At 38.3% G+C, this 576,716-nt stretch overlaps 10 protein-coding genes, 3 long non-coding RNA genes, 1 other non-coding gene and 2 pseudogenes across 34 annotated transcripts in view; 6 read left to right on the top strand and 10 right to left on the bottom strand.

Annotated features, from left to right (window-relative positions):
• Window positions 1–11,254: 11,254 nt before the first annotated feature.
• Window positions 11,255–11,439, bottom strand: LOC116665589. The gene has a single exon (XR_004322245.1). It is a non-coding gene; the product is annotated as a U2 spliceosomal RNA (small nuclear RNA).
• Window positions 11,440–14,000: 2,561 nt separating this feature from the next.
• Window positions 14,001–14,746, bottom strand: LOC102509269 (proteasome subunit beta type-3-like). Its single transcript, XM_032484704.1, has one exon. It carries the CDS (start codon window positions 14,573–14,575, stop codon window positions 14,105–14,107), a length of 471 nt encoding a protein of 156 aa, XP_032340595.1. The 5' UTR covers window positions 14,576–14,746; the 3' UTR covers window positions 14,001–14,104.
• Window positions 14,747–18,023: 3,277 nt separating this feature from the next.
• On the top strand, window positions 18,024–41,595 carry AMD1 (adenosylmethionine decarboxylase 1). The gene is made up of 9 exons (XM_006187405.3): window positions 18,024–18,480; window positions 35,149–35,235; window positions 35,747–35,873; window positions 37,020–37,122; window positions 38,176–38,218; window positions 38,317–38,461; window positions 38,580–38,672; window positions 38,757–38,912; window positions 39,330–41,595. Exons 1-9 carry the CDS (start codon window positions 18,371–18,373, stop codon window positions 39,468–39,470), a joined length of 1,005 nt encoding a protein of 334 aa, XP_006187467.2. The 5' UTR covers window positions 18,024–18,370; the 3' UTR covers window positions 39,471–41,595.
• A 962-nt stretch (window positions 41,596–42,557) lies between these two features.
• Window positions 42,558–79,325, bottom strand: LOC116665327. The gene is made up of 3 exons (XR_004321897.1): window positions 79,088–79,325; window positions 44,814–44,973; window positions 42,558–42,699 (listed from the first exon to the last, which is right to left on the bottom strand). It is a non-coding gene; the product is annotated as an uncharacterized LOC116665327 (long non-coding RNA).
• On the top strand, window positions 68,346–76,256 carry GTF3C6 (general transcription factor IIIC subunit 6). Its single transcript, XM_032484703.1, has 6 exons — window positions 68,346–68,490; window positions 68,837–68,917; window positions 69,961–70,024; window positions 70,125–70,169; window positions 71,680–71,793; window positions 74,626–76,256. The coding sequence occupies exons 1-6, from the start codon at window positions 68,377–68,379 to the stop codon at window positions 74,925–74,927; spliced, it is 720 nt and encodes a 239-aa protein (XP_032340594.1). The 5' UTR covers window positions 68,346–68,376; the 3' UTR covers window positions 74,928–76,256.
• Window positions 76,576–119,161, top strand: RPF2 (ribosome production factor 2 homolog). Of its 5 annotated transcripts, none has more exons than XM_014561532.2 (10): window positions 76,576–76,728; window positions 83,122–83,254; window positions 85,548–85,585; window positions 89,292–89,331; window positions 92,373–92,454; window positions 93,111–93,187; window positions 94,042–94,141; window positions 101,481–101,583; window positions 106,797–106,941; window positions 107,677–116,059. In XM_014561532.2, the coding sequence occupies exons 2-10, from the start codon at window positions 83,198–83,200 to the stop codon at window positions 107,851–107,853; spliced, it is 819 nt and encodes a 272-aa protein (XP_014417018.1). In that variant the 5' UTR covers window positions 76,576–76,728; window positions 83,122–83,197; the 3' UTR covers window positions 107,854–116,059. The 5 variants fall into 5 exon arrangements, with proteins under 5 accessions (XP_014417018.1, XP_006187466.1, XP_032340592.1 ...); XM_006187404.3 differs by lacking the exon at window positions 76,576–76,728 and adding an exon at window positions 79,340–79,453; XM_032484701.1 differs by lacking the exon at window positions 76,576–76,728 and adding an exon at window positions 79,368–79,453 and having other exon boundaries at window positions 83,126–83,254.
• Window positions 119,162–149,345: 30,184 nt separating this feature from the next.
• On the top strand, window positions 149,346–253,483 carry SLC16A10 (solute carrier family 16 member 10). The gene is made up of 6 exons (XM_032484706.1): window positions 149,346–149,899; window positions 205,896–206,040; window positions 209,760–210,222; window positions 234,444–234,587; window positions 243,648–243,876; window positions 246,145–253,483. The coding sequence occupies exons 1-6, from the start codon at window positions 149,563–149,565 to the stop codon at window positions 246,375–246,377; spliced, it is 1,551 nt and encodes a 516-aa protein (XP_032340597.1). The 5' UTR covers window positions 149,346–149,562; the 3' UTR covers window positions 246,378–253,483.
• Window positions 253,484–266,989: 13,506 nt separating this feature from the next.
• On the top strand, window positions 266,990–277,505 carry MFSD4B (major facilitator superfamily domain containing 4B). Its single transcript, XM_006187442.3, is given in 5 exon segments — window positions 266,990–267,319; window positions 269,193–269,361; window positions 270,467–270,583; window positions 271,889–273,108; window positions 273,110–277,505. Coding segments are annotated over 5 exon segments (1,584 nt in total). The 5' UTR covers window positions 266,990–267,268; the 3' UTR covers window positions 273,137–277,505.
• Window positions 277,506–290,489: 12,984 nt separating this feature from the next.
• On the bottom strand, window positions 290,490–434,071 carry REV3L (REV3 like, DNA directed polymerase zeta catalytic subunit). Of its 4 annotated transcripts, none has more exons than XM_032484708.1 (32): window positions 433,629–434,071; window positions 390,741–390,930; window positions 385,839–385,913; window positions 381,804–381,964; window positions 377,019–377,118; window positions 372,694–372,788; window positions 372,020–372,124; window positions 370,689–370,773; window positions 370,454–370,602; window positions 365,514–365,633; window positions 362,563–362,800; window positions 358,171–358,313; window positions 353,357–357,524; window positions 349,105–350,015; window positions 347,227–347,306; window positions 345,791–345,916; window positions 342,405–342,597; window positions 341,134–341,245; window positions 335,915–336,030; window positions 333,401–333,519; window positions 326,273–326,391; window positions 320,970–321,111; window positions 319,234–319,478; window positions 318,287–318,395; window positions 316,258–316,464; window positions 309,284–309,393; window positions 303,356–303,470; window positions 299,206–299,343; window positions 298,009–298,199; window positions 297,193–297,439; window positions 295,328–295,537; window positions 290,490–291,615 (listed from the first exon to the last, which is right to left on the bottom strand). In XM_032484708.1, the coding sequence occupies exons 1-32, from the start codon at window positions 433,765–433,767 to the stop codon at window positions 291,475–291,477; spliced, it is 9,399 nt and encodes a 3,132-aa protein (XP_032340599.1). In that variant the 5' UTR covers window positions 433,768–434,071; the 3' UTR covers window positions 290,490–291,474. The 4 variants fall into 4 exon arrangements, with proteins under 4 accessions (XP_032340599.1, XP_032340598.1, XP_032340600.1 ...); XM_032484707.1 differs by having other exon boundaries at window positions 370,454–370,605; XM_032484709.1 differs by lacking the exon at window positions 433,629–434,071 and adding an exon at window positions 423,956–424,199 and having other exon boundaries at window positions 370,454–370,605.
• Window positions 303,480–307,477, bottom strand: LOC116665330 (annotated as a pseudogene).
• Window positions 401,168–407,247, bottom strand: LOC102508535 (histidine triad nucleotide-binding protein 1-like). Its single transcript, XM_032484719.1, has one exon. The coding sequence runs from the start codon at window positions 401,658–401,660 to the stop codon at window positions 401,295–401,297; it is 366 nt and encodes a 121-aa protein (XP_032340610.1). The 5' UTR covers window positions 401,661–407,247; the 3' UTR covers window positions 401,168–401,294.
• Window positions 434,072–444,560: 10,489 nt separating the features above from the next.
• On the bottom strand, window positions 444,561–445,331 carry LOC102518205 (annotated as a pseudogene).
• A 50,770-nt stretch (window positions 445,332–496,101) lies between these two features.
• On the bottom strand, window positions 496,102–538,476 carry TRAF3IP2 (TRAF3 interacting protein 2). 7 transcript variants are annotated; one of them, XM_014561537.2, is made up of 12 exons: window positions 538,324–538,476; window positions 537,760–537,959; window positions 536,187–536,387; window positions 535,374–535,503; window positions 522,769–523,605; window positions 513,376–513,568; window positions 510,239–510,417; window positions 508,041–508,129; window positions 504,311–504,379; window positions 503,059–503,175; window positions 499,438–499,512; window positions 496,812–496,958 (listed from the first exon to the last, which is right to left on the bottom strand). In XM_014561537.2, the coding sequence occupies exons 5-12, from the start codon at window positions 523,595–523,597 to the stop codon at window positions 496,812–496,814; spliced, it is 1,698 nt and encodes a 565-aa protein (XP_014417023.1). In that variant the 5' UTR covers window positions 523,598–523,605; window positions 535,374–535,503; window positions 536,187–536,387; window positions 537,760–537,959; window positions 538,324–538,476. The 7 variants fall into 7 exon arrangements, 6 of the variants coding, with proteins under 6 accessions (XP_006187461.1, XP_032340604.1, XP_014417023.1 ...); XR_004321899.1 differs by lacking the exons at window positions 536,187–536,387; window positions 537,760–537,959; window positions 538,324–538,476 and adding an exon at window positions 502,158–502,288 and having other exon boundaries at window positions 496,941–496,958; window positions 535,374–536,071; XM_006187399.3 differs by lacking the exons at window positions 536,187–536,387; window positions 537,760–537,959; window positions 538,324–538,476 and having other exon boundaries at window positions 496,102–496,958; window positions 535,374–536,057.
• LOC116665332 lies at window positions 531,109–550,645 on the top strand. Of its 4 annotated transcripts, none has more exons than XR_004321904.1 (6): window positions 531,109–531,811; window positions 532,080–532,187; window positions 533,178–533,254; window positions 546,445–546,532; window positions 548,166–548,346; window positions 549,298–550,645. It is a non-coding gene; the product is annotated as an uncharacterized LOC116665332 (long non-coding RNA). The 4 variants fall into 4 exon arrangements; XR_004321902.1 differs by lacking the exon at window positions 531,109–531,811 and having other exon boundaries at window positions 532,173–532,687; window positions 549,298–549,480; window positions 549,608–550,645; XR_004321903.1 differs by lacking the exon at window positions 531,109–531,811 and having other exon boundaries at window positions 532,173–532,687; window positions 549,298–549,480; window positions 550,192–550,645.
• On the bottom strand, window positions 546,688–568,952 carry LOC116665333. Its single transcript, XR_004321905.1, has 4 exons — window positions 566,404–568,952; window positions 565,973–566,102; window positions 557,914–558,009; window positions 546,688–547,998 (listed from the first exon to the last, which is right to left on the bottom strand). It is a non-coding gene; the product is annotated as an uncharacterized LOC116665333 (long non-coding RNA).
• Window positions 568,953–571,930: 2,978 nt separating this feature from the next.
• Window positions 571,931–576,716, bottom strand: part of FYN (FYN proto-oncogene, Src family tyrosine kinase) — a 165,368-nt gene continuing 160,582 nt past the window's right edge. For all 5 annotated transcript variants that reach the window (XM_032484717.1, XM_032484715.1, XM_032484718.1 and 2 more), the window contains one exon: window positions 571,931–572,599. In XM_032484717.1, coding sequence (XP_032340608.1) covers window positions 572,391–572,599 — 209 coding nt within the window. In that variant the 3' untranslated portion in view covers window positions 571,931–572,390. The remainder of the gene's footprint in view (window positions 572,600–576,716) is intronic.

Genomic DNA, 576,716 nt, shown 5'->3' on the forward strand with positions numbered 1-576,716 from the left:
AACTGGAGCAGCTGAGGTGGCTGTAAGTTTGCTTGATTGGTTGACTGAACCTAGGCTGAACAGTGGTGATTATTTGAAAAGAAGACGTCCTGGTTTTAGTTCTATTTGTGATTAATTTTTAAACATTTAGAAGTAGTTTTTGAAATGCAGAAGAAACATATCTTCATTGTAAAATCATTTAACTGGTAAAAAGGTATATAATATAAAAATTAGTGTCCAGACTGGATACCCCTGACCTCATTCCCCAGAAGTAACCACTGTTAACTAGTGTACATCTTCCAAGTCTTATTTTTTTTAATGTACAGGCAAATATAAAGACATACTTTTAAAGCACATTTCTAAGACAGAAGTATATGGACTGAGAGTAGGAATAAATCACATTACTACCAGGAGTGAAAGATGAAGAATGTAAGAAGTGTTACCCTTGAAAGGACTAGACATCCTTAATTTTCTAAGCTGAACCTGATTTCAATATTCTGCCCCATGATTGGACTACCAATCAAATCATATGTCCCAAACTTGAATTTGAAGAATATGGTTATCATAATTAGGCCTCAGAAACAAGAAACATAGTAATCTGAATTAAGAAGAAGGAGTACAAGGATGAATCAGATGAATGTGATTAGGTAAGAAAAGACAAGGCAAGGCAATGATATGAAAGGCTTCAAGGAGTTTGTACTTTATTTATTTATTTATTGTAGTGTAGTTTTTTTTTTTAAACACCTTTATTGTGCTATGATTCCTGTACAGTAAACTACACATATTTCAAATGTACAATTTGATGAAGTTTGATAGATGTATACACCAATGAAACCACCACCACAATTAAGATAGCTAGTGGGGGAGGGTGTGGCTCAAGTGGTAGAGTGCATACTTAGCATGCATGAGGTCCTGAGGTCAATCCCCAGTACTTCCTCTAAAAATAAATAAATAAACCTAATTACCACCACCCCCGAAAAATACGTTAAAAAAAAAAAACATTAAAAAAAAGAGATAGCTAATGTTTCCATCACTCCCCAAGAGGTGCAAATTTAAAATTCCAAATTTATCCTTTCCCACCCTTTTTACCGTCTGGTAACCGTAAGTTTGTTCTCTACGTCTGAGTCTGTTTCTGTTTTGTAAATAAGTTCATTTGTGTCCTCTTTTTTAGATTCCATATGTAAGTGATATCATATGGTATTTTTCTTTCTCTTTCTGGCTTACTTCACTTGGAATGACAATCTCCAGGTCCATACTGCTGCAAATGGCATTATTTTATTCTTTTTCTTGGCTGAGTAGTATTCCATGATATAAATATACTACTACTTCTTTATCCTATCATCTGTCAATGGACATTTAGTTTGCTTCTATGTCTTGGCTATTGTAAATAGTGCTGCTATTAACATTGGAATGCATGTATCTTTCAAATTAGAGTATCCTCCAGATACATGCCCAGGAGTGGGATCGCTGGATTGTATGGTAAGTCTATTTTTACTTTTTAAAGGAATCTCCATTCTGTTTTCCATAATGGCTGCACCAAACTACATTCCCACCAACTGTACAGGAGGGTTCCCTTTTCTTCACACCCTCTCCAGCATTTGCTATTTGCAGTCTTTTTAATGATGGCCATTCTGACTGGTGTTAGGTGATACCTCATTGTAGTTTTGATTTACATTTCATGATATTGAGCATCTTTTTATGTGCCTATTGGCCATCTGTATGTCTTCATTGGAGAAATGTTTGTTTAGATGTTCTGCCCCATTTTTGGTTGAGTTGTTTGAGCTGCATTTTTTTAAGATTTTTATTTGGAACGATTATAGATCTGAGAAAGAATGTAGATCAATTAAATTCAGCAAAAACTTAAGAAGCATTCCCTGTGTCCAAGCCCTAATATGACAAAAGAAACAGACCCACCTCACAAAGTCCTGCAAATTCAATCCTCTATGTAGGGATCAACTAATAAATTGTGAAGTTTTAAAAAATTTTTTTAAAATTGAAGTATAGTTGATGTATAATATTATGTGTTACAGGTATACAGTATAATGAGTCACAATTTTTAAAGGTTACATTCCATTTATAGTTTTTATAAAATATTGGCTATATTCCTCATGTTGAACAATATACTTTTGTAGCTTATTTTATAAATAATTGTTTGTATTTCTTAATCCCCTACCCCAATAGTTTCCCTTTCCCCTTCCCTCTCCCCACTGGTAACCACTAGTTCTCTACATCTGTGAGTCTCCTTTTTTTGTTGTATTCACTAGTTTGCTGTATTTTTTAGATTCCACATATAAATGATATCATAGAGTATTTTTCTTTCTCTGTCTGACTTATTTCACTTAGCATAATGCCCTCCAAGTCCATCCATGTTTGCTGCAAATGGCAAATTTTCATTCTTTTTTATGGCTGAGTAGTATTCCATTGTGTTTTTGTACCACATCTTCTTTATCCAGTCATCTGTTGATGGACACTTTAGGTTGCTTCCATATCTTGGCAATTGTAATAATGCTGCTGTGAACAACTAGGGTACATGCATCTTTTTGAATTAGTGTTTTTGCTTTCTTCCAGTATATACCCAGGAGTGGAATTGTTGGGTCATATGGTAGTTTTACTTTTAGTTTTTTGAGACATCTCCATACTGGTTTCTGATAAATTGTGATTTTTGAGTAAGTTTTTCATCTCTCTAAGCCTCAGTTTCCTCCTTAATATAAAAGAGCTAATAACACCTGCCTCATAGGGTTAATGGCAGGAACAAATGAAAAGATATTTATATGAAGATGGATTTAAAACATAAATAGTCATAGAACTAAAAGTCTTTATTATCTCAATACTACTTTATATAATAATAATATATATCGAGTCCTTGCTATGTGCCAGACACCCTTCTAAGGGCTTTATGTGAATTAACTCTTAATTAATTAATACAAGGCTTAATAAGATGCCTAGCCATTAATTACTCATTATAGGATTTACATTAATTACCTCATTTAATCTTGAAAATGACTCTATTGGAAGTTACTACTAACACAATCTCCATTTTGCAGGTGAGGAATATAGAAGTAACTTGCACAACGTCACTTATCTGGGAAGTGGTAGAGCTGGGATTTGAATTCAAATCCTATAGTACCTATCATTTTGTGTGCAAATTATGTGAGCAGAAATCCTGATAGCTTTTTTCTTTATTTTATATTGTGCTTAATTTTATAATTTTTCTGTTAATCAGTAGTTTGTTTGGAAGTATTAGAAAAACAAGCCCAAACTTATTTATTAAATGTCATAATACAAAGCTAAATTTCTTTCTACATTCTCAAGCATAACTATAATCAAAACATGTTTTCTTCATTATTTCTGGTGAAAGGCAGTGTTTTCCCTAATTCAGTGGTAAGGCTTACCTAGGAGATGATGAGCAACAGGTTCCTGAGCCCCAGTCAAGACTCAGTGAATCAGGATATCCAGGGAAGAATCCCGATAATCTGCAGATTTGACAAATGGCCCAGGTGCTAGGGATTTGGGGGAAACCCTAGTATAGAGGAAATGAGCTCCTGAATCCAACTTTGCTTTGCTTAAGATTTATGTTTTTAACTTTTTTGACTATCCCCACTCCTTAGAAATTTAAAAAATTATTTCACATTTTATTATGGCCTGTGATGAGCTGATTTTAAATATAAAATATTTGAGTTATTATTAAAAATAATGTTCATTTATCCTAATAGACCATTTAATAATATCAATCACACACGATCATGTTTGAGGGAACCCAATAAACACCAGATCTCTTCCGAGAGAAACATCTGAACTGAGAGATAAGACTTAGTGGGTCTATGAGGAACCAAGATACCCTCTTTATTAATGATAAAAGTGGATATTAAAGAATATGGCTTACATCTGTGAGAATGAGGGCTTCCTAATTCTGAATTCCAAAAGTAGGCATACTTGCCCATCTTGTCACAGGTAATGCTGGAAAACTACAGGCTTCACTTGAAGAGACTGGCTCCTTCTCCCATATGGCAGTATTCAGATGCTCCTAGAGGCTGGTAGCTCTCAGGAGAATGGAAGTGAGTGTAAAACACAAACCCAGCCTCTTCGCCCAAATTCATTGATCTAATTACTTGCCCTCACCAGGAGGCACAGGGGAGAGTAGCAGGGATTGTGAGTCTAGTGAATCCCTCTTCACAGAAAAGGAAACATTTCCCATTTTACAAGAGAAATATCCTGTTTAATTTACCTTAAATTCATTATATTAAAAAAAAGCATACTTCATTGATTTTTAAAAATCTTTGATATGCTTTTGTTTTTAAGACACAATGTATATAACATGTAGACTGAAATTAAACTTCATGTTATGGCGTCAAAAGTAAATAAAAACAAACAAACTTGGTTTTATGTCCTGATATATGAATTCATGAATTTTGGTCTTAAAAAGTAACAGTTTATATTTATAATTTTTGGTGCTTTGTTTCTAAGTGCTATAAAAGAAGAGTTTTCCAGCCACTCATTTTAAGCATTTCTCTGTGATTCACACATTGTGGATACCGGTGGACTTTATTCCCAATAAATGAGAAGCCAGATTACATTCACGAAACTATAGTTCTCTAGTTCAACATTTTTAACTGTTAGAAACATCTGCATGTACCATATGAAATTTTGATCCAGTGAATACAGTGCAGTTCATGTATAACATAATAATTGATGGGGATGCTTCTGGAGACTGACTGCCCAGATCTGGTTCTGTAGTTCAAGCTGTGTGACTTTGGCCAACTTACTTAACCTTGGTTTTACCATCTGTAAAGTGGAGATAACGACAGTACTATTTCTTAGAACTTAAATGAGACAAAGCGTGTCGTATTTAACATCGCTCCAGCTTGTATAAATTAAGTGCTAGATAAATATTAGCATTGGTTTATATATTTTAGGTACACTGTTTGCCAAAAAAAAGGAAAGTTATCCTAGACATAGAATAAGGGATGAATATGCAGAATTAAATAGCAGGCGCAGGTCACTTTAGACAATAATATACTTTTAAAATGTGTATAAATTGGATTAAAGGCAAACCAAGAGTTTCTTGTTTAAAAGGCTCTGGTATATTCTTCTATGACAAATGTATTTTCCAATGTATATTACATAGTTATTCATGTTTAGGCTTTCTCTCCACCTTTCATAAAAATTGGGAATATCTGTTTTGTAAGCCATAGCCATATCAAATAGAGCTTATATTCTAACCTTATCATAAAAATAAAATGCAACAACAATAAATAATTCAAGGAATTGCTGGTTCTGATCTCTATACTTTTTCCTTTTTATAACAAACTTCTTATGGAAACTTCATAATATCAATGTGCATCTCAGTGGTAGTACTTGAGACATAAAAATGCCATAATTGGTGCTCAGTGAATTAATGAACAATGGAATTAGTTAATTAATAAAGACTTAAACCTAAAAGTGTTCTGGGGAAAAAATAAGACTAACGGGAAAAGTTCATAGGTGTAAGTAACCATATCATTCTTAAATAACCTGACCTTTTGGAACTAACAGTTAGGAATTCTCTATTTTGCCTCTCTGTATCTGCATAATACTGCAGCTCTTTCTTTTATTATATTGTGGCATGACTATGAACTAGCACAGGGCTCAATTCTGTGTCATCTGATAGGCCCACCACACAACTATACCCCGCGTGTTACTTAGCAACATTTCCCTGCCACCCACCTCATCTCCTGTCAGGAAACCTGCTCAGAGGCTGTGGAACTTGGCAGGGATGAAGGAAAATCCAGTGACTGATACTTTATGTGTAGGACTTTTCAGAGGTTATAGATGACTTCTGGTTTTGGATGGTGGGGTTTTTTTTCTTTCTTTCTTTCTTTCTTTGTAGCTTTTTTTCTTTATTTAAGGATTAGAATGTATGAAAGAATTTACTGCACAATAGAAGATACAGAGCAGAAACATGTTTGACTGGACTAGGGTTGTTCAGTACTGGTGATGCCACACCTTAATTGCTAAAGACATTGTTATTGGGAAATGCTGACACTGCCCTGCTCACACTTCAGGTTACAGCCCTGTTGAATTGAGCAATACACTACTTCACACTGGAGACCTGAATTTAAATGAGTTACAACTAACTTTTATGTAGGTCAGCAAGGTTCATGGAAAGGAAAATAAATGAGTACAAAGGAGAAGGGAATCACTCCTTTCCATATAACTCCTTAGGCATAAGCATAAATCTGAGTGGATAAAGTAAATACTCCTTGAATATAATGATAATTCTGAGTGGATAAAGTAAATACAAGACCTTTGAACAACATGAGTCTGAACTGCATGAGCTCACTTATACCCAGACTTTTCACTAAGTACATACTACAATACTACATGGCCTGCAGTTGATTGAATCTGTGGATGCAGACCAGCAGATAAGGAGGGCCGGCTGTTCAAGGGTCAACTGTACATCAATAGCCTATTTGGACACATCTAGGCTAAAATTACGGCAACACTTTCTTCATATAATTGTTTTCTTTAAAAAAAATTAAGCTTTAAAATATCCAATGGAAAATTAAAGTATTGAGATAAATTGAACATTGAATCACAATGTTGTACACCTGAAAATAATACAAAGTTATAAATCAACTATACTTCAACTAAAAATAGAAAGATTGAAGTGATTAATTACCTTCTTAAATATTGTTTTTCTTAGGAAAAGCTTATATTCATTTTAAGTCTAAGTAAAAGTAATGCTAGATGTGAAATAGGTTGTAGAAATATCAAGGTAAATGGAAGTTTCACATTTCCTTTGGGTCTGAAACTAAATAAACAGTATTGTGACTTCACTATTCAGAGTAGATGAGAATTATCATATATAGTTAAACACATAAAATATTGTAATTTTTAATTAACTATGGGTAGAAATAACATGTTTTCTTTCATCCAAAATTATGATGAGTTTTATTTTTGGCCCACCCTACTTTCATAAGGATTTAATGATGGTAAATAGTGTGACCAACTGATAAGTAAATGTATGGTTTTTATTATCTCAGAATTTGAATGTCATTTAAAGAGGAAGCTACTTTAAAAGTGCAAACTTTAATATGACCGGATGCCAAAGTATCCATAATTATCTGATGTTTATCCATACGTACTTTATGTGCTTTACTGTTCATAATAATGGCATCTCCTCTACTTCAAATTTTTGTAATTCTTACATTCTGTGAAATAAAATTCATTAGTTGAGTTTATACTGAAATGTATGAATTCCTAGTTTCATGCATTTTATGATGGGTCTTTTGAAGGGTCCTGATTTTATGCTTTCACAAAGTGTGAAGTATGCAGTAGACAAAAGTAAATTTTGCTAAGTTTAAAAACTACAGTTGTGGATTTTGAATAAGTAATACTAAACTGGTTCTGTAAAAAATATGCAGGTTGGTTTGTTTATGAATATCGGAGAAAGTTCTCTCCACATTCTGAGTGCAAGGCTGAAAATTCTCAGCAAAGGCTGTCTCAAATAGAGATCTCAATACCACATAGTTTGTTAAAGTTTCAACAAGGGACTAAGAAGAAAACTCCATTCCCACACACACACAAAAATGTAATCTTACATTTTTAAAAAACAAAATAGTTTAAAGAAATATCTTGACTGTGATGTGGAGCAATGTTTTCAACATCTAGTGGTGAGGAGCTGAGAGTGTTGTCCAGCAAAGCATTGTCAGTCCCATTAATTACATCAGTGTATACAGGAGAGTTTTTAGGCTTTAATTTACTGAATGTCTTAAGGTTGTAATTTTTTAAGGTTATAATTTTAAACATACAATTTTTTTCATGGCAAGTTCCCCACCGTTGTTTTAGAATCTGTTCTCTCTAGTGGATAAAAATCTATCTAGGTTGATAGTTTAATCAAATTCATTTTGGTTTTTGCAAAATTCCTTTTTTTCCCCCAGACTTTTAAGAATCCTGAGATCAAGGAAAGAAATGAAAATTTTCTGAAAATGTCCATGTATTTTAAGATACTGTAACTATATACATTAAATCTACAGAAAAACTGATGGTTAGGAACCTGCAACCACAATTTAATAGCTTTATTTTACAAAAGAGTACTGAAATAATAACCAACTGTAACAAATTTAATAACTATTACAACAGTTACTCAGAAATTACAATTTGACATAATTATAAATTAATAAATGGAACCAAATTATATGGATTATTCATCAGGTGGCTGATGGTCTGGTTTCTTCCAGCATCCACCAGAACTGCTGAAGAGCAGGCTGAGTCTTTGAAGAAGGTGACCCTTTAAGCACCTCTGAATCTCTGTAATTAGAAGGATCCAGCTGTCTCTTCTGTAAGACGTTGTAAACGAAATGTCTTCTTCTCTCTGATATTTCCCTGCTCCCAAAAAACTTAAAGCAGATTGCAAGGAATCTGTAGGACCCGGGTGGTTACAGAAAGGTATGAAAATGTAGAAGTGTGGTGTTTCAAAAATGAACTTTTAAAAACTGTTGAGTCAGGGATTCTTTGACTACAAGCAAAAGAAAGCTATCCAAATTAACTCAAGTAAAAGGCAGAGGGTTAGAAATCTAGAGGGAAATCTCATGGATTCCAAGCAGGAGTATAGAGATCATCAAAGTTATCAGACCACTATGCTCTTGATCTTTCTCTAGGACTGTATGCTTTCTGCTTCCTTTGGCACATCTGGGTTACAGCTTATTTCTGAAGACCAGATTCCTCAGTTTATTTGTAAGCATAGGGCAAAAAAAAAAAAAAAAAAAAAATGCTGCCTCTCCTGAGTCTACCTTACAGCTCTACAGCCTCCACAAAGATACTGACTTAAAGTCTAGGTCTCTGGGTTCAGATAATCAAACAAAAGAATCTGATTGGGTTAGGTGTTCTTCCCTGGTCCAATACGCTGTGGCTCAGGAGATAAGGTCTAATGCCCGCAGGGCTGCCCCTTCCAGGGACTGTGGGTAGGGCAGTTTCTCTGAGAAGGGCATGTGGGTAGGAATGAAACAATTAATGTCTCTAGTTCCCGGTTACCAGGTATATTGAAGTTGGACTGTCTCAGTTGGTTTTTTGAAGTCTCTTTCAGGTTGGGAGTTCAGGCTATAGAAGGCAGAAGAGTCTAATCATGTCAGCATATTCTCCTTATTCCAAAACCAGGCAGGATTTTGGTATGTGGTAGATATAGCTTAGTCTATTAAAAATGGGAGAGGGGATGTGCTAATGCCACTTGTTTCCCAACTAGTTCTCTAGGGGCTAGGATGAGTGGAAGCTTTGAGTAACCAACTAAAACCTGTACCTAGATGTCAGAATAGCTTTTGTTCCACAGCTCCAGATAAAGACATCCTAAGAGAGAGAACATACTGATACTAGTAGTTTATTGCTCCACTAATTCTAATTATTATCTTTCTCCAACAAGAAGACTTCAAGAGAATAAGCCACAAACAGAACTGAATTCTTTAATATTTTGGTTACATTGCCCTAATGTAATACCATTCTATGTGTGATAAAAACAGAACAATCACATTTTACTTCTGATTTTTAATAGTTTGTAGAGATCACTTGCTTTTATTAATTAATTGTTAATAGATTATAATAAGTTGTAGTAACAATTTGCTTTTACTAATGCCTTATATAAAACATGATACATTCAGTCTAGCACAATGCCTATCAAGAAACCTAGATACTAATGTATAGCATGGTAACTATAGTTAATAATACTGTATTACATATTCGAAAGTTATTAACAGAGTAAATCTTTTTTTTTATTGAGTTATAGTCAATTTACAGTGTTGTGTCAATTTCCAGTGTAGAGCACAATTTTTCAGTTATACATGAACATACTTATATTCATTGTCATGTTCTTTTTCACTGTGAGCTACCACAAGATCTTGTATATATTTCCCTGTGCTATACAGTATAATCTTGTTTATCTATTCTACATATGCCAGTCGGTATCTATAAATTTCAAACTCCCAGTCTGTCCCTTCCCAGCCCCCTACCCCCTGGCAACCACAAGTTTGTATTCTATGTCTATGAGTCCTAACAGAGTAAATCTTAAAAGTCCTCATCACAAGAAAAAGAAAAAAAATGTAATGATTTATAGTAACAGATGGTAACTAGACTTATTGTAGTGATCATTTCACAATGTATATGAATATTGAATCATTATGTTGTACACCTGAAACTAATATAATGTTATATGTCAGTTATACCTCAACAAAAAAAAATTGGAAAGGAAGGAGGGAAGGAAGGAAGGAAGGAAGGAAGAAAGGAAAGAAAGGAATGGAAAGGAAGAAAGAAAGAGAAAAAAAGAAAAGAAAAGAAAGGAAGAAAGAAAGAGAGAGAGAAAGGAGCCTAGGCACTGCTTGAGACTAGGTATAGAATTCTCAGGTAAAAATCCTTCGTCAAAATTTTGAAAGTAATGCCCTTGTCTTTAAGCTTCCAGTGTTGCTGTTGAAAAGTCCAGTGCTGTCTGATTCTTTATCCTTTGATTGTGACCTTTTTTTTTTCTCTCTTGGAAGCTTTTAAAATCTTTATCCAATAAATATATATATATTCAAAAAATAAAAAATAAAATGAACCAATCAAAAAAAAATCTTTATCCAGAGTGTTCTGAACTTTCACAATTATGTGCCTTAGTTTGGGTCTTTCTTTCTTTCTTTTTTTTCACTCATTGTGGCACCAAGTGAGCCCTTTCAATCAATATCTTCTGTTATGAAATTTTTTATTATATGATTTCTTTGATAATTACCTCCTCTCTCTTCTTTCTTTCTAGAACTCATTATTTGGGTACAGGGACTCTTGGACTGATCAACTAATTTTCCTTTCTTTTCTGTCCTATATTTCATCTCTGGCTTATCCTACTTTCTCAGAGATTTCTTTAAATTTATCCTCTACCCCCTTTCTTTTTTTTTAATCTCAGATAACCTGTTTTTAATTTCCAAGCACTCTTTTTTGTTCTTTGAATGTTTCTTGTTTATACAGTATTCTGTTTTTGTTTTTTTAGTTTAGTTTTTATGGGTAAATTATCTTCTCTTATCCCTATGGAGTGTGATAATGGTCTTTTTTCTTAGAAGTTTCTTCTACTTCTTATATTATTTGTTTCCTCTGGTTTCCTTTCTTTCCTATTTACTTTGATCTCTCTTTAAACCTTGAAGGCTTTTTTCAGATATATGATACTTGGCTAACAGTATTTAAGAATGAAACCCTGCAAAAACAGACTGTAAGCTGTTGGCTTCTAGATTTATGGACCTCACCATAGGAAGACCAAGTTGATTTTTTTTTTTTTTTTGGCGAGGGGCAGTGCACCATTCCTGGAGGTATTGCAATACCAGGCTGATGCATGGAGTGGACAGAGCAAGCTCATATTCCAACCCCCTGTTCCAAAAATCCATTTAATATATTGTTCTCAGATAGAAGATGTATCAGATATTAAACTGGTAAGCATAGATACTCCCAAGTTGAATTTTTTTTTATTGAAATGAGCCTCAAAAGTTAGTATATAGATCAAATTCTTTCACTTAGAGCTACTCAGTTTCTACAAAGTATGAGCCTCCAGAATCTGGGATTTAAACTGGATTCTGCTTTCTGAAATTAGACATTAGATATGGGGGGAGAGTGAGAATAGGGCTAATTTTCTATAAGAATTTATAAATTAAATACTCAAAAGAACTTAATTCCCATAGTATTTGACTTAAAATTTTACCAGAAGCAATAGAGACACAGTAACTGAATTTCTGTAAATATTTGTCCTCAGAAAATGCAGAGTTTTAAATTTCAGTCTGATAGGTTTTTTGAGATGGAGTGGATTGTGGGTCCCCCAAAATAAACTTCTACTCTAAGAAAACAATATGTTTACCAGCAGCATGGGAAGACAAGGGAAGAATTCCAGGTTTAGGGGTTTAAGCCACAGCTGTAAAAGACTATTAGAAGCCTAATCCAGAAATAACAATTCTGTGAACTCTGGAACCAGCACGTTAGACCCAGCTGGAAGGGCCCTGCCCTGGACTTAGTATGTCACAAACATACCAAAAATGAACTTATTAAATAACACATGGGCACTTCTGATACTTGGAATGCTGTGCACATTGTTGGTATAATTGTGACTCATTAACTGAAACATCCATTCCTGGAAATAATACCAATTAAAAGTTACTAATTTCTAGGAAATACTTCTCCAAGGAAATCCTCCTCCACATCTCTTGCACTGTGTCCACAATACAAAAGGCAACTGAATACAAATACTATGAAGGTTTATGGTTCATGATGCCTTTGACATAGGAGAAAGAACTTGCTTTGGAATGTGGGAGGATTTGAATAGCAAAAATAGATAAGAGAAAAGGCAAAAATAATTTACTTGTCAAATTCTTCCTTTCATTGTGAATTTAATAGTTTTTGGCCTAATGAAGTATCTTTCCTCGTGCCAAGTATACATTTTCTTGCTTCTTTCAGGACACCAGAGATACTCAAAATTAGGGTGCAGTTTCAAACAGTTGAACATAGTGGCTGAGGAACATTTATAGTGAACACTTTTATATTATCCTTAAATTTGCGTTTATGTAGGTATAGACGTAACATACATGAAGTGTGATACTGACTCTACGATAGCAAAATTGACATGGTATACTAGAATTGCAGATAGTTTGATTTTCATAAAAATATTTAATAAGATACCATTAAATTTTCAAAAATTAAATTTAGAAACTTTAAAATGATTAATTTAAGAGTTAATATTAAATATAATTCTTATATTTATTGTTTTTTAATTTTAACAAGTAATTATATATCTGGTAGGAAAATAGCTTTTTGAAGTTCCTGAAAAGAATTTTACTTTGTGATTTATTTAACATTTACTTTAACTTATGTTTTATACACATTAAAAATAATTACTTTTTAAATCCTTTAGATGACAGAAGGAGTACAAGTTGAGATCATGATAGAAAAAGAAAATAGAAAGGTGGAGCTCAAAAACAGTAAAAAAAAAGTCTCAAAAGAAAAAAATTTTAGAAGTCTTCAAGTAGGCTATTGCTCAATTATGTAAAAACTGAAACAATGAAAGTGTTCATGAACCATATGAAATCTGCAAACAACACGTTATAAATTCTTTGCTTACTGAATATTTAATTACTGACGAAAATGAGCAAGAAAATTTTGTTAGCATATTTTGCCAGGACACTGGTCAACTACACTGTTCATCAATGGCTTTGTCCATTCCATTAAGTATATCTGTTCTTACTTTTAACTTTGTATCTGCTGTAAAATATTTAATCTGTTTTAGGAAACACCATCACTAAATTTGTTATATTCTGAGTTTCTTACTTTCTCTTAGTAGTTTCACTTTCTTCTGTTACTTGTCTTTCCCCTATGTCTGATAGGTTGAATACAATATGGAACATAAAGGAGAGTCCTTCCAAATAAAACTGCATTGCAGTTTTTGGCATATCTCCTCTTATGCATGTTAGTTATACCAAAGAAGTCAAACTGCTTTTGGGACAGATTACATCTGGACACTTTTGTTTCACAGTTTAATGTAAAATGTTTCAGGCACCTGCAGTGTTGTTCCTTTCTTCAGTACTTTTGCTTCTGTTTTTTGCAGTAGTAACATCATATCTTATTTACAGTTTCCAAATCACTTTTATTACTTGTAATCCCAGTGAAGCCCCACCATAGCCATGGGTGGTGGAACTCACATTTACATTAGAGCAAACCATGTTTTCAACACCATCAAAGTGACAGATTTATGACAACCAGTGGTATATTGGTAAATGTTTAACAACTGCCTCTTGGAGGGTATTGAAGAACCCTGATTATAGTTTACCAACTTACTTGAAGTAAATACTCCCAGCATGCCCAATTTCAAGCTACCAATGTGATGTCAACTGGCTCCTAAAAGTTCTGAAAACTTAACAAATGGCTCTTGCAAAAGAAGGGAGTGAGCACCAGCACACTACCCAGTCATTTTAAATTGAATCCAAAAGTATATGAAAAGTTACACATGTGCCTTATTTTGAGATTAGGGTTATCAAAAATTGTTTGTTTGTTTGTTTCAGGAGTGAAAGAAAAGCTTTTATTTTAAAAAGGAGGGGGGCTCTGGGAACAGAGTTAGTCCATTCAGGCCTTCAGCGTCCTGGTGGTGATTTTGTCCTTCTCAATGATATGGACAATGATTCCCATGCCCGACATGGTCCCTGTCCACAGCATTCAGCATGGCTTGTGAGATGGTTTCAAATAGGTGTTGTGGATCCATGTTGGGCTCCCAGAGGGACTCACACATGCCGTACATTAGTTCGGTGCAGGTGCCACTGACCACAAAGTCATCAGTCACCATGGGGCAGCCAATGAGGTCTAGAGAGCAGCTGAATGGCTTAAAGGTCTTTGGGTCCAAGCCAGCAATGACTGGCTCAGTGTAGTAGGGCCTGAACCGTTTCTCATACAGGAGGTTGGCCACCATGCTCATGATGGTGTAAAGCTTGATCTGCCGACCTTCCTTCAGCTCACACAGGTTCAGCTGAAACTTGAGGCGCTGGGCGACTGTCTGGACGTTGGTGGTGAGCCCGGCCAGGCCAATGTACAGCCGGTTGCCCATGGGAAAGATATTCGGGAAGTCCGTGGTCACCATCTGGGCCTGGATCCTGAATCACCTGTCGGCAGTGTTGCCCACACAGTTCTTCCCCTTCATGGCCATGACGGCCCCTCCATTATAGGACATAATAGACATGATTGCGGTATACTAAGACCTCCAACTGCCACAATTCCAGCAAACCGGCTATGGCTGTCACTGTGCAACCACCCTCACTGCTTTTAGGATTATCAAAATTTTAACAAATGGATATGCCCATGTACCTGGCAGAATAAACTAATAATAAAGCTATTAAGTGGTAAATTATGTGGTCTCAATTACAGATGCTTTCAGAGTTTCCAGAGGGTAGAGATTTTGATGGGTAGATTCTAAACTGGCCCTCAATGATCTCCAACTCACAGTATTCATGCCCTTGTGGAATCCATTCCTGTTGGTAAATCATCTGAGGGTCCAAAGTGAAGGCAGAGAGACTGTTTAGAAAACTACTGTAGTAGTCCAAAGGAATGGATATTAGTGCTCTGAACTAGGATACCAGTGAAGATAGAGGATACATTCTTGAAATGTTTCAGAAGTGTCATCAGCAAGGCTAATGATAAATTGGATTGGGGAGTGCAGGAAAGTGTGGAATCAAGGATGACTTTGGGCTTGAGCAACTGTTGTTTAATGAGATGGTTGCTGTGTGGAGGGTGGACCATAAGGAGGCAAAGGCAGAGGCAGAGAATTCAGCCAGGGAGCTTGAATTCAGGACAGTTGGGTTCTTTGGTTTTTGTTTTTGTGGGATGGGGGCAGGTTTTGCTGTGAAAAGGAATAGCTTTCTTTTAGTCATATTAGCTTTAATATGCTTATTAGACATTCAAGTAAAATGTCAGGTAGGCAAGTGTCCCAGCGGCCCAGAATTCAAAAGAGATGCCTGGGCTGGAGATACAGATTTGAAAGTCACTAGTATAGGGATGTGTCATAAAGCCATGGCCTGGATGAAGTAGGTCACTCAGGGAGAAAGTGCACATAGAGAAGAAGACAGAGGGGAAGCCAAGGGCACTGCAGCATTGGATAGAATATACAGATGTTGAAGGAAAGCTGGAAAAGAGAGGTGTCACAAAAGCCTTGAGAGTTGTTTCAACAGGGAAGGTGTAGTTAATTGTGTCACAAGCTATTGAAACACTGTGTTAAACGTGGATCCACAGCATTCTTTGAACCGTTGGCTTTGTTAAGATGTGGGCCTTGAGAAATATCCACTTCAGCGGTTTGAAGGTGAGATAAGAAGGTGAAGACTAAAAGTATAGACATGTCTTTATGTCTTTTAGGGAGTTTTGCTGTGAAGGAGAGCAGAAAAATTGGGTGCTACCTGAAGGTAGCAGTGGGGTTAAGCAAGGATTTTTTTTTTTTTTAATTTGGGTAAGATCTCAATAGGAAGGATTACTAAAGAGAAATGAGGGGTGGGTGGGGTACAATTAAAGGTGCTTTAAGAAGTTCTAGGGGATGGGAATCCTTTTAGTCCTTTAGGCAATCTTTTATGTGCAAAGCGCAAAAAGTGCAATAAGGAATTTTTTTAAACTGGTAAAGTGGGGAAAATGGTCACTCTAATAGAAATGGGGTTGATGATAAAGGAATAATAATAGATATGTTTTGGACATATGACCAACTTAGTAATTAGTACAAGAGACTTTGAGCTTCAGGGTAATAATGATGCTTAAGGAAAATAATATATTTTACAAAGGATCAGTCAGTTGGTAGACACCAATTTAATTATCCTATACCAAATTAACAGGGACTTACCTTGCCAAGATTCTTGGCACTTTTATATTCATTTAAATTGCACTGGGAAAAAGCATAATAGTAATTGAAAAGCAACTAATTATAAGCAATTACAAGCCAAATTATGTTTATACCACAATTAGTGTTTGAGGTGGTTTAGTAGACGGATTCTTCATTTCAATAAGCAACTATCAAATAAATGAATAGCTTGTAAAACACATAAATACTTCTTTTATCTTTATTCCAAGTATAACTAGCACATTCTTTTGAATTATTATAATAAAGTAAGCAACATTCATTATCTTTTGTCCCAATCCCCAGTTTGAATTGGATGCTTTTAAAAACATGGCCAAAAGTATCATATGTACTGCACAACATAGCTTCTTTCAACAGGTTTCACGGAGAAATTTGAACAGATTCATATTCTTGTAAGACAAGTACTACCCTGCAGGGAATCTGGAGTACAACCTCAAACTACATCTTCTTCATTTAGTTTTTCACGCTTACAACATTATCTTACTTCACTTGTAGTTGAGGAAAGCCTTTCTCTAAGGATGATAAGAAGTCTTTTGTGACAATGGTGATTTTTTTTATGTAAGGTTGGGTTTTTTTCTCCCATATTTCTGAGTAAAGTCTTAACTTTGTTACCACAATTTTGCCACGTCAAGTTAAACTGTTTGACTACGACTTGACAACTCTTCTACACTTTATTTGATTACTGAAATAACAGATTCATGGCTCTTTAAATCACGACTAGTGATAGCTCTGAAACCCTGCTGTATTAATTTCTGTGGAAATTCTCTGAAGTACGTAAGATGATAGCACTGTAAAATGTGGAGGTGGGGGAGGGAACGCTTTCAATTAGTTCATCAGTTTGAGAAAATTCAAATAAAAATATTATCAATATCAGATTACATTTAATTAATCAGCCTCTAGAAATAGTTATGCAGAATAAAGTCCCACCAGTTGACCTAATTGAGCGCGGATTTGCTAATGCTTCCCGGCAGCTACCGCGCTCGGCCAACTCCGAGGCTTGGCGAGCCACATGGTAGGAGGTAGATAGAGCCGGAGCTCTCCAAGGCTGGGCGCCACATTGCTTTCCCCTTTTTAAATAGGGAGACAACGCTTCTGGCTATTGTGTAAAAGGGTGGAGAACTGCGTTCATTCGCACATCAGCTGATAAAGCGTGAGCTGAATTAAAGCGCCTGCTTATCCGACCCTAGGCAACATGTGCGTCACGGACAAATGTTGAGTTTTAATGTTTAGCTTCGTTCGCCCTAGGGGAAAGCACACTTTAGAGAATGGCCGAGTACCTCAGGAATCGCGGTGAAGTGCACGAGATGAAACCACGCCAGCCCAGCACTGGCCACCGCCCCCGCCGCACCCCGCCAACCCTCCAGAGGACCCACCCATGTTCTCCGCTAACCAGTTGTTTTACGCAGCGCTACACAGCCTTTCTTCACTCCCTTCCTGCTCTCCCACCCACTCTGCATTCGACTCCAGGTTCCTAGTCCGCAGCCGGACAACACAGCGCCGTCTCCCGCCCAGGGGCCAGCGCGAAACTAAACCGCAGCGCGGCGAGCAGCTCCCCGCGTTCCTAGCAGGCGGGCCGCCGGCCAGCTGCAACTGGGCGGCTGGTGATTGACAGGAGGCTGGAGCTATGAGCCGCAAGGGCGGGACGCTGCGTCACTTCCTGTCCTTTCGGGCAGACGGGGTATATAAATGCGTTGCTCACGCAGCGCCCTCGCGTCCACAGTATGGCCGGCGACATTAGCTAGCGCTCGCTCAACTCTCTCTAACGGGGAAACAGCGGACTACAAGAGACTGAGCTGTATCTGCCTCTATTTCCAACAGACTCACGTTCAACTTTCGCTCACAAAAAAAAAAAAAAAAAAAAAGCCGGGAAGATTTTATTAACCCTTTTTTAAAAAAAAGTTAATATAAAATTATAGCAAAAAAAGGAACCTGAACTTTAGTAACACAGCTGGAACAATCCGCAGCGGCGGCGGCGGCGGCGGGAGAAGAGATTTAATTTAGTTGATTTTCTGTGGTTGTTGGTTGTTCGCTAGTCTCACGGTGATGGAAGCTGCACATTTTTTCGAAGGGACCGAGAAGCTCCTGGAGGTTTGGTTCTCCAGGCAGCAGCCCGACGCAAACCAAGGATCTGGGGATCTTCGCACCATCCCAAGGTGGGTGCTCGGGGCTCGCCCACAGTCGGGTCTGGGGGCTGTTGCAGCCTGGAAGGCACCAGCTCCAGGCGGTGGGGGCGAGGGCCGGGTTCCGCAGCCTTCAGGTGGGGGCAGGTCCGCGGGCGGGGTCGTTTTGGCGGCCGTGGAGGGGGCCCCGGGGCCGGGAGAGAGGTCCGGTCCACGCGGGGCCCGAGCGGGCTTCTCCCGCCACCGTTGCCGGGCCGGGCGCTGCCCGGGGGGAGGGGAGGTGGCTAGCGCTGCCGCGTGCTCAGGTAACGTCCCGTGCGGGGCGGCGGGCCGCGCGGCTCGGGGTGGTTAGGCGGCCGGCATCTCCCGACACCTCCTAACACAACAAGTTGGCGGTCCAGGGCCCTGGGTTGGGGTGCCTGGTGGGGGGGCTGCGCGGGCTCCCTCCCGGCAGGTGTGGTTGAGCGGGCTTAGTCAGGCGCTAATTCGGGCGTGCCCGCCTCGAGTGGAGGAGGGAGGGAGTGGGTCGGGAGCCCGATTCGTTCTCTCCGCCTGCGGCGGTAGGAGGGGGCCCTCCCGGCCCCGGGCTGAGGGGCTGGCGAGCAGGCCTCCCGCCCGCGGTCGGCGCGGGCAGCATGTGGCGCCCGGGCGGCGGGGATTGGGCGGGAGCTTTAGTGTCGCAGTGGCTGGGCCCCACCGCCGCCCTACCGTGTTCTGCACCAAAGCCTTTTAGGGGCGGCTCTGGGAGACGGCCGCGGAGCCCACCGAGCCGCGGTCGCGAGTCTCTGGACCTTGGATTGTGTAACCTGTTACCACCGCGTCGGCGGTGCGGGGTGGAGTGAGGCTTGCCTACGGTTACGAGCTAGAGGCCGGTCGGAGCCTAGACATAATACCTTTAATGCCTAAGCCTGTAAAGGAATCTGAGGCCCGAGCCTCCCACCCCGGGTAGTCACGCGAGAAAGCTGGGCGGTCGCGCAGAAAAGGAGAGGTCCTGTGGTGGTCTCATCCAAGCGCAAAGAAGGGCACAGGCGACCCGGACGGTGCCTCGGCCCGCTTCTCGCGGCGCTCGCACCGCTAGGCGCACCCCTCGCCTTTCTAGGCTCCTTCGTACACAAATGCAGCGAGTGTGGCCGAGGAACCGGCGCGGCCGCTTCATTGAGAGGCGACGACCAATGAGCTCCGGGGCCCGGCCAGAAGCCTGGCCCCGGGGTGTGGGCCAATGGGCGTTTCAGGAATGTTGGCTGCGCTCGCTGCCGTCGCTGACAAAAAGCGCTGGGGAAGGGAATCCAGGCGGACACGTGCTGCCGGGACTTTAAGTCACTCTATCTTGAAGGATTCTCTTGTTAGAAAAGCATCGCGTTAGCTAAAATGTGACAGGCCTTATTTTTCAAGCTTTGTGCGACACTTAAAATGTCTTAACATAGCCCTTTACTCTAAGCACTTTGTGTGTTTATTATAGGAAGTAGTTACTTATAAATATGGGGAAGTTTAGTGTTTCCTCCATTTCACAGATGGGGAAACTCCCTGGTGGTGGTGATACGCCTTTGGTTTAAAAAAAAATGTGATAGTATTATCCAGAAAATATTGTCAAGAACAATTTTATAAAATGAATAAAATTTTCAGGCTCTTTAAGTGTGTTTAAGGGTTATTTGTAAGGACACATTCTTAATAAAGGGAAGGGGTTTTCCTCCCCAAGTTCTTGGGGCAAAAAATGCCAGAACTTAAGCTTGGAGAAAGGCTTATAAAGGGGCAACTTGACTTTAAAAAAAAAAATGTTTGAGAACCACTTCCTTTGTACTTTCATCAGTTGAAATTGTTTTACTGCTTCAGTGTGGATATTAAATTGATGGCAAAAGTTAAACCTTCTAGCTCAGAATATTCATTTTGTCGTTTCTGATTTAGTACCGTACATTTTGTAGATGACTTAAAATTTGTTAAATCATTATTTTGAGAGTTTACTACCACATTTCTCTTGTAGCTAGAGCAAGTTTAAGAACTGAAAAATCAATTGGATTTAACTGTGAGGTCTGTTGGTAACCTTTGTCGACTGAAATAAAATCACACGTAAGAGTTGTGAGTTAAGTTTTATTTGGGGCAAAATGAGGAACATAGGCCGCAGCATCCCAGAAAGCTCTGAAAAACTTACAGAGAAGCAGGGAGAAAACTCATTATATATGATTTCAGTGAAGTGGGGTACCTGCAGTAGAGCACATGTTTAGGCAGAGGCTTGCTGCCAGTCACAAGGAGCAAATGTCACTGTTAATGGTTTTAGTGCTTTTCTAGATATTAGGTGACGCAAGAATTGTCATAAAATCTCCTGAAAATACCTATCTGAAGGCCTGTTCAGCCAATTTTCCCAGAGCACAGAATGCCTCATTCCTGACCTCCATCCTGAACTCCTTTCAGGGTGTGTTAGAGGTCAGTGCCTGCAGCGGCTCATCCTTAAATCCAAGCAGAATTAGATGGGAAGTGCCAATGTGATCCAATCCTTGTAGAGGCAGATAGCAAGTGCCAATTTTTAGTTAGCACCTTCAAGGAACATTTTTGAGCCAAGAAACATTTTCAGGCAATGATTAACTGATTAGGTTACTTACTAGGAGGCAAAAAAGTAGGTGAAAACCAATATATGATTGATAAACCACCTAAAATCAATGGACTATCTAGAGAGAATCATTGGCTTCTGGTCTTTGAGGAGGTGGGGTGCAGGCCCCAGAGATCACAGGATTACCAGTCATCTAGAAGAGTGATGCATAATGAAATGGTTAGTGCATGGCCTGTGGGATGTCTAGATTTGAATTCAAACATCATCTAATAGCTAGCTGATGTTTTCCCATCTCTAAAATGGGAGACAATAATGGTTCTTACTTCATAGGTAAATTGTGAGGATTAAGTGGGTTAATAGATGGATAGTTCTTTACTGTCTGACACATAGTAAGCACTCTATAGTTGTTAAATTCTTTGTGTTTGATTCTTTTTGAGTACAGAATCTTTTTCTTTTCCTTTTTTTTTTTTTTAAGCAAACCAGATGAGAAGAAAGCATATCAGACTGCAGTCTAAAGGGTTACTTAATATTAAAGGGTGCCTTAGCAATTTGATGTATTTTTATTCAGGTAGAGGAGATGATGAATTTTAGGTAGCTTAATGAAGTCAAACTTTAATTCTTCCACAGAATAATCAGTCTTTAGTACCTTTGTTCTTATTTAATGATATAAAAGTTTGGAAGCCAGAAAATCCTCCCTTGTCCTTGTCTCACATCCTCACCCTCAGTAATTCCACCAAAATGCAAATAGACTAAAGTCATAGTTAAAACACATTAACAGACTGGACTAAAATAAACAAATTACACTGCTTATAAAGCATATAAAACCTAAGGGTGTGGAAAGGGTTAAGAGTAAGAAGGCACAATTGTCCTAAGAGGGCATCAGTACAGATGCTAAAGACATTTTAAAAATAACAAGGATATTATGGAAATAATCCTAGAAAAAAATAGCTTTCCAACACTGATGCAAGAAGAAATAGAAAATCTTAATAGTCCTATGACCATTACATGAATTGAATTAATTATTAGTCATCCCATAAAGAAAACTGTAGGCCCACGTGGTTACAATGGAGTGTTTTAACTTTCAAGGAAGAAGTAATTCCAACCTTTTACATACATTCTATTGAAAATAGGGAGGGAGCACACTTCACTGTTTCTTTTGGGTTTTGTATAATTTTGATATCAAACCCTGACAAGCTGTGAAGGAGCCAGAATTATCATGCACTGCAGATGGGAATGGAAAATGGTATAACTACTTGGGAAAATGGTTTGGCAGTTGCTTGATAATTTAGTACATTTTGTCATCTGATCCAGCCAGTCCAGTCCACTCATGTATATGCCGAAGTGAACAGGAAATGTGCTCATACCACTTTTACATGAATGTTCATTAACAGTTTTATTTCATAATGGCCCCAAAACTGGAAATAAAAATCTCTATTAAATAGGCAAATGGATAAACTGTGATGTTTTCATAGAATGGAATACTAATCAGTGATTTACAAAAAGAGATGAACTGTTAATGATACATGCAACGAATAATTGTGCTGGGGTTAAAAAAAAAAAGCTGCACAAGAAGTACAGTAAGATTTCATCTCTATAAAACTACAAAATGCATACTGATCTGACAGGCAGATCAGTGGTTGCCTGAGGATGGGAGTAAAGGGGGCAGCGTGTTTTAAAGAGAGGCTTGAGGAACCTTTTAGGGGTGATGCACATGGTCACTGTCCTTTGATAGTTTCACAGGTATATGTGTATGTAAGAAGTCTTGTAGATAAAATGTAAATGAAAAGACATAGAATTTGAAGTCCTGTAACAAAATAAATGGGTGCATGCCTCCAGTAAACAGTTTGCATAGTAACTTCATCTTTTCAGTGATTCTTATCTTACGTATTACTGAATTGTCTTACTGATAGAAATATTAATCAAGTCATCATTGGCATATGTGTTATGTTTACTGCTGCAAACCAGAGGATAATTTTGGTTGTGATAAGCCCTCCCCTCCAGTGTATGTAAACCTAGCAATTACCATCTGTGCTAAATCAACTTGGACTACTGTGTGCCCCCAAATTCTTTGTACAGTGTCAATGAGTGTGAATTTGGATATCTGGAAAGCTGCTGAAATAGTTTTATAGAAAAGCTGCTATCATCAGGGATAAGGATCAAAAAATACTTAATTGGAAGCAGTGTTGGGTTTGAAGAGTTATTACACAAATAAATATATTTGAGCTTTATATTTGAAGCATAACACAAAAGTAAATGAAAATCATAAGTAGATATCAAATTTTCACAAGTTGATTACATTCATGTAACCAGCATTCAAATCTAAGGAATGTAACTAGCCAGAAGTCCCCCTGTACCTCCTTTCATTTATAACTTACTCCCCTGTCAGGCTAGGGGAACCACTATCCTGACTTAGTATACCATAGATTATTTTTCCCCATTTTTATATAACATGAAATCTTTTAGTATGTATTACTCCTCCTTTGGCCAACATTATGTTTGAGGTGTTTTAGTTCATTCTCATATATAGTGTGTTGTGTCCATATACTACAATTTATCCAATATACTATTAATATGAATATTTGAGTAATTCCAGTTTGCTGATACAAATATATTGCTATGAATACTATTGTGTCTTTTAGTAGACAACATGCATGCTTTCCTGTTAGATATACATACACCTAGGAATGGAATTGCCAAGTCATGGGGTGTGCATATATTTAGCATTGAGGTGCCAGTTGCTCCTTATCTTCAACACTTGCATTGTTTGTTTTTTTTTTAATTTTAGCTATTGCGGGTGTATAGTAGTTTTTCCCTTCAGACCAATGGAGTTGAGCATCTTTTCATATCTTTATTCACCATTTGGCTATCTTTTGTGAAATTCTTGTTCAGGTGTGCCTGTTTTGAGATGAGTTTTCAGTTTTCAGGAGTTCTTTATATATTATGCATGAATTCTCTGTCCAGCTTGTGTATTACAAATATCTTATACCTTCTATGGCTTCCTTTTTTATTTTATTAATGATATCTTTAGAAACAAGTTCACTATTTAATATAGTTTATCAGTATTTTCACCTTTAATGGTTGGCAGTTCTTATATCCTTTTTAAGATACCTTTGCTCATTCTAAGGTAGTGAAAATGTTTTTTCTCTTCTAAACTTTTTTTTACTTTACATATTTAGGTCTGCAATCCATCTGGAAACTTTTTTTTTTAATATAGGTATGAGGGAATAGAATGCACCTGAAGCAAAATTGGCTCATCTTTTTAAGCTTTAACTCAAGTCAAGCTGGAACCCACTTATGGAATGTTCACCTTTTCTGTTAAACATTTTCCATTCTCCTGTAGGCCATTTAGAATTTACCTTGAGTGTAATATGAACAAATTAGATAATACTGAGAAGCTTTTTTTTTAAAACTAATTTCTCAAGAAAGATAAAAGGGGCATATTGTATAGTTTGTGTTTAATTCTCTTAGGAAAGAAAATCTTGTCTGGTATGACTTGGGTTAAATAATATCCGTTAAAAATACAGAGAAAAGCAGTACAGGCATATCCAAATGAATAAGGAACAGATGATGTGTTCTAAAACTAATTTCACACAATATTTAAAATTGAAATGTAGAAAGAGGGTGTAGTATATTAGGTTTAACCTGCAATTTCAAATGATATTGAATAGAAATAGACCATATATGTCTATTTCTATAATGTCTTAGAGTTGCTGGACTAAAATGCTGGACCAAGCAGAAACCTTTTTATAAGAAACAGCAGGTATGTGGAAGAAGCTTATTAGAAAATAGAAATTTTGGTGATGAAAGAGTTTGATCTTTCAGGACTATAAATTGGCTTTCCTTTTTGCTTAAGAATTTGTCACAGACCTGAGCTATTCTTAGTAATGAGATGGGTTCACATGGGAAACTGTAGTGGAGGTGAAGAGAATAAATTTTATTCATTGTGGGAAGGTTAAAGGTGATTTATTTTTTCAGCTATGTGAAAATATGAAAACTAGATTCTATAATACTAATGTTGGAAAAGACATTTAGGACTAGTGACATGTTCTGCTATTCTTCTTTTCCTTCACTCAAATTTTGTAAGCTAAAATAAAATTTTCAGTAATGGACTGGGGGCAGTTGCAAAAATAGTAATTCACACTTCAGCATTAACTTTCCCAGAACTCATGATTTACTTGACTACATCACTGCACCATATTGCAATATCAGTAATTTCCATTGAAGGAATTTACAACCCATTGCCAAAAAACCTTTTAGCATAAATGTTTTGGAGTAGAAAAGCTTCCTATTGAAATAAGCTTCTCACTATAGTCCTCATAGCAGTTTCCAAAAAGTTTGAACTGCTGTCTTCATATCACCTTTCTTTGAGAAGTACACGTTGAAAGTAATAATCAAATGAATGTAACAGTAATTATACTGACTTAAATTTTAGGTAAAGGTTTGAGATGGAGAACTTAGTGTCCTGATTATAATTAACAGTGCATTCTGGGTTGATTTCTTTGAATGAAAGGTGAAGGCTTATTTCTCTGGATAGCTGAATTACCTGCCCTACAAAGGTATCCTCAGAATTTAACTTCTGGTCAGCCTAGACTTTGCTGAAGAATAGTCTCATGTTTTAGGAAGATTTTGACTTAGGACTACCACTACTACCTTAGGTAAGGTGTTGAGGCCTGAATGTAATGTGATAAGGAGAGTCTCTGAAACAGACAAGTCAAGTTATTAGCTAAGGTCACAGTTCAGGGAAGCTTCAAATACTTGAGTGGCTTTTTGAGCAAATTCATGATAACCTGATTTTTACTTGACCATTAAAGGAATCTAATCATAAGGAGGCCTTTCAAATTCAAGTTTCTAGGCACCATTTTTAGAGACTGTCTGACCTGCTGTATCTGAGGATAGGATGCAAGTTATAAGAGTACTTTAAAGGGTTTCTTCTACCTGCCAGCAGCATTCTGTTTCCTTGGTCATATCTTTTACAGATCCTGTTTTGAATTGTTCCCTGTATATACCCAGAAGTGGGATTGCTGGATCATGTGATAATTCAGTTTTAAAATTTTGGTGAATGTCTGTACAGTTTTCCCTTATGACTGCACCATTTTACATTTTCACCAGTAGTGCTCAAGTGTTAAAATTTCTCCATATCCCTGCCAACACTTGTTCCTTTTAATAGCAGCAGACATCCTAATTGGTGTGAGGTTGTATCATGATTTTGATTGACATTTTTTATGATTAGTGGTATTGAGCATCTTTTATGTGCTCGGTGGCCATTTGTGTATCTTTTTTGGAGAAATGTCTATTTAAGACTTTTGCCCACTTTTTTTAATTGGGTTATTTATTTTGTTGTTGGAGTTCTCTACATATTCTGAATATTAATCTCTTACAGATACATGATTTGCAGATATTTTTCCTATTCTGTAGGGTTTTTTAAATTGAGGTATAGTTGGTTTACAATGTTCTGTTAATTTCTGGTGTACAGCATAGTGATTCAGTTACACATATTCCCTTTCATATTTGTTTTCATTATAGGTTACTATAAGATACTGAATATAGTTCCCTGTGCTATGCATTAGAAACTTGTTTATCTATTTTATATATAGTAGCTAGTATCTGCAAATCTCAGAACTCCCAATTTATCCCTTCCCACCCCTCTTCCCCTATAACCATAAGTTTTCTATGTCTGTGAGTTCTCTTTCATAAAAAAATTCATTTGTGTCTTTAGATTCTGCATATAAGTGATATCATGTATCTTTCTTTCTCTTTCTGGCATACTTCACTTAGAATGACAATCTCCAGGTCCATCTATGTTGCTGCAAATGGCATTATTTTACTTTTTTTTTTTAATGGCTGAGTAGTAGTTCATTATATATATACACCATAATTTCTTAATCTAGTCATGTCAGTGGACATTTAGGTTGCTTCCATGTCTTGGCTATTGTAAATATTGCTGCTGTGAACATTGGGGTGCATGTATCTTTTTGAACTGAGGTCCCCTCTGAATATATGCCCAGGAGTGGGATTGCTAGGTCATATGGTAAGTCTATTTTAAGTCTTTTGAGTATCTCCATACCATTTTCCATAATGGTTGCACCAAACTACATTCCTACCAAGAGTATCAGAGGGTTCACTTTTCTCCACAGTCTCTCCAGCATTTTATTGTTCATGGACTTTTGAATGATGGCCGTTCTGACTGGTGTGAGGTGATACTTCATTGCAGTTTTGATTTGTATTTGTCTGATAATTAGCAATATTGAGTGTTTTTTCATGTGTCTATTGGCCATTTGTATGTCTTCATTGGAGAATTGCTTATTTAGGTCTTCTGCCCATTTTTGGATTGGGTTTGGTTTTTTGTAGTTAAGTTGTATGAGCTGTTTTATATTCTGGAAATTAAGCCCTTGTCAGTCAATCATTTGCAAATACTTTTTTTCTCCTATTCCATAGATTGTCATTTTACTATAGTTTCCTTTGCTGTGCAAGAGCTTATAAGTTTAATTAGGTCATATTTGTTTATTTCTGCTTTTATTTCTATTGCCTGGGTAGACTGACCCAGGAAAACATCGCTAAGATTTATGTCAGAATGTTTTACCTTTCTTCTCTTCTAGGAGGTTTATAGTGTCTTATGCTTAAGTCTTTAAGGCATTTTGAGTTTATTTTTGTGTATGGTGTGAGGAAGTGTTCTAACTTCATTGATTTACATGTGGCTGTGCAGCTTTCCCAACTCTACTTGCAAAGAGAGAATCTTTTCTTCATTGTATGTATTCTTGCCTTCTTTGTTGAGGATTAATTGACCACAGTGTGTGTGTTTATTTCTGGGCTCTCTATTCTGTTCCATTGATCCATATGTCTTTTTGTGCCAATACCATGCTGTTTTGACTACTGTAGCCCTGTATGTAGTATTGTCTGAAGTCTAGGGTTATGCCTCCAGCTTTGTTCTTTTTCTTCAGTGTTGCTTCAGTGTTGAGTGTGGCTTCCTTGGGTCTTTTTCAATTCCATATAAATTCTGGGATTATTTGTTCTATTTATTTGAATAATGTCCTGGGTAATTTGACAGGGATTGCATTAAATCTGTAGATTGCTTTGAGTAGTATGGCCATTTTAACAATATTAATTCTTCCAATCCAAGAGCATGGGATATCTTCATTTCTTTAAATCATCTTTAGTTTCCTTAATCAATGTTTTAAAGTTCTCTGTATAGTATTTCACCTCCTTGGTCAGGTTATTTACTTTTTCTGATTTCATTGTACATGTAAAGAAACAGGTTTCTGTTTGTTAATCTTATATCCTGCTACCTTTTTGAATTTGTTTTATCAGCTCTAGTAGTTTTTGTGTGGAAACTTCAGGGTTTTCTATATATAGTATTGTGTCATCTGCATATAGTGACAGTTTTACCTCTTCTCTTCCAATTTGGATCCCTTTTATTTCTTTTCCTTGTCTAATTGCTATGGCTAGGACTTCCAATACTATGTAGAATAGAAGTGATGGGAGTAGGCATCCTGTCTTGTTCCAGATTTTACTGGGAAGGCTTTCAACTTTTCACCCTTAAGTGTTGCATTGGTTGTGGGTTTGTCATAGCTTTTATTATGTAGAGATGTTTTCTCTATACCCATTTTGGTAATTTTTTTTTTATTATGAATGGATATTGGATTTTATCAAATAGTTTTTCTGCATCAGTTTTGTTGATGTATCACTTTGAATTACATATGTTGAACCATCCTTGTGACCCTGGGATGAATCCATCTTGATCATGGTGTATAATCTTTTTTATGTGTGGTTGATTTGGTTTGCTAATTCTTTGAGAATTTTTGCATCTATGTTCATCAAAGATACTGGCCTGAAATTTTCTTTTTTGGTAGTGTCTTGTCTGGTTTTGGTATCAGGATGATAGTGGCATCATAGAATGAGTTTGGGAGTGTTCCCTCTTCAGTCTTTTGGGAAGAGTTTGGTGTACGTTCTTTCTGTGTTTGGTAGAATTCCCCAGTGAAGTCATCCAGTCCTGGACTTTTGTTTGCAGGGAGTTTTTTTCTAATTACTGATTCTGTTTCACTTTTAGTAGTGACTGGTCTGTTCAAATTGCCTATTTTTTCTTGTTTCAGTTTTGGTGGACTGTATGCTTCTAGAAACTTGTCCATTTCTTCTAGGTTGTCCAGTTTGTTGCCATATAGTTTATTCTAGGTTGTCTTTTCACTCTGTTGAGTGTTTGCCCCCCTCCAAAAGTTGTTTGATATAGTCCCACTTGCCTATTATTGCTTTTGTTACCTGTGCTGTTTGTGTAATAACCAAGAAAGCATTGCCAAATCCAATGTGCTATATCTTTTCCCTATGTTTTCTTTTAGGAGTTTTATATTTTCAGGTCTTAATTTAGATCTTTAATCCATTTTGAGTTACATGGTGTAAGTAGGGGTCCAATTTCATTTTTTTGTGTGCATATCCAGTTTTTCCAACACCATTTGATGAAGACGTTGTCTTTTCCCAATTAGTCTTGGCACCTTTGTTGAAGATCATTTGACCTGAGGCATTTACTAAATTTTCACATTAAAAAGTGTAGCCATTACAACTGACATTAGCCATTAAGTCATTGATTTGGATGACATGTCTTATTATTTTAATTGTATCTTTTCCCATGTAAACACCCCCAATTTGTTCTATTTTTATTAGACCCCAGACTCTTGAGAAAATTTCAAATATAAAATATGAATGCCATTAATGTTTTGCTTTTCTGGCACAGTGATTAAGATCATTCAGTCCTATCATTTGTAGAGTATACCATTTCTTTGAAATATTTAATCATGATCTAGGTGGGGCTGGGATTCCATAAAGCTTTATTTACAAAAGGAGGCTCATTTTTTCTCCCATGGAAATGTGATAAAATGATTTGCTGAAAATTCTCAGCTGTTTTGCTTTTGGTTTTTTCCCCTTCCTCTTTATGCACGTGTACAGCATTGGATTAACTTCTTCAGTTCTGTCTCTGTCACATCTTTCCTGCCCCTTGATTGATTGATTGATTGATTGATTGATTTTTTGAGTCAGCAGCTCTCCTAAGATAGTTTTTATAATCACTTGGTTAACAGACCATTCAACTGTGTTTTACTTAGGGTATTTTAAAGCAGTTTCTTTCATACTGTGACTTTGAGAAATACTGACTACATGAAGGTTTTCTATTAGGTGAGGAAGGATTTGGTTGCAGAATTATTAACTAATGGTGACTAAGTGCAAGAGCATTCTCATTTCCATCAAGATGGAATAAGCACACTCTACTCTGTCTCTTACTAAATGCAACTAAAAACCCTGGACACAATGCATGGAGCAGCTGAGGACTCTGAAAATAAATGTTAGGTGAATTAGAGAAGGAAGTCAAAACTCAAAATATCACTGAAATAGCCATAAATTGTTTCTTTTTTCCGTCTGTTTATCTCCTGGGGTGGTCTCAAAAACTGCCAGAAACCTGGAACTATACAAAAATTGACAAAAGGAGCTCTCAGAGAGGTCCTCTTTTTCTGGTATGCAAAGAAGGCAAGGAAGGGTTGGCCCCTTTGGGTCAGGGAGAGTGAAGGGAAATCCTTTTTGTTTTTGTATTGCTTTGATTTTTTTCTATTCTCTCCTACTAGAGCTGAGGCAGTTTGTAGCAGCCTGCTGCAGAGTGGAGAAACTAAAGCCTTGGCTTTCTAGCCAGAGGACCAACAGGCAGAACCTCTTCACTTCCCCACCCACCTCCCATCTCTCACTCTTGAACTAAAATTGTTAGGGATATTATGGAGAGGAAAGAGGTGAAGAAAGTAATCCTAATGATTTATATGAACATCTCTTAGCTGCTCATTTATCCATCAGACCCTAAACAGCATATCAAAGGCTTTGAAAACTGATAGATCACCTCCCAGTCCCAGGCTGGCCACTGGGTGACAGACAGATAAGCAGGACAGATCAAAGGCTTTTATAACTAAGAAATCATAACATAACCCACAGAAGTTGGATAAGAATGAGAAGACTGAGCTTAACCATTTCAATTTCCTGCTAAAAGAATTTAAAATCACATGCTCCATAGGTTTTAAAGATTTGAAATCAAATAACATGATGTCCAGGATGCAATCATAAGTTACTTGACATATGAATGACCAGAAAATTCTCAGGATCTCTCAAAGAAAGACACTCAACAACTCCAACCTAGGTTGTGCAGATCAAGATTTAAAAGCCATTGTAACCATTCCATAGGAAGTTGGAGTGAACACTCTTAAAAAGATACAGTCCTAGCAGAGAAATAGAAGATGGAACTTAAAAAGATAACAAAAAATAACTACTGGAATAAAAAGTTTACTGAATGGGCTTTAGTAGAATGGAGGTGACAAAAGAGTGAGTGAATTTGAAGGTAGAAAAGTCTGAACAACAGAGAGGGGAAAGATTGAGACTGAAAATGAACAGATCCTGTGGCACAAACCAAAAGCTTTAAAGTTTTGTGTCAGATTCCCAGAAAGAGGAGTGTGTTGCAGAAAAAATATTTGAGAAATTGTCTATGTCTATGTTCATTATAATGAATGGGTTTTATAATAAGGATATTGGTCAGTGAAATGAATAAGCTTCATTTGTGTAGATTAAAATAAATAGCATTTCAAGTGGAATATATATCAGTAGTTCATTAATAAGATAATTCTATTAAATAAATCTTTTATTTTTTATCTTCTCAGGAACTCACCCTCTAAATACCTGGTGACAAATTTTGAAAACAGTGAAGGATCATGTAACAGTTTAGATTTTTTTAATTTAAGGCTGTTTGGTTTTCTAACAAGTCCATAAGATCTAATCAGAATAACTACTTGTTGCCAGATTCAACAAATACTTGAGAGCCTGTTGTGAACTGGGCTAGGCACTAAGGATAGAAACAGTAAAACACTCAATCCCTAACTACGTGAAATGACTAGTGGGATTAACATGAATACCAAAATAGCCACACAAATAAAATACTTGATAGCTTTCTGGGTTTTAAAACCTAATTTAATGGCAGATTTGATCTGGTGGGGATAGTGAGGTGACTTGAGCTGGAAAGAGTCGGGCAGGGACAGGGGTTCCAGATGAAATCCATTCCAGCAGTATCCAGAACAAAGTTTATGTATGCTGTCTCAGCATAATTAAACGTTCTTGTTCACTCTCAAGTGACTTGATTTGGGTCAACAATTTTATGGTGCCTTATTTCTAGGAAGAGAGAAAAGTGTGGGGGAAAACCCAGTATGACTGAAGTACAGAAAATAGGGATAGTTATCTGTATATGCCTTTATCATAAAATGAGTTAGATAAAAAGGGATGCCTGGAGATCTGAAAGTTAGATAACACTTTGTTCTTTGAAAGACAGTAAACCATATCTCTCTGAAATGAGGGGAAGTAGGTAGTGTTGAGGGTGGAGTCACTACAGTGAAAACAATAAAAGCTTAAATCCAGTGTGTCATGCCTAGCCCTTATCCTCTTTTGCCTAGCAGAAATTTTAATGTGCCTCAGGCAAAAGAACTAAAAGAAAATAAATAACACAGAGTTCCCCAGTGAAACAGCATAGAGGCCCACCAAACAAGCCCCATCCATGTGCATAGTAGTTCTTATTAGCTAAGTCTTGGCACACTATTCTTGGCCAAGAATCACTTAAAAGAAACATTGAAAGGAGACATTTGGGGGTACATCTGAGAATAAATTTGGATGTGCATAGAAAACAGAAGCAGATTAAAAAGTAAAGCAGCTTTTAAATCCAAGAAAAAAACAAAGCTATACAAGAAAGGGAGAGTTCATGTTATACTATCTAGCTCAGCCATGGAGCATGTTAACATGCTATAGTTAACACTGCTGTATGATACGTGAAAGTTGTTAAGAGTAAATCCTAAGTGTTCTTAACACATGAGGAAATTATTTTTCTTTTAGTGCTTTCTTTATTGTATCTGTATGTGAGATGATGAAAGCTAACTAAACTGTCATTTTGCAGAATACATAAGGCAAACTGTTATGCTGCACACCTTAAATTTACACAGTGATATATGTCAATTATATCTGAACAAAATGGGGGTAGTCAACATAAATAGTAGATAGAACTGAGAAGGGGTGATAGGAGAGGATTCATTAGTACGTCCAGTGGGTGGTTGTAGAAGAGTGCTGAATTCTAGTGGGAAGTTAGCAGGTAATGATATTAGAACTGTAGTGCTATTGAAAGATCTGAATTAGATCTTTCTAAAGGGATCCCCGTGCTCCAAAATTTTATTTAATGCTTCTAATATTTATAGTGACTACTTTATTATTTACCTTTATCTTCAGTATTTGAATTCTTATTATCTACTAGGTGAATTTTGTATGCTTTTTACCCTCATCTGTCATGTGAAATAGGTTTTATTAAACCAAGCTCAGGGGTAAATTTAAGTTTGAAACAGCAAAACCATGGCCCAGTCTAATGTGTATTTTCTTCTTCATACAAACAATCATTAGCACTTTTTAAAAGGCAATAATTGTTAGCTCTTTTTAAAAGTTGTTTGGTAAAGTTGTGGGCAAATAGGCTTTATAATCGTTAGCAAGGCTAAGTCATTTAAGTTTTCAGATGGGTCTCAGTACTATTCAGTTGAACTAATTTACTAGTGGGAGGAATTATTGCCTTTCGTCATTGGTGGGTCATCCAGTTGACCGTTGGGCCAATTATATATATGTTTATATATATATATGTATGTATGTATGTATGTATGTTTTTAAGAAAAATGATAAAACAGGCACAGAATTCTAGCAGGATTGATTGGTACAATAAGGCATACCTGTTTCTGTGCTGTTGAGGATTTCTCTTATGAGATTGGTTTATTTGTTTGTTTTTTAATTGAAGTAGAGTTGATGTACAGTGTTCTGTTAGTTTCTGTTGTATGGTAAAGTGGTTCAGTTATATATATATATATATATATATATATATATATATTCTTTTTCAGATTCTTTTCCATTATAGGTTCCATTATAGGTTAATTCACAAGATACTGAATACAGTTCCCTGTGCTAATAGTAGATCCTTGTTGTTTAATTATTTTATGTACAGTAATGTATATCTGTTCATCCCAAACTCCTAATTTACACTCCCTCCCATAAGGTCTTGTTGCCAAAAAACCACCTCTATCCTGCTTACTGAATTGAGACTTGAGGACAGTTTTGGATAAAGTAGAAAAGGCACCTTTATTTCTTTGCAAGACAAAGGAGGTCACAGTGGGCTAATGCATCTAAGTCTGTGAGCCTGCTAGGAAAGAAGGGAGTTTTAAAGTAAAAGTTCAAGAGTTTGAGGGGTGGAGCTAGAGATTGTGCTCAGGGTAGCAAATTGTTGCAAAGTTCTTGATTTTGCAGATACAATGGTCCCCTTCCTTCTGCAGGGTATGAAGTTCACCTCCAGCTTTGAGACTCTTTAATATTCTTGTTCCTAGAACAAAGGATACATAGGAAGGGGCTCCATGGAAAAGAGCTCTAGAGAAAAACTTAGGCAGTTTAAAGTCAGTTTGATAAATGGTTTTAGCCTTTTAAGCATGCTGAGACCTCCTGCTGCAGGCTGTGAGGCCTGCAGCTCAAACAACAGGATTCAAGGAAACCATAAGGGGTCAAAAACAACTGTAGACATGACATCAGTTAGGAACAAGATGCACAAAACACTCAACTGCTGGAGCTGTACCCTCCACCCTTAACTTGCATTTCTTTAATCAGTCTTTAATCAAATCACTTTAATCTTAGTGTGAAAGATAATGTTTTCCCTTGGTTTATGGACCTTTCTATGTTTCACAAACTATAGCATGATGTATCCATCTTACTTGGTGGATATGTCAGTGTAGATTATTTGGAGTTAAAACTAAATGTTGGAAGAGGGAGGGTATATAGCTCAGTGGTAGAATGAGTGCTTAGCATACATGATATCCTGGGTTCAATCCCCAGTACCTCCATTAAATGAATGAATGAATGAATACCCCCCCCAAAAAAAACCCTGACAAAGAAAAAGGTAAAAAAAAAAAAAAAACACCCAAACTAAATGTTGGTATTCATAAGAGAAGCAGGAACAAGACTGACAACCAATATAAAACATGGGGTCTTAAGCCACTGGAAAACTTTGAGAGCTTTGTAACTGAGAGTAGGGAAGTACTGTTATGAATTAATCATCACCCCCCCCCCCCCTTTTTTTGGTTGAATAATAGATCCGAGTGGGACATACTTTTGAAGGATGTGCAATGTTCAATCATAAGTGTGACAAAAACTGACAAGCAGGAAGCTTATGTACTCAGGTAAGTCCTCTAAAACAAGTGTTGGCTAACTGATTTCAGTCTGAATCATACTTTACATGGAATAGAAAATCGTTCCTCTGGATCTTAGTTCTATAATTGTTTTTTCCTTATTTTTTAAAATGTGGTATAAAATAAAGTGTTTACTTCATGTGTCCTAGGCGGTAGGTTTTTGAAGTCTCACCTAATAGCTCTTGAAGATAGTGGCCATCTTTACTGCCTTGAGGTGAGCCGGTTAGGTGAGGAGGAGAGTTGACTAGTAAAAGAAGGTTTGTGTGAGGAGCTTAATACGCTTTATACCTAATCAAGTTCTGTTTCTGTGGGGTTCTAGAACCTTACACTGATTTTTATATAATAAAAGAGGAAGAATACCGTAGTACATTATTTGCTTCCTAGAGATCTTAACATTTAAAATAACTAGCCAAATATTTACATTGTAAATAATAGTCCAGTAATAAAGTTTCAGTAGTGCGGAAACATCGTTATAATACTGTGACTTTTTCTTTAACTGCAGTGAGAGTAGCATGTTTGTCTCCAAGAGACGTTTCATTTTGAAGACATGTGGTACCACCCTCTTGCTGAAAGCACTGGTTCCCCTGTTGAAACTTGCTAGGGATTACAGTGGGTTTGACTCAATTCAAGTAAGTAATCAAAAAAAAAACAACCATTATTTAATCCTTTTGGGGGGTGACATAAATGTTCTGTGATATGCCTGGTAAATAAATTTGTATACTTCTTCAGTTGTAGTGGGTAAGATGCTCATACCATGGGAGAAAGAGTGCCTGTTGCTCCTGAACAACAGAAAATACAGAGGAACAAGAGAAAGAATTGGGATAAAACTCAAATGGGAGAAAGAAAAAAATACCATACACTTTCAGTAGTAAATTCCTTGCAGTTACTATGAATGGTAGACAAACTAAGAAAAGAAGGGGAAGTGAGAAAAATTATCCAGTTTTCATAATAAAGAATTGATTATGTTAAAGAGCAATAGTCAGTTAAAATTCTGATAGCATTCAAGAATTGGTGGTGGGTGGAGGCTCAGTGGTAGAATGCCCACTTAGCATGCGTGAGGTCCTGGGTTCACTCTGAGTACCTCCGTTAAAATAAATAAATAAAACTTAATTTACCCCCACCTCCTAAAAAAAGAATTATACTTAGGGCATAACTGTTCTGGTGAGCGGATATTGAATTTTCATATTTTACTTAACTCTAAAATAATGGATAGCTGTCAGTAGGACCTAGAAACAATTTTTGTTAATTATTGATCCTTTTAAGATGATCTAAATTTAGCAATATATTCCTAGGTTTTGGATCATTCACTCTTTTGAAACTAAATATACACATGTTCTCCCACAGAATTTTTGGTTACATGCCTATTAAAGCTCAGATAAGAAACTCCTGCTCTAGAAATAGATACTGTATATAGTAGATTGGGCATTTTTTTAGTTTCTAGAAATTCGCTGTCCCAATCTACATTCTTAATGTTCTGTTGCAATTCTTAATCCACAGCTGAAAAACAGAGTTGCTCTGTATAACACTAACTCATGGCTATTGGTCTGAAACCTTGCTCTTTGGCATAGTAGCCTTCATTTTTGTCTGTCAGTCACCAAAATACTACACATCTATTAAGCATGTTAAAGGAGAAACGTTATGTTAACTGTCATTGGGGAAGATATTGATAGTGATAGTTTTGATTTTGATATGTATATGTATAAAACAGTTCATTGGTTTAGGAAAAGTGATAGAATTCTGCAAATGGAGTTATCTGTCTGTCTGGTTTTTTTTAGAGCTTCTTTTATTCTCGTAAGAATTTCATGAAGCCGTCTCACCAAGGGTACCCACACCGGAATTTCCAGGAAGAAATAGAGTTTCTTAATGCAATTTTCCCAAGTAAGTTTAAATAGATTTGAATCTTACTTTCTTAGAGGATATATTCTTGGAAAGATTTTTTTTTTTACATATATGCAAAAGCAACACATTATATAGTTAAGATGAATGTATCAATATAGCTGATTACGAATTTTAGAATATGTTTGTGTGTACCTCAGGTCAGTTTTGAAACAATGGGGGTAGGGGTGGAAATCAAGGAATTGATCACCTGCCAGAGGGAGCACTCATCTTTTAGCCAGTTACTCTCATACACCTGGGTGGTTATGAAGGCTGTGATCCCTTCCTCCAGAAAAATGCTCAGTGACTCAAAAACCCATGCTAAGAAACTGTCTAGCATTGTATACAGGAATTGAGTTGGAATTAAAAGTGATCAACATAGATCATAGTGTCACTTCAACTAAATTGGCAAGATTTTCTTCCATCCATTTACTAAGCTTTTATCTATAGACCTTCCTTTTTGAGCTTCAAGGACAGGGAAGTAAAGGTTATATAATCTAGCACCTTCATATCCTAGAGGAGGATGAAAACCTAAGATGATTTTAATAACCTGGAGCAAAGTCACTCACAGGAACGACATAACAAGAAAATCTATCCTATTCTTATCTCCTGATACTGATACAGCCTAGTATAGTTTTGTGAGTGCTGAGTTTAATTTAAATATCTACCAACTCTTAATTTACTGTGTTGAATGAGGCTTTGAATCACCATGGGAAGAACTTACTACACAAAATAACGTGTATTTACTTGGAAGAGTGGAGAAATGGGTGACCAAATTCCATTTCTTAGTGGAGTTTTAGGGGAATGTAAGCCATAATTGTCTCAGCACCATTTAGACTGACTCACTAGCTGAAGTGCATCTCCAAAGGACAGTCAGTAAAATTTTTTCTTAAAGGGTGAGGGGGGATCTTGCCTTCTTGCAAATTCACCCACTTAAATTTCCCTTCATTGACATTTTTGTTAGGAGACAAGTAGTATCATCCTAGCTCTTGGAAGGTGGGGAGAGCCATTCTATCAGATGGATCTGTTAATGTATTTTACATTCTCCCTCAACAGATGGAGCAGCATATTGTATGGGACGGATGAATTCTGACTGTTGGTATGTTGGACACAATTTGATGGATGTTTTGTTCTGTATAAGATTTATTTTAAACTTTCAGTTGTCATTTTTAGAAACTATTTTATACTTTAATGCAGGTACTTGTATACTTTGGATTTCCCTGAGAGTCGAGTAATCAATCAGCCAGATCAAACCCTGGAAATTCTGATGAGTGAGCTTGACCCAGCAGTTATGGACCAGTTCTACATGAAAGATGGTGTTACTGCAAAGGATGTCACTCGTGTAAGCATTTTCAGTAATCTGTATTCTTCTGCGTGGTGACTATTGGTAAATATTTTTAACTCATTCTTAGTTTATTTTTCAAATTTGTTTTAAATTCAGTCCTTTACCTTTTTTCCAGGAGAGTGGAATTCGTGACCTGATACCAGGTTCTGTCATTGATGCCACAATGTTCAATCCTTGTGGGTATTCAATGAATGGAATGAAATCAGATGTAAGTAATAAATGGTATCTTGCTTAATAATTAAATATTTAAGTGTCCTCTTTCCATTATTAACACAAAAACTATTTTTCTAAGGGAACTTATTGGACTATTCACATCACTCCAGAACCAGAATTTTCTTATGTTAGCTTTGAAACAAACTTAAGTCAGACCTCCTATGATGACCTGATCAGGAAAGTTGTGGAAGTCTTCAAGCCAGGAAAATTTGTGACCACCTTGTTTGTAAATCAGGTAATTTATTTTAGTATTGACAGTAAAATCTTACAGGAAATAAGGATAGTGAGACATGTCATAAAATGTATTCTGAGATGGCACATAATCAGTCAGAGGTACTACTGATTTGAGGTTTTTCTTAGATGAGAAGCTTTATGTGTCTCTTTGGACTTCTGTTGGTCTTTGTTTTATATCTAGCCTGAGTGATGAACTCCTCCTGTCCTGTTTGTTTTCCATGTTGACAGACCTTGGTGGGGATGGTGCAGGGACATAAGATGTACCACTTCATCCCACCCATGAAGAGAGAGCTAGAATATTTAAATGCCACAGTTTCATTAAGATAGTAGTCTTAAATATTTACTGCATGGCTGCTTTGTTTGAAAATACTTCTGCAGATTTGGGAGCACTAATGGTTAATTTAAATTTTTTCCCCAGAGTTCTAAATGTCGCACAGTGCTGTCTTCACCCCAGAAGATTGAAGGTTTTAAACGTCTTGATTGCCAGAGCGCTATGTTCAATGATTACAATTTTGTTTTTACCAGTTTTGCTAAGAAGCAGAAACAACAGCAGAGTTGATTAAGAAAAATGAAGAAAAAACGCAAAAAGAGAACACACATAGAAGAAGGTGGTGGTTGCTTTTTAGATATTGATACCAGGGGCCATGCTTTCCATAACCACCACCTTGTAGTTGCAGAAAGCCCTAGATGTAATGATAGTGTAATCATTTTGAATTGTATGCATTATTATATCAAGGAGTTAGGTATCTTGCATGAATGCTCTCTTCTGTGTTTAGGTATCCTATGCCACTCTTGCTGTGAAATTGAAGTGCATGTAGAAAAAAACTTTTACTCTATGAAACTTTACAACACTTGTGAGAACAATTCAATTTGGTTTATGCACAGTGTAATATTTCTCCAGGTATCATCCAAAATTCCCCACAGACAAGGCTTTCGTCCTCATTAGGTGTTGGCCTCAGCCTAGCCATCTGGGACTGTTCTATATTAAATTGCTACTGGGATTTTACATCCAGTTACCTCCACTTTCTAGAACATATTCTCTACTAATATTATTGAAACCAATTTCTACTTCATACAGATGTTTTTGCAACAGCAATTAAAGTTTTTCTTCCACGAGTCAAGTGCTCTTTAAGAAAATTATTGCAGTTATCCATTTTGTGTATTACTATTTTAACATTTTTGCTTCCTATACTTGTATTCCTTTAATTGATTCATTCCTCACCATGGTGTCTCCCCTCCCAACCCTACCCCCTCAATAAAGCAATACACTGTTACACTGTGGGTTTATACTAATCTTATACCCCAGAGGGGGAAGGAGGGAATGGACCCTGGGCTTAATTTTCTTTTAAAGTCAAGAGAGTTTGGCATTTTTTTATTAGCATGAGCTCTTTTGGAAGATAGTGACAAAAATAAGCTAGTGTTGATTAGCAGGTAAGACATAGATTGATGCTAGGGATTAATGGCAGAACTGTATGGACCCATTCGCCATTCAGTGCCCTACCCAGCTCCCTCACCCAACCCTTAAATGACACTAGCTCCTCATGAATACTATGCCTTTACTAACTTGCTAAGTAGTAATATCAGAGAATTTTTATCACTAAATTTATTAGCAGGGAGATTTAAGATAAAGGTGTATTGGATTCATCAAGTCAAGTCAGCTCAGATGATTTACTTTTACTTCAGCAGCCATTTCGACAAATTTCTATTAATGATATGCCATAAACTTCAGTTCAAAGCAGAATCGATGTCTTTGCCATCTTGTGACTTTAAAAGTTCTGTGACTTTGTGATGCATGTGGTAGTGTTTTGGCCTTAACAGCTCCTCTTCCTGGTGTTCCTTTCATCTTGGTTTCATAGGATCAAGTGAGACTGCCCAGAATGAGAACTGTTCTGGTTATTCAGACATGCACAGTGAAGTGTGATGCTTTCCATAAACTGTAACATAAAAAATTCCAAAATGGTCAGTGGGAAATGACTAGAAATACAGGCTGAAAAGAGCTGGTGTCTTTTAGCTATATTTGCAAATACTGAGATTTAAGCAGCTGAGAAAAGAGCAAAGTTGACTCAATTTTGTATTTCTTCTTGTCCTCAAAATTTTTATTCTTTCTGGATTGAAGCAGTGATTTTTTTTTGTTCCTTCCGTATTTATAAATTAAACACTTTTTTTCAGTGTTTCTAAACATAAAATCCACTTGATTTGAAATCAAGTGGTTGGAACACTTTGAACTTTTATTTTAAGCATGTTGTTGATTCAGAGTTTCATTGAAGAAGCTTTTGATCAGTGGATCAGTTTGATTTTGTAATTAGAGCATAGTACCTGATGTTTTGGTGCTATTACGAGGACCAATGCTCAAAGTGGATTTTGTTCTTGAACAGTGTCCCAGTAGATCTGATGACATTTGTTGGCTTGAGGTCTGATTTTTTTTCCCTCTAATGGATTTAAGATTGCTATTTAATGTTGAGAAACTGCACAAATTTGTATGGAACAAAGCCTAGGAAAATGAAAACTATAGATTGAATAGTAATCTAAATTAATCCTAGTATGTATGATGGAGGAGGGAAAATTTTGGTGCATAATTTCTCTCTTCATGGTGTTGGATTTAAATCAGTTGAAATGTATTTCTGTACCACAATTTAAGCTTCAATAAAAAAAAGTTTGCTTAATTCATTGTCTAATGACATTCAGAAAGTTTTCTATTGATGTATTTTTTTAAATAATATACATGTCCAAATATTAGACATTTAAAGATGTTGTAATTGAGGAAATCTGTGTTTAATGATCATTTTTTAAAGATTTATGAGAGTTTTCATGAAAATAAGATCCTTAAGCTTCAGAGAGAATATCTAATTTATACTTAGATTTACTCAAAGGAAATCATCTGGGCTATATATACCAGAATATCAAAAAAAGTAGAAAGGGTTTAAGCAGTGAGAATAAGGATGCATTTTGAATTTTGAGCTAGAGAATTCTCGTAAAAAGTTTGAAGGTGGAATGTTCCAACATTTATTATGGAATAGGCTCTTAGCGGTGGGGTGGGGATGAAGTTTGATCATTTTGCCATGCAGGTACATATCTCATGATCATTTAGCAAAATTTCAGTTCTTTAATATCTACTATAAGCTTTCTCAGAATAAGCTTAGTCAGAATATTATCAAATCTGAATAAAGAAGAGTTGATCCTAGAAAAGCAAGATATTACAGATGTGTGCAATACCTACAACACCAGATTCTTTTACAAGAACAGGTAAGTGAGTTTGGCAGACATCAGTGAGCAGTCATTGTGTTAACTGATCAGATTCAGATTCAGTGGTAAATGTGATATCACTTTGAAAGATAAAGGACTTCGTTTTTATTGTCCTAGCCAAATAACTCACCATTTCCTGGCTCCCCACCTTCAAACTTTATATTCTCACCTACTTTTCTCTTTTTCATAGCAGAAGTATTGGTCTTTTGGATTCCATCCACCCATTCCTACCTCAGAGACTCTTGAGTTACCTGCAGGCAACTCTACCGTTAATTACTTCTTTCTTAACACTTTTCCATCAGTTTGTTATACTTTTCTAGTTTTCTTCCCACTCTCCTTTGCCCCTTAAAGTGTGCTTTTGTTAGTCCTTTACAAGATGACAAGTGTCAATTCTTACCCCAATACTGAACTCTCTTCAAACTACTTTCTGCAGTCCACCATTTTCCTGGGCGCTCAAACCAGAAACCTAGGATGAACTTGGGGCAGGGTCATAGAAAACCGCTGGTAATTTTAAGGGATGTCCGTTAAGTTGTTGGAAATGTGATCTAGGAACCCAGAAAATTGAGATTTGTAATTTAAACATTTTAATTAGAGACTTTTCAAGCATATAAACAAAATAGTATATTGAACCTTCATACTCTAGCTTCAACAGTCCTCAAGTCTACTTTGGTGCATCCGTTTGCTACACACAAACACACACACATTAGGTAAAGATTGAAACACACAAATCTTCACTACAACTTGAAACTCTGAAAAATGGGTATTTTTAGCCCACAGCCATATCAGGACAAAAGAAGTTTCCCTTATATCCCTACCTAAGCAACTAAGCACTATCCCACTCTCAAGTTAATTACTCTCCAAATTTTTTCACGACTAGGATTCCCCCTCTCCACTCTGAAACTAAATTGAATCACATAATGCTTTCATTAGTATAAAATTTTGAGACATTGAGCCATGGATTTCTTTTTATTGCTGAGTAGTATTCCACTGTATGAATGTACCACAATTTGCTTAGCCATTCACCTATTAATGAAAATTTTGTTAGTTTCCAGTTTTGGAAAATTGAATAAAGCTGCTATAAATATTTGCATAAAAGTATTTTTGTTGTGGCTTCTGGGTATGTAGTAGTATCTTATTTATCTGTGTTTCTCTGCGTAAGGAACATGCTCTCATGTCTATTGGCCATTAGTATATTCTTTGAATGGGAATAAATTTTTGTACATTATAAAATTAGGTTGGCTCTTTTTATTAAGGAGATATGACTATTTTTGATATGATTTCTTCGTCTAGTATTTTGTAAATATTTTCTCCTAGTTGGTCTTTGCCTCTTCATTTTCCTAATAGTGTCTTGGTGGGTAGAAATTCTTAATTTTAACAGCCTTAATTTATCACTTTTTAAATGGATCTTATCTTTTCTTTCTCAATAAATCTGCCTTTCTCCACATTGTGATGGTGGTATTGTTTTGTTGTAAAAGCTTTTCTAATTTTTGGCTTTTACATCTGTGGTCAAATTTTTCTATGGTATGAGGTAGGGATTGAGGTTCATTTTTATCCGTATGATCATATAGTTAATCCAGCACCATTTGTGCTATTTCCATTTAATTTGATGCTTTTTTAAAATATTTGGTTGACCATGTAAGTGTAGGTCTGCTTATTGCTTTGACAATTTCATGTACTTTGTATTTCTGTGTAAATATTAAAATGAACATGTCAACTTTTATTTTCTAAAAGCCTGATGGACATAATTAGGATTGAGTTGTCCATTTGTCACCTCTGATTTTTCTCAGCAATGTTTTGTGTAATGTTTTGTGCTTTTGATTAATTTATAGCTATTTTAGGTTTCTTGACATTAAAAACTGTCAATAGGATCAATTTGTTTCCAATTGCTAATTTATAGATACACCATTTCTTTTAAGTTTGTTTTTTGTTTTTTTGTATCACAAGACCTTGCTAAGCTCACTGGGTTTAAAATTTTTTTATTATTATTACTTTGGTTAGGACTCAAATACATGTTGTGTATATGCGGTAAGAGCAGGCTATGATTAAGGTGAGGTTAGGAAGACCCCTAGGGAGCAAAATTCAAGGAGGTGCTCTCAGGGTGGTGAAGTGGGCATCCTTTGCATTTTGCTCCCTAGGGGCTTTCCTTGCCTCAGGTTTCTCTTGGTCCTCTCTTGAGGGCATATGCCTTGTCCTAATTTTAGGAAGAAAGAAATTCAGGAATTCAGTATTCCATGAGGAATGTTTGCTGTTGGTTTCATGTGGATGCCTAGATGGGTACCTTTTACATAGACTACTTTGGTTTATAGTTTTCTGTGTTTTTCTTATTAATGCATGTTGAATTTTTGCAGTTCCCCCCACTTTATTTTGCATCCATTGAAATACTGAAATGACCATATGGTTTGTCTCTCTTACTCTATTAAGATACTTTTCCTGTCCTTGGGGGGTTTGGTTAATGAAAACCTAGGACTGAAACAGACTCCCAAAACACTGTCCTGTTTAAAGTAACTTTGCCCAAGGTTGCACAAGTAGAAATGAGTCTGGATTCAAACTCTGGCTCATTTTCTTAACTACTGTGCAATCTCTCAGCTAAACCTTCTCCAAATAAGTCCCTTTTACACCTAAGTCCTGGGAATTGTGTTACTTCATCTACTTCACTTACAATTCAGGAATTAATTCCCCATCCTCGATAGGGCATTTGCTTCTTTTGACTTCAGTTTTAGCTCTTTGATGTCCTTCACCTGGTGCTTCAAGCAGGCTCAAGGTATTTCCCACTCACATTTTCCCCAACCAGCCTTCATTAATTTTCAGGGAGTCAAAGCCTGCAAAATAAGGAGAATTAATGAAATTAATCCTGGTGCAGCTTTTATGGAAATATACACCAATTGAATGACAGTAGCCTGGAAAATAGTTCCTAGGGAAGATACCTGGCATCTGGCAATGCACTTTTAACTTGAAATAGGTAGACAGCTATCTACAAAGTCACTTGTAGAAACAAGCGAGATGTCAAAAATTAGGATGCCAGTTAGTTGGTCTGGTCATGATGTACATTAAGATTGTAAAGAAAATGTGTTCACTATACTAACTAGGTAAAACTACATGAATGTTTAGTCAGTTAAAAATACTGAATATGAATTAGATGCTAGAATATAAAAATAAGACAATCACTTGCCCCTCCCTCCTAGGATCTCCTAGTAAAGGAAGTAGATGTGTAAACAGTGATCTGATAGAGACAAGTGCTGCAAGAGCACCGGGGAGTCTGTTGCCTAGGAAGGTTGGGAAAGGGTTAATGGAAGAAGCCTTTGAGCTAATAGCTGTGGGAATACACTTACTAGCAATGCTGTAGTGTTCTCAGCAGATCTTTTTTTTTCAGAGATCAAGGTGCTAATTGCTTGCTCTAGAAATAGTGAGATCTCCCTTTAGGTGGAGTTGCTGAGTGTGGAGGGAGGAGGAAAAGTGGTTAAGATGGTGCGAGGATGGCCAGTAGATATTTTTGGTGCTACATTTGGATTGTGTTTCCCCCTCAGCCCCTGCCCCCAAGGATAGACGCATAGATCCTCTTGCTTGGGAGTACTGGCTATAGCGGCTCACTGCTGACTCTAGAAACTGTTCCCAGCTAAAGATTTCTGTGTAATAACATTTCTGCATAATTTCTTCAAGAAACTTAATTTGCAGGTAAATTTAAAGGGCAAAAAAGAATCCTAGCGGGAGCTTCAAAATGGACTGCAGAAAGTTCGGCTAGATATCAGGAGACCAGTTATACTCCTGCAAGAGGCGAGATAAATGTTATAACTAACAGAAGTCAGAAACAAAATGATAAGAGACACTAAAGTAAAAGGTCTGGTTTTCTGGTTTGGCTCTGACAACTCAAGAGAGGGAGGAGGGTGGGGATAGGAGATAGCAGGTCTGCTTTTGGATATGTTGAGTTTAACGAGCCAAAGGGTGGAAAAAGAAACCCAAATTTGCTATATTGGGATTGTGAGGTTATGGGCACTTTCATAAAGAACCACCTTTTCAGCAGACTTCTTTATTACTACTAAAAGAAACACTTAACGTGCGTACCACAGACTTGTGGGTCTTTAGGGTCTATAACATGTCAAGGGAGAAAAGCAAGTTACGCAACAATAGTAAATGATCAACTTGTTTCTAATGCACACATACAATAGGCATTTATAGATATGCACAAAAGCATGTAATAATAGGTACAAGTTCAACTGTGTCCTGTAGGTGATGGAATTATGGGTGTTTTTCCTTATATATATATTTTATTTTTCGGGGGGGGAGTAATTAGGCTTACTTATTTTTCAATTGAACCCAGGACCTCTTGCATACTAGGCATGCGCTCTACCACTGAGCCACACCCTCCCCTTATATATATATTTTAATATCGGGTTTTTTAAAATCATCTTCTAGGTGACTTTTTTTTTAGGTTTTTGGGGGGGGGTGTGATTAGGTTTGTTTATTTATTTAGTTTATGGAGGCAGTCCTGAGGCTTAAACCGAGGGCCTTGTGCATGCTAGGTGTGTGCTCTACCATTTGAGCTATACCTTCCCCCTCCTTATATATTTCTACAACGTACATGAACTATTTGAATAGTAAGAGTATCTAACAGAAAAGTGTTCTGCTGTTGCTCACCGATTCCCTGAGCCACCTCCCATAATCTAAACCATGCAGGGACAGTAGTGAGAATTTAGAAGACAGCCTCTGCTGGGCAGGCACAGGCCTGTGGAGGCATGTTGAGCTGAGTATACTGCACTTCGGCCCTGAGGCGGAAATAGAATGGAGGCAAGGTCACCATGAGACCAGGTAGGCTCAGAGACTGAGGCCAATGGCATTCACAGTCAAAAAGACAAGACTGGATTGATGAGGAAATCACTGGGCCTTTTTCTGAAGAGATCTGGGCTAAAGGATCATCTAGACAGTGTTTCTTAAATTTTGACACGAAGGGCCAGTTTTTATTTCCAGTCTGTCATAGACTGTAAACTGTAAATGGCAATAAGTCGATTGCTATGAAAATGAATTTTTTTAAAAGATACAGCCTGATTTTTTAAAAAATTACTCTGTCAAATATTACCCAAGCTTAAACGCTCGCCCTCGGTTTCTGTACTTATCTGGTTGCAAACTGGTAGCATTTTGGGGCTGATGTGAGTAAGCAGACATTTAGCAGCTCTAATAGAGCTTTACTTTAGAAACTGGGGAACAGGAGAGGGGAGATATGGCATGAGGGTCGTTTTCCCATCTTTGTGGAAGTCAGGACCTTGATAAAACAGGGATCCAAATGCGTCTGGGGGCAGATGTGACCCCCACAACACAGCTCACTTGTTCAAGAGGTTGTTGATTTGAAAAATATTTGTGTGCTGGTACTACCTTTCCTGAGGAGATGAACTCTATATTAAGACAATAATTTGGGGTAATTTTTAGAAGATTTTTTTGAGGGGGTACTTAGGTTTATTTATTAATGGGGGTACTGGGGATTGAACTCAGGACCTTATGCATGCTAAGCATGTACTCTGCCATTGAGCTACATGCCCCCCTAGATTTTATTAGACATAATAAAACATGTTATTAAGATACATGTGAAATAAGTGTAACACTCACCTAGAAGAACAAAGTTTCAACTGAAAAGTACATCATCCTGTTTCAAATAACTACAATTGTAGGACAGTCTTTTTTAATTGTTATTTTAATTGAAGTATGGTTGATTTTCAATATTAGTTTCAAGTGTACAACTCAGAGATTCAATAAAGTGAGTCTTGCTGTCAAAAGCTTGCTGTCAGAATTAATTACATCACTAATTTTAAGTCAGCATTTTCACACATGGCTCCCACTGAAATCAATCCACAAATATTTACTGAACCAGAAGTGCAAGACATAGTGAGAAGGAATGAAAAGTGTAAGACCCTCTGCTCAAAATCTGCCAGTAGTTCCCCATTTCACTCCTTTTCAAGCCAAAATCCTTAAGGTGTCCTAGAGGGTCTTACAAGAAAAGTCAATCAAAGTGGACCTAGACATAATTCAGATGATTGAATTTTGAAGACAGGGATAGAAACTATCCAAAAAAAAGGGGGGGGGGCTAGAAAAAGGGACAGCATCAGTAAGGCATAGAACAGCTTCAAGAGGCCAAATACACATGTGACTGGAGTTCCTCAAGGGCAAAAATATTTGAAGGGAGACTGGCTGGAAGTTTCCCAAATTTCATGAAAACTAAAATCTCACTGTACCAAGAATTTCAGTAAACCCCAAACACAAGAAACAAGAAGAAACATCAAATTGCTTAACATCAGCGATTAAAAAAAAAGATCTTAAAAACAGCCAATGGGAAACAAAAAAGATACATTACCTACAGAGGAACAAAGATAAAGATGGTAGCAGATGTCCTATCAGTGCAAGCTGGAACAGTGGAGCAATGTTTTTTAAAGGAATGAAAGAAAAAAACTCAACCTAGAATTCTCTACACAGTGAAAACACCTTTCAAAAACCAAATAAACACATTTCCAGACATACAGCATTTTTAATCGTTAGGAAAATGCAAACTAAAATCTCAATACCACTACATACCTATAAAAATGTCTTCAATTTAAAAGGTTGGAGTGTAGCATTAACCTAAATGTCAATCAACTGGTGAATGGATTTGTGGTATATCCATACAGAGGAATATTATTCAGCCATAAACAGGAATAAAGTACAGATACATGCTGCAACATGAATGAAACTTGAGAGCATTATGTAAGATGCTAGTCACAAAAGTCCATATATTATAATGATTCCCTTTACATAAAATGTCCAGAATAAGCAAATTCATAGAAAGTAGATTAATGGTTGAATAGGATGATGTTGAGGGTTGGCAAGAGAATGACTGCTGGTGGATGTGGAGGTTTCTTTTTGGGGTGATGAAAATGTTCTAAAACTGACTGTTAACAGATGCACATCTCTGTGAATGCACTAAAAACAGTGTAACTGTATGCTTTAAATAAATGGGTGAATTGTATGGTATGTGAATTATACCTCAAAGCTTATTTTTAAAAAAGGTTGGAGTGTTGGAGATAATGTGTAGCCACTGGAACTCCCATACATGCTCGGTACACCCACTCTGAAAAAGTTTTATCAGTCACTTAAAAAGCTAAGAAGACACCTACCACATGAATCAGCCACTCCATTCATATTGATACAGGAAAAAGTAGGGGGGGGCATGAGTGGATGGCCTTATCCCAGGTCTCAGTTGAGTCCTTGGGACATGCCCCACCAAGTGAGGGTCCTTGGTTTTGCACAGGAAAGAATTCAAGGGTGAGCCATAGTTAAGTAAAAGATTTATTTAGAGAGATGTACATGGGGAAGGGGGGATAGAGGGGGTTAAAGTAAAGGTAGATATACACTCCATAGACAGAGCTTGGGCCATCTTGGAAGGCAAGAGAGAGCTCGACCACCAGGTGTTGCTAGTTTTCATATGCTAACAAGTGAGAGGATTATTCCAACTACCCTGGGGAAGGAGTGGGGATTCCCAGGAATTGGGCCACCACCCACTATTTGACCTCTCATGGTTAGCTTTCATGGCACCTTGATAGTACATTATAATGTGTATAATGAAGCTCAAGGTCCACTGGAGGTCGAAATCTCCCACCATCTTGGACCTCCAAGTCTACTGGGAGTTGAATCTCCTGCCATCTTGGTACTAACTGCTGTGTCATTCATTTAATGGCCATGCCCTGCCCCCTTCCTTCCTGTCTCAATATATATTTACACAAAAGAAGTGAAAGCATATGTTCATACAAAGACTTGTGCATGAATGTTTATAGTAGCCTTATATTTAATAGTCAACATCTGAAAACAACCCAAACGTCCAGCAACAGGTAAATGAATAAATTGTGGTATATACATACAATGGAATACGATTCAGCAATGAAAATGAATAAACTGATGTGGGGGGTGTAGTTGGGAGGCTGATGAGGTTATAGGAGGGCAATATGAAAATCTTAGAGTGATAAAACCGTATCTTGAAGGTGGTGGTGAATATATGAATCTACTTGTGATAAAATTCTATAGAACTAAATGTACACATTCAAGACTATAAGATTAGAGGATTGTATCAATGTCAATATCCTGGTTACCAAATTGTACTATAGTTTTACAAGATGTTACCATTAAGGGAAATGGGGTAAAGTATATAAGATCCCTCTGTATTATTTCTCACAACTGTGTGTGGACCTATAATCTCAAATATTTCAATGAAAAAAAATATTGGTACTTATAACAGGTAAATCTCTAAATAATTATGCTGAGTGTAAGAAGACAAAGAGTACATACTATATAATTCCATTTATATAAAATTCTAGAGAATGCAAACTATTCTATACTGATAGCAGATAAGTGATGGCTTAGGGAGGGGAGAAGTTCTGGTGGGACAGAAGGGAGGGATTACAAAAATGCATGAAGAAATTTTTAGAGGTGATGGATAAGTTCATTATCTTGATTGTGGTGATAGCTGTACACAAGCCACAATTTACTGAGTTGATCACTTTTTAGTATGTGCAATTTTTTGTATGTCAATTACACCTCAATAAAGTTGTTTTAAAACCCGGAAAGTTAAAATATCTCCAACAAAACTAAATTTTCTAATCATGGTTTCAACAAATTTGGCCATCCTACTCCTGAAAAGAATAAGAGGTTTCATGATCCAAGTTTTATTTGGGACTGAGTGGCTCAACTCAGATTTGAAGCCCAGTACAAGCTGTTATGTCAGGGTTAGTTCTACAAGAAAGCACAAAACCCCTGAAGCCTATGGGTGGTTGTTGGCCACCAGCTGAGCCTGTTTCAACAGTGTGACTATTATACAAAGTGAAACTGCCGTAGGCAATTTTTTGAAACCTTATCTAGACAATTCTGGTATCTGAGAAGTTTTTCCCACATTGGCCAAAAGCCAAAGTATTTCAATTCCCTTATTTTCACAAACTCCAGGGTTTTTGCTGGTTCCCCTATACCACATGTGCACATACACACATGCTTTTTCTTTAAATGTTAAGCTTAGAAAAAGTTACAACTTGGAGAAAGCACATTAGTATATATAAAACATGTTTGAAAAAAAAAAAACTCGTATGACTTTCCTTGTATATAAAGCCTCTATTCCTAGGTTTCTGCTTACTATTTTCAAAATGCAATTTTTAAATGAATACATATATATGCATAATATATTCAATAACTGAACTCATAAAAATGCAAATGATACAAAAGGTTTTAAAGTGAAAAGTCACCCTCCTACCTCTACTTCCCACCTCCCCAGTTCCCCACCCAGGAGGCGTCCAGTTTTGCCAGTTCCTAGTATGGAGTGCCAGAAAGTCTATGCATACACAGCAAATATACACATATATAGACACATATGTCTTAGTACACAGCACAGTCTTACTACCTCAGTTTAAAAAAAATAATTACGACTTTTAAACAGATAACATGTGAAATGTTAAAATCCAATAGGCATAACACTGGTTTCCCTTCTATCCATGCCCCTGCTTCCATTTGTTCCCCTCCTAAACAACCAGTGTTACCAGTGTTCCTTCGAGACTTAGTCTATGCATATTAACTGGTTTTTTACTAATCACACAATCTTGCTCCCCAAATGCAGGGACTTTGCCTGTTTGGTTCACTCTTCCCAAGCATGTAACACAGCTCCTGATATATAGTAAGTGCTCAATAAATATTCTTGGAATGAATTTATATAAACACGAACATCTTTGCCTTCCTAATCTCTCCCCTTTGCATTTTCAAATTTATCTAGCAAGTCAGAGTGATGCTCCAATGGGAATTTTTCTCAGTTTCATTCCCTTCCTCACTTTTTTCTGTGATCACGGTCCATCACTATCTGCCTCAGACTACTGCAGCCTCCTAAGGAATCTCCTCGCCATCTGTCACGTAGATAAAGGGCCCTACAAAAAGACAGGCAACATCACATAATGGGTAGAAACACCAGATTTAGAGTTAGATGGCCCCAGTTCATATTCCAGGTCTGCTATTCACAAACACTTTAACAATCTTTGCCTGTTTCCTTGCCTGTACAGGAGAGATCTCAGCGTCTCCTTCAGAAGGTGGTTGTAAGATAAAATGGGCTAATACGTAAAGCACTTACATACATGCATTTGGCATACAGTAAGTATTCAATAAATGTTAGCTATTATTATTGTAGCACAATTCATCTTCCTCAAGCACGCTTCTGAATACCTCATAAAACTGTAAGCAGCTCCTCATATAAAGTGTCCGTTATTTACACTGAGCCTTACAGCCCCTTTTCATTTTACCTCTTCCTCCATATTCAACTAGTCTCTGAACCTGTGGTGGAGTGTAAGCTCCAGTAACCCCGTTGGCCAAATCCACCACACAGAGGTCATTCCCACTCACCCCAGGGCTTTGCATAGCGTCATCCCATCTTCCTAAGACCCATCTCACTTCTCTCTTTCTTCCTTACGTTCATTTCCCCTCTTCTGCCTCTCTCCTTCCATCAGGCCTTCTTTGACTAGTTCTGGCTCTGAGTATAGAGATACAATTGTTTATATATGATATATTACGTTTGTATTTCTATATTATACATCTTTACATATTTTCCACTGTATGTATCCAGATTATCCCACTAGATCATAATGTCTGTAATGTCTATTCTTTCGTTACACTTCATATAATATGTTAACAATTAACTCATGGAAAACCATTTGACTTTATTTTTTTAAACATTTGACCCTCCTCCAAATCCCCTGGCTTCCAGAAAAACCAAGACAATAAAATACAGAGAAGGCTATGGCTGGGTACCAGCCGAGCCAGGTTGCAGGGGTCTCGAGGGGAGGCCTGTACCGAGGAACACAGGAGCAAAGCTGTCCCTCCCAATGCACTTTCCTCCAAGAAAACACGGAGATGAAATATTTTGGGTTTGCTATAAGCAACTGGTCTGAACCCTTAACAATAAATCACTTATTATTGATCATTATGATGACTATGATCATCATCAAATATTTATTTAGCACCCATGTTGTGAAGGTGCCATGCTTTCAGGATACAAGATCTTCTTCCCTGTGATAAGCTCAAAATCTGATGTGACAGAGACCCAATATGCTCAGCCACCTGAGTGGTTCAAAAAAAAAGCAGCCATCACTGAAGGCCGTAACAACAAATTAGTGCTTCATAGAGAAGGATGAACCTGATCTGACCCCTGAAGAAAGGGTCAAATGTTTAATGAGCATGAGAAAAAGCAAATACAGGTGGTAGATATAGGAATATTATATTCTTTAATGTGAAATGCCGTTTCATTATTATTTCATAGACAGAGCTCATTCCAGTAACACGTCTTGAGTACCTACTATCTGCAAGGCACTATGCAAAGTTGAATGGGATTTAGACCTGAATGCAGAGTGATCCCTGCCCTGCAAGAGGTTTCAATATAGTGGAGACTACCAACATGTAAACACCGAACTAACAGCTTGCAGAACAAAGGAAGCTCAGGGAGCTGGAACGCTAAAACTGAAGCAAAAATTTCCTGACTGCCACACTGTTGTGTAGTCCACCTCCAGAACACAGCAAACCCCCTTAAGGGCAAACTCTGGCAAAAAGCTTTAACTGTGAATGAATGACATCAGGTGAATAACAGAGTGTCTGGTACAAGGCTACAGAAGCCCACGCATTCGCATCCAAGGATACTGATGCTATGTATTAATCTATCATCAGCCTTATCACTAGTCTCATAGGAACTGGTTTTTGTCAGTTCCTTGTCTCAGCCACGAGACCTTTTTGTTCCTGAAAGAGCACTAAGCAAGATGCGTGAAAGGGACCTTAGTATCCAGTCTACTTTTATTTTATAAATGAGGAGGCTGATGTCTGTTACAAAACTTGCTTAAAGGTCATGAGGCTTTTTCTTTTCATTAGTTTCTTTAATGATAAAGGCACTTATGTCTAAGTTTTGTATTATAATTTGCCATTTTGAGACATTTCTTAAACTTCCCATCTCATGACTAATCCAGGATGCAACACTGGTGACAGACAGTTAGCCTGATAAAACGCAGGGCCCTGAGAAGCTTCTGCTGCCTGTCCCTACATCTCCAGAGTGGTGCAACACTCTCTCCCCACTACAGTCAAAAGAGAACCTGTGTTACTTCTCCGAGGAGAACGTCAACACTCTCAAACAATAATACATCAGAAATTTAAAATTTCTTTTTATTAGTACATATTATCTTTTTTTCGTATTATCTTTTTCCCCAAGCTTCAACTTTAAGTGACACTTATTTGGATTTGGTAATATACTGCTGAAAAGAAAAGTATGTGGTTTTAATGTTAGGAGCATTAAAAGAAGTGAGCTTGCTTTGTTTCCCCAAGTCAATCGTTTTTTGCCCTCATGTACTAAATTTTTATCTGCAAACTAGAATTTTGCGATGAATTGTTCCAATTCATCAAATATGTATCAGTCTCCCACAATGTGTACTGTTTTATGCTTGACACCAAAGGATACAGTAAGGAACACGTGGTCCTACACTCTCCAGTTGCTTATCAGACACTGGGCATTGTTTCCTGGAGTACAATTGATGAAAGAGAAGTAGATTCTGTTAATTTAGCATAAAGTGAGTACAATATTTTTTCTCCTTCCTCAAGTATATCTAAAGTTATCAGAAGCTGATGAAAAGACATGGGGGTTGCCCATTTGTGTTCCTCACCTGCCAGAGCAACTTCCATAAAGAAAATGTGATGAATCATTATAGGAGTTCAGTGGCAGTGAAGCAAGCACCTCCCTCCTTTGAACACCCCTCAAAAAAAAAAAAAAAAGAAACAGATGTATGAGTAAATACCCTAGAAAATAAATATAAACTAAAAACTAAAAAACAGAGCATGTGAGAATCCAGTCAAGATGATACTTAGTAGTGTTCATTGCTAACACTAAAGATTTTAAATAAAGAGGCAAAACAAAAGAGAAAGATCCAATGACAACTACTTACTCATGTTCTTTTATTTAAAACACAGGAAAATTTCTGTTTAACGTTGAAAGCTCTTATCCTTAACTAGTTGCACTCCTGTACTACTCAAACTATGAAAAGAAACATTACCTTCATGGAAAAAAGTCACAGCCTTATAAATCATAGTGCAATCTAATCAAACTGCATCATCAACTTTTTAATTTATTTCCACATGCATGAAAGAGTATCACGTACCAGGGAAGTTGATAAATATTAACTGACACTACATTTCTATCAAAAGCAATAAAGTTAACTGGGATTTTTTTTTTTAAACCAGGAGTCTTGACTATTGGGACCACAAAAATAAAGTGCATTTTATTTGTGTTCATATTATATTTTTCTTAACCAAAGCCACATTGGCAGTACTCTCATAATAGCAGATGCTGCTAAAACAGTTAAGTCCTATTCTATTTACCTGGTAAAAGGCCAGTTTCACATTAGGGAGCACAGAATGATGAGCTTGACTTACAGTAGGACATTTTGCCCTCTGATTATGTTGATTTATATAGTGACAATAAGTAACTTTCCACCCAAGGATGCTTTGTTCACAAAAGATAGCACAGGAAATCCAGAGTGCTTAGATAAAGGCCAACTATTATTATTGACCCTCTGACCCCTTTTGCTACTCAAGTTCCTGTGGCCATTTCAATTCTGGGACAGTTTTAATGTAAGAGCACCTGTGTTAACTGTCCACTGTACCCTTAATATTATCTCATAAACTGTATTACTACTGATGCCAGGGGGATCCGGATTCATGTAGAGATCTGGATAGAATGTATATTCAAGGTGACAAGGGAAAGGGTCTCATTAACACTGCACGCATCCCCTGAGTGTTAACATCAATTGGAAGACAATGCAATAGAAGCAAGAAAGAGAAACATCTTAGTCAAAGACCTGTTTGACACACTCCAACTGCATTCCAACTTCAGCAAAAACAGAAACAGCTAACACAATAATCAAACTGCAGAAAACAAAAACTGAATCCTTAGAGAGTTCAGAACTGGTCATTTTAGATCTCTGATTTGATCATTTGATCCTTCATCTATAAGCAAATGCAATTTTATTTTAAATCCCCTGAAAGAAAATGCTTCTTTGCATAAGGGGGAAATAGGACAAAAATAAGGAGGAGGAGGAAGGGGAGGGGAAGGAGGAAGAAGAATAAGAAGAAAAGGAGGAAGAGGAAGAGAAAGAAGAAAAGAAAGATGAAGAAGAAGAGCAATCTTGGTTGAGCTCAGCAACTCCCAAATGAGCAAAATACAGACATGTTTTATTCTTTCAAATCCACTAGGACACCAACATACTCTTTAGTAAATGTCTATTGAGTAAAAAGACTATATTAATTATTCTTACAGCTAGATTTTTATCTACCACTGTTCAAGTCAGAAGATGCTACGATTTGAAAATGATGCTATCAACAATGATTATTATCTGCCTGAGTGGGTGTTGCTGAAAAGACCGATACTGGATTACTCTACAGGTACTGGGTGCAGTATACTTTTTCCAGTTAAGAATTAAGGTTAGAAGGGCATCATGTCTGCAACTCACTCTTAAGTGTCTCACACACACAAAAAAAGTATATATAAATAGAAATAAAGAAATATACTATATATATGATACTTTAAGGTGAAGACTATGCTGGGGGTTCTATGAACTATTTTTGCAACAGAAATGTACATCTGAAATATACATCTGAAACTATATTAAAAAAATCTTTGGAAGGGAGGGTATAGCTCAGTGGTAGAGTGCCTGCTCAGCATGCATAAGGTCCTGGGTTCAATCCCCAGCCCTCGACTAAAAACTAAGTAAATAAACCTAATTACCTACCCCATCTAAAAATAAAATAAAATTTTAAAAATCTTTAAGTAGAATTAAAAATTCATGGAAGTAAATATATTTTTAATGAGTGATGGAAAATTAGAATAAATTTTTTAAGAATAAATTTCTTAATGGAGATATAATTTATATAGCACAATGAAATAATTTTTAAAGAACTGATTCATTAAAACATCAATTAAAATTATTGTCCCAAATTATTATGAAAAATATGTATTCACAGAAATCTTAAAAATTCCACATCTTATGTTTAAAAGCAAAGCTTCTATTACATTCTCATTAAATGAAATACTAGAATGTAATTCTCTATGTTTTTATTCATTAGCTAGATTGTCAGAAACAATACTAAAAAAGTCAAATACTAATGGCATTAAAATTTTTGGCCTTTGAGCAAAAATGTCAGTGTTTCCTCAATTTTATCCTTTTGTTAATAGCAAAATTAACTCAATTTCACACATCTGATTCCTGACCCAACCACTTACATGGTCTTTGACCTTAAATAAGTCCCTAAACCTCTGTGGATCTAACTTCTTTTTAAAAATTTAATGAGTTGTGTTAAATTGTCTTAGACATTCTTCTAATGCTAACATTCTACTGTAGGTTCCTTTTTACAAATAGGGAAACAGAAACTAAGTAACTTTCTAGAAGTCACATGATAAGAGGAAAGTCTAAATTTAAAAGAATCCATTAACTGTATCCAGTCTGGAGTCATCCCCCAACAAGGAGCCCATTGTAGAAAAGCTGTCCTAAACTCCCCAGGCACACCTGCTGTCAAGGATTCATCCTCGAGTGATCAGTTGCCAACAGTCATCTCACTCTAAGAGGGAGAGTTATAAGCTCTCTGGTTTGGTCTTGGGATTGTTTTCCGTCTGCCAGAGGCCAGCAAACCTCCTGGAGACAAGAGTAGGAAGGAAGAAGAGGCCTCGCAGTCAACGTGATCTCCACAGAGACCTGGGACGGGAGATCACTTGGCCATAGCATTGTGGCTTCGATAGGCCTTCTGTTTTGTTACCCTTCGTAGCTACTCAAACACTTTCTGGTAAGTGAGAAAACACATTACACTCATTTGCATCCCTGCCCTTTTTATTTGATTTTAATTATGAGTAAGGTGTACAAAAGACTGAGTACTGATCTCTGGCTCAGCAGCAGGTGGTAAAAGATCTAAGCTTTCTTTGTGCAGGTTTGCCCTGCTGTAAGGCAGTATCCTAGCTCAAAGTGTCTACCCCTCTAAGGCAGAAAAGTAGAAAGGAAAGAAAGGACAAACTCTGAGAGTTAGGTTTTCTACAGTAAGATGGGCTATATCCAGAAATGAACCATTTTGTTGGAAAGCGCAGACTTTTCTGATAATGGCAAAAACATACACATGGTGTGTACGTGGCCAGGCTCTGTTCCAAGCATCTTACATATACTGACTCATCTAACCCCTACAACATTTTTCTGAGATAATTATACTGTTCTTCCCATTTTGTAGATGAGGAAACTGTGGCACAGGGAGGTTAAACAGCATGCTCAGAGCACAGATTTAGTGATGAACTCAGGCAATCTGGCTTCAAGGTCCATGCTTTTAACTGCTGAGCAGGTACGTTCATGGGCCTTGTGTGTGAGTCCTACCTTGTACTTAGGGCAGTGGTGCTCAGACTTACAAGAGCATCAGAATCATCTGAGGCACTTGTTAAAAGTGCATATTTCTGGTCCTTAAACCCACCCACCCAACCTCACCCCTACAAGATTCTGATTCCAGTAGGTCTGTGGCTGAAGAATCTCTATTTTTAACAAGCATCCCAAGTGATTCTAATATAGGGCATCCAGTACCACACTGAGGAACACCAGCTTAGGGTAAGAAGACTCTTCTAAGGGTAAAACATTTTTCTTTGCAATTTATTCTTCTATTACAGAAACATTTATTAAGTACCCATTGTACACTCAGAATTGCATGAATTCTAAAATCTGTGTGTGTAAAAGGACTGGCTCTCTGCAGTGAAAGAACTTGTACCCTTATTGCAAAGACTAAACCCAAGGTATATTAATTCCTTTCAATAACCAATCAGCATTTTCTGAGCACTTAACATGAGTCAGGCAGTGGGTCAAGTCACTCCTGTAGAGAAGAAATAATATAAATGGTGAATGAGTAAGGGTCAAAAATGAGTGATTCCAGTAAAAAATGCTTATGGAGGAATGTACAGAACAGAGGTAGGTCACTCAGTTGAATCATCTACAACATAGACCTCAAAGCTGTTGGACTTAGAATGACTTTTTATTCTATTAAAACTTTTAAATTCTAGTTAAGTACTTCCCTCAAATTCCTCTGAGTTAAACCAGCTTCACATTATTTAATTCATCCATCCATTCACTTAATAACCTTAACAAATCCACAACACTGTACAAAGAAGCCAAAAAAGGCACTTAAAATCAAGTTGAGAAAAACATACATATACACTAATTAACAAATACAAGGCAGACTGTGAGCAATATGATTTAAAGTTGTCTTAAAAGATAAAGTAAGGCATAGTAAAAATTTTAAAGAGTTTTTTTTTTTTTTTTTTTTGAAAGGGGAGGGTATAGCTCAGTGGTAGAGTGCTAGGTTTAAGGTCCTGTGGTAGAACTCAGCGGTACAGTGCTGCTTCACAGAGTCCTGGGTTCAAGTCCCAACACCTCCATTAAGAAGTAAATAAATAAATCTAATTACCTCTCCCCTCAAAAAAACAAACTGAAAGAAAACTTATTTTAAAAAAATGAACTTTTCTCTCTAAGTTTATTTGAGTAAAAATCAATTCCAATTTGACAGTGCCAAACTGGAAATGGTCAGAAACACCCCATCCACAGGATCTGGGGAGAGATTTTTACAGAAGATGTGGAAGTAAAGTAAGGAATTTATTAACTTAAAGCCTAGTTGGCTGTTTGTGATAGGTTGCTCTTAGGTTTCAAATTCATAGCCTTGGGGCATTTACAAGCTTAGATCTTTGATTACTTACTTAGGCTGCCGCAGAATTAGAGCCACTTCAGGCTAACGTCCTTTTTGTTTAGTTAATTTAACAGTTGCATACAGAAATTCATAGAAAAAATGGAAGGAGGGCCTGGCACATATTAAGTGCTCAATAAATGTGGGTTGAATGAATGAATATTAGAGTAGGCTAGTCAGGACAAGTTTCTTGGAGTAAGAGAAGTAATAGGCAGGGACTGAGAAGGAGCAGCCTGGCAGAGTAAATGACATTAGCAAAAGCCCAGTGGCAAACAGAAAAAAAAAAAAAAAAAAGGGAGGATGTAGAGTTTCAACAGATTGGCTTGATTGGAACAAAAGGGTTAGTCAATGGGTGAAAAGGAAGGGTGTGAGGTTTGATAAAGCATGGTTCGTTTTGATAGGAGCCCGACTGTCATAACACATTAAAACATTTGTAACAACCTAAATATAAGTTTTGTTCTTAGAACTTTGACTTCCTTTCTTGAAATGTATTGATAATAAAATGTTACTTCTGTAAGACCAAGCTAATTAAACAAGTAATATTTTGTAAATAGACCACATGCCATCAAGATGATAAAGCAAAAATATAATGGTCTAGGAAATGTCATGGATGGAAAAAATTTGGGAATTCACTCTTCTAATTCAACCCCTCTTTTACCAGATGAGGGGTCGAGGATCCAGCAGGGTAGGGTCCTAAGGTACTGACAATGCCAGGTTAGGCTGCTGCCCATTTACCAACAGGTGATGGAAACTTAAATGTTGACAACTCCACCTGAACTGCATAACTGTTATTATTTGAAGACCAATATGGAAAATGTGAAACATATAAATAATTTTAAAAAAGAAAAGATACAGGCACCATACACAGAAATGTCAAAATCTAAGGATAGGAAGTTTAGACCTGGATTAGAGCAGTAGTCAATGAGAGGAGAGGCTAAGAGACATTCCAGCTGAAAAAGTAATAGTACTTTTTCTGAGTGACTTCCTGAACAAGGAGGCCAACAAAAGAAGTGAAAACAAACAAAACAAAAAAAACTCAAAGTATGAACCTGAGCGTCAGCCCTGATGGTTAAGTTTGGAAGTTGCTCAGTTGTTCAGGTGAAAAGGTGACAGCATGAAAATAGATTTCATCAAAAAGCAATTCTTTAAAAAGTAATTCTTTGCCAGATGAAAAAGTTTTGGAGCTTGGTTGCACAATGATGTGAATATATTTAACTACTGAAGTGTACACTTAAAAATAATTAAGATGGTAAATTTTATTTTAAAAAAGAATAAAAAATAAGTATGTAATTGAAAACAAAGAAATTATTTCTATTAAACGTTTGCTCCAACTACTTTGGAGCTATATCAGCTTTTTATGTTTTGGGAACATAGACTCACTCAGGTCACCTCAAGTAATGGGAAGCCTAGCTATTTTAAGGACACATGTGACAATAAAGGAGATAAGGATATCATAGGGACCTAAGAATAGCAATATGATTGGGCTTCAATTGGGAACTAAAATGAACAAGGAACTGGACAAACTCCAGGCATACCTAGGGACTAGGGTTAACTTGTCACTCTCAGCTGCAGCAGGAATGCAGTATTCCCAAACATAGGGTGTCACCATTCCTGTCTGTCTCTGTGACTACCAATGACCTCATGTAGTCATAGCTCTGCTTACTCATAATTCCAGCTTATTCATAGTCTCTCTGTGACCGACCTTCAGCTTCTCTCCCCACAATCAACAGACTGATTCTCTCTGCACAACCCACTTCAAATTCTTAAAAGGAAGAAAAGATCTGGCCTAGCTCAATTTCCAATTTAAGTGTGCATCAGAATCATGTGGAGAGCTTGTTAAACCACTAATTGTTGGACCTTATTCTCACCATTTCTGATTTAGAAGTTTGGGGTAGGGTCTGAGAATTTGCATTTGTAACAGAACCTGGGGTAATGCTGACTATGTGCATCTCGGGACCACACTTGAGAACCATTGGTCTGGTTAGTCACCCTTTTATCTGTTTGGGCAGAGCAACTGGGGCTCTACCTCATGTTGCAAATGCCATACTTCTGAACTGACTCAGGCTCATAACTGGAGGTTTTTTTTAAAAAAATTCTTTCTCTTAATGACCACTTCATTTAAGCAGTCATCCAAGTCTTACTGCTTTTTCAACTGGAATGCCTCTGATCTCTCCTATTTTCCCCAGTCACTGCCCTAATCCAGGGTCTCATCTCCCCAAACCTGAATATCTACAGAAAAGCTTCCTGTTCTGAGCCATGGCCCCTGCTCCAACATCAAAATTACCTTTCCCAGTGCCAGCCCCCCAAATGCTCATCTACTGGCTCCCTTTGTCCATCTCATGAAACTGAATGCTGTGACACCTCTAAACTTTTCCCTTTTAAGTCAATAATATCTAAATGCTTGTTTTTCCACACTGATATTTCCTTTCTATCATGACTTCGTACCCTTTCCCTTGAGAAACTCACCTATCTAAACTCCTTTAGGATCAGATTTTTAGGGAAAAGCTTCAATTTCTTTCTTATAAAGATGACTCTAGAGTTTAACCTCTAAACCCTCTCAAGTTCTATGACATTTCAACTACTGGCTGCTCACTCCACCCAACTGTACTCTGAGAAGTGCAAACTTGGTGTCCAGGGCCAGCCTCAACATTTATCCCCTAATACGAGTTCCTCCTCATGTTTTCTTATTCCCTTAAAAACAAAACAAACAGGGGAGAGGGTATAGCTCAGTGGTAGAGTGCATGCTAGCATGGTTCAATCCCCAGTACCTCCATTAAAAATAAACAAACATAATTAACTCCTTCCCTGTAAATTCCCCTCCCCCCAAAACAACAAAAACAACTCCCATTTAACCAGTCATCCAGGCTCTTAATTGTAGTTTTGTTTTTCCTCTCTTTCTGCTCTCCTCTCTTTTCCCCTTACCCTAGTCTGTCTAATTAGAAGCCAAGTTCTACAGATTCCACATGTTACAGGTGCTGCTGAAACCTGGCACTTCTCCAACTATGAACGTCATCATGATGTTCCAAGGCAGTATTTCTCAAACATGTCCACAAAGGAACCTCTAACAGCAGAGAAAGTATAAACCTTTAGGAAATGTATCCCTTTAGCAGCTTTGAAATCTTTCTCTACCCATTTTGGAGAAACTTCTTGGTAGACTCCTGAAAGCTTTAAAAAGTTGGGCAGATTTTGCATCCTTCTCTATCTACTTTTTTTTTTTTAAACTGCCTCTTTCTTCAATTGAAATATAGTCAGTTTACGATGTTGTGTCAATTGCTGGTGTAAAGCATCATACATACAGATACATATTATTTGTTTTCATATTCTTTTTCATTCCTCCATCTATTTTTGTTTTAGCATTGTAGGAAGCTTTTCGTTAATTGTCAGTGAGCCAGAGTGATGCTCTGGGAACATTTTCCATGTTTATCAGGACCTTTATATGGGGACCCTGTGTCCTGGTCTGAGAAGGGCCCTGGTAGGCTCCCCCTGGTCTCTGTGCCCTCAGTCTGTGTGCATGTACCATTTTACTGCACCACTGCCTCAAACACACTCCAGTAGCTTCCCATAGGGCCACGCTGCTACCAAACAGTATACACTGGTTTGTTTTGAAGTCAAAGCCCTCTAAAAATGGTCATTCCAATTTTATTTCCAATACTAGGTACTTTTTTGCAAACTGAAATGCTTTGGTTAGTATGTTCTCAATATTTAATTGAATCTGGTTAATTGGCAAGCGGCTTACTTCCATAGCCAGCTAGCTGACACAGTAGTTCTGAAAGTGTATTCCCCAGACCAGAAGTATTAGCATCACCTGGGAACTTGTTAGAAATGTGTGTTTTCCGTCCTGTCCTATACCAGACCTGCTGAAGTAGAAACTCTGGCTGAGCAATCTGCGCTTTAAAAAGCCCTCCAAGGTGACTCTGAGGCAGCTCAAGTCTGAGGGCCACTGATTTAGTATTTCGTTTTTGGATTTAAAACACGGTAAAAGTGTAGCACAACCAACTATATTCAATGACCTGTGATGAAAAAAATATGAAAAAAAGTATATGTATAACTGAATCACTGTGCTGTACAGCAGAAACAAATACATTGTAAATCAAAAAATTAAAATTGAAAGAGTAAAAGATGTACTTAAAAAAGAACTTAATGGAATATAAACTATTATTTAAATGTAAAATGTTCATTTTAAGACAAAATGTTAATACTCACTAACGGCTCTTTTGCAGGAAATCCACTAAATATATTTTTCATACAGGCTCTTCTTAATTTAGAAAATGCATTCTAAAGGAAGAGCATTTCAACAATTTTTAATTCATCTGTCTCCTCCTAGTGGCAGGCTTTTAAATACTGAGCACAACATCCTACCTATGTTTCTCAGAAATTATATTTGTGACTTTTTCCATAAGATTTCCCTTATTAACTACAATTGAAATCAACGGACCCTACCACCAAATTATATAGATTTTTCTCTATTAGCTCCAATTGTGGCTGTAGAAAACCATGTAATTTGTCCCTTCCACAGTTCTTTTTAAACTGACTTGTAAACCTCCCCTTATTTTGTTAGCCATAACAAATTCTAGCAGTAGAATTCATCACTTAGAACACTTTGAAATGAGTTTTCTTCTTTTACAGAAGGTCAACAGCATCCAGGTGTTTACCTTTCTCTCCTCACCACCACTCCCTTTCTGGCAATGCCCCAGGAACCACACAAGATCTCCAGGGTACTCGGAGAGCCTCTGCCACCTTTTCAATGAGCACTTTAAGGCCTCAGGCTCCTTGGCTATATTGACTCAGTGTGTGAACAAATTCCTTCGACTCTTAAAACCAACAAGACAAGGTTTGATTTCCTGCAAAAGGTTTTATCGATACAGCAGGACAGTTTATGGAGATAATAGTACACTACATTTTCCCATTTATTCCTTCAAGCAGGCAGCCAGACCATTTGTATTCCTTTGTCTGGGATGTCTAAGGGATGGAAAGCTGAAGCTACTTGGAGACTGTGTCTTTTCCTGCCTCTTGTTAAGAGTCTGAGCTCAATGAAGAAAGTACGCTACACGTCTGAGAGGAAAAAGGGAAGAGGAGCCTTTATTTCAAAAACTAGACGGGAGACTTCCTTAGGCTGGGAAGGAGTGTAAACTGGTGGGTCCTTATCCCCCTAGCAGAACCCTACAGAGGTGTCAAGACCTATGGTCTGCTTAGAAAGGCTAGCCCTCTCGCATCAAGGTTCCTAAACACAGCAGGGATTCCCATGCTCTGTGGAAACAGAGTCCCTGCATTTCAAGGATCTGTGTGTCTTCCACCATGGGCATGACAGCAGCATCCAATGTGGGCTGAAGACTGGAGCAGTCTCTCCAAATACTGTGTATGAGCCTTGGGTATAAACGGGAGAAAACTGCCAAGAGATTAAATTTCCCTGCCATCTGGATGTGACGAGGGCTCAGTCAAATTCAATTTGGTTTAAAGAAAATAAACACACTTCGTTTAGTTTTTAAAAACAAATCCAAGTTTGTGACTGCAAGTCACATACTAGGAAATACAACAAAGAACAAAGCAAAAAGAGATGGAGAATATAGTAATGCACAATTCACAAAACAAAGGACGGTGAACCTAATGTCACTCAAGTCTTACTATACAGATGACATGGCACACACTAGGTGAGCAGCTCCTAGGTCTTTGCCTCCCCTTTCAACTCTGTTAAAGTTGGATGCTCGGTCTCATTCCTCCAACCTTAGCCAGCTTGACGCAGGGGTTGGCATCCCTACCAGGTCTCTCAAGCTTCCTGCTTTCCCAGAAAAGAGAACAGAGTATTGAGGAACAATTCAGACGATCAGTTTCCTAATTTCCTAAGTCTCAGTTTCCTAATGTGTAACATGGACGTTAGACTAATATTTAGCTTGTATGCGCTGATAAACTACACCAGTTATTAAAACTGTTGAAACTCCTAGTTTCAGTCAGTAAAAAGCAACTGCCCCATTTGCTTCCCAGTTTAGTTTAAAACTAGCTGCTTCTATTACTGTTGTCCTTTTTTTAAAAAAAATAACAGCTTTATTAAGATACAATTCACATACCATAAAATTCATTCTTTTAAAGTATACAATTCAGTGGGTTTTAGTATATGCAGAGCTGTGCACCCATCACCACTAATTCCTGAACATCTTCATCACCCCCACAAGAAACCCCATATCCAGTAGCTGGCATTCCCAGTTCCTCTTCCCCCCAGGCCCTAGCAACCACTAATCTACTTTCTCCAGCTATAGACGCGCCTATTCTGGACATCTCTTACGAATGGAATCATGCAATACGTGGCCTTTTGTGTCTGGATTCTTAGCGTAAGTTTTCAAGTTAATCTGGGTTATAGCATGTTTCTGTACTTCATTCCTTTTTATTGCTGAATAAGATTACGTTATATAGATATAACACATTTTGTTTATGGCTTCTATTTTTAAGCAAAGATAATTTAGTTTTTTTTAAAGCTGGCATCTGTGCCTTATGATCTCTGGTAGGATTGAGTAGAAGGTTTTAAGAATGGACTCCAATTCCAGGCCATGGAAATTCCTCCCAGTCACTAAAAGGCTTCTTTCAAAGCTGATGCTGATGGGTTATTCTGCCCAATAAATTTCCTGTTTTCTGTCTGAGAGATGTTTCAACTTTTAAGCTAATTTTCAAAGGGCATTAGCTCTAAGCCTTGGAGCCAACTCTATAAGGTCGTCTTTCCTCCCAAAGGAATGGTTTTCTAGTCTATGTGCTATAATATTAAAATCTACACATTTTGTATAAGCATATGTTTTTGTAAGTACATAGAATAGCTCTTAAAGGATACACATAAGCTGGTAAAAACGGTTGCCTACAGAAAGGGGAGCGGTGGAACATGATGAAAATCTTACTTTTCAGTCTATATCCTTTTGTAAATCATAAATAAAAATAATAGTTACTTCCTAAATAGTAAATAATAATCTTGACTAGAAGTATGAGGCTTGTTTATTTGAAAGAGACATTTCAAGTTACTACACTGACCCTGTAAAACATGTTTTCATTCCTCAAGCCTTTATGTTTGCTGCTCCCTCCGTTTGGCTTGTCCTCCCCCTTTATCCTCCCTGAATCCCCAATAAAATCTGACAATTTATATAATTTTTCAACTTACAAAGCACTTTGAGATACATGATCTAATCTTCAAATAAAAAACATGCAGTAAACTATAAATGTTTTTACCCCCACTTAATAAATAAGAACACCACGGATGAAAAAGTGTCAGCTTTGTGCCAGATCATACTTCTTATATTTCAGAGCTAGAATTCAAATCTACAACTTCTAACAGGTCGAGTGCTCTTTCTACTTTTTTTAAATCTATGAAATCCTACTTATTTAATGGAGCAACTGGGTAAAAATGCACAAAGATGTTTACTAAAGTGTTGTGCAATACCAGTATTACACAAAAAATATTATCACCTACATCTATATTTACCATGGAAAACATGGGAAAAAATCCATACTACACATAGTGAGGAAAGAAAGTTTAACATAGATGTACAGTTTGAACACATTTTTTAAAAAGTGTGCATGTAGAAAGAAGCTGGAAAGATACACTGCGTTGGAAATATCTTTTAAAAGTCACAATACTCTAATTTTTGCATATTACTAATAATAGATTAAATGTAATTAAGTGCTTAATATGTGCCAAATGCTATTTTATACGTAACATCTCATTTAATCCTCTCAATAACCAATTTGCCTCATGCCTTGCTGTTAGTAATGCAGCAAATACTAGACAAGTTTCAGATCCCAAAGCTCACGCTCTTTGGCGCTAGATAATCCTGTCTCCCGTACAAAGATCATTTATTTTGAAATCAGAAAAACCCATGAGGTTACTTTAAGAAAATTCTGTTCAAAACCTCACTTCCCCGGGCCCCTAGTACTCCCATAACAATCTGTGTCTCTTACAGCACCGAGGGCAATCTGATTAGCGTATAATCGGTTGCTCTTTTATCTACCTCTCCCGCATCTTTTGCGGCGGGAAACCCAAACTCACTTCCTAGCGCGGGCCTTTACGCGCCGTGGGCGTTCGTTACGTGATGCACTGAAGTGCGCCCTTAACTTGGCTTGAGGAGCACTTTAATTGAGGATCGGTGCTCCCAAGATATAAGAATTTCTGAACAGCAATGTAGGCTGAGGCCACACGAGGCCTCTCCATTTCCCTCGCGCACCGTGGTCTCCTTGCTAACATCTTCTTTAGCCCCTCTACCCCGTCCGCGCTCTAGTCACACCTGGGCTGGGGTGCCTGAGGGTTGCCTAGGCCGCGGGACCTCCCCGACCGACGCCAGAGCCCCGACCCCGCTCTCCGGACAAGAACAAGGGGACGCCTGGCGCCGGCTCCACGTGGGCCCGGGAGCCGCCATCTCGCGTGCTGGCAGGAGCGGCGGGCGCGGCCGGAACCACCGCGGAGCAGGGAGCTGCTGCCCGCACTCAAGATGGCGGCCCCGGAGGGCGGGGCCCGCCGCTCGGAGGCCGCGCAGAGGGGTGGCAGTATGGCGGCGGCCGAGGAGCCGACCCGCGGGGAGGCGGACGAAGAGGAGGAGGAGGCAGTGAGTGCAGCGGCGTCAGCCCGCGCGGCGGTGGCGGGGGTGGCCGCGCCCGCTGCGTGCGGGGAAGGGAGTCGGGACGCGGCTGTCGGGAGGGGGCCCCGGGCGTCTGGCAGGATGGTGCCCGTGGGTGCACGGAGCGGCGGGCAGCTGGCCCCAGCCCCCGGAGCCACACGGGAGGCGGGAAGGAGGGAAGTTACCTTAGGTAACGCTTGCTTCCTCTCGTTGAAAGCAGAACCTGGTTTTCAGAGGTTGCCGTCATTGCATTGGGGATGTTTGGCTGCTCTCGTTAACTGCCTCTTCCTGCCCACTCGCCTGCTAGCCTAGTAACCCCTCTTTCTTCCATCAGGAGCAGTTGGTTCTGGTGGAATTATCGGGAATTATTGATTCAGACTTTCTCTCAAAATGTGAAAATAAATGCAAGATTTTGGTGAGTCTTGTAGACTGGGAGATTGTTGTAGATGTTCTTACATTTAAAAGAAGAATGAATGGTGAAATACACCCGTCCTCTAAGAGTGATAAATTGATTCCACGTGAACAAAGCAGTGAAGGCTTAAGACAATCACAGGAGTACAGGGGGACTATGGGAGCAGTTAAGGGAAATTAGATGCCTGACCCTACTTGAGTGTCTGAATATTGGGCAGGGAGTTGAAGATTTGGAGGGGTAGCATTTTGATATGAAATATTGTTTTGGAAAAAATTACAGTTTTAGATAGGAGAGTGACAGAAACACAAAGGGAAGGGAGGATAATCAGATATGCACACAGAGGTTAAACTGGACAGGAGAGGATACCTACTAAGAAAAGACCTCAGGGACCTCACACTGCTATTGATTTGAGTTATGGTATCAGTTACTATCTGTTTTTATCACAACTTTAAAATCTTGGAGCTATTGTTGGCAAAACTCTCTCTGTTCTCACTTTAAGTTGAAGAGGATGTTGCCTGAGAAAGATCTTGCTACTTGGGTGTGTGTGAATTAAGTAGTCTTGAGGTTGTAGCTGCTGTGATCTGAGCAGTTTTAGCTTATCTTGTACTTGCTGGGACTAAAAGCGCCAGATTTGGAGATAATCTCCTTGGCAGCAGTTATGTGTAAAAAAGCTTTTTCTTTCTTTTTTTTTAATTGAGATATAATTGACATATAACATTATACCAGTTTCAGCTCTATAGTACTCTGACTCAATATTTGTATATATTATGAAATGACTACCACAATGTGTAGTTAACATCCATCGCTACACAGTTACAAATGTTTTTTATGTAATGAGAACTTTGAAGATTTACTCTTAGCAACTTTCAAATATGCAATACAGTATTATTAACTATAATCACCATGAAGTACAGTATATGCCTAGGACTTATATATTTTGTAACTGGAAGTTTGTCTTTTGACCCCTTCCTTCACCCATTTCACCCACCCCCACCAAGGCTTTTTCCAGTGATGATTTTTTTTAATGCTCCTACATTCTCTTGCAGGGAATTGACACTGAGAGGCCCATTCTGCAAGTGGACAGCTATGTCTTTGCTGGAGAATATGAAGGTAGGAAGGTGTCAGGAAGATTAAACTTCTTTTTTAATATGCCTTTGAGAGAAAGTAGCTCTGTTTTTTTCTCAACAAGTTACCTTCACTTTTTCTGCAGACACTCTTGGGACCTGTGTTATATTTGAAGAAACTGTTGAACATGGTAAGTGATGCTATGTTGCCTCTTTTTACTTTGAAATATTTCAGACATACTTATATATGATGGATATTAAACATCTCATATGCCCATTGTCTAGCTGTATCAAATCCTACCATTCTTCAGGTAGTTAAAAAATATTCCAGATACATTTGAAGTATACCCCTCTCCAAACTTACTCCCTTCCTTCTGTCTTCAGAGGTAATCACTCTCCTGAGTTCGGTATTTTTCTTTCCTATATCTGATTTGATATTACATATATATGTATCTGGAAACAATAAATAGCATTTTCCTTATATTTTTGAACTTGGTATAGCATATTATATATATCATCCAATATCTTTTTTCAATTAGTGCTGTTTTGAGATTTTTGCATGTTGATTTATATAACTGTTTTCCCTGTTACTTAATATTCCATTTGTAACTATACCACAATTTATTCTCCAATTAATGGACATGCTGGTTGTGTTCATTTTTACCAGTCCTTGTTAATAACTACTAAAGTTTATTGAGTGCCTTCTATATGTCAGGCACTGTTCAAAATGCTACATGTATTAACTCATTGAATCCTCACCACAAGTCTATGAGGTATGCCATTGTTATCTGCATTTTATATTTAAAGAAGCTGAAGCACAGAGAAGTAAATAACATTCTCAAGGTCATGCAGGAAGAGGCAGAGCCAGGATCTGAACCCAGGTGGTCTGCTCCAGAACCCGTTTTCTTAATTACACTTATTAACTCACTGCAGAAGTGCTCCCATGAATATTTTTATGTCTCCTTGTGCACACATGTAAAAATGTCTCTCAGGTATACACTTAGAAATAGGATTGCTAGATTGATCAATGTGTGTATTAGATTCAGCTGTATGAAAATACCAATTTGGGCTGAGTATCAACAGTTTCATGTGGTTCGACTTAATAGATTATCGCTGTGTTGCTTTCTAAAGTGTAGTATCAGTTACCCTGACAGAGGCAAGGTGTGGAAGTTTTCAGCGTGCTTCACACCCTTAGCTCAGAGCCTCATCCCCCTTCTGCCCGTGCCCACAGTTTTTATAAAGCTGTGACCCTGGGCAGCAGGTTGGCGGCAGTTTTTTCTCATCTGTCTTTGATGATTGGGAATGTCCTCCCTCCAGTCTGGCTTCAAGTAGGAAGTCTGGCTTTGGTCCTTCATTTTCAGTGGCAGACTTTTAGACCTCCCTGGAAGGCCAAATTCCTGCCCTACTTTTCCTACTTTAGGGGTGAAGCCTAACAGCCTGTAGCTTTAGTCTCACTCACAGCTTTGTGTTTCTGTACCCTGGAGAGGTTTGTTGTTTTTGAGTTCACTTTTGCCTTCAGTTTTTATGTATTTTATCTGTCATTTCTCTGTACTTAGAGCAAGAGGATTGAGTTAAATCTTGAACTTACTACACTATCTTGACTGGAAGTAGTTTAACTCTCTAAACTGGAATCTTTGAAGCTTAACATGATTATTTGATGACATCAAGCAGTATAGTAATTGCATTCATTTTATGTTCTAGCGGATGCGGAAGGCAATAATAAAACAGTGCTAAAATATAAATGCCACACAATGAAGAAGCTCAGCATGACAAGAACTCTTCTGACAGAAAAGAAGGAAGGAGAAGAAAACATAGGTTAGTTCCCTTAGTTCTCAGGAAATAGGAGATTTAATACTGGCTTTGACAATGACACATTGCTGCCGTGACTGTCTTTGTACTTTGTAGTAGCAACTATGCGTGATGGGTTAAGTATATTAAAATTGAGGGTACCCAATGTAGATTTAAAATTTAAGTGAGTTCTTACATTGCAGAGGGCACTTGAGGCATAGAAGAAACCTCAGTCTGCTTTGCATTGGAAACAATTGTAGGAGTTTGTCAAGAAACTTGACATGATTTCCAACCCCTTGGGAATTCAGCAATCTCCTCTCTCTCTTTTTAAATAGAACGTCTTTGTAAGTACAGAAGGTATGATGATAGCAGTTCTGGATTCCCAAGGAGTCACCCCACAGGATGTCCTGAACTTCTGGCATGGGTAGCAGCCTTCCCCAGGAAGCTCACAACTGGGAAAAGCTGGCTTTGTTTGTGAGGGAGGGATGCTGGGACCACAGCTGTTCGGTCCTGAGTCTTGTTCTTAATAAGCATCCGTTTAGCCACCTCCAGACTGGAGACTTTAGGCCAGTGCTTCTTGCACCCATAGCAGGCACATGTTTGCAGAGATGAGCAGATAATCACTTGATGGTTTAAAAACTCGTTGCTACTGACTGCACCAACCTCTTTCTCCTGCCCTGGGGAATTTGGGACACGGTCAGAATAAAGGTGTTTGCCTGCCAGAAAATAAAAATGAAAAAGGTTCATTGCTCAAAGACATATTTGAAATTCTAGTAAATAAGACCCTGTTGGTGAATATTTATGGCTTGACTTATTGTATTCTGAGGAATAAATATTTGAAGGTACAGCAATCATTTAAAAATTAATTATACCAACTACACATAACTATACAACAAATCTTTGTATCATGTATATCCCACAGCTAACCCTTTTTTTTGGCACTCTGAAAATAATAGGTAGAAGGAGGCACTTGAAGTGCTACAATGAACTTGAAAGGCAGATAAATACAAGATAGCTTAGCTATCATTTAGATACTCTTTTTAAAGGAAGTTATATAGAGTTTTGCCTGCTATAGTCCTTAATAATCTAATAGATATTTGGGAAGATTTGGGTGTTTCATTTAATAAATAAATTAGTAACCAACTATTCAAGGCTGTATTGGTTATCTATTGCTGCATAAAAAATTACCCCTAAATTTAATGGCTTAAAACAAGAATAACAAAACACCATCTTACAGAGTTTCTGTGAATCAGGAATTTGGGAGCAGCTTAGTTGGGTGGTCTTGGCTGGGGCCCCTCATGAGGCTGCAGTCAGTATGTTGGCTGGGCTGCAGTCATCTGAAGGCCTAAGTAAGGCTGGAAAATCTAATTGTAAGATGGCTTACTCACATGGTTGACAAGTTTGCACTGGCTGTTAGCACAAGGCCTCAGTTCCTTGACTCTGCATGGTACTATTTGAGTGCCCTACGGCATGGCAGCTGGCTTTCCCAGATCAAGTGATCCTTGAGAACAAGGTAGAAGCCACAGTGTCTTTTATGAACTATCCTTATAAGTTACATTAAGTTACATTCTTCCATTTTTGTGATATCCTATTCCATGTGGGAGGAGACAACACAGGGGCATGCATATCAGGTAGGAGGGGATCACCGGGGACCATCTTGGAGGTCAGCTACCAAATATCGCAAGATGCTGGAGACAGAACAAAACAGACAGATGTGATCCTTACTTTCTAGGAACTTGCATTCTAAGGTAAATTACATTGAAACAGACATGAATGACTGTGACTGGACCCCCATTTCACTCAACTTATTCTAAGTATCTCTTATGTGCCAAATATTATGCTCAATAACAGAGTAGGCTTCGGGAAGTCTTTAAAGTTTTGAGCTTGTTGACTAGGAGAATGATGTTATCACAAGAAAAAATATGAAAGTCAATAGCTGAAGCTGAACTGGAGGGGAAAGAACTAATCAATTTTTGAAAGAGGGAGACTTTATAGTAGTAACACTTGGGAGAAGATGTGGGATCAGCAGTAAAGATATTTCAACAAACAGCTGTAGAAGAGTTAGTTTTGTAATGGGGGATAGGAGGAGATGGATGTGTGAACAGGGAGGCAAGATAGGTTGGGGTATCTTAGAGATATCTAGTGGAGTTTTGAAGATAAGAGTAAACAGCTTGGGCTTGCCTTAGAAATTGAAGATCCTTTTGAAAATACTTGGCTGGAAGGGTCATAATGATAAAAATAAAAATGGCTAGCATTATTGGAGCAATTTTTTTTTTTGAGTTTAGTAGGAGCAATTCTTGATTATGGGAGTTCATTGAGGGGTAAAGGCTTTGTGAATATGGAAAGGAACAAAAATTTTTTTCAAGGTTTTTTGGGGGGGAGAGGTGTCTTATTTCATAATTTGATTTTTCCAACTCAAAATGACAGATATGTGTTAATTTAGAAGATGGTAGAGTAGTATCATCCATTATATTATGAAAAGTGAGTGGGTAAGGAGAAAAGTGAGTGGGTAAGTGACAAAATTTTCAAGGGAAGAGATGGCAGTGGGAGCTAAAATTATCTCTCAGAATGAGTTGAGAATTGGACTCTGGTAAAAGGGCTTAGAATAGTAACTGAAGTTGATTACTCTTAGTGATTTTTATGATACATACCCCACAGGCATTCCAGGGTCTCCAAGTAAGATGGAAATTAGACGATTATTTATCAGTAGGTACAGGCATCATGTTCCTTGCTTTATGTTGGGGTTTTATTTTGATAAATACTCATAGGATGAACATTTAAATTAAAAATATATTTAAGCAACTGAAATTATTTTTCATGTTTCTTGGTTTGTTCTCCCATCCCTCCCTCCCCCATTAGGTGGTGTGGAATGGCTGCAGATCAAGGACAATGATTTCTCCTATAGACCCAACATGATTTGTAGTTTTCTGCATGAAAATGAAGATGAAGAAGTTGTAGCTCCGGACCCAGATAAACCTTTGGAGTTGGAAGAGCAAGAGATTCAAGTGAAAGATAATTCAAACCTAAGTTACGAACAGGGGAAACCACCAAACTTGGAAACAGAGGATTCTGGTCCTCTTACTGATATCCCTTCTTCTGAGACAGAAGGCTCTGTTTTTACGGAAACTCAAGATACTGCCTTAGAAGTCACCCCTAGATGAAAAGTTTCTCATAATAGCTAGTCATGAAATTTTTAGGGTTTTTTTGTTTGTTTTTTTAGGGTTTTTATATAAGATAATTGGCTTTATAGCTTTCAGTTCATAATTTCATTATTTTTGTTGGCTATACACACATTTCCAATTACAGCAGTTTGATATACCAGAATTATTAAGGACCAGATATGAGTTTTTTAAAATATGGTTTATATGACCATAGTGACCCTTCTGTGATGAGTCCTTTAAATTGCAGGTTTTACTAAGGTAAGTGTGTAAGTTTCTTTTGCAGCCATCATAAATTACCACAAACTTAAAACTGGCTTAAACTACCTAAGTGCATTGTCTTACATTTTGTAGGTCAGCTGTCTGACATGGGTCTCACTTGGGCTAAAATCAAGGTATTTGTGGAACTTCATTCTTTATTGGAGGCTGGAGGTGGGGTAGGGGACTCCATCTCCTTGCTTATTCAGTTGGCAGAATTCAGTTCTTGGCGATGGAAAGATCAAGGTCCCATTTCCTTACTGTGGGCCTAGAGGCATTCCCCTCTTGTAGAAGGCTGCCTGCATTCCTTGACTCATGGTCCCCTTCTCTTCAAAGCCAGCAATGGTCAGGTCCCTCTCACTCTCTGAATCTCTCCTTCTTCCATCGTCCTGTCACTGATGGGCCCTTCTGCCTCCTACTTTTAAAGATCCATTTGATTACATTGGGTACTTCTGGAATTTGCCTGTTTTAAGGTCTATAACCTTAATTCCATCTGCAAAGTCCCCTTTGCCATATAATTTAAATAGGCATAAAACAGAATTATGGCATGAAAATTTTGGGGCGGGGGCCACTTTCCAGTCTACCAAAGTCAATGTTACTTCTGAGAACATTAAAATAATTCAGAAGTGCTTAAGGATAAAAGAATAGTTCCTGATATTCCAGTGTAATTCCACTCCTTTCCCACTGAAGAAAGATTGGAATTCAGCTGTGAATAAGTCATTCTACTATGGTGATAACCTATATCTGCTCTAACTTGTATTTTTTAAAGTAGATTATTCATATAACTTTGATACAGGTTGAACTGTATGAAATAGCCAATATTTGTTTCTGACTACAAAAACCAGCAATGTCATATGGTTTAACCCGGTACTTAGTAAGTTCAAACACACCTCACATTAATTACATCTCACAACTGTTGAGGATATAACTTTGTTGTGACAGATTCTAATTCTAATTCTGTTCGTAATTCTAATGTTCTAGAATGAGGAATTTTTTCCTTCAGTAAGTTTTGTAACTCTTTACTATTTAATTGGAAAACAACTTACCCTGATTAAAAGTATTTCCAAATCATAAGCATGTGTATCTTCCTAATTTTTATCTGACTTTAGTCTCAGCTTTTGTTTAATCAAAAGCGTACTTTTTCCACCATATGTATGTGGAGAGACTGCTAATTACCTGACCCCATATCTGGTCTTCCTTTTTTTTTTTTGTAACAGAATCCCAGAGTTTATTCAGGTTAATAATGTGCCCAACCTCCTTAGCATATATAAAAGTAGCCATATGACTGAGTTCTGGCCAGCAACATGGAATTATAAGTGTTGAGTGATTGATGCTTCTGGGAAGTTTCCTTAATATTTAAGGCATAAAGGGAAATGAACCAGCACATCTCTGTTCTGCTGGAACATGAATGTGGTTGCTAGAGCTCCAGCAGGCTTCCTGGATTATGAAGTAACCTTGGAAATAGAAACCATGATTAGCAGAGCAGTAAGATGGAAGATTGGATCATGAACTGTGGTGCTGCCCTGGACTGCTGTGAATAAAGAGGGTTAGTAAAACTTTTCTCCTTGTACAATGACCTCAAGTTTATGTTTCAGCACTGTCTTCTCTGGAAATCTACTTGGCAAGGTAATAATAGAATGTCAGCTGTGATGCCAGGCAATATTGTTCATGATTAAAAATGACTCCTTATTAGTAAATTGTATCTGGACCAGGAAAACTAATAAGAACTACAAATGCCTATTGGAAAACATGGGCTTTAGGCTTTCTTAAGTGCTCTGTCTTCTACAACAAAGATCCCTGGAAGCTACAGTCGTGGACTGTTTCAAGTGATACTGCTTCTTGGGGAGTATGAAGCTCCTAAGCCAGTGTCAGATCAACATGATCTTGTTTCCTCACACCTGAGCTGATACTTGGGCAGTTGGAGTAAAGACTCCTACCAAACCAAGCCTCATGCTGCTGTGCTATTTCCTATAAAATTAAGTGAGTCTAGTGCCTAAAGCGTAGTGTATGGCCCACTGGGTCCTGTGAATGTGAATGCCATTCCAAACTTCGGACTACTGCTGTTCAGGCAGAGAATGCATTGCAACTACCTACCTTTGGTCTTTTATATGAGGGACAAATAACTTCTCTCTTGTTTAAGTGTCTGTAACAGCCACACTTAAGCCTAGTTGATACATGGTACATTTTGAAAAATACAAGGAAGTAGAGTGCAGGATTCTTGAGATTTGTAATCTTGCAAAATTAAACTGATCCAGACTATGATGTAGTTCTACCTTAAATTGAAGAGGATAATAAAATCTCATTCTAAAGAGAACATGATGTATTTTAGCTTCTTACCAGTTAATGTTTGGAATTTATTAAAATAAAATCTTAATTGAAACAGACTCACAGATTTAGAAAACAGACTTACAGCTACAGAGGGGGAAAGGAAGTGGGAAAGGATAAATAGGGAGTTCGAGATTTGCAGATACTACTATGTATACAATAAACAGCAAGCTTATATCGAATAGCACAGGGAACTATACTCAATATCTTGTAGTAGCCTATAATGAAAAGGTATGAAAATGAATATATGTATATGTCTGACTGAAACATGCCATACACCAGAGATTGACACAATACTAAACTGACTATACTTCAGTTTTTTTAAAATGGAAAAAAAATCTTAGTTTTGTAAAATTAGAACTTCATATATGAATTTCTCCATCATTGATCTGCTCACTTATTAGAATTAACCTAAAAACTAATCCTGAAACCACAGTCTCTATATAGCAGCCACACTAAATACTATTTCTGACATTGAATTCAGTGGGTGGCTTTTGTTTACAAATAATGGCGTTCTACTTAAAAGGATAATATTGATATGTGATAATTCTTGAGAATTGTTCCTGAAAGCCATTATAAAAATGTTGGAAAAATCTATCCATTTGTTCATTATGTACTACACAACTGATCATAAATTTATTGACAGATATGGCCAGCTTAGTGAAACTTGATTTGTGCTTCTCTATTCATATAGCAGCAATTTATAATTTTTTAGAAGTTACTGTTTTCATTTCCTCTTGTTCCAACAGCTTATGTGAACCTGAACAAGCTTCCTAATGAACTCTTCCTAAAGAACTGAAAACAAAAACTTGTACATGAATGTTCAAAGCAGCATAATTCATAGTAGTAAAAAGATGGGGATGCAAATGTTCATAAATGTTTGAATGGATAAACAAATATGGTATATCCATAGAATGGACTATTATTTGTTCCTAAATAAATAAATGAATGTACTGAGAATGAAGTACTGAGACATGTTACAACATATATGAACTTTAAACGTGAACACGTATGAACACAGGGAGTGAAATAAGCCAGACACAAAAGGCCATACATTGTTTGAAACCACTTACATGTTCTCAGTAGGCAAACCTATGGAGACATAAATTAGTTGCCAGGGGTTGGCAAGGGTAGAAAGTGCGGAGTGCTACTGAGTTACGAGAGGGCTGGTAAAAATGTTCTGGAATTACATGGTGGTGATGAATGCACATCTTTGTTAATATACTAAAAACCACTAAGTTGTACACTTTACAGGGGTAACATGGTGTATGAAGTTTAAGGTAATTTAAAATTGGGGGGGAGGGTATAGCTGAAGTGCATAGCTCATAGAGCACATGCTTAGCATGCATGACATCCTGGGTTCAATCCCCAGTACCTCCTCTAAAAACTTAAAATAAACCTAATTACCTCCCCCTCCAAAAAAAAAATACTGGTGAGTATTTTTAAGGTCAGCAGTGTTACTTTCTGCACACCTCTTATATGCTAGAAGTTGTGGCTGTTATAAACTCTGCTTCACTGATTTCACAGTCCACTAAACAGTGCACATTTCACATTGATCATTTTAATGACTGAGTACTTACCATACTGTCAACCTTTCTAGCATCCTTGTGATTCCCAGATGAGTAACACCTGGTTCCTGAACGTGATTCCGCGTATACACACCAGTGTGTACATCAAGCTGTTAGAGGCCATGTTACTTAAGAGCGTTAATTTCGGGAAAAGTGGAAAAACAAAAACCTGTAACTAAGGGAACAGAGCGCTATTTCACCCAAAATGACCGCGGGCGCCGCCAGGCGGCCGTGAGGCGGCGGCCCCAGGAAGTGGCGTCATGCGCAAGTTCCGGTTCCGCCTGTTCCGGGCACAGCTGTATCTCCGGTAGCCGCGCGGGGCACGTGCGTTCGCCGGGTTCGCGCTGCGGTAGCGATGGACGCCTTGGATCGAGTTGTGTGAGTCCGCCGGGACCTTCCCCGGGTAACGCTGGGGAGAGGGGCTCCTGCAGCCGATGGAGTGACCGAGCCTCTGTCTCCCGCGCCTTCTGGCCGTCTCCTCTCCTTCCTCACGCCGGTTGCCAGTCGGGGAGGATCGACCCACTAGCTTGGGTCTTCCTCTGCTCGTGCCGCCTTCGGGGGGACGGGAGCAGGGAAGGCCATGAGTAGGGCCGCGGGGGGGAGGTGGCACCGAGGCGCTGGCTGCTTCTCTCCTAGCCAGTTAGAACTGCCTTGGCTTCCGCAGGTGTGTGAGGAAGGTGGTAGACTGAGGGGTTCCGAGCACAGGCCTCGGTGACAGTCCGGGCGTGTCCACTTAAAGCTTTGCGACTGGGCTATTCTCCCTAAGTCTCAGTTTACTCTGTAAAATAGCGTTCATAATAGTCATACTTCTTACAGCTGTGAGGATTATTTGCGAGAATATAGGAAAAGCCTTTGCCACCGCACGTAGAAGTAGCTCACTAGCTTTTTCTCTTTCCCAAACTTGTACACTTCTCCCAGTTATCCATGTGTAGTATCTTTTAAATTCGTTCAGAAAATATTTACCAGTCTCCTAAATAGTTTTGCTGTTGTTTGCTATGGTTTTTGTTTCTGTTTTTTTTTTGTGTGTGTGTGTGATTTACCCGAGTTAACATGTAATCAAAGCGGCAGATTCTTCTCTTGGTCTTTAATTCGGGAGTTTTTGCACATCTGCTCTAAATTCCTCGAGGTGTGGGGACTGCAGAGATGAGTAAGATTAGTTTACTATCTGGAGGACAAACAGCTAATAAAACGTACAAGGTGTTATTTGCATTAGTTGCTGGTTAGTGAGAAGTAACAAACTACATGGCATGTAGAACATACACACTTTTATTGTCGTATAGACACACTGAATCTCTTGATTTGACTTAAATAATGTACATCCTTATCAACTAGTAAATGATTAGAGGCTTTATATGTGCTTAACATTTTATCTGGAGGAGAATTTTTAAAGTCTGCTTGGTAAAGTAAGTGTGTTTGTGTGTATTTTTTTCTTTCCGCAAGTGTCTGTGGGACCGGAAGGAGGGAGGGTCAGTTATTTAAGAAAGAATTCTTGCAGTAGATGGCAGAGAACTGTTAGAAAATTAAGATTCTCGCTGTAGTGAAAGCAGAGGTGAAGCCCTCTTTCTGAACATAAATGTATAAAAACATTCTACTGCTCTCTCATCATAAAATCAGAATAATGGATTTGTTTTCCCTTCATATTTTGCAGTGATTGGTCTAGGTGTTTTTTTTTTTTTTTAATTGAAGTGTAATCAGTTTACAATGTTGTGTCAATTTCTGGTGTACAGCATAATGTTTCAGTCACACATATACATACATATCTTCATTTTCATATTCTTTTTAATTATAGGTTACTACAAGATTTTGACTCTAGTTCCCTGTGCTATGCAGTAGAAACTTGTTGTTTATCTATTTTATATATAGTAGTTAGTATCTGCAAATCTTGAACTCCCGGTTTATCCCTTCCCACCCGCACCCCACCCCCTGTAAGTTTGTTTTCTATGTCTATGAGTCTGTTTCTGTTTTGTAAATAAGTTTGTCTTTTTTTTTTTAGATTCCATATATAAGTGATATCATATGGTATTTTTCTTTCTCTTTATGGCTTGCTTTACTTAGAATGATGATCTCCAAGTCCATCTATTTTGCAGCAAATGGCATTGTTTTACTCTTTTTATGGCTAAGTAATATTCCATTGTGTATGTGTGTGTGTATATTATATATATAATACATACATACATACATACATATACATACATACACACCACAACTTCTCCATCTAGTCAGGAAACTTCCAGCGGGCCGTCTGCGCTCACCCCCACCACCCCAGCTGGTGAGCGGCGCCCCCTTGCCAAGGCTGTGGGCAAATAACTTCTTGCTCAGCCGCAAGTGGGCTGCGGAGCTGTGGGAAAGGGACCCTTTCCCCAGACGCTTACCAGCCCGGCTCCCTGTTGGGTCGGGGAGAATAATCCCCTCCCTCTTCCCTTAGGATTGAATCCACCCCCGTTCTGTACATAGCCTTTTCTGTTGGTCTTGTTGAAATCTAGTTTCAGATTTTTAACTACCCAAATCTGCTGGGGGTGGGGGTATCTCCCCCCTCTTCCTCGCTGGGTGCTGGACCCCGTTTGGCCTGGGCTCTGCCTTGCACTATTTCCCCTCCCTGGCCTGGCGGCCCCTCCCCCTCCTTCAAAGGGGCAGGTTCAGGGGCCCGGTGCTCTCCCTCTCTCCCAAGCACCCCCATGCCCATTTGCACAGCTGCCCAGGTACCCCCAATAGTGGGGGGGTGGTTACAGGAAGGGGGTAGCGGGACCAGTCCCTATATCTATTTTAAAAGTGATGATGTAATATATTGGGGTTGGGGGAGGTCAGGTTGCCCTGGGCCTCATCTTAGCATTTCAGGTGATGGGGGAGCCCAGGGCTGAGGAGACCTGAGGCCTAGCCCCAGGGAGTGAGGACAATGTGGCCTCCCCTCTCCCCCCTTGCGGCTTCTCCACTCAGTGCCTTAGGGGGGGAGGCAATCCCCCCTCTCCTGTTCCCCTCCCCTTCCCCTGCCCCCCACCTCGGGTGTAAACGACAGGAAGAAATAATAATAATTTAAGATTCACAAAAAAAAAAAATGTAGCTCATTTTGAAGATGGGATTACTTGGCAAGCTGTGTGACCTTGGGCAGATTACCTCTCTAGCCTTAGCTGCCTCACCTGGAAAAGATTAAACCTTAGTAGAATGACTATGAAAGAGTCAGTCATTATTCCTATTTGGTGGCAATAATGTTTGACTTTCTCAGCAGTGATGTTGGAGTAGGGCAGTATATACTTCCTGGTAGGTGTTGTTGTCTTTCCTGGAGGAAAGATCAGCAACAATCAGCCTCCCTGTGTTTAGTAGCTGCCCACAGGTTGATTAGCAGTTGGTGTGCAATTCTTTGTGTTACGGTACAGAGTACTGTTTTGACTGCTTTAAGATTGAAGATAAAGTAATGGAGTGAAAAATAGCAATATTATTCACTTGAGTCTTTTTTTTTTTTAATAAAAATCTTTAGAAAAAAGCAGTAGTAAAAGAATGCCAAGAATATAAAAATCTTTTTTAAAAGACCAAAAGCAAATAAAATTAACACTTATTTAAGAGTAATAACGGAGTATCTTTTAACTAATATTTCTCTTAAGAAATGAGGTTTTGTTTAGTGGTAGAATCCTGATAAATGTTATGTAATGTCTCTTGGTTTTTAAGAATTTGCACATAAGTCATGGTTTTATAATATGAGGAAAATGTTGGGGGTTTTTAATATATATTTTTACTAAAGTATAGTCAGTTTACAGTGTGTCAATTTCTGGTGTACAGCACAATGCTTCAGTCATATAGGAACATATATATATTCATTTTCATATTCTTTTTCACCATAAGTTACTACAAGATATTGAATATAGTTCCCTGTGCTATACAGTATAAACTTATTGTTTATCTATTTTATATATATTAGTTAGTATCTGCAAATCTCAAACTCCCAATTTATCCCTTCCAACCCTCTCCCCCTCCCAGTAACCATAAGTTTGTTTTCTATGTCTGTGAGTGAGGAAAATGTTTTAAGCTGTTATAAATTGTGATTTTCTGAACAGAAAGCCTAAAACAAAAAGAGCCAAGAGATTCCTTGAGAAGAGAGAACCAAAACTCAGTGAAAATATTAAAAATGCTATGCTGATTAAAGGAGGAAATGCAAATTTGACAGTGACACAAGTACTTAGAGATGTGGTACGTATATATTTATATATATACTTATTTTTTAAATGGTGCTGAAAGTAGAAAGTTTTTAGTGTACTAGTTGGGCTGTCTGAGAAACACACAGATAAATTTGCCTTGTCCTAAAAACTGCTAGCTGTAGAGAAAAGCTAAAGTTGGAGGTTATTTGCTTTGCCAAGGCACTGAATACTGGTTTTCCTTATAGCAGATAGTTCCTTAGTAAATTTCAACTGATTTCAATAACTGGATTTGATCTACTCACTTTTAAGGAACATATCTAATTTGTAAAATGAGATAACTGCATATTACTATCAATTTATTCTTGCAGTAATGCCAACTACTGTGCTAGCTGCTGGAGATTAGTAGTTATGTAAGACAGTGTCTCCCTTCAGTGAGCTTAGTGAGGGAGACAGACAAGTAAAAAATTATAGCGTTGTGAATTAAGTGCTGTGCTGGAGCTACTCACAGGGTAGGGTGGGCAGGCTGAGTTAAAATCCATGGAGGTTGCCGCACACAGTATGGGCTTCCTAGAGATGATACTTAAGCTTCATTTTGAAGGAGGAGTTGGAACAAGAAGAGGGAGAGGAAGAGAAGAGCTTCTAAGGCCTAGGAAAAAACTTGTGCAAAAGGGAGTGTGAATGAGCATGATGCATTTGGGGAACTGCAAATAACGGGATGGCTAAAGGAGAGCGGTCCAGATGAAGGCAAAGGAACAGGCAGGATTCGATAGTAACAGAGAGTTTGAGTTTGATAGTGAAAGCGCTGAGAAACCACTGAAAGATCACAAGTGAGAGGTGTGATCAATCCTTTCAATCAATTTGACTAGAGAGGACCGAGAGCAATTGTAGGAAACTAATTAAGCTATTGCTGGCAGCCAAGTAAAGAGCATCTGGAGTCTGGTGGTGGCAGTGAAAATGAGAGATGATCAGAGAGAGCAGATGTTGACAGTAGAACAGTTTGGGTGTGGGTAAGAAGTATGACCTAGCAGGTTTCTGGGTTGGATGTCTAATGAGCAATAATGCCAATTAGAGAATGTATCAAGTGGAGCAGGTTTGGAGGGAAAAGTGACAGGTTTGTTTTAGGACATGTAATTTAAGTGAGGAAGATCAAAGCTCTTTTTTTTTTTTTTTTAAATCTCTATTGTGTTGAGTCTAATTGTGTCCAGCTCAAGTTAGGTGCTCAGTAAATGTTCAATCAGTGAATGAAAGGCAGGCATAGTTTGTGGAGAAATCTAGTACTTAGTTGAGTATTTAGGCTTTGAGTACAGGAGATAGATTGTTTGAGTTAAATCAGCTAAATAATTGAAAAAGTTTAAAAATTTGACTTAACTTCCTATACTTAGTAAACATGATAGTTCATACATCCAAATTTCTGATATAAGCTTATCCTTTTTGTTTGTGTGAAAGTCGTGTTGATGGGATACTGTGTCGTCTTCCCAGCATCGCGTCAACACAATGGCTCTACATACTTGGCTTAACTCTAAGAGCAGCACCATATTCCAGATTGTTATAGTAGTTAACATTTGAATTGATGACTCTGAAGTTAGCCAGAAAAGATGGTAATATTCATTACGCTGAGGCAGGGAAACATTTGGTCAAGAATCATCAAAAGTTTTAGTACTTAAAAAGGTAGATTTTACTGGTGAATTTCCTTTGTTCACCAGCTCTGATAGTTGATGAATGATCATTTCACTTTATTTTTCTCTGTTTCCTCGTTTACCCCTTTCTCTAATGCAAGGTAATCCCTTATGATAAGGGCAGTACTGACCATATAGGAAATGAGTGATCATTAGTGAGTGGGTAGGTGGAAATAAGTAGGAAGAAAAATGAAAAGAGGGTTGAAAACAGGAATTTTTCAAGGGCTAGTGTAAACTCTGGCTAGTATTTTGATTGTCGTCATTGTGATCATTTCTCTATTCTCTTTTTTCCACACAACATTATTTCAATTTTGTCAGCCTTTCCTCATAGGATTTATTTTTTCTCTTTTCCTCTGCTCTTCTTTCTGTTCTCAGATTGTTTGCCTTGAAATAATGGAATAGGTAGAATTTAAGGAAATGAAGGGAATCATTTAAATTGGATAGAATATTGAAAGGACATGGAAACTTTTAATTAGGAAAGTTCAGTCTAAGAATATTAAGCTTATGTTGCAGGTTGTTATAAGTGATCAGAAGGGAACCATGCAGAAGACATCAGAATAGGATTCAGGGACCAGGGTAATCTTGTATAATGACTGTTACAATGCTTTATTTTTACCTCTGCTTTTCAGAATGTGTTTTGTTTTGAAAGTTGTAAATTATGTTTTACAGTATGCACTGAAGAAACCATATGGCGTTCTATATAAAAAGTAAGTCATTATCTCTTCACTTATTAAATCATATTCCATTATACAAGTAAGAAACAACCACTTTATGGAAGAGTTAGAAAAATAATTTGTTTAAAAAATACTACAGTTCCTTACATACATTACTATGAGTATTTTAAAACGTATTTATTTCTCATCTTTGTTTTCATTTGTATTGAATATTCTTACATAGTTGTAATCATAGCATGTATATATTATTTTGAAATAATTATAGGCTTACAGAAAAGTTGCAAAAATTAGTAGATTGCCCATATACCCCTCCCAGCATCTAGAATATTGATAACTTTCATATTCACAGTGTAAGTACCAAAAGTAAGAAATGAACATTGGTTAAATAATGGTAATTAAATCACAGACTTGATTTGGTTTGCACCAGTTTTTCCATTAATACTCGTTTTCTCTTCCAGAACCCCACATTGTATTTAGTTTTCATGTCTCTTTAGTCTCCTCCAACTTGTGACAATTCTTCAGTCTTTCCTTGTCTTTGATGACCTTGGCACTTTTGATGAGTATTTGTCAGTTATTTTGTAAAATATTCCTCAGTTTTGGATTTGTCTTAAGTTCCTCATGAATAGATTGAGGTTATGCATTTTTGGCAAGAATACCACAAAAGTGATATGCCTTTCTCAGTAAATCATACCAGGGAGTACATGACATATTATACTGGTGGTGTTAACCTTGGTTAAAGTGGTGTCTGCTGGGTTTCTCCACTGTAAATTTACTATTTTTCCCTTTGTAGTTAATGAATGTTTGGAGGAGATACCTAGAGACTATGCAAATAATCCTGTTTCTTCTCAAAGTTTTACTTATTAATTTTAACACCCATCGGTGGATCTTGTCTACAACATTGATTACTGCGGTATTCTAGTGGTGGTTTGCGATTTCTCTCATTCCCTCTACATTTATTAATTGGAATTCTGTAAGGACAATCTATCCCTTTTCCTCCATTTGTTTACTTATTTATATCAGTGTGGACTTAAGGATATTTATTAGATTCTTTTGGGTTAAAATCCAGTGCTACCATTATTTATTTTGTTGCATAAATTGTTCTGCCTTTGGCCGTTAGGCTCTCTTTCAGGTTGGCTTGTGTGCCCTTTCAGCATGCCCCCTGTGTTGGAGGGCTTCCTTTCTGGCACCACAAGATGCACCAGGCTCACTTGTATTTTTCATTGCCACAGCCCTTTCTCCATGGAGTCCTCGTTCCATGTATTGGAGGCTGATAATTATCTGGGCACTAAGTATGCTCATTGGTTACTGGAGTGTCATTGTCACTAGGTCCTGTCAGCAGTAAAATTACGTACTATATTATCCTATGTACACATGCACATTGATATTTGTTTTTATTTATTTATATATTAAAAAGCCCTGAGTTGATACTGATACTTCCTAAAAAATCATGAGTTCATACTAATGCTTCTGATTCCAGTCCAACACCACAGACTTCATTCCAGCCTTTCTCCTTTTCTTCTTTGTAACGCTTTTCTTCTGACAGTAAGAAACTTGGCTTTCATTATAGTATATTTACTTATTTGTATAATTCTGGTAGTTTCAGAATTTCTAACCCAGTAAGAAACAATTTTATTAACTAGAGTATGGAATCTATGTACAGTTCTTTTTGTCTTTAACCTCACAGTATCCAGTCAAAATGTTGTTTTCCAGTGTAACTCCAGTGTAGGTTTTTTCGCCCCTTCATTGTGATTGTGTTAGTCATTTATACTATAGTTAAGGTTATTTATTACAGTTTGTATTCTATTTTGGTTTTCCATCGCACCCTGGCTGTTGTTTTAATTTACATATGTGAAATCTGCTGTTTGTGGTGTACACTTTTAAGGATTTGACAAATGCATTTAGTTGTGTCTGCTACTGCAGTCACAGTACAGAAACAGTTCCAGTATCCTAAAAATTCTTTTGTGCCTTTTTCATTTGTATTGTAAGCATTTTTCATTTTTCTGTTGATAGGTGGTCCTTTAGATGCTTTTTGGGGGGGTGGTATTTGGTTTATTTATTTATATTTAGAGGAGGTAACTGGGGATAGAACCCAGGACTTCATGCATGCTGAGCATGCACTCTACCACTTGAACTATACCCTCCTCCCCTTTAGATACTATTTTTAATGCCAGTATAATACCTATTAAATGTTTGTACTAAAATTGCTTATTTGAGAATTGCTGTTAGGAGAGTGGGTATAGCCCAGTGATAGAGCACATGCTTAGCATTATGAGGTCCTGGGTTCAAATCCCAGTACCTCCACTTAAAAAAAATTAATTTTAAAAAAGAATTGCTGTTAGCTGTTAATCATAAATGCTGCAGTAATTTTTCCTGGTTTGTTTGCCTTGCATCATTTTTTTTAAAATACCTTTTTTTTTAACTTTTTTTATTGAGTTATAGTCACTTTACAATGTTGTGTTAAATTCCAGTGTACAGCACAAGTTTTCATTTCTATGTGGACATGTATATATTCATTGTCACATAAAATACTTTTTTTTTTTTTACTGATTATAAAAGTAACATGTCTCTTAGATAATTGGGATAATGGAGTAAATAATCACCCATAGATAACCACTGTGTACATTTTGACATATTTTCTCATGTGGCTTCATATCTATACATCTGTTTTATTTAAACAAAATTGAGATCGTGTTGTATATGTAATTTTCTTTTTAAATTCATAAATTATGAACTGCTTTATAGACACTTTAAGTACATGACTAAAAATCAGAACTATACAGTGACAATATGAACACACACTCTTCCCAGAACAACCACCATCATTAGTTTCTTATATATCTTACTAGAATTTCTTTTGTGTATTTCAGCTAGTAAAAATACATAATCTTATTTCTCTCTGTTTTGCATGAAAGACAGTGTGTTCTACATTTCCCTATCCTCTGCTTCTCCATCTCCACTATTATTATTCCTGATCCATCCCACCATATTTTTTCCTTTTTCTCCTGGATTCTTGTGATAACTCCTTATTAACCCCTTTACTCTTGCTGGGCTACGTTCCATTGTCACATAGCAGACAGAGCAGACCTGTAAAAATATTTGAATCCAGTCGTATCACTCTCTTGGTTAAAACCCCCCAGTGCTTCCCATTACTCTTTTAATAACCACATACCTCACCTTGACCATCAAGGCCCTTCTTAATCTGGGCTGTGTCTACATCTTTGACCTTATACCCCACTGTTACCCATCTCTTTACTCACTAAGACCCAGTGACATTTGCTTTTTTTCTGTTTCTTGAATAGTTTAAGCTTGTTTCCATCTCAGAATCTTTGCTTATTCTATTCCCTCTTCCTAGAATACTCTTAACCTCCCAACTTTTCCATGGCTACTCATTTATCAGGTCTCAGCACAAACAGTCATTTTCCACTCTTCACACTAACACAATGCCCTATTTTATTTTTGTCACAAGAGTTACTACTTTTTGAAATTGTTTATTTTTCCACTAGAATGCAGGCTCCATGAAAGCTGGGATCTTGTTTGACATGGTACTGTCGTATCCCCAGCTCCTAGAATGGTGCCTGGCACATAGTAGGCAGTAAATAAAAGCTTGAATGCATTAGTATCGTTCCAGCTTCTTTTTTTTTTAACATCTGAATATAAAATTATCTTAATCTATTAGTTTATTGTGATGGGTAAATTACTTATTTAGATTTGTAAAATTAAGTTCACTTTTTTATATTAGGAAAAATATTACAAGACCATTTGAAGATCAGACATCATTGGTAAGTACAAGAATCTTTCTGATTTAAGAGCATGTAAGAGATTATTCAAACTAATTCATTTAATAGTACTCCTAATTTATGATTTTTTTAAATTAGACATCATCCTATATGAGGGAATTTTGATGTAAAATACAGAGGAAATAAGACTTAAACTTATTTCCTTAAACTTACTTAGTTAAACTAAAGTATAACTATAGATCTTATATTTCACTATGACTAGTATGTATTATTCACTGCTTGGAAGTATATTGATAAAATTTTTTAAAGTTAAATTACATTTTAAGTGTATAATTAATGGATTGTCAAAAGGAAGCTTGCTATAAATCCATTTTATACAGCAAGTTTAATTTTAAAAAGTTTTACTTTTCTTTTTTTGGGTATTTTTAGAACAAGAAACACTGAGTGAATTACTGCTAACGATCGTCAGTTGTTTCACTAGAGTTAATCAAATTCCTGTTTGAGTGTATTGGCAACCAAAACTAAATGAAGAAGGCTAGTGAATGAAATCAGAAGATAAAAGGTGGTAGATAGTAAATGGCAAATGATGAATGGACTTTGAGTATGTGATGATATTAGTTTCTTTTTAAAGAAAATCTTAAGGAAATACATGGGTTAAGCTATTTAAGCTGACTTAAAAAAATCTGAATGTGATTATGTTCTCTTGACAGGAACACCATTGCTTGTTCTTTTAGTTAGTAAATTTAAAAGAAAAAAATTTCTGAATAGAATCACAATAATTAATTAGAAAACTGACATTGAAGATCTTATCCTAATGTGGCAACTAACTGCAATGACAATTATAATAGATTAAGAAAAATATTGTCAAAATACTGAGTTTTTTTTTAATAAAATTGCTTTCATCACAGTCTTGGGTTTTTCACAGTCATTTGTTGAAGAGCTCATGAAAGTAAAAATATAGGGTCTAACCCAGAATTCTCCCTCTTCTATACTGTACAGGACTTACCAAGAGCTGGTTTTGTTTTGTGACACTATAACACTTTTGGTTGAATGACCACTTTGTAGCAGTGTTATTTTGTAGAATCTGTAGCATTCTGTACTTTTTCAATCCAGTGTTGTTAGGACAGCTTTTCTTACACTAGAAATTGTGACATTTCCTCTTGTTGATCTCCTCTTTCCAGAGACAGGATATATTTCATTGACTGTAATAAATCTCAGACCACTAGAGCTCAGAATGGCTGTGGAAACAGTGGTCATGTTGGAAATTTGGTTGAATTCCTCTTTCTGACCACTCGTCACCCAATAGCACATTTCTTACACTACAGTCTAGGAACTGTGCTTTAGGACAAGAATTAGCAAATATATCTCCTGTGGGCTAAATCCATTTCTGTGAGACCCATGAGCTAAGAATGGCTTTTACTTTTTTTTTAATTTTATTAATTTATTAATTTTTTGTTGAGGAGGCAGGTAATTAGGTTTACTTATTTACTTTTAGAGGAGGTACTGGGGATTAAACCCAGGTCCTCGTGCATGCTCAGCATGTGCTCTGCCACTTGAGCTATAACTGCCCCCCTTGTACTCCCCCCCTGATTTTACATTTTTTTAAGTTGGTTTTTTTTTTAAGCATAAGAAAAGCCTAAAATATTTACTGTCTGGCCTTTTGCAGATAATTTAACTGCTCTTGCTCTAGAATTTTAATAGAAGACAGACTTTACGGAGAAGAATGACAGATGAATACTATATATGTGTAAAAGGTAGTTTATGGAAAGCTTTGGGGTGTTAATCATAACAGAATGTCAAAATTTTTTTTGAAGGATGGATTGTCATTGACTTGGACATTTAAAAAACAATTTTTGAACACCTACTTTGTGCCAGACACAGTCTAAGGAAGATACTTTGACATATGACATCTCACATGGCCCTTGGAGAATTTTGCAGGAGGTGATTTTTTTTTAAATTTTTTTTTATTTACACATGATAAAGTTAATTCTAAGAAAGGTTGGCCAGATCCCATAGTAAATAGCAAAGCCAGAATTCTTGGACTTTCTGACTCTGCACCTTTACATGGGGAGTGGATAGGCAAGTGGGTAGCTGTTTGCCTCACTTGCTTCTAATTAAAACACTGGAATGAATGATAACCAAACTAAGGGCCCACACCCCAAGGGGGTCTTGCAGTCAGTAAAGGAACGTTGAGGATTATGATTGTTTCAACGTTATTTAATTTTTTTTGTCATTAAATTAGGAAGCTTTTCCAACTAGGCTAGAACTGGACTAGCACACATGCAAGCTAATTTTTGTGCTGAAATTGGGAATGTCTATAAACCAAATCCAAGTATGCGGAATGTGAAGAGACATCAGTGTAGACAGACACTGGTGTAAAAGGAGCTGTCTAGGATTGGAACCCTATAACTGTGTTTCCACTCCTCTTGAATCTGTAGTGGAAGTCAGTACTTTTGAGAGCCATATGGAGGAGCTGCCTCTTATTGGTGGGAACATCATAGATCTGTCAGTCAGTCCTTGTTGGGTTCACAAAATGGAACTAGTCACAGGTGAAATGGTGTGGAAATTCTAGGACAAGATTGCTGTGTGGATGAAGCTTGCAGTAGAAAGTAGTTACATGCTTTGTAAATTTGTAAGTCCAGTTATAAACATCCCCAAAACACCATATTGATTAATTCATGTAAGCACCCATTATATTTGTGTTCTGAATGCATGGATGGACCACTGATGATAGCAGTATGTCATATGAGTGAAGGCATCTGTTCAGCAAATGCAATACTTGGTATGCTATTCCAGAATAACTGCATAGCTGAAAATAAATGGCCTCTTTTATTTATTAACTAGTAATTTTCATATATTTTAGTCTTAAACTTATATCTTTTCCCTAGGTACCTCAAATCAGAAAATTTGAAGTAAAAAGCTAGAAATAAAACCTTTTCCCTCTGTTTATTCCTATCTAGTTTATTAAGTCTTCTTTAACTTCCACTGAAGAAAACCGATAGACATTTTTTTAGTTCAGAGGTACAGTACTTAAGTTTTTTATATTTATGCATTGATTGAATGGAATTTCTTTGGTTTTACAGGAATTTTTTTCAAAGAAGTCAGATTGTTCTTTATTCATGTTTGGCTCCCATAATAAGAAGCGACCAAATAATCTAGTAATAGGTAAATATCATTTACTTTTTAACTTTTATTTACAGTCAGTTCTGTGACTCAGATTAATTGATGGTATTGAGGATTCGGGAATAACCAGTAAGCCCTAAACTGTTTTTTTATTTTCCTTGTGAATTTTAATAGAATTTTTTTTATTTACCAGTCTGCAGGTAAAGAATGGGCATGTAAATATCACCCTACCTCAAGTTGTAGAAAATTTTTTGAATGTAAAGCATATATATCCTGAGTCAGTCAGTATTAGATTTAGGGGGGAAAAGTAGCATACTTAGCCATGTGAATTAACCCTTCCCTAATAAATACCTGTGTAATGAATATATTTGAAAATGAACCCTTGCCTGTATTGTGTTTTGAAATTTGGACTGGCGTGTGGACTGGCGTGCTCACTGGCTTAGGCAAGCCCTTTACCCTCTTTGGCACTTTACTCTTATATAAATTAAGGGATTTGGGGTAAGTGATCTCTAAGATCCTTACCAGGGCCACCAATTTATTCTAGGCAGAGTTAAAAATTTAAGAAAGAAGCGACATTCTTGGGAGATATAAGAAGGAAAGAGGCAGATATTAGAGCATTTTGACATGCAGATAAGTGGATACACATAAGGTGGCTGTTTGGGAAAAATAAATGGTTAAAAGAAAATATATTTTTCTAGGTCGTATGTATGACTTCCATGTGCTGGATATGATTGAATTAGGTATTGAGAAGTTTGTTTCTCTAAAAGACATTAAGGTAAGATATGATCTTAAAAATAAGCATTTTATGATGTTGCTCTTGGGCAATAGTGACATCTTGTGGTGAAGAGTACTGTACAGTTTTGTAGCTTAAATCTTTTTTACTCTAGTGTGCTCTAAACTAAAAGCGCAATTTCATTGTACCTTTACTTTAAAACGCAGAATATATTTGTAGCGTATAACACATCTGAGCAGTTAGACTTTAGAGTGATTCCTAACCCTTTGTCTAGGCCCATAGTTGAAATGCTATCATCTCCTTAATTATCACAGCACCTATTTTATGGAACCCCAGAAATATCACAGTTTTCAAATGAGCCCTATTCTAAAGCTTGGAAGCTTTAGCTGATCCTACAGTATTTTGACTGCTAGCCACCAAATTGCAGGCTCAGTTATCCCCTTGAGGACTTGGATCTTTGTGTCTCCTTTGATTGAATGGGATTATGAAATAGAAAATAGTAAGTAGTCTTAGAATGGCAAGAAAAGTGTCCTAATGTGGCTCCTGGGTCCAAATTGGGCTTCTGCTCCTTCAGACCATAGATCTAGTACAAAAATCTATAAATTAAAAAAAATCCCACTCTGGTTTTTAAATCTAAAGTCAGTATTCAAGGGGGAGGGTAGTAAGTTGAAAGCATGGTTAGCAATGTACAAGGTCCTAGGTTCAATCCCCAGTACCTCCATTACAAAACAAACTAAAAATTAAAAAATTAAAATCAATATTCATAAACATAGTTATAGGACGGATAAAAAATGTGAAACTGAATCACTGTTTTTAAGTATTGACTACTTTAAAATCAACATATAGACAGTTTAGACTTGATAATTTTATATAATTACTTTTCTTTTATTTCCTAGAATAGTAAATGTCCCGAGGGAACAAAACCTATGTTAATATTTGCAGGTGATGATTTTGATGTAACAGAAGACTACAGAAGGCTAAAAAGTCTTCTTATTGGTGAGTATTTTAATACTTATCTGCAAGACAGCTTAGGTAGGCAGTCTTAAGACTTGTCATTGGTGGTGGCCATTTGCCACTTCATTCTAGATATACAGCTTTTTCTTTTTTATCTCTTTTTTCCCTTTTTATTATTTTTATTTCCCCACTAGCAGCAGGGGAGAGTTAAAAGGATGTTAAACTCTATAGATCATTATTACTTTTTGATGATACGGTTAACATCGGGACCAACCTATTTATATAGAATTTTATACTTTATGAAATGCTTGCACTTACCTCCTGTCATTATTTGCATCATTATATTAAATTTGGAAAATTGAAAATTTAAATTTTCAAGCTTATACTTCATCCATATTGAACTCAAAAACCTCTAGTAGTTTTTCTTACTCTTATACACAAGGCTTTTCACACTAAAAACCTCATGTAATTTGTTTTTTTGATCTCCACCAATTTCCTTCCTTTTCTACTAAAAAAGTTTTGTTGAAAATATATTATGCACATTCCTATTGTCTTTACTAAATCATTCTTATTATCTAGTTTCTTCCATTGTTGCAAATTTCAGATGAAGTTTCATTCCTAGGAAGCCCTCAGTGACCTCCCCAGCTCCTTTTATTTCATTGTCATCATCATCCTAAGCGCCAACCATGTGCTGGGTACTTTATGTATATTGCTTCATCCTCACAGTAACCTTGTGAGGTTGTTTTATAGATGACTTATTCCTAGTGAGCTACACTCATTCCTAATGATATGTAATGACTACATCCTTTTCTATGTGTTCACAAGTCTCCTCCTTAAAATCCAATATACAATGTATAGTTACTGTCTGGGATTGATTTAAATTTACCAATTTTAAACCACTTGTTCTCTCCTTTTTTAAAAAGCTGACATTACTGTTTTCTATAATTTCTTAACACGTTGATCGCCCACTGTGGGTCCAGTGTGTTTCCTGCGGAGCCCAAATTCACACTTCATAGCAGTGTGACACACTAACAATATATGTGCTTATAATTAATCTGTTTGTTTCTCCAGTATAATTGGAATTATTTAAAAAAAACAATTTCTTTTCTTACTTCCAATTTTTAACCTCTTTATATTATAGTTTTATTTCTTCCTGGAATGTCATTGTTCTGCACAGAATAAATTCCAGTAACAATAGTCTGGGACGCTGTGGCATTACTTTGATATTTGTTAGCTCGAGAGTGATATGCGATCTGATTAGTAGAACCGATTGATAAGCAGTTGTTTAGGATGGTACTCTGTTCACCTGCTCTGTTTGACTCAGCTTGGCAGTTCTATTCTGCATCTTTCAAGAGTCATTCTGTGACTTTTGCTATCCTTACAATGTCTGTCAGACAATGTAGAAATACAGCTGAAAGTGACACTAGTAGTGATGATGAAGTGATCCATGTCGGAAGAAGATACATTAATTAAATTTTTTCAAGTTCAAGCTTAGAGAATGAGGAGAAAGACGATGTTGAAGTTGAAACTGAGGAGGTTTTAGAACAATTAGTTGCATAGGAAGAGGAAGAAATAGATGATGATGGCGCGCTGGGCAGTACTCAGTAGAAAGAGTTCACTGGCAGCCAGAAGTCGTTCATATTCACAGGAAAAAGTGGATTTCTGACAGAACTACATTGTGATATCAGTCCAGGCTAAGCTCTTTTGCTGTTTTTAGATGATGAAATAATAAACCCTCCAGTAAAGGAGACAAATAGATATGCAGAACAAAAATTACTTCAACATTTAAATACATAATATAGTCAAATAAAGAGGTAGAAATCTACTTCTTCTGAAGAAAGTAAAAAAATTCCTTGCTTTTCTGATTTGGATGGGTCTAGTGAAACTAATGTTATGGATTAAATATTGGTCAAATGACCTGCTTTACAATTTCACATTGCCACGTACCATGAAGTCTTGCCATTGTTTTGAATTATTATAAAATTTCCACTTTGCAAATCATGAAATGATTGAAAGAGGTGATAGGCTTGGGGAAATATTACCATTGATTAATGCTTTGACTGAAAATGATATCAAAACATTTTTTCACTGGGCCCAGATACCATAAAATCGATGAGACAGTGGTTCCTTGAAGGGGAAGTCTTATATTTAGACATTATATACCGAATAAGACACACAAATACTGAATAAAGTTATTTAAGTTATGTTTGACCAAAGGTTATATGCAGTTGATAAAAATATATTTTGGACCAGAGACTAGTAGAGCCAGGCAAATTGGATTAGCTCAAAATGTTTGCGGTGAGCTTGCAGAAAAATTATTGAATGAAGGTTGTATCTTGTATGAAGATAACTCCTACACCAGCTTCAAATTGGTTCTAAAATTTTTGAGTTTGAAAACTCATGTTGTTGGGACTGTGCAGCATAATAAAGTTTATGCCAAAAGATGTTATGTCCCATCCACTAAGAAGAGGTGAAATGGTGTCACGAGAAGATGACAATGCAGTGTCAATGGAATTGTCATCTTGAAATGGAAAGATGTTCAGAATATAAGAATACTTTTGACAAAACATGCACCCATTATGGGACCAGTTCAAATTCATCTGCTTGTCACTGCAATCTTATAAAAATGAAACCACCTACCATACTTAATTATAATAAAGGATAATGTGGCATCAATAGAGGTGACCAGATGGTTTCATACACAATGACATTATGAAAAAGTATCAGTGGTACTGGAAATTAGCACTACATCTACTTATTGGGATTTCTGTCACAAATGCACATATTGTATACCAGCCAAAGGCAAATTAAAACTTAAAATATCAGAATTTAGGGAGCTTTTAGTTAAGGAATGGTTATATTCTTCAAATATTAGGTCCAGTAATATTCAAAGGGATAAAGGAGAAGAGATTCACAATTTGCAAAGTAGGAAAAATCCGCAAGGCAAAACAATCAGAAGAATGTGCGTCCTCTGTTATCAGAAAAGCAGGCAAACTTTGGAATGACAGGAAGCTAGAAAAAATGTAGAAAAGACAGGAACATATTGTTCTCGTCCCAAAACATGGCAGCAACTTTGTATAAATTGTTTCAGTGATTATCTTAAGAAACGTAGTATTAAGTAATTTTGTTTAAAAGAAAATATTTTTAGCTATCTGGGTATATACTTACATGTTGTTACTATTAAATAGTTGTGCTACTAATGAAAACTGTTGCAAATTACTTGTAAAAAGCTGCATAAGGAAAAGTAGCACCTATATCTGGGCAATGGGGCCCCTGAGGAAACACAGCTGTCACCTAGATTTGAGTGACATGGAGATTAACGTGTTAAAGGTTACTAATACTTAGTACTCTGTGATCACATCTGCCATCTCTGTTCGAACTCTGGAAAGTGATTTAGTTTGTCCCAAAAGATATGAACTCTTCTGATACTCAGTGGCATTTTCTCAAGTTTAAATAATTTATTCCATTTGAGCTTTTCTTGCACCATTCTTAGAAGGTAAGCTGTAACTTCTTTGGTTGCCCTTTTGGATTTTTTTATACTTTGCCCCCAGGATCACTTTTGAAAATTCGGTGGGTATATATTATAAACAAATTGTATACATGCTCTTTACAAATCTGAACCAACCAAAAAAGTTTGTGGGCAGACACATTGCTTTCATTTTTCCTTATTGGGATTATATATGGTCTTATTTGGGGATTACAATTTTCAGGACTTCTCGTTTCTCTTCTTAATAATGGCTGTTTTTGAAAAACTGAATATCATTATTACCTGTTCAATCCTTACTAAAGCTGTTGAGTTTGGTGACGTTTCATTTTTCCAATGGGAAATGGAGGTATGGAGAGGTTAAGAGCTATTAGGTAGGTGAGCCAGAATTGAAACCCAAAGCCTATGCTTTTCTGCCTCTGCTGTTCATCTTGTCCATGGTGAATAATTCCCTTGCAGTCTCTCTGCTGTAGGTTCTTACTTGTGTTGTCCATGAATTTATATTAAAAAAACTACATGGAAGACAATGACCACATTTCTTTCAATATTACACACCCCAAAACATCAAGGGGGTTTTTGGGGCCAAGATTCCTAGTACTTGTACTCCACTGGACCAGATTTCCTGCTTCTTTCCCCCTTGTTCTTCTGTATAATTATAATTTGTTATAACAGAGCTTTATTGCTTTTGTTTGAATGGCTTTATCTTCTTATTTTGTGCTTCCACTAGATGGCAGGAGTAACCACATACTGCGGTGATAGCGTGAGGGAGTGAAAACCGAAAAGGAATCTGGGTAAAGAAGAAAGGAAGGCAGAGGGATGGAGTGAGTTTGTCTGGCACTGAGCAAAGTTGAGTTTTTAATACAAATAAGAAATAAGAAAGTTGCAGACTTCTTGGTTTGCCTGGTGTGTTCAAATGAAATAGAGCAGTAGGAAAAGAGTTTTTATCAAGGGCTGTTTTCCTGCTAAAGAGTGCCCCCTCCTTTTTTTAATTGGCTAGAAAGAAAAGCTAACGTCAGTATTTTCATGTTAGATATCCATTTTATTTATTCTGAATTTTCCTTATGTTTTGCTTAAATATTATATAGATTTATAGTTCATCTTAATGGGTCCTGCTTTTTCTTTTTTTTTTTTTTTTTTTTTTGAAGAAAACCAGTATTTTTTGATTCAGTCCATCTTACTTTTTATGGTTACTTTTTAGTATGACAACTTATAAAGATGATAATGAATCAAGTAATAGGTTAGTTTTATTAAGTATTCCTTTAAAGCCAACCTTAAATTTAACTTCCTGACTGGGTTATTTTCCCTTCATTGCCTTTGCATCAGTAGTCATATACTGCTACATCTGCAGTTGTCATTTAAATTTTTTTTAACCTTTCTCATTTCCTAATTCTTACCCACTTGAGTATATATATTAATGAAAGTAACCATAGGTAAGGTCTGGCAATTTATTAAATTTAACCCTTTCTACAACTCTGCAAAGGTAGTTATATTAGTCTCCTCAGGCTGCCGTAACAAAATACCATAGACTAGGTGGCTTATAAACAACAGATTTATTTTCTTGCAGTTCTACAAGTCTGAGTTTTTGGTGAGGACTCTCTTGCTGGCTTCTTACTATGTGCTCACAAGGCTCTTCCTCTGTGTATTTGCATGAGAGGGAGGGAGGGAGAGACAGGAAAGAGGGGTTCAAGCTTTCTGGTATCTCATCTTATAAGGACACTGAACCTGTGGGGTCAGGCCCCACTCTTACTCCATACCTCATTTAACATTAATTACTTCCTTAGAGGCCTCATTTCCAAATATAGCCACAGTAGAGGTTAAACATTCAGTTCATTACAGTAATATTATTCCTATGTTGTGGATGAAGAAATTGAGACCAGTTAACATTTGTCCAGAGTAAAGAGGTAGTAAGTGGCAGAATCAGGATCTGATCTCTTCTCTGACTCCAGATCACCTGATCTTTCCCATCTACAGGAGTAACCACATACTGCAGTGATAGCAGGAGGGAGTGAGGTCAGCCCCCTGTGCCCTTTCCCAATGTGTTTACTCATGGACACAGCCACACCTGAGGTGTTATTTTCACTTGGAATTGAAAAAAATGTCCAAACTGGGGCTTTCCTTCTAACTATAACCAATTTATCTTCTACCTCTTCTATCCCCTACAATGACAAATGGGATTGTTTTCCTTAATTTTTTTTTATGGTAATTCATTGTTACAGTATAGGAATGCAACAGATTTCTGTATATTACTTTTGTATCCTACAGCTTTACTGAATTCATCGATGAACTCTAGTGTTTTGGAGGGTACATCTTTAGGATTTTCTAAGTTTAGTATCATGTCATCTGCAGACAGTGATGTTTTTTAAAAAGCAGAAGTTTTATATTTTTGTGAAGTCTATTTTATCCTTTTTTTCTTTAATAGTATGTTTTTACAGTGTTTTGTTTAAAAAATAAAACCTTTGCTTATCCTAAGATTGCAGAGATTTTTCTCTTAAATTTTCCTTTGAAGTCTGATAATTTTAGATCTTACATTTAGGTTGTGATCCATTTTGAGTTAATTTTTGTGTATGGTGTGAGGTAAGGGTCAGTCTTCTTAAACGTTCTACCTCATTTCATTCTTTTCTTTATGTCTTAAAAGCTTATGGAAAAAAGCACCTATGCCTGTGAGGTTTGCATTACAAAAGCTATTTCAGGGAGGACTGGAATGTACATATCTTGTTCCCCAGAATGATTCTGACTTCAGTAATGGTGCCACAACAGTGAGTGGGTGTTTACGTTAGTAAGTTGGCCACTGAAGGAGAATCAGGCTTTGGCAGAATCATGGGAAAGTTCTTCATTAATTGTGATCAAATTTTAGATCAAAATACCTTGAAAAAGTGCATATTTGGTTTATAAAAATATCCCTGAGGGATTTTTGTTTGGGGTAGTAGGGAAGGGTGGTGTATACAGGTGCAACTCACACTTGCATCCATTTTATGTACATTAGTGCTGTAATTTTCTTTTAGTTAACCATGAGAAAGAAAAAGCAAGCAACGAAAGATGTTTATGTCCATGCACATGGAGATAATTCCCATTTTATGAGCTAATGGGAAGAGGGAAGAAAAATGCTGGTTGACTTTAGATTGGGACAGAATGAGATTTTTCCTGTTCACAACATCACCTCTCTTGGGGCAGCTCTTTCTAAGTAATTAAGTTGGATGGCCTTTTATGCATAATTTTTTTCTTAGCTAAATGTTATTCATATATTTCCACTTATCCTCCTCCAGGTTTAATCTTCTTATCTGTAAAATGAAGTCACCAAACATTTTTTTAACATTTTTTATTGATTTATAATCATTTTACAATGTTGTGTCAAATTCCAGCGTTCAGCACAATTTTTCAGTTATTCATGGTGAAGTCACCAAACTTGATTGCTATTTATATCCAAGCTTCCTTCATTCATGTGCCACCTTTATAACTTCAGCCAAGTCCATGTAGTATCCATAGTATTGTTCACTGGAGATTTTTCTTTATAAATTGATTCTTCTTTTTAAAAGGAAACTTTATGTCCCTGCTCTGAATGGAAAATGGTATGTAATAACATAAAGAATGTATTGTAAATTATTTCTACTTGTATATTATTTAAAATCATCTCACTTAATATGATCTGTGGGAAAACAGCCTACTCATTGATCTTGATGGTTCTTTTCGGGCTTTGACACTTAGTTTGCTTTTCTTTGCTCATATAATTGAGATTTCTTTGTAGAATTTTCTTGCTTATTGGCCTCCACCGTAAAACAAAGGCTAGTTTGATTTAATAGTCAAAGTTTGAACAGCTGAATTTTAAAGGTGTGTCAAGTTTTGTGGGGTTTTCTTTGTGTTTTGTTTTTTTGTTTTCAACAACTTAATATGTGCTTTTAGATTTCTTCAGAGGCCCTACAGTATCAAACATCCGCCTGGCAGGTTTAGACTATGTTCTGCACTTCACTGCATTGAATGGGAAGATTTATTTTCGAAGCTATAAGTAAGTGCATTTCTTAGCATGTTTTTATTAATCCTCAAGGTTAGCATTTTAATGTGACTGTTTTATAGAGCTCAAACTTAGAATTGGTGTCTGGCCAAAAGCCCGCTTGGAGAGTTTGCAGGGTAGTAGTGACACAGCAGCTCTGTGCTTGCTGACCCTCAAGTCTGCCATCCCCCTGCTAACTTCTGCCTCGGAAACCCTACTTTTACAGGGCTCTGGAGCACTGAAAGCTACGCTCCTTCTGAGCTTTGAACACTGATTCAGTCTTGACCCTCCCTACCATTATGCAGTGTCTCCTTACTTTTCTTGACTGGATTTAGAGTGCCAAACCACAAGTTTTAGGCCAGCCAAAGCAAATCTCAAAACCCCGAGTCTGAAAAATGGAGTCTGAAAGGAATAAAGAGGTATCAGTGGCTAGATTCATTTTACCTTCTTTCTCCAGCCCAGGCCTTTCTACCCTACTCCCACCTCAGTATAAATATAAATCCTAACAAGCTGATTTTGTTTTCATTTAAAACCTTAATGACATGCTACAACTGTGCCTTTTGAGGTAAGCCTGACTTTTTTCTCTTATTTAAAATAGTGTTGGCACTGGTAATGGAGCCCACGCTTTTCTAGAGAATACATTGACCCCCACAAACTGCCTTCTTTGTACGTCGAATTCAGACTGATCTCTGTTTTGCACTGCAGCATGGCAGTGCTGCCTGAGGGCTGACAGCCCAGTGTGGACGGTGTCTCCTGTACAGTAGTGCTATTTGTGCAACCATTTGTGGACTTGAGCATTTTATCCATGGTTGTTTTTGGTGGTTTTTTTAAAAAAAATTTATTAAAGTATAGTTAATGTACAATGTTGTGTTAGTTTCTGGTGTACATCATCCATGGTTTTAATTTTGCTTTTTTCACAGTGGAAAGTGTGAGTTTTTTTCTTAGTTAAATAATAATAATAGTAGTAGTAAGGCAAAATGCAGTAAAATATCCACATGACTGCAAGATGTAATTAGGGATTTTATTCTCATTTTTAACTAGTTGAGATTAAAAGCCCTTTAAGTCTGTTTGAATTTCCAAATTTGATTTTGGGGCCTTTAATAATGTTACAAAGTAGGTCACTACTATTTATAGAGCAAGAATTAAAAGATGAAAATCACTAACATAAAAAAAAAAATCTTTTTCAAAACATACTAAACAAGAAGACCCTGGGGATACAAAGAAGCTAGGAATATAAACATCTTTGAGAATGAGAAATGAATAATAACAATAACCAAAAACTCACAGTGGACAGTTTCAAAGAAAGTATTCACTTGTATCAGAACTTGTATTTAGTGAGAAGAAAGATTAACTTGAAAAGAAAGAAATGCAGAGAAAGTAAAACAAAATGGACAGAAAATTAGCAAATCAGACTTACAAACAAGGGTAAGTTGGCAATGTAACTGCACATATCCATCCATCCACTTACTTTAAGAAGCATATAATTGCTGGAATCACTGTTAGGTTAGCATGGCATCTCCCATGATGAAAAAAAGATTGGAATTTTTAAAATCAGAGACACTAGTGTGAAATTTTAATCCCAGTTGTTTCATATAAACCCTGTAATACCTGTTAGCTGTTGATTTGAAATAGAAAATGGACAGTGTGATTGAGAGCGAGCCGCTAGTGGGAAAAAATCCCTTGACGTGGATGAGCCCCCAGGAGCCATGCCATGCCTGGGAGGGGAGGGAAGAGGTGGTCCCAGGAATGAGCATCACCTCTGAGCCCAGTGACCTGGCTCTGTGCTAGGCTTCACCACATGACACAGATAAGTCACTTCTCAGGGCCTCTATTTTACCTTTACAAAGTGTAGTGATACCATTTAGGTGATTCTGGGGTCCTTCTGAGATGGATGGTTCTCATTTATAAGAGGGAGAGGGGTGTGGATAAAGGTGGGAAGGTGCCTGAGAAGTGTGTCTGACACAGTGGGGCCTCTTAGGCGTTCCCACAGGCTGCTCTTGGGTGTCCTGCCTTCTTTCTTTTGCTATGAGCCAACCCTTAAGCAGCTGGTAAAAGATAATATTTAATACTGACACTAATTTGTGAAGATCGATAAGGCTTATAAAATGATTTTGAGCTTCTGGTATGAAAGGAACTCCGAACACTGAATTACATTGATAGTCTTCGACCCGACCTTTTGGGGAAATAAATTATAGAGTTCCTGACATCTTCCTGCATTTCCTATAATTAAGTCCTTGGAGAATTTTATTTACCATAGGGCCAGAACTATTACTATGAAACAGAGAATCTTTAGTAACTGCCACATATACCTTTGCTATGGCATTGGTTAGGTTTTATGGGGAAAAATAAGCAAAACAGAAAGTATTTGCATACCTTAAAAAGCAAACACAGCATTCTAGGCAAGGAGTTTACGTAATAAAAACAGAATGTCAATAGATACGGAAGAGAGAATAATAAGGAAATTACAGTTTAAACAAGAGTCATAATTCCTGTCTTTCTCAAGAAATAGGGAAATTGTATTTAAATATGTAACCAGTTAACATATTGAATAGCCTAAATACATCTGAGAGAAAGAACTAAGTTCTGTTTGTCTTTGTGTTCCTGCATCTTATACCATGTAGTCTTGCAGAACCGAAAATCACTTTTGATTTAGAGCTTACAGGGAAACAAAAAACAAAACTTGAGGTTAGGATCTGAGATGGAGATTAGGCATGTGATACAAAAGTTTGGGGCAGTAGATATTTGGCTGGAGATAGGAAGGCCTGGAACTGAAATGTCTGTCTTTTAAAAAAAGTGCAATGTGTATGATGGGATATGGGTAAAGGAAAGGGTTTTAACTTTGCTTGTTTTTAAAGAGTCAGTGTCTACTAGTTTCTTCATTTTCCTTAGTCTGATCACAAAAATCCTTTATAAATTCTCTTATTATTTCCCCAGGTTGTTTTTCAAAGGATTAACAATTGATGATTTTAGATTCTAGATTTCACTGTTAAGAACTATTAATAGAGAGAAAAAATATTAGCCCCAATGCCAGAAACTATATGCAGAGAACTGAAAATTGGAGAAAGTGTCCTTCTATTTTTTAAAATATATTTTTATTGAAGTATAGTCAGTTTACAATGTTGTGTCAAGTTCTGGTGTACAACACAATACTTCAGGCATATAGGAACATACATATATTTGTTTTCATATTCTTTTTCACCATAAGTTACTACAAGATATTGAATATAGTTCCCTGTGCTATACATCCTTCTATTTTCTATGAAGTAGAAATAGAATAATAAACATACTCAGTGAAGTGATTAAGGTAAGATCATTCACACAGACAGTATGGCACGTAATTTCATTCAATAAATAGCAACATATGTAGTTACGTGTAGTTATTTGGAAATAATCTTAATTTTATATACCACTCAAAATATTACTTTGATACATCTATCAAAATTCATCCAATTGTACATTTGAAATACGTGTAGTTTACTGCACAGTAACCATACCACAATAAGGGTGTTAAAAAGGGGAGGGGGAAGGGTATAGCTCAAGTGGTAGAGTGCATGCTTAGCATGCACAAGGTTGTGGGTTCAATCCCAAGCACGTGCTCTAAAAATAAACAAGTTATGCCCCCCCAAAAAACCCCAAACCACAACAACAACAAAATTAAAAAATTACTTTGTTAGGAGGACGCTTGCATAAATAAAGAGGTACTTGGGTAATCTGCCAACCATCAGGCATGGCATGAACTGTTCTGGATTGACAAATTTTCCATTTAGCTGAAAATCAGCATTTTAAGTGGTAGAAAATTTTTTCATTGAAATTTTATTTATGCAGTTTCTTAAGCAATCTACTGAACCCGAGATATTAATCAAGATTTATCTTGATGAGAGTTCTGCATGATAAATGTCATTTATTTGGAGGTACTGAAAATGTGGATGCAAATTCAGAAGGACCTGTGATTTAAGAGTTAAATGGTCCCTGCAGAGGTAGGCTTTGAATTAGCTATTAGGGAAGATCCCATGATGTCAGCCAACTTTAGCCTCTACTAGTGTTTTCCCCTCCAGTGAGCCTGGGACAGGCTTTCTCAGGTCTCTTCTGGCACCACTGTAAGGAGAGTGTACTAAGGGCTTTTGATTAGGTTCTTTTACTCTGCTTCTTTCCTTCATGTCCCATGTCAGTATTTTATCTTTTACAGTAGTATCTGTTTGTTTGTTTGTTTGTTTAACTTTTTTGCTCTTTACATATCCTAGGCTGTGGGGGGTGTTTTTATTTATTTGTTTGTTTTTAGTTGTTCAGTTGGGTTTAATTTACTGTGTCTAATACAGCATATCTATCATGACACTTCCCATAGCTAGTAAATATCCCTCGCATGAGTGGACTGTGTTGGTTGGTCTGCATGCGACGCAGGACTGTTAATGAGCTTTTGCACCCTCACTCCTGCTTCCTGGTGTTCACGTCTCTCCTGTGTCTTCCTTACTCCGCTTTCCTCTCCTGTTCTCTCATCTCTCATGTCAACTATTGCCTCTTTACACTCCAGCTTTTATGTGAAAAGGCCGATCTTTTTAAACATTATTATTCAGTCCTTTTTTTTTCCATGTGGAGATCTGGCCACCATAACAAATTGAGTCTTTCAACTCAAATAACCTTCAGCTTTTTGAGCTGTTCTTGTGGTATCACTCACTAAAAGAATTTGTGAGAATCTCTTTTTTTCCCACTGTATCCCTCATATGTTCTCAGATCCAGTGCTGTTTGGACATATGGTATCCAGAAAGTTGTGGTTTTATTATTAAGATTTTTGAGTTCATTCCAATCTATAGAGAGCAGTAAATGTTCTGTGGAGAAAAGTTGATGCTGAATGGGTCTTAGAGAAAAAAGAATTTGTTAATCATGTAAATATGATGTTTCAAAGACCTAGTTAAAATTATTTTTATACTTATGTAAGATGAAGAAGTAAAATCAAAGGATTTCATTTCTTAGAAGAATTGTCTGTTTCATTTGCTGTTTCTCAACAGTGTTATATACTTTTGGTTTTGATTTTTAAAAATAAGCAAACCAAAGAATATACTTGGCCTACATGTACAAGTATTTAATAAGCTTAGCCTTTCTAAATATTTTATATTATTTATGGAACTGATTTTTGTTCTCTTGAACATGGGAACAAAAATATTTGGGGGCAGAGTGGGGATGGGACTTTTATCAAAGTCAGAGCAACATTTCTTTTTTACTGTTTTGTAAAGGTTGCTGTTGAAGAAATCTGGCTGCAGAACACCACGAATTGAACTGGAAGAGATGGGACCCTCACTGGATCTGGTTCTGAGGAGGACACACCTAGCATCAGATGACCTTTATAAGTTATCTATGAAAATGCCCAAAGCCCTCAAGGTACATGACTTGCAGATTGATGCAATGTTTATTTATATACTCCAGTCTTATTCCCAAAAAGGATTTGTGCCTTATTACGTTAAAGAACATACATAAAGAGATTAATAAGGTAGATAAAATTAGACTATCAAAGCCAAGGAAAGAAGGAAGATGCAAATATGCCCACTGTAAAGGATAATAGAATTGTAGAAACCAGGCATCCGGTGTTGCTGGGAGTTTTCTGGTAGCCAAGACTGCCAAAAAGTTTTCAGCCAAAAAGAGAATCATTTTGGGCATTGTGAGGAGGGATTTAAGCATAGGATGTACTACCCGGGTGCATGCATAAAATGGATTTGGACTTTTGAATGGTTTTAAAAAAACAATTAGAAATGGCATCTCTGGAATGCCAACAAAGATGGAAATGATAGTCACAATTCCTTAAGCTAAACACGGGAAATTCTCTAAGTGCACGATATTGTTTAGGGTACTGTGTATTAATGCTTCTCAAAGTGTGGTCTGACAGTTTACCTGGGAATTGTTAGGAATGCTGAATCTCAGATCCCACTCTAGTTTTGCTGAATTAGAAACTGCTTTTAAACAAGATCCTCAAGTGATTTACATGTATACCTAAGTTTGAGAAAAAGGCCTTTAAGGCTATAGACTCTGTATTTCCATTGGTGCTCACCAGTGGAAATTGATACCAGTTCCTGCTAGTAGACACCATTAAATATATATTTATATATTCTTGTTTCATAGCCAAAGAAGAAGAAAAATATCTCTCATGATACTTTTGGTACAACTTATGGAAGGATTCATATGCAGAAGCAAGACCTAAGCAAGCTACAAACCAGGAAAATGAAGGGGTTAAAGAAACGACCTGCTGAGAGGATAACAGAAGACCAGGAGAAGTCAAAGAGAGTTAAGAAGAATTGATGGAACTTAGCCAATAACTACAGTTTAATTGTAGTCTTTACTTAAGAGAATTATCAAGCATCAGTTATTTCTGAATTTCTTACAAAGTTTTGTTTTATATTTTTATAACTTGATAATTTACCTAAACTACATTATGTATATTATGAACAATAATGTACTAGTATTAGGTTGAAAGTTATCTTCTTACTTGAAACTGTACCGTGGTGTGCCATTTTCTCTCTATGATATGAATTTCCCTCTCATCCCCCACCACACACATACACAAAGTCCCCTACCTCATTGGGTAGGTGAGTGAGGAGGGATCTCCAGAACAACCACTGGTATTAGAGAATTTTGGATTAAGCTTTAGGTAAAGGGAAGAAGTCATGGAAAGTTGAAATGGTCCAAAGTAACTGTATACACACTCAGTACCTGGAGCTACCTAGAAAGTTGAACCCATATCACAAGACGTACTCACAACCTGAATGTATTTTTTTCTTTCCTGTTACTTTGCCTGAATTTCTACCAATTAGAGATTTGTTTTGAGATTTTAAGCTTTTTGTCTTAAAACACAGGTCTGAAAGAGATGCCCAGTACCTGATCATTGATATATTACCTTCTACTGATTATTTTAAGAGATTTTGCTACTAAGTGGAGCCCTATCCCCTTTCTTTGAAGAAAGGAAGTTTGATAGGGATAAAAATGAGGAAGGAAAGATCAGGTAAGTTTTAAGACACAGGACACTTTAGGGCACTGAGCAGCTCTAGGCAGCTAGAGGTCACATGAAGGCCCTGGGTGTTTGCATACCAAGTAGGAGTAAGCCAAAGCCAAACAGCTTGTTTTGAAATTTTCTTGAAGACTGGCCCTGTGCCTAGGATAACTGGGAAGAGCTTTCTACTTCCTCATCCTAGTATTGCACACTTGTTTTCCCTAAATGTAGAATTTAGTTTCCTTGATTGAGTCCCTGGCAAAGAAGCTTCTTTATACAAGCGTAAGCCGATTATGTTGTAAAAGCACTAACATACATAAACCATGTGTTATATGATGTAGAAATGCTTTTGTTTTCAGTTCCACGTTAAGGAGCTCCTTAGTGCCTATGTGTGCATGCATTTCTGAGTTTGCTGACACTAAGCAAAAGCTGGAATCTCAGTTTTACATTCTGTATCCTTTCCCTTCTCTTAGAAACTCATTCCTTAGCCTTCCCTCTCCAGCCCCTCCAGATGGCTAATATTCTCTTCCCCATAAAAATGGGAGCGCTGATATCACTCATTTACACTTAGTGCTTGATTATACATTTAATCAGACTACACAGTTCTGGATCTGAAGTAGACATTTGCATTTTATGTCTAAATGGGGAGATAGGGCTAAATTAAAATGATTCATATCCTGCCATCTGCAGGTAGATGGACAGTAGTTGGGGAGACAGGCAGTCAAGAAAGGGACCTCAGAAGTGGTTGCAGTCCTTCCCCAGTGGCTCCCCTTGACTGGTCCAGCTAACACTAACGAAGATAGTGATTCAGGAGCTGAAGCAATGGGACCTTCTCACCAACCACTTCCAGGAAGGGTCCTGACACACTGTATGGTTGTTAGCATGACTGATGCCATCTTGGGCCCCATCAGTTCCTCCTGTCCTTCAACTGACCCTTCCTAGGGCTGTATTGTGTAGTAAATCTCTTCTGTTGTCAGGGGATTTGTAGTTAGTAGATGTTGTTTAATGATCATTAGGTCCAGGAGGCCTCTGTGCTGTTATTCTCCAAACAATGATGAAGATCTTTGCTGACGTATTCCTGGCGCCCGTGAGACTGGTTACCCATTTGTAAATCTTGTTTTAGGAATGCACTTCCTGTCTCTGAGCACGTACCCCCATACCCTAGGTTAACTATAAAATTGTCCCAATGGCAGCAGCAAATGCTTCCGGATGTCACCCACCCAGTCCCATCCTGTGAGTGAGCTACTCTATAATAAGCTAAGCCATTGATGACGTGGAGCTGCCTTCTTCATTTTTCAGCCTCAAGATACCGTCTCAGTTTGGTGGGTATTTTTCATACCATTTGTCCCAAAAACACACACCTTGACCCCTCTCTATCAGGAAGATCTACCCCAGCAATTCAACCAATCTTGATATAAAGGTGACCACGTTTTCTGCAGATGGGATGTTGTCTTAAGAGTGGTTTTTTTTTTTTTTTTGGTTCATTTTAATCAATAACCCTCTCATTTGAGATTTGGTAATATCATCCTGTTTTCCTATGTAATTTTTAAATTTCTGATAATAGTGTCTAATAGGTATTTGGATGCATCTTCATAAAAGAAGTACTATATAGTATTACTGAAAGCTAGTTTAAAGCTTTTTGTTGTAGTTGCTCTTGAGCCACCATTTATGTCACTTTTATGGGGAGTGCATTTTAATTTCCATTTATCCTTGGACTTCAGAACACAACATATGTAGATTGGAGAATATATATTCATTTCAACAGAGGTGCTAAATTGCCTATCTTAAGTTTAACTTTGAATTTTAATAGTTGAGGAAAGCAGGTTTTTTTTAATGTATATACCAAGTATCTTGTATTTTCTAGGATGTTAATACTAATACCAAACTATACGTGATTTCATGAAATTTAGTTCCTTTTTTATAAGTTAAATGCTGGTATTCGTTTTCTTCGTATTGAACATAATCCAAAGTAGAGAGATTATTACCCAAATCAAGAGAGAAAGGAGAGGGAAAGAACTTACCCCAAATTTAGTTTGTTTTCAATTATCTGATTATCCAGCTGCTTCTGATCTTTCTTTCCTTTCCCTTTTATTTTTAGCCATTTCTCCTCCCCTCCACCTAAGGTTGAGGCCAAGAAAAGATTCACAGAAGCTTTAAAATGGAAGAAGTTAAAACTACTAAAACCACTGCTAAATTTGACACACAGGGAAGGTCTGTCTTTTAATGGAATTTCAGGTATCAGTACTTTGTCCGTTATAAAAATAAGAGCCAGCAACAATACAGCGTCTTCATTTATGTCCTTAATGCACTTTTTTTAAAATTACTTTTTTGGGAAGAGGTAGTTAAGTTTGTTTATTTATTTCATTTATTCATTCATTCATTCATTCATGGAGGTATTGGGGATTGAACCTAGGACCTTTTGCATGGTAAGCAGGCTATACCACTGAGCTATACCCTGCGTCCCATCCCTGCTCTGGTAATGCACTTTTAATACATCATAGAAGTAGTCAAAACATCCCAGAGCTTCATTAAAGGCATGTGTATCCTAGTGTATATTACGTTATGAAACTGTATAGAATATTATTCACATCCTTTTAAATAAGCTACTGTGAACAAGAAGATAAATTGGGCTTGGTGGCTTGAGGTTTATGCTAGTTACTAGAAGAAAGTCAGCTTGCTTTTAAATGTATATTGTTTTCGGTAGGTAGGTAGAGAGAGAGAGAGAAAGAAAAGAAAGAAAGAGAGAAAGAGAAAGAAAAAGGAAGGAAGGTAGGAAGGTATGTTGTTTTCCTCTCATACCAACAACTCAAGTGATTCAAGTTTATAAACAGCAAAGATATCACTGTGTGTTTCCTGTACCAGCCAGAGTGGGCCATGTTATGCCATGTTAGGAATTTTAACTGTGCCTTGGTTGAGTTGGAGCCATTTTGCGCTTTTCTCAACTCAAAGCCCTTAGGGAAAAAGTTTTAGAATACAGCATAAATGTAAGGTAGATTTTTCTTTTTAGATAACCAGCATGCATTTTAACTCTGTTCGTATTCTGCTTCTGCCTTTAAACAACTTCCCTCTCCGTCCCCTAAACCATTGCAGTGCCCCACCAGTACCCCTTCATACTCAAGCATGGGGAGAAAGATCTGGTGCTGTGCCGGTCAGGGCCTCTGCTACTTAGTGGGGCTGGGGCCTGTATGAAAGAAGGTGAAAAAGGGGGAAATGGCAAAGCTGCTAGAACTCAGCAGCTGGGGCTTTTGCCAAGCAAAGATCAAAGCCCCTGAGCTTTTAAGTTCTTTACTGGATTGGGATTGATTCCTTAAACTAATAACTGCCTCAACCAGAAGCAGAGTGGCAGCTGTTGCCTCTGTGAGGCAGGCCCTCCTGCTAAGCTGGAACCCAGGGCTGCAAAGGCACGAGCTCTGGGCACCAGATCAGCGGGTGGGAGCTGCACCCAGAGTTCAAGTTGAGCTAAAGTGGACGCTGTGTTCAAGGAACCCCTCTGTCCTCAAACAAAACATGGCATGCAGTCTCTAAAAGAGGTTCCCGGAGGGCAAATACAACCTATTTAAAGTATGTTTTAAGTGGACTTGGAAGATTCACATTCATCACTTGTTTATTTTCCCAGTCCCTTAACTAGTTCCCCAGAGTCAGCTGACAGAGCAGATGGCAAGGTGATCTGAGTAGAAACATCACTTTAGATGACAGCCTGTAACAGGGCTTCTAGCTTGGCCGCTCAGAGGCAACCCAGGGTTTATGGCACTGGGAGAAAGAGTGCTAATTCATTGCTGTCCCCTTAGGCCCCATTTCCATCATTTGGCTCATCACTTAAAGCTAGTCTGTGTCACAAATGAGTTTTACACCCAGCACCTACCTCCACATAGGGAGACCTTGGGGAAGGATTAAACTGCATCTTGAAAAATCAAAGATCAAGTGGTGTGGGGGATCCAAAAGTAGAGTATGTGGGAAGGAAGTGGGCAGTAAAATGCTGGGAGGTGATGGGGCAGCGGGGTGGTGGTGGTGACATTAAAAGAAACTGTCATCCTCTCCTGATGATCTGAGCTGAGCCTTCAGCTAATATTTAAAAGGACAAGGCCGCAAAGACAGGGCAGAAAACCATGGGCAACATCAGTTTGTGGTATGGTTCTCTAAGAGTGATGTTAGAAATGTTAGTTCCCAGCATTTTTCCAGAAATGCAAAGGAAATAAATGAAGCTTTGTTTTGTTTTGTGGTGGTAGTAGTATGACAATTTTTTTAAAGGGGGCCTGATAAGGCAATTCTGACTAGCTGCCAGAATTCTGTGATTTCCATGCTTAGAAAGTGAGAGTAGCAGAGCCGTCATGGTTGAGAAGTGGGGCATTCTGCCCTCAAGGGGGTGAGATGTGGTATCAAAAGCACCAGACTGATTGAAATTACTTGGAGCCTCAATCCAAGAAGAGGAACATTGGCTAACCTTGAAGGAATTGTGAGGAAGTAGAGGGAGGCAGAGGTAGTTATTTTCTAGATTTGGTTCTGGCAACATTTGAGGAAGAATCATTACATAGGTGTCTTGTTAGCTCTTAGAAATAAGGACAATCATTGCTAAGAGCCAGTGTGGGTTCCCTGGGAGCTAAGAGTGTCAATTAATCCCATTTCTTTTTTGAAAAGAGTACTTGCCTGGTACTAGGATAGGGGAGAAATCATTCACTCCAGATTTATCAAGCATTATTATGTTTCAGGCATTGTGCTAGAATAATGCTTTACATTGTATATATTTACAGTTTAGAAAGCATTTTCTTTACATTTTTAATTTTTCTCCTGATTATAACAAACAAATCATTTTTTTTGTTATTGAAGAGAAAGTTGCAGAGAAGAAGATAAAAGTCACATGTAATTTCACCATCCAGAATGCCACTATTAACATTTTACTGTATTTCATGCCACTTTAAAAATACAGGTTCTTAAAATAAGAATATGACCTTATATTATTTTGGAGTTCTACTTTAAAAAAAAAAGTAAACTTTTTAAAGTAAAATATTTTGAACTAATACCCACAAACGGGTAAGTGGTCAGATGAGTAAATGCAATGAATTTTTACAAAGCGAATGTATTGTTATAACTATTATCCAGATCAAGCAATAAAAGTATTGTCAAGACCAACAAAAGCCCTTTGTACCCCCTTCCATTTTTAACCAGTAGTAGTAGGGTTAACTGCTAGGTACCCTGCTCTTTAAAATCAATATTAGATTATAAGCATTTTCTTGTCATTAATTATTTTTTTGAAAACACTTTTTTTTTCTTTTTGAGTCAAATCTCCCACCATCTTGGGCCTCAAGACCTACTGGGAGTTGAATCTTCCACCATCTTAGTGTTAATTGCTGTGTCATTCCTTGAATGGCTGTACCCTGCCCTCCTTCCCACCCATTGCATTCTCCCCTTAAGAGATTTTACTCCCATAATCTTATGGGGTTGCAGAGGGGTGATGAAACAACTTCCAGGTTGAGTAGGGGCGTTGACCCTGCCTATCAGGGAGTAAAAATCTCTGAATTCCTAATCTAGGGGCCCCAGAGGCAGGACAGCCTTTTGTTTTTGTGTCAGGGTCATATGGACAGGAATCCTTGCAGAGCCATCATCTGATGTTGGACTGTTGTAACCCACTTTTTCCATTGACTTCTGATGAAGCTTCTTAAAGATAAAGCACCTTTGTAGCAGCATCTCAACTGTCTATAACGACAAAAAACTTAAAAGTCATGGTCAAACACCTGTAATAGATAATGAGACTTGTTTGCAACTACTAAAATTATGGCTGATTATATTTAACTTAACATACCAAATAATCCTAGTTAATTTAATATCTAAGATGCTTCAGGGTTCCTTTAAAGCATCTCAAAATTAGCTGGAGCTTAAAATTGGGAGCTTAAAATCCCAATTATGCATAAAACTCTTTTCTCAGTGTTTCTTTTCCACAAACTTTCTTTTACTGAAAACACACATCTTATTTTTCTACTATTAGGGAGATGTTTCCTTTATTATTTTAGTAGCTTTAATTACATACATTATAACTTTAACCCTTAAAAACCTTAAATGTCTGGCAAAAACCGAGAAGCAAGCCATTGTGAATTGGTTGTCATATTAGTGTTTCCTGACTGGAAACTTATACTTTAGTGTTTTGTTTTGTTTTGTTTTCTCTAAGAAGGCAAAGATTGGTAAACTTAGACCTACCTAGCAATTAATGTTTTAATATTTTATAAATGACATAGATAGTGAGGTTTTTTTAAACTTAGTTTTAAGTACCAAAATCTGGAGAGACAATTTTAATTAGACATTTCCAAAACATAATTACTCCTCTAGTCAAAGCTCTTATTTTGTTTATTTTTCTTTTCTTGAAAGGTTTTTTTTTTAACATGAGTTACTTTTCTTGTTGACAAATTTGTAACAGGTATAATAAAGTCTTATTTGACCTCTAGAAAGCCTAGGTACAACATAAGTATTATACTTAACATTGATGACTCTACAGACATGTTTACATTAATTAAACCAGCAAGTTTAAGCTAGCTTCAATACCAATACCAGAACTAAATACTTTCTAGATAACATGAACCTGAAATTCATTTTGGCCGGTTTCCTTTATATTTTTGAGTATTTATATAAGACTTAATTTCCTCTAAGCCAATTAAATAGAGCTCTTTTACCATTTAGTTTTGCCAATATCATACATCTATGACATACAAACATACAGAGACCTTCTAGTCTCCACTTTAAAATTTTAGCCATGAATCAGATATAAAAATGTAAAACTCATCAGTTAAAAAAAGAGGCTGGATTTAAATTGAGTTTCTGGCAGATAGAACAAATCAAAATTGCCTGTCTAGATGGGAAAACACTATTTTTGATAGTACATACTATTTGATTATATGGATGTGTTAAAATGTAGTCATTCTACTATTGGGCATTAATGTCAATTCCTTTTGGTGTTGTAACATTTAATGTAATATATATCTTCTCACACAAGTATCTTTAAAAAACATTTTCACATGTTGATTTCATTTGATATTTAAAATATCCTGTAAGATGTATAGTGCAAGGTAGTATATATACTTAGGCTCAAAAAGATTAAGTAACTTGTTTGAAGTTACACAGCTGAAAACAGTAAAGCTGGAAATAGAACCCCTGTCTTCTAATTCCTAGTCTAGTGAATTCTCAACAAGACATCTAAGTCTGTCAAAGTATTCTTGTGATTCAAATGGAGAAATGGGATGTAACTAGAAAAGCTTCAGGCCAATTCAAGGTGATTTGAAGCACCAGTGTACCCAAAGAGTGATGAATGACAAGTAAGTCTGTGGTATCTGCAAAGGAAATCTTTATTAGCAAGCCTCAGAGCTCTGTCCTTGACCTTTGCACCTTAAACAGTTTTATCTTCCACCTGAGTGAAAATAGGACACATTTGTTAAATTTTTGGATGACACAAGCAGTGAGAATATTAGAAGACATAAATGTAAAATACCTTGGCAGTCTTGGAAAGTGGATTGAAGCCAAAAGGAGAAATTTAATCACATAAGTGAAAATTTCAGTACTTAGAGGGCAAAATATTGCTAGAATAAGGGAGAGGTAGTTAAATAGTTAGGAAATGACCCAGGAGACATACCCAATGCCAGTCATCAGTGTGAGCAGATTTCTAGAAATGTTCACAGAAATTTAAGTTGCACTGAGAGAAGTAGAACATTCAGGCTGACTGAAACAGTATACATAAGACAAAGTCTGGAAACAGCAAAGCCTGGTAGGAATGTACAGCAATAAAAAGGTGGAGTAACAGAGGCCCACTGTACTCTAATCTGCTCAAACCCCGTCTGCAGTGCTGGTTCTAGTTCTGGGCACACCCTTGGAGGAACTTGAGCTACCTGGAGTGTGTTCAGAAGGTGGTGGTGAAAGTGATGAAAAATCTCTAAACCTTGCCGGATCAGGCAGAGATGATTTACCAGGGGATTGTGAGGGGAAGGCATTCACTGAACAAAATTTGTTTTTATCAGCTTAATTGGAAAGTAATTTATGCACAATGAAGTACATCCATTTAAAGTGTATGATGTGAGTTTTGACATTTGTAAAAACCCATGAAAACACTAGCACTTTAAAAATGGGGACATTTTCATTACCCCAAGAAGATTCCTCATGCCTTTTTGTAGTCCATTCTCCCTCTATCCCAAGTTCCAGGCAACCACTGATCTGCTTTCTGTTATTATAGATTAATTAGCATTTTCTAGAATTTTATTTAAATGGAACAGAAGAGGAGAACACTTATGACTGGCTTCTTCCACTCAGCCTGAAGATTTTGAAGCTTACACATCTTGCCTCATCTATCCATAATTCATTACTGAATGGTATCTCATCATGAAGATGTACCACATTTTGTTCATCTGTTTATGGACATCTGGGTTGTTTCCAGTTTGGGGCTATCATGAAAAAAGCTACCATGAATATTCATGTTAACAAGTTTTTGTATGGACAAATGTTTTCATTTCTTTTAGGATACCTAGGAATGGAATGGCTGGGTCCTACTGAACTCTCAGTTCCACTAGGAACGATACGAACAAGAGAGACAGGTTCTCAGACTCACATTCCAGGAGGGAGAGGCAGTAAAATATGTAAACAAATAGGTAAATGATAAAGTCATAATTGATAGAGGATGATAAGAGAGAGAAAATGGAGAGTGACTGAGACACTAGAATGACAAGGGAAGAGCTCTCTGTAAAGAGGACATAAGAGTTGAGCTGAGTCCTGAATGTTAAGGAGGAGGCAGTGTATGAAGATTTGAGAGAGCACGTTCCAGGAACTGGAAAATTAAAAGTCTCTGAGAAAGGATGGAATTTGACTTAAGAAGGACATAATAGTTGTCTCCAGATGTTCATAAATAATCAGGAGGAAAAGGGATTACATTTATTCTCTGAAATTTTATAGACATAAATATGACCAATGATCAGACATTAGATGGAGAAAGTATGGGTTCAGTCTAAACTTTTCATAGTGGGACATTTGGGGGTAGGAAAATTACCAAGTTTTAAGTTCTTTTTTGTTGTTGAGGTTTTTGGTTTTTTTTAAAATTCCTTTTGTTGTTGTTACGACCTTTCCTACTAATATGAATAGAACCACAACTAGATGGACCTGGAACCAACTTGTGACTTTGGTTTTTCAAAGTGAAATTATTGAGTAGACACAAATCCAGCTAAAAAACCAACTGCAGTAATTTGCACTAATTTGTAATGCAATTGATAGAAAAAATATTTCATTTTTCTAATTCTAGGCTTAACAATAGGCACTTAAAAAACATTCAAGTATTCTGTGAGAGGCCGGAAAAGGAAGTATGCATTATCTCCTTTCAGTTGAACAACACCTTCTATGGTTAGTGTACAAGGAAGTGTGTACAAGGAACATGTTAATAAAAATGGGGATAGTCCTATAGCATTTACCTAAATCTGTCTATTTAAAAATAACAGTAGTGATCTGAAATTAAATGATACCTACCAAGGTATTAACCCAGATAAAAGACACAGTCTATACAACTGGAAAATGTATTAGAAGACTAAATTATATAATTACTTATCGTAATTGTGCAAACTTAAGAACAATAAAGGAACAGACAAAGGAGAAAAAGGAAGAGGAGGAGGACAGAGAGGGAGAAAACCATCTCACTGCTGTAAGAAACTGCAGCTTTCATCCTTCCACGATGTCTTCAGTCCTTGCCTATATGCTTCTGTGTCATCAGGTAAGCATGCAGGCATGTTTTTAGTACTATATTTGACTTTGCAGCATATTAATTCAATAAAGTACATCATTAACAATTTCATGTATAAATGAGTAGTGTATTTAAGGTTATCAGCAGGAGGATTTCTTGGCACCTTCTTGCAGTGGGAAGGGCGCATAACTGATAAGAGTAAGATAAGACTCCCCAAGGGGGGCTTTTCAAGCTGTGGTTCTGTCACCTCTAGGGAATGTGGTAGGACCTACTTTTCCAGCCCTTGTCATCCTCAGGGTCCTCAATTTGCGCAAGAAGACAGCTCATTTACCAGAAGCAGAGAACAGCTGCTCTCCATGAACTATTCAGGGAGTATAATTTTCATTGAGATATACTCATGTATCATAAAATTCATCCTTTTAAAGTGTGCATATCAGTGATTTTAGTATATTCACAGAGTTGTACAACTCTCATTACTATCCAATCCCAGAACATTTGTATCACCCAGAGAAGAAATCCCATATTCATTAGTAGTCACTCCTCATTCTTCCCTCCTCTGGCAAGTTCACTTTCTATCTCTATGGATTCGCCTATTCTGGAAATTTCATGCAAGTGGAATGGTACAATATGTGGTCTTTTGTGATTGGCTTTCACTTAGCGTAATATTTTCAAGATTCAAACATGTTTTAGCATGCGTAAGTACTTTATTCCTTTTTATGGCTGAATAAGATCCCATTGTATAGACATACCAGGGAGTATAATCTTGAACTTACTGTCACACAGTACTCAACAGCTAGGCCTTGGAAAAATGGGTGAAGTACTCTAATGTATATGAAGAACAATGCTCTTTATGGAATTGTGCTGCAAAGGTCAAACAATGAAATTAAGATTGTCTATTCAAGTTATTAAATATGTTCATAAAGTTACACATCTCCAAAATGGAAGTTTGATTCACTCCTACTTGTAAAAACAACATAAATCTTCATAAATTTTTGTTTTATTTTTTTAAGATAGAATCAGAATCAAATCTTTTCCTCCTCACCCTACATGTTATTTACTATGAAATGTTCATTCCTGTTTTAAGTGGAGTTTTTGTTTATTTTATTTTGCTTGGGTTTGTTTTTTTTTTTTCTTCTTAAGTGTGTTTCTTTTAAACAACTTTTTTCCAACACTGGTTATCTCCAACTTCAAAAGCTAACAGTGATCATTTCTAGGTGGTGAAACTATAGGTGATTTTAATTTTCTCTTTTCATTTGTCTCTAATTGTCTCAACAAACATGTATTATGTTTGCAAATAAGAGGGGAAGGAAAGAAAAAAATAGGCTAAAAGAAACAGTTATGGAAGTTCTCCTGAAAGATGTGCAGTCTGTCCATTTCTCTGGAGCACATTCTTGGATTAAGCAAGAGGGCATGGAATTGCATTTTTCTTTAGTGCCCTAACCAGTGGTAAAGAGTATTCTAAGGAAATCCTTAAGTTTGTGCATTTCTTGAAGGATCTCTTGAAGGATATCATCTCCCATTTCTTGAAGGATATCACTGTCATTTACCACATTTTACAGGATACTCTCTTTGAACATCTGCAGGAGAAACATCTCCTCAGTCTCAGTACCAGGAATAGTAGTGCTTCTCCCAAGGAAGTAGTTTGCTTTTTAAAAAAGTACTTAGTGTTAATTTTGTAAACAGCTTTATTGATATATAACTTATATACCACACAATTCATCTGTTTAAAATATACAATTCAATGGCTTTTAGAATATTCAGAGCTGTGCAACTATCACTACAGTCAATTTTCTGACATTTTTTCTTTTTTTGTTTTTTTTTTACAATTTGAAGATTATTTCATTGAGACTTTGTTTGTACCTTGCTATAAGTATCTATGTAGCATCTTTTATTTTATAGATAATGCTGTTTCATAATTATGTCAAATTTATATAATATTTCAATTTTTAATTTTTTTTAGTTGAAGTATAGTTGCTGTACAATGATGTATAAGTTACAGGTGTGCAATACAGTGAGTCACAATGTTTAAAGGTTATAATTCTTTTATAGTTATTATAAAATATTGGCTATATTCCCCATGTTGTACAATATATCCTTGTAGCTTATTTTATATCTAATACTTTGTACCCTTACTTGCTTACTCATATATAGTCCCTCCCACTTTCCCTGTCTCCACTGGTAACCACTAGTTTGTTCTCTATATCTGTGAGTCTGCTTCTTTTTGGTTATATTCATTAGTTTGTTGTTTTTTTTAGATTCCACATGTAAGTGATACCATACAGTATTTGTTTTTCTCTGTCTAACATATTTCACTTAGCATAAGGCCCTCCAAGTCCATCCATGTTGCTGCAAATGGGAAAAATTCACTTTTTTCTGGCCAAATAGTATTCCATTGTATATATGTATATATACCATACCTTCTTTTTCCATTCATCTGTTGATGGACACTTAAGTTGCTTCCATGTCTTGGCAACCATAAATAATGCTGCTATGAGCATTGGGGTTCATGTATCTTTTTAAATTAGTTTTTTCATTTTCTTACCGATACATATCCAGAACTAGAATTGATGGGTCACGGTAGTACTATTTTCATTTTTTTTGAAAAACTTCCATGTTATTTTCCACAGTGGCTGCACCAATTTACATTCCCACCAACAGTGTATGTAGTTTTTCCACATCCTCACTGATATTTGTTATTTGTGTTTTTTTTGTTGATAGCCATTCTGATCAGTGTAAAGTAATATTTTATTGTGGTTTGGATTTGCATTTCCCTTATGATTAATGATGTTGGGCATCTTTTCATGTACCTATTGGCCATCTGCATTTCCTCTTTGGTGAAATGTCTATTCAGTTCTTCTGCCCATTTTTTAATCGTGTTGGTTTTTTGTTTTGTTTTGTTTTCTTTGACATTGAGTAGTATGAGGGGTTATATATGTTGAGTATTAATTCCTTATTGGTCATATCATTTGTAAATATCTTCTCCCATTCAGTAGGTGTCTTTTTATTTTGTTGATGATTTCCTTTGCTGTGCAAAACTTTTAGGTTTAGTTAGGTCCCATTTGCTTATTTTTGTTTTTATTTCCTTTGCCTTAGAAGGCAGATCCAAAAAAATAATACTGTGATTTATATCAAAGAGTATTCTGCCAATATTTTCCTCTAGGAGTTTTACAGTATCTCATCTTACCTTTAGGTCTTTGATCCATTTTGAGTTTATTTTTGTATGTGGTGTGAGAAAATGTTCTAATTCATTCTTTTACATGTAGCTTACCAGTTTTCCCAGCACCACTTACTGAAGAGGCTGTGTTTTCTCCATTGTATATTCTTGCCTCCTTTGTCATAGATTAATTGATCATAGGTGTGTGGGTTTATTTCTGGGGTCTTTATTCCTGTTCCATTGATCTATGAGTCTGTTTTGATTAGTGTAGCTTTATAGTCTAGTGAAGTCAGGAAGCATGATTCCTCTAGCTCTGTTCTTCTTTCTCAAGATTTTTTTAGCTATTTGGATCTTTTGTGTTTCTACATTTTAAAATTATGTGTTCTAGTTCTGTGAAAAATGCCATTGATATTTTGATAGGGATTGCATTGAATCTGTAGAATGTCTTGGGTAGTTTGGTCATTTTAACAATACTGATTCTTCCAATCCAAGAACGCAGTATATCTTTCTATCTGTGTTGTCTTCAATTTCTTTCATCAGTGTCCTATAGTTTTCTGAGTATAGGTCTTTTGCCTCCTTAGGTAAGTTTATTCCTAGGCATTTTATTCTTTTTGGTTGTAGTGAGTTTTCAAATAGAGAAATGTGAGTCTTTTAACTTTATTCTTTTTTAAGATTGTTTTGGCTATTCTGGGTCTCTTGAATTTTCACATGAGTTTTTAGGATCTGCTTGCCAATTTCTGGAAAGAAAGCTGCGATTTTCATAGAAATTACATTGAATCTGTAAGTCAATTTGAGGAGTATTTCCATCTAAACAATTTAAAGTTTTCTTTATCCGTACACGTAAGATGCCTTTCCATTTATGTAGCCCTTTTAAAATTTATTTCAATGATGTTTTGTAGTTTTTAGTGTAAGAGCCTTGTACTTCTTTTGTTAAAGTTAGTCCTGTTTATTCTTTTTGATACTATTGTAAGTGGAATTCTTTTCTTTATTTCATTTTTGGTTGCTCATTATAACTGTTGCATAGAAATACAATTTATATTTGTATATTGACCTTGTATTCTGCAACCTTTCTGAACTCATTTATTCTACTAGTATTTTGAGTGGATTACTAAGGATTTTCTACATGCAAGATTACATCATCAGCTAATAGAATAGTTTTACTTCCTCCTTTCCAATCTGGATGCCTTCTACTTCTGATTGTTGCCTAATTGCTGTGGCTAGAATGTCCTGCACAATATTGAATAAAAATGTGGAGAGCAGACATCCTGGTCTTGCTCCTCATCTTAGGAGGGAAGTACTCAGTTTTTCACCATTAAGTGTAATATTGGCTGTGGATTTTTTTGTAGATGCTCTATATCAGGTTGACTAAGTTTCCTTCTAGTCCTAGTTTGTTGAGTTTGTTTTTTTTTTTTTTTTTAATCATGAAGCAGTCTTAAATTTTATTAAATGCTTTTTCTACATCTATTATGATGATCCTGTGGGGTTTGGCCTTTATTCTTTTAATGTGCTGTATTACATTAATTGACTTTTGGATGTTAAGCCAATCTTGCATTCCTGGGATAAATCCTATTTCGTCATGGTGTATAATCCTTTTTATACTCTATAAGACAAACAAATCTGAGCCTTTAAAATCTACTTTTACAAAGATGAAAGAAATAGAAAGTGAATATTTTAACACACTTATTAATATTACCCAAAAAATTCAGAATAAGTAGCTCTAGAATATTTGATATCTTTAGGTATTATATGATTTCATTTCCAAAAATATTGTTTGCACACAACCATCTAGGAACACAATGTCTTTTAAAATAAGGCACACCTATGGTTATAAAAATGAGAAAAAGAGAAAGCTAATATATAGATTTCTTTTAGAGGTAAAGTCATTATCTAATTATTGAGATAATTAGCCAACTCTGCCTATATTTTATTCATTTAGCAGAAACATGCTAACGTAGTATTTTTACTCCCTTTCAGTATGTTCAGAGGCCCAGAAATCTTTGGGACAGAAAATCTTTGAAGTAGATTTTATTAGTGGAACTCCATGAACCCTTATTATGTCCTTATTTTTGACTAGTTGGTCTCTCGGGTTTTAAATAAGCTTGGGAGTTTCAAAATAATATTACATTGTTTCAACAGTCTGGAGGCATGAGGTTTTCAGACAAGGAGATATTTATGACCAGTGAGGCAGGGCAATCACTGAATCTCAAGGTTTCACCTTAGGTGTAGAGACTATAATAGACTCTACTTCTTTTTCTTTTTACTTCTGGCTCAGTGTTAGAGACTTAGAGCACGTACCAATTTCCATTTGTTAGTCATTGTGAACCAGTTCAGCCTTTGTGATATGTAATAATTGGAATAATCTTTCCTTCTACAAACTTTTAAAATAGTTTGAGTTTTGTTTTTTTATTGCTGGATTGTTACAAAGGGAACACATAAGGGTTTGAATACATTTGGATATCTTCATTTAATAAACTAGATGGAGCTTGGAGCAGAGTCAGGGAGAGATGTGTTACCAAGCCACATTTGGGTCTGCTCACCCGTGTGCAATAAAGCCAATCTACTGACAGCGGATTGTGGTGAAGGAAAGTGTAGCATTTAATGCAAGGCACCAAAGCAAGGAGCACGGTAGGCTCATGCTCAAAAAATACCTGATCTCCCCTTTTAGCAAAGCATTTTTGACAGCAAGGTGAAGGGGGGCATCCCAGGGTATGCAGTCAGCTCCTGCTGATTGACTGATGGTGGGATAACAGGGAAGTATCACAGGGGTTAAAATTATCAATACTTAGATGCCAGTAGTTCTGGGGGCCACATGCTCATGATCATCAAGTAGTTTCTTCCATTTGGTGGGGGTTTTACATCTGTAAAATAGCTCAGGAAAAGTGCATCAGATACTATTATCTGGGTACTTCAGAGGGGAACTGAAGCAGAAGAATACAGGGGAGGAGTCTGTTTCACGAAGGCCCCCCCATAGGGCCCTGCTTGATTACAGATGTGTTGCAGTTGATGAAATTCTAACCAGTTTTAAGTCACACAAGTACTTCCAACACCCTGCCTCACCAAACTGTTCCTGGAAGCACTAACAAGTGAACTGCTGGGAAGATCATCTTCACTCCTCACCAATGAGGTCAGTAAAAAGTGTCAAGAAGGTTAAAGGAAGCGGGAGAGTGTCACCTCACTCTCCCTAAACCTTACAGGCATATTTGTGGGTCATGTTTGTATCCAACTGCTCTGCATCCTCCGTCCTCCATTCTCCATCCTCCAGGCTTGCTCTTCCTTCTCTCATTCCACACATCTGCGGAAGCCGTGTGTGAGCTGAGGCCTGTGGGACAAGGAGTTGGTCATTTAAAAAGCAGGGGAGCAGAGCTCTAGGGAGAAGGAACAGTGCATGCAAAGGCCCAGAGCCTGGAACAGGGCTCACCTGTTCTAGTAACTAAAGAAAGTCAGAAAGGCAGAGCAAGGGAGAATGGCATCAGAGGGAGCCCAAGGTTAGTGGTGATCCAGACCATGCTCAGCTCTTTTGAGTTTGCTAGGCATAGGTTATGTGCTGTTGTTTCTACACTATGAAGCAATTAACTATCTACTTGGACATAGGGTCAGATCTCACAAGTCCTACAAGAGGCTCTCCTGCCACCCCTTCCCCCTACCTCTTGTTCGACTAATTTGCTAGAACAGCTCACAGAACACGGAGAAACATTTTACTTACTAGATTGGTGGTTTATTGTAAAAGGGTATAACTCAAGAACAGCCAGATGGAGGAGGTGCGCAGGGCAAGGACCTGGGAAGGGGCATGGAGCATCCATGCTCTCTGGGAGTGACTCTCTCCCTGCATCTCCACGTTTTCACCAACCCAGAAACTCTCAGAACTGAGTCCTTTGGGGGTTTTATGGAGACTTCATTACACAGGCATGGTTGATTAAACCATTGGCCTTTGGTGGCTGAACTCAGTCTCTAGCCCCTCTCCCTTACTCAGAGGTGGGAGTAGGGGGATAGGACTGAAATTTCCAGTCCTCTAATCACATGGTTGGTTCCCCTGGCAACCAGCCCAGAGCCTTAGGTTACCTAGGAGCTTTCCAAAAGTCACCTTATTAGCATAACAAAAGACACCTATATTGAGTTTATCACTTTGAAAATTCCAAGGGTTTTAGGAGCTCTGTGCCTGGAAGGGGAGGAAAACCAAACATATATTTCTTACTTTAAATCACAATATCACAGGCTACCATAACAAAATAGCACAGACTACGTGGCTTTGCAATAGGGAAGAAAATCTGACTCCATATTAGATCTGTTCCTTCAGCTCTAACCCTGTGCTGTTTTCTGTACTTAGTCATGCGAGTTCTACACCTTTTGTAAAAGAATGTTGCCTATAGCCTGAAATGTACAGCATAGTGCATTCTCAAGGCTCTGACCTTTCAGGGTATAACACTTTTCCGGTCATAGATAAAAAGTTGCATAACAGAGAATAACATTTGTCTTGGAGATTTACAGGAACATCATGACCTGACCTACGTGGACAGCTTTGAGAACAAAGGATTCCGACACCAAGAAGTTTGCAACAACCAACCACACCCCTCTCCTTTCTAGTATAACAGGAGCCTGAATTCTGACTTGGGGAAGATGGTTCTTTAGGACATTAGTCTGCTATCTTCTTGGTCTGCCGGCTTTCCAAATAAATTTGTTATTCTTTGCCCCAACACCTCATATCCCGATTTATTGGCCTGTTGTGTGGTGAGCAGAACCAGTTTGGACTCGGTAACAGCTTAAGGAAAAGGAATTTACTTTCTCACAGTGGAGAACTGAAGTCTGGAAGAGCAAGACCGAGGTGTTGGCAGTTCAGTTTCTCCTGAGGCCTCTCTCTCCTTGGTTTGCAGGTGGTGCCTCTTCACTGTGTCTACACATGGCCCATCTGTGCCCATGCCTCCCAAGTGTCCCTTATGTCCTAATCTCCCCTTATAAAGACACTAATCAGATTTGATCAGGGCCCATCCTAAATGCATTTTAACTTAATTACCTCTTTAAAACCCTATCTCCAAATCTCCAAAATTCTGAAGTACTGGGGCGTTAAAAAAATAAAACGACAGACCCCAAATGGAGTTGCTTATACTAAGCCCTGTGTTACCAGTCTGAGACTTAATTACAGTTTTGGCTCTCCCAGAAATGGAATCTTAAACCAGTCAATCAGGAATTGCCTGATAAACACTAGTAGATAATCTGCCTGAGAGACCCTGTCATCCCCTAAAGGAAAGTGAACTTGCAATAACCAACCCGCTTTCTTGTCTAATATAACTTCTTGTTCCTACTCTCTTCTGGCTATAAAAGCCTTTCATTTTGTACAGCTCCTCAGAACTCCTTTTGTTACCAAGTTCAAACTCATTCTGTTTGCCACATGACAGGCCAATAAATCAGGAGACAAGGTGGTAGGGCAAGGAATAACAAATTTATTTGGAAAGCTGGCAGACCAAGAAGATGGCCATCTAATATCCTAGAAAACCATCTTCCCCAAATCAGAACTCAGGCTCCTTTTAAACTAAAAAGTAGGGGGTTGTGGTTGGTTGTTGCAAACTTCTTGGTGTCAGAATCCTTTGTTCTTGCAGCTGTTCAAGGTAGGTCAGGTCATGGTGTCCCTGTAAACCTCCAATGAAACAAATGTTATTTTCTATTCTTCAACTTTTTATCTTTATCTGAATGGTATAAGTGTTATACCCTGAAAGGTCAGAGCCTTGAGAATGCACTATGCTGTACATTTCAGGCTATAGGCAACATTCTTCTACAAAAGGTGCAGAACCAGCATGACTAAGCACAGGAAACAGCACAGGGTTAGAGCCAAAGAAACAGATCTAATATGGAGTCAGATTTGTTCTTCCCTGCTACACTTTCTATCTGCTAGATTGGCTGTTACCCAATTCTAATTGGTTTTTGCTCAAACTTTTAAAAAAGTTAATATGCCTCAGTTTGTCTTTTAACTGGAATTAGGGGTTCAATGTATGAGTTTGGAGGGGACACAATTCAGTCCATAACAGTAATATTAAGGATTTCAGTTTTCTTCTTAAGAGCAGTGGAAAACCACTGAAAAGTTTGAAGCCAGGACTATGTTAAAGGGAAAGTAGCAAGTGCTTCTAGACATCAGTTTTTTACTAACAAAGCCCTGTTTTCCGTGCAAGGTATCAATGTGTTCATTCAAAAATGCAAATTGACTGGTTCCCTTAGCACAGGGAACCCCTTGGAAAGCCATGTGACAGTTTAAGTGGCTAATGAGATACAATTTGGAAGTCTATTGAGCAGACTTCAATAGTCTCAGAGAAGGTATTATTTTACAGATAAAAAGGTTTGTCCTTTGTCCTACACTCTTTCTTATTTTTCCTGTCTTGGAAAAGGATACAATGCCTGGAAGTATAACAGCCATCTTGCAACCATGAGAATGAAGGTTTTATGCTAAGGATATAAGAGCAGGCAGATAGAAGGAAATTGGTTTTCACATCAAACCCTTTGAGCTGCTATATAAGCTCTCATCAGTCCACACCCAGACTTTTTGTTACATGGGAATAATAAATCCCTACTTGTTTAAACCACTGAGGTAGGGATTCCTGTTACAAGTGAACACTGCTGTCTGGTACAGAGGGCTGGAGCGAAAGGAATACCGGTTTTGAGGCCTTTGCCAGAGTCCAGAGCAGAGAAGACGAGGACCTGCATTAGAATGGCAGTGATGGCCTTGGAGCAAAGTGGATGGATTCCAGATCCAAGATACAATGCCTGAGCAGTGCCTACGTTTGGTCCCAGAATTTCCTCTCATTTATTGGGGCCACTGAGCCCAGTTTGCTTTATTTGGCCTTCCCTTGAAGTCCTATAGCATGTACAGCCTCAGTAAACGTTTTCAGAGCACCTACTCTGTGCTAGGTTCTGTACTTTTGAGGTATTTCCTCCTGACTACTCAAAAGTACATTGATCACTCCTTCTTGTGAAATCAGCTATTTTCAACTTTATGTCCATAATCTACAGTGATATGTTTAATTAAATTAAAAAATTTTTTAAATTTTTGGGGAGGTAATTAGGTTTATTTTTTTTTAATGGCAGTACTGGGGATTGAACCCAGGACCTCATGCATGCTAAGTACGCCCTCTACCACTGAGCTATACCCTCCCCAATAAATATATTTTTATATCATGACTGGAGCATATGCAACTTGATACATAACTGACAAAGAAAAGTTTCACAAAGCAGTGCTTGAAATATGTGCCACAAGCTTCAGTATTTTCCATTCTATTCCACTGTTTTAGAAAAGATCCACCACTCACTCTACTCTCATACATAGTTTGAGAAAACAATCTCTACCATTCTTTTGGCATCCATTCTGTACTATCTAGTGATATCTCTTGCATTGATATTTGTCTTACCACCTGGACCACGAGTCCCTGCCCGCCTTCTTTTGTCTTTGTCTCTATCCATAGTGCCTAGCACTGTGCCTGGCATATGGTGGATTGTACACTCCTTGAGATCAAAAGTCACACAGTGTGGCTCTTTGGGTCCTCTTGCCACTATGAACTTGAGAAACCCACCCTTCCCCTTTGTCTGGAGTTGGGTAGGGGAAGGTCTTAGAAGTTCAGCAAAATAGGAGATCTTGTTTCTAACAAGTGCTTCAGGCCTCTGTCCACATTTCTCTTCAATAATCTGCCTCTTTTTAGGACTCATCATATTAAACCTCAGATTTTTGGTGCCTTTCTGAATATTCAGTGCATGGACTAGTTGATTTGGTAAGGTAAGGCACCCTAACAAGCTAGCAGGATACAGCTAGGGCAGAAGGCTATTCCTCTAACTGGCGAATTTCAAGAAAACTAAGAGAAAAGGGCCATGGCAAGGAGATGGAGGGACTTCTGTGGGCAAGGCTGTCACACCATCCTTGGAGCAGCTCATCTGAATTTGAGGCAGTGGAGAAACTGAAGCCTGGAGGGCCGGGGGAAGTTTCCTAGAGCATGTGGACTTCCATAAGCCAGTGAACGTGACACAGAACCCAACCTTATTTCTGGAGCAAGAATTAGTCTTCCAATCTGGTTTTCTCTGCTGCCTCCATTTATTAACAAGAGGCATGCCTGCCTACTGGGCTTCTGAGTGCCTCTACTCTGCGGGTGGGAGATGGAGAGATCAGACTTAACATTCCTGGCTCACACGGGCAGACCTGGCAGGGAGGCCACTTGCTGCCTGTCAGTTTGGCTCAAGAGAGGGCCTGCCGCTCCTGGGAGAGCCACCATTTGTTGCCTACTAAAAGTTGTTTTTCCAGTAAAATGAACAAGGCAGCTTTAATCTGGCAAATCTGGAACGGGCTCCAAGATACGCTGATAAGTGGGGGAAAAAAAAAGCGCAGACAGTGTGTATAGTATGCTTCCATTAGGGGGAGGAGAAGGAAGACTCTCTGTTGTAAATGCATGTTTGTGTGTATGTAGAATATCTCTGGAAGTACACACAACAGACTGGAACCAGTATTATGGTTGAGGGGAACTGGGTGGCTAGGAGATAAGAGTGGAGGAGGCTTATTTTTCACATATAGCCTTTTTGCATTTTGTATTTTTTGCCATGTACATGTTATAACTAATTCAAACAAATTATTTCCAATCAAAGCAGTTTATGCAGCCACTAAAAGTGGTATTTATAAAACATGTATAATGACATAGTTTATAATATCGTTTTATTTTATTTTTTATTGAAATATAGTTGATTTACGCTGCGCTTGTTTCTGGTATACAGCATGGTGATTCAGTTATACACAGAAAATATTCTTTTTCATTATAGGTTACTACAATATATTGAAAATAGTTCCCTGTGCTATGCAGTAGAAACTTATTGTTTTATAGTATCATTTTAAATAAATCATTATGTGTGTGCTAACAATAAACAAAACCTAACAACTTTACTGTGTACTAACAACAAGCAAAACCCTTATGTATATACAAAAAAGCTGGAAGGAGATACACCACAAGGTTAATAGTGGTTTCTGAAACTATAGGTATTCTCTCCTGTTTTTCATTGTTTCCAAATTTTCTTTTATTATATCTTTTATTTCATAATGGTGAAAAAAATAAACCTTATAACGAAGAAAATAAGTTGCTTTTCCTTCTCAGGTTGCAACAATTGAGCTGTCCAGAGAAGGACGAACCTGTCCACGTGGTCTTGACTCCCCTCCCAGCCACAAGGGCAGATTTGTACTAGAGACTCAGTGGGCAGAGTCAGAGAAAGAGAGAAAGACAGGAAGGATTTCAGCTGCCTTCCACCTGAGGGATTTTTCTCCACCTTCATCACAGATGTTTGCCCAGTGTGGGAGAGTCAGGCATTCCTGGCTGGATATATCTGCTCCCTCTGTCTACTATGCTCTAACTTCTTGGGTCACAGACTCTTCTGGGTACTTTCTTGTTTGTAGTTCATGATGTCATACTTAACTCCTATACTGCCTGTGGGTCTGTCCCTGCCTGTGCTACAAGTCCCTACCTCCTGCTCTATAGTCTTATTATCAGCTGCCTCCTGAATTTCTTGTGGAGAGCTCCAAGGTGCAGTAAATAGGTTTGGTGTGAACCTGAGTTTCCCCTGCCAAACCTGCTGGCTCTGTTAATAGCACAGCATTACCACCCACCCAGTCGCCCAGCCAGGGATCTTGAGAGTTCACCTTGACTCCTTCCTCTCCCTCTCATCTGCCAGTTCTCCTCTCCTCTCCATACCTGAGCTCGCCAATCACCCTTCATCTTCAGTCTCCCAGTCTTTAGTCTGTCACCAAGCAGCTCTCCTACTTAAAGACTCCCAGCAGAGCTCCGTTCACAGGATAAAATCCAAATTTCTTGTGTGGTAGAAAAGGTTCTTCATAGTATATTCCCAGCCTGCCTCTCTGGCCACATCCCCACCACTGCCTCAATTACACCAGCCTTTAGCTTCTTAATGAACAAAATACGTTCTTTACAGTTCTGTACTTGAGTGCATGCTATTTCTAGTACTTAGCAATCTCCTACTTGTCCTGCAGAATTACCTGAATTATCACCTCCTTCCTGAAACCTTCCCAACTTCCCTGGGTGATATCTGCAACTCCCTCCTCTGTGTACTTTTTTTAGGCCTTAATCCTTAATCCTTACTACTATGCATGACAGAGATTGTATAGTATTCTTTTTTATATTCCTAGAGCTTTCCTTGCTCAATGCCCTGCACGCAGTAGATGCTCAAATGTCAAATGAATTAAGAAAGTTTTGCATTTCTTCTGTACTTCTATTTGAGGGTTACTATGTTATACTGGCCTTCAAATGTTGTCGGATCACTGGGCAACATAGAGCTGAGAATGAGAGAAGCAAAGAAAACTTCTCTTTCACCAGTTTCCCTGGTTCCTTCCCTCCAGCCCTTTCCCCGTTATCTCTCAATCAGCAGACCTGGGCTCTGTGGGTGGCGGTATGCATCATAAAACACATAACCTTTGATTTGATTCTGTTCTTAATTTTCATCCTACTCAATTCTATTGTTTGTAAAGGTTTAATAAATAAGCATGAATTTTTTCTTGGCATCAGGCTGCCAGAGGATTCTATTACAGCTAAGAATCACTTGAGCAAATAGAGAAAGGAGGAACATCAAGATTGTGCTGAAAGGAAAATGGCTTTCAGGCTCTTGAAGAGTTGCCCACCCTGATCTTTGATCTCCAGGCTCCATTAGAACAAGGTATTAGCTTTAACCAGTTCTTTGTTTCTATGCCAGGAATGTAGACCAGGGGGATGTACTTAGAAGTAATAAAGAATAACAACAACAAATTGCTGTCAGAGTTAGACATAAGACAGTATTAGGGATGGGACCTTATCCAGAAGAGACAAAAAGCAAGAGCAGGCTTGGCTGTGTTCTACAAACACAGGGGAGGAGGTAATCCCCTCCAGGGGAAACTTGAGTGGCAGCTCTGGCTGACCAGAGGAGACCCAGACCCAGGACTTCCTGAAGGCGGGCTCTGTGGTCCAGAGGGAGATCATCATGTGGGCAGAGTGGTAACAGGTAGGAGTGGGAGCCACCATCCCAGAAATCAACCACAAAGATGTACCAAAGAGCATTGTTAGGATGAGACACCTAATTGCTAAGTACTTCCTAGCCCCTCACCACACACACACAGTCATTCATGGTCACAGGCATGTATTCTTTCCTTTGCATCTCCTTTCAATTCTGTTTCATTGTTTGTGGCTAACTCAGGTAGAAGGTTGTAATAGCTAGGATTATGACACAAGATGATGTTCAATTTAATATATGTTTAAAATACATATATGGGTTGGGAGAGAAAAAAATGACAGTAATATTAATTTTTCTTAGCCCAAGATAACCTTTTAGCAGACAAACCACACTGATGTCCAAAGAACACGCCTCTTCTAGCCCAGCAAAGAACAGTGCTACGTGAACCTCTTCTCTTTTGTTCCTAAACTGCTGAAGACTTCATCTCTCCTGTCTACTTCCACTTCCTCACCACAAACCCACTCATCACTTGGCAGTGTGGCCCCCTCCTCCACTTCTTTCCTGAGAAAACTCCCAGCCTCCTGAGTCTTCTCAGACCATGTGCTCGTCTTCTCTGGGAGAGTGGCAGTGCCAATCCCAGAACAAGGAAGTCAGGGGTCTTTCATTTACTGGCTGGGAACCTTTCAAGTCCTCTTTGCCCCTATTGTCCACATCCCCTCCCTGTCACCAGCCCATCATCTAATGAGTGGCCAGGTCCCACCAAGTCCACCTCACAGACTCTCTCTAGCATCTACTAACCCTTTTTATTCTTGCTGCTGTGGCAAAGCACAAAAGTGGGAAAGGGGACACTGCCACTGTCAACCCCAACTCTCCAACTGTGACCTTCTTCCTGTCTCTACTTATTTCCTAGGGTTGCTGTAACAAATATCACAAATGGAGCACCTTAAACAACAGAAATGTAGTCTCATAGTTCTGGAGGCTACAGATCCAAAATCAAAGTGTTGGCGGGGTGAGTTCCTTTTTGAGGCCCTTAAGGAGAATCTGTTCCACTCTGCTCTCCTATCTTCTGTAGTTGCCAGCAATCTTTGGTAGTCCTTGGTCCCTGACCTGTGCCACTCCAATCTCTGCCTCTATCCTTACAGGGCATTCTCCTCTCTGTGTCTCTGTGTCTCTATTTTGTTATGAGGACAGCAGTCATCGAATTTAGGATCCCCTAGTGCATTCCAATTTCATCTTAACTAATTACATCTGCAAAGACCCTACATCCAAATAAGGTGACTTCCTGCAGTTCTGAGTGGACATGGACTTTTGGAGGACACCATTCGACCCGGTGCAGAGTTTCTCCAGCCATTGCTATCTCACCCCTCCCACACTTCATCTTTCTGCTCATGGGGACCTCCAGTCTCACTATCTCCCTACTGTGTCCAAGTGTCAGTCTTCTGTTGACCTATGACTTTCCTCCCCAGCTGTGACCACACAGTTGATGACCTGAACCTTACCAACCCCTCCTCCAACTTTCTGTTGCTCACTCTACAGTCGGCCTCCCTCCATGGAACACACAGGCTCTGTCATTTGCTAAGGGAAACTGCACACCCCTGAGGACTAGGGCCTTAACCAAACCTCTGTCCCCAATTGCAGCTGGGCCCTCCATACCAATAAGCAAAGCTTCACATCTTTCCCCAAGCCCCTCCCAACTGACCCTCCTCATTCAATCTCAAGAACTGACTCCCTACTTCATTGAGAAAATTGAGCCAGGAAGCTTTAAGAACTTAGGAAACCTGCTCCCCCTCCATTTTACCTACATTTACTGCAAATCACACTTCCTCTCCCCATGTCACAGCAGGCTGTCCCCTCTGCTCAGGCCCACCCAGCTCCCTCCCCACCCCTAGGGAGCTCACTCCTTCAGCCACCTCTGCTCTGTCTCTCAGCGCCCCCACACACACTCAAGTCACTCTGGTGTTCAAACAAGCCCTCCTCTGACCTGTTTTATTCTACTTAATTCTCTCTCTTTCTGTAGCTAAGCTGCTTGAAAAATAGTCTCTGTGGTGTACACACCCTTCCTTCCATTGACTCAGAAGCCCTTTGCTCCATGAAGCATCCCCATGGGATGTGGTCGCTCCTCACTGCCTCCTTCCTCTAACCTACCATGCTCCTGGTAGGTGTCATCCCGATGTGGAGAAGTGTGGCCTTGCATGTGCAGACAGTTGATAACTATTTGTGGGACATATAAAGACTGTAAAGTCAGCAGGTTCTGGGCCGTAGTGTGTTCCTTCATACCCAGTTAAAGTGTCCGTTTTCCTCGGTATGGCTGGATGAACGGAGTGGGCCACAGCAGTGGAGAGAGACAGCAACTTAGCAGGAGAGTAAGCAGACCCCATCTCCCAGGGTCTCCACCCTGTGAATGCCCCCTGCCATTGCCTTCAATGAGCAGCAGGTACTGGCAGCTTCAGGGAAAGGGGGGAAGGGCTCTCCCAGTGGTGCCAGTCCCCTGTTTACCTCCCTCTGACCTGAGCCTAACAGGTGCACAAGATGCAGAGGAAGCCTGAATCTCACTTCACGTGTGCTCTGGTGGGCTCAGTCTTTGCCAGCCCAGCCTGTCTCCTCCACCTCCACGATACAGTGGTGGGACAGCCTCTCCTCCCGTCCACAACTAGGTCTCCTCCATTATTCTCTGGGGCAAGAAAAGCCACTAATTATTAGACACAATATGTTGGGCTCTGAGCCAGGTGCTTTGCATACCACTTCCTCCAGGCCTTACAGCAACTCAGTGAGGTAGCTACTACTTCCCCCATTTAATAGGTGAGAAGTAAAAACAAAGACGTTAAGGAACTCCCCAGGAGTGACACTGCTGGTCAGTGGCAGAACATGCCCCCAAGGCCTGGCCTGGATGGTGCTGGAGCCCATGCTTGTAGCCACATTCCCAGCCTGCCTTCCTGTCTCCAAAGACCAGCCTCAAGCTCAGTGTGCACCTGATCTCACGCATAATGGTTCTGCGTGTATGGACGAGGCGCAACACTCTCCCTCTTCCCATGAGGTTCGCCTGCTAGCTCTCTCCCATTATCTATCACAGAAATACTTGAAGGGTTGTAGATGGAGAGGGAGGGACTTAAAAGGGGCAACAGATGTGAGCTCTTACTAGGTTCCCTCCTCCTCAGCTAAGGAAAGGATTGGAGCTATGTTCTGTCTCTAATGCCCCTACATATGTGCTGAGAGAAGGAACACGCTCTTACTCATGATCACAATCTACAGGCACATTTATTTATGTCATGGAAGATGTTGCAGAAGATCCTCATCTCGACTTGCTTCCTGCTACACTGTCGGAGCATCATCTCGTCAAGGCATGATCCTGTAGGTGCGCAGGGATCCGGAGCCTCCAGGGTCTGTTGCCAGAAACTTGCAGATGGTGCAGAAAAAGTTTCTATGACAATTTATAATATGATAATGTACTAAAAACCTGGCACAGTCTTTACTTAAAGGGAAGTGGTTAGTAAAGTAGCAAAACATACATTGACACAGCCAGTCCTCTACAGAGATATCCAAATAGATGAGGCAAAGGGGATGGGCAGTAACTTTTGCACTGCTTCAGATGACCATTTTACCTTAATGTTATTCTTGCCACCGTGTGTGGCACAGATAAACACATCAGAACCTGTCACTTCCCTGCTCTGATGGCTCTCCATTGAACTCAGAATAAACCCAGCCACCTCCCCTGACTCCAAGCTCTTCTCCATCTGGCTCCTGCCTCCAGGGTCTCATCTCATACCCTATCCCTTCCTGGTTTCTTGGATTGGGGAGCAGCCCAGAGCCTTTTGCTGTTCCTCTTATCCTTCAGGGCTTGGCTGAAGTGTGTCTCCTTTCCTGACCTCACAGCAGTGTCTTCATCTTTTTTTTTTTTTAACCACTGTATCCTCAGCGTGCCTGACAAATAGATGTTCAGGAAATAGTTGTTGACTGAGTGCATGAAGGAACTAGATGGTTGCCACTTTAGGTGGGAGAGAGGAATCTTGTTTTCTTGGAGCCTGTCTGACCTTGGGGCTGTTTTCAAGGGGATGCTCTGAAAGAGTTTAACATTTTTGGTACTTAAAAAAAAAAAAACCTTTCTATTTGTGAGGCTAGTAGAAAATTGCTTGAAATATTTTTAGCAACCCCTGAACACCATCCATTTCCTGGTTTTTTCCTGTTGCCCTCAGCCTGAGCACTAAATGTACAGCAGCTTAGCTTAGGGTTTCCACTACTGTTTTCTGGGTTTCTTGACATCTTGCTTTCTTGATTTCCAATCTAATAACAAAAACAACAACAAAAACCCTAGTTACACAGCTTTTTATCCCAGTTAAAATTTTTCTACAATAGTAGTAAGAGGAGTGCGAAATATGTATCATAATCCGATGGCCAAACTTTTCATCGAGAGTTGGTCAGTTTCTCTGATCATAAACTAGACTCCCTGGAAACTTTCCTGCTACAGTGGAGAGAAAAACTGTGGTAGGTTGAACAATGGTCCCCTGGAGCCCGTGAATACGCTACCTCCTGTGGCAAAAAGGACTTTGCAGGTGTGACTAATGAGGATCTTGCAGTGGGGAGATTATCCTGGATTGTCTAGATAAACCAAATGTAATCTCAAGCAGGAGGCAGGAGCACAGAGTCAGAGACTGGAAGATGCAATACTGCTGGCTTTGAACATAGATGAAAGGGCCAGAGAAGGAGGGATGTCTCTAGAAGCTGGAAATAGATTCTCCTCTACAGCCTCCAGAAGGAAAGCAGACAGGCCCACACCTTGATTTCAGACCAATGAAGCTGATTTCAGACTTGTGACCTCCAGAAGTGTAAGATAATAAATCTGTGTTGTTGGGGGGGGGGGGAATAGTTGGTCAGTTTCCAAAAAGAGGCCAGAGTAGAGCTGCATCCTCTCATCCAGACATTGTTAGTAGCCAATGGCAAGGATCTCAGCCAAGGGGCAGAAGGTTTAGGGGCTTCTGGGGAGCTGAGGTGTTGCCTCTGAGTATCATTAGGAAATGCTCTACAAAGGAGAAAGAAATGAGAGGGACCAGAAATCTTTTCCAAGGGAAAAAAGAGTTAAGGAAAAAAGCAAATGAATGTTTACTAATCCCATGAAAACAAAAAATGCAGACACTGAAATATGAGGTTTTATAGATTTGTTCACTTCTTCATTCTCTCCTGTATTTATGCATCAGTTCAACAAACATTTGGTGCATTGAGCAGGCACCAAACTTAAGTCTGAGATAACGCAAGCATGATTGAGTTCGCATTGTAAATAGCTCACATTACATAGCCAAATGATACAGTGTTGGTGAAGAGAGCTTGTGAGTGGCCCAGCACTACAATGTGTTGGTTATTCTTCCAACACTTAAAACAGTGGCTGGCATTGAGCAGGTGCTCAAAAAAATGGCTGAGGGAGAGGGTCTGAAACAACAGGCTATAATATGTGAGAACTAGAGACTATCGGGGCTGAAAACGAAAGAGGAGACCTGTATGATTCAGTAAAACAGCAAACAGGACTTCTAGATTATCCCAGAGACTAGGAACTCAATTTTCTCAAGCCTCTTTTTTTATAACCATGTGACCTTGGGTGACTTAATCTCTCTGGGGTTGCGTAAAGGAGTACAACCGTATCATCAGACCACCTTTGATATGCTTTATTTGTTTGTGAATTGGGCTCCATCCTGAAGTTTGTTCAAGAAAGTAGCTGGAATTAGAATAACACATGACTGCCTTTCAGTTGTAAATCCCTTCGAATCCCATGGAAGAAAACAGATAAAACTGTTGAACAAACATTTCCTTTTCTGTGTAGGAATGTGGTCATTGCAAATGGAAACCACTGGTTAAATTATAACCTTACGTGGGTGCTTACGTTAGATTTGTCTTTCCTGGTTGAACTTCAGGAAGCTACACTGAGGGGTTAGTTTTTAATTTGGGAATTAATTAACTTGTCAGGCTTTGAGACTTACCAGTTTCAAGAGATTTGCAATAATAGTGCCCAATTAACTCCTTCAATTTTTTATATCACAAAGTGACCATTAGTGGATATAAATATAATAAATAGAAAATTAGAAAGGCTGTTTGACCATCAAAGCCCATATCCCTCTTAATTTGTGCCAGGTCAGGGAAGAAATCCCAGAGTGAAATGTGGCCAGCAGCCACAGTGCAGAGAAGTCTACCAACTCCCCAAGTTCCAGAGTGAACTTGGAGATGAGTCAAAACTTAATCTTACCATCTCATAAATGCTTTATGACTATAATTATTACTTGAAGCTATCAGGTGGTTTAGACATGTGCTACTATTGTGGAAATCGAGTAGTACATCTAAGTTTTCCAACAGAAAGATTACACTGAGGGTTAATTTGCCATAAGTGGTAAGGACCTATTTTCCACTAAAACATGTTGATGTATTTCATTAAATGGTAAATAAATGTTCATTACTGAAAAATTAGAAAATGTAGATAAATGAAAAAATCCCATCCTATAGGCAACAATCACAACATATACTTTTTAAAATTAAAAAATGGTGGGATTATACTATTTGTAACAGGAAACACTGAGAACCTAAGATCAAAACTTTTGCTTTCATATTCCTCTACTAGAAGAAGCAGCACCAGAAAGGAATAGGGGTGGAGGCTGACATTTATTTTATAAATTATAAACACAAAGGGAAATGAAAACTTTGGGGAAAAAACCTGATCTTAAGGCATTTTTCATATGTATTATATTTGTATGGTATTACTTGAGGTCAGAGAACTTGAGTTTCTTTTGTGCTTAGTCTCATAAATGCTTATTGAATTATTTGCTGACTAGTAATGTTCAAGGGTTCCACTTAAGCTGTTAGATCTTTTTTTTCCAGATAAATTGCTTATTTTATTCTTATGTAGCATAATATTCTATAGTTACTATTTTAAAAATTTGTTTATGCATTTATTTTACAATATCATATTTTAAAAACTGAAGTGTAGTTTATGTACATTATATGTTGTATATAATATAATAATTCACAATTTTTAAAGGTTATACTTCATTTATTGTTATTTATAAAATATTGGCTGTTTTCTCATGTTGTACTGTTAGATCTTTATTATCCTCAAGAACCAAGTTTGCTAGGGATCAGCCTGGTGCAGTGCTTTGCACCTAGTAGGTTCTCAATCAATGTCTGTTGAATAAATGAATAGATGTATTTAAATCATAGTTTGAAGTATTATTTGAGAGAACAAGCCTAGGATGTTGTACTCACATGAGTTCAGAGGTCTTATCTTAACAAACTTCAGAACGTTGTTTTCTTAAGAGACTTGATTGACATGCACAAACTACAGACTGACATCATTACAGAGACTAAGTGACATGCTTCATAAAGTGCCCCAGAGTTCGTCTGGGCAGCCTGGACCATTTGGCTACTAAGAGGGAAACTGGCTTCACAACAGCAATCAATGAACTGTTAGGAAAGATTTCTGCCCTTTACAAGAAAGAAAGAATAGGCCGAGAACACTGGCACAACAACTCCCCATTGGAGAATGATAAACTTTGTTTCGTAGACAAGGAGAATTCCAGAGAAGAGGTAGTGACTTGCTCAAGGTCATACAGCTAATTAATGGAAGTGGTAAGTCTAGAACGCAGGCCCCCTGAATCCTGATTATTACTTTTCTACCACCATGCTCCTTAATAATAGCACATGTCCTACAACTGCTGGGTCAATGACCTCAATTTCGAATACTTTCACATCACATTTCTAACTATGAAAAGCAAATGCTTGCCATCTTTATGGTAGACAGAATAATAGTTTCCCAAAGAAGTCCACGTCCTAATCCTCAGAACCTGTGAATATGTTACTTTATATGGTGAAAGGGAATTAGGCAATGTGAGTCGGGGAGATTATCCTGGATTACCTGGATGGGCCCAAAGTAATCACAAAGGTCTTTTAAAGAGGAGTCAGGAGTGTCAGAATCAGAAAAGGAGAGACAATCACAGAAGCCAAAAATTGGAGCAATGTAGCTGTGAGCCAAGGAATGCTGGCATCCCCCAGAAGTTGCAAGAGACAAAGAACAGATTTATCCCTGGAGCCTCCAGAGGGAATCAGCCCTGATGACATCCTGATTTTAGCCTAGTAAGACTCATTTTAGACATCTGACTTTCAAAACTGCATGAGATTCAATTTCCGTTGTTTTAGGCCAGTGAATTTGTGGTAAATGGTTACAGCAGTGGGTAGGGAAATAATACAATATTCATTTCAAAATGGTTCTATTATTTTTTATTAGACTATTGAAGGGTGGAGGGTGAATAGGTGGTAGGAGAAGAAACCCTTCTTGCTCTGTGGGTCATCGGATCTTTCCTGCTTTGGTATTTCAAAAGCTTTGTAAGGTTTTATGTTTATCATAGTCATCTGTTTTTGACTCTCCTTTTATCAAGCTCTCTAGTTACATATCCCATTCATATTTTTTCTCCTCCTGTTTAAGCAAACTATCTTAACAAGAGCTTATTAAGTCAGGAAGAGGCAAAACTGAAGCTTCTGTTTGTGCCTTTTATCACAAATCTCCCACACGTCTCATTCTTTCTCTCCATCCCGATTCTTTCTTCTCTTTGTCTTTCTTTTTCGCAAAATCCCCCTTTCCTCCTGCACCTTCTTTTCTGTCCTCTGCTCCGTTTAATTCCAGTTAAACTGCTTAATCATCCACTTTTTTCCTCTGGAGCTCTCTCTCTCTCACCGTGTCACAGTCTTGAGTTTCTACCTGATCTTGCTCAAAATAGCAGACTCTTTCCCTACTTTTCCCATGTTCTGCAGAATTTCTCACCCGGTGGCTGAAAAGCAATCAGAGTCAGAGATCTCAGAGTTAGAAAGAGTTTCAGAGATTATTAAGTCCAACTACTCATTCATGTTTGGATTCACACCTCCTCCCTAATATATTTGACACATAACTTCCTTTCTTTCACAAGTCTTGTTGATTTTTTTTAAATACCTGTGTGTTCAACATGTGCTCAGCCTTTGCTTGAACACCTCCAGGACGGAGAGCTCATCCCTTAATAAGACGGTGCATTCTGCCTTTGGATAGTTCTGATGGAGAAGAGTTTTCTCTTCTGTTGAGCTAGAAGCTTTTTCCTTCTAACTCTGACCCATGGGTTTAATTCTAGCCCTTAAGTCACATGGAACAATATGACAGTCCTTCAATATTTGGAAGTGATTTTCACATTTGCTCTGGGTTGTCCTCTTTTCCAGACTAAACATCTCTAGTTCTTTGAACTACTTCTCAAATGATTTCCCCCCCCTCTTTGTCTATGTTTCATTTGAAGAATGATGCCCAGGACTGACTGACTGAATGCACCAGAGCAGAGGGGAACTACTACCTTGCTCTCTAGATCAGTGTTGTCCAACAGAATTTTCTGTTAGAGTAGAAATGTTCTATATTTATGACGTCCAATGTGGTAGTCACTAGCTACATGTAGTTGTTGGGCATCTGAACTGTGACTAATGGAAAGGAGGAGCTGAATTTTTGATTTAACTTTATTTTAAACTTAAATCGCTGCATGTGGCTAGTGGCTATCACATTGAACATCACAATTCTAGATATTATACCTCTTATAAGACAGTTTAGTTTTGCATTGCTTTGGAGTACCCATAGATTCATTTTAAGCTTTTTTTTTTTAATGATGCTGAGCTAATCCATTGTCATTGGCCATATAAGTACACCTGCCATATAATGGGAGCAATCCATTTTGTGTTAACCAAGGAAAACCAGTTCTCTGCCGTTCTGGATTCTGACTTTTGACTGTCTGTGAATTTCAAGTTGAGCTCAGTCTTCTCTCCTGACTGTACTTCCTAGTCTCCTGACTAGATTCCTGGCATCTGGAATCCAGAGTCAGAGCCGATTTTCTATAGACCTTCTGCTTGTTCTCATATTGTAGACGTCAATTATTTGTTCTGTAAGCATATGCAACACACCAAGTGCCAGGCGGAGCTGATCTGGGTTCTAAAAAAAGGCAGATAAGTAAGACACAACACTTTCTCCAGTGTTAATTGGTCTCTAACCTGCTTATTTTGCAGTTTTGCTTCCTGTCCTGACTCTATCTCAAGTTTTATCTCTTGGTCTTGAGTCTTACCGTTTGAGGGTGGGACAGGGATGGGCTGGGCAGATGGGTGGGGAGAATAAAGAAGAGCTAAGGGAAATACTGTGGACCTCTAAGGAAAAGCTGATCAAACTTCCTAGAGTTTGCACATTCTTTTTCTAAGAAGAGATAAATAAAAGCTTCTCAATCATGAACTTCTTATGGCCAGTAGTTACCTTGCTTGTCTTCTCTTCTCTAACCATTTCTTCCTCCTTTATATCTCCAGAGCCTTCTTCCTCATGTTCAAAAATATAGCCTGTGGAAAAAACCAACAAAAAAGAGGCTCTGGATTTTGTTTCATTCTTTGTTTTCATCACTCCTTTAGTAACTGTATGTAAGATAGTGCTCACCTCATCAGGAATTATTGGTTGAAAAATATACACCCTTTCAAGGCCCCTCATTTAGGATGGCAAAGGGGAGCAGAGCAAGGAGACGGAATGGTCTTAGGAAAGAGTGCAGAGGAAGCATTGCCTTTTGCTGGCTTGCTTCTCTGAAGTCCATCGCAACTAGTTTCGAGGTATGGGTTCTCCATCAGCTGTGCCAAATTGCCCCCCACAGCCCTTGACCAACCAGAGTTCATCATGGACCAGTTCTCTGCAGGCTTCTTCCCACAGCCCATCTCTCCCATAGAAAGGAACTATGCTTTATCTTAACTTTCTGAGGCCAGGCTCTCAGGTGACCCTTCACAGGAACTGGCTAAGTAATTCAAAGAAAAAAATCCCTACAAACATAAGACTAGAGGGGAAATAGTCACCTCCATCCTCCCAGAGGGGTCTCTCTTCTGGGGTCACTGGTATGTTAGGCCTTTGGGAGAAGAGCTGGCAGGGCCCCCTACCTGTGCAGCCACCACAATGGGGGAATCCACGGCAGATGGAAGGGAGAGGAGGACCCTTCATCACCTCTCTGATGGAGGACTGATATCTTGCTCCTAAAATAGAGGTAGGAAATATGGTGTCTCTATCCATGAAGACAGGAGAAGTAATAGGAGGTTCCAAGGGAGGCCACGACGAGGATCAGGAGGCCTGGAACCTTGTCACTCTCATGCTGTAGATGTACGTGCTTCATGGAATAGTCCAAGCACAGCAATTTCCCTTTTCCCACGCTCAGTTTCTTCATTTGTAAGATGGGAGCATTGGATAGAAAGTGTTTTTCAAACCTCAAATCAAAATTCATTAGTAGGCTGTAAAATCAGTTTAGAGTTTTCACCAGCAGGTTTTTTTTTCCTCCATGGAATGAAATAGATGTGCTGCTGTTCTTAGCATCATAAAAAATTGTTTTGTTAAACTTTTATTCCATTTTGTGTGTGTGTGTGTGTGTGTGTGTGTGTGTGTGTGTGTGTGTGTGTGTGTGTCTGGCTGTGAAAGCAAATGTGTTTCTGTGGATCACGGTAAAAATATTTTAAATCCTCATGATTTCTGAGGCTCCTCTCTCCTGGTGTTTAGGTTTTCCTGTGTCTGCAGAAGGCACTCCCAATAGATTCACCTCCATGGTGATTTGGGAGAATGTTTCCATGACACCATCCCACACCCTCAAACCAAGCAGCAGTCTTTGCACTGAGCCTGTGATGAGCACAGAACCTTAGAAAGTAAGGAGGGGCTGAGGTGTAACTGTGAGCCCTGTTATTAAACAGTGGATTCCATGACATCGTGTGGGCTTTTTTATATATGGACAGAGTTTCTCACACATCATAGACCCTTTGGTTTTGTGGTGATGCTTTAGAAGAAACTCTTGCTTTAAGCAGGAAGTGAAACAAAATAATAAGATCCCTTCTCTAGAGGGAATATCTTACGATTTCAAGAAATATTTACATCTAAGGACATTTTTCCAGCAACAGTAATGCCACAGCCCCTCCGCAGGGAGGCACAGGTCACAGACAGCCTCTGGTCATTATCCCACTTCATCTCCTCAACAGTCCTGGGGCCCTGGGTCAGCAGCTTGTGAAGTGTCGAGCCAGGACTTGAGTTCAAACCTCCTCCGCCCAAAACCCTGTTAAATTCCATTGTACCACGTAGAAAGGGACTATTCTTACCAAATTTAAATGATCAAATATGTTTTTCCTTCTTGTGACAGTAAATTTAATTCCATTCAATATACTTCAACAAACATTAGCAGAGCCCATGCCAGTGGTGGGACACTGCAGTTGACAAACCTGTGCTGTGCTTTGGGGACACTTGGTGTAGATGGACAAAGCATGGGGAGCCAGAGGCCACCAATAGGATGCACCCTTACAATTTGGGATAGGGGTGGACAGTGTTACCCTCTGCAAATGAAGCTGATTAAGTATCTAATCCACAGTTCTCATTTCAGAATATTTGCAAAGGCAATGCTGCTAAAGAATGGGTTTCCCCAAACCTCTTTAGTGATACTAAAATATATCTGAGATAAACTGTAGTATGACTGAGTTAATGCTGTTGGAATGGAAGGATGGAGTGTGGGGTGGGTGGATTGGGGTTAGACGTTGAGGAATTGTGTTTGGGTCTCCAACAGTGACATGCAGAGAGGCAAGTGACTGAGCCAAGGTCACACAGATGGTAAAGTGACAGAAGCTCATCTTCTGATTACAAGAGCTCTTGCTTCCATAGCCTGTGTCTTCTGTTGTAGGGTGTCAGTGTAGCACAGCTTGGAGACATTTTCTACCCAAACACTATTCAATCTTCTCCTTCTCCTTCTCCTTTTTGGTGGGGGTAGATACTTAGGTTTATCTATTTTTTTATTACTTCCGGTGGAGGTACTGGGGATTGAACCCAGGACCTTCTGCATGGTAGGTCCTGGGTTTAATCCCTAGTACTCTCCCCCAAATTCAACCTTCTTAATCTGGTTTAGGATCCCCTACTAGAGGTTAGCAAAGGTTTATGAAACAATCAATAGTATGAAAACTGATGCACAGTATTTTGCTTTTAAAGACACTTTATATGAAAACAAAATACTTCAAGAAAGAAGTCACTGCATTACAAGTTATTGCATTAGAAAAAAAGGAAATGTTGAAGTTACTTTTAATTAGAAATGTAGAATGGGTAAACGTGTACACACAGTGAAAACTTATCCATTAAAGATGCAGGACTGGGTCTAATATCAGCTATAAAATGAAAAGAGTATCTGTATTAGGCTGGTGTTCATTGTCTTAATCTAGTAGAGCATATGCTTTACTGTCAAACTTAGACCAAAGTAAAAATAAAAATGTAATCGTTTTTACTGTGTTAGCAATAACCAGTTAGAAGTTCTCATGGAAAAAAAAAATCATTCACAAAAGTAGTGACAACAATTTCAGCAGCAACAAGAACATGAAAGTGAGCTGCCTGAAAATAATCCTGACAAGAGATGTGTGGGATCTACATGAGAAGCATCAACAGCATCAATAAGAAAAACATCAATTTCCCCGTTGGAAATTGTGGCGAATGACTAGCAAGAGACCATTTATAAAAAGGGATATACAGATGATTAATACATATGATCTTTGTCACTTTTAACCAAAGATTTGAAAAATAAACTAATAATGACATTTCATCTTAATCCTCAATTGGCAGGATTTAAAAAGTCGTATTTTTCCATGCTTCCTGAGGTGCACTAACATGGGCATGCTCATGTAGTGCTGATGGGAGTACATATTCATAAAAGTCACTTTAAATTTGATCAGTGTATTCAGTGCTTTAAAATATTCATATGCTTTTTACCAGTAATCTCACATCTAGAAATTTATCCTAAAAATGATCAGAGATGCTGATAAAGATTTGTGTGTAAGGGTGTTTACTGCAGTATTATTTATAATCCTGAAAAGCCTGAAATAAGTTATATGTGCAGTGATAGGAAGTGGTTAAATAAATTATAGGCTATCTCTATAGCTGAATCTTTTATAGCCAGTAAACTTTTTTTGAAGAATATTTAATAATATGGGAAGTTATTTATGACGTGGTGGGTTAAGTGAAAAAACTTCAGGTTACAAAATTGTATATCAATTTGCTAGGGCTGCCATAACAATATCACAGACTGGGTGGCTCAAACAATAGAAATTTATTTCTTGAAGGTCTGGAGGCTGGAAGTCCAAGATCAAGGTGTCAATAGGTTTGTTTGGTTTCTTCTGAGGCCTCTGTCCTTGGCTTGCAGATGGTTGCCTTTCTCCTGTGTCCTCACATGACCTTTCCCTGGCATCTCTCTCTCTCTCTGTGTGTCCTAATCTATTCTTCTTATAAGACCTCCAGTCAGATTGGATAAGGGCCCACTCTAATGCCTTCATTAACTCCTTTTTTTATAGGCCCTATCTCCAAATACAGTCACACTCTAAGGTACTGGGGATTAGGGCTTCAGGATGAATATTTTAAGAGGGGACACAATTCAGTCTACAACATTGTGATTCTGATTTTATTTAAAAATGCAGAGAAAAAAAGACTAGAAGGAAATGTAGTAGATTTGTGGCTTTGTCAGGAATCCTGAAGATTCATAATATATGGTAATTGCTAAATAACTTTGCTCATGTACAAATCTAAGTCACAAGGACTTTTTTGGAGGGGAGGGGGGTGTTAATTTTGTTTTTATTGTGCCTGACAAAATACAGTTATCCAATTGTTCCTCAATTATGTTATTTTAATAAAATAAATTAAATGTAGGTTTAATGGCTGTTTCCTCCTTTTAAAGTAATACTGAGCTCACAGGTTGAACTCCAATTGTTCATCCCATCTGGAGCAGAACTCAAGAGCCCAGAACCTCTGCTAGGAACAAGGGCCTTTGAAGGTGGCCTATGGTAAAGTCTACCAGGCATCCTCATCTCATTAGGTTTCTTTGTTTCATTCCTCATCTTATACGTAGCAATTTTCACTAAAAGTTAAAAGACTCATGTATTTTTTTTGTGATACATATACCATGTTTTATAGGGGAAATATGCAACAATTGTAGTTACAAAATTGATGCTCTATCTTCCATATATATATATATAATTAAAAACTATTAAGGGTTATGAAGTTATTTCAGTGGTACAGTAATAAACTTTAAATTTTTATTGTTTTAATGTAATTTTTATACATATAAAATATATTAAAATTTTATTTAAAAATTTGTTTTTAATGTATAATATAGTATCTGCTGTAATAAGTATTAATTTTATAATTTAACAAATTCATGTTGTTTAAAAAATATTGAATATTTTCCACCTGAAAATATAGGACCAACTTGATGTGCTCAATTTCATGCTTTGTGCTTTGTGATTCTCAAAATTTTTTTGCGTTCGATTCAATTTGGTTCAACAAATACTTGTTCTGTACCTACACTATGCATGGTACTATGGTTCAGCTCTATGAGACATCATCTGACCTGTCTGAAAGTTCTTACTCTAATTAAGGAGATTGAAAACCACTCTACTGACTGAGAAAACTGTTATAAATAACATGGAAGTCTGGAGGAAAATTGATAAAGGTGACTTCATTTTAGAGTTAAGCCCTGAAGATAGAGTAAGAATTCACCATTCAGAAAAGGGGAAAGGAGGATAGGCAAGAGTGTATTTATTCCTCCCTTATTTATGTACTTGATTATTTACTTAGATCACTATTGACTCATGGATATTTATGTTATAATTTGTGTTATAATCTGTATTTTTTTTGGATGTGCTTTCTTTGCTCAATAAAACATTGTGGACAATTTTCAATGTTCACAGAGGTGAACAACATAACTTTTAGTGGTTATATAGTACATATTTAATCAATTCTCTACTGATGCACATTTTTGCTTCCACTTTTTCTTTATTTCCAACAATGCTGGAATAACATCCTTGCACATTTATTTTTGTGCACATGTGTGACTATTCCTTAGTTTACCACTGAAACCTCATCTCTAAGACGTATTATACTTGAGCTTTGTTCCTTGTACCTCAAGCACATCCTGCTTTCCCTTAGCTAACACTGTTTTCTCCACCTAGAATGCTCTTCCCTTATCTTTGCTCACTGAAGTTGCCTGTATGATTCAGGGCTCGGCTCAAAGGCTATTTGCTATAGAACCTCTTCTCTAGTGTTTTGAAGAGAATTTAATGGTTTTATCCCACTTCTCTTTGTTGTACATGTATTATAACACATCATCTGAGCCTCCTATTTTAGACCAGGACTTCTTCCTACTAGTTTTTGAACAGGTAGAGGCAGAAATGAGATCAATCATACTCATTTGTGTACTCCATCATAAAGTAACTAGCTATTTTGACTTTGAAGTGAAGAATGAGTAACTGAGAAATTAAGAATTGTGCTCAATATTGCATAGCTAGTTACTCTTCCTTTCTTTTACATACATTGTTGGTCCATGCTTAGGGGAGACAAAGGAGTTGAATACAGGTGTTAGTTTTTGTTTCAAGTGCAAACAACTGTGCTATAGTTTAAAAGAAATGTTTTCTAGCTGTCAAAAATGTTATTTGAAGACTTCGGTGCAAAATGAGCCTCTTCAATATGCCAGATACTCATAGGAAACTGTGTATGAATTCAGGAGAAATGAAGTAATTAAATAAGGCCTCTGATCTTTCCAACTTCCTTTTTAAGTAAGCAGGTGGCACAACCTACCTTATATATTATAATCAGTAATAAGAGGTGAATGCCAAAAACCAAACCAAACCAAACCAAACCAGAGACAATGTTAGTTTGGCTGTGACGCTGTGTCAGTGAGCTGAGGTTAAAGAAGGCCCCCTACTGCGGTCCTGATGACCACCTAGTCTGCACCTAGGACACGCTCCCTGTCCGTTAACACCTTGAGGCCCGGTGACCTACACAACTGTGACCCCCACTGCGTAGGAGGCGGCCCGCTGCAGGCGCGCGCGTAAAATCCGTCACCTGGGTCCGCACGCCGCGGGCGGGGGGCGGGCCCCCTGCGCTCTTCCGAAGCCCAATCATCTGGAGATTCCGGGGCAGGTCCTGCCACCGGCCACGCCCCCAGGCGGCGGGGCCGGGGGCGTCTTTAAGAGCTGGCTGCCCGGCCGCCTGCTCAGTCCGGGTGCGTGACTGGGAAGCCGAAGTCCTATCTTTGCGTCGCCCGCCAGCCCGCCAGGGGCTCCACCGCCCTCACTTCGGCCTCGCTAGCCCGCCTGCCCCGCTCGGCGGCTCCTCCGCCAGCAGGCGGGGAACTCACGCCCCTCGCGCTCCCCCGGCGCCCGAGGGGGCCGCCTCGGGCCATGGTGCCCTCCCAGGAGGATCCCGCCGCCGCGCGGGGGACGAGCGAGGCGCAGCCGCCCGGCCCGGCGCCCCTTGGGGCCGCTCCGCTGCCCGGCCTGGGACCCTCGGACAGCCCCGAGGCGACGGCGGCCGAGAAGGTGGAAGTAGAGCTGGCGGGGCCGGCGGGCGCCGAGCCCCCCGAGCCCCCTGAGGGCGGCTGGGGCTGGCTCGTGATGCTGGCGGCCATGTGGTGCAACGGGTCGGTATTCGGCATCCAGAACGCCTGCGGGGTGCTCTTCGTGTCTATGCTGAAGACCTTCGGGTCCAAGGACGATGACAAAATGGTCTTCAAGACAGGTGAGGAGCAGCACCGGCTGCCGGCAGCCCCGGGGGGCGAGCGCGAGGACCCCAGCGCATCCCGCGTGTGGAGTGCGCGTTGGCGCCGCGGCTTGCGCCTCGGTGGCTCCAGTGTGTGCTGGAGGGTGTGAGGGGTGGGTCTGTCCAATGGCAAAAGGAGCTTGCAGCTCCCGGGGCCTTGGTGCGCCTGTCTTTGTATTGAATCCTTATGTAGCGACTGGATTTGGAAGGAAGTCGGAAAACTTATTTGCCTACATTTTCCTGCTTTCCTCTCTGCAGAATAGGTGCTAAGAGTCTACGGTAGACTTTGTCTTGATTTTTGAAAACAAACGGAACCTTCTGAACCCAATTACACGCTCTGTCATTTTTACGGTCTCTTTCGTGACCATGACGGTTGGGTTTTTGTTCATCTGTCCCCGGCGCTGCAGAGGGTTGTATATACTGGGGGGAGGCAGGTTTGGCAAGATGAAAGAGACGTATTCCAAGGTCACGGGGAGTTCCGAAGGGAGCCCTGCAGCAGCCACAGTTTCGTGGGTTTTTTGAGGGGGGTGGGGAGTGGAGTGAGGGTCTCACCCTGCGAGATATAGGAAACATAGGAGGCAGCCAGATCAGGATCTGGGAAGAGCAAGGTGAAGGGTTGCCCTTTCCTGTTGTGTGTTTTTTTTTTTGGTCATAATTAACCATATACCAAACTAGATGAAAAAGGTGCAGACTCAACATTTTTTTTCCCCTGTAGAGGGCCATTACCTGATCTCTTGACTGATTAGGCAAAAAACAAGACCTTCTGCATGACTTTTTTATATACGTTATTTCACCTCATCCTGCAAGGCAGGCATTGTCCACCCCATTTAGGTGAGAAAAGTGAAGCTTGGTGAAATAATGCATCTTAGTGAGCCCAGAATGGAGATGGAACACACATCTTATGTCTTAAAGGGATAAATGATTTCCAATACTAAATCAGGCTCCCTCCCTACCGTTTGGGGAACTTTATAAAATAGTCTTTTTTTTTTTTTAAACTTTGATTTTCAAGTTTTTTACGAGTGAATTTTTCCTTAGGTTTTTTAGTGTGCATACAAGGTATATGCAAGACTGTCATAACAAATTCTAAGGGAGCGGTAAGGTTGAGAGTTTTAAAGCCTTAGGTATAAATAGTATTTATTATATGTATATTGTGCAACTTGCTTTTCTTCTCTTCTGCATTATGTTTGTGACTTTATCCCCTTAGTACCTCAATTTGAGCTGATAACATAAATTCTTTGCATTTTAACTCCATTCTCTGTTGTAAGAATATATTATACTTTATGCATTCTTCCTTTAGTAAACATTTAGATTACTTCTAGATTTACTATAGACAGTGCTGCCATGCATATTCTTATATTGTCTCCTTGCTGAAGTGAATCAGGTACCATATTTAACCTGGAATTTCTGTTCCTTAAATAGCTCTTGAAGCTGTTGTGTTATGCAGGTCACAGGGCTAGGTACAGAAGTGTTCAAAATGTAATACCATGTATTTCCTTGGAAGACAGGCATTGTGAAGTTTAGCAGGATAGATATGCATATGCAGTAGTGAACAAAAATAATTTTGTGCATTTAGAATATTCTTGCCCAGGATTACAGATTTTAATGTAGTCAAAACTCCAAGATAGAACAGTCTTGTTTACCACTGGTTTGGCAAACTCAGGTGAGTAGGTTCATCGGTGTCTATGGAGGTTTTCTTTTCTTTCTTTCTTTTTTTTTCTCTCCTTCCTTCATAACGTTTTTTGAGAGAGAGAGAGTGAGCAACTGCTAGAGAGAGACTATAACTTTGCCAGGGGTCAGAGTTTTGCAGTGTGGATGCCTCTGCCTTCCTCCTGTCCCCCAAATTCCCATTGATTACAATATCCCAATTCTGGGTAGCTGCAGGGCAAGGGAGGCCACAGGGACCTCCTCTCTTGAGCTTTTTGAAAACTCTAAACATATTTTCAGCTTTGAATATCTTTCTCCATTTACTCAGTTAAATCCTTTGCAGCTTTCAGTCATATTTATATATGTGTGGGTGTGTATCATATAAACAACTATACAGGTGTGCCAGTTAAACATTGAAGATCTTTGTGCTTGTCTGCGTGACTGCCATGTATAGTTGTGCCCTTGCACAAAGATGCACAACTCAGGTAAATGGTGACTGAAAACCAGCCTGCACTCTGCGTGCCCGTTATCTAATTCCTGCAAAGGGGCCCTGTGCACTTGTAGTGACCATGTGTAACACAGCAGCTGGATGGAACAACAGCCTGAACAACAGTCGATATGTGAAACATGTACAGCAGATAAATTTTAAGCTTTGAGGAAGAAAACAGATTTAACCTCACCTGTGAAAAAATGGTGATAGGATAGTCTTTAAAGCCAGTTAATGTTGAGATTTCTCGCTCTCCTCCACTGCTTTCTGTTTCTCCCTCCCTCTATCCTTCCCTTCCTCCCTTCCTTTCTCCCTTCTTCCCCCTCCTTTCCTCTCTCCCCACTCTTTTGCTGTCTCACACACAGGTGTTTCACATAAACTACATCCTCTACAACAGACATTGAAGTATTGGAGAATACCTGCTTTGGAGTTGGACTGTTCATACTTTTCAAATTTTGATATTGTAATGCTGAGTCATCCGTAATCAAACATATGCAAGCTTCAAGTACAATGCAAGGAATATCGCGAATTGTTTTGTTTTGTTTTTTAATTGGGAATTGTTTAAGGCTTTTATTTTCAAAGTTTTGGTCATTTTCTATTATCTTATTCATGTTTGAGAATCTGGGTATTAGAGGACAGTTAATTGTCTCCATGTGTTCATTAGCTTCTTCATAGTGAGTAGCCCAGGGACACACAGGGAGGTGGTGGTGGAAGGGGAGCCTAGACTTCCAAATGGTGGTTCACATTTCTTGAGAACTTCCTATGTGCCAGGCCCAGTGCCAAGCACTTTACATTCATTCCTGTTTAAACCTAACCGCAACTTCATGAGATAGGCTTTATTTAATCTTTCTTTTCAGATGTGGAAACTCAGGCTTATAGAGATTAAGCAGTGGAGCCAGGGTTCAACCTCAGGTTTATCTGAGTCCAGAAGCTAGGTTTTTGGTTGATCGTATTGCATGGGCTAGATAACATTCTGCTAATCCAATGTTCTTTATGTTTGATTAACTCAAGTGTTAGCAATTGATTGAATGCTATACCAATAATTCTGAGGTTAGAAAAGAAGTCTAAAAGATTAGGGTCCCTGCTTATTGGTCTTATTTTGCTGTCAGTAAACAATTGCCAATTGTTAATATTCATTGAAATAGATCTTTGAAGATGTTCATGGAGAAACAAGATCATTTCATAGGGCATTCAAGCAAAAGTTTGGAGTTTGCTTTGAAGAACCAGGCTCCTTTAGACTGATCTGCAGCAGAACAGTTATTTCCAGGCAGAACTGCAGAGGAGTATTCCTCAGTCTTACTTCTCTTTATGTAACTAATGATCCACCCAAAATTTCTCAGGAAAGGGCCTGAAGAAGTTCTTTCACACTAAGATATAAGTGAGTTTACTCAACGTTACTCCTCGTTCATTCTATGAATGTTTAGATACCCTCTGTGCTGGCCACTGGAGGTGGTAACTGAGAGAGACAAGGTCAGCTGTTTCCAAGGAGCTTTTGATCTGCTGTGGGGTGCAAATAAGTAAACAGATAGAATACTTCCCTTTGCAATATACTAGGACTCTAAAAAGGAAATTCCAGCGAATGGTGGAGGCTGGGAAAGGCATTTGATGGCCTCTTTCTCTGTGGTAATAAATCTCACTATGAAATTAAGACTTTGGAAAGAGGAAGCAAGCTGAACTCCAACTTAAGCAGTAGAACCAATGAAAAATGTTGAGTGCATCACAGCTCCGTTATATTATCCTGGCCGCAGATGACATGGCACTGGGAGACATGCCTTGCCCGTACTGCTGTTAGTAAGGTCCATCAGAGGGAGCAAGCTGAGCTTGAGCTGTCTCTTTTCAGATCAGTTTGCATCTGTTCACATGTGCATCCTTCTTGCCTGGGTGGGGGGAAATCAGACACTTTTGGGAAAACTTAAACAGATACTATAGATTAAGTGGAATATTGTTTTCCCTTAGACATTGCAGCTTTGCTTTCACTTTGCTGGTTGTTGGATAATCTGTTTTAGTTCCTAGGTTTCTTTTAGCTTCCTGATGAAGTGCCATGGACACTCTCTGGGATCTTACTAGGGTATTAATCTTGTTTACTTATCTGCTTTCTTCCTGGAAAAAGAAAAAAAATTGTAATGGCATATTGACATTTAAAAAATAACTATTTAAAACAAATATGTCTTCAGAATCAGTATTTAGGATCATTAATAATATTCTTCTGAAGAAAGCATGTCTTTATGGTCCAAAGTCTTGGTCACAAAGACCTCTGCTTCCCAAAATGTGTTCTTTAATAGCCTTTCTTTAAAGTAGGGGCCTGTGGTTAAATAAGTTTTGGAAACACTGCACATTATGTTCCTTTCTTGGATATTTCCAATCAAGGTAATATTTCAAATGTTACAAATCAAGGTATTAAAAGTTAAATAGTTTTAAAGGAAAGTGGGCTATCAAAAAAGGTTCCAAAAGGGAGGCTCTTTGGTTACAATCTTTAATGCAACCCTGCCATTCCTGTATGGAGGCAGATTGCTCTTTAGACAGTTACAATCACAAAGTAGAATTTACAGTAGCATTTAGGGATGAATGCATCTTGCAGCACCTCTCAGTATAGTCTTCCTGGCACCTCTGAAACTTTAAGTCAGATAATTATTCCTGAAGATTTTTTTTTTTTAAAGTTTTGCATCTACAGACTGATAGTCTGCTGTTATTTTCATACTGCAGTTGTATGCTGCACCTGAACTTACAGGAGGTTTTGACTGTAGTTCAGAGCTTGAACTGGTATGTCTGGCTTTTATGCTGAGGGCTTTATTTTTGGTGGGGAAAGCTCCCTGTGTAACTAACCATTCCTGTATCATAGAAAAGTTTTTAGTAGTGGTGCTTTGTCGAGATGGTTACAGTGAACAAATGATCTGGCTCATGGTCCCACACTGTACATCTTTCACTATTAGAAAAATACCTGTTATTTGCACTCAGAGCGAGGTTGCTAAGCTAAGAGAACTCACTTTTGACAGCTGTTAGGATGCCTGAATTTCCTTCATTCTCCTCTGTCTTAAAATATCCAACCTTATATTCCACATGATTCATCTAAACTGCTGCTAAAATAAGCCCTTAAACCACAAAAATGCTTCCAGGATTTTGGGATAATAAAGAAATTAGCATGGTGTGAGCATTTCATATTCCATTTCCAGAATGTGTCTGAATTCAGAGCAAGACTGAAGAGTGTAAATAGAGTATAGTGAGTTCTGATTAACTACAACAATGTGAGTGTTCCTATGGTGCTTTATTGTGGGATTTTTATCAATAAAACTAACTGCTAAAGGAACCAAATCTACCCAAGACAAAAGCCTAGCGAGTTATTTCAGGGAGAGGTTTTGAGATGGCTTCTAGAAGAAAGTGTTCTGGGTGCTCTGGGTGTGATCTGCTGAGTCGTTTTATATGGGTCCCTGTTGAACCCATGTTGCAGTTCCTGGAGGCTTAGTCGCAGGCCAGGTACTTGCATCACTTTTCCTGCCTTTCCTGCCTGTCTCACATGCCAGTGGCTCCAGCCACTTTCTTGGGGTTGTTATTTCCAAATACTCTTCTTTGTATTCAAGTCCCATACTAACTTTCTGGACAGGTCCATTTGGATGCATAGGTGCATCATACTCAACCTAAAATGAACTCATTTTTTAGCCACCCCATATAGTCTTCATCTACCACCAAAACCAACAGCCCACCTGTGGACGGGTGTAGCCTTCTTTCTGAATTCTCAGTGCATACATAGCACCTCTGGCTACTCAGGTCAGAAACCTGGAATCCACCTTAATTTCTTATTTCCCCCCTTTCCCTTCCTACTTTGTTAAGTCAGACGGAGTCCTTTTGGGTTTACCTCCTTAATGCATCATCCGTCAATCCTTCTTTTCCTTTAGTGCTGTGCCTTAATTCATGCCTTCATTACTTTTGGCTTCAGTTATTGTCTTAACCTATTAACTGGTCTGCCTGTCCTCGGTTATACACGTAAGTGATTTTTCTGAAACATTAGACCATATCATTTTTCTGTGTAAAAGCCATCAGTGATAACCCATTAGTTCTAGAAATATGTCCAACTCCTATGAAGGCATTCGAGCCTTCTCACCCTCTCGCCTTGCTTCTCACCTCTCTCTCTGTTCTGGCTCTTACGCTCCAGCCTGCCTGAAGGTCTTGCACTTTCCTAAACCGGTCCTGCTGTCTTCTGCCTCTGTGCCTCTATGTGTGCCACTCCTCTCTTCAGTGTGGTTGTTGGTCCTTAGAAGATTCTGACGAAATGGTTAGCCATTTTATTCCCTTTTATCATGGCTGTGGGGTAAACAGTGCTTTTATGCAACTGTTGTTACCTTTTTTTAAATTGAAGTATAGTTGATTTACAATGTGTTAGTTTCCGGTGTAGAGCAAAGTGATTCAGTTATACATATATATGTGTACATATGTATATTCTTTTATATGTATATTCTTTTCATATTGTTTTCCATTATGGTTTATTACAGGATATTAAATACAGTTCCTTGTGCTATACAGTAGGACATTGTTGTTTATTTTACATTGTTATATTTTTGATGCATATGTGCACATGGAATGTTTTGGGGGTAGCAAGAATTCAGATGGATTATGAATTAAGCTGAGAATGGAAGACAGAGAACCTAATTTCAGCCTATTCTAATCTAGCATTCTGTGAAAGACACTTTTAAGATGACTCATATTTAGGCGATAATTTGCATAGTCCTTTACCATAAAGAAAGAGCTTTCACATACATTACTTCTTTTTATTTTTTAGAGTAGTCCTGTGGTGTGTCATTACCTCCATTTTTAGATAATGAAGCTGTGACGTGCACATTTTTAGGGTTGGGGCACATGATATCAATATTTACATCCATTAAGTTGAATTAAAAAGCGTCTTTTTAGCTGGGTGTAATTTTATCCATATGTTAAAGTTGTCTTGAATTGTAGAACCCTGCCTTTTTCCCCGCCTTGAAACAATTTTCTCTGTACTTACCTGTATGTTGCCTAGAACCTTAATGGTGTCTCCTACCCAAGTTATCAGAAATCCTCTGAAGTTGTTTTTGGAATCAAATTCCATTTAGAGTTATCACAGCTCAACTAGGGATTTGATCTCATATTCAAGTGAAACAAACAAACCTTAACAAAAACAAACAAAACCCCAAACTCCGCTCAAAGAGAGCGCACCACAGCTCTGTGCCCTGGCCTCATCTGGAGCCACCCACGTAGGAACCGTGGGTGTTTTTGTTGGCAGTGATTGAGAAGGGCCAACTCCACCCCTCCTGGGAGCTGCAGGGAAGCGCCACACAGAGCCACCCTCCACCTCTGGGACTGGAATGGTGGAGAAAAGTAGTGCTTTTAGTCAACCGTGGTCCAAATGTGCTAATAAGTTTTCTTCATTAACAGCAAAAGTAACTCCCCGCCTTACACACAGGAACTACAGCTAAGGAACTGTGAAGATGACTTGCCTTATTCCCAAGTTGGAAGTCTTTTTTCGTTTCAGTAGTTTTTAATTACGGGGTACACATGAAATAAAAATTTGAAATAATATTCATGAACCAAAGCAGTGTTTCTAACCCCCTTTGTTCCCTCTTGATAAACATAAAAATCTTGCTGTGCTTGGACACTGTGATACACACCTTCAAGGGTAGTTTACCTTTTGAGTGAGATTCCCCAATAACCAGAAGATAAAGCGATGTGTCTGTATTTACCCACTAGCTAAGATTTTGTCACTTTACTTTTAGTGGTATTATGGAAGTGATTAGGATTCTTTTTTTTGTTTGTTTTTTTAAAATACAAAATTATAATATTGAATATGCTTTTTAAAACTGAACGTGCCTCTCTGGGGCCTTCCTCCTCCAGTCTTCCGACTTGAGAATCACTGACTGAAGTTTTACATTCAATTCAGGGTATGCTTTTCTATCATTAGATGGTTAAGTCTAAGTGAAAGACCCTGGTTAAATTAGTGGATAAAAGTCAGGGAAAGGTGCATTGGTCTGTAGTTCAGCTATTAATAGTTTTTTGTTTTTGCTAAAGAGTAAATTGCATCAAGAGAGTTCAGTATGTGATCTGAAAATCAAAATTTAGTCTTGTGACGAACTTAGATTGGATCCAAAACCCGGTTTTATGAAAGTAGAAGAAAACCACCCACTACTCATTAAGTGGGGATATTTATTGACTTTTCTGGGTAGGTAGGTATGAATGCCAAGTCAGGTGGGTTAGTCTGCTGACTGTTTTTAGTAGTAAAAACCTTTTCATCTTGCTTAATTATCCTTTTTATTAGTTTTGACTTCATGTTCCAATTTCAAATGGCAGCATTTCAGAGGATTCACATTTGTCCATGGTTGTTTAAACAGTGACATTCCACAAAGTTAATTGATGTTTTAGCACAAATAGGGGCAGAAAGTTGTGGTTGTCCTATAGTAATGCAGCACTTGACCTTTAACAGCAATGTCCCCAACTCCAAAGTTACCTCCCAGTGCCGGGTTTTTGGATTTCTTGCTTTCTGTTGGTTTATCTGTAGCTTCTAATTTTTCTATGTTGAACAAGTGTTACTTTTATAATAGCAAAATATTAATATTAAAAATAATTAACCATTAGCATTAGAAATATTAACTTTAATGACTATAATAGTAAACTTGTCCTAAGAATAAGCAGTTTTGTAGGAATAAATGATAGATGTATGGAGTTTTTGTTGTAGGTGTTATATTTTGTCTCCTCAGAGAAAAAATGTTAATTATAGAACAGGCTGGAACTGGTAAAGGGACCTGATTTTAAATAAGATCAGATTATTTGGCCACATTTTGTTTTGGATGAAAATGGAGCTACATAATATCAGATGGACAGTCGTTAAAAGTGAGATCATACAATGCCAATCACACCTGAGCCCTAGCCAGACACTGCCCATTAACTTCTTGTTGATATTTCTCTTTTTGGGGGTAAAGGATGATAGAGGAGCTAGGTCAGAAGAGATAATAGATGAGTATTTGTGTTTGTATGCATAATTGTATGGGAAACATTAAATCCAGAGTGATAATTCATAATCGAAAATCCTCTTGTTTGATAGTACTTGTGTGTTTCTGGTACACAGGCCCCTTGTATGGGGGCAAAGGCAAATAGAATGTTTTCCCACATTTTGCTGCTGGCCACCAGAAATAAAAAAATCTCAAAGACACATTTTGTTGCCACCAGGGGGGAAAAAACTTTGCCTAGTAAAAAAATGTTTACATATTAAATGTTCATTTAAACTAAAAGATTTAAAGTAATGCTTTTACATGGCTTAAATTTTAGATTAGTGTTCTTCATAAAACATGAGCATTTATCATTTCTTTTAATAAACTTGTGTCTTTAAATGATGCTCAGTAGGACAGAAGACTGACTGTTCTCCAGAAATGCTGTGAAATCTTCTTGAATCTAAGTAAAAAGAGAGAAGTTCAGTTTTATTGGTTTGGGATTTGGTTTGTCTTTTTCATACACTCCTGAAGATGTTAGCATTATAAGGAGCCTTTCTGAGAGAATACACTCCTTTTGAACACTTTTCAGCAAATCCAAGGAATATCAAACTTTAACTCTTTTACTTTATTTTTAAAAAGTTTTATTTATTCATTTATTTTTGGGGGGTAATTGGGTATACTTATTTATTTTTGGAGGAGGTACTGGAGATTGAACCTAGGACCTTGTGTACACTAAGAGTGTGCTCTACCACTTGAGCTATACCCTCCTCTCCTTTAAAATTTTTTTTGTGATTTTTTTTAACTTATTTTAATTTTATTATTATTTTTTATTTTGCCTTTTAACAGAAGCACTGGGGATTAACCCAGGACTTTGTGCATGCCAAACATGTGCTCTACCACTAAGCTATACTCCTCATGCCCCTCTTTTACTTTAAATTTATAACTGATGTCATCAGTACAGAGTCACAGTCCGTTATCTGAAACTCTTGGGGCCATTTGTGTTTTGGGATTTTTAAAAAGTAACCTGATTCATACACCTATATTAATACCTCACATTCCCAGTGAGTCTGAGGCAGCACCCTGTAATCAAATACACTGATGTTTCTGCCATAAAATGTATGGCTATTCAGAGCAATCAGAAACCATAAATAGCCGCATGGCAGCTCAGATCCTGTTTTGCTTCCAAGTGAGTATTGATACCATCTTACAAAAAACTTTGGGTTGAGGATTTCAGAATTGGAAATAAGAAATTGTAGGTTTATTTGTGAATATTTTGTTTTTCTGTTTCTCAATGAACAGAATTTTAGGTATGTTTTTCACATATCACATAATGTACCTGCTTCTGTTTTCAATATGTGCAGTGTTCAGCAGCCATGCTGACCTACCCTGGATTACTCAGCCAGGCCTCCTGTGCTGGGTCTTTGAATCATAGGCCGTGTTATGCAATGTAAATGGCGTATCTGTATGCATCTTTGAACAAATTATATTTTTTCCCCTTTTGGATTGCTTCCTTGGGGTATATGTCCAAAAGTGAGATTACCAGTTCAAAGGGAATGAACAACTTTATAACACGTGTCATACATTGCCAGATTGTTCTTTATAGAACTTGAGTCATTTTACTGGGCACCAGCAATATACTGGCTTCCTGAGAAACCTACCAATGTTAGCTTTTATTTTTATTAATATTTGTTAATTTGATAATTGCCAATGGGATTTTTTTTATTTTGGGGGGAGGTAATTAGGTTTTATATATTTGTTTTATTTGAATGGAGGTGCTGGAGATTGAACTAAGCATGCCGTCTATCACTGAGCTATATACCCTCCCTCTCCAATGGTACTTTTAAAAATTAGTTTTAAATCACATTTCCTTGCTTTTAGGGCAGTGCGTTTTCCAGCTTTTGAGCCCTTTAGAAGCAGCAAATGACTTGGGAATGATATCTAAGAGGACACACATCTGTGAATATATTGGAGTAAAACTTGGTTACCACAAGTGGGAACACTGGAAAGGCCTGAGATCATCCTGGGCCTTAGATTCTCATCTGACATACCTTGGCAGGTGGGGCATGCTCTTCTCTTGTTCCTTTTCCTCCACTCTCTCAGCCCAGGTGTCAATGAAGGCCTTTCTTGGGGTTGGGAGAGAGGATGGTAATTTAGCACCTGGAGACTTGGCCTCGAGGAGTTAGTGACTCCTTCAGGTGACATCTCATCTGCAAGAGCAGCCCTGTCTCATGCTCTCTGTGCTGTCGCCTTGCCTCAGCCTCCCTTGGACCCCGCTAATTTTGAAATAGCTTTAATTAATTAATTTGGTTGTATGTGTTTACAATTATTATTTGTGCTCTTATTTATTTTTAAAAGTGATACAGATATCATTTGAGCACGAACTGTACTAGGAGCCATGCACAAACAGGAATTTGACTTATTCCATACTCTTGAGGTTATGAGAAGAGAGGAAATGCTATGTACATAAATAACTCGAAGGCAGTGTGCCAGCCATGTTAAATGCAGTGTAAACAAGGTATCAGATTTTAGAGGAAGGCAAAATGACTTCTGACTGAGCTGATCAGGGAAAGCTTTCTGGAGGTAGCTTTAGAGTTAGGTTTTAAAGGATTGGTAGATTTTCCTCAGCAGATTTAACAGAAAAAGATATTCCAAGGCCTGGGTAGGGGCCAGGATGCAGTCTAATAACGAATGTGTTAACCATACTGCACTGTGTATTTTATAGTGTTTTATCTCTCCAGGAATCCTGTGGTATAACTGCTGTTATGACCCTCACGTTTTAGGTGGGCAACTGAGGCTAGAAAGTAGTGGAGCTGGGTTTGAACCTAAGTCTCTGGTATCACGATTCTTTATACTCGACTACACACTGGGCTCATTAAGTGCATGACAAGGAGTTTGATTTAGCTAGAGCCCAGAATATGTAGAGGAAAGTCCCAGAAGATAAGGCTGGGAAAGGAATGGTGGAGCTGGGGAATGGAAGGTTTGAGTGCCGAGTGAAGAAATGTGGATGTGATTTAATAGACAGGCAATGGGGAGATATCAGGGGTTTCTGAAGGGTGCCTTGAAAGGTTGTGACCGGGTTGCAGAGGGAAAGAAGTAGGAGGAACACCAATTCCAGAGTTCTTGGCTGGGAGCCGGGGTGGATTTGAGGTGCAGCAGTGGAAGCGGGCAGAAAGGGGCAGATGTGAGACATTTCAAAGGACAGACTGAGAGAAGTCTGGGAAATGATGGATGTGGACAGTAACACGGAAACAGAGATGATGCCTGTGTCTGGAGACTGCATCTAAATAGTTTTTGAACTGGGAGCCCCACATTTTCATTTTGTACTGGGCCTTACAAATGATGTAGACAGTCCTGGATGGTGCCATTGACAGGGCCAGGGGCATGTGGAGGAAGAGGTGACAGGGAAAGGCTGACTCAGATGCTAGACATGTGAACGTTAAATGCCAGCAGGACATCAGGGAATGATGTCAAGTAGATAACTGGGCATGTGAACTGGGAGCCTTTGAGTGATGCTGAGGCCGGAGGTGGACCACGCTTTGGAAGAGCCCTTGTCTCTAAGAAGAATGTGGTGTAATAATAGAAACTGAGAAATTCTGTCTCAAGAAGCCCCAGGGGCTGCTCCTAGGAAGCTTAGTTGGTTTCTATTGAAATCACCTTATTTAAAAGTAACAAAACTTCATTCTTAAAAAAAAAAAAAAAACTTCCCAGCATTTAGATTTCTCTAATTCAGATTTGCAGCTTTCCAAAAGTCAGATTGTATTTTTTACTATCATTGTCTTAAGTATGTCCAAAACTTAGTCCTAAGACTTATTTTTTTTTTCCTTTTAGTTTACATGACCTTTGAGACTGTTGGTATTTACTCTTGCATTCATGATGTAATTAAGCCAGTGTATAAATCTTACTTTAAAGATTTTCTAGACCAGGAGCCTGTGAGAATGGCTTAGAATTTTTTCAATTAATTTATATATTTCTCATTTAAATGTAAAGTATTGACAGTGGTGAAAAACTTGTTCAACAGGAAGATGTTATCTTATAGATCAGCTTTCACAGAGTTTAGGAACTGAGTCAGCTACTTGACTCACAATTCGTAATGAAAACAGCTCTTTTAGGTGTAGGCCCACTCTTTAAAAGCATTTTCTAGGAAAGCTACTAGAAAACCAGAATAAATGAAATGAAGTTCTCTGTTGACTAGGACTAGGATGGAATATTATACAGTTCCTTAAGAAACAGGACTTGACTGTGGCACATTCACTCCAGGCATCTGAGGTTTGATGGAAAGGAGGAGGTGTCATCTTGTGGTGCTCGCTGGCCAGGAGTGGAGTCAGTCCTAATTCAGATAAAAGCTGACGGCCTGGCTTCAAAAAAAGCCACTTGCAGTTTTGCTTTACCCGGGTTTCCTGGTGCACAGCGTAGCGGTAAGACTCCGGTAAGACAGTGGAACGTCACAGTGGTTTGGATGCACAGAGCACCGCAGAGATGTCAGACACTCTTGTTACTGAGTAGGTTGGCACACTGCCTAAATGTGGGCATGTGTGTTGACTCACGTGCTGTGCTGTAATCTCTCAGAATTCAGGTCCTGAATTGCTCTCTTGTGATTGAAACCCAGCTGAAGATGCTGGAAGTGCAGTGACCCTGGAGGAAGAACCAGTAAAAGCAGGGGGTGGATGAAAGGGAACTGATGGTTGTGCAAGAAGAGGGAGGGTATCTGCCTTATTTTGTAAGCCAGTACACCCCTACCCTTCCAGTAACCCTTTCGTCTTTCCATACCATTTGGCTTCTTTACAAGGTCTGTATTAAAGCGCCTGTCAGGGTTTGAGGCACTGTCTTGACCACGCCTGGCTGCTGTTGTGCTTGTTGAGATGAACTGAGGCCCTGGCTTGCTGACAAGTGAACTTGATATTCAGTAATTCTGGGGAGGGGGAGGCAAAGGGAAGTCAAACTAAAGCATTTTTCCCTCAAGAGTTTGGGAAACAGAAGTCATATAGCCTTTTAAATCCCGTGTCAACACACCAGACGGATATGCTAATTTCCAAGTTCAGGAATCACAAAAAAGCAATGTATGTTTTTTAGTATTGACTTCAAAATACACAGTTTTCTATAACTTAGTGTTCATTTGTTAAGTTTGTGCTATTGTAATTAGTTTTGTCTATGTGATAGTTGTTTTCTGTAACTTTGATTAGGAAACAGATATTGAGCTACTTAAATCAAAAGGCAGACTGTAACTCTTTTTGGAAAAAAAAATCAAGTAAAAGTAATGCTTAATCCAATTAATCTGTCTTCTTCCTCTAATTCATCATGATGACTTCAGGTGTCTGGTGGCAACTGAGAATGGATTATGGAAGAATGTCAAGGCAATATAATCCCTATTATTTATGGTCATTTAAGAAGATAAATTAATCATTGGTGACTAATCTTTGGATAATTACTCTGGTTAGCTGGAAATCTTCTTAGTTTTTTGGAAAGCAAGTCAGTGAGTCAGTAGAACTGTCAAAATCGATCTTTTCTAAGACTAATAATAAGTGAATGGAAACTAGTTGCCTTCAAGCTTTTCTCCCCTGCATTATAGCATGATTATTCTATAACTCTGGAAACTGTATGTACAACCACAGGGAACATACATTAATACACCATCTTGTGGTTTTCAGGTAGGCATTCATAACTCATCTCAGTGAAAGATTAAAAAGCTATCTTAACAGGTAAAGGCTTGTGACCTGTGTATATGTTTCTGGTTATTAGAATTAGGCAAGTTGATAACATTATAAAATTTGTTTAAATATAGACTGTTTAGGAAGTGAATCTTCCCGTGACAGCAGTTCCATTTATTTATGCATTAAATAAATAAATATTTTGAAGGAGTCAACATTAAGTACTGTTTACTAGGTGCTAGGGCTCGGGTGGGAATAAAGAAAAATGTATATTTCAATTCCAAGGAATAAAAAGAGGAGGAATATAGGGGAGGGTATAGCTCAGTGGTAGAGCACGTGCTTAGCATGCATGAGGTCTGGGGTTCAACCTCCAGTACCTCCATGTAAAAAAAAATAAATAAACTTAATTACCCCCCCCCCCCAAAAAAAGTTAAAAAAGAGGAAGTCCTTGTCCTGTATTTTCCACATAGGTACAGTGTCTCAAAGGCAGAGCAGTGTTCTCGCCTTTTGGAGTTAGAGGTCTTCCTTCATTCAGGAGTTTTCCTTATTTGAGAGTAAATGAGCAGGTGGAATCCGTGACATACTACCTAATTATCATAGTCAAAGTACTACTCTGTTGATGATAACAGAATTCACTCTTTTACGTTGTAAATTGTTGCCTTGATAAGGCTTCTGGAAATAAAACAGAATTCTATGTATTGTTTCCAGTCAGTTGAGAAGGAGTTGCATCATTATGAGAAACACAAGACTCTGTATAGGATTGAATTACCCTGGAACTACAATATGAATTAGGACTATGGAAAACAAATGCAGACTCAGAAATCTTAACTAGGATGCACTTTAGAAGACTCACTTTAATTAACTTCCAGAAGTCAACTTTATTGAGGGGTAATTTACAAATGATAAAATTCACTAATTTTAGGTTTACAATAATAGAGTTCTGACAAACGCATACAGCCACATAACCACCATCACAATCGGTATAGAGCCTTCTGCCACCCCCACGTTCCCATGTGCCCCTTTGCAGTCAGTCTTCCCCTACACTTCTGCCCCTGACAACCATTGATCTGCTTTCTGTCACTGTAGGTTTGGTTTTTCTAAGATTTTCTATGAATGGAATCACACAGTATGCCTTCTTTCATGTCTAGCTTTCGCTCACATGCTGCTTTTTAGATGCACCTGTGTTGTTGCACGTACAGTTGGTCCTCCCTATTCATGGGTTCAACCAACCACAGATAAAAAATATTTGGGAAAAAATTCTAGTAAGGTTCAAAAAAACAAAACTTGAATTTAACACGTTCCAGCAACTATTTACCTAGCCTTTACTTTGTATTCACAACTATTTACGTAGCATTTACATTAGGCATTATAAGTAACCCAGAGATGATTTAAAGTATGTATACAACAGGATGTACATAAATTATATGCAAATACTGTCATTTTATATAAAGGACTTGAACATCTGCAAATTTTGGTATTTGCTGGGGTCCTGGAACAACCCCTCTAAGATACTGAGGGATGACTGTGTTAGTAGTTCATTTTTTTTTTTTAGTGTATGCGCTGCCGAAATGAGCACAGTTCATTCTTTTTTTTATTGCTGAGTAGTATTCCATTGTATGTCTATGCTACAATTTTTTAACCATTCACAGGTTGATGGACATTTGGGTGGTTTCCAGTTTTTGCCTGCTGTGAATAGTGCTGCTACAAACATTTGTGTGAAGGTCTTTGTAGGGACATATTTTGGTGTTTCTTGTGTACCTTATTCCTTATTTTAATTTTATCCTATATGCTTATTTGTATTTTAAATTTTAACAGGAAGATAATACTATGTTTCATTTTTTTTTTTAAGTCAAAAGAAATCGTGACCGAATAAGAAGGTGAAGTAGTGAGAGAAAAACCTGGAGAGACAGGTTTTTGACTTGGGTGATTTTGGGTGAATGGTGGTCCTGCCAGTCAAGACAGTTGAATATGGCTAAGATTTTCTATTTTTAAAAAAGATTGAAGAGGACCCATTGAAATGAGTCAATGGGAAGTCACTGATGATGTCGGCCAGTGTACACTCGTTGGCCTGGGTGTGCAGGGAGTAGGGCCTGACTGTAGTCTGTGGAGCAGTGAATGGGAGGTAGGGATTGGGGAAATGAGGAAGGGGAGATAGAGGGTGGGAGCTAGAGGAGGGTTAGGGTTGGGATGGGTAACAATTTTTTAAACATGGGAGTAGCTTGAGGACCAGGAGCCTCTAGAGAGGGAGAAGGTAAAGTTACCAGTGGTTAATGGATGGGATAGGGTTCATGAGGAGGGCAGAGATGAGGAATCCAGAGCCCAGCTGGAGGGGTGGGGATGTTATTTGCCAGAGATGCCAGCTACTCAGGACCTGGAGAAAGGAAAGTAAGAACCAGAGGAAGTGGAGGTGGGGCTGGTGGGGGTGGGGAAGCCAGGGGGCCTTTGCTTTCCCTGAGGAGAGGATGTTGCGTACTAAGCGCAGCATGTGGGATTGAGTAGCAGATGAGAAAACGGCAAAGGTTTGGGAGCTGATTAGTGGTAAGGAAAGGGACTGATAACAGTTCTGAGAACTGAACCAAGATTGAAAACCATGAATTTGTAGTGAAACCCATTTTTCTAAGGTTGTGGCTTTTCTCCCCCCACCCCACAAGCTGTACTCTACAGGCTACAGGAGCAGGGAAGGTAAGCTGAACAGTTCAGTAAAGTTAGAAGAGAATCAAAGCATGGTAACTCCACGTTTTCTGTCTGGTTTCAGCTGTCTGCTGCCAGCTTCCTCTTCTCTTCACCTCTTCTGCACCATTCTGAGACCTGGAAGTACTCATGGGTTTTAAGTCTTTGGTGAAGCCAATTAAACATTTAACAACCGAATGCAATTTTTAAATGCTATTTTTTATTTTTAGTAAAATATATATATCATAAAATCTACCATTTTTACCATTTTTAAGTGTACACTTTGGTGGCATTAAGTACGTTCCCAATGTTGTGCACCCATCACCACTATACTACAATTTTAATTTGAAGCATGACTTTGTCATCTCTTTTCCTCCTTTGTATCACTCCTGATTTATAAACTAGCATAAGTCTTTTGCTGGGTAGACTATTTGTATTTTTGAAATTGAGGAGTATATACTGAGCTTAACTTTGGCAGGTGCTATGCGAGGCACAAATTGTGGCTTTAGCTTTCTTGCTACTTAGTAGTAATTATTTGTTAATGTCTGTCTTCTTTACTAGATGTATAAGGTCTCTGAGTGCAGGGGCTATCTCTGCCTACTTTGTTTACAACTGTATCTGTGTTGCCCAGCATAGTGCTTGGCAAGTAGCAGGTGTTCAGTGAAGGTTTTGAACAAATGAAAGTCCTTCACTGAGAGAATTTGTTTCTTTAATAAGTTCTTTCTGAATGCTGCATATGAAGTAGGCAAAACTTGTATTCACACATTAATGCAGATTATACAGCATGGCACATTCCAGTGTCTGGTTAATGAGTAGAAATCAAAAAGGGTTTATATTTGCAATTTCACCTGGCAGGGTATTAGAGCAGACTGTGCATTAAACAAATGGTTGTACAGAATTGCCAGCAATAATCCCAAAGTTTGAAGGCTGTAGGTTAATTAGGATAACTTGACAGAAAGTGAGTTAATCAAATTTGAGAGTTGACAGAATGTTCCAATAATTTATGTTGAAACACATTCCAAGTATGTCAGCAGGTAAAAGGAACTTTAGTTGCAGAATGCCCCCAAACACCAGAATACCAGTGGATTTTATGACTTACAGTAATGTTTTGGAGAAAGAAAACCAATAAAATGATTGGGAGCTGTTTGGTTCTGTTACCCTATATTAAGTAAAATACACTAGAGTTTAAAATATTACCTTTGTTAAAGATGAAAAGATGTAGTTTATTAATTAATTAATTTAGGAATTCTATTTTTTAAAGATATATTTAATAATAAATTAGTAATACTTTATTTAAGAAATATGTGTAAATATGGGCATTTCTGTTAGCTGCTACTCAATAAAGTAGTATCATATAATTATGGTTAAATGGAGGTAAAGGGGCAAAATACAAATTAATTAACAATATAACACATCCTGTAAGAGTCATCACAATATGTCCTCTGATTTTGAAAGGTAAGGGCTCTGTATATGTAGAAAAACCCACTGAGGCCCTTTGTAGAAAATAAAATCTGCCTCCACCAAGGTATTTTTGTGTCATATGGGAGCAGAAAAGAAAAAGCTATTAGGAACTCTAATTCTATGATTACCCTTTTTAACTCTTAATAAGCTATAATTCGAGTTTGGCTTTAGGAACCAGTAATGGAAATTTTCTTATGTGCCATCAGCAAAATCTATTATGGAGTGATTATTGTGGCTTTTCATTGATGTGTGTGTGGGAGAATGGACAGACAGATAGTGCACACAGGTCTTTGAATGAACGTCCTTAGTAAAGCAATAGAAGGAGGAACATAAATGAACAGGGAGAGGGGAGTGGAGAGAGGAGGTGGGAAGGAGAGGCAGGCAGGAACAGAAGCAGAGGAAACAGACTGAGGCTGCAGTCTCTGTTGTGTAAATGCCACTTGTTTGTCTCTCCATCCCTGTCCCCTGCCCTGCCTTATGCTGGTGTTGGGCCCCCTTGAGTGAGTGAGAGGAGTCTGCTGTGTAATGGCCGGGTCAGGGGTCTTAGTGCCTGCCTGGCTGACGTCTCTGGCTGGGCTCTGGAGTAGCAACAGCACAAATTTCCAGGCAACAGTTCCTCCTGTCATCATTTTTATTCTGAATCATCATGTTTGGCTATGCTGCTTTCCCCGGCTACTTACGTATCAAGGAAGCTGCTTCTGTTTATCTTCTTTCCTTCCCGTTTTTCCATCTTGTCACTCCTTTTAGCCAAGCGCACACATTTCACACATTTGAACAAAAATGGTTAATATTGCCACTACTTGCTCCTTACCTAATCCTGTGGAGTGTAATGGTTAAAGGTGATACAAATTTGTAACAACATTTGGTAACTCTCAAAAACATAGTTTTGGATGAAAATATGAAGTTGTAGGATGTTTAATGTGATAGCATTTACATTTCCTTTAAAAAAAACATGGAGAAAAATACTACCACAGTTAGTAGAATCTAAAACACTATTGATGCTAAAATGCACCCCAATTTTATGTACACTGACAAAGGGGAAAACCTACAGATTAAATTGTGATGTAATGCTTTATTATGGATTATAAAATGTATCCCAGTTTTAGAGATGTTATAATATGAAAGAGATGCACATTTTAGTATTGAATAAGGTAAATACATTTTATTGAAACATGCTTATGTAATAAAAATGTAAAAACATGCATAGAAATGATACAAAGCCAATTTAGGATGTAGTTCATCTCTGTAAAGGGAGGGAGGGGGTTAGATAGTGGGGCCACACAGGGAGCTTAAGATCTATAATTTATTTTTTTTAAATCTAAAGCAAATAGTGCAAAAAAAAATAAGATCAGATAGAGCTGATTGGTGAGTTCCTACATTTTTCTGTAAATATTTCATAATGAAAAGTATATATTTAGAAGCTACATAAAAAGCAAGTTGCAAAAGTCTTTGTATAGTGGATCCTATTTTATTTTCTAGTATAGTAGAGTTGGCCCTCCATGTATGCAGTTCTGCGTCTGTGGACTCAGCCAACTATGGATGGAAAATATTCAGGAACTGAAACTCCAGAAAGTTCCAAAAAGCAGAACTTGAATTTGCTACATGCCTGGCAACTATTTACATTGTATTAGATATTATAAGTAATCTAGAGATGATTTAAAGTATGTGGGAGTAGGTTCTGCATTTTCTAAGGTCCCCCCCACCACACACACAATCTCTTCCTCTCCTTGAAATATGAGAGATGTACATAAGTTATATGCAAATACTAAGCCATTTTATAGAAGAAACTTGAACATCCATGCAGTTTGGTATCCAAGAGGGTTCCTGGAACCAATCCCCCGCAGATACTGAGGGACAATTGTATGTGATTTTGTGTTCTTTCGGACTCTTTCCTATATCTGTCATACTCCAGTGGTGGGGTTTGTTTTTGTTTTTGTTTTTGTTTTGCTATTATTGGAAGGCTGAGAACTTTCTACATTTTCATTTTTGTGTATGAATTAAAAGCTGTACTGTGGTGTCTCAGTAATGATAAAAAGGAGAAGGTTGTTAATGATAAAGATGTTATAGGATACATAGAATTGACTGGTATTGTTTCTTGCTGTTTATAAGTAGCAAGATAATGTTTCCCTTTTTTTTGAAGCTGTTTTTCAGGTTGCTCCCTTATTTCTTTCTTAGTCATATGGTGTCTAGAGAAGTGTCAGGTCTTGAGAAAAAGAATTATTGTACAAATTGAACAAAAATAAGTACTATCACAAAATAAATAGTGTACTATTAAAATAAATAGTATCATGCCTAGAAATCAGATAAAGAGACATTTTTAAAATGAGGTCATGAAACTTACAAACATTTTTTTTACCCTTTTATTGAAACCTAGAAAGAGAGTTTTGCCCTTCTATCCCAGATGAAAGAACTGTAGTAGGATGTTTGCTTATTATACCCCAAGGATTTGAGGAGGGTATTTGTTGTATCACGCTACCTTTAGTGACCCACTGCCTCCTACAATAGTGAAAAAATAATATTTTTCATATTCCATAATATTTTTAGCATCACACTTAGGTATTTAATAGTCTTTACTGTTTGATTGAAAAACAATTTGGCAAGATCTATTAAAAAATGCAAAATATACATGTATCCAGAAGGAACCTTAATTCAAAAATATACGTGCACGCCAGTGTTCATAGCAGCACTATTTACAATAGCCAAGACATGGAAACAACCTAAATGTCGATTGACAGATGCATAAAGATATTGCATGGATAAAGAAATTGTGGTATATTTATACAATGGAGTACTACTTAGCCATAAAAAATAACCATAATGGCAGGGAGGGTATAGCTCAGTGGTAGTTTGTGCTTAGCATGCCCAAAGTCCTGGGTTCAATCCCCGAGACTACCATTAACATAAGTAAATAAACCTAATTACCTCCCTGCCCTAAAAAGGCAAACAAACAAAAAACACAAAACAACAACAACAACAACAAAAATAACCATAATGCCATCTGCAGCAACATGGATGAACCTGGAGAATGTCATTCTAAGTGAAGTAAGCCAGAAAGAGAAAGAAAAATACTGTATAATATCACTTATATGTGGAATCTTTAAAAAAAAAGCCAAATTAACATATTTATAAAACAGAAACAGACTCACAGATATAGAAAACAAACTTATGGTTACCAGGGGGAGAAGGGTGCGGGAAGGGATAAATTGGGAGTTCAAGATTTGCAGATACTAACTACTGTATATAAAATAGATAATCAAAAAGTTCCTACTGTATAGCACACGGAACTATATTCAATATCTTGTAGTAACTTACCATGAAAAAGAATATGAAAATGAAAAAAAAAAGTGCCAAATAGAGTTGCACCACTTTACCCAGAATCTCATTCTCTGAGACCTTGCCTAATGATTCATAAGAAAGAAAAAGCTTTATGCATGAAGATCTTAGGATAAAAAAGTAAAACTTGGGAGTCAACTTAAATGCCCTCAAATATAGAAGTGGTTAAATAAATGATGTCAGTCTACTTTATGAATTATGTTGCAACTGATAAATGATATTGACTTCTGTGTAGCAATGTGAAAAATGGTGAAAAAAGCAGATGTCTCACATGACTATGACTCTAAAAATGTGCATGAACGTGAACAAAGATGAAGGGGATATGGAAAAACAAACCAATAATAGTATTAGAATGAGAGAATTTTGAGTGGATTTCTCCCCTCGCCATTTAAAAAAATTGTACTTATTTTTTTGGGAGGAGCCAGATCTTTTAAAGAAAAATGTGAATTTCTAAAAAAAAATGGCAGATGTTAGGATGGGGGATACTAGAAAATGAAAAGTAGTGGCCCCTTTGATGATAAAACTGAAGCATTCTAAACCAGGATTGCTTTAGCAATGCACAAATTGATTATTTAAATTTTGTCTTTTAGAAGTAAGTTGGCTGAGGGCAGTTGTGTGGAAATCAGAATATTGAAGAGGATTGGTACAAGAAGTGGGAGGATCACAGCCAGTGTGACTGGCTTATTCTTTTGCTCTACCAAATAAACCAAAATTTGGACTGTGTCTGTGTCAGTCAATATTGGGTTATTTGCCTTGAAGCTATTTGTTTGCAATAATGCCATTAACATCCTCAGCAGAGCCAAAGTCTGATCCTGACGTGGTGGAATCTTAACTAATTTTATCATTTACATAGAATCCAAAACTTAAAAAAATTTTATTTTTTATTTTTAATAGACTTTATTCTTTTAGATCAGTTCAGGTTCACAACAGAATTGAGCAGAAAATACAGAGTTCATGCATAGCCCTCCCCACCTACACAGATATACTCCTCTACCCTCAACATCCCTCATCAGTGTGGCATATTTGGTACAACAGATGAACCAACATGGACATATTATTATCAACCAAGTCCATAGTCTACAGTAGGGTTCACTCTTGATGTTGTACATTCTGTGGGTTTTGACAAATGCATAATGACATGTAGCCACCACTATAGTGTCATACAGAATAATTTCATTGCTCTAAAAATCCCTTGTGCTCCATCTATTCATTCCTCCCTCCCTCCCTCTTCCCAACCCCCTGGAAACCACGATCTTTTTATTATTCCTGTAGCTGTGCCTTTTCCAGGATGTCATTTGGTTGGAATCATGCAGTTTGTAGCCTTTTCAGACTGGCTTCTTTCATTTAGTAATATGTCTTTTAAGTTTCTTCTATGTCTTTCCTGGCTTGATAGATCACTTTTTTTTATTGCACATGTATTTTTAAATTTACATATATGTACTGTTCATTGTTTCTAAGAACGTTTAGAGCTTTAGCTTTTAAACTTACATAGTTATCAAAGGAATACAGCCAACCACAAAATAAGTAACTCAGAAAGATACATACACCCTGCTATTAACAGCAACATTATTTATAATTGCCAAAATATGGAAGCATCCTAAGTGCACATCAATACTTGAATAGATAATGAAGATGCAGCATGTATATATATATATATAATACAACTCACTCATAAAAAAGAAGACTTTTGCCATTTATGGCCCTTCATTCACTTTTTTTTTCCACTTCAAAAACCAGAATTTTATAACTGGAAGAGACATTTCCATTACATAAAAAAAAACAGAATACCTAGAAATGAACTTAACCAAGGAGGTTACCTATACTCTGAAAACCGAAACGACACAAAGAAATGGAAAGATTTCTCATGCTCTTGGTAGACTCCAAAACTTTTGAGGACACAAAGGACTATTTCTTTTCCCTACACTTCTTGTTTTTGATGCTGCCAAAAAAAAAGTCATAATTAACATGTCAAATCAACTTGCTGTCATAGGTAGAACAGGGCTGGTGATGACTGAGGAAGTACTAGAAAAAGACTAATAGACCGAAAGAATTTTAGACATCTAATTCCTGACCAACTAATCCAGCCCCTTCACTTTATAGGTAAGTAAAATCTCAGGGACTCAGCAATGAACCCTGTGTCTTAAGGCTTCAAATCTAGTGACCTTTCTATTGTACTGCAAGGAGAGGAGGAGGGAAAGGGAGAGAGAGCAGAGCAAAATTATTGACCTTTTAGGGGCTACTTTTTCAGAATGGACAGAACATTGGATATGATACCATTATTATTTAGTTACAGCTTTTGTAAAAAACGACCACTCCAAAACAAAAATAGATAGAAGACATCAACAGATAATTCACCAAAGAAGAAATACAGTAACACAAAAAAATATGCAATGACATTGAAGAAATGTGAATAATAAATGCATCTTTCTGCCTCACGGTGAAACATTTACATATGAACTTTATTATTCAGACCATTGGTCTTAGAGGGCTTCTTGTTGATTAGTTCTATTTTTAGGAAATGTAATTATACTTGAGAAAACTGGTGCAAATAGTAAACGGCAAAGTACAACCTGGAAAGGGAATTTCATGAAAATTGTGGTAGCTTTACACCTCCTTATTTATTCGCTCAGTCCTGTCTGGCACCCATAGATGAATGGTCTCAGGGGACATTTGCCAACAGTGGACCATGAAAGGAAGCTGTGAGGGCTCCAAGTTGAGAATAGGTATCAGCACCCAATATTACTTTCCTCACTAGAAAAGCTGATTCAGATCTGACTAAGGGAATGTCCTCATCCCCATGCAGAAGATACTTCAGGGCCCCCAGGAAGACAAAGCCAAGGAAAGAGAATCATCCAAACAGAAGCAGGACCAAAGGCAAGCACGGTTACTAAAGGGTGTCCTGCTGAAGAAGACAGGGGTGGCACTCTGCTATGACTCTGAAGCCAAGTGTGGTTTAGTGAAGCCAAGATTAAGGGGACTGAGTGGGCTCTCTGTCCTCGGTAACCATGTGCCACATCTTCTGAACAGACCTTATCATCTGGGCTAAATCAGCCCAGGAGTTCTGATAAGAGGATTTAACTTGATATCACTGACACGCAAATAGTTCCCCTCAGATACTATATGGAAGTAAGCAGGGTAAAAGTAGTAAGTATTCCATGGTGCTTTCAAAACTAAATTAGACATCCTAGAGGTGGGCCCCATCAGACCACAAAGAGATGCTTCACTCTTTTTCATCGTCTGTGGCAGTAGTTGGCAAATGGCCTTTGTAAAGGGCCATATGGTAAATATTTTAGTGTGGGCCAGATGGTCTCTTCAGCACTGCTCAGCTCTGCGGTTGTACAAAAGCAGCTACACATAGCGGGTAAATGATGGGTATGACTATGTTTCAGTAAAACTTTATTGGTCACTGACATTTGAATGTTATATAATACTCATTTGTTATGATGTACTCATGATATTTTTTAGCCACCTAAAAATGTAAAAACCACTTTTAGCTTGGCTGTACAAAAACTGAGCAGATTTGGCCTGCAGGCAATAGTTTGTTGGCTCTGTAGCAGCACTGCCTATAGAAATATAACACAAGCTGTGAATGCCAATCAAGATCTTTTAGTAGTCATATTTCAGAAAGTAGACAGAAACAGGTAAAATTAACTTTAGTACTATATTTTATTTAACCCAGTATACCTCAGTACTATTATTTCAATATGTAATCAAGGTAAAAATGACCATTTTGTATTCTTTTTTTTTTTTGTATTGAGTCTGAAATTTGTTGTGTGTTTTACATTTATAGCACATTTCAATTTGGATGCTTGATACTGATCTTGTATTTAGAATTCTTAAAAAGTAAATTCACATACATAAAGTTTTTGCAAATGTACTTAAAAGTTTTCCCGTAACTAAATTGCATATCAGGTTTAAGTTTAATTTTCAAGTGCTTAATAACCACATGTGGCTGCTGGCCACTCTGTTATATAGTACAGCTCTGCAATATTCCATTGTGTGGATGTCCATAATTACCTGGACATCCTTTACTGTCCTAGACCAGTTAATTAAACTGGATATCTAACTGGTCCTTTTAATGGACCATGTATGGTTTCCAATCTTTTTTAAACAATGTTATAATGAATATTTTTGTACATATAAATTATTAACATATGTTGGTAAACTTGTAGATATATTCTGAAAAATGAAAGTTTTGAGTCAAAGGGTATGTGCATTTTTCACGCTTTTAAAAACTTTACTTAGCAGTAAAGTTTCAAGAATAAGAATAGTATAGTAGTATAAATATCTATAAACCCTTCATCACCTCCTAACATTGTACTCCATTTACTTTATCATTTTTGCTCTTCCCTGTGTCTCTCTGTGTACATATACATATACACACATATATTTGAGAAAAAAACATATTTCTGAACCATTTAAGTATGAGTTGAATATATTATAACCCTTTTCCTCTAAATGCTTAAGTGTATATTTCCTCAAAATTAGGATATTCTGTTATGCAACCACAGTGAGTTATCAACTTTAATAAACTGAACATGGATGAAGTACATTTCTCTAATATATATCATCTGAATTCAGTTTCATCATTTGACCCAACTATATCCTTTTTTGGTATGTATTTATAATTTTAATAAAAATTACCGTATTGTCTCTGTAGAGGTGGTGCCACTTTACATTCCCAAAAGCAGTACATGAAAATGCATAATTTACCCTCAACAACACCAACACAATTAATTTACACTTTCTTACAGTCTGTCAGAGAAAGAATGTTATTTTAAGTATGACTTGCATTTCTTTTATTCTGGGTAAGATTATATTATGAATAATTATTTGGGTCATTATTATGGTATCTTATACGGGTAATTATTATGAATAAAGTCGAGGATCTTCTCCTAGTAGACAAGGTCACTTGTATTTTTTCGTTTTTGTGAGCGGTTATATCTTTTGCCTATTTTTCTATGGGGATGTTGGCTTTTTTTTTTATTATTGATTTGTGGGATTTCCTAATTTATTGAGAAACTCAGCCATTTGTCAGTGACGCGAGTTGCAGATATTTTCCCCAGTTTGTCATTTGCTTTCTGTCTTTGTTTAAAGTGTTTTTTAAATTGTTGTTGCCATTTTTTTCATTTGAGGTGTTTTGAAACCATAATGTACAGGCAGGATAATTCGGAATATTTTGTATCATATTTAGATTTTACAGTCAAATCCACAAATGTGTTTATTAACATATCAGCAGATATCCTAATAAAAGAAAGGAAGAGGCAAGTTTTCAACTTTCAGTATAAGGCGTGAGTAATCCAAATAAAAAAGATGCATTTATTTTGGACTTAAATAATTGCTGTTAACCCCACTATGCCATGAGTTCTAAACTCTGGCTCTCAGGAGAAAAAAAAGTTATGGTGAATATATTTCATATTGTCTGAAACTTGATCATATCCAGGCCTTACCTAGGACTTGGAACTTTGGAAACTAAACAACACTGCAAAAGAACACTGTAACCTTACTGATTGGGAAACCATGATACTGGTATGATTTCTGCTCTTTATTTTTTTTATTCTGGATATCTTCCATCAAATATTATATTTATTCAAACTCATAATTTCCATGATAAAGGAATTTCTTTTAAATCATACTAAGGGCAGTTTTTAAATATGAAGTTGGTTTAAACCATTAAGCAGTGTTAATGGGGATAGCCATCATAGAAGTTAACTTAAAATATTTGGAAATATTAAAAATGTAGTCATAACTGCATTGCCTGTATCTGTTTCCATGAAAGCTTTATTTGCACATGTCTTCATATTGCAGAGTCAGACTGATCTTCAGAGAAACATGCTGACATTGTTCTTCCAACATCTCTAGTTTGGGTTTCATGAAGCATTTTTTCTATTTCTTCTTTTTCTCTGTGTAATACTTCCTCAGATTCTTGGAAAAATAATCAAGACATTTTCCTCTGGGTCTATTTATAATCATTGGCATAAAACCAGTGTGAAAAGTACTCATTAAGATTGTTTTAAAATATACATAAACATGCAAAAATGGGTCCCTACTTCAGAGGTTAGAGTTGATAAATGTCAGTTTTCCTACATGTCACCATTTTAAAGATTTAACTATTTAACTTAGTTTAGGGCCAGATAACTTTGGCAGCCTTTGCATTTTCAATATGTTTTTCTATAGTTAAGAGTTTGCACACAATATAAATTTCATACCTTAAATGGAAGTAAAATAAAATATCAATAGGAATCTAAAATTGTGTGTCTGTCTGCGGTCCAGAGTTACTGGGAAAAAAAAAAAAAGAAAAAAGCAGGCATATGATTGTAGATTTGTGTTTTCTATTATAAGTCTATCAGACATAAAAAATTACTATTTCAAATTGCTATAAACATTTCTAAGCACTATCAACTTTCTTTAGTTATCATGCCATTAACTGGTAATAGTTCATGGTCCAGTACCCATCCGTGGACCTCTTTAAGCATTGGTCTTGGTAACTTTAACTTCTGTTATTTGCCACTGGGTATTGTAGATTACTTGAAAGCCTTTTAAAAAAGAGGATGAACATCATGACTTCCCTGGTTATTAGTATTTGAACAAGATGGTAGAATTGTCTCAATCACTGCAAAGTGGTTAATGTGATTTTTTTTTTATTGTTGTTGTTGTTAAGAATTGATTTGACAATATCTGCCTGAAGGTGTCAGGGTTATTTTTACTCTTCAGAACTTCTGGTATAAACTGACCTACTCTGAAGTAAAACTTATTTTGTGGGGAATAATTTTTAAATTGTGTATGTATGTGTGTGTGTGTGGATATGAGGCAAGTAGGAATTTTATTTCCTTAATGGGAAAAAATCTATAAAGTGTTTTGTCAAATATTCATTCATTCATTCATTCAAAGTGTATTTGGAATGTTTATTACCAAGTGATTTTGGAATATACACTACGACATCTCCTTAGAACTCCAGTTTAGTGAGGCATAGTTCAAATAATGACTTGTAAAATATAATGACACAAACGGTTCTCACACTTTTTTGGAGTTCAGGTATCCTGGTTACCCTGTAGGCCTGGATTAGTTTAGTTCTTGGCACCAGCATTATCAAGATTTCATTTTATTTGGAAGAGCATAATTTTTGGAGAGATTCTGAGTAATTCTTCCATTTCCATTTAAAGCATAGTTTAAGGAAACTTGATGGAAAGCTACAGCCTAACCTAATTTCTTTTTAAGAAATTTTCATGTTATACCAGAGAATCAGGCAGGGCTGGCTTCCTAGGCATGACACATAGGCTCTGTGCTCAGAGGGGTTCTGTGCTTGGTTTAATGCTTCGCTGTCAGGATCTTGAAATTCTTAATAATTTTATGTTTGATCTTGTTCTATAAATGAAATCCACTGGGACAGTGGAGCCTGTGCTTTGGATTTGGGGCCTTGGCTCATGTGTGGTTCCGCCTTTTTACCTCCCTAGGAGGCCCTGCCCTGCTTCCCTTTTCCATCCACTGGCTATGACCACTGCCACCCGGGGTGGCACCTGGATCATGTTGGGGAGGAGGAGGCCCATGTTCTGCTGCCACCTTCCATGTCTCTCAGTGTTGTAGGGAGAGGTGGCAGCCAACCTTGTGACAAGCTGGCAGCCTTTAGCTCATCCTCAATCCATGTGCCTTGCGTTTTCAGGTGTGGAGGTTTAAAAACCTTTGGGCATCCCTTACCATGGATTACAATGGCTGACCAATGGTCTGGGGAGATGCCTGGCTCTGCTTCCCCACAGCCTTGGTCTTGGTCCATAGAAAGAAGGGAAAACCCAGCAGCCTCAGGCCTGAGCAGATACCTGCAATGCTCCACCCCCATCCCACTTGCCCCTTAAGAGTCCACACTTTTCCCATGAGTATCCTTGTGCCCAAAGGAGTGCTCCTATTGGTTCAGCTACAGGCCCGGGGCACCCACTTTTCCTCCTTCCAATGTTCTTGAGTCTGGCTTGAATTTGTCTCTTCTCGTTAGCTCGAGGTACCTCCTGGGAATTTCAGTGATTCTGCATATAGTTTAAACATTCCTATATTTGCACTTAAGACTGCCATTGCACAGCATAAAGATGATGGTGAAATTCATGTTAATTATTTAAAAAATGTACTTTAAATAAAAATGTATGACTGCGCAGTGTCAGTGGCATCTATTGATTTGTTTCAGATAGAAAGATAAGCTCTCTTCAAGTTGGATCATACAAACATACATGAAATCTGATGTATGATAAGTGGAGCTGTGAAGCTTTTTTGTCAAAAGAGTAATCTCACTCAATTTACTGTTTTCCCAGCTATATACAGTAAATTTTGCCGGAACACATCTTTCCTATACTAAGCATGCAGTTTTTACGTGAGCATGTAATGCCAGGAATGATTTCTGCTTCAAACTGAATTGCTTTGCCATCCCTGTGCCTGTCACCTTCCTGGTTTCTGATTGTGGGAGCCCTTGTCCTTTTTGACCATGGCTTGCCCTTGTGGTTGCTTGTGAGTCTCCTCGCCTTGATGGATATGGCCCTTCATTCATTCGATCATTCCCCTCTTTGACAGCCGCCTGTGTCTTGCTCTTGTATGTCCTGAACTTGGACCTGGCTCTGCCCCTTGGCTTTAGTCTCGTCTACTTCTCGGCATTCTCTAGAAACCCACCTCAGTTGCACAGACAAGGGAGATGCTTTGGGATTTTAAAGGTGGAACCCAATATGCTGACTATCAGAAAGGAGTTTTGATTCTGGCTTGGACTGGGTCACTGATTTTCCCTGCAAGAGAAACGTTAATGCTTGTTGCACTGCCTACCAGTGAGAACTGTTTTCTCCGCAGTGGCTGGCTGGCGAGGAACTCTGGCCTTTTATCTCACTGTGCTCTTTAAAGCTTCCAGGGCATGACTGAGATCCTTAGGTGCAGCTTTTCCACGCAGGCTTAGCACTTGGTTTAGGTGAGGCCTCTCGTTGCCCTGTTCTTACCGAGTTCTTAGCACACTCAACACAGCTTCTGCTTCCTGCTTCCCGGGAGAGAACTGGTGGGTTCTGTTTAGGCTGTTTGCCTGGTTGGAGTTCACCCTCAGTTGCTGACGGTCTCTTGGGAGAGGGGTGCTGAGTATAATCACTAGATACTGCTGTAGGTATTTTATTTACTACCAGTTCGTCAGTACTTAAGAACCATTTCATTTGGAAAATAAACATTGCCTCTCCTGTTCGTGGCATAATATTTTCACATTTGCATTCACTCACATGTGGCATATTAACTTTCCTTCTGAGAAGATCAGCGTGATCTTGGAGCTAGTGTGAGCTGGATCTCGTTACTCCCCATGTTTGTGTTTTTATCATCAGGCACTGCTTTGGACTCCAGCCCCATCTTTCCACCTGTCATCATCCTAATAGGCTGATCTCTGCCTGCTTCCACACTAACTTTGCTTTTGGATTTTAATTTCTTCTCCTTACATATTGTTTCCTCCCCTGTCAAATATGATTCTCTCATGAGCAACTGTGCCTGAGAATTGCAGTGTGAAGGCCCAGTATGTTTTAATGCTTGCAAGGAAGTCTCTTCAGATTATTGTAAAAGACTCCTTCCCCTTTCAGCATCTTTTCGCTTACCGGATCAATTATTTATTCACCTGTGTAATTCATGTCCTTGCTCAGGTATGTGTTGGTGTAGCACTGAGACTGTGGCTCCCTCTGGAGAAGGGTCTGTGCCTGACGTTAGCCTCCTTCCTCAGCGTCTCATTAGTGAAAACTAAACTGGGGAGACCTGCTAGCTGAGATTCACTGTTCCCTCAGTTACTTGGTTTTCTGTTTGAGCCTCAGAGTCAGGAGGTGACAGTAACTATGTCTGATCTGTTGTGTTCCAATAGACTAACAACTAGTAAACATTCCTGAATATTCTGATGTAGGTCTAAGGGGCAAATAGGAATCTGAATTGGAGCCCCTTATCAGGGATGGTTTCCCTGGGATGCTGGATTTAAGTCTTTGTCCTTCCTCATGCTAACTTCTGTGACTCTGAGCTCGAAGGGTCCTTTCTTACCTAACTGCCCTCCTGAAGAAGGTGCCAATATTCATGCATCAGAAGAAGAGCCGTGCAGTTTGTGTTATGTTACCATCAGGAAGATGCTGGCTTAAATCCCACCCTACCTTTTCTTTTTTTCCTTTTTAAATCTCCAAGAAATTGAGGGGTCAGGAGTGGATGAGAAGAAGCTGGAAGGTTAACCTGTCAGAGGTGGGAAGGAGCCAAGGGCCCCAGTGCTCTGCTCCAGGGCACGTTGAGAGGAAGCATTGGAGCAAACAGAACACTTCCAAGGTCCTGAGAGAAAATCGCTGTAAATTCAGGATGGTCTCATCCTAAGACATAAGTTGGAGGGGTTCTTGATTACCAGTGGGCTTTCTCATTGCCACGAAGTAAGTAAATGCTGGCTGATGGGATTGGCCTTGGAAATAAGTACACGGGGCCCTGTGCTTTCAGCTCTTAAGTTAGGCTTTTACCTCCTTATTCCGAGCTTAAGTGTTCAGGGTTGGTTGATGGCTGAGAAATAGACTTTTGTACTTTTGTTTGAAAAAAAAAAAAAAAAACTAACCAACTTTAAAAGATTTTCATTTTCCCCACTAGAGTGCTTTTCCTTTGTTGAATCCTTAAAACTCTATTCTGGCTTAGGTTATTGGGTGGGATTGGCTGTAGAGTGGTCATTTTTAGTATGATGTAAAAATAAATCTCTGAAGATAGGAAGTAGAAAATGTTCTTTACAGTCTTTCTATAGGAAAAATAAATGTTTATAAACTCTGCTTATCAGCTGTTTGTTTTTCCTACCTCTGCAGTTTCATCCATTAATAACCATAAGAGTTCAAATTCAGTTCATTGCACAGTATCTGGAAATTTTCCTCACTGTTAATTAGTAAGACTTTGAATTATATGTGTAACTGAGCGAGGGCTCGTGTGCCTGTGGTGCAGAAAGCCGAACTCTGACAGTGGGTGTTTGCTGCAAAGTAAGGGATTACTTGCAGGGTGCCAAGCAAGGGAATGGGAGATAAGTCTCAGATCTACTTCATCTTGGCCTTTGAGTTTAGGGATTTTTTAAGGGGAAGAAGAAAAAATCTGGGGTTAATCATCGTCTTGTGACATTTCTGAGTTGTAGTTTCGGGAGTCAGGATGTCTCCGGTTTACGATCCTCTGGCCAGGTGGTCCATGGTTTGGGAAACTTTGAGCTCATCTTGCCCTGGAGAGACAATCTGAGTTTGACGTTAATGATGATATCTGCAACAGCAATTTTAGTACAATAACGATGCTACTGACAACAGCAGTCTTAGTCATTTGACTCTGGTTGATTAGTGTTCAGTTGGCACAGGTTTGAGGTCAGAGGGGACAGAAAGGGAATAAAGTTTTGGATAGAGAGATTAATCATAAACTTGGTAAGGGAACTCAGTTTTAGGGGGGCTTAGTTTCTTAAGTGCTGATGGCTAAATAGCACAATTCATTAAATGAAGATAGTCATACTTTAGTACTGCTGTACTGGGAAGATGAAATATAATTAGAAAAGTATTTTATTAAAATATCTTAAAGTTTATTAATAAAATTAATTTTAACCCTGAATGTCTTTATTTTTGTTTCTAAATTCCTCAACTAGATCTAAATAGATCATGAAATCTCTAGAGACTTATTTTAATCCAAAGATCTTTCTGTTTCTATAACTGACAACACTAAAGCTCACATTGTCAGCCTTAAAAGCAATGTTACTAAATTTTGGATTATTAGTTCGTCTCCAGGGCTGGTGGAAGTAGTTTAGGGTGAACCTTTGTAGAAGTGGTAGTTACTGGGAATTATCTTAAAGTCTAAGAATCAGGGATATCAAGATTTTTGTTATTTGATTTTTTAAATTTTGTTTATTTTTTGTTTTTAATTTTTTTTATTAGAGATATTAAGATTTTGAAGGCTGTTCAAAACAGTGTCCTAGATTGTGTGTTAATCTCATTTTTCCCCACATGATGAATGAAGGAACCAATATGCCGGTGTTTGGTTATACAGATGAAGCTGACTTCACAAGGAGTGTTTCTGTGGTATCTATAGGTCCTCTTTTTGATGCTAATCCTTTGGTTAGCTTCTTCCCATACTGCATACTTAGGCCGTTGCAGCTGAAGGGTAGGTGGGTAGGACATGTATTGACTTACATTGAAATATCGCTAGGAGTGTCAGATTCATGGCACGGCTGACAGCTGTGCCAGAGATGAAGTGTGAGATTAAAGAATTTTATTCCATACTGAGTTTCTTTTTGACCTAGTTAGATGTATCCTAGGCAGTTTGTGACTATTTTAGGATTGTAATGTATCTGCCTAGCACTTTATATTTTCCAATCTGTTTTTATATATTTGCACCTCGTAATAAACCTGTTAAGTCATGTAAGATGACATGGTTAGTATCATATTAGAAATGAAGAAATCTGACTTGGAGATAGTACAGTACTGTGGTTAAGAATATAAATTTTTATATTTTTATATATTTTTTATGAATCAGACTAGAATCCTGGCTCTGCCAATTACTATCTGAGTGACCTGAGAACAAGTTAATCTCTCTAAGCCTTGGTATTCTAATCTGTAAAATGGGGGACCTTGTAAGGTTGTTGAGTGTTTAAATGAGATAAATGAATACAAAGTGTTTAGAACAGTGAAGGCATCAAGCAGTCAGTCAGTAAGTATTAGGTAGCGTTATCATCTTCAGGGGTTATTACTCATTTATTTATTAACTCCACAAAAATTGAGAGCCCTTTCTATGTGCTAGTCACTAGGCTATCAGGGACATGATGGTGAGTTAGACAGATAGGGCCCTTAGTCTAACAGAATTTACGCTTTAGTGATAGAAATGGTAAGTGCATCAATATGAATTTCATAGAGTGGCAAGGACTCTGAGGTAAGCAAAGTGGGACAGTGCTTGGAAAGGGCATTCTTGGCTGGGAAGTCCTGTGGCAGAAAGTGGCATTTGATCTGAGACCTGAGTGGCCACAGCCATGTGAAGGTCTTGGGGTGATAGTCTTCCAGGAGGAGCAAGACAGAAAAGTGTAAAGGCTGAGAGGAAGGATGAGGGCATCACAGAACAGGAAGTTGTTGTCCAGTGTGGAGAGGTAGAGGGGCCAGGGGGAAGAGCTTGGGTTTCTTCTAAGTGTGGGGTGTTGAGCAGGGAAGGGATGTGTCTCATTTGGGACAAGCACCAGGCCAGGTGTTGTGAAAGAAACAGAGGTATAGCTTAGAATCTTCTGTGTCATAAAAGAAGTGCCTGGCAGACGAGCAGTGGGAGCACGCACAGTGTTCTGCTGGTGTACGCCTCACCTGATAATGGGTGCTGTTCACGTATTCTTGTAGAGTCAGCTCTCAAGTGGTAGGGCTCTTGTTCTCTGCTTCTCTAACAATCTAAAGCGAATGGACGGTGGAGACAGTGGGGGAAAAGGGTAAAGAGGCTGTATCTGAACACTGGGTACAAAATAGAGATTAGGAAGTAGAGGAGTGAAGAGAAAAGCAAGATCCTGCTGTGCACAGAGAATGGGGGATGCTGTTTAAACAGTGACTCCTCGAGGTTGCCCGGTGAGCCTGCATGGGCTTGCTGTGAATCCAGGCACTGCAGCCTCCGATGTTGCTGCCTTGGCTCTATAGCCCAAGACGATGTATCTTTTCTCATCTCTACCGAGGACGAAAGGGGCAGGGATGCTCTTGTGTTTTCTTCTCAGACAGAACAGGGTTCCAGTCCCTTGGAAGTGTGTTTCTTTGAATCATTTCACCAGTTTAGCTATGATAATTATCAATGAACATTTTGCTAATCATATATCATTAACATGGTTGCTAACATATATTGAGTGCTTACTGAGAGCTAGTTACACTTTACCTGCATTATTCTCCTAATCCTGAAACCCTCCATGGTGGTGCTTTCCATTTTACCAATGAGGAAAACGAGGCAGAGAGCTCAGTTAATCTGCTTGTGGTCCCAGAGCAGGTCAGTGAAGCCAGGGCTCAAATCCATGCTTCACTCTAGACTAGAGACTATATTCTTAACACTTCTTCACACTTTTATATATTTATCAGTTACTTTAGAGGTCCCATAAGAAGAGGGGTGGTGGCGTTCTTCTATTGGGAAAAGTAGACTAACTGATCAAGGTAATACCAGTTGTTTTTAAAAAGGACTAATATAGAAGATAATTCCATAGCACCATACAATAAACCTTTCTACTCTGAGGGGTTCCACTTCTACACCACATGAAGTGCAATCCTTTAAGAAAAGCTGTTTGTTGAGGAGAGAGCTAATACCTCTGTTTCTTCAAAAGAGGTTGTGTTGTTCCTTTATAGAGGAGGGCTCACTCAATGAGAGACTGGGATTATTACCTCCTTGGTGTTTTTATTTTTTTATTGTACAAACAATATAATGATAGTAATGTATAAATCAAGAAGAATCTTCACCCCAGCACATTAACTGCTTTTATTTTTCTCACATTCACTTCCAAGTTCTTGTGTTTTTTTGGTGTATAATTTGTACATAGTTACAGAGTATTAATTTTTCACTTAACATTATGTTATGGGTTTTTAATTTAATCAGGAAGCCTCTCCAGTGAAAAGGACAGGAGTGAAATATGAAAAGGCTACAAGGCATTAATGATTGATTGGGGTGATACCTACCAGGCCGCCACGTCAGTTTTAGAGCCGGCCTTGGAAGGAGCAGCTGCATGTGTGTGTGTGTGTGTGTGTGTGTGTGTGTGTGTGTGTGTGCACCTTGGAAAGTCTTCATCTTTCTGTGCAGTCTGTCAGGCTTCCAAGAAAGCCAGGAGGAAATGGAAAAATACAGTGATTTGGAACCATGCGAAACAAACAACGTGGTTGAGCTCAGTGTTTGGAAAAGAGGAAAAACAATCCCTACCTGATATGGTACTTTAATTGAGGGTAAAGCTTTAATGATGCGACAGTGCATCAGAGTTTGTCAGAATTATCAATATTTTGCTCTTTTCGGTGGCTTTAATGGTTACTTATTGTTTATAAAACCAGCTTTATTGGAGTGGAAGAACAAAGTACATACTTGACAAATACTACTTGAGTGATAAAGCTGTTATTCTGTATTTGCATTCAGTTTAATTCAAAGTGTTTTTTAAGTTTCCAATTTGTGTAACTATAGACTGCCACTTGGCATTCAAGGCCTCCAAGATCTAAATCAGGACACCCTGAGGATGGAATCCCATATTCAGCATCTTTACCAATAGCTCCCCCATCCAAATTGCCCCCTTTCTCTTGGTCTCCTGGATGTGACAAGAGGTAAGTGAAAGGCAAAGTAGAAATCCTGTTAGACCTGTGTGGAGAAGGCCTGAGATGATTTTGAATTTTACTTTTTTTTTTTTAATGGCTTTGTCACATTGGATGCCATCTGGTTGAGGGAAAGTAATTTACATAAACTAGAATTCCAGAATCAGGTTTTATGTTAAATTCAGGCCATCACACTTTGAATTAAGGAAGCCTACATTTGAGTTATCAACTGGAGTATTTAATTATAAGACACATAACTGTATCAGAATATGTAGATGGCTTTAAAGCACTTCTTTGTGTGCTCTGAGACTTTTCCCCCTATAGACGCTAGTACTGGAGCATATATATAGGTCAGGGGCGTGTGTTCTAAATGAAATGCACCACAGTGGACAGCACCGTGAGATTTCTGGGGGAGTAGCTCTTCCTGTTCAGTTCACATTGAGGCTTTCTTCTGTACTTCGGAAACTTGTTTGTGTTACAGTCTTTGGTGTCCTTTGTTTACATATAAATAGTGCCTAGAAAGAAGCATCTTTCCCCAAGCTGTTCTATTTTGGGCTGGGCAGTTGAATGGCTACATTCGTACTCCGAGCACCAGACATCCTGGTGTGTGTGTGTGTGTGTGTGTGTGTGTGTGTGTGTGTGTGTGTGTGTGTGTGTTTGTATGGAGTGTATGGAGCTGCCTTGTGGTTTGGTAGGCATTACGCCTGCCCTCCGGGAGGCTGCAGCCTTACCAGGCCAGTTGTGTTTGCTGCTGCTGTTTACCAGTACCTCTCTTTCTGCAAGTGCACCCTCCTCCCTGGGCACCAGACTTGAGTTCCATTTGGCCATCATCCATGCTCCCACCTGCCCATGTCTGCTTTGTTCATGTCCTCTAAGGTAATAGAGTAGTGTTTCCCCACCAGGATAATCTTTTTTTTCAATAGACAGGCAGCGATGTATAGCAGTTAAAAGCACAATCCAACTGCCTGTGTTCGAATCCTGGTTGGATTACTTACTAGCTACGTAACCTTGGGCGAGTTACTTCATCTCTCTGTGCCTAGGTTTCCTTGGGTTAAAGGGGGATCGTAATGATGCCTTCCTCATAAGGATTATGTGAGTTAACATTAAAAAAAAAACCACTTAGAACTATGTCTGACATATGGTAAACATTATATAAGCATAAAGTGAAACAAATAATTTTCCCCCCAATTATAGAATTCACTAACATTGTAGAAGACTTGGAGAATTCAGAAAGGTTGTATTACTTAGTAAGAGTTGGAATGAGTAAATAAATGAGGTGTCAGGGTGGCAGGAATGTATTTCAGGCAAGGAAGTGTGTAATGTCAAGGGATTAAAACTAGAATCTGGTCTTTGAATCCTTAGCCTGGTTGTCTTACTCATCTTGTTGGTTCACTTGTTTTTCCAGTTCCTAGATCTTTCTTCCACTGTTGATGAATCAATAAATTTGGTGTATTTGATGAGTGAATCTTTAGCAAGCTGGCCCCGAGCCAGCACTCTACTAGCTAGCTCTGTGGCCTTTTGGAGAATTGCTTAATCTTTGTGAGCCTCAGCTTTATTACCAGTGAGGTGGAGCCCGTGCTCCCTGTCTGGCAGAGTTGCCGCAAGGATTAAATGACATTTGTATATGGAAAGCCTTTGGCTTGTGCCTGGCCAGGTGCTCCTTGGACGTTCTTTTCCCTTGGTTCACTCCCAGCTCTTCTGACAGTATTGGAGTTGATCACTTAGAAGGTCCCTGGTTGTCTCAAGGAGCGAGGAGGATCCTGGAGAGCTGTATGCTTGACTCAGATCCTCCAAAAGCTGAATTTGTATACAAACAGTGAATGTGTACTGACGCCACGTCACCCATACTTTATCTAAAGTTTAGTTGAAAGATGTGTAGTGTCCATCAGGGTCAAGTATTGTGACCCTCTGAGTTGCTTTTTCCTTTTCCTTTCCTCCTTCTTTTACTGTGAAATATAATCTTTGTACAGAAAAGTGCACATACATGTGTAGTTTGAAGGATAGTTATGAACCCCCTTATGAAGAAACAGAACGTTGCCAGCCCAGCCCACTTCTAAAGTACAAATGGAGTCCTGCATGCCTTCTGTCTAAAAACTCTTAAAGTATGCTCTCCACCTTGACAACCTTCATAGCAACAAAACTAGGAAATAGTTATGGCTTTAAATAATTGAAAGTTAGCAAAATACCAAAGATGACTGAATTTAATTGTTATTTCATGTATCTTAGTATTCTTTTAACAGGCCTGTGGTGTTTTGATGAGTAATAAATAAAGACATATTCAAAGATTACTATGTAATTATTCTATAAAATAATTGGCCTTTATTTCAGCAAAATCACTAATTATTATAATCATTATTATAATCAAGATATTTTGGTGTACTTATAACAAGATCTAGTTTCAGTAATGATTTAAGGATTAAAAAGTAATTGTATTCAGGCCACAAAATTTGGATGATTTTCAGCAAAGATGTAAATTAAAGTAAATACCAAAATAGATATTGTATGATTCCATTTATATAAAAGTCTAGAAAATGCAAAGTAATCTATAGTGACAGAAAATGAATCAGCAGGTGTCTGGGAAGGGACAGGAGGGAGAAATTACAGTGGGGCATGCAGAATCTTTTGGAGTGATAGAAATATTCAGTGTGGATAATGAATAATGATTTATAGAAAAATTCATTGATTGTGGCAATGGTTGGGTGAGCGTACACTTGTCAAAGCTTCTTATTGAACACTTTGTGTGCAGTTTATTGCATAACAATTATGTCTATAAAAACCAAAAAATAAATGAAAATTTTGTTTTATAGTGTTATTATTTTTCTTCTAAATATTAAAAATTATTAAGATAAAAACGCAAGCCAAGACAATTCAGTAGGGAAAATGATGGTCTTTTTAACTAGTGGTGTTGGGACAACTGGAGAATCACATGAAGAATGAAGTTGGATTCTTATCTCACACCATATACACAGATTAATTCAAAATGGATCAAAGACTTAAATGTAACAGCTAAAATTATGAAACTCTCAGAAGAAAACATAGGCATATGTCTTCATGACCTTGGATTATGCAGTGGTTTCTTAGATACGACATCAGAAGCAACAAAAGAAAAAATAAATAAATTTGGCTTTATCAAGATTAAAATCTTTTGTGCTTCAAAGGAAATGGGAAGAAAGTGAAGAGAACCCACAGAATGGGAGAAAATTTTTTGTAAATCATATTTAAAAGACTAGCACCCAAGAAAACAGAAATAGACTCATAGACATAGAATACAAACTTGTGGTTGCCAAGGGGGCAGAGAGTGGGAAGGGATAGACTGGGATTTCAAAATTGTAGAATAGATAAACAAGATTATACTGTATAGCACAGGGAAATATATACAAGATCTTATGGTAGCCCATGGAGAAAAAAATGTGACAGTGAATATATATATGTTCATGTATAACTGAAAAACTGCTCTACACTGGAGTTTGATACAACATTGTAAAATGATTATAAATCAATAAAAATGTTAAAAAAAAAAAAAGACTAGCACCCAGAATATATAACAGACTCTTGCAACTCAATGATAAAAAGACAAGTAACCCAACTTAAAAATGGGCAAAAGATTTGAAGAGACATATCTCCAAAAAAGATGTACAGACGGCCAATGAGCACATGAAAAGATGCTCAATGTCAGTAATCGTTATGCAAATAGAAGTCCAGTGAAGTACCATTTCACTCCCACTAGGGATAGGCATTACAAAAAAGGATGAACAAAAACAAATATTGTCAAGGATGTGGAAAAATTAGAACCTTCACACATTACTGGTGGGAATGTGAAAGGGTGCAGTCACTTTGGAAAACAGCCTGGCAGTTCCTTAGAAAGTTACCATAACACCCAGCCATTATGCCTGCAGGACCTTATACACAAACATTCATAGTAGCATTATTCATAATAACTGAAAAATGGAATCATTCAATAAATTGATAAGCAAAATGAGGTGTATCCATAAATGGAATATTACTCAGCCACAAAAAGGAGCAAAGTACTCACATATGCTACAAACTGTGTGAACTTTGAATACATTGTACTAAATGAAAGAAGCTGGACAAAAACAGAAGCACATTGTATTTCCAGCATAGTAGTTCTATAAAGACAAGTTAGAAAGTGGTTGCCTGGGCTGGGGGGGGTAAGGTATGGGAGTGACTGCTTATGGGTACAGGGATTCTTTTTGGAGGTGAGGAAGATGGTCTGTAATTAGATGATCATGATGGTTGTGTAACTTCGTGAGTATGCTAAATACCACTGACTTTTATATTTTAAAAGGTCAAGTTTTCTGGTATGTGAATGAAATTTTATTAAAATAGTTACATGAGGGGGAAAAAGGCAAAATACAGAATATAAATCAATAATTTATATTTCAAAATAAGAACTATAGCTGAGTTTGATTTATGTTTGAAATTTAACAGTCTTATTAAATAGCCTTTATAAAATCAAACTGTTCTAGTGTTCAGTGTCTATTAATTTCCAACACAGTCAGTGTCATGTTTCACTCATGTTAGTTCCACCAACATGTGTATGCATTTAAAAGTAATTGCTGTGGCTACTGTGCTGCTTAGTGAGAACCACCACCAGAACTGTGACCTGGAACAGGAAGAAAGGCAAGAAAACGACCACTCAGCAGTACTTGGAAGTGAAGCTTCGTTACGCGGGAATCCGTTATATTCCTGCTCTCGTGGAGGAAAGATTTTGCTTTTGTCTTACCCAAGTGCTTCCACCATTCAGGTCCTCTGCACATACCCAGTCAAGTCCTCTGTGGTGCCAGTGTCTGAGTTTGGCAGTGGCACAGCCACAGCTTTGTGACATTTGGATGAAATCTCTTTTTGTTTTATGGACGTAGGACAGCAGGTGTGGAGATGCGCTCCTCTGAGTTCTGAACGAGGGCAAGTGCTCAGAGTCTCACTGTATCTGTGCCGAGAATCCATGTGTTGTTTAATGAGATTTCCGTGAGCGTGTGCATCTGTGATCTGCTGGGCCCCTCCTGTGGAGCTCTGGGGAGTGTTGCTGATCACATCACACCACCTTTAGGCCGTATGTGGTCATCAGTCTACCTTTTCACTATTATACTGTCAATAAAATAGATGCCTGCTATTTAAATTTGATTTTGAGATTAAACAGAATGGCAGAGATAATTTTGATTTGTTCCCAAACAAATCTTTCTTTCCTTTCATGCTATGGACGAGAAGATCAAGATTTCTAGAACATAGTAGAAAGCAGCAAAGGGTGAATGGTTTAGTATTCTTTCTTTCTTTCTTTTAAGCAATTCTTTTTCCCTCAGTCATTCATCAACTCAACTTGTCTTAATAAATTTTTTAATATAAAAGATGATCTGGGTCCAATATCCACTGTCAGGGAGGAATATAATTACAGCCTTGTCTTGTAACCTGCCTATATGTGCAGTTTATGTTTATTTTGGCAGTTTAAATGTTACTTCTTAATTTCATGCCATTTAGTAGTGACTCTGGCAGATTGTAGCTTGGAATGCTTTATCCGAGTATCTTTGTTTAGTTGGTACCTAGGACAGGGCAAGGAGGCATTTGATTCACAGGGATAGGTTTCTACCTAACAGATGGGTTTCTACCAATGTGGGTTGATGTTTTCTTAGATAATCAAGACTTGTTTTGTACATGACAGTTTCAGGAGGAGGTGCCTCAGTGTGTTGCCAAAGGTTTGCTGTAGCTCTTTATAGAAGTTGGCTGCTCTTGGTGGGGAGTAAGGCGTGGTTAAGAACACGGCCTCCAGACTGTCGGGTTCCCTTCCTCCACTCTCATCTTTGGGGCCTTGAGCACCCTGTTTAATCATTCTTTGCCTCAGTTTCCTCCTTCGTACAAGGATAATAAGAGCACATCAGTCAGGTTTGTTGTAAGGATTAGACAAGTAATGCATATAAAGTATTAACTTAAACACATGGTAAGACCGGCACATAGTAAAACCTGTATAAATGTTACATAGCACAAAACTATAGGAAGTATATACGAAGTTCTGTGTTGGGCTACAGAAAGGGTGACGGTTTGAGAGTAACTGGAAATTTTACCTTGGGGCTTGTCCTAGACCTACCGGATTACTTGTACCCAGATAAACCCCTTGGAGTGCAGTGAGCAGTTCTTTCTTCCCTCTGGAAGGAAACAAGAAGACTGTGGCTGTCTAGGATGACCGTGTTACTCTGAGCTCTGCAAGGTGTAATGCTCCCTTTTACTTTTTAAAACAACTCAAGCTGCTGTTCAGTATTAAAGAGCAAGATAAAGCTTTATGATTTTGAATTACTTAAGTTCTTTAAAATCCCACAAAGGACTTTTTTTGAAGTAGTTGTCTTCCTCTACTGGTGCTGGCCTGATATCTCCCTTCCTGGGCAGAACTGATAAATTGCTTGGAGAAGCAGCCTGTTGGCAGTCAGGACCGTTCTCCAGCTTGCTGTCTAGCTGTTACTTTAACCCTCCGTTTCCCCTTCACATTGCAGATACTCTCATTGCTAAAAGAAGGACAGTTGTCTTTATGCTTTCAAGGGCTAGATGTCCTGGCAAGTTAGTACTTGCACTAAGTTTCTAGCTCAGACAAAACAAGTTATAAGCATAAGGTTGCTTTCTATTACCTACCTGCCTGCTCCCTGGTCAGGAGAAGCTGTGTTCTGACTTGGCTTAGGAATGACCTCTATCCTTGATGTTTGACTCACAGATTCAATATCTTCCTAGGAATTCGGATCACAGTTCTCAAATCTTGAGTCAGACCATACTACCATCATGACTCTCCTATTCCCAGTGGTTTGTTCTCAGCTTAGGCTGTTTGCTTGGGTAGTTTTATTAAATTATTTCATCATAAAGGGGTTGTATGGTTTTTAAAAGCAGAGACTTGGTATATGCCCTGATTAATAACTTCTAACAAACTTGGTATCAATTTTCTTTCTAAAATTATTTAATTTTTATGTTATCATGTAATTAGTTTTTATGTATATAGTATAAAAGACCCTATTTCTGAAAGGCTTATAACAGAAAGTAGCATTCCCCTGTCCCATTCCCCCTCACTCTGGGGCGTCCTGCTGCAAAGGCAACTGCTTTCAACTCTTGCAGCCGTTTCTTATGGTTATCTTCATATTTCTAAATGAAATGCTTATATGGTTGTATTTTGAATTTTTAGCTGAATCTATAGACTTCCTTCTTTAGAAGATGAAGATTTAACTCTTTCATCCTACTCCTTTTCTCATCCTATTAATGTAGGCTATATTGCAATTTTTGGTTAAATCATTTCAAAGGCAGTATAACATAGTCAGGGCTCTGGACTTGAATTTCAGCCTCACCACCCACTAGAATTGTATGCTTTTGAGCAAGTTTTTAATTTTGGTGCTTCAGTTTCCTCAAGAATAACCTGCCTCTTAGGATAGCTATGGCTGTTAAACAACTTAAGTATGAAGCACCCAGAATGTCTGGCACATAGTGAGTTTTAAATAAATTTCAGCTGTCACCATCATCATCAATATCATTAAGGTCTACAGCCATCTAACATCTCCCTCTGCTTTTAAAGGATGGCACTGGTGACATTTACAAATGAGCTGGCCACCTGTAAATCTCTCCTACAGGCTTTGCCCTGTAAGGTGTATCCTGGATGATCAGAGAGTTTGGACCTCCTGAGGACAAGCCACCAGGAAGGAGGAGAGAGAAGCCTGGAAAGGGGCTGACTGAGCCTGCTCAGTTCCTTCTAACAGCGGCACCAAGCAGGTAGTCCTCGTCCTCAGGAGAAGTCGCTCAGGGGTGGAGACAGGACTTGAGTTGACTCCACTGGAAAGTCCCCGGAATGGAAACTAGAGGCTGAGGAGTAAAGAAGGGTCCTTGTGGCAAGTCTCTACTCAAAAAATTTCAGGACAGATGTTTTTGTCCTATGGGAGCATATTTGTGATCCCCACGACATAACTGCTTACTCATGGTGTTGCTTTCTGGAATTTGTGACATCCAAACACCCAAGGGTGAGGTATATGCCCCCAGGACAGTTATAAACCTGTGTTAAATTTCTTTGCTTCTTTTTAACCAATTCTGTCCCTCAGGTGACTCGGGGAGCATCCAAAACAAGCAACAGTTGAGGTAGTTTCTGGCTTATTTGTCTTCCCCAACAATAATTATTCAAAATATGGAAATTGAGAAAGTGCCCCATAATATGGGAACCTTTGAAGGAGAATTTAATATAAAGCAAGTACTTCTTCCCTGAGGAATAATTTCAGAAAAAGAAACTTATCTTACATTCAGGAATATTGAGTAAGTTGCTGATGTTTTTTGGAACAGACTCATCATATTCCCCTTTCCTCACTCCCCAAACCTGATCATTTTATTTATTCTTAGACTCTGCCCCTCCACCACATTGTCACCTAGTCAGATCTTTTGAGTCAAACTTCTTGCTACTCCCTTCATCTTTTTATGTCTAATGAATCATAAGTTCTATTGACTCCATCTCTTCATTCGGTCTCTTTGAATACCCCACTACGTCAGAGTTCAGATCATTGCCATTTGTCACTTGTAGCAGCTGTCCAACTGCCTCCCTTCCAATCTCCCACTCTCCAAACTTGGCAGAAGTGAAGTTTCTAAAATACCGTGTGATCGTGTAATTCCCAGGTTAGAAACTAATGATGACTCCTTAACATCTAAAGGATAAAGTCTGCATTTGACAGGCAAGGTTGTGGTATGATTCCTGGCTGCACCCTTAAGCAGTCCCTTTCGGATATTAATTTGGTAGATGCTTCTCCCTCTATTTGGAATGTTCCTGCTTTCTCTTTCCTCCAGCCTTGCCTGATAAAGGCCTGTTTGTCCCTCAAGACAGTTTGGGTGGTACTCTGGAGGAAAGAGTGATCTTATAGTGATCCCATAATACACGATTCACAGCATGGTCAGTTATCACACTGTACACTGTTGTGTCCTTGTCTGTCTGTCTTGATTATGAGCTCCTTGATATTAGAGACTTGAGATCCCCAAGGCCCAGCAGAGTCTGTGACTTGGTATATATTTATTGCATGAATAAAGCTTTATTTCCCATTCATATTTGTCCATGTAATTTCCTGGACTCTACATGTAAAATGCTATATATTTTTTCTCCATTAAATTTCATTTTGTTGCTTTCAGTTTTTTCTTTATATGGATTTTGAGTCCTGATTTTGCCAATCAGCAAGTCAACCATCCTTCCTAGTTTTTTTGTGCCCTAGTTTTTTGCTCTGAATATAATTTTAGTGTTCCTAATGACCATTATTAGTTCAAGTTTTAATTTTTGGTGTAACCACTACCCATGGTTCCTGCAAGTAAGAAAAGAGACCAAGGTTCACCATGAGGGAGAAGAGGTAGACAGAAATAGGTGTAGGGAAAATGGCTGTTTGAAGGGGATCTAATTAGAAAAGCATTTTTCTTCATAGCCCAGAATTTATAATAATGTCATAGAGCCTTATTAGAAAATGATGATCAGGTGAAAAACAGTTTATTTCCTTGAAATTTTGAAGAGTATTTTTCAATACCGTATATAAGAATTCAGTAAAAGAAAAAAAAGAGTTCCTCTTGACTAAATTTCCCACTGTAGGCCATTAATCCTATTATTACTGCAGAGTTTAATCAACTGTAGTGATAACAGGGTTATATGTATATTAATTTATGCTGCCTCGTTCCGCAAAGAATTTGAATTGGTTTTCAGCAGTATAAAAACACTACACAAATAAAATGGTAAGGTGGGAACAGAAAATAAGACACCAGGAGCCATTGAAAATATATGGTATATGGGTAAGGCCAGGGGGAAAATAGTACCTAATCCATAAGCTGCAGGGCCTGTGTTATAATGTAATAACAAATTTGACTGTAAGCTTCCTGGCACCAAAATGAAAAGGGAAGCATGGTGGACATGCTTAAGGAGGAGAACATGTACCTCTTACTTAAGGAAGCCAGGTGTTTTCCCACTCTTAGCTTTCTGCGGGAAGCATAACAACTCACAAACCTTACTCCACAATAATTGGGGGTGTGTCAAAGGGTGACTAGAGCCAACTGAAAGAGCTCCCAATAGCCAACCAGATAAAACAGTATTGGGTTATGTCAGAGTATAAAGTAAACATCCACGAGTCTGTATTGATATAAATAATTGAATAAACAAGTAAATGTAGGAGAATAGATAATTCTCCCATGCAGAAGAATTCCAAATAATTTATGTAGGTAGACACTTTGCCCTCAAGGAAGTGGAGCATAATTCCTTCCTCCTTAAATGTGAGCTGCGATTAGTGACTTGCAGCAGTGCGGTATGGAAAAGGGGAAAAGAAGGTCCGCTCTGCAGTGGGGAAACCTGACAGACACTACCTGAGCCACGTGACCAAGGTTAATGTCTAAAGTGGTAAGTCATATTGGTACTGTGGACTCTTGATGTGATGTGATGAAATGGCACTTTACTTCTATAAGTGTCTAACTTCCCAGAAGCTCCTAACTGCAGTCTAATCATGAGAAAAACATTAGACAAATCCCAATTGAGGGATATTCTGCAAAATACCTGATCAGTACTCCTCAATACTGTCAACGTCATCAAAAATGAGGAAAGTCTGACAAACTGTCACAGTCAAGAGGAGCCTAAGGAGATTTGTTGACTTACGGATAACGTGGGCTCCTGGATGGGATCCTGGAACAGAAAAAGCTTAAACCTAAGGAAATCTGAATAAAGTAAGGACTTTAGTATAGGCTGAATACTGTATCATTATTGGTTCCGTAATTGTGACAAGTGTACCATACTCGTGTAAGATGTTAATAATAGGGAAACTGAATGTGTAGTATATGGGCACTCTCTGTACTGTCTCCACAGTTTTTCTGTAAATCTAACACTATTCTAAAACAAAAGTTATTTTTTAAAAAGAAAAGTCTCAAGTTCGGACCTCATAGGTGAGATAAGGCTTGAATGTTTTTATCTGAAAATGAGGTTTCCAAGAATTATATATACCAGTTAGCCAGGCAGTCAGTATCAGTGAAACCACAGACTGTAACCTCAAATTACCTGTGGTTTTAAGGCATATGTACACCTTAGAACATAGTCGGAACTCTGATCTTAACTGCCAGCACCTGTGAACTTGTACCCCTCGCAAAAGATGCCTTTCTCCTCTGTAAACATCGTGAAATGTGATCAGTATACAAAAGTGATGGAGGGGGGAGGAGTAATAGCTTTTCCTTTGTATTTGTATTTGATGTTTTAAAAAGAGCCATTAATAATTGTGAAGTGAAGAGAAGCTTCAATTCCAGAGTGGTGGAATATTTGAAATTTAAAGGTTTCAATTTTGCCAAAATAATCTCTCATTTTTAAAGTGAGCTTTAGTGGGGAGGGTATAGCGTAGTGGTAGAGTGCATGCCTCGCAAGCTCAAGGTCCTGGATTCAATTCCCAGTACCTCCATTAAAGAGAAATAAATTTAAAAAACCCTAATTACCCCCCTGCCAAATAAAACAAAAACATAAAGTGAGTTTTAAAATGGAAGCAGTTTGAAATTGTTTTCCTTGTTTTTAGCCCTTTTTTGTAAAGGTATTTTACCTCTCCTGGAATAACCTTTTGAGGATCTGAAAACTAGCTTTATGTATCTTTTTAAAAAATTATTCAGTTATTTGAAACAAAAATGTAGAGAATAGTATAACAAATGCCTACTCTATATAACTACCTCTTAGTACTCATATTCAAATATTTTCTCCCTTTTTCAAAAAAATGTTTTTCTCTTGTCTGGGATAATTTGATTGATTGATTGATTTAATGTAGGTACAGGGGATTGAACCCAGGACCTTGTGCATGTTAAGCAGGCACTCTACCGCTGAGCTATATCCTCCTTTCCAAATATTTTCTCCTTTTTAAAAGATGTAAAACATTAGACTCAGTTGTTAGTCCCTTGTGTACCCTCCTCCATTCCTAATCTTTATTCATGCCTTCACAGAGCTAATCACTATCCTGAATTTGCTTTTATTATTCCCATCATGTTTTATACTGTTAATTCTTATGTGTGAATCCGTATCCCATTGCATGTGAAAAATAAATAAAAAAAGAAAAAGAAAATAGAAAAGAAAATAGAAAAACAAAAACCAAAAACCAAAAAAACCATGTCCCATTGCATGTATTAATACCCAGGTTTCTTTATTTGTTCTAATGGTGGTGGGTGGGCATTTACATTGTTCCCAGTCTACTATTATTAACAGTGCTTCCGTGAATACTCTTATTCGTGTCTCCTTGTGTACCTGTGTGAAGTTTCTCTGGAGTACATACCTGGGAGTGGAATTGCTAGAATTTGGGTATGCACATCTTGGCTTTTATAGATGTTGCCAAATTGCTGTTCACAATGGTAATTTCAATTTCTGTTGGTATACATAAGAGTTGTTATTTCCCCATCGTCTCACTAAAACTTGGTGTGGTCAGCCTTCTTAATTTTGGCCAAATTACGGTGATTTATTATTATTTTAATTTGCATTTTTCTGATTGCCAATGAGCCTCTTTGTCTGTAGCCTCCTCCTCCCCTAGAGGCTTGCAGAGTTCCATATCTTTAATGTGTATAGGAATCACTAAATTCTCACCTCTAGTGCTCTGTCACACGGTGTGGGAGAGTTCCAGCTCTGGCCTTAGTCCATGAGCTTGGCTCTCCTTTTCTGTCTCACAAGGAGCACTTTCAGTCCTCTTAACGATCGCTGATGCCTGCTTCCCGACCAGAAGCCCAGAAGGCAGGCCCAGCCTAGCCCAGTAGCCCATCCCTTTTTGCAGTGAGTCTGTAGCTCATGACTTCGTCTTTTTTGTGTATTTTTAAAAAGTAATCTAACTGTATTGTTAATTTGGAATAGAGGATGAATTCATTGATTTACTGTGTCATCTTGATTGAGGTCTGAAGTTTGTTTTAGTTTAACTAGATTGTGAGCTTCTCCGGGGAAGGATAGCTTTTCATTTACATTGAGCATGGTGCTGGCTATGGGTGCCTGGTGGGTTTTTAATGAAGGACTCTTGGGCATGTCTTCTTGTTCCTGTTTCCAAAGTGGTTGTTCGATTTTTATATTCCCAGTAGCAGCGTATGATAGTCCAGTTGCTCTGCATCCTTATGAACACTTGGTGTGATTAGCCATTTTAGCCATTCTAGTAGGTATACGTGGTTTTAATTTATATTTTCCTCATAACCCATGATACTGAGCATCTTCTCAGAAATGTGTATTTTTCATTTGTATGTCTTTTTTTGTGAAGTGACTGTTCTAATCTTTTGCCCAATTTTTTTGATTGGGTTGCTTGGTTTTTATTGAGGTCTGGGAATTATTTTTATAATCTGGTTACAGGTTTTTTAAATTGTATATATAACTTGCAAAGCTTTCTTCCCAGATTGTGGCTTATCTTTTCATTCTCTTAACAGTGTCTTTCAAAGAAAAATTCTTAGTTTTGATGAAATTTAATTTATCAGTTTTTTCTTACATGAGTTTTATTTTTGATGTTGTATCTAAGAAATCTTTGCGTAACCCAAGGTCACAAAGATTGTCTCCAATGTTTTCTTCTAGAAGCTTTATAGTTTTACATTTAATGATCCATTTTGAGGTAATTTTAAAGTATGGTATAAGGTAGGGATCAAATTTCCCTGCTTCCTATATTTCTGAAGCTCCATTCTATTAGGTATTCATACATTTATCATTGCTGTATCTCCCTGATGCATGGACACTTTTATCATTATGAAGTATCCCTCTTCTAATGCTACTTGTCTTGAAGTCTGTTTTGTTTGGTATTAGTATGGCCACTCTAGCCTTCTTAGGGTTATTTTTACATGGCATATCTTTTTCCATCTTTTATTTCAAAGTTATTCGTATTTAAAGTGCATCTCTTTAAACAGAATATAATTGATTCTTGATTTTTGAAAAAATCCAGTTAAACAATCTTTGCCATTTAATTGGGGTCTTTAGTCTATTTTTACTTGATGTAATTATTGATAGGTCATATTTAGGTTGGATGTTTTGTTATTTGTTTTCTATTTGTCTCAGCTGCCTTTTGTTCTTCTGTTCTTTCTCTTCTGCCTTCCTTTGCATTAATCAGGTACTTTTTAGTAATCAGTTTTAATTCCTCTATTGGCTTTCAAGCTATACCTGTATTTTTTAGTACCTTCTCTAGGGATTATAATATGCATCTTTAAGCTATCTCAATGTAATTTAAGACGGACTTGCTTAAGATAAAATATAGGAAACTTGCAAATTTTCATTTACTTCCATCTTTAGTGCTGATATCCTATATATAGTACATCTATATACAGTGTTAAAATTTTTGCTTTAAAAGCTATGTATCTTGTAAAGCAATTATGAGGAAACTGTGTGTGTGTGTGTGTGTGTGTGTGTGCACGCGTGTATGTGTGTGTACTTCATTCCTTCCTTTAGACCCAAGTTGCCACCTGATATCATTTCCCTTCAGTCTGAAGAACTTTCTTTAATATTACTTGTAGTGGAAATATCCTAGTGAAAAATTCTCTCAGTTTTTGCTATCTGAAAATACCTTTATCTTGCCATAAGTTTTTGAAGGCTAGTTTGGCTGAATATAGAATTCATGATTTACAGTTTTGTCTCTTTTTCAGCACTGTAAACATGACATTTCCAATGTCTTCTGTCCTCCATTATCTCTTATGAGAGGCCAGATGACAATGGTATCATTGTCCTCTCTGGATATAGGAGATCATCTTTTCTCTGGCTGCTGTCGCAAGTTTCTCTTTATTTTTGGCATTCAGAAGTTTAACTGTGGCCTGCTTAGGAATGATTTGCTTAAAGTTTATACTGCTGGAGTTTCTTTGAGCATCTTAGTTACTGTTTTTCGCAAAATTTGTGATTTAGGTGGAGGGGTTCTTATTTCTTCATATATCTTTTTTTGCTCCTTTCTCTAAGACTTCCATTATATTATGTTGGGGTTCTTGATTTTTGTCCCACAGACCTTTAAGACTTTGATAATTTTGTTTAATATTATTTTTTTCCTCTGTTCTTTGGATTGGGTAATTTCTGTTCGAATTCCCAGATTCTTATCTTTTATTTCCAATCTGCTACTGTGTCTATTGAATGCATTTTTTTCAGTCATTGTACTTTTCACCCCTCGAATTTCAGTATTTTTTGTAGTTTACACTTTGCTGTTGAGTTCTCGTCTGTTCACTCAGTAAAACCATATTTTAATTTAATTCTTTGAAAACGTTATCCTTTAATACTTCTAACATATTTATAATAGACGTTTTTGTTTTGTTTAGTTTTGGGGGAGAGGTAGTTCGGTTTATTGAGTTATTTTTAACAGAGTTACTGGGGATTGAACCCAGGACCTTGTGCATGCTAAGCACACACACTACCTCTGAGCTATACCTTCCTGCTGCTTATAACAGACATTTTGCAATCTTTGTCTAATACATTCAACATCTGAGCCCATCCAGAGTCAGTTAATATGGATTACCTGTTCTTTGCATGTCTAGTAATTTTAGGTTGAATAGATACTGTAGATAAGATTTTGAAGCAATTCTGAATAAGTGTTGTGTTCTTCCAAGGATTATTGAGTTTTTGTTCCTAGTAGGCAGTTAGCTTGCCTGGACTCAAACCACAAAATCTGTCTGTGTGATTTGTAGCAGCTGATAATCTTTGCTCAGTTCATACACTTCCAACTGTTGCATTTTCCTTTTTGTCCAGCTGCTGCTTTTCTTTAACCTGGCCGCCTACTAATCTACCCAGCACCTGCATAGCTTCTTGATCCTCAGGAAACTTGTACTACTTATTTCTTCCAGTTGCAGCTTTTCAAGAGTAAACTCTCCTCCCACTTCTGTTTTTAGACATTTTCCAGTGTGTTTAAATAAGTACCCCCACCCCCAATTATATAATTATTATCTGCAGGAGGGTTTACTTAACCACTTCCCTCTGATATCATTAACATAAGTTGATAGCAAATAGTTTTAAAAACAGTTCTAAGTAAAATGTAACTTCTAAATAAACTTTAGGGTGGCAGTAAAATGGTTAAGTACAATCTACTCATTCCTGAATTTTTGTGTAGTTGCCAGACAACTCCATGCCCTAAAAGCCACTGGGACTTTGTTAAATAATATTTTGCATTTTAATCTCGGTTTTGCATAGTATTGCTTCATTTCGCTTGAAGCTATTATACCGATGTTCAGATACTATAGAGCAAAGCTGTCATCTTGAAAGAGGCCAAGATCAAGTGGAAATGGGGGTTGGAGCTATCAAAACAGGGCAAAAGAATATTTATCAACCTTTAACTGTAGTAAATCTTCCCTTTGGGTGTTTTCCATTGCAAAAACTTTGTCCTTGCGATCATTTACATCTGCATAATTATAACACCTTGTTTTACTTAACATGTGGAAAAGTGTTCTTAAATCTTAAACCTAACCACTTCCTCTGAGTGATTTGCATTCTCCTTTGGCCATACACTGAGAGCTGAGGGTTTGTTCTCAGCATGGAGTAGGAAACAAAGAGGGTCTGGATGGGGAAATTGGAAAGTTTTTAAGCTTCTTGTTTTTTAAAAAATATGTACAAGCACATTCTAAAGCCTTCCCTCCTTCTTTCCATCCTCCCTTTCTTCCTATGGCTAACTTGAATCATAGACGAATGTCAGCCTCAAAATCAACTTCTTACATACATATACCACCCCACAAACAACAGTAAATATATTCAAGTACAATTCATTGAGAAATAATATCGAAGAGGTACTATGAAGTCGTTAGTGTTGGCATTTCACTTAATTGTAAAAGTGCCTTTATCCAAAAATAAATGTTGGGGGAGGGTATAGCTCATTGGTAGGGTGTGTGCCTGGCATGGATGTGGTCTTGGGTTCAATCCACAGTACATCTGTTAAAAAAAAATACATAAATAAACCTAATTACCTCCCCCTCCAGAAACAAAACAAAAACATAGATAATCCAGTTTCTTAAAAAAAAGAAAAACCTCACAAAAGTAGATATTAATATGCTACTTCTAGTCTTCCTAGATGGTTTAGATTGTTTCATAAACATGATAGATGACTTAACTTTTTTTTAATAAGATTACATTATTATGCATCAGTGACATTTTAATGTGACATAGACTAAAAAAATCTGACTTATCCTTGAGCAGACCCATACCGAACAGCTCTGCACATATAGGGAGGGGCTTGTGCTAATTTATCTGGCCAATCACCTCTCTCTCTCTCTCTCCTATCCACTTCTGAATCCCCCCACCAACACCTAAGTCAAGACTGCATTGGTTTTTACAGTCTCTTCATTGTGTTTTGTTTTAAGATCACAGTCTCCTTTCTTTCTGGTAAAGGAAGAAAAGAAAGAGAAATATGGCTGATTAAAATATAGATACTTTACAAAATAATTTAAAATGTGAGAAGGCAAAGAATTAAATGAAGTTGTTAGTCTGGTAAAACTCCATTTGGACCCTGGTTATTAAGAAGTGGTCATTTGCATAGTCTGGACTTACTTCCTTTGCTGAGGACATAGAGTAAGTACTATACTAGTAGACTGTCAGAGCTGGATGGAGCTCTAGAGATAACTTGTTTCATTTTATAAGACAATTTGTTACTGTTGTTAAAACTCTAAATTATTAAGTGCTTCTGTGCTAGATACTGAGGTTTAGATATATTTTCTCTAATTTTTAATAATTCTGGAAATGTATGTGTTCCATCCTTTTTCAAGATGAGAAAACAGACTCAGGAGAAGAGACTTGGTGAAGGATGTGTTATAGTTACAGAGCTGGACCCAGAGCTGTTTGTTTTACATAGCCCATGTTCACTTAGGTCCCCTTAGCTTATTATACCTTTTAAGGATTTACAGACCTGATATCCTATAAGATCACTCGTATCTTTGGCACAAATTTGTGATCATTTGTACTTGATGTGTTTCTCTTTCTTGTTTTCCTTTTATTTTGGTCTTTACAGAATCAGAACAGGAAATTAGGACTTCCGATTCCTAAATCTTCTGTTGTGAAAGATAACATACTTTCAGAAAAGAAGATAAATACCTAGTAACTATTGTCCAGCTCAACAAATAGCCTACCTGTGTATGACTTGATTCCATTAACAAAAGCACCAAGCCTAGGCAAATATTCAGTTTGCAATTACTGGGTCCAAATGATTATAATCCCCTTTCCTCCCCTGTCTTGGTCACCAGTGTCTTGACTTCAGGGGTCATTATTTCTTTGTGGTTTGATTACCTAGGCATACATTCAAAAATGAATTTTCGTGGATTAAAAGTCGCTTAAAATCATAGATACCAGGATAGAGATTGGTAGTGTTTAGGTCACAGGAGACTGGCTTATTTAAGAATCCAAACCTTGAAAAGTTCAATTAAACACAAATAATTACTATGCTAATTACAATGAGTATCGGCCAATCCTTTGAGCTTTGATTCAAATTTGTTACCAGCTTACTCCAGTTTCTCCCCATTCATCAGTCTGGGTGATATCTTTTTTGCGACAATACTTTTCTAAATATATATTATGTCCTATGAGATAAAAAGAAACAGAATTACCATGTCATAACGTCCTTTTCCCCCCCTCTTTTACAGCATGGGTAAGTTCTTTGTCCATGGGGATGATTTTCTTTTGCTGCCCAATAGTCAGCGTCTTCACAGACATACTTGGTTGTCGGAAAACCGCTGTCATGGGTGCTGCTTTTGGATTTGTTGGACTCATGTCCAGTTCTTTTGTAAGGTAAGGACTTGGTTTCTTCATGTTGCTTTTCAAAAACTGTTAGATACTTCAGAGTCTTCCTTTCAGACACTTTGCTGTTTACAAGGAAAAATTCTCCTTTTCGTTGCTAAACTTTAAGCAGTATCATTTATACATTGTTGTCCACAGCAGCAAATCAGAGTCTGTGAGGTTGAATGCTGTTGCTTACAGTGTCTAAGAGTTAGGTGTCAGCGGGATACCTGTGTTCCCTGGAGCCAAGAAAAAATGTTTTCTCCCGCTCACATAAAAATCCTAAAGAACTCACGTTATAACAGTGAGTTGTCTAAAGCAGTGGCCTTTGTTTAAGGTCAGCTCAGTCCGAGGCCCAAAGGGTAAAAGAAGTGGTATTTTGGAAGCATTGTTCATAGGCTTGATATGAAATATTTTTATTAATGAGATAAAAGCTTTGCTGTTTATTTCAGCTCAGGTAGAGAATTCCTGTCTGCATTTTTTTTTTTTAAAAAAGAACGTGATGAAATTTAAAAAGATCATGACAAAATGAAGTGGTCAAATGCACCTTAAAATAAAACTTCCTATCAGTATACTTTGCCTGTGTCTATTAAAAGATTCAGCGCACTGCAGAGGAACCAAGTGTAAGGAGCTGATGGGCACATTGCTGTGGAAGCGCCTCTCCCTCCTGCTCCAGCTGTGCCGGTAAATCCCCTTTCATTGTTAAAGTAATCCCCAGTTAGAGAAGCGCTGGTTAATAGGTATCTCTGGCTAGCAGGAGGTGATTAACAAGAAAACCCTTAGGATGACTTCCATCCTCGGTCTCTGTCTACTTTAGTGGTTTATCTTCATTTCCTGTCCCTTTCCCTTCCCTAGCTATCTTCATGCTCTAGTTGAAAACATTATTGTGGTTATTAGAGAAAAAAAATCACACTTACATTTCTTGCCCTCTATATTTTTAAATACCCGGGATTTAATCAACAGAATCCTTGGTTTACTGATTTTATCTCTCACTCCCCCGACGTCAACACTGAAGAGAGCCTCTTTCTTTCACCTAACTTAGAAATTTTATTTGTTTTCTAAACAACTTTTTTTATGAAAGTATAGTCAGTTGTAATGTGTCAGTCTCTGGTGTACACCATGTTTCAGTTGTACATATTACATACATATATTCTAAACAATTATTTTTATTTCTTATTAGAAAATAAATATTTCACTTTTAAAATGCCTTTGTGATTTCTTTTTTCTTCTTGTTAAGTAATTTTTTAAAGAAACAAAACCCAGTTTTGTTTGGAATAAGATTCTGCTTAGGTAACTCTGTGAAATCATTTACTTTTAGTTCTTCTTTATCAGTGATACAACACTGTTTTGTTACTGCCTCATCAGATACCTGCTTTGACCTGGAAGCCTGTAGGTACCACTGTCAGTCCCTGGGATCCTAGCACTTGCCGAACGTATTAACACTCAGGTTTCGGTGGAGGGAGAACTAAGAGATAGCAAATCCATGTAACTTACTACCTAGTTTGGTAGATAAAACACATGTACACAAACCTACTTACAGCAAGCAGGGTTTCTCAAACTTTTTTGACCATTGAGAAATAAAAATTATGAAGTGTATTTTACATTGCGACCTTGTTCTTTTTTTCTCTCTCTCTCCCTCCCTTTCTCTCCCTCGTCCCTAGTTGATACAAAATGTCCTGAAGCCATCTTTACCTTACTACACATAATGTCTCATATTTTCTATTCTATTTCATTATTTAACCCACTGATCAAAAGCTACTGAACTTTCAGAGCAATACATAGGAGCAAGGAGAGATGTGGTATAAATTCTAAGTGCTGAACAGTGGACCAACCCTCTTTTCCTCTAGTTCAAGTTCTGCCTTCTTAGGAAAGCAGCCTTCCTCTAGAGTAATGTCAGGCCACACCATTGTCCCTTCTTTGAATCCTTTTTGCACCCATAATTGGTATCTTTCTGATTTACGTTGCATTTATTCTGTTGTCAAACTTCAGCAATTTGAATCATCTGTTTCTAAGAGAAAATTTAGAAGTGAAAAAGTTTCCAACGGGAGTGAAAACACCATCACAATGTGTAGGAGAGATACAAAGCTAGTATTACCCAGCACTCAGTATTTAAGTGCTGTGTAAGAGAATGTTTGGATTTATGTCCGAGGCTCCCTGATTTTCCAGCTGACAGCACAGTACAGCACCGTGGTATAACTTTAGAAATTGATGTCCATGTTTGCGATGAGAACTGTGTTGTCAATGCTATTTTTAATATATACTTTGAAGAAGGCAGAGAAATATATTTAGATTTAGATTTTTCCTTTAAAATTGTTAAATAAAAATAAATTAGCAGCTAGAGAAGTTAAGTGGCAATTATCTGGAAAACTACTAATGTGGAAAAACTGATGCAGTGTGGATGAAGTATTTATATTTTGTTCTGTATTGTAGTATTATTATTGTTTGGGGTAGATGTCTTTTTTCACTAAGCAGACTAGAAGTAGGGCATAACCACATTTTTAATATTTTTTACACCAAGTATCTGGAATATAATAGCTGTTAAATATATATTTATTGAATAAAGCATGGGGATTCAGTAAAGGGTGATCATAGTGAGGTAGGCTTCATTTGGGAAAGTCTGGGAGTGATTCTTGAGCCTGATGTGAAGATGGTGCTAACTGTGGATTAATAGAGGGGGAAAGGGCATCTCAGAGAGAGAGGATTGCCAACAGAATTAATTTTATCAGATTTAGAGTTCCTTCTGATTACCTCAGTGTATTGCTCAGCTAGATATTGTCCAAAATTTAATTATTAACCAACTTTATCTTAGTTTCTAATAAATAGTTTGCCTTTACTACTGATAAATAACCTTTTGAATTGAACTTTTCAAAGGAAGAGAACTTTAATTTTCTTTTTCTCCTTTCTTAATTGTTTCAAAGAATGTAATGCTATGTTCCTTTACTTTTGTAAGAAGGATGTAATTAAGTTATTTGGTTAAACTATTAAATTCTTAATCCTTTATTATTCTCTTGAGACTTACGTGCCCTAACACTTAAACCTGGAATCAGTAGTGAACACGCTTCATTTAGTCCTCCTGCAGCAGAATGTGATTTCTTGTTATCTTGCACAACAGTGAGAGCCATGCAGTCCAGGGCGAAGGTTGGTCTGCAGCACTTAGGCCAGCAAAATGCGACACATCTGCTCCTCTGTGCAAACGATCCTGACATAACCCTGGGGAGGAAATAGCAAATGCAGCCTTTTCTTTGAATAGACTGCTTAGCAAGTGCCTGGAAAAACTCCATAAAATAGTGAATTTTCATAGTTAATTATAATTTTTAATAACTTTTATGGAGACTAGGCTTTTTGTTTGTTAGTTTCATCTCGGTCATTTTTACCGAGGCCCTTCCTGGCACCGTCCTTTATTCTGAGTTGTGGAAGGCACACAGTTTTTACCCAGTGCTGCATGGTTCACCTGAAATCCATAGAAAAGGGGGGACGAATCAAATCACTGATGACCTTAGGGGTCTTTTTTCACATACTTGAGGCATTTTTTAAATTATTCATTCAGATTAAATTTAAATGTTGGTTTGCATTCTTGATTAATTAACTTTTTCACCTCTGTCTTTGGCTTTTATTTGTAGAAAATACATTGATTAACGGAAACCCACTCTGTCTGACTATAAGGTTTTATTTTACTAAGCACATGATAAAAATAATGAAAGCTGCTTTCCGTCTTTTCCGTCTTTGCACAGCTCCATCGAGCCTCTGTATTTGACCTACGGAATCATATTTGCCTGTGGCTGCTCCTTCGCCTACCAGCCGTCGTTGGTCATTTTGGGACACTACTTCAAGAAGCGCCTGGGACTGGTGAATGGCATCGTCACTGCCGGCAGCAGTGTCTTCACAATTTTGCTGCCTTTCCTTTTAAGGGTTCTGACGGACAGCGTGGGCCTCTTTTACACACTGAGGGTCCTCTGCATCTTCATGTTTGTTCTCTTTTTGGCTGCCTTTACTTACCGACCTCTTGCTTCCAGTGCCAAAGAGAAAGATAGTGGAACCAAAGGCGGCAACAGATTCTCCCTCTTTTCCAGGAGAAAATTCAGTCCTCCAAAAAAAATTTTCAATTTTGCCATCTTCAAGGTGACAGCATATGCAGTGTGGGCAGCTGGAATACCACTTGCACTTTTTGGATACTTTGTGCCTTATGTTCACTTGGTGAGTATGCTTCTCTGGCTTTACTGGTAGTGGGTATTATTATTTCATACACGAAAACCTTTTAGAAGAGCAAGGTAGATCAGGTTGAAGTGGCCTTAAACATTATCCTAGGTGTATTGCAGGGACTCTGGAAAATTCAAGGTCTCCTGAGACAAAGTCAGCACATCCACCAGATCATTAAACAGTGAATATGCTTCATGGGCTTTGGTATTTTAACAAACACCAAGCCTATATAAACAAAAACAACTTAAAAAAAAAAAAAAGAGAGAAGGCGGCTAAAATGTTGGAACACAAGTAAGTCATCAATACAAAAATCTTGAGAGGTCACTTTTTCTTCAAGTGGCTTACAAATCACAATCAGGGACAGAGATGCTGCAATGATTTTGTCAGCATCAGTAAATTGTTTTTCAAAAGGGTGCACAAATTAGTTACACAGTAAAAGCCAATGTCTTTGACACAAAGAAGCATTACATCTACTTGGGGGACACTTCTGGGAAAGTGGGAATTCTATTAAGAGGATTATTTGAGAAACGTTACAAGTTCCAAGTGAGAGGGGAGAACAAGGGTTTCATAGGAAATTAGGATTTCAAGTGCTCAAGCAATTTATATGGTTTATTTCTATTTCAAAGGCAAATTTCAGCCTCTTTACAATGAAATAAGAATAAGCAGTGTCTAAAGTATTTGCCCCTGGCAAAATGTGCTCCAGAGTGCTTATTATGTTTCTTCCTTTTTAAAAAAAAAACTCTTGTGGCTGAAAATGTATTTATAGTTCAACATAGTTGATAAATGATAAATAAAAAATGATACTAGGGTACATTATTCTTTTGTGTGAACTTGGATCCTTTCTAGCTTTCAGTCTACTTTTAGAATTTGTGCAGTTTTTCCTTAAAGTTTTGGCACAAGTTGGCAATGTAGTTCAGAGAATTATTGGGCTCGAGGGGTCAGCTAGTAAACTGTATCATCAACCCGTTGTGGGTTCCTACATTTAGTTCAGAAAGGAAACCCAGAGGGAGGCGGTAGGCTGTCTGGGATCTAAGGTGATTCTGATTTCTCTGTTCTCCTTGTTCCCTTTGTGCTGGAAGTACTGAGGAAGTGGTTGGGATGACCAGTGGGGAGACAAGGAGAGGACTAGTCTTTAGTACTCTGAGCCACTTGGCATTTGGCAGAGACTGAGGTGCAAGGTGAAATGCTCTAGTCTGTGACCTCTGTCACAAAGGCAGTCTGTGGCCACATCTTTATCTGATAGTCCATTTTCACACTTTTACGAAGGCATAGCTGAACCATCTGAGGCTATTTTTTGTTGAAATATAGATCCTTTGTGGAAAGATCAACTTTACCAATTACCTCTTCCGTAGTTTCTGTAGTTAAGAAAACATTTGTTGTCCTTCTCAGAAATAAGTAGATTAAAAAAAAAATTCTCATTGTTGCCACAAGAACACACCCAGAGAAATTAATATCTCAGCTTTGCCAATACCAGACATTTATCAAAGGACAAGTGGTAGGTGATTATCTGGTTATTTCTGGGGATATAATTTTTTTTCCCCTTCCCTTCCCCTCTGGTGATATAATTTGTAAATTAATCTCACATATATTATTTCATTTGACTCTCACAATAACCCTGTGATATGGGCAAAATAAATAATGTCAGCTTACATTTTACAGAATGGAAAACAGATCCATCATTAACAAAGATGTTAAGTGACTTCCTGAGAGCCACGTAGCAGCAGAGCAAGGGTTGGCTGCCTTGTGGTCTGCTTACCTGGGAGTATATCTAGCACAGTCTGACTCTGGGGCGTATGGGGTCCCTTCCTACTGACCACCAGATATGTCCGTCTTATTGTGGGAAAAATGAGTATGCCTGAGGAAATTTAATAAATGTGCTATTGGTCTTAAATGAAATTTCATAGTGAGTGATGGGTTAGGCAGTGTTAGTTAACTGCTGTCATCAGGCGGCTGTGTACTGGACAGTACATAGAACAGTTAAGTCTCTGTTAACTCAGATAACAGACCAGGCCTTTTTCTGTTCTCCCTCCTTCCAGGCATGTTTTCTTAGAAAATATGTTGAATTTTTCATTTGGGATTTTCTCTTCGTCAGACTGTTTTGGCACTGAAGGCCATGTTGGAGAGCAAACACCAGACAGCTGAATGCCATGCAGGCTGTTTAAACGTCATGTTTTGTGGGTACACTGAATTTGTCACTGTATTGTAATTTAAGGTTTGAATTATGGATACTTAATCCAGGCTTCATGTAATGGGAGAGTACTTTCCTCCTTGGAGGGAGAATAGGTGTCTCAGATCTTTCCAAAGACTAGGAGACGATGTTCAATTTATGGTAAACCCTTCACTGGGTGTTGAAGGGGTTACATGTAAGGCATGTAACCTGTTCCGAAGGAGCATAAAATCTATTACATGTAATAATATAAGCAGTTACAGTTTATAAAAGACTTTTACATACATTGTCTTTATCTTCATGACAATGCAGTACCTGTAATGTGTCATCCTCATTTCATGGATGAGAAGACTGAGGCACCGAGAGGTTTACAAACTTGTCCAGGGTCGCAAGACACAGCGAATGAAAATTATTAGTGTAGTACTTTTATACACAGGGCATTATTGTGCAGTGTGTAAAGGTAAATAAAGGCTCTGAAGTAAGACAGATCTGGGAAAAGCTGGTTTTGTCCCTTACTAGTTTCATAATCTTGGGTAACCCCTCTAAGCATCAGTTTTTCATCTGTAAAATAGGGATTAAACCCAATTTTGTACAGTTGTAAGGATTAGAAAATCTATATAAAGTATCTATCCAGGTCTGGTATAAAAATGAGAGTTATTTAAACCTAAGACAGTGTGATTGTTGATTGACTGGTTTTAGTTGGGGCTACAGAAGACTCAGAGGAGAAAGATGATACCATTTGGAAAAGTAGTTAGTAAAAGCTTCACAGGAAGGGAGTTGGTCCTTAAGCATGAGATTTGTTGTTAAAACTGGAGCCTTTTTCAACTAGGGGACTAATTTATCTATCTAGGTCTCCTTTGAAGATTCAGAAATACAGTGAAGTGTTGTCATGGTTATGTTAAAAATTCTTAAGATCTTTACTTGTTCATTAGACTATACATGATGATTTGAGAGAAAATATGTATGCTTTGTGGCATTCTTGCTCTCAAAGCAAAGTTGGAAGTTTTCTTTTAGCAGTTGAATTTTTAAAAAAATGAAGAATCAGATTGCTTCCTGGAAGCAGTCAAATGGTCTCTTTTAGGACTACACACTTAAAATCTCATTTTAAGGGTATGAATCCTTTTTTTTCTTCCAGTTTTACTGAGATATAATTGACATACAGCACTATATAAGTTTAGGATGTACAACATAACGATTTGACTTACATACATCATGAAATAATGATCACAACAAGTTTAGTGAACGTCTATCATCTCATGGATGTAAACTTAAATACAGTAAGGGTACAAATCTTACAGATCACCTTAGGTTGATCTAGTAGCAGTGGCTTCTGTTTTTATGAATTGCTCCTTTTGCCTGAGAGTTGTTTTGTTTTCTGGGTTAACTTTTTATGTCTCTTCCTCATCCGGTTTTCCTTCATTAGCTTCCAGAAGCACAACATGCTCTTAGTTTCCTCCTACCTCTCCATCACTCCTCCTTAGTTTCTTTTCTGGTTCCTTCTTGTTCACCCTGATCCTGAATGTCAGTATGTTCTAAGGCTTGCCCCTTGGTCTTTTTTCCTACTCATTCCAACTGATGGTTTCATCCAGTCTCCTGAGTTGAGACGTCACATATATCCCAGTGACTCGAGATTTGTATTTCTAGCCCAGACCTCTCTGCTGAATTCTCCACCAGACTTTTGTAGCCAACTGCTTAATATCTCCACCTGGATGGCTGCTAGATGTTTCAGGTTTAACATTTCCAGTCCTGAAGTCCTGATCTCACCCCCACCTGGACCCTGCTCTGCTCCCAGCCCTCCTCCTCTCAGGAGATGGCAGTTCAACTGGGCCCAGAACCTTGGAGTTGTCCTGGGCTTTCCCTTCTCCCACACCGCACTCCTGATCCAGTCTGGGAAGCCTGCTGCTTCTCTTTTCACAGTGTATCCAGCATCCGTCCAGCTGTCATCATCCTCACTGTGACACCTCACACCGGGCCACCATCTCCCCTAGCCTGGGTCACCACAGTGGCCTCCTGCCCGTCTCCCTGATTCTTTCCCTGCCCCCTGCAGTCTGTTCTCTACACAGAAGCCACTGTGTTCTTTCAACACATGTCACTTTGCTGAAAATCCTTCTATGGCTCCCTATTGCTCTGAGAGTAAAAACTAATGTCCTTAGAGTGGCCTACAAGGTCCTCTGTGGTCCGTCCCCTCTTAATCTCATCTTCTCGCTACTCTGGCTTCTTTGCTATCACCTTTCAGTGAGGCTCACCCTGACCACCTGGTTAAAACTCCCACCTTGCCTCTCCCCTCCAAAGCATTCCCAGCCCCCCTCACACTACTCTGTCTCTCTCCAGAGCACTTCATACCCACTAACATGTTATGTAGGTTACTTGTGATGATTCTGGTTTGCTCCCTGTATGTATACCTCTGCTAGAACGTGAACATCACAAGGCTGAGGGTTCTTCCCTCTCGTGTTCAGTGAATGACACCAAGCACCTAGCACAGTGCCTAATGTACAGTGGGTGCCCAAATATTTGTCAAATGACTGAATAAGTCCAGAGTGATACTGTACAAGCAACATTCATTTCCTCAACATTTTGATCTTTAAAATTCTCTACTTTGATACCAGAATGACGTTTCATTTGTTATACATGTAGGACATTATGGTAGCAGATTCATTCAACACTTAACGAGTAAGCTCAAACTCAGCAGACCTCAGACTGAATAACACTAATGCCATCCGTTGATGGAGAGGAGTTGATGTGTTTTGCTTTTGAGCCAGAGCTTTATATGCATGTTGAAATTAAAACTTGACAAATGGAAGAGATTTCTGAGTCTCTGGCACTGTTGTAAGTGTATGGAAGGAGGGAGCAGGAGTTCTTGTGGCCATCCGCATTAACAAGGAAAGCTAGATGACTGGTGTCTGCTCTGCTGTAACAGCTGAAGCTCTCCAAGAGCGCGGGATGGTGTGTGAGTACGGAATGGGGATGCAGGGGTCGGAGCCTGACCCAAGTCCGCGTCGCTGTGATGGGGCACTTGACCACAGCCACATGAGTCAGATGACTGATAATGCCTACAGATGACAACAGAGAAAACATTCTGTCCTCTGTACAGGATGATGCCTTCACATCCCTCCATCACTACTCGCCTTGAAAAGCAGCTATTTAGCGCCTCTGTTCTTTAATTCCAGAACATATGCAGTCAAGTTCTAGTTTTTAAGCTTTGGCCCACATAGTTTTCTGTCAAGAGAGAAGATGACTAACTCATGTGTTGAACTCTGCAATGTGTGTTTAGTAGCCTGCTTTCAAAAAAACTCCATAAGATGAAAGTGTGCCGGTTTTGTGGCAGATAGTAGTAGTTCTCAAGAGAAAATCTGATCTGATAGAACGATCCCATTTATCTGATACTGTGATTAAAGCAACATCATTTACCTGCTAACAGGGCAATTAATTTGACATGAAGTCCAGTTGTAATTGGGGACAAACAAGTTGTATTTTTAAACTAGGAAGGAGATTTTGAGGCAAACAAGTCAATAAATGGGGTGTGTAGTACCTCAGGAGATATTTTATGGCTTTGATTAATGCCAGATGCTCTGGCGGGTCAGTACTGGAATGTGGCTGCTGGACCTCACTGGGCAGGGCACCTCTGTGCATGTGGTGGTCACAGCAGGAGTACTGCTCCAATCCAGAGCTCAGGGCGCTGAGCCGTGCAAATAGGAAGCACAGACACGCTTTCATCTCTCTGTGGCTTCCTCAGAGGGAAAGCCAGATAACATTTGTCGAGAATCTATCATGTGCGAAACATTTTCACAAAATCTTACAACCATCACAGGGATGGGTATAGTAAGTGTAATAAATAACCATATACTTGCACCTAAGGAAACGACTTACTTAGTAAAGTAAGCCATGCTTGTTGGAAGTCACTCACTGAGTTGTGCTCAGAGCTGGGATTTGAACACAGGTCTTAGACCTAAATCTCACATTCTTTTTATAAAAAAGTCTGCTTGTCCTTCATCAGGTCACCTCAAGGGTGGAGTTCTTGCTGCCTGTTGTCTGCTGCACTGGGCCTGGACAGAGTTTTCTTTGCCTTGCGAGTTTCCCCTCTCTTCTCTGAGAACTAGGAACAGAGGAAGTGTGGGACCAGCCTAGCACTCAGAGGTTGCTGCACACCACGGAGACCACTCCCGAGGAAACGGGCTACTGAAGTGAGAGGGTATCTCATGTCCTCTTTCCTGCCCCCACATCTCCTCTTCTAGTGTCTAGTATGTTGTGAATATGAGGAAACTGAATGGGTTTTCACAGCCCGTGACAAGCAGAACATGGAATACACATAGTTCATGTTCAGTTTTATTTCTTACAGTGAGCATTAAACACAGCAGAAGAAAAAATGGACAGTGTATGAATTTATAGCAAGTGCTATCTTATATTTGATTAATAACATAAGTACTTTTGTAGGGAAATGGAAAAAAGCAAATGAAATTTAGTGTTACATATAAACTCTCTGAGGCCACTGGTTGATCATTAAGTGTCCTGAGAAAGCCCTAAACAGTTAGTGTATTGGCAAACTCATTCTTCTCCCTTGGATAGGTTGGTTTCTTTTTCTAGCTATGTCTATAATGCTTTTCTTTTTATTGAAGTGTAGTTGATTTACAATACTAGTTTCAGGTGTACAACATAAATTCAGTATTTTTATAGATTATACTCCATTAAACGTTGTTATAAAATATTAGCTATATTTCCTGTGCTGTATAATGTATCCTTACAGCTTATTTATTTTATTTTTTATTTTTTAAACTTTTTTTATTGAGTAATAGTCATTTTACAATGTTGTGTCGAATTCCAGGGTAGAGCACAATTTTTCAGTTATACGTGAACATACATATATTCATTGTCACATTTTTTTTTCACTGTGAGCTACCACAAGATCTTGTATATATTTCCCTGTGCTATACAGTATAATCTTGTTTATCTATTCTACATTTTAAAATCCCAGTCTGTCCGTTCCCACCCCTTGTCCCCTTGGCAACCACAAGTTTGTATTCTATGTCTATGAGTCTGTTTCTGTTTTGTATTCATGTTGTTGTTTTTCTTCTAGATCCCACATATGAGCGATCTCATATGGTATTTTTCTTTCTCTTTCTGGCTTACTTCACTTAGAATGACATTCTCCAGGAACATCCATGTTGCTGCAAATGGCATCATGTTGTCGGTTTTTGTGGTTGAGTAGTATTCCATTGTATAAAATATACCACCTCTTCTTTATCCAGTCATCTGTTGATGGACATTTAGGCTGTTTTCCATGTCTTGGCTATTGTCAATAGTGCTGCTATGAACATTGGGGTGCAGGTGTCATTTTGAAGTAGGGTTCCTTCTGGATATACACCCAGGAGCGGGATTCCTGGGTCATATGGTAAGTCTATTCCTAGTCTTTTGAGGAATCTCCGTACTGTTTTCCACAGTGGCTTTCCTTGCTTTCCTCTCCCACTCTTAATGATTTAGATATCTTCTTTTACAATTTTGTGTTTATTCTATTTGTAATTCATGGTAGTTTTCTCCTTTTCAGTTATGAGTTTCTCATTTTTGTAGCATCCCTCTTCTTTTCTATTTAGTGTAGACCTGTCAATATTTCTTTTAGCATGGGTTTAGTGTTGTTAAACTCTTTTAGTTTTTCCTTGTCTGTGAAGTTCTTTATCTCTCCTTCTATTCTAAAGGATAGCCTTGCTGGATAGAATATCCTAGGCCGCATCTTTTTTTCATTCAGGACTTTGAATATATCTTGCCACTCCCTTCTGGCCTGTAGTGTTTGTGTAGAGAAATCAGCTGAGAGCCATATGGGGGTTCCCTTGTAACTCACTCTTTGTTTTTCTCTTGCTGCCTTTAGGATCATTTCTTTATACTTGACTCTGGCCATCTTGATTATGATACGTCTTGGTGTGGGTCTGTTTGGGTTCTTCCTGTTTGGGACCCTCTGAGCTTCCTGTACTTGGATATCTGATTCCTTCTTTAGGTTTGGGAAGTTTTCAGTCATGATTTCTTCAAATACCTTTTCATTCCCCTTTGATCTTTCTTCCCCTTCTGGAACCCCTATTTTGTGTAGATTGGCTCACTTTATATTATCCCACAGGTCCCTTATATTGTTTTCATTGTTTTTTATTTGTTTTTCTCTCAGCTGTTCTGATTGGGTGCTTTCTGTTGTCCTGTCTTCTAGGTCACTTATTCGTTCCTCTGCATTATCTAGCCTGCTTTGTACAGCCTTTAGGTCAGCTCTCATCTCAGCAAATGAGTTTACTAATTTTACTTGGTTCTTCTTTATAGCTTCTATTTCATTTTTGACATATTTTATATCTCTAAACACTATTTCTTTTAGTTCCTTCAATACTTTGATCACTCCTTTTTTGAAATCTTGATCTAGTAGGCCATCAATGTCTGTTTCCTTGATCGTGCTTTCAGGGGATTTCTCTTGCTCTTTTAATTGGGAGTGGTTCCTCTGCTTCTTCATATTGCTCATATCTCTCTGGCACTGTGGCCAGTGGGCAGGCAGGTCACTCTCCCTCACGATGCCCCGCAGTCAGATGCTGCGCTTGGGCGAGGCAGATGGGTGGATCGCGTCCCCTCCCAGCACCGTGGTCAGGTGCTGCATTCCTGCCAGAAAGGCGGGTGGTCACCCTCCCTCTCCCGGCACAGGTCGCTTCGCTGCTCTGTGCAGCTGCTCGCTCCGCCTCCGGTCGGCGCTCTGTAGGTGGGCTTGGGGAAGACCGCGGAACTGCCCCACCCCTGCTCCGTGCCAAATCTCAGCTCCTTGTCTGTCTTGGTGGTGCGAGTTCTCTGAGGTGCCAGGGCAGAAAGATCCTATCTGCCTCGGCCTGTAAACAAGTCTCAGTCCTGCCTAGGAGGTTGCGGAGCCTCCGGGTGCAGATTCAGGGCTCGGCCCCGCCCCCGCCCGGGCGCTGCGCACAGGAGATGGCAGCTGTGGCTTAGCCCCACCTCTCTTTTCGTGAGAAGTGCCAGTAATGGCACCATGGGTCATCTGAGGAGACAAAGGCTACGGTGTCCCTCCCCCACAGGGCACACCAGCCTTGTTGCTTTGCTTTTTTCACAATTTATGGGGACCGAGGTTGTTCTGCTCCGTATCCCCTCCCAGCCACGGCACGCAGCACCCTGCAGTCCCCTGGGGCTGCCTCAGTGCAGCTGCCTCAGTCCTCCGCCCGGCTTGGGCAGCCTGTCCAGGACCCCAGCTGCCAGCTTGCATCTCAGGCTGGGTGTCGCACGGACCCTCTGTGTCTGTTTATCTTAGTTCTGTTGGTCAAGGGGTGCTCGGGGCAGATCTGAGCCTCGGAGGCTCCCCCTCCATCCTGTTGCCCTCTCTGTTGGAGAGGGGAGACCCAGCAAACAAGTGCTATTCCTCCTTTGCTGCTCCCTCCCTGTGGGGCAGGTCCTGTACTGTTTTGTTTTTTCTTCTTTCTTTTTCCCTTTTCTCCTACTAGACTTTTGGTGTCTTTGTCTTTCTAAGAGGGCGATGTTCCTTCGGAGTTCGGCAGGTGCTCTGGTTGGCTGAGTAGGTCCGTAAATGTGAGTTTTGGTGTATTTGTGGGAAAGGGTGAGCTACAAGTGTCTTACTCTGCCATCTTGCTTCTCTCCTCACAGCTTATTTATTTTATACATAATAGTTTGCAACTTTTAGTCCCTTGCCCCTCCCCTTTTCCCTCTCCCGACTGGTAACTACTAGTTCTCTGTATCTGTGTAAATTTCACCAGGTTTTTTAATTTTGTTTTTAAATGTCTCTGGTTTTACTTATTAGAATATATTTTTTAAACATTTTTTATTGATTTATAATCATTTTACAATGTTGTGTCAAATTCCAGTGTAGAGCACAAGTTTTCAATTATACATGAACATATATATATTCATTGTCACATTCCTTTCTCTGTGAGCTACCATAAGATCTTGTATATCTTTCCCTGTGCTATACAGTATAATCTTGTTATTAGAATGTATTTTTGAATAATCTTAAATTCTAACTCTAATATGGATATTTGCTTAACCCTCAAATCTTTGGATTAATATCAGATTAAATTTTGAGGGACCTAAATTTAGCTGGTAAGGGTCCTGTCATGATTTTTATATCAACTAGAAAATTTTTATATCAACTAGATAGAGGATAAATAAAAACAGAAATCTTAATTTGAAGACTCTTCCTTTGTGAGGCACAGGCTTTTACCCCAGATTTACCAGGTGGCTCTGCTGGGTGGAGAGAGTTGTCTGACCCATTGAGAGTACATTTCTGCTAGTTTAACCTTGTCTCTAAATTCTGGGGCATCTCTTTGGAAAAGCCCTCGTAGACACTAACTCCAAGGATTACAGAGCATCGGAGCAGGGGGCTTATGTATTCTTGCCATAGGAAAGTGTCTTTAGATCCAAGGAAAGTTTGAGGGCTGCACATCTCTTACGCATTAGCCCCCAGAAGCCCACGCCACACTGTCCACTTCTCCTTTGCTTTTCTCCCCATTTTCTCTATCTAGTCCCCCTGCCTTCCAGCCTGTTGACAGCTCACATGTAATCAGAAAGTTTATAGTCCTTTGTAACAAACTGGAGAAAAGCTCACTTAGTGGTAGGCAGTGCCTACCATTTGGAGGCAGAATTGCAAGCATGGACAGCTGGTGTGCAGTTATGCAATCCAGCTGTGTCTGTGTCCATGTCAGATTGAACTGATTGCTTCGTACAGTAACATGGCCAGAACAACTGTAGCATTCATGCTTCAGAGCATGGTTTAAGATTCCGCATACTCCGTCCTCTTGGCCATACAAGGATTTGTTTCAAACTATAAGTTTCTTTTAAACAAATGTAATATTTATTGATTTCCCACATTTTTATGAACATTTAGTTTATAAGAAGCTCCCACAAACATTATCTCTCTTTGGAGCCTCGGGGCCACACTAGGAGGTGGGTAGGATCAGTGTTTCCATTTAGCAGGAGAGGAACCAGACTTGGGATCTTAAGACAGTTTGCTCAACTTGCAAGGCTGGAACGTGGTGCAGTTGGGGCTTAAACCTGGTCTTTTTAAGAGTGTGACTTTCAAGTAAAACATTAGGTGCCTGCAAAAAAAGTATGACAGTAATCTAGGAGTTGAAGGGAAATATAGGTCATTTAATTGCACTTTTTTAAAAAATTAAATTAACATTTTTTTGTGGGGGGGTAATTAGGTTTTTTATTTATGTATTTATTTTAATGTAAATACTGGGGTTGAACCCAGGACCTTGTGTATGCTAAGCATGCACTTTACCACTGAGCTATACCCTCCCCCACACTTTTTTTTTTTTAAGACTGGTAAAGGAACTAAGGCTCAGAAAGATTAAGTTGCTTGCCAAAAGTCACATAGTTATAAAAGTGGCAGAGCCAGGTGTAATATCCAAGAATATCCATGGAAAATAAGTGGAAGTTTGTTGTAGCCTAAAATGTAAACATGTACATAGCAGAACCAGAATTATTAGAGGACTGAAATTTCTTCACCTAACATAACCCTTTAGTCATTTTATAAGGTTCATTTTCCAGTCTGAAGGTTGCTTTGCCATTTTGACACAGTCCAGTTCTTCAAAGTTGCCAGTAACAGTTGTACTGGGTTTGTTGTCTGTCTTTCATGGATATATTTAGAGCTCAGGGTCAGGCTGTTATGTGGCAGTGCCCTGAGAATGCAGGGCTCATAGCAGAACCCTTGTAAACCAGAAGAAGTTCTTGTGTATTGGGCCAGGACTGGCTGCTGAACGGACCTCTCTTGCTGTGTTTATCTGTGTCCACTCTAAGGTTCTGACAGGGGAAAAGCCTTGGGGCCCATTACGCGTCCTCAGCCTTGGGGATGATGGATGCAGGGTTTTGGAAACATTTTCAAAATGATTTACAGTGGAGTTGTATAATCTGAAGAGTTGCCCTATCTCAGTCTTTTTGGCAGCCAGATTAAAGGTAGAGCTGACATTTTAATTTTGTTTTTAGCCTGGAGGCTAAACACTAGATTCTAAATACTAGGGGCTAAAGTTTCATTTTTTCCTTCCCTTCCTTCTTTCTTTCTATTAGATTTTGGTTTATTATCCTGATTATCTTTATTATCGCTTTGACTTTTTTTTGGCTATGCAGAATGTTTTGGCACTTTGCAAAAGAAGAAGTAATCACATTGCTTTTTCGCCAAGATTTTTAAAGTAATTTTTGTTTTTCTATTTTTCATTAAAAAATAGGCTTATGACACAAGAATACTTCTTTGTATAGTGTATTAATTTAATTATCAGAATTAGGCATTGAGATTCACTGTGATTATATACACACATGCCCATCCCCTACGTATTTTTTTGTAATGTGGTCTGGGAATGTTTTGCTGTTCTTTCATTTCCATTTCCTTTCATTCATTCATTCTCATCTCAGTGAACTTCCACAAAAAGTATGACGGTAATTACACATAGATTTTCTGATTCAACTCTTAAAGCAGCCTTTCATGAGGAAAGCAGGAGAACTGAGGAGAACTGATACTGGTTCTCCCACTAATAGATAAGAACCTTGATGATTAGAAAGGTTTTATTTTGCTCAGGGTTGCACAGTACGTGGCAGGGATGTTATTAGAATAGAATAGAATGGGTTATTCCATTCTGTTGCTGTTGTTTTTCTCTTTTACATGTATGTGACTTCCTCTGATTACAGCTCAGTTGTGCAGATTCAGGTTCACCAGATTCAAGCATTCATCCATTTGACTGAGTACCTGTTGGGTGTCACTGGCATTCTAGGTGCAGGGATGCAGTGGTGAGAGCAGATGTAGTCTCTGCTCTCACCAAGCTCAGTGAATAAGTAAACATAAATAAACAAGGTAGTTTTCAAATAGTAATACTTCCCTTGAAGGAAATAAAATGAGATGGAAGGTGATAGTGGGAGGTTACTTCAGTTTCGAAAGTCAGGGACAGCCTCTTTGAGGGCTGGCAGTAGGTGCATTCTCTGGGTGAAGGGCAGTATTAGGTATTTGGAAGACACAAAAATAAGACAGCTTCCTATTGTCTGTGAGAAGCCTATGACATAGAATTTCTCTAGTTTCTGTCTTCAAGGCCAGCCAACAGCTGATGAATTTTTTAATCCAGCTTATTTTTATCTGATGTGTTATATTAAAATATGCATGTTAAAAATTAAAAATTCTCGCATAGGACCCAGGCATTGCTTTTCCTCCAGATACTTCACTACTTACATCTTCTAATAATACACTTCCTCAGTTCTCATGTAGTTATTATGTGAGTGAGTAGACATCCTCTCTCCATCACTTTATCCCCACTTTTTTCAGATATTTTCAATGGTGTCTATGCTTTTCTTGCTTTTCTAACCTTGCATTTATTTCCCTGCAGATCTCAACATCTGCTGCAATTTGACTGCTCAGGTTAGTGAAAATTTGCCCATTTATCAGTTTTGTGCCTTAGGCAGTATTCACCAGCATTCTCCTACTTGAGATGGATAAGGATCTTTACTTCTGGCCACTTGTGACTCACTAATGGGGAGGTTAAATATCTACAGAACTCTCATCAAAACAAGCTAGTTGGGGTTTTTTGTTTTTTTTTTTTTTGAGTATTTTTTCCTTTCAACTTGTAATACACTAGCATAGGAACATGATAGGAGAACACTCCATAATTAATACATAAGAAATCTAGAAAACCAATCATCTACAAAGAAGCCAGAACAGAGCTGCTGCTTTTGGTAAGGTGGAGTAAGTTTGTCATGTGTTCCAAATTTTATTTAGCTAAAAATAATTATTTACAAATAATTCAACAGTAGTTTTTAGAAATGATGTATGGTTTATTCAGGCATGAAAATTATCCCTAGAATGTAGGCCCAAACTGCTAAAAGATTTATAATACATGGGAGAGAAAGAAATCCACAACCATTTAAAAATAATTTTAACTTAAGTTGGAAAGCAGCTGTAGTGTATTTTTGTTAGGCCCTCACCGTGAATAATGTATTCAATGTAAGTATGGGAAAGGCTGGTGAACACTGTGGATTTATCTCCAAAATACATTGGGGAGTTCTGTGTGGGAAGCGTCCTAACACCTTAGGGCATGATAAAGAAGCAACAGGTAACGCAGACTGGACACTTCATCAGGTAGGGACAGCGCCCCTTCATTGCTCCATCCCAGCACTGAGCTGTGCCTGGCACTCAGATATTTTCTGGCCAATTTCAGGCTGAGATTATACATTGGTTGAATTGTTGGACTGTGATGTCTCCTCACTTCCCTACTCATGACCAGCTTTAAATTCGAATAGCACTTCATGTTCTTCAAATTCTGTTTTCATTGATCTTCAATATATAGCCCTTGAAGGTGGGAAGTTTTATTTCCATTTTACAAGGAGAGGAGTTAGTTGGCTTAGAGATTGAAGTCATACACATATAGTGACAGGGCGTGGTTTAAAGCTTAAATCATGGAAGTCAAAGTATGATCATCTAGACTAGTTTCAGTGTGGAGTAATTTAAAGATACAGAAGTGGGTGGCTAGAGGTACACAGTCATCCCTGCTGAAGTTAAATAACACGTCTTATGTTTTGTACCTACTCCCGAGCTGCTTCCAGGAGAATGAAACACGTGAGGTGACCAGAGCCCAACAAGAAGGCACATAGATGCCCACACCCCTCCTGACCCATGCTCATACCTGTGAAATTTAAAATGTTGCCATATGTTGATCATTGGATCTATGAAGCATTGTAATAGCCTCAGCATAAATCAGGTGTCCCTGTCCCTACTTAATGGTACGTCTGTGAACACATAGTTTCCTTTTACATGTTTCTTACTCCTCAGGAGTTGTCTCAGGGACTTTTCACAATTCTCTGCTAGTGTCTTCTGGCTCCTGTTCTCAGCCGTTGGGGTCAGAGGGGGAACTGCCTGTTCCTAGGGTCTCCGTCCTTCCTATTCCTTTTGAGGTGCTTTCTCAGCCCTGTATCACATTCACCTTCACAACAACCTTGTCACATATCTAGAGCAGGGTGTCAGACCCAGTGCCTCCTTTTCTCTCCTGAAACAAAATCCCTAGACCGTAAAACCTACTTATACACATAATTTAAAAAAATCAATAATGCCCCACTTGTAACCTAAAGGAGAAGTAAAAAGTAAGTTTTGAATAATAATGTATTTTAAAAAGTAATGCTTGGGATACTAGCAACAACGTGGATTAACCTTGAAGACATGCTAAGTACGTAAGCCAGACACAGGTCAAATCCTGTATGATTCCACTGAGATGAGGTACCTAGAGCAGTCAAATTCATAGAGACAGAAAGTAGAATGGGGGTTGCCAGGGGCTTGGAGAAGGGGAGGTATTGGGAATTATTTGATGAGTACAGAGTTTCAGTTTGAGAAAATGATGAAGTCCTGGAGATGGATGGTTGTGATGGTTGCACAAGGTGGTGAATGTACTTAATGTTACTGAACTGTACACTTAAAAATAGTTAAAATGATAAATGTTAGGTGATATAAATTTTATTTAAATAATTAAATTGGAAAAAAAGGTAATGCTTGGGCAGAACTCTGTGAAAGATCAAAAGAGCCTCCACAGATTTCCAAAACGCCCCCAAAGGGGCGGTACTGCCCGCACTGTAAAGCTGTGTGCAGCACAGGCTTGAAACCAGAAAACGGGTGCCCAGCATCTTACTCAGGAAGGAGTAGAGCTCATAATTTGACTCTAAAGACTTTTTTCCCACTATGCCTACACCTTTCAACTCTCAGTTCACAGAAGTTTTCTCTGCCACACCAGTGGCCTTCATCCAGACCACTCAGGTCTTTTACTTTCTTATCAATTCTCCTACAAGGGTGCGGTCCTTTTCTTCCTGAACACTTTAAAATCACAAGACAGAACTGAACACATTGAAAATAATGTTAATCACCACCTCCCTCCAACTCTGAAAAAGTCTTATTCTTAAGAAAGGGTCAAAAAGGGTAAAAAACTGGGGTAGACAATCTCAGAAGTGTGTGAAAGTGACAACAGCGGAAGGAAACTGATCCAGGCCTAATCTTAATTTTGTATCTTCATTCAGATAACATTTTTTTTAATTTGATGTGATACTAGGGAGAGAGTTGGCAGTTAGATAACTCAGAGTTAATAGAAAAGACTCAATACTGTGTACCTCACAAAGACTGGAGGAGAAAGGAGGCTTTGGTAAAGGGGTTCTGTAGCCAGTGTCACTCGTCTGAGGGAGTTTTAGTGAGGAGAGGTTAGAAGAAGGTAGAATTTTCATGGAAGGATCAATCTTTTTTCACTTTAGAATTAAGGGCAAACTTTAAACTGAATGAGAACTAGTAATGCTGCAATTTCTCTGCTTCTCTCAAAAATCAGATCTACCTTAAACTAAATAAATTAAAATTTCAGTAAGCCAATAGTCTACACATCTTTCTCTGTTCAAGAAGAAATAGAACCAATTTTGATAATTTACAAAATGTCTGGCTTATTGACGTTAGAGCCAGGGTCATTAAGTAAAGTTATAAAGTTATCCAGAATCTCCTAGTGATTTAAACAATGCTCTTTGAAATTATCCCTTCCTATTTTAAGATGAAGTCCATCTTAAACTTCTAAAATTTAGGCTTAATTTTACTAACCTTTTGCTGGATGCATTTGTTCATTTTGGACTACTTTTCCCAATTCATGCAATTCAGCTACTGATTAGAGACTCCATAACCCACACCTGTCTTTTATTTGCATATACATTTAGCTAATAGGTGATTTTCTCACCAGATAAACCCAGGAGTAAGTTTAGAAGAGCAGATCCCTTTAAAAAAACAAAACAAAACAGTGCAAACATGAAAACACATGATGCCTCAGAGAAGCACTGATGATATCCAGGAGTCCATGTCTGCGGAGCCTTGGCAACCACCATGTACCTTCAGAGTGCTCTGCTGAAGCACTGGTCAGGCAGCCATGCAGGCGAGCTCTGGACCATGGCTGAGCCTGCCCTGCCATCCTAATGAGCAGAGTAGAGGTAGTCTACCTGTTAACAATTCACAGTTCATTGTGATCATCCAAACTAACCTGGAACCAAGGGTCTGAGAGTGGGGAACCTAGTATGCCAAGAATGAGACTTCAGGACAGAAACTGTTCAGAATCAAATTTGGATTTAGGTGGAATGAATAAAAATTTAAATAAACCAACAGATTAACACCTTTCATTCTTTAGGAAGGACTAGAATAATTTTTGATAATTTGAGAAATATCTGGCACAGGAAGTATTGTCAGGGTCACTAAATAATTTCAAGTTACCTAAAAATCCTAGTGACTTATTTTCTATTTTAAGATGAAGTTCATCTTAACTTCCAAAATTCAGGATTATTTGAGCTAAATCCAAGTTGGTTCTAACTGATATTTCCTCTAAAATATTTTGCCAGACTTTGAGCTGATCTAAATAATGCTATATCAAGGATGGACTTTTTTTCTTTTAGTCTAAGGAAAAAAAATTTTCAATGGAAAAATAATAAAAGCTTTAAAGACTTTTTAGAGTTAAATAATGTTTTCAAAATCATACGAAGGTTTTGCAAACCATCAGCCATCTTCCTTCCAAACTCTTCTTTTTCTACTCTTTGGTGGCTGTTAAATAATCTTCACCCTGGAAACCCTTCCCTGTTTTTTCCCAGTCCCTGACTTTTATGTGTCTTAACAGCACCATGTGTGATTACTGGCACCATGGAAATCCATCTTAATGAAATGGAAAGACTGGCCATTTAAAAAAACAAACAGAACCAACCACCCATGCCTCCTGACGTCCTGTCCGGCCAAAGGTCTGCTCTCCACTCAGTCAGCTGCTGAGGAGGCAGGAGCACCTGCACCATGGATTTAGTCACAACTGGTATCTTATTAGTAAAGTGACACTGGGCTGCCTAAGATGTTAGTCCTTAAAAATGCTGGCAGGCAAGGAACTGTTTTCACTTCAAGCACATCTTAGAGCCATTTTATTTCAAAGCACAGTTGATCAAATTTAACAAGTTAAAATTGTGTTTTGAGGCTGACGTAACAATGATCTTAATAATAAAGTCCTGTTTCACTATTATATGATGTAAAGCACTCAATTTTATGTACCGAGATCTCTGGACTTAAGTTTTCTGCCACCTTTAGTCACCTCAGCGGGCTTGTACAGTGCCCATGTAAAACTTCCCCCGGCAGTGCCCTGCTGCTCTTACTTCCTTTTCTTTTCTTAGTGAAAACAGATAGAAAAAACACAGTTGTTTAAAAAAAGAAAGAAAAAAACCAAACCCTCTTCCGTTCAGAAGATTTCTGTTCATCTTTCTTTGAAGTCAAAGGGTAGTGTTAAGTTTTGATGTGCAGCGAAATCTGAGATTATCCATTAACCACCCTCGCAGGCCTTTTACTCCCTTTCAAAGGTACATGTAACTTTTAAAGGAGCCAGGCTCTTTTCTTTGTGTTTATTTATTTATTTTTTAAGTACATTTAAGTAGAATGGTCTCTTAAAGTTATAGAGTAGCTTTTCAGATGTTGAAAGGATATATTCTTTGAAATTACTCTAAATTGCATGCGAATGAGGCAACAAGCTGAAATTGCTAATCCCGGGAGTGAATAGCAAGTGAGCAGAAGTGCTCTGAACTCAGCATCCCTGTTGGGAAGTAGGAAGCTGCAGAAATCATTCTGAATTCCAAACCCCTGAAAGTACTGTGCAGCGTTTATTACCCCATTTTTGGACGTACCATGTGGACGTACCGTGTAAACGTACACGGTACAGGCCCTCCACCCCCGCCAACAGCTGATTCTCTCAGAGGCAGAAGGAGCACACGTGACTTCCGTTGTCCACCTTTTCAGTTTGATGGTGTGGATCTGCAGAGGAAGGGCCGAGGACCAGGGAATCAAATCCTCACACACAAGGACAGATGATGGCTGTGTGCCTGGAATCCGTTTATCTCCCAGAGGGCACAGTAACTGCAACAACAGTGCACGATAAATACTGTTTCGTTTTTTCCCTCAGTTTTGCAAAGGCAGTTGTGGTTCTGTTAGTCCCACAGTCTGCAGTGCTCAGCTTTCCTGGCCTCCCTAAAATGCTGCCCTTGTTAGCACTTGGTACTTGAGTTAGTCAGCTGTTCCCATAAGCCCACTGTCAGAAATAAAGTTATCTTTGTTTTATGTCCCCTATAGTTTTCCTCCTTTCTTAACTACTATTCCCCAAAGATATACAGTTTAACTTGTATGTACCAAGGTTTTATATTTTTATGTAATGAATTATATAAACATTACATAAAAGACATTAAACAGAAACCCCCGTCCCCTTAAAAAGGTGGAGGAGAAGGACAGTGAGGCTACTGTCATAGCATGGCCAAATAACTCAGTCTTAGAAAACATTACTGTTGGACCTTTTGGACCAGTGACCTCCTTGCTTTGCAGATGTGTAGCACCACTGGGTTTCAGGAGCTCCATAGATAAAGTGATTTGGGGTCTCCTGTTGCACCTTTTTCTATTGTGAAACCATTTGTTCAGAAGCTTGAGTTCTAATGCTGTTACATCAGCTGTATTGGAGCTGGTTTTGTACTGTGGCCACCCACTGAACTTTCTTCATAGTTGACTCTCTGAGAGCCAGGGGACTCAGCCTAGGTCCTCAGTGGGAGAACACTGTCTGGCTCTCCAAATGTTTGGCACTGTGGCTCCCCTGTTAGGGAGAGGTGGAGAAGGAAGAAACCAGGGCTGAGGCCAGTCCAGCGAGATGGTCACCACCTTAGGCTGCTCCCTCTGACTTCTCACAAACAGATCTGCCTCTGGGCTCTAGTGAGGGCAGAGGAACTTCTCTCTTCAGGTGTCTGGTCAGAAGCATGTCATCCATAGAGAGAGGCTGTATCACCATTTAAGGTAGGGATGGTTAGGGGAAGGGCTGTAAACTGTGAACCAGTTTTGTCTTTTTTCCTTCTTCCACCCATGGGTAAGAAATGAGCAGATATTATGAGATTTAAGTTCTTGGTTATCTTTGGATAACAGAACAATAAATAGGGTTTCACACAATCCAAAAATGGCTTCTGTGTTTAGCAAAAGTTGAATGATGGAAAGTTTCAGGAGCAGGCGGCATTCAGGCTGTCAGTCAGCAAGGCTATGGTAATCCCTGAGGTGTGCAGTAAACAAGTGTTTGAGAACATAAACGAAAGACTAATTTCTGCCCTAAAGGCACACATTTGAATAAAGTCTACTTTAAAGAACTGCTCTATAAAGTGATGTTATTCCCGGGGTAGATAATGGCTTCTAGTATAGATTTTGTATTGGTTCAAATAAGTTAGGTTAAATATGGAGATACCTGTTAAACATTTTCGAGTTCCTACCCGACTCTTTATTAGAAATACCAATTTTACCCAATATTCATGCTTTCTGCTAAACTAAAATGTGTGCCAGTCTCCAGAGGATGAGAGATGGGTGGGGATTCATGAAATAGTTTGCAGCAATCATGGACGGCTTAGGCCACAGGTAGAACCCACCAGCTCCCCTGGGTGCTGCCCCCAGTGAGGAAGGGTCTCCAGGACCCAGAGATGCAGCATCCCCGGATTCTATTCTCCCATTCCCCAGATCCCCTTTCTGACAAAAAAGAAAAGAAAAGAAAAGAAAAAAAAACCTTTTATTTTGCAAATTTTGGCTGAAGGTGGCAGAGTGGCTGTCAGCAGCTGAAGTTCTTGCTTTATTTAAACAACAATAATTCAATGAAATAATGCCCCTTGTAGTTGAAGAGCTAAGTTTCCACTTAAGCATTAATTTGATTTTACCAAATTTATTTTCTTTTGAAAGACCCAAAACATTTCACCTTATTAATCCTTTTAAGGATTACAAAGTGGATGGTGGGGGGGAAGTAATCCACTGATAAAAAGATTATAGCAATTTGGCTGGCAGGTGCTTTTAGTTTCATCAAAAGAATGATTGGTAAATTGTCTTTTTTGAATACTAAAGTATGTCTCTTAAAAAGTTATACTAGATCCTTTGGGTGTTTCCTGAAGTGGATTTAGTACATTAGAATCTGGATTCAAATTCCAAATAAAGCTGATGAATACACATAATTATATGTCACCTGCCTTAAGATCAGGTTATTCGTTTTCTTCAGAATTGAGCTGGAAACCATTTTTTTCTACTTTATCTAATCTCACTTCATGGGAGTGATAAGGACCTAGAGGAATTAGCCATTTTGAGCTTTTATCAAAAGCTGTTTTATCTTTGCAGCCACAAGTAGATTTCTTGGACCAGCACTGTGCAACAGAAATATAATGCAAGCTATGTATGTGATTTAAGATTTTCTAGTAGCCATATTTTAAAAAGTAAAACAGACAAAAACCCCACAAATGCAATTAGTTTCATAATTTAAGTAGTAGAGCCAAAATATTATTCCAATATGGAATCAGTGTTTTAAAATTACTGTGATATTTTGCATGCTTTTTTTTTTCCACTAAGTCTTGTAAATTTCTGTGTATTTTACACTTAAAGTACATCTCAATTCAGCCTAGTTACATTTCAAGTGCTCAACAGCCCGCATGCGGCCAGCAGCTGCTGTCCTGGACAGCACAGTGCGAACGTGGTGTGTGTGAGGTGGCAGCTGGATGTGAGGCTCGGTGCAAAGCAGGGAGGCTTTATCAGTCAGACCAGGAGTTGGAGCTTTATCCTGAAGACTGTGGGGCCATAGAAAGATCCTAAGCAGAGCAGTGTTATTTTTAATTTTGAACTTAACTTGGTGGCCTCAGGGAATACAGGTTGGAGCTTTGGGAGTGGGGGCTCAAGCACGAAACATATTAAAGGCTGTTGCAGTGGTCCAGGTAAGGAGTGATAAGACCCGGAACTAAAACCCTATGGGAACACAGACCAAAGGAAGTGTGTCTGAGAGATTTAGGAGGTAAAATCATCAGAATTTGGTGTTGACTACTGGATGGGTCTGAAGGGAGGGAGGGGGGTAATCTAGGATGGTTGTCTGCTTCTTTCTGGGAACTTGGGCCAAGAGCCTGGTGTTACCTGAAGTAGAGGGGGCGGGTTGTGCAGGCAGGTGAGTGCAGCAGGGGCGTGGTGGCTCTGGGGTGCCTCGGAAATAGGCAGGTAGATGTCTAGTTTGACATGGAAGAGTTTACTCAAGAGAATGTCTAGAGTTAGAGGCGAGAAAGGCTGGGTAGGAACACTCAGTACTTAAGGTGCCGGTGAACACTAGGCAGTAACCAGAAGGGGATGTAAGGGTGAGGTAACGGAGGGCAGAAAAGGTGGGACATAAGCAGAGTCTTAAAGAAGGGTAGAAGAGGCAGCAGAAATGTAGGGAGATGAGAAGGTATCAGACATGTCGAAGCGACACCGTGAATAAACCCTGCTGAGCCAGATTGGATTAGGGCTGAGATCAAAGCTGGCCTAATGCAGTTTGCAGACATGTTTTGTTTGGCATGCATGCGGTTGGATCACGCAGTGTTCTAAATTTAAGTTAGGTACCAGCATTTCCACACAAAAATCCAGATTTCTGACTTCTCTTTAAAAGGTGGCCAGGAGGTAGATTTTGACAACACTGGTGGTCCTACATGGTAAAGATTATCTGAGTGGATGTCCCCTCACTCCAGCAAGTCTGTTTTACTCCTTTATGTTATCTGCTTGAGTCCTATAGACACTGGCGTTTTCTGAGTCAAGGACTGGTAGGTAATAAAGTTACAGAGGTAGACTGGTGACAGATTATGGAGGGCTTTTAATACCAAACTGAGGGGTATAAATGTAGTCAGTGGGCAACTGGTGAATAAGGGATTGATGAGATTAAAGCTGTATTTAGGATTATTCGGGATCAGTGTGAAAAATACCGAAGTCAGGGAGAACAGTTAGCCAGTTTTGACAGGAAAGAGACAGATGCCATGGTGTTGGCAGATCCAGGTAAGCTTAAAAATGCAAATAGAGGTCTTCTGAGGAGATAACCATCCAGAAAGGCTACAAGTGCCACGTGGGGACCATCTGGGCCTTTGAGCTTTCTGGGAAATTTGCTTTGCAGGCTTCCAGAATTCAGGCCAACATTTGGTGTAAGGGACAGTGAGTCTGATTGTTTGAAACAACTGTGTTTGTTATAATAGCTCAGTGATTTCAGAGAAAGCAGTCAGAGCACAGACTTGCTTTCTCTTTTTGCTGTGAGCACAGATAGGTGATTCTTGAGAAAATGGCAGTGAGCAAGGGGTGGACAGCGTAGAACTTGGGGGCTGTGAGAACAAAGCGTGTGTTAGACAGTGGGTGCTGAGCCGCGTGTCTTGTCACCCATTAGAACACCTGCTAGTCACATCCTTTTAAAACATTGTCAGGTTGTAGGTTTGCAGTCACTGTTCTAAGTAGACTGTAAATTGAGGGAAGATATCCTTTAAAAAAAAAGGCTAAAATTCCTATCTGATCACGATTAACTGTTCTTTACACAAATATCCAATCCTTGCCAGCACTCTCCTGGAACACTGTTGCCATCTCCATTTTATAGAAAAGGAAACTGAGGCTCTAGAGGTTAAGATCTTATCCAAGGTCACAAGGCTTATAAGGGGTGGGACCAGGACTTGAATGCAGGCAGTCTCTCTGGGGACCTTTCTTCTATCCCCTGTGTTAAACCGACTCTGTGTCTTTATCTGTGCTAATGCCACACAAATAGGCAAACCCACAGGTAGAGAACCTTATGCTTTTATCCTGGAAGCTCTAGTACAACTTATTTCAGTTTGGTTCAGGCCCTCCTAGAAGAGATGAAACTCCAGAATTAGGCCTTCAGCTGCCTTGCAGAGGGGCAGACAATGTGCTGGGTCCTTGGGCGACCTTGAGAGGACCAGGCGGCGTGGTGTGTTCAAAGGTCTCTTCTCTCCCTCTAGCTCACGGCCTGCTGGTAACTGAGGAATGTGTGCTGGTTACTTTTTATTAAAAGAAATTTTTTAACCCTCATAAAAATTCTTATTTTATTTATGCAAGCTAAACCATGTTAGCTTTTCTTCATATGTTCTCGTGAAAAAACTATCAGAACAAATTCTATAAATCTTTGACTTTGGAAGTGGGTGAGAGTCCATAACATGGTAGACACACAAAGCTTCCAAACTTGTCAAGTTGTCCTACCATCCTTACTGTGGCTTCCTTCTCTTTGGTCTACAGATGAAACATGTGAATGAGAGGTTTCAAGATGAGAAAAATAAAGAGGTGGCTCTCATGTGCATTGGCATCACTTCAGGCGTCGGACGGCTGCTCTTCGGCCGGATTGCAGATTATGTGCCTGGTGTGAAGAAAGTTTATCTACAGGTACTTTCTTAATAAGCCTTTTTTTTTTCTCCAGCAAATGTATCCTTATCACCTAATGGCTCATTGTATGCACATATTTGCTTAAATTCTTCTGTAAAAATAAGAAATATTTTCTAGAACCTAATCTTTACCAACAATTTTCCAAGGGCAAAATCACTTATAAGTTTTGGGCTTCTGACATGAGAAACTGGCAGACAAACAGCAGTCTTCTTTGTTTTGTCATGGAACTCCAGCAAACCAAAATGTTTTTTGCCCATTGCATTTTCTAAGAATGTTTTATTTTTGGCATAGTTCTCATAGTCATGTGCCTTTTGCAGTACCGTGTGAAATTCAGGCATGTGTGTGTCTTTTGAGTTTCTTTACTGCAGGTTGCCTCCAGGGCGTTGTGGGATGTGCTCTTCCAAGGTCATATGGACACTCATTTGACAAATATTTAAGTGACTCCTCCATGCCAGATACTGTGCTAAATGCTACAGGTGAAACATGGTCCGTGCCCTCAGTAGCTCAGGGACTCCTGGGAAGACAGATAACGCAGTGCTGCAGCACAGTGGGATAGCAGGTGTGCAAATGGGTGCCATAGGAACACAGTCACAAAACATCTGAATCACTAGAGAGCGTCTGGGCAGGCTTCCTGGGCTGGGGGAGTGTTAAGAGATTAGATAAGGAAAACAGAGAAGGATGTTCCAAGCAGAGGAAGCCACACAGGCAAAGAGATGGAGGTGTGACATAGTATGCTATACCTGGGAAACTGAATGAATGGAATAAAGAGAAGAATTAGGTTGACTGGCTGGGGGGCAGGCAGGAGTCAGGTTGGGAAGGGCTTTTATGAGCATAAAAGAGGCTGAACTCTATCTGGAGCCATTAAGGATTTTAACCAAGGGAGTGACATGACGTGAGTTGTATTTCATAAAGCTTAACCAAGTAACTGTGAAGGGTGGAATGAAGTGGAGGAGAGGGCAAGAGTTCAGTCACAAAAGGCCACATACTGTGTGGTTCCCTTTAAATGAAGTGTCCAGAACAGGCATATCCAGAGACAAAGTGTAGAGCAGTGGTTGCCAGCAGATGGGGGAAGGAAGGAACGGGGAGTAACTGCTACTGGGGGTTTCTTTTGTGGGGGAGAGAAATACTCTAAAACTAGACAGCAGTGATGGTTGTACTTGATAATGAACTAAAACCCATTGTGAATAGTTCACTTTAAATGGGTGAATTTTATAGTATGTGAATTTTTTTCCCTCTTAGCAGTCATCTTTATTTTTAAAAATTTTTAAATTGAAGTGTAGTTGATTTAATGTTGTGTTTGTTTCTGATGTACAGCATGGTGACTCATTTACACATATATACATCTTTAAAATGAAGACCCCACACTAATATATAATCAGAGGGTTAGATGATTCTGTGGGACAATTTTTTTCTTCCACTTACTTTTTTTTAATAACATAGAATTATGTTTTGACATTTTACTTCAATTCTTCAGATTATGTCAAGAAAAGAGTCTATTCAGAAACATAGACCATTTACATTTCTCGAACGAATTGCTCTTTTCACAGTGAAAGATCAGGCCTTGGGCTCCAAGCATTTAGAAGGCAGTGCTATCTGGCAAGAATTATGATTAAAAAGAGTAGTTTAAATTGTCTCCTGTTTATATCCAATAATACTAATTGTTATAAGTATATATGGTTTCCTTTAAAATTTTTTTCTTTTTTTTAATTGAAGTATTATGGCATGTTAATTTATATTTCAGTAAAGCTTTTGGAGGCTTGGGGACTAATTGGAGAATATTGAAACAGTCTAGGCAGAAAAACCAAGGCAGAGATGTTGGGATTGATGAGGAAGTTAAACAGGGATACAGGGAATGAGACTTCAGTGGGACCACCTGGGTCTGGGGTTTATGGCTCGAGTAACAGTGAACAGTTTTGCTGTTTTATCAAGATCAGTAATTCAGTAAATCAGAGTAGGATGATGAGTTAATTTTTGCCATGTTAAGTTTGTGGTGCTTGTGGGAAAGCCAAGTCGAGTTTGGAGCTCATGAGAGTATGGCTAGGAGACCCGTGGGACTCTGGCTTTTATGCACTGTGTGGGGTGAGTGGAGGGTGTGCCAGGGAGACGGTAAGGTAGGGGCCAGATTGGTAGGAAAGAAGCCGGGCACACAGTGTTTCTGGGGCAGGAGGGGCCAGCGGTCAGTAACTAGTGAGAGTGTAGGCACGTTAAACACTAAAAGATTTTCACTGGATTTAGCAGCAGAGAGTAGTTGCAGTGGAGGGGCAGATACAGAAGACTGATCATGATCAGTTGATTAAATGGAAATACAGGCAACTTTGTCCCAAGGCTTGGCTGTGGAAAAGAAGGTAGAGGGGAGCCAAAAGGGGAATTTGGGACTGAGGGTTGAGCACGTCTGTTCACTGTAGAGATGAGAGGTATTTGAGCAGGGCTTTGAAGGGAGGGTGGAACGTGGGTGCATGAAAATGATTGGAAAAGGAATTTGTTACAGATAAATTGCCATTAATTGATTTGAAGTAAAAAACCATTTCCTGAGCAGTTCCTCATGGCAGACAATGAACTAAGTGCTCTACATACATTATCTCTTTTACTCCTCAGCCCAGCTCCTTGAGGAAGGTACTTCCACTAATGGATGTGGACACAAGGAACAGGAACAGAGAGGCTGCTTCACTGTGGGGGTGTGTGTAAGGTGCTGGCAGTCAGCCGCAGGAAGGAGTCTGGTCACGCAGCGAGGAGGAAGTGCAGACAGCTGGCAGAGTGCAGCTTTTTAAAGTATTTACTGTGTTATGGTCATTCCCTCTTTTAGTAATACCTAACTGGATATCCCTGTTGGACATTTAGTGGAACAATGTCTTGTTCTCAAGTGTCAAGGGAGCCCTCTAATGGACATTTGTTGCATTGCAGAGTTTTAGCTTCCTTTCATTTATTCAAAAAATTCCAAGTGCATACTGTGCCCCAAGCACCGGCCTAGACTCTGGTGGGGTGATACAAACACGACAGACATGGTCCCTGAGTTCCTGGAGCAAGACTTGAGGCAGGAAAAGCTGGGTGTGTCTGGGAATTCAAGAAGGCAGGGAGAATGGGCTGGGAAGAGGTTGGAAAGAGTGTGGCACAGGAAGAGAAGGGGCCAGACTATACAGGGCCCTGAAACCCAAGATGAAGAGGTTTTACTTTCAGTGTAGTGGGTCTTTGCTGGAGAATAACGTTTTACATTTTAAAGTCTGTGTGTGGAGGATGGATGACTCAGAGGGGTGCAAGAAGGGGAGGAAACCCAGTTAGGAGAGCAATACAGCGGTGAAGGTGAGAGAGGCTCAGACGGAGGTCTATGATGGATGAAGTCATGGTATGTTTCATATGGCAACACTTTACTCCAAAACAACTTAAGAAAAATTTCCTCCCTACAGGTGGGGCAGTCAGGTCACTTACAACATTTTGGGGGCACATGTTAGTACTTCATGTAATTTACAAAAGAAGATATGGCCTTTCCTAACTAGTCCCATGCTGGTCTGCATTTACATGGCAGTGAATTAAGAGTATTTTCATTTTGGATGAAAGGTTAGCCACAGCCTGGCTGCTTGTCTGTCGTATCTGGTATTTTCCATCCAGATGTGGTGCAGAGAACCTGGCAGTATGTGCTGAGCCACAGGTGAGATGACTGCAGTCCAGGGAGCCCCTGGAGGAGAAAGGTGGCCTTCATGTGTCCTGTGATGCCAGGAACCACCGATGGGCTCTGTCCTGTGAACACAGCGGCACAGGAGGCAACACAGGCCCAATCCACGCAGTCTGCTGGGCTCGCTCCTTTGTATCACTACCTGCTCTGTCTCCTTTTCCTGGCTTCCCTGCCCCGACTCCCAAACGTTCAGTGCGTTTTTATTCTTGGCCCTTAATCTTGTCTGCTGCCACCAACTCCAGGCTTGCCCGTTTGCTCTGTCCTCACGCGCTCTCCCTGCCCGCTGTCTGCCCTGTGGCTGGAAAGCTCCTGCTGCTTGTCTTCCTGTCCTTCCCATCGCTGGTGCCGTTTTCCCAGACGTACCCACTGCCGGCTTTCATCGGTTACAGCTCAGCCGTTGTGGGGCTGTGGCAGCTCTCTTCCCGCCCTGTCCCCCTGACGCCAGTCATCTTGGGTTTGGGGGCTGCAGAGCAGGGAAGCACAGGCTCCGGGTGAGGGATGGCTTGTCCCCACACCTGGCAGAGGGCTGTGCGAGGATTCATGGTGACAGCTTATGGAAAGTGCCGGCTCAGAGCGGGTAATTAATGAATCCTTGCTTTTATTATGTTTTAATATTTTATTAAACACTGAGGCAGATCCTGGTTTGGAACAGGTCTCAAGAAAGGAGACCTTGTTATCTTGATTTGGGGATCTCTGCTTATAGGTAACAGTTTAGGAATGTATCTTACACTTTTGCTGTAGAGTTCTGAATTTAAACTTCCATCAGGGTCCTGGGTTCCAGGTATTTTCAGCCTAACATTTCTAAATGTTGAGCGAAGAGATGACTGAACTGCATTATGTAGAATAATGGTTAATGAATGTCTTTGCAAAGGTTCCTGGGGTACATACCCTATTACGAGAGGAAAGGCTGTGTCCTGGTATCTTCTTAACCATCTATTTTAATTTCACAGGCCTATCTTTCTAGTCACCATTAAATTACTACAGATTTGTGTCTTTAATATGTGACTGTTTCAGAGGCTTGGAAGTTATAACTCTAATGAAGGAACTGAAAACTTTGCATTTAGATCACTTTCCCATTGTGTCATATTTCTCTGTGACATGGACATACTGAAGTGTGGACAGCATATCCCTGTATGTAAAGCAGATAAGCCCAGACAACGCGTGTGTGCACAGGGAAGGTCTAGAATCACCAATTGTTGAGTGAGGTTATTTCTGATGAGGGCATGGGTTGAGGGTGGGAGGGGGTTGAAGACGACTCACATGTATTACTGTATACATTTTTCTAAGGTTTGAATTTTGATAAGAATGTATTCATGAGTTACTTTTGTAATACAGAAAAAAATTTTGTAACTTAGAAAAACTAATCACTTTTAGATCCATCTTCCTATGTACTGTGTACTTCTGGTTGAAGGAGAATGAACTGATCAGTGTTGCCCAGTTGTTTTTTATTTTGTGTGTGTGGGGATGTTGTTGTCTTTTAGCATTTTACATTTTCCTAAAGATACCTTGGGATAAAGGTATATGCTTTTCCAAACAGAAGCTGTTTCCAAAATGGTATCCAAATACTTAGCAATTCCTCAGCCTGAATAAGAAACCAGACTATGGCACTCTGTTCTCACCTGGGCTGTGGCACAGGGGCTAGTTCCTCCGTCAGGCAGGAACAGTGGTACTCATGTACCCTGGGGAAAGCTGAAAGCCTCCCTGTGAAGCACTTGGAAAGGACTCTATGCTTTAGAAGAAGCCAGCCTCTCGGCTGTGGCCTAAACGCTTCCTTTTAGTGTGATGGACCAGTAGACTGCTGCTGCCAACTATGGGATTCCTAGCCAGAGGCTCTGAAGGTCTGGAAACTTTATATTGAATAAATTTATAGGAGCAACACTTGAATAACTGTGGCCAATTGTGCATCTGCTTAAAGTGCCTCCCTGCTTATTCAGGTGCAGCTTACTTTTCCTCTTCAGCCATATGCTTGGATTTCTGAGCAAAACTTCCACTGACATTTCTCCAAAAATGCTCTCTGTGACAGAAATGAGAAAGGTAACAGCAAAAAAAAATTTTTTTGGTTTGTTTTTGGTTATTAGGTATATAAACTAACTAAGCAGGGGGTTATTCTAGAGCTGTAATGTTATGAGAGAAGCTATTTCCTTGTATGATTTTAAGAAAGCAGAAGCACAAAAGACATCTCAACAGTCAAGGCCTTATTAAATGGCAGTGCCGGAGCCTAGGAGAGATGTAGGAACCTTTGAGTCCCTTATTTAAATCTCATCAGAGCTTCTGTGTTTGGGGGAGATTGTATGTAATACTAAATATATTCATCTTTCAAACTGGGGCCTGCTGTCTACAGATCAATAGATATTTGGGAGGCAGTGAACCTCCTATATGCATATGTGCTCAACCTCGCCCGTGCTCCTCATGGCTGGAGTGTCCCTGCCTGTAGGGAATAGGTTTGACCTTGCCAGCTCGTCTTGCTTACCTCCTCATTTGGCTACTTTGGGGGTAGTTACACCTGCTGGAATAGAGCAGTGTTTCTCACTACTACAGCGACAAATAAGGCAGAAATAGCTAGGTAGTTTCTGAGAAATGCTAAAAAATATACGTGTAAATTTTTATAAATTCAATTCTTAAAGAAAAAATAAGGAATTTTAAACAATTTTTATTTAATAATTGTTATTAAAATTTAACAGCTTTAAATAACAACAATTAGTGTCAGATAATTGAAAAAGAGAATATAAATTACTGTAATTTGAATTAAGAAAAATGAGAACTTGCAGTTAGGTAAAATATTAAAAAGTAATATGCTCAAAATATATAATAATAAATTTGAAACTCTTACATGAATGATCTCTTACAAAACTGACCAAGAAACAAAAATTTGGAGGGGCCAAAAATGGATAGAAAGATCAGGATAACTACCGTAAGTTAACTACCTGGGTCTCATGTTACATAAATTGGTCCAAGAAAACATGCATTTATTGAGCAAAACTGACTTTGTGCTAGGCTTTCAGCATTCACTTTGGTTGTCTTGTCTGTACTGAACAGAACAGGAAAAGAATAGGAAACATGCAGAACTAACCTAGTCTAACTACAGTGGTGCTGTGGGATTATTTGATCGATGGCTTTACTGATTAAACCCACTGAATCTGGTCCCATAATGTCCTAACATTTTATTCCAGATTCTCTGGGATGTGTGATGAAGGATTAATTCCTAAGATTCAAATGTTTATCTCCTTTTGTGTTTATAGATAGAATAAAAATGTATCTAATTAAGGATATTAGGATTTGTCTAACTAGTTTTTAAATAAAAATAACTCCTTAAATCTTTACCTACTTGTTAGTTTCAAACACTTGCTCCATTTTGATATATCTTTAGGTCTCTTTTTGTATAGATGAGAAGCATCAAGGAGTCTTTTTATCAAGGTCACAAACAGCTAGAACCTAGTCTTGTCCCTGTAAGCCTTAGTTCTTTCCAGCCTTCCAGGCTGCAAAACCAGGACTTACCCACTACCGAGAAATTATGCTTAGTTGTTAATGGAAATCGGATTGGAGAAAAAGATGTTTAAGTAGAAAATAAAAAGTCAAAATGGGGAGATTGTTCTTTAGGAAATGTGAAGTACCAGACATATTTTTCAGATAGCCAACTCAGAGTCTTAAACTAATTCTACCATGAAGCCATATTTTAATAATGAAGAAAAATGAATTCAGCTATATAATATGATGGTGTCAAAAAGAGACCAACCTGGAGTTTGAGACCTTTTTCAAGAGTACATTTCTTATTGTGGGGCCAGGGGACTACCTGTGTCAAAGTCACCTGGGAAGCTTATGAAAACCACCATTCTCAGATCTCTGCTCCTCAGATGATCCTGAGGTGCACTAAGGTTGTGAGGGGCTGCCCCGAGGCATGCTGCCAACCTTGGTATGCCTTGGATGTGCCTAGTGCGTCCTGGGAAAAATAAAGCAGATGAAGATGGTGGTCCAGACGGCTGCTTTATGTGGTCTCTCTCTCCCTCCCCAGCCCCACTGTCACAGGAGGGTACCCTCCAGGAACCATTCCATTGTTGCCTGCTACTTACTGCCAATGCAGACCACGGGTTCCAGGCTGGCTCCATCCAGGGTTACTACTAAACCTCCCAGCATCAGTATCACTATCTTCATCTGTAAAATAGGGAAAACATTACTACCTACCTCAAAGTTATTAGGAAGATCACCATCTAAAGTTCTTAGAACATTGCCTGGCATTTAATAAACACTAAATAAATTATAGTTGCTACTATATGCATACTTTAAAAAAACTGATTCTTTTAGAAACATTTCTTCTGCTGACAAGTGAATTATCCAATTTTAACTAGTTCTTTGCCTAAAAAAGTTGTTGAATTGTCTGCTCCTTTCTTTTTGGTATTTACCATAATTTGAATATACAACTATAGCACATCAAACACTTCACGTACATTTATTTATTTAATGGTCAAGTCCCCACAACCCAAGGTAGGAACCAGGTCTTATTCACATAACACAGTAGCTACCAACGTGGCAGGAAAAATTAAGTGTTTCACTCTATTAATTAGTCTAACACTAAAATAAAAGTGTTTTTAATAGTTTAAAATATTTCTCAGCCTCAACTTGGGTGCTTAATAGGGTATATCTGTTTCATCAGAAGACATAATATTTGAAAATATTCTTTGATAATAATATATTGATTCACACTGTCAAAGTAATAAAATTGGATTATATAATTAGTTCTTAGGATGTTATAGTAGACTATGTTTACTGTTTTCACTGCATATTATGCATCCTATATTTCCTATGACAGTCAAAATTTAATTAGAATTTTAATAATCAAAATTCAGTATATATTTATAGAATAGCAAATCATAGTTACTTATTCTAATCTCTCTCACTTGGTCTAACTATGCTCACCGTGTCTGGAATATTAGTGGGTAAAATATTACAGGTTATTTACATCACTGTATTCCCCAAACTGGGAGAATGGATCTGGCTGCCATATTTTCATTTTGCAAAGGACTAATACCAATAAAGTTCATAGAATTTCAGCAGTAAATTTTTAAAATCATGTTTGATGAGTAAACTTGAGCTGATATTCAAAGAACAAATATTTATTGAGCACTAACAAGGTGCAGCATCTTTAAACCTTATGTAATATATAGTCCAAAGATGACTTTTGTATAGATTCTGGCCTCAAAGAGCTTTCTTTTTGTCCTTAATGGAAATACTGAGAGAATGCTGGAGAACTTGGGGGAGATGATTATAGGAGTTGATTATGTATATAAAAATCAAGGTCAACTGGGCTGGGAAGGCAACTAATCAGTAGCACTCAAAAGTCCTAAGCATGTGCATCACTCTTCCTGAGAGCCAAGCTGACACTGTGGTGTCTATCCCAGGTCCTCTCCTTTTTCTTCATTGGTCTGATGTCCATGATGATTCCCCTGTGCAGCGTCTTTGGGGCCCTCATTGCCGTCTGTCTCATCATGGGTCTCTTCGATGGATGCTTCATTTCCATCATGGCCCCCATTGCCTTTGAGTTAGTTGGTGCTCAGGATGTCTCCCAAGCAATTGGATTTCTGCTTGGATTCATATCTATACCCATGACTGTGGGCCCACCTGTTGCAGGTAAGTTAAATTAATTTATAACATTTTCTATTGTAGGTCCTAAGTCTCACTTATATGTAAAGTACATTACAGTTTATTGATTACTGGTCTCTTGCTTTTGTATGTGCTTTATTTATACATTTTTAATAAGACCCGCTATAGAGGGCATGTTGGAAAAATCTGCTGAAGAGGCTCTCTTATCCTTATTTATATCCAAAACACTCAGTAAAATATGTAGCAGTTAGCTTCTAGACTTTTAAGCTTTCAGAGTTCCTATATTACACTTAGTATGTGTTTTGGAGGAATGGGAATATGATTTCTTGTTTAGAAGAGGTAGAGATTCTGAAAGATTTCTAAATATGTATGCTTTGTGTAAAAGATCATATCCCCCTGAGAAATAGTGAAAAGTAACACTTAGTGGAAACAATCCAAATATCTGCCAGCAGATGAACGGATAAAATTGGTATGCCCATATGATGGAGTATTATTTAGCCATAAAAAAGAATGAAGTACTGTACTGATACCTGTTACCAAGCAGATGAACCTCAAATATTAAGCTAAGTGAAAGAAGCCAAATACAAAAGGTCACATATTATATGATTTCATTTATGTGAACTACCCAGAATAGGTAAATCCATAGGAGACAGAGAACAGATTGACGGCTGCCAGGGGATGGAGGGAAGGAGGATTAGGGAGTAACTGCATAATGTATGGAGTTTCCTTCTGGTGTGAGGAAAATATTTTGGAACTAGACAGAGGTAGCGGTTGTACAATATTATGAATATGCTAAATGCCACTGAAAGGTAGAAATCTTCTGAATATAAAGATGTCTCATGTTCAGAATTAACTGGGTACCAGTGTAAATTATTATGGTAAGAGTTGATAAAATTATTATAAAATTTAAATGTATGTACTATCATCTGTGGCTGGTACATGAGAGGCTCAGTGAAAGTTCAGTTCAATTCATTCTCATATTCAGAACCACACATATCAGCAACTTTGCCAGTTGGGAACCTAGTCATGAAATCACACAAGCAGGGCCACTACTGAGCAGACTAAATAAAACTGAAGTTCTAAAGATCACAGTCTCCTTGTAGGAGAACCGTCCAGTCCTTCCTCTCTCCCCAGGTAGCAGACTATTTACCCTGCTTTTACATCTTATATGCTTAGTTTGTTAGGGTTTCCAACTCCACAGCAGATTACAAGCAGCACTTTAGCAGAAATGGTGTTTGCTACTAGAGATGACTATAACAGACCAAGAATTAAGGAAGTAACAGGAAACTTCCAAAGCAGGCAGAAGAACACCAGGTGGTTCGGAGGGATCATAGTATTACAGCCAAACGTCGTAATTCAAATTCATAAGAATGAAAGGTTCAGTTATATGTGTAATATTCTGATTCAGAAGATATGAAAGGCATTTGTGTAGATATATTGTATATTTAAGGTTTCAATCCAGAATGACTGTACGCATTTTTTAATGTGCTGGTACTTACCTGGACACGTCCTCGGCTGTTTATTTAGCAGAGTCAGATGTTCAGCACAATGTGTTCCTGGGACATTTCAGATAATAGGTTGCATAGTAAAAGTTAAAAGTTACAAAAGTTTAAAACATCAAGATAACTTTTAAAATCTGGATTTTGTTAGAGAAATTAGAAATAAGGAGTGCTCAGTTTTCAGAAGAAGAGGACCTATTAGATTACCACATGTATTCTTATATTTTCCTCCCATGTGCTGACAAACCTTAGTATCTTTCTGAGATGTATTTAACGACCTAGCCTTTTCATCCTCTTAGATATATAATTTTTCATGGTTTTGGATTATGACTTTAAACAGTTTTATGTTATTTCATAAACAGGCCCAAGAAAGGTTTGAATTGTAGACATTCTGAGGTCAGTGTGTATGAGAGAAATTTCAGCTTGGTGGTCCGTCCACCTTCAGCTGAAGTAAGGACCTTCATCCCACATGTCAAAATACCCCAAATGGCCTCTAAGGAGTTTTGAGAAAGCTGAAGCTTCGTTGCAGATATTTTTTTCCATGTAATATCTTGGTAGGAAAACCCAGAGGACTATCACAGACCTGTAACAAGATTAAAGAAATTAGATCTTTTCCTGCCTTACAACAGAAAAGGTTTATATTTCAGACCCATTTCCTTAAAAATGTCTGATATCTGAGATGTTTGAATTAGTCCTGCTGAGATGAAGTTATTTGGCTGGCACCAGGCATCAGAGTGACCGAGACCCCGAAGAGCCATACTTGTTCTCTCTTGGTGACAGTTTCTTCCCTTCCCAGGGTTACTTCGTGACAAGCTGGGCTCCTATGATGTTGCATTCTACCTCGCTGGAATCCCTCCCCTTATTGGAGGTGCTGTCCTTTGTTTTATCCCATGGATCCACAGTAAGAAGCAAAGAGAGCTCGGTAAAAGCACTGAAGGAGAAAAGATGGAGAAAATGTTGGAGAACCAGAACTCTCTGCTGTCGAGCTCATCTGGAATCTTTAAGAAAGAATCTGACTCTGTTATTTAATGTCATATACCTCCACCAGACTGGACTTGCTTTCAGAAGTTTAAGCAAGTTTTCCTTTTATATAAATTGCAAATTTCTTATTTTTTTAATCACATCTTAGGAATAGCACAATAATCGGGAAATAGAACCCTTATTACTACAAGAACCATTTTCTGCCATTGAATAGCTGTCCGATATTTCCATGAGTCTGAGGGTGGAGACTCAGACTCCAGTTTTCATGTACAAGAAAACATGTCTGAAAGTCAGATATTGTGGCGATATGAAGCTCTCTCAGTAAAAAGCAACTCTGGAAACTGTGAATGCTGTTTAGCTTGTACAAATATTTAAAAATACCTCAAGCTATACGGAAAGGGTTGCAGTTTGGTTAGGACTGGAAATATTGTATGTTGTCTCATGTGGTGTTTTTCATTTTGGTATCTGTTTTAATTCTTCTGCTATTTGGGAGCTTCTTAACAGTATTAAGCGTGGATTCTAGATACTATCAGATCTACTAAACCTCAAGTCTATGTTAAAATTACTTCCCTGCTGTTAAGAAAGCTATGAAATTAAGTTATTCAGACTTGCTCCAGTGTCAAGGGACCTTCATGGAGCAGGTGCTAATGGTGTATTCAGAATCAATCTGTGAGATGAACAGGATCCTGTTCCTAAGGGCAGAGCAGTTCAGAAATCAGACTTTTCTTCCATTTATATTTTTTCCCTTCGGATTTGCAGTGTGTTTCACTCAAGCAGCCAGAAACACCCCAAATTTCTGAATTTGTTTAAATTGTAACAATGAAGTAAAATAGAATGATTGAAAGGTAATTCTGGCATTTTTAACTTAGAATTTTTCTGACTTCTGAATTTGCTGCACAAGGACCAGACATTTAAACAAAGTCTTACTGAGTATGTTACCGATTTGCCGTTTCAGGCACAAATGGGAAAAAACATCTTTGTGAAGAAAATACATATTTCTGATAGGAAGAATTGCTCAAATTGGTTAAAGAAATTAATGGTTCTTGAAAGGCTAAAAGCATTTACAAAGAGAAACAACTCCTACATTTCCAAAAGTTCCTGGAAAAAATTTGCATTCGTGTGTATTTATCCTAGTGTGTTCCTCATTAATATTCCCTGTATTTTTTCTATTGTAAGAAAGCTATTAGAGTTTTAAAGACTTAAAGCTGAAGTCATGCTATGACCCATACTCATCTTTAAAATATAGGAACACTTCTCTCACCCTTGAAATTATTTTAGTACATTTTTTAAATTTAGGTCTTTAAAAGTTAATAATATGCAAAGCATATTTAAATCCTAAATAGAGATGTATATTATATATTCCTCAAATGTAGCTTGTTCACCTGGGGAGAATACTGTCTTTTTCTAAAGCACCTCCAGATCTGGATCTATTTCTAAATTCTCTGTACTGAGAGAAACAGTCTATTATCTCCCTACTTTTCTTTTCAGCTTCTATCATTTCTGAAAGGCAAAGTCCCTCCATTCCTGTCTCTTGCTGAGGATGGAGATGCTTAGAAAGCATATGGGTTTGCAGTCGTTGATGGAGGAGGAGAAGGGAAGTGAGGCTGTTAATTAAACAGAAAACCCAATAATTTTTCCTTTCACTATCAGCTTTCTCATCTGCAACCTTGAAGGTTCAACGTGTAAAAATGCTAAGTGTGGAATTTACTTTTAATAGGATTTTAAATAATTTTGATCCTTGAAGACATTCAGCAACTTACTATGCCATACACACAGCCATAACTTAATACTTCCACCAATACTTCCGTATTTCATATTCAGGGGACTTAGATAATTTGTGTTTTGGAAGGTTCTGTTACATTAAAAAAAAAAATACATTTTGACCATCCTGCCCTTTCATGTTCTTATTTTAAGCCTGAACAAAATGACTTAAATAGCAATGTAATACATTATTAGGTTCTTCATTTATTCATGCCCAGTTATATAAAATATTTTTTCCTTGTTATCAGTGCCTTTGAGATCAGCAAAAACATACACAACTAAGAACAGTCATCAGAAATTATAAAATGCTTATTTTTTTTTTTTACAGTTTCAGCACAGACTGCTGACTCCCCTGCAATTTTATAGAAGTAGATCTAAAATAGAAAATTTATTCTGTAAAGACCTAGAATGTTTTTATTTTCAAAATTTGGCTAATTTTAGGAAAAGGGAAAAAAAGTACTAATCTGAAATTCAAAGATTTGATCTCGCTTGGTATTTTCCATAATAAAAGATCAACATGACAAGTATTAATAATAAAACTTAGATCTCAGAATATTGTGTTTGTGTATAATATTATATGTAGTTTTCAGTCTGATGGAATGAATCAAACAGGATCTATAACACTGAAAAAGCTCTACTATAATAGACTGATGGAGGGTGCTGTGCTGATATAAAGTTAAAAAGCATAAAAGGTAAGATGCTAAACTCCATACAGTGCATATTTAGTAATATGCTGTTTGGTACAAAAAGTTCTAAAAGTCTAAAATATACAAACTAAGAACTAATCACAAAGATTTTAGACCAAGAAATATTTAATCTTTCAAAGTAAATCCTTTCTAATTTCTGAACAGAGTATTACTATTGCAGTAAAGTGACCTGATGGGCCTACATTTTTTTGTTTGTTTTTTGTTCAATCCAAGACACTTTTCTGAGAGGAAAAGAATAGAGACAGAATTTGCTTTCTCATTTCATCATCCTAATTCTAATAGGACTCAGCAAATTCTCAAATTTAAAAGGTTCTGGCATTTGAGGCCAACAATAACATAAGAAGGGGAGTAATTATTTCTCTTTACAGATCTGATACTTTGCAACAGATGCCCAAGGATCTTCAGAAACATTTTGGTTAAGTTTTATGGCATTGGATATTGTTGGGATGCATCCATTTCAGCCACCCAGATTACTGATACTGTATTCAAAATTTATAAGGCTCTTTGATCACAGTTGCAATGCTTCATCTATAGCCCTACTATAAGACTTGTAATTTCCACTGAAAATTGCATAGTGCTTGCATTAAGCTTCAATTTATTTATAAATAGAAATAAGACTTCATTTGCATTTCATGATTCATATATTATCTGTTTATACATGTTTGCAGACGATCCCATGGGCTCTGCCCAAGTATGGAAAACCTTTAACGCTATTAGCTTCAACTTTACATGCTTTTAAAGTAAATGAATGCTCACTTGTAAGGTAAACATATGTTTACTTCTGGTAATTCTAATCCTTTTAACTGTACTTAAGAACATTTTAATTTGTGCCATTGTTATTTGTAAACTGTCCCATATCCAGATGACTCTTCATGTTAAATCAATAGGAGACTGAATAGAAAATGTGGTGTAAGATTAGGGATAGGCAACCTAAGGCAAGGGTGGCTGTGAGGAGTTCCTGGTGGTGCACTTCCATGCCCTTTCATATGCCTCTTTTTTCCTTACTCTTTATATATTCTCTTTATCATTCTTTTTTCCTTGCCTTCCCCCCATCCTTCAAAAACCTGCTGAAGAGTCACTGACATCCTTGCTTAGTGCTCCTGGTTGCTTAGCTGCACTACTTACTTGTCCCTATGGTTTCAGAGGATGGAACCACATCCAATTTTGTGTAACCTGGAAAATGGCTTGCTCGCAGCTTTCAACTTAAGAGTTCTAATGGTACACTGAAATTTTTTTTTTAATTGTGTGATTAAAATTGGGGGGTAATCATATAATTGTCACCTTTTGGGCTAATGTATAAAACTTTATTTAAATGTTTAAGGTAAATGCTTTGAGAGAAAAGACTGCCAAGTTCTTAGCATAAATATTTTCAGAGAGCATGCTTTTTAACTTTGATTTTCATATTGCATTAAAGTTTTATACAATCTGAGTCCTGAGAGCACATCATGGAGGATGCCTTGGACTGTAGCGGGCCTCTGGGTACAGTTCCTAATGAACCTGCCTTAGACTTAGGCTGGGTTATACTTTATGGTGAATGGTATTAAGAGTAAATTCCCAGAATCAAGAGATACAAGTGGAAAGTATAAGCTAATTAGCTCCAATTAAAAAATATGTAAATAATTTAAATAAGTGTTTAAAATTCTTCGTGAAATTTATAACTATGAAAACTTCATTGTTGCTGGAATACACATTAAGGAGCAAAGAATAACAAGGTGGAGAACAGCAACACACAGCTCCTGGACTTACTGTGATATGACAGCCACAGCCATGTTTATCACTTTGTTGGCAGAGACGAATGCTTTGTTTTGTAAATACACTGCAAGTGATAGGTTTCAATTTCCAAGAATAGCTAAATGTGAAATCTGCACATAATTTAGAATCATAATTATTGAACTACCATAAATAAGTAGTTTTACACAATGACTCCTTCTGAGACAATAAAGACCCATGAAACAATTCATTGCCACATCTCTGAACTACTCAAACCTTGAAACCTGGGGCATAGTAGTTTATTTAGCTTGTCCTTTTAAAAATTATTACTTTTTAGAAAGCAAACATTAATCATCTTGGTCTCTATACAAAGAAATCCCCCATGGTACTACTTTTTTGACAGATATAAAATAATATAGGAAGCTACCTCATTTATGAAACAAGATTTCAATTTTTTATTAGTACGTTGGAAAGACATTGGGAATGAAATAAAACCTCTGTAAGTACTCGATCATGACGCTTACTTGACCACGACAGTCTATCTACCTCAGCTTTCGGTGTCCAGCTAAAAGCCCAGCTTAATCAATTGTTGCTTAATCAGAAGGCAGCTAATGGTGATTAAAAGGCAAGGGAGTGCAAATTGTTGAGGGGGTTGAAATATCAGTAAAATTTCTTAAGAGCTTTGTTCTGATAAATGGATTTAAAAGGAACAGAAATGGATTAGACTGTATGCTTGTGCCTTAACCTTACAGCTTACATGTTAAACTCCTGTAAGAGGCACCCCCTTTCTAGTGGGACAGGGACTGTGGCAATGAATTTTTGTCTCGCTGTAGTTTTTGAAAATGCTATCTTTGAATGTGGCAATTGTGTAAGAGTTAATCCACAAATTCTCAGTCTAATTAAAGATGTCTGTAGCCTTTTCAGAATGGGTGCTGTGAAGAGTATTTTAGAGTTGAATGGCACTAAGCATGTATGTGATAGAACTATCAATATAAAATAACATTTCAGAAGTCAAATTGGGTCTGTGATACTATTTTGGCATCTCTGATAATACTTTTATTCTTTACCAGATAATACATTTCAGTATGTCAGTTATTAGAAGAGTCCATTTGCTAAATGTGTGTATAAACACATAAACCATTTCTACTGTGATCATCCCTAAATGTAATCTTCCATAGTATGTTCTAATATGCTGGAAAGTAATAGGTCAACATATCTCATAACTCAGCCTATATTGGAATATTTCAGGGACCCAGGGTTTGTTTTGAGACTGCTGTATTTTGACCCTGGACTATGAACAGACTGTATTTGGTGCCTTTTTTTTTCCTACCAGAGAAAGACTGGTGCTAAATTTCATGCTCCTTTCAAAATTATTTTTTCTTTTTAAACATATGTAACACAATAGGAAACATGCAGATCTAGCAGTATTATACATGTTGCATTTTGTATATACATCTGAGGAAAAAACCTATAAAGCAATTATTGAGTTCAAATATCTACTTACTGTTATGTAATTTTTGTTAACACATAAGACGTTACAGTATGAAACCCCCCCAAAAAATCACCAAATGAAAACTTAATGACAAGCATAGCCCCTCAAGGTAATGACTTTAAAGAAAAAGTCCCTGGTCAATGTTTCTTGCACGAAGATAGCTATTCAAAGTATTCTGTAACTCTGAGGGTATATGACAAAAATGTCATGTATATTTTATTATATATATATTTATATATCTATACACAAAATAGCTTTTCTATTGAGCTTAAGTAGATATTTTAAGTTATTTTTCAGCCTAAGATTGGAGTTTCTGGAGTCTTAATCTTAAAACTTGGGTAATAAGTTACATTTTAAAAAACTGACACAAAGTGTATAACTTCGTTTTTCAGATTTAACATAAAGACTCAAAATTAGTAAGGACTACATCTGGGTCAGTGTCAGCGATTCTCAGACTTATGATTATCAAGGGCTAACAGCATCATGGTTGTGGCTGATTGTGTGACACTCACCTAAAACTTTCTCCAAAATTCCATGCCAGTCTCTGAGTCCTAATGTATGTGTAAGTAGGATTCAGAGGAAGTGGGACCATAAGTTTTTAACTTTGTTGTCTTTGTAGACTTTGCCTTAATTCTATTTTAAGAAGATTTTATAAACAGAAATTAGGAAAATAAAACACATTATCATCTTCCTAATTAGGAAAACCATACATTTAGAATCTACTAAAGTACAGTGGATTCTCTGTTAACTAATTAACTCCATTCTACTGTTAACATGGGTTGTATATGGAAGGAAGAATGGGGGCTTGTTAATCAGAAGTTAGATTAAATATCCCTTTAGTAATACTTCTCATGTAACTGTTAAAATATTGTGGTTTGAGAAATGTCAGATTGTAAAGACACTGCACAATGCTTGATACATTTGCATTTTGTTCTCCTATCAGTTTATTTTAGCCTGAAAGTTATAGCTACAACTGAACCATGCAGTATAATTGAGAGCTTGGATATTTTAAGTGTCTCCTAGTACAATAAGACATTTTTCATGTCAACTTGCTTTATTTTAATGTTTATCTGAAAAGTAATTTTTAAGTTATTTTGCATGTTTTCAAAGTTAGAAAAACATGTATCTTTGACATCAAAACCAAATTATTCCAGGTGCACACTGCACACTGCAGTGTGACTCTGCTTCTCTACCTACCTACATGGATGCCACTTTGGCACAGTAGTTGTTTAAATATGTATCACTATATGAAATGATTATGCTGGGTTTGATCATTATTTTAGTACTTGCCTTCTTAAAAATTTTATGTTTCTTTTTAAAGAGTATAATTTATAAATGATTTTTTTATAATGTGCAATTTAATATAGATAACCAAAAGCTTTTTAATGAAAAGAGCTTTGTAATCATTTGGAGGATAAGATCATTTTACTGTGGAAAAATGTGATATTCTCAGTAAATACAATTAAACAATTCTAGCAAATTTCTATAAAGATTTGTGATTATGTTTATGGATTCCCTGGGGAGATGGGGAGAAGGAAAAAGTACTAAAAGGAAGGAAACAGTCTGTGTTGAGTAAAGGAGAACTAAGCCATGCACTTTAAAGCTTCATATATGTATTTCAAGTGTTTGGGGGTGGTATTTCTCTGGGGCAAAGAAGAGGAATGGAAATGATTCAATAGCATTGATAGTTCAAAAGCTTTCTATTTGACATTCCTTTTTTTGGTAGTTGACTTACATGATTGCTTCTTTCACTTACACTTATTACACTTATTAAATTCAGCTGGTTCTAAGTGACCTCCTCCTAATGGACAAGTTCAGGGGATGATCAAGACCCAGGCTGGAATTATAAAAAACAATCCCTGCTCTTGTGGATTATCCACTTGGAGAAAAACCGACTGTGCAGTCAGGATGTTTATTATTTGATGAGACCTAACTACAAAGCAAATCATTACTGATGTTTAATGGTGCTAAAGAGGTTTTATACATTAAACTCAAGAACATGAAATTTGTGATATGTCATTTAATCCATGCCTATAAAGCCATTGGAGGGCTTTTGAAGGAAATGGGAGAGAATGGATATGACAAATTGTTACTGATACTAAACAGGATAAAGTTCACTCTCTTGAAAATAATTTTTAAAGAAAAAAAAACTATAGTGCATACACAACCACTTTCTAGAGGTACATACAACCCAATCAAATAATTATCATAGTATCAGACTTTTAGGATGTAAAGTTCTCTTCTCATAGTCTCCTACAGATGAACCTAAAACCTTAAATTCAAGAGTTCTTTTTAAAAATCAACTCAAGAGTCACCAGTGTTTTCTTGAACCCCCAGGAATAGGAAGCTCACTACCCCCACACAGTGATCACCAACAGAGATGGGACTTCTGTCTCCCATGCTCACCCCATCCAGCTCTACCTCAGTCCTGTCCTTGTCTCAGTCACCTGTGGACCCCCCCTGAAAGAACTCATGCTTTCTTTCCTGTGGGATCTTATAGGCATTGCTCCAAAATCTTTGAGGACTGAAGTCGCTATGGAAAAAAACCGAGGCCAACATTTGGACTCCCTCTGCTACATCACACCAAGGAAGCTCTAGTATCTCAACCTCACTAACTGCACACCACCACTGAATCCCAGTTTTACTCAGCCAACCAAGTAAATGTTAGAGCCAGCTCCAGGTGCGTGATCTAACACTCTGAATCCACAATATCCAGTAAAGTGTACCCATATCAATGAATTCAGCTGGATCTAACGTTATATTCTGCTCTCCTTGCTCTAATACCCTTTGTACCTACTCCCACACATTCACCAGGTTTCTGCTAATATACATTAATAAATTATTGCAATTCTTTTGGTGTGCAAGCTATTTCCTCCTTGATTACAGTATGTACCTGTCCCCTTGAATCATGTTGAGATTTGATTCTTGTTATGGGGCTGGTGGCAATTGGGAATGGTTGTCATGGTCCTCAAGGAGAATGGCATCTGCCCCAGGAGACATTGTCACAGTTTTTAAACAAAGACTAATCTCTTCAGATACTAGAGAGCAAGCAAGTTTCATTGGTAAAGGAGACTTGCCACCTAGCAATGATCATCCTTCATCACCGTATGCCTATAAATTTTAAAAGCTTTGACGTTTAAGAACAAAGGTAGTATCTCTGAATTACTTACCACATATTAACTTTTGTTATGAAGCATCTTGGAAAAGAGTACCTTTATCCAGAATCCTTACAGCAACAACTGTAGAAAATGTCACTCTCTTCTGTTGCCCCTGGCCATCTTATTTGCCAAGAATATTATTTGCCAAGTTTTGAGGCAGACATTTTACATGAGTAGTTTTCAAAGTCTTATTGCACCCCAGGGGGCACTTTGGAAATTTGTGAGGGTGTCATAGTAAGTGAGAGTAGCTCCTGGCATTTAGTGGGCTAGACATCCTACAGTGTGTGACATAGTCCCGCACACTGTCCAACTTTTAAATGTCCTGCTAAACATCCACTGAGTGCAAAAAACTTGTTTTAAATTATCAGCCTAGACTCTCTCTTGTACATATAAACATAAAATTTTTTTGCATAGTTCCAATAAACACCAAATTTTCCAAGAATGTAAACTATCATGTAACTTGAGGGAAGACTGCATTTTACTCTAGTCAGAACTTTACAAAGAGCAGGTCTCCATTCTGGAAAATCACCAAAGACAATGCCACTCATGGTATTGAGTAGTTGATGCTCACCTACTACAAGTCTGTATTTATAATGTGGCATTCACCGTGATTTGATCTATATGAATATACTTATTTAGTCCTTATTTCATTAATTATAGAGAAAAGTATCAATACTCAGTTGAATATTTCAAATTGGGTTTTATATCTTTGCCCACAAATCAAGTTACCATATGTCCATTTTGTTAATACATTTTTCTCTAATGAAGCAATGAAATCATCAAGATTGAGTGACCACTTTACGAAGCACATCATGAAAAGTTGGCAGAGATAATAGCATTCCTAAGATAAAGCATTCTAAAATGTTTGAAAACTTATTATTTACTGGAATGTTTAAAAAATTTTTCCTAATCAGAAAGATGGTTTTATTGTTTCTTTAAGAATAGCACAAATGATTGTGAAACGTGGTAAACTTCAAGACACTGGTTTTTGGCAATGATTTCATGGATATGATATCAAAAGCACAGGCAACAAGAACAAAAATAAATGGAAGGGGGTGTTGAGCCAAGATGGCGGAGCAGAGAGACTCACAGCTCGCCCTCTCCCACAAATACACCAAGATTTACATCTACAAACCCACTGAATCACACAGAACACCTACTCAACTTTGGCAGACTGTCTCTCACTTTGAAATACAGGAGGATTCTCACAAAATCTGCTAAACAACAAGTTTATACTGTATAGCACTGGGAACTATATTTAATATCTTGTAGTAACTTATGGTGAAAAAGAATACGAAAACGAATATATGTATGTTCATGTATGACTGAAGCATTGTGCTGTACACCAGAAACTGACACACTGTAAACTGACTATACTTCAATAAAAAAAATATATATACCAAACAAAAACCCCAAGTGGAACTACATCAAACTAAAAAGCTTCCACACAGGAAAGGAAATAATTAACAAAATGAAAAGGTAATCCATGGAATGGGAGAAAATATTTGCAAACCATATATATGATAAGGGTTTAACCTCCAAAATATATAAGGAATTCCTACAACTTAACAGTGAAAAAAAATGAATACCACACTTTAACAATGGTCTAAGGACTTGAATAAACATTTCTCCAAAGATGACATAAAAATGGCCAACATGTATATAAAAAACTGCCTAACTCACTAGTTACTATAATACTGTTCTTTCCCCTCAATTCATCTTCTATCCTCATCACCTTTTGCATATAGACTCCAAGGTGTACATACACACACACACACACACACACACATGCACTAGAGGTTGTTTATCTCTAAATGCAGTAGTATTTAAGATAGTTTTTTTTTTTTGATCAAGTCAAAATATCCAGAGAATTGTTTTATTTACAATAATGAACTACATTGATGAAGCCAAGTTCTTGGAGAATCTGTTCGTTTTCTCCACCCTGACATACCTGTCTTGGTATGTCACTACCGATTTCATTAAGATGTCCCACCTCTCTTTTATTTACAAATAAATCTTGTTGGTTATTATATAAACTAACACTTGTTTCATTCTAGTGTCTGTCTGTACTTCTATTCCTTCATGTCCTGTGCTTCTTTTACGAAATGACTTCTTAAGTCTTTAAAATCAAACTTTTTGTTATGCACAGGTGAAAACATCTGATTATTTTGTCTTCCAGTGAAGGGACCAAAGTAATCACATTGTGAAATACATATTACTTTACCATTGATCGCTTTTAAAATTTTCTCCTGTATATAACAATGAGGTTATTATGTAGTCATTTTCTAAAATGATGTCCAGAGGTAGATTATGTTATTGTTAATTTTATTTCAGATTAGTAAAGGAGATACAAAGGAATACTGGTTATACAAGGGAGCATGTGATATCACAGGGTTGAGAATCACTGTTTTACGTCACCACCAACAGTACTTTCATTTCGAGTACCTTCTCTGTACTAGGCATTATACTAGGTGTTTTATATATGCTATCTCGTTTCATTGTCACCAATAACCCAGTTTACAGATCAGGAACATGGGGCTTAAAGAAGTTAAGTAAATTGCCCAAACTAATAAGTGAGGGAACTGAGATTTCAATCTAATTTGCATGACACCGAAGATGTTTTTCCTACTAAATGAAATGCTTTCCTCTGAGAAAAAATAAAATTGCTTTGAAAATAACATCACACTAATGCACACTACTTACTTTCTGTAAGAAAAATTGTCTTTTACTTCCTTCTTTTAAAATACATGCAGCCTACATACAAAAGGAACACCAAACTTGCATTCAAATGTATTAGTCCCAATGTTAGGGAGATTCTGGAATTGAATGTCCTGAGTACATGGTCATTATTAATGTGGTAATATATACCCAACATTCTAATTTTTACTATGTATTTTTACTGTGATTTTACTATGATTTATGTAACAAGAATAAAATTGGTAAAGGACAGACCCAAACAACTTCCCAAATGAACCTGAAGTTTGCCTGCTCTAGTATTTTGTTAGCCTGGTTGTTGGAAATTAATAGTTTACAAAGTAAATCTACTTCTAAAACAGCACTTTTTTTTTTGTACCACAATTTATTTTTACATTTTCTTATTTTTTTATTGTGGTAAAATATACATAACATAAAATTTACCATTTTAACCATATTTTAAGTGTACAATTCAGTGACATTAAATACATTTACAATATTGTAGAACCATCGCCACTTTATTTTTATTATCTTATCATTTTTACATTTTATATATTTGCACTGTTTTAGATTTTTTTATTGAAAAGAATGCTGCTTTGACCATTTTAATATAGTTTTTTTTCTACAATTCTGGTAATTTTCTTCACTTGATCTGAGCCAAAAGGCCAAAAAATGATTTGATAATTTTCTTAAGCTTTAGTTCCTAGAGTGGAATTACTAAGGCAAGATGAATGAATACTTTTTTTTAATGCATATGTGAGTTGAGGCTTTCAATCTAAGTAAGGGATACACAGACATGATGCAAATGTGTGCATTCTCGTCTCAGGATGTGACCAGATATGGCCTGTGGACTTAGGTTTGCTCACCCCTGTCTAATCTAGTGTTTGACTTCCAGCCTGATCCTATTCACCGGGAAGGGGGTCTAGGTCTAGGCAGTACTACATACAGAGCAGAGCACTGTGTTTATAAATTACCATCTTGTGGGGCTGCTCTTATCAGTCAGTTTTCTGGGAGATGCCCAGTTCTGGATGAACTAATAATTGAGTTCCTAACCTTGGAAAGCTGAGCTCTGAAGAGACTTGACCTTGGGGGTCTAGCCTGAGTAGCTGATCCATTTCACTTATTCATTCATTATTCTCTCTGTTTCTCTCTTCCTATTTTCACCATCTCTAAATGGCAGCACCAATATACATTAAAATTTTTTTAAATAGGTTAATAATATGACTAACAAAACAGGGCATTTTTTTAGGTTTAATAATCACAGTCTGCATTTTAAATATTTGAGTATAAAGGAGAAAATATGCAGTTATAGCAATTAAGTCAGCTATTATCATGAAAAGTTGTTTCCTGCATTAAAAACACAAAACAATATTGTGAAAGATTATATTTGAGTCAGCTCAGGCTGCCATAACAAAATGCCTTAGAATGGGTGGCTTAAACAACAGGAATTTATTTTTCACAGTCCCAGAGGCTGGGAAGTCCAAGATCAAGGTGCTGACTGATTCAGTTCCCTGGTGAAGGCTCTCTTCCTGTGCAGATGGTTGCCCTCTCTCTGTGACCTCACATGGCAGAAAGAGAGTGAGTGTGCTCTGAGCACTCTTCCTCTTCTTAACAGAGCACTAATCCCATCATGGGGACTCCACCCTCAAGACCTCATCTAAACCTAATTCCCTCCCAAAGGGCCTACCTCCAAGTACCATCACACTGGGGGTGGGATGTCAACAAGTAAATTTTGGGGGAAACAATTCAGTCCACAGCAGATTATTTTTACATCTTTATGAAATTATCATCAAAGAAGCTAGGAAACAGTTGATGATAATCAGGGAGATCTAATAAACCATTACTGAGCAATTCTTTAGATTATACAATTAATGTTACCTAACTGTGAAGGAACACAGTAATACAATAAACTATTTGTGTTAATTGACATTACATAAACCAGATATGTTTGGCTTGATGAGCATGCCATTTTGGCATGTTAAGTCCACATCCTTGCCTTAACTCCTCATTCTTGTGGTTTCTCAACCCCCTTATTTTAGCTTATTGTTTCAGCTCCTATTCTTTATCAGGCCCCTCTGCTTAATGATTCAGTATGACCCATTCTCACGGATTCTGACTCCTTCAGCTCCCTTTACTAGACTGTCAATAAGTCTACCCACTGAGACAAGAGATAAGACTCATTTGTCTCAAGCTAATGGACAATTGAGCTGACCCTTGCCCAGATTCCTCATCAAGGGCTGGGCTGGGTGAACACTTTCTACAGTACATAATTTCTCTCTTTGAAGAGGCCTGAAAGCTAGCTCTAAGTTCTCGGGGCCATATTTTTCACATCATTTTGTAGGGTAGTTTAGATAGAAATGAGCATTGGGCAGGGGGAGAGGAAGGAGAAAGGAACAATCCAGAACACAAGGAACCTGAGCTGTCAATCAACCAGAGCGCAGGGAACCTGAGTTGTCAATCAATCAATCAATCATGAAACCAGGGTCTAAAAACAGGAAATACGAGGAAATGGAGCCATTTTTCCTCTCTTGGATTAGCCCGTTTCCAATTCTCGGGAGGGTACTATCTTTCACTAATTTTTTTTTTTTTTACTTCACTAATAAAAATCTTGCTTATGTCACGCTTTCTGTCTCTCGTCAAAAATTCTTTTTTTCGGGTGATTAAGAACTGAGGTAATTCTTATTTCCCTTTTCCCGGTAACAATTTGAGACTTCATTATATCAGGGTTAGTACCAAGTAAGCACACTCAAAAATCTCCATTAGTCCCTTACTCTTGGTCACTCAAAATAAAGCTACAATTGAAGTAAAAATGATTTATGTTGAATACAAGTCCCCTAATTCTCCCCATCTTCCAACCAGATTGTTATGTCCTCTTATACAGAAATTCTGGCACTGCCATGGAACATGTACATACAGAAGAAAACAGACAAAAAAGAAAGGTCATGGGAATTGTTGCCTCTATACCCACCCTTCTATTCTCACCAAGCCACTGGTACAAGCATAATTATCTCTTTGCTGAACTATGTGATAAAACTACTTAAGTCATTTCCCATTCTCAAGTTTCTTCCTGCTCCCATTCAACTGGCCAGTACTGCCTGTTCATGTTCTCAATCCTCTGCTTTCATCATGATACTCTTACCACTCAAAAACCTGCAATACCTGTAACGGCTTCCAGAATTCAAAAGATGAAGTTCTCAGTTTTGACTTGTTTGGAAAGTGAAGGTGAGGAAAGTTACATAATTATTCAAGAACATGTGTGTGATTCTACAAATCCAGTGCATTCTCCACAGGAGATTACAGTTGATCACATGCCTTCTTGAATTTTGTTTACTTGGCCTCTAAAACCAAACTCCTGATTTTCCTCTTATCTTAGTCCCCTTTGCAAGATATTCCTCAACTTTCCCATCTTGACATGTGGGATGCCCTCAGGGTTTAGTCCTTGGCCCTCTTCTTTCTATACTCACAATTTAGGTGATCTCCCCCAGTTACACAGTATTAAATACTATCTATGCATTGATAACTCTCCCAGTTTATATCCACTGTTCTGATCCTTCCACTGAAATGAAAATCCAGTTATCTACTTGATGCCTTCATTTAATTATCTAATAAGTATCATACTATTAACACATTCAACCTGAATTCTTAATTTTCTTCCACTTCCTAGGAGAAGTGACGCTCCTCCCAAAATCTTTTCCACCTGAATAAATAGGACCACTATTTACCAGTTGCTAAGGTGACAAAGAGTCTCCCTCCAAACTTTGACAAAACTTTAGTCAAGATATTCTGAATCCTCATCCCAAGAAGGTGTCAACTTTTGGACTACCATGTGCATTTCTGCATCACCCAATTTTAGGAAGAATCCTGCTAAATTGGTTTAGCTAGACTCCCCTCTTAACCTTATATTTCATCTTAAAAATTTTCTATTCACTGACTACTCCCCACCCCAACTGGGCTCCTTGGCTATAAATCCCTGCTTTTCCTTGTTGTATTCAGAATTGAGCCCAGTTCTATATGGAGGTCTCTTTTCCTCTATTATAACAGTTCCTGAGTAAACTCTGTTTTTCTAGCCTTAACTACTGTTCAGCTCTGGTTTTCTCTGACATAGGTTAAAATCCTTGAAGTCATTTTTTTTTTAACATTTTTTATTGATTTATAATCATTTTACAATGTTGTGTCAAATTCCAGTGTTCAGCACAATTTTTCAGTCATTCATGGACATATACACACTCATTGTCACATTTTTTTCTCTGTGAATTATCATAACATTTTGTGTATATTTCCCTGTGCTATACAGTGTAATCTTATTTATCTATTCTACAATTTTGAAATCCCAGTCTATCCCTTCCCACCCGAAGTCATTTTTTAAATATTGTTTCTCTCATACACCCAGTTCATTAGCAAATACTATTGTTTTTATCTTCAATATATTTCCCAAATCTGACCTAATCAAATCACCTCCTAATTAGATCTCTGTTCTCTCGACTCTCCATCCTGTCCCTCTCTGGTGTGTTCTTCTAACAGAGCCAGAAAGTCCTTAACACAGCTGTACACAGTTAGACACCTTCCTTGATCTCTGTCCTCATTTTCTACCAACCTTCCCTTCATTTATGCTGCTCTGGCCTTTATTATTTCTTCCCCACACCGGCTCTCTTGCCATCGGATCACAGCACCTGCTGATCTCTCTGGAATGCTCTCCCTGCCTGGCGGTTCCCCCTCTTCAACTAGGGTTCTGTACAAATGTCACTCTAACACTACCTTAACATAAAATAACCCCTGCTGTCATTCTTCTCTTTTTCTGCTTTATTTTTCTTTAGAGTATTTATCACAATTTGACATACTATTACAAATGTATTTGTTCACTGTCTAGCTTGTCCATGAGGGCAGGAATTTTTGTCTGTTTTTTTACTGTTAGAACAATGCCTGGCACATGCTCAGTATTTAACAGCTATTTAATGACTAAATAAGTGAACAGGCGAGCTTCTAAGTAGTTTGCTTAGAAATTTAAAAAGAAACACTGTGACTGGGATTTCCCCAAAGGTTCTGGACTTTTTCCAAGCAGGTAGTATCAAGTGAGGTATTAGATGGCAGTGTCAAACAAGAACGCTGAAAGCCACCTGTACTTTGCAGCTCTCCTTTGTTTCGGGGCAGAGCAGTGCACAGCTCGGGAGAAGCGGGCTCTTCCATGCACAGATGGAGATCAGACTCCTACACGGTACCTAAGCTGAGAGTGGCTCCCTTTTTACCGCAGGTGTGCCTAGTTGCTCCTGAAGCACCTACTATTGTAAGAAATGTCGGTCTTTTTTTCTGAGGAGCCTATAGTATCCATGCTCTCAATTTGGTCGCTTTGTCTTTATTCTCTTGATAAACTGATTTTGGTTAATAATTGTACAGTACAGCAAAGATTTTATCTGATCAATACAGCAAAGGAGACCACTATGATGGTAAATTCAGAGTCCTGTAGCCCTAAATGTTACAATGAATCCAATTAAAGGAAATTGTAAGTTTGTATTTTTTAAAAGGAAATTTAAAAATCAGTAGGTTTTTATTTTTAATAAGGTAAAAACGTTAGTTCCATGAGACACCAATGTTAGATCCTTTCAATATTATTTCTAACTTTCCAAAATACATATCTTACTGAAATTAAATCTTTGTGAGAGTTGGTTTTAATAGATGGGGCTTTTAGTGATAAGGTTAAAGAATGATTGTTTACTTTCCTGATAGGATAGCTTATGATGACACCTAGTTTTTTTATGATACACTTTAAGCACAAATGAGACATTATTTGATAAATAAAAAGGATGGTGCCTCCAGAGAATGAAGATTAAATAGGTCCTAACAGTGATGTACAGTCCCCAAGTATAATGCATCTAACACTTCACTCTCATCCAAAGCACAGACTTTGACAATTTAACTGAGATTGAAAATTCGTCCACAGAAGGTGATATGAAAGTAAGGTGATATGAAACTTGCAGCCTGAACTTAACCAAGCTGACTGCCTGCTTAAACAAATATTCTCCAGAGAAGGATTTTAACAGGACTCTGAGTCTGCACTGTGTAACTGTCATAATGTCCAGGATACAACAGAAAATTATCTGTCATGCAAGAACCAGGAAAAAGGTGACCAAATCCCAAGAGAACAGACAAGCAATAGACACTAACCTTGAGACAACACAGATGTTGGAATTTTCAGACAAAGACTTTAAAGCAGCTATTATATGCTCCAGAAAGTAAAGAAAAACATAAAGACAGCCATCTCCAGCAGAGAAAAAGAAACTATGAAAAAGAACCAAGTAGAAATTTTGAACTGAAAGGCACAGTGTCTGAAATAAGCAAATTCACTGGATGGGAGCAAGAGCAGAATGGAGATGAGGAAAGAAAGAGGCAGTGCACCTGAAGATAGGTAACTCAAGAGAAATTATCCAAACTGAAGAGCAGAGGGAGGAAAAAAAAAGTTGGGGAAAAACAAACAGAACATATGAGCATCAAGGACCTTTGCAACAATATCAAAAGGTCTAATGGACAAATCATTAGAGTCCCAGAAGGAGAGGAGAAAGAGATTGAGATCTTTAAGCGCTGAGAGAAAAGAACTGTCAACCCACATGCCTATATCCTGTGAAAATGTTTTCAGGAATGAAGGTAAAATAAAGACATTCTCAGATGAAGGAAAACTTAGAAAGCTATTATCAGCAGACCTGCCCTAAAAGAAATGCTGAAAGAAGTTCTTTAGGATGAAGGAGAAGGGTACCAGAGGGAAACCTGGCTGTTTAGGAATGAAGGAAGAACAACAGAAAAATATAACTATCTAGGTTAACATGAGAAACTTTTTTTCTCTTAAGTTCCTTAAAATATGTACGATTATTGAAAAGATAGGCAGGAATAAGGCAAGTGCTATTAGTTAGGGGAGATGATGCTACCATAACAAAAAAATCAGTGATTTAAAAGCCAAAGAGATTTTCTCTCCTGTAACATAGAGGAGGATTCCAAGTTGACAGGAGGGGTAGCTTTGCTCCTTACATCATTCGGGGATCCAGGCGCCTTTCATTTTATGGGTCTATAGTGCCCTAAGGCTTTATCGTCATCTCTGTAGTTGAAACTCTGTCACAGCCATGTGCAGGTTCCAGTTGAGGAAGGAAGAAGATGGCATGGAGGAAGAACACACATCCAGGGTCAAAAGGCTTCTGGCCTTTCTGCTCATATTCTGTTGGCATCCCTAACTGCAGATTCTGCTGGGAGATGTAGTGGAGCTGGGCAGCCATGCGCTGGGTTATAATTTAACTACTTAAGAAGAAAGGTCAAGTGGATTTTGATGAATAGCTAGCAGCCTCTGCCACAGCAGGTGAAAGAGAAGGGAGGCATTTTAGACAGAAGGAACAGTATGATCAAAGGTAAGAAAGTGAGAAACAACATGAGGTGAGCAAAGACCTAACAGCAATTTTGATGTTGTTGGGATGCAAATAAAAAGACGGAGACAAAACAAGGTGAAACTAGAGAGATGGGCAGGGGCAGATAAAGTTGGATTTTATTTTTAAGGAGGAGTTGAAGGGTTTTATGTACTAGATTTTCATTTCAGTTAGGGGTGAAAGATGGATTTGGAGAATAGAAGACGAGGGAGAGAAAAGCAATTAGGAAGTTGGGGCAACAGTCTTGGTGAGATGGTAAAGTTTTAAAAGTAGTTTGTGATGATACGTACAGAGTAGACGCCTGATTTTAGAAATATCTATAGAAGTAAAATAGGCAGGTCTTGGTGATAAACTGAAGGGAGAGAAAGAAGGAAGCATCTTGGTAGCATCTCAGATTCCTTACGTAGATGACTGGGTGGATGGTAGTACCAGTATGGAATGCCACAGAGTAGGTACAGATTTATTGAGGAAAAAGATGAGTTCCGTTTTAGGTGATAAAGATGAAATATTGTGAAGTTTGATACTCCTACAAAATATTTTTTATTTTATTAAACCTCAGTATGCCAGTAATAGTATGTTACTCAAGTCAAAACTCTTTAGTATGGCATACTTAACAATTTGAACCTAACCTACCTCTCCCGTATCATCTTCTATTCTCTTTAAAATATGTATTTTTAAAGAGTTGAAACTTTTGTTTCAACCACATTAAACTTTTCTCAGAGACATTCCCTGACTCTGAAAAACTAAAACAGGTTCTCTTAAATCATAGCATCTGGGTTGCAAGGGAAATGATGCGACTCAGGTGTGCATAATCTGGGAGCCTAAGTGGATGAGCGGGAGAGTAATCAGGTGGAAAAGAACATTTCAGATGGATGATAAAGAAAAATATTTACACATTTTGAGGCTGTGGTCTGTGTGGTCGAAGAGCAAAAGAAAAAAAAAAGTTGGGAGTAGGATACAGAAGATAAGGCCTTTCTTTCTCCCCTGGCATAACCTTATTCGGGGACTGCAAATGCCCTGTTCCACTTCCTTACAACAATGCAATTATTTGTAGGGACTGGGTTGAGAGCGTGCTTGAAACCGCAGCTTTGGTTCAAGATGTCTTCCTTTAATTACTGTTACACTGTTTACATACAACCACTGATTCGCTGACTGACCAAGGGCAAGCTGCTACTTTCCGTGACTCAATCCTCCCATCTATAAAACGAGGATAACATGGAATTTAAACTGTTCAGGAGGATCAACTTAGATAATACACTTACATACGTGGTTCAGCAAATATTATGGAGTAACAGATGAACGACAGATCAAGAGACGACAGAGCTCACAGGAACTAGGGCAGGAGTTTTAGAAAGTTGTATAAGGGACAGACCTTGAAGTTCCTATGCCCCCCAGGAGACCCGGGAGCGGACGCGAAGCCATACCTTGCATTTCTTGACCCCTACTTCCTCGTGACGGTTTGGCTGCATCTTAACTACTGATTCGTCGGGTCCCAGGCTGCAGCTTCAGCGAACTCCGCCACAAGGCGCCCGCCCGCAGGGCTCCGCGGGTTCAGCTTCGCGTGATGCTGAAGCCCGAGCGCGACGTCGGGTCTCCTGAGCAACGCTACTAACTTCCGGTTTGAGGCGAGGCCGCGGTTGGCGAGAGACCACATTTCCGTTACGTGAGCCGCGCAGGCGCCCTGCGTGTGGGAGGGCGCGCGCCCGCGGCCTGCTACACCCGGCGCGTTCCAGCGCTTCCCCTCCTGACTAGGGCCGCCTCCTGGGAGGAGGCGCCAGCGGGGACAGCCGGGTCTGGAGGCGCCGGCTCGGGGCAAGGCTCCGAGTTTCCGAGGCTCCGCTGAGAAGCCGGGCAGCAGCAAGACCGCTGCTCGCGAGCCGACAAGCTGCAGCTGGAACTGGAACCCCGTGGGGCCGAGGCCCCGGCTGCCGGGCAGCGGCTCCTTCAGGCCGAGGCCCCAGCGGAGAATGAGCCGCAGGCAGTGGCGAGCTCCCGCTGGAGCGGCCGGGCCGGGAGCATGCTGCGCTGGTTCATCACTGTACTCCTGTGTGCCTCCTTCCTGGGGCTGGTGAGAGAGCCGGGTCTGGAATCCTCCCATGCGGGAGCGTGAGCAGGCGTCCTGCAGGGAACGCTGCTTTCTGCACTCAGTCTCGTCTCCGCTACTTGCAGACTCTGTGACCTTGGACGCTTGAATCTGCCCGAGCCTCAATTTTGTAATCTGAAAAATGGGCACAGTTGTAATCTTAGAGAGTTATTGTCCAGTGTGAACTCGTTTTTCCTTAAATATTTTTCCGGCTCCAGCAAACCTGCCTACCTCTCCTCTGTGGGGTTGAGGGATGCAAAAGGGTTTTGCCAGGTCTATAGCCGCTGCCCCACCCCTCCCCTTCCCACCAACCCCCCCAAATTATTGCACAAATCTGTTTTTCTGGTATTTCTTCTTCATTGATCAGATTCACCCCTTATTTTTAACAGGTGGGGAAATAGACCCAAAAAAGGAAAGTGACTTTTCCGAATCATACAGCTGGTTAAATGGGCCAGGAATATCTCTTATTCTGCCTACAGCCTTAAGTGAAACAAATTTTCAGGTCCTTCAGTGTTTTTCTTAGAGCAAACTCCAAGGCTGGAAGCGCCTTTTGGCAACCCCCCGCCCCGCCGCGATTACCTTACTCCAGAACCCACCCCCCACCCCGTCACTTGTCTTAAATATTGAGATACTGTGTTGGTGGGAGAGTGAGTCCTCTGAGCAGAGTCACCTCTGGTCACTTAGTGTCTTTCTCTGAGCCACACTTGATTCTTAAGAGTATTCAGATTTAAAGAAAAGTCATTGCAGACGCTTGGTAAGGCCTCACTGTGCCAGGTCTGTTGTCAAGTGCTTTGCAGGCAGGAATTAATTTGGTTAGAACTGGGCCTCAGCCTTCCCTCCTGTAGCAGGCTTTTACTCTGCGCCTCTGCCCAGGCCTGCCCTTAGCTGGGGACTGCTCAGGCTTGGGGAGGGGAGGGGCTACATTCAAGCGTTTAGAGCAAAGCAGTGCAGTTAGAATCACTTATTTTTGAAATGTAGACCGATTGGAAACATTTTTTTAAGTGTCCAACGAATTTCCTATGAAAGCCAACTGTAACCCCTAATTCCTGCTTATATTACATCACCCTTGTATAAAATTCTATTTTTAAACTCATTGCATATATGTGTATGTAATACTCTCTTAGAGAGGCCTTGCAGACTGCTCCTGAGACTTGGGTTTTCTTTGAAGAAAAATGTAGATTTAGAAATGTTCAAATTGTTTATCTCTTGCATGTTGTATATGTGTAATTCAGAGGAAAGACCCCATCCAGGAATACTGCTGTTTTAACAACATCAAAAAATGGGAATAATATTTTGATGGCTTGATAACAAATTTTGTTTTGTTTTTTGGGGGGGTGGGTAATCTGGTTTATTTATTGTTTAATGGTAGTACTGGGGATTGAACCCAGGACCTCTTGCATGCTCAGCATACACTCTACCACTGAGCTATACCCTCCCCCTGATAACTTAAATTTTTAATGTCAAAATTCTTGTGATATTTGTACATGCAGTATACTATACAAAACTATTTCAAAAAATTTTTAATGTTACATTTTACTGTTCATAGAAAGTACTATAGTCTTTCATGGTATTGTTAAAAAAGGAAACAGAATTGCAGCAAAAAGCCAAAAGAATTAAATTTAAAAAAACAGAGTTGTCAAAACTAGAAAAACAATAGAATTTGGCACACCTGAAATAGGAGTCTGTAGCTCTCGAGTACTAGTATTGTCATCATGAATGTATCCTGACTGTGGAACTTAATCTCCTACATTACATTGAAATCCCCTCCTCCATTTTTAATACTGAAAAAAAAACTACTACATAGATAGATATTATTTTAGTAATTGTAAGTAAAAAGTTCTGTCTTTTTAAATTTTAGGGAATGAGTGTCGCTATTCTGGGACCCACGTTTCAAGATTTGGCAACAAATGTGAACCGCAACATCAGCAGTCTTTCTCTGATTTTTGTGGGCCGTGCCTTTGGATATTTGGGTGGCTCTGTGATTGGTGGAGTTCTTTTCGACACTATGAATCATTTTCTACTTTTGGGTAAGTAAACATCAATTTTAACTTCTTTGTGACTTTCAAGGAATTTACAGTTTGTTTTTAAATATGAAATATACTAACGGGCAGAATGGTTGACAACTTAAAGGTGTACTATTTAGGCATCCTCAGAGGAAATCAGGTTTCCCTGGTGTCGGCTTTCATCTTGTCAGTTACTGGGAATCCATGCTAGACTGCTCTGGAAATTTGGATTGGTCCTAGCGTGCGTTAGCAATCCTTAGCCTTCACAATCTGCACTGTACTTTAGGCACCACTGCTGGATCACATACTGGATGTCCAAAGAGCTCTGCTTGTCAAGGTTTAGGGCAGATCTCCTAGGGCCATCATAGATCAGAATGAACTCTTTAAATTTGCCCAGACAAGACCTAGGACTGAGAATGAAGGTGGGAGGACATGGTGGGTGAAATGATGAAGGCTAAATTTTTGTCCCTCCTGCCCCATGTTAATGATGACCCCAGATCTCTCTACCTCACCCTTGAAATACACTGCAAAGCTTTTAGCTTACTCTTTTTTGAATAAATGTTTAAGGGAAATCTGGATTAATGTGATAAAATGGCTTTGGAAGTAAGGAAAATAATTTACTATTGTTGATGAATGAGTAAACAATCCCTCTGATTTCCAAAGTGGGTTGAAAGAATATATTTCTTACAGTTCCCTCCCTGTTCCCCAAACTAATTTATTTAATACATTTCTACTACAAACTACTGTAGTAATTGCATTTAATTTTTGTCTTTTTTATTTTTTACCTCATATCTAATAATCTCTTTAGGTTCTTAAATATGAAACATTTAAATAAATTTTGAGCTGTCTGTTTTGCTATAAAATTTTGCCTCGTGGTATAATTTATAGTTTGATTATTAGCAGTACTAGGAATGTATTTATATTGGAATAACTTATATTTTTTAGTCCATAAAGATGATTAAAAGCTTTTAAATTAACTATTAGTAGAAGCTGAACCTCTCATCTACTCTTTATTACTCAATTTTAATTTGACCTGTCTCACATTTTTGAGTCTTTATGATGTTGACGTGATCTATGACTCTTCCCATGAATGTTGTTTTTTATAGCTGACCTTTACCTTTCTTCTCAGGGATTTCGATGTTTGCAACTACAGTTGGTCTTTATCTTGTTCCATTTTGTAAGACCGCAGTGTTACTGATTGTCATGATGTCCATCTTTGGTGTTTCAATTGGCATTCTGGATACAGGTTAGTGAGCCCTCCATCTCTGGGAGTAGGGACTTTCTACTAGAAAAAAGTATATCAGATGATATTAAATCATCACTTGCAGTGTCCCCTAAAGTGACACACTGATCTACTGAGTTGGTCATGAGGTCTCCCAGTCAGAACCACCCTTCTGGCAACTACTCTTCTTGTCAAGTAGGGTGCCGGTTGTGGAGCAGCTAACCACAGGGTGAATTCAGAGAATTTTGGTCTTTGAGAGATTGTTGATTTACAGTATTCAAACAGGGAAGCCACCCCCACCACTACCCCCGACTCCCCACCATGTGGGCAAATGAGTGAGCTTTCGTCTGGGGATAGAATATTATCATTGCAATATGGGAGGAATTGATGGGTTAATAGGTAAAACCAAGTTTGGAACCATTACTTGGCTGAGGAAGCACAGAAGCAGCTATCCAGTTTAAAATGCACTCTGCCTTTTGAACCAAGAGAAACCTGTACTTTGTTATTTTCCTTCTTTTCTTTTTCTCTCAAAGTTCCTGTCCTCCTGCGGGAGATCATCTCTTTGTGTCTTGAAATCTTTTAAAACATACTAAATAACACATGTGACATTTGTTCACCCCTAAAACCAGCTTTGTCCCTCTCTTCCCTGCTCTACTGCTTTTTGATAGATTAGGGAAATATTTTTTACTTTGGACTTAATTTGGTTGTGAAATTACAGGATGGAATTATATAAGAAAACATAAGACTTGATATTTCTTGCCTTTCACCTTGTAGCTATACAGGCAGTGTAACTGCAGATGTTAAAGAGTATTCTTGTTCCTTGTTTCCTGTAATGGGCCCAGCAGAATCCTATACTGTTCAAGTTCCTGAACGTGTGTTTCACATCTGCTGTATACATAAATAATTTTCCTCAAGTGGTTGCCAGTTGCAAGTGTGGAAGGATTTGATAATTTGGCCACTATCTGATGGCAGTATATATTTAAAGTATTTATAAATAAATGTATAAATAGCCTCCCCTCCTAAGCCTGCTGTTAGAACAGCATTATGAAAAAAAAAAAAGCCTTAGGCTAATGTGCCTGGCTCATTAGTAGTGGCTTACTAGCTTGTAGACTTCTATTTGTGAGTGTGTGATGTTACAGTGCTTAGAGTTCTCTGGTGTTGTTGGGATAGAGTTCCTTAATCATAGAATTGCCTTAAGTGCAACACTTGATAACTTAGAATATTATAATCCTTGTGCCATGTAAAATAGACTCATCTTCTAATAGTATTGAACTATTTTCTTTACGAAGTTACTATGATTAAATCATTCTCCCCGTCTTTCATTGGTAGGTGGTAACGTCCTAATCTTGGCTATTTGGGGGGACAAAGGAGCCCCACACATGCAGGCCTTACACTTCAGTTTTGCCTTGGGTGCCTTTTTGGCTCCACTGCTGGCTAAATTGGCACTGGGCATGGCGGTGCCTGCTGAAAACCACACAGAGGCTGACTTTAACCATTCTGCCTTCAACCAGTCACCTGAAGCTGACTCAGAACCTCTACTTGGAATACCTGATGATATGAATTTACTTTGGGCTTATGCTGTTATTGGTGCTTATATTTTTGTGGTTTCTCTCTTTTTATTCATTCTGTTCTTAACAAAAAGCTCCAAGTGGGAAAAAGCAAAAGTGTCTGTTCAGAGGTCTCGAAGAGCTAAATATCACAACACCCTTCTTTGTCTCCTTTTCCTGTTCTTCCTTTTTTATGTTGGAGCAGAGGTAACGTACGGCTCTTACGTTTTCTCATTTGCAACCACCCATGCTGGCATGAAGGAAAGTGAAGCAGCTGGGTTGAACTCCATCTTCTGGGGGACCTTTGCTGCCTGCAGGGGCATGGCAATCTTTTTTGCTACGTGTTTACAACCTGGAACCATGATTGTGTTGAGCAACATTGGCAGCCTGGCTTCATCTTTATTTCTGGTGCTTTTCAACAAAAGCACAGTTTGTCTCTGGATAGCAACTTCAGTGTATGGGGCCTCAATGGCAACCACGTTTCCCAGTGGTGTGTCTTGGATTGAGCAGTACACGACCATCCATGGGAAAGCTGCAGCATTTTTTGTAGTCGGTGCTGCCCTGGGAGAAATGGCTATTCCTGCAGTAATTGGAATTCTTCAAGGAAAATACCCAGGTTTGCCTGTAGTTTTGTACACTTCTTTGGGGTCATCAGTAGCCACTGCTATTTTATTCCCTGTGCTGTATAAGTTAGCCACCTCACCTCTTGATCGTCAGCGAAAGGAACACAGGAAAAGCGAGGACCAGAAAGCTTTGCTCTCTGGCTCTGGGCTAAATGACTATGAGGAAGAGAATGAAGAAGAAGATGCAGAAAAATGGAATGAGATGGACTTTGAAGTGATTGAAATGAATGATACAACGAGGAATTCTGTAATAGAGACATCTAGAAATATTTTGATGGAGCCCACAACTGAAGTCTCCAACCAATCCTACTCAAATGTGTTAATGTTTGAGTCCTCTCCAGTTAATACTGGCAAGTCCCCTGGGAACCACCTTGCAAGGAACCAGGACAAAAGGGACTAATGCTTAGAGGAGATGGATTATTTACTGACTTCCTTGAGTTATCACCAGTTCTAAAGAAACCAGTCAGAGCAAAGCATAACAGATTTTCAACATGCTTTGGGGATCAAACTTTCTAGGTCCGAGTATACCAAATGCTGAAAAGTTTTGAAACGTTCTGTAATTCCCAGAGTCTTTCATAAAGAATCAGTGGTCTCATACAGCAGGACCTTGTTGTGAGGCTAGTGTTTGGCATGTGATTGATTAGTTAATATTTTTTGGCCTTCCCCCTGCAGAGCATGCAGAGAAGGCGTTTGTTTTTGAGAAGTTGGGTGCCGTCCTGATAGAATGAAGCTGTGTAGTAGTTGAATTGGTTAGCTGAACAAAATATTAGTCATCAGTATTCTACCAGGGAAGTTGAGGAGAGTCATTTCATAAAAGAGCATCTTTGAAAATGGACATAGATTTTTATTAATTGCTTTACTCTGTAGCGTTGGACCAAAGAATGCTAATGACTCATGATTTCTGATTTCTATGAAGAGAACACAGAACAGGACCCTAGAGACCTGACTTTAGGCTTTCACAGATGCTTACTTGTCTTCTGACCCTGTACTCAGTTATTTAACTTATGTAAGCCTCATTTATCTCATCTCCTGATCTGTGATTCTGAATGAAAATAAGATGACTTTCAAACTAGGAATCCATAAGTTTTGAAGTTTGTGCAAGATGTCTTCTAGAAATTAATATAAGTGCCACCCCAGTCTTCATTTTAAATGAGAAGTGAAAAAAATTGATAGCTTTAAGAATGTCTACTGATTATGAATACATGTCAATTTAAGAGACTCAGTGTTTAATACTTTATTTGAATTATTTGAATAATTATCTGAAGAATACATTTTTAGTACTGTATTTCATTGATTCTGAGATGCACCTTTTTCACATTTTTAACATCTCTAAAATCAGGATATGTGTTAAAATCAATGATCATTTAACATTGTGACTAAACTTAATTGACATGTTTTTTCCATTTACTTATATAAAGTAATGTTGCATTTTACAGTCAGTGTCTTAGTTTCAGTGAAATATAGTAAGTAATTCAATAATGGAGATTATACTATTTTTACAGACATTTAAAAAAAAAGAAGTTATTTTTATATGCTAATTTTCTCTGATTATGTTCAAACTGGATTTAGAGATGCCTTGTTCTAATTTTAAAAGCTGTTTCAGAGTTACTGTGCTAGTAGTAGGGCTGTGGACATGGTCTCCTGAGGTTCTTTGCCTACCTCAGTAACAAAGTCTGGATCTGAGACTTGCCAGGAGTTGCTCCTCTTTGAGTCTGGTTGGTAATCACGTTGTAAGCAGTGTTAATCAGGCTGCTAGTTTAATTTACAGTGAGACACAATCTTTTCTAGTGATTGGAATACTTGTATCACCCATCCAGGCCTCCTCCTCCCTCAGTTTGAAATACTTGGGAAATGAAAGTAATGATGAGAAAGTGGCTTGGAGGCCCTAAGAGTCAGGGGTCATGAGTGTGGCATATCTGATGTGGGTTATCGTTTGATACATGACTGGCACTGATGACAGATTTTGTTCACTTCTTTTTACCACATTTTATGCTAAATAACACCTAATTTCTACCCGGTTATAGTATGTCTGGTTTTTCTTATCTAATTTCTATAAATTTGCCTTTGTTTTTTCTTAAGTGGAATGCAGTATCTTTCTTGACCACTGTCCATTATTGGTTAGTATTAATAATCTGACAGTTTTGGGGAGGGCTGGTGGAGAAATTAACAGTGAAAAGCCCATTCTCCTTGCTCTTTTTATACCATACTTTTCTCTTAGCTAGAACTTGGAGATTACCTTTGCTCCATTTACTGCTTTTTCTCACGTTGATGGTATTTAGGCAGTAACAGCTATTTGGCATCTGGGCAACTTGCTAGGATAGGGATTGTACCTGCAGCATCTACATTTAAGAGGTAAAAATGCAACTCAGGGAGAGACGGTAATATGAACATGGCAGAAAATTTGGAAACCCATGAAAAATGCATTAGAATTCTATAAAGCAAAATGTGAATGGCCATATGAGATTATAGGTATTGTTAAAGTTTGCTAATGTATTTCCATATTGGAAGGATAAGACTTAGTACAATTCCAAGAATTAGCATTCATCCTAATAATCAGTTCTTGGTTAAGTGTCTGCTGAAGTACAAGTAACCAATACCAAATTTTTCTATTGCTGAGTAACAAATTACCACAAATTTAGCAGCTTAAAAACAACAGGCTTTTTTTTTTTTTTTTAAGCCTCACGATTTCCTTGAGTTGGGAATTTGGGCACAACTTCACTGAGTTCTCTTCTCAGGTTCTCACAGGGCTGCAATCAAGCTGTTGGATAGTGCTTCTTTCTGGTGCTTGGGCTTCCCTTCCAGGGCCATGTGGTTTTTTGACAGTATTCAGTTCCTCGCTGCAGTGGGCTGAGGTCCTTGTTTTTTGCTCTCAGCAGACACCAGTCTCAATTGCTGCAACCTCCCACAGATCCTTGCTGTATGGGCCTTTTATAGGTCCTCTCACAACATGGCAGCTTATTTCTTCAAAGCCAGCAGGAGAAACTCACCGGAACCTGCTAAACTGGAGTGAGAAGGAGTCACAGATTCTGCCCCAAATCAAGGGGAGAGGCTAATATAGAGATGTATCTGATTAGGGGTCACCTTAGGATGTGTCTTCTGCACTCAAGTACCTGTAAAATCAAGGTTCGGGGAGCCAAAAATTTTGAGCTGGGGGAAAAAACCTTCAGCAGGCACTGAAAGTAATTATAGATACAGGCCGTTGAACCTATTAGTGTGGGGATGGAAGACTCCCTACAGGCCAGGCCAATAAACCTGATAAGTGAGAATCTTCGTTTTGCATGTGGGGCACTGGAGGGGTTAACTCGGAGTTAGGCTTTTGTTTTTTTCTCTTGAATTTTATTTTATGTCATTTACCACTGTGCTTTTTAACCTGTTCATATGCAGCATAATATGAGGGAAATAGGTAAATTTCAGTTTAATTATATTTTCATAGTGAAGTCCAGGAACACTTTGAGAGCATTTTTCAGTTACTCTGTTATTTCTTTTAAATGTTTTTTTGAAAATCAGTTTTTATTATAAAAGTAATGAAGATATAAGAAAAGGTCATGGTAGAAGATTAGGGAAGCACTTGAACATATAAGGGAGACACATAAGTAATCATAATCTTAAACATCTAGAAAGTTATTTCTAATCAACTTAATTTCCTAAGCAAAGGGTACAGTGTAAGAAAAAAAATTCCTTCTACCAGATAAGTTATCAGAAACAACTTGAATTTTGTGTCCAGAGTACATTGACACTGTATTTGGTGGACTGGTTTTTAGTTTGAAGAATTATAGTTTATTAAAAACAAAACCAAAAACAATGTAGCAACACACTCCTGAAAAATATGTGAGACCCAGATTACATGTAAAATGATTTTGTTTGAAGTAGATTTATTAAATAATCAGAATGGATTTTTCATAACCAGAACTTTTGGTTTACCATAGCAATGTATCATTCAGTCCTGCCACTTAAAAGTTATTACTAGAATAGAGCTTAAAATTCTTAATGTAAGTAGCTGTATTCTTCTGGGATGCCCTGTTTTTGTGTTTGTTAAGTGCCCTTGTTTTTTTCATAGTGTTGCAAATATGTTTGTGTGCATTTGCTTATGTGAACCTGGGTTTGATTTTTTCTTATACTATGGAAATGCAGTGGGGATAGAGGTGATAGGGAGGGGATACAGGAAAGCTTACTGTATGATTCAAAGTTAATTAAAAATATTCTTTTTTTTGTTTTTGTTTCTTTTTTCTTTTTTTTTAAGTTGGTTTTTTTTTTAATAGGGAAAAGTTCAAATATATTATTTTGTTGTACTCTTTGAGGATCAAGATTCACCATGATATGATTGTAATTTGTCTTTTTTTTTTTTTTTCAATGGAGGTACTGGGAATTGAACCCAGGACTTCCTACATACTAAGCATGTTCTCTACCACTGAGCTATATACCACCCCCCCCAGAAATGTTCTTTTTTTAATTGAAAATTTTACAGAGATTATTGTAGATGCACATGCAGTTGTACGTAGTGTTATTTTTCAGATGTGCTCAGTCTGCAAGGGTGGAGAGTTAGACAAGTGCTTCTCATACTTCAATGTGCATTAGAATTGCTTATTAAAGTACAGATTCTCATTTAGTTGGACTGGGTTGGGGACTGAGATTCTACATTTCTAACAAGCTCTTAGGTGATGAGGTACCTATTTTTCCAGTGTCTTCATTGGAGAAATGTTTGTTTAGGTCTTCTGCCCACTTTTTGATTAGGTGTTTTTTTTTATTTATTGAGTTATATGTGCTGTTTGTATATTCTGGAAGTTAAGCCCTTGTCAGTTGCATCATTTGCAAATATTTTCTTTCATTCCATAGGTTATCTTTTCATTTTTTTGATGGTTTCCTTTGCCGTGCAAAAAGCTTGTAAGTTTAATGAAGTCCCATTTGTTTGTTTTTGCCTTTATTTCTATTGCTTTGGTAGACTTCTCTAGGTGAACATTGCTACAATTTATGTCAGAGAATGTTTTGCCAATGTTCTCTTCTAGGAGGTTTATGGCATCTTGTCTCATGTTTAAGTCTTTAAGCCATTTTGAGTGTATTTTTGTGTATGGTGTGAGGGTGTGTTCTAACTTCATTGATTTACGTATGGCTGTCCAGTTTTCCCAACACCATTTGCCAAAGAGACTGTCTTTTCTCCATTGTATATTCTGCCTCCTTTGTTGAAGATTAGTTGACTGTAGGTATGTGTGTTTATTTCTGGGCTCTCTATTCTGTTCCGTTGATCCATATGTCTGTTTTTGTGCCAATACCATGCTGTTTTAATTACTGTAGCTTTGTGGTATTGTCTAAAGTCTGGGAGGGTTATTCATCTACCTTTGTTCTTTTTCTTCAGTGTGGCTTTGGGAATTCTGGGTCTTTTATAATTCCTTATAAATTTTAGGATTATTTGTTCTAGTTCTGTCAAAAATGTCCTGGGTAATTTGATAGGGATCCCATTAAATCTGTAAATTGCTCTGGGTAGTACAGTCATTTTTAACAATATTAATTCTTTTTTAATTTATATTATCTTTATATTTCCTTTATCAGTGTTTCATAGTTCTCAGCATATAAGTCACCTCCTTGGCCAGGTTTATTCCTAAGTATTTTATAATTTTTTTTATGTGATTTTAAAAGGGATTCTTTTTCTGCTTTCCTTTTCTGATACTTCATTGTAAGTGTAAAGAAGTGCAACAGATTTCTGTATGTTAATCGTGTAACCTGCTACCTTGCTGAGTTTCTTTATCAGCTCTAGTAGATTTTATGTGGAGTCTTTAAGGTTTTCTATATGTAATATCATGTCACCTGCATGTAGTGGACAGTTTTACCTCTTCCCTTCCAATTCAGATCCTTTTTATTTCTTTTTGTCTGATTGCTATGGCTAGGACTTCCAGGACTTTGTTGAATAGAAGTAGTAAGAGTGGGCATCCTTGTCTTGTTCCAGATTTTAGCAGGAAGGCTTTCAACTTTTCATCATCGAGTGTTATGTTAGCTGTGGGTTTGTCATATATAGCTTTTATTATGTTGAGGTATGTTCCCTCTATACCCACTTTAATAAGAGTCTTTATCATGAATGGGTGTTGAATTTTATCAAGTGCTTTTTCTGCATCTTTTGATATGATCATGTGGTTTTTGTTCTTTCTTTGTTGATGTGGTGTATCATATTGATTTGCATATGTTGAATGATCCTTGTGACCCTGGGATAAATCCTACTTGATCATAGTCAGTGATCTCTTTTATATGTTGTTGGATTTGGCCTGCTAATATTTTGTTGAGAATTTTTGCATCTATAATCATTGAAGATACTAGTCTATAATTTTCTTTTTTGATAGTGTCTTTGGTTTTGGTATCAGGGTGATGGTGGCTTCATAGAACGAGTTTGGGAGTGTTCCCTCCTTTTCAGTATTTTGGAAGAGTTTGAGGAGGATCGGTAAAAGTTCTTCTTTGTATGTTTGGTAGAATTCCCCAGTGAAGCCTTCTGGTCCTGGACTTTTGTTTGCAGGGAGTTTTGTTTTGTTTTGTTGTTTTTTAATTACAGATTCTATTTCACTTCTAGTAATTGGTCTGTTCAAATTATCTATTTCTTCTTGATTCAGTTTTGGTGGACTGTATGTTCCTAGGAACTTGTCCATTTCTTCTAGGCTGTCCAATTTGTTGGCATTTAATTGTTCATAGTATTCTCTTACAGTTTTTTGTATTTCTGTGTTATCAGTTGTAATTTCTCCTCTTTCATTTCTTATTTTGTTTAATTGGGTCCTCTCTTTTCTTATTGGTAAGCCTAGCCAGAGGTTTGTCAATTTTGTTTACTCTTTCCTTTCTGACCTTTATTATTTCTTTCCTTCTGGTGACTTTAGGTTTTGTTTGTTCTTCTTTTTCTAGTTCTTTTAGGTAGTAGGTTAGGTTGTTTATTTGAGATTGTTTTTGTTTTTTGAAGAAGGCCTGTATCACTGTGAACTTCCCTCTTAGAACTGTTTTTACTGCATCCCATAGATTTTGTGTGGTTGTGTTTTCTTGAGTTTGATTTTTAGTTAGGTATGAATAGTTTCATATGTAATGATTTAAAATTTTGTAACACTGAATTTTTATAGTCAAAGAGAATTATTTTTTGTTTTCCAACATTTTCCTGTTGTCACTGTAATTATCTCTTGTCCTAATCCAGTTTTCCCAGAAGAGACCAGCTATAGGAAGAGAAGAAACACACACTTTTGTTAGTATTGCTTTAAACTCTAGGCACACTTTTGGCCCAGTATAATTAGCTTTGTATCACCCACATACTGAATAAATGAACTCATATGTCAGGCATCTACCTCACAGTTTTATTATCTCTGGTTCCAATTTTTGTTCGGTCACTGAGCAAGTGTTTGAGAATTTACTTTGTGCTCGGCACTGTAGGCTATTTTTTTTTTTTTTTTGAAATGGAGGTACTGGGGATTGAACCCAGGACCTTGCGCATGCTAAGCATGCACTCTACCACTGAGCTATACCCACCCCGCTAGACTGTGTTAATGAGCTTTTTCTCCTGTCCTTGGAGTACCGAGTATCATTTTCATGTAGTTTTGATCCCAGTTTTCTGCCAAATAACTGGTCTTGTGTCATATTTTCCTTTGTTTATAAACACAGAGACCCCTCTGGCCACCTTGGATCCAGACGGTGTGTGGTTGGGGAACCATGGGCTGAAGTGGGCCTAGAGACTTCAGGAGCTGGGCCCAGTGCTGCAGCCAGGCTCCTCTCTATCAGTTTCTCCAAGCAGCTCTGCCTCTCTGTGGGACTTCTCCCTATCCTCCTTCCTTTTGGCCCTTTCTCTGTGTATATCTGGTCCAGATTCCAGAAGGAACCTGTCTGACTGACTTGAGTAGCTGCCGTTGCCCTTATTGGGCAGAGTCCAGACTCAGGAGTTGCTGATCAGCCTGTGATTGGGCCCTGCCTTGGATCAGTGTCTGTTGCCCCCATCCAGAGAGTGGCCACCTCAATGTTCCTCCCCACACTACTGAGTCAGAAGCTGTTATAACCAAAAAGGTAGTTCCCCCGTCTGCTCTGTACCTAGGATAGTACTGGGCTTAATGAATATTTGCTAGTGGATGCCTGAATGGGATACAGATTGTCAGGCTCTGGGGTTAACTGTCTTGGTTCATGTTTGGTTGGTTGGTTGGTTGGGGGAGGTAATTAGGTTTACTTATTCTTTGAGGAAGTATTGGGGATTGAGCCCAAGACCTTTACCTCTTGAGCTATACCCTCCCCCCATGGTTCATATTTTGAATCAAAATTGGAAAAACAAAATTACACCAAATTACAGGCCTTTTTTTGGAGATTTTATTAGATAAAGTTAGTAGTGGACTATTGGATTTCCACCAAGGTAAAAAGCTCTCTCCTAACGGAGTATCATTTGTGCTTGAGTGAGATACAAGAGGATTCCCAGTTTGCAAGAGATCTTGTTACAGCTCTAACCTCTGTGGACCAGAAAGATTTTAGATCCAAGCATTTCAGTCATTTAAAAGGTATCTACTGACATTTACCATGTTCAGTAAATCAGCCCTGGGAATATAACAGAGGACAAAACAGATGAGATTCTTGCCTTCATTGAGCTTATGTTTTACTGTTTCAACTAAGATTTGCTATGCCACCCTTTCTGTTAGCTGGAGTCAGCTTATTGTAATAGATTTTACCCAGTTCCAGAAAAGTCAGTAAAATAGCTGAGCTCTTGTTTTCTTGGTGTGTGTTTGTGTCTGTTCATTTCCAGTATTTTTATATGTAATCTTTGGGGTCATTCTTAATTCAGAGTTTTATAAAAATTATTTAGTACAGTACAGTTGAGGTTAATATTATGAAAATCTGCTGAAGAAGCTACAGCAGAGGAGTCTGACATCAACCTTGGAATTTGTTCAGTAAGCCAAAGGACGTGTTTATGGTTGAACCTGATGTTGGGTTACACCTCCAAACACCTGTAGGTTAACTGAGCAGGTTTTTATTCCTCAGCCATTTCACTTATCACTTGCAGAGAACTTTCTCCCTTTAGGAGGGGACTATCCAGTTCTGAGTCCACACACTCTTTGGGCCTTTAACCTCACGGAAACAGACTCAGAGGTGGAAGCATTTAGGAAAGGAAAAGTTTACCTACAAGAAAGCAAGGGAGGGCTAGCTTACCAGATGAAAACACAAGTAATTTCAAGGAAAAAAGCAAGACCTGCCAAGGTTCCCAAGTTTGCATTAGTCTGTCCGTAGTGGAAAAGCAGTAACTCTCCCACATGATTATCTTATTCGCACAGGTCGTGACAACTTGTCAGACATCAGTATAGCAAAAATCAGGTATAAAATTGCTTTGTTAGGGAATCTGTGTTTGTGGTTTTATTGTTTTTGAGATCAGAAGCAGTTAGATGACCCTGTTACTTGCAGTTTGTCTCAGAGGGTGACATGTCTTCTGATTGTGATATGAGAAGAGCTTACTGAAGCAGGGCAAAGTGACATTTTGCTTCTACACCCTCCAGAATCCATAAGCTCCAGGAGGAAAAAGGGCCCAAGGGAGAAACATGATTGCAGCCTTATTTCTGTCTCCTGGTCAAGTGATGAGCCTTTGCTCCAGTGGTTTTTAACCCTGACTGCTGTTAGAATCACCTTGAAGTATTCAGAAACTCCTATAGCAGCATTTTCACTTAAATAAAAATTTAATTGGTCTGTCATGGAGCCTGAGTATTGATGTTTTTAAAAGTACCGCCGGTAATTGTAATGTGTGGTGGAGGCTGAGAACCGCTGCTTTTATCAGTGCATAGTACTGGAACTTCTCGTTACAGTGGTTTTTAAAGGCCAGCTTACAGTTTGGTTATGTCATGCTTCTTTTATAGATGCTTGAAATTCTGTGCAATTTCTCTGAAGGAAAAACGGAGAGGAAGAGCTCTCCTATTTCCTGTTACCTCCATTGCTGCTTGGTCAGTTAAAGGAGGTCATCGATACTGTTATTTGAAATCCTGCCCAAAACCAAACCAAACCTGGACCTTTTGGAGATTGCCCTTCAGACAGGCTTTTGCTGATCAGTTTTGATTTGTGTGTGCTTAATGGGGGAGGAGTGGTGATCTTGTAGATTTATTACATCTGGGTTTAAGACTACTCACTGTTTACATGGCTTTGTACAATGTAAAACCTTGTTTGAATAAAATGTTGATATAAATAAATACTGATGCTGGTTTAAGATATGTGTCTCATTTCATGGATGTTAAAAAGTGAGTTTGGCGTCTCTCCAAAAATTAGTCAAGGATATTTCTAGATTTTAGATTGTGAGTACTCCAAAATGTATGTGATAGTTGTATTTGGTTCCTAAAATGTGAGTAGTATTTTATTTCACTTTACATGGATGTTTTAGAAATGACATCTAACATCTGATGACGTCTACCATTTTTGGCCCTTCAGCTTCTCTTACATTTATGACCTAATTTCTAAACTTACAAGTCCACCAAAGAAGTAGGCACTAGCTGCATATTTTAGCTAGTATTTTACTTGAATGATACTTCCCTAATTAAGAGGATTACAGATATGTCTCTGTTTCACAATGAAGAGGAAATTATCATAATTGCACATTGGGTGGAAATTGGGCTGCTCTCCTTGCTTCCCTGATGTACTGGGCCCAGCAGCTGAGAGCCTGCCTATTTTTTAACTTGTTTAAAACAACTATAGTGGTAGTTCGGTTAAATGCTTCTAATTTGGATCGTGATTCAGGTGTACAGCAACCTTTCCACCCCCTTCATGCTTTACTGGAGTTTTGGGAAAAGATGTTTTTAAAAGTAGAAAGTTTAGGTTGAAAGAAACTAAGTAACCACATTCTCCCTTGTCTAATCAGAGCGGTTATAAGTGACATTCCGGGTGCTCTTATTTGACTGCTGCTATCTCTGCTTTTAGTGACCTCGGTTATAGCTGTGCAGTTCACTCTGGGCAGGGATCCTCTCGTACTTTTGCCTCATGCCAGGGACTCTGAGCAAAGCTTGGCCTTTTCTGGCTCCTCATAAGTACACACCTCTAGAAGCCTTGGCGTTAGGCCAGATATGATTTCAAGTATATCTGACTGTGATGTCCAGGGTCCCAGCATTTTCCATGAGGAAACAGGGGCTTGGCTTATTGTTACACACCCACTTTATCTTCCAGGGACTTGGCTCGGCATGAGAGTGCACTGAGTGACCGCACCACCTGCTCCTAAGGGTTCCCTGGGCTGGAAGGATGGGGTAAGAGACTAGTTCACAAGGGCAGACTTGAGGACTGGCTGGGACCCCTCTGCTACCTCCTTGGAAATGATAATGGTTTGGGGAGTGGAGTTTTTCCGTATGCTCACTACAGTAGCCATTTCATTCTCTCTCCTTTGGGAAACTTCAATGGATCCAGTAGAACATGTGACATAAACTCATATGTGGTGTGGTGGTTAAGAGGGTGCGACCTGGAGCCTGGATTTGAATTCTGATTCTGCTGCGTATTACCTGGGCGACATTGCTTAATCTCTCTGTGCCTTAGTTTTCTTCGGTAGGGTAGGCTTATTTATTAAATGAAATAGTGTTTACAAAACACTTAGCATATTACCTTGTATATACTGTTGTGGGCTGAATTGTGTCCCCCCCCCAAGTTCATATGTTGAAGTCCTAACCCCCCATACCCCAGACTGTGACTGGAGATAGGGCCTTTAAAGATGCGCTTAAGCTAAAATGAAGTCATTAGTGTGAACCCTAATCCAATATGAATGGTATCTTCATAAGAAAAGGAAATCTGGACACAGACAGAGGCAGGGGGAAGATCAGGTGAAGACACAGAAGACAGTCATCTACAAGCCAAGGAGAGACCGCGGAGGAAACCAGCGCTCCCAATGCTTTGATCTCAGACTTCCAGCCTCCAGAATTGTGGGAAAGATTTCTGTTGTTTAAAACCACCCGATTTGTGGTCCGTCGTTATGGCAGCCCTAGCAAACTAACACACTTAGTTAAGCACACAGTAAATACTAGCTACTGTTACAACTTTTAATATTATTCCCAAGCCACTCAACCAAAGAAAGAATAAGGCAGCCACAAATGGGGAATTCTGATCAGAAAATGGTGTTCACTAGTTTAGTAAGAGACCATCTACGAAAGGGAAGTAATAGAGTTTTAGATAACTGTTGTGGTTGGGAGCCAGGTGGGACACCCTAACTAAGCTAATGAGGTTTGGGTCACAGGACAATTAGTTGTCCTGGCAAGTCAGTAAGAAGACATAGGGCTGGGAGCTCTTGCACCTGCCCTGGGAGTTCTCTGCTTAGGCACCAGGCAAAGGGTGGACTCCCTTGGACCTGACCAAGCGGGTGGGATAACTGGAGCCCACTAGCAACAAAAGAGTGAGCAACAAGAGCACGCGGTTGGTTTTAACAGGTAATATATGCATGTAGTGATACTCAAACAGTACAAAGGTAAATTAAAAAGTAAATGTTATTCACCCTTAACCCCAACCCCCATTAAAACAATCTTTCTATTTTTGTGCATCTTCTAGAGACATCTCCACATATACACAAATGTGTTTATATGTATATATATACATATCTAAACTGAATATAAAGTACCCTCTGCTTGCTTGCTTTGTGATTTATTTCTATTGAGATGTCATTGACATACAACATTTTATTAGTTTTTGGTGTACAACATAATCATTTGATATATGTATATGTTGTGAAATGATCACAATAGGTTTAGTTAACATCCATCACCACATAGTTATATTTTTCTTGTGATGAGAACTTTTAAAAGATTTATTCTCTAAGCAACTGTCAAATAGACAATACACTATTGTTAACTACAGTCACCAAGCTGTACTTTATACCCCTGGACTCACTTATTTTATAACTAGAAGGTTTTACCTTTTGACTACTTTCACCAATTTGCCTACTCCTCATCCTGCACCTCTGATAACCACCAATGAGTTCTTTGTATCTGTGAGTTCAGTTTTTTGTTTGTTTGTTTAGATTCCTCATATAAGTGATATTATATAGTATTTATCTTTCTCTGTCTCACTTATTTCACTTGGCATAATTCTCTAAGGTCCATCCATGTAGTCACAAGTGGCAGGATTTCTTTCTTTTTTAGTGACAAATATTCCACCACACACACACATCACATTTTCTTTATCCATTCATCTGTCGTCTGTCATCTGTCAATGGACATTTAGGTTGTTTCCATATCTTGGCTATTGTAAATAGTGCAGCAGTGAACATGGGAGTGCAGATCTTTTCAAGAAAGTGATTTCCTTTTCTTTGAGCAAATACTCAGGAGTGGAATTGCTGGATCATGTGATAGTTCTATTCTCAATTACGAAGGAAACTCCATATTGCTTACCATAGTGGATGCACCAGTTTATATTCCCACCAATGGTGCACAAGTGTTCCCTTTTCTCTACATCTTTGCCAATAATATTTGTTATTTTTTTACCTTTTTGGTAACAGCCATTCTAACAGATGTGAGGTGGTATTTGTGATTTTGATTTGCATTCCCTTGATGATTAATGATGCTGAGCACCTTTGCCAATAACTGTTGGCCATCTGCATGTCTTCTCTGGAGATTTATCTACTCAGATCCTCTGCCCATTTTTTTTATTTTTAATTTTTATTAGAGTATGCTTGATGTACAGTATTATATCTTATAGGTATACCACATAATGATTCACAATCTTGAAAGATTACACTCCATTTATAGAATACTGGCTATATCTCCTGTGTTGTATCATTGTAGTTTATTTATTTATTTATTTAGGGTGGGAGGTAATTTATTTATTTTATTTATTTTTAGAGGAGGTACTGGGGTGTACTTGTGCATAATATCTTGTACCCTTTAATCCTCTACTCCTGCACTGCCCCTCCCCTTTCCTCTGGTAACCACTAATTTGTTTTCTGTATTTTTGAGTCTGTTTCTTGTTATATCCACTAGTTTGTTTTATTTTCTTAGATTCCACATATGAATGATATCATATATTATTTGTCTTTGTCTGACTTATTTCACTAAGCATAAAGCCCTCCAAGTCCATCCATGTTGTTGCAAATAGCAAAATTTGTTGTTTATTATGGCTGAGTAGTATTCCATGATATATATGTATACCACGTCTTCTTTATCTAGTCATCTGTTGATGGGCACTTAGGTTGCTTCCTTATCTTGGCTGTTATAAATAATGCAGCTATGAACATTGGGGTGCATGTATTTTTTGAATTAGTGTTTATTTTTTCATATATATATAGTATATATATACATATTTTATATATATATGTATATAATACTCAGAAGTGGAATTTCTGGGTCATATGGTAGCTCTATTTTTAGTTTTTTGAGGAGTGTCCATTCTGTTTTCTATAGTGGCTGCACCAGTTTGCATTCCTAACATCAGTGTGCTGGGATTCCCTTTTCTGCACATCCTCAACAACACTTGTTATTTGTGGGCTTTTTGATGGTAACCATTCTGGCAGGTGCGAGGTGATATCGATAAGCTCTGCATGAGAGGCTTGCTGGGTAGAGTATTCTCGGTTGTATGTTTCTTCCTTTCATTGCTTTGAATACACGGTGCCACTCCCTTCTGGCCTGCAGAGATTCTGCTGAAAAGTCAGCTGATAGTCTAATGGGAGTTCCCTTGTATGTAACTTGCTTTTTTCCCTTGCTGCTTTTAATATTCTCTATCTTTAGTTTTTACCATTTTAATCACAGTGTATCTTGGTGTGTTCCTCTTTGGCTTAATCCTGTTTGGGACTCTTTGTGCTTCCCAGGCTTGGATGTTTCCTTTCCCAGGTCAGGGAAGTTTTGTTATAATGTCTTCAAATGTGTTCTCAGCCCCTTTCTCTTTCTCTTCTCTTCCTGGGACTCCTGTTATGCAAATAGTGCACTCATTGTTCTCCCAGAGATCTCTTAAACTCTTCTCATTTCTTTTCATTAGTTTTCCTTTTTTTTTCTGCTCAGCATCAGTGATTTCCACTAGTCTGTCTTCTAGCTAGCTCATTGGTTCCTCTGTATCATTTAGTCTACTGTTGATACCTACTAGTGTATTTTTCATTCCAGTTATTGTTCTTTATTTTTTCTAATTCTTTGTTAAAAAATTCTAACCTCTCCCTCTGTGCATCCATTCTTCTCCCGTTACTTGATCATCTTTACATTCAATACTCTGAATTCCTTTTCAGGTAGATTGCCTATCTCCACTTAGTTCTTCTAGGGTTTCATCATGTTCCTTCAGTTGGAACATGTTCCCCTATTGACTCATTTTGCCTAACTTGTTTTTATTTCTTTGTATCTGGCAGGTTGGTTTCATTTCTTGACCTTGGAGAACTGGCCTTTTGTAGATGTCCAGTGTATCCCAGCAGAGCACCCCCCTCTTAACACCAGAACTATATGATCTAAGGATGCCCCTACATTGGCTGTGTGGCCCTTTCTGTTGTGTACTAACTATTGTGTTCTGTCTGGTAGGCTTGGTTGGCTGCCAGGACAGTTGGTTGCCAGGCCCTGCCTTGTGTGGAGGCTGCCAACTTCTGGTTGGAGGGGCTGGGTCGTGAGGCGGCTGGCTGAGGAAACTCATTTTATAAACCAGAGAGTTCCTCTACAATATAGTTTGCTTTGTAAACCACTCTTGGAGCTGGCCAAAGTTCTGAGGGTGAGGAAACGAGAGGTGCAGTGGGTTTAGTGCTGGCTTACAACTCCATCCTCCGATCCCAAATGCTAGAAACAATTCATGACTACTCTCCTGTATAAAGCTTTTATTAAGCAGAACTCTGGGGTATCAATGGTATGAGGATTCATTCATTTTCATAAAACCAAAAATGGTTAAAGGCTAACAAGCTTCCTCACATCAGGAGAGAAACGGGTGTTTAGCGGGTAGCAATGAGTAAAGTGCCTTTGGCAGACTGTCTTCCAAGAGGTGTAGGTCACAATGACAGACATCAGGACACATCCAGCCTGAAAATAGTGAGTTGTGCACTGTTGCCTTACCCCGCCTTCCCTTTTCATGGGAGAGCCCTAATAATGTTGTTTATAGCTAGATTTATTCCTACTTTATAAAATCGTATATGTGGCTACTTTAAGAAATACTAGTCTGAAATTGAGAAATCAATTTAAATCTTATTTGCTAGGCCTTGAAGGAATATCCCTGTGCTTCAGTTATTATGAAAATGAAACAATGGAAAGTAGACGGGAAGATCAAGGTGACACAGCAAGAGACTCCATAAGGTGCGGCTCTGGGAGAGAATTTGGGTCATTAGGACAGCATGTTGATGGCAGAGAATGTGCTTTTTTTCTGAAACTAACAAGGACATGTCCTATGACAGTTGGCAGGACTGAATACAGTTTTCAGACTCTCTCCAGCCCTCACAGAACTACTTCCTCTAAGAATTCTTTATAACTGCTCTTCTGTTCACATTTTAATCTGTTTTTCCCCAATCTATTGGCCTTCTTTACAGACACTATTAGAAAACTGAAGTTCATATAGAATTGAATATTACATGGTTCAGCATTTGCCCGTTTCCCTCTGTTGACTGGGACTCCTGTGGGAATGAAGAGGGAGACAAAGTTGTAAGTAGCTTTTGTTAACACTTCACATCTAGGGAAACACATTGGTGGGAAGTGGTCAGAATGACAGAAAATGATGTTTTAACAAACTTAAGGGAATGTTTAATGAGATTGTTTCTAAAGCATTACTGAGAAAATTAAAGGGTTTTTTTTTTTTTTGGCAGTATGGGTGAAAAACAAAACTTTATTAATAGCTGTTCTAAAAGAGGGGAAATAATTATGAAAGTATACTGGAAGCACCTTACAAAATATTTTTTGGTAAAACAGGGCCGTGTTTCAACATCCTCACAGGTAACAGTTACTGAAACAGCAAATGAATCGCATTAAAAAAGGCAGGCAACAGACTCTGAGGACAGAGTTACAGGGGAGGCATTCCCCTGCAGAAGAGGGAACCAGAGATAGGCCAGGTCCCTAAAACTAGTTTTGAGCTTGTTTTGGGCACTTGTGTTGAATACCATTTGTTAGTTTGGTTGTGTCCAATTATAAAGAGGTTAAGAATTATTATCCTGTTGAGACTATTGTGTCCAGCTATTCTGATGAGAAAGATGATGTAAGTGTAAGTCTGAATAGCACAGAACTTAGAAAAGGGAAAGTAACAGAGAAAACTTCATCAATGGTCACCCACGCAAGGGTAAGAAAAACCTAATTTTGACGACTAGCTCCAGCCTCCCAAATGAAAAAAAGATGTACGGAAGTAGGGCTTTATTATGTCTCCACAGGACTTAGGAGAAATATGTGCAGAGACATGATTTATATCTCTTTGAGTACATATTTACCATATAATTTTCAGAAAACAAATCCCCCCAGTATTTGTAAGTACTGAATTTGGCCATGGAAGACCTGTTTCTGGTGCATAACCAGAGGAGCTTTCTATCTTAAAATGCATTTTTTTTTCTATTGAAAAAATTGGCATTGTTAAGTCTTAAAAAAGTACTAGTATAATTTTTGCTTGCCCTCTTGAAAGTCCTGGCTTCAAGGTTAACTATATCCAAGTGAAAATGAACACAGAAGATCTACTAGGATGGAGAGTCTTAGAACTCTGAAAGGATGAGAAATAAACTTTTTTCCTAGACTAGTTTTGCTGCCATTTTTATAAATCTTAAAGTTTTGGTATGGGAACTGCAACATCAATTAGGATATGATGAGTTAAATTTATCTTATTAAAATTCAGAAAGCATAGGGAAAGATGTAATGACATAAAACAGATAAAGATAATACTGTTTATAGCAAGATAAAACCACACTGCCATATTTCATATTTTATTCAATTTTAATATGGTTTCCATTATTAACTTTTAAAACAAAATGATTTCCAGTTTAGAAAACAATGCACTGACCACATAATTCCTTTTTTATTTTATACAGTTATACAAATATTCTAAATACACATTTTGTGTTTAAGATGATGGCAAATAAGATTGTACATAAGGAAAGAAAATATTTTAAGCATATTTAGAAGCAATAGAAATGTCTATACAAAACAAGCAAAAATGGAATAAAATTTTTTATTTTTAAAGTATTGCAACAGGCCCACAGGTTTGTAACAAAAATGTCTTTGCACAGTTCCTCACAATGCCCCATTAATAGCTAAAGCAAGACAGCGGTTTTAGAAAATAATGTTTCAAAATGCTACACGTGGTACTTTTGTTTGCACAGTTCGATCAAAATAACAACTCTACTCTGAGTCAAGCAAAACCTAGAGGAAATATACCAAACAACTTGAAAATCATTTGTATAAAATTCATTGCACATTATTTTTACTCAGTTGTTTGAAAAGTAAAAAAGTGTATTTACAAAATATTTCGCAGTCAAAATTATAAAGTGAATGGATATCTCTAAGTAACACGTCTTGATACAGACAGTTCAAGGAAAACACGAATGGTTTTTTAAAAAGAGGTTTTCAGTGCTCCTTCCACAGGGAAGTAAATATGATCTACTCAAATGGATTTACAAGATGTTACACATACTGGAGCAAATTCAACACCTGCATTATAAAACAATGTTAAAAAGGTGAAAGGATGAGGAATTTGTACATTGTAAGAAGTGAGCTATTCAGAGATTAACGAGTACAATTTTTAATTCAGTCAGCGTAAGCGTCTTCATGGTCTTCAGGTAATAGACAGACAGTGAACATACTTGACTCGATGAAAGTTGAAAAAGCACCATGCACAACAGTTTAGTGGTAAACTCTGAAAAAAATAGCACCTGGAATTCTCTGATATTGACAATTTAAAACTGGTCTAGTAATTGCCGGAGATATGGTGCCTTGGATAATTCTCTATTTACTCGGGAGAGTTTGTAAAGTACTGGGCAGTTCAGAGAAACACACGGGATATGTCGATCAAAGCAACCTGCACAGTTCTTGCATATCTGAAAGTATAAGAGGAGTACATAAAACGATAGGAAAGTTTCCATGTATATGTGTAAACAGCAAACTTTCAGTCCCTCCTTTCTGACCAACTACAGATTGCTGGCAGAAAATTTCATTAATTTTCATCTCTTTGAAACAAAGCCAACCCTAGGTTGAGACATTTCTAAAGGATATTATTTCACAAAACATAGAGCACAAAATTTCCTAAGGATTCATTTCACCCTGGAAATCAACTTTCATTTATAGTAGATTCCTATTATATTACTATAAATAAGATTCACATAAACAGGCTACCCAGTTAACATTTAGAGACTGTCTCTTAAATGAGGGCTGTGTACACTATTTTTTACGTTACTCAGATTTATCTTTTTATATACCAACTATAAAAAAGTTACCCATTTTCTTATTTCAGAAGAGAAAATGCTAGTATGGAAAAAAATCAAAGAATGTGAATTTAAAAATCGTAGTTAGTCTAGACCAATGGTTTCAACTCTGGCTATACGTGAGCTTAAAAACAGATAATGCCTGCACCCGATCCCAGATCAATGAATCAGAATTTCTGGGCATGAGAGCCTAAGAATCTGTACTTTTTAGGGCTCCCAGGTGATTCTGATAAACAGTGAGCTCTGATCTAAAGGAAAATAACTCGTAAGGCAATTTTTAAAAAGAATTATTACACTGTCTTACACAATGAATGATCTGATTTTAATATGTAAAGTCTCAAGTTACACATACGGTTAAAATAATGATAAAAGATGATAAAACATGAGAAACATGAAAAAATTTAAAAAGATTCTACTACCGAGGACCCCAAAGGTCAAGAAAATACAGGCTGATTTTTTCCTACGTGAATGGTATATCTAAGTAATTAAAAAAGAAGGCTACCATACAGTAGCTACTACTCCATCTTTTTAGAGAGAAATCAGATTTACTCCAGTTATTTCTGTGGTCTGTATCAAAAAGCTTCTGTTTTAGAGATGTCTCATAGGGCAAAAGATTTTTGTCCTCTGCCCCAACATTTTCCAGTCAGTTGAAAGGAACGTTTTTCCGAGCACAATGGTTACCATATCCAGCGTTACAATACGGCCACAAGCAGACAGCCGAGAGCTCCGTGCTTCAGCGGGCTCTCTGAGACTAAGCATGCTGTACTACTCTGCAGCCTTTCACCAGTGAGACCTCTGCCTAAAGACTCAAGACTAGTCCCAAATATAGACTGTCTGTACTACAGCTACATTCAGGTGCCAGGACAAACTGTTAAATATTTATGCACTCTCTGTGCTTATCTGATAAATAAGCCAGGATGGAATTACTTGCCTCACTAAATATATCTCAATGTTTGGTTTCAGGATCCTTTACTGGTGATTTAACACCCATGTACTGAGTTTTAAATGTAAGCTCTATTCAGTAAGCTTACATTTAAAACTTTAACCTCCATAACCTGGAAACTTACTTTTTAGCAGACATTCTAAAACAAAAAATCTACTTTAAAAATTTCAGTCAGATGCTTAATTTATTTTTAATTAAGTGTTTAAGGTGATGAATTTTTCTCTGAGAGCTACTATGGCTGTCTAGAATCTTACATGTATTGTTTCTTTAATAGGGAGTGTTTTCCAAGGAGAAGGATCATTTGTTTTCTGAGTTTAAAAATTAATTAGTAGTTTTATAGAATTGTATTGATAAAATGTTTGCAATACTTTTACTTTCTGAAGTTTATTAAGCTTTTCTCTATAGACTAAGATATGGCCAATTTTTAAATATTACATAAACACTTGGAAAAGAAGGTATCTTCTCTAATACTGGGTTACAGAGTTTGATACACAATCATAAGTTCTACCTTACAATGTTGTTTAGATCTTTAATAATTGTGTTCCAGGCAAAGGGTCAGGGTATTTTAAGGGCAGGATGTGGGAAAATTAAGGTGTATTCATGGATCTAAAAGAAGTTCAGTACAGCATGGGTGGAGGGTAGAGTATGAAGGGAGAAGGGCAAGAAATGGTGAGATAGGTAGCAGGTGGGGATCAGAATAAAGAAGAAGCTACAGGGCATGCTAAGGAGTCTGATTTTATCAGAGAAAGAGAGAAGGAGAAAGAGAGAGAACACCAGATTTGTATTTTTAAAAGATCGTTCTAGCTACAGTGTTGAGGACAGCAGAGGGGTAAGGGCAGGAGGCTGCTGCAGGAGTTTAGAGGGGAGAGAATGGTGGGCTGGGCTAGGATGGTAACAGAAGGGAAGAAGAAAAGTGAGGGTATTTAAGAACTATTTAGGAGATGGATGGGAGAGGGAAAAATCCACTTGTCATTTTAACAAGCTAGACTTCTGTGGCTGCATCAAAATAATCATACCTTTCAGATCCTACCATTCTTAATGAAATTTGTTTAATGCATTCTAGATGACTGGCTATACTCTGTAAGACTTAAGAATTTTCTGCCAGTGCAGAATAGCAGCTAGAATAGTGCAGAGGAAGTAGTCTATACTTTACCAGTCCTTAAGCATCTTTCTGTAATCATTCACATTCTGAAGAGCCTAGTCTCCTAAGAGATGGCTTCTCTCCGTGTTCACCTGCACAGCAGCTAGGCTGTCTTCCTAGGAGGCTGTGGATGCTCTGACTTGGTTCAAAACCTTCTTTACCTCAAGGACATACTGGCCTTTACACACTGGTGGTTGGATTATGTTAGGCCTGTGAGCAAATGAGCTGCCAGGAGCGGACTGTATTGGAAAATTTAGGTTGGAGTTGGATGGGACCTATGAAAGAGCATCAGGTCAGCCTGCATCCTGAGAAAACTGGGGCCAAGGGATATGGCCAGATACTAGAATCCTGATACCCTCACCATCAGCTTGATTTATTTCCACAAAATCATACTGCCTCTTGATTATGTGGTTGGTTTTAAAACATTCCAGTAACTTTATCTTGCACTTCTAAAGACAAAACAAACTCCATCTCAAAATTGTTATTCTCGCACCTGAATGCTAAAAATGTAACTTGAAACGTGATGGTATAAGAAGATATAATCAGTCCTTTAAGAAATACACTACTTAAAAAAATGTGCCATAATAATAATTTTTCTTTAGACTTCATTTCCCCACTTATTTCAAGAGATTTTTGTTCATTTCTGCTGGAATTCCCACATTTGAAAAATCACCTCTGCGTTTTATGTCTGTACCCCAGTTTGGCTGCTTAATAACAGTGGAACATGGGGCAAATTACTTAACCCCCCTTTTGTCAGGTTCCTCACCTGTAGAGGGCCCAGAACAGTCTCTGGTAGATAGGAAGCTCAATCATGTTAACTACTAACTTTCTGTCTGGACTCTCAGAATTGCAGACCTTCCAAGTTTACTAGCAATTCTCTAGGAAAACCAAATTTTATGAGAATGGTAAGTAGATACGGTAGACAGAGCAAGTGGTACTTTTCTTTTTTTTTTAATAGTATTTTTAAAAAAAGAAATTGGGTGGCTGGACATTGTAGTTCTATGGTTTTAATAAACATAATACATTATTCCATAAAAACAAAAAATAAAGTATATAACAAATTTAGCCATTTTTAATAGTTTAGTTCAACTATGATATTTTTGAGATTTTAGGAGGTTTATTCACTTAGAATCCTTACTCCATTTTCGTACCAGTTTCACATCTTATACTATACCTCAAGAGTTGACTACCTTTCCCTGAAAAATGATTGCTTGGGATTCTGGGTCTGTTGAATAAGGTCATACCTTTCCAAGTTGCTCCTGTTTCTGTTCCAACTCTCGAATTTCTTGGCTGAGGATGACTGCAACATGCTGAGGTTGGCTCCGACATTTACTGCAGACACCGTGCTGAGTCAGGTCATCACACACAGGACAGCGTAAGGTAGTGAAATACTGTGAAATAGTGCCTTTCCGCCCTTCAGCTTCACTTCGAGAGGAGCTGGTGGCTTTCTGGATCTACAAAAACATCAATTCAGAAAAAAGTCTGAGCCAGCTTCATAGCAGAGCTGCTATTCTCACGCTAATTACTGGTTTACTAAGGCATTATTTCATTCATTCCACAAATATTGAGTAGCTACTATGTGTTGGGCACTGTTCTAGACAATGGGGCTACAGAAAAGAACAAAGTCCTTCCTTTACACCTTAATATCATCAGATGTATACATATATTTTTTTCTTTTGGAACAAAAACAGTCTCAAGAGGCACAAACTTTCACTTAAAAAATAAGTAAGTCATCGGGATGTAATATATAGAAAAGGAAATAACAGTCAATAATATTGTAATGCCTTTAAATGGTAACAGATTACTAGGCTTTATCATGGTGATCATCTCATAATGTATATAAATGTTGAATCACTATGTTGTACTCCTGAAACTAGTATCAGATTGCATGTCAATGATACTTCAATAAAAAAAGAAAAACAGTCTCTTCTCAGTCAGTTTTTGGTTGAGCTACACAGATGTATGAGATCATACAGGGCAATGGAGATCAAGAGGACAATGGAAGAAATCCAGGTTGAGAGTGGCTACTGCTTAAGGCTGCACAATTTGGGCCGTGGAAGCAAGGCAAGTGGCAGGTTAAAAATAGCTTGTTAGGTAGTAGTGTGCAAAGTTCAAGCAAAAGTAAACCTGGAGCATTTCAAATGTAATTAGATACAGTCACCTAAGCATTCTTCATTTAAAGTTAATACTGGCTTCAGAGATCTATCTTCTGATACTCCTCACAATGAAATAACATTATCACCTTATTATTATACCCTTAGTGTATTCTCCTGGTGTCTTATAAGTCACCCTGCGTAAAAGTTATTAGGTCAGTGTTTTATAAATGTCATTGGTTTAACATTCTTGTTGGTGATGAAAGGAAAAGTAGTAATAGCTGTCTGGCGTAGAGCCCGGACGCAGCATTACGATGTCGCCAGCACAGGTTCTGTGAAGCACAGCTTCAACCTCCGTTTCCCAGCTTATTCTCTTCCTTGAGGCCCTAAGTGCTTACTGAGAAAGTAAAAATAATTTCCGTATAAACTTTTATCAGTCTGCCTGAATACTATCAGCTTCAAAGTCTGAGCAAATGACTGAGCAGATCGAATTCTAAACAGCAGATAACTGCTGCTCTCCTAGAGGAATGCATCCCAGCTATTACAGAATCACAAATCGCTCCTTCAGACTTCTAATGGGTAAACTAAGAAAGAAGAGTTCAAGCAAAACTCCCTTTGCTAAGATTCCACACTGCATGTTTTACTTTAGTCTGGTTTCTTCAGGACTATGTCTAGATACTACAACCTGTACATTTCTTAAACACCCATTTTGAAGGAATTTCTGCTCTCCATTTACTTCTTATTGGCTGATTTGAGTTATTTTGTAGTTAAAGGTTTACCACTGAATTAACTGTGGGATTTATTTTAGTATTCTATAATTTGGCTAGTCTGACAGAAGCTGGGAAGGCGTCTGTAGAAAAGAGCTTCTTTTAGAAAAGCAGAAGACTAGCACTTTCGCCAGTTTAGGGTAGTAGAGCATCTGCTTTGTCTCTCATAGCACATAAACAAAATCTTTGGTTCTACTGAAAATTTTAAGTGAGTTCTCTCAATACTCTAGCACAGGTACTAGGACTTACCCTTGGTAATTCATGATACCAGCTGAAGACATCGATTCCGATAAGTGAGAAGATTCTTGCCAGGGGTGGAAGGATTTGCTTGGTGATATAGTAGGTAGCATTCAGTCTCAGAGTCGGGTCCTGCAGGACTTCCACTGGCCGCCTTACCAGCTGGATAAGTGGTACTCCAGGGGTCCCATAAATGATGATGTATGGCACTCGCTCCCCAACTCGAGGCTCAGAGCGCCGGTCATAAGTAAGCATTTTCCTATTTAAATCCAAGTAAGATACACACTCATAGACTGTCACAGAATGCATCTTTCCAGAAACTTAAATGAGAGTTAAACAATAATAAAACCAAGAGAAACTAACAAGGGGTACTTTCAGGTTAAGAGTTACATGCAACTTTTTGAGAACTATATACACTGCACTTAGTTGGCACCAACTGGATATGCTCTAAGAGTTTAATAAAACTTACTCTGTTAACTTATTGCTACCTAGAGAACAATGTAAGTTGGCAGCTATCAATTAGCTTAAATGGTCTTCTATCCCCTAAGAGTAAGAACTAACGATCATAAATCTAACAATTAAAGGTAAGAGAAAATTTAGCTGGTTAAATGATCTGACTCCAGAATGATACCATCTAAGTGCTTTGGGAGCTCCATATTAAGGACTACCCTGAGATTCTGATGTGGGAAAAACAACCAACTCAAACTCTGCACCAGATTATAATTTCACTGAATTTAGTTTCTGCAGGAAAGGCCAGAAGAGGCCTTTCAGAATCCCAGGACCACACCTGCTAGGTACTGAGGCTTGTGCTGTTGTGTATATCATTACCTTGTAAGTTCCAGGGCTGGTACACAGGCTCCAGGCTTATAAAAGGAACTTCCTCTGTATTCCTTGGCAAAGATAAAATCTTGTATGCTGGCCTTTCCTTCTAGAAGCTTCATACACTGTCGCTGAACATACTGTTTAATTAAACTTATGTCTCTTGTTTCAAATAGCAGCTTTAGAGAACGCTCAAGTATCTTAAAAAAAAAAAAAAAAAAAGAACATGCTCATAAGTATAAAATGCCCTCTGGTATATTTCATCATTGTTGTTATACTTTCAATGACGTAACTACTGGGAAACTTGCTGATCTACCTAAACAATCTGCTACTTACAGTGATTGGATAACAAAAATGATTGAAACTGGAAAATATTTGAGACTTTATATAGCTTGCTATTTCTAAAAATAGAACATGTAGTTTGAGGAAAATCAGACTAGAAAGACATGCAGATGAAACTTCAGTAATTTATAGCACCATTGTTTAGAAATCCTCCTAACCTGTATTTGATAACCCAAGTAAACATAGTTTCGGTTACCCAAGGATGGATTATATTACTTATGAAATTTCTCTGTTGAGCTTCTCGTCTTTATCCTGCTCCATAGGTTATGGGTGCTGCCATATGATAACATATCACATCACCTCTAGATGATTAGGCAGAAGTTTTTTTTAATCAAGTTCATGTGTTATTTTTTAGCAATTGTGATAAAAGGTAAAGGTATGGGAGAAGTCAGAAACTAAGAACTTAAATAAGTTGTTTTCATTAGGAATGAGATTCTCAAAAAAATCATACACAAATAAACTATTTACAAAACAGAAGCAGACCCACAGACAGAAAACAAACTTACGGTTACCAAAGGGGAAAAAGAGGAGGGATAAATTAGGTGTTTGGGATTAGCAGATACAAACTACTATACACAAAAGAGATAAACAAGGTCCTACTGTATAGCACAGGGAACTGTATTCAACAGCTTGTAATAGAATATTTAATGAAAAATAATATATGTAACTGAATCACTATGCTGTACATCAGAAACACAACATTGTAAACCAACTATACTTCAATTAAAAAACAAAAACACAACAGCTCCTCATATGTAATCATATAGGCTACAGTTCCTCCACTTATATTTGTGCTTAAAGATTTTCACTAGATTCTTCAGCCACTAATTTCTTAAAGATGAAAATAAGAGAGAAAAAGCTTACCTTAGAAACAGCAGGGCAGGAGTCTCTTCTGACTGTTTCTATTCCTTTTGCATCAAATACTGGGTCCTTTTGATCCAGTGTTTCATACATATAACCCACATATCTCTTTTTTGTTTGTAAGACACAGGGCAAGTAAACCTGTGGCAAAATTAATAAAATGTCTCTCAAGAACCAATTTTTCCTAGCCACAAATATCTTATTTTTATATGCTTTTCTCTTTCTTTAACCTGATGTCAGTTATCAAAAAGTTCTAAATATGGCTTAGGGCCCAATAAATTCATGATACAATACTTGGATGTGAAAGCACACAAAGTGAGTTGTTTCTGCTTCCTCACCACACATACATTCCTTTACCTGCACTATCAGTTCTGCTCCTTCCTCAGCCGATACTGCTCTCTCAAAGTCATCAATCATATCTTTTAAACAATTAAAAAATTAAGTAACAAATATGGTACAAATTAAAAAAGTTCTAAGAGAACAGACAATGAAAAGTCTATCTTTCCCTCTGTAGGGATTTCTTGTATATTCTCCCAAAAATATTCTGTGTAAGTACATGTACTTACACGCATAATGGTAGCTTACCTTCCACTTCATTCTGCACTCAGCTTATTTTATTTAATAACTTTTCTTGGAGAGCATTCCATCCTAGTACAGAGGGCTCATTTTGTTTTGTAGAAACAAAGCAGTCCATTTTGTGAGGGTATCATAATTTTTGTAACCAGTTACCTACTATGGGTCATTTAGGATGTTTCCAATTTTTTGGAATTACAAACAGTCTTTCAGTGAACAACCGTGCATGGATTAATTTGTACGATAAATTCCTTGAAGTGGAATTCCTGGATAAATGGAATTCATCCACTCCTTTTTATGTTACCAAATTGGTCCTTTCCTCTGCCCCCAAGCTTTATCAGTAATCACACTAAACATAAGTGGTGTAAAATGGTGCAAAAAGTGTAAAAATGGAAATAGTGTAAAAGGTCATAGGGATCAGATTAGATGTGATCAAGAAGACTGAGTCAATATGCTTTCTACTAGAAATCCATTTTAAATATAAGGACATAGGAAGGTTAGAAAAAGACACTTGCTAACACTAATCAAAATAAAGGTAGAGTAGCTTTATCAATATCAGAAAAAGTAGATTTCCAGACAAGGAATATTATCAAAGATAAAAGTAACAATTAATCAAGAAGATACATAACCATAAATGTATAGGCACTTATTATTAAGAAAATTTCAAAATACATGAAATACAAATTGGCAGAACTACAAGGCAGAGAAAGGCAAACTATGATTATACTTGGAGACTTTAACAGCTCTGTCTTAGAAACTGACAGAAAATCAAACTGTTGTTATTGGCTTCAACAACACTATCAATTAACTTAACCTAAATGACATTATAGAACATTGCACCCAATGATCAAAATATATGGAGCTTTTCAAGGTCACATGGGAATATTCACTAAGAGAGACCATATGCTAGACCAAACAACAAACTTTAATAAACTTAAGAGCACTGAAGTTATACAGACTATGTTCTTCAACCACAGTGGAATTAAATTAAAATAACAAAAAGATTTCTGGAAATCCTTAAATATTTGTAACATAAACAACACACTTCTAAATAACCTACAGTCATTATCATTGAAGCATATGAATAATGAAAGCACAAGATATCAAAATTTGAAGTTAAAGTGTCTTGAGGGAAATTTACCTTTAAATGGTTATATTAAAAATATTTATTTAAAATAAATGACTCAAGCTTCTAAATTAAAATGACAGGAAAGAAGAAGCAAACTAAACCCAAAGTAGGCGTAAGGAATTAAATAATAAAGAGTATAAATTAATGAAATTGTTCTTCAAAGAGTTCTATAAACAGATAGAATGATCAAGGGGAATAAAAGAGAAAAACATAAATTATCAACATCAAAAGTGAAAGAAGGGATGTCACTAAAGATTTTATAGATATCAAAATCACAATACGGAAGTATAAATAATTCAAGCTAATAAATTTAACAATTTAGGAGAAATGGACCAATTCCTTGACAAGTTTTAAAATTGACATGAGAAAAACCTGAATAATACATATTAAAGATACTTAATTTGCAATTGAAAATCTCCTCCCCTCCCATAAAATTTCAGGACCAGATTGCTTCACTGATGAATTTTATCGACCATTTAAGAAAGAAAAAACTGTACCAATCTTACACACTTTTTCTTTCAGAAAATAGAAGAGTGAACATTTCCAACTCATTTTATGAGATCAGTTTTTTTTTTTGTCCAAAACCAGACAAAGACAATACAAGGAAAATAAAAACCTAACCATCAATATTCATCATGAACATATGCATCACAATTCTTAACAAATGTTTGTTTTCTTTGAGAAGGTTTATAGTTTTCCCTTTTATGTTTAGGTCTGTGTTCTATTTCAGATAAACTTCCATGTCTGGTGTTATTTTCTAAGGACACCATGGGCTTCACTTTGCCAGGCAGGCTGAGTGTCTGCAGCATTACACAACTACTTCTAGAATAGCACTGATCCTCACTGTTTTCTAATCCACCCCACCCCCTCCAGTTAGAATGCCCATCCTTCAGGGCACATACCATATCCAAATCCTGTCTGAATCTCTTCTACCACAATTCTTGCTTCAGAGTCGGTGCACAATAAACACCTGGGAGTCATCTTGGACTCTTTTCTCTCTCTTTACCCTTTCCACACCCACTCTCCTACATCAATCACCTAACTCCTGCTCATCCTTCTTTCTCAGTATCTCCTGAATTGTCATTTCTTTATTTTTCGCTAGTTCAGGTCACTGCTTCAGGCTGCAGGAGGCATCCTATCTTGAGGTTGCAAGAGGCATCCTATCTTGAGATTCTCCTCTTCCCAATTTCTGTTCATACCACTGCAAGTCCAGTCCTCCCCAAATAGCTCTGATCATGTCATGCTCTTGTTTAATAAACTTTCTTGAATAAAGTTTAATACTTTAGCTTGGCATTCAGGACAGTCTGTAATCTGGTCTTTATTTTTCCAGGCTTCCCTCCTGCTAATCTGTATTCCCATATTGTGCATTCCCAATTCCGTATCTTTCCACATGCCATTTTCTTCTGTGCAAAATGACCTCAGTGCCATGGCTGCCTACTGAAATTATAACCATTTTCTGAGACACAGTGCAATATTACCTCTTACATGGAGTCTCCCCATCCAGCCTAAGAGGACACATACCTCTTTTTCTTACCATGCTTAGAAGACTGCTCTCTATGTTTACAATAAAAAAATTGTTTATATACAGTTCTAATCTTTCCTTTCAGATTACTGGCTTTTAGAGGGCAGGAGTGTGTCTTATGCATCTTTGCATTCCACACCTCTCCTAGCTCAGTATCTAAAGTAAAGTGAAAAGGTTCTTGTGGCAGACTGCATTTTCCAAAGAAACAAGATCTCCTATCCCACATGGCCTTCTTATAAGTGTGTCTCTGACATTCTTCCCATTAAGAGATGGGGGCCTGTGTTCTCTCTTAAATTTAGATAGGCTATGATGCTATGTGACTGGGAGACTAGGTCATAAAAAGCAAAGCAGCTTTTGTTTGTTTCTCTTTGCGGTGTTCATTCCTGGAACTCAGCTATCATGCTGTGAGGAAGAACAAGTCGCCCCAGGGAAAGGCCATGTGTAGATGTTCCAGCTGACAGCCCCAGCTGATATGCCAAACAGCAGCCAGTATCAACCCCAGACGTGAGAGTGGGCAAACTTCAAGTGATTTCAGTCCTTAGCTGTCAGCTGGGTCACTCTGGCCTTTAGATTTTCCCAGTTGAGGACTAAGACAGTGTGGAGCAGATGGGAGCCATCCCTGCCGCACCCTTTCTGAATTCCTGACCCATGAAATCTGTAAGCATAATAAAATGAGGCTTGTTTTACACCATTAAGTTTGAGGTTACACAGTGATAGGTAATTGGAACAATCTTTTCCTTTCTTTATATAAAGACATTACTAAAAAATTTGAGAAAATTACACAAAACTAAGGGAAAAATATTTCAAAATTTAATACTTTCACTGATCTGTGTAAAATTACTGATTCTGAATTCTGTATTGAAAAAGTCAGAAATCTCTCGAAGGTATGTGGATTTTGTATGTGATTATCAGTATTAAATTTCTCTTACCTTTTCAAACTTCAGTTTCACTGGTTTAGGATTGGTAGCAGTTACAGCTTCAGCAATTTCCTGACCAATCTTAAAAGACTGCTCCTTAGTGGCTCCCTTCAGTAGCACAAACATACTAAGAGCATTAAAAATAGAGTAAGGTAATAAGAAAGTCATTGCAACAAAAAATTTTTATCAGTAGTAATTTTCCTGGCTAATACTCTAATAACAGAAGAAAACCTTTTTCCTCCTTACTCTTCCTTATTAAATTGCTTCCTGTCTAACCTTTCTTGTTTTATCACACTTCCCTTGTGTATTCATGGTCTCCCTTATTACAGATCTTTAAGACATCCAGTATTTCTAGTTCAGCTACACACGGACCAGCTATCACAGCTGCCAAGAAGGTCTTGGGTCATTCCTAGACACTTACAGCTTTCCATGACACATAATTATGTCAATCAAAAAATAAAATGTGATTATAAAGAAATGGAAAGTTCACTTGTGATATGGGAGGAAATTTCCTTCCAGAACCAACTTAAAAAAGAACACATGCATATTTTGTAAAATATGTTCACTGAAGAACAGTTAGAAAATAGAAAAAGGCACCAGAAAACAGCCATCTATAATATCACCACTCAGAAAAGTCATTATAAACATTCTATGTATATCCATAAATTTTTTCTCATTTGGGATCACAAATCAGAGTTTGATAACCTTCTCCTCTCATTTAACGGTATATTGTGAATATTTTCCCATGTCACTTAATTCTTTTACATCATTTTGACAGTTGTACTATATTTTAATGTATGGATGTAGCATAATTTAACCAAACTCCTATCATTGAAAATTTGTCATTGAAATTTTTTTCTAGTATTTCACATGTAATAATAATTTGGCACATTCCCTATGTCCTTAAAATAAATTCCTAGAAATGAAATTTCTGGATAAATGGTATACACTAAAAATATTTTTTGAAAGATAATGTCAAACTCAATTCCAGAAAGATTTTTCTGTTGTACAATCCCGCCAGCAGTATATGCAGGTCAAGAGGGAAGGATTTTTTTTTTAAATCCTTTTAAAGAAATGTACATGTACTATTTTTTTTTCCTGAAGTTTAGTTCATACTTTATTTTATTTATTGTATTTATTTTGTTTTGGGGAGGGGTAATTAGGTTTACTTATTTATTTTAATGGAGGTACTGGGGATTGAACCCAGGTCCCCGTGCACATGAAACACACACTCTACCACTGAGCTATACCCTCCCTGAAGGATTTGTAACGTGGATTAAAAATTCCAGTACAAAAAATACTCAAAAATAACTGATAAAATAAACATATTGGCATTTTTTCCCTAAAAGAATCCTGTTAATTTAGTGTGTTTTTTCAAGAATTTTATATAATATACAGTACATACTTATGTCTAGCTTCTTTCATTCAGTGTATTTTCGAGATACATCCATATTGCTGAAGTAAAGTAACTGGTTCCTTTTTATTGCTGAATAGTATTCTAATGTATGCATATGCCACATTTGTTGATCCATTCACCCACTGATGAACCTTTGGACCATTTGCTGTTTTGGACTATCAAGAATAAAGCTGTGGTGAAGATTTGCATCAAGTCTTTGTGTGGACCTAAGTTTTCATTTCTCTAAGGTAAATATTAAGTAGAACTGCTGAGTCATATGCCAGGGGTGTGTTTAACTTAAGATATAACTGCCAAATTTTTAAAATATTATGCTTAAAATGTTCAGATGCAATGACGAATTAAAGTGTCCACACTCACATATCTATAACGTCCTAGAACAGGCCGAACTAAGCTGCGGTGATAGCAGAAAAGTGGTTGCCTGGGGGTAGGAGATGAAAGTGAGGGACTGACTGCGAAGGAGCATGACAGAGCTTCCCGTGGTGATGGAAATGTTCTCTGTCTTGACAGCAGTAGCAGCTGGTTATATAGGTCTATACATTTGTATACTGAACTACACACTGTGCACTGCTTTTGTTAAAAATTATACCTAAATAAAGTTGATAAAAATTAAACATCTGTATACCCTATATCTTAAAAGTTATAGGGTATATATTTGAGATTTTACCTAGTAGTGTTAGTGGGTTTACTTGAGTCTGTCTATGCTGTTTGGACCAGTTTTATTTGGAGCTAAGCTTCAAGACAGCTGGCCAGGATTAATGGAAATTCTTGCTCACTTAACAGAATGGAGGTGACTGGCCTACAAGGAGGACTGTTTCAAAGTAACTTTCTATTTGTCTGTCACTGATGTTTTTAATCTAGCTGAATAACCTTTATCTTTGGGTTGATAGATCCAAGTTCACATTTACAGCAGTGATTGTCACGTGGAGGGGATGTGTAGTTGAGTGGGAATATTAGAATTCCCTAGGAAGCATTCCTCAATTATATTTTGAAGAATTTCCCAAGAGATTCTTTTGGTTCTCTACCACCTTTCTGCTACCCTGGAACTGTGTGTCTTGTCAAATGTCCTTCCCTATCCTGCCTGAGAATCACTACTAATAGAGAGCTTCAATAACTGATGGGACTAGGTCTACCCTATGAGGGTGGGATAAATATTACTGAGAACCACTATTATTATAAAATAATTGTTTGCATCACTATAGTATAAAAAATACAGTATGCTTATTATACTTTCTATGTGGATAATAATCTGTAACTACTTTAGAAAGAGAAACATCCTTCTAACAGAGTAATTTTTTTGGGGGGGAGAAGGAACCAGTGTAATGTCTAGTCGTTATTGGGAAGAAGAAACTTGACAGCACATCTTAAGTGAGTGCAGGGGCTCAGTGGGCCAGCTGGTGGGGCACCAGCTTGTAATGGGCATCACTGGGTCTTGCCTTTGTGCAGCCAGAACCAGATGATGGCACTGTTGTCTTCTTCACAGACACAGCCCACTATTCACTTGTTGGTGATGGAGGGGACTAAATTAGGGTCTTCCTTGGTATCTGAGACTGCCTTTGAGGCTAGCACATTGCATGGGTCCAGTCCCTTGTGGGCAGCCATCATGAACTCCCTCTCCAGCCTAGTAGCCTGTTCATCGTCAGTAGTAACACCGCCTCTAGATGCCATAGAGCGCACTGTGGTGTCTACATTGGGACCGTGGGCCCTCAGGACCTGTGCAACCAGCGCTCCACGGAGTAACCTTGAAGCCATCACACCCTAATAGATTAATTTTGATGTTTTGGTAACCAATCTTCTTTAGCTAGACCCCGAGATTCATAAAATCAGCAGTCCTGAAACTAGAGGGAGGCAATGGTCATTCACCATTATTTATCAGAGTTCCTTCATTTTGACAATGAGACAACTTGAGCCTCATAGAAGCAAAGCGACTTTTTGATGTCATGCAATCAGCTAGGAGTATAGCCAGAAAGAGAATTCAGATCTCATTCTTGGTTAAGAACTCTTTCCCTCCACCAAGCATTATCCCTAGAGCAGTGTTTCTCAATTTGTTACCATTATTGCCCTCCTCACCAAAAAGGTTAAAAGTAAATTTAACAAAAACTAATTACTAAGGAATAAAATTTTGTTGGGTAGGGCTGAGCTTTGTGGGGCCAAAACCCACCGTCCTATCTAAGTGTTTTTGGCTGCTAAGGGCCAATTTGTACCCTGTTGGGGCAGTACTGTTACCATTGAAAATGCATGCTCTAGAGTGAATTGCCCTCATACAGTAAATTTCAATAAACATTTGGTGAATGAATTAGAGACTGAACGGTGATCACAAGTTCTAATGTTACTGCAATTAAATTTCCTTGACTGGAATCATAAAAGAGATATGCCAATTTATGGCTCCATTGCTGCCTAGCTGGGTGACCTTAGACAAGTTTCTTATCTCAGGGGAATTGTTCTTAAGCAGCACCTGAGACCGTGCCTCCTAGGGTTTTCTCCCAACCACATGAAAACCCCTAACAGTCCTCTTCTAGCTCTGACATTCTGGGTCTGTGTTTTTTGGTGTGTTTGAATCCCTAAAAATCTTAAAGGCTAAACAACGTTAACTATAATCAGAATCATGCCAATTTCTTTTTTTTTAAACTTTTTTTTGAGTTATAGTCATTTTACAATTTGAGTTGTGTTAAATTCCAGTGGAGAGCACAATTTTTCATTTATATATGAACATACATACATTCATTGTCACATTGTTTTTTTGCTGTGAGCTACCACAAGATCTTGTATATATTTCCCTGTGCTATACAGTATAATCTTGTTGATCTATTCTGCATATGCCTGTCAGTATATACAAATTTTGAACTCCCAGTCTGTCCCCTCCCACTCTCCTTCCCCTTGGCAACCACAAGTTTGTATTCTATGTCTATGAGTCTGTTTCTGTTTTGTATTTATGTTCTTTTTTTTTAGATTCCACATATGAGCGATCTCATACGGTATTTTTCTTTCTCTTTCTGGCTTACTTCACTTAGAATGACATCCTCCAGGGACATCCATGAGAAAAGGGAACCCTCCTATACTGCTGGTAGGAATGTAGTTTGGTGCAGTCACTGTGGAAAACAGTATGGCGATTCTTCAAAAGACTAGGAATAGACTTACCATATGACCCAGGAATCCCGCTCCTGGGCATATATCCAGAAGGAACCCTACTTCAAAAAGACACCTGCACCCCAATGTTCATATCAGCACTATTTCAATAGCCAAGACATGGAAACAGCCTAAATGTCCATCAACAGATGACTGGATGAAGAAGAGGTGGTATATTTATACAATGGAATACTATTCAGCCATAAAAACCGACAACATAACGCCATTTGCAGAATCATGTCAATTTCTGATGCTGGGTCTGTGTTGTCAACCATTGACGTGTATGACCCTGAATTAAACTCAACAATTTAAATGTTTAACTTTCTTCTCTTCCCTAAATATTTTGTGAGGAGCTCTGTCAACAAGGAGCAGAACTATGTTCTAGTAAACTTTTATATTGTTAGATTACTCAGATGAAGTCATTTTATAGAGCAGTGAAATACCTAAAGTCAAACAGTAGAGACTATGGATAATTAGGTTCTGGAAAACTTGAAACTATTTCCACCTGTTGTTAATGTAACAGCTGCTATATGAGGCAAGGTCTCATTCAGCATTAATATAATCATGCTGATTTCATATTCATTAAATAACCAGAGAAGATTAAATGCTGTTTAAAGATTACCTAGAAGCTATTTTCAATGATTAGAAGCATTATCTCCGATTGCTCCATTTGACTGTAAAGTGATCAGAGCTCCTGATGCAAGTGCTCTTAGAATGATCACATTGTGACTGTAAGCCTTCAGTATGAAAAAAATTTCAGACTTTAAGAAATTTGCATATTGCCTATATTCTAGAAGAATTTTAATAAGTCATACAAATAAGATGTTACATAAATAAATGGGCCCTAAAAAACACCAAAGCAAGCAAGCAGGCTGAGGTTATTAATTCAGGATTCAAAGGATGTTCTATCCTTTGTGAGTCTGTGGATATGGGCTTTAGGAAGTCAGTGAGCCTCTGGAATCAAGTGGAAAACTGTATTTGTCTATATGTCCTATTTGTAGAAGAAGGTCAACAGGTTTTGCGGCCTAGTGTAAAGTTAAACACTCATACCTTTGGCAACTGTCTTTCAAAAACAGTTTGATTATTTTAAGGTATATATTTAAACTGAGACAGCTGCAGCTGTCTGAGGAATTCTTCACATTAAAAACTGTTTCTTTAAACAGACTACATTCCTATGTAAACAATTTTAACAGATCTCTATCTACTTAGCTACCTGGAGAGGTGCCATGGGAATCGTCAGTCTCTGGCTCAGGACATGTACATTTTCTGTCTCTTAAGGGCTGGAAAGAACTTAAGTAGAACTCTAGTTTTACGAAGGATTACCCTTAAGCCATTTCAAACACTGAAATGAGTATCTGAAGAGATGCAAAAAGACAACTATAAAACAGAAAGTTCATTACCTGTCAGTATCACCATATACAACCCTAGCACCCCACTTCTTGGTATCATTCACCAGTTTAATAGCTCGTTCCAAGGTCTCTCTGGCTTTGTGAACAATACTATCGCCAACCTGTTGGTACAAACACATTGGAAATAATTTCATAACATAGTTTAGTATAAGACAATAGGCTTTAATATATCACACTTAATTTTAAATACTAAATAGTTCTAAAAGTGAAACAAGGAGAAAAGAACACTCAAAAGAAAACAATCATCAGTGTTATCATTCTTTCTACAAGTACTCAAGAAGAAAATAAGGTGGATGAACAATTTAAAAGAATGTACCAATCAATATACAGACTTGCCTGTGAGTGTATTATAAGTACAATGGACTACACTTTAGGTACACAGCTATATTTGATCCTAGAAGAATAACCCTTTCTTATCCCCTTCAAGGACTTTCTTTTATGCCTTTATAGCCAATTAGGCAGGAAAATACTCTATGTGCATGAATGTGTGTATCTTTCAAAATTTTTCTGTTGGGAGTATTATGATAATTTGTTTCAGTATCATTAAAGTTAATGCTGAACTTAAATCTCAGTGATTGTTAAAGTTTTTAGATAATACTAAATACAAATAACTGTATAATTATATGATGAAAATATATCACAAGTACTCAATTTAAACCAATTAGACAGATATGTCTCACAAGGTTCTTTCATTGGTAATTGGTGAGTTTTAACAATGATCATGGCATAAATTGACAAAACAAAAAGAAGATGGATCTTGACAAATATGAGAAGCCAATTATATTTCACAGTTAAATTAATTAAGGAGACTAGTATAGCATTGCTGCTTCATTTATTAAACCCATTAAAGCTAAGAGCTGAGGTAAACTGCCATTTAGCATAAATGGAACATTGCATTTAAAGTTTTTTTCCTCTCTCTTTTAATTGAAGTATAGTTGATTTACATTGTTGTGTTAGTTTCTGGTGTACAGAAAAGTGATTCAGTTTTTCAGATTCTTTTCCACTAGAGGTTATTTCAAGATATTGAATATAAGATTTTAAAAAATAAAAGTTAGGCACTTTTTCTTTTCTATTAAGACACAAACAATAATTATTACGATCCTTCCCTTTTACTGTGAAATTCAAATTACCTGAACTAAATGCAGAATTGAATAATACTTAAAAAGCTGTTTAAAGTTGCTTTACAAAGGAAATATTGTCTATAAACAAAGGGATAAATTAAAATACAGGTAGCAGAAACTTAATTTGGGTTCTAAATTAAGAACATGAATCATTTGAGACATTCAGTGCATTAGAAAAACTTAAGAATATGAACTATAACCTCTTACATTAAAAAAGATCATGTCATCTAGTTGAAATTCAAGTTTGAATAAAATATTTAAGCTACACCTGGAAGAGTCAGAACTCTTGCAGCTGCCCCTAAGGACCACACAGTGTGAAGGACACAGTGTGAAGGACTCAGTGGCATAAAGGGGAGGAGACTGGGAGGGAGTGGAGAAGTGGGGAAGAAGGGAGGAGTGGCAAATACATTAAAACTTATACTGCTACTTTGTGCCATAGTTCCTAATTTGAAAAACGTTATCCACTACAGGGCTAAGAGACTGGACTTAAAAAGAGGAAAATAACTGGTTTCACAATTTAGGTTGGGATCCTGAAAAGTCATAATGAGAAAAATATTTAAAGTAAAAATTCTCTGTAGAGTGTTGGTGAGGATGTGGAGAAAAGGGAGTCCTTGTGCACTGTTGGTGGGACTGTAAAGTGGTGTAGTCACTATGGAAAACAGTATGGAGGTTCCTCAAAAAATTAAAAGTAGAACAACTAGGTGGTTCAGCAATTCCACTTCTGGGTATATTTCTGAAGGAAGCAAAAACACTGATTGGAAAATATATCTGCATCCCCATGTTGGATGCAGCACTGTTTACAATAGCCAAGACATGGAAACAACCTAAGTGTCCACTGATGGATGAATGGATATAGAAAATGTGGTTTATATACAATTAAATATTATTCAGCCATAAAAAAGAAGGTAATCCTGCCATCTGTCACAATAGAGACAGTCATTGAGGGTATTATGCTTAGTGAAATAAGACAGAGAACAACAAACACTGTATGATCTTGCTTATATATGAAATCTAAAACAAACCCTCTCCCCCAAAACCCTCTTAACTCATAGATACAGAGAACAGATTGGTGGTTGTCAGAGGTAGAAGGTGGGTAAAATGAGTGAAGGTGGTCAAAGCTAAATAAGTCTTAGAGATGTAATGTACAGCATGGTGACTGTAGTTAATAATATTGTATATCTGAAAGGAGCTAAGAGTAGATTTTAAAATCTCTCATAAGAAAAAAATTTGTAACTATGTGGTGATGGATTTTAACTAGACTTATTGTGATCTAAATGATATTGATCATTTCACAGTATATTAAATCATTAGGTTGTATACCCGACATTAATATAATGTTACATGTCAGGTATATCTCAAAAAAAAAAAAAAAAAAAAAAAAGAAAAGTAAAGAAAGAAAGAAAAAGTAAGAGACAATGAATAGCCAGTTGAAAAAGTTGTCATATCTAGTCATATATACATGTAAGTATAGCTTTATCAGGAACAGTAACTGGTTTAGGAGAAAAATATGAACACATAAATTTATGAAATATGTCAGTGACAATGCTGAGCTGAGACAGAGATATTAACCCACAACTATTAGCTACATTACTTTTCTCTGCATTCTTACAGAAATTCTTGCTTACAAAGTCTTACTTTTAGCATAGCCTAGATCTAGCACTTTTTTTGTTACCTTGGTGGTACTGTCAGATATTTTTGATTGTGTGTTCACTGAAGGAAAGCACGTGGCCACAGTCAGTAATCCACCTGCCCCTTTAAAGACAAGAGCTTCTGTTTTGACTCCGCTGGAGCTAACTTTATGTGTTCATGAGAGACTTTTCTGTGATGTTGACAGCTTTTCCCACTCTTGATTTTATATATAAATTAGCACATTATAATGCTGTGATGTTGGCATGTAAAGAAGGGCCAAACGTAAGCTTGCAGTCATTAACCTCAGAGTATCTGAGAAGTTCAGGGCCGAGGAGGCAGATGTTGCTTAGCAGTAAGACTCTAACACGCTAAAGTAGTTCTTGGGCAGTTTCTACTGCCAGATCAAAACCTCCAAATTCTAGTTCTTCTTCTTCTTTTTTTAATGTTCTTTTTGGAGGTAGGGAGTAATTAGGTTTACTTACTTGTTTTTAGAGAAGGTACTGGGGATTGAACCAGGACTGCCTGCATGCTAAACATGCGCTCTACCACTTGAGCTACACCCTGCCTCACCCCTAGTCTAAGGTTAGAACATTTACGTACTTTTAAAGGATGTGCTAATTTCTGCATTGCTTTGTTTCCAAAATACATTAATAAACAAATTTTAAATTGGGAGGTAGGGAAAAAATTAAGGAAATGTGGAAATAGCCTAAGAAAAGATTTGCTATTCTGGTTTTACATTAGTAATAAAATCATTTCTACTCTTTCTATTAGATCATTCTGAACAGTGTTTTTAAAATATGAGTAATAATATGAATCCCTAGGACTGACAGAGTAGTTTTTATATTATCTAAAAATATACAAACATGAAACTGGATAAAAATTGCTTATGCTTATAGACTTTACAGTTCAACTACGAAACCAAAAACTTTAGTATAAACAAAATCATGAGCAAAAACTTGAAGTGAATATTATTTTTTCAATACAGATGGTATATATTTTGCTGTATTCATTGTGAATATGTCATGGACCACCTTGGCCATGTTTTTGTTTTTTCTTTTCTCCCTCAATACTTAATTTTTTTTAGAGCAGTTTTAGGTTCAAAGCAAAATTAAACAGAAGGTAGAGATTTCCCATATATCCCCTGACCTCATACACTCACAACCCCCATTATCAACATCTCCCACCAGATGGAACAGTTGTTACAAATGATGAACCTACACTGACACATCATTATCACCCAGAGTCCAGAGTTTACATTAGGATTCACTCTTGGTGTTGTACACGCTATGGGTTTGAACAAACTTGTAATGATATGTATCCATCATTACAGCATCATAGAGAGTACAGCTGACCCTTGAACAACGTGGGGGACTAGTTCTAGAACCTGCCATGGATACCAGAACCCATGGATGCACCAGTCCCACAGGCGGCACTCCATATCTGTGGTTCTGCATCCAGATTTAACCAACTTCAGATCATGTGGTACTGTAGTATTTATTGAAATAAATTCACACATAAATGAACTCATGCAGTTCAAACCTGCATTGTTCAAGAGTCAACTGTAGTTTCAACGCCCTAAAAATTCTCTGTGCTCTCTCTATTCATCTCTCCCCCTTCCCTCTACCGACAACTGATCTTTTTATTATTTCCATAGTTTTGACCTATCTAGAATGTTATACAGCTGGAATGGTATGCAGCCTTTTCAGATTGGCTTCTTTCACTTAGTGATATGCATTTAAGCTTCCTCCATGTCTTTCATGGCTTGACAGTTCATTTCTTTTCAATTCTCGAACTAGTCCATTGTCTGGATGTACCACAGTATACTTATCTATTCACTTATGGAAGGACATCTTGGTTGCTTCCAATTTTTGCCAATATGAGTAACACTGCTATAATGATAATCTGTGTGTAGGTTTTTGTGTGGACATAACATTTACTACTCCTTTGGGTAAATACCAAGGAGAGTGATCGCTGGGTTGTATGGTGAATGTATGTTTAATTTTGTAAGAAACTGACAAACTGTCTTCCAAAGTGGCTGTGCACTTTGCATTCCCACCATCAATGAAAGAGAGTTCCTGCTACTGCACATCCTTGCCAGGTGGTGTACATATTTTGAATTTTGGCCATTCTAAAAGGCGTTTTGTGGTATTTCATTTCAATTTGCACTTCTCTGATGACATATAGAGATCTTTTCATATCATTATTTGTCATCTAGAAGTTTCTGGAATTCCTATTACATACATATTATACTTTCTGTAGTTGTCCCATAGTTTTAGGATATTCTTTTCTATTTTTAAATCTTTTTTCTCTTTGCTTTTCAGGTTTGGCAGTTTCTATTAAGATTTCCTCAAGATCAGAGATTCTCTTCTCAGCCATGATTCATCTACAAGTAAGTCCATCAAAGGCATTCTTCATTTTTGTGTTTTTGATTTCTAGCATTTCTTTTTGGTTCTTTGCTAGAATTTCCACTTCTCTGCTTACATTGCCCATCTGTTCTTGCATGCTGTCTACTTCAGCCATGAGAACCCTTAGCATCCTAATCACAATTGTTTTAAAATTCTAGTCTGATAATTTCAATATCCCTGCCATATCTAAGTCTGGTTCTGATGTTCTCTCTGTCTCTTCAAACTGTGTTTTTTGGCTTTAGTATGTCTTGTAATTTTTTTTTTTTGATAGCCAGACATGATGTATTGGGTAAAAGGAATTGCTGTAAATAGGCTTTTAGCAGTGTGGTGGTAAGGTGTAGGGATGAGGAAGTGTTCTACAGTCCTATGAGTAGGTCTCAATCTTTCAGTTAGCCTGTACCTCTGGACCGTGGACGTCACATGTGCTTCTCAGGTTTTCCCCTTTGGTGGGAAAGGATGGCTAGAGAGGGCTGGAGTGTTTTTCTTCCTCCATGTGGAAGGCTAGAGCAGTTGGAGTTGGGTATTTCCCCTTCCTGAAGTCAGTTAGGCTATGGTAAAACTCCAGCAGCTTAAGCTCTGGTTAAATAGTTTCTATTGAGGGCAGACTTAGTTAACAACAGATTAAAAAAAAAAAAAAGGCTTCTTTACTCTTCCTGTGGCAGAAGCAAAAGGGAATTTTTCTCTGATATTCACTGTGAGAACCTAGTTGAACTCTCAGAGGTGAAATTTAACAATAGTGTGGGGGCCCTGATGACTGGGTCCCTTGGAGTTTTTAATCTCTCAGATTTGTCCACCCTGAGCTTCCAGCAATTCATCAAATATGGTTCAGTTTTCCCTACCATGGCACTGGTTCTTGCAGAGATTTGTGCTTTTAGGTTTCTGCTCTGTTAAGTTGTGAGTCTCTCTATCACCTGTTGGTCTCTTCAGTTTTGGGGGCAGCAGTTTATCCTGGGATCACACTTCTCTGACAGATCTAAGAAGAGTTGTTGATTTTTCAGTCTGTTCAACTTACTTGTTGTGAGGACAGAGTGGCAACTTTGAGTTTCTTACATATGGAAAGTCCCTTGCCTAGGTTTTTGGAGTCTACTTTGTCCACTTTAGGGGGACTTTATTCTTCCACTGCCTTTCCCTTAAAGAACTACTCCAAATATGGTATACTACAATGCTCTGGCCTTCCTCTGGCATGAAAAGATCATCAATCAAACAAGTCTGCTTTGTTCTTTGAACAGTTACTAGTAAATTATTATATTACTGTCCTACTATATTGTCTTCATATCAAAATAACACCCTAATTTAGTAAATAACAATAAATTAGGCTTATTTAATGAAAAACATCTTTCAGTTGCAAACGAAAGGTTGTGCTTTATATCTACTGGTATACTAGTAAATATGGAATGACTTTTCCATTCTGACATTTGGAGAAGCCAGCTGAACTACCATCAGATCTCTATCAATGTATTAAAAAGAATTATTTAGTACCAATGTTATTGTAAACACTGCTATAAAGGGGGAACTGAATCTCCTGCTAATACTTGGTTACAATATGGTCATCCATAATATGTAGAAATATGGGTATGCCAATTTCTAAAATTATTATTAAAACAAAGACACAAAGAGTTCTCATTCAGAAAACCCACAAACCCCTAAAACATGTAAGTATATAAGCCCTGGTTTGAGAAAAAATGATACTATGTCATGGAAATGAAACTCTTTAGTCTAAAGTTTCAAAACAAAATAAAATACTTTAATGAACTATTCATTTAATGTGCTTTAGTCTCTTTTGAAAAAACTACAGATTTGTATCACTTACCTCAATGCATGGCATTCTCCCAGAAAAGTTAGCAGCTGTATAGCCAAATGTGACATTTGCTATAAGCTTAAGTCCTAGTTGACGTGCATCGAGCATTCGTGAAAGGGCTCTGTCCTGCTTGTAAGCCTTCATTGACTGCTTCACCATGAGTCTAGTCTTCAAAATTTCTTCGAGCATTCTTGGTAGCACACCCTTTCTTACTGATGGCTATCAGAAAGGAAAAAAGAATCTTTAAATCCCTTAAACATTATGGATTTAGATAATTAAGAAGGAAGCACAAAGTATAACAATGGCCAACTGTCATGAATTCAAACATACTAATAATAGAGTGACCAAAGGACTAGTGCTCGTCAATACAAAATCATCACATTTTCTTTCTTTTGAAGAGGACTTTTCTCCTAAAAGGTTCCTGTAATGTTTATAAATCTAATGTAGCACTACTATGTGAATTCAGAGACCTCCAGGGAGGAGGATGTCAACTAGTGCAATAAAAGACCATACAGTAAGTTTAGTGGAAATTTTGTTCCGAACTTTGATCCAAACCCCCACTCTTTCAGAAAGACACACGGGATTTGTATCAGTCATAACAAACCTTAGTTTTTAAAGATCTCATCCTAATGACCCCACACAGTAATCTGCATGGAACTCCATTTATCTACCTTGGAAGAATGATGAGCTGGGTTGACTCTGCTGACATTCAAACCTGTAGTTCCAGGGACTCTAGGTATTTCAAATCTGATGCTTAGACCACTAAGCCATCCCCTCCGGCCTATATTTATTAGCAATCTGGAAGAGGGGATGAATAGTGAGGTGATAAAATTTGTTGATGCCAAAAAAAAATCATTTGTATTAATCAAGACTAGGGAGAATTTATGAGAACTCCAATAGGAATGAAAACCACAAAACAGTATTAACTTTGAAGATGATTCACAGACACGTGCAAGGTAATGTATGTCGGACTAAATGATTAAAACCTCAGGTATAGGATAATTACACTTGTGAATATTAAAAAATTTAATTTTCATTAAACTTTACACATTGGATCAGAATGTAGATGCAAATTTTAAAAACGCTGTTAAAGGGAGATAATAAACTGCTAGATATGTGACAATGAAAACATATTCTAACCTCTAATTCATTCTGTGTACCTTTTGAAGCAGCTGTAATGTTCGTTAAGATATAATACATGTCATTATGTTAAAATAGAGGTATTTTTCAGAAAGGAATATATTATAAACTCTCTGGTAAAAATCTTCCTCATATCTAAATGGTTAATTTTAGGGTACTCTTTAAACACAGCATCCTCTTACTGGTAAAGAAGGATGCTACTTTTGCTAAGTACACCAGAATGAATTTGAGGGCTAATGGGGTCCATGCTACCATTAACCACCCTACTGTCCCATGACTCTAGTACAGACTTACTGCTAAAGAAATAGAAAGGAATAAAGTTGGCATATGAGAGGCAATATAATTTTCTCTTAGATCTCTTCCTATTTGTCTTTATTCATTTATGAGGCTTTCTAGTCTCTTGAGGGTAATAAGGGAGGGAAAAAAGGGACCCTGTTATTAGTTTGGATATCTTCTTAAAAATACAATCAATAAAGATTTTACAGTATCATTATTTCTAAGATGGTCTTAATTTAATTTCAATTATATAGAACAGTTAGTAAAGTAGACACATTAATGCAAAATAAAGCAACATCATTGTGGTCATCAGCTTAAGTCTGCCAGATTCCAGTAGAGGGCAGAAGGTATATATACACATTTGTTTCTTACACTATTTTATTAAAAACTAAAATCTAACAATAAAAATATTTAAACCTAAATTCATGCAAAATGAGGTGACTGTTTTTTAAAAAATGTTTTCTTAGAAAATTCCCTATATTTTTAACTTTTTGAGATAAGATATTCAAGCAAACTTGATATATGTGTATTTTATTTTCTTAGTATTATATGCCAACAACATCTAAACCACTAGCTCTCCAAAGGTTAAGCCACAGTTGACACCTTTCATTTATAAGAGTATTACCTTGACAAAAGCTATTCCATTGGGGGACACTGTGATATCATGCCTAATTTGGTAAAGTAAATCAGGAGGTACTCTCAGAGAGGTACAGCCAAATTTGAATTCATCATACCTGTTAAGGGAAAAAAAAAATTAAGTGAATACTTTCTCAAATCATAGAATAGAGATTCTAGATAATTTTAGGAATTTTTCTAATTCCACTGGAAATTCATCTTTAAACATGTAAACATGAATATATATATATTTAGTAACATGTTTGTTTAATTACCAAAAAGCAGTTCTTCAAATATTCACAATTTATTAAAAGAAACATTTGTTAAATGGCACTATCCTAAAATATATCAGTAAAATTCATACTAAAATAACAAATTTCAACTGAACATATGATCACCTTTTACTTTATAAAGTATAAAATTCTGTAAAGAAAAATTTAAGCCTTAAAAGATTGTAAATAACTTTTCCAAACTTCTGTTTTTAATAAAAAGACAGAATTACCAATACAATTTTCACAAAAGTTTTTTATAAGGAGTGAATATACCTCAGACTAACACTATAACACTTGGTTTTAAATACACAAACATTGTTATAAAGGAAGACTGTATTTCTTATGAGAAGAAATTTAGTTGACACGAATAAATAAAACCTAACATTTAACAGTTTAACTTTTTAAAAGAATCACAGGCTATTTCAAAGAAAAGTCAAGAGGAGGTGATAGCTGAAATTACAAGACCACAGTCTTCTTCATATGAATCATTCGTCCATGATGCTGAATTAGTCATATGGTGATCCATGTCAATTAGGAAGGTAACTACAAAGAATGGATCAGCTGTGCTACAGTCCATTCATCTTGCTCATAAGGACAGTCTCATGTGCAAAGAGACACTTAAACAAAGAAAATCTAATTTTAGTAAGAAGCACAACAAAATTGTAAGTATGAAAAAAAACCTTACTTTCCCAAGTTTTCCACATGGCCAAGGCAGGTGGAAAAACAGTAGTTGTACGCAATTACAATAGAAGGATACAGTGACTGGAAATCCAAAACGAGAACAGAGTTGCTATAGAAGCGAGATTCAGGCTCCATAATTAGGGGAACACACTGTGGAGCTCTCATCTGGGATCTTTGCTGTACACTAGGTGTCACAGGAATATAGTTCATTGGTTTTGCAATACGCAACATCATTGATTCCACACGGTACTGCAGGCAGAGAGGTGAAGGTAAGGGAGAGAAGAAGAAATTGTTTAAATATACTGGTTCTTTGAATATGTGATAATCATTTGGGGAATGTTTTGCTCTTCAGAATCTGGCAACATTGACTTTCTTACAATACAGTCATAGTGTTGTTGGTTATTTACTCAGCTTTCAGGTGTCAGAGGGGATATTTGTAAATCCTTTTCCTATTCCCTAATTTTATAAAAACTGCAAAATATGTCAACTTACACAGTAAGTCAATTTTGAAAAGGCAGACAATTAGACTTCTCTTTATGTCATAATAAACAGATGTAAAAGAGACAACTGTATAGTTGACAGTTTCATTTAAAAAGCTGGCCAATAATCTTCGACAAATTTATTTGGTAAAATTAGAGAATGAAAGTCAGGAGATTTGATATGGGTAAATGTTATCCCAATATCCCAAGAAGGAAACACAAAGATTCCAAAACTGAAAGGTAGTCAGCTTAATACTGGTCCCTTACAAAACTGGATCAAGCAATTACTGGTTGTTTATGATAACTGCTATAAAGCAGATAGTTTGGAGTACTAGAGAAAGAAAGCACTCACAAGGACCAGCACGGATTCACTGAAATGTTCTCAGTCAGTTTTAAGGTATCTGTGCTATTATAAGCCAACTCAGTTTTTAAAATTTGGGGGAGTATAAATAAAATAAAATAGCTTATAAGCAATAAAATTAATAAGTAAATAGGTAATGCCAAGGTAGTCAGAAATCTGTTTTTGCTGTATTTACTGAACTGGTAGATTGGGGGGAACTTACAGACATAAAATCATTGAAAGATTTTATGAGGAACATGAATGATTTAATGTAGTATTCCTGATGGCTAGCACAGTGGTTATTTAACACACTAAAGGTATTCAAATAAGTATTTGTTGAATGAATGCATAAAACCATTTTCACAAGGCATTTTTAAAAAAATCTCATTATATCCTTGGGAAATTAGTTAGAAAGATATTAAGTGGCTTCTAGGGTCCCATTTTTCTATAACATTTCAAAAAATACAGCCCATTTATATTGATTCCTGAATCCTCCTCCTTTTTTTTTTTTTCCAAACATTAAGGTTATTTGTTGGGAGTTGGAACAAGCCAAAATTAGGAATGTAAAACAAAAGAGAGGGAGACTTTGCTGCTTCCCCAGTTCTAAGGAGCCTTTAAAGGCATCCCTAATCACACTGACAGTATTCAGGAATCATCTTCAAGGGCACAGCCATTTATTTTCTTAATACCTTGCAAAACTTAGCAGTGGCCAAAAACTTGGTAAGGAGAGAGAACAAAAAGCAGAGCTGTTATGTGAAATTAAAGCTTTTCTAGAAAATGAAATGACAAGACTTGATGAACCAGCATATATTGGTTGGGACCATATAGAAAGTTTAAAAAATCAAACCGCCTCAAACATCTCAAAAGTGAGTATGTCATTCACACAGAACTTTCAAGTATGCAAGAAAATCAATTTCCTACCTGTGAACCCCTTGTCAATACATGTAAAAACTGAATGCCAAAAAGTCTAGCCATTTCACTGGTTTTCCCAATCAGGTCCAGCTGTTCTAACATTTGGAGATTTCCACGGACACGGCTAATGTAATGATCAACCATTTTCCATCTGTTAAAATAGAATCCATGCTATGAATATTAGGGAAAAATCTGGACACTGGAAACTAGTACCATTTTCATTCTGCCAAAACCTACCTATTAAAAGTAAAGTTATTTAAGGGGGGAGTCATAATGTGAGCCTTTAGCAAAGTATGTTAAGGAGTTAAACATTAGAAAATTTCAGATATTTCAAGGGCATAAAACCTAGTGAAAATATGTAAAGTTTAAAATAGTGCTTGTGAGAAGGTGGTAAGACTAAGGATAATTATTTTCAATATTTTGCTTGATGTTACTCTATTTTTATTATAAAAAATTAACACTGTCTCTTAGATGCCACTGCTAATGATGCGATAGTTATACAATAATAACTATTCTACCTATAGGCTTGTAAAGAACATGGAGACTTTGGGTTATCTTTGTTAATGCTAGTCTGAAATAAAAGTATGCACTGGCCTCTCATGGGAACAGAGGATTTTGGTGATCACCTAGAAAAATCAGGAAAATAATTGTAATGGGACCATACATGGGGTAAATATGTGTCAAATCAGTATTTTCTGTTAAAATAAAAATATTCTGTTCTTTGATTTAAACCTTACAAATAAACCTCTTTACCCTACCTAACTTTTGTTAAGAAAAATAAGCAATAACAAAAAACCTTTACCAAAGTCATGAGAGAAAGTTTTGACTTAATATTATGTTATCAAAATGTAAAAATGATCCAAAGATATACTATAAATAAAATTATTCATTTAAAGAATATTAAGGTTCAAATATATTGCAACCTTTAATTATATATGAGTTTTAGAATACAGCCACATAATTGTTCAATAGAAAAAGTTAAAAAATCTGTTCCTGAGATACATGACTAATCAATATAGAAACACTAGAAAATAAACATGAAAAGAAGAAAAAAAATCACCCTGTAATTAAAAAGACAGATGATAACAAGTGTTAGCAAGGATGGGGAGAATTTATAACCCTCATAAACTGCTGGTGAAATGTAAAATACTGCAGTTGTATTGAAAACAGTCTGGCAATTCCTCAAATTATTAAAAATAGAGTTCCCATATAAGCGACCGATTCCACTCCTAAGTATATATCCAAGAGGTATAAAGATACATGTCTACACAAAAACTTGTACAAAAATGTTCATAACAGCATTATTTAGAACAGCCAAAAAAATGGAAATACCCAAGTGCCCATCAACTGATGGATAAATGTGATATATACCCACACAGTGGAATATTACTTGGCAATAAAAGGAAATGAAGTGTTGCCACATGTTACAACATGAATAAAAAGACACTCATAAAAGGCAACATATTGTATGATTCTACTTATATACAACGTGTGGAACAGGCAAATCTGTGGAGGCAGAAAGTATATTAGTGGTTGCTTAAGGTTAGAGGGGTGCAGAAGGGAGGGTCAGAGGGTAATGGCTAATAGATAGATGTAGGGTTTCTTTTTGGGGTAATGGAAATACTCTAAAAACCACTGAATTATACACTTTAAATGGGTGAACTGTGTGAATTATATCCAAAAAAAAACTGTTCAAAAGAATTAGACAAGAGAGAGGGATTTAGCTCACTGGTAGAGTGCATGCTTAACATGCACAAGGTCCTGGGTTCAATCCTCAGTACATCCATTAAGGAAAAAAAATTAAAAAAAAAAAAAGAAAATTAGACAAACAAAAAAAATCTTAAACTTTACCCAACTTTTAAAGTAACATAAATAGAAATATTGTTCTATCACTTGCATTTTTAACTTAATGTATTATGCCTATTTCCATATATATATATATTTGTATACTATTGTATGATTATAACAACTTAATGGATCTGTTATTGAGTATCCTTTATTAACTATAATCAATGCTGTGATAAATACCTTTATAGTTAAGTCTATGTACAGATGCTTAAATATTTCCTTAAGATAAATTCTTAGATTTGGTCAAAGGGTATACTATGATTTAGTTTTTAACATGAAATGACACACTGCTTTCCAGAAGGTCTTAACAATTTACATACTAGTAATGATAAACAGTTTGTTTCCTTGAATCTTCAGTAACACTAGGGATTAATTTTTTTAAGTTATTACTAGTTTGATAGGCAAAAAATGGTATCACATTTTAATATGTCTTTTTTTGTTTTAGATTATTCATGTAACCCTTTGGTAATATAGGTAGCAAAATGTAAAGCAAAGAGTGCATTTCATGTGGATTCAATCATTCCCTTTAAAATAAAACAAAATGGATTTAATGGCTCATCTTTTCTGTAGACCACATGAGTGATCAATGACCTGTCTTGGAGTTCACTGATCCTTTTTTTCTGCTTGATCTATTTTGATATTGAACCTCTCCAGTCAATTTTTTAGTTGTTATTTTGTTCTTCATTGCCACCAGTTCTGTTTAGTTCTTTTTAATTTTTTTCTCTCTCTGCTGAAATTCTTACATTGTTCATGCATTGTTCTCTTGACCTTGGTGCGCATCTTTATGACATTTATTTTGAATTCTCTGTCAGGTGAATCATATAACTGCTTCATTAAGGTTCATTTTTGGAGATTCATCTTGTTCTTTTGTTCAGAGTATCTTTGCCTGGTTCTTCATTTTCCTTGACTCTGTTGGTGTCCCACATTAGACAAAGCAGGCACCTCTTGCAATCTTTGTGGACTGGTCATGTACAGAAGAACTCCTCCAATGAACACTGCCAAAGATTCTGGGGGCCTCTACCAACTCCTTCCCTCCCCAGAGAGAAGCAGGCAGCTATGGTTTCCTTCCATTCATTCTGTGCTGAGCAGAAGAGGGGGTTATGGTGTCTCTTAGCCCAAACCACCATCTCCATTCCACACCTGCACTCCCAGCAACTGGACTGTGCTGGATCTGTGAGAGCTTAAGACTAGAAAGACAGATGACAGTCCTTTGGGTAGCCTTGGGGCAGTTGGGACAGTGGATGCATAAATCAACCTCTTATTGCATGGGTGAACTATGAGTTGGGGTATTTCATCCACTCACTCTGTGCTGAGTAGTGGGGAGGATCTATGGCATTTACCAGCCCACACTGCCCCCCCCCTTTTGGCTCTGTCAGCTAGGCTGTGCCACACCTGTCAGAGTACCCTCAGAAAAGATGGGGTGCTAGACACATGAAGCAACCCCTTCCCTCTCCTGGGAAAAGCTAGGAGCTAGGGGCCTTTTCCTGGTTGTATGGTTCTGGCTCAGAGGCACAGCCTCTGGCAAGAGGGTATTCCAGATCTCCCTCCCAACTTCGATGAGCCTGGTTCTACATTTGTTCAGGGTACAGGAGCCTTTTAATTAGTTTCCACATTTCTTACAGGACTAATCTGTCTGTGAACTATTACTGAATCAACGTGTTTGTGGGGGAAAGGAGGGTCCAGGACTTAATACTCCACCACCTTCCTGACATCATTCCATATCTCTCTGAATATACGTATTTTTAATGTATGTAAAAAGTAGACTTTTTAAATAAAAAAGTGATCTTTTTGAAATAAGACCACTTTCATTACTATTTTCTAGTCCTATGGCTGGCTAGCCATGTGGTATAAAAAAGAAAATGAGTAATTGTGGCCTTTTAAAAAATAAATATTACAATACAAAGTTGATTTTGTTAGGTAATTTTTTGCTGTTGTTAAAGAATGATGCCACCTTCCTAATACTTTGTCAAGCTCAAGTATAGTAAGCAAGTATTGATTTGGAGACGGGGAAGGGAAATTTAAAGCATAAGCTACTCAGGATAGGCCTGGGTAGGTGCTGAAGTGGTTGAACTTAAGAGCATCTTGAGGGCACAGGGTACTTTTGGGGATGAGACATCCGGGAAGAAGGTGACAAAAAACAGAGATATGAGAATTCCAAGTACAAACTCACTTTTTCTGAACTTTTTCTATGGATTCACTCTACTCCCAGGAAATGAAGAAAATTTCGAGTAGTGTTTCCTTGAGCTACATAACCCTCTACTACCAGGATATAACTCTTAGCTCAGAAACTGAAATCATATTCAATAACTATTTCTTGGATAGCAGGTGAAATCATGATGCTATCTAGATCATATCAGAGATTAAGAAATTAGCCATCTTCTCTGGGGGAGAGTCAGGAAACCTGCTTGGGCCAGGACCTGCCAGTGGTACAAAGCAAAGGTCCATCTCTGCTATGGAAAGAGCAGGAATGCTGAAAGAACCCCATCCCTGAGGCTTAGAAGAACAGTAATTCCCAAAGACTAACTCTGGACCAGGAGAACTGAGTAATTCCCCTGTGTCCACTGTAAGTCTTACACAGAGTAACAGCAGCAGCAGCCATCCTTTTATTAAGCCTGACTGAAAAAAAAATGTGTTGCATACACTGGAAAAAGAAGAATGACTGTTGATTTCTCATCAGAAATAATGGAGGCCAGAAGAAAAGATGAAATCTTCAAGAAAAAAAAAAAACTCAACCCTAGAATTAGACAGTGAAAATGTCATTCAAAAGTAAGAGTGAAATAAAGATATTTTCACGTAAAGGCTGAAAGAATTTGTTACCAGCAGACTTGCACTAGAAGAATTGCCAAAGAAAATAAGTTAGCGGTTTCTGAAAGTGTTAAGCTAATCATGTGACCTGGCAATTCCATTCCTAGAGAAATGAAAATGTGTGTTCACACAAAGACTTATATACAATTTTATTCATAATAGCCCCAAATGAGAAACCACCCAACTGTGCATCACTTCAACAGGTGACTGGATAAATAAATTGTGGTATATTCATGCAAGTGAATATTACTTACTAATAAAAATGAACAAACTGATTCATGCAACAACATGGTTGAATGTTAAAAAACATGCTGAGTTTCTTGAAAGAAGCCAGACAAAAACGGGTAGGTTGTAAACAATTCTAATTATACAAAGTTCTAAAACTGGCAAAACTAATCTATACTAATAGAAATTCAATTAGTACTTACTTGGGTGGTTAAGGAATAGGTAGATTAACTACAAAGCTGTATAAGGGAATTTTCTGGGTTTCAGAAATGCTTTTTATTTTGATTGGGGTAGTGGTTACAGGGTGTATACATGTTTCAAAGTCATTGCAAAATACACTTTAAATGTGTGCATTTTATTGTATATAAATTATACTCCAATAATACTGATTTTTAAAAACAGATATTACTCTCTTCAGAGTTATAAAGCATTACCTGTATAGATCTGTCTTGTTATCAAACCAATCTGATAAGACTCGAAAGGTAAAGAGGGGAAAACGCTGATGAAGAACATGAAAGCTCACATTTTCAAAGGTGTAGTTAGTCAGAGCCACCTAGAAAAAAAAGTAAGACACCATTATAATAGTGCTTATACTTACATACAAGTTTGTCTCTAAAACAGCCTGAATATTATTTCTAACTTTTCATAGTAGATATGAAAGCTACTTGTAGAAATGATTTGTGTTACAACTGAATCATAATTGATTTAAAACTATGTGTATATATAGCCTACTAGACAGAAATGTTTGTAATAAATTAATATTTAATTGGAGAAATAATCAGACCTGATGAAATTCAACTAGGACATACATTACTTACTTTGGAGATTCCAGTTCTTATGACTTCCTTTTATACTCTGTGCCAATACAAATACTGACAAATGGACGCACTGCCAAACAAGTTAATTTTTTGTTCTTTCTGTACTCACTTTTTGGTCCTTGATGACATGCTGATTGACAGGCTCTCACAGATTCGAGGAAAAGTTAGCTAGTTAAAGGCAGGCATTCATCCTGCTCCCAAGAATTACATCAATACTAAGACCTAATACATGAACATTATGGACTTAATTTCATTCCAAAAACAAAAGATTAAAAATAAATGGCAGAAATGTTTCCTAATCTTCAAAATATGTAGGTGAAGGCTGTTTTTATGGGAAAAGAATACTGAAAAAGTGTCCACATTCATAAAATATACCTCTAGCTGGATGATCTCTCAGAAATACCTACAAGACACATGAAATCTAGACAATGGCAGTATTTCGATGTAAATGGAAATCAAGGACCCAGCAGTCACCATTCTTAGGTCAGCCCTTGGGGTTCTGAGGATAATTCAAACAGCACTTCACATTTGTATATTACAGTTTTAAAATATTTTCTTTTCCACTTCTACAATCCAGCAAGTAAAAAACAGGGATTAAATATTAAACTCATCTCAGTGCAGTGCCCCAAACTGCTCTTACTTCATCTACAATTTCTATCAATCTCCAGAACAACAGCATTGGAATGTGGCATACTTCAGAGTGTGTGTGCATACTTCAGAGTGTGTGTACATGCTTACATATACACACACAGACACAAACACACACACACACACACACACACACAGTTTTAAACTTTGGAATGAGCCTACCTATTCTAAAAGTCACCAGTATAAAGCAGGTATTAACCTCTAATCTTGGAAGTAAATCACCATTTCTTTTACGAAAACCAGTACTGCCCTGGACTACTTCTCTCAAAAATAAGTAACTCATTTTATTATCAAATCCTCATATTTGGATGACTCTTCTACATGCTAATATTTTAAGTTAGTTTTTTTTTTTAAAGTTTCTATTTAGTTTCATAGAAAATGGAACCAAATATCTGATCTCAGGTAGTTACATGATTACCTAATATAGAGTATAGCCCTTTAGACCAAATCTAAACTTCTGCTGGAGTATATATGTTCATTAAAACAATCAAAAAAATCTCTACAGAAAAGATCCCTTTGTCCTGCAGCTTTCTCATTATCCCATGTAAGTTGACCTGTAAAGATTAACTAGGGGATCCTGTGACCTCAAACTAAACTTAAATACAATTTAAGAAACCGCCCCCCAATATCTGAGGCAGATGGCAGACCTATGTTCTGGGCTGATTTTATTTCAAACAGAACAATTTCATAAATAGGATTAAGACTAAAATATTATAACCTTGTAACACCCACTCTACTTTGGGTCTTCTCAGTGTCACAAAAGCAAAAAAATGCTCAGCTATAATCTTAGCTGTGAGTAAAATTAAAAGAAGGAAACATAAACTCTAAAATTAAAATGATCCATCTTCAGAATGTCAGTCTTTAGACAGTGATTTACTCCAGAAAGTGAAATATGAATCTAGCACTCAGAATCAGGAGTTTGTTACTTGATTTAGGGGGAAATCTGAGTAAGTTAAACATTGGAAAATGTACTATGTAGAGCAAAGTCAGAACTGATAGAAATGAAGAAAGTATTACAGTTCATGTATTTTATTGACAAAGGAATGGGCTGACAGAGGTATGATTACACTTTCCCAGAGTCAGTGTGCAAAACACAGTGGTTGGTCACTTCAGAAACAAACTTAGAATGGAGAGAGGCAATCAGAGAATTAGTGCAGAGGAATGGACAAAATAAAGAGGAAAGGAAAAGAGTGGAAGGAGACCATAAAGTAAGCACCTGTGCTCTATTATCCTCCTTCACCTTATTCCCGGAGTTGTTCCTCATTTCCCCAGTCTTCAGTTAAAAATTGTTTTGATTGACATAAACTTTATATAAAAATACACAAATATAAAGTGAACAACTCATCAATTTTTATGTATGTATACATCCATGTACCCTCCACCCATATGACGAAATTTCTAGGATGTTCGAAGGCTCCCTTGTGCCCTTTCCCACTCAATACTCATCAAAGTTATGGATTAATCTTGCCTATTTTTAAACTTCATATTAATGGAAACATTTAATAGGTACTATTATTTATTTGGTTTCTTTTGCTCAACATTAAATCAGAGATTCATCTATGTTGTTCAGTGTGGCAGTATTTGATTCTTTTTCACTGCTTTGTGGAGTTCCTGTATTACAGCTGCTTACTCCGCACCCTGATACACACCAATTATTTGCTGACAAGTCTATCTCCTTTTCTAGTGTTGACAGCAAGAATACCTTTGTACCTCCCTTCCACTTGCTCTTCACTCTGCACCAAGACTCAACAGTGATCTGTCTTCTCTTTAAATGTGTATACCATTTATGTCTCCTTTGGCTCTTATATGATGCCTGTATGGTCAGTGACAGATGTCCTATCAAAGCAATAAAATATATTCGGGGGACAACAGATAAACACATACACATAATCTTTTTAAACATGCTCTCTGTCCTCAGAGAGCTTACTTTATGTATTTTATTTTATACATGTTTTATTTTACATATACTTAAAATATATAAAATAAGCTCTCTGTGGATACAGAGCATGCCCACAATAAGCTAGAGTTTTGACCCCTTACTAGCTATGAGGCTTTAGGCAAGTCACTTAACCTCTGTGAACATGTTTCCTCATTTGGAACAATACCTCACTACTTTGCTGTCTTACATATCCTGCAAGTTTGTGAGTATCAAAATTAAAACATGAAAGTCTGTAAAAGTGCCTTATAGATGATAAAATACATAAATGCAAGGGTGCATATTTTACCTCTTTAACACAGGCTTAGTGACAGACTGATGCTGTATTAGGGAATATTAGAACCATATTCCATTATCACCAAACTGAGATTGGGGGAGGCTTACATGCTAGTGTGGAAGCACCTGACCTTCCCAGTGACTCTGATGGGAGTGTTCTCTCCCCATTCTTCACTATCTTATCTGACTACTCCTTCTTAGGATCTGATTGCTCTGTCTGCTCCTCAAAATGTTTTTATTCATAAAAATGTGCTTGGCTCAATCCTGATCGTTCTCTCCATTCACTTCTTGGTGAGCTCATCCACACTTGCATGTGACTTCCAAGGCTGTATCTCTAATCCAGAGCTCTACCCCATATGTGAGACTTCCTATTTAAATGTCTGTGGGGTATCTTCACCTGGATATCTGACTGATACCTCATGCTCTACATTCTTAATCATCATTTTCCCACCTAAACATGATCTTAAACCATCTATGCCGAACCTTGATAATCATTCTTGACACCTCTTTCTCTTCATATTTTTGTACGTCCAGGTCTTGTGGATTTACCCTTTAAATTGTTTTTTGAATCCCTGTATCACTGCCAACTTTCATTTGAGTTACAATAATCTTCTCACTGATTTCCTTACCTCTAGGCTTGTCTCCTTCCACACTGCTACCAGCAAGACAGGTCTCAGGCGTAAACTCACTATCAGTACCTCAATATCACCTTAGCCACCCTGACGATCATACTCCAAAACCTGTGATTACCAGATTAACTGTACCCCTCCATAATCTCAAATATCCCTTCCTCTACCACTGTCTTCTTCTGGTTTAATCCTTCTGGTACCCCAACCTCTTTGCTCCTAATTTGGCTCAAATTCCACAATCATTATAAGCACAACCTTGTACTACCATTCAGTTCTCTACCCCTTGTTCCCTTTGTAACTCATTAATTAAAATTTAGTAAAGTCATAACCCTTTGCTTGTGAGTTATGTTCAAATCTAAACCTGTTTCCTTGTGCTTACATCTATAAATCTGAACATACCTGGCAGGTATCACTTTAATTTCTTAATGCAAATTTCAAATAGGCTGTCAAAATCTGGGTTCTTATTTTCTTAATTAACCACTCTCAAATTCTCCTAGATAATTCTTTTTCTCTCCTCAAAACCAAAGAGCCCCTCTACTCTGCTCACACTCAGCTGAGAAGAGTGATTCCTAGTTCACTGAGAAAATGGAAGCCACCAGAACTTCCACAGATTCTCACAGTCACGTGTACCCATCTACTGACATCTGCACCCAGATAACCTGCCTCTCTGCCTGCTAAAATAGAGGAATCAGCTATGCCCTTAACTAAACCCAGGACCAAATCTGTGCACTAGAGATGGCACTCCATAAGTATTTGTTGAGTTTAATCAGATGTATTTCCCACCTACTTTGCACCTTCCTGAAAGGCCTGGATTAAGCTGATATCCACTAGGCCTCTAAATAAAATCCTCTGGGGAAGAGTCAATTATTATTTCATTTAAGCAGTCAACAAATGCATCATGAGTACTATTTAAGAAGTACTTCATTTGTTACTGAGGATTCAAAGTCCAGAGGGAACAGCAGTTAATTCTAAGTTAAAGTTAAGCAGGAGAGTGAAAACTAGTATATTAAAACACAAGTAAACACATCTTTAAAAAGCCAAAGTAAGCATTAAAAAAAAAAAAGATATCCATTCAACTGTAAACTGCATCTGGGGGGAGGGGAGTGCAACTGTTGTGGAGATGTCCTAGAGAGAACAAGGAGATTTTACTTATATTTTATATAAGCATTTTATATATGCTTCTACATCTATTTTTTTAAATAGTGAATATAAATTAATTTTAATAAAGAGCATATTAAAAACAAACTATAAAGATTTAAGAAAATAATAATAGAGTTAGAAACAGCTAAATGTCATGAGGGAGATACAGATAAAAGAGATAAAGATTAAAAAGAGCCTCTGGAACTATTTAAATCCAGGAAAAATAGTTTGAGGGCCTTTAATATGAAAAATAATCTCAGGGCCAGCTTCTGTCCAAGGTCATCACCCTTAAAGTTCTAGAACAACTTGACATGTAAGACAGTACTTCCCACACGTTCATTCAGGGTTTCATGGAAATTTCCAAATTGCCAGGAGTACTTTGGGTTGGGAAAAAAGTGACAGTCTGATTTGGCCCATCTAGGAAGTGAGGGTGAGTTACCCAACTCATAACTTTTCTCACAGTTGTTCCTCTCAGATACAAATAAAGAGCAGAGATTTTATATATTCAGCCCAGAATTAGAGAAAGCCTTTGACCCTGAATTTTCAGTAAAGACTAAAGAAAGCCCTAAACTATGTTGAAATATTTACTTTCTATTTTGTGGTTTTAAGCTAATAGTTGATAATTGCTATAACTGCCTTTTGGATCTTCAGGAATGAAAAGACCCCTGAAATTAGGATTCAATAATTTAATTTTGTATTTATATACTTAATTTATGTGTTCATTTCAGGCAACATCAGAGACTGCAGTTTGAAATATATATAATAGAATATACAGACCAAATACTTTACAATCTCTGTACCTTCCATATCCTATGCCATATCACTAGGAAGTACAGTTAACCCTTGAACAACACAGGGCTTAGGGGCACCAACCCCCATGCAGCCGAAAATCTGTATAGAAACGTTACAGTCAGCTTTTCTTATCTGTGAATCTTAATCCGTAGATTCAACCAACTGTGGATTCAACCAACCTGTGGACTGTGCAGTGTTGTAGTATGTATCTGCTGGGAAAAAAATTGGTGTATAAGTTGATCTGTACAGTCCAAACCCATGTTGTCTGAAGCCCAACTGTATTTTGATTACTATTTTAAGGTGAAACAACAGGATAAAATTATCCTCAAGCAGCTACATACATAGTACATTTTCAAATTACATGAAATGTGAGCTTAACTTGCATAACTTTAGGTTCATGGTGCAGAGAGAAAATAAAAAGAAAAATGGGAATACCTAAATTTTATATAAAGAGCATATTTCCTTATCTGGAAGAATTACTGTATGATAGTGTCCAAAAGAATTGCAGAGGGCATGCTTAAAAACTCAAATCTTTATATAAATATAGACGAGTCAGAAAAGATCACAGTTAATAATGAGTATATAATAGAAGATGTATAATGAGAAAGTTTCAAAGAGATGTAGCTGAAGAATATAGTTCTCTTTTAAATATAAAGATTTTATCTGATATTACCCGAAGTCCAAAATCTGAGAATAGATCAATTTACTGTAGGTATCTTTTTTTCTTACATTTTTGGTGAATTATTTCTCTGAGTGATTGCAAATTAATATGATAGCTTGTTGAAATCTGTACTACCAAAAATCCTTATCTGGGCCTCCAAAGTCTCAACTGGATGTTGCCATTAACTATTTCCAAGCACTGTCTTTCTAATTCACCCAGTTTTTAAATATCCTTAGTTCAAAAAGTTCCTTCCTATGTCTAGACTAAATTTTTCTTACTGTAATAAATCAAAAAGGTCAACCTGACTTCCTCTGGCCTTGAGCATAAAAATGATTTAAGAGCAAAAATTGGTGAAATGATACATCCCATACATACAACATAACATTTTATGATAGCTATAGACTTTTACAGCCCCTGCTATTTGTGCTTAGACACAAATAGGAAAAAAAAAAATCATCAATTACGTTAAAGTTAAATACTTCTGTAGCTTTGCATTTTAGAAAGTAGTATTTATTTTTGTTAACTCTACTTAAGTATAAGAAAAATAATTGACAAAGAAGCATAGTTACCTAGGAAGCTATATGGATATTCTGTAATGGTTAAAATCATTATATTGACCTAATCTCTTATTCCCAAACCAAATTTCAGATAAAATACCTTACCTCATTCCTCATGATTCTCCAAAGATTTAGTGTAATTCGGCCAACGATATTTATCTCACTCATTGTATCTGATCCATAGTCATCCCTTTCTGCTGTAAATCTGTTCTCAGTTTTGTCATCTATAGAAATGAATACAGATTGCTTCAGAACTCACGAAAACCAAATTTCCAAGCAAACTATGCCAAAGAAAATGAGAATAATAAAAATGAAAGATGAAGACTACAGGTGAAATTAATTCAGTCTGTTTTGTACTAGATGAGAATAATCATTTTGACTAATAAAAGTTTTTCTTTCCTCTTTAAGTTATGAAAGAATTTTGTGAAATATATTTGAGAACTATATATAATTAATAATAAATGTGTATATATACACATACATATTTTTAAAAAATTCTTTTCTCTTTAAATACGGTAATTTCCAGTGCTATTTTTACAAACACCTAATGCCGCAGCATTTCTTTGGTGTTTGGATGAAAAATATTTATTGTTATACTGGTCATTTCTCGGGAAAAAAAAATGGTAGAATTTTGAACCTAAACAATTCTCTGAAAATTTGTTGACATTAATTAATAATGTTAATATTCAGGATGAAACTCTCTTAACTGTGTATGGAGAACTAGACGAAGAGCTCCTCTTATAGCAAACAGAGTTCTGAGTCTAGTTTCTTAGAATAGAAATTAAAATTTGTTTCTCCTGCATAACACTGGGTATATATGAATATTGTTGATTAGAGGCTCTGGAATAATAAGTATATTTACCGTATTTGAATGTCTGTTATGTTCTAAGAACTTTGCAAACATTATTTCTTTTAATATTTTGTTACTATAGTGTTTATTTTGCACTGTAGTACATTCAGAAATGTTACATTATGCCCTAGGCCATACCATAACAGAACTAGTATTCTACACCAGGGTTACCTGATTCTAATGACCATGTATGCACACCCGCACCCACTGCTCTTCAAAAAGTTTTTTTTCAGGTGTACAGCATAGTGATTCAGTATTTTTGCATATTATATTCCATTGTACATTATTACAAGATAATGGGTATAATTCTATGTGCTATGCAGTATGAAACTAACACAATATTGAAAATCAGCTGAAAACAACTATACTTCAGTAAAAAATAGTTTAAAAAAGTTTTAAGAATTTATTTAGCAAACATATAACGTTCATTATGTTCTCAGGCACTGTTCTAAGTATTTCACAATTTCCCTATAAATTCTATTACCATGTTACAGACGACAAATTAAGGTATGGATAGGTTAAGTAACTTGCTTGACATCATCACAAGGCTAGTTAGCAGAATAGCCAGGATTTGAACCTTTCCAGAATGTGCTCTCTTTACCATGCCTTTCTTATCACGCCCTCTCTATTGCACCAGCTGCCTCATGAAAATGCTTTCAGCAGTGTTCTAAAAGGGCAGGAGCTTTCATTCATTCTTCTGATCTGAAGTCATATACCTTACCCATTACAATTAATTAATTAGTAAGTGCACTGAATACTCATGCTGCCCTTCCTGAATATTCAGAAACCTATCCTAAGTGGAATCTTGAAAAAATTGAGATATACCATTATTCCTATCACTCAAGGGACACAGAATCTACAAAAAAAAAAAAAAAAAAAAATTCATGCAGGGAATGACTAAAAGCAACTATGCCTTTTTATTCCAATTTTTGCAGAGCTCAAAATATTTATTGTCTTCAAATTTTCTAGCTTCAACCTTTCCCTTTAAATTTACCAACAATTTACATCTTATTGACTTAATAACCCTTCTCAGGAGGTCTCTTGATTAGTTTTACTAATTTTGTATTTGGTCTTTTAGCCTCCCAAAGTATATGCTACTTTGTCCTGGTCAGACTTGTGGGGGGCATTTAAAACAAAGTTATTAAAAATTCTGTAACTATAAAGAAAACATAATTTAAAAAATTGCTTTAAAAACTATAGTTTTGATATAAATATTATTATTGACCCCTCTTCAATTACAATCACACTTTTGGGAACAGCCTTCAAAATTCACAGTTTTTAGTATTCCTTTACTATCTTCTCCTTTCTCACCAAATAGATAAAACATAAAGCCAGACAAATAAAATAAAATAAAGTTATGGTGTATCAAGTCAAAGAAGTGTTAAGTGCTTCGAAATGATTATGAAGACTATTTCATAATATAGAAAAATACTTATGATAAAATGCTAGATGAAGAAAGCATAATAAAAATGGGATATATGTATGATTAAAGTTATATAAAAATAAAGAGCTATATATGTATATGAAAAATGACTGAAGGGATAATGAACAACAAATGTACTAACATTATATATAGCAGTGAGATTATGGTATTTTTTCTTTTACTTTTCTTAATTTTTAAATTTTTATATAATGACATTATATCTAGAACTTATACAATTTAGTATTAAAAACTAGGCTAAAGCAATCATACTTTTAAACATCTTGTCTTTATTTATCTTGTAACTTGCTCTGCAGTTGAACAATAAAACATTCACAGTGCTTCATACCTGGTACCCGAGAAATCATCTGGCATAAGTCAACACTTAGGGCAGCAGCCCTTTGTAAGAGGTAACCCCAGGAATGCATCTGAATCTCATATCCTAGCAGAATATCAGGGTCATACCTGAAGAAGGAATAAAAAAATTAAACAAGGACCACACATTTGAACCTTTAACTAGAAGAACTGTTTCTTCATGATATAAAGTATCAAACACTCTATAAAAGCTTCTCAGGTGGAGATGATATAGTGGTACCTATAGAATTTCTGTACAGGAAGGGATGGGATGATTAGAATTCTCAGTTTGAAGCTACTTTTGTAAAGCAAGCATAGTTTTTACTTAGATTGTGTATTTAATTGACATGACTTGGAAAAGGGGCTGCTAGAAATTGGGGTGGGAGGCAGGCATTACCAGTGAAGTATATGCAGGAGGGTATGATGGAGATATAATGCAGGGAGGGGTGGGGTGAAGTATGAGGGCATGTGCGGATACTGTATTTTGAAAATGATCCCCCAGGTCATTCCGTTGCCACTTCTCTACCTTTCTACCCTCTACTGTCCTTAAACAGTTTTAATGCTGAGAAAGAAAATGAAAATGTTTTCCTTCTCTTACTTAATTTTAGTAATGACTTTGTCCTCACATAAAGTAAGGCCTCAGTAATGGCAAGTTTGTCCTCTAAACTTAAGAGGAAGGTGACTCAGTTTAATGAGAGAATGAAATATAAAAAGGGGTAAGATTAATGTGGGGAATTTAAGCATCAGAAACTAGGAGAAAAATGTGCTCACTGAGGTCAGAGTTGCACTGGTAGAACTGAATCAACAATCTGCATCCAACCCAGAAGAAGCCTGTTTGTGGCTCCTCTTAGGACTTCCATGGTGACCACCATGGAAAAATGGTTATAGTACAAAGGAAAATTAACATGAAGATGTACTTTAATGGGAAAATTGTGTGAGCAAGACAAAACTGATTAGTCTTAAGTGCAGAGTAAAAACTTTATAAAGCTAGCAAATTAGAAGCTCCATATTACTCTGATTATTGTACTATTGTTTATAAAAGCCAAGAAGCAGAGTGAAAGATCACAAACATTCATAAAGTTGGGTTTTGCACAACTGCTTATAAAGTTACGCTGAACTGTGGGATATGCAGTCTGTCCAGATCATATCACTGCCACTTGAAGTATCATCCAACGACTACAGTATAGGATTGCACCAGTTTACTGAGGTAAGCTTTATATGGTACTCTGCAAGTATATGGTATAACAATGGATTATAGGCAGAAGAGATCTATTTTTAGAACTGGATTGCTAATATTTTACCATATTTCCATAGCTACTTTCTTTAAATGGGTACTAAATGGCTTCAGTTCTTACTTAGACAACAAAAATAAGAATGCCACAAAAATGTCTCCTTATTTTTAACCTGGAGAATTTAAGGGGCTGATGTGTAAAGAACTAGGTTCAAACTTCTGCAATAACATTCTTTTTATTTTTCCCATTCCTTAAAGGCCTTATAAGATACATTCCCTAATGTAAATTTCAGTATCCCGTGATCTGCTTGTGATCCACTGTTATACTACAGACTTACAGAGTAGTCTTCAAATTTGTCAGGAGAAAAAGATAACATATATATCACTCATGTGTTTTTATCTCTATATAAAGGACTGAAATTTCTGCGAAAACCACTAAATTTAATAAACATTTTACTGATTAATTTAATAGACAGCCAAACGGATCTTTTCACCAACATATAAGTGTTTTCTTGGTAGAAAGTGCTATGTGGAATGTGTAGTTCTGGAAAAAAGAGCAGGATTATAATACGAGCACAGAGAGGCAAAAAAAGAAAAAAAAAAAGCAAGGCAATATACAACAGTGAGGCCTAATTTCAGAGATCAGAGGTCAAAAAGGTAGATTAATCCTTAAAAAGAAAGTCCAGAAATGTCTTAGGGCCTCAAGAAAAGAGAAATCTCCCAATACCCTTACTGCTCAGTAGTCATCTAACATAACATCCAATATCTTAACACATCTTTGTTAGTAGCAACTTCATCAACTGTTCCATTAAAGTTAAACTCTTTTCAGAGCTGTCAGAGATGAACTATCTGTATGACGAGTGCGTCTCCCTGTAAAACTAAGTATGTAAATGTTTAAATTTGAGAAACTGGGGCAGAAGTGTCAAGGCTCTAAGGATGGTCAGGGATAGGAGATTTGGATAGGATTCCCATACACACGCAAAAGAACCCATGTAGCTGACTACTTTATGCCAAGAGTAACTCAGAACAGGCATTACAGTCTGATTGCAGCTGACCTTGATGTTAAGAGAATTTGGAAGATTGCTGGAGTACCCATCACATACATTTCCAAGCATGGGTACAACATGAAGAGGATGCCAGATGCTTACAGAGCCCTTCTGTTATAACTTACACACTTCTTCCAACTTCTTCACCCAAATCTCTAATTATTATCATCTATTATCAGAATTACTATTCCAATCAGTTACTTGCTCTGTTGTGGCAACTAACAGAGTGGTTAAGTACACTTATTTTTTTGATAATGTTTCAAAAATATTTTTTTCTCAAAAAGTGTCTATTTTGTAAACTACAACTGCTCACAGAAAACCACTGAAAAAACAAAGTTATCCTTAATGCTTCTCTTAATGGATTTGTTAAATAGATTTTATTCTTTTAGGAGAACTATGTGGCTGTTTCAGTATTTTCAGATCTATTATGTATATTTATTTTTTGTCCTAGAGGCTGTTCAGTCTTATAAGACTCTCAAGGCTGATAAAACGTATTTCAAGTTCAAAGTCCCAAGAATCCCATATTTGTTCTGTGAAAACATTTGGTGACAGTAACAAAATCGTGGTGACTTATTCTTCAATTTTTGTAAATTTTATTCACTCTACCAGGTTTCTAAAAGTTATAGAAAGAAAAAGGTTGGGTAGACAGGTTTAGTGGTGAAGAATGAAACTGTGGAGAAAATGGAAACAGCAGAAATATGAAAATGATTTTATTTGCTTAGGCAGAAAAAAGCTGCTTCACAACTAATATTTTAGATAACCCACTAACATCTGTACAGGTGAGAGGTAAGGGGCCTTCTAGGGGAGTGGCAATGGGCAGGGGGAAGGGGAAAGGAATGATCTTGAAAAATAACTGAGGTTAAATGGATAGGATGTAATGTATGGATGTAGGGAAGAGAAAAAGGGAAGAATCAAAAATTATTTAAGTTAGGAAGGCTGGGGAAATGTAAAATTAATAGTTCAGGGAACAGAAAGTGAAAAATGATTGTTACAAGAAAATAATGGTTTTACTTGTTTAATTTCACTTTATACTACTTTATGTGTTTGCAACTTCATGAGGTAAATATTAAGAATGGAAAAATAAATACAAACTCTTTGAGAATATTCGTCTATATTTTATTCAGTTTAATATTTAGCACCTAGCAGTGTACCATACACGTAGAGTTAACATTTAAGTACTGACCAGGCTAAGAGTTTTACATGCTTTATCTCACTTAATTCTCATATCTACCCATTTTATAGATGTGGAAACTAAAGTTCAGAGAGAGAAATAAAACTTGCTCAGGACAAAAAAGACAGAGCTGGCTGACTCCCAAGCCTACACTGTTAGCAAAGCCTGTTTTGTGGGGTGTAAGAAGGTATAAGAAACAAATAATCTTTTAGGGAGTGGTCTGGACTAATATATAAAGGACACTACAGAATTGAAATGTTGATATTTAAGCATCTTTGTTCTCTAATAACCATATGATCTTTTAGAGAAGAACTAGAAGTTAGTTTTATTTTGTTTACTACATTTTTCTTAACAATTAGCACAATTCATGTTACAGACATGTAAGAAAGCTACACTTGCAAATGATTAACAAGATTCTCAATACTGGCAGGTAATTCTATTGTTGGCAATATACCTAACAAGGAGAAGACAAGCATACAAAGCCTAGGGACATTATTGGTTATATGCTGGCCCATAAAATGGTATTTGACTAAAACTCTTTATGTGTTCCTTTAGCTAAGCTGCTTATAGAAGTAAAAGTGTGGGCACTGAAAGTACCTGATATGTTGACAGTCTCTGTGAGAAGATAAAAGATAGGACTGACAATGGCAAGTCTCAGACGGATGGGAATCCAACGAGTCATCAGTGCTATAAATAGTAAAAATAAATTCCTCTTTTTTCTTCCCTAGTGTGGTGGGTAGCAGCATATCACTTTTGATGCTTTTATATTTTTAATTTTGTTTTGTTGGAATATTTTCTGGTTTTCTAATTTTCAAAATGGTTTATGTTAAACCATCTGGGATTCAATCAGATGTTGAGTCAGCAGAGTATCATCTTGGTCTTTAATGCAGTATATCATCTCAGTTTTACATGAAAAAGTTCAACTACAAAAGCAGAACAGAAAGGGTTGAGTGTAACAACACACTCAAGGACAGTTTTTAATCCATACATCAGGATCCAAAGAGTACTTTCCAGCCTGCTTTAGGCATTTAAAAACCTAAACCTAGCAATGGGCAAAGTTTTAAGTTCCTAGAAAAGTGAAGCACATGGCTACTAACAGTTATACTCTTGAGAAAATGTGAAAGATCCACTTAATTGTTTTATTTTTAAATTAAAATACTTTTGGTTGAAAAATCTTTGCCATAAATTTTGACAAGATTCTACTATCAACTATCAAATGGCCAAAAGAGATGTTTAAGGAACTATGTACGCAAAAGAGTATGTACCAGATAGTCCTAAATTTATGAACAGATTGCATTCCAAAGCTTTTTGGAATTACTGAGTTTTTTAGAACTCAGAAAAAATTTCCTTAAAAAAAAGAAAGAAAGAAAAATTTAAAAATGTACTGAAATGGTGGCTGGCTCCCAAGGTATAAGCCTATTTAATGAATAATACAATGTAACTTCAGTACAGTTCCTCATTATTTCACCACCACAGAAAAATGCTAAAGTCCAGCTAGGAAAGCTAAAGGCTAAGCTAATGTTTCTCTTTCACTGGCCCCTCAATCCTGAGAATAGAATATTCTTTTTCTTATTCCTAATCTGATGGATATGGTGATGGTGGTGGGAGGTGAGGGCAAAATCTTTCCAGGGATAACTTCTTTCAAGGGCCACAGGAAGGGACTCTCATCCTCTTTCTTACCTGCACACCTATATTTATTGGCAATAGTACAAAAGGACTCTATGAAAAAAAAAAAACCTGAAAAATCAGAAAACACAAAACAATACCTCTTTATTATATCTGCAACTTCTTGAAAAAGTGCCTTTTCATCAGCAGCATAGGTAACTTCTAGTCCTGTAATTCCAGACCTAATAAGTAATGGGGTCTGAGATCTGACATCTAAGAAATAAACAAAATGTTTATTATATATAATTGTGTAAGTACTATTATCCTTTACTTTTGAGTGAAATTATGCTACAAAAATACTTTAAATTAAGACAGCATTCCCCAAAGCAAATATATGATTAACTCAGTTTCTTGAAAAATGTCTCAAAGGTTTTCTAGTTTAATATGCAACTGAAAATTCAAATTTCATATTTTCAGTTATTTTCCTGAAAAGTCTACATTCACAAAATTCCCCAGATAACATGTCACATCAAGAGAAACTTTATTACTTTGTTTCTTCCTATAGGAAGAGCCTTGCTTAGTAGAGAATGTTTAAATTAGTGGTGTGCTGGAGAATATTTACAACTACCTCTCCAGGGGAAAAAAACCTCTGATTTGTAGTGCTTGCTTAGCTCCAAGATGTGAAAACTCACCAGGGCTAATTTCAAACTACGAATCTGACATCCACTAGATCAAAAAATTCATGAAAATTTAGCAATTGGCTCATGAGCTGGTACACCAGCTCATGCACACCACTGATTAAACTGCAAATTCCAAACAGTTTTTGTTCTGCGCTAAGACTTCCTCTTCAGTTGACTGAATTCACGTATTACCATTTAAAACTGCAGAGGGACACCTAGTATTTTATAAAGTGCCTTAAGTGATGTCCTATATGAAGAACCTCTGAACCAAAGGTGTATATATTTAGGAATAGATATCATCAGAATGTATCTTAAGTTTCCTATAAACCATTAACTTACAGTAGTAACTTGACTTCTTAAAGCAAAGAGAAACACTGTATTAACAGCAAAATACCAGCATGCATATATAAGGAAGATTGTCCACCCAACTTAGAGATACATAATCATTTAAATTCAGTATTAACAATTAGTATTTTATAAAATAACATTGAGATCAAATTAGATATGCTTACTGGAAATTTTATTAAGCTCTTCATATTTACTGTATTGCTTCTGACTTCTAACAATAATTCAAGGAAGAATAATGAATCTAGGACAAAGTTATACACAATACTTCCTACTCCCACCTCAGCAAACATTTTAGAAAGGAGTTCCTTATGCTTGCTTGGTTTAGATCTCCAACACAGAAACTGCTCCATGAAAAAGTTCATCCTAGGGTGGATATATACAAAATTAATAAAAATGAACAATACCTTGACTGGAGACTGTCTTGTCTTTATCAATCACTATTACACCTGTAAGTTCTGTTTTGTCTGTATCTGGTAGTGGAGTGTCAGATGAGATGCAGTAGAACAGAGCACAGATTGGGTCAAATTCAGGATCTGGTTCTAAGTCTCGTCTAGTTCGAGCATGCAATTCCACACTGATTAGGGTAAGATTCTGTATCTATAAGAGGAAATACAAATTATGCTTTTAAACATTTTTTTGAGACACACTGTAAGAAGTATGTTTCACTAGGACTCCAAGGAAATACATGTATAAAATTAAATAAAAAAATGGTTATAAGGGACATGGTCACAATTTAATACTCCACAGACTGAAACTAGATTTTCACTTTTAAGAGTAGATTAAATCAATTCATATTTTTCTTTTAGAAAATCTGCTTGTGCTGTAATTTCTAAATGACTATATATACTTAAAACTATTTGTCTTAAAGTACATGTAGTGCCTCTCAGTCTTCTCAATTCTTGTTTGAGAAAGAAAATGTACATTCAAACCAAAGCCTGTTACTATGTCTATCAGTTGGGGACTGGTTACATAAATTATGTGGCATCCTTAAAGGCTACATAGAATGGAATACTCTGTAACCCTTAACATTTTCAAAAGAATGAGCCAGACCTTAATGTCCTAATATGGAAAAATAACAATACATTGATAAATAGAACAAGTGAGTGTAGTATGCTTCCATGTATGTAAAAAATGTTAATAAGCACAAGCATAGAAAATGTCTGAAAAGAGACATAAAACTGTTCATTGCCTTTGGGGAAGGAGACTGCTTAGTCTGAGGTGAGAGAGAAGCTTACTTTTCATTGTAAATCTTTTTCTCTTGATTTGAATTTTTTTTTACCATGTACATGTAATACTGCATGCATTCATTAGTAAATTTGTTATTAAATTGTGCATTTATAAGGCACATGGAATAAAACATATTTCTAAAAATTCACCACTTCCCTTAAGAAATATGCTGCTGTTTAAAAAAAAAACCTAATATTAAAAGATATTATTTTTAATTAATTAAAAAAAAACTAAAATTAAAAAATCAAACCAAGTAAAATGGGGAGCTAAGGGAAAGAACTTTTACTTTTAAATATATACTCACCAGGATTTTTTTTTAAACAATACGCACGTACAAAAACTTAAAATGGAAAACCTCTCCCCAAATCCAAACAAATTAAAACTAACAAATTAAAAAAAAATTTAATTTGAAAAGAATCAACATGTGGACTGACTATAGAGAAGACTGAAGACAATTTCAGGTCAAAAGAGTCCTGGAGGTTGATTTATTTATATACTAGGCCAAATTTTACACTCAAATTTTGCCTTTTTATTTCTTGATATAAAATAAAATGCATTAGTGTTCTCAGGGGCATTTTTTTTTTAAGCAAACATATGGAATGAGGAGATGGAGAGGGAGATTTACTGAGTCTGACTGGCAAAGAAGTGGGTAAGAAAGGGGGACAAGGATTGTAACCCTTCTCTTCTGCATTGAGTATTTATATGCAGAAGAGAGAGAGAGAGAGAGTAGCCCAAGGTAATGGGAAACAGAAGAAAGAAATGTTATGGGTACAATTTCCCAGAAAAAGGAAGAGATTATTTTTTTGGTTCATTCCCTACTTGACCACCAGGTGGCTATGTGGCATGTGCCCTGAGATAAAGAAAGCATGTGTGGGGAAGCTATCAGCAACCTGCCAGACCTCCAAAGTGATTTTAACTTCAAGGCCCAGGATTCTGAAACAGGGTTACAGAGAAAAAAGTAACAGTTTAAGAAAAAAATTATGTTTTTCAAATAATAACAGAAGAATCAAAAGTAACAAGTCTTTTTTGCTAAGGTCTATCAAAATTGCTTTAATAAATATTTTTAACAAAGTATTTTAATTTTCTAATTTCAGGTATGCACTCGATAAAATATATATTCCTGAGTTTGTTACTTAATTTATCTGGGCTTCAGGGGATAGGTATAAAGGAGGAACTAAATGAATGCTGTCGAATGAAAAAAATGTACAAATAAATAATTAGGAAGTTAGACAATGTTCCAATCTAATCCTACAAGAGTGTAATTATTAGTTCAAATATAGGGTAAAGATGAGGACAATATTTAAATTTTTCTCAGTCTATGCTCATCCAATCCTTAAACACTTTAAGACAATTCATTTGAGACCACAAAAAAATCAACAAAAAAACCAAATTCTCAGCTACAAGGGCAGAGATAAAACAACTGTATAAACCAGCTTGTCAAAAGAAATGTCATGAAAGTCACATATGTAATTTTAAATTTCCTAATAGTCAAATTAAAGAAAGGTAAAAATAGGTTAAATTAATTTAAAAATATTTTCACTGAATCCAATGAAACATTACCCTTTCAACATGTAATCAATATAAAAAATTACTAATGAGATATTTTACATTTTTTTTTACTATTAAGTCTCTGAAGTCAGTATGTGTTTTTACATTTATAGCACAGCTCAAAGAGGATGCAATTTTTTTTATGGAAATAGCTGATCTGTATTTAGGTATTCTAAAAATTACAGTCGAAAAAGTAGTTTTATATACCTGAGATGTTCCAGGCATACTTAGAAGTTTTCTAACAAATGAGTCAAGTATCAGTTTTTAACTCTTCATTAGTTAAGATTAAATGAAATTAAAAATTCCATTCCCAGATGTATAAGCCAAATTTTAAATTCTCAATAGCCACGTTTCTAGTGGCTACCATATCATACAGCACAGGTATAAACAATAGAAAAATATTCTAATTTCCACCTGACTGTCAGTCTGATTATGTGTTCTGAGTGTGTTTTCTTTAACACAGATAAATGTACAGTGAACCATTCACACACATATTCTCCAGTCTATCCTGTGACTGATGCACATTTCTCAAGACAGCTTTCCTAGTCTTTGCATATGGTCTGCGCTGTGAAGGTAACTAGGTTATATAATCTTATGTGAACAAATGAATTGTAGTAAGCACTAATCCACTGAGCCAACTAAATATAAAATACAAGTAGATTTTAATTTGGGATGTGATATAACATCCTAATATAACAATCCCAAAATAATATACAGTTTCTAATAGTTAAAAATTTTTTTTCTAATTTTAGCAAAGAAGCTAAAACATTTTAAATTTAAAATATAATTTCAGTTATAAGATTTGTGAAACCACAAAGCAGTCTCAGTAACTGATGACTAATTTAAAAGTTTCTCTGTTTTATGTAAATATATGAAATAGTAAGACTAACAAGAATAAAATGAAGATTCACAGGTAAAGAATTCAATGTATTCCTCCCTCAGCAGAAAATTTCCATACTTGCACCACAGACTAAAACATGTTAAAGTGTATGTGTCTTTACTGTTGCAGTTTTACCTCATGTAAAGCTTTTGCCTCCTGTAAGTTTTGTACGCTGACTTTGAAACCGTAAGTATTGCTTAAAGATGGTCCATCAATCTCAGAAGTTTCTTTCTTTGGTGTATTTACTGCTGCAAATTGATTCTATTAAAAAAAAAACAAAAAAACACAGAGCCAGAAAAACATAAATGAGCAATCGCTTCCTTTCTTTTGATTACTTATTTCTGCTTAGATAATATATTTTGTGTTTAGTAATACATGATAAACTAATATCATCTCTTTAAATCCACAAAGAAAATTAAGTATTTTATTAGCATTTTTTTCAGGCTAGTAATTCAAGATACCAGAACTGGATACATGTAGAAACATCTGATATAATCTGTAAACAAACCAAATGTTGATCTTTTGAGTTTACAAGCCCCAAACTCTGAAAATGATAGTCTTGTAGAGAGCTGATAACTGTAGTAGAGGGACATTTATCTTGACCTTTCTTGAAGTATGCAAGCAGGCAAGCAAACAATGTATTTGCAAATAGTCTGTGGCTAAAGTTTATAAAAGATTTTAAATTGTGGGTTTGTATTTTATCCTAATACAGCATGTATCTGAAAGATGAAGTAAAACAATTTTCAAAGGGTTAGATAGAATAATCTTACCACTTAAAAAAAATTTTTTTTCTGATTTCCAAATCCATTAATGATTTTCTCCAAAGTGTCAATTTATGTTCACAACACTTGTTTTTAATATATATGGCTTGTAATTCATTAATACTGATTTAAAAATGGAAGTTTAGAAAAGCATTTGTAATTTCAAAATAGAAATACTAAAATATATTTTATGTAGTTAATGATATTTATGAGAAGTGGCCACTATGGAAGTAATTTCTAGCATATATTTCTAAGGATACACATCTAACGTATACTTTTTTCACATAACTATGTATATCTAAGTTAAGTAATACCATATTTTTAGTATTTGAATAAAAACATTTATGATTTTTCAGAGTTTCAGTAGTAATGTTGCTTTCCTTTGCTACTTAGCAAAATGAACTAAAAAATCAATGTTATATTTGACAAAAAAAAGTAGTAAACCAAGAAAAAGGATATATTTTTGGTGGGATCAAAAATCACTTACTTGAGCTCTGCTGTCATTGGATTGTTCTGATTTTGCCAGTAATCAGTTAATGTATTTGTATCCTCATAATCCACATTTTGGCTATCATATTCACTTTCTCTGTAATATTTGTATTTACATATAAGAATCTTTTAGATCCCAACAACAAAAAAAAACTAAAAAAAAATTAGGCAATTTCTTGTTGTCTCAAAGATATGTAAATAAAATGATGCAAAAATATAATAAAATTATTAAAAAACTGATACAAAGTTACCAATTATCTAACTGAAATCTAAGAATAAGAATGGATCTTCCACTGCTTTAAGTATGTTTAGTGTAATTACCTTTGCCTGTGTTAAGAGTACTCTTCTAAAAGCATCAGTATTACTTCCTTTCTTATGACTCAATTTCTGGGTTTTTGGTTCTGTAGAAAGAAATTTTACATTTAACATGTATATCAAAATTATCTGCTTCTTTTAAAAAAATTTTTTTGTTGTTCCAAAGTCTAGGACCATTTAAGAGTATTGTCCTATAAATTCCCCCAAAGACTTCATAATTTAAAAATGAAACTAATTCAAACCTCTGATCTCCACACCAAAATAACTTAAAAATTTTCATTATTAAATAAAAACATTTAGTTGTTAATTATTGAGTTTTATACCTCAATTATTATCCTAGGGAATCATTTAATTCATTTGTTGACTTATTTATCAAGTATTTATGATAATGAGGAAAAGATACAGTCTCTATCCCCACGGAGACTAGAGAGAGAATCAGAAATTCATCAAATACATGTAGAAAAATAAAATTATAACTGGGGTAAGTACAACACAGGGGAATATAAGTGGGAATTTTTATCTAGTCAGGGAGATTAGGAAAGCTTTTTTGAGCTAAGAATCAGAAGAAAGAGTAGGAATTAACTAGCAGCAGAGTGGGGATTTTACCTGATTACTGAGCAAAAAAATTGGAAATTGCTAAGGGTGAATAAGAAAGCTGGGGGAGCTCAGGTGAGACATGATGAGGGCTTGGGAGAGGCAGAGATATAGGTAGAGAGATTTGGGTAATTCAGGAAACAAAAAAGTGTAGAAATCACAGGATAAGCAGTGAGGGGACCAGGTGGGTATTATAAATAAATGCCATGTTTCTGATCTATGTAACTCAGTGACAGAGAAATGGTGGTACTATTCGTTGAAATAAGGAAAAGTGAAAGAGGACCAATGGTTTTCAATGTGTGGGCATGTATGTGTACGAAGTGTGTTGGGTGGCTGGTGGTAAATGAATACAGGGAGATCATAAATTGAGATAAAAAATACTGACCTTACGATGCCTTTGAGCATTTAAGTAGAAATGTCAAAGGCAGCTGGATCTAGTGTTCTGGAGCTTAAAAGAGAGTTCTGAATCGGAAATTTAAATTTGTGAGTATCTATAGTAATCCTATAGGCAGGAATTAGGTCATTGAGGAAGAAAACTGAGTAAAGAAAGCCTGAGGCTAAGCCTTAATAAACGCCAACATTTAGATGATACCTGACAATGTGAGATTAAGCTTCAAAGGAAAGCAAGTAGGAAGGAACAGAGGAGTAGGGGAAAAGCCAAGGGGAGAAGAAGTTTCAAGAAGGAAGCTGTGGTCAACAGAACAATGGCTGGTTCGTGGGCATGTGATAGGAAGACTGAAAAACGTTCACTGGCTTTACCTATGTGAAGGTTATTCAGAATCTTTACAAGAGACGTACTGGTGGAATGATGGGGGCAGAATCCAGTTTGGAGTGGGTTGAGAAATGAGTAGGAGGTAAAGAAAGGGGGTTGTCAAATTAGAGAAATCTAAGAAATTTGGCTTTGAGGGAAAGGAAAAAGAGTAGAAGCTGGCAGATATAAGGCCAAGGCAGGTGTCTGGCTTGCTTTCTATTTTAAAGGGTGAGGGAGATTTGGGTATACATTAAAGCCAGTGGGAAAAATCAAATTGAGGAGAAGGTAAGGTTTCTAAGCGGGCTCCTGTATTTCATCCAGAAGACAGTAAGATAGGAAGGAAGCAAATGTAAATATATCTCAAAGCAGAAATATAAACAGTTTCCATGTGATGATGTCTAAGACATGATAAAATAACAATCGCTCATTAGCTGAAATTTCATTTAAAAAGCTCTGATTTTCATTACATAGTCTAATGTTGTTTTCATTTCTAAGCTCTGAAGAGCTTTATGGAGGCTTTCTGTTAGTTGCAAACTTACCTGCTGACAAAGGGCTAAGGCCAGTTGCCTCAGGAAGTCTTTCCAGAAGTTTTCTCTGTATGATTGGTGTACTATGAAGGCAAAGCGATTCACATATTCCAGTTCTTGTCCTAACATTAATTGGAGATATCACTAGAGGTTCCTGAGACTCACTGCAGGGACTTTTCTGTATACCATCTTTTATGGGTTTTAGTAAGTTCTCAATAGTCAGGGAATGCTGTTCCTCTACTGGTGATGAGGCTCTGTGATCTCCGTTTAATGTTTTAGAATCTGGGGATGTTGTTTGTTGCCAAGGTGGAATTACTGGAGAATCAGGTGAGCTATAACTAACATAACAGTCATCATCATCCTCATCTTTCTCAGCATCATTTGCAGAAGCAACTGGTGGCAGCGTCTGACTTTCACTTGCAGTTTGACTGCATCCTGTGGTTGGCGCTTGTAAAGCAATCTGAGAATTATCAACATCTTCCTTGGTATGTGCTGTAGTGAGGAGTATATGTGGAGTTGTATCCATTTTTGGAGGCACTACAGGTTTGTCATCTGGATTAGCTGAAGAGCTGAAGTTCTCAGCAGATTTTACAACTCCAGTTGGCTCTGTTTTAGACAGTTTCTTGGAACGTTCGTATTCTTCTTTGGCTTGGAGCCATGTTTGAACCAGTTGTCGACTTGGGGCACATTTGCAAGGCATAATCACAATTTTTTTATCTCCAACCATTTTATGGCTATTACTTAACCCTTTATTGACAACTGCTTGGCCACTGCGAAGAGGTGACCCTGGTCTTGGATTTTGAGTCATTGCTGAGAATGCTGTTTTCCACAGACGAAGTCCTTCCAAGGAAAAGTCTCCCTCAAACTCAGCCAGATCATTTGGAAGTCGAGTTTCTACCATGAGAAGCCGTCCACCGATCTCCCTATAAACAACATATTTTAGAACAACTGTTTTGTCTCAAAGAGCAATTATCAAAATATTTCGGCCCCTAACCTAGAGATTTTTAAAAGTTCTTCTGGAATCTTAAAAATGTCCATCTCTTTCTTCATTTTCTAAGCTACCCACCCCCCATACTTTACATAGGTACACTCTATATTTAACCTCAATATGCTTTTTCTCACAGGTATATGACTATTAATTTTCTTTGGAAGGTATCATCAACACCAGGGAAAGAAGGTTTTTTTGGGTTTTTTTTTTCAGTGCTTCATGAAGACTTGTTTTCTTCAGAGATGACTCAAATTCATCAGATTCCTGTCCTCTACTCATCTTAAATAAACTTCCACTGTCACCACACATGAATAAAAATAATGGAAGAATTTATCATCAGAGATTATATCCCTGCATTTTTTCTACAGCCTCTTTTTACATTGTCTAGTATCCACAGTAGCTTAGCAAAGCCAGTCAGTTCAAACATTTCTACCCTGCCAAATTCCCTAAACAATTAAAACACACACACACACAAATCGAGGTAATTTACCATAATTCTTTTCCCCTTTCATACAAGGTTTTAACACTAACATTAGAACTTAGAGGAGTTAGCAGAGCCCACATAGCCTAAGTGTTACTAATGTATGTGTATGTGAAGAATCACTAATTAAAAGGTAGCCTGGTTTCCAATAGTTATTATAAATATTAAGCTAATCCTCTCTCTCTAACGCGTATCCATTGGTACTATTTCTGCCTTCTACAGCAACATAAGTCTACTTTTTCTTCCTCATGGTATCTCCTTCATGGATATGAAGAAAGTTCTTAGTTTCTTCAGTTACTTCTCATAGGACATGATTTCTCAAATGACCTGGTCATTCTCTAGATAAAACTCAATGAACTGACTTCTTGTTTTCTGACTGGAGGTGAAGGAGGAGCACCAGGGTTACCATATTTCCTTTTCCCATTTACAGGGAAAGATTTTGGTCCCTCCTAGTTAACTCTGTAACCAGGATCTAGCACCTTCCTTGTACTCCCACCTTGCAACTTTATATAAAATTAGAAGAATTACTGCTATTGAAGGAAATGAGTACACATGTCATGTGACTATACCCAACTCTAATATTAATAATACAGAGATCATAATGAAGTAAAAAATAACAAAAATTGGTGAGGTGTGGTAAATTCAGCTTTCTTGAATATTAACAGCAGCATGCTAATAGCTACAACTCTCACTGTAATGTATATCAGGAGCCTTAAATTCTTCAGTAACACTTCCTTGAGATCTATAAGGAAAAACTCCAAAATACAAGAAGTGCTTTATGAAGATACTAATCACTTAATTATCCATAGTGGCAAATCAGAGAACAAACTTTCTGTCCAGTAACACACATGACAGAATATTATGCAGCCATTAAAATGACATTTCAAGAGACTCATAAATTTAAACTATTTACAATATAATGTTTATAAGTGAAACAATCTCAATACAATATTGTGACTACAGTAAAATCATATTTCATAAAAAATAAAAGCCATACATTAAAAAAACTAAGAAAACACATTAAAATATTAATAATGGTTGTCACTAGGTAGAGAAATGGTGTGACTTTTATTTCTTCTTTTATATTTCCTTAATTTTTCTACAGTGAATAGTTTTTAATAAAAAAATTGTTTTTCAAATATAATATCATCTTTTTATTTCAGCTGCAGGACAAGTATCAAAATTGGACAACAGCTAACAGCAACACAGAGTAAATGACTAGCACATGATAAGTTAACTAAGAATTAAAAAGATGCATAAAGCTGAGGAGGAAAAAATAGATCAATTAAAAAATATACTATAATTGGGGGGAGGGTATAGGTCAAGTGGTAGAGAACATGCTTAGCATGCACGAGGTTCTGGGTTCAATCCCTAGTACCTCCTCTAAAAACAAATAAACCTAATTACCCCCCTACACTGCCAAAATAAAAATGTTTAAATAATACAATGATAAAAAAAATATTTAAAATACATATACCATAATCATTACTACTGATAAAGTCAAAGCCTCCAAAATAATGGAAACTAATGTGTAAGGAAGAGACATTCATTTATTCTGGCAGTGAAATAAAGAGTTCCACTCATGTTAAAAGGCCAAATGTGGGTATAAAGCAAAATGGAACAGAAAACTATGTGTTAAGAAGTGCAGGGTGTCGGGGAGGGGGAAGTGCCCTTCACTTCATATCCTTAGAGGAGGGAACTGCTACTTTATATTTCTGATGACTTTTTCTTACCCATTTCTTAAATGGACTCCTGGAGAAATTACTGCTAATCTGTTGGGTAAAAAGCCTGGCATTTATTGTCTTTTTACTAGGTGGGGCCAGGAACACGGTACTGCTCAAGATCAGTGCATACATCCTCTTGCCTTAGTTGGCTCTCTGTAATTCTTTCCATTATTTAGACTCAGCAGTCCTGCTTCTGACAGGATGATTGAAATGAACTGCCTCTTTCTCTGCAACTGATTAGGTAAATGGGGTGAAAGACACAGGGGCAGGACCAAATATCATCACTTTAAACTTTCTTGATTAAGCCAAGTTCCCCAACTTAGCTCTCATCATATATGTTCTACCTTGATGATACAGGCAGGACAAGAAACCTATTTAACTACTGGCTTATAAGTACTATGATTTCTTTGCATTTTGCTATTGGCTGTGTGTGTGTATCTGTCTTTGTTTATCATTTCTCTGAAAAGATTCTTAAAAGAAAAAAGAGGTAAGGGGAACATAAGTCCACCTTGCACCCCTACTAATTGTACAAACTAACAATAGTAACGATATAACCTAAGATGCTGGCAACATGAAAAGAGAGTAGTATAGAATAGAAACAACTTAAAACAATCATTTAGATATGTCATAAGAGTATTTAGAACATATGCATGCTCATTTTCAAACACTAAAAAAATGAAGTTCTTTGTAAAAATTATGAAAGTTTGCCATTTTAGAAATAAATATCATCTTTAAAATAATTATAATACTTATAAAGTATTATGTATGATACCTTTCTTGACTTGGCATCATGTCATAGTGAGCCTCACATCTCTATAATCCTTGATGTTGACACAGTGTAAAATAATAGTAGATCTAAGATCAATACTCATCAACTGAAATAAATTTCTCTAGGTATAACCATCCAGCTAGTTTGTGAATTTCCTTAATTATCCATAATTATAAATCATTTTCACAATGAAATACTTACAAATATAGTATCATAGCCAAAAAACTAGCAGTCAGGTACCAAATGTAGTTACACACATAATTATTTAGAGGAACCCAAGGTGGGAAAAGAATTCTGATTACCTGGGCTTTTCTGGTACATCAGAAGGATTACTGCAAAATGGTTCCTGGTAAATAGTTTCTGAAAGGTCATGATCCAACAAAGTTGCCATAATCTCTTCCCTACTTGGTGGGGACATAAGTGGTTTCAGAATGTGAGCAGTTCGAGGGATGAAACTACCATTTTTAGACTGCGAGGGAGAGCTAGTAGACCTTGGTGAACTATCAGGAGTTGGTGTCAACATATCATTGTTTCTTGAAACATACAATTCTAAATCTTCAGAGGCTGCATCTACAAGTTCACCATCAGGGGAAGATAGTATTGCAGTAAAAGAGGTATTGATTGCGTCAAGAGGCTGTCCCATTTCTTTTCTGGTATGACCTTGAATCCAATTTGAACTGCTTGGCTGTGAGAGGCTAAGAAACACTTCTTTGCTTACTGAACTCCTGTTCAATCTGGATTTTTCATGTAGACAGTCCTCTGACTGCTGGACACAGAAAGAATCCATTATCGAATTAGACCGAGTTGTCAGAGGATGAAAGCTATTCTTCCACTGGTTGTGGCGACGATTCTCATTGCTCTCTATGGATGATTTCTCAAATAGTTCAGGACTTAGAGTACCAGATCTAATCCATGAAGTTGAGTCTGAGGCATGATGTTTGTCTTCATCACATTTCTGGTTCTCATGACTTAAAAATTCAGTTTTTTCTATAGTTTGTCCGGGGAAAAGATCCTGAACTGCATCACTTAGGAACTTCTGAGGCAAATTCTGGTCAGCTGGGACAAACTGACTTCCAGAATAAAAGCTACAGAATCCACTTTGACCTATTGTATTAATATCAAAATTATAGTTATGTTCAGGAGACAAGCTATCTTCAAGTGAGTAACAACTTTCAAAACCTGGGTCTGAAAAAAAGATGGGACTATCATCCGACAGGGAGTTATCCAACTGGCTAGAGTTTTGTAAATTTACAGAGTCTACTTTAAGAAGTTTGGGAATTTTTTCTTTAGGTTTTGTACTTCTGGGAGTTCGAGGTTTTCTTGGAGATGTTACTGATCGTGTTCGTTTAATTGTTCTGTTATGCTCAAGGGAACCAGAAACAGTTTTGTTTGGTTGCTGTTTATTAGATAATGGGTCTTGCATACTAGTCGCATTTTGTGCTTTCTGCTGTCTTTTCTGTAACAATTCTTTTAGAACTGCCAGTCCAGACTGTCCTTCACCAAACGCTGAAGGTGTTGACATGTTTCGATTTCTACACTGAGAAAGTGCTTTGGTTTGTGAAATTGCTTCTGACAATGACCTTTGTTTTACCCTTTCAGGTTTAAAATTTGACATATCTAAAATAAAACCCCTTTGTTTTTGCTCCCAAGCTATTTGTTTGATTGGGCTTCTTAAGGAAGTTACAAAGCAATTATTAGGCATCTGACTTTCCTCTGAAGCTGCATTTCCCGGAGAACTAGTTTCACTGTGCTTTGATTGTTCTGCCATGCACACAATCTGCTGCTGACTGTCTTTGCAATGCAAAAAATTAGGCGCATATGTCTGGTCTGGCTTTGATTCTAGGGAATTACGGTATTCATTTAACTTTCCAATAGACGACAAATAGTTTTTTTGTATATTTGCGTTCTCTTCTGTCTTTGGAGACAATATACCAGAAGACATTTGTGTATTCTGTGCTACCTGAGACAAATGGTTTGGAAGGTCAAATACATTTTTTTGAATCAAGGTGGATTCCTTTAGAGTAAACATAGCATTTTGATTATAAGACCGCTGAACATTAATTTTTGAGATCCCAGATCCTAAAGAACTACAAACAACTGATGAATGCAAATCATCTCGTGAACAGGGGAATGTTTGCAAATCTACAGGCTTCTTGCTTTCTAGAAAGGAAGAAAAGCAGCCAGATAAATTCTGTTGTGCATGAATTCCAGTGGGGAGGGAAGCAGAAAGGGGATGATCCATAGCAGAGCCCATTAGTGATGCATCTTTCTGTTTAAAAAGTAGCTGAGAGCCTCCAGAACTATTTGAGGTCTCAGACACATTCTGATGCTTCAGTACAAACTTAACTTCAGCATCTGCCTGAGATTTTAGTTTTTCATCTTTTAGTGTTATGTGCTTTCTTGATGTACCTTTCTCATTTGTTTTTTGTTTCTGTTTTGCTCTTGGTTTCTTTTTTCCATCGTCTACTAGTTTATTTGTCTGATTTCGTTTGTTCCTTTTCTTAGTAACTACAGAAGGATTAACAAGCTTTGTTTTTGATTTCTTAACCTGCGCTTTTGCTCGACTATTTTTTCCTACACGGGAGTGAACAGTCTTGCTATTGTATGCATTAGGACCCTTAAAAAGCACTGTTTCTTTATCAGCAGCAGCTATGATTTCTTCAGCTCTTGGATCTGTGGGAGACCAGCAGCGAGGTGGAGAAGAGTTTATAGGACTTGTGCTTCTCTCAGAAAGAAAACCTAGTTTAGACATAACATCACTATAATTTAAGTCACAGTCTTCGGTTTCAGCAATGTAAGATGGCGAGGGAGGAGAAAGGATAGCATGTGACCGTTTTTTCCTGAAAGACAAAGTTCTTTTAATATTTTCACTATTTGTCCTTTGTTGCTTACCAGTTTTTTTCTTAGCAGATTTATGTTTTGATTTCCTTCTGTGACTTTTCTTTGGCGTTAGTGGATAAATGGGATATTTGGTTGCAGGGGAGTCAGGAACTTTTGGCCAAAAATCTTTCAAAGGTGCAAGCTTTTTATATAGTTCCATTTTGTCCTCTGTTAGTATTACTTGTTTTTCTTTAGAGTCTATTTTTCCTAGCTTCACAAGCATATTTTTTCTCCCTCTAAATCTATTAATAATGATATACTTTATGATGACAGGGGGCAGCTTTTTAGACATTCTTCTGCGTTTTCGAGATTTGAGAGTTCCATCTAAACTTTCACTAATTTCCATGGGATGAGGTAGGCTAATTTTTGAGTTCTGTGTTACAAAACTTGACTCACTATCTTCAGTCTCATAATTTACCTTGCGTTTGGCTCTAAGCGTGTATTTATTTCCATACAATCCAAAGGACTGCTCAGTTTCTAAAGTTCCATCTCCAAAGTGACAGTCTACAAAACTATCTGTAGACGTTTTATTTTCAAAAGCTCCACGAGTGACCTTAATTAAATCACTGGTCAATACATTATCCTTCTCAGGATTACTATTACAAGGATTATTTTGTATACAATTATCTTTTGTGGATCCAGTCTCAGTAGTTTTGGTAGAAGTCTCTTGATGACCTATCAGCTTCTTTTTATTCATTTTTAACCGAGACTGTTTATTGCTAGGTTGCAGTTTATATGTGACAGGAGAGAGCTTTTGTGGCCTACTGAGACAATTAGAAAGAACAACACTGGGAAAAAACATATAGTGTGCTGCTTGCTGGCTGAGGCTTGGTTTTTCTGTTTTATGTTCTTGAAACTCTTCATATCTGATTTTAAGTTTATTTAGTCCACTTTCATCAGCAATGCTGTCAAGGGAATGCACCATAGTTCTATTCTCCCCTGAGCATGATAGCAATTCACAATTTTCAGTCAATGATGATGGGAACAAATTACTCAGAGCTGTGCTGTTTCCTTTTTCATTTCCTTCAGAGGATAATTTACTTTTTGAATGACTTAAGTCAGAAAAGTTGAAAGAATTTTTGCCCAATGTATTTTCATTAGTGTGACGGTTCATATGTATAAAAGGGGCATCCTTATCAATTTTTCTAATGTTTGTATACTTTCTACTTGGTACTTGTCTTGTAACAGATGGAATATCTTCTTCATAATCAAAAATACTACTTTCACAGGAAGATACTGGGAGGACATCTTTCTTACTACTTTCTTTATGAGAGTTTTCTGAATGGGTGGTACTGCTTAAAGATCCAGAGTATTTCATAGAGTAAGCACTTTCATTTGTAAAAGAAGCAACTGAATGGTCTAGATTTTTTTCTATGTTGTTTGGCTGTGAAAGATCTTCAATTAAATCTTCCTTGTTCAAAACATGGGAAGAAAGGGCACTTGTGTGTTTACACTGAAAAGTAATCTTAGCAGAAGATGGGGGTTCTAATGTAGCAGCATCTTTGTGAAAGATGGAGGGTTTTACTGATAGCTTGCTTGTTGCAATCACAGAAGAGTGGGTTCTAGAATTTTCATTGTTCAGTGGATTGTCTGAAATGGAGGAAAAAAAATTTACTTCACTTTCACTCTTTTAATTTTTAAAATATTTTCCCATATCATTATACTATCACTATGAAAGAAATTATATGAACTTAATTAAATTTGTATGTTTAAAATAGCTATCTCAACAAAAGGGTCATTCCTACTACTGGGACAATATTTCAATCTAAATAATCAAGAGTTAGTTACATTTGATTATTAGTCATTATTTTAAACACATATTCCTTTGATCAGAAATAGATGGTATCAATATTCAGTGCCTTTTGGGAGGATAAGGGAAAAAATACTGTCACCTTGAAAGTTTTCCAAAAAGTAAAATACTTCTTTGCATTATCACTTCAAATAAGCTGAGCATATTTCTTATAGTTTCCTACATTACTTAAATGTTAAGATGCTAAACTAATTAAAGTTTACAAAACTCTTAATCAGTGGTTAATAAACATTAACCTCTTAGAAATGAGCAAAAAATCATACACCTACATTCTCTCAAAAGAAAAAATCCTAGAGGACAAAACATAACAATATTGTCACAGCCTTCACTTAGTCAACTATATACAGAGAGACTGTGATTATAGGTTCAAAATCAAATATATTTTCAGCCCCTAAATAATGAAATACAGTAGACTAGTTTACTCACCACTATTTTCATCTGCAGTTCCATCTAACTGAGGTATAGAAAGATTGGCTAGAAGCAAGCTATTATTACTCCATTCCATTTCTTCTTCTGAAGATGAATCATCTTCTTCTGTTGAGCTTCTATGGGTATTTCTGCACAGTGATCTAGAGAATATTTAGATTTGCTAATGAGTATGAATATTGGCGAAGAGCATGTCAGACTCAAATAATTTGATGCTGTAACAGTAAAACTGAATTTAAAAGATCTGAAAATTGTAACTTTAAAAAGAAAAGCAGAGTTACTCTGCTTTGGTATCATGTCCTACCAAAAGTTATTGTAAATAGACTTTGTAATCCCTTTCATGTGAGCTAGAAGACACCATCATTCCTGTATTCAAAGCCCCACAATACCCTGAGTTACCATACCTAATTATGTTCTTCCTTATATTCTCCCCTTCATCTTATCATTAGATATACACATATAACAGCCTGGGTGAGAACCTGGTAATTTCTTAAAAGGTGGCGTCCTGGTATATTTTAAGAAGTGTCATAAATACACAATCACTACATTATGAATTGGAAAAAACAAAGAGATAGGCAAGCGGGTATTAGGTCAGAGCTGAAAGAGAAAATAAAAGGGAATAAGACACAGGCTAGGAAGCAGCAAAGGTGTTGAGTCAATCCCAGCAGTGGCTATAAAGCAGGGTCACTGAGGAATTCAGACGGATTGTGAAGTCCAAATGGATACTCTTTAAATTTCAATTCACAGAGATTTAAATTTTTCACTAGATCCTAGCTTGATACTTTCCCTTCTATGGGATGCGCAAGCTTACTTTCTATCCATACCTAATTTTTATTTCTCTTGTCTTAAAAATTTGAAAATATCTCTTTATTATACAAGAAACAGTTTCTCCATTAAGCCATTCCCAAATCACAATTTGTCCTTAAATCACTCTCTTAAGACATAAAAGAGTTATTAGAGGTCATCTAGTCCAGCCTTCTACCCAACACAAAAATTTTTTAGTTTCTTAAGAAACCCCACACAATCTCTTTTACATCCTTAGTATAAGAGGCTTGCTGTCTCAAAGGGTAATCTTCCGTTGTTAATGGCTCTAATTGTTAGTAATTTTCTTCCTATGTTACACAAAAATTTTCATGCCTGCTTTTGTCCTGTGTAGCCATATGTACCAAATCTATTCCATTTTCCACATGATAACCTTTAAAATACTTGAAGGCATTTATCATTTGTTCCATAATTTTTCTAATTAGACCAAACATTATCTGTTCTTTCTACTGTTCTTTAAAAGTGACAGTGTTCACAAATTCTTCTAGTTTTTTTCCTCTTCTCTCCCTTTCCTTTCCTTTTTCTGTATTCTTAAAATATGGTACTCAGAATACAACATCCAATAAACAAGAAGAATTAAATGTCTTCATTTTCAGACACTATACTTCTATTATTTCTAATGTGCATTTGTGAAATATTCAGGTTTTCCCAAAATTAATCTGGGCATGGTTTTCACAGAATTGGTCCAATCAATGAACCCACAAGCATTAATTAATAATGGGATAAACCAGTTCTTTTATTTTAAATAAGCTGGCCTTACTGGGAACAAGGAGACAGTGACCTTATAAGAATTTTATATATCTGAATGTTTATCTATTTATTATGGGCATGAAAGTATAAATAGCTAACCCAGGTATAATCTAAGAAACTGTAGAAGAAATGCTAATAGTAGGTTGAAGGTAAAATCAAAGGGACAATACCAAAATAAAACAATGAAAGAAAAATGAAGAAAAAAAACACAACTGGAAATAAGAAAAAGTAAAATGCTATATGATCAATCAAGTAGAAATATCAAACAGTTGACAAATTTTCCTAAAATATAAAAGAAGCAATACAACATATTACAGCAAGACTTAAATACATCAAATAAATACTATAATTATTTTATTAACAAAATCTAATAAATGCTACCCCAGATACAGCTGGTAGCCAATAATTAAATTTACTATTTTGGCAACCATACTACAGATTTATTGCACTCTTTATAAAGTAAAATCCATGGGTATCCCACAGAAATTGTTAAGTCCAGAATACATCATAGGTCTGTCTAGTCTATAATTGTGAAGCTGACTGATTAATCCTAAACCTGAGACTTTATACTTTCTTAGGCGTCACCTATTTAGTTTCAAGATATTTTGAATCTAGATTCTGTCATCTAGTGAATTACCAGTATTCAATGTTTGTGACACTTTCAATTCAATCAAGTATGAAATATGGCACAAAACAAGCATTTAAGTTGTTTTTGAATGCAAAATCATGTAAGTTCTCTGTAAACCCATCTCATCAGTCATTACTACCACATCTCCTCCATATTCACAAGGATGTTTTATGTAAAACTTTGTTAAATGTCGGGCTGAAACAAAGATTCAATATGATTATTATATTTCCTTAAGTAACTATATTTAAAAAGGATATTAAGACAGCAGAGCATGATATGAACTCATGCAGGGTCTTGATAGTCTCTGCTTCCCTTTTTAAGTGCCTACAAAGTGTTTATTTAATAATTATCAGCCCTATTATATGGGAGCATAACTGGAAGAAAGGAGATTAGTTAAAAAGTGAATCACAGAATTCCAGATAAACGATAATGAAGGCCTAAACTAGAAAGGTTTAACAACAGATAGGGGTGTAAAAGACGGCAAGTTAAATGTGACATTGAAGTTATAAGAAGTTAAAGGGAAAGTGGTGTCATTACAGAAATAATGAACAGAGAAACAAGAACAAAGCCTTTTATAGCACTATTAACGTTTAGGATTGCTTATACTCCAAAAGAGGTTGATGTGGTTGAAGCATTTCCCAACAGGATATTTCATTTAAATATTTATAAAGTTCATACAAAAAGAGTTGACAAAAAATTTATAGAATAGCTACACAAAAAATTTTTATGTCTTTCACCTCATTTTTTTTTCCAACAGATTAGGAAATATCAGCAAATGGCATTTTTATGACACTGTTGGAGGTCAAATCTATCAGGAAATCGAACACTGATTCTGTCTGGCCTAGGTAAAATTAGGTTCTTCAAAGGTCAAGGAGCTGAGTCTTTGAACAATTTATCACTGTGACAGCAAAGGGAACTGAGTATGTGAAATTAGGAAGGAAGTATGAAGTAGTATTTTGCAGGTTTGGAATTTTCTATTCAGAATAAAAAAATGCAATTCTTTATAGGAGCATACCATGAGAATATAGAAGAGAGGGTTCTGATATGTACCCAGATAAGAGGAGAAGGAATCAGAAATTTTATTTTTTATATTAGGTAATGCTGAAAAACTAGAAAAACACTATATATATACACTATATATTTAGTATATATGTAATATATATGTATGTAAATATAACATGTAGATTAACCTCATTCACCTTTCAAAAAACAGACTTTAGAAATTTCAGTATTGCCTACAGAAGTTTAAAGGAGAGGCACGCTCAGTGTTTTAAGCTCAGAGGTTTAATACTTCTATACACAGTACATACAGCTCAGGGGCAGACTCAAACCAATTAAATTCACAAGCAACTGATTTAGAAAAGCACACTGCCATCTTATTTATTTACCTCGAGAAATGAACAGAATATCAGTGTCTACTTCTGACATTCATTAATATTTAATTCCTTCAATCTAATCAGACCTAGAAGCTATTCCCTGTCTTGAAACTGACTCTGTATTTGTTGCTCTGACCCATAACAGTTTAACTCTTAAAAGGGCATTCTTCTCCCTCAAGTTCTGCAATAAGGAGGCACTTCTATTTTTGCCCCATTTATAACCCACAAATTAATACTATATATGTAAATAGATGATTTCTAAGTTAGGTTTGTGGGGAGAGTGGGAACTGTAGGAAGGTGGTCAAAAGTACAAACAACCTCCAGTTACAAGATAAATAAGTACTAGGGATATAATGTACAACATGGTGACGATAGTCACCACTGCTATATGATATACATGAAAATTAAGAGTTCTCATCATACGCAAAAAAATTTTCCCCATTTCTTTGTATTGTATCTATATAAAATAATGGATGTTGGCTAAACTCACTGTGGTAATCATTTCACAATATATGTAAATCAAACCTTTATGCTATACATCTAAAATTCATATAGTGATGTATGTCAATTATATCTCAATGATACTGGAAAAAAAAAATGAAGTTAAGTTTAATCTTTTTAAATGTACCAAAATTTAATCTGCTTGGAATATGAAATTTATGCCACAAGAAGCAAAGCACTATTTAAAAGAGATTTAAAAGAAGTCAATTTAGCTTATAAGATATTTTTTATTATGAATAATAGTAAGAAATAATTTCTGATTAAACTGATGACAAAAGGAAGTTATTAAAGTAACTGAACTAATTAAAAAGTTACCTCTTTTTGGCACAATGTTCTTCAATATTGCTGTCCCATCTCTGAGACATCACCAAACTAAGCTCCATCTCTTCTTTTTCAATCTGTGGTTCATTTTCTTCATCATCACTATTTTGAGGATTTTTATTGTTTCCAAAGGAACGACATGGTGGTGGCATCCTATTTCTTTCCCCCTGATATCCGTCATTTTCCAAACCAGCAAGAAGATGTACCACAGTCTCATCAGGACTACTGTCCACTATAAAACAAGTGAAGAACCACGAACAAATAACTTTCAATTTCTGAACAATTCAGCAATTCAGATCAATCATATATAAAACAACAAAAATAACAGATGTTGGCACACACTGCAAGAATACAGCTGGTGTAAAGACTTATGTGTTGATGTAGCTCTTCCATCAAAGTGTGATCCTTGAACCACTGCGTTAGAATGATTTTGTGTTCTTACTAAAAAGAAAATGCCCAGGTACCATCCCACATCTACTGAATTAGAATTTCTGAGGTAGGGCCCAGGGATTTGCATGTTAACAAGCTGCTCAAGTTCTTACTACACAAGTAAGCTTGAGGAGCACTAAACCAAATATGATCACAAGTGTAAAAAATAAATACAAAATATATAATTATGAATTCATTATATGAATTAATACAAATTAAAAATGATACATGTAATCACCTTATTCCTCACTTAAGCTTTATTAGCTCACAGGATAGTTAAACAAAACCTGTAGTTGCAAAACACAAGGGAGCTTTAAAAGTAGTTAATAACATTACTTAAAAACCTCAAAGACCACAATGACATACCATTTCATATGCACTAGGGTTGCTAAAATCAAAGACAGATAATAACAAGTGTTGATAAGGCTGTGAAGAAATTGTAGCCCTCATAATTGCTGGTCAGATTGTACAATGGTGCAGCTGCTTTGGGAAAAAAAGCTGACAGTTCCTCAAAACGTTAAACATAGAGTTACCATATGAACCAGCAATTCCAGTCCTAGGTATACACCCAAGAGAGGTGAAAACATGTCCACACAAAAACCTATACATGAATAATCATAGCAACATTATTCACAATAGCCAAAAAACAAACCAAATGTCCATCAACTGAAGAATGGATAAATGAAATATGGTATATATCCATATGATACTATATTATTCAGTAGTAAAAAAGGAATGAAGTATTGATTTATGTCTCAACATGAATGAGCCCTGAAAACACTATGCTAAGTGAAAGAATACAGAAACAAGGTTATATAATTTTATGTATTCGAAATGCCTAAAACAGGTAAACCCAGCAAAAGAGTAAACAGAGTAGAGGCTGCCAAAGTGTGAGAGGAGGGAAAAATGGGAAGTGACTACAAATGGGTGTGGGGTTTCTCTTTAGGGTGATAAAAATGTCCTGGAATTAGAGAGTGGAAATAAATACATAACTACATGAAATGCTTAAAAAATCACTGGACTGTACACATTAGAAGGTGAATTTTATGGTATGTGAATTATATCTCAGTAAAAGCTATTATTTAATAGATCATAAAGATGGAGGTTTGTTCTAATCTAGTACACAACCTTTTTCTCAGTAAAGTGAGATAATACATTCCCCATTTACTAAAATGTCAAGTTTCAGGTTTTCTTTGTTGACATTAAAGAAACTGCTTCAATCATGCTACCAAATGTATGGCAAAATTGAAAATATTTGTTTACAAGACTCATTTTGGCAAAAATCCATTTCTTAAACCTATAATTGCAGTTTGTTTTATTTTTCCTGCCTCATATTTTTAATAAAGGTTAATATCAGCAAATGAATTATAGATATTTGACTCTCAGATCTCTGATTAACATTGAAATTGCATTTCTGCAACCTTAGGCAAGGTAGAATTATATCTGCTAATGATACATTACATTTGTCTAATGTAATGAAATAAGGTTATGTCTCTCCCTCTTTTTCAATTTCTTTTTGTATGTTTCTCTTTTTTAATCTTTCTTTTAACAACTAGAATATAATTTAGGTATATACATATTTATTTATTCAGATAGAGAAATAAAACATTTTAGGTTATAAACTTCAAGTTAATTTTTAAATGTGGTCTTTGGATCATTTCTTTCCACATATGTCATTCATTTAAAAAAGAAAAAAAGTTTCCCACCTCTGTACAAAATGCTCTTGAAATATGACTATGTACAGTAATTTTGGCGTTGTATCTAGTCATTCAATTCATATTCCACTCAGTTGAAAATGTAGATAACAAAGAGAGGACATTGTAAAGAAATAGAATCACATTTGATGCTATACCTCATTTGATACAAGAATGGAAAATAGAAAGTGAGAGAGGAAAGAAATATAAAATCACTATACCAAGCAAAACAAGATACATGAAGTTCAATGATAGTTCACTTCTTGCAACAAAAATTTAAATAAATTTCTGAAAAAGATGTCAGTAATTTAGACTAAATTATTGACATGAAATCTAGCAAATGGCTCATGATGCTAATGAAAATGAATTTAGGAAGATGCAAAGATACTCAGAAATAACTGTCATGTTCTACACTAGCCAAAAATTAATGGCTTTAAAAGAATTGTCAGAATTGTCCAAGGAAATTTCTGATACTTACCAAGGAAGAATCAATTATGGTATTTTATTAACGTACTTAACTTAGGAGAATTTTAACTCAAAATAAGCACATTTTCCCCTTAAAGCAATATAGTTCTCTTCCAACTAAAGTGAAGTTAAAAAAAAGAGAATTATTTTCTTCCACAACGGTTTTTTAGAGAAAACTGTGTAGAAATAAACAAACAAAAAACAAGCTACTACTTAATACAGATTTCATTTTTACATTGAGTATGAATTTACTGAACACGCAACATTAACCTCTTCAAATCAAAGAAAAAATACCCTTGACATGCGCACTTTTGATGATTTAAAATACTTAGAATTTATGATAGAATTGTTACTTACAGAAGACTGGTGACTCACTCAGTCTTTGGGTCAAAGGCTGAAAAGTCTGACTATTTTCCATGAGGTTCAAAATTGCTTCTTCATTAATAAGAGCTTCCTCCACTTTGTGTCTAGTATGACCTTAAGGGGACAAAGAATACAAAAGCATTAAAGAAGATGGCCTAAATCTGATATTGTTTATAATTTGTGTAAATTAGGAATATTACAATGTAAACCTGTTTAAAATTCTGAAATATGGTGATATATATTAAATAAAAACATAATAAAACTTAATAAAAGACACAGGAATACCTAACCAGTTACACGGAGTAATTAGAAAAAAGCCCTGCAACTATGAATCACTGAAGATTTACAATCTCTTTAGCCTCTCAGTCCTACACAGTTTGTACAGACAGTTCTATTACTCAGATAAGAATCACTGCATGTTAACATTTATAAAAGGAAAAGAAAAACTGTTTTATTTGAATAATAAAATTCTTTATTCTTTAAAGAATACAAATAAAATGCTTTAAAAATTACAAATAAATTACTTTTATATTAATTTTAATTTCTCAAAATCTTTAAACTCATTATTTAAAAATGTCTTTCAACATGTGACTTTTATAGAAGGTCTAATGTAAGAGGGACTGAATAGTTTCAAGAACAAAAGATAAAATGAATCTTATATTATAATCTAATCTAAGGGAGAGGGAGAAAATGAAAAGCACATAGTAGGGAAAAAAGACCACACAGTAAAATACTGCAAGCAGTTACAAGAGAGCTAATTGGAAACAGTTCTATTTTTCTGCTTCTAATATTTAGACTTAAAACTAAGTGCTTTCAACAGCTTTTAAAGGAGAGTTAGAAGCTTCAGGAAGAAATATTTTTTAACATATCTTAGGACATAGCTGAGATAATAAAGAGTGTTTAATCAAAACCATAGAATAAACCAAAAAACTATAAAAATAGCTCATCACAAAACAAAAGAAATTCAGAGAATCAGTGAAAGCAAAAGCTGGTTCTCTAAAACTAGCAACAAAATAGGCAAGATTGGCAAGAACGATAAAAACAAAGTACAGAGAAGGCATAAATAAATTATGCTAGAAATATAAAGGGAAATGCCAAAAGTAAAAGAGGCCTGTTAAAGTAATACTATGGACAACTTCATGCCAAAAATATGGAAAAATCAGATAAAATGGATTGTTTCTTAGGAAAAACAGGATATAAACTCTGATTCAAACAGAAATAGAAAGCGTGAGTAGGCCTATAACAATTCTGGAAGTTGAATTAGTAGTATAAAATCCACCCCCTTTATCTCTCACTCCCCTATATAAAATCAACCCACAAAAAAAAACTATGTAAGTCTGGATGGTTTTACAGACGAGATCTATCAAATCACCAAGAAATAGATTATATCAATCTAATGAAAATTTTTGAAAAAAGAGTTGAAAAAGAAGGAAAACTCCACAACTCATTTAATGGGGTCAAAGTATGGATCTTCTTCAGTTACTTAAAAGGAAAGTTAAAATTTTAAACAAAATATTAGCAAAGTGGATATAGCAATGCTTAAAAAAAAAATACATTGCATATGACAAAGAAGGGTTGTCAAGGAAGTTTAACATTAGATACATTCAATTCAGAAAAGAACATTTGGTAAAACTTAATACCCATTCATGATTTAAAAAAACCCAAACTTCTTAGCAAATAAATACAAAAAGAAGAGATATTAAACTGATTAAACTTTATCTACCAATATCCTGTAGTAGATTTCATACTTAATGATGAAATATAAAAGCATTCCCTTTAAAGCCAGGAAAAATGCTTTTATCATTTCTACTTAACACTACCCTAGAATTTTTAAGCAGTGCATTAAAACATTAAAAAAAAAAGGATGAAGATGAGAAGTAATAAAATTATTATTTGCCAATGATGACTCTATACACAGAAAATCCAACGGAAAATACAAATGAACAAACAAAAGTTGCTGGATTTAAGAATGGTATAGAAAGGTCAGTGAAGTCCCTAAACACCAGCAATTAATTAAAAGATGTAATTTTTGAAAGATAAACTTACAGTTGTAACAATTATAAGGCACCTGGAGTATATCTAACAAAAGATATAAAATGATATTACAAAAAAAATGACAGAACTTAATTGAAAGACATGAAAGAAGACCAAATAAACTTAGAAATATATCATGTTCAGAAATGAGATAATTTGGTATGCAGAAAGATCTTGGATGTTTCTAAATTGGTCTATAAATTCAATAAATTTCCAATAAAATCTCAACAGGGCTCTTCCCAGAAACAAAACAATCTCATCTTAAAATTAACATGGGAGAGCTTTTTAAAAAGATCAAGAGGAGATAAGACAATTTTGAAGCTAAATAAGAGAAGATTTACCCTTAATATATTATCAATACTTACAAACACCTAACAATAAAGGGAAAAAATTGTTAAATATAACATTAAAACTGAAGATACACAAGACATCTTTTTTTAAAAAAGGAAGAAAAAGGGGGTAAAAAAGCTAAAAAGATTTTGTGAAGACTTTAAAGTGTAAGTCTAGATAAGGAGAAAATATCTTTACAAAAAATATAACTGACAAAGGCTTGATATCTAGAAAATATTAGAAATTCTTATAAATTAGTAGGAAAAAAATTAGTGACCCAATAGAAAATGGGCCAAGAACAAGAATAAGCCATTCTCAGATAAAGAAACCCAAATGCTCAAACTTATTAGTAATCAGGAAATGCAGATTAAACTAAGGAGATATCATTTCAAAGAATAAGAAGGCAAAAATTTTTTATATCTGACACTATCAAATATTGTTGAAGATGTAGGGAAGTATAAGCTCTAATATATTGTGGGCATATAAACTTAGGTATAATCATTTTATAGAGCAATTCTGTAATACTAGTATTACTACCAAAATGTGATGGTTTTATTACTAACACACCTCAAAATGTAAAAAATTGAGCATTAAAAATAACTGAACTTATAAGGAAAATAAAAAGCTAAAGTGAAATTTATGCAACTTTGTAACTAGTACACAAGCAAAACCAATAATTGGGACCGGAGAAGATAACTGTTAAGTCAGGCACGCAGCTCAGTGTGGTTGGTAGCTGTCACAGTCAATGTTAAAAATGCAGAGAAAATAATAGTATGTAAATGCTGGGTACATTTTGATCAGGATGTGGCTCGCAGATGCTAAAATAAAGCAAATATGGAAGTAGAGCTCTGAGCCAGAAGGCTGCCATTAAGGTACTCAGGAGATAGTGCAATCTGTCACGAGTCAGAGAGGGCACAATGCTGGGATGCAACTCTTAGGGAAGAAGTCCTGGATGGACTGTGCGGGTGTTCATTTCTAGCTGTTGTTGTTTAATACAGTCAAAAGAGCCCTGCTGCCAATGCAGCAGTGAAAACAGGGCTTTTCTTTTCCTGCTGAAGGCTGTAATCCTACGCCTGCTATTCTGGCTCTCCCTGCCTAGAAAAATAGTATGTGAAACAATGTGACTTCTGAGTAAAATTTTCATTACTTTCTCATTTGCCAATCATGTATAAGCTAATTCCATTACAGAAACCCTGTAAGAACACATGATATCTAGGTAGAGTATAATACATACACCCTAAGACTTAGCAAATTATACTTTTATATATTTTCTGTAGAGAAACTCTTGCATATGGTCACAAGGTGATAGAACACAGCTAACAAAAGTGAAAAACCCTCTAAAAGTTGAAGAGAATCAGATAAACTTATCTGGTCTTACAAGAGAATGCTAATCAGTGGCTAAAATGAATGACCTAGAAATGTACGAACAAAGATAATCTCAAAGTTATACCGCTGACATAAAAGATACGTAACATCATTACTAATGAGGGAAATGATAATTAAAACCATAATGAGGTGCCATTTCCCACATACTAGGATGGCTATTTAAAAAAGGCAGATAACAAGTGTGAGAGAGAATGTGGGATCACTGGAACCCTCACATACTGCTGGTGGGAAGGTAAAATAGTACAGTCAACTAGGAAACAGTTTGGCAGTTTATTAAAATATTAAACACAAATTTACCAAATGACCCAGCAATTCTCCTCTTTGGCATCCACTCAAGAGAAATGAAAATACATACCCATACAAAGATTTATACAGAAATGTTAACAGCAGTATTATTCTTAAATGCCCCAAAGTGAAAACAACTCAAATATCCATCAACTGATGAAATCAATGAAATATATCCAAACAATGCAATACTGTTATGCAATAAAATGGAATGAAATACTGATAAAGATACTATAATATGGATGAACCTGAAAACAGCTCAGTGAAAGAAGCAAGGCACCAAAGATCACATATTGTATGATTTCATTTATATGATATATCCAGAAAAGGCAAATCATGAGAGATAAGAAAGGAAATTAGTTGGGGTTGGCGATGAGAACAGGTGTGACTGCAAATAGACATAAGGAATCCTCTGTGGTGAACGGAATGTTCTAAAATTGAATCATGGAGATGTCTGTACAATTCTGTAAACTTACTACATATCATTGACTTAAACACTTAAAAAGAGTAAATTTTATGTTATTTAAATTATACTTCAATTAAATTATTAAAAAATATAATGTTGAATGAAAAAAGCAAGTTGCTTAATCTATGCCAAGTAGGACATGATTTATGTACAATTTAAACCCTAAAATAATAGTATATATTGTGAATATACATATATAAGAAAATATAAAATCATATATGGTAACAGTTTGCACCAACTTCAGTACAGCGCTTACCTCTAGAGATGAAGAAAAGATAAAGGAATGGGAGAGAGGTATTTGCTGTATTAATGGTGTTTATTTCTCAAGGAAAAAAAATTTCGCTAACTCAACAAAATACTAATATCTCAGTGCTACGTATACATAATGTCTGTTATGTATGGCATTTTCTGTATACTTGAAAGAAAACCTCACCTTTGCTCAACTCTGTGTCTTTGTGGACTTCCACCATATTAGCCGGTGTACACTGAAGAATTTCAGGAGACAGAACCTCAGAGTGCAATGTTAACTCAGCAGAGAACTCCTGGGATCCATCGCTGTAGTCCACAGATCCTGATAATGTTCTGCTTAATTAAAACATATCCTTTATAACAAACTAAATAACAAAGAATAAAATTAGTTCTGAGATCCATAATAAATAACAACTTACACAGAGAAATCGTTCTGTTTGAGAATTTCCTGAAGTCTCTTCTGAAATTTTTTTTCACTTTCTGTTGTTGGCATAAACCTGCGATCTTTGAATTTTAAAAGTGCATTAAAAAATGTAGATAGCAAATGAATGAAATATTTTCCTTTTTCCTAGAGTAGCTATTAAAATGGTAGCAATTTCCTATCCCTCCCTTGACACATAACACCACCTGAAAGTAATCCTATTATAAATCAAACAAAAGAGAAATGGTTGTTACTGAAGCTATAAAATTAAGCACTTAAAGTAAGTTGGAGATTAAGTTATATAATTATAACAAATTTAAAACAGATACACACTGAACCTAGAAATTTTCCCTTATAAAATTCAATATTTCTATTTTAAAAGGCATTCAAAATCTATCAAAGCATTTTTTTTTTTAATGGGGGTACTGGGGACTGAATCAGGACCTGGTGCATACTAACTCAGCACACACACTCTGTCACTGAGCTATATATACCTCCTCCCCTCATCAAAGCATTTTTAGTGTCCAAGAGATTATAATAAAAAATTTAACTGGTCTTCAATATAGGCTTACTGTTGTACTTCAAATACGTTTGCCTTTTGAATTATGTCTTTTATTCTTTTACCTTTATTTAAATTTTTTTCTTGTATCCATGGAATTATTTAAGCCCCCTCACATTCTTTTTCAATGTATTGGGGTTTAGTAAAAAATGAAATGAGTATTTTCTTCAGAGCTGTAAAAGGTAATCAAAATGAGAGTTTATATGACATATCCAGAAAATAATTTGGGAACAGAATTTCATGGGTTACATTTTCAAAGCTTAATGAACAAAGTGTTTCTAAGTCGGGATTCATTCTCTTCTGTAAGTATTCTATAGCTCATCTGGAAATACAAAAGGGTTAGAATGTACCAAAGAATGAAAAAGGAGCAAAAAGGTAGGGCAAGAGGACACAGTACAGTGAAAACCAAGGACGATGAAGATGTCAATTGTTGAGGAAAGAGACAATGAGTGACACTTCGGAAGCAAAGAATTATGGTTCAGGGTGAGGGAAGGTAATAGTTCAGTGGCAGAGCATGTGCTTAGCATGCATGAGGTCCTGGGTTCAATCCCCAGTACCTCCATTAAAAATAATAATAATAATAAAATAAAACAGGAAATACTTTTAAAGAAAGAACTATGGCTCAGAGCAACGACAACAGGAAAAATATAGAAAATTTAAAGGTAAGTTGAAAAGTAAAATCTAGTATCAAGGTAAAAACTAAATGGTTTAAACTTTTCCATTAAAAATATCTAGTTAAAAAAATCATCAGGGTATTACTAGGTTTATACCTTGTGATTCAGGTTGGCTAATTTGAGAAGTTTCATTTCTGTTTCTTCGCCGTTGCTTTTCATCTTCCCATATGGCCTGTAGACCAGGGTTTCCACCAATTTGAGCTGTAATCACAACAATACTTTAATACTGTAAGGGTTAAAGTGAAAAATACTTGCTTAAAACAAAATCCGTACTTAAAAAAAATGCTGCCCTTTAAGAAAAATAATTACCTACTTTGTGTAATAAAATAGACAAACTATCCCAACCTACATTTACTATTTTACTCCTTTTTTAGTTTTCCCACTAGTTCCCCAAAACCCAGCAAGTGAGTAATATTCAAACATCTGATGATAGCCAACAGACCTAAAAGTCCCCTACCTAGTATATAACTTGAAAATAAAAAAATTAAAAGGCAGAGCATATTAAGTTCTTTTAAAATGGCTAATTTATTTGGTGTCACACTTACTTTAGGTTTAGGTCTGTGCAAACAAACTCATATGAATGAAAACTCATAAATGAAAAAATAATAACTATCTCATGAGAGGTACAAAAAAAATCTTCATAACATTTAATATCCTCCTTTAAATAATCTTACTTCTGTAGTAATGTTTTCTTCCCTACTTTTTTCACTCTACCCTGGTCACTGATTTTTAAAAATAAAAGCTCATATTAAGAATAACTGAGTATATACCTTCAATGTCCAAACGATTTAAGATATCAGCAGCTACAGCATCTACTTCTAATTCACATGTACTCTGTGGTTCAACACCTTCCAGTATTAAAGAGCTGTATTAAAAAGACATGGTAACCATGTGAGAGAAATTTTCTGAAAGTTTTTCTTACACAATTTTTCATGTTTAGGTAGTAACCAGAGAAGTCAGAGATATTATATTAACTCACAATTATTCATGACATAATTGATATCTGTGGTATATACAAAAAAAAAAAAAGCAAGAAGAGAAAAATACAAAACCTATTATACTGACAACTCTACTGAGATCATTTTGGAGTATATTTTACACATTTTGGTTCATTAAATTTTATATATAAGTGACGTACAATGTTTTAGCATGTGGGTCACATCCAGGGCAGAAGGGGATAAGATAACAGAGGGACAACAGAGGGGACACATCAAAAACCATACACATATGCAATCATTTGCCCAGAGTTATCTATCTCAGCAATCATAGATGGTTTTTAAAAAATAAGGAGGGACTATAAGTCAAGAAGTGAGGGGAGAGACGAACATACTGAAAAGTGGGCAAATGATACTGTTCTCCCTGACCTCAACTACTGCTTAGTGGGGAAATACTTTAAAATTCTCCGTAACTACAGAATTGAGAAACCGCATGAGTTCAACAGTGCAGTCATAGGTAGGAAAAGAGATGACATCATTAGGTCATTACTTTTTATGAGAACTATAGAGAGCTATTCTCCACTAATGCTCTTTGACTCAAAAGCATCTTTGTTTTTCATCAGAGCCACAGAAAGATTAGGAAGATATCACGTATCTGCTTGGCAGAATGAACATGTGACTAGTGTGGATCCCAGTTTACTTATTCCAAAATTTAGATCTCCTACCAATATGGACACCAAATGAAAAGCAGAGAACTTTTACTAGAAAGCAGGTGATGGGAAAGTTCATTAACATTTTCATTAGAAACATTCTAAAATATTTTAAGAGAAACATATCAACAAAACCTCTTTTTCTTTTGCCCATTTTTTTAATTGAGTTATGTCAGTTTACAATGTTGTGTCAATTTCCAGCATAGAGCACAATTTTTCAGTTATACACGAACATACTTACATTCATTGTCACATTCCTTTTTGCTGTGAGCTACCACAAGATCTTGTATATAGTTCATTAACATTTTCATTAGAAACATTTTAAAATATTTTAAGAGAAACATATTAACAAAACTTCATTTTCCATTGTCTATATGTAAGGAAATTTTGATGAAATATTAGAAATTAATTTAACCACAGAAGTTTTACAATTCAAATAAACTGACACAAAACACACACTATATCTTTTTAACATTGATAGAGAAGAGACATATTAGTCAACCTACCACAATATATTCATCCTTTTAACTTTCAGAAAAAATAACTCTCAATGTAGTTTGTTTTCTTTACTCATTTAATTTAACAAAATCAGTTTTGCCATGAATAAAAGCACCAGATAGAACAGTTTTTGGTCAACAGTTTTCTCCTTTATACTAAAAAGTTTCACAATTTTGAAAGAATTATATTAGAAATTTCAGGGATGGACTTTCTAGGAGTGGCACATTTGTGGCAAAGGATGGAAACAGTAACATTAAAAAAATGCAACCTCATAGTAGAAATTCACAACTATTTCTTGACCTTATTACAAAAAGTACTTCAGACATTCAGAACAGGAGGTGTTCCTAGGGAAAGGAAGTAGTTTTCAGAATTAAACATCTGTTTTCAGTAGATAGAAAAAACATGACTAAAAAACTAGAGTCAGCAAATACATGTACACCATTCATTTTAGTCACAAAAGGTAGATAAGCAATAACAATGGTAATTAGACAACTGCCTCTCTAAACATCTCTGTTCACAGCTTAACACAACAGATCTACAATTTACAATCATTAAGAGTGGAGCTCAGACAGCTATAAATTAAAAAATCTCTTCAGATTATTCTGATGGACAGTCAGGGTTGAGATTACTGTAGCAGACTCGACTTTGGTGAATTCAACACTCTGGCAAATGACCCTGAAGGTCCGTGAGACGTGGTAATTTCCAATGAGCTGGCAAATAAGGTTAGCAGAGCTGCTAACTCAGCAGTCTCATCTCATTAAGAGATTGTTGCTCTCTATTTGTTATGGTCCTTGTAATACCATTTCTGAAGAATTATAAAACATTTTTTTTTGTTAAAAAAAAAAAGAAGGTTCTAGCACTGGGGGTAAAAATGAGACTAACAAAATTTAAAAGTACTGATTTGAGAAAAATATTTGACATGATATTTGGATTTGATGAAATTATAGATTTTCGTGTTTACTACAATATAAGCATCCTAAAAATATGGGACAAAAATACATAGCTACCCTACATTTATTGTAAATTCAATTCTGAATACCTTGTCTAATTTCACTAGTTTGCCTTTTCATATCTTTGCCTATAATTTGTCAGTTCTTAAAGGTAATAAAATAGGCTCCTTAAAAACATTTAAAATTTAAACTTTTCATTATAATACAGTTTCCCCAAACTCCTAAGCAGTGTAGTTTTACTATAGTCATATGACCTAATCAGAAAGATGTTTGTTCAAAAAGACTTCAAATACAAATAAACTTTAACTTGAGTTGATCGTGCAAAAAACAAGTTACAAAATGTAGAACTCTGAAAACCAAGGGATCTAGTGAGTAGGTAAAACACTTGGATTAAGGTGCCTTGCTCCAATTTTAGAGAGACAGAGGAACTGTATTAGAGGCATAAAAAATGAGACAGCAAGTAGCTTGTTGGTCACTGCGCTGGACTGATTAGAGCTTGAATTTGATGTGGTAAATAATGTTCTCTCTAAATTTGATACCATTTCAACATAGTTATAAAAATAATTATGCCATATCTGAGAAGGAACCAAGAAGTACACGTGTATATATACGTGAATGACTTTTATCACAAAGTCCGGGATGGGGGTATAGCCCAGTGGTAGAGAGTATGCTTAGCATGCAGGAGGTCGTGGGTTCAATCTCCAGTACCTCCATTAAAAAAAAAAAAAAAAAAAAAGTCCTGATACTTGTTGATCGAAATTCAGAGGTAAGGTAAGTCACTGTCCATATTACTTTGAAGTCTTCAAAGTCTCATTCTGGTGTAATAGTCCAGTTATAAAACAATGTATTTCAATTATTTAATGAGATTCTTTCTTAATTTTAGGTCTTTTAAAAAAGCCCAAGTAGGGAGGGAAGGTATAGCTCAGTGGCAGAGCGCATGCCTAGCACGCACAGGGTCCTAGGTTCAATCCCCAGTACCTCCAATAAAACAAATGAGTAAGTAAATAAACCTAATTACTTCCCCACCAACATAAATAAATAAATAAAAAGATTAAAAAAAAAAAGCCCAAGCAATTCTGTAATATGGAAATTCTGTGAACATATTAGAATCTTGAACTATATAAATTAACCTCTAAACAAATATTTTTGTGACAGTTTATCTTCAATTTATTAATAAATTCACATTTTCTTATCAATGAAATAAAAAAGTCATTTAATTAAACACTTTTTCTACTTTGCACTCTTCATAAAAATACCTGCTTAAAAAGTATCAGGTGATATATGTGTAGTAAAAAGAGGAGAACCATACCACCCTATCAATACCCAAATGATCAATAAAAGAATTAAGAAAGCTTGGGCAACACTTTGTGGTATAAAACAGAAATCCTCTGAGTTATACATAGATAAAGCTATTACTGATAATTTAGAAAGGTACTGATTATATGTCTGCTTGATGGTAGGGAAATCTAAGCATTTGGAATATGTTACCTCTTCCAAGAAAGTCTAATAAATAATAAAACAGTCAAAAGAAATCACAAATTGTATTATTCATATACACTGTGTCAACCTACTTTTTCCCCACAAATATTTAGAATTATTTAATATTTAGAAATATTTAGGGGTTATTTTTATTAAAAATATTTGCTATTTAGGTTTTAAGTTGCTATCTTATTGTGTGATTTTTACTTGATAAGTTATAGGATATCAATTTAAAATGTACAATGAATATGGATGCTGGAGAGAAGTATAAAAATTTATACCCAGATTTATTAATTAGGTAATAACGAAGTATATTTTCATGGTCTATTTTTGAAATCTATGGCTCCATATAACATACTAATGTTGAAATTTGCTTTTTTGATCAACTTATATAGATAGATTTGATCAACTTATAGAAAACAATTATAATAAAGGATAAAATTAAATAATGCTAACCATTAATTTCTGAATACAGTAAGATATATGTAAACAAGTTTTCTTTTCTTTTAGAACATTAACTAACCTTGGTATTTCATCTTCTTCCCACTGAAATAAAGTACCAGTAAGAGAATTTTTTCCTGGTAACCGATCCTTGCAATATCCAGTCGCACGCAATGGATTGCCTAGGAATAAAAAGGTAAAAGGGGGTAAGTTCCACTTTTAATGTACATATAATAATCTTTTAAGTTAATTAACATACAATCAATATTACTAGTTCCTAAAATTGTGTCCTAAAAATTCATACACATACTGGAATGCACAGTGGACAGTACTGATTCCAAACTGAGAGGGGGGAAAAGTATTTGCAATATATGAATTCTATAATTCTAGTGGAAATCAGATTCCAGATGAAATTCAAAACATACTTGAATACTAATCCCTGAATAAAAAGAAAATATACAATGCATTCCAAAAGTAATGTCAGTAACAGTAAGTGGAAACCTGAGGCAAACGCAAATACAATTTGACCAGAGGTTGGAGGGAATTCCATTATTTGCTTAGTTGTTCTAGTTGCAAAAACTGAGTACTGGGGTCATCCTTTGGAAATAGTCTCTAAATTTTAGCAATTTATCGGTGATGTCTTATGGAAATTTAAATTTTCAGTAAGAGAAAGCTTGAGTGAATGGCACAGAAAGAATCCTAACATTAAGAAAGATATTAAATTTGCAATACTTGCCAACTAAATTTAATACTTTTTCTTATGTGGTTAGCTTGATCAAAAATGATTAATTAGACACCATCTTTGCTATTTTAACAAAACACATACCAAACCATGTAACTGATTCTATATATCTTCTGAAGCTTTTGAAGACTTTGCTGTTATGAGGCTAAGGCATTTATATGAAATTACTTTGCAAGTTGCAAATTACAACATAAATATTATTTTCTAATAAATTTATATGAATGAATAAGCTACACAAGTTTACTGATTCAAAGTTATTCATCACATTATAAAAATTCACACTTTATCCTCCACTTTATGTATTATTTTACTGTGTAGTGTTTTATAAATATGTATGTGTAATATTTTACATATATAAAATTCTTTTCAACTCGATGTTAAAAATGCAATATAAAAATGGCTCTGTGATGCTAAAAACATTTACTCTATTTAAATACTTCTATAGACTTTACCTTAATAGTAATTAGCATCATTTCCATTTCAATTGACAACTGAGTATGTAACTGAATACAGAGACAAAACTGTATAGGGATGTATATTATTAAAATTTCTAAATCTTTTTCACTTTTGAATTTACTTTCAAAAGACTGTATTATGATTACACTAACTTGTCGTACAAGACAAAAATGTTAAGTTATGCATATATATGTAACATGTTTATAGTAAGTTTACTGTTCATTTAATTACGATGCATCTGAGATAACAAGACAAAAAAAATTCATGTATTATCTCCATGATTTCAGTATAACCATTTTTTACAAAACAACAAAAACGTTTGGGGTATTTAGTAATAATAAATTAAGATAAAAATTTTATTTCCTCATACTTGAAATTTCCCTACTTTTAATTTTTTTCAACTAAATTCCATATATTTCTGCCTTCAAATTGAAAAAATTTTGCATATTTTTGGGGAAAAAATCCCTTCTAATACTCACCTAACTTTGATAACTAAAATAAATGGCTTATATATATTTGCTAATTCAAACTTTCCTCATGCTTTTTCATCTAATGGAAACAAACTTTTGTGAAAATGACCTCCTTTTCCATAAAAACCTCCTGTACATACTGTATAATCTTTTCCATCCCTCAATCTTTCTTGAACTCCCAGCTATATTTGACACTGATAACCAACCTGTTATTCTCTTTTCCCACAATAACCTTTTTATTTTGGAATAATTTTTGATTTACAGAAAATCATTACGAGGATAATACAGAAGGTTTCTGAATAATGCTTACCATGTCTCTCCCCCTGTTAACATTTTATATTACCATGGTACCTCTGTCAAAACAAAGAAACTGGTATGTTCCTATTAACTAAACAACACACTTTATTTGAATTTCACCTGTTTATTCACTACTGTCCATTTTCTGTTTCAGGATCCAATCTAAGGTACCATACTGCAGTTAATTATCATGTCTCCCTAGTCTCCTCTGGTTTATTTCTGTCTTTCCTTGTTTTTCATGACCTTGACAGTCATATGTACTGGTCAGGTAACCTACAGAATGTCCCCCAATCTGGGTATCTCTGATGTTTTTCTCATGATTCGATTGTCTTCATGGGCTTTTGTGAAGAATACCACAGAGCTGATGTGTCCTCATCACATGATGTGCAAAGGTACAAGATACCCACATGACAGCTCATTGGGGATATTAACCTTCAATACTTGGTTAAAGTACAGTTCTATAGATTTGGTGAATACACAGAATCATACTACCATGCTAGTAATGTAAAGAATAATTCCTTCATCCGAAAAGTTCACCTGTATACTTGCTTGGCAGTCAATACTCCACTCTTCTCCAATTCCTGGCAACCATTAGTATGTTTTTCATTACTAGAGTTTTTTTTTGCCTTTACCGGAATGTTATATGAATGACATCATACAATTTGCAGCCTTTTGAGCCTGGCTTCCTTCACTTAGTACAATGCATTTAAGATTCACCAATGTTGGATGAATCAACAGCTTGATGTGTTTTATTGATAAATAGCATTCGACTGTATGGATATATAACCCAAGTGGACATCTGGGTTACTTTCGTTTTAGCAATTATGAAATAAAGCTGTTATAAACATTTGCATACAGGTTTTTGGGTGGACGTAAGTTTTAAACCACTTGGGTAAACATTTATGAGTGTAATCTCTGGGTCATATCGTAAGTCTATGTTTAACATTATAAGAAACTGCCAAACTCTTCCAAAGTGACTGCACTATTCTGTATTCCCATCGGCAATGAATGAGAGTTGCTGTTATTTCACATCCTTATCAGCATTTGTTATTGCTAGTATTTCGGATTTTAACCATTCTAATAGGTGTGTAATGGTAGCTCTTTGTGGTTATAATACGCATTTTTGTAACAATATATAATCATCTTTTCATGTGTTTTCCATCCTCATATCTTCTTTGTTGAAGTATCTTTCAGGTCTTTTGACCATTTTTAATGGGCTTGTTTGCTCCTTATTACGTTTTAAGAGTTCTTTATATATTCTAGATGTAATTTGAAAACATTTTCTCCCAGTCTGTGACTTACCTTATCATCTTCTTAATATTATTTTTTACAGAGAAAAAGTTTTTAACTTTGACAGAATCAGTCAGGCAGATTTTCTCTTTCTAGAAGTCTGATAGTTTTACATTTTACATTTAAGTCTATGATCCACTTTGAGTTAATGTTTATACAACATGTGAAGTATGTGTTTGGGCTCTTTTATTTTTATTTTCTGGCCTATGGATATCCAACGATTCTACCACCTTGGATGAAGTTCTAGGTTTGGGATTCTCTTTTAGTCCCAGGAGACTCAAACTGTGCTAAAATGTCTCAAAGGTTGCTCTACTTCCTAGTTTGGGCATATCTATACGAAACTCTACCTTATTCTATTTGAAACCTGTCAAGCAGACCCTGGGTTATTTCTGCCTCCCTCACCTAGCAAAGATGTCTCAGTGAAGGTTCTAAATTTTCCAGGATTAGCAAACCCCTCAGGGCAAAGGCTGTTTTCAGCACTCTATTCCCTGTTTTCGCCAGTACTTCTTTATTGTTTTGTGATCTCTGTGATATATTAAGATTAAAAATAAAATCTTTAAATTGTTTTTAGTAAGAGGGCTGATCCCAGTAACCTAGCCCACCATTCAGAGGGGGAAAAATAAATCCCCTGGTTACTTTTCACAGCACAGTTTGGGTATGGCAGAAGAAATGCAAGGAGTCAAACCAGAAAACAACAGCTGGTAAACTACAAACAGGAAAAACAAACAAACAAACAAAACAAACAACTAACTTCTGGTTTTAAAAGTTTGGCAGTGAAGGATAAGAAAAAAATTATAACAGAAAGGAATTGGAGGAAAAATGTTGGTTTCATTTTGTTTTAAGTAGAAGAGATAGAATCCATTGAGAATAAAAGGCCAACGATGCTAGACCATTTGACCCAGAAATTCTATTCCTAGGTATATGCCCAAGAGAAATGAAAACATATAGCTACACAAATATATGAATGTTCACAGCAGCATTGCCCATAATAGCCAAAAGGGGGAAACCCAAATCGTCTATCCATTGATGAATCAATAAACAATGTAGCATATCCATATAACATATTAGCTGGCCACAAAAAGGAATGAAATACTGATACATGCTACAATATGGATGAACCTTGAAAATATTAGGCTAAGTAAACAAACAAACAAACAAACAAACAAACCCAAACATATGATTCCATTTATATGAGATATGCAGAATAGGCAAACATACAGAGACAGAAAGTAGATTAGTGGTTGCTAAGGGGCAGAGGTGTAGGAAGATTGGGGTGACTGCTAAAGACTTTGGGGTTTCCTTTAGAGGTGTTGAAAATGTTCTAAATTTGATTATGGTGATGGATGCACAACTCTGTAATATATTACAAACCACTGAGTTATCCATTTTAAATCAGTGAATTATATGGTATGTGGATTATATCTCAATAAAGCTATTAGAAAAAAAAATCGAGATTATTTTCCTGATTAAACTCTAAGACCTTTTTGCTTATTTCTTTTTTTATTCCTTACCCATATAGCAGTTATTTTCTAAATATATATTATTTTACAAATCATCATTTACATAATACTTGTTTCAAAGCTTTAATTTGAACTTGAGAAATTAACCTTACTTTTCCTTCTTGCTTTTCGGAACTTGACAGCAGCCAGATTTATTAAATTCATTCCATACAGATTGTAGTCAATGAAGAGCTGTAGGAGGTAGGGAATATGCGCTTCATGAGGCTGATAAAATTTATTCATTATGGCTCCACTTTGCAAAAGTTCACATATCCTAAATTAGAAAAAAAGTTGTTTCATAAAATTCTGCTTCCTAAAATGGTAAGTGAAACAATGATTAAACAAATATAGAGGATAAAACACATTGTATTATTACACAATTTTCATTTCAATTTTACCAGTAATTTATATTTTGCTGAAAATTAAATCAAGTTTTAAAGTAAGCCACATGTTCTGAAAGAAAGTGACAAAAGGGTCTTGGATAAAGAATATTTTGACTTCTAAAATCAATATAATGCTAACTATATCGAAAAGGTAAGTTGTCAAAAAAGTTTTTAAAATATGAGCTTTTTCTTTTAAAAATTCAGAAAATTTTTGAAAAGATTATTCTAAAGTTCTAAAAAAGGAAATATGACTCAATCCACCACTCAGAGATGTTATCACTTTAATATTTTCCTTCTGACTTATTTTACCTTAATGATGGGGAATACAAATGGTAGGCAATTATAAATAGTATAAGTGCTATGCACGGGAAGTATATGAAATGTCTAGGAAGGATATTAAGCAAATAGAGGTGCAGAGGTAATTTCTGCAAAGCCTTCTTGAAAATTAGTCTCTAAGCAGGAGAATAAACAACGAACTTGAACAATGAACAATGAACTCCAGAAAATTTTTCTCTGAAGAAAGAGTATTTCATGAAAATAAAATTGCACATGTAAAGGGTCATAAGAAAATGTGGTTTATTCAAGAACTGAAACCACAGAGTGAGGCCTAGTGACAGGGCTGTGGTGGTGGTGAGGAGCGTAGAGAGACAATAAGAAGTCAGATCATGCAAAGCCTATGAAGACATTTGAAGAGATGGTGGAATTTGCCTGTGAAGCGATGGGTAGGGACGCAAAATGACCAGGTTAGCTAGAGAATGCAAAAGACTAGAGATAGGGAGTAAGAAGATTATTGTGAAAAACTAAGATGGTGGTGGCTTTAACAAGGATCATGGAAATGAGTTGATTCAGGAGACATACAAGGAATAAAACGGTCAAGCCTTGATGACTAACTAGATGTAGAGGGTGAGGTAGAATATAAGTTGAGGATAATGCCTGAATTTCTTGATTAAGCAGTTAGTTTTGTGGTGCTGCAATTACTGAAACAGAAAGGACTTGAAGAAAGGTTTCTTTGGGGATGTTTTTTGGAGGGGGGAAATAAAGATAAACTCAATTTTAGAGATATTAGAGTTTCGGTATACTGAAGTATTTAGGTAGACTTCCATGAAAACATTAGAAATGAATGATAATAAAGATTACGATAAAGATAATTAACAGAATAGAGATAGCTAACATATTTTTTGGCACTATGCACTGGACAACTATATTAGGTGCTTTAAATACCTAATCTCAAATAATCCTTACTAAAAAACTATGGTACTATTATCTCCATTTTATCAATAGAGAAACTGAGTCTTACATCAAAAAGTTGCCCCAAATCATACAATTAAAAAGTAGAAGAGCTAAAATTCAACCCCAATTTTCTGACATGAGCCCTCACTCTTAACTATAGTGCTATTCTATTTATCCAGATGGTTTGATATATTGATCAGGAGCTCTGGAGGAAAATTTAAGCTATGACTAATGGAAGTCAAAAGTATAAGGATTAAAAAACAAACCATGGGAGCATAAAAGACTGTAAAATAAGTGGAACATATAGAGAGAAAAAAAATGAAAGCATAAGACAAAAGTCCAATGAACAACCACAGATGTTAAAAGAGGAACCAACAAAATGGCATAAATATGAATGACCAGACAGATATGCGGAAAACCAGAAAGTTTATATCAAAATAACCTTATTTTAAGGCAGTGTAAGCATTGACATTAGATCAAAAGGTAAAGACAAAGAGGTATTAATTGGATTTAACAACACTGAGGTCATTAATGAAAGCAAATTTAGTGAAATGGTTGAAATAGAGCTCATACTGAAATAATTTAGAGTGAATAGGAGGTAAGAAATTGAACTCAGAAAGTATAGATAAATTCTTATGGGAGATTAGCTATGAGTATGAATGTGTCTTTGAGTATGAATGTGTATATGTGTAAAATTAACAGTCTTACTAATACTAAATAGTGTGGAAAGAGATATGAAGACAACTGATAGATGGAAGAAAAGGTCAAAGAGGGTGGATTTTGAACTTTGGAGGTGAAGGGGGAAATCTGTAACAGGCAATGAGAAGGACAGAATGGATGGGAATAGATTTTAAGAATCTTTGATAGAAAATAAGAGAGCTTTATTCCAGTAGTTCTCAAACTTTTTGGTCCTAGGATCCCTTTTCATTTTTAAAAATTATTGACAGCGTCAAAGAGCTTTTGTTTATGTGGCTGATATCTACTGATATTTACCATATTAAGTCGAAACAGAAAATTTTAAGAAACTTATTTACTAATTCTAAAATAACAACAAACCCATTATATGTTAACATAAATAAGTTTTATTAAAAAAAAAACCTGATATTTTCCAAAACAAAAACAATTTTGTGAGAAACGAGGAATTGTTTTACATGTTTGCAAATCTCTGTTTTAACAGAAGACAGCTAGATTCTCATATCTGCTTCTGCTCAGTCTGTTCTGATATACTGTTTGGTTGAAGCATATGAAGGAAATAGTTTCACACAGATATGTAATTGAAAAAAAGAAGAGTAACTGAACAGCTTTTTCAGATAAACGCTGATCTCTGATACTACTCATTTGAAAAATATAGATCCATTAAGTTATATAAATCTTATAACTTATAGGATTAAATTATAATCTATAATAATAAGTGGTGATACATTTCATTAAACAATATGAAAAATTTGTTAGTACCATTATCTATCTCATCAGAAAAGTATCTAAGTACTGGAAAGGAGTTAAGTTCACAGCAGAAATAAATGTTTCCCAAAATTCTAATGTTTGTTTGAAAACTCAAATTTTATCATTGGCAACAAATATTCTGAATTTTCTTATTTGAAGTGACAGGTTCACTTTGTTCATTTTTTAAAAGTTTGTTAAATAGGCAAATCACTATAACTTGTTTTGTCTATCAGTTGTTCTTTCAAGCAAAAATGGTGTTCCGTTAACAAGAACAGTGGCTAGCTGAGCTTGCTGCGATTTAATGAAGTATTCAGTTGGCCTAATTTGGAGTAAACCTCATATCCTTGGTGGCTATGCCTCTCCTGGTGTCTAAATTTACTCTGGGGAAATACCCAATTTGTATCTTGCCAAATGGTTACCTTTTGGAACCTAGTAGCAGAGAGAATCTTCTGGAAAAAAAAAATTCAGAACTTCTGAGTGCCACTTTTACCCTAGCTTGTCACAACACAGAGTGAAAACCCTCGTTCTGAACACAAGAGGATAACTAAAGCCTTCTCAATATGTGCTCTTCATGCCCTCAATTACTTGGGCTCCAAGATGATTGAGAGAACACACAATAAGCAGAGAGACTTACTGAAAGACGTCAAACCAGAACCAAAATAAACAAAAAACCTGGGATATAAAGTTTCACTAACATCTCATAAGGAGTCAACAGGATTCTGGGATCTTGGAAGCTCTGCCACTCTGGCCTCACTCTCACACATTTCTCCTTCCTTTGAAACTGAAGAACAAATTTCTGTTGGTATTGAACATCTGGTCTGGCTAGCAGGGCACTAAGATCATACAAGGCAGCCATCATATCTCTTTATCTACTTCCACAAACTCCCTAAATCTAAGACAGAAAAGAAGCAGTTAGGCAATATAAAACAAGGTCCCTTATGGATCTCTCTCCTTATACAAATATGTACATTTTATGGTCTCTTTCTTTAATAATGCTACTAACTATATAGGCCTTTCTTCTAGATTTTTATTTTTACTATTAAAATACCTAAGTAATAGTTATTCATATTTTTATTTCATTTTTCTTTGTACCTTTTCACCATTGCAGGATTGTAAAGATAGATCTTCATAAAGTGTCTTTCCTTCTCATGATAACCATAAAAAGGCCTGAAATAAAAAGATATTTCAAATTATTTTCATGAATCAGAGGTGAAATAATGCAACTTACTGCCTTAATTACACTCAGCTAGCCTAATTCAGTCTTATACTAAAAATTACCAAACCCTTCAAAAAAACCTCCAAGATCTTTCACTTAAACTTAGCACAAGGTTAACATATGAAATACTGAAATCTTGTTACTTCTTTTAAAAAGTTTAAAAATACCACTTAAAAAAACTAGGGACAAAAAGGAGCAGCAAATTATTTATACCTTAATTTTAGTTATCATGACTCTGATAAACAGTGGCTCTTTTCTCTTTACTCTGATCATGTATGAGAAAAACAGAGACCTTTCAGGTACCTTCTCCCATTTCCCATTCTTCTGCCAAAAACTAAAACTCTTCATCAACAAAGTTCTTTAATAGCATTTGTATCACTTTCCTTGTTTGTCTCTCTTTATTATTAATTTTACAAGTTCACTAAGCAGAGACAATTTATCTGTCATACTTTTGTATTTATGTATATTTGTGTGTGTGAATAAAACATACACCTAAATCAAATGAAACTTGGGAAAACTGGGTAGACAGGAACTTAAGAGATTGCAAAGACCATGGCCTTACTTAGGACCCTATTTATACTGAGGCTAGGTTCTTCTCAGGGCATCAGCTTCAGTGGGGAAAGGGAGAAGCAAAAATCTATATGACAGGGAGAGAAACAAGTCCTCAATGCAAGAAGGAATAAATTGGTCTATCATGTTATGTCATTTCAGGAGGATCTGAAACTCTGGTATGCAGACTACCATTTTCAAAAATTCTGTAGTTAAAAACAATACATAAATAGGTATGAATTTGCAGACAAAATAAAAAGTTTTATATTTGCCTAAAATTTGTCTATAAATGATTGGTTAAATCTTTAGGTGGATAAACTCAAATTCTTTTCATTTAAAAACTATTCTCCCCTTATGATGGGCACTAGACAGAATTTAGCGTCATCAGGACACCTTTTCTCTCTGACATGTCTGATAGTGTAGCAGATCTCAAATACAGGAGTAATTTGGCAACACAGTCATTATTTGGGATATATTTAAATAAATTTCTTTATAGGCTATTTCAAGCCTTTAGGTCAGAGGCATCTGTATGATTACTATAAAGCAGTGTCCATTAAAAAGTTTTTTTTTTAAATTGAAGTATAGTCAGTTTACAATGTTGGGTCAATTTCTAGTGTGCAGCATAATAGTTCAGTCATACATATACATACATAAATTCCTTTTCATTTTCTTTTTCACTGTAGGTTACCATAAGATATTGAATGTAGTTCCCTGTGCTATACAGTAGAAACTTGTTGTTTATCTATTTTATCTATAGTAGTTAGTATCTGGTAATCTTGAACTCCCAATTTATCCCTTCCCACCTCCTTTACCCCCTGGTAACCATAAGTTTATTTTCTATTTTCTAGAATCATGGTAGCTAAGTGGCAAGGAATCCCAGAAATGAACCTAACCTAAGGTCACGGTCCTCTCTTAATCCAGCTTCAGGATAATTCATACTCTAGGAAGACTGGAATTAAACCTTATACAAATTTTAATTTGGTAGCTAGATGCAACCGTGTCTACCTTAAAGAAGTAGGTAATATTGAAGGAGTAAAGGAATCATAGATGCTAGAATGTATAGTAAGGGAAAAGGGGATCCAGATGAGGGAAAAAAACCCAACAAACAAATATATTAGAATAGGAGAAAAAAGAGAATAGCAGCCATAAATTAGGTTGAATAGCTCATCTTTTGCCTACAGGTTTCTAGATTTGTACAACTAGTCTTAAAAATATGACTATGCTTTTAACAAATGCCTATCAAAAATAGAGAAAAATTGATGACTAATGATTCACGCCACTAGGCTGTTCAGAGTCAGATTTGAAATGAGAATATGTATATAGGAAAGTTCTTAGAAACTATTAAACATAAAAAAATTAGACTATAAAGCTGATGACTATTTTTAACCTAACTGTTGCTATCATAGGATAGGTATGAACTTTTATCTCATTTATTTATTCAACTAAATAATTACTGAGACAAGCACCCAACACTATACAAGATGTTAGAGATATAATGATGGACAAGACAAACATGGTGCTTTTTCTCACTGAACTTACAAGCTGGTGGGAAAAACACATAAGAATAAACAAAGAGGGGAGGGGATAGCTCAAGAGGCAGAGTGCATGCTCAGCATACACAAGGTCCTGGGCTCAATCCCCAGTACCTCATCTAAATAAGTAAACCTAATTGCCATCCTCCAAAAGAATTAATGAACAAAAATTAAAATAACTGCGAACTATAGAAAGTACTAAAGGAAACAAAATCGGCTAAGATACATAATAATAATGACAACCTATTTTAAGTAGGGAAGTCAGAGAAAACTTCCTTGGAAAGGTGAAGCATTTGAAGGACTGGAGAAAGGTAAAGCACTCAAGGAAAGGAAACTGCAAGTACAAAGGTAGGAAAGAGCTCGGCACATCAGAGGAACTGAAAGACCAATGTTTCTGGATGGAACACAGTGAATAAAGTCAGAGAGGTAGACAGGGGTCAGATCACACAGGCTGTGATTAGAAGCTTAAATTTTATTCTATAAACAATATGAAGCCACTAAAGGATTTTAAATGATTTTAAAAGATCCAATTTACACTGTAAGAAGAATACTTCTGTAGCTCTGATGTGAGACAAGAATTGAAGAAGGAAATTCAATTAAAGGATGCTGTGGTGGTCCAGAGGAAAACTTGGAGTAAGGTGGAAGAAGTAGACAGATTTCGATGGATTTCATATAGACATATCCAACTCCTATGTTCCACTATCAGGTCCAAATCTTTCCTGCCAGCCTGCTCTACCTGTACAGACTCAAAACTTGGTAGTCATCCTTGACTCCTCTCATAACCCTCATCCAATCAAACAGCAAATCTTGCTGACTCAACCCTCTAGAATAAATCTAGAAGCTGACCACTTCTCACTACCACCCTAGTTCAAGCCATCATATATTCTCACCCAGATTTATGAAACAGAGTCCTAATTTTCTCTCTGCTTCTACTCTTATGCCCCTATGAGCTATTCTTCACACAGTTGCTAAAGTAACCCTTTCAAGTTTAAGTTAGATCATGTCTGCTCAAAATCATGCAATAGCTCAGAGTAAAAGCCAAAGCCCTTACAATAGCCTACTGCAGTCATTCTCAAGCTTTAGTATGTATCAGAATCATCAAAAAGGCTTATTAAAAATAATGCCATTTGCAGCAACATGGATAGACCTGGAGATTGTCATTCTAAATGAAGTTAGCCAGAAAGAGAAAGAAAAATACCATATGATATCACTTATATGTGGAATCTTAAAAAAGACAAATGGATTTATTTACAAAACAGACTCACAGGCATAGAAAACAAATTTATGGTTACAGAGGGGTGGTGAGAAGGGACAAACTGGGAGTTCGAGATTTGCAGATACTAACTACTATAGATAAAATAGATAAACAACAAGTTTCTACCGTATAGCACAGGGAACTATATTCAGTATCTTTTAGTAACCTATAATGAAAAAGAATATATGTATGTATACATATGACTGAACTATTACGCTGTACACCAGAAATTGACACAACATTGTAAACTGACTATACTTCAATTAAAAAAAAAAAAAAAGGCTTATTAAAGCATAAATTTCTGGCCCCACCACCAGAGTGTCTAGGGTGAGACCAGAAGATGTATTTTCACTAAGCTCCTAGGTGTGTTAGTCTGAGTCCTCTAAGAAGTAAATGTCAAAATGTGGAAGAAATTGGTGGAAATACCTGTGAGAGAAAATGAAGAGGAACCCAGGAGAGGGTGGGATAGCACCAGGCTTAGGTACAGGCCTGATCCAAGTGAAGGGGAGAGGAATCGAGGGAACATCAGTGGAAGTGTCTTCTACTGCAGTGTGATTCTAATGAAAATTCAGATAGGCTTTTCAAGAGTCCTCAAGCGTCTCCCAGAGATAGGCCTGCCTTAGTATCCTTGCCATGCTTAGCTACTGGCTAGGAGTAGCCTTGGAAAGCAGCTTTAGCTTATACAGGACGATAGACAGATTTTAGTGTAGTAGCTGGAGCCATTGTTCAATTATGTTCCCTGCATTTGGAGATCTGAAAGGTGCATTCTCATTGCTGTCAAACCAGGTAAAACTGATTTTGGTGATCCACTGGCCAACATGATCTCCGTCCTCCTATATCTCTCTAACCTCATCTGTCCACTCTTCTTTCTCCTGACTCCAGCTACCTGGCCTCCATTTTGTTCCTACTCCCTTACCTTCAAGTTTTTGCTCAAATGTCACTTACCTTGTCAATGACACCTTCCTTGACTACCCTATGTAAAACCACCACCAGTCCACTTCCCCACCCTATTGATCCTTTTTATCCTGCTCTACATCTTTTATTCTATAGCACTAATTATTATGCAATAAATAAATTTATTTCATGTTATATCTGTTGGCTATTTTCTGTGTTCCAATACTAGACTATAACCTCCATGGGGGTATGGATCTCTGTTTTGTATATCCCAAGCACCTAGAACAGTGCCTGGCACATAGAAGGTGCTCAATAAATATCTGATGAATGAATCACATGAATTTTTATAGTTCTAGGAAGCAGAGAAATGGAAAAAGTTAAAATAAAAATCACTGTTAACCGTCTATCTTTTATTGCAATAAAAATTTATTTTAAAAAGTTATAGTAAGCAATTCACCCCAACTCCATTAGATTAGAAGTTAAAACAAAAAAAAGAACAGCAATATACATACAAACAGAAATTTAAAAAGATGTTATCATATACTTACATTCCTGATACTAATGACACTTTGAACACGTGCTGAGCAGTGGAAGATGGATTGCCTAAAGCCACATTAAGTGCTCTGTCGATACTGAATGCCATCTGAGAAAGATAGCTTTCTGGCTGCTGTCCATAACCATCATATGGCACATAGAGGTAAGGAAAGATGCCATGTAGATGAAGACATGTCTTCTGACCTAAAATGTAACACATCATAACATTTAGTCTTGAGATGCATTTTAAAACTTTAACATTACAAAGCTCAGAATCTAAGTTATTTAAATGGTCTAAGGACAACACAGCTTATCTAAGGGAAGGGTTGAAAAATTTAACCCTTTAGTTAAAACCACCTGTATTGACTACATTTTATAACAGAATATTTAGAAGAATTTTATAAATATAAGCATTATAGTATGATTTAAACAGTAGTTTTGGTCAAAATATGTTTGAATATTTCACCCTCACAATCTGACTACTTTTATGCACTTCACTGAACTGTCCTATTAATACTACTTAGCACAGTGTCATAAAGCTTACAAAAATTCACTAAGAGGTTACTAAATAAGTCAATGAATATCTATCTGGGCATAAACATTTTCAAACAAGAGACTTTCCTAAGACAGAGACAGCTCTGGGAGAAAGGAGGGGGTAAATTACAGCAGTTCCAGTGTGTGGAGTTTTGCTATTGGGAGGAAGGAGTTGGGAAAGGTAAAAATAAAATTTTGTTATTAGGGAAAAAACAAACAAACAAAAACAGACAAAAACAAATCAAAAGAAAACCTTTATAGATCAATTGTAATGGGCTTCTGGATATCTAAATCGCACATTTGGTGGAGTGGGACGGGAGACACAATGAGGGGGAAAAACAAGCATGCACACTTTCCAGGAAACCATTGTATCAGGCAAGGAACAGAAGGGGTAAATGGTGCTGACCTGCCAACAGACAATCTGGCCCAGCCAAGATAAAGAAAGTAATATGAGTAAGAACCCACAAAAAAGGTGCCACAGAAACAGTAATGTATCTATGACAAGGTTAAGTTAACAGCAGCAGCAAAAAAAGCAGATGCACCATTACTCGCATGAATCCAGCAGGACTGTATAAAAGTGGTTCCTGTCCTCAGAATACTGTCCCTAGTTCCACTTGGGCACATACCACTTATTTAATTCAAACAGAGAAAACAGCAGCGATGGAAGAACACATCCAGTTTTCTCATGCTGTCACTATCACTGTATTGCCCTGCCAACACAATCTTAGGGCTTCTTCCCAACCCCTTACCCCACTCTGTTCCACTGGCTTTTTCTTTTGGTAGAAAAGTAACTATTTATTTGAACACTATTTATAATTAAGAGTGATTTTTGTAAAATATATAGAAAATAGTTCTGTGTTCTGTTGATAGCTTGTATTTACATGTTTAACGGTGAATAACATCAGCTTGTCTTATTTTTAAGGTACAGCTATAAAAGAACTAGATAAATCTGGAATAGTTATTACATAGTATAGCTAAACTGAAAATAATCACATAATAGAATTAGATCTATACTCTCCCAAGTGCAGTATTCTGATTTGAGCTACCAATTTCGATACTTTTGAAGAATTACAAATTGTATTGTTGTTAGACCAATTTCAGTTTCTATTTTAGCAGCAGTTATGATACTTAACTTCAAATGAATGAAAACTTTTCAGTTAAAAGCAAATTCTTTGACTATTCCATTTCATTTGTAAATATAGCATGATAGTATTTCCTAAATATTGTAGCTTTTAATTCTGCAAATAGAAAAAATTCAAATTTTAATAAAGAGTGAGTCTTAAGCAAATTCATTTCATCAATCTACTGATGATCTATTTGAATGCTTTTTAAACACCTCATGAAAACAGGTTATAACCATTACCCTTCTGGATATAAGCTACAATTTGCTTAAAAGCAACTGGCATGCTGAATCATGGGTGGGGAGGTGGGGAGACAGAAAACTTTTAAAGTTTTTAGGTTGACAAATAAAATCTAAGGCCAGTGATTACAGAATTACTAGCATACTTCACAAACAATATTCTAAGTCCTTAAGATATTAATTTTACAGTCTGTATCTTAATGATGGAAATTTGGGTAAACTTTACAAGAAATAATTATAAAATTTGATTTTTACTAATAGTTTCTTTATAGGCAGGATGTTTACAAAGTTCATAAAAAAATTTAAAATATCCTCTTTTCACATTTCCTGTGAAATAGAGGCCAGAGAAATGATCTTTTTATTTATAGGTTTTGTAACCATAATAATTTGTGGTGTATGATTTAGGAAAAAAGCAGAAATGATTTATTCAGAAGGCACTCGACTAAGTTCTCTATATATATTAACCAAGTAAAACTTAGAACAACCTTACAAGTATCACAGAGGTTAACTTTCCCAAGTCACAAACCAATTAAGTGATTGAATCAGTATTTGAAAGCAGAATAATGAAATCTAAAACCAATACTCTTTCCATTTAACCATGCTGGTTCAATTTTTTTTTTTTAAGTTAATACTGGCTTCCTTAATCCTAAATTCCTCAGTTTTTATTTTGTATTATAAACACTTGTTTCCTTATCTGGCTCTCCCATTTGACTGCAAATTCGTTGGGAGCTAGTGCTGTGTTTGAATGATCATAGTATCCCCAGGATCCAGCACAAAACACAGACTATGTGTTTAATAGATACTTATTAAATGAATGAATGAACCTCCAGCAAAACAGAATAATTGCTTAAGGAGAAAGGAATGGTGTGCAAGCTTAGAATATATGAAACAACAAACCTATGAAAACAGAGGGACTCTGATACAACTAAGGCACTACCATCAGGGTTACAGCAGGATACGGCTGTTGTGAAGAGTTTCCAGCTAATTGTGCTTTTCTACCCTGAATGACCTGAAGTTCCTTGCAAAGTCACAGTCACTACATCAAGACAGATGTGCCTCCTTCTAGTTCTCCAGCAGCTGGACATGGCTCAGTGCCTTAGCAGCCACCCTTCCTTGAGAACAATTTCCTGAAGAACCACAGCACAAGGAATTCTTGGCAGAGCAATAACAGCTCTAATACAGAATAAGTATCACAGAAATTATGAGAAACTAGATAAAACAAGAACTCAAAAAGTTAAACAAAGAAAGAGAAATGTGTAAAAATGAACATGACAGTCAATTTCTTTTTGGCAACAGTCATCTTTTATTTTTGTAAAATTTGTGGTTCTGTTATAGCACTGTTGTATCGTGACAAAATAGAGACCAGTTTAAAAAATTTCCCTCTGTCAGCTCTACCCCACACAAATATGTGGAGCCCCATAACTGTAAAGTCCCTTAGAGAGAAACTTGTCTACCCTGACCCCCATCAGTTAGGATTAGGTTAAGCTGTGAGAAAACACCCTCAAATCAAATTTAAGCATTGTATCAGTGACTTCTCTCTCATAAAAGCCCAGGGATCTGGTACTAGGGACTTAGATTTTTTTTCAACAACTATTTAGTGGCCCAGTTAAGAGGAATGTTTGACTTCAGTCCAGAGGCTTTTCCCCTATAGTCCAAAGAGTTCCACACTCAAGATTCATTTAAGAATGTTTTTTATAAAATTAATGAAAACTAGGTCATTTTGAAATCTTACTAAATGATTTGGGATTCTGAAAGGATTTTGGATATTAGCTATTTCTAAGTAATATGTGGATCCAAAGAAAGAAAACATCCCTACTTTCTGAACGTCCCCTATTGTCACATCAAACTGAATTAAGGCAACAAATCCAGTAGGGATGATAAAGACTGTCTTTGGGAGAATAAGCCTATGTACACAGGTTTTGGAGAATTTTTAAGAGTTTGAATTTTCCAGTTTGACTGATGTTGCTTCATTCAGAAACTGAACAAAGTTGTTTCAGGAAAGCACCATGGAACTTGTCACAGCATAACTGCTGACTTCTAAAAACACTGTAACAAAACTCTGTGGAGTTGGCTGCTTTCCAACTGTGTGAAAGTAGGGTTTCTATAACTAAGGTAGGTGCCTCTGTAACAGTATTTGGGTGCTCTAAATCTAATCTTTCATAGAATATAGGATTATATCAAACATTAAGTCCTTTGTATTACATTTCTTATTTCCTCTTCCTGCATTTTCTTCTATATTTTAAACACCCAGATTTAGCCTCTTAATTAATTGTGCTTCTAAAATCTTGTCAGTTTATCCATAGCAAAACTACTTTCAATAAATAGAAAGACTAACACGTGTCATTCCTCTAATTCTAGGGTCTGTAAATTTTTTTTCTGTAAGTGGCAGACAGTAAATATTTTAGGCTTTATGGCTTATACCATCTCTGATACAACTAATTCAGCTGTTGTAGCCTGAAAGGAGTCATAGATAGTATTTAAGTGAATGGGCACGGCTGTGTTCCAATAAAATTTCATTTACAAAAACAGGCAATGGGAGAGTTTTGGTCCATGGATAGTAATTTGCCAATCCCCTCTAATTGATTAGACTGCCCCATCAACTGGAACAAAAAAGTTTAATGTCTTCTCCTTTTTAATTTCTTTCTTTCTTTTCTTTTTTTAAACAAGCTGATTGGTAATCACAATCAAAATCATGCTGGCCTAAGAGTATTTTAGGAGATTGAATAGGAAATGCTCATTTTGTAATTTGCAAACCGCATCTTCCAAATCTCAATCTATGTAAGATTTTAAACAAAACTACAGAGCTACCAAACAAAAAAACTTGGTTATGTAAACAGGAAAACACATATTTTTGAAATTTTCATATTTTCTTCTTCATGGAGTATCTCTTTTTAAGTTTTGTATTACTACTGTTAATTCAGTATTTCCCTCCGATCTTTGCTTCTAATCTAAAGATTCACTCCATCTTTCTTTCCCCATCCCCACAAAAACCACAAAATGAACCAAACTCCTCACAGTCATAGTTAGAAAGCAAGTGTTATATCACCTATCCTCATTAAAAAAGAAAAGTATTAAGGATGTACTCTTAGCCCTAGAAATGACTATTTTCCCCCCAGAATTTGTGTTAAGGAAACATTAAGAATGTGCATAAAGATTTCGATATTAAGATGCTATGATAATATTATTAGTAATAGTAAAAAATTGAAGACATTTTCTAAAATAGGAGATTAAGTAATTATGGTATACCTGTATTATAAAATAGATCTATGGCTCTCATACCAAATCCTGCTCTCTGCCCGTTTTAATAAAGTTTTATCAGAATACACTACATCAATTTGGAATGGTCTATGGCTGCTTTTGCTAAGGACGAGTTGAGTAGTTGTTAGAGACCTTCTAGCCCTCAAAGCCTAAAATATATACTGTGTGGCCCTATGAAGAAAGAGTTTGCTGACCTTAGCAACAGATGGTATTGAAGAATATTTCCTAGCATGAAGAGATGTTTATGATATATTTATTTCTGGTGATAACTGAAATAAATATATATACATTAAACCAGATAATGGATGATTTAATTTATTTTTTGCTTATATATATTTTCTAAACATTATACAATTTATGTAAAAAAAAGGAAGGAAGAAGTCACCTACTTATAAATGACCCAGAAATTAAAAACAAAACAAAAACTAAGTATAATCGCTAACTTTACAAAGGGCTTATGCATATAACTTCTTATTGAATAGCTTCTCTTCATTTTTTCCTTTCATTTACAAATAATGCTTTGGAGTTTCATATATATCGATGCCATTTAATTTCTTCAACTAAAGTATACAGGACTTTATTTAGAATCATTGACTTTAAGTTACTAATCCCACATTACAAACAAATATATCCCTCAAACACCAGATGTTTCAAAGGTCTTAGACATTATACATTTGTCTAATATGTCTTTGTATTCTCAGTGATGAACATGGTTGGTTCCTTCATACATAAATGTAGAAATAAATTCTCTACTCACCAAACAATTTATGGAAGCCCAGTGTCAGGTGCTAGGACACAGGCTGCTCATAATCACAGTCCCTAATCTCATGGACTTGACATTTTACTTGGAGATACAGATGAATAAGTAGGCAATTACAGTTTAGTAATTCTGTATCCAGAAGCATCTAACTCAGATTTGTCAGACTATAGGAAGACCTTCCTGAGGAAGCAACAAAAGAGTCAAATGAGAAAGAATACGGCAGTATGTACAGAAACCTGAAAACAACAAGAACACGACACGGTCCGGGAATGGGGAAAATGCTGTTAGGATAGAGCAAGGAATGCAATGGAAAGAAGGGAAAAGTGTGTTTGTGTATGTGTGTGTGTATAAGAGACAGAGTGAGAGCAAGAGATAGTGTGTGTGTGTGTATATGTGTGTCCGTGCACGCACATGATAGACTGTGACCTGTGTGGATTCACATTTTATAAAGTTTCCCTGCGGACACATTAGGGAGAAGCTGGAAACAGAATGATAATGGGGAAGATCTGTTTACAAGGCTGCTGGAGTAATTCTGGCAAGAGATGTCAGCAGAGATGAAAAAAACCTAAATCAAAAAGAATTTAGGGCACAGAACTGAGAGGTAAATGACTGTAATTTGGAGGTAGAGTAAAGGAGAAAGAATAAAAAAAATGACCCAAATTTGGTTGAGGTAACTGGATAAATGGGAGTGTTATTCAAAAAAAACTGAGAAAGAATAGTTTGGTATCTGGTTTGAACTTGAGGAATTTTACCCGTCTGTAGAAATTCCAAATGAAGATTTACGTTAAGCACAATTAGATACAGATGTGTAGCTTAAGACAGATCTGGGCTAGAGAAGACAGATTTGAGGTTATGAGCAACAAGTGGGTAAGACTACTTAGGGGAAACAGACAGACAAGAGAAGGGGTGTAGGCCAGAAACTTGACGAATACTAATATTTAAGGGAGGAACAGAGGATTTGGATTTATGTGGGATGTGAAAGAATCAGCCCCTGAGAAGGCAGCCTGGCAAGAAAGATAGGTAATAGTCAATAATTGAGAATGTAAGTATGTCAGCCATGGAACCAGAGTTCCAAGGGTCCAGTAGAAATGTGTAAGAGAAAAGGAAGCAATTACAGGGTGAATCAGAGACTGGAAGCAGGATGCCAATAAAAGTATACAGAAAAGGGAAGAGAAACTTCCAGAATGGCAGAGGAAGGACCTTTGAAAAGCTGATCCTGTATAAAAGCAACAAGAATACTTGCAAATATTGTCAAATGAAAAGACAATCTACCGAATGGGAGAAAATATCTGCAAATGATATGACCAATAAGAGGTTAATATTCAAAATACATAAACAGCTCATAAAACTCAGCATCAAAAAAACAAACAATTCAATTAAAAAATGGGTAGAACAACTGAATAGACATTTTTCCAAAGAGGAAATGCAGAAGGCCAACAGGTACATCAAAAGATGCTCAACATCACTAATAAGGGAAATGCAAATCAAAACCACAATGAGATATCACCTTACTTCATTCAGAATGGCTATCATCAAAAAGAACACAAATAACAAATGTTGGTGAGGATGTGGAGAAAAGGGAACCCTTACACACTGTTGGTGGGAATGTAAATTGGCGCAGCCACTGTGGAAAACAGTATAGGGGTTTCTCCAAAAAAACTGAAAACAGAACTACCATATGATCCACAGTTCCACTCCTGGGTATGTATCTGAAAAAAATCCCAAAACACTAATTCAAAAAGATACATGAACCCTAATGTTCATAGCACATTATTCACAATTGCCAAGTTACGAAAGCAACCTAAGTGTCCATCAACAGACGAATGCATAAAGTCTATACACACACACACACAAACACACACACATACATATACACAACAGAACACTATTCAGTCATTAAAAAAAGAAATTTTGCCATTTACAACATGGATGGATGGATTTGGAGGGTATTATGCTAAGTGAAATAAGTCAAGTAGAGAAGACAAATACTGTATGATATCACTTACTTGTGGAATCTTAAAAAAATACAAGGCTAAAGACTCAGACATTTCTCCAAAGAAGACATACAGATGGCCAACAGGCACATGAAAAGATGCTCAACATCGCTAATTATTAGAGAGATGCAAATCAAAACTACAATGAGGTATCACCTCACACCTGTTAGAATGGCCATCATTAAAAAGTCTATAAATAATAAATGCTGGAGAGGGTGTGGAGAAAAGGGTCTCCTACACTGCTCCTACACTGCTGATGGGAATGTAAATTGGTGCAGCCACTATGGAGAACAGTATGGAGGTTCCCTAGAAAACTAAAAATAGAGTTAATATATGATCCAGCAATCCCACTCCTAGGTATATATCCAGAAAACATAAAAACTCTAATTCAAAAAAATTCATGCACCCCAATGTTCACAGCAGCACTATTTGCAACAGCCAAGACATGCAAATGACTTCAATGTCCATCAACAGATGATTGGATAAAGAAGTTGTGAGATACACACACACACACAATGGCCTATTACTTGGCCATAAAAAGGAATGAAATAATGGCATTTGCAGCAATATGCATGGACCTAGAGATTATCACACTAAGTGAAGTAAGTCAGACAAAGACAAATATTATATGATATCATTTATATGTGAAACAATGATACAAATGAATTTATTTACAGAACAGAAATAGACTCACCAACATAGAAAACAAACTTATGGTTACCAAAGGGGAAAGGGGGTAGGAATAAATTAGGAATTTGGGATTAAAAGACACACAGTACTACATATAAAACAGAGAAACAACAAGGACCTGTATAGCACATGGAACTATATTCAATACCTTGCAATACCGAAAATGGAAATGAATCTGTAAAAGAATATATATATATATATGTATAACTGAATTACCTTGCTGAATACTTGATGTCTCTAATGAGAAGACCTAATTTTAAATATATCATTAGAGTCAATATATTCATTAAAATAAATTATGACTAAATTGAGAAATATAAACATTAGCCACTAAAACCACTTACACATCTTTATTTCTATGTGATGATGCACTAAGTATAGTTTTCCAAACCTTGAATCACATTAAGATATTTAGTCAAATTACAGAGAGATGTTCCACTTACAGTGATCATTACCAAAAACAGGTAAAGAAATTAAGGATTAAGAAAGAACTGTCAAAAGGTTTTTTCTTTCAAATAAAAACCAAATGACAACAGAACTAGACTACTACACCTGTATTTAATATTTATTCTCTCAAAAGGTAGAAGCAGCATAGCCTCCTTTCACTCTTCAACACCCCTCCCCCAAATTTCCTACAACTTTTGTATTTGAATTAAAAGGAAGTTTTCTTAGGACTATGTTCAGTTATTTAAGAGTACAGAACTGATATAGCCAGTTAGTTCTACTAAGCATATAATTAGTCACATGGGGGCTCGAATAATGCAGAGTTATAAATCATGAAAATCAGGAGTCCAAAATTTGGGGCAGAAACATATTACCAAACCTATCAAAACCAATGTAAACAAGAAGTCAGTGGAGTGACATCTTTAAAGCATTAAAAGGAAAAACTAAATTTTAGCGGTTGCTCTAGAATTTGCAGTATACATTACATCTACATCCACTATCAAGTAACACTTTATGGACTGCATTTCATGGGGAGTACAAGCACTTTATAATGGTATTCTTAAGTACATAATAACGGTATTCCAAATTCCTCCCTCCTTTCACTTATAACATTGCTATCATTAATTTCACTTATCCATAAACTATAATCACCCAATACATCATTTCTATTAAATTTTGAAGTTATCTATTAAGTCAATCAAGAATAAGAAAATAAAAGGTTTTATTTTACCTTCACTTACTCCTTCTCTAATGTTCTTCCTTTCTTGATGTGGATCCAAGTTTCTGACCTATATCATTCCTTTTCTCTGAAGATCTTTTAATATCTCTTGTAAGGCAAGTAACACTTCTTACTGGAAATAAATTCCTTCCATTTTTATTTGTCTGAGAAAGTTTTTATTTCTCCTTCATTTTTAAGGAATAATTTCTATGTGTTCAGAATTTTAGGTTGGTGATTTTTTTTCTTTCTACTCTAAACATTTCACTGCACTCTCTTCTCGCTTGCATGGTTTGTGGAGAGAAATCCAATGTAATTCTTAGCTTTCTTCTTGTATTGGTAAGGTGTTTTTTCCCTTCTACCTTCTTTCAAGATTTTCTCTTTGTCTCTGGTTTTCTGCAATTTGAAAATGATATGCCTAGGTGTAGATTTGGTATTTATCATATTTGGTGTCCTCTGAGCTTCCTGGATTGGTGGTTTTATGTCCGTCAATAATTTTGGAAAATTATCAGCCATCATTACTTCAAATATTTCTTTTGTTCTTTCCTCTCTTTTCCTTTGGATGAGACCATCAGAGGCATTCTTCATTTCTGTTACAGTACTTTTGATGTCTAGTATTTCCTTTTAATTCTTTTTTTTTGACCATGCAACAACTTCATTTATTATGTATAGGGTTTTAAAAAATTATTTCTGCAATGTCTCCATATACAGGCAAAAATAAGTGAATTGTTTAGCATACTGGAACTTGCAAACCTGATCACAGTCTAGAGAAGAGAAAATTATCCCTATAGCATGCTTAACCAGGAGGTCAGTTCATCTGCCACCTCCAAGAACATGGAGATGAACATAATAGAAAGACTGTCCCCCACCCCCATGGTGTTCATTCACCACCATTCGATAACCCTTCTTCAGGCCCAAAACAGCAGCACATTTTGTGACAACAATCATTAAATTTCCAAGAAGACTTTCATCATCATCCTCTGCTGCAGAAATCTGGGATATAAGTTTCTTGGGTATCACCAGAAAACATGTTGATGCTTGAGGGGAAATGTCATGGAAAGCAAGACACTGGTCATCCTCAAAAATGATTTTGGCTGGAATTTCCTTGTGAATGATCTTCCCAAAGATTGTGTTGCTACCAGGCCAAGTGGCCTGAGCCTTGGCGATCTTATCTGCCATCTTGGCCTCCCTCTGGTGTGGCTGGCTGGGAAGAAGCTCTCCTTTTGATTCTTGCTTAGAGCTTCCATCTCTTTGCTGACATCACCCATCAGTTCTTGCATGTTACCCACTCTTCCCATTAGAGCTTGACTAGGAGTTAGGCTCTACTTATAGTAGCTAATGGTATGAGAGGTTAAAATTTCCTCTAATGTCCTTATTTTTATCTCTCCTGTTGTCTTTTTGAGCTTCCCCAGAATCTCCTTAAACAGAATGCAAGTCTTGCAATTTTTTTCATCTGTAATACTCTATTACTATACAGGAACCCACTGATGTGGTGGTAAGATGCTGGTGGAGGGAAAAGTGTTCTGTAATCTTATGGTTAGATCCAAGCCTTTTAGTGACCTTAATGCCTGGCTGTGGTCTTCGCAAGTGCCTCTTGCCCCTTTTTCCCCTTAGATGAGACAGCAAGGCTAGAGGGGGCTGGATTTGGGTATTCCCTTCCCCCAAGTTGTTCAGACTCTGGTAGTTTCCCCACTTTGGGCAGGAGGAGAACAGATTGCCATGAGCATACTTCAAAATGGTTACTATTCCACTTCCTCTGCTAAAAGCATAAGAGGATTCTACCCTGACCCCCCAACCCCATCTTCACTGTGAGAACCTGGTAGAGCTTGTGAAAGAAAAACTCAAAAAGTGCGGGAATCTTTTCCCTAAAACTGGGCCCCTGGTAATTTTTAACTCTCAAGCTAATCCACACTCAGCTTCTGGAAGTTCATCAGTTACAGGTAAAGTTATCCTGCCAGATCCTGGCTCCTCAGTTTCTGCTCCTGGTAAGCTGTGATTCTTTGTATTTGTCTGTCTCTTCAGTTTTTGGGGTATTGGTTTACTCTGTGATCTCAACTGTCTTATGGATCTAAGAAGAGCAGTTGGTTTTTAGTTTGTTCAACTTTGCTCTTGTTTTGAGGACAAGAGTGACAACCTCTAATTTTTTTCATTAGTGGAAACCAGAACTCGTGTCGTTTTGATATGTTCCCATCATTCCTTGAACACTTTCTTATTTTCTGGAACAATAATATGCTACATAGTTCATTTTGTACCATGGAATCAGCTGTCTTTCAAAGGTATATCTAGTGAGGTAATCAGGTTTATTTAGCAAATGTTATTTAGAAATCAAGATTTGGATGTAAAGCGTGCTCATTGCTATTGCTATGGCAGTGTCATTAATTCTAGAATGTCTAAGCAAACAGAGCTAGGAAATTTACATATTTATACACATACAAACACAGCTACATTTATTTCCTTCCCTTCCTTCCTTCGTCCCCCACCCTTTCTCTCTCTCTCCCCCTTTTCTTCTCTCCCTCCCTCCTTTTCTCTTTCCCCACCCAATCTACCAGCCTACCTATCTTTCTCTGTATAGTAAAATCTGAGTTCATACTAATACCTCCAATACTACCCCAATATCCCAGAGACATTCTACTTGTCCCCATCTCTCTTGCCCAACAGTGAGAAATCAGGGTCCCATTTTCCTAAATATATTTACTTGTCTGCACAAACTTAGAAAACATAAAAAGTAGTTTCAGAATTACTAACCACTACCACTTGAGAAAGGCATATCTATTAACTAGAATTCAATATTTGTTTGCTGTTCATTTCGGGGTAGGAGGGAGAGTGGTAAAATTTTCATTTGGTGAAATGCACAAATACTAACTGTGCCTTGATTAACTTTGACAACTGTGTGTATCAAGCCATGGAACATTTCCTATTTTCATCACTCCCAGAATTCCTTTGTGTTGCTTTTCAGTCAATTCCCGCCTCCTCTGAGGCAATCCCTGTTCTGATTTTTCACAAGTTTTGTCTAGCACTTCATAAAAATGAAATCACCCTGTACATATCCTTTGTGCCTGAATTCTTTTGCCCAGCACAGTGATTTTGATGTTCATCCATGACATCACATGCATCTGTAGCTCATTCCTTCCTATTGCTCCATAGTAACTCCTTGTACAGAAATATCACAGTTTGTTTATCCATTTAATATATGAAACAAGAGATTCAGAGTGCCTAAAGTCATGCATTTAACTGAACAAGAATAATTTCAAGGACCTCAGAACCAAACTCTAAGTTCTTGATTCTCAGTCTAGTGTTCTTTTAACTTTACCAAAGCACAACTTCAAACAAGCTCAAAAACAACAAAACTCCAGGGATGTATTTTTTTATCAAGTAAGTGATTTTTCAGAAGTACCTATTTATAATCATACCACACATGTATTATTTTTTAAAACCACCACTGTGATAATTTCTAATGAATTCTTTTTTCTAATGAATTGTTAATAGAAAAGGAAAAAACCTCCCAAATTAAAAGGCCATTGAATCAAATGCAAATATTTAAAAATCTTTTAAGAATATATGTATAGTTAACAACACTGATGTTCCTTCCGTAAACCATACTCCTTCCTAATCCTTATTTCTACCAATGCTGATTTCAAATTTATCTGGCATTTCACAAATAATATCTCCTAAACATTTAACCTATAATTTATATATTCACCAATTTCTCCTATTTGATCTTTTAAGTTGCCAACAGTAGTACTCTCCTAATTCTAGCATTTCTAGACAATTTCTAGCCTTCCAAGTCTCTTCTCAATCTGTCAAAGCATCCATTTCTAATCTCCTACTTAGAAAATCTATCTCTCCTTTAAACATAACATAAAAGACAGTTCTTCAACCCATAATCCTTAAGCTCCTTCTGAGACCACAATTTGTTACTCTGATCTAAGGATAAGAATTTTTCTATATTATCAAATGCTACTATTTTCCCCTCATGTTGAAGGCCTATGGTGGCACCATTCAAGGTGACCCTAAGTCATCACCATAGACTTAAGGGCCATAAGTAGGGGAACACTGAGAATGAGCTTGCCACTTGGTTGGATCATCCCACCCTTCCCCCACCACCCCAAACATACATAACCTGCCTCCTGGCCCAATCTAGATGTATTTTCAGAGGCTGAAGTATTTTGATGTCTCTTCCTCAAAGGCTATGAATACAAATTTTGGAAATAACCAAGATAACGTACCTAAAGAGCTAGTTGCAGGCTTCCCCTACTCCAAAAGTCTAATGAAATGAGACTTAACTTGAAAGAAAAAAGTGCCAGGGTTGTAATGTCACCTACTAATTTTTCCTTTTTGCCATTGGAAAAGTTTTACAAAGCATGTTAATGTTTAAGGTAGACTCTTCTCAACTGGTAAAGAAAACTTAATACTTTCATCCTGACTTCTTCCTGGAAATAAATATAGTGGCCAAAGTAAGGGAAATTTATGGAAGGCAATGATTAACTCAGAGAACTAATTTAGGCAGTCAGGCAAGTGATCATCTCATCATTTTCAAGAATTAACTGAGAAAATAAGATGACAATGGGAAAAGAACGTAAGAAGCTCTTGGAACATGGCAAACTGCCTTGGACTGGAAGGAAAAATAGAAACTTTGGCCCTAAAGTGTCAATGAGGATATACTTCTATCTGAAAAAAAAATGTTAACAAGAATGCAGGTAAAACTGTTCTATCTCTACATAGTATGAGTCATCGTTTTCCAAACCAGCTGTAGCAGAGTGATTTTTTCCTCCCCATTTTTGCAGCCTTTGCAAACCGTTTCTTTACTGATTTTCTAGTCACTGCCCTATTCCAAAACCAACATCACATGTTTTAGGTTTTTGTTATGGCAACATCCTGCTCTTGAAACTAATTTCTGTATTAGTTAGCTTTTGCTGCATAACAAACCACTCCAAAATTTAGGAACTTAAACAATGACCATTTGCATTAATACCACTACTTTTGGGGTTGGCCAAGTGGTCTTTTCTGATCTGGGTCAGCACAACTGATCTTTAAGTTTAGTCAAGAAAGGTTTTCCTTCAGAAAAATTTATGACCTTAAATGTATTTATTAAACATTTAAAATGTGAGGGAAAAAAAGAATGCAGATAAGAGAAAGATAACTAAAGGTATCAAATTTAGAAATTGGCATATTAAAATTACCCTTACAAAACTTACAAAGAAAATTTCTTTTTAAAATATTTTCTGGCCTAGTTGTTCTAAAGAAATTAGAGGAATACACCAACAATTGACCACACATTTTTACTGAACACCTAGCATATAAAAGGCTTTGTATAGGTATTGTGGATTTTAAATGAATTAAATACAGTCTCTTGCCATTAAACAGCTGAGGAAACAGGACACTAAGCTATGTGATAAGACATAAGAGATAGGAACAAAATGCTTAGGGAGCCCAGAAAAAAGAGAATTTAATTGGAGTGGGGGTGTGGCAAAAAAGGCTTCATGGAAGTGACATACGCATTGGACTTCAAAGGATGGGTAGGAATTTAACAGACATACATAGGAAAAGGAGACTAGAAAATACAGAACAGAAAAAAAAATAGAATATAAGAAAGGCATGAGAATTAGAAAAAGCATAAAATATATTCAGGAAAATCCAATTTCATGAGTGAGGCTGAAATATGAAGTTTATGAGAAGAGACAGAAAAATAGGAAAAGAAAAGCCTACAGAAGAATGGAGAGAGATTGAGGATGTCCCTAAACACGCACAAAATGTTCATTTTTAGCACTTGGGGGTATAGATGATTTTGAGCTATAGAAACAAACATAATCTAAGTTCTTACTATCAGAAGAACCTACGTACAAGTTAAGTTTCACAACTGTACTATCTTGCAGCCATCAATCCACCAGCTCTCCTGTGATAATTAGGATCAGGATGCCAAGGCTGGCTAAATGCTAAATTTTAAAGCAGATTCAGCTGCTCAGTGGTCAACATGGTTATAGATAAAGAGGGTAACAATATAATGTCATCCAAACTAGGATTTTTGAGAATAAAGGGGGGCACTATTAATAATTATGTTAGTGTAAATTAAGAACATGTCACACAAACTGGAAGGAATGGTTATCTTAGCTACAAAAACCCCCCAAAGTACAGAGACTCTTTACTTTTTCTTTTAGATTCTCTTCAGCGGGAATCTCCTGGGAGCAGCAGGACAATCTAGCATTTGATATTGAGATTAGTGGCTACGGAGTTTAAAAAAGATAGGCACATATTAAAAAATGAATAACATCTATTCTTTTTATAGTAGCAGAGACTTGAAGGGTGAATAATTTTATGCAAATCTGTGTCAGATTTCTTTGTCTTAACTAATGACAACTGTGAACAGAGAGGAACTACACACTGATTACTAACCTCACGAGCACATTTAGACTCAGATGGTATTTCCTGAGCTTGTTTTTAATTTTTATATTAGAAAACATTAATTTTCAACTACACCTACCATCTCAAAGCATATTACTTTTTTATTTTAATATACTTTAGGAGAAAAAAATCTGTTTTTATTACTAAAATTACAGAAAACACTTGATGATTAGCAAAAGATTGTTACGTAGGTGATTGCAACACTTGGCCTTTAGCCTCTTGCCAAATACCACACCACATGTGTTCCAAACCACCAGTAAACCCAGATGTCCTCACGTAAGAGATTTCAAATCCAACCAGAAATTAAGAGGCAAAACAATCCTATGGTCTTAATGAATGAAACCTAGAACTTCTAATGTCAGGACTTTAGGAATTTATTTGGTCAAAGTCTAAGATCTGATTAATGAAGGTCTTGACACTGCAAAAAGAAGACAAGTTTTTTATATTAAAAAAAATACATAATCACCCTATGCCAGGGATTGGCAACTTTGTCCATTAACAGGACAAATAGTAAATGTTTAGGCTCTGTGGGCCACAGTCTCTGCTGCAACCACTCAGATCCTGTTGAAGCATGAAAAGAGCCATAGGTAACATGAAAATAAATGGAGTGGGCTGTGATCTACTAAAATTTTACTTACAAAAACAGGTGATGGGGCTGGATTTGGCTCTCAGGGGTTTAGTTTGTCAACACCTTTTCTAACATATAAACTCCTTTGAATCACTAGTGCCTTGGACAGTGTCTGGTACATAATATATGATTGGTGAATGCTTTTAGATGAATCACATTATTGATTCAACAAACAACATCAGCAAAATGTCTGAGCTACCTTGGTACAAACATTGTGTTTACTGAGTATTATTTGAGACTTTAACTTCTCAGAATTTATAGGTTGGTATTTCTCATGCAAAACACTTACTTTAAAATGTTTATTAACTTAGAATTTTTACTTTCATTTAATATTAGTCATGGTCATGTCACTACTGAACTCTGCTTACCCAAGATTACTATTAATTTTCTGGCTCCTTGCAGCTAGTCACATAAATACACAGTATAAGGACTAGAGCTAAAAGGTCATGTTAAGTTAAAGCCAAAGTTAACAATCTGGCAGAGTCAAAGGCAAGCAGAAAGAATCCTGCCAAGGAAACTGGTGTGCAGAGAAGAGAATGGAAGAGAAGGCAGACCTGTTTGTACCATGCAATAAAGATGTGAGAGGTTTCTCTGTATTATAATAATAAATCTCCTATTTACTAGAGCCTCTTTGAAAGGGCCTCTGTTTTTTGCAACTAAATGATTCTTGACTGGAAAATGGATAATTAGACATTTTGGAGAAGAGCTAGTACTTGAGCTGAATCTAACAAATGAATAGACAGGACTTTTAGTATAAATGGAGTAACAGGGAACAGATTTACCCTCCCACCTGAAAAAACTAAAAAAACAGAAAAATATATGAAACAATGGTTTTCAGACACTGGACAAAGGCTGGTATAGGAGAGTAAATCTTAGAGAAGGGAAACAAAGTGAGCCCCTTCCAAGAGCTCCCTTCTAAGAGCAGTTTCCAGGGAGCAGAGGGAGAAGGAACCCAGGTGGAGCCCAGCAATACTACTGAGTTGAGGAAGTTGCTGGAATTTGTCTGGTAGGATACCAAAGAAGAGAGAGTTGCAGAGTGGAGTAGATCTGCAGTAGGTCCCTCTTAAATCTTTACAGAGCAGTATCACATGAGTGTGAGGAATCTACCCTAAGCAAGAAAAGAACCAGCTAAAAGGAGCAGAAGGAACAATCCCAGGGGCTCGAACAGTGGCAGGAGTAATTTGTGTTTCATTCAAAAAGGAAAAAATTTCATACTTCACAGGACATCAGGTGGGTAATTGTTAAGTTATTGTCTCAGTAGTGGTGCAAAATTAGCCCTAGATAAAGTTTGCTCTGATCCTACCTAACCAAGCATAAAAATAAGCATTGGAAATGTCAAACCATTTCCAAATAACGTATCACTGTCCCAGAATAAAACTCAAGAATATTTCTAGAAATACAAAAATATCCAACACACAAGGTAAAATTCACAATGTCTGGCACCCAATAAAAAACTGTCAGGCATGGAATAAGAAAATATGACCCATAATGAGAATAAAAATCAGCAATAGAAATAGGCCAAGAAATGACAAATATTAGAATTAGTTAGCAAAGATAGTTACTAGAACTATTATCCATATGTAGAGGAATACTCAAATGTGTTAAGCAGAGACATGGACAACATAAATAGAACACAAAAAAAATTTTATCTCATCTGAGATGAAAAATAAATGTTTGTGATGAAAAATACAATGGGTGAATTAATAGCACATTAGAAATGCTAGTTAAAACACAGCAATAGAAACTATCCAAATGAAACAGAGAAGTAAGTCTGAAAAAAAAAATGAACAAAACATTAGTAACCTATGTGACAACTTTAAGCAGACTCATACACGGAATCTGAGTCCGCAGAGTGGAGGATAAGTGCTATATACAGCAACCAAAAAAAAAAAAAAGTAGAAAAATATGGGCTTAAAGACATACACAAGAGTAAGCTATCATAGATTATGGAGAGGAGAAAAAAATGAGAAAAGCTGTACATCTGGACCATTAATTTGACAATGGACAGCATAACTAGGAGCTGCTCCTTCTAACAATGAAGCAGTAAGAACCCAAACTAGGATGTGACAATAGGAAAAGAGAGAACTGAAAATATTGTAAATGAAGACATAACAGGAACTAGTGATTATATACTGGGAAGAACATAAGAGATTAAAATTTTGAAAAGAACCAAACTGAGTTTGAATCAGCTTCTCTACTTATCTTCTCTCTATTGAACTTAGAGAGGTAACAATCTCTCTCTGCCTTGGTTTCCTCATTAGTAAACTGGAGATAATAAAAATACCTATCTACTAGTACCATTTAGAGAATTAAATGAGTAAAAACATGTCATAAGTCCTCAATAAACCCTGCCAATTACAGTTCCCAAAACGTCTGGTCTCAGGACTGCTTTTCACTCTTGAAAGTTATGAAGGACCTCAAAGAATTTTATTCATGTGGGTTTTATCTATCAATACTAACCATGTGAGAAATTAAATAAACCTATTACATGTTAACACGAATAGTATCTTTTCAAAAGAAAAAAATTTAGAACAAAGACAGAAACTGCTTTACATTTTTGTATCTCTCTGATGTCTGGCTTAATAAGAGAAAGCTAGGTTCTCATATCTGCTTCTGTTCTGTCTATTGCTTATGTTGTTTTGCCTGGGAAAGACAACCAACCAATCTGTCTTCTGTAGAAGCTGACACACCAAGAAACCTAAGATACCACTTCCTGAGTGGAATGACTAAGTATAAAAGGGGGGCAGGATGACAGTATTCATTCTGTAAATCTTAAGAGTACTCAAGAGTGGAATGAGGTATTTCCTATAAACTATCCTAGTCAGCTCACAAGGGAAAGAGCCAGAAAAGTTTTTGTTCATTAAATTTATTCCTAATGGGTTACAAGGTGAACTCCAGAATAGAGATGGAATCATGAATAGTTTCCACATAAAGCAGTATAGATGCACAGTTCTACATGAAGAGTAAGGAAATGACCTGGACCTGAGCTGGGAGTTTGGAAAGCTTGAAGTGTAAGAAGCCAGATCTCTAAAGGACACAGAGCCACTTCAATTTTAATTACTATTTGTAATATTATAATATTTTCTTTAAATATGTGATTTTTAAAAGGTAGATGCTATGTTTCCTCCTTTATTCCCCCCGCTCTTTACTTTATAAACTCTGTTGATTTGTTATAGATTTTCCTATGGGCATTCTCTCTACATTCAACTTAATTTCAAATATCTTTAAAATCAAGTACTACCACAACAAAAGAAAACACAATTAACAATGAAACTAAACAATGTTAGGAACTGCAGAGAATAAAGCTGAGTGAATAGACCAAGGCCCTTAGCTTCATGAGGGCTTTTTGTGTGTGCCACAATATACATAACATAAAATTTACTACTTTATGAATGTACAATTCAGGGGTATAAAGTACATTCACATTGTTTGTAACCATTACCACCACCCATCTCTAGAACATTTCTCTTCATCACCCCAAACAGGAATTCTGTACCCATTAAACAATAAATTCCCATTTCCCCTTTCCCTCAGTCCCTGGTAACCCTAATCTACTTCCTTTCTCTATGAATTTGACTGTTCTAGATCCTTATATAAGTGGAATCACACTTTGTCCTTCTACCACTGAGTTTTTTCCTACTAATTTTTATTGCATGTCTAGGACCAAGCATTGAGGACACAAAGACTGGCAGCATACTGATGGGTGCTCATAAAACTTACATTCTAATAGGGAATCACTCAAGTCAATATGATAACTGCTCTAACAGAGATAAACAAAGTACAATGATGACACAAAGGACCATTCAACTCTGATTGAGCTGACTGAAGTCAGGATACCTTCACACTGGAGGCAATGTCTCAGGACAATTTTGAAATAGGAGAATTCACTAAATGGACATAATCATTCCATCCAGAGGAATGGAGTGGAATTCATCAAATATTTAATGAGGGGCAACACTATGTTAAGCATTCCACACCTAGAAAAGCCAGACTTCCTGCCTTCCTTAAGCTAAAAGAACATGTGAGCAGGGGCAAGCAGTTCAGACTGAAGAGCAAAGTGCTTGGGGAGCAAGATGAGGCTGGAGAAGCACTCAGGTGTTGGATCATGGAAAAGTTTAATGTCATCCAGAGTTTTATATACTGTAGGCCAATTTGAGAACTTCAGAATATATAAAAATCACTCGTGGCACCAGCTAGAAGTACATATTCGTAGGCTAACCCCAAAAGTTTATATTTCATATGCCTGAGGTGGACCCCAGGAATCTATTTTTAATGAGTACCCCAGGTGATTCTAAAGCAGTTATGTCCATGGACTACTTTTGGGGAAATACTTCTGTAGAATATGGGAAGCTAATGATGGCTTCAAACAGGAGAATAATGTGAACAGACTGTATGTTCGGGTTTATTAAAATTTCCCCCTAAATATAAAGTGCTTTTATTCAAAAGATACAAAAGAACGCAAAAAAGAAAAACTACTCAGTTCTACTACCTGGAGATAAACACTTCACTTCCTGATGTATTTTTTTCTCTCTGTGTCTACATTATATACATTTTTAAACAGAAGGATCATACTGTTCAAATTATTCTAAAGCCCATTTTCTTCACTTAGTCATGCAAATAGAAGGGTTATAATAATAACCGAAGCATAATTCAGTATGAAAATCCAATGAATTTCAAGTAATTAACAAAGATAAAAAATAATATGTTTCTACATACAAAACTAAAACATACCTTACATCATAAGTCATTGGAATTACATTCTATCATCACAACAGCAAGAATTCTAGGTCATAGCTGTGGTCTCCAAGTTTAATTGAATTGTTTTGAATTGGGAGAAAGATTATTATAAACACATTTTACTAATAATCTGAAAGATCTCAGGACACGCCAAAAAGTATATGCTTCCACACTACAGCTTCACTTTCTGAAATATCAATACTTTAGTAAAGAATAGCAACAATAACTATTATCATCCAGGAAATCTCCCTAATGATAAATCTCATCATACGGGGGGCAGTTAGAGGGGGGGAAAAAAAAAAACTCAGACCAAATCATACAAGAGCTATGGGACAGTAGTTTATGATTTAACATATAACTGAAATCACACAAAGAGAAGAGAGAAAGAAGAATCAAGAAAAGATAATGGCTGAGAATTTTCCAAATCAAAGATATCAAACCACAGAAACAAGAGTTCAGAGAACACCAAACAAAAGAAAATAGACACATCATATTCAAAAGTAACGACACATTATAACCAAAGATGGAGAAAATCTTTAAGACAGACCAAAAAGAAAAAAAAGACATTTAACACACAGAAAATCAAAGATAAGAATTACAGCAAAACTACACAAGATGGACAACAGAATGACATCTCCTAAGTGCTGAAAGAAAAGGCAATCTACAATGCTGTACTCAGCAAAAATGTTACCTAAAAATGAAGGAAAAATAAAGTCTCTTTCAGAAAACCAAAAACTAAGTAATTCAGTACCACCAGATTTGTCCTATAATAAATAATAAAGGAAGTTCTTCAGGCAGATGGAATATGATAGCAGACAGAAACTTGGATCCATCCAAAGAAATCAACAACACTAGAAATGACATAAATGACTTCATTTATTTCTTATTTGTAATTGCTCTAAAAGATGACTGTCTAAAGCAAAAATAGAAGTTCTGTACTGAGTGCTGATAGCATATACAAAAGTGAAAATGTGTAACAACAAACGCACAAAGGAAGAGCAGGAAAAAATTGAAGTAAACAACTGTAAAGTTCTTATAGTATATGTGAAATTACGTAGTATTATATGATGGAAGACTTGATTAGTTATAAATGTATATTATATACCCTAGGACTGCCACTAAATTAATTTTAAAAGATATATAAATAAGTAAGCAAACAGTAGAGAAAGGAAATAAAAAATATCCAGGTAATCCAAAAGACAGAAAAAGCAAAGGATAGAATAACAGAAAACAGCTGGCACAGTGGCAGATTTTAGTCCAACCATATTATTAACGTTAAATGTAAAAAAAAATCTAAGCACATTAATTACAAGACTGAGATCGTTAGACTAGATAAATGAACAAGCCCACCTTTATGCTGTCTGCAAGAAGCTCATTTAAACTATAAAACCATAAATAGGTTGAAAGTAAAAGGATGGAAAAAGATATGTTGGGAGACAATTCTCCACGGTTCTCTGCTGGGGTAGCTAGCTGTCTTTAAATCTACTTCTCAGTATTTGAGCTGCAACCATCTCCTATCTGCAGTTCCTCCTTGTAACAGTCAGTAAAGTGAAGAGCCAGCAATCTCACATCTATTGCCAGCATCTTTGAAATTTGTGTCAAGTTAAACTGTTAGCTTGCAAGAAGGTAAAAATCTCAGACCCTTCACAATTCTTGACATGATACACCATGTGAAAACTAATCAAAAGAAAGCTGGAATGAGCTAAAGATCTAATCTGTTCTTAGAAACAATAATTAGTACATATATGAAAACTAAAAAAATGTACAGTATACTGTTTATATTTACATGCAATATAATGTGTATGTGCAGTCGAACTGTAACAATTCTACATAATAAAACTAGAAAAAAAACAAATAAACTTGAATCAAGGGCAAAAAAAAGAATATCAAGATAAAAAAGAAGTGTTGTTTTGGGGACAATGTATACTCAACCAAGTCTGCATATTCCTTCTATGTCCTCTAATTCTGTATCTGCTACTTAATATACCTACTTATATGACAACCTGTCCCACCAAAGTTTGAGGTTGTGTGTGATCATTTATTTCCCAAATAACAATGCTAAGGCACTAAAAAGATTCTGTAAAGAAAACTCAGAGGTTAACTTTTACTATATGAGAAAAGACGTTTCAATATAAGTTTAAATAGGAGTCCGTATGTAACCGAGTCAAACTACTTTAATATCTTCAGGCATTCTGGTTCTGCTAACATTTGGCCTTCCTATGTGTACCAGTGGTACAAACATTGCCTAATGTTTCCTAAAGGCCCAAAAGGAGCCCCAGAAGTGATGTGTTCCCTTCACCAAAGTCTTCATTTTTCATCAAATTCAGGGATTGCACAGAAACAGTCCTGGTATCAGTAAAAGCTCACTTATATAAAAGATTTTGAGAAATAAAACATTATTTCTTTCAAAAGATTATACTTTTAAGCCCTTTTCCATAAAAAAAAAAAAAAAAGCTGGAATGGCTCTATTAACAGAAGACAAGGAAGACTTTTAGAACAAGAAATATTACACCAGGGATTAAGAGGTCATTTCATCAAGAAGACATTATAATCCTAAATATGTAAGAACTTAACAAAGCTTCAAAATACATGAAGCAAAAACTGATAGAACTGAAAGAAAAACAGATAAATCCACAAGTTGGAGACTTTAACACTCTTCTCAATATCTGATAGAACAAAGGGATGATAAACATATGGAAAAATTCAACTGTACTAGTGAGAGAAAATATACAAACAACGAGAGAGTATCACTTACACCTATAAGAATTAATTTAAAACAAGAAGTCTGATAAATCTAAACGTTGGTGAAGATGGGGAACATCAGAAACTCTCATATGCTGCTGGTGGGCATATAGTTTGGTTGAACCACCTTGGAAAATAATTTGCATTACCTAAGAGAGATGTGCACATTCTACCATAGCAATTCTATTAGTATAATCATGATAAATTCTTATATACATGCACTAGAAGACATGTACAACAGTCTTCATTACAGCATTGTTTATAACTGGGGATTTAAAAAAAATCCAGGTAACAACTCAAATGTTCACAAGAGAATGAATAAATAAAACTGTGGTATAGTCATATGACACAATACTATACAGCAGTAAAAATGAATGAACTACAGCTATATAATTCAACATAGATAATTCACTAAAACATAATGTTAGGGGAGGGGAATCACAGAAGAACAGACACACACAAGTAACTCTAAAAAGATAAAACTAAACAACATATTGTTTAGGATATATACAAATGAAGTAAAACTATAAAGAAAAACAAGGAAACGATTAACCAAAAGTAGAAACCAAAATTAGATAAGAGAGGAGGAGGCAATCAGAGATTTCAAAGATGTTTGTAATGTTCTATTTCTTATTCTGGATAGTAAACAGATGTTTGTTATATTCCTTAATTTACACATATTATAGATGTTCTCATATTTATTATATATTTATACTTTAAAATTCTTATGAAGAGTAAGTAGTAAGTACAGATTCATTCAGCAAATGTTAAAAAAAAATTAAATAAAATCACCAAATACAGGAACAACACTCCTTGTTGTTCCTAGAAGTTGAGACTCACACAATCCAAACAGGCCACACTAGATCCTGGTTACACTTAGTGAAATATAAAACATGAAACAACATGCCAGCAAGGCAGTGTCAGGTTGTTACTCTGCAGTAGGAGTCTGCACAGCAATCCAGGGTATATTCTCTTTGGCATCCTGATGGGGCAGGTCAAGTAAAAGAGAATGAGATCACAAGGACTGGTGCAATAACTACCCTAGCTGGGAAGTATTGAATAGTAACTACTACCTCCAGTCCTAGAGACATAGATTCCCCAGCCCTACAAAAGACTTGCTCAATTATAAGAGTTATCACACCCAGGAAGTCCAAAGCTCTTGCTTCCTGCTGGTATTTACAGTTTATTCACAGTCTTCCCAGGCCATATGTAATTTACTAATCATGAGTCATTTTTACCAAAAGCAATGATGCTTGGTTACACAACTGGCATTCTATCTCTATCAGGTTTCCAGGTGAATAAAGCCAGAGAGTTAACCCAAGGCCAAAACTGTACGGGGAGCAGAGAGGGGGGGCACCACCTATTATCAATGCTTTACTCACAATAAACCAGAAGATTAAATTTGTAATGGCACTAAGCTAAACATCTATTAATATATTTTACTGAATCTAAAATGCCAGTGACTATAAGATAGCATTAAATTTTGTACTGCTAAGAAAGAAAAAAATGCTTCCAATTAAATACAGTACACCACTGACTGTAAGATACATCCCAGTTGCTGAGATACAAAAATGGAGAGGGGAATAAATGTCCTAGGATTAATGAAATACAGAATAACTCTTTTTCCAGTTTTTCACTGAAATATTTAAGATATACACCATAGTTTTTACCATGGAGACATCATCTGCTCCAATAGAAACCAGTCACCTACTAAAAACTTTCTAAGATGTGTAAAGTTGTATCTTCCCACTCAATATCAAGGCTATATTTTCTCACTTAAAACCTCTTGCTCTTTGGGGGAAGGGTATAGTTCAAGTGGTATTACCTTCTCCCCCTGTCAAAAATAATACAATAATAAATAAATAGAATTTGGAAAAAAAATTAAAATAAAACCTCTTGTTCTTTGTCTATTCTATAAACATCAATGCCCAGTATCAACAACTGACAGAACATAGCTCTCTCCATTTTGGATGTTAAATTAGCTTCTATCACTGATAAAATCTTCAAAAGTCCTAAGGTCCTTTACAACCTGGAGACTTTTATGTAATACTCTGGAGAAAAGAAAAAAAAAAAAAGAAAGGCAGAAAGCCAGACACACAGAAAGAAAGGCATAAAGACAGACTGAAAACAAGAAACCATTGTCTCAGGTTATCCAGGAATAAGTTTCCTCCCACATGATGGACTGCACAGTGAGAACAGGGGGAAAACTCTTAAACCTCAATCAAGTAGGGGCACACTAGATGAATGTTTTCATTCATAAGTGGGTTGTGCTCAATTATTAGCTCTGTATATGCAGGAGGGCAATTCTAACAGTTCTATCAGTTTAGAAGTGAAAATGAAGACAACCAATTGAACCTTCCATACTCTGCCTACTGGCAAACACCAGGACTGGTTAAATAGCCTCTTGTTCATAGAAGAATAAACCTGGGATCTATACAAAGATTCAGCAGCATAGATAAAACACCTTCCTAAAAAGCCAAAACAAGAATCTGTGATAATTTACCTGAGAAAACAGAAGAAATGTAGGCAGTATCTGTTGTGTGTTCTCAATAAGATAAAAGAAAACACAGTTTCTGTGAGACATCTTTTACAAGGAAAGATGATCAGTTAGAAAGACCAGGAAGGAATAAAACACAAGCAAGATATGCAAGCTAAGATATAAATGGAACTCTAAGAGATAAGGAAATGGAAAGAAATACAAACAATAGCAAAATTAAAATCTATACTGGAGATAAGAACCAATATTGCAGGTAAAAAATATCAATAATGTAGAAAATAAAAACAAAAATATGTAGCAAGAATACAAAAGGACAAAATTAAAAGTACAAGTAAAGTTAGGTATAAAAATGAAATATGAACTAATCTACAAATAACAGGTATTTCTTTAATTAAAAAAAAAAAAGCAAAACAAATGTAATGGAAGCAATAACCAAAGGGGTAATATAAGAACTATCCCAAAATAAAAACCACTAACATTTCTACACCAAAAGGATGTTCTTGTCTCAGTCAAAATTCGAAACACCAGAGGAATGTTCAGAGAATTTTAAAGGAAAAGCCTAGGACACAAGAATACCATATTGAGCCATGCTGTCATTAATATGTGCACACACACAAAAAGCCATTTTCAGATATTCAAGGGTTCAGAAAAGTAACCTACATGCAAATATCTTGAAAACTAACACTTGAAAATGTATTTGAAAACAAAAAAACAAACAAAAATATCAAAATTGGAACTCAAGAATGGGTATATACGGTGTGGTATAATTAGATTAGTAGTGGTGGTATCAAATTAATACGTAGAGGTGAGTCCAAACTGTTCTACTGAAATTTAATTCATAAGCTAAAAATTTTTTTTAAAGAGAAGATATACAGTTGAAAATATTCAACAATTATAAGTTAGTCAAAGATTGGGAAGCTGAGAGTATAAAAATCTAAAATAAGCTAAATTCCTTGTATTACATAAAATAAAATATTTTTTATTTGTTCCTGAATTTTTAAATTAAAACTACATTTCTGGGGAGTCCCCAGGCAGTAGGAGTCCTGGAAGAAAGAGACCGGTGGAGGACGTCAGGCAGGTGGGGCTGAAGGTGAACTGGGACAGGGTCGTTTTTTTAACTGGTGGGATAAATACCCAGCTTTTCCCCACAAGGACAGTTTTAGCCCCTTGACCATTCCAAAGATGTTAACTTACTCATCTAAGGGTAATTCTTCCTTGGTTTATGTGCTTGTTAACACATTCATTCCAAGATTAAAGATTCTGCAGTTTGTTTTCAGGAAAAAAAAAAAAACAACTACATTCCTGTATATAAGCTTTTAAAAATGATTTTTGTATTATGCTTTTTTTTAAAAAATAAAACACATAAAACAGAGTCTATGTGCAAAAAATAGAAAACAAAAGAAAAACAGAATTATTACAAAGTATAAAATTAAAATTTTAGGAGTCAAAATCAAGTAACAAATTCTTCTTATTGTTTAAAACCTCTATTGGAAAGATCCTCAAATGGGGTTAAAAAAGTGAAATGACATTAAAAGGATCAAAAATAGTTAACAGGCAATGATATAGTGTGGAAACAGTCAAACTAAAAGGAAACAGAAATAATTTTGATGCGGAACAAGAAACAGGATTCAAGAAGAAAGGAATTAAAGGGTCTCTTTAGACTGATAAAAAAGGTATCTACAGTGCCACTCAAATGCGGTCTACAAACTAGCTGTTTGTTATAGGTTTGCAACAAGACAACTAAAACTAGACACTTATAACAACTTGTCAGGGGAATTCTATACCTGTTTAAAATAATTTTTAAAAAGGGAGCTTATATTTTGCTTATTTGTTTCTCTTTGTCCTTTCATTTTTCTAGTAATTCACTCTTAGTGTATTTTAAAGAAGCATCGCAAAAAATATTCTTCACCACAATTAGTCTGAAAAGTACTGCTAAAGAGGACATATTAGTTATAAAGCTTTATATGCCAAATAACATCAAAATACACAAAAGTTAAAACAATTAGAGATGCAAGACAAAAATTAAGAACAAAATAAAGTGTAGACAAGTTTATTCCATGACAGATTAGATTTTAAAAAAAGTATATAGAGAATGAAAACAAATTATGAAATGTCACATTTTTTCTTCAGGAAGTCACCTATTACAAGATGTACCATCAGTTTAATATCAGCTTTTCAAGAGGAATAATTACGATGTTAAATGTATACACTACAGGATGTATTACAACCTCAGAAATGTTAGAATTAAAAAAAAATTGATCAAGGAAGTAATAGTATGTATCAAAAATTTGGTATCAAACAAATAGAAAACTTCTTTATAATTGTCAATGAAAAATTTATAAAGATACTGATGATATTCTAGACCCTAGATAATACCTCAACAACTCTGAAACAGAAAAAACTGCATGAAGCATGGCAAAAACTGGTTTTCTACAATTTCCCACTATAAATCACTTAAGAATTCCTATTTATTTTTGCTTTTTTGATGCTGCTGGGTAAAATTACATATGAAGAAAAAAAGTCTGCCAACTTTAAAAACTTTTGAAAACTACATTAAATGACTTAAAACATGCTAATCTCTTCAGCTGTGCAGTTTTCTAATCCACTTTTATATGGACATCAAGGGAAGAAGTCAAAGTATTTCATAATGTCAGATGCAGCACAGGTCACAGATGCCTCTGCTACCCTCTTCCTAGCTCCTTACAATCTTATTTAAAATGTAGGATATTATTTGGGTCATGGGTAGCATTACTGCTTTCTCAAAAAAGGTCAGTCTGTTTCTTTGTCTTTCTTCTTTGTGGCCCACTAGGAAAAAAGGTTAGCATAATGTAGCCGCTCTAATATAGCTCTATATGGTTGATTAGGTAAAGGCTGGCTAAATAGTGGAAGAGTTATATGAGAGCATTGCTTGAAACACTACCACTATATATGTGTGTGTATACTGTATACATTGTACACACACACAAACTGTACTAGACAAGACTCAGTAACATTAACAACTTATTCTAAGTAACAAAGTATTTTCCACCTATGCTTTCAGTCTAATCTAAAAATTATCCTCCAAAGGATGATCCTACTTCTTGGACTGATCTGTCAAAAGAAGTGGTCTCGTGACAGAATCAAACTTAGGAGAGAAAAAAGGTAAATCAAAGATAGGATCCTTTTGAAACTGTTCATCTGAAGTCAGAGTTTTGAAAGGTAAGTTCTCTAAGTAAGTTTTCTTCCATTCCTATGTCTAATACTTAAATCTAACCTCAACTAAATGTGATCTAAAAGCCTCATTTAAGACATAAAAGTTCTCTATAAAATGATAAAAATATTATTTAAATAAAATGTATTTACCATAAGAATAAACCAACTGGAAAAAATATTTGCAACTCAATTCACAGATAGAGACCAATTTTCCTAATATATGAAGAGCTCCTTGGAATCAATAAGCAAAAGACCAAGACTCACAACAGAAAAGCGGGAAGAGATATAAATGAATAGTACCCTGAAAAGGAAATACAAATGGCTTGCAAGTATATAGAAGGACATTCAATCTCACTCATAATAAAAGAAATATAAATTAAAACTACACTGAGATCCATGTTTTTATCTAATAGACTGGCAAAGATCAAAACCATGTGAGAACATAATCTTGGTAAAAACATGAAAAAAGTCTCATTATTGCTGGTGGGAGTATGGATTGAAACAACCTCTGTATTACAGTTTTTCTCAGTGGAAGAAATTCTTGTAAGACATTTAAAATATGTAGTACACAAGAAATATTCAGCCTGGTGTGGGCTGTTGATCACTTTAAAAAATTGCTATAATTGTCTCCTTTTACAGAATGTTATTCATAAAAATGAAGCAGATAGGTAGGCAAATTAAAGAAACTTTGATGATGAACATAGGATTATTGCTCCACCTGCTGTTCATCTCATGATAGTTTATCGTGCACTTACTGGGTACTCAAGTTAAATTTGCTGAGTAAATGGGACCAGGAATGATGCTGAGGAATGATGAGAATGGAATAAAACAAGTGAGAACAAGGACTTAACTAAATTTATCTGAATTGGTCAATAACTTGCTTAAACACTATACTTTTTCAAGAGCAGGGCACTGTACACTGACAAATGTTTCCTGAAAAATTAGTCAGCCAGCAACAGTGGTGTAATAGATTGTTGCAGTAATGGCCCCCTAATGAGCCGCATACTCTTTAAGAAACCCCTCCCACACTGACTCTTCGCTTGGCCATGAGATCTGCTTTGGCCCATCAGACAAGACAAAAATATATGTGGCTTGCCTTGCTGCTCCTGCAAACTCTACTACTGCCTCCAGATGAAGGCTAGCCTGCTGGAGACACATGGCTCTCCACCACCCCAGCACCAATATTCAGACACGTGAGTAAAGCCTTCCTAGGCCAACCAGTTTCCAGAAGACCTCTCAGTCACTACATACGCAAGCCCAGCCAGAAGCATGAGCAGAACTGCTCAACTGAGTGCATGCCAGAATCATGGTCTAACAAATGGCTATTATTTTATACACTAAGTTATGGGGGAGGTTTGTTATATAAAAACTGATAAAAGTGGGGAGGTGAACAGGTTTGGTGGTCTAGGAAAACTTGTTTTACTTGTTTCTGTTTTTTAAATTTCACAAAAATATATTCATACACTACTTGTTTAATTAAATTTATAAAAATATTTTATATCAGACTGATATTATAGTAAAGCCCTTATAAATACATATACATAAAAACAAAATAATTCAGTCCAAATAGGAACTTGAGTTTAAGAGGAGACACTGATACTGCTCAGGAAAAAAAATCTGTATAGAGTAGCAGGGTATACTTATCACACAAAAAATAGTGAATAAGAATATATTCATGGTCATTGTCATGTCTCAATAATGGCTACTAAAACATTCTGTAAGTTTTAGAAGACATTCAGATTTTGCTTCCTCTGTTTAGCAGATAATGGCCTAATACATGTTCCCTCATTTTAATCCTCATATGCTAAGAGGTAAACATATGCTATATAACTTTAGGCAAAAGATCGTTAACCTCTTCATGTCTCATTTCCTCAACTGTAAAATGGGGATAGTAGTACCTGTTTATTATAGAGTTGTGAAATTAAAACACTTAGGGCACACAGTGGGGACTCAATAAATGGTCTATAACCCCTGTTAGTAAAATGATGTAAAATCAAGGTCTTCTGGCTAACTTGGCTTCTATTTTATAATCACTAAGCATTATCAACCAAAGTGTAATTCATCAAAATTAATTTGAAAATCTTTCTAACGACTTCATGAAAAAAATTAAAAGAAAATGTTATTAAAAAACAAAACAAAACCTGGGAATATATGTAGAAAAAAAACAGTGAAGAGACTTGAAAGTCCGGGCAATAATGAATTCATTTGGTCCACACCCACAATCTTAAACAGGTTTAAAAACCAAAGGCTTCAATGTGTGTGTGTGTGTGTGTGTTACAGATTCATAAAAGACAAAAAAAGAAGAGAGCAATAATTCCGTTGTCAACTTTACTATGACTTCTGGCACACACACTTTCAACTTGTTCTACCATCATTTTAAAAAAAGAAGACACTACAAATAAATGGCTTTGGAAAATGAGGTTCTTTCACAAGAAATATACTTAACCTAAACTTCAGTATTGGAAACCTGTAGTTACTCCATGATCAATGGCTAAACGCTTGTGTGTATGTGTGTGTGTGTGTGTGTGTGTGTGTGTGTATGTAAAATAGAAAAATAAAAAATGAAACAAATTTTAAAAATGTTTTAAACAAGTAATTACCTAGCCTTTAGACATATGAGTCAGTGACCAACTATAAAAAAAGCCTTACACCACATGGATAGGTGTTTTAGTTTGTCCTATTGGGAGGAATGAATAAATGCTACAAAAATTCCATTCTTCATTTCAATTCAATTCAAACATTTTAAAGAGTGCTTAGTATATATGTAGTAATGTGGCAGATTCTGGAGTTAGAAGGGTTAAGAAAGTAACAGTTATGTTACTATATATGCCAGATAATTGCTGGTTACTATGATTAATCATAATAATGTATTGAGGTAGAAATTATTAAAATTCATTTTACAGAGGAAGAAATTAAGGCTCATAAAAGTAAAATAACTTGTCCAGGGTCTCTTGGCAATAGAAGGCAGTGTGGAGGGTACTGGGGTAGGGTTGAGAGCAGGGAGGCACATGAGGGTAGTGCCATATGACCATTCCTACAGACAAATACAACACTCAGTATAGTCAGTCCTTTATCAGCAATGGGAAAGGGGGCTACTAGGACTGTGGGAAACCAAAGAGAGAATCTTTTGGGGATGGGCAAAGGAGTCACCACAGAAGGCTTTAAAGTGGTTAATATTTGAGTTGTTACTTTAAGGATGAGTAGATTTATCAACTTCAATGCCAAGGTTCACCCCCACCACCCTCATCCCCAATATATTAACCAAAATAAATTACTTACTTGAAATTGAGAAAAACAATTTTGAGAGAAATCTTCCTCAGATATATTATTCCATAGTTTTAAAACAAATAATATGATGACAGTTTAATTTTTAGGTTGCTTTTATGTGGCTTGTCTTGGTTTTTATTCTGAAATGAAATTTAGATTAGTTATTTTTTTGTTCTGAAAAACTAGGAGTATGCCAACATGTTTTAACTTCACATTTTTCCACATATCACAAAGTCTTTCATTTCACCATCTCAAACAAAACCTAATTTAATATATAAATTACTTTGAAGTGTAAATATATATGCAAAATAAAATACTTCTTTTATTCTTGTTATACTTTCTTGGTAATTGTAATAAATAGAAGAAAAATAGAAAACTTTCATTATACTGTTACATATTACACAAGCATTCTTGAGGTAACACGCTTTCTTTTATTTTTTGAATTGTTTATATAGTAAAGGCTCTCATAACCCAAAGAAAATTGAATAACTGCCCCCAAGGAAATTGACCCCAAAATCTTAGTATTTCCCACAACTACCATCTAAAAAGAAAATAGAATTGGGCCAATAAAACTCTAAATTTCCAAAGGCAATTACTACCCTTTTTTTTTCTGAGAATTTACTTTGCTAGGCATATATTCAATTTCTGCTGCAGAAAACAGTCCAGTTTGCCAATACTAATTAAGCAACAAAATATTTTTCACTTAAAAAAATGAAATACTTAAAAATCTACAGATAACTGGCAGAAACACAAAAGATGATCTGGAAAACTTAAAAAGAACAACCAAAAAAACCCCTCAAAACAAACAAAAAACCCCACTCACCTACACACCAAAAGGTTAAATACACTGTCATTAAAAGGACTGTACTTATAATTTGTTTTGGTCTCAAAAATGCATCCACTTTATGTTTGGACAGTGGAGTTTATTTTTGTTTATTTGTTTGTTTTAATTGCCTAAGACACCTACTCCTGCCTTGTCTGTATCTTACCTGGAAACTATAAGTTAACAGTTTTACCCAGTTTACTGTACTTTATTTTAACTCCCATTATTTCTTCTGTCATCACTGTGGTATTAAAATGGCAGCCAGGTACCAAAGTGACATACATCATCCCATATCCCTTATCTTAATAAGTTTCTTAAGAATTTCTCTGAAATACCTAGGACTAATGACAACATCCTTCGTATCCTATTTAACTCCAACCTATTAAACCCGAATCATTTTTCCCTTATTTTCAATTGAATAAATTCTAATCTAATCAAAAGCAAGATGAGTAAAAGTTTATAGCACCAGAGGAACTTAAAAGGTCTCCTGATATATCCTTTTTTCTACAGAAAACTGCACACATACAATTCTAGTTATCAATTTTTGTTTATATCTATCCTAAATCCCTCTTGTTATAGCCTTTTGTATTATTTTTTAAAAGGAGAAGCTACAGTCATCACAAAACAAATCCTACTAAAACCTATTCTACAGGAAGATTCTAAGCACTATGGGACACAGTAGGCACTCAAAGATTTCTAAACTGTGTATGTACAATTTTTTTTTTTTTACAATTCCTGTAAGCTTCCATATGTTCATCTTTCAACTATAATTAAGGCCATCCTCCAATTTTCCCTCAGGTCTGGGGGACCAGTGTGAGGCAGTGAGGGCTGAGAGTCAAGATCCTCAGTTTTCAGATCCACTCCCATGCCAACCAACTATAGGACACTGGACACATTCCTGAGCTTATCTATCTAGCTATCAGTTTTCTTTAAATAAAAGGAGAGGGTATGACCACAATGGTGTTTCACAACCCTTTTCATACTATAAATAATACTCGTTTAGCACACTGGCCAACAGGAGGGCATTTGGAGGCACTGACATGGTGCTTGATAAAAAAAAAATTGATCACATTTTCTTTATATAATTATGTAAGAAAAAGATTAATTTAAATAAAGTTTGTAACAATATGAACAAATTTCAAATCCAACCTTTTTAAAATCAGGAACAGTATTTCAAAATAACAACAATGCTTTATTTTTGCACAACATACAAGCACTATTAGGCAGTCACCTTGCAGCAAGCTAAATGGCACACACATCACATGCACGTGGCTAAGAAGATCCAATATAGGTAAATACAGAGGTTCAGGCCTAGAGCTAGGTCCCCCAGGGCAACATCCCTGCTACCCTGTCCTCTCATTGTCAGTGGCTGCACCTTGCACTGGATGACATGCTCTTCAAGTACCTGGAATACAAACTCCAATAGCAGCTCCATGATCCCTTCTCCACAAGAGGCAGCTACATACGCTGAAGTAGATTCCAAGTAGTAAAGCACTTCCTTTAATGCACTTGAAATACCAAACAAAGCAGTAACTGCTGGTTGTGCTCACCATCATGTCTGCTTACAGGAACACCAAAGCCTACCTTCAGATCCCACTCCACTAGGGCCATTCTCCAGAGAACCACATAACATCAACTGGAAGTTATGAATGAGAAGACCTCTACCAAACCCTAAAATTAAACAGTACTGCAATCATTTGACAACTATTTACAACTACTATGACCTTTTATTTTTGTTCTTCCTTACCAATTCCTACAAGCACAACATAACCAAAAAAAATTAACTTTGAAAAGGTATTACATGCATATGGTAAAAAATATTCAAAAATTACCAAACAGTATACTAAAAAAAAAATTTTAGTTTCCCTACCTTTGTTCTCTAGGCCACCAGCTACCCTCACTGGAGGCAACCACTGCTACAAAACTCTCAGGTATCCTTCTGTATATAGGTGTATGTATATATACAATATATATATTTATGTATAAATATACATTTATATTTTGCTTACATAAAAATATTTATATATTACATATATGTATATATTTTTTAAATCACACAAATGGCAGCATACTATACACAGAGTCATGCACCTTGCTTTTTCCCTCTTTATATATCTTAGACATGGTACCACAGCAGTACATATGGTGTTACCTCATTATTTTAAGGGCCTCCGAGTATTCCATTGAATAGATATACCATAATTACTTAACCACTATCCTACTGATTTATGTTTAGGTTGTTTCCAGGCTTCTGAAATGACAAATAATAGCGCCACAAATATTCTTACATGCTCATTTGACACATATATAAAATGTTTTAGAGGATAAAATCTAAATGAAACTGAAACTTTCAATGAAAGTTTGAATGAAACTGCTAGATCAAAATATATGTGCACTTTTCATTTTGAAAGTGATTTTCAAATTGCTTTCCATAAAAATGAGTATTTTATATTCCCACCAGCAATATATGAGAATGCCCATTTTCCCTTCCTCTCACCCTCCCCAAGTTATACTATGTAATCAACCAATTTTTCCTAATTAGATGAGTGATAAATGGTATGTTGTAACTTTACATCTTCATTATAATAAAATTGCTTATTTTTTCATATGAATTCTCTTTGCTCATTTTTTCTACTAAATTATTTTCTAGGAGATCTTTGTATAATAAGAGAAAATTAATCTTTTGTGAAAAACATACATGTAAGTTTTATTAGTCTGTTCCTCTTTTAATTTTATTTTTTTCTCTATACAGAATTTTATTTTTATGTTGTAAAATTCAGCAATCCGGCTTCAGTTCTGTTTCATTCTTTAAAAGGCCTTTACCATTCCTAAATTATATTAAAAATAATTATCCTATGTTTTATATTTGTTTTCACATTTAAATTTTCTGACTCATCTGGAAGCCAAGTTTTTATTTTTCTAGATGACTAAGTGGCTATCCCAAAACTGTTTATTAAATAAATGTTTTCCTTACTGATATACCAAGTACTTTCATAAATATATTTGAGTCAGTTTCTGGCCTCCACTCTGTTTCATTGCTGTCATGTGCCAAAACCACACTATTTTGCAAAACATTTCAAAATTAAAATCAGCTTACATATAAATGAGTATAATAAAACCAGAAATTACTGGCTTGCTCTAACATAAGAATCATTTTGGAGTTCCTAAACTGAATTTATATAATCAAGTTCAATACTATCATCATGCAATCATGCATTTTAGTTGATACTTGTTTGGGAGCCCAATATGAACCTCAAGTCTTTTTTTCTTCCCATATTTCTGAACCATGTCTAGAAAGCTAGTTTTTCCTTAATTTTGTATACAAACAGGTTCCCCCCCTCAAATTATAAAATCAATACATATTCTCTGCAGAAAATCTGAAAAATACAAAACGTATCTCCAAGAGATAACCAACCTTTATATTTTGGTGAATTTTTTCTGCATTTTTAATAAATGACTGTTTTGTAAACTGATTTTTTTATATAATATACTAACATCATTTTCCTATATTATTTTTATATATATTATAATCATGAAAACATGAATTACATAAATTCTACTGTATGAATATGTTCAATTTATGTAACCATTTCCCAATTGTTGGACATTTGGTGTTCCCTGTGATGACTATCATCTACTGATTAATTCTTGCAACAGATGCTTGAGTTTCAAGCACTGTGGTAAGTAAGCATTGGTTGTATAACGGTGAGCGAAAATAAACACGTTACCAGCATTTATGAAGGTTATTGGGGAAAACAGACATTAATCTTCAACGTATATAAAGTTACAACTACAGCAAGTGTTATGAAAGAAAGTTTATGGAGCTTTGAGAGTCTATGGAGGGAAGGCTTCCCTGAGGAAAGATAAACTGGAGTTTAGGTGAAGGAAAAGGAAAAACATTCTAGGCAGAGGGAACAGCAGGTACAAAGGCTTATTGTGGGAGAAGCATGGCAAGAATAAGGGAATGAAATAAGGTCAATATGGCTAGAGCATAAAAACATACAGAGTAAGGCAAGAAGGACATGGCTCAAGCCATGATTGGATAGAAACGTAGGGGCCAGCCTATGCAAGACCTTGTAAGATATGTGATTCCACCATGTAAGACATGCAGCTTTGTCCTTATCCTAAAGGCAATGGAAAGCTACTGAAGCATATCAAGTAGTAGGGTAATATAATCAGGTTTGCATTTTGAAAAGATCCCTCTGATTACAGTATAGAAAACAGATAAGAAGGGAACAGAGTGGACTGGGGTAGGCCAAGATTAGGCAGCTATTGTAAATGCATCCAAAAATGCTAGTAGTTTAGAATAGGGTGGTGATGGATAATGAAAAGAAGTAAATGGTTCCAAAAGATGGTCAGATTTTGTCAAAAGATTAACATTCATAGATTAAAACCCCTAAAATTGGAATGACTGGGTCAAAAAACATTTCAAAGATTCAGATATGCATTGCCAAGCTGCCCAGCCAAGAGCAGTTTTCTCTTCATTTGTGAATAACCTTGTATCTGTTCCTCTATCAGAATTTTAAAATTCTTTTGAAATTCCTTTAAAATGACTTAATCAATACTTCCTTCATGAAGCCTTCCCTGACTCCCCTTTTGGCCTGCTAAATGGTCACTGAACATGTCCTCCTTTGAGTCCTCACTCTGTCTTACACATAGTTCTTTTATATTCCAATTAAACAATGTTTGACTTATGTTTACATGTCTATCATCTCTACTATATCGTGGGCTCCTGGAGGATAAAAGTTACTCATAATGATGACACCTAAAATATAGCTCAATATACATGGTAGGTTCTCATTAAATGTTCACTGAATAAACTGAATCACATATTACTAGATCCTACTGGGTCCACATACTTAAGAGGACTCCTGCTTAATAAGCTTCTGATGTACTGATGGTGATTTTAAATCAAATAGAATATAGAAATGTAATAAAATCTGCTCCTCAGTCCTTCAAATTTCTACTAAATAAAGTAACTAATTTTGTTCGTGGTAAATCACTAAATCTCAGTAGTGCTCCTGAAAAACCTTTCTAACAATTATAGCAAGTAGGTATTATGTGATGTTAAGACATTTTTTAAATGGTTTAGCCAAAAAAAAAAAAAAAGAAAAGAAAAAGAAAAAAATGCTATGAGCAACTTTTATTAAAGAAATTATTTGTAACCTGAGTTGTTGATAAATGCTATAGATTTCAAAATTGTACTCATCTTAAATGTATTTAATAATCTACCAGTTTACAAAGTGAGGTTATTTAACAACTACATAAATTTACATAGCATTCAGAATTATCAATTTCTTATGTTTAAAAATCTGATGTCATAGCATCTGGAATAGCCTACTAAAATTTTCACTAGCTGGAGGAAGACTTAGAGGTGGGAATGGCAGAGTACCTTGCAGTAATCTTAAAGTCAAGCAGCTCCCTCTATAGTCTGTTTGGCCTACTTTGTTTAATTACTTGCTTTGTGAACATCTCACACACACTCTTCTATTTACTCCTACTCTGCATCTCAGCAGGGAAGCTTTTTGAAAGGATAATTCTGTTTAAACTGATGCTGAGAAAGCTGAGAAAGCTGTCTAAGCTCAACATGAAGTGAGTTACATCAGGCAACTAATAAGAAGGGTTAGGATGTAGAAACTGGACAGATTCCCACCTGAGTCAAGTCCTTACAATTATTAGGATTTTATCTAAAGTGAATTCCCAGAGCAGTCAAACCCATATTCAAATCTAAGTGAAAAAAATGCTGTCCTGCATGTATTTATAACCTTGCTTCCCTCCATTAAAACAAGTTACCAAAATGTTACACTGCTCAATACAGTGTATATCAAAACAATGCTCAAGACAATTTTAAATTAGTGAAAGAAAAGCAGAAGAGGGTTTTAAAAAAATAATTTCATCACTTGCATGTAGAAAATTTAAGTGATTCTCTCAGGAAGCAATATCCTTAACCAGCAAGAGATTAAATCAGTGAGTCAGGATTCACCACTCAAATTTGAATACACCACTTTTAAAAAATATGTTTCCAAATTTCACCAACTTAAGACATGAGAGCTTTTAAACCTAAGGCAGTTATTTACTTCTTAACTTATACAAATATGCCCTCAAAACACAGGACAATCAGAAGTCAACTGGACTGTTTTCTAAAGCAGAAAAATAGTCTTTATGCATAATAGAAAAACTGAACTAGTAAAAATGTAATAAACCAATCAGTCCAAAATTTATAATATAAATCTGAAATGACCACTTTATTTGGGACAAAATTTCTTCTGCTGCAGTTTTTCACCACTTCATTCAAAAAAGCAAACTCAGTTTAAAAACATCTTTTCTCCAAACCAAGGTAAAGAATTAAGGAATTCCAAAATTAACTACTATGTATGAAAGACAAGTTTATGGTACTTTATGTGACATAGGTTTATTGTGTGTTACAATTTTTCATTAATATTACTAATTAGTAGATATACAAACATAGTTTGTGCTTTCAGACAATAAATGTCTTCATTAAAAATTCTAGTAGTCAGCCTTTTTTTAAGCCAAATTGACCTCTCTTGCATATTATTTTCAATTTTATTTTACTAAGTGGACTGTACTAGTTTTCTTTGGGCAGAGAATTCGGAAGTAGATAATTGTACATTTTTTGTTTACATTTAATTAACACTAATTTTACTGACATGCTAAAAATGCTAGCTTGATTTCTGAATGCTTGATACTAAATGTATGCCAGTGACTTCCCATTTTTTTCACCTGTTGAGGAAACACAAAAATATATATGTTTGAAACTGAACTATATAGCAAACTTAATTTGATAATCCTTAACAACTTGAATTTGGGTTTCTCTCTATCAGGTTTTATATCTTTCAACATATGCACAAAAAAGTCTTATTTTTATACTGATTTACATTATACATTTCAAGATGAATTTTTAAAAATCCAGTTTATGTGTGCGTGTATGTGTTTTAAAGGGAGGAGAGATACTGGTAATCTGCTGTATAATGTGCAAGAGGGAAGGAATACATATTTTTCATATAATAGTTCATTTGTCTTTTTTTTAATACTGAGAAACACAAAAGTAGATTATACTCTATTGTTTAAAGAATATTTTCTCACTTAATAAAATTACTGCTAAAATTACAGTGAAATTCATTTATTTCCACAAACAAAACTTTCCTATAAAACGGAGCTTGCAAATCACTCAAGGATACATATTTGATGACTTGTGTAGAGGAAAACAACTATGTGTAGAAAAGTAACCAAAACCATACAAATTGTAATACACAGAAATGCCACAGTAAGTATTTCCTATTAGCATGTTGCTTTGTAATTTTGAAATCCGAATGAACAGAACTATATCAATGTCGCTATCTTATCTTTTCTCCACACCTTAAATTAAAAAAAAAAAAGTATATTACACTGAAATTCCAATTAGAAGCAAAGACAGCACCACTATATTTAAATGGGCAAAAAAAAAAAATCTATACTTCAGAACATTTTACTGCCTCTATTTTCCAACCTCCAAAGTTTCAGGTGTTACACTTTCAACAAATTGTTAACAGCACCCAAATTTCCCATCTTACGAGGTACTTATCGTCAAAATCTTTTTCACTGTTTAAAAAAAATTCTACCAAATTTCACCAGCAACATTGCATGTTTTAACAAAGAGAATTCACATTAAAAGATAACTGCTTGGAAAGAGTGCTTGTGTTGGGGAAGTGCTATTATCTTGACAACCCACAGAAACTGACTCTAGTAATAAGATGAATGGTGATTAGGGCAAGGAGCATCAAGTGGGAAATGCTATCTAAAATCCCATAGGGCAATACATTGCTAGAAGTAAGAGCATCTCTTTCCAGGGGGCAGCTCCATTATTTCACGTAGGCAGTTCAAAGCATGCAGAAAAACAAAGCAATTAAAAACCTTGTAAATTTGGCCACTATCCTACTTACATTATCACAAATTCCCAAGATCTTTTGAGAACGTAGCTTGTCTCCCCACCCAACTCGTTCTTCAAAATACTTTTTAACTGTACGTGTTCTGAAAATGCAATCCTGTAACCCAGCATAGAGGCATTTTTAAATGTTTGTGTTGCTGGGTTTAGCTGTGGTTGCTAAGAAATTCACACTATTATGTGGGATGTTTTATGCTGGGCAACATAAACACGCATTTCCTACTTCCATGGATATACATTTACCTAAAAGCAATGCACCTGGGGATGCAGCCCTGTCCCCAGGCTTTGAGGCTTTAAACTCTGAGTTACGACCTGCACTCAACAGCAGAACCACATGGTCACTTCAATGAGAAAGCTTATCGGGCCCCAGGCGCCACTCTCCAGCCCACCGCATTTCCAGAAGGGGCAGAGGAGAGCGCTGGTGAGAAGAGGCGACGAGGAGCGATTGACAACAGAGCTGACACTTCCCCACTCCTCTTAAAGCCATTCCAGCAAGGGGCACTTGGGAGACGCAGAGGGTGTCCATGGTCCCACCAGCGACCGACCTCAGAGCGGGGCCCTGCGCACCGGGTCACGGAGGACATGGCGCAGCCCGTCCTCCGGGACGAGAGCGGTGCTCGCTCGCCGGGCCCGCGACCCCGAATGCGGAGCCGGTTCCCGACCGCCGCACGCAGTGTAAACACTTGGCGCCCGCCGCCTCCCTAACCCAGGGTTTGGGGGAGGGGGCGTCACGCTCGCGCGGACCCACATTTCTGCGCCTCTTGTCACGCACGGAAGGAAAGGCGAGGAAGGCTAAGCGGAGGGAAGACGCGTCAGCGATCCGCCGAGAGGGCCGGCGCCGGCGGCGTGCGTGCGAGTGCGCGGCGGGGAGGGCTGCCCGGGCGCCCCAACGCTCCCGCCCGCGCCCCGCGCCCACCTACCTGCCGGGGTCGCTCCGAAGATTCGCACCACCGGCACCTTCTTGATAGGGGCCTGGGTGAGGGGGGATTGGCAGATATCCAGCCCCTGGAGCGGTCTGGCCATGTAGTAGTCGGCAGTCACTATCCTCACTGAAAACATGTTCGCCGCCGCCGCCACCGCCTCCTCTTCACTAGCGACCTGGCAGCCGCAGCAGCAGCACCGGCAGCTCCTTCCGCAGCGGCGGCCCCACAGCAGCGGCGGCGGCGGCGCCCCCTCCCCTCCGCGGCACGGCCCCCTCCCCTCACACTCAGACACCGCGGGCAGAGGCGGCAGGCGGGGCGGTGTGGGCACTGCTGCCGCCGTCTCCTCAAGAGCAGCCGGCGAGGGGCGACAGGAGAGAAGCCCTCGCGCTTTCGTCGGTGCTAGTGCTCGTGCTGCCGCCACTGCCGCCGCCGCCGCCGCCGGGAATCACACGGGTTCCTCGGTCCCAGGCTGCAGCTCTTGTTGCCATGATGATGATGTCACGGACGCAACCACTGGGGGAGGGGAGAAGGGGGTTTTGTGTGTATGTGTGGTGAAGGGAGGGCTGTGAGTAGTTGGGGGAGGGGACGCGGCGGGAAAGGAAGGGAGCGGGACGGGCGCCGGAGCGGGACGCCCTGGCGGGGGCCGAAAAGGTATTTTCTTCTGCCCCTGGGCACACAGCGAGGGAGGAGGCCGCCAGAAAGCTGGGCTCCCGCCGGGCGCCGGGGATCGATAACTCGGCCGGTGGGCACGGCCACCTGGGTGAGGGGCAGCGGTGGGGGGGGTGGCAGAGCGCCGATGTCATGGATGGACTCGGAGGGCCTGGCGGGAGGGGGGCGCCAGTGTTTAGGGCCGTTTTGGCGGCTAGGCGGGATTAGCCACAGTCGCGGTGCTCGCGCTCGCCTCGCCGACCGCCATTTCACATCCTGCAAAGGAGGCGGGGGCGACCCCGGAGACGGCTTTTTACAAGGTAAGAAAACCCGCCCGCGGGGAAGGGAGGCGAGGCACAGATCTCGTGCTGCCGCGGCCTCGCGGGAGGGAGGACGGCTGACACAGCCGGCCCTTCTCAGGTAACGTCGCGGCCCAGCGCGTGGCCTGAGGGCGGTGCGAGGGGAGGGGGCGAGCGAGCGCGGGCTTCGGCCTATAAAAGGGCCGCCCCGGCGCTCCCTCCCGAACGTGCGTCGCGGGCCGCTGCGCCTCCCTCCTCCGCAGCCCCCCCGCCCCCCCGTTCCGCGCTGCAGTGTCTGCTGCCGTCCGCCTAATGAGATTTATTCACGCTCGGCTCTGCTCAGCTTTGCCAGGGGTGGGCAGATCCAGTGCACAGGGATTCCCACCACTGTGTTTTCTCCCTTCCCTTTCCTTCCCTCACGCCCTAGTATATCCTTCCTTGGTCTCCCCGGGCCCGCAGGCTGCGTCCCGGGCGCGCGCCAGGACAAGTAAGGACTTGTCGGTTCCCTGTGACCTCCCTTCTCCCCTTTCTCCGCTTCTTTCCCCGGCGGAATGTAGGATTAAGAGCATTTCAGTGAAATTTTCGGCCAAAGAGAAAGGACCCGTGAAAGTCACCGTGTCAGATATGGACTTCCGGTGTTAACAGTTTTGTGCAAGGTTTTACTACACTAAGGCATAAAAGCAAAAAAGGGTAGGGGAGGGACCGTTAGAAAAAAACAACTTTATCCAAAGTGGGGGGAGTAGGGGTGCAGTTGTGAAATTGGAAGAAAAAAGGGGTAGTGACTGATGAAAATGGATTGGCCATTATATTGGAACTGATGGGGTTTTGTCTCAGTCGGTCACTAATATTGGGCGTGACCTTGGACAAATAATTTCGTTTCTTCGGGCCTCAGTTTGCTCATCCGTGAAACTCACTTAAAAATCCGTTCAAGGGTTTTTTTCCTCAGCAAAAAGATTTAATTGGTAGAAGACAGAAATCGTGCTTTTTGAGTTTGAAATACACCACTGAATTAGGACTTTGACAGTCGTTTTCACAGTCTACCCAAATTAGAGATCATTCTTTTACAAGTGTACTAAACAGGTGTATTTTAATGGTTGGTAGGTTGCCATATATTTGACGTGGTGTAAAAGGTTGTCATTTGGAACCGTTGTGGTTCTTAAAATAGGAAAAATAAAAGGCTCAAAGGGACAGATCACTGGTAAGAAGCTGTCTATAAATTCCGTAACATATAGTGCTAATAGGAATTTATGCTCCACAGAATTCGAGACTGATTAACACAGTAAATTAGCCTGCACTTTTTACCCTGAGAGCATGATTGTAAACATAGGTGGCAAGATTTCTACTAATACACAGGAAATTACTTTTAACAGGCAAAATCTCTCAAGTTGATCGAAGTTTTAGAAGGCTGTGTTATTGACTTAAAAATAGGACTACCATACTAAATGCATTTTCTGGTAAAATAAATATTTTGTACAAGCTGAATGTCAGATGCATATTACCAGTGATTCTCGTAGTATTCTATGCCACTAGCATGGTCTTTAAAATTTAATACTTTGACCCTTACTAAGTCACGTTTTGGGAGGATGGGGCCTGGAAATCTGTATTGTTAGCAACCCTACCCATCACTCTCATGATTCTTAATATAAAATTGAGAAAGCCTGTTTTATTATAATCAAGTGCATCCTATTATATTATACTATTATACTATTCCTAACTAGGAAAAGGTAAAAGTGTCACATTCACAGATTAGCTGTTTCTACAGAAGGATTTCTTTCCTCCTGCCTCTTTGAATCAACATGAATTACTTTAAGAAAAGGCAGTTGCAGCCACAATTCAAATCCTAGAACCCCAAGGAAAGAACGTTCACTCTTGAAGAAAAGCATTTGCAGCTGAAATTAGGAAATTGTGTTCATTGCATATAATTGATTTGAAGGTAAGGCTCAACTTGAAAACCTGGTAATACTCCCCTAATTAATCACTATCAAATGTATTTTATAAATATATTCTCTTGAAGTAAGAAAGAGCTCTGGAATTTTGAGTCAGAATGAAAAATTAAACCATCATTTACTAGGTAAATGAGTTTGGACAGATCACTGTATTTTAGGGGGTTTGTTTCCTCATTTATGAAATGGATAGTAATTCCGGGTTTAATTTCTCAGGGATATTATAAGGCTCAAATGAGATGGTGTATGTGAAAGTATAATGAACTTTGACATCCCTAAGTTTGACTCATCTAAAAACAGTAAAATCGTTTAACTCTTAACTACATCCAATATGAGAAATACTGAAATTGAACTCTATACTTAATAACCTTAAACCATCTCTTTTTGTTGTTGTTACTGTTGAGTGGCTTCTGTTTGCCAGGTGATTTGAAATGTAGTGAGAAACAAAACAGACTTGCTTCCTGCCCTTAGAGAGTTTATAGTCTAGCATCATACAAGTGTATTTTAGCTGTATCAGTTGACATTTTTATCATCTCTTCTGGTTCACTAACCTGTACTCATCATGTCATGCCTTTAGTAAAAGCCTGCTCAGTCTTCTGTACCAATACTGTTCAACATCTATTCGCCTCTGCCTGTTAGCAGTTTATAATCTAGAACAGAAGGCAACAGCTACCATAATTTTTGACAGATATTATAAGATGGCATACTCAACACTTATCCAGCCCCCTTCTAGCTTGCTATTATGTACTTTAGAAGCTAGAAAATTAAAAACGACTGTTTGGAGACCCCCTTGCAACTGGAGTACTGGCTTGGATGAGTGCTTTGCTGGTAAATCTTTAACAATGGCTAGGGGAGGGGAAAGACCCTGATTTGTGGCACCAACCGATTTTTGATCTCACTGTATGTGGAGTTAGTTGGAGAAAATGCCAACAATTAGGAGCTGATAACAGCCTATCACTACTTGTGACCTAGTTTCCAGCAATAAGATGCACCCATTCAAGACGTGGATCTGAAAATGAGCAACATGATGCCTCAACCACACTCAGGGATATGACATTTTCTGGCAAACACTTTGGTGGAGGTGTCTGATTCTTTTGGGTAGCTGGGGGGGGGGGAGTTCTGGCATCCACTTTTAGTGTCTTAGGTGCTAACTGGTGGGTGGTGCTGGGATGGCTTTCCACTACGGTAGCTCTGTGATGTGGGATAAGTGTTCTTCCTGGTTTAGTTTTTCCTGGATGTTGTTTCTAGTGATGCATTATCCAAGCCAGGTTCTCTGGTCCTCTCAGAGACCTATGAGCTAAATACTATCCTTTAATCCTTTCTGCTTAAACTAGCTCAATCACAGTCAGCTACCCAATTCACTGAGCCCAGAGCAAAATGAAAAACATAGGGCTCCTGTTCAAAAAGCAAGGGAAAAGTATCATTATATGCACTAAAATTTAAAGCTTTTTCTTTCTTCTGGCATCTCTCCCTCAACTTATGCTGTTTTTTATTTGCTTTTTAATGTTACTCTAAGTAAAGAAAAACTGGAATTTTTAATTATTAGGATAAATTTTACCATTTATCTTTATATTGTGCAGTACCATTTATAAATGCAAATATAAGAGCATTTAACTCATACATGGAATCACCAAAATTAAAGAATTCATATTTTGTAGCTTGTACATGCCATAAATATGTATTTTGTGCTTATCAGAACAGTATAAATGCTGCATAAAACCAACTCTATGTTTTTCTTTCCCTTCTTGATATGCATGCATCCTACCAACCTGAGTAAGGAAGGACTAAAAGGAAAGGGAACTATGGATTGCCCTACTTTTCCCCTTCCTTCTATGACATCGTTTTCAGTGTAAATGGTAATACAGGGAATTAACACACACAGGAAAGGATATGATAGAGTTCTTTGGTCCCTTGTATTTCTTAGGATGCCATTACCTTCTTTCTGTACCTGAAGCAAGTTCTGGTTGAAGTGGAAAGCACAGCCTCTTGGAACTGTCAGCGCCTTAGTCATAGATGTAACATGCTTGCCTCATACTCACTTTGTAACTCCATGAGTTCCTGTACCATTTAGGTTTACCAGAATCCTGTGCTTGTGAAGCATTATGCAGACTATGCAAACAGGGTGGCAAGGGAAAAAGGACAAACATTGCCTCCTCTGCCGTGTGTATGATCCATTGTACCACTGGACTTCTTTTATAAAACAGCCGTTCAAACATAAAAGTATTAAGATTTTCCAAATGGTGACTGCAGAGCATTAAACCAAGCAGTGGGCCCTGTATGACTGCACAGTTTGCAAGCCCATGAAGTTGACCCTGAGCTCAGTGTTTCTCAAGGGAGCTTCTCCTGATATTTAGGATGAAACAATTCTTTATTGTGCAGGATATTTAACATCCCTGGCCCCTGGGCACTACATGCCACTGTGATAAAAATGCCCCCAAATAAGAGTTACTGCTCTCCACTGAACTCCTAGAGTGGACTCCACTGTCTGCAGCTAAGAACCATGATCATTACAGATCCAAGAAAGGTCATGTGCAGTTTTTGCAAGGGATTCTCAAGCAGAGCAAAATACAGAGTTGAGTTAAAAAGATTTCAAAAATTCTCATACCTGGGAGGGCAAAATTAGGGTGACCTTTTCCCCATTGTCCAAAAAATAATACCACCTACATTGGTGATGAAATAAACATATGGGATGAAACTTGAAAGGGGATCAGTGGGTTTTATCTGTCACATGCATATAAATGATAGCTGACTCCAGACAGATGGCTGGTAATGTCTGATAATTTAGAAAAAGAGCAGAGAACTACAGAAAAGCAAAGAGAACCATCTTACCATCATTGTTTTCATCAGTTGGCTAGGAGGGTGAGGGAGCCCCTAGGAAAAGGTAAGAAAGTTGCCATAAGAAGCTGTGGTACTCTTAACATAGATTTTGAGCTTAGTTTCATTGTCTTTACCTATTTTTTTTTTTAAGTTTTAGCTCTTGATTTAAGAATATTAATGTAGCAAATTAGAGCTGAAATAAGATAGCCCAGATCATTTTGTTTCCTTTATTCCTATAGTATTAGCCATGTAGGAATTAAAAGATCAAGCTCTATAGACCTGGCCTTGCCTTTGCTAACTCTGAACCTCAGTTTTCTCAGTAAAATAGGGATAATAGCATATTATCTTAGGTTCTAAGTCATTTCACCAAAAGCCAAGTCATTAAAAAGCAGTTTTACCAAAGAATGCATTTGTTAAATAAACTTAAGATGAATATTCCCTAAAACAGATATTTGGTAAATATAAATAACTGATTCTTGGTCAAATTAGTTTTTAGAAAATTGGACTGTTTCCATCCTTATTAGGCATATTATAAATATTAAGTGAGGTATTGCAAAAAAAAAAAAAAAGTGCTTACCAAACTGCTCAATAAACCTTAGTTATAATCCCTCCAACATTCTCTCTCCTGAGTATTCCCCATTCCTGTCCACATAATCATTGCCTCTCAGTAGGCTTTTGCTACCTTTAGGTAGACTATTAACAATAGTTACTTGGTTGGCCTCTTGGCTTAATTTCCCACCAAACGTATTTTCAACACTGCTGCATGTGTGATATGTCAACTACACAAATTTTAAATTATCTACAATATAATGTCTCATTTCATCTTCTTTTCTTTTTATCCTTTAGCACCACTGAAGTACTTGCTATTCATTAAATATACCATTCTTTTTGAAAAAGTTTCAAATCTCTATGCTTTTGCCCTTTGACTGGAAAATCTTCCCTTTCTTGTCTCCTGTCAAAATTCTTATTCATCTTTCAAGTTTTAGCCAAAGTGCCACTTCCTCTGGAAAGCTTTCCCTGATTTCCCCCAAGCAGATTTAGGTGTTCTTTCTAGCCTTCCACTGCTTTTTGCACATGATTCTGCTATAGCTCTTAGATTACTGTAGTTGTTTGTTAGTTTGTCCATTATTTTAATAGACTGTAGTCTCCTTGAAGGAGGGGACCATTTCTTTTCATCTTTTATATACTAGCTTCAAGTGTAGTACCTAATATCTTTAACGTTTATTGAATTAAAAAATCAGAAGATCTATTTACAACCCTCTACTGCCTTCCCACACACCTCCATTTTACAGATCAGGAAGCAGAGGCCCAAAGAAATGGAGCTATTTAGTGAGAATCCCTGCCTTCTAACTCCAGATCTATTACTTTTAGTTCTATACTGTAGAGAATCTTCTGAGTAGCATCTATATACTAGTAATTTCTGTCATAGGAAGCAGAAACAGCCTGCTTTGTCCGTTCATTCATCTGTAACCTAGGGAAGAGGAAGAAGGGCATAGTGATTTGACAAGTTTCATATTTTCTTCCTTATTCAATTTTTTGGCTGCTTTTGTTTGTTTGTTTTAGTAAATTCAGTGAAATACAAGGTAAATTATTCTCTGTATTGTTCCTTTCCATTATCAGTCATAGAACTCAAGTTCCTTAACTACTGTAGGGTCAAATGTTTGGTGCATTAGTGCAGTGGTCCTCAACCTGGGCAGTTTTCACCCCCAGGAGACATTTAGTAAAATGCCACCAAACACATTTTTGATTATCACATTTGAAGGAGTGCTACTGGTATCTCATAAGTAAGAGTCCAGGGATGCTGCTAAACATCTTACAATACATAGGACAGCCTCCACAACAGAAAGGATTCTTTGGTCCAAAGTGTCAGTAGTGCTGAGGTTAAAAAACCGTGATGTATTTTAAGGGAAATTTTTACCCAGCCTTTCGTCCAATGTCTGGCCTCTATGAACCCACGGTGGAAAAGACTTATTCCCTCCCAGGAGGGATTTGGAAGCCCTAAGTAAGTACAGCAAACTGGAGGTAGTTGCCATCAATTCTGCCCACTCTCAAAAGACTTCATGCAGGTTTTCCCCAGTTTATTCATAGCAGCAGCCTGGGTGTAAGATAGACGCATAAATGTGTATTGCCTGAATCATTAATAAAATATTTTTTGACTAAAAGAATGGGTTTTTTTATGTCTCTTTTTTTAAAAAATAAAGGGAAATCAAATTAATCATTGTGGTGAGAGCTGAATTTCTCTCTGTCTTTATCTTTTTAACCAATTAATCTACTCAGTTACAGGGAGAAGCAAAACTTTTTAAAAACAACTTTCAACTCTTCCACTTCCATGAATTAGCAGTAATAGTTTTAAGGGAGAGACCAATGAGCCTATAAATTAAAGATGATGTTTGAGAAACAAAAAAGAAGCCTTCAGAATAGAGTAATATTAGAACTGATGCTTGAGCTCTCCAGGACCCTCATTTAAATTATGTATCCAGAATTGATATTGGAGCATTTCTGATGGATTGTGGCTAGGCAGGAAGAAACCAAACACACAGAGTAAGGTTAGATTAAGTTCCCAGTTTTAATAATCAACATACAAAATGTGTCTATAGAGCAGCATGCCTCAGGATAGTTTTCTCTGGCCCCAAAGTCCCCACTGCACTTTTATATTCACAGCTTAAATCACATTCCGGAAAACTTCCACTAATAATCTTTGTTATTGACAATGAACTCTCCTGAGTTTTGATCCTCATTCTACATCCTCATTGCAGGGGCCAGGAAAGACTGTTTACTCTCAGATGTGTAGGTAACAGATCAACACTTGTATTTCCTCATTTTCTCAATAAGATATATTTTTCCAATCTTAAAGGTTTTAAATGCATAGGAAAGAAAATATGGAAAACTGTAAAGAAAATACAGGACATTCAATTTCACCCAGAAGCAATCATAATTAACATTTTAGTCAATTTTTTTTTTAGAAAATTTTTCTATAATATTACATAGTGGAAATAATGTCCTGATTTTTTCACTTCGCATTACATTGGAAACTTTTCCCATGCAAATTAGAATTCTTCATATATATTATTCTAATGGATGCAGAATATGCTGTGCTGTGGGCATATGATAGTTTATCATTTTCCCACTGTTGGCCAACAACAGAATGTTTCAAATTTTACATTCTTATGAATATCCCACCAACTAGCTCCATTTTGGATCCTACTTTTAACTTTTTAAGGAACTTTATTGTCCATTATTTGACAAGAACATCAGTTCCCAGTATACACCATGTTCTTTCTTTCCAAAGAAGAGAGAATTATATGTGATAACTCTTCCTCTCTCCACCTCTTTTAGCCCAGTTAGTTCACTCTTTAAATTTTAGGTCAAAGATCACTTACTCAGGAAACCCTTACCAAACTCTGTATTTGATTATGGTTCTCTGATACACACTCTAACAGTGCTGTGTTCCTTTTTTTTCCCAAAGCACTTTCTCTTGGTCTCAATAATCCATTTATTTGTGTATTAGTTGATTAACTTCTGCTTCCCCTCCTTGGACTAGAACACTACAATCATTATCTGGATAAGCAGTGATTATAATGCTGTTAGAAACACAGGCCAATTAATGTGATCTCATTCATATTACGGGCAAGATGGGTTAAAGCTTGAGGATGAAATACAATTAGTCCAAAAATACTTATATGCCAGGCATTATGCTAGGTGTTGAGAATATACAAGTGAGAACCATACATGATTTCAGCCTTCATGCTTACAGTCTAGTGCAGTTTGCAAACTTTTCCTGTAAAGGGACAGATAAATATTTTAGGCTTTTCAGGCCGTATGGTCTTTCTCACAACTATACAACTCTGCCACTGAAATGCAAAAGCAGTCATCAACAATACATATACGAAAGAGATTGGGTTCCAATAAAACTTTATTTAAAAAATGAGCAGGGGCTGGTTTTGATCCATGTGTTATTGTTTACTGACCTCTGATCTAGTGGACAAGACAGCCATTAAACAGATCATTTGAGATGACAGATACTTCAAAAGAAAAGGAAAAGGCAGAGCTGTACAACCTCATCTAGAGAAGTAAAGACTTCCTTGAGGAACATGACGTTAAGCTGATATATAAGGAAGAGGAAGAGTTATCTGGATAAAAGTATGGGCAACTGGCTTGAGGAAGACCTAAGGCCTGGAAAGAGCAAGAATAGAAAGAAATTCATTCTTAAGCTTGGTGATTGATAGGGAGAGGGAGATGCAATTGCATATGGATAGTTACAGAGTGAAAAGATAAAGAGTATTGGAAAAAAAATTCATAACCAGGTACTTCCCTAGAGGAAGAGATGCCAGCAGGAAAGACTGGGAAGGAATGATCAGTGAGGTGTAGCAGTAGAGGACATTTAAGACCTTCCATCTGGATTTGTAGGATATGTAAGTTGGGAGATACTAGCCTAAAGGCTGGGAACCTCAGAGAACTGATAAACTTTCTAAAGAATAAGATATATATATAGAAAGAAGAATAGAACTGAGGGTCAAGCAAGGGGCGAGAGGGAGCAGTAGGGTAGAGAATGAAGCGGTAGTGAAGAAATCAGAAGTAATATAGAGGAACACATTGCTGGTATATAATAGGTGCTCAATAATTTTTTGATAAGTGAGTGGAAGGATAACAATATAAAATCAAAGAGCCCAAGAGGGAAAGGGTTTCAATAACAGGTTGGCCTATATTTGGCAGGCTTAAAAGAGCTATTGCTCAAGGCTAGTTTCCTTGGTTATCTGGGAAAGGATGCAGGTAAGCACTCAACTATTTTTGATGCCCTACTACAGGGTAAGCCTGACCTCCAGTTCCTATCTCTAAGAAAAGCTGACCTGGCTCTTTTCTTCCCTAAAGATTTCAGTGAGTAGGAAGAGGGACCTTCTTGTGTCAGTGCATGCTCAAAATAAAAGAATTAGAATAGGAGCAAGATTTTTCATAGATCGCAATGACACCAGCTCAACTGTTATTTCTTCTCTTGGTCACCTATATTAAACATTTTATTACTTAATTCTAAATATTTTGTATTATGTTTTAACTTTTTATTAGCTTCTTGTTGATATCTATAAAGTCCTATGTTAGATGACATGGGTGATTAAAAAAGTGGAGACATGGCTCTGGGCTAAAGTATTATGTAACTGACCAATAAATTATAAGTTTCTTGACAATGGGAATCATATTTGACATTTCCTTTTTTTCCTTGCATAGTGTCAGACATATGATTGGTACTGCAGAAATAATTTTTCCCTGCCCTCTGCATTGCACCATTTGGTGACCAAATGGTGTCCATCTAGCCACTTCTGTTTGACTTGGACAAAAATATGCTGCTTTCTGAAGCAGACAATATTCCGAAGGCATCAGTAACAGTAATTTCAGCTTGTTGAAGGTGTAGGTAGGTTCTTTGTGTAAAGGTCAGCCTGTCAGTAAATAGCATGCCACCCTGTTCTTTCAAGATCATAAGAAACCTTTGTATATTTTTATACTTAAAAAAAGAGTAGTGGGAAACTATACCCAGTAGTCTCACCAGATGTTTTCAAATCAGAACCAGGGCAGTTGAGTTGTAACTTATTTTTAAAGCATTTATTGTCACGAATTTATGAGAGCAGGGAGCTGAGATTTTTCTTGCCTGAATTAGCAGTTGAATTTTCCATTCGACTTTAGCAGAGAAGACCTAGCCTTCCGATGAAAATGTGAAGCAGAGGTTTTTGCCAAGTCTTAAAAACCAGAGCAAATATTAGTCTTAAGAGTGAAGAGAAACATTACTCATTTTTAAGCTGTTGCTTACTTCTGCATTAATATGAACTGTTTTTAGACAAAACTGTTTTTAGACAGATAAGGGGGAAGGATCCCCTTTCTAGAATCTAGTCCCCTGTACTAAGAATATCCAAAAACTTTCAAGACTTAATTTATTAAAGACTATGACACATCACTTACATCTTCCTCTTTACCTGAACTCCTGCCCTCATCCTGAGTGAATTCATCACCCAAATAGACAGCTCACCTAGCACCAGCCTCAACATTCTTTGCCCTGATCTTCAGCCACTCACTTCTATTACCACACCCTGGATCCTTCATACACCCAATCTATTTCCCCTCTAACTTCATAAATGCAGGCTTCACATTCTCTTTCCAGAAATTTCATCTTAGCTCTCCCACTCAGTTACTCCCAGTACAACCGTCTTCAGTTCCCTGACATTTCATTTCCAGTGCTCGTCCCCACTCTACTGCAGCCTCTCACCCTTCTCTGGTTTCTCTCACTTGGGACCTCCAATCCATACACTTCTCTTTTTTCTCCCTATACTGTTGGGAAGGGAAGGTTATCCTTAAAATGTATTAGTCTCTACCATCTGAACCTCATACTCCATATGCCAAGGTATAGTGTTATAAATTCTTTGCATACGCCAGATTAGTATTAGGCTGAGTCATTTCAATTATCATTAACCTCTCTGACTCTCTAACTTGGCTTTTGTGCTTACTTTCCTGTTTTACTTTATAGTTTTGGGTCTTGTTCATCCAGTAAGGTAAATTTCTAATGTTTTTAAAATTAGTAATTGATCAATCAAAACAAACATGTCTCAGACATTATGGATGAAATAATAACTGAAGGGGAATCACTCTCCTAGGAATAGTTACCCTTTTTAGAGGCCTTTGTGAATCTAAGTAGTCTAGAGTTATAACTCGAAGCCAGGGGCCTTCGGCTCATCTCCCTTGTGTCTTTTCATTCTTGCCTTCCCGGCTTCCCCTTTTCATCATTTCTGACCCACAAATTTTCTAAAAATATACCCTTTTTTCCCTCTAAAGTAGCAGGGAAAGCAGTTCTGTGTGGGTGGGGGACATTGATGGTTATATTTGTATGTGTAGTTTACTTACTGAATGGCAGCGTGGCGTACTGGATAAGAGTTTAGGCTCTACGGCCCAATTTCCCTAGTTACCTGCTTTGTGACTTTAGACAAATTACTTTCTGTGCCTCAGTTTTCCCATCTGTAATACACAGATGATAATACAACTACCTACCTCACAGTGTTGTTGTGAGGATTGAATTACATATTTTAAATGAGTTAATACCTTAGAACTGATTAGCACCCAGAAACTATAAGCTATTATTCCTAATTTAGAGGCAGCTTTTATAGTTCCTAAAATATACTTATTCATTAAGAAGAGAATCATAATGAAAGCTAGAAGCTATTAAATTTCCATTGATTGGATATAAGAAGTAGAGTTTTAGAATTGCAAAAGAGCCAAGAAATTTTTTAGACCATTGGTTCTTACTCAATAACATGCGTCAGAATCACTTATGAAGTATTGTAAACGTACAGTTACCCAGGCCTCTCCCTCCTCACATCTGCCAAGTCAACAGTGTCCACAGGCAAGTCCATTGCAGTCTTCCTCAAAAGAACCACCAAAATAATTCAGGTCTTTGGGTTTTATGATGAGGAAATTGAGACTTTGAATAAACGACTTGCTTAAGACCCCAAAGAGTAAGTGGTACCCAGATTACCTAGCTCCTTGGTAAGTGATCGTCCTCTTTTTCTATGTTGCTTGCCAAATATTAACTTTTAAGGAAATTAACATACGAGTTTATCCTTCTCTCAGTAATATCAGGAAGAATGTTATAGGTTTTAAAAGTATACTTTATTCAGCATTTAATTTGACTCAAAATAACAAAATTTATTTTACAATTCATGCAGAGGACTATTGAATATTTATAATAAGATTTAAAGTGAATTTTGCTGTGCTTTTCATGTGGACATTAGTCTTTGCCATACTTGCTGTTAATTAGTACAAGGAAACACCGTGTGTGGCAGAGAGCTGCTCAACCCAGCCTCACAGACTGACAGGCAAGCAAAACAAATGCTTTATAGGGCAAGATAGTGGTAGGAATTAAACTTTTTAGAGTGTGCAGTAATAAAATATGCATTTCTTATAATTAGGATGTTTTTGTTTTACATTTAAAAAATTTTAAAAACCTTTGTGAAATATTCTTAGAATTTTCTAGTCTATGAACAGTTAATGTTGGAAAATCAGTAGTTATTAGTTACAGTGTTCTTATTGTAGCTTTACTGACTGGTAGATTAGAAGTCTAAAAAATGCAGCAAAAGAAATTTGTTAATTTTTTGTATTTGGTGTTGAATACTATGATATTTAAAACATGTTTTTTTATCCATAGTATAGAGGAGTCAAAAACTACATTAGAACTTAGATGTGAACTTGTGCAAATGTGTGAAATAAATTAAGGTGACAGGGCAGAAGCAAGAAAATGGAGCTCAAATTTAATCTACCTCTCAGAGCAGGCCTGACATATTTCACTATGTTTGCTATTATAAATTTATTTCCACAAATGTGTTTCTTTGCTTGAAATGATGACTCCCAACCCAACTTCTGGTTCTTAGGCTAACTCCATTTTACCAACCAACCACTCATTTTGATTTGGTAAACACTATGCACAAGCCCCTAAAGAAGTCCACTATCCTAGATCCCCATCAACCTATTAAACTATTGTTGCTTCTTCTGTGTCTTTGATTCCATGCCCTTTGCTCTATACGTCATCTCAAGTTCGGCCTTTAAATCTTTTTACTTGATGCCTGTATTTGGCCTCCTGACTTCTGACTGCAACCTGATCATCTTAGGTTTAGACTCACCTTTTAGCTCCAAGCTACCAAGATTTATACCCCTTGATTCCAGCAGTTCAGGAATTCCTGGCACAGCCACTGGCTGCTATCTTAAGTGGACCAACCCAAACACTAGCCTTATATTATAAACATCCATTTATTCATCTGTTCAACAGATTATACTCATCATTACTATGTGCAAGGCAATAGAGTAGTTTCTGGGAAATACAGAAGATTAATTAGGAATAAAAAGCTCCTTAATGTTCTTAAAATCTGGTAGAACAAGTAATACAAGTATATAGTGATAGTTTAAGATAGTATGTTCAACTCTTATGAAGTATGTAACAAATGAGATATTAACTCACAGAGGCTTCAAATAGAAAGATCCTTAACCCAGAGTTAAGGTGTATGGGGTACAAGGGGATATGACCAAAAGAACCTGGGATGTGAGTCATGGATTAAAAAAGATTAGGAACACTGACAGGTGTTAACTAGACTTTGAAGTTAGGGTACGCTAGATACCATGGGTCTGAACTAAGACAGTATGAAAGAGGAGGCATCCGTGGTGGCTACTCCCACCATAATCCTTTCTGTCACTGCCCTGGGACAACTAAGGGATGGGTAAGAGACTCTGATTTGGAATTGATATTGAACAGAGGGATTCAAGAACACAAGAAACACTGTTTACTTCTTTAGACTTAGTCTTTTTTCTGGTTCCTTTCTTATTTGGGACATGGTTCACCAGCCTTCACACTGATTCTTTGAGCTCCCTGATAAATTCTTGTTTTTGCTTTAGTTAGCCCAAATTGGTTCCTAGGGCTTACAATAAAAAGCCTCTGATTGACACTGTATGTGATCTTTGAGGCAACTGTGGATAACCAGAGGGAGACAGTAATATGAAACTAGAATAATGGTTCTCAAAGTGATGCATTAGCATTACCTGAGACTTTGTTAGAAATGTAAATTCTCAGGCCTCACTCCAGACTAACTAAATATGAAACTTGAGGAATGGGGCCCTAGCAATCAGAATATTAGTAAGTAAGCCCTCTGGGTAATTCTAATGTACACTATAGTTTGAATACCAGTTGAACTAGAGCATAGAAGGAGGACTGGGGGTGGAGATAAATATGTGTGACTCAAATGAATGACAGTTGCTGTTGGGGGAATGAATTAACTCCCAGAAGAGTGGAAGAAAGAAGATAAGCCCCTGAAGTAGATGAAACAACAACCAAAGAAATTGAGATGTATGGAACAATCAAAGAGAGGGAAATTTAACAGAGGCATCAGATGATCTACAGTGTCAAGTGCTACATAGAGGCCAAGGTGGATGAGGAGAGAGCCAAAGCTATAGGACTGATCAATAAGAGGTTTTTGGTGTCAATGAAGACATACAAATGGCCAATAGGCACATTGAAAAAAAAAAAATGCTCCACTGCTAATTATAAGAGAAGTGCAAATCAAAACTACAAAGAGGTATTACCTCATACCAGTCAGAATGGCCATCATTAAAAAGTCCACAAACAATAAATGCTGGAAAAGGTGTAGAGAAAAGGGAACCCTCCTACACTGTTGGTGGGAATGCAGTTTGGTGCAACCATTATGGAAAACAGGATGGAGATTCCTCAAAAAACTAAAAATAGACTTACCATTTGATCCAGCAATCCCACTCCTGGGCATATATTCATAGGGAACTCTAATTCAAAAGATACATACACCCCAGTGTTTACAGCAGCAGTATTTACAATAGCCAAAACATGGAAGCAACCAAAATGTCCATTAACAGATGACTGGATAAAGAAGTTATGAGATATATATATATAATGGATTACTACTCAGCCATAAAAAAGAGTAAAATAATGCCATTTGCAGCAACATGGATGGACCTGGAGATGTCATATGAAGTGAAGTAAGCAAGAAAGAGAAAGAAAAATACCATATGATATCATTTGTATGTGGAATCTAAAAAAGACAAATGAACTTACTTACAAAACAGAAACAGACTCACAGACATAGAAAACAAACTTGGGTTTCCAATGGGGAAAGGGTGTGGAGGATAAATTGGGAGTTTGGGATTTGCAGATACTAACTACTATATGTAAAAGAGACAAACAGTAAGGCCCTACTGTATAGCACAGGGAACTATGTTCAATACCTTGTAATAGCCTATAATAAAAAAGGATATGAAAAGGAATATATATATATATACACACACATATAAAAAACTGAATCACTATGCTGTACGCTAGAAATTAACACAACATTGTAAACTGACTGTATGTCAATTAAAAAAAAGAGGTTTTGGTGTCAATTAAGAGAAGTGGTACAGATAAGAAAAACAAGTGGTGAGAGAACAAAGGCAAAAAAAAAGGGTACTTTTTGCAGCAGATTGGGAGTATAAGAAAGAAAGTTGGGGTGGTAAGGTCAAGAGCAGTTTTTTCAGGGTAGATATTTCAGTTAACTTTTGCTGTATAACACACTCTAAAACACAGTGGCTTAAGACAGTAATTATTATAGCTCAAGTATCTGAGGATTGGCTGATCTCAGCTTGGCTTGCTTGTGCATCTGAAAGTCTGTTGGGGGCTTTGCTCTAGGTTAGACTCTTTCACTTGTCGTACTGCTGGGACTGTCGGGCTTGCCTGTGCATAGCTCTCTCATGCAGATGGAAGAAGAGTTTTGTTTTTGTCTTCATTGTAGAATTTGTTTTTTATTGAAGTATGGTTGGTGTACAATATTGTATGTTACAGATGTACAGTACAGTGATTCACATTTGTAAAGGTTATGCTTCATTTATAGTTATTATAAAATGTTAGCTTTATCCCCTATATGGTACAATACATCCTTGTAGCTTATTTAGTTTGTACCTCTTAATCTCCTACCCCTTTATTGCCCCTCTCTCCTTCCCTCTCCCTACTATTAACCACTAAGTTTGTTCTCTATATCTGTGAGTCTGCTTCTTTTTTTTTTTTTTTTTTTAGTATATTCACTAGTTGGCTGTATTTTTTAGATTCAACCTATAACTATCTGTCTTTCTCTATCAGACTTACTTCATTTAGCATAATACCCTCCAAGTCCATCCATGTTGCTGCAGATGGCAAAATTTCCTTCTTTTTATGGCTAATATTCCATTGTATAGATATACTGCATCTTCTTTATCCATTCATCTGTTAATGGACACTTAGGTTGCTTCCATATCTTGGCAATTGTAAATAGTGCTGCTATGACCATTAGGGTGCATGTATCTTTTCAAATTAGTGTTTTGGGGGTTTTTGGATACTTTTTTTTTTTCTTATTTAAGAGGGCAAGCAGAAACATATAAGCCTTCTTGAGGCCTATACTCAAAACTGACACAATGGCACTTCTGCCTCATTCTGTTGACAGGGGCAGGTTATGTGACCAAGCCCAGACTCAGGGGGTAGGGAAATAGAATTCACTTCCTTGGAGAAATTGCAAAGTGAAATGGCAAAGGGCATGGGTTCACGTAGGGGTGAAGAATTGGGACCATTAATACCATAGTAGGGATGACCTGACCACGCTTGAAAGTAGAAAGGAAGGAATATATAGTATGAAGGAGAAAGTGAAGTAAGGAAAAAAATCAATACCATAGGTCAGAGAATTAACCTCTGAAATAGGGAAGGGTACTTCTGGGAATATAAAGAATGGGAGTTTAATTGAATTTGATTTAGTGAATTAAAGTACAAGAACCCCACTAAAATGTTAACTTCAGGCAAACAATGAGTAAGTTTTTAGTATTAAGTATGTTCTATACAATGTTTGGTAGGCTCTCAGTACATAGTTTGCTATTTTTATCAGTTTAAATAACATTTAAATATTTCTATAGGGCAATATTTGGGACATACCTATCCTAAAATACGATTCCTTTATTTGAAATTCAAATATTACCAGGCATTCTGTATTTTATCTGACAATCCTCTTTTAGATGGATTTTAAATAAAGCCATGGTAAAATCATCTACAAAGGGATAGATGAGTGCATTTGGGAACTTAATCCTAGAAGAAGTTTGGGACAACTGCTATGGATGCTGCAAAGTGTCAATGAAACGACTGCTGAGCAGTAGTGAAGGCCCACATACCAACAGGTGGCATGATTTTTTGTGTGTGGATAAGCAGTGATGCTTCACTGCTGGGAAGCAGTGGTAGGAACAGAGATTGCAGGTGTGGGTGACCACCTTGGCTTGACTGCATAGGAGAGGCCTGGGAAGGAGTTTGGGGCATAGTTGAAATGACTAGGGGCCCAGTTTGTACAGGAAAGCAGGTGAAACCAGAAGGTGAATTGGGGGGTGGAAAGTGAACAATGAGTCAGAGAGGTGGAAGTTCACAGGGAAGAAACAGAATTTACACTCTTAGAAGAATAGTTCTGTGATAATGGGGTTAAAAATCCAATTTCACATTATAGAACTGAAGCTAAATTAAAAGCAAGAGCTCTAGAGAAAAGGTACCTCGTTTTGCATTCTATTGTGATCTTGGTGAAATAATTAAACTTTCCTATGACTTAGCTTTTTTGTGGTAAAACATGAATAATAATGGGTCTTACCTCATAGGGTTATTGTGAGGATTAAGTGAAATAAACTGGATGAAGTACCTAGAACAGTATGTCTGGTGTTTGCTATGTTTTATTATTTTCAATACCACTTAACGTGTATCTGTAATCAATAAATGTGAGTGCTTTGGAGAAAATTATTTGAAAGACGAATGGCAAGTATACATTGAGTGTTTTCTGCCTAAGCTAACAAATGCTCTTTGGTAAATACATACACAATTAGCTACCTGTTGAAGTTGGAACTCATGCAGCCTTTACCACTTAAGGTTGTTTTCTTTGCTGTTATTACAAGAAAATCATTACCACGCTCAAGTCATATCTGTCTCCTCATTTCCCCCTAGGTGACCATGCTTTGGGACTTTCATAGTTTTGAGTAATGCCTCTGGGCTCTGCCACCCAGCAAGTTAAAGAGGACAAGATTCCTCCCAGGGGACTGTGGTTCGGGGAATGTGTGCAGCTTGTTTTCACGAGATCCGCACCCTGACCTGGCTTACTGTTGGGAGCTGTTGTGTGGGTGGTTGTGTTGTTTTTAGTTGTTTCTTCCATCTTACATGGTTATTTGTATATAAAGGTTTTTGAAAAGTGAATGTTTTATGGGGATGTTTTGCTTATACAAAGAAAAATTAAAACTATTTTAAAGTAATTACTTGTGTTTTACATTTTCTCTTTTAAAATAAATGAAATTAATTAATTGATGTTGCCTGGAAAGAAAATGAAGACCAAGGAAATGGCTATGCTCTTAATGTTTTAAAATAAGGTAATATTATTCTCTGTTTGAATGGAGCCTTCTAAGGAATTATCACAGTCTCATACACAGTCGACTTAAATGCATTATTTATCTTTAAAAGGAAACAGAATAGGATCATTGAGTAAATCACATGTGTTCACAGCCTTGTCTGGTGTAATCATATACTACACAAACATGTTATTCTCCAGTCAGGAGGGGAAGGGGACATTTGAAGCAGGGCTTGTCCTTGCGGAGACCTCTTTTTGTTTAAAAAATAGTGCAGTAAAAGACCACACAGTAGAAGATAACAGAAAATACCTTCTATGCCTTTCCCAATCTTTATACTTTCTCATTCTCCTTTGTTCTCAAAGGACATCTGTTGTAATGATTATTCTGTAAAACTCATAGGTACATAGCAGAAGGCATATCATATTTCATATATCATTTTGTCTACTATAATTATTGCTCTCTTTTACATCATGCCATTGTAGGTTTTTAAAATATTTTGTTTATAAAAGGTATGAAAGGAAATATTATAGGAAACTTATTAGTTCACTGTAGATATTTAAAGAATGAATGTTCTAACTCTGAACTTAATAAAAATCATATTTTAGGAAGTCTAGTAGACTTTTATTAAGCTACATCTTAAAGAGATAAATATATTAAAAAGAGATGCTTTAAAGGATGGATTTAATTTTCCTTTTTTTACAGCAATTGCATTGGATTTTTTTTTATGTCCTACTTAGGCATTTGAAGGACATTCTTAATTATGAACAGTGGTAGGAGATTTTGGAGGCTTTTAAATAGGTCCATTTTTTCAAATGTTTTCAACATTTTGATAGCTGGTTTTTTGTCTATATTATGAATGCAATTTAAAAAATCCAAATTTAGTTCTTATTAGGGGTTCTTATATTGCCTCCTAAGTTTGCCCTAGGTTGATCCCTTGGAATTTATTTTTTTATGAAATGCATACTTCTATTTGAAAAATCTCAAGTAAACTTTATTTTTACTATGAAAAATGTCAAGCATATACAAAAGTGAAGCAAATAGTATGATGAACCCCCAAGTTCTATTTGAGCTTTAAGTGATATGTTAGTACAGGTACTACATCTGTTAATGCAACAGATGTTCAAGGACTCAAGGAATGCTTGTGACTTATTGCACACTTGAAAGAATTTGTATAAAGCAAATTTTTAAAAATATTCAATCATTTCCCAACCTATAACAGATTGTATTTCAAATGTTTGTTGGTGGTTAGCCAATTTTTGGACCTACAAATGTATTTCTCACAGAAAAAAATCTTAAAGTGGCTATTAACTTTTCAAGCTAGCTCTCAGTAGTTTATGTAATCCACAGTTAATGGCAGCCCACACAACATTTTTAACACCGGTTCAATGAGAAAATATTTCCTTTTGCAATTGGAGTTCTAGGGAACACCACCACCCATCTTCCCTTCTACCGAGTATGGGGGGTAGGGGAGTGGGGAGTCAAGCTCTCCTATAATTAAGATTGACATCCATGATGGGTCTTCAACAAAAGTAGCAGGAATTTACAGAGGACAGTAGGAGTGTGTGGGATGGGAAAGCATACTGTACAGTCCATTCTGTAATTATTTACTGTTTCCTCTGCTAGTGGAGTTTATTTTTGTTTTTTTTTAAAGGACTTTAATTTAAAAAAGAAATCTTTGCAAATATTCTATGTTGTATCCAAAGTTTACACTTCACAAACTTTTTAAAAAGTACGCTTCTGATGTTTTCTTCTTTGAGTAAGTTTCTGACATAGAGGGAAATTGTTTTCACTGGCTGAGATATGCCTAAGACAACAGGAAAAGACTCCTGACTACTAAAACGTAAAATTGGAATATAAACATAGGTACTAAATTGCAAATAAGCTAAAATCAGGTTGTTGGAATAATATTTAAAGTGAACTTATAAGTAGTAGTAACCTTTTAGAGTATCTAGGAATGACAAATGAAAGCAGGAAGATGGGCTCCAGTGCTTTGGCATGCCAACCTATACTCTCACTCTCCCAAATTGACCTTAGATTCCTACTGTTCCAAAATCCTTCTCTAAGCAAGAACTTGGAGTCACAGAACTGTGCTACTCAACTTCTTCTTATTTTGTACTATGTGTGTGTGTGTGTATGTGTGTGTGTGTGTGTGTGTGTGTGTGTATAATATATGTATATATATATAACAAAAAGGGAAACAGCAAGTGCTTTATGAATAGAGCAAAAGAGACAATATTCAGAAAATGTGGAGTAGCTGAAAACAATGCCTGCTTTGAGTTAGAAACTCTAAATATTACAACATTCTCTGACCTTGAGAAGGTCACTTAACCTCTCAGGAAAATTAGTAAAATGAATGATTGAAATAAATCAGCCCTATTCCTCATAATTCTAAAAGTCCCATCTGTGCATAATCACCTTAAATGCTGTGAAATCTTTAAATGCTAGTGTGGCTATTATAGGCTCCAATCTTACATCCCCTTGAGAGAATGTACATGCTTGTGAGTGACTTGACAGTGAGCTCCCATAGCTGGAGAGCCTCATTTTCTAGAAGGAGTAATGCCAGTACCCTTCTACACAAAGAGAATCAAACATACTTTGTGATGAGTCTGTTGGAAGGCCCCACAGCATGGTGTACCACAGCTTCACTACTGGCCCATGCTCCCAGTAGACAAAGAGGGTCACCATGTGTTGAGTACTGAGCTAACAAGTTACTTTGCATGTGTTACTGTGTTAGTCCTCACAGTAACTCTGAAGGGATGGGGGTGTTGTCCTAATTTTACAGATGAGGAAATTCTCCAAGAACTAGTTAGTGATGGAGCCAGTGAGTGGTGAAATTGGATTCAAACCTGCTACGAGGGGAATAAACCCACATATCCCTTATTTAAACTTGCTAAGGGAAGAAAACCAAAAAGCCTTCTGTGAGTTAGCTTTACAGTCACCAGCAGCTCTTAGAACTCTGATTCCTCTCCCTGTGGGACCTGGGCCCTGCAGTTCCCAGAGCTATCTCATATCCTCAAGATCCCCCCAAATCCAGGGTAAGCATACCTTTCTTTAAAGGCTGGGAGTAGGGTATGCTCAGGTAAATGCCTTGCAGCTTTCACAAAATCCCTGTAGCTATAACCCCAGTCACCTCTAAACCCATGTAGGATACTCTGGAACTTGATCTTAAGACACCACTCCAGAGGAACCAACTGTGAAGTCCCTTCCTTCCTAGTGGTGGTGCAGACAGTGCCACAGGACAAGTTCCCTTGCCAACCAGTGTAACTCAGGGAAAAATCCGCATGAAGATAGTCAAAAGGAAGAAATAAAATCCAAGGAATTAGAGTTACCAGGTCATCCTACAAAGGAGACTCTAGACCCTCAGAAGTTTTTCCTGCATTAAGAACTTCTCCAGTAACTTCAAAGATAGCCACTGCTAGATCTCTGATGGAGAATCCAAATTTAAAATATCAGGCTCAGAAACTCCCAGAAATAGCTTAGGGCAGTTCTCAAAGAATGTACCTGGAAATAGCACTGTTGTTCTCACCTGGGAGCTTGTTTAAAATGTGAATTATTGACCACTGACCCAGACTTACTGAATCAAAGGTGGGGTTCAGGAATCTGTGCTTTAACAAGCCCTCCAGGTGATCCTTGTGTACACTAAAGGTCAAAACCACTGGCCTAGGAACATGAAGGATGATCCCAGATTCTTCACATTAACCTAGAATTAACCTGCAATAGCTGCCTGGGTTAGATTCTGCTCCCCACCCCACCCCACCTCCCATCCAACTCCAGCCAGTGCTGTGGTTAGTTAGGTGACTCTCCCAACCAAGACTACTGCCTAGTTGCTCATGTTTTTTCCTTGAAAACTCCAAGCAAAATTTTGGGCAGATAGTAGATGATCAGTAATGGTTGAATTGAAAATTTAAAACTCATAGTTTATGATAGGGGAATTAGGAATAACTTAAATGTGTATAAATAAGAATTTGATTAAAAACAAATTCTGTGAGGATTGGGACCAACAGTACATTCAGTATATTCTCATTGCCTAATACTGTGTATTCAATATTGTAGATTGAATGAATAAATGAATATACATATATTCATATATATTCAAATCCTGAAGTACAATGCGACCATTAGGAAAGTTTTCTAATAGCAATCTCACTCACACATATTTACCCCAAAACCTCAAAAATCAATGTTTATAGCAACTTTATTCATAATTGTCAAAAACTGAAAACAACCCAAATGTCCTTCACCTGGGGAAGTCACGCATGGACTGCATTTGGGGAAGTAGTTGAAGGGACCTCTTTATATGTCACTGTTAGAATTGTTTATAAGAATTTATTTACACATTAAGAAATAACCAATATTTTAGAGACTAGAAGGATAAATATCAAAATGTCAACAGTATTTATCTCTGGTTGGTGGGATAAAAAGTGATTTTTTTTTCTTATTTGTAGTTCTAAGTTTTCTATATAAACAAATCATGCTTTTATAACTAGAAAAAAAACAAGTTATTTTTTAAAGTGGGGAGAGAGATACCCAGGAAGCATGACATATGAAAAATTTATATGAATTAGAAATGTGAAAGTTATAAAAATATTCAAAAATCTTCACTGGAAAAAGAATTTGGATACTCCCTCCTCAAATTTAGTGTCCATACAAGTCACCTGGGGTGCTGGTTAAGATGCAGATTCTGATTCCAAATACTTGCATTTCTAACAAGTTCCTGGTCCACAGAGCACCCGAAAATCAGGCTCTAACACTATGTTGTCAAAAGAACAGCCAGTAACTAGCCACATATGGCTATTAAGCACTTGAAATGTGGCTAGTCCAAATTGAGATGTACAAGTGTAAAACACACACCAGATTTTCAAGACTTAACACACACACCAGAAATGTAAAATATCTTAATAATTATTTTACATTAATTACATGTTGAAATGATATTTTTGGACATATGGTGTTAAATAAACTATATTATTAAAATTAATTTCACCTGTTGCTTTCTAGTGTTTTACTGTGGCTACTAGAAAATTTTAAATTGTATTTGTGGTTTGTACTTTTTGGCTTGTATTATATTTTTATTGGACAGCACTAATCTAGAATAACTATTAACAGGATTTTACTTCACTCTGGGTCTTAAACCACTAACATGATGCAGGAAAAGGATTAACACCCCATTAATGACCAAATTGGCAACTTCTATGTATTATTCATTGAATAAATATTCCTAGGAGTTCTTAAAATCTATAGGTAGAGGCTCAGACAAATAGAAATCATAGAATTTTAGGTCAGGAAAGAAACTTTAAGGTCATCAAGTTCAAACCCCTTGTCTTATGGAATTATTTATCAATTTGACAAAGATGTATTCAGTACTTAATATCTGTAAGTACTGAATAGGTACTTACATGACAGGCAAGCGAGTAATGTGAGCTCCTACCCTGGAGAAGCTGAGACTGATGGTAGTGGTCTGTAACAGCACTCCATGAGGTGTGTAGACAGAGCACTGTCAAACAGGCAGAAGCCAACACAGACTCCATTTTCCAACAAGCTCACAGGAGGGCTTACTTGGGCTGGCTCTAAGTCTCCCCAGGTTTTATAGCTTCTGTTTGATAGTAATGATGCCAATAAGGCTTTAGGGTTAGCTGTGTATTTAAATAATCAATATAAGGCTTGCCATTCCTTTTCCTCTTTTACACAAAATAGACACACTATTATCAGAAAGCAAAGAAATTTAAACCTGAGAAACTTTGGAAGTCTGAACATGGTTGATGGTAGCTGAATGAACTTTGGAGTGTAGCTGTAGCGTAGCCAACCTTCAATTATATGTGCAAATGAGGGGCAAGAACTGCTGAGATGATTAAAAGCTATGAATAAAACAAAAAGCTCATTTTAGCGATTACTTTTTAAAACTTATTTATCAGGAATATCTTATATCAGAGGAATTATGACTGAAATTTGTTCTTGAGTTGTATTTCCTTTCTGTGAGAGACTGAAAGGACAAATTTAGGATAAATAATAAAGCATTTCAGTGAATTAAAATTCTTGTTACTTTAGTAGCATGGGCTGAAAATTTGAATAGCCCTTTATAATTTTTTTATAGTCAAAACCTGGGCCCTCCCCATAATATTTCGACCATTTATAATGTATTATTTCTCTAAATCGGGTTGCTTTGATATGCATTCTTACCCTGTAGAAACAGCTTCACAGGACCAGCCTCCCTCATTATATGCACAGACCCAAAAGCCCGTGATCATAGTTGGATCCAATCTGAACATTTGTATTATTCATTTTCAACCAATATTTTTTAAATTGCCCATCTGGAAAAAGTCAAACCTACCTGAGAATGGCTGGATGGACCTTGCCCAAGAGGAAAAACTGCCTAAAGCCATTCAACCAGAACTTGAACTAAGCAGAAATAAATAGTTCTGCCTAAGAATTGTAAATGCTTTCCTCTGTCTTTAAGAGTAATTGGAACAGCATTTTTAGAACCCAAAATGTTTGCTAGGAACCAGTGAGTTAATTTGTTTATTCATATGAAAAAGTAGAGTGTACTGAGTCTTCATTTGGCTTTGAATATTGCTAATGATTTTTTTAAACATCTCATTCCCAAACATAAGCAGTGATTATTATAGGAAGTAGACTAATTTTCTTAAATAATAGTTTGCCATCACCTCCACATACAAAAGGAAAACCCATTACCTCATTGTTTAAAATGTGTCAATTGTTAAGACACCTGTCCTTTGGATCAGCATGTTGGGGGGCACAGGAGTTTCCTGTCTTGGAATACCGACAGGTAAAGATCCCATAATAGGGGGATTTGGGATGATGAGACATTAACAAAATGTTTAGATTCTGGAAAAACATATACATGTATGTGTAGTCCAGTAATGTAATTGAGGAGTGAATTCTTTTTTCTTAAATATAGAGTTTTAGGAGAACAGATATTTTAGGAGAACCAACACACTGCTCATATAAAACACCAAGATTGCTTTGCTATTTTCTTGAGATGCATTAACAGAAGAAATACAGAAGGATAATTAGTCTCCTTGTCACCTCCTCAGAGGTTTTATAGATTTATAGTTTTGATGTATAGCATATTTATGACACACCCTTACTTATTTCAGATGATTTTATTAGATGATATCTGCAGGCTATAAAAAAAATCTTTTCTAACTTTCCCTGTCAGTTGCTCATTAGAAACCTTTGTGGTCTTTTTGGGGAAATTCTAATTTTCCAGCTTCTTCAATAAGTATATTTCCCTCTGTGACATGAATTTCTTTAAGTTTTGACTTAAGCTGTAATTTTAGGGTAAATGGGAAATAGACATAAGTGCATTTAGATTTATAATGTGTCAATTCTCTCCTAAAGGTAGTCCTGTAATAAAGAAGGAATTCAAAGCAGAGAACCTCAATCTAGTTTCGAGAAAGCTACAAGTCTGCCAGCATTCCATTCACATTTAGCTATACCTTTCTGAGGCACATCTACACTGTCTAGAGGGCAGAATTTTCCTTCTCCAGAGTAGAATATGCATAATAAATATGGGAAGACACTGATACTTGGCTTCAAAGTTAGGCTTTCTTCATATACACAGATTCAGGAACAAAATTGTTTAGAAAACTATTTCAAAGGTATCTTTGGTTGAGAAGACCAACTGTTGCAAATCCAAACTGTTCTCTTACTCTTCGAATCCAGTTTCATACTTTCTCCCTTATCTTCCTTTTCACCTCTTGTGTCCTATTACCTTGAGAAATAGGAGTAATCAGAAAAGAATTTCCACAGAATTTCCAGCACTGTCACCTACCAGTATCTGGGCCATATTCTCTGCCTTCCTATTTAAATGAAACATTCCGTGCTCTGGATATCTGCAGCTTGTGTACTAGATCCCATCCCTTCCCTACTCAAAGGTAGTGAATCAGCAACTTCCCCCTCTCTCCTGCATCATCATTCCCACCTCTACTGGACCATTCCCACTGGCATAAACTATTACTACTTTGGTGGAAGGAGCTACCATCTCTCTTCCTGGATTCTTGCAGTAGCTTCCCAAGTGTTCTTTCACTCCCTGTTCCCCTTCAATCTGTACTCAGACTCAACAGCCAGAATGCTTCTGTGAGAATCCAAGAAGATCTTGCCACTCCTGTGCTCAAACCCCTTCAGAGGCTTCACATCTCACTGAGGGTAAAAGCTAAATCGCCCACAAAGGCTTTCGAGCCCTATTTGGTCTTCCCTGCCCTCCTCCCCTTACCACTCTAACTTAGCCTCTTCATTCTCTCCCTGGGCTCCTGCACCAGCCACACTGACCTCTTTATTTTTCCTGCAACACCACGTACACACATACCATTTGTACCAGATTTTTCAGTCTTTCTTAAATTTAGCAAAACCACTGTACGCTGCTTGAGTTCTCCCTCTTTGTGTGTTAATCCACAGAGAGCCTCCAGGCAGAAAGCTAGGGGGCATTTGTAGAACCAACTCATTTGTTTTTCCCCAGGGAACATGGTCCCATACAGCCTGTTCAACTTCTGAAAATGGTTGTTTTATATCTTTTTTCTCTTTTTATAATTTTTTTATAGCAGAAGATCTAGTCTGGTACTGATTACTCCATCATTGCACAACTGTCTTTTTAGCATTAACTTCTTTATACGTTTTGGAATTTTAATTTGCATACTCACTTTGAGTGGGAGCTACTTCTGCCATTCTTTCTTACTCTGCCTCCAATTTAATGAATATTTTCACCAACTCTTATCCCCATTCTATGCTCCAGTCCAGAACAAGATCTTAAAATGGCTTTAGAGGGCTCCTGCTCCTTATCCATGTTAGGAATATGGCTAATCTAGTAACTGACCCAGCTCTGGCATCTCAGTTCATTTGCTGTAGTAACATTTTTTTCTTTTGTCCTTTTGCTTTCCTGGGTCCTCTGCTCCTGATCAATCCACAGCTTCAGGCAGTATATTGGCAGTCGTTTTATCCAGCCTCCTTTCATGAGGCTGGGAAATGTCAGGTGACCAATTATTACTGCTTACCTAAAACTAAGGTATTTCCAGAAACTAATTGGTAAAACAGGGGTGTCCTGGAGAAACCAGGGTGGTTGGTCTGCCCCAGTTCCTGGCTTTCACTAACATTGCTGCCTTTGGTCTCCATCTTGAGTTCAGCATTTTAGCCCTGGTACTCACCAGAGCTGAATTTCCAGTTGCCACGAGCTGCTTCAAGACCCAGACCCTGATAGGCTGCAGCTTTAGCCTAGCACACTGCTTTGCATTTCTGTTGTTTCTAGTGCACAAAGATGTTTGTTTTTTCAGCCCAGCAATGACCTTTTGGTTCTCTTTTTCTCTTATCTGTCATTACGATGTGTTTAGAGCATACAGCATGAATTGAAGCATGAATTCACTGTGCCACCTAACTGGAAATTCTACCAATTCTTTTTAAATTTGATATCAACTTAGTTTAGGAAATAATGTAATTTTACAGTGTGCTTTACTTAGAAACCCTCTCAGCCCTTCTAGTCATTTTGAGAGATGCCAAATCATAGAAATTCAGGTGAATATTCACTGTCCATGTAGTGGCTCCATTCTTTGAGGGCATTGTAACTTAGTACTTGAGTTAGCATAGAACAAAGGAAACATAGCATCCTAACTTTGCTCCATTCTGTTTTTTCTGGTTGTGAAAATGGTATCAAACAGTGCTTTACCATCATCTCCATTTTGACTTTTCTCTCCTTTTCCTTTTCACCCCTTCCTCAAGATGCAGAAGGAAGAAATTCAAATGGAGGCTGGGCAGTGATTTCCATCCTCTTTCTTATGCAACCCTTAAACTGGTTTTGGAGAATATGTGGATTTTCAGACTCTTGGACATAACTTTGGAGCCCTCCCAAAGAGTTACTACCCTTGAAATTAGGCAAAAGGAGCATGAAAAGCCTTCCTATTACCCTGTTTGGCTCAAACTGTGCTCTGTCCATATTCTTTTAGATGTGAAGGTTTTAAAAAAAAAAAATTATCAGTCTTTTGCTCTTCCATTCTGTTGACAATGACAATCCAATTATTTGTCTTGCAGATTTGTGCTGTGATTTATAGTAAACATTTAAACTATTTCTACTGGATTAAAGAGTTTTTGAACATAGAGGTTTTCACATTTCAAACCTAAGTATCTAAATGTCATGCACATCCAGCTTCTATCATAGTACAAAACTAGTGAAGTAGCAAAAATACTTTCTAGAGCAAAGTAGTTCATCTAATCATCTTAGCTTTACTTAGAAAAATATTCCCATCACCCAATTTTGGTCTTATGTTTTTTATTGAAGTGGTAGAAATGAGTATGTGGCCATTCACATTGAGACATTTAAAAATTGGTACTGCATGGTATCTTTAAGAGCCAGTCTATTTTTAACCAAAATAATGTGAGCAGTTAACTTACGTATTTATTTTATTTTCTGGGAGGTAATTTAGTAAAAACCAAATGATTCAAGAAATGATTACCTTACTATTTTCTTCATTTATTTTTTTGTTTTGTAAAAGAAACTAGTTAGAAGAATGCCTTGTTGGGTATCTTAAAATTATTCCATAGGTAGCTGCTCTGTGATTTCTGACTAGGGGGTATGGAAAAGTTACAAAATAAAATGGAGAGCAATCATTAAGCAATTGAGAACACATTTATTTTACTAGGCCTAAGTATTGCTAGAGCAAGTTTTGTGCTAAAATTAGACATTGGGGTTGGTCCAATAGCAGCACAAGTTATAATCCTTTAGAAATCATAGTCTGTTGGTTCAAATCAGGACACTGCAATGTGAGAATATAAATCACTTACGCCATGTTCTTATGAAACCCTTACACCATGGCTGTCTCCAGTACAGGACAGTAGATTTACCAGAGCTAGAATTATTTCTACCTAAAGGTTGGGTTTTATTTTATTTTGTTTTTCTTTTTTGCTTTTCTTTCATATACAAGAACTTTAGAAAATGATATTAAATTTTCCAATGCCCTGGCCCCATGCGTTTTAACACATATATATGTGTACACACACACACACACACACACACACACACACACACACACACACACACATAATGGTTACTGGGAAAAGCATACTGGAACCTACAGGTTTTAGAAAATTAATAGGAAAGGTAATGTGGTATAGTGGAAAGAGAATGAGTCAGACACACCTGCCTGTGAATCCCAGCTCTACCATACTCTATAACCTGGAGAAATCAATTTCCATAGACCTTGGCTTTCTTATCTGGTTTAAAAAAAAAGAAGCAGAAAATATCAGGTGCTGGGAAAACATTACCCCCTTCCCTGCTGGCACCACCATCAGATGACAGATGGACAGAATTTTATTAATTTAATGTTCATTATGTGCCAGGCATTGTGCTACACCTTATCTCATTTAGTGTTGACACACCCATGAAGTACTGGAGCTTAAACAGTCCTTATATGTCTTTAGGCTTTTCTTGCCTAAAGGTACGTGGCCAGAAAGTGGCAGAATCAAGACTAGAGCCCAGTGCTCTTAACCAGTATGATTTCAGCCTCACAAAAATCAAAACTTCTTAAAGACATCCTACCAATTAAGTGCCATGAGAAATGTAATGACAAACCATTAGATTCTCACCATATTTAATTTTTTTGGCCAAATTTAATTTTGATACATGTATTAGTTTGTTAGGGATGCCATGCAAAATACCATAGACTACGTGGCTTAAACAACAGACGATTATTTTCTTACAATTCTGGAGGCTAGAAGTCCAAGATCAAGGTGTTGGCAGATTTGGTTTCTTCTCAGGCAGGCCTCTGTCTCTGGGTTGCAGACGGCTGCCTTCTTTTTCTCTGTCCTCACATGATCATCCCTTTGTCTATATGTCTGTGCCCTAATCTCCTCTTCTTATAAGGACACTAGTCATTTTGGATTAATGACCCTATTTTAACTTAATTTAAAGGCCCTATCTCTAAATAGAGTCACATTCTGAGGTCTTTGGGGTTCAACATATGAATCTGAGGGGATACAATTCAGCCCATAACAGTGCATATATAGCATAAACCATGTGATAGTAAATACAAAAGAAAATAACTAACCTCCACAGAGTGTTTGCTATGTGTCAAACACTGTTCAAAACACTTTACACATATTCATTTAATCCATATGAGTTAGGTACTATTCTTATCCCCATTTGTTACTGAGAGGTTCAGTCGTTTGCCAAGTCACATAACTAGTAAGTAGCAGGAAAGGATTTGAATCCACACAGTCTGATGCTGGAGTCTGTACTCATCCACAACATTATACTGCCCCTCTCAACAAAAAGCATCCCATCTGGACCAAAGAAACAGAAAACACAGTAATATCTATTTGAGGTAAAATTATGATTAACTTCAAAAGTCTGTATTTGTTTAATTAGCAATTACTAGGCTGTCATACATGGAAAATCATGAAATAGGTTTCATTTATTCATTTGTTATGGCTCAACTAATAAATCAGAGTCACTTAGAAAATGGCAAAGAAAAATTCTAAGTAAATGTCTAGCATTCTACTCTATGTAGTGAAGAATTAATTAATACAACATACTTTTCTTCTAAATCTTCAAAGGCAAATAGTATCTACAATGAATCATTAATATTTGAAGGCCTAGGGCACATATGCCTCACTTCTAAATTTTTCTCCAAAGTAGGCATCATTCCTGCATCAGCCCATTTTACTGAAGCAAGAAAAGGAGCTGAGTTCCACATCTGGAGATGTTGGTCTTAGGAAAAGCAACATGCTCCTTCCAGCCACTGAAGTCTGGCAATCTGCAGAAGCAACAACTTGGAGCAGAGGTGACTCAAAGAAGAAACTGTAAACTACCCTCACCCACTCCAGTATCTCCCAGTTAGGAAGGAATGTAGGGCTCCCGCTGCACAAAAAAATGGGACTTGAGCCAATTTAGTTGAGTCTCAAAGGATAGCATTCCTCAGTTGGCATCTGGTTTAAACCCTACGCCAAAAAAACAAAACAAAACAAAAAAAACAACAAAAACAAAACCAGATCTGAGGTTAGGAAACACTGCTTTGGTGTTTTCTTTGCCATCATTTTAGTATGTCAACAGAGCCTCTGCCTCCAAGATGCGTGCCTACGGTTTGGTGACTGAGGGGATTTACAAAGATGAGATAATGACAGTTCACATAACTCTCACAGTCAAGTTCTAAGTTGAAGATAATCAAATGTGAAAGTGAAGAGGAGATACTGTTATGACTTCAGGATTTTAAAGGCCACTGCTGATTGGAGTTATCAAAGCAAACTAAATAGAGGAAAGTTGGATGCTGAGATGGGCCTTGAAGCATGGGGTAGGGCTCACTGGGTAGGGAGAAGTGAAGGCAGGTTAGACAGAGGATTCAGGAGCAGTTGGGGCTTGACGGCCAGGGTGAGGGAAGCCTGTGGGAACACTGAAGATACCTTGTCTCTGGAACAGATGGATTTGGGGGAGTCATGGGAATATACCTTAAGATGAGACAGAGTGGGGCCAGATGACTAACGTATAGCTTCAGGCTGGAGGTTAGCATTGTAACTCTGTTAGTTGAATTGCTCGTTGGAATTATCTCAATTCTCTAAACTTTTTAAGAACACATCTCAACATAACTAACTGCTTTGCATTTAGTGGCCTGTTAATTACCCTTAAGACTGCTCAGACCGCATCATACTCTGTAGACCACTGTCCCTCCAGGGTTGTGTCGTGCCTAATTGAGCTGGGAGATCATGCACCTGTTAGTCCTAGGTCTCCATAGATTCAGGCCTGGCTGGAGGCCTTGGAGCAAGCTCACATGGTTCTAAGTGCCCAGCTAGAGTTGGGAGGAGAGTGCTGCTGCCTCATGAAGGCATCTAGCGTGAGAAATAGCTTCCACTTTTTTGAATCGGTAAAATGCACGTTCTCTGTCTGCAGCTTATAAACTTTCAGAGGGCCTTCAGAGCTCTATAGTATTCTAAGACTCCCCTATGCTGCTTTGTAGTAGTAGAAAGAAGTTTTGGTCTCACAGACCTTGACTTCTGACTCTCCTGGATGACATTAGACAAATTACTAAATTTTATAAGCCTGTTATATTTTTAAATCTGTAAGACAGCCCAGTAACTATGCAGTTACTGTTGACTCTCTTCCTCCTCTGTTGTGACTTCTCTCAGTCGCCGACGTTTTTGAAGAACATCTTTTTCTGATCATAAATGCTCTCTGCTATCAAGGAGGTGGAAACTCTACCATTTATAATGCCTGTGGATCCTGAAGAAAATATGGGGATGGGTGGAGCTCGCCTGCCTGCCCACCCTCCCCAACCATGTACTTATTTCCTCAGGATAGGATTTCAAGTCAACCAGAGCCACTCGTTTGGATAGTACAGAGTTCAAGAGGGTCCAGAGTTCTTGGAAATCCTCTCAGAGTAGAGGGTTCAACTACCCTTACTTATTTGTATTGAGTTTAAAACAGGAAACAGTGGCTTAAAAGCATGTTTAAAAGCGTATAAAAGTTAAGGTTACATGTGACAAAGCATTTTGAGTTCAGGAACAGTTGGGCAAGGCCATAAACTATCATATTACTAAATTGCTACCATTTCTAATGTTCAAGGCTCCAACTACAGGTTTGTCCTTAGCAATTGCAGTGTGCTCTCAGTAATTTGGGTGTACCCAATTGTGCTTCCTGCTAAGCAGCAGATAGGGTTTGCTGGTTAGTATTTTGCCTATATTTGAATCCTAAAAATAACCACCTCATGAGAACAGGATGAGCTTTGTGAAGATTATATTCCAGTTGGTTAGAAATGAAAGATACTTTTTTTCCCCATTGCCTCTTGCCTTTCATTTCTAAACACACTTGCCTCTACTCTGAAGCACAGGAGACTATGAGAGCAGCTGCAGTGAGCAGCTGTAGAATCTTCTGGGTTGTCTGTGCCCCGGCTTTGCTGACTCTGTCCCATCCTCTGCTCCCAGTTGTCCTTTTCTTCCTTTCAAAATGGCCCCCTGCCCTCCTCTGCCCAGTGCCCCGCCTGGGTCATGGCTCTCTCCCTGCAGTGATTGTAGGGGATTTTGCCTGGTGTCCCCTTGCTTTTACCATTCTTTTTTTTTTTTTTAATTATTTTTTAGGGGGAGATAACTTGTTTTTTGTTTTTTTTTAATAGAGGTACTAGGGATTGAACCCAGGATCTTGTCATGCTAAGCACGCATTCTACCACTGAGCTATACGCTCCCCCTACCATTCTTTATAGTAAAAGTTTAAAAAAAAAAAAGTGAAAACATTTTTATCTCATGAAAAACAACTGGAAGGGGAAAAAAAAAGTCTATCAGCCAATATAGAGCTGCTTGCCTTTGCCCCTGCCAAGTTCTGCTTATCTTTTTTGGTGGTGCTCTTTTCTGTGTCCTACCCTGTCAATACAATATAAAACTCTTAACTTTACATTTGCATGCAGAGGCCAGATGAGTATGACTCTGTAAGGGGAAGCCCTCCACAGGATTACCTTGAGAGAAATGATTTATTCATCCTGTGCACAGTAAACAGCTCTCTCAGAGGTACTTTCCCAAAACTTCGCAGAGTGCTTTGGGACTGTTTGAGCCACTCCCAGCATCCCTGTCAGTGCACAATGAGCTGTTACAACCAGCAGCTATGGAACAATTTTTTTTCTAGTGTGTAGTTGAGCATGAGCTCCTCTCCAAGGTAGATTATGAAGGCTAGTGCAGGACAAGTTCCTTTGTCTAATATGTATAATAAAAGTAATATATGTTCCATGGCTCCTAGGGAAGAGCCAGCTCATTTTGACTGGTCCTTTTAATGTTGTTTGATTTGGGACACTTAAAACATGGGTTTGCATTCTTTTTCTCTTTTTGAAAAAGCTATTATGTGGTTTTGAAACATATATTTTCAACTCCAGGTAATAACAAAATATTATTTAATATATCTGATTTATAACACATTACATGCACCAAGCATAGAAAGCAGGTAAAAACAAATTATGTGTTTTATTTTACTATGTTGGCAACAGAGAATTCTGCTTTAAAAAACAATATAAATCATCTTTTACCATTGCTCTCTGAAAATAATTGGGGGTTAACAAAATCTAAATTGTACCTGTCAGAACTGCCAGTAATACCTTCAATTTTCACTGACTGCACTAGCCATTCTCTCCCTCCACATCTTTAGACTCATGGAACAGCAGCAGTTTCCACAATAAAAAACAAAAGTGAAAGAAATGAAAGGAAGAATTTGTAGAATTTCTTCTGGGTGTGTTTAAGAGGATGGGTCCTAGCACCAACAGCATGTAAGTACACAGACAGAGCCTACCTAAAATGAGAGTACACACACACCAGACTACATATGTGGATGTGTGTGCACATATGCAGCACCAAACCACCCATTTTCTCATAAGTATAGCAGTTCCACTACCTAAAGGTAAATATGCTAATGCTTTATGTGGGGGAAAAAACCCAACACTAAATTACCTTTTTAAACATCACAAAATACAGTAAATGTATCTTCGCTTAGAAATGTAAAAATAATGTGTTTGCAAATGCTAATTAACTAGAATTGAGAGTAAATACTTTGTGAAGAATCAATAAGAAACTAGAACAGTTATACCTCAGTTGGCCTTGGCCAAGTGTGAAAACATAGAATCAAAGAAGCTCTGAGCTCTTCTCCCCACCCTCCACCTCTCACCACTTTTATTCAACATAGTATTGGAAGTTTTAACCACAACAGTTAGGCAAGAAAATGAAATAAAAGGATTTGACTAGGGGTCTGTAAGTCATATCTTAGAAGCATGAATCCCCTTTGTAACATGCCAGTGAAGTAGTCATTCTGCCCTGGTTTTAAATATTTTGCTGTAATGATACTCATTACTTAGTAACGCAGCCAGCCTCAAGTTCTTGTTATTTAGTAAAGATAAACTTATCTGTACCTATACACTCATTTGGTTCTTATCTTTCCCCTTCAACCAAACAGAATCGATCTAATCCCTCCTTCAAATATTTGAAAAGAACTGTGATGACTTATAACTGTCCTGTAATGGAGCTGTCACTGACTTGGACGGTCTCCTAAACCAGTCAGAGCCAGGATCTTCATCCATCCACAGCCCTCAGCAGCTGAAAACTCCTCATTCCTCAAGTAGATTGGTGGTGGTACTTCTCAGGTGACAGGCCTGTGATGTGGTTGTTCTTGATGAGTTACCACTGAAGACACTGGAGAGGGGAGATTCTAAACTTATAGAGCCCAGGGACGAGCCTGAGTCTCAATTAAGGTGGTGGCAGCAAAGGTAGGCACTGTGATGTTTCACCTGTGCCCAAAACAAAAACTGTTACTTCCTGTCATTGACATTCAACGGAGCCTGTAACTTAGGAATTAGGGCCTTGCGCTCCAGTTCCACCACCAACTCTGCCACAGGCCAGTTGCATGCCCTTGGGCAATTTCCCCACTGTTCCAGAGTTGCCTCTGTGATACTCAAAGGCACATGCTGCTTTTCTGTCTAGAAATGTGGCCTCCTCTCCTGGCCTCCTAGATGTCATTTCTCCAGGAACCCTTCCCTGACTCCCACCCCTACTGGCCTCAGACTGGCCTTGGTCTTCCATTTCACCCTGTGCTCACCTCTGTTGTAATGCTCACTCATTGTGTTTTAATCACCTGTTCACTTGTCTGTGTCTACTGTGCTGGAAGTTCTCTAAGGCTAAGGACTTGGTCTCCAGCACTTAGTTCAGTGTCTGGTGCCTAGCAGAACTCAGAAAATACTAACAAAGAAAAGGAAAAAAAGAAAGAAAGAAAATAATGAGGGAGAAAATAAAATAAAGTTGGAGTATATTATCTATCTAGCTTCTTACAGCTAAAACTATGCAATTCCTTGTTCTTAAGTTCCACCTTTAACGTCAACCTCTGATTTTTAGAAATTCACATTTTCTCTAGTAAGAGGATAAGTTTCAATTGGTTACATCAAGTTAGAAAAGCTTTAAATATATGTTTATACATGTAATACAGTTTTAGGAGTGAGATTTAGAGTCCGTTTAATGAGCCCAAGCTTTATTTTACATGTGAGGAAACTGAGGCAAGTTGAGATTTAAGTTATCCCACAAACCCACCTGGTTAGTGCAAAGACCGGATTTCAGACACTGATCTCTTTGCTTCTGCTGGGCTGCATCCCACAGGCCTGCAAGCCGTGTAGTTGCCCAGCCTCGAGACCAAAGAAAGCCAGGGGACAGCAACAGAGACACCTACGGCTTATTGGACAAGGGATCTTACACAAAGGGTCCTGGAGCAACACCCTACCGTGTTCTGTGGATGATGGACAGGATGTGGCTACAGTCTTTGCTACTCAGGAGAGGAGGCTACAATTTATTGGGGGAATAGATGTCAGGTGGGCTCATTGGTTACCAAGGGCTAATTAAGCCCTATAATTAAGAGGATTGGATAGTCATGTGAGTGAAGTGGGCCTGGTAGAGCAGGGGATGTACAGAGAGCAAGAGAATAGCCATCTTGAATGGCCTAACCATACAGCCCCCAAACCAGGATAGCTGGGCTCTAGACTTCTTTTTTGAAAGAACTGCTACAAACATGGCTACAAATGGAAGTGACAGATGTTTTTCCTTTCATATGATGGTTATATCAGTCCACAAGTTTTAGGCTATAAATTAAACTTTGAGAAACACCTTCTGCTCCTAGACAAACCAATGAAAATTAGTTCTCTTTTCTCCCAGAAATGTCAGAGGACACTACCATGCTTCACCAGGTGACTCATGTAAGTTGTTTGCTAAACAGAGTTGCAGTCATATGAACTGCTTGCAACCAGTGTGGGTGTCAAGGCTCAGTGTTCTGGTGTTCAGCCATAGGGCAGTCCTGCCATGAGACCAGCTTCTTGGCGAGTAGCCCTGAGGTGCAGCTGTAAGGTGACCCAGTGCAGGCTTGAGGCCAGGGCCCAGTGCTCAGTGCCAAAAACCTCAGCCAAGCATTGGAACTAATTCCCAGGGCACTGAATTGGTCTCAATTAAAATTGTAGATGAAAAGATTTTATGCTTACTCTGAAGAACCACTTCATTTTATAAGCTCATAAGAAAACTAGATATTTTACCGTTATACTTGAAATATTTTCTAGAGGCCAAACCTTAAAAAAGGTTTAAAAAAGAAGAAGAAGAAGAGGAAGGAGAAGCAAAGGGAAGGGGGGAGGGGAGGAGGAGGAGAAGGAGAAGACAGATTTAGATTATTTAAGAAACCAGGAAAATATTTCTTGGAAAAGGCAACATCCTTTATAAGATATGCTAACTGGAGAACCTTTATTCTTCTGTCTTCAAATATGCTGTGAAAGTTGTAAAGCTTCTTTAAATGTAAGGTCGTGTGAGTGTGAGTGGTAGAATAGTGGTCAAGGTGATGGTAATGATTGAACCAAACTCTGAACCCATACAGACTGAATTCAGCACACAGCCCCACCACTTCCTAGCAGCTGACCTTGGGTGTAGATACACTTAAGCATGGAGACTGTTATATATTAGGGTTTTCAACCTGGCTGTGGTAGAATCACCTGAATGCTTTTAAAAAGCATCCCTGCCTGGGCCCCAACCCAGACACATTTAAATCAGACTCTCTGGGGTGGGACCCAGGCACAAATAGTTTTGGAATGCTCTCTAGTGATTCTGTGATTCTAATGTTGCAGACCAGTGGCAGAATGAGCATAACTTTGGTGCTGGAGTCAAATTCCTTGGGCTCAAACTACAGATATGCTATTTCATGGTATTTGATCTTGGACACTTAACCTGTTTGAGCCTCGATGTACTCATCTGGGCTGATAGGAGTTTAGTGTAGTGTTGTTAGAGGATTAAGTAAATCATGTAAAATATAGCACAGTGCCTACAACATGGTAAGTATTCAATTATAGCTGCTATTTTTATTATCCATAATTCCTTTAATTCACATTGGGTTTAAAGTCCAGTTATATTCTGTTCATAGTCCTGCAGAGAAGACTGAAAAATGAAAGTTAACTTACTAATGAACATGAAAATAAGTGGAAAAAATTGATAGGGATAAATATTTGTGTGCAGCTTTCTTGTTAGATTCTTAGTGAAATGAGCCTGCACTGACTCAAGCACCCAAGGGAACTTCCTATTTATCACTTCTCTGTGTCACAATCTTGTTTAAAAAAAAATTGAAAATATGTAAACACAGAGGGAATCAATGGAGATACATTTTGGAAGGAGGGCAATGGAGGCTGGAAGTCTCTAGCTAGAAGCCTCTAGCTAGAAAGATATTTCTTAGTTCAACAGTATGTCTCAGTAGTTCTCAAATCTTATATATCAGAGAATCATCTGGGTGCTTGTGAAAACACAGATTGTTGGGCTGTACCCCCAGAGATTCTGGGGGGCGGGTGGATGAGACCTAAGAATGTGCATCTCTAACAAGTCCCAGGAGATGCCGATGCTGCTAGTGCAGGGACTGCACTCTGAGAACGACGGGTGCCTAGACACATAGCTCTTGGTGATCTGGGTGTTTTTAGACCCTGTTGGCTGTTCAGGTTGCTTTCCCATTGGTGTCTATACAGAGTTGGTGGGCACCCCTAAAATCTCTCTCCTTACAACCTAGGTACTGCCATCGAACAGAGTGTTGGTTTTTTCTTCAGCAATCTTTTCTCAACCTCAAGTCTTAAACTGCACTTTCTTTTGCCCTTTGAAGTTTTCTTGTGGTATAGTCAAGTTCCAGCAGTAGAGTTTTATAGTTCATTTCTATAGAGAATGGTTGGGTATTCATTTTTGCCTGCTGACCAACCATGTGCCACCTTATTTCCTATTCTCCCAGAGTTGTTGCTTATCAAGACAGGTCCCAGATCCAGCAGTGTCCTCCCACAGAGGCCTCTCACCCCTACCCAGCAGAGTTCAAACTCAAGAATCTGGGACTTCTAATACAATCTCAGCCTCTTTATTTAAAGGACACATAGGCAAATCCAGACTATCATTCCCCAAATCCCAGATCAAACTCTGTGACAATCCTGGGTCACATATGTTACTAGAAATGTAGGATATTAAAGGACTTCCCTTAATATGCCTACACTGAATCTCACCTCAAGACCGTCTTACCCTTTCAACTTCACAGTTTTCTGTTACTATCACTTTTATCATAGTTACCTAGACTCAAAACTTAAGCAAAATAATCCCTAATATTTGCTGAGTACTTAATCCTTACAACAACAGTATGAATGGATGGTGTTCTATCCATTTTATGCACAAGGAAACTGAGGCTTAGCAAGATTAAGACATAGCTAGAATATAAACTCCAGAATCTTTATCAGTTTTATTCTCTGATTAGCCCAAGTGCCTAGAACAATGCCTGACCTACACTGGTGTTCAGTAAATATTCATTGAATGAAGGGAGGAAGTCATACAACAAACACTTGGAATCTGGGATTTGAAACCAGACCCGTCTTAATCACTACACCACACTTGCTCTTGCTTCAGCTTTGGCTTTCCTTTTGTAATCCCATCACCTCATCCCCTCAAATCAGTTATGATTCCTAGAAAGTCCATTATTATGATATTCCTTGTATTTGGCCCCTGTTTTCCCATTTCTTCTGCCACCAACCTAGTTAAAGTGATTGCTCTTTGTTTCCTGAGCTATTGCTATATTTCCCCAGTTGCAGTCTTTGCAGGCCCCTGTGTAACCTACACAACTTTTATCAGACGGCTTTTTTCTTAAAGCATATTCAGTATACATCACACCTCTGCTCAAAGACAAGGGATGTCACATGGTACAATGAAAAACTAAGGAACTACGAATAAGAAAACTAAGGTTCTGGTCTCAATTCTGTGACCTTGGACAGGTTGTGTATCTCTCCTAGGCTTTAATGTTCCATTAATAACATTAGGAATTTGGATTGGGTAATCTCTTCCCCACCAATGCTGTCTGGTGGTTAGATACAGGGGCTGTTACACTTTGTCAGTGGAATCCTACCTGGAATCAGGTAAAAAGGACAATTGTGCCTCCAAGGGCTTTAGAATAAGATGAATACATACATTTTTATCAAACAAAACAGAGCAGTAGAAGTGCCATCAAAGAAGTAAAATGAGGAGCTCTGGCTGTTAGGGAAGGGAGAGATCACATCTGGTTACTAATGGGGAGTATAGGTGGGGCACAGATGCTGCTCTCCTCCTCTGACGTCAGTCTGCCCCTGGTGTGCAGGTCTTCTCCTCACTGATGAGAGGAGAAGCTGCTGAGATCCCAATAGCTTTAAGCCACCAGCCCGAAGCTGTTGCAGAAATCCATCATGAGCAGTAATTCTAATTCAGAAGCTGTTGGCTCAACAAGACATGAAAACAACCTAAATGTCTGTCAAGAGATGACTAGATAAAGAAGCTGTGGTATATTTATACAATGGAATACTACTCAGCCATAAAAAATAATAAAACAGTGTTATTCACAGCAACATGGATGGACCTGGAGATTGTCATTTTAAATGAAGTAATCCAGAAAGAGAAAGAAAAGTACCATATGATATCACTTATATGTGGAATCTAAAAAAAAATAAGACACAAATGAACTTATTTACAAAACATAAACTGACTCATAGACATAGAGAACAGACTTACGGTTACCCAGGGGTAAAGGAGGTGGGAAGGGATAAATGAGGAGTTTGAAATTCACACCTCTTGGGAAGTGATGAAAATCTTAGGTATCTTGATTGTGGTGGTGGTTTCATTGATGTACACATCTATCAAAATTTATCAAATTGTGCATGTGAAATATGTGTAGTTTACTGTACAGAAATTATACCACAATAAAGTTGTTTTAAAAAAAGTTGTTGGCTCAAGACACACAAATCAGTCTAATGCTTAGGAAACTGCTTATAGGGACAAAGAGAAAATAGAAAATGAAAGTGATTGTCATGTTCCTGATAAACACTCTACGTCTTGCTCTGCCACTTACTAGTCAGGTGGCCTTGGACAGGTCATTTATCCTCTCTGAGCCTGGTTTCACCTCCATTCCTCAGCTAGAGATTGGGATAATAATACCAACCCTGCAGGATCGTTGTGAGGAGAAGTAATATGTAAAGCCATGCTGGGAACACAGTAGATGTTCAGGAACTTCTGTCTCCCATTTTGGCCCCCTAAACATGTCCATGTTTAGAAGTACCCTTTTAAAAGCCCAGAGAGAGAACGAGAGAGCATTCCACAGTGATGACTCACAATACTTACTCTATATGAATACTTGCACACATTCAGGTTTTGGAAATCAAGTGCTATATTAAGAGGGTTCCCCATTCCCTTTGTAGCTATTAAAAGAACAGGGTGAAAAGGGAAGATCAGACATTGTCTTTGGTTTATCCGTGGCTGAAGCTGAAGAAGGAGCTTGGGAGGTCCAGCAATCAGCATTATTTCTTCCTCCAGGTGAACTGATGAAGACTTTGAAGAAACAGCTGCATCATGGCGAGGGTGGCCTAACCTTGTCCTTTCACTTTCATCAGACAGTTATTTAACCTTTAAGGAGTGGTTATTGCTGTATCAATGGCTGACAGTCATCATGGCAACCGAGAAAAATGTATGTGCCAAACAAATTACATTTCATTAAACTTTGGAATGAGGAAAGTCTATGTGTAAGATATAACTATTATTTTTTAGAAATTAAGGAAAATCATTCATTCATTGAGACGTCAAATATTTATTGACAGCTACCATTGTGACAAACACCATTCTAGGCACTGGGGATACAACAGTGGCTAAAAGAAAAATCCTTGCCTTCTTGGAGTTTCTATGCTGGTGGGAGATGTAGAAAATAAATGAGATAAATTAGTAAGATACACAGTATATTAGGAAGTAGTGATATAGGGGAAAATAAGGCAGAAAAAGGGACTATAAAATATCAGTGGGGAAGAGGTGCTGGAATGTTGGATGGTGGTCCGGGGAGAGTCTCGTTGATAAGGTGCTTTTGAAGTAAAGACTTGATGGAAGTGACAAGCCAGCCTTGAGGATGTCTGAGGGATAGCTTCCCAGGCCAGGAGGACAGTAACTGCGAGAGTCCTGAGATGGGAGGGTGCTTAGTGTGTGCGAGCTGAAGCGGGAGGGAAAGCAGTCCTGAGATCAGGTCAGAGAGAACGTAGGCCAGTCGTGTGTGGCCTTCTAGGACACAGTAAGGACTTCGGCTTTCACTCGGAGGGAGAGGAGAAGCCACCAGGGAGTCTGGGCAGAGGAAAGATACTATACAACCCGTTTTTTGAGTGTTTACTCTGTTAGAGTCCAGTTTAAATGCTTTATTTGTAATCCTCACAATTACCTTATGAGTAATTTCCCACTTTACAGTCAAGGAAATAGAGGCCTTCAAGAGGTTAAGGGACTTGCATGAGGTCACCCAGTTGGAAGGACGTGGTAAAAATTTAGACCCAGGCCAGCTGTTAACCACCTCATTGTCCTGACTCCCCCAAGTACTTAAGAGATTGAGACTCGGTTTCTTTCTTGTTTTGTTTTTTTTTTTTTTTCTTGATATCTGTATTTCCAAAGCATACTTGCAATAAAATCATTTCATACTCATTCATAAATACAGAACTTCTTTGCTTAAACTGATAAATATTCCCAGTATTCTGCTTTATGATTTCAAGTTTTTTTAAAAAGCCTTCAGATTAGCATATTAACAAGCATCTTGACATGTCTCAGTTTAATTATGCAGACAGCTATTTCTTTTTGCTTCTAATGTAGAGGTTGATTGGGAAAATTTTTATTTTATTGCTTACAATCTTACCCTAGTGCTACCTAAATTACTACTATATGATTTGGCATCTATAATTTATCATTTTCCTCTGCTGTTAGATGAAATGCCCTTTAAAGCATTCCACAGCAAGGTGAACACAAGTCTCAAGCTTGCAAAGTTCTGGAAAAAACAGTCGCAAAGAATCATTAAAGAATAATGAAAGTTGATTTAAATAGCATACAATATCAGGGCTGCCCAGTTTAACAAATATAATTATTCCAAGTCATTTTCAGAAGGCCTTTGAATTTCAGCGCCTACTTTTCATCATCTTTTAAGGTATAACAACAGAAATTCCTTAGTTTTATAAAGACTCTAAAAGCAAACACTTCAATTTACTTCTCTGGATTTCACTAAAGCTGAGGCCGACACAAAAGACAATTTAAAATATAGGAAACCCAGATTCCTTACTGTTATGTGGCTTTAACATTCTACTGCTGTAGCCAAGAGTCCTTGGCTTCTGGGGCCAGCTGCCTCTTGCATGCTGATTTTGTAGGGAGAGTCTCTCAGGAGTTACTACTTTTGAGTAGTATCCTCGATGACTTCTGTCTCTGCAGGAAGTGGGAGGTAGCGGAGTTTGAGAATGAAAATACCGAGGGAAAAAAATCTCTCCTGGTAGAATCATCAACTCGATCTCATTTTAGGTATCAGGCAAGGCCATGTAGCTGTACCTTTGGCCACCTGCAAACATATGCCTCTCAGGCACCCATCCTTGAAGGACTACAACCAGGACTTTAAAATAATAAAGTTTTCTATCATAATATTTTCCGTAAAATAGGTGATATGTGAGAATGTGTGTGTGCACAGATGCACACATGTACAGCTGCATTTGAGTATTCATGGTGTTAGAATAAGAGAGATGGTCCAAAAGGGTTTCTATTTTTCATAAACTATTCAATTTTTCCTTCCAACCCCTCACAACCAAAGGGACTAATAGTCCCAGGCTCAAGACTCCAGAAACTATATTATCAAGTGTGTGAAACATGAATACAAGACATTTTTAGTAATAATTTTTACATGGTAGCTATTTTGATGTTAAAACAACTAAATCAAATTGAATAAAGATCTTTGAGAGGAAATGGTTAAAAGGGCACATCTGTTCTTTTCTAAAAGGAAAATCACAGCAAACCATTCCAATTAGGAGTAAATTAAAGAGTGCTACACTTTTCTGGAAGACTTGAGAAGTCAAACCCTTGGCCTTGAGCTGCTTCTCACGCCTACCCCAGCTGACCCTGAGAACAAGTCACTCCTATCTCTGTGTGAATGCAATGGTTGCTGCCAAGTCTTGCCATTCCTCTGCAGGAAAGAGCCAGGGATTTTCACCAGAAGTCCCTCACCAGCATCAGAGTCAGAAGGAGGTGGCTGAGGTGCCAGGGGGCTTTCTGTAGTGCCCCAATGACAGCTTTCTGTCTACAAAGGAAAATTCACTAAACTCACTTAAGCCAAATCAGACATATGAAAAAGTCTCCAAAAGAAGTTTCATAAGCTGCTTTGCTACTAGAAGATTAAGCTCTCACTTCCCAGATTATATTTTCTTAAATATAATTTCCTTGAGTCAGCAGCACTTTTAATCCATGACACTCATTGGTAGACAAGGAAAACAATTCTGCTGTCTTCATAATCAATTTAAAGCTTACAGATGTGACATCTCAGTGCTTTATGTTATGGTTAACTGCCTTATACTAACATCTGATGACTATATATATTTTTAATGTTCTTTAGATAACCTGTGCAGCTGACATGTGGTTAGTTAGGAAACTGGGGCTAGAAGTGAGGTGCCTCAGACAGCTGAATTTGATCAAGATAGCAGGCACTCTTGACCTCTTTAATAGAGTATTTTGCTCTCTTGACAACATCTAAAATCTGCCTGTCCTTCAAAGTCTAGCTCACTTCCTGCCTTCAGCCCAAAGCCTTGCCTGACAGTTTAACTTTACAGTGAGATCTCCCCTCTGGGGCCACCTAAAGCCCTGTTATCTGTGCTGCTGTCATGGTATTTGGAGATGTCATCACATAGTGACATTTATTCACTGACTTTTTTCAAGTCAGGGCCTACTTGCTCTCTCTTCAGCTCCCCGCACAGTGCCTGGCATGGTGCTGAGCACATGTGGATGCTCCGTGGTAGAAGTAACTAGAGTTGACTTATAGCCCTTTTCATCATTTCCCCTGTGATCATATCTAGGGCTAGAATTTGCATTGTTGCTTTTTATTTCTCCATTCACTGGTCTTTAGTGAATTTAGAAGCATCTAGAATGAAAAGCAAATTGGACCACTCCTGGAATAGGTTGGTCACTTGTGTTTTTTGGCTTGGACATCACTGTTCTGTACCATCCATGGAAAACGGGAGAAAAAGACCATCCCTTATGATTGTGAATTAGGGAATTATCAATGAATATAAAGAGAAAGAATAAGCTAACGGAACAGAGAAAAAAGAAATATAGAAAAGGGTGAGAGGAAAAGAGATAGGGAAGAGGTAAAACCCCCCCAAAAAAACTAAAAACAAAAACCCCAGCAACCCTGCTCTCTGATGTAAATATGTGTTTCCTTTTTTAATGACAAAACATAAAGACTCCTTGCAAGTGTGCTTAATGGATGATTACTTGCACATCTTAATAATGTTTGCTCTTTGGGGAATCGTATGCAGAAACAACTGCCTTTCCAGCTTGAATTAGGACTAAGCTGCAAAGGCAGTTACTCTGGGAGAGAGTAAAAGCAAAAGCCTAGTAACACTGACGCATTGTACGTGGCAGTAAGAAATGACAACTCAGAATGAGGCAGACTTCTCTCTTATGTGATCAGCTTGCTCTGCCCTCAATGAGTCCATGAGATTTCGCATTTTATAGGTTGAGCTTCCCACTGGCAGCAACTGAAGCAGTTCATTATACACATTGGTCACGTGATCCACTTCATCACCCAAATGGAACTGGGAGAATAAGTCACCCTAACAAGATCCTTCAGTACACTCTTAAAAACTACTTACAGATGTCCTCTTCCTCTAAGGGGATACAATGAGTTTCCTTGTATGGTGCCACATGATACAGGAAATGCATTATCCCCTTCCAAATTCAGGCATACCAGGAGGAAGCACGTGAAAAGAAAGCAGCTCACAAAAGCACACACAGCTTTTGCAAAAGTCCTGAGAGGAGCTCACACACCAATTTATGATAACAGCAGATAAAATCCCAGGCCTCTGAAGCTCAGTTCATTACAAATGCTAATGTCCACACAGGGAGAGGAAACCACATCAGCATTCAGCATCGACACAAACATGGCTAACGCTTCTTATTTATGGCTGTCACTGAGTCCCCTCAGCAGTACGCCAGATCTCCATTTGTGTTGTAACTTTAACTACTTTATGTGCTTTCATGACTAGCTACGTTACATACCCATAGTCGATTTGTGCTTTCGAACTGTGTCTGGTGAGATCAGCGGCCACACCTTCAGTCTTGAATCAGGAACCATTTTGTTCACATTCAGATCAGGTAGAATGAATGCTTTCTTAGATGTGTTCAGAAATAGTAACACCTGCCATTGTTAAATCTTCCTGTTCCAGTTGGTGTGATCAACTTATCATTCATTCAGTCAGCCAAGAGATATTTACTGAATACCTACCATGTGCCAGGCACTGTTCCATGCATTGGAGATATAACAGTGAGCAGAGCCCAGCCATCATAAAAACTGCATTGTAGAGGGGGCTGGAGGGAGACAGCAAACAAGTAAATGTGTAATATGTCAGAGTGTGTCAGTCAGGAGAGGCTAGTTATTTTGTGGTAATAAACAACCCAATATCTCAGTCGCTCAAAACAAGTTTCTCTCTTACACTGTGTGTTCCTTGCAGGTCAGCTAGGGGCTCTACTCTATGCAGCTTCTCTCTGGGACCCAGGCTGCCTGGAGAACCACCATCTGGAGCGTGGTCAACCTCTGTGGGAGAGGGAGAAGACAGAGTGGTGAACTATGCACCAGCTTACACCTGAAAGTGACAGTGGCACTTCTACTCACATGTCACTGGACAAAGCAAGTCACATGGCTGCACCCAACTTCAAAAGATGAGGGCGTGTAATCATACTGTGTGTGTAGGAAAATCAGACACACTCGAGCAGAACTGTCCCAATGATGACAATTGCTGTGAAGGAAAAAAGCAAGGTAAAGGAGACAGTGTCTGGGTAGGTGGTTTCTACTCGACACAGGTGGTCAGGAAAGGTCTTGACATTTGAGGAGAAATCCTAATGGAGAGAGAGGCCATTTCACTGGGGGTGGGGGCAGCTTCCTGCACAGGATACAGCAGGGGCACAGTGTGCCTGGCGTGTTTGAGGAACATCAAGGAAGTCAAGACGGCTAGAGTGGGGCGAGCAAGGGGAAAGTGGTAGAAAATTCCATCAGAGAGATAAGAGTGTGGAACACAAACTAGCGCCTCATTATTAGGGCTATGGCCGTTGTAAGTTTTTGTGTGAAGATATGATCTGAATTAGGTTTTAAAAGGATCCCGTGGCTGCTGTGTGGAAGATATACCAGAGGACCAGAGGTTGAAGCAGGGAGTAGTTGAGAGGCACTTTCGAAAATCTCCAAGTAAGGAAAGAGAGCGGGTAACGGTCAGACTCTGGATATAGTTGGAAGGTAGAACCAACAGAATTTGCCAATGTCTCGCTGTAAGAGAGAGGATTCAAGAATGACAAGAAAGGTTTGTTTCTTCCAGTAATCCCTAGATACACGTAAGGACTACTTCATGTAGTTTTTGAGAATCTTCAAATTTGGGAAAATCACAGAGCATATAATCTCCCCACTAAATGAATTGGATAGCCAAGTGCAGATATGGATGCTGGGCAGTCTGCTTGATTCATGGACCAGCCAAGGGACTTCTCTGTCACATTGGCCTAATATCTGGTCTCACTTAGGGTTTTGATCCACGTTACTTTATAAAACCAGAGAAATGAGCTTCATAATTACAGGCAAAATAGGAGCTTATGACCAAGTCATTCCAACCTCATCCCGCTCCCCCATTCCTCTGTGAACCTCAGATATCACTACAAAGGAACCCAGCTATCACAACACAAGGTCTGTCCTCAAGAGATGCTGGTATAGTGATGTGTCACCAGTTCTCCTAAAAATAGGTTGACTAGACATCTTAATAAATATAATACAACAACATTGTGCCATTCTTTTGAAGAATGTCTCCCCTCTTTCTGCTCTCTCTGTCCTCCTGCAACATGGCTCTCCCCATCACTACCACCCATTAAATGGCAGCTAGTGCTCCCTGCTAGTGTCCTCTCCAGTGTGGGAGAGCACAGATTGAATGCAGAATTTGCCAACTACCCTAATGAACAGATATGGTCAATGCTGGTTTTAAAAACTATATTTTTGGGGTATTTGCACTCAAAAGCATTCATTCATTCAACAAATTCTTCTTGAACTCCTATTGTGTGCCACCTACTCTTCTAAGCACTGTGTCTATTCATGAGACACAGCCAAGAACAGAATAAGTAATACGTATTGTTGGAAACTGGGAAAACATAGAAAAGTATTAAAAATATATAACTCACTAACTCACCACTGAAACATAACTGCTAGTAACATCTTGTTGCCCAGTCTTTTTCTAAGCATATATATTATTCCTTCCCATTCTTTTGAATAAAATTTACAACTTTGGACTTAGTACGTTTAAAAAAATTTTTTCTTCTTTTAAAAATAAATTATAGCAGATGCTCAGTATTTGTTGAATGAATGAGAGAATTAATTATAGAAACAGTAAATTACAGAGAAGCAAAAAAAATAAAAAGGAAAGTCACCAATAATATCATTGCTAAAAGATAATATCACTATTAATAGTTTGGGTTGTTCAATATGATTTTGAATAATCAACATATTTTTATACCATCCCTCCACAACAAGTGATTTATTTTGTAAATGACAATCTTTTATCCTAGTTACAAAAGCAACATGCCATTGTAGATATTTTGGAAAATAGTGAAAACTGTGAAAGGGAAAACTAAAAGGTATTCATAGTCCCACTGCCCAGAGACTACTGCTATTAATATTCTCCAATCTTTTGGGAAATTTTTTCCAGTTTTTTTTTTTTTGAGCAGTACAATAGGTTAGTTAACAGCCTGGGCAAGTCACTCAGCCTCTCTGAGCCTCAGATTCATCATCTGTAAAATGAAACTAATAATACCCACTTGGTGAGATTGGTGTGAAATTTAAATGAAATAAAATATATAAACTACCTAATCCAACATCTGACATGTAATAAGTGCCCAATATTGTAACTCTTACCATTTTGCAAAATAGTCCTTCATAGCTGGTCAGACTTTATACCTGAATTTTTATCCTCTTTTTAACTTAACATTGAATCTCATTAAATTTTAAAGTTTGAAATGATCTCACATTTTTAGAAAAGTTGCAAGTAACGTACAAAGACCTTTTCTTCCCTGAACCATTTAAAAGGAAGTTTCCAATCTGATTCCTCCATCACCCCGAATATCATAGTGATAGTGCATACTGCCTCAGAGACATTCCCCTGCAACTCCAGTCCAAAGAGCAAGATTGGGAAATTAACATTGGCACACTGGGGTCTCAGACTCCAGTCAAGTTTCTCAGTGGCTCAGTAATGTACCTTATAACAAAAGGATTCCAGTTCAGAACGAATTATTCCTCACATCTCCTTAATCTCCTTCAATCTGGAAGAGTTCCTCTGACTTCCTTTGACTTTAATATCCTTGACACTTTGAAAGACTATGGTCCAGTCATTTTGCAGCACCTCCCTCAATTTGTGTTTGACGTTTGTCACAATTAAGTTATATGTATGTCTGTCAGGAATACCACAGAAGTGACGCTGTGTTCCTCTCATTGTATCTTAGGTAGCACACCTGCTATGGCTACAACAACCTGTGCTGGACCACCTTCCTACACAGAGACCCCTCTCATCCTGCCTGAGCTCTGAAATATCCTCTTCGCCCTGCCTGGACTCCAACACCTCACACTTGGCGATCCCTTTGTAAGAACACTCCCTTTACCCCACACAGACTCTGAAACCCCACACCAGGCTACTCCTCCCACCCCCAAACCTCAGCCCATCTGGGCCACCCTGCAGTGAGCCCAGCCTGCTTTGACTCTGACACTGAGCTAATCCGACTGTCTTCAGGGGTGGTCCTCTCGTCCTGCTTGGGCCCAACAAGCAGGATGCCCTCTTCACTCCACTTTTCTGTTGCTCTAATTCTTTAAAGATTTCTATTATCTATGTATATAATGTCAGTTTTTCCTTAAACTGGAGAAGTCTCTGGAGATACTATTGATGGTCCATCCATAGTAATGTGCTTCCATTTAAACAATGATCTAAATTTACATAATAAAATAGAAGCTTATTTGGAATGCTCATTTTATAGCCACCTACCTTTTTTTGTGTGTGTATGGGGGTAGGTAATTGGGTCCATTTATTTATTTATTTTTAGAGGAGGGGTGAACCCAGGACCTTGTGTATGCTAGGCATGTGCTTTACCACTTGAGCTATAGTCTCCCCCAATTATAACCACCTACTTTTAGTGTCAGTGCTTTGTGTTTAAAATTGCGTTGGTACCATGTGATTGTTAATGTGGCAATATTTAACTTTTAAAGTGTTGGTAGCCTTTAGATAGGCATTCCTGGCATCAAAATACAAAAACCACCTTGATTTCTGTTTGGTAAAAATTACATCGAGTTATCTTACCAATTATAAAGCTAAAACTGCTTTAGCTTTGGTTTAGTTTTGATAAATTAATTTTGACTTTCCATCATAAAAGTAACCGTGCTACTTTAATTGTCACAGGCTAATGAGAAAAGAACCAGGCTGACTGACTGACTGCATAAATGATGCACTCATGCAAAGTGAAGGCCAAATGAATCATGGCACCAGTATAAATGAAGCTTTATAATAGTTCAAATAGAGGAAAGTGGAGAGAAAATTGAGTCATTACAGGTCTCTTGGTAGCATAGGCTGGACTCAAAAGAAGCTAGGCAAAGCAGTCACTTTATTCAGGTTATTGGCAGATGTGTTTGTGTGTGTGTTATATGTATTTATATGACATACCAGCTTGCAAATATACTCCGTGAAGAACTTTTGTTAGGAGCTTTTGAAAAAAATGATCAATATTATATTTTGGAAAAAAAATTTTTAAATGAGTTAGACTAATTAAAATAATCAACTGGTGGTTTCAAATGAGAAAACTAATGGGAGGAAAAATTACAGTAATGATAATGATTGTGAATCAAAGCACTGTCCATCATGCTCAAAATCAAATATTTAGGTCAACAATTGAAACATAAAATGCATAAAGCATCATTATTATGCTTTTATAACTACATATATAAATTGTAATTAAATCCAACCTTGGCTACTTAGTTTCAGCAAAATGTTACCACCTTTACCTAAATTAATGTTTTTATTTAACTTGTTAAATTTGATTTGTTATTATAGCTTGTTTTAATTGTGGTTCAAAAAAAAAAACACATAACATGAAACTTACCATCCTAACCATTTTGAAGTGTTCAGTTTGGTGGTGTTGAATATATTCCCATTATGTGCAACAGATCTCTAGAACTTTTTCATTTTGTGTTCCTATAGTTTTTTTTTTAATTGAAGTCTGGTCAGTTTACAATGTTGTGTCAGTTTCTGGTGTACCACATAATTTTTCAGTCATACATATATATATATGTTCCCTTTCATATTCTTTTTCATTATAGGTTACTACAAGATATTGAATATAGTTCCCTGTGCTGTATAGTATAAACTTGTTGTTTATCTATTTTATATATAGTAGTTAGTATCTGCAAATCTCAAACTCTTTTTTAACCCCTTCCCCCTGGTAACCAGGAATTTGTTTTCTATGTCTGTGAGTCTGTTTCTGTTTTTTGTTTTTGTTTTTTAGTTTTTTTGTTTTGTTTTGTTTGGTGGGGGGGAGGTAAGTAGGTTTATTTATTTATTTATCCTTAGAGGAGATACTGGGGATTGAACCCAGGACCTCATGCATGCTAAGCATGTGCTCTACCACTTGAGCTATACCCTCCCCCTGTTTCCATTTTGTTAATAAGTTCATTTGTGGCTTTATTTATTTTTTTTTTAGATTCCACATATAAATGAACCATATGGTATTTTTTTCTCTTTCTGGCTTACTTCACTTAGAATGACGATCTCCAGGTCCATCCGTGTTGCTGCAAATGGCATTATTTTACTCTTTTTTATGGCTGAGTAGTATTCTATCGTATAAATAGACCACAACTTCTTTATCCAGTCATCTGTTGATGGACATTTAGGTTGTTTCCGTGTCTTGGCTATTGTAAATAGTGCTGCTATGAACATTGGGTTCATGTATCTTTTCAAATTAGAGTTCTCTCCAGATATATGCCCAGGAGTGGGACGGCTGGATCACATGGTAATTCTTTTTTCAGTTTTTTGAGGAATCTCCATCCTGTTTTCCATAATGGCTGCACCAAACTACATTCCTACCAACAGCGTAGGAGGGTTCCCTTTTCTCCACACCCTCTCCAGCATTTATTGTGGACTTTTTAATGATGGCCATTCTGATTGGTGTAAGGTAATACCTCACTGTAGTTTTGATTTGCATTTCTCTGATAATCATTGACATTGGGCATTTTTTCACATGCCTATTGGCCATTTGTATGTCTTCATTGGAGAATTGCTTGTTTAGGGCTCCTGCCCATTTTTGGATTGGGTTGTTTGGTTTTTTTATTATTAAGTTGTATGAGCTGTTAATATATTCTGGAAATTAAGTCCTTGTCACAAGGTCACATCATTTGCAAATATTTTCTCCCATTCTGTAGGTTGTCTTTTTGTTTTGCCTATGGTTTCCTTTGCTATGCAAAAATTTAAAGTTTAATTAGGTCCCATTTGTTTATTTTTACTTTTATTTCTATTGCCTGGGTAGACTGCCCTAGAAAAATATTGCTAAGATCTATGTCAGAAAATGTTTTGCCTATGTTTTCTTCTAGGAGGTTTATAGTGTCTTGTCGTATGAGTTTATTTTTGTGTATGGTGTGAGGGAGTGTTCTAATTTCACTGATTTACATGCAGCTGTCCAGCTTTCCCAGCACCACTTGTTGAAGAGACTGTCTTTTCTCCATTGTAAATTATTGCCTCCTTTGTCACAGATTAGTTGATTGTAAGTATGCGGATTTACTTCTGGGCTCTCTATTCTGTTCCGCTGATGTATATGTCTGGTTTTGTGCTAATACCAAACTGTTTTGATTACTGTAGCTCTGTAGTATTGTTTGAAGTCTGGGAGGGTTATTCTTCCAGCTTCGTTCTTTTTCTTCAGTATGGCTTTGGCAATTCTGGGTCTTTTGTGATTCCATATAAATTTTAGGATTATTTGTTCTAGTTTTGTGAAAAATGTTCTGGATAACTTGACAGGGATCACATTAAATCTGTAGATTGCTCTGAGAAGTATGTGGCATTTTGACAATATTGATTCTTCCAGTCCAAGAGCATGTTATCGTTTTTAATGAGCTATAAGCACAAAGCATTTATATACCTTATACCTATTGGCACATATTTAAGGAACAATATAATGAAAATTGTTTAAGTCAACATGGGGAGAGTCTCAGGAGAACTTTCTTCTTTTGAGAGGAAAAAAAGAAGAGGTTGAAGAGGTTTAAGAAACACTAACCAATATGGTAACTATCTTTCAATTTAAATGTATGCTTAACAACTCCCACCCTTTCCTACCTGGATAGATAGTTCAGAGCGGGCTGTGAGGAGGTGACAGTGAGATCTCATTTCTTGGAAAAGCAGAGCCAGAGGAAAGCATAGCAGTTTTCCCAACCTGAATTCAAAATTTCCTTTTTAATAATAGGTGTAATATGAATACAATGATGCCTTTCAAATTATTTTTCAAAATAGTTTCAAATCCATTATCCTATCTTTGAGGCCCCATTGTGAATCTCTAAAGTTAGTTTTCCTTTAAAGTCAAACACCATTGCCAAGTGTGATATGTTGTACTTTAATCATCCTAGCCAGTGCTGGTGGGAGTCTTGCTCCTTAGCAAGATGTGAGAGGGAAGAAGGCTGTCTCCAGATGCTGTGACTCTTCTGAGTGTGCTATGGCCTCTCATAGACTTAAGAAAATAAACTGCTGATCAGCTCCTCTGAAAAACTGGCTGGAACTTTGCAGCTTAAAAGCTCATATGCTGACCTCTGCCAAGGCTTCATTTTTAAAATCACAGTTTTTTGTTGCTGATAGGATTTGCTATTTGACTTTTTAGAAGTACGAAAATATTCATGGGGGAGGGTATAGCTCAGGGGTAGAGTGTGTGCTTAACATGCATGAGGTCCTGGGTTCAGCCCCTGTGCCTCTATTAAATAAATAAATAACCACCCCAAATATTCAAAGTTTCCATAAATAATCATTATGAAGTAGAACACAAGAAGGAAAGGGCAAGAAAGGAAGGAACATTTATTATTTACTATGTGCCAGGCACTGTGCTAGGAGATTTATATCACCTATCTTACCTTATCCTGACAACCTCCCTGGGAGTTGATTCTCTTGTCCCCATTTTATGGCTGAGACTCTGAGAGGTAAACTAACTTGCCCGAGATCACACAACTTGTAAGTGAACTGGAATTAAAACTCAAGCTTTGCCTGATTACCGCTCACTCAAGTGAGAAACATGTCAAGACACATCACAGACCAGTGTGGCCACAGATTTTGTTTGGGGAAATGGAACAAGACCAATATTCATTCATGGAGAGAGTCTCTCTGCCCATTCCAGCACATTATCATTCTCTGCTTTCTCGCTCGGTTATTTGTATATTTGGCTGACAGGCTCACCTTCAAACATTCCCCACACCCTACTTAACAGAGTGCAGAAATCCATTTGCTCTCTCTCAGCTGATCTCAGCACTGGCCAGGTTTCTGCCTTCCCAGGTGTGGAGGCTGCAATGTGAGCAGCCCATCCTCACCTTGCCGCTTCCCTTCCCGCAGTGTTGTCTGGCCCTTCCTGAGGACTGGGGCTAAGCCGCTCTTTAGAGAGGCCTGATGTATGCTCTGTGGGCTGCATTGTCACTTATTGGTTTAAATATGCACACTCTGTGGTGCATTTTCATCCTTTCCCATTTCTTACATTCTGTCTCCTAATCTTGGATCTCATTTACATGGTGATTTATAGGGACTTTGAATATTAGAATCTAGAAGGTGTAGGTGGGGAGTGGGAGTGAGCAGATCTTCTATTTATTAGGAAAAATCTGCAGTCATCATTTCTTTGAAGATCTGACCTTGAAACTGCATAAATGTGAGCTCAGTCCCTGGTCATAGTGAGGGTCAGGGACAAGGGACCGGCTGGCCCACCTGCTTAGCATTTACTGTTGGCTGCCTTGGGTTTTCTCTTTTCACATGATGCCTTATCTCCCCAGCCAGATTTTAAATAATTGGAGGGCAAAAGCATGTATTACTGATCTTTGTGCCAAGCATAGCCGCTTGCACCAAGTAGGCACTTAATAAATAATTGGAGGTTGGTTGCTAATCTGTAGCTGCTGATCAACTACCCCCAACAAACACCCCTCCCCCACCCCCGACCATATTCTGGTTTAGCTTTTGAATGACACTTTCATTACAAATGGTAGCATGATGGAACCAGAAATTTCATGCTCACACTGGAGGGTCAGAGACATTGGCTTCACTTGTATTTTCAAAGAATATATGCTAGTATCCAACGACCTAGTTTAGAATCTTGAATTTTAAAAAACTTGAATGTGGGAAGGCCCTGCCCACCCACTCGGGAATGGTCCCCTTAAGCTTACCTCACAGCATCGTTTCGTGCCCAAACTTGGTGATTCCACTTTTCCTGGAAGGGTTAGTGCAGGAAATTCTTTCCACACTGACACCACACCTTAAATTCATTCTTCAGGCAGCCATTTTTCTTCTTATGAGGGTCAAAGGGAAGGTAATGTATGGAGGGGCAGCCAGGGCATCGTCTGGGGAGACAGGACAAGAGGGGCAGGGGCTGATGCTGGGCATCTTGCTGGAGGGAAGGAGGAGCCCAGACAGAAGCAGGGCGGGGGATTAGGTGCTGGGGCGCATTAACTGCTGCCTGACAGTTTTGCATTAGCTGGCTGGCCGGGCTGCCCAAGCTCTCCTCAGGGCGGCTGTTTTGCCCAAGCCTAGTTTAGACTATGCACTAGGAGCCCGTTATGAATGAGCATCTTGTTTTGAAAATCAATTTGAAGCTAGAGTGGAAGTTTTCTTTTAGTCACAAATTGAAAGCAATGAACCCAGGTCTAGCCTACTTTATTATTTTGGGCCTTGTAACAATAAAAAGGAAACTTTTCTTTCTGACTCAGGAGAATTTTTAGAAAATCTCCCCATTTTGTGTACCTCTGGGACATGAGAATCTGCCCCACCTGAACCCATCTGAGAGGGATTCAGAGCTCCAGGAATCAGCAGCCCTCTGCAAGTTTCTGCATAGCTGAACTTTGTGTCTAACAACAGTTTGGAAGATAGAATCAGTTAATCCCTGCACTCAAGGAACCCTTGGCTTGTATCCCAGATAACACAGATGCCCCAAAATTGGTCAGATCCCTGCCTCACCTAAACACATTTCTCCTCTTCCTTGGAAGAGTGCAGCTTGTGACCACCACCAGCGTGAGAGGTAGGCCTCACTATCACGCCTCGACAAATACTTGAACGGGCAGATTTCTGCACAGGGCATTGCCTGGAAGGTGGCAGAGGCCAGACAGTTACCTGCAGCCCAGCTGCTGCTCTGCGATGAGGCTGGCAGCCAAGCTGAATGCCAGCCTTTCAAAAGCAGCCCTTTTGATAACACTGATTACATTTCCCTCACTACAGCCGTGGGCTGATTGAGCAACAGCCAACTTCTCCCGGTAACAAAGAGGAGGAGAAAGTAATCCAAACACAGGTTTTATTATAAAAACCTGGGAGTGAGAGAAGTCTGTTTATTCTGTAAGATAACACACCTGCTCAGGGCCCCGGAGGCTCATTTCCATCGGTTGCCATGGCAAACTCATTATACTTGAAGGCCATGTGGCTTTGTTTCCTTTTGAGATCTGGTCCTTGTCCTACCTTTTCTAACAACTCCAACACAATGACATGGAGGCCTGCGACAGCATAATTGATTTCTCCTTCCCTCTATCAACGGTTCACATTTGTTGGGCACTGGACTGAGTCGGCCTCCTCCTTTGAACTCTCAGCTAACCATGAAGGCATGCTTCAGAGAGCCGTCCTCATTAACATTCCAGGTCCCCCTTCCCTGTCAGCGATAAACAAGCCCCACATCAATGGCCTCCTTCCTTCCAGTTTTACAAATGAGTGGCTCAGTTCCATGTTTTGCTGCTGATCCAGGTGCCCAGGCGCACAATGCGGGGCTAAGAAGCACGCGGGAGAGACTAAAAATAGAATAGCAGTTTTGGATGCATACCAGAGCAGCTACTTCATCTCAACTTGCTTTGCACGCTAAGCCTAATGGGATCTGTCGGGCATGAGTTCCCTCTCTCACCCTCCCCGGCTCTCCCCTTCCCCTTCCCCCCCACCCCATCGTCTACCATCAGCCCCTTCCTAGTGAAGGGAGCAAAGGGAGGTTAGGCAAGGGACAAGAAGTGTGTGCCCTCCTGGCTTTAGTTTACAAGTCCTGGGAGATCTGGGGGCTGCAATTACTCCTTACGTACAAGTATTTCTGGAAAAGAGCAAGTAGGTCCACAACATGGTCATCTTTGCCCAGGTGTGCTTTGCTCCAAGACTTTCATTGTTTACCAAAGGCTCAAATATCACTTCCTAAACACCCCAGCAAGTGTGATCTAGTCCCACTCAGACGCTCCTTGGGAAGTTAAATAGAGAACTAAACTACACTGCGTGTTCCCCCTTACATGTCCCACCTGCTTGGCTTGAGGCTAAGGATTTGGGAGCAAATGCACGGTCACAGATGGAGGGGCTGTGGCAGACGTGGGTGAGTTGGCAGCACGTGACTGCCCAGGGTCTGCGAAAGCCTCCCACCTCCCACCAGTATCCCGTGGCTCTATCTGAAAGCCTTTTCCAATGGAAAAAGGAGCAAATTAGTATGAAGTTTAGGAACACGCTGTCCTGCCTGGGTACCAGGCGTCCTCAACGCCAGCTGTACTGAATGAGCGGGGCTCATTTGTGTGTGTTTTTTTTTTTTTTTTAACATTTTTTATTGTCATTTGTGTTGTTGATGTGCTTCCCTTCCTGCAGCCTCCCCCAACCCCCACCCAAAGGAGAGTTAAAAGACCCATACATTTCTCATTTCTTCATCTGAAAGGTAACACAGGTGTTCCAAATAGCTGTGTATGACTCCAACAAGTGCCACGTTTGTAGAATCAGAAAGTGAGGGAAAGATGAATATCACAGTATTAAAAATAAAAAAAATCTTGTCGTTGTTTTGGAGAGTGGTCAGATAAAACTAAAGAAATTGATCTAATGGTGGGTTTTGTCTGCAAGCTCCTGGAAGGTGTCAAGATCTTTCCAGTTGTGCCTTGGTTTCAGAGAATACCAGTATAAAATAAGTACGCCAAACTACTTCAAGAAAAGTCACACTCCATATAATCACAGCAATAATTAATCCCCCAAAGAATTTCCCACAAAACAAGTTGCAACATGATCATTTAATCCTCCAGCCACCAGAGGACAGAGGTGCATCTTCCCTCAGGCCTCCTCTGTTCATGAGGCTCAGTTTACCTCTGGGGAGACACTGGGTCATTTGTTGAATAAATCTACCATCAAAATCCAGAAAGCTTTCTAGGTTCCCAGAATAGATGTCTGCACACTGGAAGCCAGGTTACCTGAGTTGTAGCCCAGGGGTGAGCTTAGATGAGCCATAGTTTCTCTGCACCCCACTTTTCTCAATCATGAAATAAAACTGCAGAGATGTGTGATTCCTAAGGTCCTTGCCAGACTCAAGACTTCATGGCAGAAACAAATGATACGAGAATTAAATTTATTTTGGTGATTTCTTTCATCCTTTCTCATTTTTATCATTGTTTATTTGCCTGGTGGGCTCTTACAAAACTATTTATCTTGAAAAATAGTGCATAATTAATTCTTCAGAAGGTGAGGCATTTCTTCTTTGTGGTATTTTCCCACAGTCTAACCTTCCTTCTCTTTTCATTTGCCACTAGGAGGTGGCTCTCACTGATTTTTCTTGGTTCATTAAGAGGAAACAGAAAGATCCTGTGTTTTGAGAGACTCGTTCTGGATCATTTCCCAGTGATCATAGGACTCTGCAATTCACTTGGCAAAGGTGATGGTGACAATAGGGCATTTGGCAAAGTGGATGAGGTGGTTGATGAAATGACTGAGGTTAAGAAGAGTGCTGTTGGCAAAACATCATGAAACAAGGTCTGGAATGTTCAAGATGGAGAGCTGGCCTCCTTTGCTGACATGACTGAGAAAAACTATCTTTAAATAGGTGATTTATTTAACAGGAAGAAAGGAAAAAGGGTATCAACAATTTTTCAAAGCACTGAGCTGAGAAATAGCTAGTATAATACTTTGATTATAGTCATGAACTGAGATATCTTTGAACAACTAGAAGTTAAACAGGCAGATATTTTGAAACCAGTCACTGAAATTAAAAATTACATTTTAAAATTTAACTTAGTCACTAAATATTAGGCAAGAATCTAACCTTGCATTCTGCACACCTCACCCCTAAAATCCGTCTAGGCCTGAATAAAGCCTTGAGGCTAAGAGGTTATTTTCGCTGAACCAGCCCTACCCCAATTCCACCCCACCACTTGATAAATATCTACAGATAAATATCTGTATGATGAATGCAAGAGGACCCAGGATAATGTCTAAATAAATCAAGTGTTAATCTTAGTGTCTGTGCTCTAAAATAGTTGTTAAAATCCTTTTATGTTCATGGTCATCAGATTTCACAGAAACTCTAAGGGTCATCCATCACTTGGCCAGGTGTTTCGTGTGTGTGCATGCATTCTTTCTGTTGTGTTTAGTTTTTTTTTTTTCTTTCTACCAGTATTACCAGCTGTAACACTTTGATAACTATTTGTGGAACACTGGGGACCTTCTCTCATCATTCACCTGGGGGAGGAATAGTGGCTGAGGACCCAGGACAAATCTCTGAATGGAGGAAGGGTAATAACATCACATGATTAAACCTCCACAAACTAGAAACATTTGAGAGTAATAAAGCTGATGCCATTTTATTTACATCTGTGTGTAGAATCCTGTATGACGGTATCACCTCCAAAAACGATAATAAAAAGCAAGAGAGAAAGATTTGATGTTTGTGTTTGGGGTGAGTTCCAGGCATTTTGAGTTAATCCAACAAGCATGTCAGTTTTACCAGGTCTCAAATGCTACGGGTCTAAAAGTACCTGTCATAGAGTCTTACAAATGAGTATTTCAGGTAGACTAGCTTTTCTTTCTCTAGTTTTTAGAAACAGAGACATTCACTGTGCCCAGTAGACATTTAGGTTACAGCATAAATAAAACTAGGGTTCTTTGCAATTCATTAGCAAAGTTTCTTATTTAACATTGACAAGTATTTGTCTTCCCTATGGTGACACATAAGGGTTGAAATATATTGTAACACAACTGAGCCTTGTTTAAGAGGTTAGATAGACAAATAAGGGAAGAAATAGCTCTCACCCACCCTCCAAAGACTTCATATTGGCTTATTATCTTGGGCCATAATTGAAGCCATTTCACCTTGTTCTATGTAGTAGAATATATATATATTATAGATATTCACACACATGTAGAATGTATTTTATATATGGGTATGTTTGTGTGTGTTTTTTTCTTTGGAGATCAGATGAACAAGATATATATTTTTCCCCCAAATTACTAATGTGAGGATATTGTTAAAGATATTTAAAAAAAGAAGAAAATGTCCCTGTTAAGAAAATGTGCTTCTGTCCCCTAGGAGATTATTATGAAAATGAAAACTTAGTCATTCCTCAAAAGAATATTTAGAATTTAGGCTTTAGGCCTTAAACCTTTTAGGGTCATTAGAGATATTTTTGTCCATGTGATTATATGAATGAGTCCCTGGAGTTTCAGGAAAGTGAAAGGACTTGCTTAAGGTCACACAGCTAGTTAGTGGCAGACCCAAGACTAGAACACAGGTCTCCCAAACCACATTCCTAGCCTGCATTATACAGCTCATGTCACTTCATACAATACCCAGAAATTTTGACACATACAGTTCAGACCCTAAGAACTAGGATTTTATTTAGAATCATGGTTGTGTGTGGTACAGAGTTGTTTTGTTAAAAAGTTCTGCAGGAATAAAACTTCCAAGAGCATGTTAAAAGGCACTGTTTAATTATCTGGCCTTACTCCTTTAATACAAAGTAGTCTGTTACATTTGTCTAGTATTATATTTAAGCAGCTCTATTGATGTCTCTGGAAGCAGCTGCCCATATAAATTAATATATATCCATCTCCTTTGAGATAAGTGAACCACAATTTTACAAAAGAGTAAACATTTTATTATTTGTACATGGATCAGTTTGGCCTGAGGACACACAACATCTGGCTAACCCTGAAAAGCAGCCCTAAGTGATGGGAGAGTGTTTGTGGTCGTTTACATTTATTGCAACGTCACTTGTACTATCTACTTGCTAACTGCTGAGAGCCCGTTCTGGACATGGCAGACTGTTAGGAGGAACATGCGATGGGTTTAAAAAGCAGGGAATGCAAAGTAGCCGTGGCCTCTGTTTCAAAGACAAGGTCTCTCGAGGTCTCAGGAGGAAGAGTTCCCCTGCAGAACAGGTTTTCTGGGGTTCGAAGGCCCCTCAGAGAGGGACTAAAAACAACAGCCCTGAATGCTGGCAGCCAGCCTCAACTGGAAGAGTGCTGGACAGAATAGGGCCCACATGTGGCCTGGCCCCGAGGACCTGGGGATGGAGGGAGTCACAAGGGGACCACTTGAAGGGTGGGCAGAGGCCCCCGGGGAGGAGCCACATATTCCTCCTCCCTGAGCAGCCGCAGCAGGATATTTTTCTTATTCTTGGGCCAGCTGTAGACGTGAGTGTTCTGAAGCCAGGTGGGCACGTGCTCCTATGGGAGAGAGAGTGACAGGAGCAAAAGCCATTAGAGAGAAAGCTGGATTCCAGATCCCAGGCTCAGTTCCCAAACATCCCTGGCTTTCCCTTCATGGGGTGTCACGTACTAAACTCTCCTGAGAGTTGTACTGTTTTGCTCTTGGAAGGGGTTCACAGGTACACTGCTCTTGGCTCTGGGTGCAAGCTGTATAGCTCATTATGGAAAGCACATGTGCACCGCATCTTGTCAGCCTCCCAGGCTATGTGCCCCTTGCATTTCAGCGTGTTTTCATCACCCACCCATAAAAGGGGTATGACAGAGGTCATGCAGAGTGAGCGAATTCCTCTGTGGTTTCAGAAGAAGTATGCTAAGGCTTTGGGCTTAATCTAATTCATTATCCTTTCACTCTAGCCACAGGTCTGGCCTGCAGTAGAAGCAGCCCACCAGATCTCAGTCCTCAGGCAAAGGCAGAACCTATACACCGGGGATCACGAGGGCACAGTTTCAGACTGTGCTCATGGAGTGGACATTTTGTTGGAGAAAGACAGATAATGGATAGGTAAAATATATAGTATGTTCAACGGTAATACAGGCTGTGGAGAAAAATAAAACAGAGAGAGGGTAGAGAGTGCTGGGCAGGGATGAAGATTTGCACTTTTAAATAAGGTATTTAGGAAAGATCTCACTGAAACGAGAAAACAAGAAAAAATGTAAAAGAGTAGAATGAGTAGATCATGTGGATGTCTGGGTCCGGGCAGATAGGAGATCCAGTGCAAAGGCCCTGTGGTAGAAGCATGCCTGGCCTATTCAAGGAGTAACAAGCCCAATGTGGTCAGAGAAGAGTAAATGAAAGAGAGTAGGAGAGGAGTTCTGGAAGTAGATGGGGCTGTGTCAGATAGGGCCTCACAGACTTTTCTCTGAGCAGGTAGGACTCCTTTGAGGATTGCAGGACGAGCTTAGAAGCAGTACCTGCTATATGTCAGGCATCACGCTGGGTATTGATGATACTCAAATGAAAAAGACACAGTTACTGCCTTGAGGAGTTCATGGTCTTATGATGGAGTCAGAATGTAAAGAAATACTTTCTTGGCACTGGCATACCAAGGGGGCAGGCAGTGGGAGCAGTCTGCCCTGAGTGCAGATGACAAGGGCATTGTTTGAAGAAGTTTTAAAAACATGAGTAAAAGCAACTGAAAGTTGGCCTGCTTTTTTCTGTCATCATGCTCCAGTAATTCTAAACAATTATTCCCAACATCTGCCACTCCCAACCACATACCATTGACTCAAGGCACTATAATTAAGAGCGCTCAAGAGAGGGACTATTCGCTCTGTGGGCACTGGGGAGGAGAGGCTAGAGAGACTGGGTGCTGTAAGGACACGCAAGAGTTCACTAGACAGCTGAGTCAGGGAAGGGCACTGCTAGCAGGGGGAACAGAAAGTGCAAAGGTACAGAAACGTGGACGAGCGTGTTGTGTGTGAGGGCATACTGAGTCCAGTGTGACTGGAGCAGAGTCCTGTGTGAGCTTGGGGATAAGAGGGGAAGCAGAGCAAGTGGGCACAGCCCTCTTCTAGGGGCCTCCGGTCATAGTAAGAAAGATGGATATGATCTTGTAGTCAGCAGGAAACCACTACATTTCTAAGCTGGAGAGAGACAAGATCTACATTTTGGTTGTTCCTTTTTGATGGCAGAGCAGAGGATGGCTGGTACAGGGTCAGAGTGGAAACAGGGAGACCAGGAAGGAGGTCTTGCTGTGAGAGCAGAAAGAGCAAGGAATAGAAAGCACACTATTGGACAAGTTGTGAACTGTGCAGTTTTCAGTGTCCTGTTCCCATAAATCAAACCCTCTGTCATCCAGGGCAGAAGTCTCAACGCAGTCTTGACATCTAGGATCCCCCAGGGTGGGGCTGGGCCTGAGCCTGAGCTCAGGGTGTTGAGGTCTGGTTCCCAAGACGTTTACTATACCACAGCCTTCCCTTCTCCAAGTCTGGTGCTGGGCCTCAGGATGTTTTTTGCCCCCATTCCCCAAAAATGCTGGCAGGCCCTTCTGGCACAAAAACACAGCAAAATTTGAACACAGCAAAATTCCCTTTGGTAACTGCGTAGGTTTAATTCCTGTGTTCTACAGCTTTGACAGTGGAACTATGCAACAAAACACTCTGTGAAACAGCCAGCAAAAAATGCACACCTCTTGACTTATATACAAGAGATAAGGAGTATCAGGTGAACAGTCTCTTTTTGTCTCATGAGTTAAAACGCAAACTACTTCTTTGTGTGTAATGACTATCTGAACAATTAGCACAGCGATGGTCTATCAGATAAAGCTTTAAATCCTTCCTGGTTCATGCTGCTGAACTGAGTGGTACAGCCTGTTGATCTTTCTGGTAACACTGCTACTCTTGAAGGACTGATCAAGAGTTGACAATGTTTTCCACTTAAAATCCCAGATAGCAAACACACCAAAGCTTGACTTATAAGATTTGTTTGTTTGTTTACCTTCTTAGCATTTGGGAAGAGTACGGGGATGAATCTGAAATTCATGCTTCCTTGTTTTATGAACTCAATCTGCATCTGGAACAGAACACACCTGAAGGTTTAATTTCAGGAATGAGGATGAGGAGTTAACGGTACCCACAATCATGCAAGCCCACACAATATTTTGTGTGTGTGTGTGTGTACGTATTGGGGATAGAAACCAGGCCTTTGTGCATGCTAAGCATGCGCTCTACCACTGAGCTATTACCTTCCCCCACACGCTGTATTTTTATTCTGATTTCCTTCAGTGCCATGCATTTATAATTTTAAACTCTCCATCACACACCTATGCCATTCGTTCATTCATCAATCATTTATTGAAGGCCTATTAAAAGTCATGCTCTGTGCTAGATTTAGGGTTTCAAGGACTAGGATACTTTCCAGGGTGTGCTGAGCTGCCCCATATCAGCTCACAGAAGCCGATTGTGGGCATCCCTTCCCAATTCTGTGTCAAGTGACTTCACATTGGTAGCTTGAGATTGGTCACAGGAGAGTATTCACCCCATAGAAATGGGCAAATGTTAGCTACAAATCAGGAATTTTTTTTTTTTTCAGAACCAGTTTACTAGGTACCACGGATAGAGTTTCTCTCCTCACAAAGCCAGCAGTTTAACGAGCAGGCAGAAAGGAAAACTCCCCACCACAGTGCAGTGCGAAAAGTATGAACAAATTGCTGTGGGAGCCCAATGGGAGCCATCCTTTTCTACATCAGTGGCTTGAAGGAGTTACAAGGGAGGTGTCATTTGGATACGAAAAGGAAAGAAGAATTTGGTCAGGCAGGGAAAATAGGGGGAGAGGGGAAGGACATTCTCGGCAGAGGAAACAGTATGATCAAGTATCTGCAGGTGTGAAAGAATGTTCGTGGGGCTGGATGAGGAGGGACGGCCAGGAAGACGAGGCTGGGAGGTCAGCGAGAAGAGCTCTGTCTGCCAAGCTCTAGGTTCCCCACACTGCTTCCAACTTGCTCTGTGGCGGCCCAAAAAGATCCAGCTGCCAGGAACTCTATCAAAACCAGCATTTTCAATATGAGGGGAGTTAGTCTTCCAAATCCTGTGACCAGCACAAAGCTTTCAGTCATCTGCTGACAAAGGAGATGAGGAATTATGTGTCCCCAGCTATCTCATCTTCCAATTGATTTTTATAACTCAGAAGTCTTGGGAATAAAAACAGAACAGAGAAGAAGATGACAGTGGTGATGACTGAAATCACCATACAGATCACCTTATAAACACACACTCTTACACACACATACACACAATCACAGCACACACAAATCCTCCATGAGGTGTTTTCTTAGAACCACCTCCCTTTAAAACGCAGCAGACAAGACCAAAAACATATTTTAAAATGACCCAAGTGCGGTACAACTACAAGCCCCAACTACACCAGTACCAACACGGGAAGGGAAGGGCATAGGGCTTATAAGTGAAAAATGGAGAACTGGATTTGGTTTCTGACTTCAGGACACAGTATACTGTACAATTTTGCTTGTCCACAAGGCCACCCATCTGTTGAGAGGCCAGCCAGCAGCGGGGCGTTTTTGTATCTCTCACATTTCCAGGGATGGGCCCTTTGGGAAGTCATTGGCTCTCTGATGCAGTTGCTCATGTGTACCTCTTCACTCCCTCTGTCCTGGAGTTTTCTGCTCCCTGGAGGGAACCAGGAAGTCAGCCAGGTGGGCAGGAAGGCACTTCTGCATCTGGCCTCTTCAACTGCTTGAGTGATGAGCAAGGGCCCATGACATCATGGTTCCAAGAAGCCGAGTTTGGAGACAATCTGGTTCATGGCTGGGTACCATCGGACGAGCTCTGAGGTTGAGCTGCCTACGACTGCCTTGTGCCACCACACACCTGCAGAGTATGACGGGTTTCCCCAGGAACTGGCAGGGACCCAGAGCCCTTCATGCACAAAAGCTGTCTGCTCCAGGCCTGGCAGTTTCCTAGAGATCCAGTGCTTTGGGGCCATGCAGACAGCCAAGGCGTGGCGGTACCCGGAGCAGGCTGTGAACTTTTAGGGCAGAACTGGGCCCTTTTCTGGGCCCTGTCCAGGGGCTGTCAGACTGGGAAAGAATGGAAGAGGAGGGACACTGATCTCCCAGCTCCTCGCCCTGAACCTCCGACCCCGCCACCTTGCTCCAGCTTTTACGTTGGCTTGGTTCCGAGCTCAAGTACGTGGTCGGCACTTGGGAGAAGAGGCATCAGAGACCCTGAGGACCCAGATGGAGAGCATCCACCCACCTGCCCTGCCTATTTTCCTATGCTTCTGACCCACATCACAGACCTGGATTTCAGTCTGCTTACCTTGAGGTAAAGCTACATGTCCCTTGACTGCCTGACCACCTCCTGTCTTATGCTGCTTACTTATTCTGTCTGGGCCACTTCTGCTTCCTGCCCCATCTTCTTGTCTTAGTCAGTGACCCTTTATGCCCATTCCAAGTGCCTTCCCCTCTTGTGGAATGTTCGAGCTGAAATGGAGCTTCCATGTTCTTAGTCCAGTGAGTTTCAAGCCTTTTTAAGTCTCAGAATCCTTGGTAAATAAGCCTGAGAGAGGCAGACCAGCTCTAGGTCAGGTGGGGTGGGAGGCCCAGAGCCACCCCCAGCCCCCAGCAGATATGGGCCAGCTCTAGGTCAGGTGGGGTGGGAGGCCCAGAGCCACCCCCAGCCCCCAGCAGATATGGGCACCTGGAGGGGCGCCACAGGAGAGTTTGAAAGCCACAAGTCTAGTCCAGCATCCTGGCCAAGCAGGCCCTGTCTCCACAGGCTCTGTATGATCATGGAAAGCAGGAAGATTGCTCATTCAGGCTCCACAGGCTCTGTATGATCATGGAAAGCAGGAAGATTGCTCATTCAGAAAACAGTCAACAGTCAAAGCTGGAATGTTCTATTAGATACTGAGTTAGTCTAACTTCCTATAAATTTCTCCCGCTGGTTTTAGTTTCACCAGGCCCAACAGTTCCGGTGTTGCTCACCTATCATGAGCTAGAACAATCCCTTCCCTCCACCCAGCATCTGCCACCTGCTCCACAGACGTTATTTCATTCGGTCTTCACAACACTGTGCTAGTGACCAATTTTCTGAATAGGGGCATGGAGACACAAAGAGGTTTAAGTTCTTGGCCCCGCGGTCACACAACCTGAGCAGCAGGAAGCCAAATGTGAACTGAGTCTACCTGATACAACAGCCTGTGTCCTTTTCACTGTGCTATTCTGCCTTCTGAACAGACAGGACAGAACAGGATGCAGACGCAGGAGCCGCTCTGCTCACAGCACTGTCTCCCATTCCCCAGGACTTCCCATCAGCTGGTAAACAACCAAGCCAGCAGAGCACTGCTTTCCAGAATCCTAGAACTTAGAGATCACAGATTACTCTCCCCTGTTACTGATAGGAACACTGAGTCCCGGGGGTGCGGTGACTTGCCCAAAACCCCAAAGGTAGGTGGAGCCAGAACTGACACCGTGTCTCTTGCCTGGGTTCTTCACCCATCATCCTGCTGCCTTCAGTTGGTCTCTAGTGAAGAATAGGTCTTCAAAGAAGAAAGAGCCCGACTCTGAGGGGCGGCGAGGTGCTTGGTTTCATCACTCACCATTCGATGAATGTACTTAGTATGTAAGCCGTGCTCATCCTCGTCCAGCTGCGACTCAGCGCCTTCCACATCCTGTTTGTATTTGGGGCTGATTGCTACGATTATCATTACTGTCTTCTGTTAATGAGAGGGAGAAAGCATGTTTATAGAAGTGTAGAGTGTGGTCCATTTGGTGAAGGCAGGCTGGAAACTGGCCAGAAGGACTGTTCTCTGATATCCTCGAGGATGGAGGACTAGGCTCCATCCACGGAAAGCAAAAAGCACCGCTGCCCCCACCCACCTCCACGCCCTCCCTGCTGCACCAGCAGCCTCCCGTCTTCCCTCCTCCCCTCTGTCTTCCTCCCCAACTCCCTTCAAACACGGGGATGGCTTCAGCTCTGAGAGAAGCTCTCCTAAATGAATGCAGTTCTGCCCACTGTTTTCCACAACCATCACTAATAAATGTCTAATGAAAACCGGAATCGCCAAGTGACTGCATTGTGGCAAAAAGGTTCTGCAACAGCAAGGATGAAAACGCCCTCCCTCTGGCAGCTGGATCTCAGCTGTCAGTTACTGCACCCTTGACTGCCCTGCTTGCTGCGGACGCTAAGTGCAGTCGGGAGGAGCAGACCCTTCAACACAAAGCAAACATCAGACTGCAGACAAAAGGAAAAGCCTCAAAACCCCAGCCTGCTGAGACTCTGTCCCCCACCGCTCTGCTCCCTCCAAAAGAGGCAGCCGACACGAACAGGCTGGCAGCAATCAATTTCTATCTTGTTAAAGCACAAAGTGTCCCACTGGTCCGTATAGATTCTGTCAGTGGAAAACAAATCACAAGGCTGTGAGGGGGCGTCTGGGGGGCGCGGGGGGTGGGGGGAGCATGTGCTGCACGGCCTGCGAGGCTGTCCAGAAAACCTCTTCAGCCTGATCCTACAAAACACTTGGGGTGGCCTCAGATTAAATTGAATTCTGCCGCTCCCTCCCCACTCTCCGCCTTCATTTCCTCCTTTCCTATTCTGGTCAAAAATTGTTTGCTCTGATTGTTATCAACCACCTGTGTCTGGTTCGACAGTTATTTCCTGCCTGTGCAAGTCCAGGAGGGCGACCCCATCCTTCCTTTCCAAGTCTGCTCGGCTGCCAGCAAGGGAAGCTTTGTTGGGACTTTGTCAGCTTTGGACTTGGTGGGTATCCAGTGCTTCTTTCATAAAATAACTCCACAAGCTAATTGTCTTTCTCACCAGAAAACAAGCTCAGAATTTTGCGATGTACTTACATCCCTAAGGTAGCGTTCCATCCACTTAATAATATCAATGCCTCGGATTCTATCCTCAAATATGTCAATCTGCAAGACAAAGATGTGGAAAGCGGCTCTTAATGAGAAGCTTTGTCTAGATGCAAAGAGAAAGCCCAAGAGATTATGTACATTTAAGACTGGAAAAGTTACTAACTTTTTTTGCAGGGAGGAGTCTGTGAGTCTAAGAAACAAGACACAATTTTCTTTAAATGTTTCCCATTTTAAGATTAGTAGGCATTTAAGTTTTTAATACTTGTAATTCTGTTTAAAAAAATCTGAGAGACATGGTAGACCACCAGGTTGGATATAAACCAGCAAACATATGCACTATATATACATACCTGTAATTTGAAAGGCAAACATGATTCTGGAGCATTTCAATGGACGTGTGGTGTGCCAAGTACTAAGATACAATGTGGTGCTTTATTGTATTAGCCAGGACATTATTATAGTATTATATGTCCAGTTTCAATCTATATATTTAAAAAGGATTGTGTGAAACTTGAAGCAAATCCGAGGTACAATCACAAAAACAATTACTGAGATGGTGGGGAAACGGTTTATGATGAAAGTCAGGGAGTAGAACTCTTGGGCCTTGAAAAGACTGGTATTAAATATCAGTTTTTGAAGGAGAGAAAAACCAGTTATTTTCTGTTTTACAGAAGATCAAGTAAGAAGGCCTTTCTTGAGCTCAGGCTCATCCTGCAGCCAGAGAAGAGTGTGTGTGCACAAGGTGCTCTTGATTGGAAGAGGGATTATATATGGGAATGGGTGATGCAGGGAGAGTGTCCTTGAAGAAGGGTTATTTGATTCAGCCACACTGCTCCCAGATCAATTGTCCTAAAGGTCACGTTGCCATTTAGGGCCAATCAAGTCAAGCCCCACCCATTCAGCAAGATTTCCATGCCATCCCTGATCCAGCCTTACCTCTCTTTTCCCTGCATGTCCCCACATTGGTGTCCCCCTAAAAGCACAGTGCAAGCCCTGCCCCTGCTCTGTGAATCCTCCCCACACACTGACTTCCTCCTCTTCACCTCAATGAACTCCATCCCATTGTGACCACTGGTGGTACTGGGCAGTAAATACATTATTATGGCATTCTTTCATTTACTAAACATCTCGTTGATGTCTGCCTTATCTCTTCAACCTGATTCTAAGCTTCCTATAGAATAAGATCCTGCCTTTGTATACCATACTCAGACATATACAGAACAGAATATGAGTTCAGACTAAGTTTCTTTACTGATGGGACATCAAAATGGAATGGCTTTCCTTTTGGTTTGGATGCTTCCTGTTTCAACATGTCCAATGGCCAATGACTACATTAGGTAATCTTGAGAGAGATTTTGCAGCTCTCCATGGCTGTATCAGTCATCCATTTCTGTTCTACAGGAGAGAAGCAACGTGACGTCGGCTGAGAAGAGATAAACAGCTTGGCTCTACTCTTGGCTCCTGCACTTCCTACTTGCATGACTTTGGAAATGTGCATGACTTCCTGAAACTCTCTAAGTCTTACTATTTTCATTTGTAATATGTGGTTAACAAACCTACTTCCTAGGGTGGTTGTGAGGATTAAAATGAGTTAACATGGAAAAGGCACATCATAGGGCCAGGCATGAATTAAAGTTCTCAATAAATGGTCATCATTATTATTATCCTAGCACCTAAATTCTTCTCTCCTAGTGAGGTGGACACTCTGGGAAGCACCATGTGCTTAGAAAGCTTCCATTTGTCTCTCCAAATCTCCACTAAAATCCACAGCTCCTGTCAGGCCAAGTTTTTCAGCCAGCCACTGTTATGAGCCGAATTATGTCCCTCCAAATTCCCATGTTGAGATCTTAACATCCAGTGCCTCAGAATGTGGCTGTATTTGGAGATAGGGCCTTTGAAGAGGTGATTAAAGTAAAATGGGGACATATGGGTGGGCCCTGACCCAATATGACTGGTGTCCTTATAATAGGAGATTAGGACATGCAGAGGAAAGATCACACGCAGGTAAAGACAGAGGGAGAAGATCTACAAGCCAAGGAAGAGACCTCAGAATGAAACCAACCCTGCTGACTCCTTGACCTTGGACTTCTAACCTCCACAACTGTGAGGAAATAAATTTCTGTTGTTTAAGCTGCCCAGCGTGTGGTGCTCTTTGGCAGCTCTGGCAAAACAATACAGTGCCCCTTTTGGGTTGTGGTAGTCACTACTCTCTTGCCTCTTAAGACCTTGAGTTGGTAGGAACTTCCTGCTTTTGCTGGTCCCGGGATAGTGCATTATTTACTCCCTGTGGATGCCCTAAAACTCACCTAGAATTTTGAAAACTGTCCCTTTATGAAATTACCCATTAAGTTTATTTTTCTCCACTAAGGGGTTGTTGATGCATCAATATAATAATTCAGCTGTCCAGGATGGGGCTCTGTGGTTCTACCACAGGCTTCATAGGGATCAGGCTCAAGGTCAACTTTAAATTTGGCCTAAGCAGCCTCTGATCATTAAGGTCACAGAAGCTGGCCCTCTTCTCCAGAGGCAATCAGTATGCTTACATAGAAAGGACCAAAAATAAGATCTTTTCTGAGATGTCAATCTTATATCCTGTAATTTGATTTTATGTCTTGGTTGCCACAGTGTTTTCTTATTCCAGAAATGAGAAATTGAAATGTTGGTCTCTATATAGTCATATATCTATATAGTCATGAAGTTGGAGAGTATAAATTGTTTGCATTTTAAAACTTTCATATAATTCCATTTAAAAATAATTCTAGAATAAAGAAAAATTCAAATAAAACTCTTGTTAAAAATGCTAAATAATCTTTAAAATTGATATTTAATTATTATGTATTCCCTCTTTATCCTTCAATATTCCTATTTGTAGATATTTCCCTTAATTTCCCCCTACTCTTGAGAATTCACTGTTACTAAATACCCAGAAGAGGCCTCTGGGAAGGAAGAGACACAATCGCAGTCTTTGAGGAAAGCCAGTCCTCCGAGTAGCCTCCTGTGGTATTTTATTTATCCTAAAGAAAACATACATGGGTTTAGGCTGTGCTCTTTCAAGGCACTGCAGGGGACTTGAGGAATGTGTGCTTCCTGAGATTTCTTGGGCTAAGATCACAGTGAAAGGCATGTAGGGTTGGGTTATCTACTTCCCCTGAACTAGCCTCGACCAGCCGAGAACCTGGCCAGGTCCTCCCTGTCCAGAAGCATCACGGCTGCATCCCGGTGTGGACCGTTAGCTGTGCACGGTGGGGCCCCAGGCTGCGGGGCTTCCACTGTCAACCTTACAACCCAGTGCAGAACAAGAGGACCTTGTAAAATGAGCAGGTGACCCAGTGAAGCCTGTAGCCTCCTGCAGCACAGAAAGCACAACCAAAGCAGGCATGACTGATGAAGGCGGGCAAAGGGGCCAAGTGCAGCAAGAGCCTGGCGCTTCCCTCAGGCCAGGCGCCAGCTGCATACGTGGTTGGCATTAAGGCCATTCTGGCTGTTCAGAGGCACCTGGGGTCACTCAAAAGGCATGCAGGAAAAAACATGCTGGAGACTTTGGCTCGTTTAAACTTTAGAAGATTATTACCTCAATCCATAAGCATTAGTTCATAATCACATAAATCAAATAATATAGTTTAAAACATCAACAGCTATTTCTACTTTTTCTCTTGTTTTTCTTTTCATTGTACTCACTTTAATTGTTCAGTCTTCTCTTTGGATTCAAGATACTTACTGCAGTTTGGAAGCCATTTACCAATAAAAAGTTCACGAATTTCACCACCTCCATGGCTGTGTCCATAGAATAAGTGATAAAGACCTTTCCTAAGAGAGATTTTTCACATTTATTAGAAATTAGTCAAATGAATCTCTTCTACCCAACACTTGCAAATTGTATGTCATATCTTTTGTCCTAGAATAATGAAGGGAAGCCTCAGGACGGGGGGTTGTCTAAGGGGCTTATGCCTGCAGCAGTGCGGATTGCAGTCCTCAGGCCCAAAGGGGCCAGGGGTCTGTCCAAGGGAGTGCAGGCTGCCCAGGGTGCATGGAAAGGAGAGGCTGGAGGGAGAGCTGAGACACTGGCTGGCTGAGACAAGCAGAGGAGGTCTTCTGAAAAACCACATGATGCATTAACAAAAAATCCATCTCCCAGAACCTATGGGTCCTTGAGATCAGACCACCCCCAGTATATTAGAGACACTTGGCACTGTGCCCAGGGAATGCTCTCACAGCAGGCCAGGAAGTTGAGCTTTGCTAAGGGGCCACCCAGCAGTGTCCTCTTTTGATCTCATGATGTTCTCTGCTACCCTGAACTTGACAAGAGCAAGTGAGGAGAAAGGTTTTCCGCCCTTCCTTCCCCTCATCTACTCACTGGTGGGGGAAAGGCCGGGAAGTTGGAGGAGACTAAAGCGGAGCTCAGAAATGTTACTAAGAACTTCAGCTGCTTGAAGGAGAGACCCTGCCTCTGGGCATCCCAGCATCACTGATTCCCTTGCTCCTCCCTAAATCAGCTGAGAGCAGCAGATGGTATTGTGCCCACAAGCTTAATCCAGTCAAGATAAGAGCCCATGTTTTCTCAGGCTAAAGTCTTGAGTAAATTATGTGGCTAGCATGTTAACATGGTAGATGGATAATCTCTCTGTGCTGGCTTTTAGTCTGGAATCCACTGGCTACATCTCAGAAAGCCCTGGGGTAGAGGGTGGAGAAGAAAGGGGGGCTGGAAAGAACCCCTTCATCTATTCTTAGCCTCTTGTATTTTGAAACACACTTCTCAAATGGAAGTAGGTACAATGGTCATATTGACTCATTTAATCAGCCAGGCATACTAATGGCATTCAATTTATTTTCTTATCAACACCTAATATTCAACCAATTCCTCTGTAAGAATTTTAGGACTACTTCTCTAGGTTACGGTAAGATAAATATGACCCTACAGACTGACAACCAGACTATTTCCTAACATTGTCCGTTCTCTAGAAATGCTCAAAATGTCTAAGATTTTTTTTTGATTTTAAGAGTTTTTTTCAACTTTTTTTTTTATTGAGTTATAGTCATTTTACAATGTTGTGTCAAAAATGTCTAAGATTTTAAGAATTAAAAAAAATTTTTTTTAACGAAAAACAAAAGATCGTTGTCATACAAATCTTTCAGAGTCTTAAATGACTAAAGAGCATAGATTCCCTTAACTAGAATTAGCTAATGCAAAGGGCTTAATTTTAAGTTTGGTTCAAAGCAGTGCCTAGATGTGGAAAGGGCTTATTAGAATTTTAGCAAGCACAGTAGAATATAATAATTTCTCAAGTATTGACTGTTTTCTAAAGATTTCTGGAACTTACTGTCCTGACTGACCTTAACATGAGAATGCTTTGGTGATATTTCAACATTTCTGGTTTTGGCTGCAAAATGTGGAAAAAGCATCGTCACCTGACACTTAGTTGAATGTTTCTTTAAATAAAAGGCTTAGTTTGCATTTGGTTGTAAAGCAGTACGGAGAATGTGAGACCGCTTTTTCCAAACAAGATTGCTCATTCCTACAGGAAATGACCTCGTTCTTGAAGGCTGCTACTAATTTATGGAGAGACGCTAAGTCCTTGGCCAATACCACATGGACATCCAATCAATTTATCCAGGGACAAGTCCACTCAAGAGCATCATTTAGAAGAGGTAAAAAACATTGAGGTTATTTGTTGTTGGAGTATATGTTGAAGAAAATCTAGTGCTAAGTACTTTGTGAGTTTGCCGGTAGGGTCAGAATCACTACAAACATTCAGACAAAATGCTAGTTACTTTTTTGACAAAAAGCCAAAAAGGAAATTTTATTTCACTCTGTAGTATACGAGAAGTATCCAAGATTATGGATGAATAATCATCAAGTACTCTTAAAGTATAAGGCTTGACAAGAAGAAGGAAAAAGCAACGCTGCAAACAACTTACGCAATTCTTCTGGCAAATTGCTTGTTTTCAGAGTTCCTCTGGCTGGAGGGTTACTAGGGGGTCTAGGGACAGCAACTGGGGATGGAGCCTGGGGACCCTGTGGTCTCAACTCTGCAGGACACTCTGTGGATTCCTCAGGAGCACCAGCTCTATTAGGTGGCTGGTTATACAGCTGATCTCTGGAATGGAATAGAGTCACAGTCAATTTCATGTTCTACAAAGGCAAACCTGGGGGGACAGAAAGCCTTTAATACCTATGGGAGACACCAGTGAGCTGTTTCTCTTCTGCCTCCATTTCTTTCCAAGCCAGTGGGACAAGAGTTTTTCTACAGAGTTTTGGTTAATAAGCAATTCAGCTGGCTGCTATTTATAAGGGTTTGTACTAGGGGTCAAAAGAGACAAGCAGGATTTGATTTCTCTATTTAAGGACTGTCTAATTGGGAAGAGAAGTCTCATGGGCAGGGCAGACACGATCACCAACAAAACAAAGTAATATCACGGGTGACATATAAGGTTTGGTGTGTAGACATTCAGATAAAAAGATAGGACTTTCAGCTCATGATGAATAACATTTAATTATGTTTCAAAAGATAGAAAAGACCATGTAGTTTTAAAAATTTATGTTGTTAATATACGAATGAAAATCTAATTTTGAAGACCCTTGAAAGAGGTTTCTACCATATTATAGTATGGGGTTTTCATTATTATTTGGGTCACCAGTATTCCCATGAATAGGCTGCTGAGAAGAACCTCAGATGCCCTCCTGTGAGATTTGGGAGGAGGCAGGAAGTGGAGGCCATGCTTCTGCCACTTCTGTGTGTTCTGTTGGTTAAGTGCTGTCATAAGGTACTGAGTTCCTGAGGAAGCATTCTGGCATCCCATTACAGCTTCACAGGGTCAAGGGAAGGGCATGGGCATCCATTTCTGGCCAGTGCAGGTCTAGCAGGCAAAGAATGGATCCAGTAGTTGTGGTGGTGGCAGCTTCCTGATTCTGGATTGCGCTGGGGCAGCACGGCCCAGCTTGGCGAGTTCTGCCATGGCTTTCTGATCCTCTGCCTCACTGACCCTGACCAAGGAAGCAGCCTCTTGGGTCCCCTGTTCTGTGACGTTGCTCTGGGATCATTCCAGGGAGCCCAGCCTAATACTCCAACTTCCAACAACAGTGTAAGCACCCAATTCCCTCTATTAAATCCTTTTACTTATAATAGCTGGGGTTGTTTCTGTTTTCTGTAACTGAATTCAAACTGATAGGGGTACAAAAGCTGGGTCTGTGAGGTTTCATTTCTTCCCCCCAAATCTGGTGTAAATGTGGCATTATATTAACATTTAAAAAATCTAGGTAGTTGAGAACATGAATGTTTGTTATTTGTTATGTGTTTGAAATTGTTTTATACTATAAATTGTAAAGATGTTTTGATTATAAAAATCTATGTGTATATGCCTAGTTTTAATAGATTGTTGCTTATGCTTTCATATTTTTACCCAAAAGAGTAATAAAAAATTCTGAAAGTCCTATGTAACAAGATTTAAAATAAAATTATACAGAATCTCAACTATACTATATTTCTAGTTGTGAATGTTTGAGGAAGTTATTTTTATTTTATATTAACATATAGAGAAAAAGTTTCTATAAAATATACCTTCATTTAATGGAGACCCATTTCCGTACCCTTTTTGCATTAAATGCCTTTGTACTCAAAGTTGCTTGGTTATTATAAAAGGTGATTGCTCATTTGATAAAGAAATGTTAAGGCCTTGATAATATTCAAAAACTTTCATATAAAAACAATATCGAAGAATAATAACAGAGTGAACTTTCTGTATTGAGTCTCTTTCAAAAGGTCAGTAAGAGGACAATTTTCTTCATTATGTGAACTTATTTTTCAATAGCCTAAAATGATAAAATAAATCCAAGGAGACCATAGCAAGCTTAAATTGATGTTACAAAAGCAATTACTCAGTACCCTATTTGCAATTCTTCTGTAAACCTAAAATTATTTCAAAATAAAAGTTTTTTTAAAAAAAAAATTACTGTTGCCTCTCCTATTCAACACCAAACATAAAGATGCTTAAATTTTGTTTGTTTTCTTGGAATCTTAGATATTTCTTCTGCAAGAGTGCTTATCTGGCTGTAAAATCAAGATTTAATTCCATTATTTAAATTCCATACAATTTTGTTTCTTAAAAAAAAAGGCATCTGTTTGCAAAGAAAATGTGAGGGCTTGTTGGCTTTGGAGTGAAGAGGAAAGGCAGATGTGCTTTATCTGCCGTTGTAAATAGATGCGCTTTTTTTCTTTCAATAAACTTTTAGAGCTAATTACTGATTTCTCTATTTCTGAAAAATCTGCTTTAATAGGACTTTCATAGCTCATTCCATTCTCAAAACAGAATATAGACTTACTGGGAGTGGTATATAAAAGCTGTGCTTGAGCAAAAGCAAACATTTTATCTACTCTCTTTCCCACTTTGTCATATATTAGGAAGCTCCATTTAAATGAGTTTTTCCTGTATATTTTAGATCTATAAATTAAGAGGAACAGAAAACCTGAAGAGTCAAAAGAGAACAAAGAAGAGAAATAGGACTAAAGGATTAGACAATTCAAGTCAAGAAAAATTAAAATTGTTTTTCTGGAAGAAGTATTGGAAAGACCTAAAATGGTGTTCAACATGTATGAATGCTTTTACTACAAAAGAAAATAACAGGTTATTTTAAATTTCTATTGAGAACTAATTGAATTTAAAATTTCAAAGTAAAAAATGAGTTTATAAACAGGTGTAGAAACTAAGGGTATAATAAAGAAATTTGCAGTGTTGGAAGTCAGTTATAGTAAAAAAAAAAAAACCTATTTCGTGGGCTAAAAGGCCAGGTGATCAGGAAGTAAAAGAAGCAGGTGTGACTTAGCATCTTGGGAGCCTTTCCTTCAAAAGAATTCTGACCAGTCACCAGTGGCTTTCTGTGGCTGGTGCCTCTTATCAACCAGCTTACATTTCCTCCTGACCTGAAAAATCTATGGGGGGGTGGGGGCTCAGTCAGTAACGTGGGTAGCAAAACAACAGAGTTCTGATAGATTGTGACTGCATTGGCATCATTCTTTTTCATGTAAAAACTGTCTGAAATTTGGCCCCAACATACTTACTGATACCTCGGGAGGCCTGGGGAGGAGTAGTCTCTTTGTGTAGGCCTCTCCTCTTGGTCCCAGGGGCTGGGATAATTCAGGATGACCTTCTGCACAGGGTGCAGTCCTCTCATGCTGGCTCCAGGTGGAGCCTGCCCAGGTACAGCTGGCTGGATTACCTGCTGGTAGGCTGCTCGAGGGTAGTTGTGGCCATCTGTGGGTGAAGACAGCAAAGAAAACAGGGAAGACTGACTCTAGCTGCTTTGTGTGAAAGGAGCGGTAAGCTCTGTGCAAATTTTTGTCTTGATACCAACTGAGGGTTCCAGATATCATTTACCACCTTCATGATATTTGCCATATTTCTGTACTATTATTTACTTGATAGTTTTCATTAAATTGAGTCATTGCTTTTCTTTTTTTTCTTTTTCCTAAATAAAAACATCTGTGAAAAACCATCTGTGAAATCAGGAATTTGGTGTTCTAATTGGAAAGCACAAAATTCCACATAGGTCGTTATTTAAATAAGATGCTTAGAATAATCCAAACTGAGCCTATCCCAGCCCCCTGGTTTATAAAGACCAGGAATTGGAGGGCACCTCTAAGAACTGGGAGACAGGACCACAGAGACCCCTAGGGGCTTTGCTTTTACAGACTTCCTGGGGGCAGGTCAGATACATTCCAAGGGGTCCAGATCACCACTATTTCTACCATAATTCCCCAAGTTTTTAGACTCCAAGGCTAGGAGAAATTTTCTCATGTTAATTACAGAATCACTACTCTCTCCTTCAGTGGATACACATACACACACACACATTCCACTGCCTCTTAGGAAGAAGTAATGAATGAAAACTTGGCTCATATCTCTGGGAAGTAGCCAATCAGTTGGCAACACCCCCCAACTTTCTTTGTCATCTCTTGCTAAAAGCTACATGAACTTGGGGGCCGAAACAGTTAGATGAGGGCAAGTCTCACAGCAAAGCCAGGCCTGGCAGTGACTTATAAGAAATAGCAACCTAGGAGAAAGTTGGTCCTAGCCAGGCCCAGGAGCAGCAGGGTCCCAAGGGAGGAAGGGCAACCTGCCTGACCGGTGAGAGAAGAGAAGTGGAGGCCAGAGGAGGGATATGGGGAACCCAGGAAGGGTGGAAGAGGAAGGCTCTGAGGGAATTGTCCAGCCCAAGGGGGCACAAGTGTGGGAAAAGTGAGAGGTTGGTTGCACCTTACGGGTGGGCCCAGCCTATAGAGGGGCTGGAGAGAGCCAGGTGGAGAAACCGCAAAATGAGCTATGAGTATCTCCTGGTGATCTGAGCATTGCCACCCTGCCCAAGAACTTGGATGATCCAGGAGGCATAGCTGATTAGGGCAAGACGGGCCCCTATTGTTTAACAAAATCTTTATTGGTCTTTATTCTTTTTCTGTAACAATAATAACCAAGCCTGCCTGCTGTGTAGTAGGGTACACGCAGGGATGTAAAGTGAAATGGAACCAGCCAGCGAGCAAGAAAATAACAGATAAAGCAGGTTGGAACCAAGATGTGGAGGGTGAGAATGTGGATAAGAATTTTATCCTTAGTTTGGGAAGTAGTCAGGAACCACTGAAGTTTCCAGAGGAACATTTAGGGGAATGTGGCCTCAAGGACAGAACAGAAGACAAATAATATGTGTGCTGACTAGTGTGGCCACCTCCAGGTCCCCACTGTCCGGACTCGGGAAACTTGGCTGAGTGACCCTGGAAATGTGCCCAAGCCGGTCTCCCGACCATGGTCAGATTCACTGGGTTCAATTTATTGTCTGCTTTGACCCATGACACTAGCTGAGTCCTTTCTGCCATGCCTCCTCTGGCAAAAGTGACCACACCTCCCTAACCCAGGTTGTCTCCTGGTCCTGACCGTGACCCTTGCCCTTCTATTGCTTAGGCCTGGTCAGGATATTAGGGGCTTAAGGAAGGGGAGGAGGATGAAAAGATCTGCCTGGGCCTATCTCAGGCCCCTGGCTAATAAAGACCAGGACTTGCAGGGCATCTCTGAGAATGGGGACACAGAACCACAGAGACCACTATGATCTAGAACAACACATATCACACAGGTTTTATGTTTACAGCCTTCCTGGGTCAGGTCAGATACATTGCAAGGGGTCCAGCTCACCAGATGGAGTTTCAGGGCTCCAGGACTGGTCTCTTCTGCTGCTCTTTCCCCCAGCTAGAACAGGGTAAAAAGTGCCACTGTCATCAGGTCACCAGGCAGGGGCCAGCTGTGCTTCTAGGTGAGTCTTGCATAAGTGGACCATTTGCAAACACAGCTGTAGATAACAACCCTCCAGAGATTTCCCATTGCATTTAAAATCCACCTTGCACCATCAGGTTCCCTGCTCTTATTGATTTCATCTCCTATGACACTCTCACAAGCTCACCAAGCCCCATCCACCCTGTCTGTCTTTCTTTGTCTTTAACACCCCAAACTCTGGGACCCTAAGTCTGCCATCCTCTCTACCCAGAATGTTTTTGCCCTTTATCTTTACAAGTCAACTTCTTGGCATTCAGGGCTCAGCTCAGATATCACTTACTCAAAGAGGTTCACCAGTCGCCTTATCCCATCTCTTTATTTTATTTTCTTTCTAGTGCTTATCATGTTTGTGTAAGTAAGCATGACTCTTACTTGTCAACTTCTTGCCTGCCTTCCATACCAGAATCTAAGCTCTGTGCAAACACGAACTGTGCCTGTTCTCCACCACATCTCCAAGCACAGTGCCAACATCCAGGGGATGCTCAGTAAATGAATGAATGGTTACAAAGCCAACTTCACTCACACACACACACACACGAGAAGCCATGTAGAACTGCACCATCTGCTTGCTAGGTCTTGGGTCTTCTAGGCTACCTAGTTCTCATCTGTTGTCCATTTCAGTGTCTCCTCTGGAAGCAGGAAGAAGAAAGACAAGGTAAAAGAGGAGCAACTTTGCCAGTGGCTTGAAAGTTTTTAATGCTTGGAGTCATTCTTGCTTCTCATATCCATTAATAAGTGGCTAATAATGTTTTATTTGCTTTAGAAGAACTACCAAACTCTAACCATAGGGTTTGTTTCTTTTCTAGAAAGTGGATGTTAGTGCTGTTAATCAAAAGCCTTTGGATCAAGGTCATATGATTTCTAACAGATTATTTCTCGCACAACATGTTTTTGTCTCATAGCAACAAATCATATCATTAAAATCACTAAGGCATGTGGGCTAAGTGTTTGATTAGCTGTAACTTTCATTTCTGAAATGGCCACCTGTGATAAAAACTTACACTGGTTTCTGTGAGCAGATGAAAACCATCCACCTCATGTATTTTTAAAATTAAGGTACTGACAATATAGTTCTCTATGCTGTCCTTTGATTGTTTAAAACAAAGAATATTGAACATTAGAGGGTCAATCAAAACTAAGGTTTCCCTTCTGTAAGTGAACTTGACTGGGTTTTGTCTGGAATTTGGCTGGTTGTGTGGAAAAGTTGTGAAATAAAAACCATGTTTGTCAGGCAAATGAGTATCGTTTCATTGCTCAAGTTTTGAGGGTTTCGTTCCACTATTTTGACCAGAGCTTGCAAGGTCGTCAGGAACTATATATATAAAATAATGGCTAACATTGATTAAGTACTTGTTACATGCCCAGCACTGTTCTAAGTTCCTTATTCAGGATTATAGAGTTCAATTTTCTGTTTCCCTAAAGAAGTTTAACTTACAAAAAAATCCAAATTCCTTACCATGGCCCTTCCCTCCTTTATCTTCTAGCATATCATTCTCTCCCCACTCACCCTGTTCCAGCCCCACTCACTTGCTTTGGGTACCTTAGCTATGCAAAACTCCTTGCTTCCTGGACCTTCTCATCCTTTAGATTTCAGCTCAAACGTGTCCTCAAAGAGGCCTCCTCTGGTCATCCTGTCTATTAATATCAGTTCTAACACCTGGTTATTTCCTTCAGAACACTTCTACTTTGTTATTTTGTTTGCTGATTTCTATTTATCTGTAGGCTTATCTCCAGTAGACTATGAACCCCACGAAGACAGGAATATGTGTATTGTATTCATTACTGTACATCCAGTGCCTAGCACAGAACTGAGCAAATACTTGTGGAATAAATTGATAAATGAATGGACAAGGTCTGTTTCCAAATCCCATTGACCTCCTTCCTTTCCTCCACCCTCCCAGAAGACAAGTAAAGAGGGTCTTTCCAAGGCTTGATATCACAAAAGCTCTACTCATGATTAGGGAACAACTCCTTTTTGCAGGAAGCAGGGAACAGATTTCTTTTTATTCATTCAACAAATATTTATTGAACTTCTATTGCTAGGCACTCAAGGAATAAAGATAAATAAAATATAGCTCTCTTGAGTAGCTCAAAATAAACGGAGAGAGAGGAAATTTGTGTGTCTGTGGATGTCTGTTTTGAAACACAAACCTACACTCATTAGTATGTGAGTAGGAGAGGCGTGCAAGTCAGCAGCCACCTACATGGTAGACTTCAGAATCATTGCCCCAAAATATCTCCCCCAATGACTTGTTTTCAGTGCCTGAAATTCCATCAGCAGAGTGTATTCTGCAGGAGATGGAGAATAGAAGGTGGTGGGGGATGTGATAGACCAATGATTTGTTAGCACAGTAACTGCTCAATTCCAAGGCAGTGTTAATCACAAAACAAAAATACGAATCTTGCACAATCATAAATGGGTGCCCAGAACTGTATGTTACTTGTCAATCTTATGATCCTCTTGGCCTGGGTACAAATGATCTTCACGTTACTGGGCTTTGACCACTTGGAATTTGTACACCAAATCCTAAATGAGGTTTTCCACTTATCTATCAAAACATTCAACATTTTTCTTCCTTATTAAGAATGGTATTAAAAGAATTTGAGACAGAAAATAAAATCTGATTTTCAAGTTGTCAAAAGAATATGATGATACAACACAACTACTCTAGCCAGGAAAACAAAATGGCCAACATAAACTGTTACAGAACTCCCACAGCTGTAACCAGCTGTAGCTCCTGAAAGGCAACTCCTTTCTTTATCATCTCTTCCATCTGGCTTGTTTTTTCCTTACTTTGAATTGTACATGCATTCTAGCATACAAATTGTCACTTTTGGCGTCCATATGAGCAATAGTAGGCCTGTGCCTACTGGTTTATTTTATTCAGTCTCCTTGCTAGAGAAAGCAAGAATTTTATGGTAAACTATGGCCACTTCCGATTTAATACGTCCTGTTTTTCCAATTTATTTGCATCTTGGGTTTTTATTTGATGGCACAGCCATGATCTCCTTTCTGATGACCTTCAGTGGGAAGGATTCTGAGGCAGTATGAGACTGGGGGTTGGGAGAGGAAAAAACAGGCTTTTCCTACTTTTTGTTTTCACTTGTTTTGAAAAAAAATTTTTTTAACATGAAAAATGTGACCAGTAACCATTTTTTTGCTTTAACTTGCAAAGGCTAAGGGATGGCATTTGCATGGCAATCATTATTTATTTATATTCTCATTAACGGATGAGGAAGCAATGCTCTTCTAAAACCAAGTAGAACCACGTAGCCGTGGTTTCCAACTGCACAAACATCGCTGAGGTGAACAGCTCTTTTGAAGTGGTTTTGTTGGCAATTAAGTGCAGTTATAACCCTAACATGAGACTAAGCATTTGTACACCTGCTTTGAATGCTTAAACTCTTTGCCAGCAAAAGGAATCGGGATGTAGGGGGCCACTCTACGGGGCTGGGCTGCAGGAGCCATTTAAATAATAATAATAACTAAGGGCTGCTAGTTATTGAGGGCTTAGTACAAGCCAGCCACCTTCCTAGTGTCTTTAATATATTATCTCATTTAATCCTCACAGCCACCTTCCTGGGAGACACTGCTGTTGGAGGCCTCATAAATATTCTGGGTTTGCAGTGCCCTGAATAAAAACTGTAAGCCATGGGCTTCCCTGACAAAAATCACCCGGCCTTGACCCCCTTCCCTGTGATTAGATGCCCCAGGGAGCCAGGGCCAAGCCTGTGCGGGATGGATTAGGGTGAGCCCACCTGTACACTCTCATTTCCCCTTACTTTTCTTTTTTCTTTTTATCTTTTCCTTATTTTTTAAATTATAAATGTGATGCCTGTTTGCTATAATAAATTTAACAAAAGTATAAAAAGTTAGAAGAAAAATCTCCCTGTCTCTTCCTAATTCACTGTCCTCCCTCCATGGTCACTATTAATGGTTGGGGCGACCCTTCTAGACTTGTTTAACGGAGTTTTTAAACATGCATGGGATCAACACTACATGCTTCTACCTTAATCTTTTTTATGTCAGGATGTGTATTTTATTCTACATAACAGGGGCCTGGTAGTCCATTGTATAAATAAATCACAAATTATTTACAATAATTTATGTTTTTATAATAATTTATATTTTTATAATTTAATAATTATATATAATTTAATAATTTATAATTATTTACAATAATCTGCCCCCTATGATAGGCATTTTAGTGTTTTTATTCTTATCTAATACAACAATGCTTTAATAAACATCCTTAATCATATATTTTTCTATGTTTGTTTAATGTGTGTATAGGATAGATTCCTACAAGTTAGACTGCTGGGCCAAAGAGGACACATTGAAATTTGATACTGAAATTGCCTCCTGGAAGATTGTACCAAATTATACTTCTATCAAGAGTAGATGGAGAAGGTGGGGAGGGTGTAGCTCAGTGGCAGAGTACATGCTTAGCATGCAGGAGGTCCTGGGTTCAAATCCCAGTACCTCCATTAAGTAAGTAAATAAATAAACCTAATTACTTTCTCCCCCACAAAAAAAAAAAAAGCAAAACAAACAAACAAAATCTAAAAAATAGAGTAGATGGAGCAGATACAAACTATATTAAATAGATAAACAACAAGCTCCTACTGTATAGCACAGGGAACTATATTCAATATATTATAATTACCTATAATGAAAAAGAATATGAAAAGGAGTATATAGATACATATATACGTATAACTGAATCACTTTCCTGTACACCAGAAACTAACACAATATTGTAGATCAACTATACTTCAATTTAAAAAAAGAGTAGATGGGAGTATTCATTTCCCCATTAACCCCACTGACACCAGATGTTGCCTGAGATTTTTTTTTTTATTTTTGCACACCTAATTAGAAAAAACATATCTTTAAAAATTTTGCATTTCTTAAATTCAGGAATGTTAAGCTTGGTATCATGTGCTTATGGGCTGTTTATATATCTTCTGTGAATTATCCCTTCTGGCCAAGTTCTCTCCTTTCTGCCTTTCATCACCTGGCTTCACTCCCAGGATCGTGGTTCTCCCCTTCCTCTCCCCCTTCAATAGAAGGAAATAATATAGAGGGCAAGGGGAGGGGATCTGATGAAAGAGAGCAGGTGTTGGAGACTAAAAGTGTTCCCAGCGGGAGTGTTTGCATTGTAACAGAGCCTGCCCAGAGCAGGCTTACCCCCAAAGACTAGATTGCTAGTGGTGCCATTTCAGGGTTCAATAGGAAAAATATTTTCAAGTGGGAAGATCTTCCTGGGACCCTCAAGTTATAATGAGTCAATGCTTTCTCTGTCTGTCATGATGAGGCTTTTCCTGTTGGTGGATAAAAGCAACTTTATCACAGAGTCCTTGACTAAGTATTCATATTTCTACACATTAACCTAAGGAATTAATCAGAAATGCAGGTAAAAACTTATGTACATGATGTTTGTCATACCATTGTTTATTGGACCAGAAATTGGAAGCTATTTAAAATGTCCAACAACAGAGAAGAAAACAATTTGGTGGATCCCTCTGATGAAATAATGTGCAGCATTTTTAAACAATGCTGGAAGTACACTGGATACCATTGGAAAAATTTTAAATTTTAAAGGAAAAAACCCACTAAATACATCAAACCCCAATAAGGAATGATATTTGGGTGACAGAAACATGAGTTGGGCTCTTGGGTATATTTCAATTTTGAGACTGAACAATTATTACTGTTATGATCAGAAAAATTATCTGTAAATGCAGAAAGTAGAATGTTAAAAAGTAGTTTGTGGTATTATTCCCACAAAATTATTCCCTTTAACCTGGAAATCATTGAGAAAAACAATGCAAATCCTGATGTTGCCAAAGTTCAGTTCTCAGTGACTCATACTGAAGGAACTCCGCCACCACACCCATCCTATTACAGGGCACTCAGAGCACCAGTGGCATCCACGCTTCCCAGTCAGCTGACTGCCCAACATCTAACACAAACACCAGAGTCCCAGCTGTAAGTCCCTTTCTCCCCAAGCCCTGCTGCTTCCCCAGCTGCTGGCCTCACTCCTAACTCACAATCATTCTTGCCTGTTTCTTCCAAGCATCATCTTCTAAGTGAAATTCCTTTATCTCTCTCTTTTTTTTAAAACTATGAATTACTCTACTGCTCCATTCACTTTAGGAAGATTTATACCAAATGTACATGTACAAATACATAACTTGTGTTTGATTATAGCATTTGTAATTATTTCTATAACATTTTAAAGCTAGACATCAGGATTTTGTTCAGACTCTTGGTCAGACCATTTGAACTGCTTTTTATACATTGTTCATTTGTTAAGGAAAATATTTCATCTCTCAGCCTGTGTTTCCTCTGTAAAGCCCGATCATTATTTCCCAGTGGCCTCATGGAGACATGACATCAAGAATTGTGATGACCCTTTTATCTCAGTCTAAGACTTCATCACTTTCAGAGATGCTTACTGCACTGATACATATTATTTATTCATTCATTCATTTAGAAATAATTACTGGAAGTCTAGTATATGCTGGACAAATGCTGGGGGATGTGAAACAGCTTGACAAGTTGGGGAGACTGCCAGTCCACAGATGTGGCAAGATCGTAGGGTAGATGTGAATGGCTCAATCTCCAAAAGGCTTTAAGCAACAGAATCACAGGAGTAACTGGATCTTCATGGAATGGCATGAATTCAGAGTCTGAATGACATTCTGGGAACCTTCGATTTTTTTGTCAGAGAGCCCCTTTCTGTGACAACCTGAGCTGGGGAAGAAGCACGTAAAGAAGGAAGAACCTAGGTACCCATGAATTCAAACAAATAAATTTTCTAGAAGTCATTTGGGTCATCTCTCTGCCTCTAAGACAAGTTTTACTTAAACTACCCTAGACAGGAATCTGTTTTATATTTCAAGTTTCCTAGAGAAGTAGGTTCCACTGGGACAGGCTTTGGGCTAAGATAAAACATCCTTCTAAAACCCCTTTCAAATCCAACCACACATGGAAAGCCACATGGGAATAGAATGCCCTCCCTGCCTTCTGACCTCTCCGTGCTGGTCCAGTGCTGCAAGACATTGACGAGAGATTCCCGTTTAATCAGCGACCCAGCCCAGAATGTCCAGAAGAGGTAAAGCTCACTTACATGGCACCTGGTGATCGGGACCTCCAGGACAATAGTAGTGATAGTTCCACTGAGCATGCGGGGAAGGGTTGGGAGGCAGCATCTGTACACACGCTGGGTATCTCTGACGTTCAGACGGATGGAACTCCCTGGACCTGAGAGGTCTGGGGAGGTCCTGGGGGTAACACACGGAGGTGAGGGGCAGGGGTCTCTCCAGCTGCCGGATGCCCAGGACGTCCTGGGGCTGGGAATCGTACCCCGTGTCTATCGTAGGCAGATCTGGGGCTGCTCGGTTTCTGTGGTGCTGGGGCTGTTGCACCATCTCTTGGCTACTGCCCGGGGGGTCTGCGGAGGCATTAGGTAAACTTTGGTCTGATTTGTCTGAGTCATGACCAGTGTCAGGAGAAGCTGCTGAAAGCTGAGACCCCAGCCATTGATTATGTTTTTCCATAAGTGAAAACTGATGCTCCGGCGGGAGGGCTCCATCCACAGACTCAGGCTTAGGCTCACTGGCTGCAGAGGACCCTGAAGGAAAATCTTTGCCCGGGTCTGGGTGTCTCTTCCAGAAGCTGTCTTCACTCTCCTCCAGGACTTTAGTGCGCAGGCAGGTGACCTGCTGGGACACAGGCCACTGGTGATTTGAAAGTTTCAGGGGCAGGTGAGCCTGAGAAAAGTCTCCCAAGGAATAGTGAGAGGTTTGGGGTGCAGACAAGCTGTTGGGGGCCATGTTCCTTGTATCTGGAGCAGGTGGTTCTGGCTGCCCCTCCAGGGAATACTCTGAGACTGGTTTCAGCAACTGACTTGGGTACGGTTCTGATTCATCAACCTCCACAGGAATGCTTCGGTTCATTCTAGTTTCTGGAACAAGAGAAAAAAATGCCGGCCTCAGAGGACAGATCATTTCTTGGAGTCCCCCATTTTATGACCTTAAGGGACCTAGTTCAAGATGTGGTTTAAATTAACAAGAGTGTGGTACCAATGTGCTAGCAGAGCCCTGACCACATAAAACTGTTCACTTATCCTCCAGGCAAGGGCATTATGCTGATTAAAATATTTTTTATCCGGAAGGCAACTCAAAGAATGTGACTGAACCATCAGGAGGCAGAAGTCGTACACCAGCGAGGGAAAGACACAGATGAAAATCAACAGCTGAGTTTGAAGGAAGGAGAAATGATCAGAACAGGGGTTGCTTCATGTGTGTTTGGAATCCACAATGAAAGAAATCTCAGTAATGGATGTCAGTGATCTCCAAAATATGCAGTTAACTGACTGAAGAAAAAAAAAAAAAAAAAAGCAAGGTGCAGACCAGTGTGTACACAATGCTGCTATTTTGTGTAAAAAAATAAGGGGAATGTGTGAATGTGTGTGTGTGCGCATCTGCTTGTACACATACAAAATGAATGTGGAGAACACACAAGATATTTGTTTATTGGTTGCCTTTGAGGATGGAACTAAACTGAGGGAGAGGAGTGGGGAGGAGATTTTTCACCTTTTGAGCTTTTAAACTTTTGCTCTGTGTGATTATTGCCTAATTAAAACAAGAATTAAAAAAAACCAAAAAAAAACAAAAAAAAGAAGCCTGAGTTTAAAAAGCACTGGAAAAAAGGTCACAATGACATTTTCTACTTAACAACTTTAGGTTATTTGGAGGACTTAATTCCCTCTTGGACTGCGCCTGCAGTGCAGGTAGCCCTGACCATCTGGCTTGTGATGGAGCAGCTGAACAGGCAAGGCTTGCTAAACTAGCCTTTAGCCCACGGTCCAGGTAATATTGGTTTTATCTGTAAAATTAGAACTCTTAATCAACATAACAGAATGAGAAAGAAAATTAGCCTCCCCTTATCAGCAGACTGGTTGAGATGATGCCCCAGGATGCTCAGGCTCCAGGGGAAGGAGGGAGGCCGGTGGAAAAGATGGCCCGGGAGTGACAGGAGGCCTGCAGAAAGCTCTAGAGCAGGTGTAGTGGAGCCAGGGGGTGAGTGAAAAGGAAAAAAATCTCAGCAGCCTGTTCCGTGCAGGCCTCATACACAGCACACCTCAAATACCACACGGAGAGAAGGGGTGGTGCTGGGGATGGCAGATTTTTAAAGTAATTTATTTGTTTGGTTACTTATTTTTAATAGAGGTACTGGGGATTGAACCCAGGACCTCATGCATGCTAAGCATCTGCGCTACCACTGAACTATACCCTCACCCCTGGATTTTAAAATTCCTATTTTGGATGCATGTTGAATTCCAACCACAAACATTCACGGAGGGCTTACGGTGCCCAAAGGCACAGTGTCCATCAACGCTTGTTCTAAGACACGTTCTGAAAAATATGAATTCCCTTTCTTTTGAGCCTGGTACCCAACCCAATGGCAATATGACGGTGTACATTTAAAAATGCTGCCCCTCAGAGCAGACGTGGGACTGGTGGTTTCCCACCAAATTTATCTTCTGGGTCTATAGAAAGAGACCTCAATTTGCCTCGCACTCTCTGCCAAATGAATGCCCTCTAACACTTCTCTGATGCTCACTTGGTATCAGACTTCGCCATCTGCTGCAAACCACCTTTGTACCATTTTCAGACACAACAGAAAACCCCCTCAGCCTCCAAGTCCCTGCCGCCCCCCACCCCACCTTGCCTCGGTCGTGGCTGGCTTTCTAGGCCACTGTCTAGGCTGGGGGCTTCGTGCCCCTTGGCTCTGCAGAGAAAAGACCTCATCACCTAAATTCATTAGGCCCAATAAAAATGAATGGGAACCTACCCAAAACACACATATTTCAACTACTGATTATTTAAAAATGCTCACCATTGTTTTCCTTTCTTTCTTACAATTTTTCTATGGCAATGAAACTGGATATGCTGTACAACATGCCCTTCAGCTAGTCAGGAAACTAAAGTGTTTTCTGAAGGGCTGGCTGAGTGTTGTGTAATCTCCTATGAGCATCTGTGGGCCCACAGCTGAATGGGGGGATTCAGGGGGGAAAAGGCATCCAGCGAGCAGCCAGCAAGAGGACTAAATGCTGTCAGCTATTTCTTGGTATGCAATTCATTTTCATTTTCCACACTTCAGGTGCAATTGTTTATATTCTCCCTGGGTCTTCAAATGTGAATACCTTAGAAGTGCTTCCCTAAAAAAAATAAAATTTAATTTAAAACACTGCAAATTCTCTTTTAGCTGAGGAGCCCTCCAGGGTTTGGAGGAAGTTCATAAAAAGGGCGACAAGTGTGGTCCTCTCCAAAGGGCGGTCACACAACTGGAAATCTGAGGTCCATTCCATGGTAGGGATTCCAGAGTAAAAGCTGGTCTGAAAAGGAACAAATGGCCCCTTAGATGATAGTGAATAAACCTGGCATGGTAATGAACAGCCTTTCAGGAAAGCTACGAGATTAATAATCTTTAAAAAATAAAAAGGACCCTGATGTTTTCAACGTATCACTAGGAAATAATGCAAACAGCAAATAATTATTGAACCCTACTACGTGTCCAGCTCTCTGATATGTGTCCGCCCACTTCTGAGACACAAGCTCAATTCAAAGACTTTCACAACAATCGGTAATACTTACAAGGGATACAAAATTCAAGTGGTACAAGAGGGTATACAGTGAAAGGTAACCAAAATTATTTCTAAAGACATATAAAACATTATTCCTACCTTCAAGTTCTTATGATTCAGCTCAAGAGAGAAAACGAATACAGGAAATCACAGACCCTACCTCAGGCCCTTTGCACTTGCTGTTCTTTCTTGGAACACTCTTCCTCCACATGTCTGCCTGGCTTGCTCCCTTTCTCTTTCAGGTCTTTACTCAACTATCACTTTCTCAATAAGGTCACCTTCCCTGTGACCCTCTAAAATTTGTACACACTCCTCTCACTTCCTGTCTCCCTTCCCTGCTTTACCATTCTCATTAGCAGTTACCACCATTGTATATACTAAAAAATGTGTGTTAAAATACAAATATCTAATATATTCCTGTTTGTTTACTGTGTCCTTCCCACAGGGTGTAAACTTCACAATGGACTGATTTTTTTTACTCTTCTGTTCACAGCTATATTCTCAGCACCTAGAACTGTACCTGGTACATAGTAGATGCTCAATAAATATTTGTTGAATGAATAAATGATTGATGTCTGTTTTGGAGAGGGGCCAGATCTGTGTAGCTGGAAGGATCACTGACAGTGAGAATGTCAGGTCCACGAGGGGTGTCAGGGAGGATTTGGTGGGCCAAGTCCTCAGAGTTCTTAAAATCATACCTCATGGGTACCCTTCCTCCTTCCTCTCTTTCTTCCTCTCAAATATTTATTAAGTGTCTGGCCTGGGCCATGTCTAAAGAGGTCCCCCACCAAGTCAGGGCTGACCTCAACCCTCCGTTGCAGAATAAAGGTTAGGCTCCCACCCAGCGTGGCGGGACATCTACTCTTCCACTCCAGACAAGCAGGCAGCTGATCTCCTTGTGTGTCTTCAGAGCTCCGCCAAGAATGGCAGAGGGTGGGGCAGGTCTGCAGCCACCACGAGGGCCCCTCCTGGCCCTAGACTCCCCTGCCAGAACTGACAGAACAGCCCTGCCAGCCTCCTGAGGGTGTCACAGAGAACAATTACACACTAGTGCCACATCAGAGAGCCACAGGCAGATTAGTGGGTTGAGTCAGAAATGCCAGTTTTATTTTTTGGTCTTTTAGGTCAATATTGGAAAAAAAAATACTACACATTAAAAAAACTAACTTAATATCTCACGACTCCTAACCATTTCCATTTTTCCCTGTTTTATTCCAGGCCTTTTCCATATGGTGTCCAGGTGGCTGTCACCCTGGCACTGCCTGTGCTCCCGTCCCTCACAGAGGGCAGCACTTGGATTTAAGTGGAAAAGCCCTGTTTTCTAGTCATGACCTACAGGAGAAGTCTCAGGCCCTTGAGGGGGACAGAAGATCTGCCAGCCAGACCCGGGTGAGCCCTAGTGCTGGCGGTGCCCTGGACAGTCTCAGCTCAGCAGCATGAATGCTGAGCCCTGGATGACAGGGAGAGGCCGAGGCCTGTCAGGCTGGGAGGACAATGGCCATGTCTATCTTATTACAGCAAATTCCTGGGGGAAGGAGAGGCTGGCTGGTGAGGGACACCAGGAGAGTTTCTGGCTCAGAAGTGCTCTCTGAGGCTCACAGAAAAGATGCCCAGGCCCCACACCTAGAGTTTCCGAGGTGGGGCCAGGGTTCCTGTGTACAGGTAAACAGGTTCCCTCATGCTTTGCCAAGGGGAGTGGAATCTGTACCATTTGGCCATAACTATCAGAATTTTAAAATCTTACATCCTTTGACCTAGTAATTTCACGTCCAAGAATTTCCTCTACAGAAATACGCATAGATTGTGTGAAATAAAGAGGCTACAAAGACAGGCAACGCAGCAGGGTCTGCAACAGCCAAGACTAGCAAACACCTGCACGTCCAAAAGGTTCTGCTTTATAAACCTGGGGTCCAGCCATGCAACGAATACTCTGCATCTGTTGGAAGAGACTGAGGAAGTGCTGTGAGAACTGATGTGGAACTATCTCTAAGATTTACTGTGAAGTTAAAAAATGGAAAGAGCAGGACAGCGCACAGAACACGCTACCCTTTGTGCAATCTAAGACTGTGTGCTCACGCCATCCCATGAGAGAGCTGGGACAGAGGTTGCCTCTGGGAAGGGAAGCCTGGGGAACGGGGGCAGGAGGAAAACTTGCTTTTCAGAGCATTTTTTACCTATTATGTTATATTTTATTTTTTTGCTGGGGTAGGTAATTAGGTTTACTTATTTACTTATTTTATTGATGGAGGTACTGGGGATTGAACCTAGGACCTTGTGTATGCTAGGCATGCACTCTACCACTGAGCTATATACCCTCCCCGCTGCCTGTTACATTTTGTACCAAGTACTTCTATGTCTACGTAAAAGATAAAAAAGGAAAAGGAAAAGCTCCACTAGTATTTCTGATGTTCATAGAGATTAAGAACCAACGTGAGGGAAGCCCTGCCGAGACCACCTGGGAGAGAGTGAACTGGCCCTTAAAATACCAAAGACCACTCAGCAGAGGTTGGAGGCCTTTGTCCACGTGGGGCGCGGGTGGGTCGAGGTGGGCATGAGCTAGGAGTGAGGGCCAGACGCAGGGCCGCACAACCAGGTGCAGCAGGCGTGCACGTGAGCCTGGTTCTCACTCTGACCTGACCCAAGACACAGCAGTTTCCCTCTTCTGAACTGTCGCCTCCCTGCAGACTGTGAGCTGTGGTTCTAGCTCTTGGACTCTGACCAGCCCCTTTCTTCAAATCTCTCTCAGTTTTTCTGTCCCAGGCTCTCTCTTTGGCTTCCTTTCTGCCTCCTCAGGCCTGAGGCCTTCCTCTTTGCTTCCTTTCCCAAGTTGCCTGGTTCTGCCCGTAAGACCTCAAATGGACATTCCACAGTTCTGCCCTCCCGCATGACAATGCTCCTTGGTGTCCCCCTCTCAGAATTTCCCATTCATTCTCTCTCTCTCTCTTTTGCTGCCTCCAAGTCTTTGCTCAAGTCTGTTCCCAGCAACCTTTCTCTCCTCCAGCACCTCTCACACATCCTGCCTTACAGGACTAGGTTCTCCAAACAGAGCCTGCTAGCCATCACAGCTTCACCTTTCTGATTTCATAGTTCCCTTCCTTCCATGATGCCCACTTCTCTTTCTGCAGGTCCTATTAGACCTCGCCCTGGCCTGCATGGGACACAAGTCTCTCTTAGGGGACATATTAACACATCAGATGTCCGTGTTCACAGTTAACCGTGGTTTTAGCTGCCCAAGTGGGCTTACCCTGAATTAATACATATTTCTAGAATGTGGAAAGGATGCAGGACTTAAATGTATAGGCTCTAGATTCAAACTTCCTATGTTTAAATTATTTTTCTGACAGTTGCATGATTAGATGTATCACCTTGAGAAAATTACTTGACTTCTTTGGACCTTGTTTTTCTCATCTGTAAAATGGGGAAAATAACATTTACCTCATAGAGCATAAAAGAAGATGTAAATAAAGTGTTGACTGTAGGGCCTAGCTCTCAAAATACAAAGGATCTTTTGTTATTATTTTTACAACGGCAAGAGATTTGGCTTTGGAACTGTTTTTCTAGACCACGTTCACTGTTTCATACCTGGATGCTAAAACTATTATATGAACCTAATATATGGAGACCATATCTTTTTAACCAATGTGTGTATTTCCAGCAGATTCCATACACATCATCCCATTTGGCCCCCAAACAAGCTGGGTCACGGGCAGGGTACGTGGTATCACTCTACCACTCCTGTTGTACAGAATCGTAGGCACATTGAGTCGCTTTCCAAAGTCACAGCCAAATCTAACCTGTAGATCTCCTGACTCCTTCCATTAAACCACATGGATTAGGCAAACTTCTTCTGTAAAGAACCAGATAATTCACACTCGGTAGACCACATATTGCCACTGTCTCATCCTCTGCTTTTCAGTTAATTTGTCTGTTTTTAAACAACCCTTTAAAAACATGAATTCTTAGCAAGAGGCAAGTGCAGAAACAGACCATAGGCCACCTTTGGCCCAAGGGTTGTAGTTTATCAACCTCTGACTTAGATTATGCTGATAAATCAATATAAACCTTACAAAATGGATATACTTAAGAAACCTTACCCTTTGTTAGCAATAATTGTTATTAATTTTTTGAACAATTATGTCAAATATTGTTCCCAGGGTTTTATGTGCATTAACTCATCCTTGCAGTCACCCTATTTGTAGGTACTGTTGTCAGCCCCAATTTACGAATGGGGAAACTGAACACAGGGAGGTTAAGTAACTTTCCCAAGGTCACAGGACCAGCAAGCAGCATAGCTGGGGTTCAAATCCAAGTAGTTCAGCACCAGAGCCTGTGCCCTGAACCATGTGTACCTCGGCTGGGAGCACTGACTTGTACAGCGACTTGGGGGGAGGAGAGGGGGGATGGGGTCGCTGAGTAACTCCTAGAAGCTTCTGGAATAAACAGGTTTTGGAACCATTCACCTTGAAGCTAAGGAGGCGTGGCCACATGCCACCTGCGTTTCATAAAGAATGGCCAGGCTGGAAACCTGTGATGGCTTTTCTTCATGCCACTACAATAGAGGATATGGATGAGACCGCAGAGGCATCTTGATTTGAGAAAAGCACTTGATTGGATCTCATTAAATTTTAATCATAAACTGAATTCAAAATAAATTGAAAACTTGTTGACAGAGCACAAACAAAGGGTGATGATGAATGGTGATGCATCTGGAGACGGGTAGATTCCAGGGGACGCCTCTGAGGCAAGGACGGATGGGATTTAATGAAGGTGTTATGTCCCTGGAAGAAGACAAATAGCACAGCAAGAAACAGAGGACCGGCAGGAGTGAGCAGCCTGAGTAATTAATAAACCACATTACCAGCTCCTAAATAATCAAAGCTTGCTCTTACCAACTGCTTGGATTTTTTTAAAGCAATCTTTGGGTCGACAATAGGGTTGAAGAGTTCTAGAGACACGCAGCATGATCGTTTCAGGTGGACATAGTAAATATATAAATTTATAGCTAGGAAGATCCTCAGACTCAATTTGGATCAGATACTTGCAATTACAGATTCTCAAGGTCTTACTTCACTGCCTAGGGAGAAATTTTTAAAATAAGTGTCTAATAGTCCTGGATTTAAAAAAAAATCTTTAAACTCATTAAAGTTCTTGTTTACTGCCCAAATGCATGCAAAATTTCCCAACCTCAGTTTGCTTAGTGGAAGTTGGTTTTGAGTGAAATGTGTGGCTTAGGTTCAAATTCCAGTGAATAAATATTTCCAAGTTTACTTGCAGAATTTCCCAGACACAGAAGTTCTTCCATTTGGTTTGCCAGAGGATTGGAAGCAGTGGTGAGCCCTAGAGACAAGGGAACATTTACTGGCCCTTGTTCATACCCTGCACAGTACAGCTCACAGCAGGCTGAAGGCAGTGCAGCGTGACCTGACCTGATTTGCAGAAGTTCGTTCTGGAAACTCCTCTGAGCTGCTCAACTAGATGATGGACTAACGGGAACGGACTTACTCCACCATGTGGGAAGTCGGTAAAAAAAACATTTAGGGAGCAACCTCAAACCAGCCCCTAGGTTCTTTTGTCTGTTTGTTTTGTTTCAGATAAGGTTTCTGTAAGCTCACATTTGTGATTCTTAATTCATTCCAGACCCCAGAGTGAAGGAGAAGGGGCAGAAAGAAAAAGTCAGGAAAGGAAGAAGAAGGGATAGAAAGGAGGGAAGGAAAATGGAAAAGGAGAGAGGCAAGGAAAGTGGGAAACCTTGAAGGAAAATTTAAAAAATGTGTCCTTTATTGGCATAGGAGGGAGGGTTACTTAAACTGTGATTGTCACATATTGCTGGATCTGAGAAGGGGCACTCAGCAAGAAAGAGGAAGAACAAATACAGACAAAAGGCAAGAGTGTTAAAGGTGAGCTGGCGAGCTGGGAAGAGTCTGGGAAGGCAAATCGGAAGAGAAAGAGAGATCAGAGGTGGGAAGGAGACCTGGGGACCCTGCCGAGGAGAGGAAGAAGGAAAAACACTGGAACCAAGCATGCAGGAACACAGAGAGGCAGGGAAGAGCCAAGCTTCCCTCATGGCTGAGGGAGCTGCGAAGACCCCAGCCAGCCTGGGTCTTCAGGGTGGAAGGACGGCGGTCACGCGGGCGGTGGGGGTGGTGGCTCCCAGCAATCCAAATAGCTGGGTTTCAGCTGCCTTCTCAGGGAACTGTGCCAAGCGGGCACAGCTCTGTGGGTCACGAGGGGGATGAGAGCCCACCTTCCTCCCTCAGCCACTTTAAAACCTTCAGTCTCTGGGAAGCCCTGTGTACACATCTGTGCTCACATACACACGTACACACACACTGACACAGAGGCACAGAACAAATGAGCTGAGCGCTCGGGCATCCATGCACACACGGGCGAGTAGGAGGTATGTCGGGCACTAGGCACAAAGAATGCGAACGTCGGAGGGAGAAGGACAGCCTGGGTTTCTTGAGCTAAAAATATCTTGGTGACAATGCACTAGGAAGAAACAGGAGAGGCCCAGGGTGGGGGTGGAGCGGGGAGAGCTTCTTGATTCTAATCCTCAGATGCTTTCTCACGGAGGGATGGCAGGATTGTTTTGATAAGGAAATGTGATCAAACATTAGGGGTCATTTCGTTGGATCTGAAAGGAATTTAAAGTTTAATGTGCTGCATCTGTGCTCTTTTTTTTTTCCTGCAGCAGTTGCCTGCAATTCATGTGTGTTTTTAAGGGCTAAATCTAAAATTGCCTGTAGCAGAAAAATGATTCAAATTTCCGAGATTTTGATTCTTCAAGACATAGATTTAATTTAGACAAACCACCCGCATAATCGATCTTTCCAAGTGCCTTTCAAAGAATTCCTGCAAATGTAACTGCCTTCTCTTCTTATTTCCAGGAGCATTTGCAAGTCACTAACTCCTTAATCCTGAGAGAAGCAGGCTTACATATGTTCCATCTTTGCACCCTCCAAAGGTGAGCATCCTCGCATTAAGGGTCTTCTCCCTAACACAGTGGTTCACAGCCCAGACTTCACTCCCAGGTAGCTCATCCCCGGCAACGAGCAGGGCAAGGGCATCTATCTCCTGACACTCCATCGTGGAATGTCTGGGTGACCTAGCAATCCCAGGTGAAGAATGACTGTGGGTGGCCTTTCTGGATCAAAGCTAGGCCGGCAGCCAACAACAGTTAGCCTGCCTTCAGATAATGTGCGTGTTATTGGAGAATTGAAATCAGTAACTCATCACAGGTGAAACCTCTTGAAATTCCTATCGTCTCATGCCAGGGTGAGAGAGAGCGCCATTTAAAAACATGACCATCCCAGCACCTTGATATTCCACAGAAACACCTTAGCAATACTGAAAGCCCTGAGTCAGCCCATCGCACTCAGCCAGGGTCTGTTTGAACTGGACTGAGGGAGAGGAATGGCTCAAAAGAAACAACAACTTTTTAAAAAGTAATGGTTTGGAAAAGGTTAAGGATTCTGGATTCTGTGTGTCCGCCATCTATTAATGTGTCATTAATCCTAGTCCTTACCCTTACATGGTATCAGGATGTGCTTTACAGCTTCCTCTCACCTCCCATTAAAGGCCCCACAGACAGTGACGGGTCTAGCCAAGCAGTGGTTTCCAGCTCCAGCTAAGTCAGTAAAACAGCTTTCTGGAGCCAGGCTTGTCTGCCAGCAATCTGGCCTGCCTTGACTCTGTGGATAAGTGCACAGGCCCGTTCTTCCTGGGGAACCCAACTGGGATATAAACTGATTCAAGAAACCCTCTGTTTTCTCCTGTTTAGCTAGAGCCAATAATAATGCCTAAATTCCAGGCAGCCCTCCCACAGAGCCACACGGCTGCCCAACACTGCCCTCCCCGCGCCCCCAGCCTTTCACCCAGACCATTGCTTTACCTTTTGTCTTGACAGCAGATGAGCAAAATGGAAATCGGAGTATTTATGGAAGGAGCTTGAGCTAAGAGCTGTTTGTTATTATACGGAGTGCTAGGTGGTTGAAAGGATTAAGAAGCAAGTCCTTTTCCTCCAGGTACTAACCATCTAGTAGCCAGAGGTAAAATTAATATATTTAAATAATCAGTAAACAAAACACATCTTCTAAAGACCACCCACTATGGCTACCCCTCTGGAATTCCCATCACCTAGCCTTATTTAGTTAGAAGGGAATTTAGACAAAATCTTCTTAGTTCACGGCCCCCACCCACATGTTGGTGATGAAGAAATCCAGGCCTCGTGAAACTAAAGTGAACTGCCTACGTCACAGAATCACAGCAAGGGGTGGAGTGAGAACTTGAAACCAAGTTTCTTGTCCTCTTTTTTTATTATTTATTTGGTCACTCCCTCCACCCTCGTTCATTTAAAAATATCCCCCTATGCTAAGAGACCATGTTGAACTTGAAAGACACAGGAAGCTGATTAGCTTCTAAGATTAAATAATAGCACTTCTCCCCTTCTTTTCCGTGAAGGCTGCCTACCATCTGTGCCAGAAAAAGGTGTGGGTTGTTTGGGAGGGCGGAGGGCGGTGGGAGGAGGGCTGAGAAGGCGGCTCACAGCCAGCACAGAGCAGGGCTGAACTTCCTGGCCCAAGATTGTGGTGTTGCTTTTTTTTCCCTGAGTGAAACAGGGATCAAGAAAACTTGGGAGTTCTCCTTCCATCTCTGCCACTGACGTGTCCCGGGGCCGGAAACCAATTCCTTAATCTTTGCCATCCCCCACTTCCTCCTGGAGAAGTGGGGCTTGTCCTTTTAATCAAAACTTGTGGGGACACTAAGTACGCCAACAAATGGTTCCCAGGCGGCTCGGAAGCACACGGGGGTGAGGGGTGGGGGATGTGTGTCCCCACTCCTCAAAGAGTTAATCTATCGATCCTCCCGGCTGAAATACTAAACCGCCACACTTTCTCCCAACAGAAACGTAACTGTCATTTTCTCAGCCCAAGCTGGTCTCTCTGTACACGAACAAATGAAAGGTGGGAAGATGAAGGTGGAGGAAAGGCAGCACATTTGAGTAAAGAAGAAAACAGTGTTTTGGAAAATGGGTCAGAGGTTAAGAAGTAAGGCTAGGCAAGCACCGACTCTGTACGACTTACCTTAGAGCCACCACGGACAGACAGACCAGGACACGGGGTGGTTACGCTCTCTCCTTCTCTGTCACTCCACCTTGGGTTGCTCCGGCCTCTCTCCACCCTCTCCAGGCCCAGGTAAGGCGTGGAACAGGCTCTGAAGCAGGAAGTGGAAGTTGTATGCAAATTTCTACCGAGGCTAGGAAGCCTCGGCTCAAAAATCTCCCTGTGGGCAGTGAATCAACAGCCGCTGAGAAGTCACTTTATTTCTTAAAACAGAAACCTCCTTCATTCACTAGGAAAGGCCACTGGCCAATTAGGCTGCATTTTTTTTTTTCACCACCCAGCTAAGTAACTGTTAAGGAATGTCCCCACTGCCCTAGACCTCAGCCTGATCATAGCAGCCTGGCCTGAGAAGGTGCCGGGAGGGGACTGAACTTGGGTGTTAAGATCGGTTATTCATTAGCAGCTCCAGAGGAGGAAACTGGGAATATGAAGCAAGAACTTCTTACTGTCTTTAACTGCTTAAAGCAACAGCATTTGCTGCCATCACAAAGGGAGGACTCACTGCCTATCCCCTAAGAGTGTGTGGGTGTGCGCGTGCACTCTGCCCCATCCACAGGCATAAGAAAGTGACTACTTTTAACAAAACTCACACACACAGTTCTCCTCTGGCTGCATTTCCTTGCCTTTCCTTCTCCTTGTTTAATCAGTGCCTAGAGAACCTGTTGCCAAAGGAGACTCTGGAAAGAGAATGACCAGGACAGCAGACTACAATGGGAGCTGTGGTGGCCAGAGCTCTGGAGTCAAAGGGACCCGGGTGTGAACTTAGTTACCCACCGGCTAGCTGGGTGCCCAGCTGGGTGATGGGCAGGTACACTGGTTCCTGGTGCTGGCTTTGCCTGCCTGTTGAGTCCTGAGGTTCAGCCCATTAGGCTGGCCATCTCTCCACCCTTGTGCAGCAGACAGGCTCCAGAGCATCCCTCTCCAGAAGGCTAGCTTCTGTTCAAGTGATTCATATGGAGCAGGTTTCTCTTTATTCTGCCAGCAGAGGGAATGCAGCTTGTTTTTAAAACAGTGTGTATGAGTTGTGTACATTTTGGTATATATATATATATATATATATATCCTGACAATGGAATATTATACAGCTGTTAAAAATCATAAATATTTATGTATGTATGTATTTATTTCTACATATTAACATGGAAAAGTGGCTCTGAGGTATTACTTATTGAGAAACATGATCTTATTTTTGGCAATAGATAGGACAGATAAATACACAATGTACATGTATAGATTTATGTTCATTCATCACTGGTCCTAACACCTAACAAACTGCCCAGAACACAGTAGGCAAGTACCATATATCTGCCAAATGACCCCAAATGCAGAGATGTCTGGAAGAATGCATACCAAACCGTTAAGTGGTGGTCACCTCCAGGGAACGGGATTGAGGGGAGTGGGTGAGCATGGAGGGCTTTATCCCATTTACACATATGGGTTGTTGGATTCCTTTCCCACAACAAGGATGTAGTACTTTATTTGTTGTAGAGAAACAAGATTTAAAAATTGGACTTACTACCTTGTCCTTGAGCTTTCTGCCTCAAAATGATTATTATTATAATCATCTTTTTTAGTTTAGGGGGAAATAGCATTTTCCTTGTGGAGCAGTTGGCACCAGGATACTTGAAAAAGCTGTCAGAACTAGGAAAAGAGAAGAGGAATGACAAGGGGAGGGAATGAGAGGGAGAGCAAAGAAAGGGCGGACTGAAAATATTTTTCATTTCTCGTCGATGCCCTTAAATGGATGGGGAGAAGCCTGGAAGACACTTCGCTCAAGTACTGCCTTTGGAATACAACCCATCAGGAAGAACAAGAAGAACTTTTTTTTCCATTTCTCCCACCAGCTGTTTCCCCAGATGTGGGCCTAAGAGCCCTGTAGAGAGAGACCAAGGGCAGCAGTGCTCCCTTTTGTGGCTGGTGGCTGGTAGCTGGGCCTCCTTCCTGTCTCCACTTAACCTCAGCAGAAAGGCAGTACTTGGGGGAATGAGTTAATGGTTCCTACCTGGGAGCCCGTGCTGGGGCCCCCACCGACAAGTGGCTGGAGGATGTAAACTGTTTGGAGAGGGAGATCTGAACACGAGAAACTTCTGTCTGAACGTGCTTGAGGCAGTTACAGTGAAATTTGGAAGACAGGGAAGTGTCAGGGAGCTTTCCTTTCTCAGGAAAATGAACACCTCCGGCCTCCAGGAGTCTCCATTGGTGTTTTCAGGTTAATACACACACCCTTTTAGCTGCCATCACAGGAGAGGAATTCTTCACGGAGGACCTACCATCTACTACTTGTTAGCTCATGTAATCCTCCAAACAGGCCTGTGAGATGCGTTTGCTACTATCATTCCTATTTTACCTTTGAAGAATCTGAAGCTCAGAGACATGGAGTAACTTCTCCAAGGTCACACAGCTAGTCCGCGGAGAAGGATTCCAAACTGTCTTGCTGTTAGGTGGATGTTACTTCCCCTTTCTTGGTTGCCCTGCTGGAGTCTGTCCTTCCTATATGCTTGGGTGGAGCACAGGTAATTTGCTTTCTTTGCGCAACTCTTGACAATGCTTAAGAGAGAGAGAGAAAAAACAAAGGTGTAGGCAATAAAAGTGTGTGGCTGGGACTGTGCCAGTGACTGTGCTGCTGTGTTTATTTGGTGATGGCAGCTGTGTGCATAAGAGGTACAGTAGTCAAGATGTGGGCCAGTCCTCTCCCTCCAGTTAAAAAAGTCTAGGAGGGGAGGATTGGTGTTTGCCAGGTTCCAGAGTTGCTCAGTATTCTTGCAAAAGGCATAATTAGATAAAGGTCAGCTCTCCCCGCCTTTGTAAACAAAACCAAAGCAAACCATTTGGAGCTAATGCTCAGAACCCTCCATTCTACAGCATTAATCTATGACAAGAAAGGGAAAAAGAAAAAGGAAAAGATTCATACCTTGGACCAACCTTGGTTTTCCATTTTTAAATGCTGTGATTTCATGTGCTGAGAGGGCAGAGTGAAACCAGGACACACCACGAGGAAGAGAAGAACACTCCAGCCCGGCATTTCCCTGAGAATGGTCCTCATTCAAAGGGCCCCCAGTGTTGGCTAACTCTCCCCTCAGCTCTGTTCTGGCGTCACTGCTGGCACAGAGGCAGGGAGAGAGGAAACGTGTAGGCTAGTCCTGCCCTTCCGGGCTACTCCAGCCCCAGAACCTTTAGCGAGCACTTGCCTGATTCCAGACGGGGGCTAGGTGCCAGACATGCAAACTGAAAGATTCTCAACATGTTTTTGTGTCTCTTTCAGAAGCAAAAAATGTGGAGATGCAGACAGTTCCGAACCAAGTAGGCACTAGACAAAACTGTAGTCACTAGTTGCTATTTCTCCGCTGCTTTGGTGGGCTGCTTCTAGTCCAGAGGGGCTGCCAGACCCAGGCAGAAGCCAGAACCCATCCCGGCCCTCCTCCCCACCCCCACTGAGTGCCTGGACCCAGTCCCTTGCCCCTCTGGTCCAGGTGGCCCTTCCTTCTCGGTAAGGTCCCCTCTGGAACTGTGCCCTGTTCCATCAGCTGATTCAGTCAGGACCTCACACATCTAGCAAAGAGGTCCTGGTAACAGAGACTCCCACAAGGAAAGGATTACCTCTCAATCTTTTTCTTTTCAAGAGGTTCCTTGAGAACCCATACAGGTTTATTCATCTCCTCCCCCTACAAAGAAAAGTGTGTTGGGAACAGCAGCTTTTGTCAAGCTACCAAAGCTTGTCATTCCATTTCCCCAGGACAGTGGATGCCAGTTCACTTTATATTTGCATACTTAAAGAGGAACACTTTAAAGCTCTGGAAAAGCCAAAGATTTTTTGCTCCAAGGCAAGGTGACTTGCTTCCTGGTCAGCTGGACCCAAAGTTGTCAGCAGCATCTCCTGCTAAAAAGTGATTAGATCCTCATGACCTAGGCTCCCCGTAACCACCACCACAATAGTAACGGTGGACCTCAGAGAGTGCTTATTAAGTGCCAGCGGTGTTCTAAGAACTTTGCGTGCATTTATTTATTCACTTAATGTTCATAGTACCCCTATGAGGTAGGCACTAGAAGATTCTAGAAGATTAGCTACCATTTGTTGAGTATCTACCATGTGCCAAGTGATTTTCATCATCTGTGGAGAAATTTATTTACCAGAATTCCAGATAGCTGCTTTCCAAGAGAGACAAGTGGATACAGACCAAATTCTGCTTCCTATGGAGGCCAAACAGAGCAGGGCAAGTCAGATAAGAGAGGAGTGCTTGGAAAGGGATGGTGAGGAATTCGCAGGAGCCGCGCAGAGAGGTGGAGGAGACACAGTGTGGTAGCGAAGGCCTTTGTGGAGCAGCGCGACAGAGAGAGCACAGGAGGGACCCTATGCCCTTCAAGGACGTCTGTGATAAATAACCCTGCCTTATTCTCCAAATCTTCTCTAGTTGGATGTACTTGACTGTATGACTTTTGGACGTGCCCATGGGCAGCTTTATTCAGGTTATATTTAAAAATTAGGATGGTTACTATTAAAAAAAGAATATAAGTGTCAGGGGAATGTAGAGAAACTGGAACCTGTGTGCAGTGGCTGGGACTATAACATGGTGCAGGCTCTGTGGGAAACAGGATAGCGATTCCTCAAAAAATTAAAAATAGAATTACCATGTGATCCAACAATGCCACTTCTGGGTCAATACCCAGAATTGAGAGTCTCAAAGAAACTCTCAAGAAAAGAGAGCAGGCTCTTAAAGAGAAACATGTACACCTTGTTCATAGCCGCATTATACACAATAGCCAAAGTGGAAGCAATGGCTGAAGGGATAAACGAAATGTGGTCTATACATACAATGGAATATTAATCAGCCTTTAAAAAGGAAGGGAATTCTGGCATGTACTGTAACATGGACAAACCTGGAGGACATTATGCTAAATGAAATAAGCCAGGCATAAAAGGACAAATACTGCATGATTCCACTTATATGAGGTACCTAAAGCAGTGAAATTCATAGAGACAGAAATTAGAAGAGTGGTTATCAAGGGCTGGGAAGAGGGAGAAATGTGAAGTTATTGTTTAACGGGTGCAGAGTTTCAGTTTTGCAAGAGTTCCGGAAATAGTGATGGTTACACAACCATGTGAATGTACTTAATGCCACTAAGCTGTACGATTAAAAATGGTTAAGATGGTCAATTTTATGTTACGTTATTTCAGCACAATCAAAATAACAATCCCCAAAGCAGGTCTGCATGGTGGGTAGGTTTTATTTCCCTCATTTTACAGGTAAGGGAGTTAAGGTGCACAGAGGTGAGGTAGCTTTTCAGGGCTGCACAGCTGGGTTTCAAACCCGAGCTGACTCCCTAAGACGGCCACGCCTCTCCCCTGCGTCGTGCTGCCCAGGACCCACTGAAGGTGCTGAAGCCACACAGATCCATCTCCTTTCTGTGCCCTTTACCCTCTCGAGACTGCCTTTCCTCCAACGCCACTTTTTCTAGTATCCTTATTCCTTCTTCTGTCTTTCCTTCATCAAAAGAGGCTCTCAGGAAAAAACCTGATCACTCATTTATACCTCAGTTACATGGTGAGAATTTAAATCATTGTGCTACCTCTCTAAGGGGTGCTTGCATTTTAAGCCTCAACACTCAGTATGAAATGAAAGCCTTTGTTCCATATTAAGGGAATTTCAGGCATCAGGGAGCAAGGAAGAAGGAACTGGAGGGTGGTGCTGGCAGGGAGGACAATTGGAACCCAGAAAAATGCATTAAATGGTGAAAACTTTTGACACAAAGTTAGAAGGGAGATTAGTTTATGGACAGAATGATCTTTCAAGGATCCATGAAGATGCAAGTTGTGGATGCCCCGGAGAGAGGTGGACAATTATTGTTAAGCCTTTCCCATTGAGCAAACTCGGCTGCCTGACTTCACAACCCCAAACTCTTGCTTGTCATCAGAACTGGGCAAGTCTTAGAACTTAGAGGGTTGATTTCCTCAGGGTATCATTTCCCTGGCAGTGCTCGATGCCTCTTCTCTTCCTGTCTCCTCGTGAAATTCCAGTCTAAAGCAGCTGGGTGCGGCAGCCGGAGACCTCTGCCCAAAGAATGTGAGCGGTCATTCCTTCAGGGTCAAGACGCACTTCCTGCCCTCCTGACAGAGCGTGTGGTACAGAACCTAAGGTGACTTTTACGTGGACCTGAGTGCCTGTCTTCCCGGCACTCTCAACCTAAGACTGAGCATTCCAGGGGAGTAGAAAAGACGTTACACCAAGACATTAGCCATTACATCTGGGTTAAGAGCCTGGGCTGCAAGTCTGGCTGCTGGACTAGTCCTTTGTCCACCTTCTGCCAGCTATGTGACCTTAGGTATGAAACCATACCTCAGTTTCTTAACCTGGGTCATTGAAGTTGTACAGTATCTTTTACATTGATGATGGAGGCTCCAAATGCACTGATTCTGGCTGCTGCCTTTGTGTAAAGAAAACATCTCCTTTCCTCTGGGGGCATGACGCCCCTCCCCCAGCACAGAGCTTGGTGGGTGCGGACTAGGGTGGATTTTGCCTTCTCAGCCAGGCACCAACCGCATAACTACACAGCAGCCCTGTGAGATTGTTATGAAGACTAGATAAAATGACCTATGTGCAGTGTCTGGCATTGTGCTTAATAAATTTTAGCTACTATTATAATAATAAATAGTAAATAAATGCGTGACTCAATTAGTATACCAAGAATCAGTTATCAGTCGATACTGTAAGGGAAAAAAAGCTCAACAGAATAGTAGATAACATTAAAAAATTGCTGTGTAGCAGTAAGACATCCTTATGCTAACAGTTGAATAAGGGTGGACTTGTATGTTAGAGAATTCACTGCAAATCAGAGAATCCAACCACATGTGAGGATCCAGTTGAGCAAAAACCAAGGGTCAAACCACATACCTGCTGGGGGCTTTTGACTGCTCTGCTCGGCACTCCATTCTGGGGACGGACTGACCACCTCACGTCTCAGACCACTGGAAAGCTTAGGTACAGGCAGACTTGTCCTCGCTCTCTCAGTTTGCTGCCTTGATGTCCACACCTTCCTGGCAGGAGAAAAATTATGTATTATTTTAATTTAAAAGATCTTCCCTTTCAGCTTTGCCTGGTTGGTAGATTGCATACAGAAGTAAGCGTACACAGGGACAGCGGTGCTATCTGTAAGAAAGATGTTCTGAGAATTGCATCATAAAAATAGTAGGCCAATAAATTTTACTGTGTGTACGTGTGCCAGAGATTTTACTTTTAGATTATACCCCCAAACCCCCAAGACCCCACAACATTTTTTTCTATAGCTATTCTATCTCTTCTCATGAACTCCCATTCTACTCAACAGTGGGGGAAGAAAACATACGCTTGCCACTGAGAGTCATTCAGTCTTTCAGTTCGGTCTCTGGTAATTATTGACTCTTGCATTTCTCCCTCTTTATCTTCAAGAGAGAGTCTAGATGTAGAGGAGAGCCTGTGGGTCTTCGCGTCAGTGAGGGCAGAGCCTCGGGTCCACTTGGGGCTTTTCTGTTCTTTGTAGAAAGCCTTTGTCCCACTGGGCACCTTGCTTTTATCTGAAGATGGTGACAATGCGTGACCAGCAAGACCCTCTTAAGTGCTCACGTTGGCTCTCCTGGAAGAACAAGCTGACATGTTTTTCACCTTCTCTGGGAGACTCTCAAGGGCCTGGACTGAGCCTGGTGTAGCTCAGCGCAGTCTAGGTTGTTGGTGTCTGTAGCAGAGGCTGGGAGTGGGCCCCAGGATCCACTCTCTTCTTCTGTCATAGTAATAGAATCTTTCATTGGGCAAATGGCTCCCCAGATAAAGACTTCGTTACCCAGCCTTCCTGTAGTTAGGGAGGGCCATGAGGACTAAATTCTGATCAAAGAGATATGAGAAGTGTCAGGCCCTTCGAGCAAAGGGGCATGCCTTCCCCTTCTCATTGGCTAGACCGTGGATTTAGTAATGGGCGTGAGCTGTTGAGGACCTGAGGTTGACAGCAACACCCCAAGGATGGGGAAGAAACAAGGGGAAAGAAGTCTGGGTCCCTGATAACACCAGAAACTATATCCTAGGTATGTAATATTATACAGGATTCTATTTGAATTTGATTTGTCTTATGAGGCTATTCCCACCAAAAGCGCATCTCAACCCCTTTCTCCCCAAGTGCTTTAGGTAGAAGAGATATTTTCCTTGAAGATTATCAGTCATCTTGAGAAGACCTCACCCACAGAAAGGATTTGAGGACTAAGGCGGCCGTGGGCCAGAGTGGGATAATAAGCCCTTTGCCTCTCAGGGCCTCCTGGGTAGGGCCAGGACCCAGGAGAGAGGGTGTGTCCTCTGAGGAGGGTAAGCTAGTCTAAGGGAGGGAGTTGCTGGCTAGGACTCCCTGAAGATGGGCTAGTTCTGAGTTGGAAACATACCAGCAAAGAGGAGCCTGCTCCCGACTGTCACTGAGGCTGACAAGGAAGCTGAAGCCATGAGACCAGGTCAACCCACAGGACAGCTGCTCTCTCCCTCATACACACACACACACACACACGCATACGCAATACACACACATGCATGTGCAGACACGCATACACATATGCATAACACATACACACATGTACATACACAATACACACATGCACGTGCACACACACATGCACACATGGTGGAAATGTCAGCATTCCGGGGAGCTCTTAGGTCCTTTGAGAGGCTTGATTTCCAGCAAGTGGTGGGGTTCAAGCCCTCGCAAACTGATTATTTTAAAGGAAGCGTTACTTGACGTTTGGGTGAGAGGCAGAAGGCTGGTGCTAACAAGATGGGAAGGAGGTGAGGCTTGTCTTTGACCCCCTTTCATGAGTCATTTCCCTTCATCCGTTCTGAGTACCCCTCTTTCAGGGTACCATATTCCCCTGAGACTCCTCTCCCAGAGGGGCTGCTGCCTGTTCAGTCTCACTGGCTCCCCCTCCAGGCCTCCTGCATGACTGCCACCTGGCCCTTTGCCCTTCTTGACCCTATCCTGGCCCAGATCTGGCCAACTCCCTGCCTTCTGAGGGCACGCTGGCTCCTCTGACACACTCTTGGGGCTGATGAGATAGACACAGAGCAGGAAATGGAAATTTAAGCCACTCCCCAAGGCCTCAAGGCTAGTATGTGGTGGAGCTGGAAATTTAACCCATGCAGTCCAACTCCAAGCTCTGGGCTCTTTGCCCTAAGTCCTCCAGACTTTAGAAATCATCCTTCCTTTAACAAATAAATAAAATGACTTATGTCCATCTCCCACATCCTGTGGGAAGTCCAGTACCTCCCCAGCATTTCCAAGAGTTCCTGCGTGGTGGAGATTGAGTTACACCCTCCTGGTTATACCCACTTAAATTTTTGATCCTCTTGCCTCCAGCATGTGCTGACCCCTGCTCCCATTCCCTCACCCAATACAAGAGCAGTGTCTCTCTCTCGATTCCCCAAAGCAAACCTAAGCCAAAACCAGCATGTTAAGCGTGTTCTTAGGGAATGGGGATGCTTGGTGATAACAGAGGCTCAATGTACCACCACGGAGCTCAGGAAAGGGCTGCAACTCAAAATAGGGCATGACTGCTCTGCACACCCACTCCTACATTTACAGGGAAGGGGCGAAAGGACACGGGAAGCCCCGACTCTCACCCTCTCTGCCTCACCCTTCCTAATACCAGCTGCATCCTGCCCGCAAGAGCCTCGTCTATGAACACTCTGGCTCATGTCTACTCCGTTTAGGAATAGGCCTGCATAGGATCAGGGAATTCCAAGGTTCTGGAAGAGGGGGAGAGACTCAATGTGGACACACCCCACTGGCCCCGTGCAGTGGTGACCCGTCAGCACAGGCTCTTGAGAGCCAAATCATTGCCTCCTAACTCCACTTTCTATGGTATCACCCTGGTAGTTTGAAGTCTGCTACGGTATGGGGGGGATATTTACACAGTGGAAACTCAGAAACACTTCAGTCTCTCAAATCAATTTTTTTTTCCCCTAGAGCCTGTTTATTAGCGTACCACTCGCCCATGGATGCCCAAGCTCAGGGACACAGCCAGAGAAAGCCCAGAATGGAGCCCTCTAAGGCAGCAGTTCTCAGACTTTGCTACATATTAGAATCACCTGAGAGTTCTGGTGATGGGCTGTATTTTTTAAAAGTTTCTTAGGTAGTTCCAGTGCACAGCCAAAGTTGGAGACCAATGCTCTAAAACATCCCTTATGAAAATTTGATGGACATATAAATAAATTGTCTGGGGATCTTTGAAATGACAGATTCTGGTTCAGTAAGTCTGGGGCAGGGCCTGGAATTCTGCATTTCCAATAAGCTCTCCGGTGCTACTGATGCTGCTGTTCTGTGGACTACAATTTAATTAGCAAGAGTCTAACGCACAGGGCCCTAGGGAGGTACTGTTATTCTGAGGACCTTCAGTTTTGCCTGTCATGGAGAGGTTTTCATCAGAGTTACTTTTCTCCTTAAGTCCTGACTTTAGTCATTTTGGGGGAGCTTATTCTGATCCCTTTTACCCTATTCTGGGTAATGAGGGGAATCCTCTAATTCCTGCCACCTCATTATGCAGATTACTTCACTTCTAGATGATGCCAGGAGGCTCACCTTTCGTAACCAAACAGGTATTTTCCTACACAATCAAGCCATTTTTCTTTCTTTTTTTTCAAGCCATTTTTCTTCTGCTTCCTACCCCGCCTCCTACTCATCCTCCATCTCTAGAATTCAGACTTGTACCTACAGTGATTTTTTGGTATCATTTGTTTTCCTTTCCTATTATATCGGGAAAGACTGAGACTTAGTGATAAGGGCCTGATGCAGGTGTGGATGACCTGCACGAAGCAGATGATGGCGGAGGAGAACAAGGCAGGGCATGCAGAAGAGGAGCCAGACCGAGGAGCCCAGAGGGTGATCCATTAGTCATACCGGCTCTTATCCCCAGACCTTCAGCTAAAAGGAAACACAGGACTTGTCTCAGAACTGAAATGGTAGTGCATCTTTCATAGGTTAACCACAAAACCTGGTGTATCCATAAAACACAGTATTATCCAACCTCAAACAGGAATGAAGTATGGATACGCGTTACAGCACAGACGAACCTTGGAAACATGGGAAGTGAAATAAGCCAGATGCAAAAGAACAAATATCACGTGAGTCCACTTATATGAGATGCCAGGTGTAGTCAAATTCATAGAGGTAGAAAGTAGAGTAGAGGTTACTAGGGGCTGGGAGAGGGGAGAATGAGGAACTATTGTTTAATGGGTGCAGAGTTTCTGTTTGGGATGGTGAAAAAAATTCTGGAAATTGGTAGTGGTGATGGTTGCGGAGTATTGTGAATGCACTTAATGTCACTGAACTGGAAATGGCTAAAACAGTAAATTTTATGTATATTTTACTACCAAGAAAAAAAAAAAAACCAAACAAATTAGGAGTCTTGGCTCTTGCATCTTCCATAGCCTCAGGCCAGGCCTTTCTCATACAAGTCCCTGAAGGGCCCCAGAGGGGACAGATGAGGCCCAAGGGCGGGGTGAGCTGGCAATCCAGACAGCTGTGCCTGGAAGCAGGAGGGGTAGTTTTGCAGATTCTGCTTCTTCTTGGGACTCAGCACCACCATTTGGCTCACGGGTAAGCCTTCCTTTGAAAGATCCCAAATGTTTTGCTGTTTTCAGTTTTCACCTGTCTTTTGATTGGGATGAAGCCAGCTCCCTCCCTGGGATTAATATTCACAACAAGCAGCGAGCGATTAATTTACCCAGTTGAAATTTACTGTGCATTCGCCTTCACTCCAAGCCAGCTTCTGCTGGGTGTTTCTTTTTCATCGTTGATGCATTGCACATGACAGCCCCTCAGCATCGGAATTTAAAGCACACCGTCGCGCAGAATTCCTGCCGCCCCCCTGCCTCTTGCCGACCCCCTGAAATCCACCGAGCTCTGAGTTCCACACCATGTCTCAGAGAAGGGAATTCTTGACTTCTGGCCTCTGGGAACATTTGTGAGTCTTGAGACAGTTAAAGATTGGGATCTCATGCCTGGCCCAGGGAGCTGGTGACTCATTTCATTTCAGGGGGCTTCTGTCAATAAATTCTGACTAACTTACAGGCCCATCCTCCCCTCCCACCAGCTGTCACAAAACCCAACCAGACGTTCAGGAAACTGTCTCTGCCGGGTCCATCCTCACCCAGGGTCACATATGGGCCACCGGGCACAGTGTAGCTTCTCGGGCCTAACCCCTCTCCTCCCACATCACCCCACTGGCCACCCTGCAGCCTGACTGTCTAGGGAGGACTCTACTGCGGGTGCCTAACAAGGCAGAACAAAGGGAACAAAGGCCCGCTTGCTTGTGGAGTTCCATTTGGAGTGCGCGACAATTTCAGAGCACAAATGGAAAAAAAAAAAAAAAAAAAGAAGGTTTGAAATCTCTATAGCTGGCTTTTATCAAACCAGAACTTGTAGCTCTCAGCTGACAATCAGCCAGCAGCTAAAACCCACGAGGGACGGTTCTTCCACGCAGCTTCTGGCTGGTTATGAGCTACCAGCAGCCTCCTGACCCTTTTTCCAGGGAAGTAACAGCTGGCAGCTGACAAAGGCGCTGGCAGAGTGGGCAACTTTCTCTTCTCTGGAAACAGAAATAAGATTGGCAGGAAACAAGGCATTTAAAATATGACAATTATAAGCATTTTTTCACTTGCCTTTCTTTATGATGCTTTTGGATTCTGGCTCTGATTGCTAAAATGTATTATGTGCTAAGGAGTTTTGATGGCTTTTTTTTTTTTTTTTTTGCAGAGTAGATGTCCCAGCTCTTTCCCTGTCACTAACACCAACCTAGACAAAGGTGCATTCCACCAGTGCTATCTATTTAGCTGTCGTTAAAACAACTGTCAGTAAACAAAGATAGTAGACTTATGGCCATGCGTGTAAAGGAGCTTAAATGTGGTGCTCCCGACTGATGAAAACACAGCTTCAGGTATTTGGGATCAACAGATACACATTACTATATATAAAATAAACAACAAGGACCTACTGTATAGCACAGGGAACTGTATTCAATTTCTTGTAATGAACCGTAATGGAAAAGAAACTGAAAATATACATATGTCTGTATGTATATGCATAACTGAATTGCTTAGCTGTACACCTGAAACTACCATTGAAAACTGACTATATGTCAATAAAAAATAAGAATAAAAAATTACTGCCCCCCCCCCCCCAGCTTTAGCTTGTCAGAGCCTGCCAGGCAGGGCCTTCTGCAGTGTTTGCAGCAGCTGCGGAGCAGAACAGCGGTGGTGACGCGACGTGTAGGTGGAGTCACTAGTGGTGGGTGGATAAAGATCAGCTTAGCCTAATTTCTCCTTTCAATGCACTGCCCAGTCCTCTGTTTTTCTGTCAGAAAGGGCAGAGGGGTGGAGATGCAGCGGAGGCCCCAGCAGAGGAGGGTGTGATCGTGGGAGGGGATAAGCAGCCTCAGGAGAGTGGAGGACGTGGTGTGAGGGTGCCACGCATCAGCCTCTTTGGTTCCAGCTGCTTTGTGCTTCCCTTCACAGGACCTAGCACTTTGGGGTTGTAGTCATTACATTATTAGCAATGTTGTTTTTATCCTGATAATAATGTTACAATTGTTATTGTAACAGTTGTCCTATGTAGAAAATTTTAATTAAAATGTAGATGTTCAAGGTAATGTTTGTCCAAAGAGCACCAGGTAGATGGGGACAACGAAGCCTGGGTTCTGAACTCAAGTGGCCCATAGGACAGAGAAAGACTTAGAAAGTCAAAAGGAGTAGACTAGATGGAAGTATCACATGTGTAATGTTTCCATTACACATATATTATTACAAATGATACACATACATATGCATTTAGACTTGGTAAGAAGAGAATTTTCAGAGCACTGGTTCTGTTTCTTACATTCTTGCCTAAGAAAAAACCGAGTCAATGTTGAGAGGAAGGCTGATTTTTCAAGACGGTGGACTGCACACATGGGTTTCTATCTGCTCGCTCCCATGGACCCATTAAAATGATAATGAAGGAATATGAAAAAGATCTATCCCATAACACAAAGAGAATTGAGGAGCAGGAATCAGTGGATAGTGAGAAAAGGAAGGTAAGAAAGAAGACAGTTGATTTTCTAAATAATTTGTTTTTTTAAATTGTATCACTTGGTTTTTAAATTATATAGGTATATTACTTTGATTAAAAAAAGTTTTGTTCTTTTTCTTTTAATTTGGAAGGAGCTTGGTTGTTGTCTTGTTCCTACTCCCGCTTTTACTCAAGATCACACATACACCATCCTAAGGACATGAGCGGCCATCCTATTTTTAACAATCGCCAGAGAAAGGCAATGCCAGCCTCTCCTTAACTGAGCCATTTCATTGTCTGACAATCCTCATGGTTTTGATTCACGTCTTCCTTGCAGTCTGAAGGTGATAATATCCTGTCTGAAGGAGCTAATGTACACCCAGGGAGTACCCCGGCTCTGTTCAATGAAATAAAATGTCCAGAGCTGTCCCCTCTCTGTTTTATATGGTGACACACTTTTATGTGTGATTAAGAAACAAAACAAAAAAGGGGGGAATGCACTGAACTTATCAAAGTACAATACTTGCTGTTTCCCCAGAAAAACTCGTGCTTTCATTCTATTTCTAGTGCTGTTAGGCTGACCCTAGGGAACCAAAGATGTTTTGCACTGAAACAGAGATTAACACTTAACAGCTAGAGTCAGCCCATGGCAATACTGTGAAGTAGGCAAAGTTTGTCATTAGGATTTTTACATCATTCCTTGATGGGTCTTTTTTCTTATTGTCCCCTCTCTCAGCTCCAAGGCAGTTACTGCTCTGTAGGTGCCAAGAAAACAAAACAAACTATTTTACACTACACTGTCATTGACTTTCTTGTGAATTCTACCCCGAGGACATTTGCATCTCATTTCACTCAGGATCCAATCAAGAGGGAGAATCTCTGTGGCAATTTGGACAGAGAAAGTATACTATGAAAAATTATTAACAATAAGAAGGGATTAAAGTAGCAAAGAGTAAGAAGTAAAGAGAACTCTAAGGAATTTAGGAATGAAATAGACTTACCATATGATTCGGCAATCCCACTCCTGGGCATATATCTGGGGGGGAACTCTAATTTCAAAAGACACATGTACTCCAATATTAACAGTAGCACTATTTACAATAGTCAAGACATGGAAACAACTTAAATGTCCATCAACAGATAATTGGATAAAGAACCTGTGGTATATTTATACAATGGAATACTACTCATCCATAAAAAATAATAAAATAATGCTATTTGCAGAAAGATGGATGGACCTGGAAATCATCATTCTGAGTGAAGTAAGCCAGAAAGAGAAAGGAAAATACCATATGGTATCACTCATATGTGGACTCTAAAAAAAAAAAAAAAAAGAAAGAAAGAAAGAAAAAAGAAGACACTAATGAACTTATCTACAAAACAGAAACAGACTCACAGACATAGTAAACAAACTTATGGTTACGGGGGAAAGGAAATGGGAAGGGATAAACTGGGAGTTTGAGAGTTGCAAATATTAACTACTATATAAAAAATAGATAAAAAACAAACTTCTGTATAGCATAGGGAACTATAGTCAATATCTTATAGTAACCTATAGTGAAAAAGAATATGAAAATGAATATATGCATGTATATGTATGACTGAAATATTATGCTGACACCAGAAATGGACACATTATAACTGACTATACTTCGATTAGAAAAAAAGAATTTGGGAATGGCAAGTAAGGAACAACAACAACAACAACAGCCCTTAGGGCTGGGAGAGAGTTCTTGAGGAAGAAGCCCCCAAGGGCTGAGATTCAGACTTTCTTGAAGAGGGCACAGCTGTGGCTTACTGGATGGCAGAGAAGACTCTGGGATACTGCACCAATGGAACTTGCTGGAAATCTGCTTTCTAGGATGTCAGGAAAAGCTGATCACAGAGTGATATCTCACAAGAGGTACTCTACTACAAAACCACCTGAGGTGGGAGAAATGCCAGAGGAGCTGCTGGCCACTGGGAGCTGCTGGCCACCGTGCACTGCAGGAACTGGGTCCTGGAGAAGTGGCTGGTGCTGTCGGAGCCTGGTAATCTGCAGCAGTCTGCCAAGCAAGCATGAGGGAACCAGGACAGAAATCCCCTTCCACTGTAGTGTTTCTCCAGTATCCTCTTTTGACAAAACTTACCAATGTACCAGTGGCCAAGGAAAAAATATTTAAAGGGTACAGACCCATTTTTGAAGAGCAGGCAGTGAAGGATGAATTTGGAGCTGAGAGGCAATAAATTGATAACTGGCACACATTTTAAAAGAGAAAGAAAAGATCAAGATAATGATGAACCCAATGGGATGATTGTAAAGTCCCAGAATAGGCAGGCTAGAGAAGGTATTTTAGAGGAGAGCTTTCTTTTTCTTTTTTTTGGGGGGGGGTGTAATTAGATTATTTATGCATTTATTTATTTATTTTAATGGAGGTACTGGGGATTGAACCCAGGACCTCATGCATGCTAAGCACATGCTCTACCATTGAGCTATACCCTCCCCACCCTGGAGCAGGAGAGCTTTCTAGTGGTCCAGAAACCACACTATGCAGGTGACATAAATGCATGTCAGGATTGAGTAGGGTTATTACATGTTGCTTCCAGGTAGAAAAGGGATGCTGTCAGGCCCTGAACTCTTAGTTCAGGTTCACCCTCATTCCTACCTATGGCTGAGATGGCTATGTTCCCATCAATTCTGTTCCTTCTTTCAAGCACATGAGGGAACAGCATTCCCCAGGCTTCTTGCTTCTACGTGAAGTATGCAACATGTTTCAGTTGATGAAATGGAGTATGTGAAGAAGCAATAAATGTCATTTCTGGATTGGGCCCCTAAAGTGTCCCATTAGACTGTCAGTTCACTGTCCCTTCACTGACGGCCCTATGAAGGCAGAGGATCCAATAGAAGGCATCAAAGAAGCTCTGGAGGATGGTGGTGGAATAAGAAAGAGCCTGAGTCATCGCTCTGAGGAGAGAGACGCAGGTGAGCTGCTCAACCCACATTAGATTAGAATGTGACTAAACTGTGTTAAGTCAGTCATCCCTTGGAGACTTCTGGGATTTTTTTGTTACTGCAGCTAGTATTAATTTCCCTGGGCAAATGAAGGCCCCCCTAGGACAGCCCCAATCTTAAGTAGTGGAGAGAGATTACGCATCATTCCTTTTCTTTGAGCTCGTCAAAACGAGGAAGGTAGATCATATATTCATTTCCATTATGTGTCTCCTAAGTGTGGGCCGTCAGAGCCCCCAGTGATTTTCCACCACCCACTGTGGCAGGCAAAGCACGGTAACTAGGTTTCCATACTGAATAGACTCCCTGAAGGTGAGCGTCAGGACCCGTTCTTTTCTCACTTCTGGGAGTTAATTGTTGGTACAAAAAGGCTTGACATGGAGGCCCACGGTGGGCCTCAGTACCCAGAGAATTTGTCCTGGTGCAGGAAGGGAGCACTTTCCTGCCAAAGCTCAGGCTCCACTGCTTCAGGTGGCCCTGCTCCTGGTCCACACCACATGCCTCTGGAAGAGCCCCGAGGTCTGGGCTCCACTCTTCTCTCCATTATTTACGGAAGAGTGGAAGCAGGTTTGGTCCCGGGTACAAATATTTAGAAAGTGCATTGTTTTCTATATTTAAATGTGTATCTATTAAATATGGACATATGCATTTTTCTCTTTCCATATATACAGACTCTTTTTTGAGTGTGTATTGGTAATAAAGGAAGGATACTGCACGCAGGTTTTTTGCCATCTGCAAAACCAAGTGAGATCTACTTCTGCTGCCCTCTCTGTTTTATGGCTGTCAGTTTTAAAGCCAACTCGGAGACACCTCTGTCACCTCAGCCTGGGAAGAGCATCATCCTGGACCTACGCTGTTTGAGGTCCTCAGGAGAACTGCTCTGACCCTCAGGTGGTGTCTTTATGTGACGCCAGTAGGGTTAGCACAGATCTCCCGGAGGTCTGCCTCCTGCGATTCAGTGCCTCGTGAGTAAATCACTTTTAACAGCAGTGTGGCACCGTATAAAGTTTATGTAGGATGGACATAAATTTGGGTCTGAAAAGAGCGGAGTTTCCTGTGGTGACAGGCAGCTAGGCTGGGGTGTGTTAATACCCGTTCACTCCTTTGTTAGACTGAAAATTTTATCAGCTGGAGGCCTGAGGAGCCCAGGACACAAAATGAGGGTCTGCGGAGGGGGAGATTCTGGCACACAGTATTTGAATCCAAACTCTGAACAGCTTTTGATACAGTGAGGTTTGCTTGGGGTAGGAAATCTATTACCCTGAAGGCAGATCCCTTTAACCCCCAAAAGACACCTTCCTGGAGGTTATGATGAACTCCAGAGGAACCACAGAATTAGAAGGATGGGGTGGCAGCAATTTCATTCACGGACACATGATTACATGGTTCTACTTTAGAATTCTGGTTTGGGACAAAGGATCTCCAACAGAACTTGCTGAACCAAACATTTTCAGGGCTTTTTACATGAAATCTACATCAGTCCCCCAGCACTGCTGCAGAATCCACATTTTCAGCTTCGTCTTTGATTTCACAGGGTTGCACAGGTTGACATTTGTGAACACAAGGGACCCGGGAGTCTACAGAGTTGAGGGCTTTTCACACACCTAAGCCCCAAACCACATTAGCCCTGACAGACTTGCTCATGGCATCGGCTACACTGCCCAGGTGTTCTAAATGATTGCCCTCCAAAAAAAGGTGGCTGTTGGAGGAAGGGAGTGCAATCTTCAAAAAATGCCAAGTGGCATATCTGGGTTAGACCTGGAGCAGCCCCAAATGCCAGCTCGCTAGAGGCAGCTTTGCAGGTTTGGTACAGGATGGGGCCACAGCGGAAGCTGCATACTCCTGGGGGCAGCGAGCTCTGCTCTGGGGAGCACCTGGACCACGAAGGCTGCTGTGGCTCTGCAAGCCCCAAGAGAGGTGAGGTGGAGAAGAGAGGAGGCGTGGCACTTCAGGGAGTGAGTCACGACTGAGAAAGTCTCCCACAAAAGCTGAGCCCACGTGAGGGAAGCGGCACGGCACGGAGATCAGGAGGCTGGATTCTGGCACCTGGTGGGTTGCACTCAGTCTAGCTTCCCCCACTTATTAGCTGTGTGACCTTGGGCAAGTCACTCAGCCACCTTGTTTGCTAGTTCTCCAACTATGACTTGGTGATAACAGGCCTCAAGACGGGTAAACTGTTTAGAAAGAACCTGGCCTATCAGGGGTAATTTTGGAGCAATAATCATCCAAGGACCTATAGGGGAAGTGAAGGAGGTGGGAGTCCCTCTCCTCCCCCACCTCAGGCTTCACGGCCACAGACACTCTGCTGGCAGACACGGAGGGCGGGCACATGACATCAACATGAAATTCATACTTCCCGGACGTCTCCTTCTATTTCAGGTGGGGCGGTGGCAGGCCCTGGAGTGGGGTTTCACAGGGCCTGGGCTTCCCCCTCAGCCCTGTCGCATAGGCCGTACACCCAGTCTTCCTAGTCTGTCTGTTTATCCTTGTCCAGGTGCCACTCTGCCTCATAGTTTTATAGTAAGGCTTCAATCTGATAGTATAACTCCTCCAACTTTATTCTTCTTCAAAATGGTTTTGGCTATTCTAAGTCCTTTGCCTTTACTTATATATTTTAAAATCTTGTCAATTTCCATAAAATCTTCCATTGGGACTTTGATTGGGATTGCCTTGACTCAGCAGATCAATGTAGAGAGAACTGAAATCTTAATAGTAAGTTTTCCAATCCATGAAGATAGAATATCTTTCCTCAATGATTTAGCTTGAATAACAATAATTTGAGTAAATCTTTAGTATTTTCAAATAGCTAAGCATAGAGTTACCATATGATCCAATAATTCCACTCCTAGGTATGTACTCAAGGGAACTGAAAACATATGTCCTCACAAAAACTTGTACATGAATGTTCAGAGTAGCATTATTCACAATAGCCAAAAAGTGGAAACAACTCCATCAGCTGATGAATGGATACATAAAATGTGGTATATCCATGTAATGGAATATTATTTGGGAACAAAAAATAAAGTACCAATACATGCTACAACCATGGATAAACCTTGAAAACATTATGCTAAATAAACAAGGCCAGTCACAAATGACCACATACTGTATGATACTATTTAAATAAAATGTCTAGAACAGGCAAGTCTATAGAGACAGAAAATAGATTAGTGGTTGCCTGGGGCTAGGGGGATGGGAAGAAAATGAGTAAGTGACAGCTAAGGGGCTTGGGGTTTCTTTTGGGGTAATGAAAATGTTCTAAAATTGAATGTGGTGAGGGTTGCACAATTCTGAAAAAAGCAATTAAATTGTATGAATCATATGGTATGTGAATTATATAAATGAGTAAATCATATGGCATATAAATTATATCTCAATAAAGCTGTTTAACATTTTTTAAAGTTATACTGTCCATAATCTAACATCACTGAATTGTGTCCCTCCAAAATTCGTATGTTGAAGCCCTTACCCCCAACGCCATTCTGATGTGGCTGTTTGGAGATAAGGCCTTTAAGAGGTGATTAAGTTAAAATGAGGCCATTAAGGTGGGACCTAATCCATCGACTGTTGTCCTTATAAGAAGAGGAGGTGAGGGCACTCAGAGACATGAGGGATCATGCACACAGAGGAAAGGCCATGTGAAGACACAGTGAGAAGGTGGCGATCTGCACGCCAAAGAGAAAGGCCCTGAAGAAGAAATCAAACCTTGATCTTGATTGGACTTGTAGCATTCAGAACGGTGAGAAATAGATTTCTAGTGTTTAAGCCACCCAGGCTGTGGCATTTTGTTATAGCAGCCTTAGCACACTCACACATCTATATTGATGTTAATATTCTTCAGTGACCAATTTAGTCTAAAATGTATCAGCATGTAAACTTCCCAAGTCTAAAGCAAAGTCAAACTGGACCATGTTTTCCACATCTGTAGAGCTTCTTGTGTGTGAAAACATTTTGATTGTAAGCAGTACTTAGAAATTCCTGAGGTTTTTTTCATTTTTAAAATTTTAGACAATTGAGACTAAATTTGGGGGGAGAAGATAATTATTGAGAAATAGAATTTTGAAATACTGTATGTATTAATGCTTTGTAGTTCAATAAAAAGTTCAAAAATAACATGGACATAGATTAAATTATTGGAAAAACACACTTAATTTTGGGGGGGTTGTTCATTTTTTAAATTTAAATTTTTTGAGGAGTTTACTTTTTCCTTTGAAAAAAAGAAAAAAACAAATTGAGAAATAAGTTACTTTCTCTAAACCCCACCTGAATGAACACAGAGGAAGCTGTGATAGCACAGGAACAGGAGGGTACAAGGGAGCAAGGACTCTATAGTAATGTGTGTTTCACGGGGAAACTGAACAATCAAGCCACTGCAAAAGCAGTTTTGAAACCTAATTAAAAAATTAAATATTAAAAGCATTTGTCTAAAGCAAATATTAAAGTTGACCAAAACATGTTTTTGGTGAGGATCATCTCAAGGCAACAATGGGGGAGTAGCAACCCTATACAGTTGACCCTTGAACAGCAGAAGTTTGAACTGCCCGGGTCCACTCATACACGGATTTCTATCAATAACTGTGTATTACAGAACTACATGATCCCAGGTTGAATCTGTGAATGTGGAACAGTGGATACTCAGGGTTGACTATAAAGTTAAAAGTGAATTTTTTACTATGCACGGGTGGGTGCCACGAACCTCTGAGTTGTCAAGAGTCAACTGTATTTGGTAATTTCCTCAAGGTCACACAGACAGGGATTCAAAACCAGGTGGTTCTGGAGCCAAAGCCTGTGCCCTTAACAACTAGGGTAGATTGGAGTGAAAGAACTGGTCCTGACTCTTCACTTTCTGTGCTGTAACTTTGTAGATCTAGCCCCCAGGACAGGTGCACTCTGCTGCCCCACTGATGTGCGTTTGACCATGTGACTTGTGGTTGGTGATCACAATGCAAGCAGAGGTCTTAAAAGAGTATGAGTATGGTCTTAGACATACAGTCAGCCCTCTTTATCCACAGGTTCCACATCCAAGGATTTAACTAACCAAGAATGGAAAATACTAAAAATTTTTTTTGAAAAAGTCCAGAAAGTTCTAAAAAGCAAAACTTTAATCTGTGTGAGCTGGCTACTATTTACATAGTATTTACATGGTATTTACCACTATTTACATAGTGTTTGCCTTGTATTAGGTATTATAAGAAATCTAGAGGTGATTTAAAATGTACAGGAGGAAGTGTGTAGGTTTCATGCAAATACCATTCCATTTTATATAAAGAACTTGAACATCCGTGGATTTTGGTGTCTGAAGAGGGGGTCCTAGAAACCAATATCCCCTGCTTGCCAAGCAACCACTGTACTTAAGTGGGTAGATGAGGTTTGCCTTGGCTGGGGTGTAATAGCTGCGAGATAAGAATTTCCCAGGAAACCACTGACCCCTTCAACCTAGGCCCCAGCACAAACACTTGTGGAACAGACCTGAACTTGACCTGAAGCCTGGAGGCAAGTCCTGCAGTGGACAACTTGGATATCTGAGCCTGGAGTCCAGCCAAGCCTAGCAGGGTTGTAGTCCAACTGTGGATCACAAGGAGAAAAAAAAACAAACAAATTAACAAACAACCCAAACTTCTTATTTTAAGTCACTAGGTTTGGGAATAACTTCTGTAAGTGTCGGGTTACTGCAACCAGTGCAGCCACTATGTTCTCTAAGTATGGTCCTTAGACACCTGCATCCAGATCACCTCAGCGCTTCTTAAACCAGTGAAGATTCCAGGAAAACGACCATTTATGTACACTGATGAAGTGGTTTGATGGGACAATTCAGCAGTAAAAGTTAAACTTAGGAATATATTAAAATTAATAGCGGAGCAATTCCACCTCCAGATATTTCTCCAAGAGAAGTCCTTGCTGATGTCCACCAAAAACGTGTAAGGGTGACGGCTGTGACACTGAAAATCTGGAAATAACTATCCACCCACAAAGAAACAGGCAGATGAATGATGCTATTTTCATTCTGTAGAATCCTATTAAATACTATGTGTTAAAAAGAAGAAAGTAAATCTCAATGGAGAGTTCTCTCAGATGGAATGAATACTCAGTGAAAAGTCAAGGTGCCAAACGGTCTGTGCAGACTGATTTCATTCATGCAAAGAAAAGGCCCCATCCGTGTAAATGTGCTCCAGGAGGATTACAGGGATACAAACCAAGATGGCAAGTGATGACCTGTGGGAAGGTATGGTGTTGGGAAGGTATGGTGTTGGGAAGGGGTGGGGGGCTTTGCTTTATGTGAATGTTTATTGTTCTTATGCTGAGAGAAGAAGGTACACATATATTACTTGTGTCATCAAAAAGAAAACTTTTATGTATTTAAAAAATGTACATTTCTGGGTCTTGCCTCCAGATCAGAAGAGTCTAGGAATCTGCATTTAATTGAATCTTGTTCTCTCTGCCGCCCGAGTCAGCAGCAAGCTCGCAAGAAAGCAGCCAGCCAGGGTCAGAGCCGCTAACCTGACTCAGCAGAGCCAAAGACAGACTGTTAGCTGAGGTGGAGGACAATCTTACCTGAGGGTTTCTCAGTTTTAAGAGAGCCAAATGCAGCACAAAGCTCTAGAATCATTCAGCTTCTGAAGAAGGTCCCGGTTAGTTGCTAGAATCCCCTCTGCTCATCATTCTCCATCCCACCTGGTCCCAGCCCACCTCTGGAGGAGCCTATTTGAATCTCTGAAGAGTAAGGGAAGATGCTTGAGATAGTTACATTTATCAAAAGAGGGCCTAAGGAGTGAGGCAGGGCATCCTTCACAGCCCAGGGACAGGACCCTGTAGGCCATCCTACTTGGAGACACTCTCGTTATGGAAAGGACAAGGCTGGGGGCAGGATAAAGCCCATAGGAGTTTTCAGTTTTTTTTTTTTTCCAGTTTCAGCTATAAAATCAGGGGTTCGCTCAGAGAAACAGTCCCTCGTGCCTTGTAAGTCCGTGATCATCTGAGACTCTCTGCTGGAAGTCAGGTTCATCAAATCCAATAAGGATGGGTCCTCCTTGAAGAGCTGGTGTTGAGGTCCAGGCTGAGGCTCTGCTCTGCGGCCGCAGAGCACTGGGAGAAGAGGTGCAAGCCGGGCATCTCACCTGATGCGACAGGAGTCAGGCTATCCTCCCCAAATCCCAGTCCAACTTACAGCTGCCCCCACAGGTCACTGTCCCTGTCGTAGCAGGACCTCCTTTCTCAAGGGCTGAGTTGGCCAAGCCCACCTGGCCTGGTTGGCTTCTCCAAAAGCAGGAGGCCCGTGGCTGAGACCTCCCTGCAGCCCTGCTGGGAGTGGCACCCTCCATTGTGCCTTGGGGGCTCTGGTCACCAGCCCCTTTGGGGCCCTCTTTGCCAGCAGGGGCAGACTGTGACACAGTCACCAGGGCTGCCCAGACCAGAGTTGAGGGAGGGAGCCTCCCCTGGCTGAGCCTGTGGGGCTGAGGCAAGTGGAATTAAGCAACCCAAAGCAGTGTGTCCTGCGATTGTTCTGTGGCCCCATATTCCTAGCGGGAGGAAAGTGAGAGAGAAAAGGGTTCATGTGCTCCACGACACATTTCTGGGCCTCCTGCCCAAGAAAGCCTGATTCAGCAGGTCTCGGGAGGGGCCCAGAAACCTGCATTTTAAGATTCTTTTAGGTCACGTTCAGGCAGATTTGGGAACTGTGGTCTTAGGTGACCCTGGTTGGGGTTTGTTCAGAACGTTTGGGAAGGATCAGAGGTTGGTGTGAGAAACTGGATTTTGATTCAGGTATTGGGAGCCTCCCTACCTCCCTGGACTCAGAAGCAAGGGCTTGGCTTGTCCTGTGACCTTAGAATCCCAAACCCCACCCCTGGTCTAGACAGAGCTGGGCAGCAGGGCTTCAGGTGTGGTGGGGAGAGCAAGGCCCAGGCCGAGCCCCAGGCTGAGGGCCCTGGAGGAGCTGCCAGGCCCACAGCTGCAGTCAAGAGTCTGGTGGGGAAATTCTCACATGTTTGCAAAACGCAGCCATGGTTTCAAGTGCTGTCTGCACGAGCAGCTGCTTTCTATTCTTGATCTGGGTCTGTAGGATCTTGAACCTGATCAGACACGTGTCTGCATGCAACACAGACACACCTCTCCTGAGACACAGGAAGCCGGGTGTGCCTGTAACTCCAGCTCAGGGCAGGGCTCTTCAGGTTTCCCATCAACAATGGAAGCTTCCTCTAAGTTGGGCCTTCTGGATTTACCAGTCAGTTTCAGCAAAAGATGTGAGCACTTTAATGTCAAACAAAAACAGCCACTTACAGTAAAGAGGCGACAGACTTTCCACCAGGCTAAAAGTTTCAGAAAGTTTTATATTCCAGCACTAAATGCAGTGTTATGGTTCTAATCAGTTCAGGAAATAAAATGTCAACAATTTATTTGGGTCTGTGAGACTCAGAACTCCTGGCCAAAAATGTGCCCTTTGATCTTTATCCCTTTAATCTGAAGCATTCTCTAAACGCATTTCCACTTTAACGAACAATGCTTTATACTGGCATAATACTCTTTACTGAAGAAATTTGGATCGTATTTTAGGTTTCGCAACCCTTGGAGTAAGTTCAGTGTAATATCCGAGTCCCTAACATGTGCCAAGTTCCTACTGGCAGTGAGCACAGAGGCGAGGAGAAGTCAGGGAGAAGGGTGCAGGGTGCCCTGGGGAGACCAGAGCTGAGTGCGGGGAGTCCTTAGGAGGAGCTATCCCATGTGACTGAGGGATCAGAGAGGGCTTCGGGTGGGAGGAGAGGTTGGAGTAGGGCCTCAAAGGATGGATAGGCTGTTAAGTAGAGCAGAGAGGGCAAGAGAACATGCCAGGCAAAGGGGAAAGACTGGAGAAGCACAGAGCGTGCTGGAGGCACTGGGGGCAGTTCACTGTAGCCAGGACCCCAGGTGGGGGTGATGGTAGAGGGGACAGGAGAGATAAGGCTGGCAAAACAGTGGAGCTAGACCTCATGGTGTCCTGCCAAGGTTTGAGGAATCTCACAGAAATGGTGCTCATGAGGCAGAGCTGGACCTGCAGATACAGGAGCTGGTCAGCAGCACTTCCCAGTCACTATCTGGTGGGTCACCGTCTCCAGCCACTGCTTCTCTCTGCAGACTGCATCCTCCGCTCCCCCCGGGGGCTGTCTCTGGTCCTGACTCAACCTAACCTGTAGGCCAAATGTCCATCACTACCGCCTCTTGATTCTTGGTCCCAACTCAAGGGAGACAATTCCATGAGCTAGAGGCCAGGCCAGTCAGTGGACTGGTTCCCCCTCCACCCCCCTCACCCCCAGGCATCTATCCCTGCTATCACCAACTGTTCTGGTGCAGGGGTATAGTGTGTAGGGGTGGGGTGGAGTCTTAAAAAAGGGGTGTGGGCTGGGCAGCCTCTCCAAACGTGTCTTCTTCCACTGGTGGGGGTCAGTGGGAGCTGTCACATTGCTCAAGGAGGAGGACACAGAGTCATAGCTGAGATGCTAGGTTACTCTCCACCATGTGGAGGGCAGACGAGTTGAAAGGGAGGTTGACCACACGGATCAGACGTCTTCCACGTACCAAGCCCTGTGCTAGCTGCCTCACGCATGTTCTTTTATTTCATTTTCTCAAGAGCCCATTTCACTTGTGAGAACACAAGAGCTAAGGGGCTTGGAGATGTGAAGTAACCTGCCCAAAGCCACACAACTACTAATGGAAGAACTGTGACTTGAATGCAAAATTGGGTCTGACTTGACTTCTATGCTTTTCTGCCACATAAAGCGGGAATCAGTCAGGACGGCCTCTCACCGATGCCTCACCTGCCTGAGTCCGCACTCAATCCGTCACTCTCGCTGACTTTCTCTTCCTCCTCCTGGGTCTTTCGTCTCTGTTGATGCCATCACCATCTACAGCCCAAATCTATCTAAATCTCAGTTTCCTTCTCTGTGAGACAGAGATGATAACCGTATGTTTCAAAGGCTGTCAGGAACACTAAACGAGGTGGGTCTCATGGAGCGCTTGGAGCTGGGCTTGGAGCCTGGCATATGTGTGTGCAGAACTGATAGAGCAATTGATTGGCTGTGGGGACAGCAGGAGCCTGACTTGGAATTTTATTTGTCTAAATGTAGGACTTGGCAAACTTTTTTCTGTGAAAGGCCAGGTAGTAAATATTTTCAGCTCAGGGTGGTAAATATTTAGTCTCTGTTTCAACTGCTCAACTTTGCCGTTGTAGGGAAACACCAACCATAGCCAAGGCATAAGTGAATGGGGTGTGCCCCAAGAAAACGTTTTTACAAAATTTCTGTATCCCAAGAAAATGTTTATACAAAAATGAGCAGGGGGCTGATTTGGACTGAGGATTGTAGTTTGCCATCTCCTGGTCTTTGTCTTGGCTCCTTCCATGAAGGTGGAGCCATGTCTGTTTAGTTCATAGATTCTTCTCCAAGGTCCAGCACAGTGCCTGCCATGTGGTAGACAGTCCAGAAACATTTGTCAACGGAGTGATTAAGTGAGAGACAGCAAGCAAGAACAACAGTGGCTGAGATAGGGCAGCACTTTGAGGATCCTCTGGGTATCAGTTGCAGGGTTCAGTGTAGGAAATAGGAACCACACCAGGGTTTTTAAGCAAAAGGGAGAATTACAAACTTGCTGGAAGGGCTGCAAGAGAAGGCTCCATCCTGGGCCTTCAGGGATGACTCCCAGAATGTGGCAGAACTGATCTGTCAGGAGAGCTGTCACCTCTGCCACATTTGGGAAGGAGGAGACTCAGGAAGCTGCCACTGGAAGCATTGACCTCAAGAACACTGTAGCCACAACACAGTGGTCAGAATGTGGTCAGAAAGCTGGGAACATCGGCCTGCAGGTGGGGATGTGGCACTTAGCCATGGCCACCTCCACAATAGACTCTTGTCACCCCTGAAGCTGGAGATTGGACATGAGGGGCTCCATAATCTTGCTTTCCAGCTGAATACGGACAAAAGGCACAGAAAATTGGCTTCTGCCTCACTTCTGCCTCCTGAACTTCGTGCTAATACGTCTAACTGGTATGGCCAGATTGACATTCATGAGCCTTGTGGTAAGGGAGTCTGGGAAATGTGGTTTTCTTAGCTTCCTTGATTCTGAAGCACAGGAGGCATCCCAGAAAGATGTGGGAATGGATTCACACCATGTGTAGTCCAACCTATACATTCTGGTGATCTATTGCTGCAGAACAAACCATCCCAAACCATAGTGGCTTAAAACCAGTCATTTATTTTGCTCTGAAATTTGACATTTGGTCAGGACTTGGTGGGGGCAGCTTGTCTCTGCTCCATGAGGAGTCAGCTGGAGCGGTTCAACTGGTGGCTTAGCATGGGCTCCACGGTGTGAATGAGCCCCCACAGCCACCTGGGAGACCAGGTGGAGAAGAACCAAAGCCGTTGGCAAGAGGCCCAGCCGAGCTCCTGGCAGCAGCCAGCATCAGCTCACCAGCCATTGGGAAGACGGGTCCCCCAGCCACGTGGGGCTGCCCCCGCTGATGCCGTGTGGAGCAGAGATGTCCCTGCATAGCTCTGCCCAAATCGCAGACTTGTGAGCAAAATAAACAACTGTTTCTATTTCTGCCACTAAGTTTTGGGATAGTTTGTTTTGCGGTAAAAGATCACCAGGATGGGCAGGTTGTGCTGAATGTGAAGGAGGAAGGGAAACAGATGGGGTGATCAAACAGAAATGAAGCATCCAGTGCCAGGGAGGGATAATGGTTGATCCAAATATAAGCCAAGTTCACCTCCCTCCTGCACCCCCAACAGTGAGACTTACCAGCTTTCTAACTCTGATTCATCCTGAAAATCAGCCCAGTGTGGTTTGGGCTGTATCAGCTCAGCCTAAATGTTGGGCTGAATCAAAAGCCCTTTATTCTTACAACTGCTGCTGCTTGGGGGCTTTGTCTCTTCCCAAAACTGCCTGTTAGCAATTTGTGATCAGGGCTGAAAGATTTAGATTTAGAAACTGCCAACTGTCATAGAAAGGCAAGACTGACTTGCTGTGTTCTGATTTTAACAACTGGCTTCCAGGATAGCTCAGGTGATTTCCAAGTACAGGGGAGTCACTTACAGTTGTTCCAGTTGTATACTGCACAATTCTGGGAGGGGAGAGGGGAACCATTTCCATTCTAGTCATCACCTCTTGGCATATTTATTATGAGAGTTTTCTGGTAGATGGCAGCAAAGTGTCTTGTGCTACAGTAGCTTCTTCTAGTTTGCAAAAAGGCAATTTGAAGCTAGTGGCAAGAGGTATAGGGACAAAACTAGTGTCTAATAAATCTTGGGCCAGTGGCAGGGCTTAGGAGGAGAAAAGGAAGGAGTAGGGAGGAGTATTAGGATCGGGGGAGGTCCCTTTACTCAACCAAAAAGGGCACCCAAGAGATAAGAAGTGTTGAGATTTGTGGGTTTCAAGAATCAGCCTCTTGAGGCCAGCAGGGTTTTAGAGGAGGCAGGATTAGACCAACAAAAGAAGAGTACTCAGGAGAAGTAGAGAGAATTGGCCACAGATTTGCCTTGAAAAGTCGAGATCTAAGGGCTGACTTTAGTAAGCAAATAATGACCCTTTGTGGAGAGATGGGGATGAAGAGAATGAATGACTATCTAAATAAAAATTCTATGGTTCTGGTGGAGGTGGGGGTGGGCCGAGGGTGGGTGGAGAAAAATGGACAGTGATTGCCATGGGAACACACTGTTGAAGTGGAAGGTCCCTGGGGCACAGCTGGAATTCTGCCTCACCTCTGACCACTCTGGTTCTGGAAACCGACATCAGTCAGGAACCAGCACCATAACTCAGCAATAGTGCTGCTTCTGAATGTCAAGGTGGATTACATGATGCTTTTCCATTTCAGACACTGTAGATTGCAAAATCTTTACAGTTGGAACAAGGTTCTCCATTTTGCACTTGATTCTGAAAGAGAATCCCAGCCAAGCACAGCTTTTTGTTTTATCTATGTATCTTCCAAGGTCTCCTTTGGCTGTGCACGTTGCTTTTGTTCTCGGCTGGCTGTTTTAAGTACAGCTTTGCTGCATTTCCATTTTCCCTCGTTCTCAAAAACAAGTACTCATTTGAATTAGAGCAGAAAAATACTGAATAGAATGAAGCATTGCTTTCTTCCTCTCAAACATGTTGAGGTCACGGTTTAGTGACAGCAGTGACAATCATGAATGCCACGCACTTTCACTTAGAGACCTTCAGCAACCTATACACAAATATTTTCTGAAACTCACAGGTGAGGGGGGAGGTGACGTGGCCACACAGGATTGCGCTGATTACAGTCTGATCCCTCTTTCCATTCCCAATTATCTCACAAATTACGCTTTGGTGAATAGTACTGGAGCTGTTCATATTTTAAATCAAACTAAAGTCCACTGAAGTAGGAAAATTATGCATTTTACGGAAGCGATGTGGGCAAATTATTATTCAGTTTTTAACAGGGTTTTTCCATCACTTTGCTGTGCACAATATAATATGGTTAATTTACCAGAAAGCATTGTTATTCAGTCCCTAATTCTCTAGGCAGCTGCTGCCATTTGCTTACCATTTCCTCGTTGCTCTCGGGGAATTGACAGACCTTCTGGCTCCATTTAGGGTGGTTTGGGTTCCAGGGCAATCTCTAGGGGCCCCGCTTCCCTCTCGGTATCTTCCAGCATGCATCCCCTGGGAGGAGTCTAAACAGGAAAGGATTCACATACCTGGATTTAGTTTCTGAGTGGCTTTAAATGAGTCCTTTTGTAAACACACACACACACACACACACACACACACACACACACACACACACGATACAATCTCTTGCTATTTAGTAAGATTTCCCCACAGTATTACACATGTTACGCTTTTCATTAAAAACACCATCTGAATAATACCCATTTCATTCTCTCTTACTTCCAATTAGCTACTCATTGATTGTTACCTAGCAAGCCCTTGATAACTAACCAAAGGGAAAATAATTCCAAAACAAACCTATACCTGCTTTCATGAGTTCACATACTGCCTGATGAGTCAAGCAAAAGAGCCTCATAAATGGAAGGAGAAGAAAGAATGACCATGGAGTCACTGAAGGGAGAAAACCCCCTCCTAACTGTAATTAAGAAAGGAAGTGAGGAGTTATGACAAACTCCTTTCCCTGCAAGTCTTTTCTCCTCATACTCGATAAATATAGTTCAAACTGCATTCCAGCTGGGATGTCGGAGCCAAAACCTGCCTGAAACCTTGCTCTCTGTCCTTTTACGGTATTATCTCCCATCCCTCCAGTTAGCAGCGCACTAATCAGAATAAATGATGTACCTACATAGCTTTTAATGTCTGTGTGTGGGGAGAGAAGGGAGGGAGAAAAAGAGATTCAGATTTTTCTTTGCTTGGTTTTGGTTTCTCTTCATTTAGACGCATTGCTGAGCAACTTCTATATTTAAAGCATGAGCTGGCCCCTAATGGGGGTTGGGGATCAGAAGGAAACCTAACCAAAGGTGAAAAAAAAAAAAAAAAAAACCCCACTGAATCTACCGTCTCTACTTGTCCTCTAGGCATCACCTCCTCCAGGAAGCCTCCCTTGAACTCCCCATTCTGGGCCATCTGGCACTCTTTGCTGCCACCTGTATTTCTACCCAGGAGAGATCTTATTACATTTATCTTTTATGGGTCTCCAACCTCACTGGACTGCAAATACTACTTGTCTCTTGATTTTCTAGTGCTAAGCACAGAGTCTAACCCATAACAAGTACTCAATAAATGTTTGCAGAAGTAAATGGGTAATTCCTTACACATATCCAAAGGCATCTCTGTCATCATCCCATGGCCTTGAACAGCCTTGGCGAAGGACTCTTTTCATCCCAGTTCTGATTTCTTCCTCCTTGTCCAATGTCTCTGTCCTGTCTGCCCCTATTCACTGTCATCTGGGACCCACAAGCTGGCCCGACCAGACCTTCACTTCTAGGCAGTTCTGGAGTGTTTTCCTCTTTCCATCGTCAAACCCTCCCATCTTCCATCCCATTCTCAGTCAAGGGGCTGTTCTCCGCTGGGTGAAAAAGGGAATCAAATAGAGAGAGTCTGCATTAATGGGGGTTCATATGACCCTTCCCAACTGCAGCATTTTCACGTCAGCAGTACTACTTTATGGACAACATCTTCATGCTGTGGTTCTCATGCAGGGCACAGGGACTCCCTGGGTCATGCAGAGGTTTGCCACAGTACAACAAGCCCATGGGCTGCTTAACAATGCACGACCCAAAGGATGGGAAAATAATCTTATATGAAGACAAAAAATGGTATCTTACAAAAACTATCACGTTTTCATAAAATGACAAAGTTAGAATGAGACTTTGAAGGCCCCAGACTCCAGGGGGTACAGGTTTATTCCCACTGGTGCTGGGACAAGTTCTGGGGAAAGTTCAGGAAGTACTCATGGTGTTCGCTTCAGGCTACAGACTGGGCCTTCAATGTATGGACACCGGTGATACACCAGCGAGTGTGAGCACACACTCACGAGAGGCGGGGCTCGTGCCTCCAGCTGCTCACAGCCATCCCAGTGTGCTCAGCAGGGTCTGAGGTAGTGTGTTATTCTCAGGTCTACCTCTCACCCCTCTGCACGGCATCAGCCATCCAGCCATCCACCCAGTCACCCAACGTCTACCATCAGCTCATCACTGCTTTTGGTGCAGAACAGTGGTGAACAAGTTAGGCAGTTTCTGTTCTCAAGGAGCTCATAATCTGGCAGGGAAAATGCATTAAGAGAAGAGTCATGTTATTAAACACATTAGAAGAGTAGTAAGTATTCTGAAAAGGAGCATAATGTTATGGCTGCTGATGGTGGGGACAGTCATTTGTCACTGATCACCTTAGAATAGTCCCTGTCACATTGGAAAACCACTTATTTTTATTTCCAGTCCTCAGAATTAATTTAAAAATTAATGTATATCTCTACCCACCCTCCATGGGATTCTGAATATTTTGCATGTTCAAAAAGAATGAGGTAGGATTTAGGAATTTATTATGAAAAATTTCTGAGTATGAAGATACACATAAATTATGAAGTTTCATTTGGTATTGCAAAGATATTAAAGATATTAAAGATACTGATTTTTTCTTGTTTTCTTCTCTGTAGTTATACTCTGCTTTTGAGAAATAAAATAAACATATTACTGGTACCTGCCTTAGTAAATCTGTACCCTACAATATCATTTTTAAAGTAAGAATTTGTTTGAGTTTCCTTTCTCCCCACCGAATTATTTCTTCTCTCCTTCCCTCCCTTCCTTCCGTCCTCCCCTCTTCTTACCTCCCAGCAAGCATTTTGGACAACCTAACTGAATTCTAACAATACAATATAAAGCAGTAAGAAAGCCAACAAAACTTACCCAAACCTATTAAAATATCTTTCAGCAACAAATTGATCAAAGACCATTTTATCTCAATATAACTTGCTAGGAAATGCCTATTCTGTCAAGTGTGGCTCTCTGGTCCAGAGCCAGGACACAAGGACAGATGATATCCCTCATGCAGGGGGCCTTGGGGCCGCTCTCCTCTGCATACTGCTGAAAACCTTACCTTCTTCCGGGACTCATGAAAGCACCATTCCAATTAATATGATATACATTCCTAAGGTCCCATTGGAAAATTCAGATACAATTTTGCAGTTCCAGTGCTACTGGAAAAATCCTCTGGTGCAAAGATTTAGTCACAGAAGGATTCCTGTCTCTCTCCTGGCGCTTGTCAGGAAATCTTTGGCTATGTGGCTGTATTTGAGGGATTATGAATCCCCTTACCCTTAACTTATCTCATGTTAATGCCTGGTTCCTCATACCCCTTTCTTTGCCATGACTGAGGCAGAGCCAAATGCATCACAGGCTTCAGCCTACACTGCGATGCCCTGACATGCGGGATGTCCTGCATCTTCTGCGGCTCTCTGGTCCTCCCGGGCCATCAGTGTGCCTTGAATGAACTGGACTCAGAGGAGAGTAAGTGAGGCGAACAGAAACATTGTGTCACATTTACAATGTCTGGGCTTTGTCAAGTTGTTTTTTCCAGTGGGTTTATTATTTGATTTTAAGAAAGGAAAAAGATGCAGCCCAGCGATGTCAGACGCCAGCTCTCCTCAGCAAACAGAGCAAGTACTTACTCACCGTCAGGTTACGAAAGACAAAAATTAACATTTCACCATCTCTTGCTGCTAAGGTACCTTTGAAGGCACAAGAGAACTTTTTGGTCAGTACATTCCTTTTCCTCACCCCGAACTTATTAAACCTGCGAGGGAGAGAGGCTTCCTGGGAGGTGCTGGGACTCCCTGGAGGTAATGTTTCATTGCCTGAACTGGTTGGTCTGCCTCGGCAGTGTCTTTTGACAGCACGTAAGTTTCTTGAAAAGAAAAAACCTGGAATGTCTCTGATACCGTCTTTTACCTTTGTTCTGCACCCCTACTCTGTTCCAGAGCAGTCCCAGTAAGCTGCATTTCATTAGAGGGTCCTCGAGTTAATACGGGTCTTGAGTTTTATTTCATATGAGAGAATCCACAAGGACCTCAAAGATGAATTCAAGGCTGTATTTTGAAGAGACTGTATTTTTTCTTTAAAAAATCTGTTTAAAACAGATTGCTATGACTTTTTCAGATCTTTTGGAAAGACCAAGTCAAAAACAGTCACAAAAATCCCCCGAGACTACTTGAAAGTTATCCATCCTAGTGGGATGTGAAAATGAAAAACAAAGTACTATCTTTAAAAACATCTGGCATCTAGAACGTGTTAATAAATTGCCCAGAATTGTGATAATAATTGTATGTAATAAGATCTTTGAAGTTTTATCAGTTTAGCAATTGTATTAATACCAAAACCAATACCATAAAAACTTGGTTAGCCAGAAAAATCCCTGCTTCACTTAAAACATGTTGGAAACTTTCTAAATATAAAGGCTATTTCAGCAAGAAAACCACCCTCCTTGTATGCTTTCACATGACATCAGGTATCTCAGAATCCCAGGATCTTAGACGTAGGAAACTATAGCCAATCTCATCCAACCCCCTCATTTATACAGACAGGACCTGGAAGTGAGAGATTCCAGGTGGCTGTTAAGGACCAGCAGCTGAATGAGTGCAGAGCCAGGCCTGGCCTGTTAGCCCGCAGACCCACTGCCCCGTCTACCACAACAGGGTGTTCCCCTGCTTAGCAACTTCATTACAGAGATGGAGGGACACTGGGAAATGTATATATTGACTCCACGACAAGAAAGATTCTTCTTGTAATTGTCTCTTTCTCCTATAAGTGAGACAAAAAATTCCAGTTAGAGAAAATGTCTGATAAATTTAAATGTTAAGGTATGCCTCATCCTGCTTTAACAATCCTCTGAATTAGCTAGACAACAGCTCAGCCTCTCTGGTGGTGGTGGTGGTGGTGGGGGCTTGGGAGGGGACCCTACTCCAGGTGTTCTGAATGTTCCTGTCATTTGGAAATCAACTGCAAAATGGTTAAATTCTCCAGGTGACTCCTTACCACCTGGAGTGGGACAGATATGTCCCTCAGAGAATATCTTCCATGATTTAAACAAATGATCAAAAAAAAAAAATTCAAATGTAAAATGCTCTCATTTTAATTACTAAATTAAGAAAGTTAAACAATTTAAAAATGTAAACTCACAAAGGAATCATAACAAAAAAGGAATTCAGACTTCAGAGTTGCTACTCAGTATTAAAAACTCGATAGAAATAGGCTTTTTGATTTGTTGTTGTCAAACATATGTAAGGTTGGTACAAACAGCAAACTAAAAATGTAATACTTTTTTTTTTTGTGCATCCCCATGAAATGCAAAGTAGTGCATAGTTATTTCACTGGAGAACTCTAGGACATAGAGAAAGTCATTTCATTAGCAGTACAGGACATTAAAACACTTATTTTACAATGAAAAATGTACAACCCCTACCCACACCTTCCTGTAAGTTTTAATTGCATGAGAAAGTTTAGCAGGTTGCCATGACTACAATGCTATGGGTTTTAGACCATTTAAATGTGGTTACAAGGTTTATTAAATAAAAAAAGTTGGAAACATTTCAGCATTCATGGTTTTATACGGGAAGTTTGTGTGGTATCCATCTTCTAGTTGCCCTGGTAGTATTGGCCGCTTGCTTGCTTAAACAGGCTCACTTCTAAGTTTCAAGAACAAACTGTGGTAGTAAGTCGAAGCAAATACTGGAAACGGAACTGGTGGATGGAGCTGCTGGAAGAGTCTAAGTACCAGCCACCTACAGGTACAATCACAAACCAAAACAGTGCAATCCCGATCAAAAAAGAAAAAATGCAGAATCATGCTTTGCAAAAGCCGAAAATAAGTTTTCAGAATAACACCAGCGCTTTTATGTTGATTTTATAGTCAAATCCTCACTCTGGGTCCTGAAGCTTTGCGGCCCACGTTGGCCATGGTCTCCACATTAGCACCCACATGGTGTATGTACATGGACGTATATATTATATATATATTCATATTTATAAAAAAAGAAAAAAACAAACACCTGTCCTGATCAGTTTTTGTTAAAACATGAAAAAAAATTTTATTGTTTTAGACAAAGAGGCCACTTTTGGAAAATAATACTTTTTTTTTTAGTTGAATCAGGTGAAGACAGAGTTAAAATCACATAGGATTTGCATTTTAAAAAAAGGAAAGCACTAGGATCGTTGGCACTGGAGTAACTATTTACACTGAACAGAGATTTGGCCTTTTACATTAACATCGATACAATGCATTTTCCAAAGTCTGAGAAATAACAAGGTTCTGTCTCGTATGCTTCACAGAGGAGGTTCGGATTTGGGGACAGGTGTCATTAATGAGGGCCATGGAAGTTCGTCAGCTTCAGAGTCACATGCAATCTGATCCCGGACGGTTCTGGCTGCCCTGCTCGGAGCAGCAGGCTACGGAATTGAAAGCTAATGGGGAGGGGGCGGGGAAGCCTCTGGGACAGGCCTCTCTCTGCAGACCAGGTCTTACAGGTTTTCACCAGGCTGATACTGGGGCTCTGTCGCGGTGAAGTAGTCTTCCAGGAAGCCCTGCAAGTACTCGAAAGTGGGCCGCTCTTCGGGGTCCTTTTTCCAGCAGTGGATCATGAGCTCGTGGAGAGAGATGGGGCAGTCCTGCGGGCAGGGCATCCTGTAGCCGCGCTCCACCTGCTCCAGCACCTCCCGGTTGTTCATGCCTGCAAAGACAAGCGCGGTGAGAGCAGGCAGCCCACGCCCTGGCCACCGCCCCTCAGTCACCTCTCTCTTCTGCTTGGAGCCTACGCGTGGTTACAGCATGTTGAGGGCCCCACCTCACCCAAAGTCAAACCCTGTCTTCAATGGGATATCACGCCACTCAGACATAAAAAAGGACCCCATCGCTGACACACACAAAACCCTGGAGGATGAATCTCAAAAGCATTATGAGTGAAAGAAGCCAGACACAAAAGGCAATGTGCTGTATGATTTCATTTATATGAAATTCTAGAAAAGGCAAAACTACAGTGATAGAAAGCAGATCAGTGGTTGCCAGGGGTGAGGGGGAGGGGAACCCTGCAAAAGGGCCGCAGGGAACACTGAGGGGTCATGGAAACATTCTGCATCAGCAAACCATCCCTGTAAAGGCCAGACAGTAAAGATTTTAGGTTTTGTGGGTTGCATATGATGTCTGTCACATATTCTTCATTTTATTTATTTTTACAACTCTAAAAATGTACAAAACAGAAACAGGGTGGGAGCCAGATTTGGCCTGTAGGCTGCCAACCTGTGTCCTACATCCTGGATATGGTGGTGTGACTGTTCGTGTTTGTCGGAACTCACTGAATTCTTAAAATTGTTGGATTCTATTGAATGTAAGTTACACTTCAATTAGGCTGACAAAAAATATGAATGAAGTAGATACAAACAAATGGATAGAATGAAAAATAAAGTGAATGAAAAAATAAAATAGAGTGTTTATGCGACTCCTAAGCTCCGTTATGAACTTCATACATTAGCTGTCCTCGTGCCTGGGCAGGCTCTTGGTGCCCCAGGGTCCGAGATCTGACTTCACGCCACCATGCCGGGTACCTTCCAGACCAGAGACCCCCAGGTGCCCTAAGGTTTGATGACTTTGCTGGGGAGACAGGGCGTCTGTGTTTACTAATGACCTAGGACAGGCCATCTATCACCCGAGACCTCTGTGACCCTCTGGGGGAGCTGCCCAATGTTGAATCATCAGGCTGCATGGAACTAACAGGAGATGCTCTGGGCGTCTGCTACCCCTTTAGAGAATGCAGTCTTCCTGCATGTTGGCCATCTAGACAGAACAGGAAACACCACACTTGGGATGAGGCGAAGGCCCAGACCCCTTTGCCAATGACTGCCAGGCTGCTCTCTTCTCTGGTTTTCCTTCTCTTTTTTGTCATATCATGTTCTGCCATTGCCTGCCAAGCCCTTGTATGTTTTGGCTGCTCCTTGGCCCTGAGCTTGTAGTCTGGAGTCCTCTCCAACTTCTGACCTCGTTAATTTATAAAAGCAAGAACCTGATTTCCGGCCATTCAGAAGCCCAGGTTTCCCCCTAGCTCTCAGGGAGATAACCAGCAGGCACAGCATGTCCATGGAACGGCTCCCTTTAATTCTGGAGAAGGTAGCAACCCGCTGGCTAGAAGCCCGTAAGCCTGGCCAGAGCAGCTGGGCCCAGATCACAACCCTGCCCCCTGGGGAGGGGCCGCTCAGACTTTGGGATTTGTTGCCAATTCTCTTTGTTTTGCTGTTGCTTTTGGGGCGGGGTCTGTCCCGGCTCCTGCGGCTGTCAACCATAGCCCTGTCAGTCACATGCTTACCCAGACCCTTTCAGGATGCTTTCTTATTCCCTGCCACTATAGTTCCTTGAGGTGATAAAATCCATGTATTATTCCCGCTGTGCTGAAGCAAGCCTTCAATTTAATTATTCTAACATCACCTCAGGGGTGACCCTTATTCCAGTGAGAGCAGTTTGGTGCACGAGTCTGCGTTCCCCGCCTCCACACCACGCCAGACTTTACAGGTGTCCTCTTCAGGAGGATGTTCAGTCAGCTCTGGCTAAATACCTTAAATCCTCCTCCAACTACTGAAAACTCATTCTGACAACTCAGGATGGGGTGGGGGTGTTGGAAGGAAGGGCAGAGGCTGGGGTTTCCAGGAGACTGTCCTGCAGGCTCTGGACAAACAGGGCAAGAGACAGGGACCAACATTTCCTTATTTACAATTCCCAGGTTCAACAAGCTCTGCAACCCAAAAGCTCTGGTAATGCACTTGGCAATGCGGCTGGTCTGAACTCACCTCATGGGCTATAAAACTTGACCTGGTGTGAGGCTGCTGACTGTTTTTACTTTTCATAGGCATTGCTGCAGAGGTAAGAAGGTGTCTGAATACAGAGTGCAGCCCCAGACTCTCCTAGGGTGTTATATAAATGATGTTCTAAGCACTGTATGGACTTTCTCAAAAAAAAAAAAAAAAAAAAAGAGTCTGACTCTGAAGCACATCCAGTCCCAAGAGTTTTGGCTGGGAAGCCCTGCCTGGCACGAGTGACAGCCGCCACCACATTCCAGCCAGCCCGGAAAGGTGAACAGAAAGTGTAAGCACGAATCAGGACTGGCATCCTCCGAAATGTCTGCTCTGTATGTCAGTACAGTCCTTGGTTTCATAACATCTCAGAAACCACATGGCCCAAGCCTGCAGAAATCCCTTGTCCCTGGCCCTGCCAGAGGCCTGTGGGAACTAGAGGAGAGACAGGCAGAAGGTCTGAACCTCAAAGCAGGTCCTCTGGAGGTGGTTACAACCCCACCCCTGAATGCCTCCTAATGCTTTATTCTGAGACCATCCGAAACAACTCTGCAGAGCTGAGTTAATCATCCTCCTATTGCTCTGCGGCACGTATGTAAGTACACGTTTCATGTTATTGAAAAACAGACTACGCATGGAAAGATTTCGAGTATTTTTTTTTTAAACTCTTGTTTCAATCTCCACCAATGGATAGTTTAATTGGCCACTTGGGTCAAGCCTGTTTCTATGGTGCTCTGTCCGAGCCTCGACACAGTGGACGCAGCAACTTGACCCTTGGCATAGAGCATCTCCCGAGGCCGCCTGCGTCCTGGGCACTTGTGACCGGGGTGGAGCTGCACCTTGGCCCACATGGCACTGGACGCCAGCTGGCCTCCCTGTCAGCTCTTCCTCGCCCCTCCACTCTCTCCTCTCATGCCTCTTTTGCTCCCCAGGCCTCTCCAACGTGGGGTGCACACAACTGATTGCTTGTACCGGGCCAAACAGAAACAGCAATGTCAGCTTTGCCAGAAAAGCGGGATATAAGACAACGCACTTGGCTGACAATGATAATCCGAATGGGACGAGCTCTCTTCCAACCACCTGTACACCAGAGGCGGACCCGGCACCCTCAGGCTGGGCCTCCGCGGGGGTAATCGCACAACCAAGAGACCGCCGCTGCTCAGCAAGGCTGGGGGCAGTTTTCACTTGACAAACAATAGCCAGAGTAATCGATTTGTGTTCATATCTTTCTAAAAAAATAGTATTTTCAGCTATAAGAGCTTTGAAAAATTGTATTTTGTTTCAAGAATTTCCTTTTAGCAAAAATGGATTTTACTCTTTGTGCTACCATTTCATGTTTTCTTTTTAGATGGCTTCATATTTTTGTTACAAGGACTGTTACTTCTCCTCTTTTAGCCACTTTTCCTCAAGACACTGGTTTTATCTAATACCTGGGAGGTGAAGGCCGGGACCGGGAAGGGAAAACCCAGTGGCGTGAGTGCCTGGTGGTCAGCTGAGAGTCTCAAAGGGCACGGGGACACTAGGAGAGAGGCGTCTTTGTATCTTACTTCCAGCTGAGGAAGCGGACCGGGAGGGAGGAGGGTGCCTGGGGACGTTTTTCCTTTTTTGGTGGAGAGATTGTTAGGAGAGAAACAGAAAAGATAGAAACTTTAAAATATGGTGTATGGACATGTTTTAGGGAAATGCTCTCACCAACAGTTCGGGCCTCCAGTTTCTTGGTGGGAGGCTAAGAAACTGACGGTTTTTCAACAGGAGGGTGGGCTCCACCAGTCAGTGGTGTCTGACCCTGCGAAGCATTGTTCATCATCACAAAGCTTCCCAGGGCACGTTGCCTGGCTCCCCACCTCCACATCAGAGAAGGAGCACAGGGCTTGGTGGCCAGTGAGCAGGCACACTCGCCATTTTCACTCTAGCCCTGTCCTCCCCTGCCCCCACCGCAGCGGCTTGGGACCCTCCTGATCTCTTGCTGGAGTCAGGAAAATGGGCCAGTTCCATGGGTCCCTCTCACAG

The sequence above is a fragment of the Camelus ferus genome, chromosome 8 (assembly GCF_009834535.1).
Source record: "Camelus ferus isolate YT-003-E chromosome 8, BCGSAC_Cfer_1.0, whole genome shotgun sequence".
In the NCBI taxonomy this organism is placed as follows: domain Eukaryota; kingdom Metazoa; phylum Chordata; class Mammalia; order Artiodactyla; family Camelidae; genus Camelus; species Camelus ferus.

Excerpts from the sequence above, each read along its gene's own strand:
- LOC102509269 (XM_032484704.1), bottom strand. The coding sequence starts at position 14,575 with ATGGTGACCACGGACTTCCCGAATATCTTTCCCATGGGCAACCGGCTG.
- SLC16A10 (XM_032484706.1), top strand. The coding sequence starts at position 149,563 with ATGGTGCCCTCCCAGGAGGATCCCGCCGCCGCGCGGGGGACGAGCGAG. Across the intron at positions 210,223-234,443 it reads TTGTGCCTTATGTTCACTTG|ATGAAACATGTGAATGAGAG; the intron begins GTGAGTATGCTT and ends TTTGGTCTACAG. Across the intron at positions 243,877-246,144 it reads TGTGGGCCCACCTGTTGCAG|GGTTACTTCGTGACAAGCTG; the intron begins GTAAGTTAAATT and ends TTCCCTTCCCAG.
- AMD1 (XM_006187405.3), top strand. The coding sequence starts at position 18,371 with ATGGAAGCTGCACATTTTTTCGAAGGGACCGAGAAGCTCCTGGAGGTT. Across the intron at positions 35,236-35,746 it reads CAGGAAGCTTATGTACTCAG|TGAGAGTAGCATGTTTGTCT; the intron begins GTAAGTCCTCTA and ends CTTTAACTGCAG. Across the intron at positions 35,874-37,019 it reads GTGGGTTTGACTCAATTCAA|AGCTTCTTTTATTCTCGTAA; the intron begins GTAAGTAATCAA and ends GGTTTTTTTTAG.
- GTF3C6 (XM_032484703.1), top strand. The coding sequence starts at position 68,377 with ATGGCGGCCCCGGAGGGCGGGGCCCGCCGCTCGGAGGCCGCGCAGAGG. Across the intron at positions 68,918-69,960 it reads AAAATAAATGCAAGATTTTG|GGAATTGACACTGAGAGGCC; the intron begins GTGAGTCTTGTA and ends ATTCTCTTGCAG. Across the intron at positions 71,794-74,625 it reads GGAAGGAGAAGAAAACATAG|GTGGTGTGGAATGGCTGCAG; the intron begins GTTAGTTCCCTT and ends CTCCCCCATTAG.
- LOC102508535 (XM_032484719.1), bottom strand. The coding sequence starts at position 401,660 with ATGGCAGATAAGATCGCCAAGGCTCAGGCCACTTGGCCTGGTAGCAAC.
- REV3L (XM_032484707.1), bottom strand. The coding sequence starts at position 433,767 with ATGTTTTCAGTGAGGATAGTGACTGCCGACTACTACATGGCCAGACCG. Across the intron at positions 357,525-358,170 it reads AACTGCAGATGAAAATAGTG|ACAATCCACTGAACAATGAA; the intron begins GTGAGTAAACTA and ends CCTCCATTTCAG. Across the intron at positions 297,440-298,008 it reads CCAGCCCTGGAACTTACAAG|GAAAATGCTTACTTATGACC; the intron begins GTAATGATATAC and ends GGATTTAAATAG.
- TRAF3IP2 (XM_006187399.3), bottom strand. The coding sequence starts at position 523,597 with ATGAACCGAAGCATTCCTGTGGAGGTTGATGAATCAGAACCGTACCCA. Across the intron at positions 513,569-522,768 it reads TCCCGATCACCAGGTGCCAT|ATGGCCACAACTACCCTCGA; the intron begins GTAAGTGAGCTT and ends CTTCACCCACAG. Across the intron at positions 499,513-503,058 it reads CTAAGTACATTCATCGAATG|ATGCAGATTGAGTTCATAAA; the intron begins GTGAGTGATGAA and ends GTTCTGTTCCAG.
- RPF2 (XM_006187404.3), top strand. The coding sequence starts at position 79,431 with ATGGACGCCTTGGATCGAGTTGT. Across the intron at positions 85,586-89,291 it reads TATGGCGTTCTATATAAAAA|GAAAAATATTACAAGACCAT; the intron begins GTAAGTCATTAT and ends TTTTTATATTAG. Across the intron at positions 89,332-92,372 it reads TTGAAGATCAGACATCATTG|GAATTTTTTTCAAAGAAGTC; the intron begins GTAAGTACAAGA and ends TTGGTTTTACAG.